Below are 576,716 nucleotides of genomic sequence, written 5' to 3'. Positions count from 1 at the left end.
ATCTCTATTCCTGCCCTGCAGATAGATTAATCTGTTCTCTTTTTTAAGACTTCACATATAGGCATTAATATATGATATTTGAATTGCCTGTCAGCAAGTAAAGTTCCAAATAATGTCTTGGGCTTCCCTGGTGGTTCAGTGGTGAAGAATCTGCCTGCAATACAGGAGACATGGGTTCAATCCCTGGATTGGGAAGATACCCTGGAGTAGGAAATGGCAACTCATTTCAGTATTCTTGCCTGGGAAATCCCATGGACAGAGAAGCCTGGCAGGCTAAGCCCGTGGGGTCACAAAGAGTTCGACATGACTGAGACACTGAATATACACATACAAACAAAGTCCCAAAAGTGAAAATGTTAGTTGCTCAGTCTTGTTCAACTCTTTGCAGTCCCACGGACTGCAGCGCACCAGGCTCCTCTGTCCTTGGAATTCTCCAGGCAAGAATACTAGAGTGGGTAACCATTCCCTTCTCCAGGGGATCTTCCCAACACAGGGATCTAACCTGGGTCTCTTGCATTGCAGGCAGATTCTTCAACATCTGAGCCACCAGGGAAGCCTAGGTAAAGTCCTCAGTTCAGTTCAGTTCAGTCCAGTCGCTCAGTCGTGTCTGACTCTTTGCGACCCCGTGAATTGCAGCACGCCAGGCCTCCCTGTCCATCACCAACTCCCAGAGTTCACTCAAACTCACGTTCATCGAATCGGTGATGCCATCCAGCCATCTTATCCTCTGTCATCCCCTTCTCCTCCTGCCCCCAATCCCTCCCAGCATCAGAGTCTTTTTCAATGGGTCAACTCTTCGCATGAGGTGGCCAAAGTATTGGAGTTTCAGCTTTAGCATCAGTCCTTCCAATGAACACCCAGGGCTGATCTCCTTTAGAATGGACTGGTTGGATCTCCTTGCAGTCCAAGGGACTCTCAAGAGTCTTCTCCAACACCACAGTTTAAAAGCATCAATTCTTCGGTGCTCAGCTTTCTTCACAGTCCAACTCTTACATCCATACATGACTACTGGAAAAACCATAGTCTTGATTAGATGGACCTTTGTTGGCAAAGTAATGTCTCTGCTTTTGAATATGCTATCTAGGTTGATCATAACTTTCCTTCCAAGGAGTAAGCGTCTTTTATGGCTGCAATCACCATCTGCAGTGATTTTGGAGCCCCCCAAAATAAAGTCTGACACTGTTTCCACTGTTTCCCCATCTATTTCCCAGTAAAGTCCTAGGGGTCCTCAAAAACTAACCAGTAGAGAATGTTTTTCTTAGGACCTGGGGGTAAGCTGCTGCAAGTGAACACAAATGCTTAGTGCAGTCAAAGATGCTTTGGCCAAATTAAAACTGTGAAGAAAACTTGAGAAAAGAACCATCATGACTTTGTCATATACATCCCTTGACTGAAACCCAAACTTCTCACAAATCCCAAGAATTACACTGCTAGTATTTATTTTAAAGAGAAAAAATTTTAAAGTTCTCCTTTCCAGGAATCATTACAACCTCATGCTTGAGTTGATGGGAAAAGTCATTCAGCAATCTTACCAAAAGAGACAGGAGCCCCGCAGATCTGGGTCAGGAGCAGTGTAGCAGCCATGTTGGATGCTAGCGCTTGGCCAGCCCTGATTATCTCTAGATCCAGCCTCTGGCAGTGTCTCTACACTGATACCTGTTCTCAGTAACTACAAAGTTTCTTCATGTCCACAGTTTGTTCCTGTAACTCTGAGCATTTTTCAAATTGATAATTATAGTTTAATTTTAACAGAGTAGAAAAGAACTATCCAATATTATACGAAAATTATTCACCTTTAGATAATCCTTCCTACCATATTAGATCAAATCAAACATTCTTTCAGCTTCACTGAGATAGTAGTGCCATAGATCACATGTAAGCTACGGTGTGCTGTGTTTTGTTGCTCAGTTGTGTCCAATTCTTTGTGACCCCATGGACTGTAGCCCACCAGGCTCCTCTATCCATAGAAATCTCCAGGCAGGAATAATTAAGTGGGTTGTCATGCCCTCCTCCAAAGGATCTTCCCAACCCAGGGATCAAACCTAGGTCTCCCACATTACAGGTGACTTCTTTACTGACTGAGTCACCAGGGAAGCCTATGACTCCTGGAGTGGGCAGCCTACCCTTCTCTGGGGGATCTTGCTGACTCAGGAATCAAACTGGGATTTCCTGCATTACAGGTGGATTTTTTACCAGCTGAGCTACCAAGGAATACCCACCTTTAACGTGTTCAGTTCAGTTCAGTTCAGTCACTCAGTCGTGTCTGACTCTTTGTGACCCCATGAATCGCAGCATGCCAGGCCTCCCTGTCCATCACCAACTCCCGGAGTTCACTCAGACTCAGTCAGTGATGCCATCCAGCCATCTCATCCTCTGTCATCCCCTTTTCCTCCTGCCCCCAATCCCTCCCAGCATCAGAGTCTTTTCCAATGAGTCAACTCTTCGCATGAGGTGTATGAGGTGCTAATTTATACGTGTATATTTTGCAAAGTGACTACCACAATAAGGTTAGTTAACATCTCTATATTCTTGCCTGGAGAATCCCAGGGACAGGGGAGCCTGGTGGGCTGCCGTCTCTGGGCTCGCACAGAGTCGGGCACGACTGAAGCGACTTAGCAGCAGCAGCAGCAGCAACAACATCTCTATATCTTATATAATTATCATTTTTTTTTGTGATGATAACACTCAAGACCTACTCTCTTATAGTATTGTTTATTATAGTTACCATGGTAAAATTAGATTCCTGGAACTTACTCACCTTAGAGCCAGGAGTTTGTACCCTTTGACCAACATCTCCCTAGTTTCCCATCCCCCATTCCCTAGCAACCGCCATTCTACTCTGTTTCTAAGAGCTTAACTTTTTAGGTTCCACACATAAGTGAGAACATGCCATATTTGTCTTTCTCTGAATTATCTCTTAGCATAATGCCCTCAAAATCCATCTGTGTTGTTGCAAATGGCAGAATTTCTTTCTTTTTTTTATATGTGAACAATATTCCCGTGTGTGTATAGGTGTGGCATTTTCTCTTTCCATCTGTGCACTGATGGACACATGTTATTTCTTTGTCTTAACTACTGTGCACAATGCTGCACTGAACATGGAAGTGCAAATGCCTCTTTGACATGGTGGTTTCATCTTCTGAGGGCTTCTTGTTTCTCTTCATTAGCCTCTATCATGTCTAGACCTCTAGCACTGTTTGCATCCCTGAGAAAGATGCCAACACTATCCTTCTCCAGAATTCTTTGAGAGCTGAGGGAGCAGAATCCACAAAAGGGTGCCCAGTGCATGCATGCGTGTTCAGTCTTGTCTGACTCTTTGCAACCCCATGAACTGTAGCCTGCCAGACTCTCTGTCCATGGAATTCTCCAGGCAAGAATACTGAAGTGGGTGGACATTTCCTTCTCCAGGGGATCTTCCCAACCCAGGGATTGAACCTGTATCTCCTGCTTGGCAGGGGATTCTTTACCACTGCACCGTCTGGAAGACCAATTTCAAAACCCCAGAGTTGTTATGAATTTTATCTTCAGAGTTTAGAACATTATTGCTAAGCATCTCCCCAGGGCCATCCCTATGCCCCTATGGAGTTGGCAAAAGCTTGCCTACATGGTCTGAGAGCACTGCCAAGTGTCTTAACCATCCATAATCCTTAAGGCCTTTCTGCAGAGAATCTCATACGAGATACCTTCTCCTGGAGGGTTATATGTGGTAATGATCTGAATTCATTTATCCAACTTCTTCTGACAAATAATGCCCTGAGGTATGTGACACAGAACCAAGAAGGGAAGGTCTGGGAAGATGTGGAACACAGCCCATCCTACGAGAAGAAAATCCTATAATAATGAAAGGAAAGGGTGACCTCCCCAATTAAAAATCTCCTATTTCTCAAAGATCCCCTGGAGAAGGAAATGGCAGCCCACTCCAGTATTCTTGCCTAGAAAGTCCCACAGACAGAGGATCCTGGTGAGCTACAGTCTATGGGGTTGCAAAAGAGTCAGACACGACTTAGCAACTAAACAACAACATTTCTCAGAAGCGTCTCTTCTCCCATATTATTGGTCTTGCTCACAGGATCACTCAGCAAAGCCTTTCTAGGATTAAAAGGTAGCGGTTGGCTGCCTCGTATAATGTAATTCTTTCCAATGAAGATAGATTTGAGTTGAAATTTTATAACGCTGCTATAATATTTCTCTTTCATTCTTCTTCTTTCCACTTGCAGTGACATTTGGGCCATTTTGTCTCAGCATAATGTACGGTCTTGCCATCCATAATGCCAAGGGCAGCTATGAATGAAACGAGCATTAAGCACATTCGTTTTCAAAGCTATTAAGGCCATTAAGCACATTAGCAGGCCCATTACTTCATTTTCCTACAGATATTTTATTCATAGTGCCCACTATGCTCTCCAGTCATGAAGAAAACGCAAAGCCTTGCCAGGCAGAAGCCAATATAGATGTGGATAGGAGGTGAAGTTCACATGGGCCAAACTGAATCATTATTGGAAAATAAAATCGTGCAGGTCTCAGCCTGCTGATGACATGGGTAAGCATGAGGTGCCGCACAGTGAAGGAAGACACTAACCTGGGCCCACTTTGTTGTTGTTGTTCAGTCACACAAGAGTGTCCGACTCTTCGTGATCCCATGAACTGCAGCACACCAGGCCTCCCCGTCCCTCACCATCTCCCAAAGTTTGCCCAAGTTCATGTCCATTGCATCAGTGATTGCACCCAGCCATCTCATCCCCTGATGGCCTGTTCTCCTTCTGCCCTCAATCTTTCCCACCATCAGGGACTTTTCCAAAAAGTCAGCTTTTTGCATCAGGTGACCAAAATACTGGTCACTGGGCCCACTTTCCCACCCACATATTTGTATTTGTTATTGTTGTTTAGTCTCTAAGTCATGTCTGACTCTTGCAATCCCATGGACTGCAGCCCACCAGGCTCCTCTGTCCAGGGATTTTCCAGGCAAAAATATTGGAGTGGGTTACCATTTCCTACTCAAGAGGATCTTCCTGACGCAGGGATAAAGCCTGCATCTCCTGCATTGCAGGCAGACTGTTTACCACTGAGCCACCTGGGAAACCCACGTATTTGTATATTGCTCATTAATTTGAAAACTAAAAAGAGAAAGAGCAATGAAAATTTTAAACCTTGATCTGTCTCCCTTCTGCCCTTCAAGTGGCAGTTATAGAAGCAGAATAACCCGAAGGTCCAGAAAAATGTAAAATCTCCTTGATTTAAGTGCAGGAAAAAAGATTTAAAGAAGCCAAAAGTAAAAAACCTCTAACTGAAGGAGTCATTTCAGAACAAGCCTTGGGAACACTTAGCATATTCTTTTAATTAATTAATTCTAAGGATAGTGCTGAAAATACATCTACCTACCTTGTAGCAGAAGGAAAAGTCTCCAACCTTGCCTTCTGCCTAGATTTGTCTTACCCTTACTGAAATGTCTAATTTACCCATCACAGGGAAAGCACCAGGCTCAGTAGCTTTATGGGAATAATGTGCCCAAATGAGAAAGAAACATTCTATAGCAAAAGTGGTGCCAATGGAGTTGGCTAGGAATGTTTTAAAACTTTGCAGGTTACCACTGGAAAAAGTTAAACCTAATGTAAAGTTTTACACTGTAGCTTCAAAAGACTCAAAACTTCTTGTCCCCTGGTATTTCATTTGTAAAAATGAGGAACACTTTCAGCTGTAAGATATGGCTTTAACCATGATGAAATTTGCTGTTTACTTAAGAGGACAGAGGTCATAATGTTGGTACAGTAGCCCAGTACTGTCATTAGGGAACCAGACTCTTTTCCATTCCCATTCTGAGTATGTTAGCTTCTTGTCCTCATGACTGCTGTTTCATTGTCACAACATGGCTCTTGAAGCACTGGGTATCACATCCATCAGTTCAGTTCAGTTCAGTTGCTCAGTCATATCCGACCCTGCAGACCCCATGAATCGCAGCACGCCAGGCCTCCCTGTCCATCACCAACTCCCGGAGTTCACTCAAACTCAACGTCCATCGAGTCAGTGATGCCATCCAGCCATCTCATGCTCTGTCGTCCCCTTTTCCTCCTGCCCCCAATCCCTCCCAGCGTCAGGGTCTTTTCCAATGAGTCAACTCTTCACATGAGGTGGCCAAAGTATTGGAGTCTCAGCTTCAGCATCAGTCCTTCCAATGAACACCCAGGACTGATCTCCTTTAGGATGGACTGGTTGGATCTCCTTGCAGTCCAAGGGACTCTCAAAAGAGTCTTCCTCAACATCACAGTTCAAAAGCATCAGTTCTTTGGCACTCAGCTTTCTTCACAGTCCAACTCTCACATCCATACATGACCACTGGAAAAACCATAGCTTTGACTAGACAGACCTTTGTTGGCAAAGTAATATTTCTGCTTTTCAATATGCTATCTAGGTTGGTCTTAACTTTCCTTCCAAGGAGTAAGTGTCTTTTAATTTCATGGCTGCAATCACCATCTGCAGTGATTTTGGAGCCCAAAAAAATCAAGTCTGACTCTATTTCCATTGTTTCCCCATCTATTTCCCATGAAATGATGGGACCAGATGCCATGATCTTAGTTCTCTGAATGTTGAGTTTTAAGCCAACTTTTTCACTCTCCTCTTTCACTTTCATCAAGAGGCTTTTGAGTTCCTCTTCAGTTTCTGCCATAAGGGTGGCGTCATCTGCATATCTGAGGTGATTGATATTTCTCCCGGCAGTCTTGATTCCAGCTTGTGCTTCTTCCAGCCCAGCGTTTCTCATGATGTATTCTGCATATAAGTTAAATAAGCAGGGTGACAATATACAGCCTTGACGTACTGCTTTTCCTATTTGGAACTGGTCTGCTGTTCCATGTCCAGTTCTAACTCTTGTTTCCTGACCTGCATATAGGTTTCTCAAAAGGCCTACTGATCCACACAGTCAAAGGCTTTGGCATAGTCAATAAAGGAGAAATAGATGTTTTTCTGGAACTCTCTTGCTTTTTCGATGATCCAGCAGATGTTGGCAATTTGATCTCTGGTTCTTCTGCCTTTTCTAAAACCAGCTTGAACATCTGGAAGTTCACGGTTCACGTACTGCTGAAGCCTAGCTTGGAGAATTTTGAGCATTACTTTACTAGTCAAAGCCAAAAGATGGAGGAAAGAACAGCCCAACAGCTGAGGACCCACCCAAAAGAACAGACCCTCTCCACTAAATTGCAAAATGCTTAGAATAGACACTGTATCTATTTTATCTTTGTAACCCCACTTTCTCTGAACACATCTAATAAGGACAGACAATAAACTCTGAAAAATGGCAGAATGAAAGATAAAATCATATAGTATACTCTATCCATGCTTGTCACTATTTGTCAGTAAACTTTTTTTTCCCCTTGGGTCTCTCCTTGAATGCTCCACCCAGTGCATCCATTTTTAATCAACCTAAAACAAAGAACCCCAGAACATGCCATTTATAAGATGTCTAGTACAGCAACTATAGATCACATAGACTGACCTTGATGAACAGATCTACTAAAAGAAAAGTACCTGCTAGAGCAAATTCTGTTTAAAAATAAAAATCATGAATTAACACAGTGGACTTATTACCACAACTTAGCCGAAGAATTGATGCTTTTGAACTGTGGTGTTGGAGAAAACTCGTAAGAGTCCCTTGGACTGCAAGGAGATCCAACCAGTCCATTCTGAAGGAGATCAGCCCTGGGATTTCTTTGGAGGGAATGATGCTAAAGCTGAAACTCCAGTACTTTGGCCACCTCAAGGCAAGAGTTGACTCACTGGAAAAGACTCTGATGCTGGGAGGGATTGGGGGCAGGAGGAGAAGGGGACGAGAGAGGATGAGATGGCTGGATGGCATCACTGACTCGATGGACGTGAGTCTGAGTGAACTCCGGGAGTTGGTGATGGACAGGGAGGCCTGGTGTGCTGCGATTCATGGGGTCGCAAAGAATCGGACGCGACTGATCTCATCTGATCTGAGTGCTCAAGGTGATGTTCTTACTGTGGGGCTTAACAAGAATATCTGGTCTTGACTTTAAAAAATTGTTTTATGCTCAAAATGCTAAAAATAAACATAGCCAACCTTAAGCCAGACTGAAATGTGTCATGATCAAGGGAGGTTTTCTCAGGAATGCAAGGTCAGTTTTTAATATTTAAAAGTCAATCAGTGTTATTCACCACCATATTACATACTAAAAAGAAAAATTATATGACCATCTCAATAGATGCACAAAGCTCATTTAACAGTGTTCAACATCTATTCATGATACAAACGCTCAGAAAAACTAGAAATAAAAGGGAATTTCCTCACCCTATAAAGAGCATCTGCAAAAAAAAAAAAAAAACCCTCGGATTTAGTGGTGGTGAAAGACTAGCTTTACCCTTAAGATCAGGAGCAAGGTGAGGATGTCTGTGCTGTTTCTGGAAAACATTGTATTTTAGGTTCTATATAGTGCAATAAGGTAAGAAAAAGAAAGGCACTCAAATTAGAAAAAGAAATAAGCTGTCCTTATCCACAGATATGGTCACTTATGTAGAAAATCTTATAAAAGCTGCAAAAAAGCTACTAGAACTTATGAGATTAACAAGTTTGCAGGAAACAAGTGCACTATACAAAAACCAATCATATATCCATATAGTAGCAATGAATAATTAGAAATCAAAAATTTTAAAAGTATCATTTATAAAATATTTAGGGATAAATTTGACAAAAGACGTGCAATATTTGCACATGAAAAAACATCACTGAGAAAAATAAATGAAGACAAAAATATGGGGAGATACGTCATGCACATGCATGCTGGAAGACTTAATACTGTTAAGATGTCAGTTCTCCATAAACTGACCCATCCTTTCAATGCAGCCTAATCAAAACTGCAGAAAACCTTTGAGATTTTAGTAAGCTAATCCTAAAATGTGCATGGAAAGACACAGGCTCTAGAATAGCCATACTTTTTTGCAAAAGTAGAATAAAAATGGACTGTTGACACTGCTTGATTTAAATCTTTGTTAAGAATTATTAATTAATACAGTGTGGTATTGCTATAAATATAGACATAGAGATCAATCATATCAGTGGAATAAAACAGAAATGTCATAATGGCTGACTGGATTTTAATACATTCATAGAGTAATTGTTCAGTGATTCTAAGTGTGTGTGTGTGTGTCTGCGCGCGCTCAGTTACTCAGTCATGTCCAACTCTTTGTGACCCCATGGAATTAGCTCTCAGGCTACTGTCCATGGAATTTTCCAGGCAAAAATACTGGAGTAGACTGTCATTTCCTTCTGCAAGGGATCTTCCCAATCCAGGATCAAACCTGTGTCTCTTGTGTTTCATGCATTGGCAGGCAGATTCTTTACCAATGTACCACCTAGAAGTTATGATTCTATGTTTAGAACAAGTTTTTTTTAACCCCTAAAAGAAACATATACATTAGCAGTCATTCCCATTTCCTCTCTTCCCTTAGCCCCTTGCAACTAATAAATTACTTTTGTCTCTAAAGATTTGATTGCTCTTGACATTTCATATAAGTAGAATCAAACACTATGTGGTCATTTGTGTCTGACTTCTTTGGATTTGCATAACTTTTTCAATGGCTTCCTAGGACTGTTTTCAAAATTCATCCATGTTGTAGCACGTATCAGTACTTTATTTGCTCTTACTAAATAATATTCCATTATATGGATATGCCACATTTTCTTTATTCATTCATCAGTTGATGGACATTTGGGTTATTTGCACCTTTTAGCTATTGTTCATAATATTATGAACCCTCTTAAACAAATTTTGGAGAAGGAAATGGCAACCCACTCCAGTATTCTTGCCTAGAGAATCCTGTGGACAGAGGAACCTGGAGGGCTGCTGTCCATAGGGTTGCACAGAGTCAGACACGACTGAAACGACTTAGCATGCATGCATGCATTGGAGAAGGAAATGGCAACCCACTCTAGTATTCTTGTCTGAAGAATCCCAGGGACAGAGGAGCCTGGTGGGCTGTCGTCTATGGGGTTGCACAGAGTTGGACACAACTGAAGAGACTTAGCAGCAGCAGCATACAAATTTTCGTGTAAACATAGGTTTTATTTTCAAGTTGATTTATACCTAGGAATGGAATTGATAGGGCTTCCCAGGTGGCTTGTGATAAAGAATCCCCTTGCCACTGCAGGAGATGCAGGAGACCAGGTTCGATCCCTGGGTCAGGAAGATCCCCTGGAGTTGGAGATGACAACCTACTCCAGTATTATTGCCCAGAAAATTTCATGGACAGAAGAACCTGGAGGGCTACAGTCCATGGGGCCACAAAAAGTCAGACACAATGAGCGACTGTACATCATAAGTGTGGTATTAAGAAATGGTTAAGAATGAAATATCACCTCACACTGGTCATAATGGCTGTCATCAAAAAGTCTGCAAACAGTAAATGCTGGAGAGGGTATAGATAAAAGGGAACCCTCTTGCACTGTTGGTGGGAATGTAAATTGATACAGCCACTATGGAAGATGGTATGGAGATTACTTTAAAAACTAGGAATAAAACCACCATATGATCCAGAAATCTCATTCCTAGGCATATACCCTGAGGAAAAGGGTATATATACCAAAATTGAAAAAGATACATGTACCCCAGTGTTCATTGTAGCACTATTTACAATAGCTAGAACATGGAAGCAACCTAGATGTCCATTGACAGATGAATGGATAAAGAAGCTGTGGTACATATATACAAGGGAATATTACTCAGCCACAAAAAGAAACACATTTGAGTAAGTTCTAATGAGGTGGATGAACCTAGAGCCTATTGCACAGAGTGAAATGTCAGAAAGAGAAAGATAAATATCATATACTAACGCATATATATGGAATGTAGAAAGATGGTACCAATGAATTTATTTGCAGGTCAGCAATGGAGAAACAGACATAGAGAAGAGAAACAGACTTATGGACGTGGAGAGAGCAGGAGGAGAGGATGAGATGTACGGAGAGAGTAACATGGGAACTTACATTACCATATGTAAAATAGATAGCCAATGGGAATTTGTTGTATGACTCAGGGAACTCATACAGGAGCTCTTTATCAACCTAGTAAGAGATTTTATTTTTGAGGGCTCCAAAATCACTGCAGATGGTGACTGCAGCCATGAAATTAAAAAACACTTGCTCCTTGTAAGAAAAGCCATGACCAACCTAGACAGCATATTAAAAAGCAGAGACATTACTTTGCCAACAAAGATCCATCTAGTCAAGGCTAAGGTTTTTCCAGTAATCATGTATGGATGTGAGAGTTGGACCATAAAGAAAGCTGAGCACTGAAGAATTGATGCTTTTGAACTGTGGTATTGGAGAAGACTCTTGAGAGTCCCTTGGATTGCAAGGAGATCCAACCAGTCCATCCTAAAGGAGATTAGTCCTGAATATTCATTGGAAGGACTGATGCTGAAGCTGAAACCTCAATACTTTGGCCACCTGATGCAAAGAAGTGACTCATTTGAAAAGACCCTGATGCTGGGAAAGATTGAAGGTGGGAGGAAAAGGGAATGACAGAGGATGAGGTGGTTGGATGGCATCACTAACTGGATAGACATGAGTTTGAGTAAGCTCTGGGAGTTGGTGATGGACAGGGAAGCCTAGCATTCTGCAGTCCATGGGGTCCCAAAGAGTTGGACACGACTGAGTGACTGAACTGAACTGAACTATTGACTTAGAGAGGTGGGATGGGGAAGGAGATGGGAGGAGGTTCAAGAGGGAGGGGACATATGTATACCTATGGCTGGTTCATGTTGATGTTTGACAGAAAACAACAAAATTCTGCAAAGCAATTATCCTTCAAAAAAAAAAAAAAGAAATGGTTAATAAAATGGAATTGATACATTGTATGCTAACTCTATGCTAAAATTTCTGAGGAAGTTCCAAGTATTTTCCAAAGTTTGCTGCACGATTTTACACTCACAATGACTGAGGGCCCCAATTTCTCCACACCTTCACCAACACATCTGAATGTATATTTTCTAATTATGGCCATCCTACCAGGTGCAAAATGACATCTAATTATGTTTTTGATTTGCATTTCCTAATGGCATTGAACATTTTTTTATTTGCTTATTGGCCATTTGAAAAATACCTATATTTCTGTGCCTATTGAAGTTTTTGCCTTTTATTGTAGGATTACAATATATTATATTTGATTTCCATATATTAGATCAATTTAATATTCCTGTCCCTTGGACTGCAAGGAGATCCAACCAATCCATTCTAAAGGAGATCAGCCCTGGGTGTTCTTTGGAAGGAATGATGCTAAAGCTGAAACTCCAGTACTTTGGCCACCTCATGCAAAGAGTTGACTCATTGGAAAAGACTCTGATGCTGGGAGGGATTGGGGGCAGGAGGAGAAGGGGACGACAGAGGATGAGATGGCTGGATGGCATCACTGACTTGATGGACATGAGTTTGGGTGAACTCCGGGAGTTGGTGATGGACAGGGAGGCCTGGCGTGCTGCGATTCATGGGGTTGCAAAGAGTCGGACACGACTGAGTGACTGAACTGAACTGAATATTCCTGGAAGAAATCCCACTTGGTAACCTGCCTCTCCCCTTGGGCAGAAGCTCTGCACCACTGCACAGGAGCTGGGGTGCAGTTAATGGCCTTCTTATTCTGGAGTGACACCCTTGCCCTACTAATGGATGCTGGAAGGGGTAGGTGGTAACCTCTGGCCTTTTTGGCTGGCTTCTTCCTTGTGGAATCTCTAACTGATGAGCGAGCTGGAGAGGAAAGGAGGTGAAGGGGGCTCCAGGGTTCTCAGACTGCTGGTCCTGAAATAAGTGTTTCCACCCTATGAGTACAGTCTAGGAAGGGAGCCTCAGTCTATGGGATTCTCTGGGCAAGAATACTGGAGTGTTACCATGCCCTTTCTCCAAGTCAGCCCTCTGGAGAAGAAATGATAGAAACTGTGCTTCTGTAGCAGAAGGCTGGGGGGAGATAAGAAATGCCAGCAGCCTGCCGCTCCCAGGATGAAGCTGTAGCCCTGTTCTCGGACACAGGAGGGAGAGTGGATCCCTGTGTGTTTCTCTGCCTCAGCTGCCTGAAGTAGAGGACCCAGAGCAGAGTTTCCACAAGATGCAGCTTGGCGGGGGTAGGGGGTGGGTGGGGGGATTGGTGGGATGGTGGAGAGGTGGGGTGGTGGGTATGGTGGGGAGGGGGGTATGGTAGGGGAAGGGAAGGGGGTATGGCAGGGGGAGGAGCAGGTCATGGCTCAGATGCTGCAGACTCTTATCAAGATTCAGTAGAATTTCTTGAAAGAATGATTCTTCCGTTTGCAGCATACACTTAGGACAATTCCCAGAAACCTTAAATGATTGTTTTTAAATATAGTTTACTCCAGTAAAGTGACTGCTATGCAGAGGAAAAGGACAACCCCACTTCCCACTTCTGCATTCTGAAAATGTTGACTCCCCACCCAGTCAACTGATTTGTTTTTTGGCAAAGGTATCAAGGAAATTTGATGCAGGGGTGGGGAGGATAATCTTTTTAACAAGTCATGCTGAAACAACTGGTTGTCCATATGCCAAAAAAGTTACCCTTGTTACTCACCTCAAATCTTCTACAAAAATTAATTCAAAATGATTATAGACCTCAAAGAAAGAGCTACAACTATAAAGCTCTTAGAAGAAAACAGGAGAAAATCACAGTAACCTTGGCTTAGGAAATGTTTTCTTAATTGGACACCAAAATCACAATGATAAAAAAAAAACAGATAAATTGGATTTCATAAGAGTTAAAAACTCTGTCTTCAAAAGATACTTAAGCAAGTTAAAAGACAAGCCACAGCCTGGGAAAAATTATTTTCAAATCAACAATTTGTATTCATAATGTGTAAAGAACTCACACAATACAATGATAAGACATAAAGCCCAAAAGAAAATGGGCAAAAGATTTGAACAGATATTTTACTAAATAAGATATACAGATGGCCAATAAGCACGTGAAAAATTGCTCTCCTCATTAGTCATTAAGGAAATCCAAATCAAAACCACAATGAGATATCACTATACACCTATTAAAATGGCTCAGACTTAAAAGACTGATCATACCAAGTGTCAAAGAGGAGGTACAATTAGAATTATCGTACACTGCATGTGGGAGTGTAAAATGCAACATCACCAGAAGACTGTCAGCTTCTTAAAAACATAAACCTACTCTACCACCCTGCCATTCCAGCTCTAGACATCCACCCGAGAGAAATGAAAGCCCAAGCCCATAGAAAGACATGTACAGAGCGTGCTTTACTTGTAACAGCCCATAACTGGACAGGACCCAGATGCCTATCAACAAGTAAATAAATGAATAAATTGTGAAGCAGCAATACAAAGAAATAAAAAGAAATGGACTTGATAAACACAGACGGGTAAGTATCATAAGTATTACGCTAGGTGAAAGAAACCAGAAACAAAGCATATATACTGTATAATACTACAGAGATAAAATACTTTAAATTTTAAAACTCAAGAGGCAAAACCGCAGTCATAGGAAGCATATCAGTGATAGCAAGGGTCAGGGGACAGGTGGGAGAAGTGACTGTACAGGAACTGCAAGGGGGTCTCTATATCAGGACTGCTGTGGTGGTCACACAGCTGCATACATTTATCAAAACGCATCAGAATTTACACCTAAAATGGATTGGTTTTATTTTGTATATAAATTATACCAAAATATAGTTGGTCAAAATGAATACATATGGTCATTTATATAAAATTGTAAAACAGTAAAATAATACTATATACTGTTTGTTTACCTAAGTGTATATACGCTACAAATATAAAATGAAAAATGGGAAAAGACACCAATTTTAGAACCATGGTTAACTCTTGAAGGAGAGAAGGGAAGAACAGGTAGGTTTGGGAACTCTGGTGGCTCAGACAGTAAAGAATCTGCCTGTAATGCAGGAGACCCAGGGTTCAATCCCTGGATTGGGAAGGTCACCTGGAGAAGGAAATAAGAACCCACTTCAGTATTCCTGCCTGGGAAATTCCATGGACAGAGGAGCCTGGCGGGGTACAGTCCACAGAGTCACAAAGAGTTAGACACGACCTAGCAACTAACACACACACACACACACACACACACACACATATCTATGAAGCTCTCTTCCTCCCTCCCTCCCTTCTTTCCTTCCCTTTCTGTCCCTTCCTTCCTCTTTTCCTTCCTTCTTTCCGATGTAAAGATGGCAAAATGTAAATATCTGTTTAATCTCAGTGACTCCTATTTCTCTAAATTCAGGTTAAAGGCCATGTAAGGAGACAATTATGTCCATTACAGTGAATTTACACTCCAACCTCACTTTGCGGTCATTAAAATAAAATGGGCTTCCGTTTTTATAAAAACATCCACAGTCAAATCAGCAAGAAAGTGCCCAGCCCTCCAAAGCTCATTACTTGTCCTCTGGCACAATGAAAAGGCATTTAAAAGCATTTCAACAGCTACACTGAAGTGCGCTCTTGTTTTGAAAGCCCTTTCCTGTGCATCCTATTAACCTGCCTTCCCTACAGAAAACAGTAAGGTTAATGAGAGTTTTCAATTAGTTAGACCAATAGGAAAAGATGTCAACTCATGTCCATGTGGGGTTCAAATTGAAGCACCTTAGTAAACCAACACACTGGGATTTTTAAGGTCATTAGGATTTCTACTATTGCTTTTAGTCGTCATTACAGTAATGGCAGCAATGACAACAGGGGCCCTTCAGCAACACTGGCTTGTGCTGCATGGGTCCCCTTATGTGTGGATTTTTTTTCAGTGAATCAAGTGCTTGTATTTTCATTTTGCAGATCTTTAACTAAAGTGAGTGTGGGGAAGCTTGTGTTCTACTAGAAATCACAATACATGTAATCAAAAGAACTAGGGTTGGAATCCTATTCTAGCCAAACTGTTTCAGCTTCATGTGCTTGGACAAGTCATTTATCAATTCCTTCGTTCCTGAGACAGAGACAGCAGTACATGATTTTCGACTGCACCCAAGGTTAGGGAGATAGGTGACCTTAACCCTCACATTGTTTAAGGTCAGACCGTATTTTTAGTCTCTTCAGCATATAATTCCAATAATGCCTGGTTTTATGTATAAATGGTTTAACACCTCCATTGTTAAATTTTTATTTTCTCTTACGCATAAGAATAAAGTTCATGTGTTATCAGAGATTTACATCTTTCTAGGATTTTATTGACTTCCTTCCCATTCCTGGTATTTGTTTTTCCTTCACAAGGTACACACCAGACGACCTGGCATGAGTTTAGGTGCCCTAGTGTACTACCTACCAGCTGCAGCTACTTCTGGATGCTAGATTTCGCTCCACACAGCAGCCATATTTTGCTATATGCCCTTCTGCTGGAGGTAGGGGTGGCGCTTATATTAATTTGCTAGGGCTAGGGCCTGGTAGGCTGCAGTCCATGGGGTCGCACAGAATTGGACACGACTGAAGTGACTTAGCAGCAGCAGCAGCAGGGCTACCATAACAAAATATCACAGACTGGGTGGCTTGAAGAACAGAATTTTATTTTTTCAGAGTCCTGGAGGCTAGAAGTACAAGATCGAGGTGTCACTAGGATTGATTCTTAGATGGCCATCTTCTTCCTGCATTTCCACATAGTTTTCCCACTGTTTGGTTCTTAGTCCTAATCTCTTCTTCTAAATTCACCAGTCATACTGGATTAGGACCCACTTTAATGACCTCATTTTAACCTGTCTTTGCAAAGACCCTATCTCCTGTGTGTGTATACACAGACACACACAGACACACAGACACACACACACACACACACAAATAGAATACTACTCAGCCATAAAAAAGAATGAAATTTTGCCATTGGCAGTAACATGGATGGCCTTTCACTGAACACTATTATGCTAAGTGAAATAAGTCAGAGAAAGACAAGTACGGTGTGGTATCACTTTTATGTGGAACACAGAAGATGCAGCAAACTAGTGAACATAACAAAAAAGATGCAGACTCACAGATACAGACAATACACTGGTTGTTACCAGTGGGGAGAGGGAAGCGGGGATGATACTGGCATGGAGGGTGAGGAGGTACAAACTCTTATGCATAAAATGAGCTGCAGGGCTGTATTATGCAGCACAGGAAGTGTAGCCTATGCTCCGCAGTGGCTATAGACAGAGCACAACTTTTGGAGACTGTGAATCATTATGTTATACACTGGGCTTCCCTGGTGGCTCAGTGGTTAAGAATCTGCCTGCCTATGCAGCGGATGTGGGTTTGATCCCTGGGTTGGGAAGATCTGCTGGAGAAGGAAATGGCAACTCACTCCAGCATTCTTGCCTGGAGAATCCCACGGACAGAAGAGCTTGGTGGGCTACAGTGCATGGGGTTGCAAAGAGTCGGACATCCTTAGTGACTGAGCACAGCACAGCACATACTTCAATTAAAAAAAGAAAAAAAAAGACCCTTGTTCCAAATTCAGTCACATTCTGGGGTACCAGGGGTTAGGACTTCAACATATGAATTTGGAGGCGGGGAGAGAAAGGTCACTTTTTAAAATGCTCACTGTATTTGAGGCACTTTACACACCGAATCTCATCCTCAGAAGATCTTAGAGGTAGAGCCTATCATCACTTATTTACAGATGAAGAGGCTGAAACATGAACCAGGCAGTTAGCAAGTGGCAGAGCCAAGATGAACACTTGACTCTGTCTGGCTTCACAGTCCGTGCTCTGTCCACCATATTACATTACGTATCTTGGCTTTAGTCTGACACTCTCTGCTCCTCTAGGGTCTTGCCCCTTTTGGCCACTTTACTAAGTGATTTGTATTCTTGGTACCACTGCCCACTCCCTATCCCAAGTTATCAATCAGTGCGCTTGGGGAAATAAAGACAGCTTGTCATCAGAACCGGTAATGGGCTCTTGACCTAGAGGTTATGAGGAGTTGAGGCATCAGGTTACTTGAGCAGGGCACTCACTCAAGCAGCTTCCTTTGATGTTTTGTCCTGGCGAGGGCATCACTTACAGCAAAGCAGCGCTGGAGTCTGGTACCATGGTCTGCGGCAGTTTTTGTAGGAATCCCTGTTATCCCCAGGCGCCGTGTCCTAGAAACACCTCTTCTGAGTTTAGCACATTCCTTGCAACCAGGACTTATGGCAAAACAAGCCTGTAGTATAGGCCTATCACACACCAAGCACATTGATCGAACATTTGCATTGTTGCTTTGGAAACCTACAAATAGGACTGGCCTTGAATGTAGGCGGAGGAGACAGCTGCCTCTGAGATGATATCAGGACACCCAGGGAAATGGCCGTGGTGAAAGTACTTTGTTTCCCACTGGATACTGCTTGTGTTTTGTGGGGTTGTTTTTCTTGTTAATTGCCTAAATTTTCCACACTATTATTGGGAGATAAAGTATTCTTATATTATAGAGCAATTAACTCACATTCTATTTACAGCTCTCAGACTAAGTGCTAAGCAATTGCTTCCCCAGAATTTCCCCATTCACAAATGAGTTAGGTTGATTTGCAAGAGGTTCAGAGCTAATTCAACCATTTGATTAGTACTGATGCTGACACAAAGTGGAAAAGAATCGTTGGACTTCACCTCTGCCACACAAATACGGACATATTATTTCACATCTCTTTATTCAGGCAGCCCTGATATGTTTCAATTCAAGGAGACTTTCTTAGTGTTTATACTAATGAGTAAATATTAATCTACAAAACTTGGCTATTTGCCTCTACACAGAATTAATTATAAATAGAGACAAAAATGATCAGAACTCAAAAAGGATTTAGAGATCATTTACTTCAGTCCCCCGATTTTATGGTGGAGAAAACCTAAGGTTAGCAAAATTAAGAGATTCATCCAAGGCTTCACAGTTAGTTAATGACAGAACTAGACATTAACTCTGAGTCCTGGCTTCTCCCTACAACACCATTTCTACTATACCCTAAACACGTGTGTAAATTCATTCATATGGTTGGTATAAATTGTCTCTACCCACTTCCAAAATTGGATTAAAAAAAAAACTGTTTTAAGACCAAAAAATGTCAGGAAAAAGCTATGTCTTAGTCTTTAAAGACATTCAAACCTTCAAATAACTAAGTTCTTCTGCCAGCTTTTTTAAAAAAAGAGGAAATGTGATATTTAAAATAGCATGCTAAAATATCATCTATTTCCTAAGTTTTATCCCAATTTATGGTAAATATTTTAAAATTATGTGTAGTTCCTGTACTTCTATGATGTAGCTCTGAGGTTAAACTGATAGCCGAAAAAGAAAATATTAGGTAATAAATGCAGAGCCAAAACCAGGGTCATTTACAGAAAACACCCTAAAGTGTTCTAAGGGGACCCTGTCAACTATTATGGCCTTGCAGAGAGATCCGTCTTGGATCGTGCGCTCACACGGACACAAATTATGCTGGCACTTTTCTGCCAAGTTAATCTAACCTCCAGATAGTCTGCATCATTCTTGGGAGCAGGTGCTTATTAGGATGCAAAGGAGTTTTCTCAAATGCTGCCATCTGTGGTCTTCCTCATCACATGTGGAAATGAGCACTCACTCCCTGTACTTTATGGTAGCTATTATCTGTGACTCCCTGACCCTATTGATAACACAGACTGATTGGTACCGTACTTATTTCTGTTCCTGCCCTTGCTCCCTTATTCAATCTTTTAGATGATCATTTTCAGATGTCTGTGCCCATTATGAGACCCAGGACAGAATCTGCCTGCAATATGTGGCTCAGAAATATTTTCTGAATAAATAAATGACTAAGTACACACTGCCTATGGTGAAAAATCACATCTGTTACAAACCATTTGCAAAAGAAAATACAATATATTTAGTGTGTTTAAGATTTAAAGGTTTAGCATGAAAGGAAATGTTATTTCTTATAAATGTGTATGAATGTCATTATTCTTATTCATCACACTTTTCTGTCCAGTTGGTGGATTTATCTGTTGCTGTTGGATCTCTGTTTGTATAAGTGAATATAATTTACACTGAAGATGTCCATGGGAATGGCTAAAATAGTCATGCTTCAGTTCAGTTCAGTTCAGTCGCTCAGTCGTGTCCAACTGTTTGTGACCCCATGAATCACAGCATGCCAGGCCTCCCTGTCCATCACCAACTCCTGGAGTTCACTCAAACTCTCGTCCATCGAGTCAGTGATGCCATCCAGCCATCTCATCCTCTGTTGTCCCCTTCTCCTCCTGCCCCCAATCCCTCCCAGCATCAGAGTCTTTTCCAATGAGTCAACTCTTCGCATGAGGTGGCCAAAGTACTGGAGTTTCAGCTTTAGCATCATTCCTTCCAAAGAACACCCAGGGCTGATCTCCTTCAGAATGGACTGGTTGGATCTCCTTGCAGTCCAAGGGACTCTCAAGAGTCTTCTCTAACACCACAGTTCAAAAGCATCAATTCTTCAGCGCTCAGCTTTCTTCACAGTCCAACTCTCACATCCATACATGACCCCTGGAAAAAGCATAGCCTTGACTAGACGGACCTTTGTTGGTAAAGTAATATCTCTGCTTTTCAATATGCTATTTAGGTTGGTCATAACTTTCCTTCCAAGGAGCAAGCGTCTTTTAATTTTATGACTGCAGTCACCATCTGCAGTGATTTTGGAGCCCCCCAAAATAAAGTCTGACACTGTTTCCACTGTTTTCCCATCTATTTCCCATAAAGTGATGGGACCAGATGCCATGATCTTCGTTTTCTGAATGTTGAGTTTTAAGCCAACTTTTTCACTCTCCTCTTTCACCTTCATCAAGAGGCTTTTTAGTTCCTCTTAACTTTCTGCCATAAGGGTGGTATCATCTGCATATCTGAGGTGATTGATATTTCTCCCCGCAATCTTGACTCCAGCTTTTGCTTCTTCCAGCCCAGCGTTTCTCGTGATGTACTCTGCATATACGTTAAATAAGCAGGGTGACAATATACAGCCTTGACGTACTCCTTTTCCTATTTGGAACCTGTCTGTTGTTCCATGTTCTAACTGTTGCTTCCTGACCTGCATACAGGTTTCTCAAGAGGCAGGTCAGGTGGTCTGGTATTCCCATCTCTTTCAGAATTCTCCACAGTTTATCGTGATCCACACAGTCAAAGGCTTTGGCATAGTCAATAAAGCAGAAACAGATGTTTTTCTGCAACTCTCTTGCTTTTTCGATGATCCAGCGGATGTTGGCAATTTGATCTCTGGTTCCTCTGCCTTTTCTAAAACCAGCTAGAACAACTGGAAGTTCGCGGTTCACGTATTGCTGAAGCCTGTCTTGGAGAATTTTGAGCATTACTTTACTAGCGTGTGAGATGAGTGCAATTGTGCAGTAGTTTGAGCATTCTTTGGCATTGCCTTTCTTTGGGTATAATACAGTATAAGTCATGCTTATACTGTATTAATAGAAAGAGAATCTGAGGATAGTCCAAGTTTCTGAATTTACAGGTAAGGCATCAAGGCCTGGAAAATTCTACTTGTTTCCGGCCAAAAAGCAAGGTAATGGCACACATTGATATTTGCGATAGGTGTCAAATAGGGATTTTGAAAACACATCTGTGAGCTGGATAATGGCATGCACCTGTGCACATCTCTGATTTTTTTTTTTTTTTTTGGCCTCTGCTAAAATTAACTGTCAGAAAATAATTCAAATTACAATTGGAAGCATTAAAGATCCATACCATTAACCTAACTTTGTGAAGAATGTTACATTACTAATATGGGGTTTAAATATAGGCATGGATTATTAAGGTTGAGGAATAAGAACAACACAGAAGGGCAGGCCTGATATTCTAATTTCTCATGATGCTATAGATCTTTTTAAAGTAAAAATTAAAATGCTGTCGTTGCAGCCAATGCCAATTTAAAAAGTTTATCACTTGGAAAAAAGTGAGTCCTGGATTTCCCTGGTGGTCAGTGGTTAAGAATTTGCCTGCCAGTGCAGGGGGCACGGGTTCAACCCCTGCTCCCAGAAGATTCCACACGCCCCAGAGGAGCTAAGCCCATGCACCACAACTACAGAGCCCATGCCCTAGAACCCATGCTCTGCAACAAGACAAGCCACCACAATGAGAAGACCTCGTGCTGCAGTGAAGAGTAGCCCCTGCTCACTGCAACTAGAGAAAGCCTGGGAGCAGCAGCAAAGACCCAGCACAGCCAAAAATAAATAAATAAAAATTTTAAAAATGAGTCCTAAAGAATTAAAAAAAGACAAATGTTTAATGACTGAACAGTGAGTGGATAAAAGACTTCCCTACATGAATCTGTCTGCAATGCAGGAGACCCAGGTTCGATTCCTGGGTCAGGGCAACCCACTTTAGTCCATGTGGTTGCAAAAAATCGAACAGGACTGGGCGACTGATGCTTCGACTTCCACATACATATACAACAAACATTAATTCATTTTATCAAACTCTTAAATAAGAGATGATTGAAAAACACTAGGTTTTATTTAGTAAGGTGGTAAGACCAAGTAAGGTTTTGGTTTTAAAAACTTGGTTTTTTAAAACTTTGGTTTTAAAAGCTGGGTTGTAGAAGCCCAACTTTCTACCTTAGTGGAATTTTCATCACTTTTTTGTAATTTCTCTATGCTCTCTCACCTTGATGGGCTACTGGCTTTTTTCTTTCCAGTTGATCTGTTCATTTTCAGACCTCTGCTCTTCCCTTGAGTAATGTGCTCCCTCCCTGGGATGCCCAATAAAGCCTACTCATCCTTCAAGTCCATCGCAGGTGTTCTCTCTGAGTGGGAAATGTAGTCCTCCTTGTTAGAACTGCATACTCCTCTCATTATACTTTCATTGATTTCTTCTGTTCATGATTGGCTTTTGTCTGGAGCCCAAATCCCCCAATATTATAGGACCCTCACCAGCTCCTAGCACTCACTCTAAGCCTGGTCATCAGCCTAGATGTGAGCCCTGACTCTGCACTTCCTCTCACAACCATTGGCCTCACTCCTTCCTACCTTTTCCTTTTCCTCCTTCCCCAAATTTTGCACTGTACATTCTAGAAGCTGTACTGCAGTAACTTTGAAGATATCTTGATCACAGACCAACAAAATACTAAGTCTTGTTCTTTTTTTTACAACTGAGAAACCACATGAAATATATACACATTTTATTTTTAAATGTGCAATGTATTCTACTGTCTTTTAAAAATAAATAACACTGTTGTGGGTCAATTACATATCCACACGCCAAAAAAGAGGAAGTTATATCCTTACTTCATACCACACACAACATTTAACTAAAAATGAATCAGAGACCTAAATATAATAGCTAAAAACAGAAAACTTCTTAAAGAGAATAGAAGTCTTCATGACCTCAGGTTGGACAAAGAGTTCATAGATAAAAAACCAAAAGTAAAATCCATAAAAGAAATATTGAGAAACTGGATCTCATTAGAAGCTTCTGTGCTTCTTAATGTGACACTATTAAGAAAATGAAAAGACAAACTACAGGCTGGAAGAAAATATTTGCTAATCTTATATCTAGTAAAGAAATATTTCCAGGACCCTCATAATTCAACAATAAGAAGATAACCCAGTTGCAAAATGAACAAAAGATATGAAGATATACAAATGATTAATAAGCACATTGTGCGCTCAACCACATTAGTCATTAGGGAAGTTAGAACCACAATGAGATACCAATACGCCCAGTAGAAGAGTTACAGTCAGAAAGATGAACACTACCAGTTGGAGAGTGCAGCCACTGAAACATTCATGCATTGCTGTTGGGGATATAAAATGGTATAGCCATTCTGAAAAATAATTTAGCTGTTCCTAAAAAGTTAAACATCGCCTTTTCAGATGACACAGCAATTCCACTCCTAGGGATATACCCAAGAGAAATGACGACAGATCCACCCAAAAACTTATACACAAATGTTCACAGAACTATTACTCATATTAGCCCCAAACTGGAAACAATCCAAATGTCCATTAACTGGTGAATGGGCAACATGATGTGGTATATCCATACAATGGACTGTCCAAGATTAAAAAGGAACAAGCTATTGATACATGTTCAACATGGACGAGCCTGAAAGTTTCCTCCACTTCTTGCCTTAAGAGGAACTAGAATATCAGTTTTATTTCTCAGTGTTATATCCAGATCTCCCCCCAAGCATGGGCTCACATCCCTCTTCTGTGGAGTCCCAGTTTGGGGTTTTCCCCTTGCCTACCCCTTTGCGACACCTCATCAAGGCCCAAGTTCTCCAGTGGTACTTCCTCAGACCTGCTCACTTCCCTGTGTTTCTACCCCTTCAGCTTAGTTCAGGCCGCTGCTGTCTCTGGTCTTGATCACTGAAACAACTGCCAATGGCTACTTTGACTCTATTCTTGCCACTTTACAACAGACAGGCCCTTCTAAAGCACAATCTTGTCAAGTTAGTGCCTGTTTAAATAATATAACGGCTTCCAGTGCCACAGGAGGAAGTTTAAGGTCCTAAGAAGGCAAGCAGAGTGTCTGGCTGACAATAGATGATCAGTAAAATCGGCTGAAAGATAGAATGAGTGCATCTTCTGGCACTAATGTTTTACTTAATTTCATTATATCTATTTGTATGTATGCTGTGTCTCCCCTACAAACCCAACACTTCCCCAGGACAGAGACTTATATGTTTATACTCTTTTATCTTCCCTAGCCCTCAACACAATGCACTTCACATTGCAGGAATCTGATTGCATTTGCCAGTGAAGGAGTGGAAGAGAGCTTTTCAAAGAATGGTATTAGGGACTTCCCCAGTGGTACAATGGATAAGAATCCACCTGTCGAAGCAGGGGACACAGGTTCGACCCCTGGGTTGGGAAGACCCCACATGCTGCAGGGCAACTAGCATACACATGCCACAGCTCCTGAGCCTGTGCTCTACAGGCCAGGAGCCACAGCTACTGAGCGACAAGTACTGAAACCCCTGCACCTAGGGCCCTGGGCTCTGCAACCAAAAGAAGTCACCACGATGAGAAGCCCACGCACCTCGTCTACAGAGTAGGCCCCACTCTCCACAACTAGACAAAGCCCAGCAATCAAGACCCAGTTCAACCAAAAATAAAATAAATAAATTAAGAAGAAGAATGGTATTAGAGCCCAAGAGTTTCTGGTTCCCCAGAAAGTTCTTGGTTTTGGTGTAACTTGCAGAGCAAACAACATGCTCCTAGTAGAATATGCAAACTCACCAAATGTTCTGCATTCCTGAAATCTGCCTGGGGACTCATCACTCAAACACTGTTTTGACTTCATAGGGTTGATTAGCTTGGTTTGACTCCAGTCAGCAGACTGCTCTTGCCAGGCACTCCTACAATCTTGCAAAGAGGAGGAAGAAAACAGTTAATGTTTATATTAAACATAGGAGACTTATTCACGTGTGTGATAATAGCTTCTATCCAAAATGTCTCTAGAAAGGCTTGAGTTCAGTTCAGTCGCTCAGTCGTGTCCGACTCTTTGTGACCCCATGAATTGCAGCACGCCAGGTCTCCCTGTCCATCACCAACTCCCGGAGTTCACTCAAACTCTCGTCCATCGAGTCAGTGATGCCATCCAGCCATCTCATCCTCTGTTGTCCCCTTCTCTTCCTGCCCCCAATCCCTCCCAGCATCAGAGTCTTTTCCAGTGAGCCAACTTTTTGCATGAGGTGGCCAAAGTATTGGAGTTTCAGCTTTAGCATCAGTCTACCCAGGACTGATCTCCTTCAGAATGGACTGGTTGGATCTCCTTGCAGTCCAAGGGACTCTCAAGAGTCTTCTCCAACACCACAGTTCAAAAGCATCAATTCTTTGGCACTCAGCTTTCTTCACAGTCCAACTCTCACATCCATACATGACCACTGGAAAAACCATAGCCTTGACTAGACGAACCTTTGTTGGCAAGGTAATGTCTCTGCTTTTCAATATGCTATCTAGGTTGGTCATAACTTTCCTTCCAAGGAGTAAGTGTCTTTAAATTTCATGGCTGCAGTCACGATTTGCAGTGGTTTTGGAGCCCCCAAAAATAAAGTCTGACACTGTTTCCACTGTTTCCCCATCTATTTCCCATAAAGTGATGGGACCAGATGCCATGATCTTCATTTTCTGAATGTTGAGATTTAAGTCAACTTTTTCACTCTCCACTTTCACTTTCATCAAGAGGCTTTTGAGTTCCTCTTCACTTTCTGCCATAAGGGTGGTGTCATCTGCATATCTGAGGTGATTGATATTTCTCCCGGCAATCTTGAATCCAGCTTGTGCTTCTTCCAGCCCAGCGTTTCTCATGATGTACTCTGCATATACGTTAAATAAGCAGGGTGACAATATACAGCCCTGACGTACTCCTTTTCCTATTTGGAACCAGTCTGTTGTTCCATGTCCAGTTCTAACTGTTGCTTCCTGACCTGCATATAGGTTTCTCAAGAGGCATGTCAGGTGGTCTGATATTCCCATGTCTTTCAGAATTCTCCACAGTTTATTGTGATCCACACAGTCAAAGGCTTTGGCGTAGTCAATAAAGCAGAAACAGATGTTTTTCTGCAACTCTCTTGCTTTTCCCATGATCCAGTGGATGTTGGCAATTTGATCTCTGGTTCCTCTGCCTTTTCTAAAACCAGCTAGAACATCAGGAAGTTCACGGTTCACATATTGCTGAAGCCTGGCTTGGAGAATTTTGAGCATTACTTTACTAGCGTGTGAGATGAGTGCAATTGTTTGCAGTAGTTTGAGCATTCTTTGGCATTGCCTTTCTTTGGGATTGGAATGAAAACTGACCTTTTCCAGTCCTGTGGCCACTGCTGAGTTTTCCAAATTTGCTGGCATATTGAGTGCAGCACTTTCACAGCATCATCTTTCAGGATTTGAAATAGCTCAACTGGAATGCCATCACCTCCACTAGCTTTGTTCATAGTGATGCTTTCTAAGGCCCACTTGACTTCACATTCCAGGATGTCTGGCTCTAGGTCAGTGATCACACCATTGTGATTATCAGTTCATGAAAATCTTTTTGTACAGTTCTTCTGTGTATTCTTGCCACCTCTTCTTAATATCTTCTGATTCTGTTAGGTCCATACCATTTTTGTCCTTTATCGAGCCCATCTTTGCATGAAATGTTCCCTTGGTATCTCTAATTTTCTTGAAGAGATCTCTAGTCTTTCCCATTCTGTTGTTTTCCTCTATTTCTTTACACTGATCGCTGAGGAAGGCTTTCTTATCTCTTCTTGCTATTCTTTGGAACTCTGCATTCAGATGCTTATATCTTTCCTTTTCTCCTTTGCTTTTCACTTCTCTTCTTTTCACAGCTATTTGTAAGGCCTCCCCAGACAGCCATTTTGCTTTTTTGCATCTCTTTCCCATGGGGATGGTCTTGATCCCTGTCTCCTGTACAATGTCACAAACCTCATTCCATAGCTCATCAGGCACTCTATCTATCAGATCTAGTCCCTTAAATCTATTTCTCACTTCCACTATATAATCATAAGGAATTTGATTTAGGTCATATCTGAATGGTAGTGGTTTTCCCTACTTTCTTCAATTTAAGTCTGAATTTGGCAATAAGGAGTTCATGATCTGAGCCATAGTCAGCTCCTGGTCTTGTTTTGGCTGACTGTATAGAGCTTCTCCATCTTTGGCTTCAAAGAGTATAATCAATCTGATTTTGGTGTTGACCATCTGGTGATGTCCATGTGTAGAGTCTTCTCTTGTGTTGTCGGAAGAGGGTGTTTGCTATGACCAATGCGTTCTCTTGGCAAAACTCTATGCCTTTGCCCTGCTTCATTCCGTATTTCAAGGCCAAATTTGCCTGTTACCCTAGGTGTTTCTTGACTTACTACTTTTGCATTCCAGTCCCCTATAATGAAAAGGATATCTTTTTTGGATGTTAGTTCTAAAAGATCTTGTAGGTCTTCATAGAACCATTCAACTTCAGCTTCTTCAGCGTTACTGGTTGGGGCATAGACTTGGATTACTGTGATATTGGATGGTTTGCCTTGGAAATGAACAGAGATCATTCTGTTGTTTTTGAGATTGCATCCAAGTACTGCCTTTCGGCCTCTCTTGTTCCATCCTGTATCAAGCCTGGTGAAGTGACAGGCCTGCTGTAAGGGAAGCAGTACAGAAAAGCACCCCGCTGTCCTTCCTTGTTTACCAATCTGGAAATAAACTCTGTCAAAGTGGGTCTCCGTGGTTCACTGCTAATACAGAGCTGGGCATCTTCATGAATTACTTGGCTGCTTATGTCCAAAATGGTCATTTTCATTTGATTCCAAAAACTGTGCTGCTTTTTTCAGAAGAGTTGGCATTTTTCAAAAGAAGAGTTGGATAACATTTTTTCTACCCAAACTGTTATCACCAAGAAAAATTACTATTGCACTCAGCCAAATTAAAGCTGCCTTCTTCTATAAAAGAATATCTACTACAAAGCCACAGTCATCAAGACAGTATGGTACTGGCACAAAGACAGAAATATAGATCAATGGAACAAAATAGAAAGCCCAGAGATAAATCCATGCACATATGGACACCTTATCTTTGACAAAGGAGGCAAGAATATACAATGGATTAAAAACAATCTCTTTAACAAGTGGTGCTGGGAAAACTGGTCAACCACTTGTAAAAGAATGAAACTAGAACACTTTCTAACACCATACACAAAAATAAGCTCAAAATGGATTAAAGATCTAAACGTAAGACCAGAAACTATAAAACTCCTAGAGGAGAACATAGGCAAAACACTCTCCGACATACATCACAGCAGGATCCTCTATGACCCACCTCCCAGAATATTGGAAATAAAAGCAAAAATAAACAAATGGGACCTAATTAAACTTAAAAGCTTCTGCACAACAAAGGAAACTATAAACAAGGTGAAAAGACAGCCTTCAGAATGGGAGAAAATAATAGCAAATGAAGCAACTGACAAACAACTAATCTCAAAAATACACAAGCAACTCCTACAGCTCAGTTCCAGAAAAATAAATGACCCAATCAAAAAATGGGCCAAAGAACTAAATAGGCATTTCTCCAAAGAAGACATACAGATGGCTAAAAACACATGAAAAGATGCTCAACATCACTCATTATCAGAGAAATGCAAATCAAAACCACTATGAGGTACCATTTCATGCCAGTTAGAATGGCTGTGATCCAAAAGTCTACAAGCAATAAATGCTGGAGAGGGTGTGGAGAAAAAGGAACCCTCTTACACTGTTGGTGGGAATGCAAACTAGTACAGCCACTATGGAGAACAGTGTGAAGATTGCTTAAAAAACTGGAAATAGAACTGCCTTATGACCCAGCAATCCCACTGCTGGGCATACACACTGAGGAAACCAGAATTGAAAGAGACACGTGTACCCCAATGTTCATCGCAGCACTGTTTATAATAGCCAGGACATGGAAGCAACCTAGATGTCCATCAGCAGACAAATGGATAAGAAAACTGTGGTACATATACACAATGGAGTATTACTCAGCCATTAAAAAGAATACATTTGAATCAGTTCTAATGAGGTGGATGAAACTGGAGCCTATTATACAGAGTGAAGTAAGCTAGAAAGAAAAACACCAGTACAGTATACTAACGCATATATATGGAATTTAGAAAGATGGTAACAATAACCCTGTATATGAGACAGCAAAAGAGACACTGATGTATAGAACAGTCTTTTGGACTGTGGGAGAGGGAGAGGGTGGGATGATTTGGGAGAATGGCATTGAAACAGGTATAATATCATATATGAAATGAATTGCCAATCCAGGTTTGATGCACGATACTGGATGCTCAGGGCTGGTGCACTGGGATGACCCAGAGGGATGGTATGGGGAGGGAGGAGGGTTCAGGATGGGGAACACGTGTATACCTGTGGCAGATTCATGTTGATATATGGCAAAACCAATACAATATTGTAAAGTTAAAAAAAAAAATACTTAGGGAACTTCTTTGCTCTGTGTTTGTGTGTCTTAGAGAAAATACATGTGTTTTCTAAAAATTGTTTAAGTATAGATACAATATGTAAATTATTTACTTTAAATATTAAATATGAATTATTGATAATATGAATTGCATCAAATATTAGGATCCTTGGGAATACATTATTATCACCTTCTTAAGTGGTGCAAATGTAAATCCTTGTATTTAGAAACTTGAAACATGTAAAACAAAAAAAAGAATAGCATCCTTTTAAAGGACTTTACATGTGGCCATTTTGACACTTATCTTGGCCTTCGGAATAGTAGATCTAATTAGATCAAGCTCTTCAGAAAGATAAAGAATAAAACAAAATAGCCAGGGTTCATAGAACAAAAATCTTCATTGAAGTGACATCTCAGAAGGAATCATTTTTAAATATTCAATTAGTTCAGGGTTATATTTTGGAGGGACTAATGTTGAAGCTGAAACTCCAATACTTTGGCCACCTGATGGGAAAAACTGACTCATTAGAAAAGACCCTGATGCTGGGAAAGATTGAGGGAAGGAGGAGAAGGGGACAACAGAGGATGAGATGGTTGGATGGCATCACCAACTCAATGGACATGAGTTTGGGTAAACTCTGGGAGTTGGTGATGGACAGGGAAGCCTGGCGTGCTGCAGTCCATGGGGTCACAAGGAGTCAGATACGACTGAGTGACTGAACTGAATTACATTTTGGAATGCTTTTAGATGTTTTCACAGTTAAATTTCCCTGCACACTCTGTTCGGAGAAGGCAATGGCAACCCACTCCAGTACTCTTGCCTGGAAAATCCCATGGATGGAGGAGCCTGGTAGGCTGCAGTCCATGGGGTTACTAAGAGTCAGTCACGACTGAGCGACTTCACTTTCACTTTTCCCTTTCATGCATTCGAGAAGGAAGTGGCAACCCACTCCAGTGTTCTTGCCTGGAGAATCCCAGGGATGGGGGAGCCTAGTGGGCTGCCATCTATGGGGTTGCACAGAGTCGGACATGACTGAAGCGACTTAGCAGCAGCAGCATACTCTGTTTTCGCCACCTCTTTGCTTTAGCTTATGCTTTCACTCTATTCTGGGGGACCATTCTCTCTCTGTCCTCTTCCTGGCCAAGCTTCTTCCTTCAGTGCCAATTTAAGTGCCATTGTCTCTAAGGAGGGGTGTCATTAAAACTTGAGGCATCATTAACACTTTTCTGCACAACTCTTTATTCTATTTTGAGCAAAGTTGGTCAACTGAGGGTAAGGGTGAGGGGAAAAGAAGCATGTTAGCATCTTAGGCATAATTCTGAAAGGATATCATAATACATTTTAAAATAAAAGATAACACTGTTTGAATTGATTCACCTTCCCTGGTGGCTCAGATGGTAAAGAATCCACCTGCCAATGCAGGAGACATAGGAGACAAGAGTTCGATCCCTGAGTTGGGACAATTCCCCTGGAGAAGGAAATGGTGACCTGCTCCAGTATTCTTGCCTGGAGAATCCCATGGACAGAGGAGCCTGGCAGTTTACAGTCTATGGGGTCGCAATGTCAGACACACTTTCACTAACACTTTCACTTTCACAGATGTGAAAAAGGAATAAATTTCTTGGAGAGTAGACGGTAACCTCTCTTATACCACCCCTCTTTATCTCATAATCTCTAGGTGCATTTCAGTTAGGAAAAACTAATGTGGAGTCCACCCCACATTGTGCACTTAACATATAATACTCAACATGCATTAAGTTCTTAACAGTTTATAAAGGGCTCACACACAGTTCTCAGTTGGTCCTTATTTCAACCTTACAGGTGGGTTCAATATTCTTATCCCCATCTTAGATAAGCTAGCTGAGCATCAGAGAAGTTAAACCACACCTGTAATGACACACGAATAGGAAGAGAGAGACCCAGGTTGGAATGCATATGCGGTTTGCTTTCTTTTGCACTATGCTATTTTTATCATTTACTTATTTTTGGCTGTGCTGGGTATTTGTTGCTGCACACAGGCTTTCTCCAGTTGCAGTGGGTGGAGACTACTCCTTGTTGCAGTGCTTGGCCTTCCCATTGCAGTGGCCTCTTGTTGCGAAGCAGGGGCTCTAGGGCATGCAGGCTTCAGTAGTTGCAACACATGGGCTCAGTAGTTGTGGCTCCCAGGCTCTAGAGCACAGGCTTACTAGTTATGGTGCAGAGCTTAATTGTTCTGCAGCATGTGGGATCCTCCCACATCAGGGATTGAACCCATGTCTCCTGTATTGGCAGGCAGAAATTTACCATCAGGGAAGTCTGTGTACCATGCTATTGAAGGGTGTCAGAATATGCCACCACAATAATATGCCATTTTGTCGTAAAGATTACTTTGAGTTGAAGCCAATTGATTAAAAAAAAAAAAAAAGTTTACGCTCTTTTGGCTGCAGTGCATGCAGCATGTGGGATCTTAGTTCACTGCAGGGATCAAAGCTGTGCAGTAGAAGGTCAGAGTCTTGGTCACTGGACCGCCAGGGAAGGCACTAAGCAACGGTGCACAGGGAGAAGCTCTCTGCCCTCTCCCTTTCTACCTACACATGCAGAGCATAACTTTCCCCTGTTGAAGGTGTCCTTACCTTCTTCCTTCCCCCAAGGACCCGGAGGAGGAGATGAGTGTCATCACTGGACAAAGCACTGGTTTCAGTCTGCATAACAAATCTTGGCAAATTACTCTTACCTTTCACTAGTTTCTCCTGTATATTTCCCACAATTTACTGCCCTAGAAGCCCAAAGCCCTTTTCCTTTGTCTTATCACTTCTCCACACTTAATCATCCTTTGTTAAAATTGTATATAAGCTCCCAGACCTAACGTTTTGATTTTTTTTTAACTTTTTTTCTATGAGGCTCTCCATGTGCCTATGAAATAAATCTGTTCTCCTGTTACTCTTTTGTCAGTTTAATTCACAGTACCCAACCTAAGAGAGTAAAGTAAGAAGGTAAAGGAAAAGTCTTTCCTCCCTTACACTATGATCTCACATTTTTCATGTCTACTATCTCCAAATTTCTTGAGAGTTTTTCCCCCTCAACTTTCTCACTGTGTCTAATATGATCATGGGAGAGTGGCTGTCTGGCTGGATTTCCTATAAGAAATATTTAAGTTTAACATACAGCTTTTTCAGGATTAAAATTCAAGGGATAGCATTTTGCCTTCCCCAACACCTTGTTAATATTTTCTAAATTAAGAAATCTGTATAAAAAATAGATAACCAATAAGAATCTACTGCATAGCACAGGGAACTCTACTCAATGTCCAACGGTGACTTAAATGAGAAGGAAATCCATAAAAGAGGGGACAGCTGATCCACTTTGCTGTACAACAGAAACTAACACAACATTATAAAGCAATTATACTCTAAATTAATTTAAAAAATAAGAAGAAATCTGTAGAAACCCTACAGATTAACAAAATTTAAATTAATTTTTTAATTTTAAAAATTAATTTAAATAATAAAGTAATAAGAAATCTGTCAAAACCCTAAATATTTAGAGGTTAATCATGATCATTCATTTGATATGAAAGTGAAAGTGAAAGTCGCTCAGTCATGTTGGACTCTTTTCGAACCCGTGGACTATATACAGTCCATGGAATTCTCCAGGCCAGAATACTGGAGTGGGTAGCCTTTCCCTTCTCCAGGGGATCTTCCCAACCCAGGGAACCCAGGTCTCCTGAATTGCAGACAGATTCTTTACCAGCTGAGCCACAAGGGGAGCCCAAGAATACTGGAGTGGGTAGCCTATCCTTTCTCCATCGGACCTTCCCGAGCCAGGAATCGAACCAGGGTCTCCTGCATTGCAGGTGGATTCTTCACCAACTGAGCTATCATGGAAACCCTCATTTGATATAGCTGGAAACATTCAGGAGCTGGAAACATTCATTGATCATGGTCAGTGACTGGACATTAGTACTCAATTGTTCAGGTAGTGTTATTAGATATTATTGTTCATTATTGTTCAATGAACATTTATTGTTTGTTAGAGATTTATTTCTCTTCTTAATACACATTTGAGTATGCTTACTTGCACTTTAAAAAGACTTACATGAAAACTAATGTGGTCTTTGATAAAGACATTAAAACAGTAAACTAGTTGTCAGTTATTATTTTTTCATTTACATATAAATTTCCTTTCTCTATATAAAGGGAAAAGATGAGACAAAGTAGTTGGGCTAAGAATCCATAGACTTATAGAAGAATCCATAGACTTCTCTATGTGTCAGTGGAGTACCTGTGCAATCTGCGTTGTTTGTGGTTCAGTTGCTAAGTGCTGTCTGACTCTGTGACACCCATGGACTATAGTCCACCAGGCTCCTCTGTCCATGGGATTTCCCAGATAAGAATACTGGAGTGGGTTGCCACTTCCTTCTCCAGTGGATCTTCCTGACCCAGGGATCGAACCCAAGTCTCCAGCATTAGCAGGAGGATTCTTTACCACTCAGCCACCTGGGAAGCCCAGTCTAGCTGAGACCTTCCTACAATTTAAGAAACAGTTGATTCATGTGGTAGTGGCTTTGCCTCCAGATCACTATTTCACTGAAACTGAAGTACTGCAAGTTAATCAAACCTGACTCCTTCTTTCTTAGCTGAGGCTAAGAAAACTGGGTCTCTTGTCAGCTCCTGCTAATGAAGACAAAACAAACAAGCTTGCAGCTAGTCCTGGGCACACAAACTACACTAGGGCAGGAAATCAGCAGGAGGCTCCGATGTCTCAAATGCATAAGGACACAATGTATGTTTGCTGAACTTCTGGAGTCAAGCAAATTTTTAAGATTTTGAAAAGATGCTCAACATCACTTATTATCAGAGAAATGCAAATCAAAACCACAATGAGGTACTACCTCACACCTGTCACAATGGCTGCTATCAAAAAGTCTACAAACAATAAATGCTGGAGAGGGTGCAGAGAAAAAGGAACCCTCTTACACCGTCAGTGGGAATGCAAACTAGTACAGCCATTATGGAGAACAGTGTGGAGATTCCTTAGAAAACTGGAAATGGAATTGCCATACGACCCAGCAATCCCACTGCTGGGCATACACACCAAGGAAACCAGAATCAAAAGAGAATATGTGTATCCCAGTGTTCATCAGAGCACTGTTTACAATAGCCAGGACATGGAAGCAACCTAGATGTCCATCAGCAGACGAATGGATAAGAAAGCTGTGGTACATATACACAATGGAATATTACCCAGCCATTAAAAAGAATACATTTGAATCAGTTCTAATGCGGTGGTTGAAACTGGAACCTATTATACAGAGTGAAGTAATTAAGAAAGAAAAACACCAATACAGTATACTAATGCATATATATATGGAATTTATAAAGATGGTAACAATGACCCTATATACAAGACAGCAAAAGAGACACAGATGTAAAGAACAGTCTTTTGGACTCTGTGGGAGAAGGTGGGATGATTTGAGAGGGTAGCGTTGAAACGTGTATATTATCATATGTGAAGCAGATCACTGGTCCAGGTTTGATGCATGAGACAGGGTGCTCAGGGCATGAGCACCTGGGGGTTAGGATGAGCAGGGAAGTGGGAGGGGGGTTCTGGATGGGGAACACATGTACACCCATGGCTGATTCATGTCAATGTATGGCAAAAACCACTACAATATTGTAAAGTAATTAGCCTCCAATTAAAATAAATAAATTAATTTAAAAATAAAAACACAAATGCCAAAAAAAAAGATTTCTGAAATACGATTCCAAACAAATTCCTTTTTTCCCATAAATTTCCAGCTCCATGAAGAATTTAATGCTTGATTATGGAGGGTCTACTATGTGCCAGGAGTTTTCAAGTGCATTATTATATTTTTGTTCAATTAATATTATGATAACCTCAGTCTCTTACATTTTCAGCCACCAATGGTTGGCAGAAAAAAATGCAGGCATATTTTTTTAAATGGCTCCATTTAGACATGGGGACAGGAGAGGAGAGGGTGAGATGTATAGAGAGTAACATGAAAACTTACATTTAATTCAGTTCAGTTCAGTCGCTCAGTCGTGTCCGACTCTTTGCGACCCCATGAATTGCAGCACGCCAGGCCTCCCTGTCCATCACCATCTCCCAGAGTTCACCCAAACTCACGTCCATTGAGTCGGTGATGACATCCAGCCATCTCATCCTCTGTTGTCCCCTTCTCCTCCTGCCCCAAATCCCTCCCAGCATCAGAGTCTTTTCCAGTGAGTCAACTCTTCACATGAGGTGGCCAAAGTACTGGAGTTTCAGCTTTAGCATCATTCCTTCCAAAGAACACCCAGGGCTGATCTCCTTCAGAATGGACTGGTTGGATCTCCTTGCAGTCCAAGGCACTCTCAAGTTCACCACAGTTCAACACCACAGTTCAAAAGCATCAATTCTTCGGCACTCAGCTTTCTTCACAGTCCAACTCTCACATCCATACATGACCACTGGAAAAACCATAGCCTTGAATAGATGGACCTTTGTTGGCAAAGTAATGTCTCTGCTTTTTAATATGTTATCTAGGTTGGTCATAATTTTCCTTCCAAGAAGGAAGCGTCTTTTAATTTCATGGCTGCAGTCACCATCTGCAGTGGTTTTGGAGCCCCCAAAAAATAAAGTCTGACACTGTTTCCACTGTTTCCCCATCTATTTCCCATGAAGTGATGGGACCAAATGCCATGATCTTCGTTTTCTGAATGTTGAGCTTTAAGCCAACTTTTTCACTCTCCACTTTCACTTTCATCAAGAGGCTTTTGAGTTCCTCTTCACTTTCTGCCATAAGGGTGGTGTCATCTGCATATATGAGGTGATTGATATTTCTCCCTGCAATCTTGATTCCAGCTTGTGCTTCTTCCGGGCCAGTGTTTCTCATGATGTACTCTGCATATAAGTTAAATAAGCAGGGTGACAATATACAGCCTTGACGAACTCCTTTTCCTATTTGGAACCAGTCTGTTGTTCCATGTCCAGTTCTAACTGTTGCTTCCTGACCTGCATACAGGTTTCTCAAGAGGCAGGTCAGGTGGTCTGGTATTCCCATCCCTTTCAGAATTCTCCACAGTTTATTGTGATCCACACACTTTATTGGCATAGTCAATAAAGAAAAAAGAAATGTTTTTCTGGAACTCTCTTGCTTTTTCCATGATCCAGCAGATGTTGGCAATTTGGTCTCTGGTTCCTCTGCCTGTTCTAAAACCAGCTTGAACATCTGGAAGTTCACAGTTCACATATTGCTGAAGAGAATTTTGGAGAATTTTGCTTGGAGAATTTTGAGCATTACTTTACTAGCATGTGAGATGAGTGCAATTGTGCGGTAGTTGGAGCATTCTTTGGCATTGCCTTTCTTTGGGATTGGAATGAAAACTGACCTTTTCCAGTCCTGTGGCCACTGCTGAGTTTTCCAAATTTGCTGGCATATTGAGTGCAGCACTTTCACAGCATCATCTTTCAGGATTTGAAATAGCTCAACTGGAATTCCATCACCTCTACTAGCTTTGTTCGTAGTGATGCTTTCTAAGGCCCACTTGACTTCACATTCCAGGATGTCTGGCTCTAGGTCAGTGATCACACCATCATGATTATCTTGGTCTTGAAGATCTTTTTTGTACAGTTCTTCTGTGTATTCTTGCCACCTGTTCTTAATATCTTCTACTTCTGTTAGGTCCATATCCTTTCTGTCCTTTACCAAGCCCATCTTTGCATGAAATGTTCCCTTGGTATCTCTAATTTTCTTGAAGAGATCTCTAGTCTTTCCCATTCTGTTGTTTTCCTCTATTTCTTTGCATTGATCGTTGAGGAAGACTTTCTTATCTCTCCTTGCTATTCTTTGGAACTCTGCATTCAGATGCTTATATCTTTCTTTTTCTCCTTTGCTTTTCACTTCTCTTCTTTTCACAGCTATTTGTAAGGCCTCCCCAGACAGCCATTTTGCTTTTTTTTGCATTTCTTTTCCTTGGGGATGGTCTTGATCCCTGTCTCCTGTACAATATCACGAACCTCATTCCATAGTTCATCAGGCACTCTATCTATCAGATCTAGGCTCTTAAATCTATTTCTCACTTCCACTGTATAATCATAAGGGATTTGATTTAGGTTATACCTGAATGGTCTAGTGGTTTTCCCTACTTTCTTCAATTTAAGTCTGAATTTGTCAATAAGGAGTTCATGATCTGAGCTATAGTCAGCTCCTGGTCTTGTTTTTGCTGACTGTATAGAGCTTCTCCATCTTTGGCTGTAAAGAATATAATCAATCTGATTTTGGTGTTGACCATTTGGTGATGTCCATGTGTAGAGTCTTCTCTTGTGTTATTGGGCATATGTAAAACAGATAGCCAATGGGAATTCGCTATATGTCTCAGGGAACCCAAGCCTGGGCTCTGTATCAACCTAGAGGGGTGGGATGGGGAGGGAGATGGGAGGGACATTCAGGAGGGAGGGGACATATGTATACCTATAGCTGATTCATGCTGATGTTTGACAGAAAACAAAAAAATTGTGTAAAGCAATTATCCTTCAATTAAAAAATAAATAAAATTTTACAAAAAGCCTACATTTGGGAGGGCTCTGTAAGGTTTTTTAAATTGTCTTATTCAACAGGTATGTTCCAAAAAGAAAAATCAGAACCTCGTAACTTTTAAATATGAATATTATCTTTATTAGAATAATTGATACAAATAAAAATGCTGTCAGAATAAATCTTTTTGTCCCTAAAGGGGGTCATAATTTATCAAATTCCTGCCTTTATTTCACACTATTTATTTTATTTCAGAGCTGTATGATCTATAAGAATTACATGATTATTATTTTCCCCAGCTTTACAAACCTCTAGTTTTTCCTCTCTAAATAGTTTAAAGGTTTAACACTGATGTTTAGAAAAGCTTTTCAAATGTCATATTTAAGTACTTTCCCCCTAAGGACTACATCATCCTTTAGTAATTAACCAATCTGATTGCTTCTGGTTAAAATAAACTCTTTAGCAAAATTACACTCATGTGTTTACTATGGTACGGTTATTTAAACAACTGGATTCCAGGAAATGAAGTTGCAAAACATGTTTAGGTAAATAATGTTTTAGGTAAAAACATTATCCAAATGGTCCTGTTAACTAGATTTACAAAATTATTAGCAATTTCTATTGCAAAGTAAACCTTCATTTCAACAGAAGGCACCAACCTTAAGAATAACTCAATATAGGTCATCATAGTGGAGAATAGAGGAGCTTGGCATGCTGCAGTCCATGGCGTCACGAAGAGTCAAACACAACTTAGGGACTGAAAAATAACAACAACAACAATAGCTCTTCCCAATTTCATTCAGCTCTGGAGAAATTTAACACTGACCTAAACAATTAATATACAGCTATCTCCCAAGGGCATAGCATAACTAAATTCCAGGCACTAAATTTGAAGTCAGGACACTTGATTTGAATGGAAACTTTTTGTTACAATTGATATTCCTTAACCTAACTGGGAAATGATAACCATTTTACAGAACTCTTTGAGGTTTCAGTTTCATAACCTATGTGAAAACTCTTCATAAATAGACAAGCAAAAGTTATTTCCTTTTTCTGGGGTGACAACACCCATAACTGTGACCAAGCCAACAGAAGTCAACTGTAGCAACAGGCTATTTTTTTATTTCTGTTTTGCCTCAGAGCCTAATAAATCAGAGCCTATTCATGCCTAAATAGACACTGAACCCCTGCCTGCATTTGGGGCCCCTGATACAGCCAGACACTCGGTGAACTTGCCTATTACTAACTATCCTCCGTCTTGCCTCATTCTGGCTTCTCCAAGATAACACAATCTTTCTCACGTGCATTTTCAAATTATTTATGTACAAGTCCTATTTTCTACAGGCTTCCCTGGTGGTTCAGTGGTAAAGAATCTGCCTGCAATGCAAGAGATGCAGGTTCGATCCCTGGGTCAGGAAGACACCCTGGAGAAGGAAATGGCAACCCACTCTAGTATTCTTGCCTAGGAAATCCCATGGACACAGGATCCTGGCAGGCTACAGTCCATGGGGTCACAAGGGTTGGATATGACATAACGACAAAACCACCACCACCTCCACTATTTTCAATGGCTTTTACAACTGATTCCCCTTGTAATATCTTTTGTTATGATTAACAAAAAAAACGATACTATTGGATAAAGTGAAAATGAAAACGCTCAGTTGTGTCCAACAATTTGTGACCCCATGGAATTTTCCAGGCCAGAATACTGGAATGGGTAGCCTTTCCCTTCTCCAGGGAATCTTCCCAACCCAGGGATCAAACCCAGGTCTCCCACATTGCAGGCAGATTACCAGCTGAGCCACAAGGGAAGCTAATCACTTATTAAATAGTAAATTTCATTACTAAGTCACATACACAGAAATAAAGGATGATAAAATTATTTTTTCTATAGCTGGTGGGCTCTGTCATGTCCAACTCTTTATGACCCCATGGATAGTAGCCCACTAGGGTCATCTGTCCATGAAATTTTCCAGGCAAGAATACTGGAGGTGGTTTCCATTTCCTACTCCTGAGGATCTTCATGACCCAGGAATAGAACCTGTATCTCTTGTGTCTCCTATATTGGCAGGCAGATTTTTATCACTGCACCACAAGCTCCAAATGATGCCCAAAACAGCATTTTGAAGGATATCTCATTGACCATCTACATCATAGTCACATAGGATATTAAATAAAATGCAGACTTATCTAGAGGACTCAGTTGCCTGCAAGCCACTGAAACTCCCTAGAGAAATGTTACCACGCTGACATTTGAACGTGATGAGAAGCATACAGTCAGCACGTGAGTACATTGAATTTACTGAAGAATCAGTATACATAACTACATTTTGACACTTCTCCATTTTGTTTCCCCTTTTCATCCACAGTACATCCACTGTAACTTCTAATCCACCACTGTCCTTTGAACCAGTTTATCCAGTCCCAGGCATGAGAGCACCACACAGCGGAGGGCAGAGTCCCCTTGTAAAACCAGTCTTGAGCTACTTGTTTCTATCTGCTCCTCAACCCTCTTTCCATTCTGCATCGGAACTTCATTGTAGATGAGGGAAGTAAATTAACATTGGAGGCGGATGACGTGCAGGAAGTGGCAATTACTCATGGTGGTAGCGCTAGACCTCTACATAAGTGAACAAGGCTGAGCAAGGAGCTTTATGAGAAATTTCAGGTTAATGTTACCCAGAAGTTACGCATAGGTTAACAGCTTGTTTCGAATAACATAAATTAGCAGTTTTATTTCCACTATATTGTTTTATTTTGCCAACGATACCTGTAAACCACATCTCCTATAAACAAAACAAAACAAAAGAATGCCTTAGGCTTCCCTGGAGCTTCAGTGGTAAAGAATTCACCTGTCAATGTAGGAGACACAAGTTCGATCCCTGCTCCAGGAAGATCCCGCATGCTGCAGAGCAAGTAAGCCTTATACTATAATTATTGAGCCCGTGCTTTAGAGCCCAGGAGTGGCAACTATTGAGCCCACTTGCTGTAACTACTGGAGCCCGTGTGTTATAGAGCCCCTGCTCCACAACAAGAGAAGCCACTGAAATGACAAGTCTGAGCACCACAGCTGGAGAGCAGCTCCCACTCGCCGCAACTAGAGAAAAGCCCTCACAGCAGCAAAGACCCACCCAGCGCAGCCCCCCAAAACGATGCTTTAGGACCTCTGAAAAATTTTTAACACACATATTTTGTAATTACAGAATTATAGTAATAATAATTTTCATTATAGAAAATGAAAACATTGCAGAAATAAATAATGTACAACTTAGTTCATATGCACCAATACATTTGAATCAGTTCTAATGAGGTGGATGAAACTGGAGCCTATTATACAGAGTGAAGTAAGCCAGAAAGAAAAACACCAATACAGTATACTAATGCATATATATGGAATTTAGAAAGATGGCAACAATAACCCTGTATATGAGACAGCAAAAGAGACACTGATGTATAGAACAGTCTTTTGGACTCTGTTTGGGATGATTTGGGAGAATGGCATTGAAACATGTATAATATCCTATATGAAGTGAGTCGCCAGTCCAAGTTCGATGCACGATACTGGATGCTTGAGGCTGGTGCACTGGGACAACCCAGAGGGATGGTACAGGGAGGGAGGAGGGAGGCAGGTTCAGGATGGGGAGCACATGTATACCTGTGGCAGATTCATGTTGATATATGGCAAAACCAATACAATATTTTAAAGTTAAAAAATAAAATTAAAAAAAATAAATAAATTTTAAAAAATTTAAAATGACAAAGAGATATTATGACACCTATTAGACTGACAAAGATGAAATTCTTTTTTTTTTAACTTTAAACTTGTTATTTCCTTTTGGGGTGTAGCCAGTTAACAATGCTGTGGTAGTTTCAGGTGAACAGCAAAGGGGCTCAGCTATACACACACATGTATGAGACAAATATTGAAAAGAGAAAGTGTGAAAGTATTCTGACCAAAAAGCCCAGTGATTTAAGGTGAGATTAAGTTAGTAAAGTATCATTCATTTGTCAACTGATTCCGGGAACTTCTCTGTACCATTGCCTGGTGGGTGCGGCTCTTCCAGCCTGGTTATCAGTTCTAGATAAATAACCTCCAGTCCGGTCTTGAGCTCTCTTCCTTCATGATTCCGGGAAACACTGTTGAAAGACATCATGGACCAAACAACATTTGTGCTCTCTGAGGTCATTGGCTGGGCCTCCAGGGTCCTATAATGGGGATTGCCTCTGAGACCTAGACAGCCTCGCTGTAAGAGCAGCAGCCAAGATTCATCTGATAACAGCAACAGATGAAGCTAAATTCTGTGTGGCTGAGATTGTATTTGCATGGAGTCTCTAAATTACTGTGCATTTGTTTATTCCTTCCCTTGGAAGTTCTGAACTGAGTCTCATTTTGAGAAAATTGCCATGAGAAGAAGCGAGCCTGGGCAGAAGGGATACCATCTGGACCAGAGATGGCACAAAGGAAAAACCGTAACAAAGAGCTCGTACATTTTCTTTGTTTTTATTTTCTATCTTGATGAAAATTATAGTACAGAACAAATGCAAACACAAAATGCAGATGAAGTCATGCTTTTTTGACAGATCTATTAGGGGCCTTAACATTATGGGAGCTAACATCACAGTTGATTCTCTAATTATTTCTGTTCTGTTCTTGCTCCCCAGGCTTGCTGCCTTTCCAGCCACGACCTTGGCCCAGTTCTCCACATGGACTGTGCTATTTCCTTCGCTGATTCACTCAGGACCCTCTTCCCCTGGCACCATTTCAGGAATGACCCTGTCACTCCTACCACTGTAGAGCTGTTTCCAGAATGTTCACTGGGAAACGTCATTGTACTTAGCATAACTAAATGTGTGAAGTGTAGATTAAAAGATGGAGTAAGATATACAGAGATTAGACAGACAAATAGGGATTCTGCATACATACTTGAGTAGAGATTCTACACATGTGTATACATTCTGAGGTTATTAGGGAGATTATTTTGTTTCTTGGCTGTGCTGGGTCTTAGTTGATTAGTTCCTCTGAGGCACGTGGGATCTTAGTTCCCCAACCAGGGATCAAACCCATGTCCTCTGCATTGGAAGGCAGAATTCTTAACTACTGGACCCAACAGAAAAGTCTCTTTTTCTTGAATTCTTGATCTTCATGATACAACTTCACATCTCAGATCCATTAAAAGATTAATTATAAAGATACAGAGGCCCCTGGGTAGCCAGATGCCTTTCTTCTGAACAGGATTAAAATTTCAATGGATTTGACATCCTAAGATGATAAGTCATGTTCACTAACCTTGCACTCCATTCTCCTAATCCTTGCCAACTACTTCATAAACTTATGCTCCAGGAAAATGATTCCCCAGTTCCTTTCCCTAATAGTCCCTGGTGGCAGTAAGTGAAGAAACTCTGCTCCTGGGGGAAATCCCTGAAAACCCACAGGCCAAGAATCAAAGGAACTGTGGTATCACCTAAAGAACTAACAATTTGAAGACAAGGCAGGTGAGGAACTCTTGAGGATTTTCTTGCCACTCTCTGGAATCCCAGAGGAGCTGAGGGGACACTTGATGACACCAGCTACACTCTGAGGTCAGCAGGGGGCAGTGTGGTAGAAGCTGCCCCGAAGAAGAGACAGTAATTCACGGCGGAGTCCAAGACCAACCGGGCAGGGCTGCATTGGCCATTGTATATTCCAGAACATGAGAGAAAGCACAGCACAAGTTTTAGAGGGAGCTTGACTCCAGTTCCAATCGCTACTAGATAGCTAGGTGTCATGACCTTAAACAAGTGACTTTTTTTAAACTTAATAAATTTTATACTGGAGTATAGCTGATTAACAATGTTGTGATACTTTCAGATGGACAGCAAAGGGACTCAGCCATACACAAACATTTATACATTCCCCCCCTAAACTCCCCTCCCATCCAGGCTGCCACATAACACTGAGCAGAGCTCCCTGTGCTATACAGTAGTACTTTATTGTTACCCATTTTAAATATAGCAGTGCATACTTGTCAATCCCAAGCTCCTTAATTATCCCTTCCCTCCATTCCTCCCCCTGGCAACCCTAAGTTCATTCTCTAAGTCTGTGAGTCAAGATTGACTTCTTGATATTTATTGTCATCATTCTAAAAATGGAACTATTTATATCTTTTTCATAGGACTGTTCTGTGATTTAAAGAAGATAATGCATATGAAACCATTTTTGGTATACCACAGTGCTGCTTCCTACACTATATGAGCTTGACAAATTAGTAAGCTCTGCACCTCCATCTGCTCATTCATTACATGACAACAATCCTCGTGTCTGCTTTACAGGGGTCTTATGAGTATTAAATGAGATGATACAAGTAAAGTATATGGAATCACTCCCGGTAAATGATAGCAGCTAGCTTTTAGTAAGAGCAATACATGTTAGCTATTAAAAAGTGATCACTCAATAAATGAAAACCATAATCATTATCATTATCATCATTCAGAGACTACAAGTGAATGAGAGAAACATTCGGAATTTTCCAAACTCACCAGACTCACTCACTACAGAACTTAAAAAACTATTCTTCCTTCCTTTTCATCAACTTCCTTTAATCGTAATATAATCAAAGTATTTATAAATAGAATCTCAAGTCAGGCTACTGTGTCCATTTCTGAGACTTCTCAGTGCTTAAACTTAAGCCAAGAAATGCAAAATAACTCCCCAGAAGTTATATGGAACTTTCCAGCAAGAAGTACTTTCATAAGGATTACACTTATACAAATGCTGACACATACCCATGTATACAGGTACTGCTATACTACTTGTATACTACTGTATACAGCCAGAGGGTTCAAATTTCAATGGGCTTTGGCAATCTGAAATAGCTGAATTCCAACAAAGCTATCTGGGTAATGTACTGGATGCCTGATGTATCACTTAAAATCAAAGAGTTGTAGGAACTTAAAATAGATACCTTGGTGGTTTTCAACGTCCAACTAATGGAAGGCTCTTCATTAGCAAGGATTCCTGATCAGTCCCTTCTTTTGGGAAGAGCTTGCTCAGTGACTGATCCGGATTGGACAATGTAAGTCATTATAAAATTTTCATGTATTGAACTAAAACTAGTTACCCAGCATCTTCTATCCAGTAACATTGTTACGTGATTTCTATCCTCTGAATATAAGAAATCAAGTCAGTGCCCTCTTCTCCAGGAAGATTCTTCATTCTTCACAAGCTTTAAAACAGCTCTCATGCCTCCTCTTGGTCTTTTCATCTCAGCTCTTCTTCATTTCCCATCCAGTCTTATTCAGTATCATCGTGAACAGTTCAGTTGGGACCATTACCTCCAGGGTGAACATCTGTTGTGTTTGCCTTTCTGGTATCCACTTCCCACTGCTTTTACTTATAGGATTCCTCTTTATATGGGAACCTACCTCATGTGGTTTAGATAAAAATAATCCTATCTGCTGCTACCAACCCTTCGAAACCAAGAACTGGCACGTGACCCACATATGGCCACCCCACCCTGTCCACAGTGATTGCTGTAGGGATGTGACCTACGCCAGGTGAATGAGAGTCCATTTTAGGGCGCTGCTGGAACCAATGGGAAAAGCATTTTCATCCTGCTAATTTAGAAGAATATAAGTCATAGACGCTGAGGGTCATGCTTGTCACCATACACTGAGAACCAGTCTAAGAATAACACAGCACACAGGAACAAAAGTCAGGAGACTGAGAGAGGCGGACTTATCCCTACCGGGAGCACTTGGCTCCACCTACGCTGCAAGTAGGTTTATCTCTGGAATTTGAAAATATCACATCCAATGCGTTTTGTTTGTTTTTTAGTTTTATTTATGCTACTTTCAACTTCAAACAAAATCGATTAACACACTTTCCTTACCTGTGTAAGAGGGCATTGAGTCCAATCTACTCCCCTCATCCACTCCCCTAGAAGCTCCACAGTTCCTTCAGGTTAGGTCCCCTGAGAACTTGATGTTATCAGCTGTCTCAGTTGGGGATCCCTTAGGTGCAAGAAGAGAAATGGACATAATCAGCACAAAATAAGAGTGTTTATGAGGATACAACAGTACAATCATAAACGAAGACTTCTTCCCTTTTAAGTTGGATCTGATTTATTTTGATGCCATATTCCAGCATACGGAGGTCACTATAAATTCCATTATCATTTAAATTAGTTGTTTTTGACAGGTGTGTATCTGCTGCATACAATTGTGAGTACGCCTTCTATGACTTTACTAAACCACTAATACAAAAGTTGAATAAGACAAGGGCGCAGAGCCTTGTGGTCTACCACTAGAAATCTATACAGGTTAACTGACTATTCATTAATATCCTTTGGGTCTAGTTAGCCAGCCAGCTGCAGACTGTCTAATGTTTCTCTAATCCAGCTCATATTTCACCATTTTAACCTTAACCTATCTCAAAGGAGACATTGAAAAATACTTTTCTTCAAATATAAAAGTAATAACCACTGCACCTGGCATCCACTATCCCCTTACTACTTACCCCTTACAGCGATAACTTTTACTAGAGAATTTGTCATTCTGAATTGCCACTGTCTATCTTTTCAGCAAGACTGTGAGTTCCTCGAGTGGGCAAGTTCAGTGTCTGTAGTAATGTATTGGTGCTCCCCTGGTCCATTAGGTGTTACAAATTAGATTATAAATGTTTTATTTTATCTTGCAGAGGAGGGACAAAGAGATATGATGACTTTTACAATAATACAGAAGGGATTAGTTGGGCCCTTTTAAAAATTAAAAGATGATGGCAGTACTTAGTTTCCTCAAAAACAGGGTATCTTTAGTATTATTCTTACAAGCCATGCTTAGGAAATAGGATGAAAATAAATAGATTAGGTAGAAAGGGGAAGAAGAAAAAACAAAGGGGGTTGGCTAAGATAGAAGAAAATGAGCAGAAAAGATAGAGGAAAAGCCAGAAATAGCACAAAACCTGCCTGATACCTAACAAGTGGATCAAATCATTCTCCTCTTGGGCCACTGGCCCGGACACAGGGAATATTATGATGTGGTTGCTGTGGGCTGACCTCTGAGAGACAGGAGATGAGCTGGTCACACAAATAGGAGATACTTCTTGCAATAGACTAAATATACCACACATCCCTCCCCTGCCCCTGCCAAATCTTATATTGAAATTTAAGCCCCAGTATGGCACCCCACTCCAGTACTCTTGCCTGGAAAATCCCATGGATGGAGGAGCCTGGTGGGCTGCAGACCATGGGGTTGCTAGGAGTCGGACACGACTGAGCGACTTCACTTTCACTTTTCACTTTCATGCATTGGAGAAGGAAATGGCAACCCACTCCAGTGTTCTTGCCTGGAGAATCCCAGGGACGGGGGAGCCTGGTGGGCTGCCGTCTCTAGAGTCGCACAGAGTCGGACACGACTGAAGCGACTTAGCAGCAGCAGCAGCAGCATGATGGTACTTGGAGGTCAGGCTTTTGAAAGGTGCTTAGGTCATGAGGGTGGAGCCATCATAAATGGGATTCAGTACCCTCACAAAAGAGGCCCCAGAGAGACCCCTTACCACCACTCCCCACCATGGAGGAAGCAATGAAAAGACAGCCATTGATGAACCAGGAAGATGGGTTCACCAGACACTGAATCCTTGGCACCTTGATTTTGGAACTTCTCAGCCTACAGGACTGTGAGAAATATATTGCTGTTGTTTACAAGCTACCCTATGGTGTTGTGGTATAGCAGCCCAAACAGAGTGAAACATGACTATTTGGACTTCATAACTTAGGGAGTTGAATGCAGTTTGGATGAACTGTAATATATAGTCATACATGTGGGAATGTCTCTACCAGTAACTATTGAGCTCTTATAAAATATCTACTTTAATTTCTATAATAATCTTTAGAAATAATACTATCACTGTCCTTTTTTTGCAGATAAACTGAGGCTTGGAGATACTAAATAACAACCTTAGGTCAATGCCTAATTTGCAATGTCACCAGAATGTGACTTCAGGCCATCCTTGTCTGGACTTACACGATTACCTCAGGCTTTGAGATTTCAGAACTTTATTTACAGCTCACCAGGGACTACCAAGTCAAATGTGGTTATCATTACTTCCTTTAAAGATGCCCGTACTCTTCTTTTAAAAAATGGTGACACTGAACTGTATTTTACCACTTGCTGTTTTTTCAGTAAAGTTTTTCATAAACCTCAAGGTTTGGATTCTCAGTTTAAAGCAAAGAACAAACCTCTTTGTAACTGGGAGTGATCTTTATCACCCTGAGGTTTGAAGGATATTGCCTTGCTCACATGTTGAAAGGTAACACAGCTGTCTGCAATGAATCTCTGATCAACAGATGTGAGAGAGAGATGGTGAAAAGGCCCTGGCCAAACAAACAGAACATCTGGCTGAAGAATTGAGATTTCTGTCTTTGGTTTTTCCCTCTCTCAAGCGCCATTACTCTGATGATCACTTATGATTCTTGGAAGTAAAGCCCAGTTGCTGGTCACACTGTCAGTATTTCCTTCATACTATCATTGTTACCGTGAAAGTCTTTGTGAAGCAAAAAAATGAAAGAAAAATAAAAAGACCACTTCTTTAAGAAAGTTTGCAACTTATAGTATTTATAAAAGCAATGAGTGGACTCTACAACTGGATGTTATATCATTTCTTTAATAATTAATCAAGCATTTTGTGAATTTATTATTATGGGTAATTATTTAATGAAACTATTAGCATAAGTTCCTAAAAGCAGAATGCACACACTTAAGCTGTAGTTCAAAGGACGGAATCTTGCCACAGAAACTACTTTATAAACAAGGTAGTTGCTGAAAAATAATACTTTTACAGTAAAGAAGCCACATATCTGCTGCCATTTTTCCAAAGCCATTTTTCTCCCCTTCCTCTTTTAGGTTCCACTTCCCCTCTCCGTTTCAGCACTTCTCCAACCACTGCTACAGAAATTGATATTAAATTTAGAGCCATAGGACGAGTTCTGATTCTGAGTATCTCTAGGTAATTGAACTGCCCCTAGAAACTTTCCCATCCTAAGTACCAGGAAAGAGTCAGCTGGTTCCAACCCTCAGGAATATGGATGACACTCAGCTACTTTGGGACATGGTTTATGGCACCTCTTCATCAGTTCATTTCAGTTCAGTCGCTCAGTCATGTCCAACTCTTTGCAACCCCATGGACTGCAGCATGCCAGGCCTCCCTGTCCATCACCATCTCCCAGAGTTTATCCAAACTCATGTCCATTGAGTTGGTGATGCCATCCAACCATCTCATCCTCTGTCGTCACCTTCTCCTCCTGCCCTCAACCTTTCCCAGCATCAGGGTCTTTTCAAATGAGTCAGCTCTTTGCACCAGGTGGCCAAAGTATGACACAGAAGCAATAGGGTAAAGGGGTCTCAAATCAATCGTACTACTTTGATTCACTGTGATCTGGGCTCATTGGGACTCCTGTCAACTTACACCCCCAGAAAGACAGCCCCTCACTCAGATGTGGGAGACAGGGTTAAAACTGGAGTTTTCCCAGGCCTGCAGCTATTGTAGGGCAAACCAAATTATGGTGAGATAAACAGAAGTATATAAATATATGAAGAGATGAGAATAAAAGAGAAGAGCATGCATTCATTCATGAAATCATGCTGACATCTTCATGTGCCAAGCAAGATCTTCATGATTGGTGTCTGGAATACAACCTGTAAAGAGTAGATCATGCAACAAATGGAATACATGTATGAACACTCATCCGTAATGTAAAGGGGTAGACTTCAATAGAGGTTTGATCAACTTTGTTATGTGAAACAAAAGAGAGAAAATTCTCCTGAGGAGACTCAAGGAAGTCATGAAAAGCGTTGATATTGCTGCCAGGCCTAGAAGAACCTTTACAATAGATAAGTATGGAGAAGGCTTTTTTCAAAGCATTATGGTGGTGCAGTCAGTAAAGAATCTGTCTGCAATGTAAGAGACCACCTACAATGTAAGACATCTGGATTTGATCCCTGGGTCGGGAAGATCCCCTGGAGAAGGTGAGCTACTGTCCATAGGGTCACAAAGAGTCGGACACAACTGAAGCAATTTAGCACACACAGCAATGCTGTGAAGTATGTAGAGGAGATTATTTCCATTATATAAGTGAGAAAACTGAGTCATACAAAACTTCAGTCAATTGATCAAGGCCACATACTCAGTGTGGATAAATTCCGACTGGATCCTCAGTCTTCTGACTCCTGGTCTATTGCTATTTACTTATGTTATGTTGTGTGTAGAGACAAAGGGATACACCTGCTACATTGGCATCAATAACCCTACAACCAGGAATAACATTACTATGATTTCAACCTGTCTTTCCTAAGCTTAATCTCCATCACTGCTTTTGCAAAAACTCTTGTATATAGAACATGTGTTAATCCAAGTCTTGATGGGAAACAAATGGTATGTTCAAATGATTTGATTTGGGGAAAGTTTAGTAAAGGGGTTATTTATTGAGGTGTGGATAAGATTTAAGGGAACTAGGAGAGGAGAGTGTAGGATCCCAGAACTGGCAACACCAAGGGTCTGTCACCACCACTACCACCTCCAGGTGTGAAGGGCACAACGGGAGCAAAATCATGAGAACCCAGACAGGGTATCATGGAGAAGACATCCTAGGAGCTGTGGCTTTAAAGGCAGACACCCCAACTACAGCTTTACCCACTTCTAGCTTTCAGAATGCCTGCCAGTGCCTTCCATTGGTTGGACCCACTAGGAGTCAAAGGGCATGAGAACCATTGATGAAATCTATAAAAGGTCAGCTTTTTAGGGTAAGATCACATTACGAAAGGTGGAAAGTAAATCTGGAAAGGTGAACAGGCAGCATCCAGCACAGGGTATAGCAGGAGGTGAGGCGTGGTTTCTAATGTTTTGTTTTACCCATCTTCCTCACCCACATGCACCTCTGGTCTGAGACCACACACACAAACACACACACACCATTCTCTTTCCTCCTTCTCGATTGCTGTTTCCTTTTATATTTTGGAAATCTCACCACTCAAGTCAGTGCCCTGGGTCTTCAGCCAGGAATCCACTCCAGGCCAGTGGAGCCAACTCTACTTCATCCCAGTCTCTTGGACATTTTAAGTCCTGGTCTGAACTTGAGGATGTACGCCTGCCAAGGTGAAGGGTGAGTTACAGAGGAAACACGTATGTGATTCTATGGTGTTCCAAACCCTGTCCTCTTCAGGACCTTCTTGGTATAGTCAGATAATTGGTATCATTTTGAGGACTAAATCTTGGACATCCAGGCTAAAGTTCTTCATAAGCTTTGACTGGGTGAGTCAGTGACTCTCTTGTACCAGCTGCAATCAATCCACCCTCTTTCATACTAGGCAGAGAGGGCTATGGTGGCCAAGCCCCTGTGACAGATAAGTCCATCACCAAAAGAATGCTCTTAGGGATGACCAACTAAAAAAATTTTTTTTGGCTCTTAATGTAATCAGGACATCTAAAAGATTATTTTGGTGGAGAAACAAGTCCTGGGTTTATTTTGCTAATGAATGAAGTTTACTTTGTTTCCATTTTTAAAATAAAAATCATAGGCGTGTACATTATGTCTGTATTCTTATTCAGTGATAATTTCCCTCTTAGACCCTTGATGGAAAGCCAATTTTATTGTAAGGTAGAAGAGTGGCAGCTTAAAAGGAATGAGAGAATAGAAGTGTTTATTTTACATCATGAAGGTTAATTTTACAAAATCTGATGTTTTAACAAATATCTATGTGCCCATTAAACCAAAAGTTTATATTCTGGTGATATTGAAGTTAGATTTTTTTAGTTCAGAAATCTCAGATCAACAGTGGGCGGGTAGGATATTTCTAGTGAATCATTTGTTGTGGTTCATTGTTGGGTGTCCTTCTCCACCTCTTGTTTGCCCATCAGAGCTCCACATACCGCTTCTAGCCAATTATCCACCCATAGGGAGGCTACCCACCCATATTAGTCTCAATCATGATCTTGGCCAATCTCAATCATGATCACTTCTGACTACTTCCTAAGTTCTCCTGCCGCAGGCAATAGGAGTTCAGTTGTCCTGGGATAATTTTAACCTGGAGATAATACAAAGAAGATAATACAATGAAGATCATGGCATCTGGTCCCATCACTTCATGGGAAATAGATGGGGAAACAGTGTCAGACTTTATTTGGGGGGCTCCAAAACCACTGCAGATAGTGACTGCAGCCATGAAATTAAAATTAAATTAAAATTAAAATTACTTCTTGGAAGGAAAGTTATGACCAACCTAGATAGCATATTGAAAAGCAGACACATTACTTTCCCAACAAAGGTCCGTCAAGTCAAGGCTATGGTTTTTCCAGTGGTCACGTATGGATGTGAGAGTTGGACTGTGAAGAAAGCTGAGCGCCGAAGAATTGATGCTTTTGAAATGTAGTGTTGGAGAAGACTCTTGAGAGTCCCTTGGACTGCAAGGAGATCCAACCAGTCCATTCTGAAGGAGATCGGCCCTGGGTGTTCTTTGGAAGGAATGATGCTAAAGCTGAAACTCCAGTACTTTGGCCACCTCATGCGAAGAGTTGACTCATTGGAAAAGACTCTGATGCTGGGAGGGGATGGGGGCAGGAGGAGAAGGGGATGACAGAGGATGAGATGGCTGGATGGCATCACCGACTCGATGGACGTGAGTCTGGGTAAACTCCGGGAGTTTGTGATGGACAGGGAGGCCTGGTGTGCTGCAATTCATGGAGTTGCAAAGAGTCGGACATGACTGAGAGACTGAACTAAACTGACTGAATACAAAGAAGTACAGAAAGGACTCCAAGGGTAGAAGTCCAAAACCTTCCACAGCAGAGCAACATTTTGCAGAAAGGAAGATTTTTCAGACAAAGAAGGAAATCAGTTTTTTTGGAAACAGAATGTCTGTTTTTTATCTTCTCCTCTGCCTTGCCTTTTAACTTCTTTTTTCTTGGCTGAACTTCTAGAAAGATGGGAGGAAGTTTTGAGTAAGTTTCTAGCATGTCAATTGGCAAAGCTAAAGGGCTTCACAAAATAATGGCTAGGGTCTTGTCTCATGATAACTGGTCTGCTGCTGCTAAGTCACTTCAGTCGTGTCCGACTCTGTGTGACCCCATAGACGGCAGCCCACCAGGATCCCCCGTCTCTGGGATTCTCCAGGCAAGAACACTGGAGTGGGTTGCCATTTCCTTCTCCAATGCATGAAAGTGAAAAGTGAAAGGGAAGTCGCTCAGTCGTGTCCAACTCTTCGCGACCTCATGGACTGCAGCCCACCAGGCTTCTCCGTCCATGGGATTTTCCAGGCAAGAGTACTGGAGTGGGGTGCCATCACCTTCTCCAGATAACTGGTCTGGAAAGTCACAAATCTCAGGTCAGAGATAGGCAAAGTCATAAAGTGGGAAGTCTCCTCCTTTTCCTTGTTCTTCTTCTTCCCCCTCATAACTAAGGCTTATAACCCTGTTATTTCCAACCAGCAGTATCTCATGGTCAGAGCCTTTGCATTTTTGAGCCCATTAATTCAAACAACCCACTTGACTTCAATCCTCTTGGTATCCAGCCAGAGGAAGCTGGCTAGCTCTTAACAGATCTGAGCAGAGAGCTAAGGGGTTAATGGGTAACTAGCTCCAGGTAACATATTTGTGTTTAAACTGGGACTTCTTGGAACTATCACTGAAATATACAGAAATGACTCCAGTGTGAAGAATTTGGAGACTTAGCATGTGACTGGGAAATTGTATTTTGGATAGACAAAGCCTTTTGGAAGCTTCAACTCTTGCCATTTTGACCTTGATTATGCCTCTTTTGCATGGGGGTGACCCTTCCAGTTTTACCGCAGGACTTGTTGGGACCTGGGGTCAGAACATTCAGACCTCAGACTTAAATACAGGAGAAGTTTGTAGTCATTCAGCTTTGTTTGTTTGGTCTCTCAAACATATAAACCAGACGGCACTCAGTGAGATCCAAGATTAGGGGCACTGCTGCTTGATGACTAATGCAATTAAATAAGTTTTGGTGCTGGCATAGCACCACAATAACAAATCCCATAGTGTCAAATGCTTTTGCCAGATGGATTGCTCAAACCTTTGGAAGCACTCTCAAGTACACATACTTAATCACTGCAGGGCGAGTTCATGGAAAAATGACTTGGTACTTGTGTGGGTGGAAGTCTCTTGTCACTTTCATTGAGCAGTCAATGCCATTGTCAGCTTGTATAGCCAATATCGTTCTCATTTCCTCACTTGTGGGCTAGTGGTATTTAATTATTAGAAATAGGATGAATTTAAGAGATCTAATGATTTTTCTCCCAAATATATTAGATTTTTTTAGAACAGGCCTGATTTCAAATATCTTGTTCCACTGACTTTTAAAGCACATTCTGTACTCATCAAACTGAGTCCCAGTTTTTACTTTAAAAGTAAGTTACAGAACTTCCTCTATTCTATTTAAAAACACAACTTAACTTACCCCAGAGGGATGTATGTATTGAAAAGTAAGTTAAAAGCTTTGTGAAAACCTAATTGAATCTATTGTTCAATTAACTTATTAAAATAAATCAACAAGCCACTCAATTTTTCCTTCAGTCAATATTTACCACGTACAAGGAATTTGAGAGAGATTCAGCATGATGTGCTACCTCTTCTCAAGGAGTTTATAATTTAGTTCAAGAGGCAAAATTGGCACTCATGAAAGATGGTGGAGAATTCTCTGGTGACCCAGTAGCTAAGACACTGCACTCTCAATGCAGGAGGGGCAGGGTTCAATTCCTGGTCAGGGAAATAGATCTCGCATGCTACAACAAAGATCAAAAATCTGACATACCTCGATTAACAACCAGCATAGCCAAATAAATAAATGTTTAAAAAAGAATAAAGATGGTGAGTGAGAAGTGTGGATAAGTCAGTGCAATAATTGCATGACAGTGTTACTGTTACAGAGGTTCATAAAGAGGGAAACAAGGATAGAATAGTCAGGCAAGTTGTAGAATGGGGATGGCATATGACAAGGTCTCTTAGGTCTTTGTTGACTTGGATAGACATAGAAGAAGAGTGTCCGTATAAGAAAAACACGCAAACAAGGAGGCTAGGGTGAAGAGAAATGAGACACGAAATGAAAATATGTGAGGTTAAAATATGGAAAGCCTTAAGACAAGCAGAAACGTTCAGACTTAATGGTGTAGTCTATAGGTTTTGAAAGGTTTTCATTAAAAGCTGAATTTCAGGACCCTTAGGAGGAATTCCCATTATGAGTCAAGTGGTAGTGAGGGGGCCTTGGACTAAAGCAGTATAAGCAAAATAGAAAAGGAAGGAGCGATGTGAATGATATTGAAAGTATCTATCAAGACTAGATACAAGGAATAAACAGGAAGACTGGGTCACAGGCTATTCCAAACCCAGTGATAATGCCCATGGTCATCACTAAAAAAATCTAGTTACACTGAACTGAGGGAATACTGGTGCCACTGATAGTAGATTTTAGAAGGGCCTGTATTTGGGAGGGCTTCCCAGGTGGCTCAGTGGTAAAGAATCCACCTACCAATGCAGGAACTGCAGGAGACGTGAGTATGATCCCTGGGGCAGAGAGATCCCCTGGGGGAGGAAATGGCAATCCACTCTGGTATTCTTACCTGGGAAATCCCATGAACAGAAGAGCCTGGCAGGCTACAGTCTACGGGATCGCAAAGAGTCAGACATGACCGAGCGATTGAGCACACATGCTATTTGGGAAAGAAGATGAATTGAGCTTTGAATTCTGCACTGTGAGTTGAGGAAGGGAAATTCAAGTGAAAAGATCACTTAGATAATCTAAGAGGTACATGGATCTCAAGTGAGATCAAGAATATGATACTGAAACCATGGTAATAGCCGACCAGTCATAGGAAGAGAGCATACAGCCAGAGAAGAACAGAGGCCCGAGGCTGTTGTCCACTAAAACTGAGGACCAGTCACATTCTGGAGAAGGCAATGGCACCCGACTCCAGTACTCTTGCCTGGAAAATCCCAAGGAGCTTGGTGGGCTGCAGTCCATGGGGTCGCTAGAGTCGGACACAACTGAGCGACTTCCCTTTCACTTTTTAGTTTCATGCATTGGAGAAGGAAATGGCAACCCACTCCAGTGTTCTTGCCTGGAGAATCCCAGGGACGGGGGATCCTGGTGGGCTGCCGTCTATGGGGTCACACAGAGTCGGACACGACTGAAGTGACTTAGCAGTCCCATTCCATTGGTTTGCCCAGGACTGCCCAGGACTGAGAGATGTTAGAATGTCTGCCCAGGACTAACAGATGTTAGAATCACAAAGCTGTGTACAGAAACCTACTATACGTAATCGAATGGCATTTTATTATTAAAACTCTAGGAGAGGGCTGTTTTTATAATGTATTGACTTCTGCTAAATTAAAAAAATAAGCTCGCAAAATTGATGGGGTATGTGTCAACCTTGCAGCCCGAATCACTATGTAAGCAAACCATAAACATGATGTGTGGCGTAGTTTCTGACTTTCACCACCTCTGTTTCTAACCTGACACGGATTATCACACAACCACCCTGCTAAATTGCACAGCTGTTATTATCCTGATTCTTCAATGAGAAAACCAAAGACTACAGAAACTTGGCAGTTTGATACAGGTCAAATACTAACTGGCAGGAAGAAGACTGTTACCAGGGTTTTCTGATTCCAAATGTTGTGCTCTTTGTGCTATGTGATAAGTCATGTTCAACAGAAATGTGGAAAAGGTGGGACCCCTTCCAAAAAACCAGATAACAAATTCCTGTGATGCTAAGAATCTTCAAGTTAAGTGGAGCTCTAACTTCTCTCCACTTCCTGTGTTTCCCAGTGTACATGCACAAGCACACACACACCCAAACCTCTCAAAAGGCTTGTCAAAGTTAATTAAACCATCATCCAGCATGGGTACCTTGGTGCGGGATAGTTGGGGAATATTTATGCTGCTACTTATTCATACTTAATTAAAGTAAGTGCTTCTCTAGTTTGTAAGTAGAATTCACAACAATTCATTCAGATGAACAAAGCAACTTCTCAGAATCACAGCCCACCATCCTGCTCTTCACCAACAGATGACATCATGATTGTGCCCAGATATTTAAGTCTCAACTAAAGGCACCCCACTCCAGTACTCTTGCCTGGAAAATCCGACGGACGGAGGAGCCTGGTAGGCTGCAGTCCATGGGGTCGCTAAGAGTTGGGGTCGCTAAGAGTCGGACACAACTGCGCGGCTTCACTTTCACTTTCCACTTTCATGCATTGGAGGAGGAAATGGCAACCCACTCCAGTGTGCTTGCCTGGAGAATCCCAGGGACGGCGGGGCCTGGTGGGCTGCCATCTATGGGGTCGCACAGAGTTGGACACGACTGAAGCGACTTAGCAGCAGCAGCAAAGATTGTTAGTCTGTGGGTGAAATCATAACGTCAGGCAGATAAAGTAAGTGAATGAAATGAAACTAGTAAAAGACAACAGAGAAGTTGGTGGTGGGTGAAATAGAGCATGCCCTATCCAAAGGGGCAGCCAAGCCTCAGCTCTAGCCAGTTGTAATCATGAGGGTTTGGGGGTGTACTGTTGCAAGGTATTCTGATTTTCCAAGACAGTGTGAAAGTTCTGATTTTTATGTGAAATCTCCTGGTTTTAAGTTTTGCAGCTAATTCACATTTTAGAAAAACTCTGTGCAGACTAAACACACCCAGATCTGCACACCAGATTTTGTTTGTGTTTTCTGAGCTAGTTTATTCACATTATTAACTCTGATATGCCCCCAAAGCACAAAGCTTTTGGAGAGTGATAAAAGTGGGAAGAAGAAGGCCAAGAAAGTCCAAAATTCTGAACTAATCCCATCAGTGTGCACAGTTCTTTGAAGACAACTAACTTTACATGGACATGGATACATTAATTGATTTAAAAGTAATGCTTTCAACTCATGAACAAACGGACTTATAAACCACTTTTAAAAACCTGATGTATTCATTAAGACAGAAGCATCAACAACATTTATATTGTGAAACTTGTTTAGAAAGGGATTCTCCTAAATATCTCCTTATAAAAGGAATACTGTTCTGTGACAGTCTCCATGGGAGACTGAAAGTCTCTGGCATTAAAAAATAAATTACATCAAACCTGAGCTTTGAAGGCAAGACCAGTTGAGAAAAAGAACAAGTTGACCACTCAACAAGAGAAGGCCTGCGTGAAAGTCAAGGTAGTACAGTAAAAAAAAGCTACAAGACAATTGGAGTCAGAAGACCTGGAGTTTTAGTCCTAGCTCTGTTATTAACACATAACCATACTTGACTCTGAGCAAGTCTTATATTTGTGTAGTTCAGTTTCATTTTCTATAGAGTAGGAGTTAATAATTACTTTCATTACAAGCTTGCTGTATTCATTATAGAAATGTAATACTATTTGTAAATAGCAAAGCTTAAATAAGTTGTAAAATAGTACTATTAAAATGATAAAGATAATGAAGAAGAGGAGGAGGACACAGGACAGAGAGAGTAAACATATTAAATAAAGCACATAAAGCTGCAACCATTTGTAGTCTGTGAAAAAACCTGTCCTGGCTCTTTTTAGACTGAAAGAAATACAGACTACTCAGGGACCTTGCTCTAAAGGACTCTAATTCCCAATACCCACAATCAAGGTCGGGTGCCCACAATCAAAGACACCTCAAGCAAAGCTGTCTTCAAAGCTGGAGCACTATAAACCCTAGGTAGTGGTTTAGACCAGCCCACCCTTGCTTTTATAATTAAAGTCATTTATATTGCATTGAAAAAGCTTGACTTGAACGTGGGATATTCTAGGGTTCATCATGATTGCAATGCAGAAAGGTACATAACAGGAGGCCAACCCTCATTACCTGGAGAGAGAGTCCAGTGCTAGGATATGAGGGAATCAGAGTGAATTATATATTGTATTGCCTTACTACTATTATTTTATATTAAACTAATATCTATATCAATTTATATTATTTTTAAAAATTTTGGCCACACTTCACAGCATGTGGGATCTTGGTTCCCCAACCAGGGATCGAACTTGCACCCACTTCCCTGAAAGATGGAGTCTTAGCCACTGGACTGCCAGGGAAGTCCCAATTTATATCATTTTATAACAAGCATTTCACAGCATATATGCTAAGATTTCCTTAGTTAATTTATTAATTTTAAAAGATTTTGAGGGAGACTTCTACTCCAGACATGACTGAATAATGGGGACTAGACTTAACTTCTTACCAGAAATTAGAAAACTGGACAAAATGTAGGAGAAACAGTTTTGGGATATTAGACAATAGGCAACACAGGACTGTGCTCCCTTAGAGAATGGAAAGACATGAGGTGAGCCCAGCAATCACCCCAGGTATCTGACTGGAGGTTTTTCTGGGTCATGAATCATGGAGGAAGGGATCTCAATAGAGTACTTTACTTGAGGAGACAGAAACCAAGTTTCAGCATATAGAGTTGGCTGGAACATTTAAACCAAAGTATTATGCAGGGGTGGAGGAACAGTGTAAGGAGAAAGAATGCATAGGAATCAACAATTACATTAAATGTAAATAGTCCAAACACTAGTTAAAAGATAGAGATTGTCTGGCTGGATAAAAATAAATGAATAAATATGCTGCCTCTAAGAAGTCCATTTCACATATGATAACACAAATATGCTAGAAGTAAAAAGATGAAACAAGTTATATCATGTTAATACTACAAATAAATATATGAGAAAAAACTTAACCTGGAGTTTCTATACTAATGTCAAGCAAAATAGATTTCACAGCAAAGAATATTACCAAAGATTAAAAGCCTATTTCATGATAAAGGTGAATTAATCAACAAAACATAACCCTAAATGTGAATGCAACTAATAACAGATCTTCAAAATACCTAGAACAAAACTAACAGAACTGCAAGAAGAAATAATTTACAATTATAATTGAAGAGTTCAACACCCCTTCCTCAATAACTAATCAAACAAGTTGACATAAAATCAGTAAGGATATAGAAAAGTTAAACATTTCCATCAACCATATTGATGTAATTGACATTTCTAGAACACTCTACTGAACAAAAGCAGGATGAATACTCCTTCTCAAGGGCAAAAAGAATATTTACCAAGTTAGATCATATCCTGGATGCATAAAAGAAGTCTCAAATGAAACTGGAGGGTGTTATTCTTAGTGAAATAAATCAGACAAAGAAAAACGAATACTATAAAGTATTTCTTATATGTGCAATCTAAAAAATAAAGCAAACAAATGAAAATAGCAAAACATAAGCAGACTTGTAGAGAAGAAACTAGGGGTTACCAGAGGGGAGGGGAAAGATATAGGTAGGGGATTAAGAGTTACAAACTACTGTGTATAAAATAAATAAGCTACAAGGATATATTGTACAGCACAGGGAACAGAACGGATATTTTGTAATAACTTTATAAACTATAAAAATATTGAATCACTATATATAATATTATAGTGATATGAATAATATGAAACTAATATAATATTATAAATCAACTGTATGTCAATTAAAAAGCCTCAAAAAATACAATAGGGCTCAAGTAATACAAAATATGTTCTCTCACAAAAATTAAACTAAAAATCCATAATAGAAAGTTATCTGGAAAAATATTCAAGTATTTGGAGACTAAGTTCCTTTAAAAAGTAATCCATGGTCAAAGAAGAGATAAAAAATAATTTAGAAAGTATTTTGAATGGAATAAAAATGAAAACAACATTCCTATACTTGTGGGATGCAACTAAAACAGTACTAGAAAGTAGTTTTAAAGATAATAAGTCATTATTAAGAACAACTTTATACTAATAAGCATCATGCCAAAAAATTTGACAGCTGAGATTAATTGGACAAATTCCTTGAAATACAAAATTTATCAAAGTTCAGACAAAAAAAAAAACAACCTGAATAACTTTATATATCTATTTTCAAATTTTAATTTGTATTAATAAGCTTTCCCATGAATAAAACCCCAGGCCCATTTGGCTTCACTGGGAAATTCCAGTAAATTTTTTTAAAAAAAGAATACCAATTCTACCCAAACTCTTCTAAGAAATTAAGAAGGAGAGATTAATTCCCAGTTCATTCTCTGAGGCCAGCACTACTCTGACAAAGACAATTCAAGTGGGAATAAAAGACCTACATGTATATGATCAATTCGTTTTGAGAAGGTGCAAGGTAAGTCAATGGAGAAAGACTTTTAAACAAATGGTGCTGGAAAATCTGGATATCCAAGTGCAAAAGAACAAAACCCTTAACTCTTACTTACACAAGACTACAAAAAGTAATTCAAATTGGATCATAGATCTAAAAATAAATGTAAACTTATATAATATTTAGAGGAAGACAGAGGAGAAAATCCTTATGAAATTGGGATGGGCAAATTGATAAATTATGCTATGTCAAAACTATAAACTTCTGTTCTTTGAAAGATACCTTAAAGAAAATGAAAAGACAAACAACAAATCAAGAGAAAATATTTGTAAAATGCATCTCTGAAAAATGACTTGTATCCAAAATATATAAAGAACCCTTACAACTGAATAATTAAAATTAAAAAAAAAAATTTTAACAGCAAAAAACTTAACAGAGAGTTCACTAAATAGATACAGTTAGAAAATAAGCCCTTAAAAAGATGCTCAATGTCATTAGTCCTTGGGGACTTCCCTAGTGGTTCAGTGGTTAAGACTCCATGCTTCCAATGCAGAGGGTGTGGGTCCCATTCCTGGTGTAGGAACTAAGATCCCACATGCTAGGGAAGCTGTAGTTGGACTAACTAGAAGCAGGGCATCCATGTGACTGGTCAGCAGTATCCAACCATCTCATCTTCTGTTACCCCCTTCTCCTCCTGCCTTCAATCTTTCCCAGCATCAGGGTCTTTTCCAATGAGTCAGTTCTTGCACATCAGCTGGCCAAAGTATTGGAGCTTCAGTGTCAGCATCAGTCTTTCCAATGAATATTCAGGATTGCTTTCCTTTAGGGTTGACTGGTTTGATTTCCTTGCTGTCCAAGAGATTCTCAAGAGTCTTCTCCAGCACCACAGTTCAAAAGCATCTTTTCTTTGGTACTCAGCCTTCTTTATGGTCCAGTTCTTATATCTGTACGTGACTACTGGAAAAACCATAGCTTTGATGATACTGACCTTTGTCTGCAAAGTGATGTCTCTGCTTTTTAATATGCTGTCTAGGTTTGTCATAGCTTTTCTTCCAAGGAGGAACTGTCTTTTAATTTCATGGCTATAGACAACATCTGCAGTGATTTTGGAGCCCAAGAAAATAAAATCTACCACTGTTTCCACCTTTTCCCCATGTATTTGCCATGAAGTGATGGGACTGGATGCCATGATCTTTGTTTTATGAATGTTGAGTTTTAAGCCAGCTTTTTTACTCTCCTCTTTCACCCTAATCAAGAGGCTCTTCAGTTTCTCTTTGCTTTCTGCCATAAGGGTGGTATCATCTGCATATCTGAGGTTGTTGCTCTTTCTCCCAGCAATCTTGATTCCAGCTTGTGATTCATCCAGCCGAGCATTTCACATGATGTACTCTGCTTTTAAGTTAAATAAGCAGGGTGACAATATACAGCCTTGACATACTCCTTTCCCAATTTTGAACCAGTCCACTGATCTATGTCTGGTTCTAACTGTTGCTTCTTGACCTGCATACAGGTTTCTCAGGAGACAGGTAAGGTGGTCTGGTATTCCCATCTCTTTAAGAATTTTCCACAGTTTGTTGTGATCCACACTGTCAAAGGCTTTAGCATAGCCAAAGAAGCAGAAATAGATGTTGTTTTGAAATTCCCTTGCTTTTTCTGTGATCCAACGGATGTTGGCAATTTGATCTCTGGTTCCTTTGCCTTTTCTAAATCCAGCTTGTTCATCTGGAAGTTCTCAGTTCACGTACTGTTGAAGCCTGAAGGATTTTGAGCATTACCTTGCTGGCATATGAAATGAGCACAATTGTATGTTCTTATTGCAATAGTCTTGAACAAAGTCGTCCTGGACTATTTGACTCTGGTACTTTTTTTTTTTTTTACAGTATGCATGCATTTTTATTTTAAAAAATTATTTGGATCAGTAATTGATAAAAGCAAACAGTGTATCTAGAAACATATCAGGTTTTTGAAACACAGCCCAACTCAGTAAACATTTCTTGAGCATTTGTATATTGTGTCTGTATTGTGCCAAGCATTGAAGATACCACACAAAAATGTAATAAATTCAGGAAATGGGCAGCATATCCAAAAGAATCCATTATAGATATCAAGTCTGATTTTGCTTACTTATAACTGAGACAAAGACTGGCTTTGTGATCGCAGGCACAAGTCCTCTCTTCTCTACATCTCTTATTCTGAAAAATAACAGTAGTGTACAGCATGGTTTGTAAATGTCTTTGACTCTTGGATTCTGAGATGAGTTTGAAATAACATAACAACTTGTTTTTGGCAGTAAAGTTACTAAAATATTTTTATAATTTTTACTTCAGTCAGAATTTATTTAAATATGTTAGTAGTTTGTTTTAGGGGTAGAATTGGACAGGAGTAATATAGGATTCAACGAAGCATATCTGAGTTCTCTGAGAGGTACTTACAAATCGATATTTGAGACTTATCTGAAATCCTAGCTAGTTTTTTCTCTTTACAGGACATAGTTTAAAGGTCCAAAAAGTATTCTGGAGAGTATTACATTTTGGAGCTTGCTCGAAGATCTTCTATAAATACCCCGGCAAAGGAAAGAAAACAAGCCACCAGCTATCACTCTGTCAGGGATTTATCGAGCGGCCCAGAGTGTTGGACTCCAGTCCAAACTGCTGTCATGGTTATAAAGGCAGCAGAGTCATCATTCAAATGGATTTAAGTGCCCATTGTATATAAAGACCTTCCTCACCTCTCAGGGCTAACAAGTTAAGATGGATAACGGGAGCCTGTTAGCCTTAGGGGGTGCTTGGCACAGCAAAATTCAAACACAGTAAAGATAACTACTTGCCAACTGAGTTCAGCACAATCGTCTGTAGTGAGGCTGTGAAGAACTAGAAGTAAGTTGCTGTCATGTACAGTTGAGTTGGATTCCTGGTGTATTCCCGTTTACTAGTTGTGTGGTTGTGGGCAGGTTAACTTAACCTCTGAGCCTCAGAGCTGTTGAAAGAATTAAATGAAATAGACTACATGAAATGCATAGGAATTCACTGGCATATAAATTATGCTTAATAAGTATTAGCTGAATTCACTGACAGTAATAGTTCAAGTTAGAGGCAGCAGTGGTAGAAATTTAGTCACCTTTATTTACTCTGTAGGGAATCAGAATATGCCACTTTGGCAGAAGTGTTACTTTGAGCTGAAGATACTTGAGACTCAGCAAATGCAGGAAGGGCGACAACCTCCTTTCTACCTAAATGCAGGATATAAAATTTCTTGTGAAAAAGGTGCCCTCCTTGTACCAGGAAGGGCAGGATAACCTTTTCATTTGTCTTTTTTTTTGGCTGCACTGGGTCTTCATTGTCTCACGTGGGCTTCTCTAGCTGTGGCAGGAAGGCTTTGTTGCCTTGCGGACCGGGGATAAGAACCTGTATCCCCTGCACTGGAAGGCGTATGTGTAACCACTGAACCACCAGGGAAGTCCCAGGGCAGGTTAACTCTTAATCATTAGAGACTCTTAGCCCAGAGATGTAATGTACATAACATGCATGCTAAGTCACTTCAGTCATGTTGACTCTTGAGACTCCATGGACTATATAGCCCACCAGTCTCCTTAGTCCATGGGATTCTCCAGGGAACAGTACTGGAGTGGGCTGCCATTTTCTTCTCCAGGGGATCTTCCAGACCCAGGGACTGAACCCACGTCTCTGATGTCTCCTGCATTGGCAGGAGGATTCTTTACCGCTGGCATCTCCTGGGAAGTCCCTAACGTACAAAACAAATCTTACTAAAATAGTCCTTACCATCCATTTAGTTTCCCCCATATAGTTACCTTCCCACAACTGGCCACTTCTAAGAGCCTGAACCCATTTTACTTTAACTGGTCATGTCTCCACAAATTTATTATTCTTTCTGAAGGTGCTTATAAGCCCCAAGTTGTAAGTACCACTTTGAGTTACCCATCACTGAGCATCTCCAGTGTTATGCACACTGCACAAGTTTATAAACTCTGTTTTTCTCTTGTTAGTCTGACTTTTGTCCATTAAATTTCCAGAGCCTCAGGCACGAACCTAAGAGGGTAGAGAAAGAAGGTTGTTTGTTTGTTTCCCCCCTCCTCTATAGTGCTTCCCTGGTGGCTCAGACAGTAAAGAATGCAGAAGACGTGCAATGCAGGAGACCAGTGTCCAATCCCAGGGTTGGGAAGATCCCCTGGAGAAGGGAATGGCTCCCCACTCCAGTATTTTTGCCTGGAGAATTCCATGGACAGAGGAGCCTAGTGGGGTCACAAAGAATCAAATGCGACTAACAGGCTCACTTTTTTTCACTTTCACTTTTATGTATGTAAGTAAATTTGTGAAAACCGTGTCTATCCAGAGAGACATCACTCTTATCTATTCATTCAGGAACACTCTATGGAGAAGGTAAAAAGAAAAAAAATCACGGACTGATGGCTTATAAGAGAGCTTATTAGCTTAGAGGGAACAGAGAAATCCGAAGGTATCCTCAGGCAAGGAAGAGATGAAGCAGAAGATGCTTCACATGTTGGAGGAACTACAGACAGTCATTATGATTGTGGCAGCAAGGGCCAGGAGGAGAGTGGTGGGAGGTGAAGCCACCAGAAAAGTCTTTGAGTTCCATCTCAGTGGAAGTGGAAGTCCCCGGAGGGCTTGAGCAGCCAAGTGACCTGCTCCGAATACAAGGGGCGTGGAGCTGCTCCTTGCCAGTCAGAGCTGGCTGCCTGGAGTTTTAACTGGACGGTTTACATCTGCACAAATACGTAGATCTAGAGAAGTACTGAGACAGCTCACTTTTCTGTAGATAGCTTATTTTGTTTTAAAACCATGCTCTGCAGTTGGCTGAGGGACGTATCTGTCATAAACTCAGCCTCTGAGCGTAGCGTGGCTCCACTAGATGCTAGAGGCTATACTCCTAGAAGTGGCTGGGCAGCGGCCTCACGTCCGCTTCCCGCCCCCTCTCTCCATGTGGCAGAAGCAGGTGGAAAGGGAGGGACTGTTTCCTGAGAAAGGGGGTTGAACTGGTGAGTGTGAGAGGCAGCATTAGAAGCAATAGGCCTTGGGAACAGGTCGTATCCTTATTATTTCAACCTCAATTCTACTTCATGGCCAAATACCAGTTCTTGGGGGGGGGGTCATAAAATGTTAGAGCTGGAACAAAATAGTTTGGAGAACTTTAAGTCCTACAAATAATCAGGCTGTACTGAGGAACTCTGGGAGTCCACAGAGGTGACTCAGGGACAATCCTGAGGGAAGATGTGAGGGAGAGCCAGTGGGTGGAGACAAGCTCTCCTCCCTCCTGCCCCTTTACCCCACTGCTTCCATCTATGTTAGATTGGATATTTATCTAAGACCTTGCTTGAAGGAAAGGTTTTGCAGCTAAAACAAAAGTTTGAAAATAAAAATCAAATCTACTTTAATGAACTCATTGTGGAAATGAAAAAAATAAATGTTCAGAGATTAATTACAAGTGTTCTGGACAATCTTTTCTCACATGGGACCTCTTAATCACTTATTGCTGAGGTGCAAAGTGATTTAATGAGCACTTATTATGCACAGCCACTTGACTAAATTTTTTACAATCTTTATCTCATTAACCCACCAATAACCCTATGATGTAGGTATTAAGGGTCCTGTTAGTGAGAAAATTGAGACTTGGTGAGGTTAAGTGATTTTTTAATGTTTCTCAGGTGAGAAGCAAAGCCAAGATTTGAACCCAGGCTAATCCATCTGACACCTAGGCCACAACTCGTAAGTTCTATCCTATCCTCAAACAAATGAACAAACCTATTAGCCAAGGTAATTCTCATTGTAATCTTAAAAAATACATTAAATGTTTAGAAAAGCCATAAAAGCTAATAATATTTATAGAGCTTTTCATATTTCAACACATTCTTCATGCAGTGCTCACCTTAAGCAGAGGACTCTCCTAGGAGATTTATAAATATTAATTCATATAATAGCTCTAACAAGTAATTACTATCAATATTCCCAGTTTGCAAGTGAGGAAAACTGAGGTGCAGAAAAATTAAATAAATTTGCCCCCTACTGGTAGAGGATGGATGCAACAACCTAGCAAAAGCTACACACAGAAGAATTCATTCAGAAGCAGGCTCCTTTCCAACCTGTATTCTTTTTCAGTCCACGCGTCCAAGGTCACCGCAGAAGGCAGAAGAACATAAGAGATTTTATGAGCCAGGACTGGATGGGCTGGCTTTACTCCTGTCACATCCTATTGGCTAAAAACCAGTCACATGACCTCAACTAACTGCAAGGGAGGCTGGGAAATGCGCTCTGGTTTGGTGGGGGTGGGGAGGAGAAAGTTGGGGGAACTCCAACAATCCCTTTTACTATAGAGGAAGACAATTTTAACTGATATAAAGTACACTCAACCTACTTGAAGGGAAAAAAAAGTCAATTTTTGAGCTTAATTTTTTTAAATTACAAATCTCAGAAGGCTAAGCAACATTTTGTGGTGACTTTATTTGGCAAATGGAGGGCAGTGCCTGCCCCTCTCAGCCCTGGCGCCCTGCAGTGAAGGCTGCCCAGGATGGCTCTACGGCTCAGAACCTCGGTTTCCCTGCTGGTTTAGGTCCGAGTTTAGACTTGACGGGAATTCGTCAGGGAACCACATAGCGAATGCCATGAGCTATTCAGAGGCCTGGGAGATGAGTATCACCTGTACTGGGGGATAATAGCTGGCCACACCGCAGGAAGTTGGCAAAGAAAGTGACGACTCAATGATAAGCAAGTCATGGGGAAGAAGTGGTTGGCCAACTCCAAAACACAGAGAACTGCCCCACCAAAGCCACCCGAAGGAAACAGCCTACACTGAGAAAGGAGTGAGGTCCCTGCGGGAAAACCTTAGGGCAGGAGTCACTCACCCTAAGCCGATGGTGACCGGAAGAGCCCCCAAGAGGCCAGGCTGGTCAATGGGGGTCTATGGGGAACCAAGGGACCCAGGTCCAGTCTCTCCCCACAGCTGCCCTGTAGGAATTTAGGACCATGGTTACCAGGAATATGTCCCCTCCCTCCCCAAAAGAAACAGAAAATCGGGATTTCCTGTGACTCTTTTCATTCTAAATTGTTGATATCTATTTTAAACATTTTGTTTGAAACGACACGTTAAGTAAAGCATGTGCCTAGGCCAGACTGACCCCAGATGGGCAATCCGTGACTAGGGATTCGGTCCACAGGTCACAGTCTGCTACAGACAACTGTCCCTGTGAAGCCAGGAGACGCTCGGGACGCCCTCCCGCGTGTTCTGGGATTTTTTGTGGGCAGAGAGGAATCATACCCTGGAAAACATAACCAATAAACATGAACCAATAAGGATGGAGAGAACACGGTGATGACTTACTGCTGGGACCAAATTTTATCAAGAGAGAGGAGTCCTTATTCTTCTCGGAAGACGACAGAGTTCAAAGTAGGGGCCTCATGGCCATAGTGGGGCTTCTCTGGTGGCTGAGGTAGTAAAGAATCTGCCAGCAATGCAGGAGACTCGGGGTTAGATCCGTGGGTTGGGAAGATCCCCTGGAGAAGGGAATGGCTACCCACTCCAGCATTCTTGCCTGGAGGATTTCAGGGACAGAGGAGCTTGGCAGGGTACAGTCCAGGAGGTCGCAAAAAGTCAGACAGGGCTGAACGACTGACACTTTCACCTTCCTGTCCATAGAACCTCCTCGCTGCTTTACCAGCTGGCCACAACTTCCTCCATCCTCTCCTCTAGGCGGCCTTTGCGAGCGCTGCCTTTATCACTGGAAGCACATCGGTTCTCCAGCCAGGCTGGGCTGGGTCAACCCCGCAGCAGCCGGTGGGTAAACCAGCCAGGAAACTCTGGTGATTTTCCTAGGTTGAGTTGATAACCAGTGGGTTAAATTAAAAATACACTTAGCTTAATGTTTACACAAATCTTACAGGGCTACTTTTTGTAAACCAAACAATCAGAAAATGAACAAACTATGCCTGAGGCCAACCCTCCTAATTTCTTGTATCCATTCAGAATGTGAGAATCAGGGGTTTTGAAACCGAGGCTCACAGGAACCTCAAACAGAAATGTGGGTAAGTGGTGCTACATGACCCTTTTGGACTCTGTTTCAGGCTTGGCAGGCCCCCTCACCAATAACCCCATGACCCTCAGGGTCATGAGGGGTGGGGAGAAAGACTTGAGAACCACTTGGGAGTACAAAGGATGACCTTACTAAGAACAAAATTTTTATTAAAATTTATTAAAGTTTTTTTAATGAAAAACTATTATTAAAATATTTATTAAAGATAATAAATTGTAGTCACATTTTAATTTCTATTTAAATTATATTAACATAAGCTATCAATATAGATCAATACTTTATAATTTTTAGTTATTTTAATTATTTAAAATTAACAACAGAAAGCCAACTTTTTAAATTGAAAAGCAATAGATTTCAGTTATAATAATACAGATATGTTGAGGAAGAAGGAAAGAAGTATTGGAATTGAGATAGGAAAAAAAGACATGGAGTTGTGTGGGAAAGAGGTAAAACATTGCTGGCAGGTGGAAAATTGCATTCCTCTACTGTTGAGGTTGCGGACCAGCTAGTGGATACTCAGCAAGTTATTAAACCTCTCTTAGTCTTTTTTTGTTTTTAACCTATAAAAATGGAAATTAAACCACTGAAAAGGCATAATAGGATATTTGTGAAAGCACTGGAAAATTACAAAATACCATAAGACAGTAAGACAGTTAGGATAATATAATTCTAATAACATAAATGAAGAAGCATAGAAGAGGAAAAAGCAGGTGAAGAGGGTCCACGGAAGGGGGAAGATGGAGGGGTGGCTTGAGGTGCTCTGCCTGCTGCAGTGTAGCCATCAGAACAAGTTTCCTCCTGTTTTTGCTGCCCTTTGAAATTCATATTGTCAGTATAATCTCTCTGTAATGATTCCAGTCAGCTTTATTTCTAACTTCAAAGTTTGCATTTTAAATAAATGTTTGTTCTAACATAGATTTGGGTAAGTGTTAAATGCATAGAGAAATTTAGAGATTTACATTGGCCTGAACTATGAATTTCTGTGATATTGAACATTTTTTATCCTCAACGTTTAATCAGAGATTGTTTTCCTCCCATATTAACTGCCTTAACTCCGTATGTGTGACTAGTGTGCAAGTCTTTGTAGCCTACATGTATGGATGGGAGTTTCAAGGGAGGACAGCCTGTATCTGAGAGCTGAAGTTCAGGCTAAACATGGTCTTTCTCACCCCAGGTGCAAGGACCCTATCAAGCAGACTTCATCTTCTCACTTCTTATGATTTTCCAATAACTTAATGAAATCCGAACTCCCTATTGTGACAAACCAGCCCCTTGACAATCTGGCTCCAATCCCTTTTCCATCTGGTCCCCTAATAAACAGGTTGAGATGACACAGTGCCATGGCTTAAGAAGAGAACAATCCAGGTTGTATGTGGAGAATGGAGAGTGTTTGGAGAGGGGATCTCCAGGTAAACAACAATAATAAAATGATATACCCATTTGATATGCTTGAAACAAAAAAATATTAGTTGACATATAAATAATCTGAGGGGGAAAATTGTCTCAGTATATAGAATGTAAAACAATTATAACTCCAAGAAAACATATTTCCAGAATAAAAAATGATAAAAGTGGATTACTTGGGTTTTGCAAAAATACACTAATATCAATACCTTTACTGACCTTACTAAAAATGGGATATAACTGTTGGGAGGATGGCAAGAGAGGAAGTAGGGGTGGGGAATGCAGGAGTGCTAAATCTTCAACTACCATCACAGAAAATCAATAAGTAATATCCAGGTTTTAAAAAATAGTTCCATAAGCACACTGTTTAGAAGTCTAGAAATAAACATCACTCCCTTCAGTATACCAGCTATAAAAGTTTGTCTTCATGCTCTAGGTACTCAATTTGAAAATGTCTTGCTCTACCAGGAAATTTTATATAGCTAATAGCATCTCAAGGAACAATATACACTTAGATTCAGGTTCATTACTGGAGATAATGGATGTGAATCCCTCTTTTGAGTCTTTTCTTGAACTTTTCTGACCAACTGTTTATAAGATAGAATTGTATCATCATTATTATTTATCTTATTATTATGACATAGACAAATCATCCTGAGACCATGGGTCCATTCTGCTACTTTCTGGCTGTCCTTTGCATTTGCCTTGTTAGTGCCTACTTATCTATTCTGTGGGGATCTTCTCAGTTAAATTCAGTGATATGTCTCGAAAGCTATTTCCATAGTCACATAGAAACAGCAGCACCTTGGCAATTCTCCATAGAATAATGAATAAGGGTCACTGTCACTACCCCCACCCATTGCCTTGTTAAGGAACCCTTTCCTCTGGGTGCCACTTAGTGATACTGTCAGAGACAGCTCAAATAGCACGTTACTGGTGGCTAATTATTTTAATGTAAAAATTAAGTACAAACAGAAGTTCTAATATTCTTACCCTTTATTCTAGTGAATTGTCCTTCACACCCCACCTGGAGGGTCCCAGAGTGTGTCCTTAGACACCTGACCTCAATGCACTCAATTCTGAGCCTCTCATACAATGTCCCAGGCAGAAGGCAGAGGGTGTGGGCCATCAGGTTCTCTAAAGGAAAGGGGAGCTTTGGCCAACACAGACCAAACAAGACATTTCCTTCAGCTTTGTTTTATCTTAACTTCTTATGCACATTTTGTCTACTGTGTTTTAATCAGGCATACCTGCTTCAAACGGAGGTAAATCTGACTGAAAGTGACAGTCCAGGCAGAGGCCTGTGCTGTTCAAGTTCTTCATCTTTGTGACATGTTAGTAGATAAAGGAATAATGTTGACTTGATTTTATCACTGAAGAAGGCCAGCAATCCAGGAGCCTCTGGCTTCCTAGAAATATTCATTAAGAACTCTAAGCTGCCAGGTAATAACTTAGGAAAGCAATCCTTTGCATTGTTCAGTAACCACAGGCCACCTTATGCTTTGATAAGGATGGTTGGCTGCTTGTAATAACTAGGCGATAGAAAGGCTGAGTTTGAAATATCTGGGGGTGTAAAGGACACACATGGTTCCAGGTGTGAGTCTATACAGGAGCAGCAAAAACACTGCTCAAATAATCCCTCATTTCAATTTTTCACTGAGTTAATATCATCCTGTTGCAGAAGTCACTTCTATGGATAAAGCTGCTAACGGGAATATAGAATTTGTCCTCCAGAAATGGATGGAAATAACACAAGGCAGAAGCTGAAATGTCATAAATGCGGTGTGGATCCACTGCTAGAGGAGTTGAGCAGGAGGAAAGATTTCTTCTGACTTGGAGAGAGGAGCGTCAGGGGAGCACAGGTGTCCCCCTGCTCCTGGGGGAGGAGGCATTGAAGAGATCCCAGGCCACGGGACTAGGACATCCAGAAAGGTAGAAAAGGGAAGAAATGTGCAACCAAGGGATTAAAGTAATGACTTCTGAAAGAGCTGAAAATATTTGGATTTTTTAAAAGATTTTTTTGTGGGCCATTCTTAAAGTCTTTATTGAATCTGTTAAAATATTGGCTCTGCTTTATGTTTTGGGTTTCTTTTTTTTTTTTGACTGTGCGGCATATGAAATCTTACATCCCCGAGCAGAGATTGAACTCATACCCTGTGCATTGGAAGGCAAAGTCTTAACCACTGGACCGCCAGGGAGGTCCCTATTTTTATTTTTTATTAGAAAATATTTGATTTTTCATGGATAATCTAAGTAGTCATTTATTTGTATATTGTAATCCCTTTTAATTTCTATAATTGACAACATGTGGTATGGTAAAATTGTTTTTATATTCATCACAGTGGCACTTTACTCTCCAGATATATTTGCAGCCAGAAATTTTGTAATTTTAAATCATGAATATAGAAATTCAGAAATGCTGCTTCCTAGATTTTAGGACATCTACTTTATATATATTATTTGAATTAGTCTTCTTTTTTATGGAAGCAAAGAAAATTAAATAGTACTAAATTGTTTATGACAAAAAAAGTTGTCCCTGCCTCACCCCTCTACCTCCCCCATCCCTGGGTCTGATCCCCAGAGGCAAGGCCTTTAAATTCTTTAACCATTTTGCTTGCTATTCAATTCTAGATTTCTAACTAGAATGCTTACGTGAGTTTCTTTAAACCTTGGACATTAGCTATTGGTTTTCCGTTATATTGGATGAAGATTTGGTGCTTCTGAATTCTCTACCCCTACTTCCTCTCTTGCCATCTTCCCAACACTTATATTCCATTTTTATTTAGCTAGGTGAATAAAGGTTTTGACATTAGTGTATGTTCATGGAAATAATGTTCATTGTAAAACCTAAGTAACCTATGATTATTATGTTGTCTTTCTTGTAAAATGTTTTGTTCTTCCAGACTTACAATTGTCTTATTTTCCCTTTTACAGTGTTCTACATGTTGAAAGCTTGAATTTCCCATGTAATTATTAAAATTATACACACTATAATTTTTTATAATAATTTGGTATATTGTTTAATTAAACAAGGAGGCCATTAGACTGGATGGCACTCATATTGGGTTGGCCAAATAGTTCTTTTGTGTTTTCCCATAAGATGTTAAGGAAAAACCTGAACAAACATTTTGGTGAATCACAATACTACGGCAGCCTACATAAGCAACCCAAAATCTAAGCCTGTAAGTGTCTCAAGGTTACAAAAATGTTAAGGACAACCAATCTCAAAGAGTCAAGTAGGCTTTAAGTGAAGTGTGTTAGTTGCTCAGTCTAGTCCCACTCTTTGGGACCCCATGGACTGTAGCTTGCCAAGCTCCTCTGTCCATGGGATTTCCTGGGCAAGAATACAACCCACAAGAGTGGGTTGCCATTCCCTTCTCCCGATAATCTTCCCGACCCAGGGGTCAAACCCAGGTCTCCTGCATGGCAGGCTGATTCTTTACCATCTGAGCCACCAGGGAAGCCCGGCTTTAAACTATAGTCAAATAATTACCTGGTGCTGCAGCTTGTCTAAATCTCCCCTGGCTCCTGAAGGGGAGGGTCCCTAACTGCTTCCTGTCTTGTGCTTCCAGATTCCACATGTTTCTTGCTCAAAGAAACTCTTGAAATTTGTAATATACCTCAGTTTATCTTTCATATCAATCACCTTTTAAAACCACTTAAGCACATCAGATGGCCTTTCTTTTTATTTTTCTGTTTATTTTCCTGGACACTCCTCTACCTGCCTGCGACCTCCGTCTTCCTCATACAGTCTAGTCTGGTTGTTTGTTAAGCCCACTGCACACTGTCATCCGTGGGCTTCTCTGTTACTTTGTTAAGTTGGATTATCTGTCCTCTGGCTGCCATGTGTGTGTGCTAAATCACTTCAGTCGTGTCTGATTCTTTCCGACCCTAGGGACCGTAGCCCTCCAGGCTCCTCTGTCCATGGGATTCTCCAGGCAAGAATACTGGAGTGGGCTACCGTGCCCTCCTCCAGGGGACCTTCCCAATGCAGGGATCAAACCCACATCTCTTATTTCTCCTGCATTGGCAGGTGGGTTCTTTACCACTAGTGCCGGTGTCATAGAGATACATATTTTTTCAGCAACTTGTCTCTTTTTTCAGCTTTATTCTGTGGTAGCCAGTCTCAAACAGCCCCCAATGAGCCAAGCTTCCTGACCTTCTTGTGAGCTTGTATGGCTCCCTCCTACACTGACCTGAGCGGCAAATTGAATACAATGAAAGTAATGGTGTGTGACTTGGGAGGCGGGTCAGGAAGGGCTCCTGCAGCTCCTGCCTTGCTCTCCTGGATCACTCCCTTGCTCTTCGGGAAGTCGGCTGTCACATCAAATAGAAGGTCCTGCCAGTGTCTGCAAAGGTGGTGCAAAGGTTCATTTGTTCTCAGTGTCAGCCTCGGGGAGCAGCAAAGACCCCAGAAACTTTTTCAATTTTGCACTGAGTTGATATTTTTAGATTTGTTGAACAGTGAACACATGAATACACTCTAGTTTTATATGTATTCATTTCGGGTAAGTTGAAGGAGACAGGGCATCATTATATTGCTGTCAGGCACCATTTGGCCTTGCTAAGACACTGGTGGTTATCTTAACTTCATAAACTCAGGCAAGCATGACTTCTTCCATTTGCATCTTGGTGAAAGATCTACTTCAGCTGCTACTGCCATTAAGACCAAGCTTACAAATAAACCTTCAAGTCCCTGTATCACCAAATGCAAACTAAGATTTTTCAGAAAAGAAGTAAATATATATTTATTTGAGGTGCTCTCATGGAAAATCATGTTTCTGTTGGGAAATAGGTCAAGGGCTTTTGGCATCACTAATAATAAAGTAAAACAATCTATTTAAATTGTTTATTTTGTCATCATCTCATACTTTTAAATCTTGCTTATGTTTCATAACTGCTATAGTACATGAGTATCAGTTCAGTTCAGTCACTCAGTCGTGTCCAACTCTTTGCGACCCCATGAATCACAGCACGCCAGGCCTCCCTGTCCATCACCAACTCCCAAAGTTCACTCAGACTCACGTCCATCTAGTCAGTGATTCCATCCAGCCATCTCATCCTCTGTCATCCCCTTCTCCTCCTGCCCCCAATCCCTCCCAGCATCAGAGTCTTTTCCAATGAGTCAACTCTTCGCATGAGGTGGCCAAAATACTGGAGTTTCAGCCTTATCATCATTCCTTCTAAAGAAATCCCACGGCTGATCTCCTTTAGAATGGACTGGTTGGATCTCCTTGTAGTCCAAGGGACCTTCAAGAGTCTTCTCCAACACCACAGTTCAAAAGCATCAATTCTTCAGCACTCAGCTTTCTTCACAGTCCAACTTTCACATCCATACATGACCACAGGAAAAACCATAGCCTTGACTAGAAGGATCTTTGTTGGCAAAGTACATGAGTATAGTAATACACTTACATAAGTGTTATTCGCTCAGTTGTGTCTGACTCTTTGTGACCCCATGGACTATAGCCCACCGAGCTTCTCTGTCCATGGGATTTCCCAAGCAAGAATACTGGAGTGGGTTGCAATTTCCTTCCCCAGGGGATCTTCCTGACCCAAGGATTGAACCCGGGTCTCCTGCATTGAAGGAAGTCTTCACCGTCTGAGCCGCCAGGTACATCTGTGTTTGTGGTACAAGTTCACATGGGCATCTGTAGTTTGGAAGCAGCACTGTGAAGTAGAGGGCACTCAGCCTTTGGAATAAAACAAAAAACAACAAAATACAACTGAGTTTGAGTTCCAGCACTGCCACTCCCCAAACATGGCACTTGGGAAATCTCATGATAACAGTGCCTATCTCGTAAGGTTGAGGAAAGATTAAAGGTAAAGTTCCATGGGGTCTCAAAGAGGGGGACACAACTTAGTGACTAAACAGCAACAGCCTGGCAGCTACTCTCTTCGTTCCCTTTGCTCTCATATCCGTCAGGGTTCAATCAGGAGAGAGAAGAAGTCTAAATAGAGAATAATTACCTAGTAAGAAGGATGTGATGATGCAAGCTATTAATTTTTTATTTTGATGGCACCACACGGTATGTGGAATATTCCTGAACCAAGGATCTAACGCGTGTCCCCTTCACTGGAAGTGCAGAGTCTTATCCTCTGGACAGCCAGGGAAGCCCAAGATGCAAGCTAGTATATATAGAATGGATAAACAGTGAGGTCCCACTGTATAGCACAGGAACTACATTCAATATCCTATGATAAACCATAATGGAAAAGAATATGGAAAAGAAGGACTTCCCTGATGGTCCAGTGGCTAAGACTCCCAGTGCAGGGGGCCAGGTTTGATCACTGGTCACGGAACTAGATCCCACAAGCCACAACTAAAGATTTTGCATGCTGCAATGAAGATGGAAGATCCCGTATGCTACAACTAATTTAAGACCTGGTGCAGTCAAATAAATAAATAAATTTTTTCTAGAAAAAAAAGAATGTGACTTTTATGAACTTCCTTGGTGGTCTAGTGGTTAAGTCCAGCGGCCAATGCAGAGGACACAGGTTCAACCCCTGGTCCAGGAAGATTCCACATGCAGCGGAGCAAATAAGCCCGTGTGCCACAGCTACAGAGCCAACACACTCTAGAGCCCATGCTCCAAAACAAGAGAAGCCACCGCAATAAGAAGCCCAAGCACCACAGCTAGAGAGTAGCCCCTACTTGCCACAACTAGAAAAAAACCTGCATGTAGCAACAAAGACCCAGCACAGCCAAAAATAAGTATAAATAAATAAAGATTTTAAAAGCATGAAAAAGAATGTATGTGTATATATATATATATATATATATGTATGACTGAATCACTTCACTGTCAGCAGAAATTAACACAACATTGTAAATCAACTGTACTTTAATAAAATAAATTATAAAACAAACAAAAGTGTTAGCTGCTGCTGCTGCTGCTAAGTCACTTCAGTTGTGTCCGACTCTGCAACCCCATAGACGGCAGCCCACCAGGCTCCTGTCCCTGGGATTCTCCAGGCAAGAACATACTGGAGTGGGTTGCCATTTCCTTCTCCAATGCATGAAAGTGAAAAGTGAAAGTGAAGTCGCTCAGTGGTGCCCGACTCTTAGCAACCCCATGGACTGCAGCCTACCAGGCTCCTCCATCCATGGGATTTTCCAGGCAAGGGTACTGGAGTGGGTTGCTATTGCCTTCTTCAAATGTGTTAGCTATAAAGGGGCAAAAAATATCTCTGAAGAATATCCTAAGGCTGAGTGAGGAAATACTGACGGAAGGAGCAAACTTAAAAGGGAGGTGTTATGGGTTGAATTGTGTTCCCCAAAGCCACATGTTGAAATCCTAAAACCCAGAACCTCAGAATGTGACCTTCTTTGGAATGACTTTAAGGTCATTACAGATGTATTAATAACTAGTTATTAGGATAAGGCTATACTGGAATAGAGTGGACCCCTAAACCAAAATGACTGTGTCATATATTAAAAGAGGAAATTTGGACACCAACATGAATACAGGGAGTACGGCATATATGAATGTAGAGACTGGGGTGATGCTTCTAGAAGCCCAAGAACCAAAGATTGTCGCAAACCACCAGAAGCATGGAATAGATTCTCTTTCGGCTCTCAGAAGGAACCAAGCCCGTTGACAGTGTCATTTCGGACTGGCAGCTTCCAGAACTCCGATATGATAAATTCGGTTGAAGCCACCCGGTTTATTGTACTTCGTCATGGCATCCTTAGGAAATGGCTACAGAAAACCTCCTTCCCAAACTGGAATTCAGGCATTACTGGGGAGTGTGTGGTTGCAGCTCAGTGGATGATAGATTCATTCACTGAAATGCTGCAGTGAGTGCCATTGCATCTCCCCTCAACCATCCCTTGTCACTTGTAGCCACGCAGAATAGGAGCAAGGAGAAAAGACTCACGCCAGCGGCTAAGTAGCGAAACCCCTTCCCGCTGCCGTGGTCCTTCTGGCGCCCTCTACTGACAAGATTTAGCATCACTCTTGCAACAAAGAAGGAAAGTTTTCGATGCTCTTCGCCGTGGCTGATCTGATCTGATCTGATCTCCGTGGCTGAGTAACCCAGAAGAGGTGAATTTAAAGTTGAAGGACCATATATTGATAACTGGCACACACCTCCAGCTTTTAGATATATTGAAAGAATGTACAACAGAATTTTGAGAAGGATTTGTTTCTTCTAGTGAAGTAGCCAGAGGCTGGCAGCTACACAGCAGAGTTGTTCTCATAGGTGTCATCAACTCTTCTGGCTGTCTGGTGAAGCTTGGGTATAACTTCTCAAGTTAGTATTTCTATGTATAACCTAAAATACATAGAATTATATTTTTATTTAACTTCTGGGTTATCAAAAAACATCAACTGATTTACCTTTGAAGGTATACTTTATTGCATGCTGCATACATATTCCTGAAAAGTTAGCAGTAAATCATAATTTTATGATTTGAATTATATTCAAATCAATTTGAGTTTATTCTTCCAAGGACCTTATAATGAATCTTTTATAAATAAATAATTGCTCTATACTTTTAGTGACTTCTTTATAATCTATCATTTTGAAATTAAACCTTTAGCTATTATTTTTAAAAACACAAAAATAGAAAAGAGGCAGAGGAAGGGAGAGTTCACTGTCTTCCTGACTGTTGAGCTGACATCAGTCTTCTGCTGACCTCGACAGGGACCTAATGCCCTTGGTCTTTTGGTTTGAAGAGCTACACTGCTGGGTAGTATTTAGATTTCCTGGGTCTCTAGCTTAAGATGACAGATTCTCAGGCTCCATAATCATATGAGTCAATTCTTCACAATAAATATTTGGTTTTGTTCCTCTGGAGAACCATGACGAATACTATAGTAACACAAGTGCTTCTTATTTGTGCATTAAAAACAGAATCAAGGGAATTCCCTGGTTGCCCAGTGGTTAAGACTCTGCACTCCCAATGAAGGGGACACAGGTTCGATCCCTGGTTGGGGAACTAAGATCCCGCATGCCCCATGGCACAGCCAAAAAAATAAATAAATAACAAAAGAAAACAAGATAGACCAGTGGGTCTGATAGTTACATAGTTTCTAAGTACCAATGACTGAAAAGGACATTGTGGAAGATCTGTAAGCTCTGTGAAGTGACATGAAAACAGCTGTAGTTGTGTTGGTGACAACATCACAGGTGGTATCATTGCATTCATAACTGAAGAAAAGGTTAAATTTCAGTTACAGGTTGCTGCTGCTGCCGCTGCTGAGTTGCTTCAGTTGTGTCCGACTCTGCGCGACCCCATAGACAGCAGCCCACCAGGCTCCCCGGTCCCTGGGATTCTCCAGGCAAGAACACTGGAGTGGGTTGCCATTGCCTTCTCCAATGCATGAAAGTGAAAAGTGAAAGTGAAGTCCGTCAGTCGTGTCCGACTCTTAGCAACCCCATGGACTGCAGCCTACCAGACTCCTCCGTCCATGGGATTTTCCAGGCAAGAGTACTGGAGTGGGTCGCCATTGCCTTCTCCAGTTACAGGTTAGTGGAAGGCAAAGGACATAATTCTTCTCTTCAAGTTTATGGACCCTTGGAGTTCAGAAGCCCTGTCCAGAGGTAATTCCAGCATTAACCTGAGGTTGAGCTAGACCTCGCTAGAGCAGGCAGGTATGCATGAGGCTCACACCACGGAGACTATCACCCTGACACAGGCGTGGGCCCCTCAGCTGCACACACAACTCCTGTGGGATTGCAAGGCACTCAGTTGCTCTCCCGCCTCCTCGCACCGTAGCTGCTGCCTCCCACACGGGGCAGCATGCAAAACACAAATGCATGTCAGGAAAGGGAAAGGTCCTGGCTGCACAGCGCCCACTCACAGAACAATACAATGGCCGACTTCAGAGTTGCTGGTGGACGGTCCCATGGTCCTGCCCACGCCTTGGCCAAATGAGTCAGTTAAGGAGGAAATGCTTGTGTATTTGCAAGTGTGGTACTGGACCGGCCCATTGACCCACTCAGCACTTGGCTGCTGACCATCGAGACCAGGCTGACTGCCCTCATTGTGTTATAACGGCCTATAGACCCGTGTTCTGAAATCCAGAACCAGAAGACAGGGCAGCAAGGCCTCATAATGTTTAGAGGCTGCACATTTGCGTTCTGCTCAATTCCACTCTCCCTGGGGGTAGTCTCTTAAAAAAAAAAAAAAAGATGCTGGCATACTTTCCTAGTGCGTTCTGTTCATCCAACAAATACCTCTGAGCCATGGCATGTGCCAAACACTGTGCTGGGAAGTCAGCTGAGTCTCCAGCCTCTGCCCTCAGTCTAGCGAGAGAAGCAGACAAGCAGACAAACCACTTCAGAGTCCCGTGGTAACTACACAGGCTCAGAAGCCCACCCTGATGATGTGGAAGCAGGGAGGTGGGTGGGCAGCTTCACCTCATTAAAACAAAAAAACTTCACATACACACAAAAACACACACATACCTGCCAAGATTTGAAAGTTGCTAAGAGAGTAGCCCTTAACATTTCTCTCTCAAAAAATTGTTAACTATGCAAAGTGGTGGATATTAACTAAACTTCTTGTGGTGATCAGTTCTCAATGTATACATACACCAAGTCATCACGTTGTATGCTTAAAACTAATATTACTATAACAGTATATGTCAATTACATCTCAACAGAACTGGGAGAAAAAGAATGTAGGTGAAGGAGGTATGGACTTCCCAGGTGGAGCTAGTGGTAAAGAACCAGCCTGCCAAAGCAGGAGACATACATAAAACACACTGGTTCGATCCCTGGGTGGGGAAGATCCCCTGGAGGAAGGCACAGCAGCCCACTCCAGTGTTCTTGCCTGGAGAATCCCATGAACAGAGGAGCCTGGCGGGCTACAGTCCGTGGGGTCCTAAACAGTTGGACATGACTGAAGCAACTTAACACAGCACACACACACACACACATTCTCACCTACACAGAGAGAAAAACAAAAAAAAACTCAAAATGTTTTACTTTAAATTACTAAAATGAAAGCCACTAAACTCTATGTTACTTTCCTTCTCAGAGTTTACCTATTGCATAAATAAAAGCCACAGATATCAAGGAATCAAAAGGAGAGAATGGGGACCGAATTTCTTGTGATCAACCATCGAGAAAGCAATTAATTTCTGTTTTCAAAAAATTTTTAATTGGAAGATAATGGCTTTACATTGTTGTGTTGGTTTCTGCCATACAACATTGGGAATCAGCCAGTGGCCACCCACTCCAGTACTCTTGCCTGGAAAATCCCATGGATGGAGGAGCCTGGTAGGCTGCAGTCCATGGGGTCACAAAGAGTCAGACACGACTGACGGACTTCACTTTCACTTTTCCCTTTCATGCATTGGAGAAGGAAATGGCAACCCACTCCAGTGTTCTTGCCTGGAGAATCCCAGGGACGGGGGAGCCTGGTGGGCTGCTGTCTATGGGGTCACACAGAGTCGGACACGACTGAAGTGACTTAGCAGCAGCATATATATATCCTCTCCTTCTGAAGCCTCCCTCCCCCCCACCCCCTATCCAGCCCCTTTAGGTCATCACAAAGCACCAGGCTGGCCTCCCTGTGTTATACAGTAGCTTCCTACTAGCTATCTATCTTACAGAGGGTAACGTATATGTTTCAATGCTACTTTCTAAATTCGTCCCACCCTCTTCTTCCCCCACTGTGTCCGCAAGTCTGTTCTCTATGTCTGCGTCTCCAGTCCTTCCCTGCAAATAGGTTCATCAATACTATTTTCCTAGATTCCATATATACGTTAAAGTTAATATACAATATTTGCTTTTTGCTTAGCACTGAATTTCTACCCCGTCTCATGGCCAGTCTACCTTCCCCCAGCTCCACTCACCACCAATGTTAACAAAAAGAACAAGATGTAAAACGTGAGGATAAAACAGTTTATAAAATTCCGTAGAGGGACCTCCCTGGTGGTCCAGTGGCTAAGACTCTGCTCTCCCAGTGCAGGGTGACCGAGTTCCAAGCCTGGTCAGGGAACTAGATCCCATGTGCTCCAACTAAGAGTTGGCATGACTCAACTAAAGACGCTGCATGCTGCAACGAAGACCCAGGACAGCCAAATAAACAAATAAATATATTTTTAAAAATTTCATAGAGCATGGGAAGGCCTGTGGCTCAGAGGTAAAGAATCTGCCTGCAATGCAGGAGACTTTCAGGCGTCACATTTTCGATCCCTGGGTCAGGAAGATCCCCTGGAGGAGGAAATGGCAACCCACTCCAGTATTCTTGTCTGGAGCATCCCATGGACAGAGGAGCCTGGCAGGCTGTAGTCCAAGAGTCCGACAGGACTGAGTGACTAAACAACAACAAACCTAAATTTTAAAATGCTTCCGGGACGGATGCTGATGGAGGAAGCACCTCTGAGATCTCTTCTGAGCGCTGACCCCTTGTTTTTCTGGGTGGAAAAATGGGTGAGAGAAGCTTGAGCTGATAACGTGGGCGTAACACAGTGGATCACCTTCATGGCACTCACGGAATGAGCACATTTCCGGGAGGAGCTGAGGTAAAGTAATGAGTTCTGGCAAGTCCTCCTCTCCTCCCCCTGCCAAAAATAAAAGCGTCAATGAATTGTTCAATTTGTACATTTGGAGTGTGCTCTGAGTTGAACCAGTCTCCCTGCCTCAGGCAGGTATTTGGCCTCACTAGGCTGTGTGAACCACAAGCCTGAGGAAAAAGCTTGATTTCTCGCTTTGTCAAAAGTCATGCTTTCATGCACCTTGTGCATAGATTTTCAAAAATGAACATGAGACATCTTCTCTAATTTTGGAGGGGAAAATTTGAGGCTTTGAAACATCCTCTATGATCCAACCATCAAACGTTCTTCGTGAGCAACTCCCTCCCACCTCAAAGCCAATGGGGGCGGTGAGGATAGGAGTTCCCTAATGGCTGGGGTGGCCAGTCTCCATCCAAACTGTCTTGACAGCACAGAGAATTATGGCGGTACACCTCCCGGCAAGGCCCTATCCATACATTCTGAGCCTGGGACGAAACAGGAAGTACCCAGGAGCCAAAGTAAACGCAGCTCCTCCCTGGAGAGGTGCCCAGGCCCTGCGTGTAGACCACAGCTGAAAGGGGCCTTGGAAAACTTTTGGAAACCTCTCCTAGGAAGATGGAAGAAATTCACACACTTGTCCCTGGTAAGACAACACTGAATCTGCTCTGCAAACCACGGCGGGCCTCTGCATGGAGCTTCCAGAGGTGAGGGCTTAATCCGGCCTGAGGAGGCCTTGACAGACACTCGGGCCATTTCAGAAGCAGAGAGCGACTCTGAGGCTCAGAGCCCAAACCGGAGAACAGGGGACTCCCAGGTCAAAGACTTGGGACCCATGTCTAGGGCAATGTCTCACCTCTCCACCTTTATCCTCCTCCCACTCCAGCCCCACGGTTATCTACTGCTCCAGAGACATGTCTTTGAAAGAGATTTTAATTTGGCACCTGTGATGAAAGCCAAGAGGAGGGTTTGCAGGTCTAAGTGAGGACTGACCTTGGCAAAAGTAGAAAGGATTGAAATTAACCTCAGAAAAGGTATGGTGTTGTGTGGTGTGTTAGTCACTCAGTCAGGTCCGACTCTGTGACGCCATGGACTGTAACCTGCCAGGCTCCTCCACCCATGGGATCGTCCAAGCAAGAGTACTGGAGTGGGTTGCCATTTCTTTCTCCATCAGAAGAGCTATGGCAGCAGACAGGTGGGTGCTGTGGTCCCATCTTCTGGTGAGCCATCGTGGCCTCAGTGTGACATCCCAAGCCCCATCCCACCGCTTATCAATGTGACAGAGAAGTGAGGGGCCGCAGCCCGCTTTCCTGGGTCTGCCCTTCTAAGGGAATGCCCCCTACCCCGTCACAAGTGAGGGCTTCTCCGGTCTGTTGTCCCACCATGGCTGCACACAGACCACAGGGACGTAAGAGGAGAGCCTGTGAAAGTCCTGCCTCCCGTCATGTGACCCCACTCCACTGTGACTAGAGCCCCTGCTCTCCGGGAAACTTGAGTCACCTCAGAGTTTACAGTCTGAGTTCTTAGAAGCTTGACTGAGCAGTGCTGTTTTGTTTTGTTTTGTTTTTTTAAGGCTGGCAACTTTATTTTATAATTTTATTTATTTATTTGTGGTTGTGCTGGGTCTTCGTTGCTCGGGCTTTTCCTTAGTGGGGGCAGGAGGAGGCTACTCTCTGCTCACGGTGCCCGGACTTCTCATTGCGGTGGCTTCTCTTGATGTGGAGCACGGGCTTTAGGGCCTGTGGGCTCAGAAGTTGCAGTTCCCGGACTCCAGAGCATAGGCTCAGTAGTTGTGGCGCGTGGGCTTAGGTGCTACTGGACATGCAGAGTCTTCCCGTATCAGGGATTGAACCCGTGTCTCTCATGTCTCATACATTGGCAGGTGGATTCTTTACCACTGAGCCACCAAGGAAGACCTAAACAAGACTTTTAGAAGCTGGTAGTTGTCTATCTAGGTAGATACACCAGTTGCCCCTGTGTGGTCATTTGAGTGGCACCTCAATTCTGCCTTGAGTCACTAATTACCCTGGGAAATGTGTGACCTAAACAGCTGTCTCTCATATCCCTTGTTATGCAAAGCAGTTGCTTGGAGGAATGTGAGTAAATCTGAACAGGGACCCAGTTGCCACCCGGGAAAGAAAGAGGTGTCATCCCCTAACCTCTTCCCTTTCAAGAATCCAACGTGATAGAATGTCTCCGACAGACTGAGATGGGTCAGATGGGAAAGGACACCCAGGGTCCCCGGCAAGATGCCCATTTCCAGGGTAGCCTGAATCTGGATGATAACCTGGGCACAGTGCCCCCGTGGGAAGGTCCATTTGGGGGCTGGTTTTGGCTGACTGTTTGGCTGAAACCCAAAGTACCCCCCAGTAAAGCCACCAAAGCAAAGAGAGCATCTTGTGCGGCTGGGAAGCCCTCCCCTTTGGAGGCTTTACGTTTCAGATGGATGGAACTCTGAGACTGTCTTTTATCCTCCCTCCAAACAAAATGTCACCATGGTGTTTGTACTCTCTGAGAGTGGAAAGCAAGGACAATGAACCATAGGGACATGGTGACCCTACAGCAAAAGAACTCGGCAGACCTGGAGCCTGTCCATGGGCTTCTCTGGTCCATAGGCTGTCCATAAGCTTCTCAGAAAAGTCCACAGACTTCTCTGGCTCTGATTGTAACCTATTGTTTCAAAGCGAGACAGGCTCCTTTGAGGTCAGTAAATCCTGGGATTCTTGGGCAACTCTTTCCAGGAATGTCTTAGGGAGAGATACAGGATGCCCTGTACTTTGGGGAAGTGGGGATTGAAGCAGTTCAGTTTGACAGAAAAAGACTATCCCAGATGGCAACTGGGCCCCTGTTCAAAAGAGAGCAAATTGGTTAATTAGTTTAAGAAATGGAAGAAGCTCAAAGCTATTAGCAGTATTCGCTTAACTTCTATTACTGGCCCTTTAGACGAATGACATACTCCAGGAAACTGAAAACATGTATGAGAGACAGCACAGGGTCCTTGGACAGAAGTTCAGGCAATTTGCGGCATTTTTGAATATGGTTTTGAATTGATTTATAAGGAATTGATCTATTAGGAAGAGATGATGACCATATGAGCCAACATTTCCACTTCTGGTCCAGGGTAGGACCAGAGACTACTTTTAAAAGCTTTCACAGTACAGTGGTGTTCAATGCGCCCACCTGGCCAGGCCACTGTTAAGGCCTGCATGTGTTCCCCTTCCCAGGTGGTGCTAGTGGTAAAGAACCTACTTTTGAATGCAAGAGACTTAAGAGACACGATTCCTGGGTTGGGAAGACCCTCTGCAGAAGGAAATAGCAACCCACTCCAGTACTCCTGCCTGGGAAATTCCATGGACAGAGGAGTCTGGCAGGCTACAGCCCATGGGGTTACAAAGAGTTGGATACAAGCAAATTAGAAGGTGCACACGTGTTCCCCCAGGGTTCCTAAACTGAAACCCTCCCCTCCAATGTGATGGTATTAGGAGGTGGGGCTTTGGGAGGGGATTAGGATTAGTGCCCTCATGAATGGAATCTGTGCCCTTACAGAACAAGGAAGATTGTCTCTTTCTGTCTGCCATGCGAGGATATAAGGGGAAGTCAGCAGTCTAACCTGGAAGCAGGCTTTCAATTGACTCTGAAGGCATTAACACTCTGAACTTGAACTTCCATCCCTCAGAACTGTAAGAAATAAATTTCTGTTGTCAAGAAGCAGGTCTGTAGTTTTGTGTTATTGTAGCCTGGGCTGAGACATCTATAGCTCTCAGTTATTCAATCAACATTACCTTAGGTATTGCTGTGAACGTGTTCTGTAGATGTGATTCAAGTCCATCATCAGTTAACCTTTAGTAAGAAAGACTAAATATGGGTGATCTTGGCTCAGTCCACTGAAAGATGTGAAGAGCGGAGCTGAGGATGAAGAAATCCTGCTTGTGGACAACAGCTGCAGTTCATGACCAAGGGTTCCAGCCTGAAGCTCCTGACACCATGCCCTATGGATATGAGGTTTTCCCAGATAGCCCCCCACAATTGCAGAAGTAGATCTGTGCAATACATTTCTCCCTTTCTTCTTCTTCTTTTTGTTTCCTGAGCCATGAAGTTTATGGGATCTTGGTTCCTAGACCAGGAATCAAACCTGTGCTCCCTGCAGTGGAAGTATGGAGTCTTAACCACCAGACTGCCAGGGAAGCCCCTATGTTTCTTAAATATATCTCTGATTGGTTCTGCTTCTTTGAACTCCGACTAATACAGCAGGTGATTTTAATGTTGTTCAGGCCAAGAACCAGAGTAGTGGTTAAGCCAAAGGGTGGGCTTTCCCAGGTGGCTGAGTGGTAAAGAATCCGCCTACAATGCAGGAACCACAGGAGAGGTGGGTTCGATCCCTGGGTTGGGAAAATCACCTGGAGGAGGGCACAGCAATCCACTCCAGTATTCTTGCCTGGAGAATCCCATGGACAGAGGAGCCTGGAGGGCTACAGTCCATGGGGTCACAAAGAATCTGACAGGACTGAAGCGACTTAGCACAAACGCATGCAAGAAATAACCCAAGGTCAAATCTCATCTCTTCTTCCTACACATCTGTGACTGCAGCTCTCTCAGCTGTAAAATGGGGATCACAGTGTCTACCGCAGGGGAGCAGTATGAAGGCCAAATGCTCTCTTGTATGTCAAAAGTTCAGTGAGCAGCTGGACCGTATCCTGCCCGCTGCTTTTTATAATGTCAGGCTATTCTGGGCTGTGAGCAACGAAATGCCATTCGAACAAAAATGAGCCTGGTTTACATCCCATTGCTCGACATCTAAAGTTTAGGAGTTTATTTCAGAGTCAAATAAACACTTCTTTCCTCCAACTTGCTCCTATGGTCCGCAAGAGGGCTCCAGACCCTTAAACCCACCCGGAGCAGCGAACAGAGGCGGTCAGGCCTCCCTGCTAATTAAAGAAGTAATAAGGGGGAGCCAAGAGCCCCGCCGTGCTTATTAAGTGGATTGTGAATTCCCTCAGTCTCCATCATCATTCTTCAATGGCGTTTCAATAGGTGGTTTACAGGACTCAAGGTCTCGCTGATAACTTGGACAGTCGTGGAGGTCCTGCTGTCCTTCCCCCGGGAGCATGTCGTTTTCCCCGCTCCTGTGTAGATGCTGAGCGAGCGCGTTCCTCCTGCTCTCACCTCCCGCCCTCCTCACGTTCAGCTTCGGCCTTCAATCTGGCACATCGGTGCCCTCTGGTGGCCAGATGCTGCAGCTACTACTCATTCTGCAAGAGTTTATTTGCTGGAAGCGGCTGAGGATAAAGCGCTTTACTGCGATTTCTTTTTAAGCCGCGGATGCTCACGTGCTCCTGCGAATCCTTTGATGGGTAAAGAGTATCTGTCTCTTTATTGATTTACTTTGTCACTGGCTATCTGTGTATGACCTTAGCTACTCTTGTCGCCTCTCTGCGTCTGTTTCCTCACCTCTGTGTGTGTGTGTGTGTGTGTGTGTTTTAGTCGCTCAGTCAAGTCCAACTCTGCGACCCCATGGACTGTAGCCTGCCAGGCTCCTCTGTCCATGGGATTTCTCCAGGCAAGAATACTGCAGTCAGTAGCCATTTCCTTCTCCAGGAGATCTTCCCGACCCAGGGACTGAACTCAAGTCTCCTGTGTTGCAGGCAGATTCTTTACCGTCTGAGCCACCAGGGAAGACCACTTCTTCGCCTTTAACCTGAGATTAAAGTAAATCATCTCCAGCTTTAATATTTAGGCTTCAAGGGCTTCTGGCTCGTGCTAAGTCGCTTCAGTCCTGTCTGACTCTGCGACCCCCTGCACTGTGGCCCTCCAGGCTCCTCCGTTGGTGGGATTCTCCAGGCAAAATACTGGAGTGGGTTGCCGCGTATCCCTCCAGGGGATCTTCCCAACCCAGGGATTGAACCCGTTTCTCTTATGTCTCCTGCATTGGCAGGCAGGTTCTTTACCACTAGCGCCACATGGGAAGCCCGTCAGGCTCTGGGACTGTCATCCGTTTAACAAATACTGTGTGTCAAGTGTAGAAGTTCAGACTCAATAGACAGCAAGCTGAGCATTCCTGAACTTTATAAACTGTAGAAGGAGGACACAGCTAATAAATAATCAACATAACAAAGAAGTAAACTACATAGTGTGTTAGAAGGTGATCAACGCGTTTGGGGAAATAAAGCAGGTATGAGACTCAGAACTGGTGGCCAAGATAAAGCTAAGGGATGGTGTCGGTTTAAACGATGAAGTCAGGCCAGGACTCTGGAATGTCGCTCTGAACAGAGAGCCATGGGAGGAGGATGGGAGGCGGTTAGTCCTGCAGATTTTCTGGGATAGGACGTTCCAGATTGAGAAGAACCCCACAGTGGTCTGAGGCGAGGACCTCTGTGGCTAGATTAGAGACACAGAGGGTATAATGGGGCAAAGGGGGCGGGGATGGACACTGGCCACACCACATTTCAGCGGAAGTTAAACTTGACTCTGAAAAAAATGGAAAGACACAGAGGGGTAAGGGCAGAGGAGCGACATAACCTGGACTGTGTTTTTACAGGGTCTGCTCAGGCAGCCATAATAAAATACAATAGACTGGATGTCTTGCACAACAGAAATTAATTTTCTCACAGTTCAAGTCCAAGATCAAGTTCTGGCAGGATTAAGCTTCTGTTGAGAACCCTCTTCCTCGTGGGTCAAAGCCAGGCTTCTCACTGGGTCCTCACACGGACAGAGAAGATGCCCCATAGTTCCTTCTTCATCTTATAAAGACTCTAATCCCGACCTGGGTCTCTGCCCTTGTGACCTCATCTAAACCTAATCACTTCCCAAAGGCCCCACCTCCTAATGCTATCCCACTGGGGGACTGGCGTCAATGTTTGAATTTGGGAGGGACACAAACATTCACAGCTGTGTCACTCAGGCTGCTGTGAGTGCTGGATGGCAAGGATGGGGGTGGGGAAGCAGGTGGCTCTGGAACAATGCAGGCGAGAGCCTGAATTGCTAGGGTGGCGGCCACCATAGTAGTGGAGCTGGTGACAAGGGGTCAGCTTCCGGAGAGATGTCAAAAGTAGAGACAGGAAGATTTCCTGACAGCTTGGTGTGGACCAGGAGGAAAAAAAAGAAGTCAAGGATGATGAAGGGATTTGATCTAAGTGACCAGAAGTTACCATTAATTGAGATGAGAAACGGAGGGAAGATCAGACATTCAGTTTGGGAAGAGTGTTGAAGATAAACGAGGATGGTAGTAAATTGCAGTCAGATTAATTTTAACTCCTTTGGCTCCCACACAGGTATCTGGGGGTCCTTCCATATTGGGCTCAAACCTGGTTTGATTACGACCTTTGTGTATTTCGTTGGAGTTTCAGAGAGGGGATGGCTCACCTTCCTTGTCAGTGTTCTTCTCTGATGCAGTGTAAGAGGAGCACTACGTGAGGAATTAGAGTGCTTCCGAATAATGCTGCCCGTGGCCCCCTGATGCACGGGTGAGTGGTTCAGACCTACACCTGAGTGAGCCTCTACCCTCTCCTGCCTCTTCCCTCTCATTCACACCCTCACACACACCCCTAGAAGTCCCGTGTACACTTGCCTCTGAGTCGATCCTCAGAAATAAAGTCAGTCGTTATTATAGTGAATTATTATTACATTATTACAGAATAAAGAAAGTCATTATTCTAAGACGCCCCCAAGTAAGTTGTGTGGTGAGATGAGAACCACCCTTTCCTTGTCTCCTTCCGGTAATCAAATTTATGTTCCTTCTAACTTCTAAATGAATACAACATAAGCATCCACATATGAAGCCAAGTTATAACCAATACCGAGAATCCAATCAAGGTTTCGTAGGGATCATAAAAAATAATTGAGCTATAGAATCTTAGAAGTCAGCTTGAGATAAACAAGATTTGAGGTTTATGATCAATTCTTTAAAATAATGCCTCACTTCAGAAGTGCTTCCCTGGTGGCTCAGGTGGTAAAGCGTCTGTTTACAATGCAGGAGACCTGGGTTTGATCCCTGGGTCAGGAAGATCCCCTGGAGAAAGAAATGGCAATCCACTCCAGTACTATTGCCTGGAAAATCCCATGGACAGAGGAGCCTGGTAAGCTACGGTCCATGGGGTCGCAAAGAGTCAGACACGACTGAGTACACTTTCTTCTTTCTTTCTTTCTCACTTCAGAGGAACCCCAGACTCTAAGACTACATGAAATATCCCCCTTTACAAAATGGATTGGGCGAATGGGGAGTAAAACCATGATTTGTAAGTAAGATTTATCATGGTAAAGCTACCTTTATTGAAATCCACCAGGGGATTTAAACTATTCTATCAAAATTCTATACGTAACACAACAATTCCACATGCTAAGTGAAAAGCTGTGGGGAAATGCTGTCATTCCTACATGGAAAAATGCTTATTCCATTTTATTTGTAAACCGAGCATTTCTGAAAAAGGCATGCAAACAGCGGTTGTAATACTGACCTGTAGTGTGAGAAATAGGTGGCTGGAAGAAAAGGAAAGGGTCGCTTTTGGGTTTGTATCAAATACATGTATTATCTACTCAAAATGTTGAATTACACACTTCCTCCTAATTAAAAACACGTTTTTATATCAGTTGCAGTACACTAAGTTGAAAATGATTTTTGTCAAGTTGCTTAATTTCTAGGATATCCCAATCTAGAAGTTTTTCTCTCTCAGTGGAAGACTTGGATTGTTTCCATTTAACTACTGATTACCTATGATATTGGGCAAGTCTGTGTGGACTCAAACTCTTCATTGAAAAAAACGGGCTTAGACTAGAGATGACTTCCAAAATCTCCTTCTGGGCTAAGATACTGTGCTTATGTGACTTGACTGTGCAATATTTGGAAAAAAAAAAGCTGAAATAAGTTGTCAAAGAGAATTTGAATGTGATAGTGAGTTTTGGTGATGTGGCAGAAAATAATGTGGCAGTATAGTTGTGTACAACTACTATTTTCCCAATACATTTTATTGTTAAACCACACCTCATTAATTCCCTTTCATTTCTACTCACCTTTGAAATACCTAGGGAACAACAAAAGAGACAGATTCAACTGAAGAAATTTATTTACTTTTTTTTCTAGGTACATAGATGACATAATTATAGACAAGTTTTGATACATAGGAAAACCCTTCTGTCCACCTCTTTTTGCTAAATGAATCATCACAATAATTTTTACAATTTTTAAAACAATACACAGCTTTCTTGGGCTGAAGCAATCGCAAGAACATATTGGTACTGGTATATTACAGCTACTTACAATGTTTAAGAACAGCAATGGAGAAAAATAAGTTATTTAAATATTGATTTCATATACAGAAAGTGCAATGTTGTTAGTTGTTATATAACTTGCTTGACAGTTTCTTGTTTCTCTATCAATTCAAAATCGAGATAACGTGGACTCAGACTTTTTTTTCTGAAAATAATACAGTACACACATGCAGCGTTGACTTGGTGAACGGACTTGCTGCAATTATGAAAGCAAACTGTGCTCTGTCAGGAACTAATTTTCAACAGACTACTTATTTCCAATTTCACCCATTCCTGGGTACAGGAAAAGAGAAAAGGGCCTCTGACTAAGGCAAGGCCATGAAAAATCTATCTCCTTCTTGGTTATCTGGGAATGTAAGTAGTGGCTGGGGCTGGCTGCATTTCCTTATAGACAGCTTCAAAGAAAAAAGTGACACACAACGGATGTGTAGCTACCTGAGCCGAACTGCCTCTCCAGGTTTCTCTTGTGCTTTCCTACAACAGCAGTGTTCACCCTTCCTCAACATTCTGCACCAAGTGCAATGGATGAAAACCGGATATTGCTGAAGCCGACCACCTGCCTTCCGGCATCCACAGGCGGCCGCGAACCATCTCAGTCAAATGTCACACACAAGCATTCAGGCTTCTCTAAGGTCAATTTAAAAGTTTAAAGCAAAGGAAGACCAAACAAATACTAAAAGTTTAAAAACAAAAGGATTTTAATAAAAAGCACAATAAAGTAAAAATCACCTCAGATCCCACAGACTAGGAAGCCCTTCCACTGAAAATGATTCATGGTCCCTGAATTTCACTTCTAGGCAAAGGCAATGATTTCCAAAGAAGAATGAAAAAAAAAAAATTACGGTTTGGCATTCTTAAAAACTCATATTCAGAAAGTTCACTTTTCTGGCACCTCTTCTACATAAGTGAAAATCTTACGGTGAAAATGAACTAACACCAGGAAATTCATGTACGATTTTCCCTTCTCCTTTGCTCCTATGTATCACCTGACTATAGGACTTCCCTGGTACGTGTGGTCTTTTAGCTCAGCTTCAACTCTGAGCAGGCTCTCTCACAAGTCACGCTGAGGCACCAAAAACATGGGGTGAGGAGCCCATCCATTCTAAAGCACCCTCTCCTTCACTCGTGAAATCCCTTCCAGTGACAGTTACAGGAGAGCCTGCAGCCTCCTTACGCTTTCCATGGAATGTCACATCCCACAGGAATGTCATAATGGGCTGAAGAGTTCAATAGAAATTTGGCTGCTTTAGCTTTTTCTTCTAGTGTTCCACAACTTCTTACATGGCATCTTATAGAAGGTGACTATTATTGAAGAAATATATATTATTCTTTAAAATGCATACCAAAAGCATGAAAAAAAAATATATCACCTGAGAACGTCCTTTTCCTCAGAAATATGGATCCAGATCTATTTTAAAGCAAATGGTAAAATGGCTTTGTAATTCATGAAAACACCTTTCCCACCCCCCTTCCCTGAGGGATATCATTTGTTTTAATGAGTAGATAAAACCTTACAGAACTTTTAAATCACGACTCTAAGCACTTCTACCATAAATGATCATACCCGATGCTTAAAATAGGGCTCATGATGAGAATGTAAAGGAAAATCATTTTATAAGCAACTGGAAACAATAATTTCTGTCTGCCAGAAAATCAGACAATAGATTAAAAGAGAATGCTGAAATCAGTTGGAAAAGAACTGAAAATATGCAACTATTTAATGCTATGCTATGCTAAGTCACTTCAGTCGTGTCCGACTCTGTGCGACCCCATAGACGGTAGCCTACCAGGCTCCCCCGTCCCTGGGATTCTCCAGGCAAGAACACTGGAGTGGGTTGCCATTTCCTTCTCCAATGCATGAAAGTGAAAAGTGAAAGTGAAGTCGCTCAGTCGTGTCCGACTCTTAGCGACCCCATGGACTGCAGCCTACCAGGCTCCTCCGTCCATGGGATTTTCTAGGCAAGAGTACTGGAGTGGGGTGCCATTGCCTTCTCCGAACTATTTAATACATGGCCAATATAGTTTGTTTGGCTCCATAATGAACCTTTATTGTATTTAAGTGAATTACCTAAATAAGATGGAAAACAGTATTTTAACTATAAAACCAGGAAAAAAAATCTTTTAAAATATCTTATAAACTATTTCCCTTTAAAGAACATCTTCCTTAAATATTCAACTGACAATGACTTTTTGCAAAGGTGATCCGTTATCCGATGACCGAATTTTGGAATGGACACGGTCAAGATTCCAAGTCAATACTGCAGCACAATGACCAACATGGCAACAACACTAAACTGATTAAAGATCATAACCTCAACACACAAACAGTCTCTCACACATGATATCTTTGTGAATTTCAGCGAGCTTTTTACCAGATTGGTAGTTAGTTTGAAGTCTGAAAGTCAACATGAATCCTGGCCTGATAAACACCCCTATAAAATAAGCCACGATAGAGTGAGACAATTAGAAAAGCCCATTTCTGTTGGAAACATCCCACATATGTTAGATGGCAGTCTAAGCTGAGGATCTGGAACTACGGTTACAAGGTAGTGAACACTAGGTTAGATAACTGCTTAAAAGCTTACATTAAGGCAAATAAATGCTGATTTGCTAGAAAGCAATTATTAAAACGTCTCTTGTTTACCTAAAGGAGAATAGGGCTTTCTTTTTCCAGTGCAGCCAGATTTTCTTACTTTTGAACACATGAGCCTGGTCAATAGTGTACAATCACTCCCGAGGCTGTTACTTTGGCCTGGCTAAAGCCCGTCTGGGCCTCAGGAACCCTGCAGGGTGACGGAAGGGTGAGGAGCATGCTGAGACACGGGACAGGCAGCCTCTCTCCCTGCCCCCTGCCCTCGCCCAGCGCACCAAGACAAGACTGTGGGCAAAGCATTTGTGGCAAGTCGGCATCTTGGTTCTACTGTATCCTGAAAACAAAACTAAGTGCTTGTCTTTCCTTTGCGGGTCACAGAGAACCACACCAATTTCCTGGAGGGGGCTTTTCTGGAGAAGAGAAGGTCATCAGTCCCGTGCCAAGATTCCGAGTTCTGCTGGCAGCACACTGGGCCTTTCTCCTGGGTCTGGTCTGCGTGTCCAGCCAAGGAGGAATTGCATCAGCATCATGAGCACAGTGAACGGGTGGCTCTTGTCCAGGGAGGCCCATTTCGGGCCTGGCTACATGGCCTCCGGGCCTGGTGGCAGTTTGAAGAGTCTGGCTGCAGACACGAGCTTGCTTATGTGTCTCTCCTCTGTGATGCCAGCCTCCTGAAGGCAAGTGTGGGACAGAGAAGGCACTTGGCCCAGGGTGCTAAAGCCCGCCTCAGAGAGGGCGCTGGCATACATGGGCAGACCGATGGAAACCAGCCAATCTGACACGGACGACACGTAGCCGGGAGAGAGGGGCTTCCTGCAGATTTCTGTGAGTCCACCGCTTGGGATCTAGGTAAACAAAGAAAGCGATTTCATCAAGATTTGACTGGTGCCACTGGAGAGCTCTTTCTTCTCTGCCTAAGAGGAGAACTACTGAAATATTATATTTAATACTACACTATCAGAAAGGGATAATACCATGAGATGTCAAAGCATTAAGAATTCTTTCTTGGCTTTGTTCTTTCAAGGTGAGACATATCCTCAAGAAAGTGTCTGAGGTCCTTGGAATTAGATCTAACCCCAATTATGTGTGGAAGTCTCCAAACCATCACCATTTACGTTTCTGGCTATTTTGTCTCATGGTGGTCACACCTCTTCAATCAATGATCCCTATGGTGACTGAAGAAGTAAACCTATGTGATAGTGTGAAAAAATAAGATACCCAGAAAAGCAATGATACTCATGTAGATTTTCTTCTGTATTTTGAATCTACATTAACATCCAGAAAATTAAGCATTAATTAAACTAAGCATTAAAATTAATCAATTATAAAGAATTAAAAATACACTAATAAATGTTGGCTAGGGCAGGTAAATGGACATTTATACTTGACTTCTGTGAAGGCCAAGTGAGATAACTCTCAGAAAGGCAATTTACCACCAAATGTGCAAGTTCTTGAGATTTTCTGAAGTCTTAATGAAGCAAATCCTCTTAAAGGACTACATCCTCAGAAATTAGTCAACAAAGTCTATAGAATTTATTAACCAGGACATTCTTCATTCAATTATTTAAAATAAAAGTTTGGGGAAAAAATCTAAATGTCTTAAAAGTATGGAATTAGCCGAACTAAGACACACCTACTAGAACATTTTGAAACATGAATAATATAAAAAACTTTTCAGTAACAAAGAAATAGGTTCACAAATCTGATAACTGAAAACATTAAGGTTTCCAACTGTACATGTACTATTATACACCTGCAGAGAAATAACCAAATGGATTTTTTTTTTTTCCACAGTTCTGGGAGATAATTTTCACCTTTTTCTTTCAGAAACTGTATTTTTAAAACTCTGCAGGCTGAATACGTATTACTTTCCCCCAGGTATCTCCCTTTGATATCTTATAAGGAATCCTGGTCTACTCAGTGGCTACCAGCATGCCCATCATTAAGCCCTACAACTGAATGGACTTCAGAAAGCTGGGTGAGGGGAGCCCTAAACCGTGGGCTGCTCACCGCCATGCGGTGCTGCTTCCGAAGCAGCTTGACACGGATCTGGTCCATGTTGGTGGCGACATCCCTTTCCGGCTGGTCTAAGTCTTCTGCATATCTCTGCACCAGGGCCTCAGGAATTCCACAGCGGCCGTGCTGTGAGCGAGAACAGAAATCTCTCAGCAAGGGTTGCAAGGATCTTTTTCTTTCTCCAAGAACAGCAAACATAAGGTAGGACAAGACATTTAGCTACTAGAAGTAGGACCAACAGTTTTAATTTGAAGTGCATATATTTTCTTTAGTGTCAGGACAAACATTTTAGAGATAATATTTTACATCTGTATCTTTTAGGTAGTGATGAGCTCTGGAAATAACGTCTTGAAAGATGGTTAAAGTAGAACACAATCACCCTCCATTGTGGGGTCTAAGGTCCTCACCTCACTCTACGTGATCATTTTGCAAAAGGTTACTCCCTGAAGGGCAAACTTGTGCTCTATAGATCATCTACTGTTGGTCTCTCAGCTACAAAGAGTTATACTAGGCCAGCATTTACTGTACAGTAGAATTCCCACTACTTTCCACTCAAAGGGGTTCATTCACTAAATATTAAGGCAGAGGAGGAGTATTTTATCATAACGCATTCAAGGTCATAAGGCGCTTATAACAAAGACTCTCAGGAATACATTAAAACAATTCATGCATTTCTAGGACTAACATACAGCTACATCTGTTTTCATGTATTTGTCTTCAAAGTCATTTTGATATTGGTAGATGTACTCTGGGCTTCCCCAGTGGCTCAGAGGTAAGGATCCTCCTGCAATGCAATGAGACTCAGGTTCAACCCCTGGGTGGGGAAGATTCTCTGGAGGAGGAAATGGCAACCCACTCCAGTGTTCTTGCTGGGAAAATTCCATGGATAGAGGAGCTTGGCAGGCTATAGTCCACAGCATCTCAGAGTTGAAAAGGACTGAGTGACTGAGCACACACGCACAGTTCTACATGTTTGTTTGTGTTTTTCACAAATGAGAAATAGTTTTCATTATAGTTCTCAATGTTTTTAGTACAATGGGGTATTTTATATAATCTTTTATCCCCAGTTAACCATACAGGTATCATACAGTATAATATTACATCTGAATGATGCTAAGTAGCGCTTCAGTCATGTCCAACTCTGTGACCCCATGGGACTGGGGCCCACCAGGCTCCTCTGTTACCTAGAGAATCCTAGGTAAGAATACTGGAGTGGGTTGCCATTTCCTTCTCCAGAAGATCTTCCTGACCCAGGGGTCAAACCTTCATCTCTTTTATCTCCTGCACTGGCAGGCGTGTTCTTTACCACCAGTGTCACCTGGGAAGTCCCATTTACATCTGAATAGGGCTCCACTGGAGAAGGCAATGGCACCCCACTCCAGTACTCTTGCCTGGAAAATCCCATGGATGGAGGAGCCTGGTAGGCTGCAGGCCATGGGGTCATGAAGAGTCAGACACAACTGAGCGACTTCACTTTCAATTTTCACTTTCATGCATTGGAGAAGGAAATGGCAACCCACTCCAGTGTTCTTGCCTGGAGAATCCCAGGGACGGGGGAGCCTGGTGGGCTGCCGTCTCTGGGGTCGCAGAGTCAGACACAACTGAAGCGACTTAGCAGCAGCAAGGCTCCACAGTTTTCAAAATAGATTTACATTGATATTATTAACATTTTCTCCTATTAATACTTCTAAGAGGTACTTACGAAGGTTATTATTAATTCAATTTTACATCCAATGAAACGAAATGGGGATTTGTTAAAGTTTAAATACAAATATGTTGAGTAACACATGGAAACTGGAGCTTTGTTTCAGGACCTGGTTCTAGTAATGACTGATAGGTCTCCTTGCAAAGAACAGGTGGCCAAAATTAAATACAAACAAGTGAAAGAAGAGAAGGGAAAGAAAAAGAAATCCCCCAAGGCTGTGTTTGCATTTAATCTGGGCACTGTGCTCCTTGTTCAACTGAACACCCAGCGCGGGGTGACAAGGGCCCCCTGCCCTGCCACTGTCTGCCACCAGCTGCCATCGGGGGACAATGACATTGTTCCTGCCTGGCACCCCCAATTTACAGGGGTGGGGGGCCAGGGCCTCGGATACCTTATCAGAATAGGGCTCCTCGGTGAGGTCAATGCCTTCCGCCCGCAGCTTGTTCTCAGTGAGCATTTCTAGGTCCAGCCCGCGGGCGCAGGAGACCTTCCTGGCCAGCGCGGGCCCGAGCCGCACGCCGTGCTCCTGGAGGCTGGCGCTCTCGGGCAGCTCCGACAGCCAGGGTGGTGGCCTGGTGCTTGGTGGGCTGCCTGGCTCCGGCCCCGGGGGAGGCCTGGCCACCGCCACCACCAGGGGACAGTCGCTGGGGCCGCCAGGGCTGCCCTTTTTAAGCGGCAGGCTGGGTGCGTCGGGGCTGGGGACGCCGGGGGGACCAGGAGGGACAGGATGCAGCCCGTTGGCGAGGCGCTCCCTGCTCTTCTTGGCGGGAACGGGCGGAGGCTGGACAGGAGGTTTGGCCTGCGTTCTGACCTCGGGGCCCCTCTGCTCAGCGTCCATGCCTTCTTTGGTGCCCGGGGGGTGATGTGTTCCTTCGAAATCGAGTCCTTTCCTATGACCCTCCAGAGGCGTCCGTGTTAAACTGGGTTTAATGGCAGGAGGCTGGGTGTCAAAGGTTTTGGGCAAACATGGAGGGGGGGATGCACCCCGTGAAAAGGGCCCCATTGGGCCATCCAGTTTCTTAGCAGTCGTTTTCTGAGGTTCAGAAAATCTCTTGCTTTGGGTCAGTAGCAGTGCATTGTCAACAGCAGAATCTCGTTTGGGGCTTGGAACCTTTGTGACGGAGGGGGCTGTCTTTTGTGGCACTTCAGGTACAATCTCAGGAGAGGGTTCTGTCACCTCGCCAGGCACATCTTTCTCAGGCTCTCCTTGAAGGTCGTCCAGGGAGTGGGACCGGGGCCAAGTCTCCACGGTCTGTGGGCCCTCCAGGGTCTCACAGCTCCGGCAGATGGAAACGGGGAGACTCCTTCGGTTTTTATTCAGATCAGTCACACACGGGGGATCACAGCTCTTGGAGGCGAGAGGGGTGAGACCACCGCCCAGCCTCCCCTCCCCTCCCTGCTTCAAAGCGTCCACTGACTTCGTCAAAGGCAAGGTTGGGTAGTTGCCCAGCTGGTTCCTGTTGAAAGACTTCAAGCTGGACTCGGTTGATGACTTGGCAGAGAGGCCGGTTTTCCGAGTCTTGCCTACAAGGCAAGGAGAGATTTTTTACAATCGCATCTTAAAAAGCAAATCAATCAAATTGATGTAAAAGGTGCGCTAACGTTATTGAAATCTCCAACTCCCATATCCCGTTGTGGAATTACACTAAGGACATAAAATCACCACTGGTGATGTAGAGCTACTGTGGTTCCATTTTTATTTTTTAGAAAGAATTTTTAGTCTTATTAAAGGACTCAGGGAAATGAAAATTAATTGAGTTATGTGGAAAGAAAATATGCTGTGTCAGGCAATAATATAAATCTAGGCCTAATGTCTGTTCGCAGCTGTAGTCAGTATGGAAGAAGGCATATCCATATCCCACTAAGGAACCACACTGATGGGATTTCTGATTAGAGTACAGTTTCCTAAGACCATGGTTGCAAAGGAGACAGGTTCATTACATAGGGGAATCTCCAACCTCTGGGATCAAAGGCCCCATAATCTTAGGTGGAGCTGATATAATAGTAGCAGAAATAAAGGGTGCAATAAATATAATGCACTTGAATCACCCCCAAAACATCCCTCCCTCCATCCTTGTCCATGGAAAAATTGTCTTCCAGGAAACCGGTCCTTGGTGCCAAAAAAGGTAGGGGACCATTGCTTTAAATGGTATCCCCCCAAGGTTCACCGGTGACCACTGAACCCTCAAAACGTCTTTCAAGCCCTCACTGCTTTTTGTTTTGTTCAAGCGTGTAAAATAAATGTATCCTGCAAACCATCAGCCAATCCTGCTAACAATGAGTAAACAAGCTTAGGTGAGTCTACTGCCAGAGAGTCTTTAAGATACCAATACGGTTCTAATAACCACTGAAGCAACAGACCTCATTAAAGTAAACTAACTGTCAGGCTGATAACTAAACTTATCAACCAGTCACAGTCTACTTACTTAACGATTGTTGACTGATACTAACTGCTTCTTCTCCTTGATGAACAGTGCTGCCCACGGTAACACTGAGGGCACCTGATCCCCGTCCACTTAGGACTCCCTTTCTGTTTGAGACAAGTAAGCCGTCTGGAATTTCCTACGGACTACCTCTGGGCTGTTAGGACAGGGAAACAACGAACAAGACTCATGGCCCTCAAATGGTCCTCTCCCTTGATTTCGCTCTGTTCTTCGGTCATGCAGCTGAGGCATTTAAGATACCGCTGCTCGTGTGGCCCTGATGGATGGTCTACCTGGTAAATTGTTTTCCTTATGGACCTAATAGTTCCCAACAGTCAAATGTTGGTTTTTATTGCGAAAAGGAAAGGACATAGGAGACACACAATTTCGGTTTTACGGCTGCAGGTATTTTAGACGGAATTTATTCGCCTCACACAGCAGTCAGCAGAGGCTAACTGGAAAGGAGAACGGTGAAGAGGTCAGAAAGGAAAAGATTACCACAGCGTTCATAATGGTAAGAAAATTGTCTTTTTTTCAGAACATTGTACTTTTGAAATCAGTGATTTTCAAAGTAGGAGGATCCTTTGTAATGAAGCTTCATTTATAAAACAGAGCAAAGTTGAAGTGTGGAGGTCGCTCAAGGCTGAGGCCCAGCCCCTCTACCGTGGCCACCATCACTCACCCCACCAAGCGCCCCCTCCGGGCCTCTGGGGCTTGCAGGATCCCAAAGATCATAGATAAAAACCAGAGATTCAAGCAGCATGAGCTCCCGAATCAGAAGTTACAAACTGCACAAGAGGCACTGCTGCTGTAAACCTGGTGTTTACTTCTCCACTCAGTGAAAATACTCTCCTAGTAAAACCAGAGCAAAATTGTGCAGCTTGGTTTCATGTGTGAAAAAGCAAAGGTTGGGAGAGGTACCATATCCTTAACTATTTTGTGGATAAAGCAGAAAAGTTCGGGCAGAAAATGTCAAAATCTAGTTCGAAAACATCTTACTTTTAAAGTGCTTTTAGTTGGTTTGAATTGTGGACTTCTAGCAATTTCCTATCTACACTCTATACTTCTCTGCTTTTCAAAGTGAAATTGATGGTTGATCCTATTGGTCCAAAACCTGTTTACCGAATGTCTTTTCATTAAACTATGAAATGCATTAAACTATGGAAGATATAAGTAAACCACTGATTCAAACTGAGTCCATCATTTGTAGTGGGTGTGGGACCTGCTCCGCAAACTAAAAATACATATTCTCCAATAGCTTTCAAAAACTAGACCATGAGGAGGGCTGGCCCAATGTGTAAAGTTTTGGGCACCATAACTCTGAGCCCCTAGTCATGCATGCTCTCTGAATGGGAAGGAAGTACCATATCAGATGTGGGTAATTATATTCTTTCTGTCTAGCTGGTCTGAAGTTTTGAGATTTTTTTTTTCTAATGAAAATGTAATATTTATGATTTAATCACGTACCCTTCATTCAGAGATCTAGCTTTCATAACAATTAAGCAATATTTGAGTAAAGTCAGACTTTTCACATTATTTTAATATGAATTTAAATATTTTCCTACTGAAATGATGATATACTGCTGCCATGATGTATCTGTTTACAGAAGGAGTCACTGTGCTACTGCAGTCCCCGATCTGAATGTTCAGGGCCAGGCCTGCTTGGGTTTACTATTTAAGAAGAAAAACTGAGGTGATGGATGATAATGATCTGAAGAAACCAAACTTTCATGCCCTTGTTTTGTAACAATGTTCTCAGCAGAGCTTCTCGAAATTCTCATATTGAAATGAGAGACTCATGAACGACAGTCCTAAGGCCTAGGATATTCCTGCTCCTCAGAACAAATAAGCAAACAAATAGGCAAAGAGATCTTTTATGGAATATGTTGCCTTTTTCCAACATACTGAAGGAAGCTCCACCTTCCTTCATCCAATCCATGATTTGTGAAGGTACTTATGATAACATATACAAACTATATATATAACATATACAAACCAATCCCTTCTGGCTTGAAGTTCAACTAAGCCCAAATACCCCTGGCTGATGTATGATGACATTAAGTAGTTAAGAGTTTGGACTTGAAAATGCTTATGGTATTGGAAAGTCAGGTCTTTTGTTTACCATTCAGACTTCCCTGGCAGTTCAGTGACTTCCTGGCAGTTCAGTGGTTAAGACTCTGTCTTCCAATGCACAGGGCTCAGGTTCCATTATTTGTCGGGGAACTAAGATCCTACATGCTATGTGGTGTGGCAAAACAAAAAAAATTGTCTGCCATTGACTGCAAGACCATTAGGAGCCAGAGTGGTGCCAAGAGGAAGAGAAGGAGAGCTTCAGTTATTGTTCAGTTTCTCTTTAGCATCTTCACTTATAAAATATGCACTGCAGGATTTGAGTGATAATTAGCAAATTGCATACATATGCACCTAGCCCACTGCTTCATTCATAATCAGTGTTTACAAAATGCTAGGTATTTTTGATATATTACTACTTTACTGAAGTCTTGCTGCTACTGCTAAGTCACTTGAGTCGTGTCCGACTCTGTGCGACCCCATGGACTGCAGCCCACCAGGCTCCTCCGCCCATGGAGCTATAAAAGAGAAACTCGTATTACCGATTTCAGAGGTAAGGGCAAGGGATGGTTGGAGATGTAATTTGACCCAAGTCTTTGGCTATGCACTCCAGGTCTCCCCACTGTAAACCCCCTTGAGTTTTTTCATGGTCCAGAGGGAGAGGGAGGGCTAACCTCCGAGAGTTGCAAGACAATGGGAAGTTTGGGGTCCCTTTCTCTAACACACAAGTTTAAGCTCTTTCCAGTTAGGCGCTACTGCAGGATGGAAGAGTAACTAATGAAAAGATCTCTCTACTCATCTCTCAGCATCATCCATTGCCTAGGTTCTTGAGAGATTTTCCTCCCACCTAAGGATCTGAATCAAGCACCAGTCGCCCTGGAAAAGCTCCTCTCCCTATTTCTAGTTTTCTCAAAAGCAATGGCTCAGGCTGAGGAAGAAAGATAGTTATTAGCCAAAGCACAGACACCAAGAAATAGCCCAGAAGGCTTGCGTGTGACCATGCAGTTGTGATTATCTGTGCTGACAGTACCGTTTTCCAAATTCTCACTGCTTTCATAGCATCCTGAGTCTCGTGGAGAGCATCCGCTCAAGCCCTGGCTGTCAACAAGCAGCTTCTCCTGGGATCCGGACTGGTCGCTGTTACCTAGAGAAGATGAACACACGGCATGGGATTGTAAGGGGAATGAAAAAAAAAAAAGCAGTTTTCAAATCCATTGCATCCTAATTTTATCCTCAGTTCTCACCATACATTTTTGAAGACTGAGATTTTGGAAGAAAACCAATTAAATGAGTGAGATCAGGACGTTTTTCTTTTCAAATCAAGTATCACAGGAAGCTAAGGCCGGAGAGAGAGCACAGAGGTGAAATGTCTTCTAAGTCACTCGGAGGATAACTGGCCTCAGGTCAACCAGGGAGAGGAGAAATTCAGAGCATCATATCAAAAGTGGGGGGAAAGCAACCACAGTCCTTTCTGAGGGCTGATACCACCAAGCAGGAGCAGAGAGTGAATAAATGGCCTTTTCACAAGGAGGAATTAGGCTGTATATGCTTTGTAGAAATCTAGAAGATTTGTGCTTCAAATAAGTTCCCACCTTTCCAAGTTTGGGAGCTGATATAAAAGTGAGCGTCAGACCCCCCTGGTAGTACAGTGGAGTAAGAATCCACCTGCCACTTCGGGAGACATGGGTTGGATCCCTGGCCTGGGAGGATCCCACATGTTGTGTAGCAACTAAGCCCCTGCCCCACAACTACTAAAGCCCGCACGCCTAGAACCCGTGCTCCGCAATAAGAGAAGCCACCACAATGAGAAGCTTCTCACAAAGGGAGCAAGGCTGCCATAAAGGGGACATTAACCCTAACCCCATGAGGAGTGAGTGAGTGAAGTCGCTCAGTTGTGTCCGACTCTTTGTGACCCCATGGACTATAGCCTACCAGATTCCTTCATCCATGGAATTTTCCAAGCAAGAGTACTGGAGTGGGTTGCCATTTCCTTCTTCAGAGGATCTTCCCGACCCAGCGATCGAACCCAGGTCTCCCACATTGCAGGCAGACGCTTGTACCGTTTGAGCCACCAGGAAGGTTAACCCATGAGGGGCCATGGGCAAATCCTTTTGCTACGAATAGGTTGGAGGGTTTTTCCTCCTTTTTCCTTTTCCCTTTGTCTTGGGTTAGCATTTCTATTCCCGCACACAAAAGGTATGACAGGAAAAGCTGAAAACACCCTCCAACTTGGAAACTGAGTACAGAATACCCTTAAGGTGGGTGACGGAAGGTTGAACGTCCTCATCCTAAGGTATCCTTCTAGAGAGAAGCATCAGATGCTTTCTGCTGCAAGTCAGCCTATAGAAAATCACATGGGAAGTCGCATGGGCCTTCATCACCCAAGCTGTGCAGCTCTGTACATTCTGTAAGTGGAACAGCTGACCTTATGCAGGTTCAAGGTTACAGGGAGATCGTCTTTCAATCATAAGACAGACTAAATGCTTGGTTGATAAAACAGGAAACAATACATTTTCTACATAAAATAAGTAGTTGATGAATGGCTCTATTTTTCTCTTCACTCCCCCTCCTCCATCTCTCTCTCTCTCACACACACACACACACAAAACCAGAAATCTGATGTCTCTTCTCATCATTAAAAAAAAGTTGTGGGAAGACTGAGGGCTGCCACATACACACCAGCTGTTCCTACTGTCCACTGACCACTTCCTGTTTGTATTTCTCACAAGGAAAGCATTTTATAACAGAAATCTTGGCAGATAAGCCCTTGAATTAGAGCACCAAAATAAGAAATGCTATTTTAAAAGTGATTAACGTAAAATTAACTAATTGGTAGCACAAGAGCAAACCCTTTCCCCTCCTCCACATTGAAAGTGGAACATTCTAGCGTGGTGTCCTCATTGTATGGAAGAGTCTGCGGATTTGGAATAGCCTCTGTTCTAGCCTAGCATGTTATTTAGGAAAATGATACTTGTAAAATAAGGGCTTTGAGCTATCAGTTACAACCCAGGAAGAGGAATCAATGCAGTTTGTCCCTGGTGAGATAGGTCCGTGCATTGCAGCGGCCAAAACAGACTCCAAAGTGCTGACCGATGGGAATAAAACAGAAAAGTTGTCCCCATAATTGCAGGAAAATGAGGACTGTGCCTGAAACTTTGGGAATGCCAGCCTACCACACAGTGGCATAATAACCTGAAGTTATTATGGGGAGTGAAGGGGTCCTTTGCAGTGCCTGAAAACATGTCAAGGAGATAGAGCCACCTTCTTCTTTCTCAAGGAGATAGAGCCACTTTCTTCCTGAAGGATACAATCAGCGGCTACTTGCAGGAATCCCACTATCAAATTTAGCAATATTCCCTAAAACTAAAAGCCAGTGTTTCCCAGGCAGGTTGTCCTTCCTTAGGGAGAGTGAAGGGGAGGGGCATCTCTTAGATAGACTGCAAATCAAGGTCTTTTCCTCTCCCACGTTCACTAACATTAATGCCAAGGCACAAAGGAAGAAAAAAGTGAGCTAGATCCATGAACATTCTCACAGTCAAGTTGAATGAAGCACTGGGCTTGGGGCTAAAACCTCATTTGGACATGACTTGAATTTGGACTAAAGCTTTCCTCCATCTCATCACACACACACACACACAGAGGAAGGAAAAGCATGCTAAGACATTGATGAGACATCCAAACATCAAAAGGTACTTATGCCCTGAGGACATGTGCCATTTTTCTGGAGCGTAGTTCTCTTGGGAAAAGAATGGGATTCTTGGATAGCAGGCCTTCCAATGGGCTTGCAAATTTATGTCTTTAAAAAGTAAGGATTGAAGCACAACAAAATGTTAACTTTAGTTGGATTTACGAAGTCGATATGTGGATTTGTTTTTTCTCTCTACTTCCCCGCCTATTTGACGTAATTCCTGATTACAATTCTTGTGAAAATGATTTTCTTAAAAGACAGCTTTCATTTGGCAGATCAAGGAGAATGGGTTTGGGATCAGTGGAAGGAATTGCTCTGGCACAATGAGAGTCTTTCCTGAATGGAGGAACCCTGTGGGAAGGCTGGCATTCCCCATGCACAGATGCAGTGAGAGAAGCTGGACCCGCCTGACTGCCAAGCAATAAGGCAGGTGTGTGTCTTGCTTCTGTGGGAGCTGAGATGGAAGATGAGTGAGACATCTCAGATCTCAGCAGATCTCTGGATCTGTCAACTCTAACAGAAACTGATGTGTTCCTAAGTTATCAGTTACTTAGCGTACTTCTAAGGCACAATGAATTTAGAATTGCTGAGTGCAGATTCTTCTCATCCTAGGGTAATCCTGGATCCAGGCTCTCAGTGCTCACTGGCACCCTTGAGTCCTCCAGGGCCTTTATTTTAGAACCGCTAAAAAGAAGTTCCACATTATATATAAAGGATGTTCTCAACGGTGGCACAGCACAGATTCAAAATGAGATTTATGAAGAAGCAGTGAGGCTTCCTTACACTACTGGGTGGGCATCATGACAGGCAAATATCCCCTTACCTATAAAAAATCCCTGGGGCAGATCTCAGGACATGATCCCAGGAAAGACAAGGAGCCCCAGCCCTTGAGACAGACCCTGCCTTATATACTCAGAATTCAGCTTTGCTCCTTCTATGTTTGAATGCTAGAGGAAACATAACGGATGGGGTTTATCAACCAGCTGTTCTCAGTGGCTGAGGAAGAGCAAATGAACTATTTTATAGAGCAGATGTGGTCCAGGAGACTAGATAATTAACTATTAATTGATATCAATATAGCTGGTCAGCCTCACCAGGCACTGGGCCAGGCTCTGACACAACCTGGTCACGGGGCAACCCCTCACCCATGGTGTCTCCTGGGAAACTCCAATCCTAAAGAGACCCGGTTATAAATTGATATTAACTACGGAACACAGTTCCCTCCAAATCTATCCCCGAAGGCAGTGTGTTTATCTAGGGCTCAGACACCTATCTGACGGTGTGTCATCAGTTAATTTAGAGGGACAACCTATTAATCAGAAGTGAATTTAACTGCACTGAGACACTTCTGTGTCTCTTGAGTCTGGTACATTCAGTAATGCACAATTTTTTTTCCACCATTAACCATGGGTTTGGTGTGTCTTTTAGCAATGGAAATGCTATTAGCTACTGATATCCCTGAAGCAGAGCACACGAAAGAAAATACATTTGAATTCAATCACTGGAAAGGATGCTTCCCCCTTCATGATGAATAATCTCAGGAATATTTTTGATGTCAGACAGAAGAATAAAGAGCAAGATAAGACTGGGTTAATGGAGCAAAGGATACAGTGTATTCAAATAGACTATATAAAAGCTGTGAGCTCACTGAATTCTGTTCATGGACTGTAAAAATGAGCTATCATTTTGGCAGAGAAATTGCAATATGGAATTCTCTGCTCTACATATTCGCTCGAGATGATTCCCTGCTTCTTTAATGCAAGCTGATGAATTTCATTTATTCATTAACTAACTCATTCAATCAGAAAACAACTCCAACTCCTCATGTGCTTTGAGAAGTAAATAACCCTTGGCAGGACAGGATACCCCAAGTTTGTCAGTCACTTTTGCACCTGGGTATTTTAATGACCTCCTAAAGGCTGTATATTCCACCAGCCCCCAAGGTGGCATGAACTATGTGTCTTAAGAAAAAAAGAAAAAGTCCAAATAAAGAAAGAAAAATACAATTCAATATTCAGTGAAAAAGTACTGGGTAGTAAGATTTTCTTTTGCTCCTGCATTGGCATTGGGAATCTATGTCTTTGTGCTGTTTGACATAATACAAAATTGACCTTGGCTGTGGAAAGAGTAGGGCTTCCCTGGTGGATCAGATAAGGAATCAGCCTGCAATACAGGAGACCCTGGGTTCGATCCCTGGGTCAGGAAGATCCCCTGGAGAAGAAAATGGCAACCCACTCCAGTATTCTTGCCTGGAACATTCCACAGACAGAGGAGCCTGGCAGGCTACAGTCTGTGGGGTCACAAAGAGCTGGACACGACTCAGTGACCAACACGTTCACATTTTGGAAAGAGAAAGATCAAATGAGGGACTCTGGGGACATAAGCACATATTAGCAGCTTACGGGAGCCTCCTGGTGACCTGAGAATGTGATGGATCTCACTGAACACATCTGGGCTGTGAGGGACTTACTGTCATATTCCTGTAACAGCTCCACTGCTGTCAAGAGAACAGCTCTGTGCTCTGGGTCCCTGATATTTAACTCGTCCAAGTCCTCCTCCTCTAGGAGCTTAAAGGTGTCCAGATCTTCATAGCCATTGAACAGGAAAGTGGGCATGTGCTCCTGGGAGGGAATTAAGACAGAAGAGAGTCAGCAGCTCAGCTGCATGGTCCAGGACCAAAAACCAGTCTCAAACCCTGAACTCTTTTTCCACAGCCACTCTGATGCTAATTCAAAAATTAATAAGCATCTTTCTGACAGTCTGTACCCCCCAGTTCTACAGCTCAGTGGGCAAGCAGAGCACTTCACTAACCATGGGTTAAGAAAGTGTACACTGAAAGCTGAGGTGGACTCCACTGGCCTGCATTTTAATTGTGCCCTTGCTGTGAGCTGATGCCTGCAATGCCACCCAGCGTGTGGTGGAAGAGACACTTCTTTCATCTGGAGCCACTGAAACCCAGCTCAGAGAGACCTGTGACTTCCCCAGGAGCAAGATAGCTTTGCAAGGAGGAAACAGGTCATACCATGTAGACCCACCTTACTAGACGCTGGGGGTAAAGGTGGTGGTGGTGGGGGGGGCAGGGAGAATCCTCAAGACCTCTGAGAGGCCGGTCAGGATGCCAGGAGCCTGTGCTTACTGCCTTTCCTGGTAGTGGCTTGAAGCTCACAGCTCTTTGAAAGTTGCTCTTTGGACTAGGAAGAAATTTCAACCCAGAGTTTATTCTATCACCCTCAAGGGAGGTAAAGGATAGTGTTACGGTGCTGATAATACTAATTCTATAGGATAATAGTACTCATCACAGCCATGGGTCATTCTTCTTGGATGACACAGGTCACCCCACCCTTCCCTGAAGGTGCCCTTGCTTGCTTAGTTTAGGAGAAGGTAACGTGGGGTCCGCCAGAACAGGACGGAACTGACTTTGAGGTTGATCCGATCCAGGAGGTCCTCCACTGACTTCGGCTGAGGGGGTCTCCCTTTCCTCCTCCTCCTGGTGGCGCGCTTGGGCTTCTCCTCTTCCTCGTTGAGCACATCCACATAGATGAATTTGAACGTGCCCACCTTGTTGTTCAGCAGGCCCATCCAGGTGCCCATGGGGGGTTTGCTGATTATATCAATGATGTCTCCTTTCTGTGGCCCAGGGAAGAAGGATCTTTCCATTAGGTACATTTCCAAGCATGAACCATCAATCCATCAGAAGTGTCAATCATGTGATGTGAAGACGCTATGAAGACTAGAATCAGGGCTCCACGAGTCACCTGATATGATTGTGAGTATGGCAGAGACCACAGAGAGAACTCCTGATTGTGCAGGATCCCACTGAGGCCCAAGATCCCATCCCCTCCACCTTCCTGCCCCAGAGGATGGTGGCTCAAGGTGTCCACCAGGGCTCACGGCTGGGTGGGCACCTGGCTCTCTGAAGGCCTTGCCCTCACCCAGAGAGCTCCTACTTCTTGGAGAAAAAATTCCCGCCAATCAGAGGTCAGTGGTAACCCCTGCTCTATACTCGCTTCATACATTTTGTGAAATCCCATCTGCTCCATAAGGACGTCACTGATCACATCAGTGAAGTCAGTCATGTCCTTTCAGTTGGCAAAAGCACTGAGACTGGAAGGTGAAGGGCAGTGGGAATTCTAGAGGGAAGCTGGGGTCAGAAGACAGGGCCAGCGTGGTGATAAGACAGAATTAACATAAGACCCGCCTCTATCCCTAAAGGCAGGCTGGTTCTCTGGTTTTTCACTGCAGAAGAGACCAATGTATCAAAGGAGCAGATGCGTTGGCCAGTCTGCACCACAAGAGGTCAGCATTCAACACAAAGGAGAAGAGAACGGGTCCTAAAGCCACAGGGCACCTGGGGTGACTGCTCTGAGGTCAAGTAAACACACACCTTGAGCTTGAGGGAGTCTGTGTCGTAGGGGCTGGGCGTGAAGTCGGTGTGCACCCTGGCGCGCCCACAGAACGGGCCCCGGTACGGGGGCTCCTCGTCATCACCATCTTCCGACTTGACACTCTCCCTATTGCTGGTCGAGGAATCGGTGGTGCTCACTGTCTGACCACCTGTAGGGAACACATGCAGAACTTGGGTCAATGCAAATTCCCTGCACAGCAAAGCTGGAGACTCTGACGCTATCACAGACTAGGAAGGTAAGGGCCAGAGGAAGGCAGTCATGAGCCTGACCTGAGCAGAGGCCAGGGGACGATCTGAGTTTTCTGAGTGTTCTCCCTAATCAAGCCCCTAATTGGACAGGGGACTCCAGCAGTTATCTTTATGACCAGGGAAGCCAAGTGACATGGAAACTCTCTGATAGAGGACAACAGCCTTAACCTTTATAACCTCCCATTTGTCAGGCATACTGTCTTTACCCCATTTTACAGATGAGGAAGCTCAAAGAGGTCAAGTAACTTGCCCAAAGCCAAATGCTTTTTAAGTAGTGGGTTTAAACTTGGGTCTCTTCCCCCACAGTGCTCAGCCAACACCACCATTGGGTTAGGAGTGGTTCAACAGTGTGTGTTTCAGGGACATTTGTCATTCTCCTTTCATCTCCCCCCCAAACCCCGGTTCTTAGTTGACTAAAACTAAGATTACTAATAAAGTTTTCATCAACATTTTATATTCATAAAAGTTAAGAAGACATTAGCTTTCTTTGTAAAACCAGAAGAGAATTATCGGGACATCCCACTACACCAAATGCACCAGGGGAATATAATGTCACGTTATTGTGTTGAATTCTGCACTAAAACATTTTTTTGATTAAAGATTGCCAATTGGAGAGAAGCACTGGTCTTCTCTTTTACTAACCCCCCACTAACATGCTAATAAAGGAATCGGATTCACCACGACAAAGAACATGGCAGAGGGCAATGCACTGATGAGAGATTTCTACCAAAATCTCTAAGACAAAAAAGTGGTCAGAAGATCGCTGGTTGCTATTGCAGGTGGAGGATGCGCCCAGAGGTCAGGAAAGCAACGTGTGCGCTGCAGAACCCTGGTCAGCTCCCTTTATTCTGCTGGTCACTGTCATCAGTGTTTCCCCTTGACTTCCTCCCTTCAGTTTCCACATCTTCCGCTAACGTGCTTTCCTCTCTCTCCCCTCCGACCAAAATCATTACCCTCTTGTTTATGCTACTGCTAGACATCGGCTACTAAACAAACAGGACTCTAGGGCCAGGTATTTTTCAGGTCTGTCTCTGTAACAGCACCCTAAGGGTAAGAAGTCGGTCTTATTTATCTTTAAATTGCCTGAACCTGACACTCAGCAAAAGTCTGACTTAGACGCCAAGGAAATCATCTATGATTGCAAACTGGACTCACTCATCGAGCTTTGACCGCTCAGAGAACTCCGCAGACTTTCCACAGAACCTCCGGCTTTGAGCTTGGGCTTGTCCATGTGTTCACTGTCAGGCTGAGAGGACGGAGGGGAGCCCGGCATCCCATCAAGGCCTGAATCCTGAAATGAGTTTCGACAAAATTACATTCGTCAGAGGGGATGTGTATCTTTTTGTAATACACAGTTGTTTAGCAACCAAATCAATCAAATTCATCTTTATACTCATGTCTGATGCTTTTACCCAAAATACACCTTCTTTTTAATCTATATCCTGCTTCATCTTCAAGTTGTAGCTCAAATAACTATTAATTAAGCACTCAAAAAGTGTTTTTCATGCTCTAATACATGTTCTTGAAAAAAAAAAACCTCTCTACCTTGGAGACAAAACATTTCGTTAAAGGCTTAGAGGCTCTTTGCATACTCCCTAGTTCAGTAATAAAGTGTTAGCAGCGCAGTCATGTCCAACTCTTTGCAACCCCATGTACTGCAGCCCACCAGGCTCCTCTGTCCATGGAATTCTCCAGGCAAGAATACTGGAGTGGGTAGCCATTCCCTTCTCTAGGGGATCTTCTTGACCCAGGGATTGAACCTGGGTCTCCCACATTGCAGGCATATTTTTTACCATCTGGGCCACAAAGCTGGACCTCAAATGTAGATCAAATACAATCCACTAGTGATGTAGTATCCGGAAGTACTATCAGAAAATATTTTATCTATTTGAAGGGAAATTTCTACATTAAAAAAAAGTGTATTCCTTGTTTTTGTTTTTAAAAATAGAGATCAGATTTTTATATTTCTATTTACACAAATTATTGAAATTGGCTAATAAAATACCCACTTAGGACCCAGATACACAGTTGACCCTCGAACAACACAGGGGTTAGGGGTGCTGACCCGACTTGCAGTCGGCTCTCTTTATCTGTAGTTCCACATTTGTGGATTCAGACAACCAGAGTCGGACACGACTGAAGCATCTTAGCAGCAGAGGCAGCAGCAGCAGGTTGTACAGTGCTGTAGAGTTTACTACTGAAAAAAATCCACCCATGAGATGACCTGTGCAGTTCAAACCTGTGTTGTTCAAAGGTCAACTGTACCTCAAACATACCATTTTTCTGTCTAAAATACAGTTTCCGTAAGTCACCCTACGAGTTTAGCTTCATTGACTTCTTCTAGTTTGTTGTTAGTAAAAACTGTCAAGCCTCTTTTAGATCCGAATGGTGACAGCAGTGACTCAGCAAAACTTCTCGCTTTTGGGGTGGCTCAGTATCCATTAATTTGGCAGGCCCTCATTTGCATGTGTCACATGCTCATTTGATTTGAAGTGCTATATAGACAGACACTACCACGTTTTTAAAAGTCTGCAGTCAGAATGGTTTACTTGCCCAAACAGAACAGTCTCTGTCATACTACACAGCCACGTGAGCACAAAACCAGCTGAACGAAACCTGTTATTTGCATAGTGCCGAATCATCAGAAGGGCTCTGAGAGATTCTGCGGGGCCCTGCAAACTTTTGAGGACAATCAAAAGGGCAGCTTCTGATCCAAAACACACTTCTGTTTTCCATTTAAGAAAAGAGAGCAAACAACCTCAGCAACAACAATAGAGAGAGGCGCATTATTAGGAAGTTACTGAAGCTGCAAAGGATGAATTCCTGAGGAGGTTGGTTTTCATTCCTCTCTTCTGAATCATAAAATAAACCACCTATCCAATTAAAATCTTCTAAAAATTCTTCTGGAAAAAAAACCTCACATTTTGAAAAACAGCAATATGAAATATACATCTCTGATAGTGTATGTTCATAAGGCTCTTAAAAATTATTAATTCATTCATCACATTTATTGAATACCATGGGTACTATTTCAGATGCTGGGCATATAGCAGGAACAGAGCAGACAAAAATCCTTACCAGAAGAGTTGATATATTTAGTAAAAAGATTTTTTTTTTTAAGCCTTACAATGTTAATTTCCTTTCTCTAAAAAGCACTATAATGATTCCTTCTTTTTTTGCTTTTGTGAAATGACTGTTCCAAATAAACAGGAAAATAAAAATACAAGGCATCTATATAGTAGTAAAATTACAGAGAAATGCTCAAAATGACATGAACGCTATATGCTAATGATCCACAAAGCAAAAAAAAAAAAAAAACCCTAGGAATATGTTTACAAGAGCTTTTAGTAGATATTTCAATCTGGGGGGAAAAATCAACTAAATAGTAAGTGCTTTAAATTCACGCTTTCATTGGCATGTAGTCTGTCTCACAGACGCATGTGCAGTCTGTCTCATTGCTGGGTAGAAATATAGACTTTCCATCACTCCCACATCCATAGGGACAAGAAAGGAAAAGAATAAGGGTAACATTCAGGGAGTGCGGAGGAAGCCAGACATCCCCTGTAGGTATAACAAGCCCCAGTGTCTCATGTCTCAACCTGGGCACTCTCGGTATTTTGCATGGTTCATTCTTTGTTGCAGAGGCCTGCCCTGTGCCTTGTAAGATGCATCCTCAACACCACTCCACCCTAACCCATTGCAAGTATCAAAAATGTCCCCAGCTGATGCCCTGGGGATGGTGGGGGGAGCAAAATCACCACCCCCACCCCCAATACCCCATGAGAACCACTATAATAAACAGAAGATGCACAGGCTTTGTTTGAAGCACAGGGCAGGAGGCTGGGCTAGCCGGTGCTGAGTGATTCAGACACGGAATTTAGCTCACCGTGTCCACTAGAGGGCAGCAGCTGAGCAAAAATGTCTGTTTCATTTTGTGGCTAAAGCGGCATTACCTACTTATTTCAAGTTAGACAACCAGCTCACACAGGGGGACTTCAGCAGACTACAGAAAGAACACTATAAAGGTGTCAGAGGAGAGTGTTTTGAAATTTTAATGGTTAGAATTATCTCAGGCCCAGCTTTCCAAGTGTCTTTATTCCTTCCACCCATAAAAAGAAGGTCATGTTCCTAGTGATGAAATTATAGAACTGGGGGAGGAGGCGTTGTCAATTCTGTGATATCTTAATGTTTGCAGATAAAGCTATTTAGTGAACACACACCCCCCTGCAGAAACACGATTATTATGTAAGTCCTGCAGCTAGGAAACACTTTCTCAGTTTATTTCTCTGACTTGCTATGTGCTCCTAAGAACAACTTACACTACATTTATTTGAAAAGTCTGCTTCATAAGAAAATTTGAGTGTCTCTTTAAGGTTTGATTCTGGTGACATCCATTTTGAAGGCAGGGATATTTTAGAAAATAAAATCCTTCCTTTGTTTTCTAAATTTTAGTGCTTATTTTTACTACAGAATAATCATTTCTTTACATGTCTCTTTTGCTCATCTGTACATAGAACACAGGACCTGATTTATATTCCCAGCACCAAGCCTGGTGCTTGCATGACCCTACGTGCTTAATAAATATTTGCTGAATCCACTGTTTGTCTACACAAACTAGGCATGGTCCTGGAGCCTGGTTAATGCCAATGAATGTATTTAGCACCACTGAAAATCTCAAGACAGACCACCCCCAGCTTTTTTTGTTATGCGAGAGAAGCAAGAGGGTATTTGCTTGACTGTCACATACCTGCTCAGAGACAGAGCTGCTATATTTTTTAGACATTCTCTTCCTCATTGTCTCTTTCACAGATTTCACCTTTTTTCCAAGAGAGATTCGGGAGGCAGTGGGTGATTTGATTACTTCTTTATACACAAAATCTCCTTCTTTACCCTGCAAAACAAAATTTATTAAGTATCTTTAATCACAGAAAATGAAGCCCCAAAACAGGTTTTATTATTCAAACCATGAATGTCCTACCTCTCAGCAAAATGTTGGCATGCCCCAGGATCTCCACATTTTTCTTATGTTAACTCAGTGCTGTTATTTATCTTTATGATTAAAAATTAAAGCTACTGACTAACTGGCTTATGTTTATTTGTTTAAAGTGGAATATGAGTTAGTTTTATTTAAACTTAGTATGATATATTCTTCTCCTATTGCATTTTTTCCCACCAGTTTAAATACCCAAGGGGACTGTGTTTCATCAATAAAGAATGATTTAGATGAACCAGTGTTCACTTAATCTCAGCATGGGGAAGAAAAAAAAGATAATACTACTGAGTCACCCAAGAAAGTGGTAGGAACAAAATGGCAAAACTCAATCATTAGAAGTCCATCACCTGATCAGATTTATATCACTGAAGCATTTCGTGTGGTCAACTCCTAACCATGCATAAATTTATTTTTCCCTGAACAAGTTCAATTGTAGTCACTTCTCATTCTATTTTATATTAGGGGGAAAAAAAAAAGACTTTCCCTTGGAGAAAGAAAAAAGAAATTATACTTTTATTTTTTAAAAGATTGACCAGATAAAATTATTGGTTTATGAATCAATAAAATTTGATATCTAAATAAAATAATTTTATTCTCCCACGAAATTCTCAGACACTACAAAAATATCATAGATGGGTGCTTTAGCTGACACATGATCATAACGGATATAAAGCACAGAATCCTGATTTCACAGCTTTACGATAAAATGCACAAGGGGAAAACAAAACTGTATGGAAAATACACCGACATCCTTGGAAATCTCAGAAGGTAAAGTTGAAGGAAAACCTGTACACCACAGTGGGGGCCTGACCCCAGACTGTGATTCAGAGACAAGTCTGAAAAGGCAGTAAGCTTGGCTCAGAGGAGTCTGGTTTACTTTGGCCCCCAGGGGACTGGGTTCATTTCAGGACACTCCAGATCAGGAGGTCCTAAGCTTAGTGCAGAGCTGCACACATGGCCTATGATAAGGCTGGTTTTCAGAAATGCTGGCTCACACTCTTGGAACCCAAATCACAGGGCTCTCTCCTGTGGCACTACCCACGTGTAATAGTCACATACACGTGCAACTGTTGTGAACAGAAAGCATGGGAGCACCAATGACTAAGACTGCAGAAATCAAACTCCTCTGGACTTGTGACTTGAAGAAACCTGGGAACCAAGACATTAAAGAAATGGTGTTCCTGCAAAGAGAGAGATGGTCATCTTTCATTCCATATGAAACCAAAAAGAGTCTTTAAGATGGTGAAACTAGGCTTCTCTCCAAACATGATTTAGGATCCCCGGAGGATGGTTACCTAGTATCGATTCTCAAAAACACTAAATGTGAAACTGTGTCCACCACATCACTTGAATCCAAACCTTTTCCCTCCCTTCTGATGTGTACTCACCATTGGGTCCGAATTATTACTGCCAATGTGCAGAGAACGATTTGTCAAGTCAAATCCTCCAAAACTGCAGGTTCTCTGTGGAAAGAAGGGGGGGCAGAAATAATCCAGTTATGTTTAAGTCGCCGAACAGTCACTGACCCAACACACGTCCCGTTTGCAGAATGTCACTGGACCACAAACGTGCTACAGGATGAGTAAGAAAGGAGAAATGACGGAAAAAACACATGGTTCATGTTATAAGGAGACGTCGTCACTCATTTTGCCCTTCCACGGGCCGCTGGAACTATGCCTGCACCACAGGTTCAGAGTCCCCTTCACATGCAAAAACCAACTGGTTTAAAAAAAAAAAAAAATATATATATATATACACACAATGCAAAAATACCAAATATATGTTAATTGCTCAAGATGCCCTGTCTCTTAGCCACAGAATTTCCCTTCTCTATTCCCCTTAATATTGGCCACAGGATTAATAACAAGGGAACATGTCTTAGAAAACCCGTGTGTGCAAAGCAGTCTTGGAAACCCAGCTCTGAAGTCCACTGAAAGCAGGCCTTTCTAACAGCCTCTTGTTTTGTTTAGTTTTAAATCACTCAGATGGAGGAAAAGGCTATGTTTACAAGTAAAGTCCAATCAGGCCCAGAGGATTACTCACTCGTTGCTTTACTGACCTAGCCAAAAATGCTGATAACTCTCCCATCTAACTGCCCAACTTAATCACTTATGACCCCTTCCTCAGAGTGTACGAAGTAAAGACACCACATTTGCCCAGAAAGAAAAAGACTGATTCCGTGACTGCCTTTCCTATTAATTTCAATAGGAAAACCATTGGTGTTATAAAGAATGAAAACTTTAATCTCCTTCTGGTTGGTTTCAAACTGAAAGGAACTGCTTATGCTTCAGTGCTGTTATACTCCCAGAACTTTGAACTCTCTGTTGCTTTTCCAGCACAAGCATCCCCATCTCTACCCCTACCCCCTGCAACCCCCAAATCTAAGAAAAAGGAGAAACTCAAAGCATACTAATTTTTGTTACAATCTATTATCTTCTAAAGCAATTGGTAATAAAATCTGAATAACAGATTTGGGTACCAATGTTTTGTATTACTTGTTTCTCTGAGAACTCCAATTAACAGCTATTAAATGGAAGAAATGAACAGAAAAGCACAATGTATCCTATAAACATTGCTTACTGAAAATAAATACACCTCAGGTATATATTCTGCAGCTTCCCTGGCAGCTCAGTTGGTAAAGAATCCGCCTGCAAGGTAGGAGACCCCGGTTCAATTCCTGGGTCGGGAAGATTCGCTGGAGAAAGGACAGGCTACCCACTCCGGTATTCTGGCCTGGAGTATTCCATGGACTGTGTAGTCCATGGGGTTGCAAAGAGCTGGACACGACTGAACAACTTTCACTTTCAGGTATATATTAACTGAACTGAGCAAGTGGGAACATCCAGGAAGGAAAATGCCTAGAGTTTTGGAATCACAATGATATGGATCCAAATCCCAGTTCTACCACTTAACTTTCTGTGTGACCACAGGTAAAGTACTTAAACTCTCTGAGCTCTGGTTTCTTCATAAGTAAAATACTCTCTATATCCTATATTTGAGACTTTTAGCATACTGTCTGGCACAAAGCAGACACTCCCTAGTGGCTCAGCAGTAAAGAATCTGCCTGCAATACAGGAGACATGGGTTTAATCCCTGGTTTGGGAAGAGCCCCTGGAGAAGGAAATGGCAACTCCCTCCAGTATTCTTGTCTAGAGAATCCCATGGACAGAAGAGCCTAGTGGGCTACAGTACATAGGATCTCAAAGAACTGGACACGGCTGAATGGCAACTCCCTCCAATATTCTTGTCTAGAGAATCCCATGGACAGAAGACCCTGGTGGGCTACAGTACATAGGATCTCAAAGAATTGGACACGGCTGAATGACTGAACCATCGACCATCAACACCACACTGAGAATACGGTAGCTTGTCCTGGCAACTGTTGTACTGAGGTCGAGATTTAGTTGACATTCTAAATACGTGAGTAAAGAACTAGAGCTTAGTTCTGAGCCTTATATTCTGGGATCTTCAACTGTAAAACTACAGCAATCCTAAGAATGGACCCATAAGTGAGCGAGAGCTGGTATGACAGAAAGAAAGGCCGGGAGAAGAAAGTGCTACAGGAGGCATTTCAGGATAACCAACATCCAGGATGGCACATAACTGTTCTCCTTCATCAAAGCTATGGCTGCCGTTTTAAATAGTCTACTATAGACACGACTGCCAATAGACATTACTTTCATTTTATATGAATATCAATGGACAATGTGATTTCCCTTACAACTTACTCAGACCTATATCTATTCTATAAAAAGACACAATACCTCTGTAAACAAAATCATCACCAAACCCCCTCATCTGCAAGCAATGTCATGACCATCTCTCAAGGCTGACTTTTAACTTTAACTTTCCCTTTCCAGCGTATAGTGCCAAATACATTTTCTCATTTCTGCAAAGGCAGTCATTTTATCCCAGTCGCTTTCCTGTGACTCGGGGCTCCACAGACGCAGTATGGCGTCCAGATGCCTCATCATTTTATGTCCCTCGTGCCCCCCTGCTTTGAATTCCAATGCTGACTGCACCACTGGAGCCCGGCATGTTATTTCTGATGCACGTGAAGTAACTGACAAAGAATTTATGTGGAAACTATAACTGCAATAAATTAGAAGCTTATTTCTGTCTTTATAAGCCTGCTGCATGCATTTTTCCCTAAAATAAGAAGTACAGAGGAAGGAGTAGACTGGTTTTCTTAACTGCCAACTAAAACTTCTCCCAGTGATAGGCTAAGATATTTGGAACTGATTCTTCTGTATGAAGGATGAACCAAATTTAACAGCACTGCTTGAACTAATCTGTAACCTTTTCTATTAGATCAAGTAGTTCTTGAAGCAGTACTCTTTCAACACAGAAAACAGAAGAGTAACAGAAAGTAAACCAATCTTTGACTTCAGTGGTCTACATAAATAAAGCTTACATGAAGCTTTTCAAGTTCAAACATCTCCTGTACAGAAATTACAAGAAAATTTTAGATAGATGCTTGTGGATGAGGAGAGCCAGTCAATGGAATGGTCATGCAGTTGAAAACATGTTTTGGGGGGAGGTTGGATTTTTTTTTTTAAATGGACAAAATTGCAAAATGTCATGCATGTCTGTTCCCCCAAACAAAATTGAATGACCAAATAAAAAGCAAGACAAATGACCGTTTCCAGTGAGTACAAAGCATTGTCATTTCCCTGAGGTTTCATCAAGCAAATATGGCATATTTTGAAAGACAAAAAGATTAAGGTTGAAGAGTAAAGGAAAGTATACTTTTGAATAAAATGAAAGAGAGATATGACAAGAAGAATGGAAAAGGCTTAAGTGAACCAAGCAAAGAACTTATCTTAACCTCTTAAAAACAAAAACGAAAACCCCTCTTCTGTTGTTAAAATATTTAACAACAGGGGTGAAAGCCTGTGCTTCTACCACAGGGGGCATGGGTTTGATCCCAGGTCGGGGAACTAAGACTCCATATGCCACACAGCATGGCCAAAGACAACAGAAAAACAAAAACACGAATACTCCCCTATGTTCTCTGAATAATTAAATTGTGTTTTCTTGATTGTACAACGACAAGAAACAGTATGTTCAAATTTCTAATTTAGCACTGAACACGTATTTCAGCAAGTATCAGAACTGTCCAGTACTGCCTCAAGCTCACAGTATTTCAAAAAAATACCCAGTATCAGGTTGATGCTGGGCACAGAGGTTACAGAGTGCCACTTTTACAAGTGGCGGAGTCAGTACACAAAAACAAGCTTGTCCAAGTGTCCCTACTCAACGTCAATGAAGAATTAATCATGGGCCCGCCAATGGCACAAATCTTAGAAATACAACTTCTAAAGAGAAGGTTCTGAGGACGTTGTATCATTCGCAATATAAATAATATAAGGGATATATATGAGCGAGCAACTCAAGTCAGTTGCAAAACTCCTCCATTTTATCTGATTTAAACTCACAGGGGTGAGCCATCCATTCACAGAGAAGTGGATCTGATCTGTCAAGGTACGGAGGCAAGTAAACTAGGTAGAACACCTCTGAAGGTAAAAACAAACAAAAACACACAACAAATTATACCAAGACTAGGTGGCCACAAGTATTTTCCAAAAGATCTGTGGGTCAGAACTGAAGGGGTGATAACAAGAAATAGTAACAAAGAACTATTACTTTACAACAAAAACAAAACCAACCACAACTGCTGCCAAGACAAAGAACCAGAGCAAAAGCTATTACTGATAACATTAAAAGTGTTGCAAGATTTACAAGAAGGTGAAAAAAAAATGGAAAGTGAGACCTAATGAGAAAGTCAACATGTGGGGATATTTGGAAGACCTAAGGGCTGGTACGGATGTAAGCATTCTACAAGGATGGCACTGACCACAAAAGCAGAACTTGATTGAATGAATTTAGATTACAGTAACCACCCTGGGAAGTACATCTTACAAATGTGAAGAACTCTGGGAGAAGCCACCATGGGGGCAGCAACACAGTCTATTCCTTCAGACCTTCGAAAGGGGATAGGCCAGCAAGCAGCCCCACGTGGATTAAGCAGGGCGCCAGGGGCCACAAGCCCACAGTTCAGCCTCATCCTGTGTCGTTTTATATAGGCTCTTGTGCAAACTAAAAGTTGAGTGGTAATTTCCAGGGGGAAATACTTATATTCTCCAGTTCAATCTAAGTCTTACCCTAAAAATAAATTTCACCAAGTCTCAATTCAGTAATGAAATTGAAGACCATTTTCTTATTTGAAAGTCAGTACCTTATTCCTTGCTAGGTACAGAAGAATATATGGGGCAGTGGAAGGCCCTTTTGTTTAGAAAGATAATCACATCAAATATACTTAAGTAAAACAAAAGAGCCCTAATTTTTCTTTCCTTTTAGATTGGAGAACTTTCCCTTTGTCCCCCAGACATAAATGTATTTCACAATGTTTTTTAAATTGGTGAGCACGGTGATGCCAATCTGCTGTGAGCTAGTTCTTATTGTTCTCATTAACTGGAGAAGAGACACCTCCTTGTAGGGCAAAACGTCCTTCTGTTTTGAATCAGCTTCTTGCGGTCAAGTGACAGGATGGCTGGGACTCAAGGCAGCCACTTCTAGAAGGCCAAACCCCACCCTGTACTCTGAGAGCCCTTCTCTGAATCAGTTTCAATGTTTAGGTTTTAAGGCTTCCCTGGTGGCTCAGCCTGCAATGCGGGAGACTAGAGTTTGATCCCTGGGTTAGGAAGATTCCCCTGGAGAAGAGAACGGCCACCCACTCCGGGATTCTGGCCTGAAGGATCCCACGGACTGTATGGTCAGTGCATGGCGTCGCAAAGAGTCAAACACGACTGAGCGACTTGCATTAAAAATCCAACAGCTTCAGCTGGCAAGAGGGCAGATGAGAAAGAAGGGAGGAGCCATTCCTTTAAGAGAAGTAGGGTTAGGAATGGAGGTGATGGAGCGAGGGACCAGAAGAGAGGGAGGGAGCCAGGCTCCCGGCAAGAGAGGCCATAATGCTTGACTGAACGTCACAGAAATGACAAGGCCATCCTGGGACCGTCTGGGTGACTCACGGACTTCTGGTGGATTCTCAAGAGAACCCTCTTAGTACAGCGGTCCACCGTGGCGGCCCACTTCCTCTTGGCCTCCTCCTCCTCCTCCAGCAAGCACCGCCTCAGGTCCTGCTTCTCGGCCTTGCTCAGGGTCCTGTCCGAGGCAGGACGCACTAGCTGGGTCAGGTTCAGGTGGCTGTACAGGCTGCGCTCCACCACGTAGGTGACATTGAACTCGCTGACCGTGGGGCGCCCGCGTGCCCTCCTGCCAGGGCCGCCGCAGCCCCCGCCCCCTTTGGGTTTCTGCCGGAGCAGCTGCAGGTCGCAGGTGGCACTGTGGACGCCCTTCCTGGAGGGGCGCTGGCAGAGGAAAGCTCTGGAACACGAGTGATTAGCGTCCGTCTTCTTCAAGCGGATCTGCTTCCGGACACTCTGCACCTCCTCCAGAGATGCCAGGAGGTGGTGTCGCCGACGGTGGCTGTCATAGAAGCAGAGACCATCGGTACTTACCCCGTGGCTCAGGGACCCAAGCCCCTTCTTCATCTCCCCCTCGGTGAGGGAGCGGGACACCTTCTGGGCCTTGTCGTCTTCCGGGTACGAGAAGAACGTCCCCATCTTCTTGGGGGGCTTGATCAGGCCCCGGCTCTCTCCTTTGCTGAAGGTTTTGACCAATTTGCGGCCGGCACCCCAGGTGTCCAGGCTACTGGACGATGGAGCAGTGGTGAGAGAGTCTGAGTCATCTTCTGGGGGTTTCTCAGGAGAAGCATCAAAGAAAAAGGGCTTCTTGTGCACGCCGGAGTACAGGGCGGACCTTTCATCTGGGACCGGGGAATTCTCAAACACCTGTTCCTCCCCGCCTGGAGGGAAACACACACATACACACACGGTCAGGGGCTCCTGTCAACACACCCTTGCATTCTTTCACAGTCTTGTCTTTAGATCCCCCAGCCCCCACAAAAAAGCAGCTAGTCCATCCAGCCAGCACAACCTGCTTCCACAATCACTTACCTCCCATAAACCTGGTTCCCACTTACATAAATGCATATAAAAAAGAAAATAAACTGAGCAAATAAATGGTTTCATGCAAGGTTAATGTTAAAAGGTTTCAGATGTGTTTTCTCCCCCTCCTCCTCCTCTCAGTGTCTTTGTAGACCAAACACCTTTACAGACCTATTAAAAATGCCACTTGGAAACTCTAAACCCATCCATAACACAATATTCTTTAGGATTTAACGATCATTATCCTCCCCAGTTTGTCAGTACGGTACTCGGAAGGTAAGAATCAGAGTCATTCTTCCTTCTGAAAGGTGCTCCTGTTGATCCGGTTGGCTTTTTACAGTCAGAGTGTGATGAATGCCATGTGGCTGACAGTGGTTTTTTTTATTGGTACACGTGCCATTTAAGTAATTAAATCACCAAGGGAGAAGTTAGGGTGAAGAAGCACCATAAAGGGTCACAGCCTGCAAACACAACTGACAAATGGTCCCTGCTTGATAGGCTGAACACTAAAAGCTGGGGAACTGGACAATCCAAGCCAGGCATTCCCATCGACGCAGGCCCTGCTACAAAGCAGCAAGGGCGTTTAAGGGCCTGGACACGCAGGCAGCCTCATGGAGTGTTCCATTTCGTCTCAAGGATTCAGCTCTTGAAGCCTTCACTGGAGCCAGGTATCCAGCCAAGCCTTTCAGAGCCCAGTGGAAAGGTTTGGACTTGCTGGCAGGAAAACCGAGTTCTTTTCTGCATGTGTTATGTGAACAGATGTGAGAAAAGAAGTAGGTCAAACTCTGGGTGTAGTGATCCTAACTGGCTCTTGTCCCTTTAATTATCGATATAAGGAAACTTTTGAGCACTGCGGCTTCCTGCCAGCTGAACTGTGAAGAGGAAAAAATACCAAGTTCCTTGGAACAGAAGGATGGCACTAAATATACCAGCTGGGACGAGGGTGCCAGTGTGTGGCTAAATGTCAGTGATAAAGGAAAAGGACAGCTCTCTCCAGAGTGGGGTAAGATGAGTGACTGGTAATAGGCTTTTAAAGTTCCAGAAATTTCTTAATTTTTCCAACTGATGGGAATTACAGTTACAAATATAAAGAGAAAAAAAGCACTGCTGCTATTAAATACAGCCCAAGACTGACTTTGAGGTCAAGGAGATAGTGGTGGGGAGAGAGAGACTAAAAACATATCCAGTTCAAAGTTCTCCACAATCTGCAGCACAAATATATTCACTCGAGAATTATTCTTGGATCTTTCAAGGAAGTTTAAAACCCAGGGCTATGGTTCTGATGCACACTGATCAGACTAGAATGCTTCCTGTTCCCTCTTCAGGACACCTGACGAATATGGACTAGAGACCAAGCGGCCATATGTTGCTGGAAGTAAAATACAGCAGCCTCTTCCAGATACAATCTACCCTCCACTTCCAGGGGTGAAGTGATCGGGTTGAAAGGCACAGCCTGGGGACAGGGGCAGCCCAACAGCAGACTTCTCCCTAAAAACAGTCCAATAACGGATCATGACTTCACATTTAGCCCAAGTGTCCATGGAGGTGTGCAAAGGTCCTTAAGGTCTTAAGGAGATTTGGGGACGTTAAGGACCTATCAGTCAGAACTGTTCTGGAAATTTTCTAGAGTCTGTATTTGGGGTTGTCATCAGAGAGTCCAATACTTCCGTGTCACATATGAATTTGGAACCAGCTGGTTCACACATGCCCATGACATAAGTAGCTCCACTTCCTGGTTCTGGCACGTCAGCATCTGGTGAAGAGTTTGCCGGGAAACAGGGCAAACAATTCCAAAGAGGACACCTTAGCCTGAGCTATGGGCAGTCCCATGTGGTCGGGGTTCTTCCATCCTTGCCAGACCCAAGGCCTGAAATCCCAGTCCACACTGGGGTCCTTGGGGTTTAGGGTGTTACCTCTCCCATTCACCTCTGACTTGAAAGTACAACTATCATACGGGAAGAACAGCAATCAAGATGTGCTCAACTTCATCATCACCTGGTGTACGAGTGGCTTCTTGCTCAGCTGAGATGAGAGTAGGTCATTTTGATCGGAGGTAGGTATGAGATGACTTAAAGCCAAAAACACAGATTCTAGCTCTGGTCATGCCACTCACCGTCTCCACCACTGTGGACAACTACTTCATCTCTCTGAGTCTGTTTCCTCACCTGTAATAATGCCTAACTGTATTTATTTTATTTTAATGGCCATGCCATGAAGCTGGTAGGATCTTAGTTCCCCGACCAGGGATTCAACCTGGACCATAGCAGTGAAAAAGTGCCAAGTCCTAGTCACTGGACCACCAGGTAATTCCCAAGGCCTACCTATTGTAGTAATATCTATTATAAGGATATTGAGAGGATAAAATTAAATGAAAAGAGATAGGTAAAGGTACTTTGTATGCTCAACAACACTGTACAAAAGCTAGTGATTCATTAGCAGGTTACAGGTGAACTGGAGTAATGAAGGAAGGGAAACGACATAGAAATGACTGGATAAAGGGCACTACCCTGGCCTGCAATGTCATATTGTCTGGGGTCACCCACGCACCAGATAAGGACTCGCTACTCTAGTTACAAGAGTAAGCCTGAGTGATGAATTGTAACTCTCTGGGCTTTTCCAAGACTCCAGAGCTGGAGAGTGAGAGATGGGGTGGGAGCAGAGAGTGCACCCACGATCTACAGGAGTCAGGCTGCTCAGACTTAATTCCAGGGCTCTGTCCAGCTGGCTCGGTGACCATGAGTACATTACTTCCCCTCGCTGTGTCCATCTGAGTTTCCTCATTTCACAAATGAGGGCAGCATCAGTGTCTGCCTCTGGTGAGTATTCTGAAGATGACATATTACAAGGAGCTGTAAGATGACATATTACAATAAAATCTGTGAAGTGTTTAGGAAAGCGGCTGGCACACGGAAGGCTCTCAGGAAATGCTTGTTATTATTCAGACAACTTAGTATTGGCACAGGCATGTGGAAATCAAAAGGATCAACTCTTTGAAGGTCCAGGGGTGGAAGGAGGGATTGTGGGGACTATGAATCTCTCCAGCTTTGCAAAGAAGGTGCCCAGGTGGCCTCTCTGTACCAGCACAAGCTCTCTTGCTAATGAGAAAGTGTTCTACCATGCAGAGCATGGAAGAGTTCCAATCTAGCATGGTGGTGTTGGGGGCAGCCTGCAGCGGATGTCCTGAGCTGTACACACACCTGGGGCCTCTCCTGGTGACAGCGGCAAGCCTGGTCAATGGCACCCCAGATGCTGGACCCCAGAACTGCCACTTGGGATTAAACTCACCAAATCCATCTTCCATCTATGACATCTAATTCATGCCCAGATGAATCAAAACTCTATGCTAAAAGTCCATAGAGTTATTACCTTTTACCCTATAGCGACCTCTTTTGGTACACTTTCCCTTTTTCTCAACTACGCCTCTCAGAGATAGCTGAATCGATTGATTCTGACATAAACACACAAGTGAGAATATTTCTGTGCTTTTCTAAGCCCCAACACACACAACTATCACGTGCAAAGGGGCTCCGGGGTGGTAGGCACGGGACCACGTACTTCACCCATTTATCTCACTTGTGGACAAGACCCACCAATTTATGCATGATAGACGAGATTTAATTTTGGCAACTATGCATGAGGTTTGTTTTAAAATGAGATGCTCCCAAGGCTGAATGATGGCAATTCCATATGTTCCTACTTAAAATTACCAAACGACACTGTGTGTGATTTCAGTAGACCTGCCACGGGAGAGGAAGTCAGACGGTGTGTTCTGTTCTGTGGAACCATGACAGACAGGCAGGTATTAAAACAGCCAAATGTAAACAGCACCACACCTGGAATTACCATGCAAAAGACACCCAGATGCAACCCTGGAATTAAACAGAACTCTAAGTTTAAGAAACTGGCTATAAAGCAGAGAGTGCCTCTTTCCCTGCTTCCCTTGTCTCTTTCCCCTTTCCCTTCAATCTCCACTTTCCCATAGTAACCCCCTGGCCTTCAATATTCCTCCAGAGGATTAAAACCAATAAATAATTACATCAAACAAAAAATTTCAAAACGCCAAAAACAGCAACAGAAATCCTCATCTATGTAAATAAAGGGGAATTCAGTTCCCTCCAAGGTGCGATTTGACTTAGGTACAACAGAAGGGCCTCTACAATAGCGTTCTTTAAATCTACATGTTAAAATTTTGAACTTCCCCACAATGTCAGTGTGACATTTTAACAAGTCACGTGCTTTTAAAAAGAATAAAAAATTCTTTCTAGCATTTCTTTCAATCACTAATTGTTTCCCAAACCGGAAATCTTACTCTTGTAACTTTTGGGGAGACTTTTACAAGCTGCTGCAAATGCACTTCACTAACAATAAGAAAGACAGACATGGTTGAGATTTAAACTGTCATAATTACACTTTAAAGGTTAACTATTCAATACAATAAATCCAAGTTCATGTCCCTTTTGACATTATGGCTTCGTCTGATGAGTGGCTTGGCCAGGAACCTGGCTCTTAGAGCACTTAGAATGGGAGGTCCTTAAAGCCTCTTTGGAACTGAGACTTGAGATCGTTAACAGGAAGAAGAAATCATCCCTCAGAGATCTGAAAGGACATGAAGTGCCTTGTTTGTTAGATGTTTGTTTGAGGTGGGGATATATTAAATTTGGACTAAATTCACTGGGTGAGAACCACAGTCCTTTAGGAGCCAAGGCTCAAACTCAGAAGGTGTTCTAAAATAAAAGTTTATATAAAATGGTATGAGGTCCAAATGAAAGCTGGACCACATCTTGAGAAGAATTCATTGCCATACACTAGCCACTCCCCATCTTTGTAATATTTAAATAACTAAGCCGCCGGAAAGCCAGGATCCTACATTCCAGAAGGTACTCAGTGCTGCCTTGCTCACATGCAACCCCAAATTCCCCCTCTGCAACCCCAAATTCCCCCTCTGCCAGCCTCAGCCAGAACCCATTTTTCCACTTTTGTATTTTCTACTGAGAGATGGACCCCAGATGACTTGCTTTGGAATAAGTAGGGCGGAGTTTGCTTTGTTACCTTCTGTGCTGGGCTTTTTCATTTCTTCCACCCTGATGAGTTTCTTTCTCACTCTGCGAGTGGAGTTTACCAGCTTGTGTAACCTCTTAAACTTCACCGACTCCTCCGTCTCATCCTCCGACTGTTCTCTTGACTGGCAAAGAAACAAAGGAAAAGTTAATCAGATAATTGCTGGGCGGAGCTCTGCCTCACGGCCAGTTTGAACTCTGGCAGCTCTGCAGCTGAACTTGGGGCACCAACAAAGCCGCCCAACAGGTTCATAGAGAGACACGTACCATCATTTTAAGGTCTAATTTGGTGGAGAATTAGGTCCTAGGCACCCCCACACACACTGATGGCCTGGCCCGGCCTGGGGTGCATTTGTCTCAATGAACTCCCCGTCCTCTTTGAGAGAGCTCTGCAAGGACGCTCCCTAGGCAGCCCTGTGATTCCAGTTACAGTGCTGTGCTTTGGACCAGCCTCTCCTCTGCCTGGCCCATCAGGGCTTGCTGTTTAACGTGGTCATCGACTACTTCTCCAAACCCAGATTCTGTTGACTTGTTCCAGTCCTCCCCGAAAATCAAAAACAGCAGGGCAGGAAAACGGAAGAGATGCAAAAAGCCATCCTCGGTCCCATTTGTGGGGACTGTCTCCCATCCCTCCTTCCGCCTCTCCCAGCTCCTTCCAAGAGTTCCCAAGGAGAGCCTGGGGAAAGAGCCTGCATTCCTCCACGAGGGACAAGGGAAAAAGCTGACCTTTTTAGCCATACAGTCCAGTCCATATTCCCCAGCATCCCATTTCAGTTCTGCAGTGATTCAAGAATGCTCAGCCCAGCTGTTTTCCCTCAAGTATCAAACATTACAGAGAGGGGAAAAAAAAAAGTCTCTGCAGCAATGACCCAAGCGAAAAACAATCCTTTCCTTGTGAACAAAATGAGGCTTTCGTTTCCAAGTCAGCTCCAACATTCAACAGGCAGTTTCCTCTGTTTTATCTGCTCAAAATGTGAAAAAGCAAAAGGAGGCTCCAAGTCAATGAACGTGCTGCCCGGGTCGGGCGCGCCGGCATCCTCGGGGGCGCAGAGCCGGGCGGAAGTGCGCAGCCTCGGCACAGCCCAGGCCACTCCGAGCCGCTCCAGCTCACCCCGCGCATCCTGCCAACAACCTTCCCTCGGTTTCCTCCAACCAGACATGCCTCCAACCAAAACCAAACCACGTCTCCGAACCCGAGTCTAATATGGAGACCTCCCCCCTTCCAAGAAATGCTCTCACGAATCCCAATTTTATAGACGCTAAATTGGGAAACAAGAGTGAGCAGAGAACAGTTCAAGAGGAAATGAGGTAGGGATTCTAGTAATTACTTAGGCAGAAAAACAGTGTCTGCTGTGAGTCCACAAATATTTCTGTAAGCACTCTGGCCCTCCGTCAGGGATATACGACCCACTTCCTGGCCTCTGTCCTGGCCCTGGGGTTCCCAGCATTGGAGCCATTGTACTTTCTCCCTGCAAGATTATAAGCAAACCATTCACTCCTTAAAGAATAATTATTATAACCCATGAAACGGCAAGCCATCGGGAGAGGGGTATTTCTCAGACTTTCCTTCTGTGAAGTATATCAGTATCTACATCCGATTTTTCTTTAAAAGAAAAAAAAAAAAAGGTCCTAGGTAAAATGTAGCATACACATTTCAGAATTAAAGTTAACTGCTGGTAATGAAGAGTAGAAATTAGGCCCCCAGATAATCGTGGAAGGAGGATACATTGCATGCTGGCCATCATGCTTAATGCATTTGGTCTAAAACTTAAAAGGTAACACATTAAAATAAAATAATAAATACAGCTTCTACTACATAATTGTCTGATTGGAACTTTACTTTTTCTTGCATGACTTGCTGGTGTATGATGGGACAGTCAGACTGGTCAACCAGAGGAATGAGAACTTGGTTAACCCCTCATTCTGGGTAATCAGCACCTGAACAAAACCACAGGGCATGGAATTACACATAAACACTGAAAAACATTCTGCCTCCTTAATGTCTCTCAAAAGCCAAGTACTTCTAAAAGAAGAGTCAACATTCGACCATGGAAAGTTTCTGTACCTACAAATCTAGACTGTCTATAACCCTCACATTAAAAATTCTGAAGTCACATGGAAATGAAATAAGCATGTGTGTGTGTGTGTGCGCGCGCTAAGTTGCTTCAGTCGTGTCTGACTCTTGCGACCCTATGGACTGTAGTCCGCAGGCTCCTCTATCCACGGGATATGGACTGTAGCCTGCCAGGCTCCTCTGTCCAAGGGATTCTCCAGGCAAGGAGTGGGTTGCCATGCCCTCCTCCAGGGGATCTTCCCAACGCAGGGATCGAACCAATGTCTCTTACATCTCCTGCATTGGCAGGCAGGTTCTTTACCACTAGCACCACCTGGGACACCCCGAAATAAGCACAGGTTGTTCATAAGCAAGATTCGGGAAGTTACATCATAGAATGAATATCACTCATACCTAGCTTGGGGTTGCTGGTGGCAGTGTGTGTGTAGGGGTGGGAAGCGGAGTAAAAAGAGAAAGAGGATCTGGAAAGGGATAATACAAAAATCTTGAGTCATAAAGATACAAATCACTTGTAGGAAACACACTATCAGAAGGAAATTTTCAGGAAGAAATCAAAATAGTTAAACCAGGACAACAGATTTAAAGGCAATGACACCTCCCCATCCCCACCAGCCCTACTTTCCTGTTCTCAAATTCACTGGGGTGAAAAAGAACATATTCCAGGTACTTATTTCATTACTTTCACATGTTCCATCTACTTTTTGAGAAAGAACTCTTCAGAATTTTGAATTATTATTTTAATTATTTTTGAAAAAAATTAAAAGTTTGGAGGCATTTGCCACTGACAAATCACAGATCATGGCAACCAATAACTTTCTTTGCAGTAGCATGTTTGGGGATACTAGACAAAATAGATGACGCAGCACTACTTATATGAAGAGAAATGTAGGAAAAAATCAGTCATTCAAGAAATATATGTATATCTTATTATTATCATTTTTAAAATAGAAAATCTCCTCTTTGTGAGCCCAGAAGTCACTGGAGGTAAACAGTATATCCCAAGGATGCTTTTTATTGAGAGAGGTGTTGACTTCTCACTTCCTCCTGGGTCCAGAGGAAGAAGAGTTGTGAAATATTTGCCTTAAAAAAATCCTCTCCAGCTGTTTCAACATAAAGACTCTGTAAACGGCGTGCATTTTTCTTTTAAACTAGGCAGTAAAGCTTAAATTCCTCATTTCATGTTTCTTCTTTTAAATACCATGTGCCACTTCCCAAATGTTGGAAAAAAGAGACTTGTCTTTTTATTCAGAAAATACACCCCCAGAAATGTACGTGTGAGATGGAGGTGTGAGAATCTCTTTTAAGTTTTTTAAAATTAAGAAATAGATATGTGTGTATAAAGGAATCCTCATACTTAGAGGAACTTTGTAGAAGATGAAGGAAATCTGCATTGAATATAAAATGAATGACTGATTCCAAGAAATAGACTCAATGCTATTATAAAACCAGGCTTTAAATAAACTAAAGAGAAAAAAAATAACAGTATATGTTTATACACATTCAAACACAAGATGGTATCGCCTACCCTCCCTGACTTGGCCCAGGTCAGAGTACTAAAATAAACCTTAATTTGACCAGATTCTAAATTAGAAGGTGGAAACTCAATCATCTGTATACAACCCTTCACCTCTAAATCTTTAGTAGAAAAGGCAATAGATTTATCCCACCAGAGGATGTGGAAAAGTGGATTTACAATATTGTAAATAGAAACATTTGATTTCCAACCTCCGTCTTGCAGATTTTTCCACCAGAAAGCCCATATGGCTCAACTTTTAATTACTTTGGCTAATGCTATATGTAGTAATTCTGTGGTGAATGCTTAAGTGTTTCATTTCTGGTTTCCATGGCAACATTACATCAGATTGCAGACAGCTGGCTCCACAGTTTTAAACCATAACAAATTGACCAAGCCAAGGCACAAAACTATAGTTGCTTTAAAGAGAGAGTACACCATTCTCCCGCCAGGGTGCTGAATGAGGAGACTATGGGGCCCGTTTGGCTTGCAACAGAGGGTGGAGCCTCCCTCTTTCTCAGCTTCTTTTGGAATATGTGCGTCCTTGACACATCTGCAATGTTCTAATGGGAAAGACACGGAGCCAGCACGGAGAACTTTTTATAACACAGCTACATTAAGGATAATCAGAAAAAAAGGGAACACAATTAATAGCATCTGTAGATACAAAAATGCGTGTGCCGGAGCAAACTGAAAGCATGGCCTTACTGATCAAACTGAAGCCTGTCACTGCAGGTTGTAACAGATGTGTCACTTGCCCCTGACCTCGTAGCAAACTGTTCTCACAAACGGTGATGCCCTAGAACAAATGCTTTCCAAAAGCTGCGTGGCAGAGTCCTGCAGGCAAAGCAGTAACCTCTTGTAATAAAGACTAATCTGAACTTGCAAGGACCAACTAGAACCCTTTGGGGGACCGCTGGAGACCTTGCTGAGCACAGGATTACAACTGCGCCTTCTGCAGAAACACACTCACTCAGCTTGCTTCCCCAGCTCCAAACATGTCCCGACTAAATCAACGTATCTCCCCCGGAGCCACGCAGGGAACATTACATTTATGCACTCCTGAAAAGTATTCTGAAATTGGCAAGGTATTCGCCTGTGAAATTCACACGATGTCAATGGTACTAAACCTTCATGTTAGGAGAAGGAAACCGATCTTCTTTAGGAGAAAAGCTGTTTGCAACACTGCCCGAAGCCAAGTCTTCGCGTGAAAAGCCTCCGCGAGTGGCAACTAAGCTCCCAACCCATGTACACCCAACACCTCGTATCCTGCTTTATTCTCAATAATAATCACTGCTCTCCCCACAAAACCTATGCCTTAGTCTTGAATGAGCAAGCTAGGAAAGAATGCTCTGGGTTACAAGGTAGGGAAGTAAGTAAGGGACTAGAAGGAAGAATCAAGAGGAACTTGACCAGGAAAGGGGGAAGCACCATAGTCAGGAATGATGAGAAAAGCTTTTACTTGAAGTGACAGAAGCACAGGCCCCCCCACCCCCCGGCATGAAATGAGTCCAGCAAACTTACCGGCTTCGGCATTGAGCAGGCCTCGGGGGTGATGCTGAGCGTGTCAGGGACCCCCACCCGCTCCCCACTTGGAGCGCTTCTTCACTCCCGCTCGACCCCTCTGTAATCGCAAAGTGATGGTGAGGCTCTCCCAGACCATGCTCCCGGGGAGTTACATGATCGGGCAGGCTCCGCCGGGACAGCTTACGATCCGAAGAAGAAAGTGAAGACACTGGTTTCAATTAGCCGCTTGCTGCCTGCTGACTGATCTCCCAGTTCCTCGCTCACTGCATAACTTGTAAGAAAGGCATAAGTCATCAGCTCTAAGCAAATCTCCTATTCACCACAAGGAAAAAAGGGAGTGTTGTACGTGGCAAACAATCCCTGTTTTCACTGACGAAGGCTCCCTGACCTCCCGCTGGCCTCCAGTTCCTTAATTACTGTCTATGGAATTCCAGAGAAAGAAAAAAAAGAACGCGAGAATCTGAGCAAGTCCGGGACAAGGACTCACCCTCACAAGTGACTGAACTGAAAAAAGATCTCTTTTGCAGATAAGTCTTCTCAACACCCCCTGAAGGGAGTCGTCGCGATTGAAAATAGACACCTTCCAAGGGCTATTTTTGAAACTCCCGAATTAAAACTTATGATTGTGGTTTTTCTCCTAAAGTTGTCACTTTCTGTCTCTCTCCCTGCTTTTTATTCTTTCCGTTTTAGCCACTAGAGTAAATGTAGGACGTTTCTCCTTCACTGATGCTTCTAAAACTGTCTTACCAAACTATTTCAATGATCAGTTGTTTCGGAGCAGCTGAGTTCTCTTGGATTCTAAAATTTGAGCATGGGGACTCTGTCACGAGATGGTCATTTAATTTTCTCAGGGCTGTCTAGGGAGCGACATCACATGCTGCTACTCAAACAGAATATCATTTCAAAAGGCAGGACTGAAAACCCCTACGAAGAATCCAAGACATGGGTTGCAGGCCATGTCTGTATTTTCAGGGCTAAATTCACTCAGTTGGGGAAGTCATGTATTCCCACTGCAGTCTGAACTGCTCACTCCTAGGTGCCTCTCCCACCGTGCAGATCTTTATTTACACTATGCAAGGGCCCCCCACCCCCAACTCTTTTTGGATCATCACACAGCAGAGATCCCAGGGGGTACCACTGACCACCACAGCTCCTTTTCCTGGGCACCTTTCCTGTTCTCCTTCCTTGGGTGCCTTGCGATTCTCTCACTCTGCATGAGGATTTCCCAGGTGATGCTAGTGGTAAAGAACCCGTCTGCCAATGCAGAAGACATAAGAGACTCAGGTTCGATCCCTGGGTGAGGAAGATCCCCTGGAGGAGGGTATGGCAACCCACTCCAGTATGCTTGCCTGGAGAATCCCATGGACAGAGAAGCCTGGTGGGCTACAGTCCATAGGGTCACAAACAGTCGGACATGACTGAAGCGACTTAGCAAACACACGTGTACTCTTCACGAAACTCCCTTTCCCTCAATTCTTCTGCCCCCCAAAAGTGTCTCCTCTCATCATTTATGGAACTTTCTTCCCTAGGCTACCTCTTTCCAATTTCACAAAGCCGTTTCCCTGACGCCCTCTCTGGTTTCACATAAGCCCCCTTCCCACCGCCATCTGGGAAACCCCACGTGTACCATAAATGGTGACAGGTGCTTTTCCAATGTCAGACTTCAAACACCGGGATTTATCAAATGCTCGCAATTCCCAGCCTCTGGGGTAAGGATCTGCATGACCTGGTCTCCCAGATGGTAGATGGCAAGAGGACGATGGGGATGCTTCATGGCTTCCCTCCTGCACCACCCTAACTCTACCTGGGCTTTCTTCACCCAAGACTGACAACTACACTGCAAGCATCATCGTGCTTAGAATTCCGTAAGGCTGTCAGTAGACGTCTCACTTGAGTTTCTCTGTCATTTCATGGAAACTAAGAAAATGTGTACGCCCCAAAGATGGTGGGGAAATACTTCTCTACGTTGGAGCTAGGACAGCCTGGGATTAATTTCCAAGTCCTCCAGCAAATCCCTCTACTTCTATGGGGCTTGGTGTACCTCCACGTACATTTGAACAACATTTGTCTTAAAGTATTGTTGTTTTTACAAATGGTGTACATAACTGCATACAACTGACCACTGGAGCTCGGTAATAAGTGCTTATTACATCTGCATTCTCTCTATTGCTGATCGGAATTCAAACAAGACCTATTTTAATTCTTACAAACTGCTGTTTTAGGTGCCCGTGTAGATAGCAAAAGCAAGGAAGACACATGAAAGCAAGTGATGATGGCCAACGTTTGAGACTGAGTCTGGGCAGGTTGTTGAGATGCACAGATGATTCTGAGTGGCGCTCGGAGCCAGAACACGGGAGTCCTGCAGACACAGGTTGAGGTCCCCTTTAAGCCACTTGTGAACTATCACTTATAAAATAGGCAGTGGCAAGCCCCCTAGGGTTCTTGAGAAGATGAAGGGAGACTTGACTGGGAGGGGAGCCCGTTAGGTTGCAAAGCCTCTACAGTGTAAGACTGCAGGAGGCAGGCACTGATGAGCCAGGTTCTGGGAGGCGGGTGAAAGATAGGACCTATCTCCTATTTGTCCTCACAGTGGCCTCCTGCTCCTTACTCACCCTTTTTAAATGGCCACAGGAGGAGTCAGATATTTATGGAGATACTTCATGTGGAAAGCCACGTATGCAGGGTGCCCATGGTGGGCCTTTGGCAGATAATCCATGCACAATTTGAAGAAGTTGAGACTCTCCAGCCCCGTAGCTCCCAGCCCTTGCTCTGTATTAGAGGAAATCTCAGGATATTTGAAAAACTAGGCTGAGCCAGGGAAGTTTCTCGGTGGAAGCAAGAAGGAAACAGGGCGGATCCACTTCACGAAGGAGGAGCATCACTGGTCTTGTTCGCTGGGTAGTGGACTTGAACTTACCCAGCACACAAGAGGTGTGCAAATTTGCAGAGGACAGATTTGAGCATCTGACTCCCACCCTAAGGGAATGCTCTTTAGGTCCCCAGAGCAAAGTTCAAAAGCCATACTGTGAAATGTAGGCCTGTACGGTCAGAGCATCTCCAGCTTCTGTGTATGCTGTGCTCAGCTATGTGGATACTATGTGGGAACAGCCACTCACAGCACCTGGTTCCCATCCTCCGACTTCCTCACAGCACCTCAGACACCCCATCTCTCATGTGGCTGCACACCTCTGCACTTGTGGGTTCCTTTCTGGGATGATCTCTGCCTGCCCCATCTACTTCCCTAGCTCCTACTCCTCCTTCAAGATTCAGTTCATGTGTCACCTCCTCTGGAAAGCCTTCCTGGCCTTCCTCCTCATCTTCCTTATCCCAGGTGGTTGCACAGCAGCCCAACAGAGTATCTTGGGACTGAGCTCAGTATGTTATCGCATTATTATTAGCCCTTCACTAAACTTCAAGAAGACAAAGAGCACTGTCATCTCCATTTCTCTGTCTGTATTTCAGCAACATTTATTGTTTATCCCTATTAATACATGATCTATTTTTCATTAGAAATTTTGGAAAATATACATACAGGAAAAAAGAAAATGCTTATATATTCTTAATCAGAAACATTAGTAACATTTTGGCTTATTTCTTCGTGTGCGTGCCTATATGCACACACACACACAATACACCTCTGTTACTTTTTTTAAAATAAACACACAAAAAGAATGACCTTGTGATCTTCAGCGGCTCCAGCCCCCAGTTACAGTCACTATCAGGGCCCTCAAAGCCTCCCTCACATGAACACAGGTGTAAATGGAAACAAAGTGCCCACTTATAATTGTGACCCTCTTTGAGAGGCATTGTTGCTCTCAGGGTTTCCTTTGGAGAAACACTGGGGTTCTCAATGTACACTGCTCAAACTGTTTTATAACCTGTTTTTTAAAAATTAATATGTTTTGAACGTCTGCCAACATCAACAAATATTTAGCAAATAAAATACAACACTGCATTAATGATTCAATGGTATTCAGTCATAGATACCTACTATAATTTACTTAAATAATGCTCTCAATCATTGGAACATTTGCATGTTTCTAATTTTTCAGCATTATAAAAAATACTCCGATGAACACTGTGTCATAAAATTTTTAATGTGTCTAGTACATCGGGTTTTTTAGAATAAGTGATTCGATTTTTGAATTGATGGGTAAATAATGGGCATATTGCTAAGTCTTTTGATACATATTAATTTGCTCATAAGAAACATTTTATTATTTTAAATTCTCACAAGGAGTATAAAAAGAATACCTATTTCTGCACACAATTGCTAACACTGAATATCACGATATTCTTTTCCATTTACAATAAATAGATATTTCCTGATTGGAATCAATGGATGGATATACTGATTTAAAGCGGGTATACCTGTGGCGGATTCATTTCGATATTTGGCAAAACTAATACAATATTGTAAAGTTTAAAAATAAAATAAAATTAAAAAAAAAATAAAGCATTAGGAAGGGAAAAGAATCAAAAGTACATGAGTAAGCTGGCTTGACCTGGACTTACAAAGGTTATAATCTAGAAGTCTGGGGGTAGGAAGGTCCCAAGAGAAATTCAGACATATGATTACTATAAGTCAACTGTGATAAATGGGCAAGAGGAACCAAGAGATACAGGGGTTCAGAAATGGGTGAACTCACTTCTGGTTGGGGAAACTGAGACATGCTTCAGTGAGGGGACAGGCACTCACCATGGCTTTGAGGACATTTCCAAGTTCCTGTATGAGCCTAAAAGTCCGCTGTTTACACGGCTCCCACTGACCTCACATGCCTGCCTATCTGGACAGTCAAAGAAGAGCTCAGCTGATGCTATTCCCTTTATAAACAGCATGTGACACCGATCAACAACAGCTTCACGGCTCTCCTCTTCTCCAAGCTTGATTTCATAATCCCTCCAACATGCCTGATCTTCCTCCACTGGTCCAAGGAGTGATGCATTTGAGGTCACTCCCTACCTTAGGGGCAGTATATTGGCTTTCATATCAGCATTACCAGGCATTACCATCCAGCCACGGCAGGGGCCTTCCGGTCACAGCCATCCAGTTAATGTGCTATTCTTTATGTTTACATAAAAATCCGTTTCACTTTTTGAAGAAGTTAGAATTACTTTCAAAAGTGTTAATGAGTTATCAGAGTAACTATATAAAATAGGAAACACATTGTGGGTTTTTTTTCCCCCTTATTTCACAAAGGAGTCAGGGGAGGGCTCATCTGTTTAGCAAGAAATATTTTGTTCATTAGCTGGTGACATCATTGTCCTCTGAAATGAAGAGATTTTAGTCAGCATATGGAAAAAAAGATGAAATTCCATTCTTCTCCCAGAGGTGCAGTGTAACACTGAAATAATCTCTCTGGCAGTTTCAAAATTAACTAGTTGTCGCCAGATTTGAAGGCGGAGGAGAAGGAGGCAGAGGAGGAGAAGATAATTACATGATACTCGTATTTGTATAAAGTATGTGAGAATTTGAGGTAATGTTACCATCCCCTAGAGGCAAAGGCTTGTCAGCACTTAATTCATTGAAAGAAACTATTGAAAAATGAACTATAAAGCCAAAGGAACAAGGAAGGGATACTATGATCCCCAATAAACTCTCTTCTTTTGCTTAAAACTCACAAAATCTAAATTGCTTTTAGTTACCCCCAAATAATGTTGCTACTTTCACTGTAAGGAAGAAAGAAAATATAAGACCTCAGGAACCTTACAGCCAAGTCTAGGGAGATTTCAGTAACAAGTAAGCTCACCCATCATGATTCTGCAAGTTTCCATGGAGCAGAGAAAATGCGTTTCCTTCTCGTGAAAGGAGTTGGGGGGAAGAGAGATGTTAAGTGACGGAAAAGGAACCGACTTCCCCTCCATTCTGTAAATCTTTGGAAGATTTGACTGCTTGAGATTACGTCACCCTGCCCACAGGTCAGAGACCCCTGCTGGTCATACAAAATAGGGAAGTTGAGATGAAAAAGTTACAGGAAAGTAGGCAACAATTCTATAGCTCTCTCTGTAAAGAGTGGGGGAGTGTTACCCAAAACACATCCATGGTGTCAGGCACACTAAAGACTAAAGCCAAACACCAAACCCACTCATTCCCAAGTGCCTTCAATTCTCACACAGCCCGTGCCATGGAAAAAGGATGATTCCAAGCAAGACTGCCAACTAGGGCAATTACATAGGCGTTTGAGGCTCTAGTTTCTAGAGCTGATGAAGTTTTCATCCCAGAAGCGGTAAGTCTCCCAAGGGACTGGGTGGTGTTTGCAAAGTCACATTGCTTTTATGGCGTCTTAGACGGACTGATTCATGGATCAGGCATGATGCCTTCTTGGACAGGGCTGCTAAACAACCTTGACTAGGCACATGACAATGTAAAAATATGGAGAACTGGTGGAGCCTGCATGGCAACGGAGGGAAGGTGCAGAAACCAAGTTCTTTCCTCTGACCCAAAACTTAGGCCACCAATCGGCATGGGCATCTGTTGAAGATGGAGGCAGGTGGGCCTACGGTGCCTCCCAGAGTCGTGATCTATGACCTTAACATACTTCTCCTTATGTTTGTTGAATAAATAATAAGCAAATTTACTTCCAAACAGAAGAAATCTTGGCTGAATCCTTAGAAAATGAATCAGTTAGAGCTAGAAAGGTTGTTTGTGGTCATCTAACTGGCAAAACAATCAGGTCATGATGACTGCTGAAAGCTAAATCACAGAATATTCTTCCCACAACAAGTAACAAAATGAACAGCGCCCTAAAAAACACAATTACTAAAAACTGGCAAAAATTCTACACCAAGAGCATCCAAAGATACATAACCTAACATATTAAACTTCAGAACTACATGATCAAGTTAAGAAACAAATTTCTGAAGACACAGAAAAGGAAGTAAAGTGTGTGGCCCTCTCTATCTTCTGCTCTAGGAGCAGCAGAAACCGCTTCAGGAGAGGAATGAGTGAAAAGATGGAAAGTCAAGTGTAAAGCTGGTCTTGATTGGAAAGAAGCCTCTAGAAATTCACCAGGGATGAGAGGAATGAATTAAAAGCAGGCTGGCTCTGGCAGACCCATTCCTCCAACCTTAAGCAAGCAATGTGAACAGTGATGCAGAACGTTTAGCAAACTCTTAGCAGGAGGAAGTCTGAGCCCAGGTATCCCAGTGAAGACCACATTCCAGCTCAGTTTGGTTTCCCCCTCCTTGGGCTCTTACATTAGGCTATAGCAACAACAGGGGCTTCCCAGGTGGCACTAGTGGTAAAGAACCTGCCTGCCAATGAGAAGATACAGGAGATAAGGGCTCAATCCCTGGGTCAGGAAGATTCCTGGAAAAGGAAGTGGGAATCCACTCCAATATTCCTGCCTGGAGAATCCCACGGACAAAGAAGCCTGGCGGGCTACAGTCCATAGTGTCGCAAAGAGTCGAACATGACTGAGTGACTTGGCACACACACACACACACACACAGCAACAACAAACATGAACGGATCACAAAATAAATAAAGAAAACACCGCATCATCTGGCAGTATGGCAAATGGGTCAAAAAGTGATCCTCATTATATCAGAACAAATAGAAAATGTGACCTGAACTACCCATGCATGATCAAAATGAAAAGAAATGCATGAAACGACCCAAACTGTAACAAGGAGGGGAAAGAGAGAGACAGAAAAGGCATGGGCCAGCACAGTGATTGTATTCTTGATCCCCATCTCTCTATCAGAAGAACACGAAACTCAAGGAGCAGGAAGAAAGCCTCAACAGTTGCTTCTCGTTATAAATAGTTTAGGAAGAATATGAATTCAATTAAACGAGGCCTCAAAGACAAGATGCAAAACATAATGATATGAATTTTAAAACTGCAGTCATACATGGAAGCAACCTAAATGTTCGTTGACAGAGGAACAGATAAAGATGTGGCATGTATGTATGTATGTATGTATGTACATATGTGTACACACACACACACACACACACACACACACAATGGAATACTATGCAGTCATAAAAAAGAATGAAATAATGCCATTTGCAGCAACACAGATGGGTGCAGAGATTATCATACTGAATGAAGTAAATCAGAAAAAAGACAAATATCATATGGTATCACTTATATGTAGAATCTAAAAAAGATACAAATGAACTTATTTATATAACAGAAATAGACTCATAAACATAGAAAACAAACTTATTGTTACCAAAGGAGAAAGAGGTGAGGAAATAAATTAAGAATTTGAGATCGACATATACACACTAGTATGTATTAAACAGATAGACCACAAGGACTATATAGCACAGGTAACTATATTGTAATCTATATTGCAAGATCTTGTAATAACCTATAGTGGAAAAGAATCTGAAGAGGAATATGTGAGTATGTGTGTGAAATGCAATCACTTCACTGTACACCTAAAACTACCATAGTGTTGTAAATTAACTATACTTCAATTTAAAAAAATTGCAGTCATAAGGAAATGCAGACCAAACAACCTATCACAGAACCAACTTGTAAATATTAATAAGAATGAGCAAAGAATAGAATCAATACCGTGGAAGTAAAAATTTCGATAGGAAAATCTATATTATTTTAAAGGTGTCTCATGGTAAAGAATCCGCCTGCCAATGCAGGAGATGAGGGTTTGATCCCTGGGCTGGGAAGATCCCCTGGAGAAGGAAATAGCAACCATTTCCAGTACTCTTGCCTGGGAAATCCCATGGAAAGACAAGCCTGGCAGGCTACAACCTGCAAGGTTGCAAAAGAGTTGGATATGACTCAACAACTAAACAATCAAATCAAATTATTTTAATCCATTTTCTGATATGATCCAAGTGTGAAGATTTACCCACCTATTCACCTAAGCCCAGGGCTTCCCTGGTAGCTCAGCTGGTAGAGAATTCACCTACAATCCAGGAGACCCTGGTTCAACCCCTGGGTTGAGAAGATCCCCTGGAGAAGGGAAGAGATATCCACTCCAGTAATTCTGGCCTGGAGAATTCCATGGACAGAGTAGTTAGGCAGGCTACAGCCCATGGAGTCACAAAGAGTCGGACGTGACCGAGTGACCTTCACTCACTCACCTAAGCCCCCTGGCCTTGCTGCTCGCTCTACCCGACACAGTTCTCTTCCTTCTCCTGGTGAGCGACTGCTGAGCTTCAGTCATCTTTTCTGGGCTTTCTACACTCCCCTCACCGAGCCTAATGGAGTTTCTGTGTGCACGTCACACGCTCAGTAGAAATATTCCAATTAAGCCCTCAGTCATGCTGTCCACTTCTCTGTCTCTTCTCAAATATAAACCCCTGTGGATAGGGACTGGCCTGTCATAGGTATTCAATAATGTTTGCACAATGAATGAGGGAAAGAATGTTCATGATGGCATTCTTTCATCTACATTCTTTCATCTGGGTCAAAAGCACAGGGCAAGACGTGTCCTTGTAGGAACTAATTATGCAATGCGATTAGAATTATACTAGTAATAGTTCAGTCAACAAGATATGACAGAAACTGTAGTACAAAGAGAAACAGGGGCAGAGAAGAGAATAAAGGGATATTTCTATAGAAATCATTTTGTGATTGGGATTTGAATTAGAATTTGGTGTGTTAAAATACTGCTTTCCAAATGAATCCCCTTGGTGACTGAGTACAGTTTTAAGAGCTTTGATATAATGGGTAACTGTTAACTTATAGTTCAAATGAACTCTGAACAAGTGATGGGCAGCCTGTGACTTTAGTAAGTTGGCTTACGCTGGAAGGTGACCCTCAGTCTGAATCTGACTCATGAACCATGATAGCATTTGGGTCTCTCACCAGCCCACCCATTATCATAAGATTTGGCATCAGAGCAGAAGATTTAATGAGGAATTAACATGGAATGAAACAATATCATTAAGCAAGTAATGAAAATCCTCTTACCCCAATCTCCTTGAGGTTCATCCCAAAAGCAAAATAAGAAATTGGCAATGCAAATCTAAATGCCAATCTTTAACCCATATTATATCACAAGTATCTCTATTTAGATATAATCGGCTAGCAGGGAAAATGGTGTATGTCTTGTCTGGTATTTATGCATTAGGTTGGACAGATGAAACTGCCATTTTTAGAGGTTAAAAGCTAATATTTCCAGTTCACATGGCTCGACCTAATAAAAGAAGTAACAAGGAATTCCCTAGCAGTCCAGTGGTTATGACTCTATTCTCACTGCCAAGGGCCCAGGTTCATTCCCTGGTCAGGGAACTAAGATCTCATAAGCTGCACAGTGCAGCCAACATTTTTTTAAATTGAAAAAAAAAAAAAAAGTAAATAAAGATGAAGCTGAGGATGAAAGGAAAATCTTAAAAAAGAAAAGTCAAAACAGACCAGAATGTGCCTCCAAACTCTTAAACTTTTAAAATGCTAACAATAGGTTACATAATCCTCAGATTACGTTGTGTCTGGATATTTTGTCATTGTTTGCTTTTGTTCGTGTGATCTCTGATGTGTTGAGGAGGGTCTGCAGGCAGCACCCTCAGCTCCCTGTGACCGTACAAATCAGTGAAGATAGAGATGTTCCTGGCTCGTTTGCCAGGTTGTTGTCATTTAGTCGCTCAGTCCTGTGTGACTCTTCTGTGACCCCAAGGACTGCAGCCCACCCGGCTCCTCTGTCCGTGGGATTTTCCAGGCAAGAATACTAGAGTGGGTTGCCCTGTCCTTCTCCAAGGGATCTTCCCAACCCAGGATCAAACCCACATCTCATGCATTAGTAGCCAGATTCTTTATCATTGAGCCACCAGGGAAGCCCTAGTTTGCCAGGTGCAAAGAGCAAAAATTCCCAATGATTTCTGGGCCTGCAGTAAGAGCAGCCCCCAACATAACAGGTTGATGAGCACACAACCACATGCTCAATCAGCCCATCTGACTGTCACTATACAATCGTAGATAATTTCAAAACAATTAAGTATCATTTTTCCCAGACACTAATCCTAAGGTCACACGTGTTACTGAAATCACACCAGAGCCGCTACTCAGCCCACGTACACTTATGCCTTCTGAAACAGAAAATAAACTGATTATGTGTTGGGTAAAGGCATAACCAAGTAAATACACATTATTTACATTATGCTTGTTCTGAAAACTCTAGCCATCTGCCATAATATGCAAAAGCATAAGCACTGCTACCATGTTAATGGCACATACAAAAATAAACTTTTACGGGAACTCAAGCATTTCAAGAATGCCAGCGAATGGAAAGGCAGACGATCGTCACACAAAGTAATAGAGGCTGGCGTTCACTGGGTATTTATTTGGTGCCATTTAATACTTGAGACACCCGTGTCGGGTACATATACTTGGCTCGGGTTTGGAGGCTCAAAAAGATGAAAAAACTTGCAGAGCTAATAGGTGGCAGAGCTGGGATCTGAACCCAAAGTCTGACTCACGTCTGTGAGTTTAACCAGCCCCCTCGCCTGCCCACGCTGGGCAAATGCCTGGCCTTCCCCAGGCCAGAGCCTCCTTCCTGCCTAACTCTGTTTAAAGATGATGATCTTAAGGACTCACAGCAAACACATACCTCAAACTTTGGCCCTTCTCCCAGGGAGAAGGCTGGGGATAGAGGGTGGTGTGGAATAAATGACAAGAAGTCGTCTAAGCCATGGTTCTTGGTCAGCTTACGTCCAATGAGAACAAAGCTCACGTTTCTCACAGACTTTGTTACAAGTTATTTCAACAGACTGATTTTATCTCTGGTCTCACCATACACTACAGGTCTAAAGAATCATTTCTTCCACTCTTCTAAAGAGAATTTTAATAAGTCTCTATTGTACTATCATTTCAGTTGCAAAATCACGTCTGTTAAAATTGAGGAATATTTCTTCTTCCCACCCAGCCAAATACAAAGGAAATTTACAGAAGGTATCCATAAAAGTCTGAATAGTTATCTCAAGATTTCAAGTGTGCATTAGAAGACCAGAATCAATAAAAGCTATTTAGCAAGATTTAGAAAAGTATTAATTTTTTTTTGGGGGGGGGGGGGTGCCGGGGCGGGCACAGTGTAACACGGCATGGCATAAACATGCAGTCCCAAGGGTACAAAAGCCCTCTGGCAAATTAAGGCTAGGTCAAACTTTTCTTCTTTCTCCTGGTCAAATCAGAAGTCAAACAAGTTGAGTAAAGCTCTTCTGTTCAAGAAACAAAGATCCAAAGTGGACATCCAACCATCCTGTATTTAAGCCTAGCGAGTATAAGTGTTAAAGTTACAACAAGCAGAACCATTTTCTAGCCACAAATCAAAACTTAACTGCCAATTAGAATCCTTTTAAGCTAAAATCCATAGATTAAGTTATGAAAAAACAAATCCTCTAGGAAAAGAGACTAAAAGAAAAAATTTTAATACCATTAAAAGCAAACAATAACAACTAACATTTAGAAATGTAATTTATTTTTATGCTTGGAATCTATTCTCTCAAGGTAGGTAGGTAGGTTTAGTCACTAAATCATGTCCGACTCTTATGACCCCATAGACTGTAGCCTGGCCAGGCTCCTCTGTCCATGGGATTTCCCAGCAAAAATACTGGAGCAGGTTGCCATTTCCTTCTCCAGGGGATCTTCCCAACCCAGGGATTGAACCAGGATCTCCTGCATTGCAGACAGATTCTTTACCGACTGAACCACCATAATTTAAGAGCAAAATGACGGTAGAGAGAAGGTCAAACGTTTTCATAAAGATACGTTTACTGGACCTACAATGTCAACTCTAAAACTAGGTCTGCTTGAATCTTCACAGTTTATGCATTCAATAAATATTTACTCAAAGTTAGCAAAAAAATGAAAATTGTGTTCTTTAAAAACACTGGTACTATCTATAGGTGGGAGACAACCCTGTAAACTCATCATGTATTGTCATTAAAAAAGGTCTTCTTTGGGAATTGGATTTCCCCAAACAACAAATCTATTAACACTCATTTCTATTTTCTTTTGATACCTTTGTAATATAAAAACAAAACTAAAATTTCTGATAAATTTTAACTTGTGGACTTTGTCTAGAAGTTCACCCTAATAAAAGAAACATATTCAAAATAAGAATCATTTTCATTTCATCAGTTATACTCAAGAATTTTGTTATTTAGCCCTCTTTTAAAAAATCTGGTTCCACCCAGAGTCTTAGACTCTAAAAAGTGCACCTTGGATTTATAGAAGCCTCTTGGACAAGCAGAAGCATCATTCTGCCTGTTGAGAGACACCCCCAGAGCATGATCTCTGTTCTCTGACTGCATTCTATATTAAGTGATTAAACTGCATTCTGTATTAAGTGGCCCTTTTCTTTGGCCATAATAGAAATTAAGGCATTTGTCCCTAAGAACCACTAAAAAAGTTAACTTTGTGGAATGTTCTCCTGGCTTTCAGCACATTATCTTTTAGCAAGTTCTAGACTAGACTAAAGCTAGCTATCTCTTCATGCATAACAACAGACCTGAATGTTCTGTCTGGAAGACAATGGCTGTCATTGAGGCAGGTGAAATGACTCTGAAAAACCTTAGTAAAAGCCATCTAGGGGTGAGAGCCAAGGTTATGGTTTATAATTTTAGAAAGCCCCCAAAAGATTTAACAATTTTGTGATCAGGCCAACACTATAGGGATATTTTAGTTGTGACCTTGAAAGTCCTTAATCAAGGAAACACTTAAAAAGTGAAAGAAATGACCACTTGATGTTGTGTCTCCGTTACCCGAAATCTGGACACAGTTCAGCCACATGGCTCCCCAGGTTCCTGGCAAAGCTATATTCAGAAATGGAATGAAAGGCTATGCGGAGATGCACATACGGATGTAAGGTATTATTATAACTCCACAGTGATAACATAGCTCTCCTTGCACAAATATTTCCCAACTCTAAATTCCCCCAAATGTAAAAAGTTATCAATTATGAAACGATGACTTGCTTTACAAAATAACTCAACTTCACAAAACATTTCACCAGAATTGCTTCATCCTCATAAGGAACTCCAGATTCAAAAACATAATTCCAAGTTTTTCGGGAACACAGTTTGTATAAAGTGAAACAACTAAACAGGACTAAAATAGATGCTTGCAATGGACTCTAAGAGCTCTGTGCTTTATTTCCCTTGCTGGTGCTTTAATATTTCCATATACATTGTATTTTTTAAAATAAGCTGAATAGCATCATAATCAAATAATTGACAATTACAAATTTTTTGAAAAGAGATTTCACTGCAAGAATTTCAGGCACAGATCACCAACTCTTACCTACCAATTTTGTAAAAACAAACACTATGATTTACTAAAATGTATGCCTTGAGTAATGGAGAAGGAAATGGCAACCCACTCCAGTATTCTTGCCTGGAGAATCCCATGGAGGGAGGAGCCTGGTAGGCTAGTCCATGGGGTTGCAAAGAGTCGGACATGACTGAGCGACTTCATTCACTCACTCACTCACTCATGCTTTGAGTAAAAAACTTGAAATCCCAGAAAGACAGAGAGCATAAATTCCTTTAAACATTTTCTTAATCAGAAGGCAAACTGAACCTCAACACAGAAAGGCGAAAGCTTAAAATGAGAACTCTTACAACCTTCCTCCTGCAGGAGGTAAAGGAAAACACAAGTTACTAAAATAAAATGAAAAATATTAAAATACACATTCAGATGATTAACAAGGGATCCCGTTAAGTTCTCAACCAGAAACTCTCTTTAAAAACTCTGACACTCACAACAGAAGTTTGTTATTAATGAATAACAGCAGAGAACAGATTCCCCTCTGGCAAAGAGAAAGCTATTTTTCACTTCCCCTGGTAACTATCTTTAGTACTTCATACTCTTGGAAACCAAGAATGTGCATATGGATTTATTGTGAAACAACATGCAATTATCGACTGCCAGTTCTGGGGGTGGGGGAACCTATGAATCAACGCAAATGAAATCTTAAAGCACGACAGGCATCAATATAGGCATTGAGGTCTGGTGACAAAGACCTTATGATCTCTGAAACTTTCATGGCCTGGGCATTCCTGACTAGGGCCAGTGGGCTATTTACATCTCAGTATAAGCCCTGGCCCTCACACAAAAGATAATCAAAGCCCTGAACCCAAGGCAGCTGGAGTAGTACACAGTGGGAATTATCTGAAATTAATTACTTGCTATCAGGCAAATGGAGCATCAGTGAGAAGCAGTATTTTGGATGGAGTTTCTTGCTGAGTCTCCGGGAAAACACAGGACAGACTAAAGTCAGGTTAAGAGGGGCAAGTGTCACACACATCGGGATTACCATCAAGTACAAGCAAACCGGTACCAATGGTGGTCGGGCACAGTGATGAATGGTGTGACTGAACATGGTGTGGGTTGTTCGCACAGAGACAGCTAGCAAAGTACACGGGGTAGACAGCCTCTCTTCAGAAAACTCTCTCCAATGCTGAATAGACTGTCTTCATTCGCCAACATCTTTCAGTAACAAAGGCCAGGCATTCTGTTTTTTTGTTTGTTTGTTTTTAGCCATGCCACAGGGCATGGGGGAATCTTAGGTCCCTGACCAGGGATGGAACGTGTGACTCCTGCACTGCGAGCCGTCAGTCTTAACCACTGGACCGCCAGGAACGTCCCAGGACTGTAAGACATTCTAGAGCTTCTGGGAAATTGTGCTGAAAGTGGAGGGAGCATATGGTATCGCTGGCCCTCCGTCCAACTGGGAAAGGCTGAGCTTATTTTTGAGCCGTCTATGAAGAAACAGTTTGCTGAGGAAATGATAACTAAGTGTGTGCATGAATCTCTGTGAGCAGGAGTGAGGGGGTTTTAACTTCTGCATCGTAAACACTACGGCGGCAGAGTCTCCCCTTTCACCTTTGCAACCTGAACACCTAGCACAAAGTGGCACATCCAAGTGCTCCACAAATGTCACCGAAGTGAACAAACAAATGCGCCAGAGAGTACCCGTTTAAGAAGTACCCGTTTCATTCTGACAGCTGATGTCAAGGTGATGGTTGTGATTTACCCTCTGAAAGGGGCTCAACAAACCAATACTTAATATAATGCTTTCTCAGCAACTGGTTTTATAGTAACTTTTTCCTAAATGAGACAAGCCTCTCTCCTTGCCATCTAACTATGTGAGGTTCTACCACTGTCCTGTTTCTCTGAATGGATAAAGTCTTATGACCTCTCCCTTGATGCAGATGCTATTAATCAGGACAGTACCCAGTGAGACGGACACCAAACGACCCACTAGGGATGACTGGGGCTTTGTGATCTCTCTCCTTCGAGTTGGGTCTGAATCACAAAGAGTCCCAAGTTACGGTATTTATTCTTCATGATTCTTTGGATTCATGATTTACATTTATATTTTGTTAGTCTTTAGAACTAGAGGATAAGAGACCCAAAATGATGCATTGAAAACCACAGATATGGTTCCTTTGATGACCTCATAGTCCTAGGACATGCTGCTGGCTAACATATGACACATTTATTATTATAAATGGTAAAGTCTCAGAACCTTGCACACAACACCATAACATGCAGTGTTTTCAAATGAATAACTCTGTGGGCCTTTTGTTTGTCTATTTGTTTGCTTTAGTTGCAATGGAATCTGGTGCTTGATTTAGGAAATCAGGGACAAGAAGATAGTGGGAGGGTTATATTTACTATAGATATGCCATCATTTGTTACTTAAATGCAAAGCAAGTATAAAGACTGAGTCTGTAGTTGGAAGACATAAAACAAGCTCTTAAAAGCAGCCAAGAAGAATGACCACTCAAATACAAGCTTGTGCACTAAATATTTCTCAAACAGGCTATAGGAGCTGAACACTGTGCTAGGCATGCCTTTCTTGCTCAAGGAGTTCATAATTTCAACCTCAAGGAGGTTGATAGACAATTAATTCAGATACTCCAGGACACCTGTTAGGTTTTGTGTTGCAAGCTAATTTAACAAAGTGCCAAACAGAAAGCTATGAAAATATACTCGAGGATGCTAAAGTTTCAGAGGACGTGGCAGCTGGACGTCACCTTGAAGGAGGCATGGATTTTTATCTGGAAAATATGGAGGAAGACCTTTCAGGAAATGCACAAATTAAAGCAGAGAGCATGAAAATACAAGTTCTGATCAGTAACGCATGCAGGCTCCAGTGTGGATGGAGTAGAGGCTGTTAGGGCAAAGGATGAAAGATGGGAGTAGAGAAACTGATTAAAGCCAGATCACATAGGGTCTTGAGTCTGCCAAAAATTTTGAAATTTATCTTGTAAAACTGGAAAACCATCAGCCTTTTGTGCATGCATGCAAGCTTAGTCACTCAGTCGTGTCCGACTTTTTGTGACTCGGTGGACTGTAGCCTGCCAGGCTCCTCTGTCCATGGAATTTTTCAGGCAAAAATACTGGAATGGGTTGCCACTTCCTCCTCCAGGGGTTCTTCCCAACCCAGGGATCAAATCCATGTCTCCTGCATTAGCAGGCAGATTCTCTACCATTGCACCACCTGGGAAGCTCCTCAGCCTTTTGTGAAACATAGGAATGTAAGAAAAGGTGTATATTTTGGAAAGATGACTGGCTGTATGGAGCATTAACAAGAGGAAACAAGAGACTGAAAACATGGAGGCAGAGTTGTTTCCAGAATTTAAGGAAGAAATGTCCTAATAAACAAAATCATTGTGTAAGAGATGAAAAAAAGCGAACTCCCTTCATTTTCATGTCATAAAGTTTGATGATCACACCATGAAATGTCTATTTGAAACTCTGGAACTCTAATTCCTATGATCTTGGTGGAACTCTTGGGAAGTACTGTTTTGGTCACTTTAAAATGAATAATAAAAGGCATCAAAACTGGAAGAGAAGAAATGAAATTGCCTCTGTTCTTGGGTGACATGGTCTTACATGCAGAAAACACTAAAGATTATACACAGGCACAGACACACTCTACTGGAGATAATAGCAAAATTCCACAAAGTTGCAGAGTACAAAATTAATGTATGAAAGTCAGTTCCATCTTTATATACTGACAATGAACATTTTGAAAAGGAAATTAATGTTATCATATGTAAAAATAACAATAAGAATAAAATACTTAAACTTAACCAAGGAGGCAAGACTTTAATACTGAAAACCACAAAACAATGCTGAAAGACCAATAAGATGTAAATAAATGGAAGGATAGCCTGTTTCATGGATTGGAAGACTTCATATTGTTAAGATGACAATACTACCCAAACTGATCTACAGATCCAAGGCAATCCGTATCAAAATCTCATGGTTCTTTTTGCAGAAATAGAAAAATCCAGACTAAAACTCATATGGAATCTCCAGGGATTTTAATAGCTAAAACAGTCTGAAAAAGAGCCAAGTTGGAAGGCTTACATATCCCAATTTCAAACCTTTCTACAAAGCAACATTAATCAAAAAGGACAGACATATGAACCAATGAATAAAATACGAGAGCCCAGAAATAAACCCTTACATATACGGTCAATTAATTTTCAAAAAGGGTACTAAAACCATTCAATGAAGAAAGGACAGTCTTTTCAACAAATGGTTCTGGGAAAACAAGGAATCTACCACAAAACAGTGAAGTTGGATGCATACGTTCTATCATATACCAACAGTAACCTAAAATGGGTCATAGACCTAAACTTAAGAGCTAAAACTGTAAACTCTTAAAAGAAAATCTTTACCACAATTATTTGGCAATGATTTCTTGGATATGATACCAAAAGCAAATGCAAATTAGATTTCAAAATTTAAAACTTTAATACCTCCAAGGACATTATCAAGAGAGTAAAAAGGTGGGACTTTCCTGGTAGTCTGCACGAGTTATATCCCTGGTCAGGGAACTAAGATCCCACATGCCACGAGGCATGGCCAAACAAAAATAGTGAAAAGGCAACTCATAGAATGGGAAAGAATATTTACAAGTTATGTACCATATAAGGGATTAATATTCAGAATATATAAAGAACTCTTACAACTCAACAACCAACAGAACAAAAACACAACTGAAGAATGGGCAAATAACTTGATAAACACTTCTATAAAGAATATATTAAAATGGTCAAGCACATAAAAAAGGATGCTTAAACATTAGAGAAACCAAATCTTAGACCCTAGAGAAATCAAATCTAAACCACAATGAGATATCATTCTATACCCATTTGGAATGGCTGGGGGGGAATCAAAAGTGTTGGTGAGGAAGCAGAGAAATTAGAACCTCCATGTAGCTGTCAAGAGCGTGAAATGATGTAGCTGCTGTGGAAAACAGAACAGCATCGCCTCAGAAAGTTAAACAGAGAAATTAGACAAAAGTGGTATCCATGTGCAGTGGAAATATTGTTCATCCATAGAAAGGAATGAAGTTCTAGTATAGTTGTAATAGGGATGAGTCTAGAAAACATGGGGCTAAGTGAAATAAACCAGACACAGAAGGACAACCATTGTATGAGTTCACTTCTATAGGCACTTTGTAAGTACCTAGACTAGTCATATTCATAGAGATGGGAAGTAAAATGTGGCTGCCAGGAGTTTGGAGAAGGTGGGGTGAGAATGGAGAGTTACTGTTTAAGAGTTATGGAATATCTGTGTCAGATAATGAAAAAGTTCAGGAAGTGGGTTGAGGAGATGGTTGTACAGCAAAGTGTATGTACCTAGTGCTACTGAATTGAACACTTAAAATGCTTATAATGGTAAATTTTAAGTTGTACTTGACCATAATAAAGCAGCATGAACCAACCAGCATGAACAGTACTATTCCAACTGCAGATTATCAGGTAAAGAAAAGAATAACACCTCAGAAGAGATGCCTCTTTTCAGATCCAGGTGGGAGGTGGTAATCGCAAAAAGAAGCCCAAAGGCTGAAATGGTGGAGGCTGTCCCTTTTTAGTAGAAGCGGTTAAGATGCTCAATGAGACAGTAAACTTACATTGCAGTTTGATGAGCCCTCAAATGTTGGGTAAGAACCGTCCGGCCAGTCGGCAGGATCCAAGGCAGTGGACTGCCGGTGCTGGGCCTCATACTCCTTGAGCTGCAACAAGAGAAAACAGAAGACTGAAACGGAAATAATGGCCCAGACTGTCTACCAAGCAGCAGAAGAATACTTTGGGCACCATCTTCACACTGCTGTTGGTGACCAAGTGCCAGCCAAAGCCAAAAGTCCCCAAACAGAAAGAAGATACAAGCCCTGTCTTGAAGGTTTTCATCTAAATCAAACCAAGAGACACAACAGACTCCTTGTATTCTGTATTCCAAAAAGAACCTTGATTTTCCTTCTCCAACACCCTCCAACATCAAGACTCATCTTTCTCAGTTTAACTGGAAGTCTGATAACAGAACTTGTCTGTAGTCTGGCCTCTGGATTACCTCTCCTTGTAGAACACACAAGGTGTAGACTTGGGATATTTTAGTAAAACAGGTGGAAGCCGGAGAGTGATTTTTAAAAATTGCTTGCTTGTCCTGACTGCCTCGAGTTCAGTTCAATGTTATCATCTAACAAATGTTACAGGATTTATTTGGGATCCTCTGGATGAGAGAACAATATGTTTAGAGACATTTAAAGTTTGACAAATGAGGTATTACAGAAAATTAACCAAGGTAACCTAGCAGAGTCAGGCACGACTGAGCGGCTTCACTTTCACTTTTCACTTTCGTGTATTGGAGAAGGAAATGGCAACCCACTCCAGTGTTCTTGCCTGGAGAATCCCAGGGACGGTGGAGCCTGGTGGGCTGCCGTCTATGGGGTCGCACAGAGTCGGACACGACTGAAGCGACTTAGCAGCAGCAGCAGCAACCTAGCAGAAGTAGATGAACAAGCTTTCTGAATAGCAATGTGAGAAGTTCTAGGTGTTTTCCTAAAAACAGGTAGAAATTTAGCTATCTGCATGATACAATTAAGTTGTCGCTGCATTAAAATTCTGTTATAAAGTGGTTTTTAGGTACAAATTTAAGATATTGATCAAATCACGGTCCATGAATCAAGACATCAAAGAACAGAAACAATATGACCTAATAGCCCAGGAGATGGTACCAGGACCGTCCTTTACCACTGGAGCTATGTGGATGTAGCAAATCCATTCTACTAGAAAAAAAGCAAACTTCCAAAGACTTATTTCTACTTTGAAATTTTTCTCTGTGCACACTTGTGACAGGAAATGGACTGGGTAAGGCAGACAATACTAACAAGTAAGGGTTCCCAAATAGCTTAACCTCCCTGTGCTTCAGTTCCTTCACATGGAAAACGTGATGACAATAAACTGTCTCACAGGACTATTATTAGAAAAAGTAAGATAACACAGCAAGCTTAACACACTGCACCCTTTGCAATAATAATATACTTATTATGATGGTATTATCGGGCTTCCCTGGTGACTCAGATGGGAAAGAATCCGTCTGCCAATGCTGGAGACGTGGGTTTGATCCCTGGGTTGGGAAGATCTCCTGGAGAATGGAATGGCTAGCCATTCCAGTATTCTTGCCTGGAGAACTCCGTGGACAGAGGCACTTGGCGGACTACAGTCCATGGGGCCGCAAAGAGTCGGACACAACTAAGTGACTAACATACACACGTGATTATCACCCGTGTGGTTTCAGAGAGCTCAAAGTTCACATCAGTTCTGGACATCTGAACTTCTGCTATTCAGGCACTTAATATTATTTTAATCTTTGTAGTGTATTAGGGGGATTGATATGCTCTAATCTCTATAATACACTTAAGTGACATACTAGCATGCTCTTCCTTTCCAGAAGTGCATTATTCTTCCTGTATGAGCAAAACAGCTGCCCTCTGAAAAGGGAGGTTATCGTCTGCTTTTCAGGGTCCCTGCCACACTTTACTCAACATTAGCCCCAAGTTCCCTGAGGCACTAAATAAGCAGTTCATCTTTAGGAAAACAAAACGAAGTCCTCCCCAGTTAATCATAAACAGACAACATTTTTCTTTTGCTATCTGTCCATTTCCATCATTTATCTTGGAGCCTAAGAGTACATGTGCTTCTTCTTTCTTTAAAAAAAAAAAAAAATCATTTGTTGGTTGTATGGCTTGTGGGATCTTAGTTCCCCAATCAGGGGTTGAACCCAGGCTCTTGGCAGTGAGTGGGAAGAGTCATAACCACTGGACCACAGGGGAATTTCCCACGTGCTTCTGATAAACATTCAGATTTGTGCTCTATCTAAATTTGCCTTGATTTTTAACTTACTAACTTAAAAAAAACAAACAAAAAAAACAAGATCTTTAATATTTTACAATAAAAAAAGCCTGGTTATTATTTACATAGTTACTCTTTTATAATCCACTCTGCTCCCAAAGACACTTGATGATGTTCATTTGAGAAACATGCGTATTTTAAAGCAAAGTTATGGAGCTTTACTTTAATTCTGGGAGTTTTTAAATAATGGCATTTTAAAGTGTGTGTGTGAGCATGTGTGTTGGTGTCTGTCCATCTGTCTATCTCAGGAGGAACGACTACCTTCACATCCCATTTTCCCAAGTCTTGTAGTTTTCTCATACTTGAAGTCTTGGACATGATTCTTAGAGGGATGGCCATCTTTAATAGGTTAATGCTTATCCTATTGTAAAGACTTTCATGGTGAGCAATTCTAAAATGTTCCCAATTCTGAGTGCTTATTATAAAGAACATTTATATTTAATCCAAGTCTCCTCCAGCTTCATTCATTTCCTTTTATTCTCTCCTCAGTAGAGATGAAAACAAAACCCTGTTCAGTACATCCTAAAGATGGACTGTTTAATAATCCTTCATATACTTGAAGACAGTGAATAAGTTCTTTTCTGCTTCTTTTCTGAGATAAATCCTTTCCAATTTCAGCCCACGAGACCTATTTTTAAAAAAACCCTCAATCACTTTGTTGCTCTCCTATGGCCTCTCTTCATGAGCCTTTAGCTGCCCACATTCCTATGATTGATGTGCAAGAGCTGCTACAAGGAAATGATTCAATAATATATGTGGGTTCTCAGCTCATAATTGCATGCTCTGGTATATCAGATGCCCAGACTCCCTTTTAAAAAAAAAGAAAAAAAAACTGTTATCCAATTTCCCAGTTACCATAGATACGGACTCAGGCATACACCCTTCTCAGGAGAACTATCCAGGGTCAACAGTTTGAAGGAACTATTCAGTTAACAAAAAAATAAAAATCATTAAGTTAAGCTGCTGTCTTTTTAAATCACACACTGCTTACACAGAGTTAATTCGTAAACTTCATTCTTTTTAAATGCTTTTGCAACTTACAGTGGTGTTTCACATATTAGTTCCTTGCAACCTTTTTCATTTTTATCTTTGTATTGACAACTGGGTTTTTGGGAAGGTGAATCATGGACATACTCTTCACAGAGGGTAAATATTCATCAATCAGATCAAATCCATATAAACAAAGCACCATGGGCCAAACTGTATTCATTTGAACACAGGCAAAATTTTCGCCGATATGGTGCTAGTGGTAAAGTCTCCTGCCAATGCAGGAGAATAAGAGACATGGGTTCAACCCCTGGGTGGGGAAGATCCCGTGGAGGAGGGCATGACAACCCAGTCCAGTAATCTTACCTGGAGAATTCCATTGACAGAGGAGCCTGGGAGACCACTGTCCATGGGGTCACAAAGAGTCGGACACGACTGAGTGACTTACACTTTCACTTTCACTTTAAAAGTTGCCCCGATACAGGAACACTGGGTTATACACCCAGCCCAGAAAAGAGAAAACCTTCTCTCCTGCTGCTGGGCTGTCCTGTCAAAACTAACGTCTAGACTTTCTACCTAGGGGTCAGTTTTTGCCCCTAACTTTCCAATTAATTACTTAAATTCATTAACATTACAAAAATAACATTGCACAACAATAACAAACTACATCGAGCAACAAATCGGGACACAAGTTATTAGATACCTCCTAACAAATCAAAGAAAAATTACACCTTCTTAGTAAGTCAAGACCAACGCTAGAAATTTCTCACAGGGACCACATCACCATCTTGCAAACACAGGCTCAAATTGAATTCCTCGCACTGTAACAAGGCTGTGCAATATTATCTAAAGAGTGGTAAAATGATCACAGTACATTAATTATACTGTGCATTTAATTGTGTCTAAATAGCAGCATGCAGACTTATGATAAAACTAATCTGAATCTTTGAAATATATCTCAAAGTACACTAGTGTTTAAGGAACTCTGAACTGTGTTCCACGTGCCCCAAGGGCTGTGCAAGTCAGTGCCCTGAATACCACAGATATTTACTAGCTAGTTTATATAAACTTTTAAGGGGCATAACTTTAGAAAATTCAAATACAAAAAATGAATCGGAGGAGCTAATTATTAACATTATTTTCCAAGTTCCTCCTTAGCTACGCTGAATGTGAAAACACATAAAAATTTAAAAATGCAAATATTTTAACCTCTTGCAGAATGTCTTATGAAACAGAATTAGACAACTCTCTGAAACAGATTATAATAATTCTTTAGTAACAGAAAAGCATTAAATACCTATGGGTCTTTTAGTCTCTGACTGACAGTGGAAGAGACACATGTCTGATGTCAGGAAAGTCCATTCTTATCATGGTCATTATAGGAGGTCTAACTCTTGATGTTTCTTTTATACAGTGATCAAATAAACTTAGATCCTTGAGCTGATCATAAGCTAAAGGAGGCAGATCCTTGGTTTTTCTTGTTTTGTCTCTGGCTAAAAGAAAGCCCATCCAGATGCCAGAAGCCAAGAATGTATCTTGCTTTGCCAAGAGCCGGCCAACAAGGTCCCCTGCTATTTCATCATCTGTCAAAGGACACCCACCTTTGTGTGCAAAATCTAATAAAGCTTGGAAAATGTTATCAATTTTTTCTTTAATCTGTTTCTGGATTGCCTTATAGAAAACATTCTTGGTGTCTTGGTGGGCTCTATTCTATAGGCAAAGGCAGCCAGCCTGGCAACAGCCAGGCTCCAGGACTAAAACCTCCATCCACGTCCACACAGCTGTGCCACCTTTTCATGGAGTTGACTCCTGGTTTGACTCCATGCAAACAACGGCTAGCTGATAAAGGTATCAGCTCAGAAAGGGCATCTAATTTTTTTTCCTCCCCAACTTTGAAAGTATTCTTTTGTTTCCTTTTCAATTATAGAAACGTGCCCCTCAAGTTGATAGTGTTAACTTTTGACTGTGTTAACTCAGTTGATGCTTTTAACATTTTCTTCTGCTCCAAGAAAACTGAGTTTGATGCATGCTATGCAACTCTCTTGCCAAACACGGATGCTGTCAGGATGAGCAGACAGCTTCTGCATTCAGAGCTTCCATTTTATGACTACACAAGGCATGTAACAGTATCACTCCCCAGACTGTAAGGACACAACTTGCCCACCATGGTAAAATATGGTAATATAGGTCTGTGTTTCTCACATGCATTTTCTAGGAATTCAACTGGGCTTTTTCCAAGTTGGCACCCCACTCCAGTACTCTTCCCTGGAAAATCCCATGGACGGAGGAGGCTGGTAGGCTGCAATCCATGGGGTGGCTAAGAGTTGGACACAACTGAGCAACTTCACCTTCCCTTTCCACTTTAATGCATTGGAGAAGGAAATGGCAATCCACTCCAGTGTTCTTGCCTGGAGAATCCCAGGGACGGGGAAGCCTGGTGGGCTGCCGTCTATGGGGTTGCACAGAATCGGACACGACTGAAGTGACTTAGCAGCAGCAGCAGCATGACACGCTCAAGGAATGGCACTGTAGAGAAGATGTACGGTGGATATATTGCCCCAGCTAGGTTGGGTGGCTAAAGGTGGGTGGGGCAGTGGGAGACCAGACTGAGGGTGAAGGTGAAAGTGATCAGCAGCATGGACAGGATGTTGTCACTTGTCACCTTCTTCATCACTGCCCCAGCACAGCTTCAGCCCACCAGGGATGCTGGCGGTTGAGATCACCCCTGCTCCTCTTCAATAGAGCGAGAGAAGCCGGCAGGCGGGCATCTGGTGGTGACCTTAGACCTCAGGTCTCCTAGGACAGGTCCCACCTCCCACTGCCCTCAGGCATTTTTTTCCCTGAGGATTGTCTCAGCAACATATTAAATGTTTTTTTAAATTACTGATGTGTACAGTCGGGTATTCTATAAATTTAGCTGGGTTTTCCTGATGGCTCAGCAGTAAAAAATCCGCCTGCCAATGCACGCAACCCAAGTTCGATCCCTGTCAGGAAGATTTCCTGGAGAGGGAAATGGCAACTCACTCTAGTATTCTTGCCTGGAAAATCCCATGAACAGAGGAGCCTGGAGGGCTACAGTCCATGGGGTCGCAGGGGTCGGACACGACTTAAGTGATTAAACCATCTCTCAGTATGTTTGTCACTATTTCAAGGTTTCATGCCTTCAAGATTCTGTTTCATGGTAAAGTCATACCTCACTCAATGATTCCTTAGTGACCTGAAATTCTAAATCTGCCTAATTTATGACTTATCTACCATGTGAACCAAATATTCAAAGTCAAAGTCAAGAATTAATCAGTCAGTTAGTTGGGCAACAAAGTGGGAAATCTCTTAGGAACTGCTATCTTGCTATCATAAATGCTACTCCAGTGTCCTAAAGGCTTCTTTTAGTGCCTAATTTAACTCAGAGCAAAACACACACACACACACACAATAAACTGTAATTAATATCTACTTAGAAATGAAAGCAAGCTAAAGTTTAAGGTTTAGAGATATAGCTTGTCTTTTTATTCAAAGTTTAATTTGTGGAAGGCTTCTTTTAGAACTAGCGTTTATAATGGTTCCGTTGACCTTTTCCTTGGTGTTTACTGAGTAATCTATCATTATCAGTCTATCCATTTACCCTTTGATGCCCCTGTCCTAGTCTCTTTGAGCTGCTATAACCAATCACCATAGACCGGGTGGCTTATAAACAACAGAAATTTCTCATAGTGCTGGAGGCTGGGAAGTCCAAGATCAAGGAGGTGGCAGATTTAGTGTCTGATGATGCCTGACTTCCTGGTTCACAGACAGCATGTGTCCTCACACAGGGGAAGGGGTAAAGGAGCTCCCTGTGGCCTCTTTTATAAGCTCACTAATCCCATTCATAAGGGCTCCACTCTGAAGAGCTAATCACCTTCCAAAGGTCTCATCTCCAAATTAGGATTTAATATATAAATTTGGGGGGATGGGGGGAGGACAAAAACATTTAGTCTATAGCCATCCTCAACATTTTTCAATGTAAGGAGGTCAGGTGCTCACAAATGTAAACCAGACATCCACACTCTTACCCGAGCAAGCGCTTCTTCGATGGTGATCATCTTTTCCTTGACCATCATCATCAACTGAATCCGTTCCTCATCACTCATTGTTATCTCGCTTGCAACGTAACCCACATCTTCTCCTAGAGATCAAAGAAGAAAAACAATAAGAATGAGAAAGATAACAGAAAGATAAAACAGGATGCCAGTCTTGATTGTGTGTCATCTAGGACTAAAGGATGTGATTCAGGACCCTGTTCTTGATGGAGCCACAGGAGCAGGAATGGGCTGCATTTGGGGAAGCCAGTGAGCCCGTCTCATTGGAAAACAGCTCCAGGAACATATGGATGTTACCATGGAAACAAATCCTTCAAAATGATCAGAGATTTTGTGACAGAGGGTATAGTGGAGGAGTTTTGGAAGAAGACGAACAGGGAGTCTGGAGTGACCAGTCAGGCAGAGACCCAATTTAAAGATCCAGTTAGAGGAGACAAGCACTCCTGGGCTTCTTCAGACAAGGGTTGTCCGTGTCCTTCCAGTTCAAACATTAACAAGAAGAAAATGTTTCTATGGAAGATGGGAAGAGAATCCTCTTTCAAGACAGAGAACTTGAAGGTCACAGTGTCTGCCGCAGAGCAAAGCTCACAGCCTGGTAAAAGCCTGTGAAGTGTGTTAGTCACTCAGTCGTGTCCAGCTCCTTGCATCCCTTGTGGACTGTAGCCCGCCAAGCTCTTCTTTCCATGCAACTCTCCAGGCAAGAATACAGGAGTGGGTAAAAGCCTAGATTTTTATAAAACAGTTTGACTGGTGTTCCTCAGGGGACATGCACAAGTAAATATAATCACAGGCGTGAAGTATTTTCCGTTCATTAGAAGAAAGGTACTATCTATGTGGATATCTGCAAGTGCCTCTGTCATAAATATGTTTCCACCCTGTGAGGGGAACTCAACTTCCAGTCTGGAATTGAAGGCAGCCAGAACTGCAGAGGGAAAGAGAACTCCTCGATTAGCATCCTTTGGCAGAGTTTTCCTGAAAAGCGAACATAGCCATCTGCTCTCAATACGAGAGCCACGTTGGCGTAGGTGCCTCTGATCAGTGCGTGGGGAGGTTCTGTCAGGCGCAGACGTGCTGTCACGTGTAGCTGGAGTTCTAACCCCTCACCTTTCTCCTCCACCACGTCTTTCCCACACACACATCACCACCATCGGTGTCGTCAGGATGCTGCGCTACGGACTAAACGAGTCTGGCTGCAGACTTGTGGGAATGCATCGCGGTCAGGACCTACCTTGGAATTTATGTTCCCCTGTGTTTCCTTATCTCATTTCCATTTTGTAATCAATCAGTCCAGAAACACCGCTCAAGTTCCCTTCGCCACTCAGTCCCTTGTGCGAGAAGAATGATGGTGTGTGCCAGGTAAGGGGAGAGAGAGCCTTGGTGGTGATTCATTTTACTATCTGCAACGCCTCCGGTGGTGGAGGGAGTTGCTTGGGTTTAAAAAGAAATCCACGTGAGCCGATGAACTGTTGGCTTCCTCCCGCCGTCTCTCTCCTTTTCTTCCTTTCTAAATAAGATTTTGTTAGAATCTGGGGTTTACTTTGAATCTCAAGTGATGCTGGGTGTGTCCCCAAAAAGGAGAAACTGTGAATGTTTAAGTATAACTCCCTTAGAGCAAGACAACTTAAATAAGCCCACTGACGACTGCCAAGGAACCAGGTGTGCCCCTGGCATACAGGCTGCCTGTGTTTCTCGTTTCCGTGTGTATGAATAACTGTGTATTCTGCACAGGGTAGGACACTGAGATTTCGTGAAAGAAAAGAAGTCATGCCAGTAGTGAGCAACTAAAAATGTTCATCTAATGATAACCTTATCCAGCCAGACTGGAATCTGGAAGTAGCTTTGTTTCCCCTCCCTGTCTGAATGCTGGAGAAACATAAATTATATAACTGGGCCTCAAAGGGATGACATATTTACTTACTATATAAACAACAACAAAAGACATGGCCAAGAGGAGGGCAGGAGTCCCTTCACAAAGCAGCCTGGGCAAATTCCCATGATGTCAGCCCATTAGACAGAGTTTCCAGGGGCAACAGCCCCGTAACTGTCCCTGCCACAGAAAAGCACCAGAGTTCAGAAGACTGCAAAGGCCCCAAGTGGCAGGGCAGGGGGGAGGGCCCAAAACTAACAAACGCCAAGACTTTCTAGACCCTTTTAGGGCCGATCTTGGCCAGGAAAGATCTCCCTGAGGTTGATGTGATTGAGAAAAGGAAAGATTTGGTCTCTGCTGTCAGATCTATGAAAAGAAAGGGCTGTGAACTCTTTCCATTTTGTTTTCTTTGATTTAAAAAAAAAAAGAAAAGAAAAAAAGAAAACCCACTGGGATGGAGTCTTAAAGTAATGATAGGAATGTCAGAAAAGCTGAACAGTTTATGGGCACATGCAATGACTTATTCTAACTTACAGCATCCGTTTAGATTAGCAGCCTAAACGTCTTAACATTTTAGAGCTGAAAGGACCTACTGTCCGCCAGCTGTGTTACAGTACCTTTTGAAGTCTGTCTCATTATTCCTTTCTGATTCTTTCGGAAGTTCTGCCAGAAATACTTATTTTTCTTCTTCCAATCTCCCTTTCCTTTAAAAAAAAAAAAGGCACAAGCAATAAATTCATTAATAACCAAAGTAACCTCTTCCTTACAATTCAAAGCTTGTCAGAATACTTTGATTTCACAAAAAAAGACAGTTTTTCTCTTTCAGTTTTGTGAAAAGACTTAGAAATGCCTATAAAGTTGTTTAAAAGAAATGCAAATTTCCTAAGAGCAAGAAATGGTACAAGGGAGTTAAGACGAGAAATAAAGAAACATCAAAAAAAAAGCAGGCAAAACATGCATACTTATACTCACTTTGATGTCTGTTTAACTACTGTGTCTAATTCTGCCTTGTCTTGTGGTATAGCTTCGCCCCTTGGTCTCAGCCACAATGATTTCAACTGAACCACAAATAGGATGCTTTAAAAAGTTAACTTTGTTTTGTTGTTATTTCTGTTGTTGATCTACCCTTGATTTTTTTCTGTTATCCCAGCTTTGTGAAGAGAACAGAATGGTTGATGTGTGCTGGGCACACTGGTGAGTCGGGCTGGTTTCACAGGTCTGTGGGGCTGACCCACCCTTCTCCCTTTGGTGTGGGTCTAGCTATGACATGGGCGGGGTGTGAGTCCCACCTCTCTGATACTCAGGTTACCTGGTGACCTACCTACAGCTCACCCAGGGCACCGTGATGAGAAAAGCAAACTGCCACCCTGCCGTGACATCTCCCAACTAGACACGCCCCCCTACACCTCCATCTTTCCCAGATGGTTCTGGGTGACTTTGATGTGAAACACAAATTCACTGTCATGGCTAGCCATTTTTCCTATCTGGTCGGCCTGTGATCCTCAGGAACATGTAATACTTTTTAAAAAGCAAGAGGAGAGGGGTCAAGTGAGGAAAAGGAAAGAACAGGGTGGCCCTTTATTCTTTAAAAATCAAATGAAGCGGCGGCAGCCCTATCTGTTCTCAGGGACAGGGCACACCCGAAGCTGCGGCTTCATCACCCGTTTGGGGTCGGGTTGCTCCACGGCCACTGGAAACAGGGCCCTGTGGAGTGACGTGCTATTGGCTTCCATGGTATAGACTGGTGGTGCCAGGCAGTGCAGCATGAAACAGACCCATGGAAACCCCATGCCTAGGGCTCCCATGCTAAGGGCATCATTTGTCAAAGCAGGACGCCCTCACTACGCTCTGACAACCCCTAGGACCACTGGAGGGAAACCAGAGCCTGGGGCCTGAGGCTGCCTCTGCTCTCAGCATCTGGAAGGCGCCTGCTGCCTTTGGGCTAAACAAGACAGCAAGTATCAGCCATGAAAGGTGGCAGCAGAAATGGGATTAGTAATACCTCTCTCTCAGGCAATCTCAGAATAGGATTTTTCTCTTGTAAGCTATGCTTCCCTGGTGGCTCAGCTGGTAAAGAATTCGCCTGCAGTGCGGAAGACTTGGGTTCGATCCCTGGGTTGGGAAGATCCCCCAGAGAAGGGAACAGCTACCCACTCCAGTATTCTGGTCTGGAGAATTCCATGGACTGTATAGTCCATGGGGTCATAAAGAGTCGGACACAGCTGAGTGACTTTCACTTTCACTTTCTTGTAAGCTATACTCTCCTCTCCTCCCATTTTAATATTTTTGAAATGGGTGTGCAGCTTTAAAAAAAAATGGCAAGACCTAACAATCTCCAGCATTGACCATATCCACTTTGTATCTAATGGCATATCTCACTTAATGCTCACTAACGCTGAACATATGATGTATTCCTATTTCCATTTGGTGGATGAGAAAACCAAGGCTTAGAGAGACAAGCGACTTGCCCGAGGTCATAACTAGGCAGCTGGTAGAGTCACGATTCAAATCCTAATCAAAGACTGACTTCAGCACTTACGCTCCTAATTATGACTACTTTGCCAGACTTTCTTGGAGCAAAACAGAATAAAATGTGACAAAATTAGAAAAGTCGATTTTATAACCAAGGAAATAAACTACAGAACATCTAAATTGTGCATAATCTTTCGTTCAAAAGCTCCAAATTGAAGGATTTACCCTAAAGACTGGAGAAGGAAATGGCAACCCACTCCAGTGTTCTTGCCTGGGAAATTCCATGGACAGAGGAGCCTGGCGGGCTACAGACCATGGGGTCGCAATGAGAGCGACACGACTGAACAACTGAGCACACACCCTAAAGACATGATCATGGGTAGGCTCAAGGATTTTCAGGGGTAGCAGCACTTCTCTGTGACAGAGAAAAAACTGCAAACAACTTACAAGCCCAGCAAAGAAGAGACTGGCTGTCTGAATTATGGCATATCCAACATGACAGATTACTATGCAGACTCTAGAATTTTACTGTGAAAAGGACTCAATCATATAGGGACATGCTCAGGATATATTCAGTTGTAGAATATGATCCAAATTATGCTTTTTAAAACCCACATAAACACAGAAAATAAGGGGAAAGCTGTCAAAATCTTAACAACGTTTATTTCTGGATGGAAGGGTTCTTTGTAGGTTTTGTGTGTTCACATATTTATATGGTCTATAAAGCATCAAAAGGAAATAATTCATTAGCAATGGTTAAACCAAGAAAAGTGGTACTGACCTACAGAGCTGTCTTCCGAGTTTGACTTATGGAGAGGATTCCTACAAAAGAAAAACAAGTGTGATTATCAAGGAACCTTACCTTCATGTGAGACCTGAAGACCCTCCTAACTAGTGAGACCCAGCATCAATCAGCTTAACGGAGCCCGGCAAATTTCTACAGAATATTAACCAACAGCCTTTCCCAGCCATCTGCCACCTTTCTAGAAACATGCTAATGTGCCACTTGTCAACACTAATTAAAGATTCACTCCAGGGTACGACCTATATTAAATGAAGGGAATGGACTTGACTGGGTGATCATTGAAGTATCTGTCATTTCTGTGAATCATTATCTACATGCTAAGTTATTTCCATTAAGAGGTCCTTCAGGGACGTCCTTGGTGGTCCAGTGGTTACGAATCCAATTGCAAGGGAGGGGACGCGGGTTCAATCCCTGGTCAGGGAACTAAGACCCCACACGCGACGGAGCAACTAGGCCCACAGCCGTGCCCCACAACTACGGAGCCACAACAACGATCCCCGCGTGCCACAACTAAGACCTCACAGGTCAAATAAATAAATACATAAATGCTTTTTTTAAAAAAGTCTTTCATATAAATGGGAGAGAGAAGACCAGTGAGAACACAGACCCAGCAGATGGGTCATAATGAGAAGATAGTCCCAGTATATGAGTAAGGTGGTCATCTGCAGGAGAGGTCAGGAGGTGCAGAGGTCCAAGGACAAGCCACAGGAGACCGGAAGCCCCAGGTAGGGAGCAGCCAGGATGCAGCTCCTCTGGTCGCTTGCTGCCATCTGGCAAGTGGGCTACATGTCTCATTAGATCCTCCAAAGTGCAAAGTGAAGCCAGAAGTATACACTTCTTTTTTTTTTTTTTTTCACAAGAGCTTCACCTTTTTAAGTGATGGCAAATAACTCAATGTTTTTAAAAATGTGTCCAAGTTCATTAATACATGTCTGGGCATCTGATTTGGCCCATACCCTCCCCTCCCCAGGCTGCCAGTGTGTGAACCTGAAATGTGAACTCGGTCCCAGACCAGGTGATTAAACCTTTCTCCAGAAAATACATAGACAGATGCCAACTTAAAGAAAGAAGGCAGAAGAACCAAAGAAAGTTCACATTGTTTTTTTCAAAAGGGGAAGAGCCGAGGTGGAACAGCATCTTCCACCAGGTGGGTCCAGAGTGAGAGGTAAGCACAGTGTCCCTGAGTTTGCTGAGCAGGAAAGCCAGGAAGAAGGAATCTGCATCAGAACACAAGCAGGGGAGCTCAGAGGATGTATGCCTGAATCTCCACTGCACCTATATCCACCCAGGGCAGAGCGCGGAGGCGGCATCTGGTGAAATACTCTTTAGTGTGAGAAGGGCAGAGTTCCACGGAAACAATCAGGAAGAGAAGTACCGTGTTGGCCCAAAAGTTTACTCGAGTTATTCCATAATATCTTACAGAAGAACCTGAGTGAACTTTTTGCCCAATATAGTGACCAAAAAAGAACCTACAGAACTTAAGTTGACCAGACAGGGGCTGGGGTCTTCCTCTCATGCAGAGCCACCTGTGATAAGTCATCTCTCTTTGGAATAACTGCATCGATGCTGGCTGCTGACCGACATTTGAGAATGGAAGCACCTTCAGAGCCCAAGTCTTCGAGAAAAGTGTTTCTGACTAGCACAAAAGGTGGATTGACTCCTACTGTCCATGAGGGGACAGAGTTAAGAACAAAGAACAGAAAACAGGGGAAAGGACTCGACTACTGAAGAGCCAGACCTGTAGCTGAGTTTCTCGCCCATACTACCACGCCGCCAACACAAAGAGACAAAAGGAAAACCTACCTTTTAACACATTTTGCCAGATTTAGCATCCAAAATACACTCTCTTCCTTTTGATCCACACAGTAAATGGAAATACCTAAACAAATATTTACCTGAAAGGCTTCCATGAAACAACCACCTCAAAGTTTCATTCTTTCGGTACAATGACTCAGTGTTGATGCTACTGTGAGTAACGTACATGGACAATCATGAAGAAGTGGAGCTCACAACGGGCGGAGGATGACAAACGGGAATAAATACGCGCGAAGAAGGAGAAGCAACAGCTGATGGACGACGGGGAAGGAGGGGAGGGGCACGGGGTGGTGGAAGTAAGAACAGGAAGGACAAGGAAGTGGAGGAGAAGCAGCGGCCACACATGCGAGCCAAGTGCTCAGGGTCACAAAAGGAGAAGCCAGGCAAACGCCCGCAGACAACAGAGTGAAGCCCTGGCTAGGTGAGTGGGGATTAAGGCAGGAAAGTACTATTGATGCTGAAGGTTTGAATTCTTAAACTTTTTTTTTTAATTTTATTCTGTTGCATTTGTAGCTCAGTCTACCTTATGGCAACCAGCTATGACCAACCAGCACCATCAGCAGGCTTTCTGTAGATGACCTCTGACAGCAAAGGAAGTGGCACATCGAGTTTTAGACTCGCTGTTAGGACTAGGAAAGTCTTGACCTAATGGCTTACTACCAAACATTTCAACTATCCCTAGCTCTTGATAAACTAGTGAACTATGTAATAAACTAAAAATATGTATATGTCTTTCACTTTTCCTGAAAGAAATGTTTCCATGGGAAAATGGTCTAAAGAAATAGTAGTTTTTTCCAGTCCTTTGCTGATTTAGAATAATATGCTTTATTGAGTTGTAAGGAATTTTACCCACTGTTTAATTCAACCCCAGTTTTGCAGGAAAGCCTAGTCTCCAGAGGCACAAGGCTCCCTGACTGGTTAGAGGCCAGCAAGGAGCTGTACTGAGGCACTGTTAGCTTGGTTGTCTTTCCAAAATATACTCAAGTCTCCCTACCTGGATATAGTGCATATAAAGTTGTCTGAAAAATTCAAACGTTGATTTCTAATTTTTCAACCCATTTTTCCAAAATTCACATTACAGAAAATTTATGTTCTATTACATAGTTATCACAAAATGAGTTGATATTTCCCTCTCTAAAATGCTGACTTATAACTTCATTATTTTTACCTACTTTCTTCAAATTACTATGCATTTCAAATATTTATCCTTGGATTTGCATTTTTGATCTATTTGTTACGTAAGTGCTTCTCCTAAGCATCACTTGCATTTCCCTCAGAATGCCAGCAGGTGGCACTGTAGTTTCTATATTCAACTTGCTTATTGTGGCCAGCGGGGATTTTGTTTTCAAAATTTCACCAGTTCACAATCTAGATACTGGCCAAAGATAGCAAGCCAGTGCTTTCATAAGCACGAGGCTTCCCAACTCATCAGTTTGCAAAGGGGCAAAATACCATCATCTGAAGTTTAATTTGGATGCAGAGAATCGTCCCTGCAAACAGAAGCTGGCAGAGCAGCAGAGATGTAAAAAAAAAATGCCATCTCCTTTCTCCTGGAAACTGATTGGGAAATTCATCCAGCAGAAACAAAATCCAATGAAGCCACCAAATTCCAAATTCGGATGGCAGCAGGTGGAAAGGGTCGTTTACTGATCTCCTGGTAGAAGAAATTAACACTCAGAAGTCAGTTCCAAAGAGACCTCCTTGTAAGACATCCTTCCAACCAGACACTGCAGATCTGAACATGGCAGCCTGTTTCCACCCATCACGCTCACTCTCAACAGGGTAAAAACGATGGGGGACTTCCACAAAGATTCTGATGACTGGGAAGCAATTCGACTGTACTTTGAAAATTAAAGCACTTAATAATCATCGAATTTTGCATTTAAAGTCTCTGAACTCAGGATCTTTTCATCAATGACTGCTACTATTAGATCCCCAAACTGCTTAAACGTAAATATTTTTCCTCAAGACCCCTAACTACTCTAGTTATCCCTGAAGCCCAAATTCACTGAAGAAAATTCATAAGGAATGCATGAATTAGATTAAAAAAAAAATCAACTTAAGGAACATCTCTAGAATTGAGCCAATTCTTTTCATTCGACACTCCAATCATTAGCAAATTCTTTGTTAAGTTGCTTTCTTCCTTTTTTTCACTCATTCATTTATTCAGTGTTTCTTTCATTCAATAAATATTTAGTAAGCTCTTGTTCTGCGTCTAGCATTCTCTGCGGTACTGAGATCATAGCAGTAAACAAACAATGGGTAAGATCCCTGTTCTCTGGGAGCGAGGATGGGGGAATGATCAAGAAGTGGGGAGAATTCTAGAAAGGATGGACAGAGAAGGCCTCTCTGAAGAGCTGACAGATGAGCACACACCTAGATGATAAGCTGGCATGACGCTGGCTCCCTCCAATGGGGAAGACTGAGTGGGGAAAGGAGAGAGGAGGAGGTGAGAAGTCTCCTTTGGCCATGCTCAGTTTTAGATGCTTATTGAACACCACCGCAAAGGGAGATAGTTGGATATGTGAGTCTGAGTTCAGGGGACTCACTGAGGACCACACATAAGCATTTAGAGGTCACCTGCATATTTAAAGCCAGGAGACCAACCAAACACAGTAAAGAGATGCTGAGACACAGCTCAGGAGCAATCCAATTTTTCAATTCAGTTCAGTTGCTCAGTCGTGTCTGACTCTTTGCGATCCCATGAATCGCAGCACGCCAGGCCTCCCTGTCCATCACCAACTCCCGAAGTTCACTCAGACTCACGTCCATCGAGTCGGTGATGCCATCCAGCCATCTCATCTTCTGTCGTCCCCTTCTCCTTCTGCCCCCAATCCCTCCCAGCATCAGAGTCTTTTCCAATGAGTCAACTCTTCGCATGAGGTGGCCAAAGTGCTGGAGTTTCAGCTTTAGCATCATTCCTTCCAAAGAAATCCCAGGGCTGATCTCCTTCAGAATGGACTGGTTGGATCTCCTTGCAGTCCAAGGGACTCTCAAGAGTATTCTCCAACACCACAGTTTAAAAGCATCATTCTTCAGCGCTCAGCCTTCTTCACAGTCCAACTCTCACATCCATACATGACCACAGGAAAAAACCATAGCCTTGACTAGACGGACCTTTGTTGGCAAAGTAATGTCTCTGCTTTTCAATATGCTATCTAGGTTGGTCATAACTTTCCTTCCAAGGAGTAAGCGTCTTTTAATTTCATGGCTAAAAATCCAATTTTTAGGAGTCAGGAAAAGAAGGGGAAGTGGACAGTGAGACTTCAGGGGAGGGGTCAGTGAGGAAAAGGAAAGCCAGGAAAGTACACTTTCACCTTTTCTGGCCAGAAGAATAATACTAAAATCAACTTAACACAGCTTATACTGCTGCCTCAAATGCCATACAGGGTAAATTCTACATTGCTCTATTTTTCCATTGAATCTATCTATAGCAGAGAAGACCAGAGAGAAAGAGGAAACTAACAAAGGTCAAAATGAAATTCTTTATATTTGTTTACAGAATTCCACCTTGCCTAAGGACACACAGCTGGTCAGAGACATAACTGGGTTTTGAAGCTGTATGTCTGAGTCCAAAGCTTCATCCACTTCACTGAACATATTGCCTCTTATTTACATAAAGGAAATTCACATCACCTGATACACTGGCTTGCTTCTTGGGTAAATTCCTGGAAGACCCTCAGAAGAATTTATGAGGACAGAGCATGCTTTCAACCCCAAATGTGAACATGGCTTATGGGTTTATCAGAACGAAGTATTTCAAAAACACTTATTCAGTTGTGTTACTACCACAGGGTCCTCTTGTCTGCTTCTGGAAGAAAATAAGGCCACATCATTGAGCTCAAACCCAGTTTTCTTCTGTCCATTTATATATAAATAGCCCAAGGTACCTCCAGGCAGAGACAGCTCTATCTCACTGTTACATACTTGGGCTGGCACACCAGAAAGGTAAAACAACGCCCATGCATAAAGGAATTCCTAAAATCGATCGCAGGTCTGTGTTTTGATGCACTGCCCAGAAACTTCATTATAACCAAACAAAAAGGAAAGAAAAACAGTTCTATCATCATTCCGAAGAAAGGACCATGTGTTATATGTTACTGGAAAACCTATACTTAAGAGACTTTAAAGGTTCCTTTATCTTGAGTCTCCGGAAATACGCTTTCCCATTAGTTTATTTCCTGCTGGATTTTGAATCAGGGCTTCTGCTGTGTCTGGGTGCTTGCCTGCTTCATTCCTTAGCCTGCCAAGACAGTTCCCAAGCCAGGAGCAATTTTCCTCAAGACCCAGAAAAAGAACTGAGGCATCTGTGCTATTGTTCGTGCACAGGAGAGGGTGAAGAAGGTAAACGGGGTGAGGGCCTTTTTAGCAGTTAATATTTACTTTTGCTTTATTCTCTCTCTCTCTCTTTTTTTTTTTTGGCCATGTGATGCAGCTTTCAAGATCTTAGTTTCCCTGGAATTCGAACCTGGGCCACGGCAGTGAAAGCATCGAGCAAGTCCTAACCACTGTACTGCCAAGGAATTCCCTTCTTTTGCTTTATATTTGCCTTACTTAAATATAACAAACTTGGGACTTCTCTAGTGGCCAGGTGACTAAGACTCTGCATTCCCAAGGCAGAGGGCCCAGGTTCAGTCCTTGGTCAGGGAACAGGCACAGCTAAATAAATAAATGTAACAAATTACTCATATTCATATTTTGTATATTTAGTGACAAATCACTGTGCATAAAATAGGTAATTCTTTAGTTTGATACTTCGGGTATCAAAGATACTTTTTCATATAGGAGCATTTCTCCTCTATCTAACAGAAATAAAATGAAACAAAATTCAGCTCATACTATCCACTGTTGGCCATGAATATTTAAGGGTCACCCCTTTTCCTAGCCGTGGGGTGAGCACTAGGATGAGGCCTCAGACATGGAGGGTCCCCAGTGCTGGGTGCTCACTCTTGAGGTTGGGCACAAATGCAGGGAGCAAGTACCTCCTTAAATTCCGTACCCTCTGTAATCTCTTGCTTTTCCCTCAGTGGGGCCCTTCCCAGCCAATCACTGCTGTATTTCATACACATGATGGAAATTAGCTTGCAAACCCACAGGATGGGATGGAAGGTAACTCTCCAGCCAACGAGCTGGCATCCTGTTAGAACTCCCTGAAGACTCAGGATCAGTGACAACGCCAGTGACATGTCATCCTGCTGAACACTCTCCATACGGGCTTCTCTTTCATGTCACAGTCTATTCCTGGCCTGTACTTTCTGGCTTTTTTGCTGAAAGGTCACCTTCCTAAGTGATCAAGGCAGGAGTATGAAGAACCAAGTCCAAGGCCATGGCCGACACTGCACAGGCTCGGAGCTCACAGGCTCAGAAGTCAGGGACGCCCGTGATAGCACTGCCACAAACCTAGGCCGAGTATTCCTTCTTCCCACAAAGTAAAGCAGCGTAATGCAAAACTGTACCTACTTTAGTGGGTTGTTAGGGGAATTACAGGCGATAATGCAAGTAAAGGGCTTTTCTCAGTACATATGACCACCCCCTGGAGCCACCCCAATCAGATGGATTCACTTGGTCTTCGCGAACTATGACCCATCCTCATCCCACCAAGCCCAGCCACTGCTCAGCCCCTACTCTAGACTCCAGCAGTTTCTGAATCACCAAAGTTCCTCTTTTTTCATTTTTCTTACACTGGTGCTGTTGTTCAGCGGCTCAGTCATGTCCACCTCTTTGCGACATCGTGAACTGCAGCACGCCAGGCCTCCCTGTCCTTCACTATCTTACATTAACTTCCCTTTCTTACATAATAACTTCCCTCCAATAATTTGAATGGATGCAGTGATTCCTCTTCCGCTTTCAATCTCATTTTATACAAGCAATTCATGTTTTTCCTAGAATTAAAAGAAAAAACCATCTAACACAACACTGTAACTCAACTATACTCCAATAGTTTTTTTTTAATAATATTTCTTCATTTGGCTGTGCCGGGTCTTAGTTGCAGCATGCGGGATCTGTGATGGTCACTGGGGCATGTGGGATCTAGTTCCCTGACCAGGGGTCAAACCTGGGCCCCCTGCTTTGGGAGCATAGTCTTAGCCACTGAAGCACCAGAGAAGTCCCTCCAATAAAGTTTTTAAATTTTTTTTCATATTTTCCCCCTGAAAATTTTAAAAGCCCACACAACTTATTGTGAACAATAAATTGTGAACAACACAATTTATCCTTTTTTTCAGCATAATGTAATTAACATTTGCTTACATTCTACTGTATTCCTTAGGCAATAAGAACTGTACAAAGTTAGTTCACTGTGTTCAGCACAGCACATAGGAAAACAATTCTATGTTTATTTTGAGTAGATTTCAGTATGGATGCATACCAAATCATGGGAAACACTTTGGACCCATCAATCATGTAATATTAACTCCTTAAAAGAAATGGCAGGGTTTCCAGGTTTATTAAGTGTGGACATTGTCTCAAAGCAAGAATATCACCCAATCTTTAATTTCAATTTGAAAAGGGTCTCTTACCAAATAAATCAAATTCCTACTCTTGGAAAGTGCTAGAAGAATATTTTGAAAAGTTTGAAATTTTCAGCTATAGGTTTGGGCTCTTTCAACTTTTCCTTCTTGATGTTATCTTTGGTTTTTAAACTGCCACCAGAATCACTTTAGGTAAGCTTTTCCTTCCACACAAGATATCGCAGAGGAGCATCTTACTCAGAAAAATTTCAAGAGGAAGACACAGCTAATCCAGGTGCGGAAATTGACGTCTAATGACAATCATTTCTATTATCCCTCAATCCACTGCTAATTTTATTAGGTATGTGGAAGTTCTAGGTATTTAAACATGGTCTTTCCTGCTGCAAAGCAAGTGATTTTTGTTTTAAACATTAACTGCCCTCACATAGTTAAAATGAACATAATGGCTTCTCTTCCACTTCTCAACTGCACTTTACAAAAGCAATCCATGTTTTTCTTAGAATGAAAAAAAAAATACACTAATGATCAAACAAGATGTCAACATGGAGATGAATTGGGCAGTTCGCTGGTCTCTAGTTGTGAATGACATTATCTCTAATGTCTCCCCTGAGACCACAACCCAGGAAGCCGCCCAGCACAATGGCTCACAAGGCAGGTTCTGGAGTCCGACCGCCTTGGACAGCTCTGCTGCTGCTAAGTCGCTTCAGTCGTGTCCAACTCTGTGCGACCGCATAGATGGCAGCCCATCAGGCCCCCGCCAGTCCCTGGGATTCTCCAGGCAAGAACACTGGAGTGGGTTGCCATTTCTTTCTCCAATGCATGAAAGTGAAAAGTGAAAGTGAAGTCGCTCAGTTGTGTCCGACTCTCCACGACCCCATGGACTGCAGCCCACCAGGCTCCTCCGTCCATGGGATTTTCCAGGCAAGAGTACTGGAGTGGGGTGCCATTGCCTTCTTGGACAGCTCTAGCATTCACTAACTAGCAACCCTGGACCAGCCACTTAGTCCCACTAAATCCAAGTTTCAAAGCATGCAAAACAGACACACTAATATTACGGAACATACGGGCTTTCTAGAGGTTTCAGTGAACTGTGGCTTGCCCAGTATTGAGAACACGCTTGCACGTGATAAGCAGCACTACCAAGAAGCCAGTGACCACGGGACTGTGCCCCGTTAAATTACGCGGCTACCCACACTCCCTGGGAGCACGTGGAGGCCGGGTGTCGGCACTGCCCTAGAAGACATAACTGGAATTTTACATCCTGGTGTTTCTGGGAAAGCTAGTGTTTTCACAGTGAAAACAAATGACTCAGTTTTCACATGTCTTTTGCCCTTTGCCCTCCCCCTTGTTCCTACCTGAAACATGGGCAGAATGCCCAAGCAGCTGTCATTTTACTGTAAGGAAGAAAGTCACATACTAAGGATAGAGGAGTAGAGAAAATAATTCTTCAAAATACCTACCTCCAGATTACTTGCCATATGGGGGAAAAGTGTATATATATACACACACACACACACACACACACACACACACATATATAAATATACCCCTGTTGGCCTCAACACTGCAGACTTGGTTGTTAAGAAGTAAAAATGACAAACTTCTAAAAACATTGACGTGGGTTTACCAAGCACATTCATATACATTTCATTGGATTTCTGGCTCATACAGACCCTGAAAAGAACTAGCCCCACTATATAGATGGAGAGACTGAGGCCTGGTGCACTCATGGAAGTGACTTGTCCAATTGTATTAATAAGTCACAGAGCTGGGGCTTAACCTCAGCTCTTCTGACATCAAATCCAATGTCCTTCCCACTAGAAACCAGATGCATAATACTGTGAGCCCAAAGCTAAAACGGTGTGCATTTTCTCTCATTACTGGCACTCAAGATGCGATTTAAGTTAGTGGCTTGGCCACAAGAGTGTCTGCAGTCCCAGGTCAAGCTCTGATTCTTGGTGTTTCTTCAACAGGCATACACATTAAGGTGTTCAAAAGGAAAAGGGGGGCTTCCCTCATGGTCCAGAGGATAAGACTCCGCACTCCTAATGGACAGGGCTCAGGTTTGATCCCTGGTCAGGGAACTAAGATTTCATATACCACAATAAGCCTGTGCACTGCAGCAAAGACCCAACATAGCCAAAACAAATAACAAATAATCTTAAAAATAAATAAAAAGATAAATTTTTAAAAAGATCTTGGATTTCGTCTTCATTCTCATTTTGGTATAACCAGTAAAAACGAATGCCTTCCTTTTATGGCCTCAATGTGACATATTTTATATTTTATTTAAGTCTTTCAGAATTAATTTATTTAAGTCTTTCAGTATACCTTCAGAATTACTAAATTATTGTCAAAACCAAAATAAAACAGGATTGTAGCACATTATTTTCACCACAAAAGCTAATTTTTTTAATAAAATAAGGAAAAGAACTATACATAGCTTTGTTTACATTTTTAATGGCTGCTATTTATTCTGTAAATTGGACACAATTATTCCTTCCTTTTGGTTATTTCCCCCTTTAAAATTTACTGCATATGTGTAATAAGTATGTGGTCCAAGAAAGGCTTTTCTGCAAGGAAATGTGGTTGAGATTCGAGGCTGGCTGGATTAACAGGCATGCATCTGCCTGCTCCTGAGGAAGGACATTTGGTTATCACTATGCATGACGCAGGCCCTCACTCAGGAGCAGGTGTGGAAATGGATTGCCACTCTGCCTGGTACGGGGTGCACATGGGGCAATTCATCCCAGCAGAGGCTGGCACGGTAAGGAAAACCGGCCTTTGATATTCTTATCAAATTGGCATGGACCAGTGGGGAAAGCCAGGCTGCATAGAGCTGGCCCCTACCAGCCAGGGCCTCAGGATGGGGAGAGGGAGTATGGGAGGAAAGGAAGTGGAAAAGAGGCTCCTTTGAATGATCTCCTCGGTCTGTTTCCATGGCGATGGCTCCGGAAGCGGGTCAGAACTTTCTCAGTGCAAACAAATAGCAGCTTCCATTCACCATCACTCAAACCACGCTGGCCACACTTGCCGCTGGGACGTCAGGATCTGGGGAGGGACGTGGGGGCCGGGGCTGTCAGCCTTTCTTCTGTTGGCTGCTCTGAGGCGTGTCAGTGAAGCTGCCTCTGAAGGCTAAAGCTGGAGGAGCTGCGGGCATGCAGGGCCCTTTCTGGCCTCCTGATCATGTGGCTGGAGACACAGGGACCAGCCACCCCCCAGACAGGGCTGTGGGTGCTGCCCGCCTGCCCTACTTCTCCTGGCGGGCAGCACAAAGGACTGGGTCCTCTCCACAGTGGCTGCCACCATAGCCTTTTTGATGTTGTTTTCACTTTTAATTCCTTCAGGGGTGTGTGTGTGTGTGTGTGTGTGTGTATATGTGTGTGTGAGAGTCACTCAACCATGTCCGACTCTGTAATCCCCTGGATCGTAGCTCGCCAGGCTCCTCTGTCCATGGGATTCTCCAGGCAAGAATACTGGAGTGGGTTGCCATTCCCTTCTCCAGGGGATCTTCCCCACCCAGAGATCAAGCCCGGGTCTCCCGCATTACAGGCAGATTCTTTACCATCTGAGCCACCAGAAAAGCAAAGCTGATGAGAAACTTTGGCTTGTTATAAATACTATGAAAATGGGAACTCTTATAAGCTCTCCTGTCTTTCCAGATCTCACTTGTGTTAACTGAGGCATAACTGACATATAATCTTATATTGGTTTCAGATACACAACACAGTGATATGATATCTGTATATATGGGTCAGGAAGATCCATTCCCTTGGAAAAGGGAATGGCCACCCACTCCAGTACTCTTGCCTGGAGAATTCCATGGACAGAGGAGCCTGGCAGGCTACATACAGTCCATGGGGTCACAAAGGGTCGGTGCACATTGTGAAGTCATCACCACAATACGTCTAGTTAACATTTGTCACCATGCAGGTCTCATGTTTAAATCTCATCTCTTGGTCACATCCTTGTACCTTCCACATGCGCAGCCCCTAGGCAGCTGCTGACGTTTCCCCCGTACTTTGTCATTCCGCTGGCTGGTCTGACTCTGCCCTCGGATTGCTTCACATCCTTCCTCCTTTTGAATCACAGCTTTATCTGAAGTGACACACAAGGGCCTGCCAGTGATGCACAAGCTCCAGGCAGCGCCGCCAGAGACCCCACGACCGCAGCCGACCCCCACCAGCACCCTCTGGGCAGACCCCAAATCCACTGGTGACCGAGACGTGGAGCAGAGGCAAGGAGCTTCCACCGGACTGACAAGAAGCCGGTTTGGACAGAGATTCATAAACCCAAGCTGGCTGCCTGAGAACCCCTGGAAACTTGTGACAGCCTCCACAGTTCCACATTTGGGGAATCCCATTCACTGGAGCTGGGCAAGGCCTGAGGGTCTGTCTTCAGCAAACTCCCCAGCTAGCTCTAACGTGGGGATGTGCTTGGATTCCCCCAGGCTAACCCAGGAGAGGATGGAATCTCCTCCTTCCATCCTCCAAAATGCAGAAAGCCATAATCCCAGTGAGATTTTCAGAAAAGAATACGGAATACACTAAGATAAAACAAGCGGCCAGTAGGCTTCAAGGGTTACCCTTCTGCGAGGTTTTGTTTGGAGAAAGCTTTTAGACAAGGTTGAGGGCACGGTCCAGCCAGACTCAGGGAGCTGCGGTGAACTTGTAGTCTGTCAGCTGAGCTCAGCTGGATCACATTTCCTCAAAATCCCTTCACCGCACGGTTCTGGGTCAGTGCGATGCTTCACGTGAGATGCAGAAAGCAGAAGCAGAAGCACAGGCGGTTTTCTCTTTGGGCCGCAGGGTCAGTGCAGGGCAGGAGGCCCTGAGCTGGGGCTGATGCATGTGGCAGAGTGTCCCCTGGGTCACTGGGTAGCAGATGGGCCGCAGGGCTCGCATTTCTGCCCAGGGTCTCTGGTCCTGGGCTGTGGCTTGTCTCCCTCCCAAGGAAGGATGCCAGCAGCTCCTCCTGCAGGTTCCTGACGCTGGAGGATGGCTGCGTGGTGGTGAGGATGACTGGGTTTCAGCCCATCCTCGGAGGTGGCCATCTGTCCTCTGTCTCCAGTCGTGCTGACTTCAGGCCACATCACTGGACACAGAGGGACAGCCTTACCGGGCTGTGGAACCAGCCCCCGCAGACACAGGAAGTCCAAAATGCTAGAACAACGTGATCACAATGTCTGCTTCTCTCCCTGACTGATGGTGGAATTTATGAGGCTCTCAGCCCCACCCCGCCCTGCAGGGGCCGCCCGTCCCTCCTCCAGGCCCTATGCACTGTACCCACAGGGTATTACCTCACTGCGACGTGTCTCCTTCAGGTTGTCAGAGGACAGCAACCTTCCCTAGCCTGTTCATCTTCCCAGGGCCAAGCGTATGTGTCCAGACAGCAGAAACGTAAAAAGCATTTATTCAATTAAAGGTCATTTGCCGCCTAGCCCATCGCTGGCCCTCCCCACATGCGTCCGCCGTTACGAGGTCCCCGTGGTGGAGTCTATGATAAAAGGCCTGACGCTGGAATTCCACTTCTGCCTCACTCAAAGTTCATCATCATGACCATGCCGTGTCATCTAGTCTTTCTTGGTTTCCTTAACTGCCAGCTACCAATTACATTACAGTTCTGTTAAGAGGATTTACACACAAGTCGCAGGCTTGCTTCCTCCCCTACTCCTGCCAGGATGCGGGCTAAGTCACTTCAGTTGTGTGCAACTCTTTGCCACCCTATAGACTGTGGTCTGCCAGGCTCCTCTGCCCATGGGGATTCTCCAGGCAAGGATACTGGAGTAGGTTGCCATTCCCTCCTCCAGGGGATCTTCCCAACCCAGGGATCGTACCCACGTCTCTTATGCCTCCTGCATTGGCAGGTGGGTTCTTTAGCCACCTGCCAGAATAGGAATGCTATTTATTTACTGGTAGCCCCCTCCTCCCCCACCCTCCTCCCTGTCCTGGTCAGCTTTCCTTCAGGACAGACAATAACCAGCGTCCACCTCCACACAGAAAATACTTCCTGGCAGTCGCTGGATGCAGCCCAGGCAAGTGGCCTGAAGCTGGGCACGGTCAGCCGGAGGGTCACTCACCAGACGGAGTTCAGGGCCATAGAGTTTTCGGAGGGGAACAGCTGAGGAGGAGAATTCTGACACAGCTGCTTTTGCTCTGAGCCCCTGTGTTCTGGAATGCTGAGCCCCTCAAATATGCTGCACGATGGAGCACACATGTGTGTGACACAGAGCCACCCGCACAAACACATATTTCAGCACGTTGCGAGCACACAGGCTCTGTGAAAGCGGTGGCTGTCTCCCAGCCTTTCCCCTGCCCTCCCATCTCTGGGGCACTGAAAGGACAGGACAGCTCAGGCAGGAAGGGCACAGGGTAGGTGGCTGTGGCCACCACGAGCTGCGTGTCCAACACCGTCTAATGAGATGGACGGTGGGAACCACAGGCACAGTGTGCAGATCGCCGCCCTAACGCAGAGGAGGGTGTGTGTGGCTGGTGGTGGGGGCGGGGGGAGACACAGCATGTACCTGGGGCGGGCATGGCACTGGGTTATTTCGCACAACCACTGTCAGAAAGAGCTTTTATCCTGCACATTTTATCAATTTGGAACCTGAGGCTTGGGGAATTTAACTCCCAGAACTAGCAGAGCTTAAATTCATACCCTGTCTAATACCAAAGCTGACATTAGCAACAGCAGAGTCCACGCAACGTTGGTGGGTACAGAGCAGGCTTTGCATTTGGTCAGAAAGGGAGAAATGGCCCAGGCTAGAAGGAACCCGGAAACTCGGACTCAAACTCACCACCACGTCCCTGGGAGCTGAAGCTGGAGGGGTGACCGTCACAGACAGACTGGGGGCCCAGGCCCTGGACAATGCCCTTGCTCTTAGGCCCACCGCCTTGGCAGATAGCTGCATGCTTGCGAGCAAAGTTGCTTCAGTCGTGTCCGACTCTGCAACTCCATGGACTGTAGCCTGCCAGGCTCCTCTGTCCATGGGATTCTCCAGGCAAGAATACTGGAGTGGGTTGCCATGCCCTCCCCCAGGGGATCTTCCCAACCCAGGGATCGAACCAGTGTCCCATGGCTCCAGCACTGTAGGTGGATTCTTTACCCCTGAGCCACCAAGGAAGCCTGGCAGCTGGCTACTAGTCAACTAATTAGAGCAAAAGAATATGGACTACAAATGCCTACGCCTGGCTCCGGGTGCAGCCTATTTATTGGGTTGACCAAAAAGTGTGTTCGGGCTTTTCCACTATATCTCATGGAAAACCAGAAGGAACTTTTTGGCCAACCCAGTATTTTCTGAACCCTAAGCTTTCCGTCTGCCTATCTTCCCTGTCTGGTGAGCTCCAACGACCAGACACTAGGAGCCCGAGTCACCCCGGGTGCTGTTCTCACAGGCCACAAGTGCCTGCCACCCTTTCCTGGGGGGACAGCGGGGACACGGTGAGACGCACCCCCCTGAACTGGGCAGAACCGACTGGTGAGCTATCCTGAAGGATGGGCCTCCACAGGTTTTCTCACTCCTCACACATGCACATTCCCCACGGGAAAAAACTGGTATTCCCCTCCCCACCCCACAGCCTTGCCACAAACAGGATGTGGAAACAGGATGCATTAGTCTCAGCTCCAGGGATCACGGCTTGACCTGGATTTTTTAACAAACTCATCAGCAATTCTCACAGCCTTTGTTCCGTCTGAAGGAGGATTTAACAATCACCCTGCAGGCGGGTTTCTAGCACTCCCATTTACCTGGGAAAAACAGAGCCCTGGCTCACCACACAAGGGACCACAGCCCTGTCCTCAGGGGAATTCCACAGACAGATGAGGCGTGAGCCCCCTCCTCAAGCCCGGTCCCTGGGAACCAGCTAATTGAGCAAGAGGGAGGAGGTTCCACTGAGAAAAGAAACTTTCTGACATTTCTTACACATTTCAAGGAGGCTGGACACAAAGTTGTCGAGAACTGGATTCACAGTATTTTTCCTATAAGCCTAGCAAACACATTTTCTTTCCAACGTCTGCTTTCCTTCTGTTGATACGAAATATCCCAAATAGGCAATTCTATACAGACCTAAAGTAGATTAGAGGACTGGGGGTCATCAGAAGACAGAGCAGTGACTGCTGAAGGACATGGGGTTTCTTTCTGAGAAACTGAAATGTTCTACATTAACAAGGTGATGGTGACACATACCTGTGGATATAGTAAACATCTGTGGCCTGTAAACTTTAAAAAGGTGACCAGTATGGTCTGTGCACGGCATTTCAACTAAGCTGATTAAAAAAAGAAAACAGATGACCCCACAAAAACCTGTAATACAAATGTTCAAAGCGGCATCATGCATAATAACTGAAAAGTCAAAACAACCCTAAATGTCCATCAGTTGATGAATGGATAAGCAGAATGTGCACATACAGACAACAAAAAGGAATGAATGTAGGAAAGCTTCGAAAACATTATGCTCAGTGAAATAAGCCAGTCACTTAAACTGTGTATGACCCTGTTTCCATGAAATGTCAGTAACAGGCAAATCTATAGAGACAGAAAGCTGATTAGTGGCTGTTCAGGGGAGAGAAAGATGGGAGAATTCAGTGGAGACAGCTGAGAGACACAGGATTTCTTTTTGAATTGACAAAATTCTCCAAAATTGATTGCAGTGATGGCTGCAAAACTCTATACACCCTAAAACCCACTGAACTTTACACTTTTTAACAGGTGAGTTGTGTGGTATGTGAACTATATTTCAAAGCTGTTACTAAGAATAAAATAAACACACTTTACCAACCAAATTGCAGGTTTAAAAAGTTTTAAGGATTTTTAAAATTAGTATAATACTTTGTTTGTTTCTCCATATCATGCCTTTATTGGAGATGGTGTGTGATCTGTTATTTCTATTTAACAGAGGAGGGAAAATCTGAGATGACTTGAACAAGACTGCAAAATGGAATTGAGTGGGGAGGGAAGGGGCAGCTTTTACAAGGAGATCTGGGGACTTGTGGAAACTACTGTTCTCTCTGCCACATGGTTTTTAAAATGCTTTTAACAGGTGTCTTCTTATGGCTAATATTCACAAACAAAAAGCACTTACTTCATATTATACTGCTAACATTTTAGGGAGATGCTGGAATATGCTAGCTAACAGATGAGACTAAAGTAGGTCTTCTGTAATCAAAGTCCTGGAAATAATCCACTTTTAGTTTTATTTCAAAGTACTGGGGGTGAATGAATTTGATGCCCTTATTTAATGAGCGCCTGTTCTATGTAAAGCACTGTTCTGGATGTTACAGAAACTCCAAAGAGAGGAAGAGAGTGAGTTCATGGCCTCAAGGAGTCCATGCTCATGCTAGGCTGGGTGGGAGCAGCAAAGTCCACCAGTGGTTAGGGGTTTTCCTGATGGCTCAGCGGTAAAGAATCGGTCTGCAATGCAAGAGAGGCAAGAGAAGCAGGTTCAGTCCCTGGGTTGGGAAGATCCCCTGGAGGAGGACATGGCAACCCACTCCAGTATTCTTGCCTAGGAAATCCCAAGGACAGAGGAGCCTGGTGGGCTACAGTTCATAGGGTTCCAAAGAATCGGACATGACTGAGCAACTGAGCATGAACAAGGGGCTGGAGCCAGGGGCGAGGCCATGAACTTGGGTCAGACAGAACAGACACTGATAACAGACAAGACTGTTGGGCACTTATTAGATTCTTAATAGCTTACTAAAGCTTCCCTGGTAGCTCAGCTAGGAAAGAATCCGCCTGCGATGCAGGAGACCACAGTTCGATTCCTGGGTTGGGAAGATCTGCTGGAGAAGAGATAGGCTACCCACCCCAGTATTCTTGGGCAAAGAATCTGCCTGCAATGCAGGAGACCTGGGTTTGATCCCTAGGTTGGGAAGATCCCCTGGAGAAGGGAAAGGCTATCCGCTCCAGTATTCTGGCCTGGAGAATTCCAGAGACTGTACAGTCCATGGGGTTGCAAATAGTCAGACACGAATGAGTGACTTTCACTTTCTATAGCATACTGAAGGAAGTACTTTACTGATTATCCTCACTTTATAGTCATGAAATCTGTAGATAAAAAGATTAATTAACTAGCTAAGAGTTGGAGAGCTAGAAGAAAGAGCCTGGATTTCAACCCAGAGAATTGGTAACCCCAAGGCTATAATGGTACTTCGACTGGATTGGGATTTTTGTTTCTTGCTCTGGGACCCTGGACAAAGTAATTCCCCTCAAAAGTAGCACATACCTCAGTGAAAGATTCATGAAAAATTCAATGATCAAAGTACAATAAAAGCAACTAGCACCAGTGTCCAATACGCAGAAATAACCGAAGGTTATTACAGTGCTATTAACAACAATGATGATGATGCTACATGTGACAGTATATGAAAAGACAGCAAATGTTCCTGGATTCCAAGTGGTAGAACGAATACAGCCAGCAAGGGGACTGAGAAAGCATTCAGGGAGAAGCGATCCTTAAAACAGGACTTAAAAGAAGGAAATGCTTTCCAGTCTGGAACACCAGACAACTCAGGAGGTATTGGAAAGAAGCTCCAAGGCCTGGAGCTGGGCCGTGTGGCTGGGAGATGGGAAGATGAAGCAATAAAGATGGGCTGGGTCTCTATTAGGGGGTGTTGATCACCAAGGTGAAAACCTGAAGAGATTCTAATTTATAAGTGTCCCTGCGGGATCTCAGCAAACTCTCGGTGTGCTGGGACCTAATCATATTTCAGGGAGTAATTTCCTGAATTACTCTTTTCCAGTTCACCAGAAGAGTGTTAAGGTCCCCCTTGGAGTAGTGAAGATGAAAAAGAGGGAGATGGGTCAAGATACAGAAGTAGCAAGCAACAAGATTTGGCAGAGGTCTTAGAATCATGAATGAAATGCAGAAATAATAATGTAAAGCTCTGTAAAGTCCAGAAAGTAGTCCCTGGGAAAAGGGGGAACCATACAGTCAGAGAACAAGTACTCACAGAGAGAAGGAAGAAGGATAAAGGAGGAGCGGTTCTACCATAAGAATGTGCAGCTTGGGGTGACTGGAATGGCAATGAGCAGACAACCGGCAAGAGGCTGAAACAGGCACGTCACCAGCTTGAGGGAAGGGTCAGAGGGCATGGTATAGATCCCACACAGGTGCCCAGAGACCATAGTTCAAAGCCACGGGTTGGTATAAATATCTTGGGAGAGCTTGCAGGCTGGATAAAAGCTCCAGCAGGATAGCCAGAGTAAGGGGTGGGAGGAACACAGGGAGCTGCCAAAGAGTGGGCATAAAGTGAGGGGGAGAAACTGGAAACCACAGTGTCACAGACACACACACACACTAAGGCTGGAGAGGGCAATGTGACCAAGAGAAAATGTGAGCCAAATGCAACAAGCATCTAAGGGCGGGGTGGGGGCATTGGACCTTGGGAAGAGCATCTCAGCAGGGAAGGAAGAGAGGAATTCAGCTTTGGAGGAAAAGTTCAGCACTAAGTGGGGGAGAGAAATGGAATTATGGGAGGACGGCGAGATTCTCACAGGGTGGAAAGGAAGTAAGCATTTTTATGAGTGTGTGCTTACTCTCCCACTCACGCATTTATCCAAAGTCTTTTATGTAAAAGATCCTGGGCTCGGTGTGGGAGGTGACTATACACACACACACGGGAGGTGACTACACACACACACACACACACACACACACACACACACACACACACACAGAGGTGGGCCCATAACTGCTGTCCACTGCTCCCACAGCAGGAGAGCTCAGGGGTGACAGAGCCCAGCAGCAGGATGCTCTATCTCCACTCTGCAGATTAGGGAGGACCTCCAGAAGAGGCAGGACCAGAACTGAGTCGTTAAGGGTGAATGAAGCTTGCACACATAAGGGGGGCTGGGGAGGACGGTGAGGGTGACAGACAGGACACACCATCAGGAGGAGCAGGGTGAGGCTCAGCATCCATGGGAGAATGTGGCCCATCTGGGAGACTGTGGGAACTTAACCGGCCTGAAGAGCAGATCAAGGGAAGAGATGGCCAGGCAGGCAGAGGGTGGGTTAGGAGGGGTGCAGAGGGAGAGGCGGCAAGACCAGGAAAGCAGGCAATCAGGTGAGTAGGCAGGAGGTGAGACAGAACAAGGGGGACCAAGGGTGTCTTCCCTGGAGTCAAGAGGCAAAAGGAGGGAAAGACAGAGATTTTTGAGCGGGTGGGGGCTGCTGGAAAGAAAGCTGACACCTTCAAGAGTTACCAGCTTGCCAGATGAAACAGATGAAATAATTTGGAGAGTGACGCAAAGTTTAAGTGGAACAAATGGTCGCATAGAACATTGATAAACTCTATTCTGTGCATTTTATCTGCCCACAGAACACTGCTCCCACGGTATTTATCTTCCTCTTCCATCACACTGCTATATGTTTTTAGACTTTTCACCATAAAATAGTTGAAGTGTAGTCACAGGTAATGAAAGAAAGGGAAACTAAATCAGCGAATTTTCAACTCTAGTGAAAGACTTAGGAGAAAAGAACTTATAAATATTGGCGAAGGTGAAGTGTTGAGATTTATTTTGGCCCTTGCTGTCTCTATAGATAAATTTAAGGGACCCAGTATATATAAAAATAAAATTTGCTCCTACTTCCGAGGGAACATCTGAAGTGGAAGTTTTAACTGCTGTTATTTACAGAATGCTAATGAACTCATTTACTTCTCACCTCTCCATTTGCATAAGCAATACAACAACAAGTACTTTAGAATTAGATCTTCAAGGTTAGCAGCATGAATTTTTAAGTGGGATTCAATCTGGGCTCTGCCACCTGTTAGTTGTGTAAACAAGGGCAACTTATCAACCCCTCTGTGCCTCAGTTTCTGCATTTGTCAATGGGAAAAACAACACCAAGAACAGTGGACTGTGCTCACAGCTGATGCTCAGAGAACAGCTGCTGTGGGAAGAAATGAGCGGGATAAAGTGGAGGGTGTTGGACCAGGTCTCTAGAAAAGCTTTGTAAATGATGTGCCTTTCTTTCGCTTTTTTACCTTTGTGAGAAGTCAGGGGAGTTTGTAATTTCCTCGGTCCTGTCCTGCCACAGCAAAAATTTGAAGAGACGGACAGACCGGTGTTACAGCCTGGTGTTACAGCTCAGTTTAATTTGGCAAGCAAAGGAAAATACAACCTCGAGGCATGAGGGCGGGCTGACCCAAAAGACACCAACAGAAGCCTGTGGCTCAATTTTGGCTCCTCTTTTTATATGTTTTTTCTTCTCCCCTTGAGCCTGTCCTATGTAAATTGGGCTAGTCAGGAGGGCTGCTTGCTTCACCTGAGGTTCTCATTCCGGTCCTCAGACCTTCCTTTGTTCTATTTTCGCAGGCTTTTTCCTTTCTTTGTCTTTTAGCCACCGCTATTTTGGACTCCGTTTTCCTATTCTAAGCACCTAACACCTTTTACCTTCGTCCCTTTACCCTGCTTCTCCTTCCCTCCTGGAAGATGCAGCAGCACTTTAAAACTGGAGGAAGGAAGGAAAGGAGCAAGGAGGAAGGGATGAGAGAGGGTGGGAGAGAGGGAGGGAAAAGGCAAGGAGGTGGCAGGAAGGACAGTCTGAGTTCCTGAAGGCTTGCTTGAGCTGCACTGCCAGTCCTGGGCCTGCCTATGAGCATGAACGTATCCAGTGAAACTTCCCTTAGTTAACAATACTACTTGTCAGGTTTTCTGTTATTTCCAACTAAACTCTGTTGGCACAACCTAAAAGTTGCAAGTTAAGTTCAATTTGAAGATCTTACTGAAGAGTATAGCTCAGGGGACAGCTGCTCAGAGAGCTCTGAGAGGACTGATCCTAGGAGACCAGGGAGGAGCCAGGATAAACAGGGATTTTTCTTTCCCTGCAGACGGGGAAAACATCAAAAGACTTGAACATCAAAAGATTACTACTAATCACACACACACACAAAAATCCATATATTTTAAGTTAATTGTTTTGGTGACTTTCAACAAACTGTGGAAAATTCTTAAAGAGATAGGAATACCAGACCACCTGACCTGCCTCCTGAGAAATCTGCATGCAGGTCAAGAAGCAACAATTAGAACTGGACATGGAACAACAGACTGGTTCCAAATTGGGAAAGGAGTATGTCAAGGCTGTATATTGTTACGCTGCTTATTTAATTTATATGCAGAGTACATCGTGAGAAATGCTGGGCTGGATGAAGCATAAGCTGGAATTAAGATTGCCGGGAGAAATATCAATAACCTCCGATATGCAGGTGACACCACCCTTATGGCAGAAAGTGAAGAAGAACTAAAGAACTTCTTGATGAAAGTGAAAGAGGAGAGTGAAAAAGTTGGCTTAAAACCTAACATTCAGAAAATGAAGATCATGGCCTCCGGTCCCATCACTTCATGGCAAATAGATGGGGAAACAATGGAAACAATGAGAGACTTTATTTTGGGGGGCTCCAAAATCACTGCAGATGGTGACTGCAGCCATGAAATTAAAAAACATTTGCTCCTTGGAAGAAAAGTTATGACCAACCTAAACAGCATATTAAAAAGCAGAGACATTACTTTGCTGACAAAGGTCCATCTAGTCAAAGCTATGGTTTTTCCAGTAGTCATGTATGGATGTGAGAGTTGGACTATAAAGAAAGCCGAGCGCCGAAGAATTGATGCTTTTGAAGTATGGTATTGGAGAAGACTCTTGAGAGTCCCTTGGACTGCAAGGAGATCAAACCAGTCCATCCTAAATGAAATCAGTCGTGAATATTCATTGGAAGGACTGATGCTAAGGCTGAAACTCCAACACTTTGGCCACCTGATGCGAAGATATAACTCAATGGAAAAGACCTGAGGCTGGGAAAGATTGAAGGCAGGAGGAGAAGGGGACGACAGAGGATGAGATAGTTGGATGGCATCACCAAGACGATGGACATGAGTTTGAGCAAGCTCCAAGAGTTGGTGATGTACAGGGAGGCCTGGGATGCTGCAGTCCCTGGGGTCACAGAGTTGGACACGACTGAGTGACTGAACTAAATGAACTGATGTATTCGAAGATGCAGGAATCTGTGCTATTTGAAATTATTCCTTAGGTATGCATCTTAACAGGGCCAGGATCCAAAGCACAGAATGCCTCCTTTTTTTACCCATACAGAAGTCCCTGGGGTTGGGGCTGGGGGCTCTGCAGTGGCTGATGACTCCACCTTTACAGAACTGTTGTGGAGGGAAACATTCCTTGCCTGCACCCATTCCATATAGTTATAAAAGATATTTTCCAACAAAAATTCTTTGTCTCAGTTATTCTTGAGAATAACTGGTGAGTAACAAGAAACTTTAATAAGCATTCACCTTTTCAACCAGTCAACACAAAGCCGAGATTGGTGTAATAAAGTGGATAGTCTCATCAATAGGCCATGTAAATAGATACAAACAGAAGAGCTCTGTCGGCCTTTTTTAGAATATTTTCAGTGAAAGCATATGGAGGGCCTACAGACTGGGGCGTGAGGGAGGGTGGGTGGCAGCTGGCAGGTCCATTTTCCATCCCCCCACCTCTCTCTCTCCATCCATGCATCCATCCACCCTTTCACCAGGCAGGTCCTGCATATCTCAGATGGTAAAGAATCTGCCTGCAATGCAGGAGACCCAGGTTCAGTCCCTGGGTCGGGAAGATACCCTGGAGAAAAGAATGGCTACCCATTCCAGTATTCTTGCCTGGAGAATTCCATGGACAGAGGATCCTGGGGGGCTACAGTCCATGGGATCGGACAGGACCGAGGGACTAACACTACATATCTAAAGACCAGAGTCCAAGGAACCTGACTTGTCAGGGTGCTCAGGGTCTGTCCTGCCAGGTATATCAGAATTCTTACTGCTGGTCTGCCCAAATAACCCACCTCCTGGGTCTTTTCTGGCCAGAGCTATAGTACTGTAACTTGAAGACTTTAAGTGCGGTTGAATGCAAAATACCACTGAGAGAGGTGATGATCTGCATTGTAAGTAACGCCTGATACCTTGCTTAAAACAAGTTTTCACTGGAGGAGAAGGAAGGGCAGGGGTGCTGAGGCTCCTGAGACAACTGTGTGGGGAGGAGACAGTGGCTCTGGAAGGCAGGCGCCCGCAGGGCCCACATCTCAGCTCCCGCATTTCCTGCTGTCACCTATGCCTCCGCTCCTAAGGTTGTGCTGCTGTTGATCTGTCCCCTTGTATTTACTGAGTTCTCTTGCCTTTTGAATAAAAAAGTAGAAGAAACCTTCTGCCAATTAAACGGCACTGCTGACTCAGAAGGGTATTATGGCTGGCAGATACTCTGTACTTACTAACCAGACACAACCAACTGGTTTGCCAGGCCATCCTCCAGGGCCTGCAAAGTTACCAGCAAGCATCTTCATTTGCAGAATAGCAGGATTTTGCATTGCAGAGTATTTGCAAGCAGACAGCAGTGTATAGAAGAGAGAGCCAAAGCATACAAATTGGTGAGTCGAAGTAGAGCTCACATGGGAGCTCATCACAAAATTCTTGAAACTTTTCTGTAAATTAAAATTCTTTTCAAAAGTTTTTTTTTTAATTAAAGAAGTATTATAGTTTTCAAAAACCATTAAAAGGCAAATGGAGGAAAAGATGTACAGAAACCTTCAAATTATTTAGAAACAACTAAATTTAAGGAAACCATTTACTAGAACATGGGCTTCCCAGGTGGTTCAGTGGTAAAGAACCTGCCTGCCAACGCAGGAGATGCAGGTCCAATCCCTGGGTCAGGAAGATCCTCTGGAGGAGGAAATGGTAACCCACTCCAGTATTCTTGCCTGGGAAATCCCATGGACAGAGGAGCCTGGAGGGCTACAGTCCATGGGGTTGCAAAAGAGTCGGACACGACTGGGCGACTAAACAACAACAAGAATAATTTACTAGAACAGAAGCAAAATGCACGTATGACAGATGGGGAGGCTAGGGGTTGTCAACAGCTGTGTGTGTGTGTGTGTGAGAGAGAGAGAGAGAGAGAAATTTGGTAACCTCAGGAGGCTGTTAGTGTATCTCTGGACCACAAGACTCATGCCACATTTTACCAAGTGGAGCACATAAACACGGAAAGAATGACTACCCACAATTGAGGGGAAGGAGAAACACCAGCCTAACTAAGACGCGTTTAACTTTGGTGAGTCACTTCCTCTGAGGAGGAAAGTGACTTGTCCCCTGGTAGATTCAGAGACTGAGAGATCACCTGAGTTCTCAGGCTGAATCACGCCACAGAGGTAGCAAACCAGGTCGGAGGAGCCTACAGCCTCTCGTGCAGAGCTGCGGCTCACCTTCAGTTCAACATCACCGCACCTCCAATTTCAAAACTGAGGTCAACTCAAAACTCTTGGCTACTTCAGCCTCCACACTACTAAGTCCCCAGGAGAATACATGCAACTAAGACAAAGGAAATTCACGCTTATGGCACATTTATCTTTCAACCTCGAGGGGGCAACGGCCTGGGATTTCTTCTGCTCATCACCCCCAACATTCCCCAGGCATGAAACTGAATCCGCTCAGTGTGACTGAAGCTTTGGCATGGCAGCCTCCACTCCTGGAAGCCGCGTCAGTGCCAGCAGCACACACACGTGGACGGATTAGGCAGAGCTGTGCTGTAAAGCACACACACGCTTGCCTAATGTGTGCTTTTCATTCCAGAAATACTTTTGACGCCTAAACCACTTCTATGCCTCCCTTGGCCTCAAACAGTCTAAGTGGCTCTGTGCCAGAGGAAGTGTCTGTTTAAAGATGGGGACTTTCTCAAAATTTCTTTACCTCAGAAGATCATAAATAGAACCTTTTAGCGTAATTATGATGGAATAAAGTAGAAAAGGGAAAGAAAAAAAATTGCTTTTTTCTTTTTTTCTCAAGTGACGTAAAAGAAATACTGGAAATATAAACTATAAGATAGAATTATCTTCCATGAGAGTCAAGATTACAGGGTTCAAGTTAGGACAAGTAAGCCAAAAGTATTACCTTTAACGGGAAAGGTTAGTGACAAGTGTTTATTCTTGTTTTAAGGTGGCTCAGTGGTAAAGAATCTGCCTGCAATGCAGGAGACCCAGGTTTGATCCCTGGGTCGGGAAGATCCCCTGAAGCAGGGCATGGCCACCCACTCCAGTATTCTTGCTTGGAGAATTCCATGAACTGAGGAGCCTGGCAGGCTATAGCCCATGGGGTCTCAAAGAGTCAGACACAACTGAGCAACTAACACACACATAAACACACTTCAAAGCAAGGTGCAGAGAGGTACTGTAATCATTGTTTTATTCTGGAATGTATTATACTTTTGTACTTTGCTTCTTTATGACTTCCATCCTGTATCAAAAACCAGTGTAAAAGAAGAAAACCATTTTGGTTGACTTAGCTGTCTCTTCCTTTTCTCCACGCTCACTTTCAGATATTTCAGGTTGACTTACAACAAGGAGTGTGAAATCAATAACACTTTGCAGAATCCTTGGGCATCACCAATTGAATTACAGAATACACTCATCCACCTACATACACGTACACACACACACACACACACACGCAGGAAAATAACTTCAAGTTCCACAGTACATACACAGTATGTGTACAATCACCTATCCCGTTTCCGTCAGAAAGGACCTAAAAGACACCTTAGAAATTCCGCTCCAGGACAGAAGGAGGAAAACTTACTTTCTTTCCACTTCTGGTGTTGATACAGCGCTACAGAAGCCAAGCGACTCCTAGGAGAGAAGATTCATAGGGTCAGTGCAGGCAGAACAGCAGGCTTCATCTCATTTTTACATAATACCACTTTTTAAAAAAGACAGAAGCAAAAATAGATGATTAAAGTCACTGTGCTTACTTCGATCTGAGACCGCAGCTGAAGTGACGTGGGGCTGGCTTCGGGTTTCTCCTAAAACAGAACAGATGCTGGTTTAATGAGACTTCCAAACGTGGCACACACCAGAAAAGACAAATAATGTGTAAGAAGAGACAGGGGAGAGTTGGGAAATGCTAGGTTACAGTGGGAGGAGATAAACAGATTTTCTGAAAAAAAACTGTTTTTTAAATGAGAGCCCTAGCCTTTTAAAAGTGAACTGTTTTCCAAATTACATCGCTTGACACTGGTGACAATTTTATTGCAGAAGAGAAAAGCACAATCTAACTGAAGAGGACGGAGAGTTAGTGGTAAAATGATTTTCCGGATGAGACCAGGCCGTCACAAAGACGCAGAATTTACTACGATCCATTTATGTCATGAAGTCATAAAGAAGAGGCAGGGGATTCAAGGAAATTAGAGATAAAATAGCAGAGGATAATACTCTCATTTCACAGTTTTAAAAAACTGTACCCCTTTGAAAGAAAAAAAAAAGATAACCAGTTACCTGTGATTAAAAAATATATTGAAATAAACAGGATAATGACATTATTAGAAGTGTCATGGCAGACTATAGAAAAATGAGTTATACAAGTAAACAGAGCATCACACTGGTATTTTTTCATAACTAGAGAAAAACTTTAAATAGGTGCTAAAGCAAAGGTTCACAACAAAGTGTGGTCCAAGACCAGGGTGGTCCCCAGCTGATCAGTAAGTCATAAGCAGGAAAATGGGCAGTTTTAGAGGAAGGAGTAATATCACCAACATTATATAAGCTTGAAATATGAAATTGTGAAAGTTTTCCGATAATCCTATTGTGTTCTTAGAGATCACTATCTTCTTCGGGACTACATGGGCACTATTTGAAGACTATTTTCTTAGTTAACATTAGTCAGTTAACACTCATGAAATGGGCAAAGTTCATCTCAAATTACAAATTCTCACTTGCATCTAATTGCTTTTTTTTCAGTTTGCCTATTTCATCTTTAGCACAATTATAAATCTAGACCAATATTTTAAAATGCAGCAATGAAACATAACTCCAAACAAAAGTATGAATGTACACAAGGTAAAAGGAATCCGGTACAAATATAGAAAATAAAATGAGAGTGTTGGAGTGGTTACATCTGAGAATGGGGTGATGTGGATAAGCAGACCACAGGAGAAAACTGTTTTAATGGACTGGCAACCCTCTTGACTCCAGTTCCAGGACCTCATTTGTTCTGAAAAAATATCAGAGTGGTGTGAAGTCCCACTGAACTTCTCTCTGGTTAACATTCTCCTGGTTTGTATTACCACTTTTGTTTATAATGATCAAATATATATTCCATCATAAAACAATAAATGGAAATGTTTGAGTTACATTCCAAGTCTGATTGGTATGATGTCAGACTCAAGTGCAATCAACAAAAGGGATATGTATTTTGGAGGTTCTTGGTGCTTAGAAACCAATCTGGTGCCCTGATACCCAACCTTTTAGGATCAGTGCCTAGCGAAATTTACAAACTTCAACTGTAGGAAAAGCAAAGGTAGAGTGTGCAGTTTTTTCATCTTAAGTCTTCCCATTCAGAAGGGTATGGAAGCGTCAGAATTATGACACAACTCTATTAGTTCCTCTGAAATTGTCCTCTCACCCAACTCCATACCCATCAACACAAAGTAACTGATTCAACTCTTCCTGTCCTCTGTTCTTAACTTTCTTTATACTCCAAGTCTCTCCTTACGAGATAATGCAGACCATGATAAGAAATTACCTGCTTTTATTATACATTTTTATCTGCACTTTTCTAATAAATTTTATTTATTGGTGCATCATTTGTTACTCCACATAATAACACAATATTTATGGTATATTATGCAAAACATACCCATTCCTGCATACAAAGCTGATGCTTGTTAACAATCATATTAAATGTTTGATGATCTGGAACTAATACTCTAAAACAATTCATTTTCACATGTTAGTTTGTCACTTATAATAGACATTTGACTGTGCTGTAGCTACTTAGGAAATTGGTTGGGGGTGTAAGTTTGATGTATAATGCATTACAATTCACCCCATTAAAATAACGGACCCAGTTAGTTTCCATGCAGAACATCTGTTTTATCAGGAACAGAATATGTTGAACAGGAGATCTCGCACTGTGATTGTTTCTAGTGCTTTTCCACCCGCAGAGTATGTCACAAACAATGTGATTCAGAGCAAACATTATTAATTTCATCTCTCAAAGAGAGACAACCACCATTATAATGAGATATTTCTTAGATTAAATGTACCCTAAAGTAAAAACACTACACAAGTGAGGAGAAGCTTGTAAAATTACCCACTAAGTTAAGGACCTGTTTGACATTTGGTGAGAAAACAGATTGGGCTCTTTGGCAAAATTCCACTATTATGATATTGATAGATGTCATATGATATTAATGACAAGCATGCAAAAGACTACCATTCTGTCAGGCACTTGTGAATATGATGAAACCCATGTGGACCCACCATCGAGCCTAAGAAACAGAACATCACAATAAAGAGTTAAAGCTAGCAGGTACTGATGTACAGTTGGATAAAACACCTTCTGTGCAGAGCATGAGACAAGTTTGGAAATGCGTCATACACACTTGAGGGAAAAAGTGCTGGACAGTTTTTTATTCTGTTTAGCACTAAAGAAGAAATGGATTTCTTCTACCGCACAATGTGAAATGAAAAGGTGTGAAAGAGCCAGGCAGAAGGAGCACCATCATTGGTGCTGTCTGCACACATGTATGTACACATGTATGCAGCAATAAGGGGTATTGCTTACATAATAGCAAAACTTCCCTGGTGGCTCAGATGGTAAAGCGTCTGTCTACAATGCGGGAGACCCAGGTTCAATCCCTGGGTTGGGAAGATCCGCTGGAGAAGGAAATGGCAATCCACTCCAGTACTATTGCCTGGAAAATCCCATGGACAGAGGAGCCTGGTAGGCTACAGTCCATGGGGTCGCAAAGAGTAGGACATGACGGAGCGACTTCACTTCACTTACATAATAAAGAAGGATGGATTCAGGTCAAGGTGGGCAGAGAATGTGCAGCAACACAGATTGACCTGGAGATTATCATTCTAAGTGAAGTAAGTCAGAGGTAGAGAAAGTCAAGTACCTTATAATATCACTTACATGTGAAATCTACAAAAATGATACAAGCAGACCTATTTACAAAACAGAGACAGACTCACAGAAAGCAAATCTAAGGTTATGTAAAAGGGAGGGAAGGAGGAATAAATTAGGAGCTTGGGATTAACAGATACACACCACTATATATAAAATACATAAAAAAAGATCCTAGTGTATAGCACAGGGAACTATATTCAATATCCTGTGATAAATCATAACAATTTATATTTTTTTGGAATACATACACACACACACCCACACACAGCTGGATCACTCTGTGTTACACCGGTAACTAACATAACACTGTAAATCAACTATATTTCAATTTTAAAAAATTAAAAGAACTATTAAAAAAAAAAAGAATGGGCAGAGAAAGGCTCCTCGACATCCTCCTTCCCTGTCCAGTTCCCAGTTTAGGCTGCCCCCTTCTCCGCTCCTAATTCAGCCAGTGTAATGAGGAGAATAAGCTATGGTTTTTCCAGCAGTCATGTATGGATGTGAGAGTTGGACCATAAAGAACGCTGAGCGCTGAAGAATTGATGCTTTTGAACTGTGTGTTGGAGAAGACTCTTGAGAGCCCCTTGGACTGCAAGGAGATCAAACCAGTCAGTCCTAAAGGAAATCAGTCCTGAATATTCATTGGATGCTGAAGCTGAAGCTTCAATACTTCAGCCACCTGATGCCAAGAACTGACTCATTGGAAAAGACCCTGATGCTGGGAAAGATAGAAGGCAGGAGAAGGGGATGACAGAGGATGAGATGGTTGGATGGCATCACCGACTCGATGGACATGAGTTTGAGCAAGCTCCAGGAGATGGTGATGAACAGGGAAGCCCAGCATGCTGCAGTCCATGGGGTCGTAAAGAGTCGGATATGACTGAGCGACTGAACTAAACTGAATGAGGGGAATGACACCACCCTAATGGCACAAAGAGAAGAGGAACTAAAGAGCTTCTTGATGAAGGTGAGAGAGGAGAATGAAAAAGATGATTTAAAACTCAACATTTAAAAACCGAAGATCATGGCTTCTGGTCCCATCACTTCATGGCAAATAGATTGGGGAAAAATGAAAACAGTGACAGACTCAGTAGTCAAAGTGTGGACTTCTAATCACTAAACTGCCAGGGCATTCATTAGAAGGATTCTTAAACACCTATGATTGATTATTTCTGCAATGGCTTCTGTATTTCTGAATTGGTGTAAACACCAATGATTATTCCTGCAAAGGCCTCTGTATTAAGTGTGAAAGCACATAATACTTTTATATTTTTAAGCATAATAACTATTCTAAAAAATTAAATTTGATAATAACTTTAGTTTTATCTCAACAATTAAAAATTTCTTTTTTTTTTGTTTTATATTTTCGTTTTTTTTTTTAATAATTTTTAACATTTTTAAATTTCAGGTATACACATGCTCCCCATCCTGAATCCTCCTCCCTCCCCCTTAAGAAATTAAAAAAATTAAAGAAATTAAAAAATTTCTTAAGAAATATCAAAACAATTTCTCAAATTAGGCCATGCCCTATTTAAAATACTTTCTTGAAGTTTAAAAAATTTTAATAACTTATGTCATAAAGCTATGCAATCAGCTTATGTTTAACAATAAAGGTCCATGATGATTTTAGAAATAATCTCATATTCATAGTTTGACTGAAAGAAACTAAACCATAGTACTATATAGTATTTTTAAGAAAGGATTTAGATGACAAAAAAATTACTGGGGGGGGGCACCTCATATCCATTTCTTATCAAATTGGACAATTTCTGGAAACAATTCCCTGAATGTTTATTATGTCTAACATGTGTGCACATGCATGATGCTAAGTCGCTTTAGTCATGTCTGACTCTGCGACACTATAGACCAGAGCCCGCCAGGCTCCTCTGTCCATGGGATTCTCCAGGCAAGAATACTGGAGTGGGTTGCCATGCCCTCCTCCAGGGGCTCTTACTGACCCGGGGGTCAAACCCGCATCCCTTTGTCCCCAGCACTGGCGGGTGGGTTCTTTACCACGAGCGCCACCTGGGAAGCCCATGTCACACACAGAAGCCAAAAAAGAAAAGTGTTTCAAGACGACGTAAGTGGTTTCGTAAAACCAAAACATGAGAGCACATGTGTGTTTCCACCTGCCTGGGCATGCGCACACGCACTCACACATGGGCAACACACATACGCACACAAACACACTCTGCGGTCACACCAGTGAACCAACCAGTGAAGTCGCTCAGTCGTGTCCGACTCTTTTTGACCCCATGGACTGTAGCCTACCAGGCTCCTCCATCCATGGAATTTCTCCAGGGGATCTTTCCGACCCAGGTATTGAACCCAGGTCTCCCGCATTACAGGAAGTCGGTTTACTGTCTGAGCCACCAGGGAAGTGGTCACACCAATCGAGGTCAAATAGGAAACTAAAGTTCTGACCTTCCATGGCTAGGTTTTCACTCTGAAGCGCTACACTCGCTGTGCAATATACCAACGTCAAAATCCACTCACGGCAGAATAGGGCCTGGAAAACAAGTACCCGGCCCTCACTCCCACACCAACTTTGCTTTCATGTTTTTGTGGAAATCCACACCTCTCCCTCCCTTAATGCCGGCAGTGCTGGAAGCCAAAGGAACTTCACAGCTGAGAAAGCAAGAGGGATAAACCCGTCCGCTGTTCCAAAAGCAGGGAGGAAGAACATCAGGAGCCCACCAGCTCTGCTTAGCACCAAGTTCTCCTCCTCCACCTCGGGTACAGGAAGAGGAAGGCGGAAAAAACCAAGAGGGCTTTGTGCTTACCACTTTCAGCCACAAGTGAAATGCAACAGGCTCTTACCAATGTATTCAATGAATGGCAGCAACAAAGCTCTGAATTGCCGGTCAAAGGTGCTGCTGGTGGTGGATGGGGACTTCCCTGGTGGTCCAGTGGCTAAGACTCCACACTTTAAATGCAGGAGGCCTGGGCTCGATTCCTGGTCAGGGACCTAGATCCCACATGCCTTAACTAAAGATCCTACATGTCACAACTAAGCCCTAGCACAGCCAAATAAATTTTAAAAAAAGACACATGTGGCATCCATCACTTAACAGAAGACCGAAGTGCTGGCATGACCCTGCTGGCCACGTATCCTCCCCTTGTCTGATTCCTCCATTCCAGCCCATCAGTGTGGCATGTATTCATTCTACCAGGTTTTAAACCTCAGTGTTTTCTTGGGAATTTTCTCGCTCCCATCACATTAGGAGACGCTGCTTCTCCCTTCTCACAGCCAACGCATCTGCTCTCACAGACACCTGCTTCTTTGCCGTCCCCCTCACAGACGTGGACCACAGTGCATAGCAGAGTGGGAGATGCTGACTTCAGGCCGGTAGAATTATGTTCCCATCTGGCTCCCACTTTAGATCTCAGTTTTATTTTATTTGGTTTTTCCAATGGCAACAAAAGATAAACAGACCATTTGATTGTCTTCAAGCTCCTTTCCGACTCTGAAACCCCAGGATGCAGCAGTGTCATGCCCACTCAAGAACTACTCCAATAAACCTTGAAATCCTAATGCCTTGTCTTTGGTATTTAAAGTGCTTCATGCTTCATGAGGAAGGAGATCAAACCAGTCTCTTTGGTCAATCCTAAAGGAAATAAACGCTGAATACTCATTGGACGGACTGATGCTGAAGCTGAAGCTCCAGTCCTTTGGCCACCTGATGCAGAGAGAGCTGACTCATTGGGAAAACACTCTGATGATGGGAAAGATTGAGGGCAGGAGAAGGAGGGGGTGACAGAGGATGAGATGGTTAGATGGCATCACCAACTCAATGGACATGAGTTTGAGAAAGCTCCAGGAGATAATGAAGGACAGGGAAGGCTGGCATGCTGCAGTCTGTGGGATCGCAGAGTCAGACACAACTGAACAACGAGATCACGAGCATTAGAATCACCTGGAAGCTGGTTAGAAAGGCAGTCGTGGGCCCCACTTCCCACCTCCTGCATCAAAATCTGCATTTTACCAAGATCCTCAGCTGATCCGTATGCCCACATCCATTTGAGAAGCACAGGGCTTTGTACTGTTTCACATCTATGTTCCAAAATCTTTCCCAAAATGTGGAAACAGTGCAAACAGGATAAAGGTCACATTTCTGAAGGAAATGTGAACCGGTTGGTCAGCTCATAAACCCTCTCCTTAGAGACTGGGCGCCGGGTCCACTGTCCCGAGTGGATGCTTTCCTAATGTTTCACTTTCGCTCATGACTACCTGGAATGCCCTGCTGCTTCCTGTCCACCCAAACCCTAGTCGTCCTTCAGCATCAGCTACAAACCCATCTCTCCTTAAACCTTCCCTGCCCAGCTGTGTCCCATGCACTATGCCTGAGGGTCCTTATGCAGAGGTACTCTTAAGCTTGGGGTGAAAAACCTGGCCGCCAATGCAGGAAACAAAGAGACAAAGGTCCAATCCCTGGGGCAGCAAGATCTTCTGAAGGAGGGCATGGCAACCCCTTCCAGTATTCTTGCCTGAAGAATCCCAGGGACAGAAGAGCCTGGTGAGCTACAGTCCATGGGGTCACAAAGAGTCAGACATGACTTAAGTGAATTAGCAGACACATACTCTTCTGCTCATTTTATTTTATTCCCTCAAAGATAGGGGCTTCCCTCGTGGCTCAGAGGGTAAAGCATCTGCCTGCAATTCGGGAGACCCAGGTTCGATCCCTGGGTCAGAATCCCATGGACTACATGTCCGACTCTTTGTGACCCCATGTACTGTAGCCCTCCAGGCTCCTCCATCCATGGGATTCTCCAGGCAAGGGTACTGGAGTGGATTGCCATTTCCTTCTCCAGAGGATCTTCCTGACCCAGGGATCGAACCCAGGTCTCCTGCATTGCAGGCAGAAGCTTTACCCTCTGAGCCACCAGGGAAGCACAGGGTCTAGTTATTCCCTCAACTAGACCATAAATGCCCTCTTATCAGAGACTCACTTTACCCACAGGCAGACAGCTACACAGACATAGACACACGGAGAGTGTGTTTGTGTAAACACACTCCAACAAAAACTATTCAGCACTGACTGTGCACCAGGTCCCACATGAAGTGCTAAAGAGACAGCAATGAACAAGACCGGTCCCTCTTCTTATGGGCGTTTCTCTCCAAAGTCTTGCACAGGCTCTCTGCTCAGGAGAAGTGCTCGAGGGCTATCTATTGGTTTGATTTGCTTAAGCTTGTTTACTTTGCCAGTGATTCTGACTCTTTCACTGATTTCTGTTTCAGGTCTCACTGACTGGAACATGTATTTTCATGCTTTAAGACTTCTTTCGTGTTGCAGGGAGTTACATCAGTAAGTAAAAGCAATTCAGCAAATACTCTCAAAATGATCTACAACTTAGAGCTGTAAGAACTTAAAAGGAACAGGCGGTATTTAATCACTCTTAGGGTAAAATCTGCAGTGGCCTGTGTGTTCTCAGTCGGGCCCCATACCTTGTCATGTCTTCTTTCACCTAAATCGTTCACAGGTGAAACAGGAAGCGTTCGTCATTTTCAGGCTCCTATAAATAAACTCACAGCCTAGCATATAAAATATTTTCTAGTGAGTGAAAGTGAATGGAAAACTACTCCCATCCCACCACATCAAAGAAGAAAGTTCCCAAGGAAAAAAACTCTTTTTTTTCCACAGTTGAATGCTATCCCAGTGACTGCAACTTTAAAGCCTAACCATAATTAACAGATCAGAGAATTTCTAGAAGCAGTTATAAGAAAGCAACAAAAGTGGCAATTTCTACCTAGCCATCACTGCCCTGTGGTGAGTCTCCTTGCTGCCTTAGCCCATGTTCTCCAAGCATTTGTCACATATTAGACCTCTCCATGTTGCAAAAATGACTTAGAATGGCTTATGAAACTTAAGTGCTATGTTACAGGATAAAGTTAAAAGACCAATGTAAATGATACACAAAGGAGAAAAATCAAGGTTCTATAGTAAAATCGGTCCATGAATTACATTAGTTCACAAAATACAGGTTATGGAGACCACATATTTGAAGGGGCTAAGCTTTTGAACTGTGGTGTTGGAGAAGACTCTTGAGAGTCCCTTGGACTGCAAGGAGATCCAACCAGTCCATTCTGAAGGAGATCAGTCCTAGGTGTTCATTGGAAGGACTGATGCTAAAGCTGAAACCCCAATACTTTGGCCACCACGTGCAAAGAGTTGACTCATTGGAAAAGATTCTGATGCTGGGAGGGATTGGAGGCAGGAGGAGAAGGGGACGACAGAGGATGAGATGGCTGGATGGCATCACCGACTCGATGGACGTGAGCTTGAGTGAACTCCAGGAGTTGGTGATGGACAGGGAGGCCTGGCGTGCTGCGATTCATGGGGTCGCAAAGAGTCAGACATGACTGAGCGACTGAACTGAACCGAACTGAAGCTTTCTAATGTTTAATGCAAAAAAGACATGGTCAGTTAAAGATTGACATTACCCATCTTGCCTGGAGAATTCCATGGGCAGAAGAGCCTGGTGGGCTACAGTCCATAGGGTCGCAAAGGGTCAGACACAAATGAAGCAACTAAGCATATAGCACAAGGTAAGTCAAAAGATACAGGACTATGCCTGTGAGTGAGAATTTCTCCTCTGAATTCTGGTAGAGAGTACACTAGATCTCCCTGACCAACATCACAAGCCAGGTCCATACAGAACTGTCCTCCAAGTGCTTTAACTTCAGCAAAGCTGGAGGCAGGCCTGAGATCCCCTAATGTAAACCAAGGGGCCTCCCAAGGGGACATCCATGAAATGCACACTCCCCACCCCTACCGACTGGCAGTACCCAGGACCCAGGACGGGGGCAGAACTCAGTTTGGGGAGAAAGCAGATACATTCTGCCATCATGATGCATGGCTGTGGTAAAACACAGGGGTGTTAGTAACTGTTAGATGAACTGGTTAAAATCAAGGATAATTTGAATCTAAGAGTGTCAAGCATGGTGCTCTCAAGCATCATTTCAAATGAGGTAGTTTAACTTCTAAACTGTCTTAGGAGATGATGCACTGGATCTTTTAGGCTACAACTTGAACAGCATTGAGTACAGAGCAGGCACCAAGCATCTTGCAGAAAGACAGGGATAAAACCTAGACCGTGGCAATGACAACAGATCATTTCAATGACATGTGTCATGGTAGAAGCATACACATGTTCATTCTATGAATAAAACTAACAGTGTCTCATGTCACACAAGTGTAAAAATTAAAAGGCACAGTGTCATAAAGATATTTTAATCATCCTTTTTAAAAAGTTGTATAATTCAGTTTAGTTTATTGACACCAACATCCAAACGGCCACTGCACTTCCCAGTGGTGGACACCATGATGTCCAGCCACTCTGGATGGTCCATCCAAACTCAGTGTTGTAAGAACAACGTGCAGAGACCCAGATTCCCAAAGAGGTTTTCTGGGTTATCTCATTGCCGATGGGGATTGATTAACATGAGAGAAAAGTGAAGGAAAGCAACTAAATGGGGCTGCTTGTTTTTAATTTCTCTCCAGGACTTCCCTGGTGGTCCAGTGGTTAAGATTTCACTGGCCTGGGGAGGAAGGTGGGAGGGCAGTTCAAGAGGGAGGGGACATAGTTGATTTGTGATGATGTTTGGCAGAAACCAACATAATACTGTAAAACAATTATCATTCAATTAAAAATAAAAAAAAAATTTTTAAGACAACAAGCAAATACATATAGATCCAAATAGGTAAATAAACAAAAATAAACATGATTATAAAAAATAAAAAAAGAATCCGCCTGCCAATGCAAGGAATCCCGGTTCCATCCCTGGTCCAGGAAGATCCCATGCCCTGGGAGTGTTGAGGGAGGGCCTGCAACTGAGCCCATATATCACTACTGAGACTGTGCTTTAGACTCTAGAGCTCGTGCACTGCTATGAGAGAGTAGTCCCCACTCACCACAACTAGAGAAGGTCTGAGCACAGCAATGAAGACCCAGCAGAGCCAAAAATAGATTAAAATGTTTAAAAAAAAAATCACAGGCCCCATATTCCTTTGTTCTAGCAGGTGCTATACAGGCAGGTGCTATCTGGACCGCTGTGCTCAGCTCATTGCCACATCTTCCAGAGGTTAACGAAAACCAAGAGAACCTTCACTAGAAGGGTGTCTGGAAATGGAATCATACAAACAAGATCAATAGGAGGAGCGGGACTATTTACTCAGAGAAGGGAAGAACAACACAAACGTGGGAAGGGCTTCCAGGGAGAGAAGACAGACAGCCTTATGCACCTTCCCACGTGGCACAACATAACAGGTCCCTCTACAGAGGGGGCGGGGGCAGGTGGGACACCGAGGCTTCCCAGGTGGCTTGATGGTAAAGAATCTGCCTGCAAGAGACTCAGGAGACATGAGTTCTATCCCTGGGTAGGGAAGATCCCCTGGAATAGAAAATGGCAACTTACTCCAGTATTCTTGCCTGCAGAATTTGATGGACAGAGAAGCCTGATGGGCTATAGTCCATGGGGTCACAAAGTGCAGGACATGACTGAGCACAGCACACAGCGGGCAGGGTGGGAGGAGAAGGGGCTGAGTGAAAACAACATTTATTATGTGCTTTAATAGTAGTTATTGACAGTATCAGAGTGTTAGTGGAAACAGTAAATATTGAATTGGTACAAAATTTCCAAATACAATCTTCTTAATTTTTTAAAAACAGAACTGTGAGCTTATTTACTTAAAAATAACTTAAAAATTAGGATACATGCTTAAAAGGACTATAAGCAAGACCGCAGCAAAACTTTTAAGGGTAAGTAAGCTGTTGCTCGGAGAAGGCAATGGCACCCCACCCCAGTACTCTTGCCTGGAAAATCCCATGGACGGAGGAGCCTGGTAGGCTGCAGTCCATGAGGTCGCTAGGAGTCAGACAAGACTGAGCGACTTCACTTTCACTTTTCACTTTCATGCATTGGAGAAGGAAATGGCAACCCACTCCAGTATTCTTGCCTGGAGAATCCCAGGGAGAGAGGAGCCTAGTGGGCTTCCATCTATGGGGTCGCACAGAGTCGGACACGACTGAAGCGACTTAGCAGCAGCAGCAGCAGCAAGCTGTTGCTGCTCTGGTTGGTCATTTCTTAACAAGGAGTTCACTCACACAGCTAAGTGAAATCATTTTGGCCATTTTTATAACCACTGAAAAATACTTAATGGCAATTTATATTGCAAGAATCTAAGAGCACAATAAAATTCCCTACAAAAATGTAACAGATTTCAAATCTACTTGAAACTTCTCATAGTAGGTATGACGAAATGACCAAGTTCTAATGTGCAGACTTGTGCATCCAACATCCATCCTGAAGCTAGCTCAGCCACACAGAGCCAAAAGGTTCCCGTGTCTCCACAGTGTCTGACTACTGTACCATGAACTGCACCTTGAACCATACTCATCCAACATTTCCAAGGCCCCGTGATCATCACATTCAGCAGAAGAGTGCTGGACAGCTGGCTGATAAAGTGCGAGCCATCACGGAGCTTGCTGCCCAGAGGTATCGCAACAAGTTCCATCTTGGGATCACACTCCAATGAACCCTAGAACAGCGGTTCTGCTTTTAGCACCTTGCAACCGCCCAGAGGGCTTGTTCAACACCATTGCTGGGACCCTCCCCAGAATTCCAGATTCTGTCCATCTGGAGTGAACCTGCTGATTTGCATTAAGACCAAGTTCTCAGGTGAAGACCACACTGTTGGCTGGGGAGCCACGCTTTTTTATTATTTACTTATTCATTTATTCTTGGCTGTGCTGGGTCTTCGTTGGTGTGCCAGGCTTTATCGAGTTTCGGCAAGTGGGGACTACTCTTCACTGCAGTGGGGAGCACAGGCTATAGGCGTGTGGGCTTCAGTAACTGCAGCACGCGGGCTCAGCAGTTACAGCGTCCAGGCTCTAGAGCATGGGCCCAGCAGTTGCTGTGCAAGGGCTCAGTTGCCCCACAGCGTGTGGGATATTCCAGGCCCAGGGATCGAACCCCTGTGCCCTGCATTGGCAGGCAGATTCTTGACTACTGGACCACCAGGGAAGTCCTGGGGAGCCACACTTTGAGAATTGCCATCCCAGACAAGGCGGGGTTGCTTCAAATTCTGGATTCAGTGGCCTGGAAATTAAAGAGATCCGTGTATCCTGAGTCACATCTAAACTCCAGCCTGGTCTTCTGTTCTCTAGAAGGAGATGATCAAGACTAATGATTTTAAAATAAAAAGGATGAGCTTAACATCACTTAAAGGTGGAGGGGGCAGGTAAAGCCAGGTGTCCAACAATAGAATAAGTTATTTACAACATGTGGAATCTGTATAACTGGAGGATTTGAGATCATGACCATGGTATTATCTGCTGCCTGGGATGCGGGCTATTTCAAAAACTGATCCGGACCTCTGTCAACGATAGTGATTCTATTACTTATGTTGCAGTGTAACAGCTGGAAATTAAATAAGACTTTGAGAGATAATTTACTTTTTCCATTATATTTTCACAGGAAAATGAACTACAAGTCCTAACCCAGTGACTCAAATGTTTTAGAATGAATAATCTTTGGAAGTTGGTGACTGCCTGTAACTGAACAAACATTCATGTATTCATTTATTCAACCAATATTTCTTAAGTGTCACCTTTATACTTAGCTGACATGCTGGGAACTGGAAGTATAAAGAAGAGTCGCTGAACTTCAGGAACTCATGATCAAGTAAGATGAACATTACTGAAAAAATAAAAAACCCAAAGCCTCCACATTATCATATAAATAACATCTGATCTGATTAGTATGCACAGTGAGTGTGTGAATATGGATTTTATAAAAGTATGTAGCTTCACCAAACTGGAGATGCCAAATTTAAATGAATCCTCTGAGACTGGCTCACATTTTGTCATGATTTAGAGCATTATTATTGTTGTCTTCGTAGTTGTAAAAATCAAACACCATCATGACATGTAACCATTGTTCTTTCTCAGTCTTTGCATCACATTTTCAAACCATCTTTAAAAGTTTTTTAACCATCTTAAAAAGCCTCAGAATCAATGACAGGCAATGACAATCCAGTATTCTAAAGTCATCAGTGACAAACTTTTACTTCTGAAAGAAATGAACTTTTGAATTAACAGTAACGATGAGACTGTATGTGTGCTCAGTCGTGTCCGAGTCTTTGTGACCCCATGGACTGTAGCCCACCAGGCTCCCTGGTCTGTGGGGTTTTCCAGGCAAGTATACTGCAGTGTGTTGCCATTTCCTTCTCTAGGGGATCTTCCCGACGCAGGGACAGAACTCGAGTCTCCTGTGTCTCCTGCACTGGCAGGCGGATTCTTTAACCCTGAGCCACACGGGAAGCCCAATAGTAATGTTATAAAACATTTAAAAACACACACATAAATGTCATAGTATTTGATTAAGAAAACTAAGAATAAAATAAAAATTGGAAACTCAGAAGTTGAAACAACTGCCAAAGCTTAGCCCAGGGCAAACTTTTTACTGCTGTATTTTAAGTGCTTGAAAAATCAGGTTTATAATGGAAACACAGACAGACCAAGCTCTGATGTAATATACATAAATGATATGTTTCTGTTCTTGTATAGTGATTTCCCTCCTCTCTAAACATTAATCTTTGAATGACTTACTCCATAAATTATTGAACTTAGTTCAAAAGCAAATGAAATCTAAAATACCCATTTACTGAATGGCTAAAGTGCCATGTTGAAATTACTGTGATTTATCTCTTTCTTTAATGGTTACTGTAGCAAACGTACTTCATTGCTCAAAATTATTACCTGGTAGCACAGTTTACTCTAGTTTAAGCATAAATCTATCCCCCTATTCAGAACAGCAGCTGTTTGTCAAGATCTCATTCGTTGTTCACTCAGCCACAGCCATGAGGCTCGACTTTTTCTTTTTACATCCTGAAAGCGTATCTCTACGTACACTGAGGTACATATAGATGGCATGCATATTTTGGGGAAAGCAATTAAATTTGCATGCACTATGATTACTACAGTAGGGGAGGGGTGAGGTAGAGCACCATTTACCCACTACTGAGCTCACTCCCTGTGCTCACATGCTACGCGACTCTACCAGCTGAGGCTCTGAAGGCAGACCTGTCCATAGAACTGTTACATTTCTCACACGTTGCTGCTTGCAGGTACTACAGTCATAGCAACTGAGCTGTTGTTGCTGTGGTTATAGACAGAGATTCTGGTTTAGAATCCAACTTCTCATCTGCACCAAGAGGAAGGCCTTCTCCTCATTTCCAGTCTTATGATTTGGTTGGTAGAAGAACTGAAAGTGAAAGTGAAGTCGCTCAGTCGTGTCCAACTCTTTGCGACCCCCTGGACTGTAGCCTACCAGGTTTCTCCGTCCATGGGATTCTCCAGGCAAGAATACTGGAGTGGGTTACCATTTCCTTCCCCAGGGGATCTTCCCAACCCAGGGATCAAACCCGGGTCTCCTGCATTGTAGACAGACGCTTTAACCTCTGAGGGAAGAATTGAGGAAAACGTCTATTCTTCATCTAGAGAAAATTTGGCTGCATACATGACAATGGGGTAAATGGTTTAACATATAGAGAGTGCTGCTACATAAATAAGAAAAACACTACTTTAGATAGAAAAATGGGCAAACAACTTTAAGAGATGAGCCACAAAACAAGGTATTTTTTAAAGTGTGCTCTTAGAAATAAAGAATTGAAAACACGATGAGAATACTTTTCACCAAACTGGTAAAGTTTTCTTTCTCTTGATAATATTAAATACTGAGAAGTACAAAATTTAAGAAGCATAGATATGCTGTTAATGGAAGTACAAACTATACACTATTTCCAGACGGCAATTTAACAGTGTTTGTGGGGTCTTTAAAATGCTCCTACATTCAGCCTACTAATAAACTCATATCTAATAATCTAAGTATAATAGATTATGAAAGTGAAGATGTACATTTAAAGATATTAACGGTTACTTATTTTTATAATAACAGAAGATGTACATTTAAAAATATTAATGGTTACTCATTTTTATAATAACAAAAAACACTTAAATAGCTTGAATTGAGGGGTACATAAACTATGATACATTCGCAAGATAAAATGGTATATAACCATTAAAAATCACAACTCTGGAGAGTATTTAACAAGTGGAAAGTGTTCTCTATAGAAGGTTAAGAAATATAAGCAAGCACACTCTATCCATAGCTTGATTCCAAAGTGTATTTGGGTAAATGCATGAACATATATAGAATGTAAACTCCACTGGACAGAAAATTCTGTATGTTTTGTTCACTGATGTACCCCAGAACCCAGCAGTGTCTGGCACTTAGTAGGTATTCACTGCAGTCTGGAAGGAAATAACCTAATTTGTGGTTAAATCTGAGGTGGGGATAGGTTTAAGCCTTAAATCAGAGGTTTAAGCATAACTAAGTTTGTTTTTTTAGGCATTTCTGTATTTTCTTCTTTTTCTTTATGGTGTATGTACTACTTTTCAACCCCAAAGCAAGACAAAAATGTTTCTATTTGAAGCGTATTTTTTCTAATGCTATTTCTTCTGTAGAGCCAGAGTCAGATTTGGTTCAAAATTCACACCCACGTGCAGCACACTCTCAAGATTCCATACCGTAACTGGGACTTAGAAAACCCAAGGCATAGAAGAGGTATGTTAATTTTGTTAAATCTCACATGATAACTGATTTCTTTTCTACAAACAGATACTTATGGGGCCCTTGTCATTTAAGGATACATTATTCGTGTCACGTGGCAGCCTGGTTGGGAGGGGAGTTTGGGGGAGGATGGATACATGCATATGTATGTCTGGGTCTCTTTGCCATGCACTTGAAGCTATTACAACATTGTTAATCGGCTATACCCCAATATAAAATGCAAGGCTTAAATTTAAAAAAAATATACATTATTCAGCACACAAACACACACTTCACTGTACTCTATTTTTTTTAACTGCATTATAATACTGAAGATTTTGAAACATAAATAATTTGGAATTTTCTTCACAGAAAATTAGCTTTCCCTTTCCCTTTCTCTTCAACTGCCTTGTCAAATTCTCCTTTCCCATAGCATGGAAAGATAAAATTGGAAGCATTTCCTTGTTGTCTCTTAACTAGCCTCAGTCACCTAAATATCACCAGGGTGTTAATTAGAAAATGGTTATTTCATATAAAATTATGCATATTATATGCACAGAGAAATTGCATGTATACAAACAGTAAGCCAATTTGCCCCCGGCAGGTAGCATTTTTTTCCTTAGGAAAGCAAACAAACAGAAGCCTCAGAAGAGTACAAACAGGAAACACACTCGGACCTGATCTCCAAGGGCAGAAAACAGATGGACAGCCGTTCCCTAGCATCTGCAGCAGGACTGATAAAAGCAGAGCGTGCAAACACAATGACCAGCGTGCCTGGGAAACTGACACGGGAGCAGGCTGTGTCCCTGAATACGACATGTCCCTCCAAAGGCTGAAATGAACCTAGAGATACAATTGTGACTTGGAGAAACAAGAAAAAAAGAGTCTTGCATGGTACAGCCAAGTCTGTCAAAAAAAAAAAGGCATAATCCATGCAGTGATATGGTATAACTTCTAAGTCACCCAAATTATTTCCTTCCTATCAAGCTAATGTACACAAACTCAAAACACTAACACTTGAATTTTTCATTCATTTCATAAAATTCAGGGCTTCCCTGGTGGCTCAGATGGTAAAGAATCTGCCTGCAGTGCAGGAGAGCAGGGTTCAATCCCTGGGTCGGGAAGATCCCCTGGAGAAGGGAATGGCTACCCACTCCAGTATTCTTGCCTGGAGAATCCCATGGACAGAGGAGCCTGATGGGCTACAGTCCATGGGGTTGCAAGAGTCAGACACAACTGGTCGGCTAACACTTTCAATTTTTTCACTTTCATTAAATTCAACAGAAAGGGAACTTGAGTAGAGCACTCACCTTTACCACAAAACCTTAAGCTAGGATAAACAAAGGGCACCCTATGTATACATTTTAAAGGTTGAGCATGTACAGTTTGAAAGTTGCTATGAAGAGGCTCTTTAAAATATTCCAAATTTTAGTCACCAGACACATGACCTGACAAATTCATGAAAATGCCAATTAAACTAAAGAGAAAATGATCTTTGGAAATACAGAATTCAGTTCTTTGTCATAAAACATTCACAGAGCAGTAAGTAACCCCTCCAACTCTCCCAAAAATGTTTTAATGTCGGGATGAGCAATGCAGCACAGGAGAATGAATGAACAGGCAAGAGAAGGAAAGGTGGTTATAATTGCTGGGCAAGATTCAACGGTGGGGAAAAGACTGGTTACATCAAAACTGTCGAGGGCCTTTACAGTCATGATTTGGAGTCTGGAAGTTAATGAATATTTTTGACAGGCCTTAAGGAAAGTTAAAGATGCTACCATTTCTGTGGAACGTCCGCAACCCCCAAGACTGCCCGGTGCTCACATCACATCATTTAAGACATGACACTGCAACTGTCTAGATTTGTCTACGGGGATTTCATGGACGGTTTCTCGGCAGAGGCTGCTCACCATTAACATCCTAGTATCTAGTAAAGCACCTGTAGAGACTGGACGAATGCATGAACGAAAGGTAGTAAAGGAGACAGAAAGTGGAGAGATCACAGCACAGAAAGCCTAATGCCCTGTATATGGTAGGAAACTAATGAACACTTATCAGCCAGATTAAAATTTCTATTATGTTTTTAATCTCGTATATTGACATTGTATAATTTGATCCACAAAGAATGAGACAGACAGTATGTTGAGAAATACAGACAAGACAATGACAGAAACATGTTCAGTGAAGGATTGAGACTTTGTTAAGTTCTCTCTATATCATCTCTATATATATGGTTTTTCCAGTAGTCATGTATGGATGTGAGAGTCAGACCATAAAGAAAGTTGAGCACCAAAGAACTGATGCTTTTGAACTGTGGTGTTGGAGAAGAGTCCAACACCCTTGAGAGTCCTTTGAACTGCAAGAAGACCAAACCAGTCAATCCTAAAGGAAATCAGTCCTGAATATTCATTGGTAAGACTGATGCTGAAGCTGAAGCTCCAATACTCTGGCCACCTGATGCAAAAATCTGATTCATTGGAAAAGACCCTGATGCTGGGAAAGATTGAAGGAAGGAGGAGAAGGGGATGACAGAGGATGAGATGGCTGGATGACATCACCAACTCAAGGGACATGAGCTTGAGCAAGCTCTGGAAGTCAGTGATGGACAGGGAGGCCTGGCATGCTGCAGTCCATGGGGTTGCAAAGAGTCGGACACGACTGAGTGACTGAACTGAAGCTGATACCGTCCACTACATATGTTAAGGATGTTGCTAGGGACCACACAAGACTGCCATCTGTCCTTGCTTACCCTGAGTAGGCAACCAAAGGAAAAGTCAGAGTAGTTTAGGGATACATGAAAGCAAATAGCTATTTTCTTGAAAACTCTCTCTTAAATATTCAAATGGTACCCATTTTTAAAACTGAACTGATTGCTTCAGTTATCCACCCCCAAGGTATTATCAAGTAACCAAAGAAAGAGCAGCAACAAACTCCTTGGGGTCACTTGGTCAACATAACCTCATAAACACCAAGTAATTACCAAGATTTCATCAAGGCTCCCTCTCACACTGCATCCCACTTCCCCACCTGTTAGCTGTCACCGGATCTCCACCTATAAATTGCAGGCATATCCCAGGGCCAGTTCTGCCTTGAGAAGCAGGTATTTCTGCAGTACTTTCTGATTCATCATCATCAACATAATTATCATCACCAGCATTGTCACCATCATCACCATCATCCTCTTCCTCTTCACGTCACTGCCATCATGACCAATGTCCATCAAGTACGCACTCAGTGCCACATATCATTCTAGGCGCTTTACATGTATTACTTCATTTAATCTTCTCAAACGCCTTATGCAGTAGCAAATTTTACTATTTCCATCTTAGAAACTAGGAGAGTGAGGCTCAGAGAGATTACAGACCACATGCCAGAAGTCTACTCGATTTCAGGGTGCACGGTCTCAATTGCCATGCTTACCATCTACTGACTCGTTGGATCAGTACTTCAGTGCTGACAATCGGGCTACCTGTAGCTTCCTGAGTCCCTCTCCTCCTCCCTGGCTCTTTAGCCCACATCCAAGTGTTTTGCTTGGTTGTCTTCTTCCTTCTAAGGCTTTGTTCTGATAACCTCCACAATAACCTTGGTTTTCTCCCAGGGCAGGAGTTCTGCCCCATCCTGTGTCAGCCTGGTGACCGAGTCCCTTCCACCTGCTCACAGACTTAACAACAGACAGATATCCATTAGTAGGGGTTCTCAATTTCCTGTCCCTGCCTGACTCCTCTGTCTTGAGGATCCCCCTCACCTGCTGCTGGTCCAGACTTGAACTTCCTGCTGGAGACCTGAGCCTTCCAGTAGATTCTGGTGTTGAGGCCACTCAGTGGGTGGGTCTATACCCAAGTTCTGGTCTCTGCAGGACATTTCTGCTCCTGCCATCAATCAGTAGCCTTGCTGGAAAAACTCTGAAGGTGTTAAGGGTGGTAATGAATTTCGCATTAAAATTACCCACATGCCAGAGAAGCTCTTGGATTCTCTATTTCAACTGCAGTCCAACAAAGACTCATTCTCTCTGGAGGCAGCACAACAAAGACACTGTTCCAAGCCAGTGCTGGACACACGGCAGCTCCCTTCTCCTGCAAGACACAGAGGAGCCTGCCACCTGTCAGAGAGTGTGTAGTTTAATTAGGTAACACTTGTGAAGGCTTTTGTGACGTGTAGCACACGTGTCATCCCGGGAGCTCACACATGGCATTCCACATTGCAAAATTCAAGAGCTATTTTTAAAGACTCTCTACCAGCTGAGCAGAACCTATGGTATGTCCTTCACAGACTGTTGTAAATCTACTACTCTTTCATTGGGATACCTGGAAAAGAACACACAACTGGTGGAGATTATTGAACAGGATACAAAGGTCACTTTAAAAAAAAAGAAAAGTATTTACAAGCAATGTTTAGTTTTCAGAGAAATCTCAAAGAGCTTTCTTTGTTTCATCCAGTAGTTTGAAAACAAACAATTCCAGGGGAGGGGGTGGTTTGCAGAGTGGACCTATTGCACCATGCCTCCAGATGTCATTTCCAGGTAGGAGAGTGAGTCAGGACGCTGGAGGCCAGCTGAGGCACTGCAGAGCCTTCCGGCATGCCCTGGAACCTATAAACACCAAGGCCAGGGTCTCTGAGGCCCTGGCTAGACTTGCTTGGTCAGTTAAAGTCAAGTGCAGGATCCACCTCTCCAGACTGTGATTACAGAAAGCTTTGCTGGCTTCAGGAAAACTAAATGGCTTATTTTTAATGAATGAGGGCAGACCCTTCATCCCCTCTTTAAGAATGCTTCCTTCTGTCAAAGGGATCCTGTGACTGAGTGGGTAGGTTTAATGGACTGCCTCCGGCTAAGAAGTTTACGGGGAGTTCCCCCAAATCATTTTAGTCCTCCAAAGACTGCCAGTGGGGTTTGCCACCTCTCCCCTGGGCTTTCCCTTCTGTGATTAACCGACCATCCTGAGGGCTCCATGGAGACCTGTGTCCTGCACTTTGCAGGGGCAGGGGCTGCCATGTTCTCAAACCCATTCACAGGACTTCCTTGAAAGTCCAGAGGTTAGGGCTCCATGGCTTTCACTGCTGGGGACTCGAGTTTGAACCCTGGTTGGGGAACTAAGATCCCGTAAGACTCTCAATACATCCCCCCCTCCAACAAAAAACAAAACAAAACAAAAAAACCCCCAAAATTCATGTTTATCTTTCTAGGATCTATGCTCTGACACAATGCTGATCATACCAAATGAAAGTCAAACCTGAACAATGATCCATCTTTAATTTTTTTTTTAAGAAAGTTACCCTGTGATATATCTCCTATGAAATTAATACTTTTATTCAAATACTGTTTTATCAATCTTTTACCCCCCCACACGTGTGATACAACAAAGGCACCTTTTAGAGAAAAGCCTGGGTCAAAGCTATCAAGTGTCAGAAAGTGATATTCTTCCCTGGCGCTTCCCATCTAATAGGTGGAAGAAGTACAATATATGAAAATCAGTACCCAGGCCCCTTTATAGTAAACAGAATTTCCTAGGCATACACACAATTTTCATTGACTAACATCAACATGTAACTTGTTCAGCTGACAAGCAGGCACCAATAGGACTAAGCAATTTTCTCCCCCAAATTAAAAATATTGAACACCAATTTCTAAATTCATTGGCCAGTGGAAGCCCCACTCATCTGTCATTATAAAAATATGAGAGACTTCCCTGGTGATCCAGTGGTTAAGACTCTGCGCTTCAACAGGGGGATGCAGGCTCGACCCATGGTGGGGAAACTAAGATCTCACATACCACGAGGTATGGCTAGAAGTTTTTTTTTAATGTGAAAACACTCTGCTGTCTTGAATGTCAATGATTTTAGCTCACACTGAGCACAGCCAGGTAGTACACTTGGCACTTTACAAATACTGAAAAATGTGTTCATTCTTCCTGAATCCTAAGGAATGTAATAAGCACCAAAGGGCAGACACTTCACCCATTTTCTTCATTGCAGCAGCTCCAATGCCTGGCACATAATAGGTGTTGAATAAATATGTATTGAATATATTAAAAGAAAAATTTCCCATCGTTCACACTGTAGCCTTCAGAGATTATGTTTATCCCCTTTCTACAGAAGGAGAAACTGAGGTTCTAAGAGATTAAGTACTTGTTCCTGGTCACATGGCAAGCTCCCTTCCACCTGCCTCCTACACTCATGCTGAACCATTCTGCTCTATATCACCTGTCTCCTCAAGTCAATTACTGACTAAAACCATTTGCATCCAACAAAATGTCCGTATGAATACACAGTTGACCCTTGAACATTTCAGGGCTTGGTCTGCATTTAATTTATAGTCCATATGTGAGGTTCTTCCACATCCATGGATTCAACCAACCAAGAACAATGTAGTACTGTAGTATTTCCCATAGACAAATCTGCATATAAATGGACCCTTGCAGTTCAAACTCCTGTTGTTCAGTGGTTATCTGCTCGTGCAAAAAAAACCCAAAAAACTCTAGAAAGTCTACCCACGATAGGCTTTCTGACTGTGCCTTATGACCCAATACTTAGCATGTTTGGGCATTCAAACCTAATTATTTGGGTGCTTCAATATATCTTTACATAATTACCTTCTTTTTAGCAAGTATTATACAAGTATTATACAGTATTAAAAGTGGAAACACAAACCTTTTTGGATCACTTTCACCTGCTGTAAATATGAATGACATGCCCTTGGCAAAGGAGGATCAGAAAGCCACCCACGCTTTAAATATTCTTCATTCTCCAAAGAGGGAAGGTCACACTTCTTCATAAAAAGGAGGAGCAAGTCCCCGTATATTTCTTCTTTCTACTTTCTATTCTTCATCATCATTCTTTTCTTCCCTTTTTTTTGACCCACAAACATGCTCAACTCTCCCCATAGAAAGAAAAATGAAAGATAGGGGAGGGCAGGAGACAGGAGAGGTGAGGAAGAAAGGGAGGAAGGCAGGAAGGGGGAGTGAGAGGGAGGGAAGGAAGGAAGGGGTTGGTTGGTGAGCTCTACTCATTGCACTCATTCTTCAGAGCCGAAGATCAAACTTCTTGTATGAATTTTCTATGCCCACCTCCTCCATTCACCCTTCACAGACCCATTCATTTCAGACCATACATCAGGTGAGGTGCCAAGAAGATGATGATAGCTAAGATTCAGAGTGACTCCCTCGCACTCTAGCAGCTCCTATAAATCATCAACTACTGTAAAGTCGGTTAAGTCCCTGGCTTTACAGCTCCAAGGGAGCATCTGAACAGAATCTCAACTTCCACACAGTATAAAGTCAGTTCTGATCTTCCCACACCCCACTTCCATCTCTCTCTCACCTGCAAGAAGACGCATCAGCCTCAAGGCCACCTCTGCTTATCCCTGCCTCTGCCACGGACTCAGTGAAGTTCAAGTTCTTCCAGTTGACAAAGCATCTTGCCTCATTTCCATTCCCATAGCTGGTGTCTCTCCTCAGGCTTCTGTTCCCTTTCATCTGGTCTACAGCCACAGCCTTCTCACTGCTCCTGCTGCTCCCAAATAACTGAAAAAACCATTGACAAACCAGACCCCTCAAGAACACAATGCCCATGTCATTCTCCTAATCAAAAATTTTTCAAATGTTGAACATTCCTACCCTGTCTGGGGGAAGGTAAATTGGGGCAGCCCCTATGGGGAACGGCATGGAGCGTTCTCAAAAAAACAAAAATCGAGTCGCTATATGATCCAGTAATCCTACTCCTGGGCATATATGCAGACAAACTGATAATTCAATAAGATACATGCAGCACCCTAGGCTCATTCTAGTACCATTTACAATAGGAGGAAAAGGAAGCAACCTAAGTGTCCATTGACATGGTACACACACACACACACACACACACAACAGAATATTACACTACCATAAAAAAAGAATGAAATAATGCCATTTGCAGCTACATGAATGGACCTAGAGATCATCATACTCAATGAAGTCAGAAAGAGAAAGATAAATACCATATGATATCACTTATATGTAGAATCTTTATCTACAAAAGAGAAGCAGACACACAAACTGAGAAAAGACTTGTGGTTGCCCAGGGGAGGGAGTGTGGGGGAGGGGGGGATTAGGGCTTTAGGACTAGAAGATACAGACTATCTATGGATTAAATAACAGAGTCCAACTGTGTAGCTCAGGGAACTATCTTCAATATGCTGTAGTAAACCGTAATGGACAAGGGAAATGTTTTCACACATTCCCTCTTAACAACAGAACAATGTCAATTATTAAAGGATGTTTGAGGCTTCCCTGATAGGGGTACAACCTACTCTGCAAATTACTTAATCTCACTAATTTAATTGAAATTGAACTTCACTAAGCTCCCATGAACATCCAAACATGATTCAAACTAAGTTAATACTAAAGTAGCTCAAACTACCAAGATTATAGTTAAGTTTCATGCATTTGGTAAGAAATCAACATGCACATCGGATTCATACAGTTTTTAAAATGGTAAACATCCCCCTAGAGTCTCATCATTAAAACCTCAGTATTACTCAGATTCGAGTTGCTTTCTGTAGAAATGCCTCTTTCTTTTTTTCCAACAATAATTATTTTGCCTGTGATTCTTTTCATATATACTTCATGATTTAGTGTTTCAACTTTGGGGAACTTGCTGCAAACTCAGGGGGTAATGGTACAAATTATAAGCTTAGAGATCACACAATAAATACTTCATTATACCATTTGACATCATTTTTTAAGCAATTTTTTCCTTCTTCCATTCATGGATGCTTTAAGGTAACTGTAGCCTTTAAAGAGAAGGCAATGGCACCCTACTCCAGTACTCTTGCCTGGAAAATCCCATAGGCAGAGGAGTCTGGTAGGCTGAAGTCCATGGGGTCTCGGAGTCGGACACAACTGAGCGACTTCACTTTCACTTTTCACTTTCATGCATTGGAGAAGGAAATGGCAACCCACTCCAGTGTTCTTGCCTGGAGAATCCCAGGGATGGAGGAGCTTGGTGAGCTGCCGTCTATGGGGTTGCACAGAGTTGGACACGAATGAAGTGACTTACCAGCAGCAGCAGCAGCCTTTAAAGAATCCTTCTCTCTGAGTGACAGAAGCTAAGTAAATAACTGCTACTATTGCCAGGAAAGAATGAGGTACAAATTGAAATTTATGTGAAACATAAACACTTGGTGCTTTTTAACATTCATTCCTTAAGTGAACTCTGCTTTTCTCAATGCTTTAAACAAAATCTATCTAAAATGATCCCTCATATTTATAAAACTGTAAGCCTCTTTAACATCTTGAAATATGATCTCTCAGACATATACATGCTTTTTTAATACCTCAACTGCAAGTCATAGCGAGTCATAAGTATCAACATTGAGTCTAGCTTCGGGCCATGAAGGTTATGTAACAACAGGAAATTTACCAAAATGGAGATTAAGGATTTGAAAAGTTAACGGAAAACCCATCAAGAGAGTAGCCTGCATAAAGGTTTAGGCAAATATTCCCATTATGGACTGAAAATAAAGTTCTAAACAACTGGGGATTTCATGCTTCACATTAATTTTATCAACTTTACATAGAAAATTACTAAAAAGCCAAATGACATTTCCTTTATATATATATATATAGTTTTACATACAGCCTCTTATATAAAGACTAGGGATCTCTTCAAGAAAATTAGATACCAAGGGACATTTCATGCAAAGATGGGCACAATAAAGGACAGAAATGGTATGGACCTAACAGAAGCAGAAGATATTATGAAGAGGTGGCAAGAATACACAAAAGAACTATACAAAAAAGATCTTCTTGACCCAGATAACCACAATGGTGTGATCACTGACCTAAAGCCAGACATCCTGGAATGCGAAGTCAAGTGGGCCTTAGGAAGTATCACTACGAACAAAGCTAGAAGTGATGGAATTCCAGTTGAGCTATTTGAAATCCTGAAAGATGATGCTGTGAAAGTGCTGCACTCAATATGCCAGCAAATTTGGAAAACACAGCAGTGGCCACAGGACTGGAACAGGTCAGTTTTCATTTCAATCCCAAAGAAAGGCAATACCAAAGAATGTTCAAACTACTGCACAACTGCACTCATCTCACATGCTAAGAAAGTGATGCTCAAAATTCTCTAAGCCAGGCTTCAACAGTACATGAACCGTGAACTTAAAAGGCAGAGGAACTAGAGATCAAATTGCCAACATCCATTGGATCACTGAAAAAGCAAGAGAGCTCCAAAAAACATCTACTGCTTTATTGACTATGCCAAAGACTTTGACTGTGTGGATCACAACAAACTGTGGAAAATTCTTAAAAAGATGGGAATACCAGACCACCTGACTTGCCTCCTGTATGTCAAGAAGCAACAGTTAGAACAGGACATGGAACAACAGACTGGTTCCATTGGGAAAGGAGTAGGTCAAGGCTATATATTGTCACCCTGCTTATTTAACTTATATGCAGAGCATATCATGAGAAATGCCGGGCTGGATGAAGCACAAGCTGGAATCAAGATTGCTGGGAGAAATATCAATAACCTCAGATATACAGATGACACCACCCTTATGGCAGAAAGCAAAGAAGAACTAAATAGCCTCTTGATGAAAATGAAAGAGGAGAGTGAAAAAGTTGGCTTAAAAAACAAAGATCATGGCATCTGGTCCCATCACTTCATAGCAAATAGATGGGGAAACAGTGGAAACAGTGACAGACTTTATTTTCTTGGGCTTCAAAATCACTGCAGATGGTGATTGCAGCCATGAAATTAAAAGACGCCTGCTCCTTGGAAGAAAAGCTATGACCAACCTAGACAGCATATTAAAAAGCATATTACTTTGCCAACAAAGGTCTGTCTAGTCAAAGCTATTTTTCCAGTAGTTGTGTATGGATGTGAGAGTTGGACCATAGAGAAAACTAAATGCTGAAGAATTGATGCTTTTGAACTGTGGTGTTGGAGAAGACTCTTGAGAGTCCCTTGGACTGCAAGAAGATCCAACCAGTCCATCCTAAAGGAAATCAGTCCCAAATATTCAGTGGAAGGACTGATGTTGAAGGTGAATCTCTGATACTTTGGCCACCTGATGGGAAGAATTGACCCATTGGAAAAGACTCTCATGCTGGGAAATGTTGAAGGCAGAAGGGAGAAGGGGACAACAGAGGATGAAACGGTTGGATGACATCACTGACTCAATGGACATGAGTTTGAGGAAGGTTCTGGAGTTGGTGATGGACTGAGAAGCCTGGCGTGCTGTAGTCCATGGAGTCACAGAGAGTCGAACAGGACTGAGCAACTGAACTGAAGTGATAAATAGCCTTGTACATGGTAAAAATTCAATACACGTTGATTGAATGTAATTGCATAACACTGAATTATACAATGCTGAATTACATAAAACTGGATCCTCTTGTAATTCATGGCTGTTTGTCTAATGGAAAAAAATACTTTTTACTGCATTTTTCCTGGACTCCAGGACACCTAAAGCGCTGAATCAATATTTACTGATGGATTGAATCATAGGATTATATATTTAATTGTATAAATTCATGATATTGTTTAAATAAAAATACATATCTGAGAAGCAATTTTTATGTCTCTGTCACAGTTATATGGGCAAAGGTTTATCTTCTACCACTGGGAAGCTCATGACACTACAGAGCATTATATTAGTTTATCATGAGGTCCTCCTTACAGCAAGCCCATCTCAGAACGCGTATTACCTCTAATGCAATGTGGCTTTTTATTACCTCATGAGAGTCCCATTTACTATGGAAGGTGAATTTTGTGCAGCTTCTAATTTAGACTGTCTTACAGAGAAAATGTAATGGTGGTAATATGGTTCCTTGGTTTATAGGAAGGTATGGCTCTTGTCTCAAGAGAACCAGTTGAGAACTTTAAAAATTGTCTAAGATAAAAAACTATTCCTGAGCACAAGTAATCTCTTTTGTGGTTTGAACATGCAAACATTAAGAATATAACCGTGGGCACTGCTTTCCCTAACACTGACTTTTTCTTATAACAAAAAATACCCACATCAATGTTTAAGCACCTTCTGAGGGAAACTGAAGGAGTACTCATCGGGATTACTGTACAAAACATTCTCTAAATTCATTGCTACTCTACCAGTGGTGGGTTTACAACCTCCAACTGATACATACCAGGATATTTTCCTGGAGAAGGCAATGGCACCCCACTCCAGTACTCTTGCCTGGAAAATCCCATGGACGGAGGAGCCTGGTAGGCTGCAGTCCATGGGGTCGCTAAGAGTCGGACGTGACTGAGCGACTTCACTTTCACTTTTCACTTTCCTGCATTGGAGAAGGAAATGGCAACCCACTCCAGTGTTCTTGCCTGGAGAATCCCAGGGATGGGGAGCCTGGTGGGCTGCCGTCTATGGGGCCGCACAGAGTTGGACACTACTGAAGCGACTTAGCAGCAGCAGGATATTTTCCACAAATATCTTCTTGATAAGAAAAGAGCAAGTATTCCTGTTAAGCGCATGTTCTGTTATGGGCTGTGGTGAAAGTGACTCTTTAAAGGACCGGACTTGGTCATTTGATACACGCTTCATGACTGCCTCCAGCAGTTCCACTTTATTAAAAGCACAGGGAATCACTTTCTTCTGCTGCCTGACTTTAAATTGTAGTTTTGAAAGACAATCTTGAAGTCACTTAGGTATGAAATTTCTTACATAGCCCCAAGGTGATGGTAGCATAAAAATTTCTCCCTTCCCTTATCCTTATTCTTCTCTAATTCTTTTATCATAACATTGATGGCAATTTTCACAGCATTTTTGGACAAAGGAAACAAAACTGTATTTGGGAGTTCATTTAAACAAAAATTAAAACAGGAGACTGTTTAAATTCAATACTGCTATTCACACAATACTATCTTCTTACAACTGTTAATAATTAGATATGTAGTTAATAATCGTTGGCCTCTGCAAGGTACAAGTCACCATGAGCCACCAGGTACTGTGGCAAATGTTCCAAAGGATTGTTCTTGTGCTCAGTCGCTCAGTCGTGTCAGATTCACTGTGACCCCATAGATTGCAGTCCAACAGGCTGCTCTGTCCATGAGATTTTTCAGGCATGAATACTGGAGTGGGTAGCCATTCCCTTCCTTCTCCAGGGGATCTCCCCAACCAAGGGATCGAACCTGGGTCTCTTGCACTGCAGGCAGATTCTTTACCATCTCAGCCATGAGAGAAGCTTACCTTATATACAACAAATAACTCAAAAAGGATCAAAGACCTAAATAAAACCAAAAAAACCTCCTAGAAGAAAACAGAGAGAAGAAGCCTCGTGACACTGTCTTTGGCAATGATTTCTTGGCTATGACACCAAAGACACAGGCAACAACAAAAAAATTAGATAAACTGAACTTCATCAGAATTTTATAACTTCTGTACAACAAAATACACTATTAACAGAGGCAAGCTGGGGAAAGGGAGAAAATATGTGCAAATCATAGAGTATTTACATTCGATAAAGGATTAATATCCAGGATATACAGAGAACTCCTACAACGCAACAACAAAAGCAACCCAATTTGAAAATGGAAAAAAAAAAAACTTTAATAGACATTTCTTTAAGAAATATACAGAAGGCCAAAAAGCATATGAGAAGATGCTCCATGTTACTAATCATTAGGGAGATGCAAATCAAAACCACAAGAAGGTACGATTTCACATCCATAAACAGGAGAGTTGGCTATTATTTCTTTAAAAAAGATAAGTAAGGAAAGAAGAGAACAAGCATTGGCAAGGATGTGGAGAAACTGAAACATCTGTGCACTACTGATAGGAATGTAAAATGGTACAACTGCTATGGAAAACATATAGGGGCTTTTCAGAACATTAAAAATAGAATTACCTTATGTTCTAGAATTCTGCTTTTCAGTATATACCCACAAAGAACTGAGAGCAGAGACTCAAAGAGATATCTGCACACCCATGTTCATAGCAGCATTATTCTCAGAATCGAAATGGTCAAAGCAATCCAACTGTCTCCTGATGGATGAGTGGACAAATAAAATGTGGTAAATAGATACAGTGAAATATTACTCAGTCCCTAAAAAATGAAGGAAATTCTGTCACGTGCTGCTACATGGGAAAACCTTAAGGACATGATACTAAGTGAAATAAGTCAGTCCCAAAAGAACAAGTACTATATAATTCCACTTATGAAAGTGAAAGTGTAATTGCTCAGTCCTGTTCCACTCTTTGAGACCTCACGGATTGTAGCCCACCAGGCTCCTCTGTCCATGGAATTCTCTAGGCAAGAATATTGGAGTGGATTGCCATTTCCTTCTCCAAGGGATCTTCCTGACCCAGGGACTGAATTTCACTTATGAGAGGCCAAATCCATAAAGACAGAAAGTAGAATAGTTACCTGGAGTTGGGGGGGAGCAGGGAGAGGGAAGTTATTGATCAGTAGGCATCAGGTTTCAGTTTTGCAGGATGAAAAGAGTCCTGACAATGGAAATGATGAGAGTACAGTATACTAAACGCCACCAAAATGTACACTTAAAAATGGTTAAGACGGCAAATTTTATGCTATGTGTATTTTACTACAACATTTAAAAGAAGTAATTTTTTAATCTAAAAGAAAAAAAAAAGTGCTAAACCAAACTAAAATAAATTCAGCCCTCCTCATTTACCCCAATGTAATGAACAATGCCTTCCTAAACCTGAGAAGGGCCTGACCCCTGGCCGCAAGATTCTCCCCATTCCTTTCGGAAAGCCAGTACCCTTAGGGCCATATCCTTCCTTGATTCCTGCGTCCAAGCTCTTAGCACTCAAGCTCTGCTGCTAAGTTGTGCTAGAAGAAGACACACAAATGTCGGCTTGCCTCCGTGCTAGGTGCTGATGGATAGCACACCACTCTCTCTAAGCTTCAGCAATGAATTTAGGAATCTATCATGGAAAAAGCAAGACAGTTTCAGAAAAACATCTATTTCTGCTTTATTGAGTATGCCAAAGCCTTTGACTGTGTGGACCACAATAAACTATGGAAAATTCTTAAAGAAATGGGAATACCAGACCGCCTGACCTGCCTCTTGAGAAATCTGTATACAGGTCAGGAAGCAACAGTTAGAACTAGACATGGAACAACAGACTGGTTCCAAATAGGAAAAAGAGTACATCAAGGCTGTATATTGTCATCCTACTTATTTAACTTATATGCAGAGTACATCATGAGAAATGCTGGGATGGAAGAAGCACAAGCTGGAATCAAGATTGCAGGGAGAAATATCAATAACCTCAGGTATGCAGATGACACCACCCTTATGGCAGAAAGTGGAGAAGAACTAAAGACCCTCTTGATGAAAGTGAAAGAGGAGAGTGGAAAAGTTGGCTTAAAGCTCAACATTCAGAAAACTAAGATCATGGCATCCTGTCCCATCACTTCATGGGAAATAGATGGGGAAACAGTGGAAACAGTGGCTGACTTTATTTTTCTGGGCTCCAAAATCACTGCAGATGGTGACTGTACCCATGAAATTAAAAGATGCTTACACCTTGAAAGGAAAGTTATGACCAACCTAGACAGCATATTAAAAAGCAGAGACATAACTTTGCCAACAAAGGTCCATCTAGTCAAGGCTATGCTTTTTCCAGTGGTCATGTGTGGATGTAAGATGGACTATAAAGAAAGCTGAGCACAGAATTGATGCTTTTGAACTGTGGTGTTGGAGAAGACTCTTGAGAGTCCCTTGGACTGCAAGGAGATCCAACCAGTCCATCCTAAAGGAGATCAGTCCTGGGTGTTCATTGGAAGGACTGATACTGAAGCTGAAACTTCAATACTTTGGCCACATGATATGAAGAGCTGATTTGAAAAGACCCTGATGCTGGGAAAGACTGAGGGCAGGAGGAGAAGGGGACGACAGGATGAGATGGTTGGATGGCATTACCGACTCAATGGACATAGGTTTGGGTGGACTCTGGGAGTTGGTAATGGACAGGGAGGCCTGGTGTGCTGCGGTTCATGGGGTCGCAAAGAGTCGGGACACGACTGAGCGACTGAACTGAACTGAACTGAACTGATACAAACAGTAAGGGCTTCCCAGCTTGCTCAGTGGTAAAGAATCCTCCTGCCAATGCAAGAGATGTAGAGTCAGTCCCTGAGTCAGGAAGATCCCATGGAGAAGGAAACAGCAACCCACTCCAGTATTATTGCCTGGGAAATCCCACAGACAGAGGAGCCTGGTGCTATACAGTCCATGGGGTCGCCAAGAGTTGGATACAACTTAGTGACTAAACAACAACAATGCAAACAACAACATACGTAATGTGACAAATTAAAATAACCAACTGCCTTTATTTATAACTTCTTTCTTATCTTTTGCAGCTCAGAAACAGATTCCCCTCACGTGAGCACTGCATCTCCTAATGGCGTCCTTCGGAGGACGTCTCTTGAGGTTCTTATGGTGAGAATCCAGTCAAAAGAAATAAGCAAATAAACACAACCATTGCGGAAGAAATTTTTATCTGACTAAAATCATGTTCAAAATGTGCATCTCCTTAGGTCAGACCAGGTGACCGGCACCCAGCAATGAGAAATTTGCGACCTCCCTATTCACCCCACACCCCTTACCCCCCCACCCCTTACCCCCGCCGCCACCCCAAGGCCTGTTCAGCAGCTCCACCCCTTCTTCTTTCCTATCCTCCAGTCTGTGTGATGTGGGCATAAATATATCCCCACCTGGAGAAAATATCTCTCAATTCTCCACTGCCTGGCAGGTCACAACCCTGCACAAGATGGGTTGGGTTACAACAATTATTGGGTTGCTTTCTGTTTTGAGGATTTTTCTCTTTTTTTTGGAGGTAATAAAATTGAGCTTTAATATTAGCAAAAGTGGACACATCCCGAGGTCAGGCCAGTTAGTCCAGTTTTTCTCAGGATGTGCTGGGATCCAGATGCCGAGCATACACACCACACGTAACAAGTTTCCATGGGAAGATGGAGTCTACGTATAAAATAGGTAACTAACGAGAACCTACTGTATAGGACAGGGAATTCTACTCAGTGCTCTGTGGTGACCTTAATGGGAAGGAAATCTAAAAAAAGGGGGGATATATGTATACATAGAGATGATTTACTTTGCTGCACAGCAGTCACTAACACAATACTGTAAAGCAACTATACTCCAATAAAAAAAAATTTTTTTAAGCATCCTATCCATTAGAATCATATTAAAAAATCAGTTTATATAAGCAAATTTTAAAGCATGAAAGAGATTTTTTTTTTTTTACTATCAAATATACTTTCTTTGGGAGCCTTTTCACCTCTAATTAGAAGTTTGAGCCTCTTATCATATTTTACATTTTTATCAGCCAGTGGATTCATTTTGTAATAAAGGCACTTTTTTTTTCCCCAGAATTATACTTTCCAAAACTTTATCGCTTTAAAATTTTTCTTATTTATGCTTATTTCAAACACTGAGTGAACAATAAAAAAGCCTCACTTCTTGTGGATAAAAGTGCAAAGATCTCCAAAATGCCCAGGTACTGTCATTCATTTATTCATTATTTTCATTGCTATTTATTACATCTACTATGTGCTGGGAGGGGCTTCCCCAGGTGGCAGTAGTGGTAAATAACCCACCTACCAATGCAGGAGACATAAGAGACGCAGGTTCAATCCCTGGGTCGGGAAGATCCCCTGGAGGAGGGCCCCACAACCCATTCCAGTATTCTTGGCTGGAGAATCCCACGGACAGAGGAGCTTGGCAGGTTACAGTCCATGGGGTCGCAAAGAGTCAGACATGACTGAAGCAACTTAGCACGCATGCGGGCTGGGAATTGTTCAAGCCCGCAGAAATGCCAGCGTGAAGAATTATTTATTATACACTCATTATAGAATGGTTAAAGAACACAGAGGACTGTGGGATTCTGGAGCAGACTGTGGTGAAGTCTGCACAAGCTGTGAGTACACTGAAACCAGGGAACTAACTGTACGCTTTACGGCTTCCCTGGTGGCTCAGACGGTAAAGAATCTGCCTGAGATGCAGGAGACCTGGGTTCAATCCCTGGGTTGGGAAGACCCCCCGGAGAAAGGAATGGCGACCCACTCCAGTGTTCTTGCCTGGAGAATCCCATTGGACAGAGAGAGGTGCCTGAGGTTCCAGGCCATGGGATCACAAAGAGTTAGACATGACTCAGCATCTAATACTTTGACTTTTCATGGGAGTGTTCTGAAGGAAGATAATATGTACTACCTGCGTGCACATGGTAGCTATTCAATAAATGTGTTACAAAGAACACGATCAGTTGTGGTATTAAATGAAAAGAAGATACTGACTTGAAAATATATACGTGTGTGTATACACAAACACACACACACACATACATACACACACACACACACATATATATACAACCTTGCTTATTACTTTAGTCAGTATTATCATCCTAACTATAAGCCCTGTATAGCCTTTCAAGCCCTGTTAAAATCATCCAAACATTAGTTGTTTCCTTGTGTTGATCTAGGCTATGGCACAGACTAAGCTGAACAATTGCACACATTCTTGTCCAATTACTCAGAAACCAGCCTTATGCTTGATTTTAGATTGTTGAGTCCCGACTCCAGCCTAAGGCACCTGCTCCTCCAGATCAGTTCAGCTAAGCTTTTCAATCAACAAGCATCACCACCTTTACCTTTTCTATTGTACTGAACGTATCTCCAGGTGAAACTAGTTGGAAATTAGAATTTGCTGTAAGCAGACCTATATGTATCATCCACTCATGAATATGACTAATAGAATCTTGTCCTTAGCTGTCTTGTTCTATTGCGACATGAACTTCCTGAAATGAGGCTTATAATTTCTGTTACTAAAAACTTCCCCATGAAACCACCTAAGTTACTGAAACACAACAGAAAACCAGTAAATGTTGTTTTTACTTTGCTGTTTTTACCAGTTCCCTGTATTAACATTCAGGAAGAATAATACATGCCATCATTCAGCCAAATCTAAAATATTTATTACATAATACAGTAAAATTTCAATATTACAGAACCCTCTAACAATGTTAAACTAAATTTTCAAGACAAGACTACAGGTAAAACAGCAAAACGCTTTATTTTACTTCTCAAGTTTTTTACCTTCTCAAATGAAATTCTTCAATCGTCTATTACCCACTGTGCTCTATAAAAATTAGGGAATATAATTTAACAGATTCTTTTCAATTTATAAGGTCTTTGGCCCCTGTTCTAAATGTCCAGGTTGTCGAGCCTTTGAATTCTCCTAATTACTTTTGAAATTTTCTGTGTCTCCATTTGTGAACATTTCTTACCACTATCAGATAACTGTCTTGAGCAGTAAGTCAACCCTCTTTTAACTTATTGCTTCTATTCTGTTGCAAGTAAAACACCATGTATGTTTTTATGTGGGTATTTGTGTGTCTGTAAAGAGAGAAAGAAGAGATGAAGGAGAATGCATAGAAAACTGGAATTCCAGGAAGTGGCTTAGAACCTAACTGTTTGGAACTGTTACACTTGGCAAGTATTAGGAGACTTAAACTTCTACTTTAAGGAATTTTGTGAGGTTTCCTTAAAAAAATTGTAATGAGTGTATTAATTTATACAGTAGAAATAACTATATTATACTATTCTTTATAATATCACACATTTAAACTATATTACCCAAACATAAACTAATCTGTAAATCAAGATTTACTCCTTGGGGAGGGGTGGGGGAGGAGGAGGAAGGGGAAGAGGTGGTGGGGGAAGGATGGAGGGTGGTTTGGGTAGAATCTCCCAAGAGTAACAATGCAAGGTTAGTAGGTGGTCTGGGAAGATTCAGAGATTTTTGCACTGACTTCTTGGTTTCAAAGGCATACTCCATGGCTCAGAGGCAGTAAAGTATCTGCCTGCAATGCAGGAGATGCAGGAGACCTGGGTTCGATCCCTGGGTAGGGAAGATCCCCTGAAGGAGGAAATGGCAACCCACTCCAGTGTTCTTGCCTGAAAAATCCCATGGACAGAGGAGCCTGGCGGGCGACAGTCCATGGGGTCACTAAGAGTTGGACATGATTGAGCAACTGAGCATGAGTCCAGTTTCAAATCCTACCTTTGATACCTACCAGCTATTAGATTTTTAACAAGTCCTATTTATTTAGCATTCCTATTATAAATAATGTTTATTATATTCATTGAGCTTTAGCATGCACCCAGAAACCATCAAGTGCTCTACAAACATTACCTTATTTAACCTAGTGTATTATGTAACCGTTACAACAACCTGTAATATCTTGCTTTACAACAACCCATTGTCATCCCCATCAGGCAGTGCCCTGACCGAAGTTCCAGGTAGGTCCCAAACAGAGAATGACCAAACAGGTGGGTGATGGAGTTTACCTACTGAGTTATTTGGCCTCCCTTTGGGAGCACTATTTTCTGCCTCTGCCCAAATGAAATTATAACATTATTAATACCTGTCTCATAGGGGTATTAAAAATACATAAGGTGATAGGTATGGATGCCTCATGAACTTCAATGTACTTTTAAAATGTCATTATTGCAATAATTATCAGCATTGTTATTATGGCCTCTTCACATTTCACCCTTCCTTTCTAGTTATTGCAACTACTTTAGGTAGTGAAGCAGATAAAGTACCTGAGTTTTACACACGTTAGGTTATGGCGATGATCAACGAAGCCAAATAGCTTAAATGATAATTATAAAATCACCGGGATTTAAAAGATTCATCAGAAACATTAACTAGTGACTTTCACTAAAGCTGAAAACCTCCCTTAGAAAGAAAGGTTTTTAATGTTCATGAGTCAAGTGACTCACTGCAATGAAGAATTCAGATAAATTATCAAAAGAGATTCCAAAAGATGAAAGAGATCAAAGGAGTATCTTGGAGACGTGAAACCCACACACCCAGGAGAAAGGATATCCACACACAAAAATGCCCTTTGAAATCACAGCTGGAAATCTGTCTGCCTCTTGGCATCTTTGTTAAGAAGGCACGTCCCTGCCATCGCACACATTAAAAAATAACATACACTCGCACAAACATATCCAGATGTTCACGAATATTCATGATGTGCTTCCAATCTGGTTTGGACTTACCCTTGATTTATTTTTGATTAAGTTCCATCAGCTTCTGCTGGGGCCCATGAGATGGATGGCATGGCTGTACCACAAATTTCAAACATCTTCATACTCTAAATAATTGCAGAAAGTCTCTCAAAGTATCCCTTAGAAATAAATGCTTTATGTACCAGCCTCAGAATAATCAGAGATAGAGAAACTGGTTCACTCTTGAACTCTTAACAGCACTGCTATACTTGATCAATGAAGCCTCCATTTCTAAAACAAAGGTTGAAATGGGGAGGTGGCGGGGGAGCCTGCAAATAGCTAGACTCTGATGTCCTTTTTCGGGAAATGGCAAGAGATGAACAGAAAGTCAACACCATGCTCTGAGGGTTCTGTGATGTATTTTTCAGTCACCAGGTTAGTTTGTGTCCTTCTAAACACTAAATGGTAAAAAAAAACAGAAGAACTGAACCAAATGCATAGAACAAATTATCCCAACATTTTACTGCCTTGCTTTCTTCTATTTAAAATAAAATTCACAAAACTTCCAAACTGGGGGGATGGGGGTGGGGAGCGGGGGGAGGCAGCTCCAATCAAAAATTACTGCTGAAACCAGTATAATGATCTTCTCAAAGGAGGTGGCCAGAGAAAGGGCCAGTCAGAATACTTGATGCTCTGGGGCCCAGTTCTTTCTGTCCTTGGTCATTTTGGTTGGTGCATAGGAGCTGTGGTGAGAGATCCCTCTAAAATATGGACCAAGTCTAGGGATTCCCTGGTGGTCCAGTAGTTAGAACCTGGCACTTTCACTGCCAGGGCCTGGGTTCAATCCCAGGTCGGGGAACTAAAATCCTACATCAGCCAATAATAAATTTTAAAACTAAATATAAATAATAATATAAATATAAAATATATATAACTTTATAAATATTTTATTTATTTTATTTAAAAAATAAAATGTAAACTAAGGACCTAGTCTACAGCCCCACTACCCTGAACATGCCCCATCTCATCTGATAAGATGCGGACCTACAAGGTCAGAAGGCCAGTGCCCGGTATATGGGCCAACACCAGCGAAGACCCACAACCCTGCACCTGCTGACTTTCTGTCTGGGCCCTGCAGGCGTCTACCCAATCCCACTTCAGACCCCTAACCCTCGCCCTTCCAACCAACCAGGGCCGTAGAGGACAGGTGGACCCCTTGGCCTGGGCCACTCAGTCTTTGCCAAGGATCTCAAACTTAGACCTTTGACAATATTGTCAAATAACATTATAGATGTGGATGCAGAAACCCACTGAAAATAAGGAAACATTAATCACACTCCTTTACTTTTCTCTCACAAGGAGACCATACTGCCTCTAGCGTGCTACAAATTAGCATGTTTAAATAGCCTATAATTAGCTTGTAATTAGCACAAATAAATTACACTGCAATCTTCCACGTGAAAAGTGTTTAATTGTTACATGTAAACTCTGACATCATACTATAGTCCTGGTTTTAATATTCCAGGGCTTCAAAAAGGCACCTGGCCTGGGCCTCACTCAACTCTGAAAGGTCCCAATTCTAAGAACAAAGGCACCCCTTTCCCCTCCGAGCCCAGATTCTGGCCTCTGTATTTCCTGGGTTTTTCTCCCCAATTACTGTCATCTTGATTAACATTTAGGAATTCTGCCTGTTGTATGTAAATGAAAACAACTGCAAAGCTCAGACTTTTTTCGCTTTCTGGCAAGCAAATGTATTTTGAGCAGAATGCTATTTTGGTGTTGAATTCCCCCAGGCACACTGCTTTTACAAATGCAAACAAACAAAAATCAGTCATTTCTGAATGCTCAGGAGCAAAACTAGAAAAGGAAGCTGATGTTGTTGATTCATATTTGAAAAGTCTGATGGGGACGATTCTATATACACATACAACTAGTCTACCACCGATTGTATCTAATCTGTCAGCTTCCAGAATGTACAGCTGTCTACAAAGGTCTCCAAGCCGAAGAGGATGGACGGACACCTAAATTGATTGTTAAGTAGAATAAAAACCTTCTCAATTATGAGAGGTACAGGATGCCAAGATCAAATCTGGCAGCCGAGAGGCCTGTTTATGTCTATGTTGATGTGGTGCAATGTACAAAAAATGCTGACTAAATTGGGACTGGACATTTGACTACAAATGGGACTTTGTCTGAGAGGAGCCCGAGCAGAGAACTGTATTACCATCTGGCTTAAGACATAAAGGCTCAGTGTATTTTGACATCAAGTGTGTGAATCCCACAGCAGAATGTGGTTCAGACTCACTATCTAATGCCCACTGTTTCTGACTGCAATCTGCAAATCAACAGTAGCCCAAAGCTAGCAAATAATGTCCTTTAAGACAAAATGAAACAAAACAAAAGCAAATGCCCTTAGCGCAACAGTTGGGCTTTAGCATTCAGCAGTTGAATATTTAAACTCAGGACAATTTGCAACACAGATTATGTACTTATCCTATGGGTGAGAATAAGAATTCAGGAATCTGGTAGCCTCCTGGGGCAGCCAGTGTTCCCTAAGCGCCGAGGTGGGGGCAACCCTTATCTTTTCTTGAATATTCAGGGAGCTTAAAGTAACAGGAAACCTGTTTTCCACAGGCTTTGCTGTCTCTAGCAAATAACAAAAGAAGAGCAGTCAGTAAGACAAAACAAAACCCCCCTGGAGACTGGACACGTCTGCGTGGCTTGGGGAGGCCACAAGGGCACCTTGGCCCAGCCGATCAACTATTGCGAAAGGGCGATTTGTTTTGTCTTGGGAATGGTGATGAATCAAAGCAATATTCTTTTTATATTGATAATAATACAAGACCTGTGAAAGGAGAGCGTGTATCTTTTCTCGTACGTGTGTTTATATCGTAGGTTCTAGCCACGGTAAACTTCTCTCCATGGCCCATAAAAGCCACATTTTCGCTCTCATTTTTGGCTTTTTCTCTGTGACCTCAGCCTTAAATTACTCTGCACTGTCTACACCTCCCTCCCCAACCAGATTAATCTTCTGTTTCTTTACAGTTGGGCTTAGGCATCACCTCCTCCAGGAAGCCTTCTTTGATTTTCCTAAACTGGGTCAGGGTCTCTCCTGTGTACTTCCTGCACTTAATAGTCTGCTTAAGGAATTCCTGCTGGTCCAATGATGAGGACTTGGCACTTTCACAGCCACGGGCCAGGGTTCAGTCCCTAAATGGGAAACCAAGATCTCACAAACCAAAAAAGTACAGCCAAAAAAAATAGTCTGTTTACTTGTCTAAAACCCCCACTAAATTATACCATCTTTGTGGATGGGGAATACATCTTTGTATTTCTGGAATGACAAAGTCTCAGACACATGTCTGATGCTCACTTAATAGTCTTAAATAATGACATATACAAATAAATTCAACAAATACTCACTGAGTACCTATCATGTGCCATGCACCATATACAGAAAGCACCAAAACAGACTGACAAACATCCCTGTCCTCAATCCAGGATTTGCTGAGAAGGGACGTGGGGAAACTTTGCAAGGTGACAGTTGTGTTCTATGCCATGCCAGGATGTGGGTGACGTGACTACCCTCTTGGCAAAATTGGATAGCTCAGACGCCTGCATTTCAATGTGTAAACTGTACTTCACAAACAAGAAACTTTCAAAAAAATAATAATTAAGCAGGCGTAAGAGTAAAGATAAAGGGAGAAGTCAGGATGCTGGTAACTGCTGAAGGGCACAGGAAGTTTGTTATACTATGCTGTTTATATATGTTTGAAATATCCCAAAATAAAAGCTAAAAGAAATCTCTGCACTCATATGAATAAATATTAATGAAGTACGAATCACAGACTCTCCAGCATCACTACAGGAGTTTTTGGACCAGGAATAAAAGGGAAGGAAAAGAAATAGGCAGTTAACAGGTCTCTTACGATGATGGACGAGGTATTTTATAGCAATTTCCCCATTTAATCCTGGTAACGACTTTACGAGATATTTTTATCCCATTTTATAGAAGGGGAAACTGAAACTTAGATAGGTTACACAACTCGCCGGCTAAGTACAATGGCCAGAATTTAAACCCCGAGTCCCCCATCTTGCCATCGTGATTCTCACCCTCTTGCCACTGTGACAACCACAGAGGCCAGGACCTCCACCTGGGCTTGGAGTGGGAATGGCAGAATCTGAGGAAGCCCCAAGAATCATCTCTAGTCATGACAGGTACCACATTCACTGCCTCTTAGTCCAGAATTATACCTTGAAAGATTAAATTATGAAAATCGCAAGGAACAATAATTATGCCCCAGAATTATCCCTACACCATCAGCAATGATTCTGATATCCCATTCTGATATCCTCTGAGATAATGTGCAATATTTGTATTTATATTCCTGATCCTTAAAGACTGGGTGCATCTCGCCTGGGCTCCCGGGTCCTGGTGCCCACAGATGTGTTAACAATCTGCATGGAGATCCAGCATCATGAACAGGGTCCACTTTGCAGTGGTAACTTTTCCATCAGGGCTGTGCTACACCAACCACCACACAAACTTGTTTCTGCTAACATCCGAGCAGACTCAGCTTCAAAGATGCCAAGGAAGCTGACGTGGCCAGTAATAAGAGGCTACCTCAAGAGTGTCTCTCTCCTGGCCACTGTCACTATGACAGATGTCAGACTTAGCATCACTAGAGAGGAGCCCATTATGGACTTGGGAAGCTGCTGTCATTTCCAAATGCAGCTTCTTGCAGCCAAAAACACACATGGTGCTCAGGGATGTGCCAAATGTATGGAAATACGGGCAACTTCCCTGCTGCTCAAGAGCGCTAATGTCCTGATCCCCAGCCGAGGCAAAGGCTGCAGTCCAAATACACAGTCCCTTTAGGGCCCGTTTGGTGCTAAATAAAAACTCTCACCATAGTTATACATTTGAATCACAATCCCTGCTTATGCTGTTGAATTTTCACCCATCTGTCCTCTCTCTGTTACCTCCATCTAAAATAACTGGCCCCCCAAAACACTTTATCAAGTGAGTGCTTTATTCCAGTCAGGGGCCAGGTGATTAGGTCCTGGAGAAGTAGTTTGATATCCAGTCCAGAAAGTTAATTACTAACATAATTATCAAAACCTTTTATTTTTCAGGGTTAAGTCAAGCATCTCTATGGGAAGGGTGACTTTTGGGCTTGTTCATTCTCCAGTTGGTATGTAATTAGCTCTAAAGGACACTGCGTGTTTTTGGACTTTTTAAAGCCAAAGAAATATCTAAATATGTTCCATCTATAGAACATTTCCTCAATTCCCCAAATTCACCCAGAGGATTTAAAATTAAACAAACCCGAAAGATCTGTTTAAACCATCACCAAACTCTCCATCCTCAGGCTGTTTCTAATGACTTTTTCTGCAGAGGACAACACAAGCTGGATGTTACTTTTTTTCCCCTAGAAAATGCTTTAGGATCCTAATGTGTTACTATTCCCTCTTAGTGCTGTCCATGGATTATTTCTTCTCCAAGTCATCTCACTTCTGCTTTTGACAGGGCTGCTTACTAGCCCAGAAAAGAAGACTTTACACTGCAGGTCCTCAGACTCAAAGCTGCCCCAATAGCAGAGCAGGAAAGAAATTTGCCTACTTGTCTGAAGGCAAAATTCAAAGTCTAGAAGTTACAGGTAAAATCTGACGCAAGAAAGAGAGCCTTACGGACTGAAATTACAGCTTTTTAAGAAAATCTCTCTCCATCAGGACTCAATCTGTGACGAGCTAATCACTTCAAGAGGAAGCTTTCCCCAGGTCACCAGAGTTGCAAGCATGGCCTGAATGATGACCTTAAAATACTTCTAGGGATTTCCCTGGTGGTCCAGTGGTTAAGACTCCTCGCCACCAATGCAAGGGGTTTGGGTTCGATTCCTTTTCAAGGAACTAATATTTGAAGAAGCATGCAGAGAAGCCAAAAGATTTTTTTTTAATGCTTTTTAAGTCTCCAGCTTATGGATTCCTGAATAATGAGAACCACGTGGCATCTAACTTGGTCTTTAGCACTTATCTGGAATCTCATAGAAAGGGAACCTGAATATGATGACTTGGATCTTACTTTTCTCACTAACTACAGTTGAAAGGATGAAGAGTTTCCAGCCTGGCTGGAACTGGCTCCCATCAATGTTACCCACCATCACATTCCTGCAACTCTGATGAGAACTAATTTAGCTCCTGTGGTATTTTCTCCCATACTGTCTTCTGAAGCTCTGGAACAGAGCACACCAAATGAGGCCCATCTGTCTAAATGGGAAAAAGTTATTTATCCTACCTCCAGGCAGGCTTCCTTTCCTACCAAGAAGCTGCTCTCCAAGCTTCCCAAACACTGTGGGATAATTATGGAAACCCCAACTGTTAACCGGCTAGAATTTGGGGAAGAACAGTTGAGTGTCGTATCAAGGATCATCTGCCAGTTCACAGCCGTCATTTCCTTGCTTGGTCCTAGGAAGCCACAGAGTATCCTACCAGACTATTTTTCAACGGCAAAATTGCAACATTCAAGAACTCAGTGCAATAATTAGGTTATTGTTTGGCTGCAATCTTGCCAAAAGGAAAAAGCATCAACCTTGTCCCAGCAGGATAGCCTAATGAATTTTAAAAGTCTTTTCCCACATGAGAATACTTTCTTAGAAGAAAAGAAACACCTCTCTCCCACTGACACAGGCCAGGGGACAAAGTTATAAGAAAGACGCCCTTAATAACAATGACACCCAGGTGCCTGCTTGGGCCATGGTGCCAGGCTCCCGGGATGATGGCTTTCTGCCCCCAACTGATGCTTCTGAGTCTCAGTTGACTCTATTATACCAACTCCCACCCATGTGGAATACTAAATCAGTGAGGAAAAAGGATCAGTAATTATTTGACAGTTATGCTATAAGAAACATTTAGGTGGATTGTGTTAAGGAAAAAAATGAAAGTGCATAAGAGCACCAGCATCTTACCTACAAAGGAAGTGAATCATGTATTTATGAAATATAACAGCTGCAGTACCTAAACTACTTGTTGGATCCCTTATCCAATAGGTCTTTTGTAACATCCTTATCCAATAGGTTTTTATAATACGTTTTTTATAAAAGGAATCAGTAATAAAATAATTATAGAAAATCACAAAATAAATAAGGATTCAATAGAATTGGTGTGCTTTTTTTTTTTTTAAGGCAAGAGGTGTTGTTACTCAAAGAGCTTCCCAGGTGGCTAAGTGGTAAAGAATCCATGGGTTTGATCTCTGGGTCAGGAAGATCCTCTAGAGAAGGAAATGGCAATCCACTCCAGCATTCTTGCCTGGGAAATCCAATGGACGGAGGAGCCTTGAGGGCTACAGTCCATGGAGTCACAAAGAGTCAGACACAACACAGCGACTAAACAACAACAGCATGGAAATACTGGCAGATATATAGATTTTATGGCATGCGTGAGTGCTAAGTCACTTCAGTCGTGTCTGACTCTTTGCAACCCTGTGGACAACAGCCCTCCAGGCTCCACTGTCTATGGGTTTCTCCAGGCGAGAATACTGGAGTGGGTTACCATGCTCTCCTCCAGGGAATCTTCCCGACCCAGGAATCAAACCTGCACCTCTTATGTCTCCTGCATTGGCAGGCAGGTTCTTTACCACTAGCACCATATGGGAAGCCCATAGATTATATGGACCTAAACTATTTACTATTTATCACATGCAACTTCAAATTCTCCACTAACCATACACATAAAGGTCTTCACAAAACAGACACATGAATTTCAATGCACCTGAGAGAAGGAACATAGCCATGAAAAATGGTGATGACAAAGAAGTCTTCATAACACAGAACTATAATAAAATATTAAGTGTAAAAGCAAGAATTACATAGCTGATGTAAAAATGCCCCCAACAGAGACTTGCTGAAACACCCATGTGGGTTATTACTAGGTGAGAAATTAGGATGGTTTCTTGCTTCTTTAAACTTTATCTTGTTGAAAACAAAAAGAAGAAAACAAAGGAAGAAAAGAAAGAACAAGCTTAGACCTCCTTTTGGATTAGAGTCAGTAAAAATGTAGTGTATATCAGTCTCGCGTAAAAATATCCTTTCCTCTTGAGTTAAATAAAAATGCAATATTTTCCTAAGTACAAAAATTTGATCACTGTTGCCCCTACTGATCAGACTTATTGTCTGATATCCACAGATCTGGGTTAATCCTTTGGGGATCTGAATTCTTTTATCTCAAAGTAGTGCAGCAAAATGATCCACGCACAAGCATAAGAAGGGGAGGGAGGGGACGCTGGACCAGGAGGAGACTGCTGAGCAAGTGCATATTCCCGGGATCCCACTCACCACGTCCAGGTCCTGGGAAACCCGCCGTTTCCGCAGCTCCTCCATCCTCTCACACACGTCGGAGAAGCAGGTATTGTAGTAATCTGCATACTGCTGAGCCAGGTCATCGATGTTTCCCAGGGAGCCGTCCTGAGGGTGAGGAGAGCAGGGGAGAAACAGGAAGAGAACAGAGGCAGTCAGTCCATCTGCAAACGCCCTGCGTCCTCTAGTCTCCCTCTGTGCAGCCTTTATACCAATAACAGCTGGTATTTTTAAAGTGGTGGGCGTGTGCCACGCTGTTTTACACACAACATCTCCTAATCCTCCGGACACCCCTCGGACATTTTTCTCCCTGTATAGATGAACAAACAGCAGCTCAAAAAAGCTGAGCCACAGCCCAAGGGTTCCAGGGCTACCACGCAAAGAAGCCGGGTCCCCAACTCAGGACTGTTTGATATCTAGGCCATGGTTTTAACCCACACCCCTGCTTGCCTCACAGGGCCAAGAAATCCCCAGAAATAAACACTGTCAGTGCAAAGGTTCCCTAATGCCCAATTGGCAGGCTTCCCTGGTGGCTTAGATGGTAAAGAGTCTGCCTGCAATGAAGCAGACCGAGGTTCGATCCCTGGGTCAGGAAGATGCCCCGGAGAAGGAAATGGCAACCCACTCCAGTATTATTGCCTGGAAATCCCATAGACAGAGGAGCCCAGCAGGCTATAGTCCATGGGGTCGCAAACAGTCGGACATGACTGAGCGACTAGGCACATCAATCAGAACCTCCAAGGAAGCTTTTAAGAATCCACATGCCAGGACACCCTTCCCACGAGGAATTCTGGCAGGAAGCTGAGAATTCAGGAGCCAACAGGGAATGCTACATCTGGGACACATCTCAACCACATCTCCCATAAGATGCTCAGGAAAGTGGGAACTCTTGTTCTCTACGTCATTCAAGCACAGATGCAAGAGGACACGTACAAATTCACCTAAATATATAAGGAAATAGTCTGTCTCTCCATTCAGGGAAAAGGCCCAGAAGTTGTGGGGTCTGAACCCTCGAGTTTACACCCATCTCTGCTGCCACTTCCAATTCATCAGTTTAGGTACGTTTCCTAATCTCCGGCTATTTCCCCATGAGGAGTAATGAAGCAATGTAACACACTCAGAGCTTGGTCCCTCACAGAGCTCTGACACACAAGTTAAGTGCTTGCTTTACTTAACTAATAGTATTCACTACAAGATAATACTTCAGACTATCGTCTTCCTTCAGGGGAAGTGATTCCTAAATACACACACACAGAGTGATGCTGTGTACATTTGTAGATTACGCCATTTCTTCTACTCATTCAATTCATTCATTCCGAGAAGTATCTCCCTTGGCGTTTTTCACCTCCCAATGGGTTCTTCCTTTGGTATGAACAAATGACCCTACCAAAACAAGCAAGGAAAACACAACTCTTAGACAACCGAAAAGACACACTCACACTGCCTGGGACAGACCACTGGCCAGCCCGTTGCACAGTTCCGTCACCTATCACGCAGCACGTGTCTAAGACTGCAGAGCACGCTTACTTAGACACAGGCAGGGTTTGGGAATTAAAAGTTCTTCAAAAGCCTTTCTGCTAAAGACCGCAAGGCTCTAGTCAGGATGCTCAGGTCAGAGCAAGCAACTGCATCTACTTCACTTCTGCTTTCACCAATGTCACAGAACTGACCGAGTGGGGAAATAGAAATTGAAAGAAATGATTTTTTCTTTTTTTTTTTTTTTTTTAAAGAAAAGATGCTTCCTTTCTTACCAATAAAATGTTCTATATTTGAGGTAATGGCCTCGAAGTCTGCAGTATGGCACAGGGGTGGGAAGCTCTCTGCAAAAACAGTTAAGATGTTTGCACGTGTCTGGACAGGTCATTCCCTCACGTTTGAGACGACAGGCTGGATGGACACAGGGGGGTGGCCAGAGTCTACTGCCCCCCCTTGAAAACATTCATCGTCAAATTTCCAGCAGGGAAATAACACGGGATCAAAATAGAAGTCCACTACCAGCCAACGAGGAAACGCACAGAGGAGGCCAGCCTTGAAGTCCTCGCTTTACTGCTTTCAGTAGAGGCGAGGTTCCTGACAAACGGCATCATAAATCAGACTATGATCCCGAGGTTTGTTCTGACTCGTCTAAACCAACAGTACACGCCCTATGGACCACAACCTGAAAACCTACCACCTCCTGACTGGGTTTTCTTGTCTCCTTCCCCACTTGGCCTCATTGGCCTTGATCCAGTCACCCAAGGGACCTTGCAAAACAGAGATCAGACCGGGTCGCTCTCCCCTGAGAATGACGCGTGCCACCCTCATCACCCATTCTACAAATAAACCCCACCCTCACCCGGCCTGGCTTTCAGGCCCCTTCATCTCTGCTGCCCAACCCCAGCCTGGAGGAGAAAGGGGCTGAGGTCTGCCCACCAGGAGGGCCAGAGGAGCCAGAGAGCACGGGCAGCCCCTCTAGCACAGCTGCCCCTCTCCCACCACCAGGAGAAAGTACTGGAAGAAATTTTTAGGAAAGAGTGCGGGCAGAAGAGCTGCTCCCATGGGAGCATCTACTCTGGACACCAGCTACCGACAGCCAGGACTATGATTGCAAAGTGGCCAGTGAGGTAAAGGAATGGTCCACCCAAGCGCACTGCTGCCTAAGCCAGACAGAGCATCTGGACAGTTCCAAGGATGAAGGGAACCTCTGGGCCACCTCTAACATCAGACTGTCTGACTTCTATTGACCCAGGATGTTCGCTTACACCTCAAAGACACAAAGCCCTCATTTCCCAGTTCTCTTCAAAAGCCTCAAGCATTCTTAGGTCACTCCCCCAGTACATACTGGGAAAGATCCAGCAGCCTCCTTCTAAGTGAGTGTTGAACTTGGAACAATGTTACCTGAGAACCCAACCTTCTGAGTTCCTGTCCTGATCCTGCCACTCCCCATAGCCACCGGCACTCCTGGCGGACCCTGGGTTCTTTAGAATTGTCTTGGTCTCTAGCGAGTTCTGGGGCTTCCCAGGTGGTGCTAGGGGTAAAGAACCCACCTGCCAATGCAGGAGACATAAGAGACATGGGTTTGATCCCTGGGTTGGGAAGATACCCTGGAGAAAGAAATGGCAACCCACTCCAGTATTCTTGCCTGATACATCCCATGGAAGGAGCCTGGTTGGCTACAGTCCATAGGGTCGCAAAGAGTCAAACTGAAAGCAACTTAATACACACACACACACACACACACACACACACACACACACACACTAGAGTATGATGACATCCTCATTGAGAAACTTCTACTGCATCCCTCCAAGGAAATGAAACATACTTGCCACCTTCGACCACATACAGCTTCTGCATCAACCTGAGTGAACGTGTGAGGCAGGTGGTTATAGCTACACACTTGCCTGAGAGCTGGCTGTTCTAAATGGAAATTCATCTCTCTCTCCCCTTCTCTCCCTCTCATTCAGAGGCACTAAGAGTTGTACTCCCATCTTGATTGTTGGCTTCTCAAAAGTAAGCAGCTTTCACGTTTATAAACTGTATGACTTATCCCAATCAACTACTGTTCTCTTGAATTCATCAAGGTCATCTAAAAAAAAAACACTGTAAAAACACTTATTTATAGAGATTTTGTTCAAACTGCTTTCTTTCCTTTCTCTCTCCTCTCTTGTATATCCTAGAACATCTTCAAAGCCAACTGTTCACTTCAAAAGTTTCCAAGCTGCTAGTTAAACTTTCCTTCCCACTAGTGAAACAGTTTGCTTCCCTTTCCCTCACTTCCAATCACTCGGAACTCCCCCAAACTTCTGGGGCCTGGGAAATATCTGTTGCTTATGAGGAAGAAAGCAGCTGTTCAACTCGACTCAGGCCAAAGACAGCAAACATCTCACACCCTGCGATGTCCACCCCTCACTTGGTGCTCAGCAGATAATAAATTAGAACAGGGTGGCACAACTGACTCTATGTTTTCCCAAATCCTTTTCCAGATGTGCAGCGAGCCCCCATAATTATCACTTGCATCAGTCTTGATCCTTTGAGTGCCAAAAAGCTTTTTAAAGTGTGTATGCGTGATATTTATTTGGCTGGGTCGGATCTTAGTTGCAGCACTAGGTATCCCCACTGTATCACACGGGATCTTTCATTGCAGGACAGGGACTCTCCAGCTGTGGCTGACTTGGTTGCCCGAAGGCATATGGGACGTCCACCAGAAATCGAACCTGTGTCGCCTGCAATGCAAGGCAGATTCTTAACCACTGGACCATGAGAGAAATCCCACACATGTGTTTTTTAAGGACGTCTTGTCTGTCATCTCCAGAATGGAATTTTTCTATCCCAAACACATGGAACCAAGGAACGACATGATGAATTTCTCTTTACCCACTCCAAATGCAGGTTTTTTCAAGACTATCTGAAGACCTTTGCATCCTTCCTATTCAACTTGTTCTTTTGTTTGTTTGTTTTAATCCTTGTTGCTTATCTATTTTATTTTTTTGTCATGCCATGAGGCATGTCGGATCTTAGCTCCCTGACCAGGGATTGGACCTACACCCCCTGCATTGCAAGAGTGGAGTCTTAACCACTGAACTGCGAGGGAATCCCCAAGTCAACTTGTTCTTACTTGAGATAGTACAAACTTGTTCAGTAAAAATATCTACTTCAATTCAAATATTTGCAACATTAGTCTGTAGGGAATTTAAATAACGCAGCTGCTGTGTCAATAGCACCACACCTAGTTTATCTTTTTGGGGGATGTGAAGTTCATGTCTGATTCAACACCCCACAATGCTAATGCCAAGAGGAACTGATGTCACAAAATAAACTTCTAAATATACAGTATGACTGTAAACTATAAAACTTGGTATTTATTATAAGAAATACAATTATTAAAATACTGAAACGGATTTCCTTATTTTTCTTCTAAGGTGCTAGAAGTTTCTGCTGTAGAGTGTATTACTTGTCTAATAGGTTTCATTTCTTATATTTCCTCTTTGGTTCAAATGCATTAGGCTGAAGCGGGCTTCCCTGGCAGCTCAGTGGTAAAGAATCTCCCCGCCAGCCAATGCAGGAGGCATAAGACTCTCAGGTTGGGAAGATCTGGGTTGGGAAGATCTCCTGAAGGAGGAGGGCATAGTAACATTCTCCAGTATTCTTGCCTAGAGAATCCCATGGATAGAGGAGCCCAGCGGGCTATAGTCCATGGGGTCACAAAGAGTCAGACACGACTGAAGTGACTTAACATGCGCACAGGCTGAAGCAATACTAGTTCAAGTTTAGGAATAGAGAAAAATCTTATTTCCTCAAAATAAACTTTTTAAAGTAAGTTGTGAAATTTTGTGTCACATTATGTTTTTACAAGACTTTCCCATCTCTGTCTAAAAAGAAAAGAGAAGAAAATGATACAAGCAAATTCAAGTTCTCTTCCCAGTTCTTAGTACAAAACCAGGTCACAGGATTTCCCAGGGGGTATAGCTTCAATCCCTGGTAGGGAAACTAAGATCACACATGCCATGTGGTGCAGGCAAAAAGATTAAAAAATAAAAATAAAAATCAACCAAACCCAAAAAAGCAAGCACAACATTCTTCCATACGATCATCCATTTCACTTGATATGAACTTAATTTAAATCTGGGTCCCACTACCAGTGTCAGCTCAATGGAAGACAAACTTGTGTTATTTCCCCATGAAGCCATGGCACACATTTATGCCAAACCCATGTTTTTTATACGAGCAACATAAAAATACAGAGATAAGGGACATTGGACTGAACCATTCAGATGGGGTGAACTTCTGTTACAGTTAAGAAGAAAAGAAACAGAGCATTGTCCTCTCAACAATTCATTCCATAGTATTTCTGAATTTTTATCCCGATGTACTTCTGTCTCTGGAAAATGTGAAACTAAAAGAATTACGAAAACTGAGGCACTTGTATCTTTATTTTTGCTGTTCTTGCTCTCCTTTCCCCAGATGTCATTTATGCTTTAGACTATCCTGACAAACCTTAAGGGAAGAAAAAGCAAAAGCAAAAAACTTCTCTGAAAACATCAGGAGGCATAAAGTACTCTGGATTGCTGTATGTAAATTACATGCAAATGAATGCAAATGAACTTGTGGTCCTGCTATTTTATCTATCTATAAAGACAGAGCCCCAAGGGAAAACTCAATGTGTTGCTCTGAATCCCCAGAGTTGAGGGGAAGAAAGGGAATAGACTCCTGGCTCATTTATTTAATGCCTCTCTATCTTTTCTGTCTATAACAGTAAGTACATATACGATATATGTTATGAAATGTAAATTACATGCCATATTTACACTGCTCACTATCGTTTGGGGGAGGGATAGAGATAGATCCATCAGTATAAACATATCAGACCCTACAGGATAAACTTACTAAAAGAAGTCACAACAATAAAACCCTGATTTCTTGAATGACTCCAACAATGCATTCACACTCTTAATTAGTTTGTGTAAAGATTTTGAGGGGATAAACACTTCCAGCAACCTTTCAGGTGAAACTGCTATACCATAAACAAGACTTTAATTTCAGTTTCCTCGTTCAGCCTCACTGAATCTACGAGGCTGTTTGCACCAGCTCTGTCCTCCCACCCTGCCATACCATTCTGGAGAAATTCACTGAATCAGTCACGTCTGACTCTTTGCGACCCCACGGACTCCAACCTGCCAGGCTCCTCTGTCCATGGGATTTCCCAGGCAAGAATACTGGAGTGGGTTGCCATTCCCTTCTCTAGGGGCTCTTCCTGACCCAGGGATCAAACGCAGGTCTCCCACATTGCAGGCAGATTCTTTACCATATGAGCCACCAGGGAAGCCCATGAATCTATAATAACTGATCTCAGTTATTTTTCTCCAAGGTATCCCTCCCAGCATTTCTGCAGATGGTTTGAGCTGAAATGCAGTTTGTATCAGGAAAGTTTTTGACACGTAACAACCAAAAACATACATTAGAGGGACAGATTAAGTCATGCTGGTGGTGAGGAGGGCCCTGGGGGCACACCCACAGGGCAGGTGGCTGAAGGAGGGCTGATTTCACATCTTCCACACTCTTCCCTTCAAAACACCCAGAACTTGCCAGAGCCTATGTCTAATTCTTATCTTGGCAAATATGATCCTGGTGCTCAGGGCCCCCACTATTTATGCATCAGTGGTCTCCAGTTAACATAAATCCCTTCCTGAAGAATGAACAGTCTCACAAGCTGGTGGTCTTGGCCACTTCCTTCTTCCCAGCACTCTCTCAGCAAATGCCTCTAAAGGCAATGGTGTTCAAAGGTCTGGGGAACAAATACCTGAAAAAAAAATTGGTGTATGGAACCTCCTTGTTGTTCAGTCACTAAGTCATATTCAACTCTTTGCGACCCCATGGATTGCAGCATGCCAGGCTTCCCTGTCCTCCACTATCTTCTGGAGTTTGCTCAAGTTTGTGTCTATTGAGTCGGTGATGCTATCTAACCATCTCATCCTCAAAGAACCTTCTTGACATAATGTAATTATTTAGGAATACTACTTACAACTCTAAGCACTTAATATAAATTATACCTATTAATATTTGCAACTACTCAGCATGAAAAATACACCCCAAAATAGGCATTTTAAATTAGATAAACACAAGTATAAACAAAAAGTTCTAAGTTCTCTCCTGTTCTCCAATGAACAAGCAACCGTAGTGGTGTTCGCCCTGCAGATGATGGCCCATTAGCACTCAAGGCTGGATCCAAGAAGCACAACTGCTAGGGGACTGGAAGCTGATACAACAGTCTGCCTATACAGGTTGCTGCCTGTGCCAAGTATTGAGCCTAAAGTCACCATAGGTTGGCCAGGGTGGCAGTTATGCAGGAAGCTGGATGTGAAAGACCAAGGACAAAACGCGAGCGCATGGGAACCGGGAAGACAACTGGAATCCATACCTGCTTCTCATCAACTCTAACCTTGATGCCATGGGTGACTTCCATAAGAAGCTGGAGCTCCTTGAGTGACTCAGGACCTCCAGAAGTTGAAGGAGATCTGGCAGAACCTGGATGTGCTGGGGGTCTGGGCACCAACTCATGCCAACAAGGTAAATCAGTGACACCACGAAGCAGCCACCACAGTGCCCACGACCCTCCACCAACCTTCAGAATCTAAAAACTATGGCTGCTGCTGATTCAATTCTAGCTTCGGGTTGACACAGTCCTTAATAACCACAGGATCCTCAGATATATATTTGAGACCAGCATTTGTTTAAATGACAGGGCATAGCACAGAAGAGCACAGAACAGAATAGAAAGTCTTGGCAACATCCCACGAAGAAAGGGGACTGTTTCCTGCAACATTTGTTTCAGTTATGTATCTGTTTGTACCTATATAACTGTACCTGATCACCATGTACTAATAAAATATATCTTCTAGTGATTCTGTGGCCAAAAGTCGGAAAGTCATTGGTGGAGTTTGTCTTCCAGGCTGCACCCTGGGGGTCCACTTTGCAGTCTGTTCTTGAGTCCCATGGGTCTCTTCAGGACCTTCACCCTCCTCCTCAGCTCACCCCTAAATCCACATGCTCCCCAAAGGCCCTCCCTGCGTTTTTTTTCTTCTTCTTGTAGTCCCTCTCTGCTCCTTTGGGGGGAATGGCATCAGTGATTGAATAATTTTAAAGCCACAACAGAAGCATTTTTTTCTTCTCCTCTTCCTCCTGCAGGCTCAACATAGCCCGCTTGACTCAAGGATATGAAAAGCTTGAGATATTTTAGCAAAAATGTTATTACCAAAATCTTATGCATGAACTAGTAATTTCTAATTATCTCCTGGAAAGGGATTTGAACAGCTTGATATAAATATGAACAAACTCAGTTTATAAGCCATAGACAGGAATAGCTACAACAAAATGGAATGAAAAGGCCTTCTCCTGGGGAGTGTGTGTGCTGGCATCTTTGACATCATGATGATTGCCAGGTGTGATGAAGGAAGTGATCCATAAAACTATGGTCTTCAATCATCAGCACCTAGTGGGGTATTTCATTAATTCAAACAACATTTATTGAACACCTATGAAATTCCAAGTGCTGTGCTAGGTGCTAAGTATACAACATAAAATCAGGAAACATGAATGCTTATTATTACTGGACAGAGAAGCAAAGTATGGTCTTTATTTTAATGCAGTCATATAGTTAAGTCATGGAAACTTGTTGAAGGGATTTACTAAATTGTGTGCTTGCTATATGAGGTCTTTTGGGGAATTAAAAGCTTTGAAAGATCCCATTTGCTGGGCTATCGGTGGCTTTAAAAAAAACATTTCACAGGAACCCTCGGAACTTGAAAAATGCAAGGAAAAGACTGGAACGTTGACACTTTGCTCAACTTGACATTTTGCTCACGCTTAAAACAGACATGTGGATTTAGCTGGTGACAATTTGAGACTCAGTTTATCTCTCCTTTCCAAAACTGCCTGAGCTTAATCGAAAATCATAGATTGGAAAGAACAGCAGAGTGAGCTAGCTGGCTGGGAATGAAGTCAGAATCTCAGAATAGATTCACAGACTTCGATGAGCACTATTCACACTTTACCCTTCCTCCAGCCACCTCTGCCACGTAACCATGGGGACACGAGCGTTTGCACACACCGGATGCATCACGATCTTACTGGGGGCAAAACTGATCTATGATATTCCTAAAAATTTGGGAAATACATGTCTCAGAACACTCCTGAACTTTCTTTTTATGATGCTAATTAAACTTTGGATTGGGTTGGCCAAAAAGTTTGTTTCAGATTTTTCCATATCACCTTACAGAAAAACCCAAACAAACTTTATTACCAACCCAATACAACATTTGAGTTTGTTTTATAACAATTACACTCCACCCTGGCTTGAGCAGAGAGTTGGCAGGTGTGGTATACCTGGAGTCAGACATGTACCTGACTCCACCTGATTTTCAAGGACTGCTCCCGAGGACAGGGCGACTGGCAAGTGAGATTCGAGGTCCTGGTGACCTGATCAAACTGAAAACATCACGCTCATCATCATTCCCTGTTATAGTGCTGATCACATTTTTTCTTGGTGATGTTGCCAAAATTCTATATTTTTAAGAACTGGCAGCTAATACCTAAACAGTGCTATCAATAAAAATTCATGTGGCTTACTAACCTGAGGATACCAAACACATGGCCCAGTACTAAAAAATTTTGCAGCCCTTAATTTATATTTTGATAATTCTCAAAACTCCTCCTCCAGCTCCTGAGGCTGCTGCTGCTTAGTCACTCAGCCATGTCCGACTCTTTGCGATGCCGTGCGCTGTGGCCTGGCAGGCTCCTGTGTTCATGGGATTCTCCAAGCAAGGAAACTGGAGTGGGTTGCCATTTCCCTCTCCAGGGAATCTTCCCAACCCCGGGATCGAATCTGGGTTTCCGGCACTGTAAGTGGATTCTTTACCTTCTGAGTCACCAGGGAAGCCCTCCACCTCCTCAGCAAATGCCTCTGTCTATTCTTCCTTGATATTCAATTCAAACTCCCCACACCCACCAAACTTTCATTCTGGATTCCAGTAGTCCAGAGTTGGATTGTGAAGAAGGCTGAGCGCCAAAGAATTGATGCTTTTGAACTGTGGTGTTGGAGAAGACTCTTGAGAGTCCCTTGGACTGCAAGGAGATCCAACCAGTCCATTCTGAAGGAGATCAGCCCTGGGATTTCTTTGGAAGGAATGATGCTAAAGCTGAAACTCCAGTACTTGTGGCCACCTCATGCGAAGAGTTGACTCACTGGAAAAGACTCTGATGCTGGGAAGGATTGGGGGCAGGAGGAGAAGGGGACGACAGAGGATGAGATGGCTGGATGGCATCACTGACTCGATGGACGTGAGTCTGAGTGAACTCAGGGAGTTGGTGAGGGACAGGGAGGCCTGGAGTGCTGGGATTCATGGGGTCGCAAAGAGTCGGACACGACTGAGCGACTGATCTGATCTGAGAGATCAGCATCAAGCTGTTTCATCCATGCCAAGACTCTCAGGGTCATTCATTCAGCCCCAAAGTTAAGAGGTCATTAGGTTTTACAACGTGTCATAAATAAGTGCTAATATAATATTTCTTCTCCACTATCTCTCAGTGTCTCAAATATCTCAAAATGTTTCTCCATCCTAATCTTATCAGAGTTTCAGCCCTCAACCAAGGTTGTCAGCTATCTAACCACTCTCCAATCCCATATCATTTACAACCCGCTCTATACCCCCTACCCACCGTAACTTTCAAAATATAAATCTTGAAAACTATAAATGTCTTGCAGTGAAGATCTCACAGTCAGTCTATTGCTGACAAAGCAAAAGCCTTTTTATCTGTACTCTGTCTGCCTTTGTAGACCCCCACCCGTGGCTCCACCCGTGGTCCGATCCATGGGCCAGTTTTGGCCACATCAAACTACAAGCAGCACTACATCATCCCCGCTATTATCTCACAGTATTTCTTCTGCCTAGAACACCCTTCTTTTACTTCACTGATCCTCTAGGCAGCAGCCCATCCTTCACAACAGCCCTGACCTTCCCACTGCATCAGCGTAAATCATACCCTCCCGACACGAATGGAGCAATCTGAGGTCTGCGACTTGCTTTAAAGTCATGGGAGAAGGAGAGAGGAGTGGGAGCAGGTATAGACAAAACAAGATTGGCCATGACTGATAACTGTAGTGCTGCCATATGGGTATTTTTAAAAATATTCTCTCCACTTTGATAGTTGAAATTTTCCATTTAAGACATCTTTTTAAAAAGGGACTCTTACTTATTTACATGGTGATTGTCCCCAGGAAAATTTTAAAGTCCTTGAAAGCTGAATCTGGGTCTTATTTTTGCAACCTTGGCCAGGAACAACCAGGACAACACCTGACACTTACCAATTACATGAGAAATACCTATCAAGTATATGAATGAATGAAAGAGGAAGTGAAAGTGAAAGTCGCTTAGTCCTGTCTGACTCTTTAAGACCCCATGGACTATACAGTCCATGGAATTCTCCAGGCCAGAATATCGGGGTGGGTAGCCTTTCCCTTCTCCAGGGGATCTTCCCAACCCAGGGATCGAATCCAGGTCTCCTGCATTGCAGGCGGATTCTTTACCAGCTGAGCCACAAGGGTAACCCAAGAATACTGGAGTGGGTAGCCTATCCCTTCTCCAGGGGATCTTCCCGACCCAGGAATTGAACCAGGGTCTCCCGCCTTGCAGGTGGATTCTTTACCAACTGAGCTTTCATAGGGAAGCTCCCTATGAAAGAGGAAAGGAAGGAAAAAACGGAAATCAGTAAAACGATCTCTCCCTTTCCTGAGGGTGCCAGGTAACATTCAGTCGATAACATCCTGTCCTCTACACTGGCATTTTCACATATAATGGTGAGCTTTCACAGGCTCAGCCTCCCTGTCCCCACCAACCCAGAATAGCAATTCGGTTTAGTGAGCAAAACACTCAAACGTGACAGATATCATTAGAAACACTGACAAATGAACTGGGTGAGAGGGTGGGTCACCTCCATAGGAACGCGCTCCATTTCATGAGCACATTCATCAGTCCCATTAGTTCGTTAAGTCCAACAAAGTTAGCCTTAGGTACCCAACTAACACAGTCAGCTATAACAAAATAGTACTATATTGTAATAGGTTTATAATGTTTCTCACACAAATAATACATTAAAAAACACGCACAAAAATAAAGAAAGCATTTTTAATCATAGAGTACCTTGAAAAGTACAGTAGCACCAACTATATGGCCACTGCTTCTACTCTTGCTTCCTGGCATTCTGGGCTTGAAATAAAGACACTGTACTTCTGTGCTCTACACAGTACTGTAAAGTACACAAAGCACAGCTAGTCAGAGAGGATGCACGCACGTGACAATGTACACCTGATACGTGAACTACCCACTGTGACTGCACACACGCATGCACGTTCACCTCTCTGAAAGTTCACCACGTGGAGGTTCGTATGTAGGGACTTGCTGCAGTTCCTCTGATCGGAGACAGCCTAACCTGTCCCCAGAGGAAACGCTACAGGGGGTGACTGACAGGGCAGTGCAGAGATGAGGCAGGACAGGGGCCAAGAGACAGAAGGGAACCCAGTTTTCAAGATTCTTCATGTACAGGAATTAATGATTCCTAATAATCTCCACTTATTGCTGATAATTTTCAATATGTTAAGGGTCATAGATCTGGGTGGAAACCAATGGAAATTTCTCACACTTAAAAGACAGATGATAAAGTTTCTTGGTGCAATACCCTTAAGGTCTAAAGATTAAAGTCCCACATTCTTCTCATATCTTGACAGAAAAAGCAATTATGTGTTTGGAAACAAAGACAGTGCCTTATATAAAACGGCACGAAACACACCCAGAACTTGTCTGGCCGAAATCCTCTGCAGTCAGCTCCCAGTCAAAGAAGCCAGGAGGAAAACACACCTGGAATGCAACTGGTCCGGGTGTTGTAAGAAAGCAAATACCAGAGCAGTGCTGTGGCCACCGAAACAGGCACGTACCCTTCACAGGACTGAGTTATCATGAGCTGAAGATATAATTGTTTGCTCCTATTTACTGGAGACTATTTTAGGGCCCTTTGCTCATTTGACACCCACTGGGTGGATTCTTTCCAAAGTCAGGGAGAAACCAGTTCACTCCCTACCCTGGAAAAGCTCCCAGCGGTCCCCAAACAACCCTTCACTACACACCCAGCCCCCTCCAAGCACACTTCATGACTTAGTTTCTGCAATTTGCTCTTCCGACCAGTTCTTTATCTCCAGGACACTCACAATGGCCATCAGGGCACTAAGGGCTTCACTGAGGCCACCTTGGGAATGTGGGGTAAATGGAGAAAAATCTGGCTCCATCCTATACCGCACTGTGATCTGTCATGTACAGGTAAAATTGGATTTAAAGAACGTCAGCCTCACAAAATTATTCCCCTTGTTCCATGCACACGCGTGAGTATTCATGTATCTACGTGTCTGTCCATCTACAAATGTAACCACATAAAATATGAATCGACATGACAGCCATACTTCTATTTCAATTTGTGGGGGAGACAAGTTCTTTCCCAGCTACATCATTTCCTCTCAAGACGAGCTCAATTTTCATCATAAGAGGTTTTCATGTTCTCCAAGAATATAATGTGAAAATGCTCTGAAAAAGCATCGTAGGCACCCGGATGTGTTCTTACTCTTATTAGATTAAGAACATCTTGAAGTTGAGAGTGAAGATGATTTGCCTTGTACCACATTCCATACATGGTTACAGTATAAATCGACAGGCTTCTTATGAACTAAGAGAACAACAAAAATCTAAGATGAACTGACGTCATTCTACACCAAGCCAATCATCACAAGAATGAAAATATTCAATTTGCTCACAAGTTGAGAATTTACTAAAGTCACCATTGGCTTTTTCATGACACCCACAGTTTAAATTTCTAACATGTACTTTTTTGAAAGAGCAACTCACTTTGTCAAAGAATTAACATTTTCCCTCACGTTTGTCAGAATGGCCATCATCAAAAACAACGCAAGTGACAAGTCCCAGCAAGAATGTGGAGAAAAAGAAAGCTTCATACACTGTTGGTAGGAGTGTAAACTGGTGTACCCACTGTAAACACACACACACATATGGTTTCCTCAAAAAATTAAAAGTAGAACCACCATATGATCCAGCAACTCCACTCCTGGGTATATTTATGAAAGAAACAAAAACACAAATTTGAAAACATACATGCACCCAAATGTTCATGGCAGCACTACTTACAGATGCCAAGACATGGAAGCAAAGTGTCCATCAACAGATGAATGCATAAAAAAATGTGGTCGATATTATACATAACAATGGAATACTCAGTTCAGTTCAGTTGCTCAGTCATGTCCAACTCTTTGCGACCCCATGAATTGCAGTACGCCAGGCCTCCCTGTCCATCACCAACTCCTGGAGTTTACCCAAACTCATGTCCATTGAGTCAGTGATGCCATCCAACCATCTCATCCTCTGTCATCCCCTTCTCCTCCTGCCCCCAATCCCTCCCAGCATCAGGGTCTTTTCCAATGAGTCAACTCTTCGCATGAGGTGGCCAAAGTATTGGAGCTTCAGCTTCAGCATCAGTCCTTCCAATGAACACCCAGAACTGGTCTCCTTTAGGATGGACTGGTTGGATCTCCTTGCAGTCCAAGGGACTCTCAAGAGTCTTCTCCAACACCACAGTTCAAAAGCATCAATTCTTAGGTGCTCAGCTTTCTTCACAGTCCAACTCTCACATCCACACATGACCACTGGAAAAATCATAGCCTTTACTAGACGGACCTTTGTTGGCAAAGTAATGTCTCTGCTTTTGAATATGCTATCGAGGTTGGTCATAACTTTCCTTCCAAGGAGTAAGCGTCTTAATTTCATGGCTGCAGTCACCATCTGCAGTGATTTTGGAGCCCCAAAAAACAAAGTCTGACACTGTTTCCCCATCTATTTCCCACAAAGTGATGGGACCAGATGCCATGATCTTAGTTTTCTGAATGTTGAGCTTTAAGCCAATTTTTTCACTCTCCTCTTTCACTTTCAGCAAGAGGCTTTTTAGTTCCTCTTCACTTTCTGCCATAAGGGTGGTGTCATCTGCATATCTCTCAGCCATTAAAAAAGGATGAAATAATGCCATTTGCAACTGTCATGCTAAGTAAAGTAAGTCAGAAACAGAAAGACAAATAGCATATGATATCACTTATATATGGAATCTAAAAATACAATGAACTAGCGAATATAATAACAAAAGGAAGCCATCTACAGCAACACCACCCTGAACATGCCCAGTCTCATTTGATCTTGGAAGCTAAGCAGGGTTGGGCCTGGTTAGTACTTGCATGGGAGAAAAAGAAGCAAAGTTAGATATACAGAACAAACTTGTGGGTACCAGTGGGGAGAGGGGAAGGAGGAGGAGCAATGTAGATGTAGGGGATTAAGAGGTATAAATTATTAGGTATAAAATAAGCTACAATGGTATATTGTCCAATATGGGGAATATAGCCACATTTTATAATAGCTATAAATACAGTATAACTTAAAAAATTGTGAATCACTATTTGTACCCATAACTTACATAATACTGTATATCAACTATACTTCAATCTAAAAAAAAAGAACTAACATTTTAATCTACTCATCAATGAAATCTAAAGTTCCCCAGACCAGCATTTGCTCTCAAGGGGCCCCCTCATTTTTATCCATGATCTTGGATTTACAAAGCAATACTCCCACTAAAGAAAATGAACGTTAAAACACGTACCACCTCCCACACTTTTCTATGCTTCTCAATTGCTGTATTAAAAAGGGGGGCAATTTCACTTTCTTCTCTGTGATGTGGACAAGACACCTTTTGAAGTGTTTTTGCCCCAGTGTGGGAGGGGAACGCCCATAAGGAAAATCATATGTGCTCTCAGACTTCTTAAAGGGCTGCCCGGCTTTAAGATGCTGATTCATCAGAATGGGCTGCACTTTTTCCATTCATGAAGCACAGCAATTTAACAGTCGTGTTTTATTTTTCTGGGAAATCAGTTACGGGGTGGCCTCCTTTCACCCCTGTGCACCCTCAAAACACAGCAGTTGGAGAGATGCCATTAGGACCCAGGCAGATCTTGTATCTCTGCTCCAAAGCCCTACTCAGACTCCCCTCTTTCTCAGAGTAAAGGCCTCCATCCTCCCATAAACTGAAAGACCCTCCCCATCTGTGCCTCTGACCAGCGCCTCTCTCCTGCCTCTCCCAGGCTCACTGTCCCCCGGGATTATGTAATAAACCTCATGACTCCTCCGTACTCCAAATCCACCAGCTCCAGGCAGGACATCGAACTTGCTCCTCCCTCTGCCTGTTGTGTTCTTCCCACGGTTATGTGCTAAGTCGCTTCAGTCGTCTCTCTGTGTGACCCCTGGGACTGTAGCTCACCACACTCCTCTGTCCATGGGATTCTCCAGGCAAGAATACTGGAGGGGGCTGTCTTTCCTTCTCCAGGGGATCTTCCCGACCCAGGCAGGGATCGAACTCACCCTCTCCTGCATTGGCGGTGGATTCTTTACCACTAGCGCCCCCTGGGAAGCCCCCTTCCCAGGATTACCTACCCTCATCTCCTGCAGAGGTGACTCCAACCCCCTCTTCTCAAGGGACATCCTAACTGCCATGGCAGCCTCCCTCCCCTGTACATACAACCTCTAACCCCATTCTCTGCCTTATCTTTCTCCTTACCACTTTTCAGCATCTAAATTAGCTTGTGTGACACATCTTTTCCAGTCTCTTTCTCCTGACTAAAGTGTAAGGTCCATAAGGGCAGAGATTTTCCCCTGAGTTTTGTTCATCGTTCAGTATTGAAGGCAGTGCCTAGAAGACTCTCAATATAAATCTGCTGAATGAATGAATGCATGAAATAAAATGACAATCCACTAGCACTGTACTAAGCACTACACTCAAGCCCTGGGAAAGATGGATATAAACAATTCATATAATGCTCTATGTTTTAACTTTTTCTTTTCCCCTAAGCAACAGATCTACTCCTCCGCCCTCTGATTTAAAAGTCACTGGCAAGGTTTAGCTTCTTAAACACCCAGAACTTCATCACAACTTAAAAGGCCAATATTAGGTATACTGATGCCCTTTGTAGGTACATCATCCTGTCCTCTTTGTAAGGTTTCAAAAGAAACAAATGGAATATGCAGTTCAAGGTGCTAATTACATCAGCTTATTAAAAACAAACTCCCAAGACGTGCTAGTTCTAACACTTAGCACTTTTCTGTTTACGGAGTTTATTAGTTTCATACACGTGAGAAAGTCAAACATAGTGAACGTAAGATTGCAAAACAGCCAGTACCAAAGGAAAATGCTTTCCATTCACACGGACAGGCCTTTTAAAGAACTGGCTCTACTGTGCAAATTTGAAAATGAAAGCACATGGCAGTAAACAGGTTTTTACATGCCAGTGTTTCTGAATTCGTGGTAGGCTGATGTTTCTGCTTCTTTATGTACTGGGTTGGCCAAAAAGTTCGTTCGGGTTTTACCCAAATGAACTTTTTGGCCAACCTAATAATATGCGATTTAAACAATCTCATACAATCAGAAAAGAAGTATTTGCAGTATTCCACACTGTAAAAACAAGTGAGGACTTCATTTGGTAAGAACTTTAAATGGAGCATAAACACTGGATCACTGAGCTGTACGCTTGAAACTAATACTGTACATCAGGGTTTCCCTTATGTCTCAGCTGGTAAAGAATCTGCCTGCAATGGGGAGACCTGGGTTCAATCTCTGGGCTGGGAAGATCCCCTGGAGAAGGGAAAGGCTACCCACTCCAGTATTCTGGCCTGGAGAATTCCATGGACTGTATAGTCCATGGGGTCACAAAGTATAAATTAACTATAAAGTAAGAAAAAAAAGAAAAAATTTTCAAAAAAGTTAAGAGAAAAATAAAAGGTTAAAACCTACCAAAAAAAAAAAAAAGAGTGAGGACCGTTTCAAGACATTCTGTATATCCAGGTCATAAATGACCTAGTTTAATAATGCCAAATCATTTGGTTATATTAGATTCACAGAGAAAGTTCTGTGAGCAGCTGCTGCCACTGCTGTTTAGTCACTAAGTTGTGTCCACCTCTTTGTAACCACATGGACTATAGCCCGCCATGCTCCTCTGGCCATGAGATTTCCCAGCCAAGAATGCTGGGGTCAGTAGCTATTTCCTCCTCCAGGGCATCTTCCCTACTCAGGGATCAAGCCTGCACCCACTGCACTGGCAGATGATTCTTTACCAAGGAGCCACCTAGGAAAAATCTGAGATGGAAACATCTCAGCCCATCACACTCAAATAAGAAGAACTTGAAGATGAGTGTCTGAGACTAACATTTCAAAACTTTTCACAGACTACTTCTGTATGAATTTGTTCCTGAGTCCAAATCTTGCCAACTATCTTTAGATCTCTGATGATAGCAAAAACACCCACCTGTTGGATTTTATCCATGTTCCACAATTTCTTTTTCAATAAAGGATGTCCAGATAAACTTAAAAGACCACAGAATACTCTGTCTAGAAGGAGACATTTGAGAGATCACTTGATCTTTCCCTACATCCTTTCCTCACCTCCACCTTCCATTTACAAAAAGGAAAATGCTATTTGTTACTTAACAAATTTTTTTATCTATGTTTGTGTAGGTTTTTCTTGGTTTGCTTTTGTTTGCAGTTTCCTTTCCCATTTTTGTCAAGGGAAGAACCAATACGGTGCAATGATTAAGATCCTAGGTTCTGATCTCAAAAAAGCAAATTACTACATTTCTTTGTGCCCCAGAATGGAGGTATCTGCCTATAGGACAATATTGCCAAATAAAGAAGAGCATCTGTGCAGTGCATTCAGAACTCAGCGACTTCTCTTAGCAGTAACAGCTGCCACTTGTGCTCACAACGTTATGGAATACCATGAAGTTTCCCCATCTGTTTCCCATGAAGTGATGGGACCCGATGCCATGATCTTCGTTTTCTGAATGTTGAGCTTTAAGCCAACTTTTTCACTCTCCTCTTTCACTTTCACCAAAGAGGCTTTTTAGTTCCTCTTCACTTTCTGCCATAAGGGTGGTGTCATCTGCATATATGAGGTTATTGACACTTCTTCCGGCAATCTTGATTCCAGCTTGTGCTTCTTCCAGCCCAGCACTTCTCATGATGTACTCTGCATAGAAGTTAAATAAGCAGGGTGACAATATACAGCCTTGACGTACTCCTTTTCCTATTTGGAACCAGTCTGTTGTTCCATGTCCAGTTCTAACTGTTGCTTCCTGACCTGCATATAAGTTTCTCAAGAGGCAGGTCAAGTGGTCTGGTATTCCCATCTCTTTCAGAATTTTCCACAGTTTGTTGTGATCCACACAGTCAAAGGCTTTGGCATAGTCAATAAAGCAGAAATAGATGTTTTTCTGGAACTCTCTTGCTTTTTCCATGATCCAGCAGATGTTGGCAATTTGATCTCTGGTTCCTCTGCCTTTTCTAAAACCAGCTTGAACATCAAGAAGTTCACGGTTCATGTATTGCTGAAGCCTGGCTTGGAGAATTTTGAGCATTACTTTACTACCATGTGAGATGAGTGCAATTGTGCGGTAGTTTGAGCATTCTTTGGCATTGCCTTTCTTTGGGATTGGAATGAAAACTGACATTTTCCAGTCCTGTGGCCACTGCTGAGTTTTCCAAATATACAGGTATTTATAAATATATATATACGTATAAATCTATCTATATATAGGTATATAGCCATATACATAGACAGGATACACATCTACATTATATGTCAGTATTCTCACATGTTATTTACTTAAAACATTCAAGACAATGTAGGTTTTACTGACTCCACCATACCAATGAGAACAGATACTCAGGGAGGTGACAAATGTGTCCATTTGTCACATAGCTCATGAAGCACAGACCCAGGCTTCAAACCCACACCTGTTTACCCCAAAACCTGACTTCACCATTTTAGTAGTGTGGACTTACAGCAGTTGGGTATGTTAACAAATCTTAGCTAACCTTGCTGCTGCTGCTGCTAAGTCGCTTCAGTCATGTCCGACTCTGTGCGACCCCATAGACGGCAGCCCACCAGGCCCCCCCGTCCCTGGGATTCTCCAGGCAAGAACACTGGAGTGGGTTGCCATTTCCTTCTCCAATGCATGAAAGTGAAAAGTGAAATTGAAGTCGCTCAGTCGTGTCCGACTCTTAGCGACCCCATGGACTGCGGCCCACCAGGGTCCTCCGTCCATGGGATGTTCCAGGCAAGAGTACTGGAGTGGGGTGCCATTGCCTTACTGCTTATCTAAATTATAAAGTCATCTATTAAGGCCTTCCACAGAAGGCTCCCCTCCATTATATTTTTAAATAAAAGTGACAGCTAGTTAACTTGACGCCCAAGCTACACACACAGGTGTACGGCTAAATCATCCTTCCAACCACAATTGAGGAAGCCCATCCCTGGGTGCTTGGCCAGGCCAAATGAAGTCATACATCATCCAAGCCATCCTTTCTGTCCGAGGCCGGGATCACAGCTCAGCACTGGAGGGACCACTCGTGGCCCTGTGGGGAAAGCTGAGGCCTGGAGACCCTGACTGTGGCTCTAGTGGCCTCTGAAGGTGTCCCCTGCCAAGCTCTTTACCCCAGTTCTTCATGCTGGAGCATGAAATAGCAAACCGGAGCTGGGTGCCCGGGGGGCAGAAACTCAGTGTCTTCCCACCAACTCCCCTCTCCCAAGTCTGAGCGGGAGCACTGGAAAGGGTGGGTCCAGACACAGATCGGGGCCTGACCTCAGCGCAGAGCCTGGAGGGCAGAGGGGGCTGCGATCATCACATCCTGGTCAGTCCCGGCCCGCCCTCTGCCAGGACAGCTTCCTGAGGAAATCCTGCTGGCTACAGAGAAACGGGTGGCCCGGGCCAAGGATGTAAACAGGAGTGGTGTGCTTTGTTCTGTGTCCCTGCACACTCGAGCAGGGCCTTGGCTCCACAGCTTTTGGGGCAGCAGCACCACTGAAGGGCCAAGGCTGAGCAATGCCTCGGATGACTAGGACTTACAAGTCAGAATGGGCATGGCTTCACGCAACTGTTTTAAGACTGACGTGATCTCTCCTACGCTTTAAGCCTAAGAAAGAATTTGGTTGTTTTAGTTGCGACCAACTCTGCGCGACCCCAGGGACTGCAGCCTGCCAGGCTCCTCTGTCCATGGGATTCTTCAGGCAAGAGTACTGGAGTGGGTTGTCATTTCCTTCTCCAGGAGAATCTTCCCAACGCAGGGACCGAACCCGCGTTTCTTATGTCTCCTGTATTGGCAGATGAGTTCTTTACCAACTTACACCACTTGGGAAGCCCCTGACCCTTACATGATACCTAACCTCACTCGACCTCATCTGTAAAATGGGGTGATAATGCCAGCACCTGCATCTCATCTCATCTCAACAGGAGTGTGACAAGATGAAAAGCAATAACCCCCGATGGCATTTAGCATAGTGTCTGTCACACAGCAGATGCTCAGTAACAATCTTAGCCAGTATTCAGGTTCAGTTCAGTTCAGTCGCTCAGTCGTGTCCAACTCTTTGAGACCCCATGGGCTGCAGCACACCAGGCTTCCCTGTCCATCACCAATGATTGGAGCCTAGCTAGTAATACAAGCACCAAAATTAGAGAATTAATTGTCTAAACAAAGCCCAGGGATGCCACTATCTGTAAAGTCTTTATTTTTATGAACAGTAACACAGAGGTATTTGAGGGTTTTGGGGTTTTTTTTGAGACACTTAATTAAGTTTGGCAATTATTTCCCCACTAAGGCTCTTATACATGAAGTTTCATGTAAATATTATTTGGAATCAGACTTTTGAGTACCAGAGACTGCATTTATGCTATGGTTTATACCAACTAGAGATAGCAGCCTGGGAAAAAAGCTCTTCCCCTTGCCATCAACAATCATTTGGATGGTGGAATCTGCCTCTTCCAGGCGTGAATTCTCCCACCACCACAGGGTCTGATGTGGGGGTCTGGTTTCTCAAGAAGCTGAGAACAGTCCTGTCTGCCCACGTGGGTCAGCTGAGCACAGGGGACTCCAGCCAAATGACATCTTACAATAGTGAGCTTGCAGCTTTTCGTCACTGTGCTTCCTGAGAGAAGCAATGAAGTCAGTGTGAAAATACGTCTAATCTTAGAAGTCAACACAAGGTCATCACACGGGAAGCGGGAGAGGGAACACTGAAGGCCTTTTCTAATTGATCAGATGAGAAATTTGGGATTTGGAAATTTCAAGAAAACTGAGAAGACCGATCGGGGCCCTACGTTTAAAAAGTTTTGGAGTTCCATGGTGGTCCAGTGGCTAAGACTCTTCGCTCTCAACGCAGGAGGTCAGCTTATGAAAACTGCCAGAAACACTCTACTTTTGGATGGGAAGGTGGGTGACAGTGTGTGGGGTGGGGGATGGAGGGTTGGGGCGACCCCTGTATTGAAATTGTGTTCCCTTCACATTTCACTGTTACTATTTTGCAGTGTTTGTTGCTGTCAAAACTCTTGGAAACAATACTCACCCAATCACTTTGTCAGCAAGCCTTTCAAGCACAGATAGAGCCACCAGCCAGAAGGGACTCTCACCTCGACCTTGCACCAAGAGAACCTTCCTTTCGGCCTTGAGTCTCTTCCTGCCCCAACTACAGCAATTTCTGGTTTTATATTCTTCTTAGATAGTGAATCACAAACTCTAAGCATGCTCAGGACAGCCAACTTTTGCATTTTTAACATCATATCACATTAATGAGGTTTCTTAAACCCTTTTCTACCCATTGCTGAGCTTGATTTTAAATTACTGATTCTTCTGTCAGTTTTTGAAGGGACTGCACTTTGTTCCAAGCGCTTACTCCACTGACTTCCCCCAGCCCTGGGGTGAGTCTGTTTTCAGAAGAAGTGGCAGCTGGGGGCCATCTCTGAAAATTTCTGGAGCCCTCTTCCTTCGGGACCGTGAATCATCTTCCTTCTCAGTCTCAGCTTTAAAATTTCCCTTTTCCTCTGCAAATCAGAAGTTTCTTAATAGGATGTCTACTGGGCTGTGTAATAGTCTCCAAAGGGAAGTGATGAAGGTTTTGGCTTGAATCATTGAACTAGTGTTGGAAATGTAATCTATGATCATGTACTATGGGGAGCAGTCCATCACTAACAGGATGGGCTACAGATGATGTAGGAAATTTAATTTTTCTAGCTATCCATTTTTATTGTACTTTACAAAGAACAGTTCTCTCAAAGCATTTATTCTGAACAATTGGTGGGAATTAAAACTAATTTATCCCAGGGTCTAAACCTTTTAGGATGAAAATCCCATAAGATTTTAACTAAAATGTTCAGCAAAAAAGTCACGGAGATTAAAATAAAACACACTATATATTGTTTCCATTTTCTCCATACTTCCATTCCTGACCCTCAGCAATTCCATAAGGAATGGTTTCTGACTCCTCAAATTGGGCGTCATAGTTAAGATACTACAGCAGTTGACATTGGCTCAGAGACCAGGAGAGCAGAGTGGTGTAAGGAGAAGCTTCAAGTGGAGGTAACATTTTCATCCAGAAACCTCCATCGGTTAAGTTCAGTTTAGTTGCTCAGTCGTGTCCAGCTCTTTGCCACCCCATGGACTGCAGCACACCAGGCCTCCCTGTCCATCACCAACTCCCGGAGTTTATTCAGACTTGTGCCCATTGAGTTGGTGATGCCATCCAGCCATCTCATCCCCTGTCTTCCCCTTCTCCTCCTGCCAGAAGCCTCTATCACTCCTCTCCCAACACAGTCCCTGTGGGACACCATCATTCATCTCCCTCTGAAGGACAGAGGGCAGAAAACACAATGGGTGAGCCCAAAGGGTAAAACATGACCTGATATTTACAAATATCACCACTAACATTCCTGGGGCCACGTAGACGCAATCCCCCCCAAACCCTTTGCCAGATTCTCTGACCCTTCTCCCCACCCCGAGCTCATTGGCCCCCACCTAGAATGACAGTCTGTTTTGTCTCTGCACCCTCTCCCAACTTCTCTTTGGGGTAATGGTTGAGATGGGGGCAGGGACAAGGAAGTGTTGTCCTCTTTGGAGGAGTCATTCAATTCTACCACTGTAGAGCAAAGAGGGAAGGCATTATATATAGTCTCTTCCTGACTAGATATACAGAGAGAGAGAGTAATAATAATGGTGAGAAGAGGGAAAAGTTGAAGGAACTGGCCTGAGGGTTTATTTAATGGGAACTGGGGTACAAGGCAATTTCCCATCCATTTCATTCCTCGGCTCATCAGATGGGAAATGCTGGACCTTCACCAAGCAAACACCTCCTTCGACTCTGGCCCTGTTTTCATTCCCTAGCACTTGGAAGAGGGACAGAGGAACCTGTCTTCCTCATCCCTGGTGGAGTCCACCCAAACCCAATCAGCGTTTGTTGCACAGGTGTCTGTGCTGCCCATGTCAGTTTCTTACTGAAGCTCACTGCTTCTCTACCTTGTCAACTTTCCTTCTCCTCCCGGTCAAGGTGTTGGTCCTTGCAAAGTATTAAAACTAGAAGAAGTTTTGCTTTCTTTATACCTGCCTCCTCTTCCCAGCAGCTGCTCCCCTACACACCCAGCACACCCACCTGGATCAGCTTCCTAGGGCTGCTGCATTCCAAGGTACCCCAAACTGGGTGACTTAGAAACACTATCTCAGTTCTAGAATCGGGAAGTCCCAAATCAAGGTTTCACATGTTCCCTCTGAAACCTGTAGGGGAATCCTTCTTTGCCTCTTCCTAGCTTGCAGTGTTTTGTCAGCAATCTTTGACATTCCGTGGCTTAATAGACACATCACTGTCATCCTCTATTTTCATGAACTTCTCTCTGTCTACATGGGTCTTCACAGCATCTTCCCTCTGTGGATGCCTTTGACTGTGTCCAAATTTCCCCACTTTGGATTAGAGCCCACTCTTAACAACCTCATCTTAACCCCTGATTAAACCTGCAAAGACCCTATTTCAAATAAGGCTGCATTCTGAGATTAAGAATGAGGGTCCAGACTTTAACACATCTTCTCTGGGGGGATACAATTCAACCCACACCACCACCTCACAGGACTATAGGGACAACGGAATGAGATAATGCATGAAAAGAGCTTAGCAGAGTGTTTGGCATGTAGCACATGATCAATCAGTCAATCTACATCAGCTGCCAACAACATTATTGCTCTTATTACTAGTATCTTTTTGCTCCATAGCAGCTTTGTTAAAATGGCATTAAAAACAAGTCTTTACAGCAGTCAGGTTTGAAAGAATGTTCCAACTACATCACAAAAATATAACCTCCAAATTCCTTGAGGGAAAAAAAATTACAATGGTTGACTGGGTAACAAACTGTAAAATGTTCTTTGTTCTATCCAGTGAGTTCTGAAGCTTCAAGGAAGCGAGGAATGTAGAGCTGTGTAGGAATCAATAAAGGAAGTCCTCCAAAGAATCTGCTGACAACTGAATTTCTAAGCTCCTTTGGTTTGCAGGAAAAAAAAATTTTGATTCTATTTGCATGCTCTCTCTACTTTGCCACAAAGAACATAGGCTTTTATTTTTAAAATAATAGTTTACAGCAGGGTAATAGGACAGCAGATACACAAAGCATTAGAAAACCAGAAGCCAAAGAACCAATTAATTGACTGCTAATGGTCTCAGAAGTAGTGCCTTAAAAATACAAGAAAAAAAGGTGATCACTTTTAGTTTTAAAAGATATTTCAGTGTTGGCTATAACCCCAGTTGTACAGTGGTGACTATTAATCACCTCCAAGACACTGCTGCAGCACCAGCATGCTTTTCTCTGCACTAAGAAAACTTGTTTTGATTCAGATCTTCAGGGGACACCAGAAGGTAGCCTGCCACTGACCCCAGCCCTCATTCATTTTGCTAAGTCATTTTTCTACCAAAACAACATTTGGAACCTTATCAGCACCTGCTGCCAACCACATTGCATAATTCAGGACTGACTTATCTTGACCTAACTAGCAAATTCAGGATTTAAACCAATCTTGCTTTGGCTTGTTCACTTGGTATCTGGCTGATCCTCTGGGGAACCATCTACAACCAGCGCCCTCGAGCAACTCTCACCCAGGATTTTCTTCTTTGTATGTGAGAACTTGAAACAGAATGCCCTGAAACTTGTCTGCAAGTAAGTCAACAGGTATACAAATGAACAGTGTGTATGTCTTTTTAAAAATCTTGATTTTAAAAAATATATACAGACAAATCTAGTATCATAAAACCAAACTGCAGCTTGAAAAAGTTTTGCAGCTTGAAAAACTTTTTGGCTGACAACAGGAGTCTGTGAAAGTGGATCTTCCTGTTTTCCACAGTAGAAGAACAAACTGGAAGTCATGAGAACTAAACTTTGGCTTTTCTAGAATTCGTGGCAAGCTGGTAACAATGAGCCACCAGATGTCTGTGCTTCTTTCTGCCTCCTCAGAAAAGATGAGCCTGCAGTCTTGAGTGTTTGCCACACTGACCCACAATATAGCATTCATGACCTCAGGGACCAGGCAACCTGGATGGAAAATGGGCAAACGCTGACCGGGCATCACCTTCTGGCTTTCCCTCCAAACTCAGATCAAAGAATAGCGGAGTCCACAACCAGCTCAGTCAGGTTGACTTCAGAGAAGCATTTGAAAATATTTGCAAAGATATAACTTCAGTGTTTCACCTTTATTTCACAGATCAAATAGATGAACTTAGAGGCCTAGAATGTGCAGAAGCCACAATCAGAAATTGCTGAATTATGGGTATTGAAGTTTGGGCAGTGAAATGTCAGTGTGTTTGAAAAGAAAACCAGGAACCCTGGATTACTCACCAGACTAGCAAATTGTGGTTGCCAACAAACTGGGTTTCTAGTAGCTATAAGGGCATTAAACCAGTCGATGCATGTAAGGACACACTATGAAACGTAAGGAGTTACATGCCTATGTAAATATTATCACCTAATCTCCATGAGCAGTACTTAGAGTAAGGGATGTGACTTGCTGAAAAATCTCCTGATGCTTAAGGAGTATATTCATTCTACTTGACTCTCCTCAGGTTCCTATGGAAGCTCTTCTACCTGGAAGAGATCCTGTTTTCTAAAGACACAAGCTCTGGGATGTGCAGTCTTTCAGTGACCTGACAAGCTGAGGAGTTCTTTGACACAGAATGAGGGGGTTACCAGCGGACATTCTGGTGTGTTGAAATAGTACATAATTCTCTGCTAGTGCTAAAGTAACATCACATAGATTTCATTGTATCTTTCATGTATCTTTTGACACCTATTTACTTTATTGCTCATTGCATAGCCTCCATTTCATAATATCTTAATCAGGGCAAATCACTACCATGCACCAGTGTTATGAGAGGCTTTCATTAAGTCATCACCTGGATACCACATGTTACGTAAGTAGAAGCAAAATGCTGCAGAAGCAGTAACGACCTTTCCCCAGCAGACTATGTCCTAAGGCTACATTTTTTGTGGAAAGTTCTCAGTAAAATTGTATTTCATGATAAAATCTGCTTTAAAAATGATGTCTTAAAAAAAAAAAAATGATGTCTTATCTTTCCAACATAAAATTGTTCATCTTTATAGACTTTCTCAAAGTTTCACGTTTTCTATAAATGCATAATGAAGTCATTCCCTAAATTAAAATGTACATAAGTGGCATATTATCTAATAATGATTAATAATAATAACAATCTTCCTTGAAGCACAAAGAATCTCATTTTCTATCAAGTTCACACTGATAATGTGTCTGCAGGTTGCTCTGGGCTCTGGTGGGGACACTACCATATGATGCTTTTATAAATTCTTGATTGGAGATGGAAAACCAAGATGTAAAAACACAGAATGAATGCTTAGCAACCTGGGCAAAAACAGTGGTTAAATCAACAAAACCCTGGGGAAATATTTCACAAAAACATTTCAAGATACTAAAAGTAGATTTAGTACAGTTACATGGGTCCAGAACTCAAAAAATAAAATCATTAGTTAAGTGGATATTTTTCATATTTTACACATTTCTAAGAAGTCAACTATCAAAAAGATCTCATGCTATTGTGCCACTTAGTCACAAGGAGAACTGAAAAATAGCAATCTGTACAACCATTTAAGCTGAAAATATGTTTTCATTACAAATACCTTCCTGCCTCCAGAAAACCCTTCTTATTCACAAGTCCCATACATTCTCTCTCTTAAGTACACATAACATTTTTAACACCAGTTTCCTAAAGTGAAACATGAAGTTTAATACTTTGAAATAATTTATGCATTTGTTTTTAAATTTTGTATTCTAAAAAGGACATTTGGCAAACATTAAAAACATTAAATCATCCAAAAAAAAGTTAAATTAAAACAAATTAAATCAATAGTTAATATCAATCCTAAATTGAACATGTGGTATCAGACCACCCCTCCACTTAAAGATGAGCATGAAGAGAAATTAATTCACACTCCAACTAAACATTTACCTATTAACAGCTAATAATAAATAACATTTATGATCTGCTTCCCATATGCCATGCACAGTTCTAGGGACTGAATTAATCTGACCAGACCCAATGATGTAAGTGGCTATCGTCCTCATTTTACTGATGAGGAAACCTAGGCACAGAACAGTTAAGGAGCTTGCTTAGGTCACGAAATGCTGAAGCCAAGCTCTAAAGCCACTCTGAACTGCTTCCTTTGCTCTTTATTCCCCTACAAAACAAACTTTCAGTTTTCTAAGAGGTGTTCAAACAATTTTTTCTTGTTTCTAAATGTGCTTATCCTGTTCCTCTTCTCTTGATAAAACAAACAAAAAAATCTAATTATATTGTACTATGACTTCATTGTTTAGTAGCTTCAAACTCACAGCAAAATTAAAGGAAACATAGATTTTCAATATGTCTCCTGCCCCCAAACATGCATAGCCTCCCTCATTATCAGTAGCCCCTACAATTACGTTGTGACTTAAAAGAAATAGATAGTTGGTCTTCTTCCCAGTCCTGGCACAGGGCTCCTAACTCTTGAATTTGGAATGATAGGAGCATCTTGTGTCATTCATTAGGGGTCCCTTCAGAGGCATCTGAATTTTTGTTAATGAGGTGACTTAGGCTGGGGCTCCTAGAGAGTCTCGGAATGGAGCTGGCCACCAAGAAGACCAAGTGATTAGAAATTAGGAACTTGCAGTCTTATCTCATTCTCGGTATCCTGGAAGGGAAGCGGGGCTAGAGATTGAGTGCAGTAACCAAAGGCCAATCCTGCCTATATAATGAAGCCTCCATAAAAACCTAAAAGGACAGAGTTCAGAGAGCTGCTGGACTGGTGACTACATGGAAATTCAAGGAGAGAGGTGCCCGAGGTGCCCGAAAGAACATGGAAGTGAAACAGGAGAGAAGGGAGCAGGGCACAATCTTTGAAAGAATGACACAGCTGGAGGACACAACATCAACTGATTAGAATCAAAAGGGTCCAAGATGGCAGACAAGTCAACTTCAGCTAGACCTTGGTCCTCAGTATACGCTCACTGTAACACATCAGCAATTGCCAGGACAGTTCCAAGGCCGATCAGCAAAGCCAAAAAGTGGGCAGTGGCTCAATTTCTGGAAATCTCCATGCTTTCCCCAAAAAAGGTTGGAATAATCCTTCCACTCATTTGCTTGCTAAGTCGCTTCAATCGTGTCCGACTCTGTGCGACGCCATAGACAGCAACCCACCAGGCTCCCCCGTCCCTGGGATTCTCCAGGCAATAACACTGGAGTGGGATGCCATTTCCTTCTCCATCCACTCATTTACCCAGCCCATAAAAATTAACCATGCCACAATTTGGGGCCCACTCACCCTCTGCAATGGCCCACACTCTGTGGACTATGTTTCTCTCTGAATAAATCCACTTCTTACCAATCACTTTGTTTCTCACTGAATTCCTTCTGTGCAAAGACACAAAGAACATGTGAATAATTCTAATTAAAAGATTATTGGGTCAAGTCCCAAGCAGGGTTTTGACTGGGTTCGAGTCCCAGCCGCGTGGGTTAGAGTCCCAAACTGGGTTTTGGCTGTGTTCAAGTCCTGGCCTTGTGGGTCCGAGTCCTGGTACACGGGTCAAGTCCCAGCCTGAGGTCAACGGTTTCAGAAGCTCTACCCTCTCCCCACATACTAACCCTAAGCAAGGTTCTTCCAACTGGCTGTTCCTAAGTTATATCTCTTTATAATCCCATAATCCAGTAAGTAAAAACTGGTTGATTTAGCAAGTAAATTGGGTTTCCCAAGTTCTGAGTGCTGCTCTAGCAAACTAATGGAATCAGTAGCCAGCCAATCGAAACCACACATAACAATCTGGACTTGCGATTGGCAACTGTAATAGGGGCAGTCTTTGGGACTGAGCTAGTAGATAGCAAGACCTAACACTAGCAGAAAAATGTCAGATTTGAATTAAATTTGTGGGAAACTCAGTGTCCACTGAAAATCTGAGAATTGCTTGGGGTATTGAAATAAATCCATCAGACACATTAGAGTGGTGAGTACATTTGTTACAACCTACGTTGTCACATCATAATCACCCCAAATCCAAAGCATGCAACATGATTCACTCTTGCTGTTGAACATCATTATAAAAATTCTCCATGCTCCACCTCTTCATCCGTCCCTTCCCCCAACCCTGGCAACCACTGATCTTTTCAATGTCTCCATAGTCTTGCCTTTTCCAAACTGTCATATAGTCAGAATCAAAAATCTTCTCGGATTGGTTTCTTTCACTTAGTCATAAGCATTTAGGGTTCTTCCACATCTGTTAATGGCTTGATAGCTCATTTGTTTTTATCCCTAGATAATTTCCACCAAGCTTTACTTGTCCATTCACCTACTGAAAGACATTTTGGTTGGTTCCAGGTTTGGGCAATTATGAATAAAGTTGCTATAAATAGATGTATGCAGTTTTTTGTGTGGAGGACCTAAGTTTTCACTTTCTTTGGGCAAACACCAAGGAGTGCAATTGCTGGACTGGATGGTGAGAATAAGACTTAGTTTTGTAAGAAACCACCAAATGGTCTTCCAAAGTGGCTGTACCATTTTTCATTCTCACCAGCAGTGAACAAGAGTTTCAGTTGTTCCTCATCTTCTTCAGCATTTGATGTGGTCAGTGTTCCAGACTCTGGCAATTGTTATAGGTGTGCAGGGGTATCTCACTACTGTTTTGTTTAAAAAAAAATTTTTAACCCTGCATATTTTCAAACAAGGACACTTGTAAAATTGTTAACGTTTTATCTCATGTCTGTGCTCAGTCATGTCCAACTCTTTGCGACCACGTGGACTGTAGCCCACAAGGCTCCTCTATCCGTGAAATTCTTCAGGCAAAAATACTGGAGTGGGCTGCCATTTCCTACTCCAGGAAATGGATCTTTCTGATCCAGGAATTGAAACTGTGTCTCCTGCATTGCCTGCATTAGCAGGAGATTCTGTACCACGGTGCCACCTGGAAGCCCTCATACTACAAGACTCCATTTTAGCCAAAAGGCCAAGAAGCAGTTATCTTATAACGATAACTTTAAATCCTTTAAAGTTATAAAGAGTCCTTTAAACCCTCTGAAAATGAATGTAAGCCTATAGCAAAGATACTTATTCTTAAACTAGAATATACCTTTCTTCTTAATAACAAATAATATTGAAACACTCAATTTTTAAGAGTGCCCAAAAAAGCATAAAAACATTTTTTACCTCGAGTGTGAAAAAAATGTGTTGGTTGATAAGAAGTCTTAGGCAAAAGTCATCAAGTCCACAAAATTAGGATACATTTTGAAAGTAACCAAGATTAAGGATACACACTAAACTAAAAAAAAAAAGTTTTTCTTCTGCCCTTCAATAATACTTTTAGTTAAGATTACAATTATAGGCATTATTTTTCTTTCACTTTTAATTCCACTTTCAAATCTTCAAACCAGGACAGAAAATGAAGCCGTAACAGGCGCAGAGTGATGTGTGGACACACTGGACCTTCCTCATTCACTGCTTGCTGTAAAACCAAACAAGCAGTGGATGAAGCAACAGAACCAACCAAGAACCAAATCTGCATCACAGACACCAAGGAGAGCTGCCAAGTATCTCTATGGACACACAGAACTAAACTCTATAGAGCAATCATTATAAACGCAAACGTATCCGTGTTTTCACCAATCAGCTTAGAAAGTTGAAAAACAAGAGGAAGTCCCTTCAAAAAGAAAGAATATGGGTTGCAGAGAGGTTCTGTCTCTAAGATACTCCAATGCCTGAGTCTCCAGCCTCCGTGCCGGATTCTCTATTACAGGACTTGACAAGCAAGAAAAAATACAAGCTAAGTTATCTCCAGGAAGCATCTCAACTCATAAAGAATTAATGCTATCCAGTGAAACATCTTATGAAACAAAAGGGGGGACACTAGGCAGCTGGCTAGGAGCAAAGCTAACGACCGGCAGACCCACACATTCCAGGTGTCCTGACCAAATTAAGTTAATTAGCAAATTAGTATACGTTTATTTGAGAAACAATTCCAAGTCATCATAAAAATACATTTTATCTCAAAATTAGTCTGAAGGTTTACTGCTTATAGTCTTACACTGGTATTAAAAGGTACAGTTAATTCTTAGAGCTTTAGCCTCTACACATCTAAATTCATTATTTTGAAATCAATTTTATTCCTACCCTAAAAAAGAATGTGTGTAAACTATGGATAAACTCATCATATAATAGCGGGATTATGATGGTTAAGTCTGAAGCATCAAGTATTCTTCGACCCAAGTGTTTCAGTGGTAAAGAATCCACTTGCCAATGCAAGAGACTCAGGTTCAAGCTCTGGGTAGGGAAGATCTCCTGGAGAAGGAAATGACAACCAGTTCTTACCTGAAAAATCCCATGGACAGAGGAGCCTGGCGGGCTACAAGTCCATGGGGCCGCAAAGAGTCAGACAGGACTGAGCATATACACGTGACATGCCACACTGAGCATTTCCCTCTCTTTCACTGTCCTTTAGAATTAGCTTTTAAAAGATGGAATTAAAGATCCTTCGGTTATAGCATTGTGTGTGTAGTTATAAATAATAAATCTCCTTTTTAAGGAAACAAATCATTCACTCCCAAGCAAAGACAGGTAAGCAGATATGTGTACACGTAGATGTGTCAAGATAGACAATTTTTCTTTAGAATGAAAAAGTTACAGCACTACAACATCTCTAAAAATCTCTCGCATTAACCCAGCCTACTCTTGAGCGGAAAAGAATTTATCAAAAGTAAGTTACCAGGAGCAATCCTTGACTACTTACAGAGGAAAATATTGAGATGAATAGAAGCCAGATGATAGATAAACTCGTACATTTCACAAACGTTTAACCTCTCATCTTCTCTTGCCTAGACCACTAGTCTTCTTCCAAATTCATCACCAACTCATCACCCACAGAAGTCACATTTCTAGAAAGTGATCATGTCACATGTCAGTTTAAAATTCTGCAATGGCTTCTCATTGGAGCCTACAGAATGATGCCAGCTACCTCAGCTCTCACTACCCAGTACCCACCTCAGTGTGCTGTGCTCTCCCGTCTCTTTTCCCCTCAGCTCTCTCCAGAAGGCCCTTCCTCCCTTCTTTCCTCCTTAGCCCTCACTGGGGAACACCTCTCAAGGGAAACCTACTCACTGCCAGGACCCAAGGTGGAAGGCATCTCTGGGACTGACCTGCCTGCACCAGCACCATGGCTGACCACCCCCCACCCCCGACTCTGTACTCCAGCCTCCTTGGAGCACTCTACACACTGCACCACACAACTAGGTATTTAAGGAAGGAGCGGTGGATGCTGTTTGTCCTTCTGGAAGCCAAGGGTATGTGCAGTTAGTACTTAGCTTAAAAACGTAAGCAGAAAGATTGACAGTCCATTTGCTGTTGTTCAGTCACTAAGTCATGTCCAACTCTTTGAGACCCCATGGACTGCAGCATGCCAGGCTTCCCTGTCCATCACCAACTCCCAGAGCTTGCTCAGACTCATGTCCATCGAGTTGGTGATGCCATCCAACCATCTCATCCTCTGTCGTCCCCTTCTCCTCCTGCCTTTAATCTTTCCCAGAATCAGGGTCTTTTCTAAATAGTTGGCTCTTTGCATCAGGTGGCCAAAGGATTGGAGCTTCAGCTTCAGCATCAGTCCTTCTAATGAATATTCAGGACTGATTTCCTTTAGGATTGACAGGTTTGATCTCCTTGCAATCCAAGGGACTCTCAAGAGTCTTCTCCAACACCACAGTTCGAAAGCATCAATTCTTTGGCACTCAGCCTTTGTTTGGAGAAGGCAATGGCACCCCACTCCAGTACTCTTGCCTGAAAATCCCATGGATGGAGGAGCCTGGTGGGCTACACAGTCCATGGGGTCGCTAAGAGTCGGACACGACTGAGCGACTTCACTTTCATTTTTCACTCTCATGCATTGGAGAAGGAAATGGCAACCCACTCCAGTGTTCTTGCCTGGAGAATCCCAGGGACGGGGGAGCCTGGTGGGCTGCCGTCTATGGGGTCGCACAGAGTCGGACACGACTGAAGTGACTTAGCAGTAGCAGCAGCCTTTGTTACGGTACAACTCTCACATCCATACACACGACTGCTGGAAAAACCATACCTTTGACTATATGGACCTTTGTTGCCAAAGTGCTGTATCTGCTTTTGAAGAGGCTGTCTAGTTTTGTCATCGGTTTTCTTCCAATACTCAATTAAGTGTCCCAGTAGAGATGTGAAAGAATGAACTATAAAACTGCAACTGTGAGTTAATTTCCAGGAAGTAACAGGGGATTCAAATCCCAGCTCCCCTGTTCACTATCTGTGTGATTCAGGATGTGCACATTTAACTCCACTGCAAAATGGGGACAACACTGCTCAATGGTCGCAATGAGAAGACCAAGTAAGTACAGGAAGGGCCCTGCCCACCATTGGGATTCAGTCCCTCTCCCAACACAGTGACAGTCTCTGGTCAGAAGCTGGAGTCAAGGATGGTGAAAAGGATGCAGAACAAGCCAGGTGGAAGGGGGAAAATGTTTCAAGGTAGAGAGCGGCAAAGAAAGCATGAAAGCAAGATGCTGGAAGACTAGGAATATGCACTGTGACTTTAGTGCCAGGGCCTCTTTTTTTAAAAAAATGATCATTTTATTTATTTATTTGGCTCTGCTGGGTCTTAGTTGCTACACCCAAACTCTCAGTTGTGACATGTGGGAATCTAGTTTTCTGAATAGGGATCCAGGGATGGAACCTGGGTCCCCTGCATTGGGAGTTCAGAGTCTTAGCCACTGGACCACTAGGGAAGGCCCCAGGGGTCTTTTCTGATAGCAAATCAAGGGCCCCAGCCAGAATTATAAGGCTTAACTCTGTCTTTGGCAGATAATTGAAAATTGAGAGGTCTGAGCTCTGGCCCCTACTCTGCTGCCCGAAGCCCTCCCATTCCTATCTAAATGAAGGAGCTGAGGGCTCCTGTCCAGGGTCTCTTTAGTCAGTGCCTCCTGATACATCACCCTGCAATTTCTCTACTTATGAAAAAGCCATAGGCTTTCCGCTGCCTAACAGGAACATAAAATCAAGATGAAGTCAGAATACTTGACACTAGGGCTGACGCTCAGATTCCAAGACCTAAAATTAAGTCATTAGCTAAAGGGCTTACAGTAAGACACCACCCAACAATATGTAAATTACACACTGTTCGGTACAAAGGAGTTTGCATTTTAAAAGCCCCCTAGGGATCTCACAGGCCTCTTCCCTCCCCCACACTTAAATACAGAGTGAAGGAGAATCTTTTAAAGAAAGAGGACTTTAGTAATCAGCAAGATACAATAAACCTAGCAGACAACCTAAAGAGTTTATTATGTTTATTAACTTAAATAAACCTACTACACTTTTCTGTAGCCTGCATAGGAACTAGAAGAGGGGAAGGTCATCTGTGTAGAGTTTGTCTACACAATGGATATTTTCTAAGCATTGCTAGGAAATGGGTGTAAATTGTAGCAACACAGCAGGGAAATGTAAGGTCTGGGGGAGGTGCATCTTGCAGGATCTAGCAAACAATAGTTACTTACTAACTCCCTTCCTCTCCCTTCCCAGCAAAGGAGTCTTGAATGCCTGCTTCTTCCAATTGGAGGAAAACTTTATGAACCATCACAATTTACCAAATGGATACTTGGGGCTGAAAATATGATCCACCTCTTCTAATAACCTCAACAATTCCTACTCTTAAAAAAAAAAAAAAAAATCTAGGCTCCCCCACCCCAAAATAGAAAATGGAATGTTTTGTCTGTAACCAGGGGGACAGAGGATGAGATGGTTAGATGGAGTCGTCAACGCAACTGTCCTGAGTCTGAGCAACCCCGGGAGGTAGTGAAGGACATGGAAACCTGGTGTGCGGCAGTCCGTGGGGTCTCAAAGCGTCGGACATTACTGAGCAACTGAATAACAAGAAGGGAGTAAAAATAAAAGTAAACCCCCAGAGGATTCTAACTGGTTCTGTACATCTCAACAGAAGTCTAAGAATGTCATCCTGAAAGGTGTCAGGTTTTGCAAACCCAAGCAGACCATACGTTGCCGAGTTAGAGAACAGAACAGAGTATCTGACTAGAAGACCACGGTTTAATTGCTCAGGGTTTACAAATATTTTCCAATTTGCCGATACGCTTTCAGTGAAAGTGCCAGGATTTGAGTTTGCACACTGGAACTGTCCAAGTGGTAGATTCAGCATAAAGAAAATTTATTCTTCATAAAGGCACCCCATTATAAGCCAGGGCATGAGTGTACAGAACTATATTTTGAAGTGGCTCCTGCACTTCAGAGTACAAGCTTTTTTCCTTTTTCACTCAAAAAAATCATGTTCTCAGCAGCCAGTCAGTAAGTCCCAAGCCCTGGAGGTAGAAAATTGAGTAAAATACAGACCATGCCCTCTAGGCCTGCACAATCCATAGTAAGTAGGGGTTCCCTATTATATATTCACTTGTTAGCATTTTATTCATGCCAGTACTCTCATTTTCATGCCATAAATTATACTGTTACTTCTCTAAATAAGCGTTTTGTTAACAACTATCTAAAAGCAACTAGTTGGTGCTGAACTGTGCAGGACTGAATTAATTTGAATGCAAAATGTGCCCTAATGAACTCAAACAACCACCCTGTATTTACTGAGATCAATGCCTCTGGGGTAACACCCTCCCCTGGGTCAGAACCAACAAAATCTACCGGGGGTCGGGGTTCGGGGCTGGGGGGTCCGGGCTGGGGGGTGGGGAGGAGGGGAACGGGAGACAGATGGTGAGTGTTCCTTGTTATACTGCCCCTTCGGGAAAGGGGAGCTGTGCTCATTCAATTAAAAACCCTAATAGGCTTTGAAGTTCATATTTTTACACTGAGAAGAATCTAAAAAATAAAAGTAGCAACTGTGCCTGAAATCTGCTAAGTATGATGCTTGGATGTATAATTCCCCTTCTACCTCTTACTCCCCTCCGAAGTTCTCTAATAAAAAAGTGAAAGTCCCTCAGTCCTGTCTGACTTTGAGATTCTCCAGGCCAGAATACTGCAGGGAGTAGCCTTTCCTTTCTCCAGGAGATCTTCTCAACCCAGGGATCGAACCCAGGTCTCCCACATTGCAGGTGGATTCTTCACCAGCTGAGCCACAAGGGAAGCCCACGAATACTGGAGTGGGTAGCCTATCCCTTCTCCAGGGAATCTTCCCGACCCAGGAATGGAACACAGGGATGCAGGGATCTCCTGCACTGCAGGCAGATTCTTTACCACCTGAGCTATCAGGTAAAAGAATCTTCCAAATTTGTTGCTATTGTTTAGTCGCTAAGTCGTGTCCAACTCTATAGCGACCCCAAGGACTGTAGCCTGCCAGGCCCCTCTGTCCATGGTATTTCCCAGGCAATAATACTCGAGTGGGTTTCCATTTCCTTCTCCAGGGGATCTTCCGGACCCAGGGATAGAACTTGAGTCTCCTGCATTGGCAGGCGGATTCTTTACCACAGGTCCACAAACTTCCAAATCACCTTTGCCTACAATACCAGATGTAATCACATTTCTACTAAGTTGATCTGGGACAGTTAACTATGAAGCATCATGGCAACATGCTCCTGACTGGTGGAAGTCAGAAACCTGGGGTCCAGCTTGACGTTGCCTCTAACAAGGTATTCAATGCCCAAGTCACTTCGTCCATCTAGGCTGAGAGATGATTGTAAAATCCCGTATTTTAAATACAAAATGAAGAAAATGGTGTCTTTTATCTCTGTAAGAACAGACAAAGTCTGACGTCAGTTTTGTGTCATGATATATTTTTCCAAAGACAGTTTCTTACAAACACTTGGATGATAGCATCCTCAACACAGAATAAAGATCCTTTTCCCCTAGTGACTTCTCATAGGCCCGTACAGAGGAGAGGTAAGCTGTGTCCTCTGCGTCTGCCTTTTGCCTAAGGAACAATCTTGATGCCCAAGATTTACAGGAAAAGAAGATCTTATAAAAGACGGGAAAGCAGGAGTGAACACTACCTGTTTAGGACAACCGTAACCGTCTTTCAGCCTCACATAGAACTAAATATTAGCTCTGTAAGAAGCACATATTTTCTTTTCTCCTGCATCGGCCTTTTGAATAACAGGTTTGGGCTTTTTGAGCCCCACCCCGTCTTCTAACTCAGCCAAAGAACACTCTGCTACGACTGACCCAACAGTGCTGGAATCTGCCAGGGAAGGGAGAGTCACTCTTCAGAAAGTGCTCCATGCCACCCCCACCCCCAAACGACCCTGAGCCCACACTTCAATATAAGTGAGCCCCTCCAAGCCTTCCCTCCCCAGCCCACACCCTACTAAAAGATGCAAACCAATTTTCTCAGTGACTGAAAATTTAGAGTGAGACCTAAGCAAGAAATAGCAAGATAAGCTTCTGCTGGATGAACTTAAAATACAGTCTATCACCACAACTTTTATATATGTTCATTGAGTTTTCTGGAATTTCACTGAAGGCCCGTATTCATTGGTAATGTTCAGAAAAGGCAAATAGCATAACTTGAAGTGTTTCTCAATATATATTTTTAAAATATTGGAGCGCCCTTGTGAGACGGCCCACACTCTGTCTATGGAGTGCGTATTTCCCTGAACAAATCTGCTTTCAAAAAATAAGTAAAATAAAATATCAGAGAGTGAGAAGAGCAGGTAGAAATCTTTGACCAACCTTCCCTGGCTCTCGGCATAGGAATAATCATTAATACCAAAGGACACCTAAAGATGGAATAACTGGGACTTTTAGGATCTCTGGAAAGATGAGCCACAAGATTATTTGCAAGAAAAAAAAAATAGACAGCCATTACTTATTGTTGTTCAATTGCTCAGTGTATCCAAGTCTTTGCGACCCCATGGACTGCAGCATGCCAGGCTTCCGTGTCCTTCACTGTTTCCCTGAGTTTGCTCACTTACCTCTGCCGCCCTCTTCTATTAACACTAGTATGCTGAGCACTAGCTATATATCAACTTAGCTAAATCTCAGAAAATCCAAGAAGCAGATCTTCTTTGCTTCACTTTTCAGGTGATGAAATAGAACATCAGTGCAGCTGGGTACCTTGGCCATGCAGTCAGTCAATAGGAGGGCTGGGATCTGAATCCAGGCTCACTCACTACAAAGCCCAAGAGCTGAATCACTGCGGTAAAAATGGTTTCATCATTCCCAAAGAGCTTCTTTCAACAAACTACACCTCCTTCTATTAAAAAAAAAAAATCTCCAAGTAAATACAGAGCCTCTTCCAATTGGCTTCCACAACAGCCAATTCCAAATCTTTACATTGAAGTTGACTTTTTATATGTGGAGTAAGATGCCAGGCTTACTTTATGTGTGGAGTAAGGTGCCTGACCTACCACACATCTTATTCCAGTCTACCTGCCTCTCCACAGCTCCATCGAAGCAAATCTACTAATTCCTCAAGGCACTGAACCCTGAACAAGTTAAAGCTTCATCTTCCATGCCTAAAAACTATTTTTCAGAAATTATGCCAAATCCAGGGGCGGGTTTAGTTACTGGACATTTCAAAATACATGACAATACAGATTTAGCAAAATAAGCCCTATTGTTTTTAGCCCCAAACACATAACAAATATCCTGTAATTCTACAAATTGAAAACTGCAGAGTATGTTAGTTAACTTGTTGTGGTTCTGAGCAAGGAGGTAATTGTTTTCCTCTCCTGCTCAGACAACAAATAAACATCAGTAAAATCAGCCTCTTCCCAAATCCACAGCAGCCAAACACGGTTTATTTACATCCAGTCCTTTGAAAGACTCTTCCTCTTTTTCCACACCAACTTCTCAGCAGGTGTCCCAGATTACACTGTGCAACACCACACCCGATTGTTTAAAACATCTATCTTTGATCTGATCTGTGGCTGGTTATTTTTTAATTAGGTTTTTGAAATCCTAAACCTTGTGAATTTAACCCCTTAAGAACTAGAGCCGGAGAAGGACGACCCCCAAGGGGTGGGCTGGCCGAGTCAGCGAGCGCGCAGGAACGCGAGGTCCCCCAGAGGCTGCCCTGCTCCGGGGAGACCCACGACCCGCCCTCCCCGCGCCTCCAGGTAACTCACCAGGATGCCCATCACGTCGGTCCAGAGCCGGGAGAACGCCTCGGACATGCCCGCGCCCACCTCGGGCTCCGAAGCGGGCTCGGGTTCCGGCTCGGGCGCCGCGCCGGCGGCTCCCGCGTCTTGCTCCATGGCCGGGTCCCCGGGGCACCCTGGCCCCGCAGCCGCGCGCGCCCGGCCCCGGGAGCCGGTCCCCGCCCGCCGCGTCACCACCGAGCCGCGCCCCCGCGCCGCATCCCCCGCGGCCCGGGGCTCCGACCCGGCGGGGGCCCCCCGGGGCAGGCGGCCGCTCCTCGGCTCTAGGTGGCTGCGGGCCGCGCGACTGACAAGTCCGGAAACTTTCCCAGCCCCGGCTCGGCTCGGCGGCGGGGCAGCAGGAGGCAAAGTTCGCACCACTGAGTTTACCCGCGGGGAACTCTGGCGGCCCCAGCAGCGATGCACGCCGCTGCAAAGGCGTCTCTTCCTGCGGCCGGGACCGACTAACTGGGCACGCGACTCAGTGCTTCCAGAACGTCTGGGCACGGCCCCGCCGGGTGACCGAGCTGCCTCGGGAACTTGGAGGGAACTCCCCGGCCCCCTCTCTTCAAAATGAGCTCTTCCAGCTCCACATGACTCTCTCCTCGACGCTAAAGAAAGCGTTTAGCAACAAAAGGTGCTCTGATGTCAGGCTCTTTGCATGGAAATGAGCCACAGACAGGAGAACAAATCGCCTGTTGAAAGAGCGGCCGCTTGCAGCCTCCCGCCTGCACAAGTTTCCAATCACGCCATTCACCGACACAGTCTTGGTCCCAGAAACTCGAGAAAGTTAATCTTTAAGCGAGTCCTACCCAAGAGTTCCCAAGCAGTGAGTCTCACAACGCACACCTCGCCCCTCCCGAAGTCAAGCGACCTCAGGAATTACAACTCTCTGCCTCTGGCAGCCGAGACTTGGAAAAACAAGTGTGAAAGCTTGGGCACGAGCCATTGTTTGGCTCGTGTTTATGATGTTTATTACGAGTGGGGACATTTTGGTTCCCGGATGCCGGCAATGCCCTGCATCGCTAGGGGTTTCAGCGCTTGAGGGGAAATGCGCCTTGGGTTTTAATGGTTTTAATGGTTTCTTTAATGTAAGGACCCGCGTGGGGTGGGCGAGGGGGGAGGCGGATTTTCAAAAGGAAGTGCTATGGTTGTAACCAGTAAGCCAGCACACTTGGGGCCCCGTGTATGTTTTTCTAAGGACAAAATCCATGACGGATTTATTTTATGAGGGAAATAGCCCTATAGAGGTGTTTCTCCTTTTGTGATTGTTTCCTTAAAAACCACTCAACTTTCCCTAGGAGATGATGATCCACACTGGATTGGGTGATTGATCACTTTGTGAAGCAGTTCAGCAACCAGAAGGAACCGCCTCTCTGTTAAAGGACTGCTCTGTTAAAGGAGTGCTTCAAAAACCCAAGTGAGATGCCCCTCGGAGAGAGTCCTCCCTGGGGCACCTCCCTGGTGTTTTTGCTTTTTTTTTTCCTTCTGGGTCCACATAAAAGAAGAGGCAAAAGAGCAAGTCCTTGAAATCCCTTCCCTCGAGCATTAATTACCAAAATCCAATAAATGAAGAGCCCTTAGAGGAAAGTTCAAAATTGGAAGAGAAAAAAAAAAAACTTTTCCAAAGGTAATTAAATTTATAAGCATAATCCCCAATGACAATATTTTTGAAAGGAAAGAAAAGGAATGAGAAACTCTCCCTTGATAGTCAGAAGGCATTGTGCTGAAATGGAGTGCTGGGTGCAGAGTCAGTATGACCAAGCCTCTTGCTTTCCTGGGTTGATGCTGGTGCCAGGTGTGTGTTCTACAATTCTGCGAATCCAAATAAATTCATTAAAGCAGTGCTGGGCTTTTTAAAATTATCATCATCATCATCACCTCTATAAAGACATGAAAATAAGTAAATGATGAAAAAAGGTAAATAACCATTGAATTGATTTTATGTATATTTAAGAATTTCAATGTGAGAGTTGGACTGTGAAGAAGGCTGAGCGCCGAAGAATTGATGCTTTTGAACTGTGGTATTGGAGAAGACTCTTGAGAGTCCCTTGGACTGCAAGGAGATCCAACCAGTCCATTCTGAAGGAGATCAGCCCCTGGATTTCTTTGGAAGGAATGATGCTAAAGCTGAAACTCCAGTACTTTGGGCACCTCATGCGAAGAGTTGACTCATTGGAAAAGACTCTGATGCTGGGAGGGATTGGGGGCAGGAGGAGAAGGGGACGACAGAGGATGAGACGGCTGGATGGCATCACTGACTCGATGGACGTGAGTCTGAGTGAACTCCGGGAGTTGGTGATGGACAGGGAAGCCTGGCGTGCTGCGACTCATGGGGTCGCAAAGAGTCGGACACGACTGAGTGACTTATCTGATCTGATCTGAGCCATGTGTTACCTTACTCAGTGGGCTTCCCTGGTGGCTTCCCTGGTTAAGAATCTACCTGCCTATGCAGGATCCGAGACTGGGGTTCGATCCCTGGGTTGGGAAGATCCCCTGGTGTAGGAAATGGCTACCCACTCCAGTATCCTTGCCTGGGAAATTCCATAAACAGAGGAGCCTGGTGGGCTACAGTCCATGTGGTCACAGAGTCAGACATGACTTACCGACTAAACAACAACAACATCCTACTTAATCCAAGAAAATACAAAGGACAGTGCTGCTTCTACTGGGGCTGCATAAACACATTATGGCAAGGGACTGAGCATGAAGCCAAACAAGAAGGATGGTGGGAGCATGAGTCTCCAGTGCCAAGCATGAGTCTTTCTTCCTGACTCATCAGAGGACCTGAGGGCAAAGCAATGAACTTTTCTGCATTTCTATTTCCCCATCCTAGATGAAGCAAGGCCACACTAATTGCCACCTACCTCCTCAGAGGTGATATTACATTTCAGGATCATCTAAAGATAGGTATTATTTAGCAACAGCAGAAACATATCTCAATACAATTAAATCTTAGCCATCATTTTGGCAATCAGAGAATCAAGCTACCCTAGATATTTGAGGTCCTTTTCCTGGTGCTCCCTAATAAATGGATAGGGAAATAAATAATACATTTGAGGAGGAATGTTGGTACCTGTAATTTTGCTGTCTTTACATAAATATGAAATTCTGAGCAGTCATTTTTATTCTTATAGAACACAATTTTTTTTGACATTTGAAAAATGAAGCTGAACTTTTTCACGGATCAACTTCATGAAGCTTCTACTCAAAATGATTCTTATTACTTCTCCCAAATTGAGCCTTTTCTCCACGGCCAATTCTTCCAAAATAATTCCTTCAAGGGCTTTTTAACAAAATATAAAGAATAATCAGCAACATCATGATCATGATCATATTATTTCAGAGTCCCCTAGGGTACCATTCACAAAGAGCTTTTTATAATAGAATTATACCCCCCATGAGGGTAGAAAAGGGCCTTTAAGATGACCTGGATCAAATCCCTCATATTGAAGATGAAGAAATAGGCTCTGGAGAATTTGAATGATCACTCCAAGTAAACAAATGGAGCAGACTCAAAATCAGATGACTTCAGTACTTTTAAAAATTCTTTCATCTACACTGTAATGTATTTGATTCCCACAAAGCTCTGTAAGGTGGGCAAGTGTAGATTCGCCATTAAAGATGTGATATGGAAAGTATCCACCGACTCGATGGACATGAGTTTGAGCAGGTTCCGGGAGTTGTTGGTGGACAGGGAAGCCTGGTGTGCTGCAGTCCATGGGGTCGCAAAGAGTTGGACACAACTGAGTGACTGAACTGAACACATAGGAATCCTTTTGTCTTTCCATCAAGGCTCTCCCTCATCCAACTCACTGGAATTGTTACAACACTGGTAAGTGAATTCCAAGGACAGAAAGGGACCTAGAACAAGATTTTTTAGACATCTAGTAGAGACCCAAAAATGGACTGAAATCAGTTCTCTGTGTTCTGATAAATGTTTATTGCAATGAACTATTAGAATGCATTGAATGAAAGTAAATACTGGAAATACACCTATCCCAATAAGTGTTATTTCTTGGAAAATTAGCCTCAGTCGTTGTTTAGTCGATAAGTCGTGTCTGACTCTTTTGCATCCCTATGGACTGTAGCTCGCCAGGTATCTCTGTCCATGGGATTTTCCAGGCAAGAACATTGCCATTTCCTTCTCCAGGTGAACTTCCCAAGCCAGGGATCAAAGCTGAGTCTCCTGCATTGTCAGACAGATTCTTTACCACTGAGCCACTTGGGAAGCCCAAATCTCAGTCATACAGCTGCACAATGCATGGAGCACAGAAGTCCATACATACACACAGACACATATAAATGCACATACTGGACTGCTTTGTGAAAAAGTGGTTCTGACTATATGGCAGGATTACAGATTTAAAAGCCAGTCAGTAGTCCAGAAATTACAAGGTGTTGCCTGCAGCCTATTTAGGACATCTTTTTTTTTTTTTCCATGATTTTGATTTGGATCCTCAACTAGCAACTTTTAAAAATTTTATTTATTTTTATTTATTGGCTGTGCTGGGTCTCCACTGCTGCGTGTAGGCTTTCTCTATTTGGGGCAAGTGGGGGCTCCTCTCTTGTTGCTGTGCTTAGGCTTCTCATTGCAGTGGTTTCTCTTGTTGCAGAGCACAGGCTCTAGGTGCATCGGCTTCAACAGTTTCGACATTTGGCCTTAGTTGCCCTGCAGAGTGTGGGATCTTCTCGGATCAGAGATCAAACCCATGTTCCTGCAATGGCAGGCAGATTCTTAACCACTGGGCCACCAGGGAAGCCCTAGGACATGATGCCTGGCAGTGAAGGTAGAGTTTGGCAGCAGCACAAATATAATGGATTCAGGACAGAGTTGAGTTTGAATTTCACTCAGGTTTCTATAAGATATTGGGCAAGTTATTTATCTCGTTTGTAAAGTGGGAGAATTCAGCTATTTAATACAGCAGCTATGAGGTTGTATGTGAATGTGCAGGTAGTAACTCTATGAATTAGAGCTTTCTCTCCCTTTTCCCTCCTTTTGCCCTCCACCTACCCACTCATACCATGAGGTTTATATCTATAAAATGCCCTTGTCCATACCTGTCTGTTGGATCACATTATAAAAATGCTAAGTTTTCTAGTACTTGCAAAAAAGAATTCCTAGCCCTGGAGTGTGGCTGCTGAGTAAAAGGTCTGGGAGGCAGAGTGGAGTGATAAGGACTATTCAATTTTGAAAGTAAAAATAGCAATAACAGCAGTACCAATGTTATTTACTGAAAATCAACTTTATGTCAAGCACTGTGATTGACATTTTTAAAATAGTTTATTTAAACTTTAAATAGAATTTGTGACTTCTCACTACAATCCGTCCATCCCACCCTGCTCACATCCTATTACATCCATCCACTGGTTCAAGCTACCAACCTCAGAGACATGACTGATTCCTTCCCACCTCACCATCACTCCCTTCTAACCATGAACATGCCCTGTGGACCCTACTTCCTAAATATATGCCGAGTTCATCCACTTCTCTCTCTCTCTACTACCACCTTAGTTCATACTAGCTCCATCTTTTAGACTACTTTATTTGGATCAGTGCTTCTCAAAGTGTGGACTCAAGAAGAAAAGCATTAGCATAACCTAATTTGTTGGAAATGCAAATTTCCAGGCCCCAGCCCCCAAGTCTACAGAGCCAGACACAGTGATCAGCAGTTTAACAAGCCCCCCCCAGGTGATTGTGATATCTACACAAATTTGAGAGCCGCTAGGAACTTGGGACTGTCAGAATAAGGAAAGGAACACATTGCCAAGGGAAGGTAAAATTTTAAAATATAATCTATTGAAAAACTAAACCAGTGGATAGCTTTTAAAATTAGTTGGTAAAAGAAACCATCATGAGATATGTGAATGGAGTTCCCCAAATCAGATACTGAGAGACATTTAAGGACAGACAATAAAATGTTAAATGTATTTATTGGAATAAACTGTATTATCCATAAGAATAGCACATGTTCTAGGAACACAGCTTCATTCAAACCTTGTTCTTTTTTATTTCATTTTTTTTTTTTTTTTTTAAACTTTTCAGCCATGCTACAAGGCATGCAGGATCTTAGTTCCCTGACTGGATTGAACCCATGGCCTCTGCAATGGAAGCATGGAGTCTTAACCATTGGACTGCCAGGGAAGTCCCCAAATACTTGTTACTTTTTAAAGGTAACATATTTTCTACAGAAAAAAAAAAAAAAAAGAGAGATTAAGCAGATGTTAAATCCAAAAGATTATAAATAGTCTAATTTATTTTTTTACCATACTGCCTTCTGAAATTGATCTATGAAAATAGATAAGCTCATTTACTTTTTGCCTACGGTCAGCAACTCTCTCTGGCACTCCAACGCTGGGCATTCCACAATGCCTCGGGGGTGGGGGGACTAACTTCAAGGAAATACTGAAATTCGAAAACATTTTTCCGCTTGACAATCGCAAACACATTTTTTCCACAACTACCTTAAAAGTGAGCCAAATCCTTGCTAAAGCATTACCTGTTTAAAAGTCTTCATCTTGGAGTATTTGGTAAGAGAGATGGAGAAAAGAACTAAGAGCAAACTAAAAAGAAAAATTAAAACCAAGTGAAGACAGCCCAAACAGGCTGTGGAGAGAAGGTAAATAAACAAAATGATGATTCAGAGCCCTAAATACTTTTCTCTGAAATCTCTTCTCCCACTCTTATAAGCAAGGTTACCAGCCTAGCCAGTTAGGTTTTCCTCTGTGTTGATGCTCTGTAAACACCAAGGTTTTGCCTGGGAATTATTCCTCCAGATAGATACTGTGACCGATATTTCATTTTGCATAGTTGGGTCAGACAAGATGATTTGTAAACCCATTCGTAATTCTGAAACATGAGGATTCTGAACGATTCAGTAATACATATTATAGACAAGAAGAAAAAGACTCTGAGTGGGCTGGTTCTGGTGTGTGCATGTTAGTGGCTCAGTTGTGTCTGACTCTTTGTGATCCCACAGACTGTAGCCCACCAGGCTCTTCTGTCCATGGAATTCTCCAGGCAAGAATACTGGAATGGGTAGCCATTCCCTTCTCCAGGAGATCGTCCCGACCCAGGTATCAACCTGGGTCTCCTGCACTGCAGGCAAATTCTTTACTATCTGAGCTACCAGTGAAGCCCTTCCAACACTGAATTCACAATGTTTAAGGCAAAGAATCCAAAGACTTCAGCTCACCATGAAACAACTTCTGAATTAACACGGGAGCAGTATCGCCTGTGGAGAGCTGTGAGATTCTCTGAGAGCTACCTGACACTGAAAAGCAGAAAAAAAGGAAGCATGGAGAGCGAATGGTCTGTAGAATCATACTCCCTGCTATTTATCTTTTAACTTAGGAGAGTGTAAGAAAAAAAAAAAAAAAGGAATGTGTTAATAAGGGACCAGAGACTATGTTAAATATTTCCAAATTATGCAAGGAAAGTCTTAAAAAGCACAGCTGGGAAGTATCATCCACCAAACAAATTGCTTCATCAGTCTTGTGTATTTTATAAACTTTACCCAAAGCCTACTTGGCTGTCTCTATTGCTTAAACGTGGTCATGAAAAATATTTTTTCATTCCCCATTACTTTCAAAGGCTCCAATTAAGACTATGGCCTTGCTTCTTTGAAGTGCTATGTTATATACATAGAACAAAAGATTCTCACTCACAAAATCAATCCCAGAAACCACAGAAAACTATTATAAATCTTATCCAGAATTGATGTATTATCCAGAATACTCTGGTTGAATAACAATAAATATTAATTTATAATTAATGACATTTGCATATGACTATTAACAAAGGAGGGAGGTGTTGAGCCGAGTATAACATTCTGGAAAAAGTATGCACTGACTCATTAAAACAAAGGAAAGTGTGATTATCGTTTTTTACTACTCCTTTTTTTTTTTAAAGAGTCACATATCTACTATATAAATTACTTGAGGAAGAACCATGAGTCTTAGATGCATTGCCCAGCCTGATGGTAACTGTATACAGATCGGCTTTATTCTGTTCTTCCATGGAGGAGCCAGTACTTTGGATTACAAGGAGCGAGGTTTTTATACTTCTAAAATGTTATATGTTGGCTGTTTTAAAGTGAAACACATATTCTTGTTTCTAAAGAAAGAAAGGAAAGAAGGAAGGGACAAAGAGAGAGAGAGAGAAAATGTCTTAACTGTCCCTTTAGCTGTAAAATTCTATCATTTTAGAATCTCAGAAGCATAGCTTCCTTCTCACACAGTCTAACTCCCTTCCTTTCCATGTATAGCAAGTTTTTTCAGTCTCTCCTCAGTCATTCAAAGCCATTTTCCTCTTCTGGGTACTTTCTTTCAAACTGCATTTCCTGTGACACACTCAGAGGCACACACGCATGCGCGCACACGCATACACAAAGGCCCAGTTATCTCAGCTTTTTTTTCTGAGCTGCCTTATACAATTGAAGATAAAAATAAATGAACTTGGTGAAGAGCTCATCAGAAGAGGTGGCGCCATGAGAATGTCTCAATGAGCTTCTCACATATAGAGATAGAAGGTTAAGTGACAGGACACTGGTGTCATGGCTGTTTCTTTAAATAGTGCTTTGGTTGAGTTTAGTGAAACGATTCCCTGTCTTGGGAAGCACGTTACACGCTCTGTTCCTGTGGTGAGTGCTGGCTGGGATGAGGATTGAAATCTAAGAGAAATATTAATATGGATAAGCAGGCACTAGATTTTAGCACCATTTCCCTCTCAAGGAACACAAATATTTTTAAAGGAACAAATAAATGGATTGCCTAGGCATAAATTTTTCCTATGTCTTACAAATGAAACAAGTAGGTTCTAGCTTCTCTTTATCTAATGAATGTTCTCAAAACTCAGATGATGTTGATTCCAATTGCAAAGAGACACAACAAAGGCCCCTTGTTCTAGAAATGAGGTCATTTGGACAGTCTATCCATTAAGAAAAAGCCTATTTTGCTTTCAGAGGTCACCTATTGGGGCAGGAAATCCATGTTTCAGCCAGTGAACTAACATCTGGCCTAAGTCTTCTGGGCTGAAATGTCAATTTCCTGGTCTAAATGGAACACACATGAAAGGAAAAGAGATGAAAAATAAAATTTTTTTCCTTTTTTTTTTAAAGCCATGCTGTGAGGCTTGCAAGATCTTAGTTCCCTTACCAAGGACTGAACCCAGGGCCATGGCAGTTAAAGAGCCAAGTCCTAACCAGTAGAGTACCAGGGACCTCCCAAAATTTTTTCCCAAAAAAGTTACTCTTTAGTGACTAAGACAAAAAAAAAAAAAAACACACAAAAAACAACAACAGTAGAATACCCATGTGAAAATTTTATTTCTTTCTGTAATAACTACTGAAAGGTAAAATTAAGAGGCTAGGGATTAGTGATCACAAAGGGACAAATCAGTCATTCAATCCTACTTTCATAAATAAATCTACTTTAGAAAGACTGATTATGATTCATGATGGCTCATCCCCAGCTGGCCCAGATTTGCTTTTGTACTATGAGGAGTGGAAGTAGGGGGAAAGTTTACTAACTAAATTAACAGGATAAAAATTTAAAAAGAGAAAGTGGACTTTCCTGGTGGCCCAGTGGTTAGGACTGTGCTTTCAATGCAGGAAGCATGGGTTCGATCCTTGGTGGGGGATCTATGATGCCCCTTGGCATCATAGTTCCCTTGGTGGGAACTATGATCCCACATGCTGCTTGGCGGTACCAAAAAAAAAAAAAAAATCGGTATAAAAAAAGGAGAGAAACAAAGAATACTTAATCAACATATAAAAACCAGTCTTTTAAAACTGATTAAAAGTACCATAAGGGCTTCCCCGGTGGCTCAGTGGTAAAGAATCCACCTGCAATGCAGGAGACATGGGTTCAGTCCCTGGGCTGGGAAGATCCTCTGAAGGAGGGCGTGGCAACCTACTCCAGTGTTCTTTCCTGGAGAATCCCATGGACTGAGAAGCCTAGTGGGCTACAGTCTATGGGGTCACAAAGAGTCAGACATGACTGAAGCAACTGGACATGCTGGCACTCAAAAGTGCCATAAAACATTTCATGTGTAATTCTTCTAAATAGGTCGCCCAAATTTATGACACTTTTGGTATTCTTTGATAATATTCCATAATTTCGACTAGTCTTTCTTTTTTTTTTTTTTTTTTTTTTTTTTTTTTTTTTTAGTCTTTCTTCTATGTGTTCAAATTAGAGTGATTTTGGTCCTTCATTCATTTATTCATCAGGTGATAAATACTGATTGAGTTCTAGTTACATATGACATCATATTAGGTATTGAAAAAAGATAACCCTGGTTCTCAGGAGCATCTAATCAGGAGTGTAAAATCCTTATTTTGTTGAAATTAATTTGTTAAATTGTCCCATTTAATTTATAATTCATGACAATATGGAGTCTAGAAGAGGGTGCAAATTGAGAAAACACAACTTTTCAAGTCATACTACTAATTTAAGCAAGAGGCTAACATGGATTAACAATGGGGACGCTTAGCTCATGTTCCTGCCTGATCCCACACTGCTTTCCAGCTCAATTTTCTGCTGTGATCCAACATAGAGTTATTCTGGAAGGCTCTTAACTACTTTGCCCCACATTCTGAATTTCCTATTTTACGTTTCTCTGTTTTGTTCAGTGGGTTCATTTTCCCTGAAATACTCCTGCTTTCTCCCTCCAGCTTTGTTGAGATATAATTGACTTATTGTGTAAGTTTAAGGTGTACAACATGTTCATTTGTTACACTTATATATTGCAAAATGGTTACCACCGCGCTGTCAGCTAACACCTTTATGACCAGTCATATCAGATAATTACCATCTTTTTTGTGGTGAGAACTATAAGATCTGCTCTCTTAGCAACTTTCAAGTATATAATACAGTAGTATATTCCAGGTTTCTCTGGTGTATGTAATACAGTACTATAAAACATTAATCACCATGCTGTGTATTGGATTCCCAGAACTTATAACTGGAAGTCTGTACCCAATGGTCAATATCTTCCCTGTTCCTCCACTCCTAGCCCCTGGGAACCACCGTTCTACTCTCTGCTTCTATGAGTTCTCCTCTCTTTGATTCCACAGGTAAGTGGTATCATGGCTTCCCGGGTGGCTCAGTGGTAAGGAATTGCCTGCAATGCAGTAGTCACAGGAGGCACAGGTTTGATCCCTGGGTGGGAAAGATTCCCTGGAGGGAGGGCATGGTAAGGCACTCTAGTATTCTTGCCTGGAGAATCCCATGGATAGAGGAGCCTGGTGAGTTACAGTCCATGGAGTCACAAGAGTGGGATATGACTGAAGCGAGTTAGCACAAACATGCACACAAGTGGTGTCATATGGTATTCATTTTTCTCTGTCTGACTTCTTCCACTTAGTATAAGGCTCTCGAAGTTCATCCATATTGTCACAAATGGTAGGATTTCTTTCTTTCTCATGGCTGAATAATATTGGAGATATATATATATAACACATCTTCTTTATCCATTCATCTATTGATAATTTGGTTATTTCCATATCTTATTTATTGTGAATAATACTTCAAGGAACATGGGAGTGCAGATATTTCTTTGAGATTCTTTTTCATTCCCTTTGAATATATACCCAGAAGCAGAACTGCTGGATCATATGGTAGTCCTATTTTTAACTTTTTTGAGGAAACTTCATACTGTTTTCCATAGTGACCGCACGATTTATATTCTCATCTACAGTTCACAAGTGTTCCTTTTTCTCAGGTATCCTTATTTTCTGAAAGGGTATGGGTCGTTATGATGAGTAGCAAAGAATGAAATCCACTGGTGTAAACGAGACTGTAAAACCAAGAAAGGCAGAACTTGGGGAATACCAGCATTCAAGAGAACAACATGGGGACCTCCCTGGTAGTCAGTGACTAAGACTGGATGCTCCCAATGCAGGGGACCCAGGGTCAGTCTGGTCAGGGAACTAGATCCCATGTGATGCAACTAAGAGCTGGTGCAGCCAAATAAGTAAATTAATAAAATTTTAAAAAAGAGAGAGAGAACAAGATGGGGTCATGACATAATGTCTGAGTGAGAGTAGTCCCAGGGGTAGAGAATCATGATGGCATGATGTCAAGGGAGCTGAGGATTATAGGAAGGAGGGTGGGATCAATGCCTAACATTAGCAATGTCTAACATTATGGAAAAGTCAACTGCGAGCATATCAACTGAGCATTCATTCTGGGGGTCACTGGTAACTCTACTGAGCCAGTGCAATTTCATCATAGTGGAAGGAGCAAAAACAAGATTGCAGAGGAGTGAGGAAATGATGGGAGAAAAATGGGTGAAGAAAGATGATAGAAGGGATCACAAGGTTTGAAGAAATGTTTTTAAGCATGTGAAAGATTTGAGCAAATTTTTAAGGCAAGCAGAAAAGGAATAGTAAAGGAGAGGAGACTGGAAATTTAAGAGAAGGTAAAGTGAAGTGAAGTGAAGTGAAAGTCGCTCAGTCGTGTCTGACCCTTTTCAACCCAATGGACTATACAGTCCATGGAATTCTCCAGGCCAGAATACTGGAGTGGGTAGCCTTTCCCTTTTCCAGGGGATCTTTCCAATCCAGGGATTGAACTCAGGTCTCCCACATGCAGGCAGATTCTTTACCAGCTGAGCCACAAAGGAAGCCCTTAAGAGAAGATAGTACTAGTATAAGCTCCCAGAGGAGATGATGGTGATGACAATAATAATTGACATTTTTGAGAAATTATTGTTGGCAGGTTTCTCTCATACAGTGCTGAACAGACTACCTCTTTCCTGTTAACACATGTTTCCTACTCAGTAATACAATATACAATATGCAGGTCAGGAAGCAACAGTTAGAACTGGACATGGGACAACAGACTGGTTCCAAATAGGAAAAGGAGTACGTCAAGGCTGTATATTGTCACCCTGCTTATTTAACTTATATGCAGAGTACATCATGAGAAACGCTGGGCTGGAAGAAGCACAAGCTGGAATCAAGATTGCCCGGAGAAATATCAGTCACCTCAGATATGCAGATAACACCACCCTTATGGCAGAAAGTGAAGAGGAATTCAAAAGCCTCTTGATAAAAGTGAAAGAGGAGAGTGCAAAAGTTGGCTTAAAGCACAACATTCAGAAAACAAAGATCATGGCATCTGGTCCCATCACTTCATGGGAAATAGATGGGGAAACAGTGGAAACAGTGTCAGACTTTATCTTTTGGGGCTCCAAAATCACTGCAGATGGTGATTGCAGCCATGAAATTAAAAGACGCTTACTCCTTGGAAGGAAAGTTATGACCAACCTAGATAGCATATTCAAAAGCAGAGACATTACTTTGCCAACAAAGATCCGTCTAGTCAAGGCTATGGTTTTTCCAGTGGTCATGTATGGATGTGAGAGTTGGACTGTGAAGAAAGCTGAGCACCGAAGAACTGATGCTTTTGAACTGTGGTGTTGGAGAAGACTCTTTTTTTTTTTTTTTTTTTTTTGAGAAGACTCTTGAGAGTCCCTTGGACTGCAAGGAGATCCAACCAGTCCATTCTAAAGCAGATCAGTCCTGGGTGTTCATTGGAAGGACTGAGGCTGAAGCTCAAACTCCAACACTTTGGCCACCTCACGCGAAGAGTTGACTCATTGGAAAAGACTCTGATGCTGGGAGGGATTGGGGGCAGGAGGAGAAGGGGATGATAGATGATGAGATGGCTGGATGGTATCACCGACTTGATGGACATGAGTTTGGGTGAACTCCGGGAGTTGGTGATGGACAGGGAGGCCTGGTGTGCTTCGATTCATGGGGTCAGTTGCAAAGAGTCGGACACGAACTGAGTGACTGAACTGAATTGAACTGAATACAATATAGTTGATCAGATGTAAACATTCTAAGAAAGAATCGCATTCCAGTCACATTTTACCAATGCTAGATCCAGATCATCTTCAATGAATTTTAGGATTTTCACAAATCCTCATTCATACATTTCAGATATTTCAGGTCAATAAGTGTTTACAGAGTGTCTATCCTGTACTAAGGGCTTCACAGGTGGCTCAGTGGTAAAGAATCTGCCTGCCAAGCAAGAGATGCAGGTTAGATCCTGGGGTCAGAAAGATCCCCTGGAGAAGGAAATGGCAACCCACTCCAATATTCTTACCTGGAAAATCCCAGGGACAGAGGAGTCTGGCGGGCTACAGTCCACAGGGTCCGAAAGAGTCAGACATGACAGCGACTAAACAACAAATTCTATATTAAGCGTTGGGAAGTATGAAAAGTCAGATTCAGACCTTGATGAACTTAGTCTACTGAAACAAATGGACACATAAATATTCTCAACGTAGTCAGACAATAGAATCCATAGGCCATTTATAAACTGAGACACTGGAGGGTCATGGCAGCCTAGAGGCATCATGGGAGCCTTCCGATAAGTGGTTTCATCTGAGTTAAAATAGTCTTCAAGGAAAGGTTGAAATTAACCAGTCAGATGGAGGCTAAGCTGGTTTCAGAGAACAACAGGAACAAAAATCACAAAGACATACAATAACATTATGTGTCAGAGGAACTTGAAGCTATCTGTTTTCAAAAAGTGCTAGTGAGTGTTCTTGCCTGGAGAATCCCAGGGACAGGGGAGCCTGGTGGGCTGCCGTTTATGGGGTCGCACAGAGTCGGACACAACTGAAGCGACTTAGCAGCAGCAGCAGTAAGGAAATGACTAGATAGATCCAAAGCTCAGAGAACAAGGTGGTCAGTCACACTGCACCTTGTCTGCTGTCAACTAAGGTGAGTCTTAAGGCTCTGGGAGAGGACATCCTTTGTATTTTAATGCTTCCTGATTTCCTTTCGCGGATGGTAATCTTCATTTTGGGCTTCACTGGTGACTCAGTGTAAAGAATCCACCTGCCAATGCAAGAGATGCAGGTTCCATCCCTGGGTTGGGAAGATCCCTTGGAGGAGGAAATGGCCACCTACTCCAATATTCTTCCCTGGAAAATTCCATTGACAGAGGAGCCTGGCAGACTACAGTCCATGGGTGGCAAGAGTCACACAAAACTTAACGATGAAATAACAACAGCAACAACCTCCATTTCACTTGCCAAGTGCACCATGGACCACTGAGATCCCTGGGCTTAATTGGCAGTGCCACTACCTGCAGTAACAGAGCACATATATGAAAAGCCATGGACATGACAGGGAGCTAGTGACATTTGGAACACTTCACTCATGTGCAGGTCATACATGCTCAAAGGCATAATGATCCTTTCTTCTTCTTTCCAATATTAGTATATGGACCACCCCCTTGACAGTTCCTAGCAGCAGTACCAATCAGCTTCACACAGAGGGTCTCGTCCTAAATCTCCCCACCAACTCTGTAATCTGAAGTGATTCACCATCTCCCTAGTTCTTGAGTCCTTAACTCTAAAATGAAGGGGTGAAAAAAGATACTTGAGGTCTTTTCCATTTTTAACGTTCTATATGACTATGAGTGAATGTTTTGGTATAGGGATTGTCTTAGGGAATAAGGAAGTAAAGACAAGCTAAAAGTCTGGGGAGGAGGAAAATTGCTTTTTTGCTTAGCAGAAGGAATTTATATAATGGGTGGGTCAAGCTGTCTGGAAGACACTCCTTATAAGAAATGGTTGATGCATGCATTCTTGATGAGAGCAGAGTGTGCCTCAATTCTGCATCTAGAAATCAAGCAGTATCTTCATGTAGGTGGCAATGGAATGTGACTGATATAAACAAAATTATAAATGCAAATGGCTACAAGATTCAGAAATTTGGCAGGATGCATCAAAATCCCATAAAAACATTCAATCTTCTGATCCAGTATTTAGATTCCTGGGAATTTATCCTGGAAAATTGTCAGAAAGGAATGAGGAGCTCTGTGCTCAGCTTATTGCTGCATTTTTAAAATAGCATTTAAAATTTAGAAAAGAAGCTTCACATTGCACAAGAGAAGAATGGTCAAATAAATAATGATGTTGAAGGAGTAATATTTGTTGATTAAAATATCAGCATAAAAAAATGTCAGTATAAAGAACATGTAACGGCATGAAAAAATATCCTCTGTATGAAAAATTTAACTCTGGGAAATGAGGAGTGCAGATGTACAAACATGAGATGAGACTCTACCAATATGTCAGTGTTTGCATTCTAGTAGAAGCTCAGTAAATATCTTTTGAGCAAATAAATAAACCAAGTGAAATGAAAACTGGCAATGTATTAGGATGTCAGGATATTGAATTAAATTATCACTGAAAAATTTTCTCTGTTATTGTTTTTTAATGATGATCAGAGTTAAAGTTAATGGAGGTTACTCATTTATTAAGCGTTTATTGTGTATAGATTCGGTCCTATAGATAACACATTCTGTAATGCTATCTCTTCATCACCTTCCGAAACAAGCCTGCTGCATTTTCACCTCCAGATTCAAGCCTTCATGGAACCAAGTTCAATGCCAGCCAGACTTGAATGAATGAATGAATGCATACCTCAGTGAATGAATGAATGCATATCTCAGTGAATGAGTGGAGAGACTGAAGCACCAGATACTGGTGCTTTAAACCACACAGTCTCTGGTGGTTAGGAATTCTCAGCACTCACTCAAAAATCCTAGACTTCGAGATTCTCCATGTAAATAACTTCCAGAACTGGAAAGACTGAGTTCCTGAAGCTGAGAGACAAAGAGTTCTTTTCAAAAACCTTGTCTCCTTCAATTACTTCCGATCATTCTTGAATGCCTCGCTATTGGACGATGGAACGTGCTACAAAAACTTTACATGTTGTAGCTTTTCCAAAGAGCAACAGGAATGCACTATGGCAAATTTTTAAGGAATGGAACCTGAAGTGACCCAGCATCCAAAAAAAAAAAAAAAAGCAAGCAGGAGCTGCTGGGAGTCACATTTTAAAAGGTTTTCTTGATATTTCCTCAAATCTCCTTAATAATAACAAATATTCAGGAACCACCTCTTTTGATCCATCCATAGTGTTTAACTTTCCTGGTTTTGCAGGTTTGATTGTAAACATGGTGTCGAAGATTAACAAGAGCTCTTTATTGGACTGAATTTTATCACTGGCTCGTGCGTGCCCAGGTTCCATGGAACCCACTGGAATGGTTCATCTGATTCCAAAAGACGTATTTAACCTTTGATCAGCAACACAAGCAATTTCACCCTTGATTTTTCTTGGATACAGAGTCTACCTTCTTTACTATTCATCTTGAGCTTTTCCACAGAGAAACACTGTTTTTGAAGTTGTTCTGTGCCCTTGCTATTTCTCCTGATTCCTTCCCTTCCAGCTGATTCAGAGGGAAGCACGGGCAGCCAGGTGCCATATCTGATCACCGTTACACTCCTCAAGGCACAAATGATAGTATTTTTAAGCATAGCAATCTCAGGGGTTCTACCTCAGTAGTTTGTGTGACATAAAAAGCCTCATGTTGATCATTCACACTACATAGACTCAAGATACACCCCTCTTCCCATCATTCTAGAAACCCTGATGTGCCAGAGCTTGGCGATCTCAGTAAAACAATAATAAATATTCCTTGCATCATCTCTACATATAGTGCCTGGTTTCTCCCGGAAATACCTGTAACTCATGAGGGAAAACCAGCAAAACATTTCATAAAACCATGGTGTTAAATGCCACTCACTTTCCTGGTCTATAAAATAAAATGTCTAACTTTCAGTGCCTATGAGGAGAAAAACTGAGAGTTCAGATACACATGGACCAGCATTTTCCGAGAGCTTTCTTCTCATCATAGATGCATCCTGGGCAAGCCAATTAATCTGGGCACCATGCCTCTAAGTGGGTTGTGTGCTGTTCCATGTCACTAACAGCATGACATATCTATGCCCTGCACCCACTTAATTTGTCCCTGGCTGGAATACATGGACTTTTATTTGTGCTATTATCATCATATCCTGTCTAGACTGAAAACAGCTACAGAGCGGCTCCCTTCATAGTCACTGAATTAAAAATAAAGAGACCAGTCTGCTCCCTCCCATCACCTCTGCTGGGGATGCTGGTTGCTTTCCACTCAGTCTGTCCCATCGAAAAGGGAAGACCTTGGAAGCTGCTTCCAACTGGTAAAATGTAAAATAAGAGTAAAACTTGACATTAAATAGTAAACACAGGGATCTGACTCTAGTAGTAGTATATTTTAAGTAAATCCCTTGGAAAAATAATGAAAGTTTTAAATCAAACTAGGCAGCAGTAATGTTCAGACTCTGTTTTGACTCTAGTTTGAAAACACCGATATGCCAGGAAGTCAGGGAACAGAGGGATGACTATTTTCTGAGCTATGAGTGGGGAAGAGTCTGGGGACCACAGAACAAGGATTCTTGAAGGCAGAGATGTTCAGGGGTGTGGCCGGCTATTCTTATTCTTATTCTGAGATTTTTGAGAGGTTAAGAAAGCTCTTACAACCAAGGTAAGAAAATCCTTTAAACTTAAAATATTTTGAGTTTATATAACACCGATTAATCACTGGGGTAACTTACATCAGAAACAAACAAATCTAATCTGTCCATTTAAGGATTCATCAAAGGATCTAAGATGGTGGTTGAGCGCAAAGACTTTGACTACTCAAGCTCAATCTTTAAGAAGTATTCTCTAAGCCTCACCTTCTTCAGTTATAAAATCAAGTTAATGAAAGAGTCTATGATATAGTGTTGATGAGAAGAACAAATGAGATACATTGCAAAGAATGTGATGCTATGGGTGGCACGTAGTAATGACCAATAAAATATATTATCTACTTTTATTATTATTATGTGGAAAAGCAGTCAATACAATATCTGCTTGGCTTAAAGGAAGCACTGAATAAATGAGAACAGTGGTTATTAAAACTGTATTTCAATTCTGTTCAATACTAATGATAAATAGTAGCCCACAGAATCCCTTGAATATTTGCAGATCATTAGGTGCTTTTAGAAAACCATCTATATGCTCGTCCACTAGTAGACTTGGGGCTCAGAAGAGATCAAGTTCTAATTTTGATCTTCATTTCCCTCCTCTTGAGCTAAGGACACAATAGGCTTCCCTGGTGGCCCAGTGGTAAAAAAAATATATATATATACCTGCCAATGCAGGAGATGTTGGTTTGATCCATGGTTCAGGAAGATCCCCTGGAAAGGGAAATGGCTACCCACTCCAGTATTCTTGCCAGGGAAATCCTATTGACATAGGAGTCTGGCAGGCTACAGTCCACGGGGTCACAAAAGAGTTAGATATGATTTAGTGACTAAAAGAAAACAACAAAATGATGTTGGGTGGAGAAGAGAGAAGGAAAATAGATGGCATCGATTTCCAAAAGTGGTTCGAGGGTCTAACAGGAAAACGTATGCCATTGATTAGAGGGAAATGACCACAGATGTCTGAGAAATAACCCCTAGATTCGGGCACAAAATAATACACTCAGCCGGCTCTGTAAATTCCTCATTACCATATAAATTGTTTTCCAGGCTGATCTAATAGGATATGATTAATAATTGGAATTTGTTTTCTTCTAAGAAGATGAATGAAGGAAACCCATGCAATTTAAAGGACCATTCCTAAACTGATCCAGTAAGTGCTTTCTGCTTTGTTTTGCCTAAACAAAAGTATTCTCATTAGTGGGCGAGGTCCTCATGGATGCCAATGAAGTATATGTGGCTGTGGTCTTGACATCGTATGTGTTCACTGCAGGCAGTGGGGCTGCCTCTACTCACCATATGGCTTATGAAATGAGAATTGTAAACATTATGGCTGCTTGGGGACAGAACTTCCAAATCAGTGTTATTTACCCTCTGATTAGAATACCTTGTAAGCACCGAGGACCGCTTGAGCTACTTCCCAGCCCTTTTCACTTCCTCTTTGGACCACTTCTGAGACGCACAAGCTCATTTCTGGTACAAATTTAATGCAACCTGAACTGCTTATGAAAAGTTGGACAGGAAAACACAGAGCTTGTGCTAAAGGTAATTTTCAGACGAACAAGCTTTCCTTGTTCAAGTTGCCCAAAATTCAGAGCTATGCAAGGGGGAGGGAAGGATTGGCAAGTTAAGGGAAATAAAATCAGCAAAATAAGGCCTTTGATGACGAGTTAACACAATGTGTTCTAGCCAGTTGACACAATTACAGCTCCAGGTTCTTGGCCAGAAGGAGCAGGTAACGATTTCTAATTCCACTGCCCATCCTATGCCGGGCATGTAGCCACACGCACACAGTCACCGAGGCCCTTGTCAATTAAAAGCAACGTTAAAATGACATCCCATCTGCTCCACAAATGTCGCTGAGCTGGTGCCACCTGTTGAGGGGCTGTGGGGACAGTAGAAGGATAAAGAGTCTCGACACAGGTTTGTATATTTATATACACAAAGAGCCGCTTCATTCAGTGTTCTCCCTTGACTTCCACTCTCTGCTCCTCTTCTTTGCCAGAAATCTTTTGAATAGTTTCACAGTGGAATTTTACACCCCAAAGAATGTTAGTTGTATTTAAATACCAAGCCTGGAGAATCACAGGACATTGTGAAACATGGACCATACCTCAAACAGGAGGTAAACAATGAACAGGCTAAGTTATTCTTGAACCATCCTCCACATGCCTTCACAAAGAAGCATGAAGAAAAATTGCAGCCAAGGGGTTTTAAACTGGGAGTTAAAGATGGATTTTCTCAGTCAGAGTGAATCTAAGACACTAAGATGGCGATAGAGAATACTGAAGTTCTTTTCCAAATATTCAGACAGTAGAAGAGTGTATCAGAATCACAGGGTCATGTCAGCTTACATGAGCTTCTATCCAGCTTCTGCTCATGGAATTTCCCTGTAATATCTAAGTGCAGCTTTGGGGTTTGGCTAAAATGGTATCTCCTTTATCTGCCACTAATTCCCATGACCTTTTTCTTTTTTTTTTGGTGGGGAGTGGGGAGGAAGAGTTCTGGTTATCATTTAAAGTGTGTCTCTTAGGACTTCCTTGGTGGTCTGGTGTCTAAGATATCATGCCTCCTCTGCAGGAGGCATGAGTTTGATCCCTGATGGGGGGACTAAGATGCAGCATGCTGCGGTATAGCCAAAAAGCAGAAAACGAAACAACAACAAAAATAAAGTGTTGCATTCCTCAGTCACTCCACATTTCACTGGATTTCTGTCTACTGGCACTAAAGTGTCCTTCAAGACATCATCAAATGCCACCTCCTTCAGGGAGATTTTTTCTTTTTTTGGGCAGTACCACCATCTCCCCCGCAAGAGCCTCCTTATTCTCTTCTATGATCCGAGAAATGCCCTGCAAATCCCACTCTCACAGCACCTAACATACTGCATTTCATTTTATTTTACTACTTTTTAAAGATTGCCTTTTTTAAAAAAATTGAAGTATAATTGATGTATATAATATTATGTTGGTTTCAGGTGTACAACACAGAGATCTTAAAAATACATTATGAAATTATCCCCACAGCAATTTCAGTAAACAACACACAGCATTTTAGTTCTTAAATTGCTTCATTGTTTCTTCACTGTGAGCTCCCTGAGGGCAGGGGCTCCATGTTTTGATTTTTTTTTTTTTTTTCTTTTTTGTTATTCTTAGTGCCTAGCACAGTGCCTGAAAAGAAAAGCTTCTCAGTGCAGAGTAAAACAAAGTAAAACAGAATCAACCCTGTGGAATACTCCCTATATGACAGGCACTGTTCTCAGCATGTTAATAATACAATATATCTCCTGAAAGTGTGGATTCTTTACTGCCTGAGCCACCAGGGAAGCCCAGGAATACTGGATTGGGTAGCCTATCCCTTCTCTAGGGGAATTTCCTGACCCAGGGATCCAACCAGGGTCTCCTGCATTGTAGGTGGATTCTTTACCAGCTGAGCTACCAGAGACACCCTTTATCTCCTGAGGTTTTCAGAACTGACTTAGATAAGTCACATCCAAAGCCTGGTACAGAATAAATGGTGAATAAACTAGAAAATTTTATCTTATGAGTCAGTTAATTCTTAGAATATATTTTCTATGTATTTCTATGTATCATCATTTTAAAGATGAAGAAATAGATATTTATAAGGGATAAGAAACTTGCCCAAAATCACTTACTCAGCTTAATGTCACGGTGGACTTCTATTTTATTTTAATATCACCTTTCTAGTTTTTGACAAGTGAGTACTGCCTTTAATATTACTTCTTTTTCTTCCCAATCAGGTTTGCTGCTGCTGCTAAGTCACTTCAGTCGTGTCTGACTCTGTGTGACCCCATAGACGGCAGCCCACAAGGCTCCCCCGTCCCTGGGATTCTCCAGGCAAGAATACTGGAGTGGGTTGCCATTTCCTTGTCCAATGCAAGAAAGTGAAAAGTGAAAGTGAAGTCACTCAGTCGTGTCCGACTCTTAGCGATCCCATGGACTGCAGCCTACCAGGCTCCTCCGTCCATGGGATTTTCCAGGCAAGAGTACTGGAGTGGGGTGCCATTGCCTTCTCCCCCAGTCAGGTTTATGGAGGTATAATTTATATACGGTAAATTTCATACTTTACTGCACACTTTTCACACTTTACTGCACAGTGCTCTGTTACAGTCCTGTAACCACCATCACAATCAAAATAGGGAACAGTTACATCACCCCCAAGAGGCTTCCCATATGATGCAGTGGTAACAGAATCCCTCTGACAATGCAGGAGATGCAAGAGACATGGGTTCAATCCCTGGGTTGGAAGATCCCCTGGAGGAGGGCACGGCAACCTGTCCCAGTATTCTTGCCTGGAGAATCCCATGGACAGGGGAATCTAGCAGACTACAGGCCATGGGGTTGCTAAGAGTCAGGCAGGACTGAGCACAGCACAGCAGCAACACACCACTCCCGAAGAATTCCCTCATGCCCTGCCGTCATCAACCCCTTCCCACGCTCCTGGGGTCTGGGAAACACTGATCTGATCTTTGTCCTTTACAGTTTGACCTTTTTCAGATTGTCACGTAAGTGGAATCATAGCCTGTAGCCCGTTGAGGCTACTTCTTTCATTTAGCATTTGAATTTTGTAAAGCGTTTGCGATTCATCATGTTACTGTGAGTATCAGCAGGTTGTTCCTTTTTATTGCCCAGTGGTGTTCTATTGTATGGATATACCACAGTTCACTGGTTAACCAGGTGAAGCATGCTTGGTTATTTCCCAGTTTTTGTTGATTATGAACAAAACCACTTCCACATTCATGGACAGGGGTTGTGTGAACATAGATTTTCATTTCACTTGGGTGAATACCCAGGGGTGACCTTGCTGTGCCATAGAGGTAAGTGTGTTTTTAATTGTATAAGAAAGTACCAAAATGATTTTCAGTAGTGGCTGTACCATCTTGTAATCTGATAAGTAATGTGTGAGAGTTTTCTTTGCTCCACAGACTTGCCAGCACTTGGTATTGCTAATTATTTTTTCTTGGTTTATTTTTCAAAGTCATTCTAATAGGTGTCTAGAGGTATTTCATTGTGGTTTTCATCTGCAATTCTCTAATGAGTAGTTATGTTAAATACCTTTTCATGTGCTCTGTTCAATATCTTACTCATTTAAAACATTGAGCTGTCTTCCTATTACTGAATTTTAAGACATCTGAATATATATTCTGGATGTGTTGTTGTTTAGTTGCCAAGTCATGTCCAACTCTTCTCGACCCCATGGACTGCAGCATGCCAGGCCCCCCTGTCCCTCACCATCTCCCAGAGTTTGCCCAAGTTTATGTCCATTGAATTGGTGATGCCATCCAACCATCTCATCCTCTGTCACCCTCTTCTGCCTTCAGTCTTTCCCTGCATCAGGGTCTTTTCCAGTGAGTTGGCTCTTTGTATCAGCTGGCCAAAGTATTAGAGCTTCAGCATCAGATAAAAGTCCTTCATCCAAAATGTGCTTCGCAAATATTTTCTCAGTCTATGGTTGCTTTTTTACATGCTGTTTTTCAAAAAGAATGTTTACATTTGATTAATTCCAACTTATTCATTTTTTCTTTTATGAGTCTTATTTTGTTGTTCTAAGAAAAGTCACAAAAAATTTCTCCAATGTTTTCATTGGTTTCTAGGTTTAGAATTTTACATTTTGATCTATGATCTATTTCAAGTTAAACTTTACATAATACATTTCTAGGTTTAGAATTTTACATTTTGGTCTATGATCTATTTCAAGTTAAACTTTACATAATACATATGTCTGTAGGTTTTTTGTTTTTATGTTTTGTCACTTACGGATTTCTAAGTGTTACAGTACCACTTATTAGAAAAACAGAGCAGAACTCTGAGTTCTAGTTTCTCTGAGTCCAGAGGTCAAGCTTTTACCATGTAAATTCGTGTTCTATGTCTATATATATAGACACACACACACATTTTTTCCCTTTGTTGAGGGTGGACTGTAGGATCTTAGTTCCCTGATTAAGGATCAAACTGACCTTGGCAGTGAAAGTACAGAGTCCTAGTGCTTCACTAGACAACCAGGGTGTTTTCTCGATGCTGGATCGTACACTCTTTGACAGAATTGTCTACATCCCCCCACCCCCCATAGCAGAAGGCCTTGAACATAACGTGCTTGCATGCTCAGTCACTAAGTCACGTCTGATTCCTTGTGACCTACCAGGCTCCTCTGTCCATGGGATTTCCCAGACAAGAATCCTGGAGTGGGCTGCAATTCCTTCTCCAGGGGATCTTCCTGATCCAGGGATTGAATCCAAGCCTCCTGCATTGCAGGTGGATTCTCTACCACTGAGCCACCATGGAAGCACTCCTTGAGCACAGCATGTTCTCACTAATTACCCCTGGACTGATTCTTTATTTATTAATTATTATTATTATTATTATTTTTGGCCATTCCCCAAGGCATGTAGGATCTTAGTTCTTCCACCAGGGGTTGAACCCATGCTCCCTGCATTGGAAAGACAGAGTGTTAACCACTAGACTGTCGGGGAAGTCCTGGACTGACTCTTTAAATGGAGGGTGGACTAACAATCATTCAAAACTGTCCAGTCCTTGTTCTCCTTTGCCAAAGGAAGAAACAGCATCCTCATATATGATGCTTGTGTGTTCAGAGCTCTGACCCACCCAGCAGGTGTGTTGACCTCCATACCCTAAGCCATTTAATACAAGGATGGAGGAACTAGTCTTTCCTTCCTGTTAACATGGATTCCAGTCTACCAATGGTGTGCAGATGACTGCATTTCTTCTGACATCACTCCAGCCTGATATACAAGCTCTGGCTGTCCTGAGGAATGATCCTTTGCCAGTCCGTTCTGGCCAACAGGCAGGGCAAGTTCAGGAGCAATTTGGGGCCAGAACTAGTGGGCGGATGTGGGTGGAGGCGGGAAATGTGCAATGCTAGTAGAACTGAGATTAACTGAGATCTGGCACCTGATCCTAGAGTAAATAAGCTAGTGTGGGCGGGCCCTCTGCATGACCTTCAGCTCCATGGACTTATAAGCAAAGGCCTTTCTGTAACTCACAGAGGGCAAGGCCAGTAAACCATTGCCTGTTCTTTGCCACTCAGGAGGCAAGAGACTCTTGCACAGTCCACCTAAGATTGTGCATTTTTACGCCATTTTCCTTTATAATTCTTATTCAATATTCCACTTCTCTCTTTCCACATACAATATAATGACAAACACCACATCATGTCTTATGGGACCACACAGAGGAAGAGACTCTCACAGGCTGAAAAGGAACAATTGCATTTCCTATTTATTTAAGAAAAAAATTTTAGCTGTATCTTACAGCATGTAGGATCTTAGGTCTACAACCAGGGGGAACCCATGCTCCCTGCAGTGGAAACACAGTCTTCACCGCTGGACCACCAGAGAAGTCCCATTTTCTAGATATGAGTAACTATGGAGCCAGAAAGCAGAAACTATCTTTCAAATCTCTCAAGCTTTTGGTAAACACTTATATGACATAAATGCTTTTTGCCTAGGGCCTATTACAGAGTAAGTTCTCAGACATGCCATATTGTTAGTCATTATCATGCAATTTTGCTTTTTTACTATTTTTAAAAACTGTGTAAAATGCCATAATTATATTTTGTATAAGATGTAGTGCATGTACACACACACACATGCATACGTGCATATGTGCACATATACACACACAGATCAGACACTGGAGACAGAGGGGAAAATAGAGAGAGATTTGGAGATTAGGAAATGAGAGGAAAAGATAGAACACTGTGGTTGGCTGCTGCATGTCTTGTTATCCCACATTGAATTTCCAATCCCTCAGGAATTCTCTGTCATGATCTCTACTTTTATATTATCACAGAGATTCTGGGATCAGAGCTCCTCTTCAGTACTCTGCACATTTGAACATTTAGAGTCAGCTGGGTTATTTCAGGGAAAGTTAAATAAAATATATTTGTTGAATAAACATTAATGGAAAAGTCATCAAACCCTGAGCCAAGTGACCAATTAAACCAAATTCTATCAGCCAAGTGATTTGCTTTCCATCAAAACAAAATAAAGTCAAGTCAAGTTGACTCAGAGGCTGAGCAAAAATTTTAATAACCTAATTAAAAAAGCAGCTGCCCATTAACAACACGAGGGAGATGACAGGCCGTTCTGGTAGAGCTGGATTCTTAGGACAAATCATACACCCTCTTCTGAAGCCCGAGAATAAGCAGCAGGGGGTGGAAGAGAGTAAGTACGAAAGGATGCGTGAAAATATGAGGCAGCCATGGAAGCTGGTTCATAAATATCTCTTCCGGGAGGACATCATTTTGTAGTGGATTTGACAGCTTGGTATACTGTAAGATCTTTTAGGACAGGGCTCCCAGCTTCCTCTCTAGTTGCCTTTGAGGGTTGTGCGGAGAATGTGGCAAGTGGCCAGTTGGCCAGGGCACCCAAGGATAACTAAGAGGCACTGTCACCACATATGCTTAAAAGCAACAAGGTCAGGTCATCTCACCCATATCTACCGAGCACACTGCACAAAGTTTGATTCCCAGAGGTACTGACCAAGTCCTGTGGCCTGGATGGAGTTTTTCCAGTCCTTGGGCACAGCTAGTTTCTGCAGCTCAGTGGGCTAACTGCTTGTGATGCCTCTGAACAAACTCAGACCAGCCCCACATGGCCTTCCTTTTTGGGCAGTGAAATAAAAGTAATAAGGCCGGGGTATGGTAATGCTCATTCAAAGGCTACTTTCAATGGTGATGTCTATTATTTAGGCACTGAAGAGAACCCAGTGTAAAGCATATTCCTTGTCCTCCCTTGGTACATTTGACCAGTGGTTCTTAAACTTTAATCTGCATTAGCACCTTCTGGAGGATTTCCAGAGTGTCAGATACAGTAGGTCTGGGCTGGGCCTGAGAACCTGCATTTCTGACAAGTTTCCAGGTGGTCCTGATGTTGCAGGTTCAGAAACCAGACAATCTGAGAGCCACTGCATCTACATTTGCTTGGATAATATTTCTTATTTGTTTTCAACTTGACACATGTTGGAACCTTCAGAATTTAGTAACTACTGAATCATTACATAGTAAAAGAAAAAGTAACAGTGAAGTCAACAATGTTTCACTTTTATAGAGGTCAGGCTTTCAGTAACCTCAAGGGTTTGGAACATAGTTGCAAACTCAGTAGCAGGGTAAGTAGGTCCTTAAATTGTTAAAATAGGTCTGTGAGAAAGTTATGGTACTCTGCAGAGGTGGGCAGTGTAGAGAACCTTTTAGGTCTGAGCACAAAATAAGCTTAATACATGTTTCAAGATGACAAAAGAGTAGGAAGGCACCAAGCATGAGGCTATATTATTTGTCAGGGCAAAATGTCCTATTTGACTTGGTGTTAGCCCCTGTGGTCACCACTGTATTAGAAGCAAAACACAAGGGAATGGCTACCCACTCCAGTATTCTTGCCTTGAGAATCCCCTGGACAGAAGGGCCTGGCAGTATAGTCCATGGGATTGCAAGAGTCGGACATGACTTAGCGACTAACACTTTCACTTAGCCCCTGTGGTCACCACTGTATTACAAGCAAAACATTAATTAATTTTCCTAAAATATTAATGTTCCTCTTATAGCAACTTCCTCCCACTGCTGCCTCAGCATCAAATAAAGGAAATACAAAATGACCTGGAAAGCAACTACACTCTTGTAGAAAATAAATTTATAAAAAAAGAAAAAGAAAATATAAAACAGCCAACAAGGATACCCCCTAGATGTGAGAGTGCAAAAGGACTTATAGCTCAGCTTGGGATACAGGATGATCAATGATTGTCAACTGGAAGTGGTTCTGATGGGGCTGCTGGGTGACAAGTTCCACGGCCTCACCCTCAGGGGGAATGGAGGAATGGAGAAGAAAACCTGCCCCTGGTTCAGCCCTGAGGGCACCTGCCTGTGTTCCCAGGTACAGGAAGGAGGCTGTGAAAATTGAGGCCCATTACTCTGTAAACCCAAAGAAGGGTTGTAAACACTAGTGCAGAGAGACAGCCCTCCCATGTCGACAAGATCAAAGACCCCATGGAGAGACCTAACAGGGGCTGACCTAACAGCTGCTTTTGAAAGGGCTGCAAAGTATGAAGCAGAGCACAACACGAGCAACAGTGAAGTGGCAGCAGTGATGGTCCTTGACCATCAAGGAGTGACTTCCTAGAACCCAGCTGGAGGCTGGAACCTTGGCACTCAGAGGCCAGTGATCCTGGTTGGTCTCCGCTAGACCCATCTCTGCCTTCTTTGTCATTTTCCCCCTGAGGGGTTGACATCTATCAGCTATCCCGAGTCCTGGTTTTCTGGCTTCCTCTGGGTTGAGTCTGATAGTGAAAGTGTTAGTTGCTCAGTCATGTCCGACTCTGTGCTACCCCACGGACTGCAACTCACTAGGCGCCTCTGTCCATGGAATTCTCCAGGCAAGAATACTAGAGTGGGTAGTCATTCCCTTCTCCAGGGGATCTTCCCCATCCAGGGATCAAACCCAGGTCTGTCACAGTGTGGGCAGATTCTTTACCAGGGAAACACAGTTTGAGTCTGATAGGTATAGAGTAAAGGGACAAAGTAGGTGATTAAATAGTTAACCCCACTAGGGGATTATAAGTAGAAAAAATGTAGGAGACCCTGTAAGTTAATGATTAGTCAAGAAAGCAGGTTTGCTTAACCACAAAACTAATAGATTCATTTACTAACAAAACCATGCAACAGAAGCCCAAGACATGCCTCCAGACGATAAAACAATGGTGGCCTGAGTTGCACCTCCTGCCCAGTGAGCTCACTAAGTTAATGATCCCTAGGACATGCTCTTTGCACACATAAAAACAATAATTTGTAGACCTACCTTGACCACATGTAGGGTCAAGAAAACTCCCCTGCTCGGAGGAGTGAATGATGGAAACATGACGTCTACTCAAGAAAGACAAAGTTCTTTTCCCTCTCTCCACTGTTCTTCTGATTATAAAACTACAACCCAGTAAGTTCTTGCTTGCCCACTTGTAAACCTCACAAGCGTCCTATTCTAACAAATCCCTTTTTATGTATCATTTTGCCTTTCGCTGAATTCTGGTCTGCACCGAGACCTAAAGGACTATGGTATCAGAGCTCTTTAGAGTCCCCCAGATGACACCCAAACTGCTTCAAGTCTATGGTAGAGGACAGGACAGTGAAAGGAGAGACCAGGAGGGTAGGGGATGCCTATCAGTGTCTACTAGTGGCTGACTCCTGCCAAGGTTTCAGCAGTTGCTACCTTCCTCTAAGCCTGGGACTCAGCAGAAGTGGGCCCATTTCCACTGTTATGGTTCTTGATTTAACAACTACTTTCCCTTCAGTCTTCCAGGTGGCACTGGCTTCCCGCGGTTGCTAGCATCTGGTGCTTTCACATCCCTTGTTCTTTCATCTTACCCACACCTCTGTGAAACAGCACTTCCTTCAACTCTTGTCAAACCTTCTGAGTCAGCCTGCTGTTTACTGCCTGGACCCCCTGAGATAGAGATGAAGGTCAAAGCTTCCCCGGGTTGAGTGTGAGCTTTGGTGAGCTCCTGACTGTAAACTCAAGAACAAATGGAATCATTAGCTTTACTGCAGGGGATCCTGCAGTAGAAGGTAATGAAGGGAAAAGGACTTAAGGAAATTAGCCTCAGCTCAGGACTGTCAGTGGGAAAATGACTCTAAAACAATTGCCAAAATCACATAAGCAGGGGTTAAGCAGTTGAATATATTCTGAATAACTGGTTAGTACAGAGCGTAGGAGTTATTTTAAGAAAGTTTTCTAGAATTGTGGATTTTAAAACTGTGTCTTGAAAGAGCAATCAATTGTGTATTGGCCACACTGTGTAGCTTGCGGGATTTTAATTCCCTGACTAGGGATCAAACTTGACCCACAGCAGTGAAAATATGGAGTCCTAACCCCTGGACCACCAGAGAATTCCCAGTGATAAAATTATTGAAAAGACTTGAAAGATAGTATGAGTACTGGCGGGCTTCCCAGGCGGCTCAGTGGTAAAGAATCCGTCTGCCAATGCAGGAGATGCGGGTTCGATCTCTAGGTCGGGAAGATCCCCCAGAGGAGGAAATGTCAACCTGCTCCAGTATTCTTGCCTGGAAAACCCCTTGGACAGAGGAGCTTGGTGCGCTAAGTCTATGGGGTCACAAAGAGTCAGATGCAACTTAGCTACACGGCATACATGCATGCATATGAATACTGGTGGATTTAGGAAGGAATAAAGTGGGATGCTATGTTCTATTTTTTAGAACAGTTTTTTTTTTTGAGATACAATTCACCCATTTAAAGTGTATAATTCATTGCATTTGAGCACATTTCTAGGGTTGTAAATAACTACAATAACTAAATAACTACAATAACTACAGCCTAGTTTTAGAACATTTTCATGCCCTTGAAAAGGAACTTTGTACCCATCAGTGGGCAATTCTCATTCACCACCTCCCCCCCCCGCCGCCACTGCCTTACCTCAAGCTCTAAGCACCGCTAATCCACTTTATGTCTCTATAAATATGCCAACTGAGAATATTTTATATAAATGGAATCATGCAATACATGGTGTTTTGTGACTGACTTCTTTCACTTAGCAAAATGTTTTCAAGAATCATCCCTTGGTACATGTCAGAATGCATATCAATACTTTAATTCTTATTTATAAATAATATTTTATTGTATGGATATATACATATTATATATTCAGTCATCAGTGAATGTATGTTTGTGTTGTTTCCATTTTTTTTTTTTTTTAAATAATGCTGCTCTGGACACTCATACACAAGTCTTTGTGTGTACACATGTTTTCATTTCTCCTGGGTGTACCCCTAACAATGATATTGCTGAGTGATATGGTAATTCTGTTTATCTTTGAGGAACTGCCAAACTGTTTTTCTCAAGCAGCTGTGCCATCTTAAATTCTTACCAGTAAGGAACAAGGGTTCCAACTTTTCTACATCTGCATCAACTCTTGTTATAATGTCTCTTTTTGTTTATAACCATCCTAATGAGTGTGGTGTAGTATCTCAAAGTGGTTTTGATTTCTGTTTCCTTAATGACAAATGCTGTTGAGCATCTATTTGTGTGCTTATTGGTCATTTAGGTATCTTCTTTGGAAAATCATTCATTCAAATTCTTTGCCATTTAAAAACCGAGCTGTCTTTGATTACTAAATTGCACTAGTTCATATTCTGGTTACAAGTCCCTTATCAGATATGTACTTTGCAAATAGGTTCTTTTATTCTGGGGTTGTCTCTTCACTTCCCTGATGTTATTTCTTGGACCACAAATGTTTTTATTTTTAAAATTTATTTATTTTTTAATTGAGGGATAATTGCTTATACAATTTTGTTGTTTTCTGTCAAACATCAACATGAATCAGCATTGGTGTACGTATAAAAGCTTTCATTTTTGAGGTAGTCCAATTTATACTTTCTTTCATCACTTTGGCATCACACTCAATATCTAAGAAACTATTGCTTAATCTAAGGTCAAAAAGACTTGTATCTATGTTTTCTCCTAAGAGTTTTATAGTTAGCACTTATATTTAGAATTATGAACTGTTTGAGTTGATTTTTGTGCAGAGTGTGAGGAAGGAGTCCAACTTTATTCTTTTACATATGGATATTCAGTTGTTTCAGCACTATATATTGAAATAACTATTCTTTATCCCACTGAATTGTCTTGATTAAATTGTCCTCATTTAAAAAACCAATTTGCCATATATGTTAGGGCTTATTTCTGGACTTTCAATTCTATTTCATTGATCTATATGTCTTTATTTATACCAGCACCACTGTCCTGATTAGTATAGCTTTGAAGTAAGTTTTGAGATTGGGCATTGTGAGTCTTTCAAATTTGTTCTTTTTCTTTTCAGAATATTTGGGCTACTCTGGATCTCCTTATAGGGAGTGAGTTGAAAATGTAGCTCAATTTGGAGAGTGCTGCCATCTTATAAATATTAAGCGTTCTGACCAATGAACATGGGGTGTTTTTCCATTTAATTATATCTTGAATTTCTTTCAACAATGTTTTGTGGTGTTTAGTTTATGAGTCTGAGTGAACTCCGGGAGTTTGTGATGGACAGGGAGGCCTGGCGTGCTGCGATTCTTGGGGTCACAAAGTTGGACACGACTGAGCGACTGAAATGAACTGAGTGTATAAATCTTTCACTCTCATTGTTAAATTTATACCTAAGTACATACATGCATGCTGAGTCACTCTCATGTCTGATTCTTTAGGACCCCATGGACTGTAGCCCACCAGGTTCCTCTGTCCATGGGATTTCCCAAGCAAGAATACCGGAGCTGGTTGCCATTTTCCTCCTCTAGGGGTTCTTCCTGACCCAGGGATTGAACTTGCATTCCCTGCATCTTGGGCACTGGGAGGTAAATTCTTTACTACTGAGCCCCCTGGGAAGCCTGATTCCTAAGTATTTTAGTCTATTTGATGCTATGATATTAATGACATTTTCTTAATTTCATTTTCAAAAATTTATTGTTAGTGTACAGAATTATATTGATCTTATATTCTGCAATCTTGCTAAACTCATTTATTATTTAATAGTTTTTTTGTAGATTTCATAAGATTTTCTATGTACAAAATCATGTGATCTGCAAATATAGGTAGTTTTACTTTTTTCTTTATGATGTGGAAAGCTTTTATTTCATTTTCTTGCATAATTACCCTGACTGGAACCTTCAGTAATATGTTAGATAGAAGTGGACATCCTTATTTTGTTTTTAAGGAAAAATACATTTATTCTTTCTCTATTATATATGATGGATTTTTTGGTTGATGTCTCATATCAGGCAGAGGAAGTTCACTTCTATTCTTAGAATGTTGAGAAAAAATTATTTTAATGCTACTGCTGCTACTAAGTCGCTTCAGTCGTGTCCGACTCTGTGCGACCCCAGAGACGGCAGCCCATCAGGCTCCCCCATCCCTGGGATTCTCCAGGCAAGAATACTGGAGTGGGTTGCCATTTCCTTCTCCAATGCATGAAAGTGAAAAGTGAAAGTGAAGTCGCTCAGTCGTGTCTGACTCTTAGCGACCCCATGGACTGCAGCCCACCAGGCTCCTCCGTCCATGGGATTTTCCAGGCAAGAGTACTGGAGTGGGGTGCCATTGCCTTCTCCGATTTTAATCATGAAAGGGTGCTAAATTTTGTTAAATGTGTTTTCTGTGTCTACCAAGATGATTACATGGTTGTGTCCCTTATTCTATTAATATGATACATTATATTAATTGACTTTGGATCATAAGCCAATCCTGAATTCCTGAGATAAATCCCATTTGATCATGGTACAGAAACTTTCTAATACATTGCTGAATTCAGTTTGCTAGTATTTTGCTCAGGATTTTTGTGTCTAGGCATGTAAGATGTTAATATAAGGGATATTGGTCTGTAGGTTTCTTTTCTTGCAGTGTCTTTCCTGGTTTTCCTATCAGGGTAATACTCACGTTATTGAATGAATTTAGATTGAATTTGCAAGTGTTCATCTTCTGTTTTTTGAAAAAAGTCTGTGAAGGATTCATGTTAATTATTTTTGGATGATTTGTAGAATTCACCAGTGAACCCATCTGGGTTAGGGTTTCTTTGCTTGAAGTTTTAATATTACTCTTTTAATATCTTTATCAGCTATAAGGCTATTCAGACTTTCTATTTATTCTTGAGTCAGTTTTGGTAACTTGTATATTCCTAGGAATCTGTGTTTCATTTATCTGATTGTTTGATGCATGGTTGTTCACAGTATTCTTTTATAATCCTTTTTTATTTCCACTACCTAGGTCAGTGGTGATATCTCTTCTCTCATTTCTAATTTTAATTATTTGAGTCTTTTCTCTGTGAATAGGCTAGCTAAAAGTTTATCAGTTCTGTTGATTTTATCAAAGAACCAACTTTTAGTTTCACTGATTTTCTCTAGCATTTTTCAAAGTCCATTTCATTGATATCTGCTCTAGTCTTTAAATTTCATCCCTCTGACTTCTCTTTCTTTTTATTCTTCTTCTTCCCCTCACCCCTTCTCCTCCTCCCTCTCCCTTCTTCATCTTCTTTGCCTTCTTCCTCTTCTTCTTTCTCCTTCTTTTTGTTACATAAATTAATCCATTTATCATGGTTAGCAATGTTTCAAATTGTAGAGCTTCTACTGGTTTTTAAATTTCTGCAGTCTTCTGATGATGAATTTTACTGTGATGGAAGAAGTGGTGTGTAGGTCCAGGCATGACCTCCTCCTGTTTTCATGTAGAAATTAGAATGCCAAATCCTCACAGCTCATCTCTTTATCTTGGTTTTGTCATAGAAGTGAGAAAATAAAAACATGACATCCACATTATCTTAGAATGCCACTGATTTCAATGTTTTTCTCCAATTTCCCAAGGGAGGAAACCATGATGGATCCTGTATTTACTGACAGTTTTGTCCTTCTTGGTGCCTTGAGATATGTTGTTGCAAACTAGGTCTGAGCCCAGAGAACTGTAGTTCTTTTTTTAACATAGGCATTTTACAGCTATACATTGCCCTCTAAGCACTGCTTTAGCTGCATCCCATAAGTTTTGGTACATTGTATTCTTCTTTTATTTCATCTCAAAACATTTTACAATTTTCCTTATAATTTCTTCTTTGATGCATTGGTATTTGGAAGTGTGTTATTTAATTTTTCTATATTTATAAATTTACCAAATTTTCTTCACTAATTTATTCCCATCATGCCAGAAAACATATTTTGTATGATTTCAATCTTTTTATATTGAGTCTTATTTTATGGATTAGCATATGGCCCATTATAGAGAATGTTTCACTTGTGCTGAGACATTTGTGGTTGTTGGATGTCATGTTTTTATTTTTTAATCAGGTTTAAGGTACAGAGGTGCCTGGAATCAAACACATCTTCTTTGCCTTGTGTGCTTAGTCACACAGTCAGGTCTGACTCTTTGTGACCCCATGGACTGTAGTCTGCCGTGCTCCTCTGTCCATGGACCATGGTCAAATTGGGAGAAGAAGAATAATTTTAATCATGTTATTAGATACATAGATAAGTATAGATATATAGATATACATAGGCATAGGCTATTTTTTGCAGCATGGGGACATATCATATGACTTTGAGAATAAGGCTATATGAAGTAATAACACAATGGATCCAAGACTCCCCACTCTGACTTTATGACACATGTGTGCATGGGTGATAAGTTGCTTCAGTCATATGCGACTCTTTGCAACTCTATGGACTGTAGCCGACCAGGTCCTCTGTCCATGGAAATTCTCCAGGCAAGAATACTGGAGTGGGTTGCTACGCCTCCTCCAGGGGATCTTCCTGACCCAAGGATCTAACCCACATCTCTCACATTGCCTACATTGGCAGGCAAATTCTTCACAACTAGCACCACTCACATATTTCAATGAAAACCTTAGAAAATTAGAAGCCTGGATTCTATGATTCCAGAGGTCCCTTCTAGTATTAAAATGGTAGGTACATTATTGATACTTAACTTCTCTAACTCTGACTCTGATCATCATTATTAACCAAGAACATAAGAAACTATCTGAAGGTTCTTGTGAAAATTAAATGATGACATTTTAAAGTAAGAAAGAACATGGAAATGATTTACCACAGTGTTTGGTACCTAATAAACATATTAGTTGTTTTTTAGGTATGGAGGTTATTTAGATACAGAATGTTAGATTTTAGACGTAGAATTGATATTACTACCAATAAAGAAGGGTTTATCATTAATTTTTCTTCCCTCAAGTAGAAGATACAGGAATCTTTGGCAGTGCTTTAAGGTTTTGAAACTCTGGCCTGATCTTGTTTCCTTGCTCTAAATGAAGAGAACAGAATATTTTATTTCTGGCAGGGACAAAGAGGTTTTTTTTTTTAAACCAGATCCCTGATATGTATTCTAGTTACCTAAAAATGTTAGACCAGTTGGTGAGGATGTTATAAAGGAAATAAGCATCTGATGGACATAGGAAGGTCTTATATCCTTCCAACCCCTGAGTCTGCTGAATTAGACAACAGAGGTTATGAAATCATCTTGTGACTCTGATCATACTAATGAAAAGGGCACATTAGTCAATTTATTTCTTGGAACTATATTAAGGTTTTTAGTCTTCCATATTCAGTTTACTAAATCATTTCTGACAGTATGTTATGGTAATGTGGTCATAGGAAAGAGTTAATTCATTTCTACCCCAAAGCAATTTACTACCTCTCAAGTGTCGAATAAGAACTACAAAGCGTTGCATAACCGATATCCATGCATCAGTAGAAACAAGTCCTAGCAACTTAAAAGTTTCATTTCCTCCTCAGCATCTCGACTACAATCCCTGATTCTAGAAACCTTCATTCAAATGTGAGGAAGGACCGGATCAGCACCCTGTAAATTTACTCTGATTAAAGAGTTGATAATTTGTAACTAAAGATAACATCCCGAAGCAATGTTTTGCTTCTTGTGCCCCCTCCAATTTAGTTTGACCTTTCACTCCAAAGGCTTCTTAAATGTACATACGTCTCAGGAAAAAAACCCTGAGAACTTTTTAAAGGACTCAAATGATATCAGGATGCATAAATCTTATAGCACTAATAAATGCTGAAAAGTAAGTATCTAAAGCCTAAATTATAAAAAAGAAATCTTTACAATGTCATATTTACCCATAAAATATTATTAGGTTTCCTGGGATTGGTTATAGTTTAAAATTCACATAGTCTCATAAAACCATTCTCTAAAACAAGGGTCCCCAACCCTGAGGCCATGGACTGGAACCGGACCACACAGCAGAAGGTGAGCAGTGGGCTAGCAAGTGAAATTTCATTGCCTGTGATAGAGGAGTGCTCAATGGTTATTTATGTATTCTTTGAATGAATTCTCTCCTTTAACACATAAACAATTATCTATAGTTGCAAAGTATTTTAAATGCTTGCAGAATGCCCTGCATGCTTTATTTATGAGTTACTTAACAATATTTCCGCTCAAGAAAAACTATGATTATCTGTTGACTCTCTGATAGGAAATTTATAGACTTACTGAAAATGTTGTTGCTGTTCAGTCCTCTGTCCATGGACCATGGTCAAATTGGGAGAAGAAGAATAATTTTAATCATGTTATTAGATACATAGATAAGTATAGATATATAGATATACATAGGCATAGGCTATTTTTTGCAGCATGGGGACATATCATATGACTTTGAGAATAAGGCTATATGAAGTAATAACACAATGGATCCAAGACTCCCCACTCTGACTTTATGACACATGTGTGCATGGGTGATAAGTTGCTTCAGTCATATGCGACTCTTTGCAACTCTATGGACTGTAGCCGACCAGGGTCCTCTGTCCATGGAAATTCTCCAGGCAAGAATACTGGAGTGGGTTGCTACGCCCTCCTCCAGGGGATCTTCCTGACCCAAGGATCTAACCCACATCTCTCACATTGCCTACATTGGCAGGCAAATTCTTCACAACTAGCACCACTCACATATTTCAATGAAAACCTTAGAAAATTAGAAGCCTGGATTCTATGATTCCAGAGGTCCCTTCTAGTATTAAAATGGTAGGTACATTATTGATACTTAACTTCTCTAACTCTGACTCTGATCATCATTATTAACCAAGAACATAAGAAACTATCTGAAGGTTCTTGTGAAAATTAAATGATGACATTTTAAAGTAAGAAAGAACATGGAAATGATTTACCACAGTGTTTGGTACCTAATAAACATATTAGTTGTTTTTTAGGTATGGAGGTTATTTAGATACAGAATGTTAGATTTTAGACATAGAATTGATATTACTACCAATAAAGAAGGGTTTATCATTAATTTTTCTTCCCTCAAGTAGAAGATACAGGGAATCTTTGGCAGTGCTTTAAGGTTTTTGAAACTCTGGCCTGATCTTGTTTCCTTGCTCTAAATGAAGAGAACAGAATATTTTATTTCTGGCAGGGACAAAGAGGTTTTTTTTTTAAACCAGATCCCTGATATGTATTCTAGTTACCTAAAAATGTTAGACCAGTTGGTGAGGATGTTATAAAGGAAATAAGCATCTGATGGACATAGGAAGGTCTTATATCCTTCCAACCCCGAGTCTGCTGAATTAGACAACAGAGGTTATGAAATCATCTTGTGACTCTGATCATACTAATGAAAAGGGCACATTAGTCAATTTATTTCTTGGAACTATATTAAGGTTTTTAGTCTTCCATATTCAGTTTACTAAATCATTTCTGACAGTATGTTATGGTAATGTGGTCATAGGAAAGAGTTAATTCATTTCTACCCCAAAGCAATTTACTACCTCTCAAGTGTCGAATAAGAACTACAAAGCGTTGCATAACCGATATCCATGCATCAGTAGAAACAAGTCCTAGCAACTTAAAAGTTTCATTTCCTCCTCAGCATCTCGACTACAATCCCTGATTCTAGAAACCTTCATTCAAATGTGAGGAAGGACCGGATCAGCACCCTGTAAATTTACTCTGATTAAAGAGTTGAGAATTTGTAACTAAAGATAACATCCCGAAGCAATGTTTTGCTTCTTGTGCCCCCTCCAATTTAGTTTGACCTTTCACTCCAAAGGCTTCTTAAATGTACATACGTCTCAGGAAAAAAACCCTGAGAACTTTTTAAAGGACTCAAATGATATCAGGATGCATAAATCTTATAGCACTAATAAATGCTGAAAAGTAAGTATCTAAAGCCTAAATTATAAAAAAGAAATCTTTACAATGTCATATTTACCCATAAAATATTATTAAGTTTCTGGGATTGGTTATAGTTTTAAAATTCACATAGTCTCATAAAACCATTCTCTAAAACAAGGGTCCCCAACCCTGAGGCCATGGACTGGAACCGGACCACACAGCAGAAGGTGAGCAGTGGGCTAGCAAGTGAAATTTCATTGCCTGTGATAGAGGAGTGCTCAATGGTTATTTATGTATTCTTTGAATGAATTCTCTCCTTTAACACATAAACAATTATCTATAGTTGCAAAGTATTTTAAATGCTTGCAGAATGCCCTGCATGCTTTATTTATGAGTTACTTAACAATATTTCCGCTCAAGAAAAACTATGATTATCTGTTGACTCTCTGATAGGAAATTTATAGACTTACTGAAAATGTTGTTGCTGTTCAGTCGATAAGTCATGTCTGACTCTTGCAACCTCATGGACTGTAGCCTGCCAGGCTCCTCTGTCCATGGGATTTTCCAGGCAAGAATACTGGAGTAGGTTGCCATTTCCTTCTCCAGGGGATCTTCCCCAACCAGGGATCAAACTCCGGTCTCCTGCATTGCAGGCAATTTCTTTACCCCAGAGCCACCAGGGAAGCCCCCTATTGAAAGTGGGAAGTTGCCAAATAAGGAGTTATGGTAAAATGTTTTTCAAGTCAACAATTCAGTATATTATCTTTTTATGAATGCTATTTCCCTTAAAGGCTTCCCAGATGGCTCAGCGGTAAAGAATCTGCCTGCCAGTGCAGGAGACGCAGGTTTGATCCCTGGGTTGGGAAGATCTTCAGAAGGAAATGGCAACTGACTGCAATATTCTTGTTTGGGAAATTCCATGGACAAAGGAGCCTGGCAGGATGCAATCCATGGGGTCATAAAGAGTCAGGCATCACTTAGAGACTGAGCACACAGGCATTTCCCTCAAAATTTGCATAAGTTTTAGCTATGCACTAATTTTTGCTGAAGGTAGTACTGATGTATTACACTGATGTTTCAATAGGGTTACCAGATAAAACACAAAGAACTGCATAATAATTGGTACAAAAATACCAAATATTGCAGAGTGTACATATATGTGAAATCTGTGTATCTCTAGTTCAAATTTAACTGGATATCCTGTATTTTTTTTCTTCTAAATTCGACAATCCTAGCTTCAAAGTAAATATTGCTCTCATCTTAAAGTGTTGTCACAATCGAATAAAACTTGTTTAATAAATAAACCCTTAACTGACTGTCTTCAAACACAATGTCTTTAATCTAAGCTATTTTATCATCATCTCTTCTCAGGAAAACAAACAAACTAAGGAAGAAGATGGCTTTCCTAGTGACGGCAGTGATGAGATTCTCCACGGGGCCTCTCCTTTGTAGTTCCCTGAAGTCAGCAGTGGCTCCCTGGGCCAGTGTTGCACCCGGGTCCAGAGTCCTACCCTCTGTGAATGAATTAATCCTATTTCATGTTACAGGCCCTTATCAGTATTCTTTTCCAGAAATTTCTTCCCTCTTCTTGAAGAGCAGCCCTGGACACATAGAAATGGTAGATTTCAGTAACAAAGAAATTCTCTTCCCCAAGACCTTTCTTCCCTGAGGTTGACCTCACACAGAGGTTAACCCTTCACAACTGCACATCTTTGACTCTTGACCTTTGACTTCACAAGTATAAAAATGTGTGCCTTCAAAGTTTTGCAAAAAGCCTTTAACAAGAGGCAAAGCCAGAGCCACCACGTATGCCTCCTCTTCTCGGCACGTCTTTTGCTTGCCCTTGCCTCCTTCCTACAAACTGCCACTGAATAAGCGCTGCACACTGAGAACACAGAATTCTGGGTACTGGGGCCCTGGGAGATGATGAGTTCCTAACGTGCTGCATTTAGAGCTCCACAGAGCAGCATCCTTCTCTGGTTTGGGCGTGCTGTGGGATCTTAGTTCCTCCACCAGGGAGTGAACCAGGGCCCTCAGTAGTGAGAGTGTGGAGCCCCAAGCTCTGGATTGCCAGGGAATTCCTGACAGGGCAGCATTCTAAGCTAATCGTCCTTGAGTCTGCAACTCAAGCTTCCTGAGGTTCAGTCTTCTCGTCTATGAAATGGGGCTATGAAATACCAGGTAGACTCTAGGGTTACATGAAATATTGGGCCAAAGAACATAGCAAATGCTAAGCAAATGTCATTATTACTCATATAAAATATATTTAAGAATATGCAAATAGGGCTGTCCCTGGCGGTCTAGTGGTTAGGACAGCTTCCACTGCAAAGGTATGGGTTCCATTTGTAATTAGGGAACTAAGATCCCATATGCTACATGGTGTGACTAAAAATTTAAAAAAATTTAAGAATATGCAAATATCCATAGAAATTTGCTTTTTAACAAGCAGTACTCTCTACTGTAACAAGAATTTTCAACAGGTGTTAATGGCAACTAGAAATGGCTTAATAAAGTCTATGCATGTAAGTGGTACTAGAATAACAGGCTATGCTCAGTCGCTCCGTCATATCTGACTCTTTGTGACCCCACGGAGTGTAGCCCCGCCAGGCTCCTCTGTCCATAGGATTCTCCAGGTAAGAATACTGGAGTGGGTTGCCATTTCCAACCCCAGGGGATCTTTCTGACCCAGGGATCATCGAGCCTGAGTCTCCCATGCCCCCTGCATTGGCAGGCGGATTCTTTACCAGTGTACCACCTGGGAAGCCCATAAGAATAATACAGAATTTTCAATTTCATTGTTTGGAAGAATGCTAAGCAGTTGGCTTCCCGACACTGACAGGGAGATGACCAAGTACTGTAGAGCGTCCTTGTCTCCACTGCGCTAGTGTGGAGGATGGAACACAGCCTTCTGAAGGTCAGACACAGGCAATCTCACTGAGGGGCAGCGAGTAGCAGTACAGCAGTTGGCCCCGACCGGCAGGTGAAGCAGCCCTGTCATCACGCAGGGCTCACCCGGGCGGGGTCCGAGGAAGAAAGGCATGCTGGGAGCAACTCCAAAGTCTTCCTCAGGCACCTGCGCTTCTTCAAAAGCGGGCAGAGTGCCCCTCCGCCCGCCTCCACCGCGGTGCTGACCATCAGCTTAATCTGACTGAACCACGGGCCCTGAGGAAACGTCTCTCTGTCGTGTGGGGTGGCTGCCCTGTACATCAGTCCTCGAAAAGGTGAAAAGTTCTGTTTCGGAATACTGGCTCTTGCAGTTTTTCTCCATTTCTCTCTCTCCTCAAGGGAGAAGAAGCTGAGTTAAGAAGAGAAATGAGAATCTGGACCCTGCTCACCCAAAGAATAATGGATCTATTCTGCTCAAAAAATGCCTTGATTGTTGATGTGTTTACTTCAGCTCCTTCTCTGAAATTTGGGGACAAAGCAAAATTGGGAGTAAGGAGAGATTGTGTGTGTGTGTGTGTGTGTGTGTGTGTGTACATGCGTGTGTGCAAACAGAGAGCTCCTTTCTCTAAGGGTTCAAGATAACCGCCTGTAATGAGCCTGCCCACCCCACTAAGGCATCAAAAGTCATTATTTTCCCCAAAGCTACATTTAAACCACCTTTAAAGTGGGTCACCTAGGACTCATTTAGTTCATATCCTCAACCTTTGTTTGCTTATCTGTAAAGTGAAGACATTGGATTAGACACAACCTCAGACCCTTCCAGATCCAAAATGCTCTCTTGTTATGTTACTGAAACAGAAACAGTAGATCTGGACTTACCCACAAGCAAAGCATAGTCCTGGCCTAGTGGTAAAGAACCTGCCTGACAATGCCGGAGACATAAGATATGTGGGTTTGATCCCTGGGTGGGGAAGATTCAGTGGAGGAGAACGTGGCAACCCACTCCAGTAATCTAGCTTAGAGACTCCCATGGACAGAGGAGGCTGGAGGACTGCAGTCCATAGGGTACAAAGAGTTGACACAACTGAAGTGACTTAGCACAGCACAAAGAATACTCAACACTCTGTGTATGTCAATGTCCTCTTAACCCAAAGGACTTACTAGGCATTCATGACATTTTCCTTTGCCTGTTTCAAAAGAGAGAACCAGATTCTATGCATTTTAGTAAAGTAGCTATGGCAGTGGATTTTAACTCTCATTCTTTGGAAAAGGTAAATGTCAATATGCAGCACAGAGAGCTGAGGCTAGAAAACCCTGCTGTGGTGTTGAACCACTTTAGAAAGAAATCTGGTGCTTTTCCAGGTGCTTTTCCACCCTATAAGATAGAAGGGCAGTGGAAATTTTCAAGCCATTTTTTTGCTCCACGCTCTTCCTCCATGATGAATGAAGGCTTAGGATTTGATCAGATAAGCTGAGGTTCACAGCTCTGCACTGCTATTTATGAAGTATTATTTAAAACATGGGACATTAGCAGTTTCATGCTGTGTGCAGACCTTTCTGTGAAACAATAACAATAAAAGTAATAGTCACCCTAATACCAAAACCTGACAAAGATCCCACAAAAAAAGAAAACTACAGGCCAATATCACTGATGAACATAGATGCAAAAATCCTTAACAAAATTCTAGCAATCAGAATCCAACAACACATTAAAAAGATCATACACCATGACCATGTGGGCTTTATCCCAGGGATGCAAGGATTCTTCAATATCCTCAAATCAATCAATGTAATACACCACATTAACAAATTGAAAAATAAAAACCATATGATTATCTCAATAGATGCAGAGAAAGCCTTTGACAAAATTCAACACCCATTTATGATAAAAACTCTCCAGAAAGCAGGAATAGAAGGAACATACCTCAACATAATAAAAGCTATATATGACAAACCCACAGCAAACATTATCCTCAATGGTGAAAAATTGAAAGCATTTCCTCTAAAGTCAGGAACAAGACAAGGGTGCCCACTTTCACCATTACTGTTCAACATAGTTTTGGAAGTTTTGGCCACAGCAATCAGAGCAGAAAAAGAAATAAAAGGAATCCAAATTGGAAAAGAAGAAGTAAAACTCTCACTATTTGCAGATGACATGATCCTCTACATCGAAAACCCTAAAGACTCCACCAGAAAATTACTAGAACTAATCAATGACTATAGTAAAGTTGCAGGATATAAAATCAACACACAAAATCCCTTGCATTCCTATACACTAATAATGAGAAAACAGAAAGAGAAATTAAGGAAACAATTCCATTCACCATTGCAACGGAAAGAATAAAATACTTAGGAATATATCTACCTAAAGAAACTAAAGACCTATATATAGAAAACTATAAAATACTGGTGAAAGAAATCAAGGAGGACACTAATAGATGGAGAAATGTACCATGTTCATGGATTTGAAGAATCAATATAGTGAAAATGAGTATACTACCCAAAGCAATTTATAGATTCAATGCAATCCCTATCAAGCTACCAACAGTATTCTTCACAGAGCTAGAACAAATAATTTCACAATTTGTATGGAAATACAAAAAACCTCGAATAGCCAAAGCGATCTTGAGAAAGAAGACTGGAACTGGAGGAATCAACCTACCTGACTTCAGGCTCTACTACAAAGCCACAGTTATCAAGACAGTATGGTACTGGCACAAAGACAGAAATATAGATCAATGGAACAAAATAGAAAGCCCAGAGATAAATCCACGCACATATGGACACCTTATCTTTGACAAAGGAGGCAAGAATATACAATGGATTAAAGACAATCTCTTTAACAAATGGTGCTGGGAAAACTGGTCAACCACTTGTAAAAGAATGAAACTAGACCACTTTCTAACACCATACACAAAAATAAACTCAAAATGGATTAAAGATCTAAACGTAAGACCAGAAACTATAAAACTCCTAGAGGAGAACATAGGCAAAACACTCTCCGACATATATCACAGCAGGATCCTCTATGACCCACCTCCCAGAATATTGGAAATAAAAGCAAAAATAAACAAATGGGACTTAATTAACCTTAAAAGCTTCTGCATATCAAAGGAAACTATTAGCAAGGTGAAAAGACAGCCTTCAGAATGGGAGAAAATAATAGCAAATGAAGCAACTGACAACTAATCTCAAAAATATACAAGCAACTCCTACAGCTCAACTCCAGAAAAATAAATGACCCAATCAAAAAATGGGCCAAAGAACTAAATAGACATTTCTCCAAAGAAGACATACAGATGGCTAACAAACACATGAAAAGATGCTCAACATCACTCATTATCAGAGAAATGCAAATCAAAACCACTATGAGGTACCATTTCACACCAGTCAGAATGGCTGCGATCCAAAAGTCTACAAATAATAAATGCTGGAGAGGGTGTGGAGAAAAGGGAACCCTCTTACACTGTTGGTGGGAATGCAAACTAGTACAGCCACTATGGAGAACAGTGTGGAGATACTTAAAAAAAACTGGAAATAGAACTGCCTTATGATCCAGCAATCCCACTGCTGGGCATACACACTGAGGAAACCAGAAGGGAAAGAGACACGTGTACCCCAATGTTCATCGCAGCACTGTTTATAATAGCCAGGACATGGAAGCAACCTAGATGTCCATCAGCAGATGAATGGATAAGAAAGCTGTGGTACATATACACAATGGAGTATTACTCAGCCATTAAAAAGAATACATTTGAATCAGTTCTAATGAGGTGGATGAAACTGGAGCCTATTATACAGAGTGAAGTAAGCCAGAAGGAAAAACATAAATACAGTATACTAACGCATATATATGGAATTTAGAAAGATGGTAACAATAACCCTGTGTACGAGACAGCAAAAGAGACACTGATGTATAGAACAGTCTTATGGACTCTGAGGGAGAGGGAGAGGGTGGGAAGATTTGGGAGAATAGCATTGAAACATGTAAAATATCATGTAAGAAACGAGTTGCCAGTCCAGGTTCAATGCACGATACTGGATGCTTGGGGCTAGTGCACTGGGACGACCCAGAGGGATGGTATGGGGAGGGAGGAGGGAGGAGGGTTCAGGATGGGGAACACATGTATACCTATGGTGGATTCATTTTGATATTTGGCAAAACTAATACAATTATGTAAAGTTTAAAAATAAAATAAAATAAAAAAAAAAAAAAGAAGCAAAAAAAAAGTAATGGCAGCCACCACATATCAAGTAGTTATGTTCTAGACTGTGTTCTAGGCAAACGTCTTTCCAAAAATTCAGTTCAGTTCAGTCTCTCAGTCATATCTGACTCTTTGCGACCCCATGGACTGCAGCACACCAGGCCTCCCTGTCCATCACCTACTCCAGGAGCTTACTCAAACTCATGTCCATTGAGTGGGTGATGCCATCCATCCATCTCATCCTCTGAGGTTCCCTTCTCTTCCTGCCTTCGATCTTTCCCAGCACCAGAGTCTTTTCAAATAAGTCAGTTCTTCGCATCAGGTGGAGTTGGGTAATTTGTCCAAGGTCTTATCTAATAACAGAAGGACCCAGGATTTGTACAGTTCTGACCTTGCTGTCCATGTCTCAACCATTCCTGGCTTCTGCCACTGGTCTCCATTTGATTGCCAGCCCTGTGACTATTTCCTGGCTGTGTTTCCTAGCCTCATTTGCATTTTTGTCTGCCTTCTCTCATGGCCACAACACATCTGCAAAGGAATTCATGGCCATGGAACTAGATTTCTCTCTGCAAAATCCAAGTGAGCCACTCCGGAAACATGGGAGTTCCCAGTGCCACATGAGCATCCTTCTTTGATGGGGCCAGTCAGCTGTGGCAGACATCTGTGTTCAGAGTGTCCCCTTGGTCTTCTGAGAACCATGACAAGGGCCCAACTGCCATTCACAAGATTTCCTGTGGAACATTCAGCCCCAAACTAGGCCAATGATTCCTCAGGTTTTTCTTGCCCACTGATGAATCTTAATGCTCTTTGCATGTATAAGAAGAACAAATACTTCCTAAGTTCTGACAAAGGAATAGGACCTTTCCTTTTCTTCTTCCTCCCAGGAAAACTAGTGTGGTTGAGTCAAGGGTAAGGGCCATGTGAAAGCCCAGTTCTAAAGCATAGTGTTTTCTGACCCATGGAACTTCTCTAGCTGATGTCTCCCCCAGGATTCTAATTCACTTTGCCTCTTGGACAAGCTACAGGGTGCATGCAGATTATAGAAAATTTGGAGCCTGGGACTTCCCTGGCAGTCCAGTGGCTAAGACTCTGAGGTCCCAATGCAGGGAGCCTGGGTTCAATCCCTGGCCAGAGAACTAGATCCCACATGTTGCAACTAAGATAAAAGATTCTGTGTGCTGCAACAAAGACCCAGGGCACCAAATAAGTAAATTAATTAATTTAAAAAAAAAAAAGAAAATTTGGAGACTAGCACCAGTGGCATTGACCTTCCCTGGTGCTCAGTGGTAAAGAATCTGCCTGCCAATGCAGGAGACATGGGTTTGATCCCTGTTTGGGAAGATCCCCTGGTGAAGGAAATGGCAACCTACTTCAGTATTCTTGTCTGGGAAATCCCATGGACAGAGGATCCATGGGGTCACAAAGAGCTGGACGTGACTTAGTGACTAAACAACAACCACCACCATCAGCGGCATAAACAAGGTTTCTCAAGCTCCCCTCCCCCTCCGGGATTTGGTGGCTTGGGGGCTCCAGCATCACCGCCTGGGAGGGAGCAGCTGTGGAGAAGGGCAGGGGTACCAGACAGGGAGAAAAGACCCACTCACAGCGCTGCCCAGGGTCCAGACAGAGCAAGTGGTTCCCTGAAGCCTTTGCAAGACAATCCCTACACTTCCATTCTGGAAAGGAAAAGAAGCAAACAGTTCAATGACACGTCCTCCAACATGGCATTTGTCTGAATAGAATTGTAATCCCCATCGGGGATGTTTCTTAGGCTGTTGAGTCCTTGCTGTGGGCAAGGAAGCACACCTGAGGAGACAAAGCGATTTCTCTGCTTCCCACTAGTCCAGGAGCAATCTGGTTCTAAGCACATCTGAAGGGTCATTGCCAGCACTACTGACCACCTATAGGGTTTTAATCATCTCGTGTTTGTGAGATGCTCTGTGGCCACTCTGCGTGTACCCACATCCAGGTTCAGGGAGCCCTTCCAGACTGTCATAGATCGTGGTAGATGTGATCCTCCACTCTGGGGTCCTATTGATTTCAGTGGACCCTTTACAGCCTGGCGTAGAGCCTATGATTGATGAAATTCAAATATCATTTGCCTTTGTAGCTGTGCCCTGATGCGAACTTCCAGGAGAGAGAAACAAGATGCCCAAACTCAGCTCTGGGCTTGAGAGTCACATCCTTAGTGACTGAGCTCCCATGAGACTCAACGTTTGAGCGGAATGTCATTCACAGCTCTCTTCCAGGTGTGGCGACTTCCACAAGCTATGCTTGAGTCACGCAGCCCACAGGCCAGTGTACTCAGATGTGATGGAAAGCTGAGTGTTGCTAATATCTGTAATGATATCCATACACCAAAGAAAATCCAGTTTCTGTGGAAGGCTCTATTAGTCCATATCCCAGCATGATGCAGGGTTGGGATCTGGGGAAGACGGATTGCACCTTCTGCCCATGGTGGGTGAAAGGCAAGCTCAGGACTCAGAAAAGAAAGGTTTAAAACCTTTCAAAAAATGAATTAGATAACCATTCAAATTGGATGGCTTAGTTATATAGCTCCCAGAGGCAGGAAATAAGACTCTCTCTTCCAGCTGTATTCTACGAAAAGATCATCACAGAAGACAGTTCTGACTACCTTTTAATCTCAAGTAATACTTAAAGACACTTCATTAAGTACACTTTACAAAGATACTTCCTGTTCCCTATTCAGTGGTTTTTTTTTTGTTTTTTTCCTTTTTGCCTGATCTTGTTAGCAGTGTTAAAGATACTAGGCGCTCTTTTTCAGGAAGAATTTAACTAAGTTCTTTTAAATATTAGTATCTATTTTTCTTGGTTCTAAACTTCTCTCCTTTGCCACGTCTGGATTTTTCAGTCCTTTTCCTTATACTGAGTCTTCAAATGTTTCCAGGAGACCAGCAGCAACAAAAATAACAACCACAATACGTATCTTATGCCCCAAGCTGTGGCTTTCTTAATCTTAGCCCTTATTTTTGGCTTTGATTTCAAAGAGCATTTCAGTACCTAATAGATCAATCACATCTTGCCTCTCCCCCCGATCTCTCTCGGTTTTCTCTTAGCTTTGCTTAGCATTCGTGGAGAAAGCTCAGTCAGTCTCTTCAGATGAGTGCATGGTTCTCATAATTTGGAGGCACTGAGGATGGACAAAGAAGAACTAAAGAGCCTCTTGATGAAAGTGAAAGAGGAGAGTGAAAAAGTTGGCTTAAAACTCAACATTCAGAAAACTAAGATCACGGCATCCGGGTCCATCATTGCATGGCAAATCGATGGGGAAACAATGAAAACAGTGAGAGACGTTATTTTTTGGACTCCTAAATCACTGCAAATGGTGACTGCAGCCATGAAATTAAAAGACAATTGCTCCTTGGAAGAAAAACTATGACCAACCTAGACAGCATATTAAAAAGCAGAGACGTTACTTTGCCAACAAAGGTCCATCTAGTCAAAGCTATGGGTTTTCCAGTGGTCATATATGGATGTGAGAGTTGGACTGTGAAGAAAGATGAACGCCAAAGAATTGATGCTTTTGAACTGTGGTGTTGGAGAAGACTCTTGAGAGTCCCTTAGACTGCAAGGAGATCCAATCAGTCCATCCTAAAGGAAATCAGTCCTGAATATTCATTGGAAGGACTGATGCTGAAGCTGAAACTCCAATCCTTTGGCCACCAGATGCAAAGAGCTGACTCATTTGAAAAGCCCCTGATGCTGGGAAAGATTGAAGATTGAGAGGAGAAGGGGACGACAGAGGATAAGATGGTTGGATGGCATCACCAACTTGATGGACATGAGTTTGAGTAAGCTCTGGGAGTTGGTGATGGACAGGGAAGCCTGGTGTGCTGCAGTCCATGGGGTTGCAAAGAGTCGGACATGACTGAGTGACTAAATTGACTGACTGACTGAGGCTGGACAGACGGGAGGAAGTAACCTTCATGATTCATATTAGATTGGATCACATGAATTTGCCAAAACCAGACAATTTTTTGGCCTATAAAAATAACTTCATGTGGTTTAAACTAATACAGGAGTTTTATGCTCATATTTACATAGTAAATCACAATTTTCCTATAAAATCTACTCAGTCAGAGAATAAGATTATCTTCCTCATGGAAGGCTACCTTCATGCTGAACTCCACATTTTTCTAAAGATGATAATAGCTAGCATTTGCTGGATAATCCTGCATCTTCTCATGTAATCCTTGCATCAATTCCATGAGGTAGGACTTTATGACTCCCATTTTACAGATCTGAACACTGAGGTTCCTCCTTTGCACTTTCCTTCTACCACACAGTTTCATCTTTGCATTAACCTCTCACTTTTTTTTTGCGGGGTGGCGGTGGGGGGGTGGTGCCGAGCCTCGTGACTTGTGGGATCTTAGTTCCCTGACCAGAGACTGAACCCTGGCCACTGCAGTGAAAGTGACTGAGTCCTAAACATTGAATCGCCAGGGAATTCTCCAACTTCTCATGTTTTTAAAAGGTCTTCCTAATATTCCTTTTCAAGTGATTTTGCCTAAATCAAATGTGGACAAGTTATCTACCACCTGATCTTCACTGGGCCATAATCACCCAAGATACGATGGTGATGCCTCCCCGGTGATAAGGGAACTAGGAACAGTACCATTTATTTACCAGTCTGGGGTCCCTCATTTCCTCAGGTAGAAATGTTTTGGCGTTATATTTTATTTTAAAGCTGTTGGCAGATGACCAATTTGTACATGTTAACAAACAAACCAGGAACCTAGAGCATGAAAGTATCATGTTTATAGATGTCATCAAATAAAATGTAAGAAATTAAATTAATGTGACACATACTTAATGAAGTACATAATCATTATGGTGTCTCACGGTAATTAGGCACAAATGGGATGTATTCCACGTAAATAACTGTAATTGGTTTGACTATACATAGATTTTTAGGTTTGTTTTTTTTTTTTTTTTCCTGATCACATTCAGTTTTGTAAGGTCTGTAAAGGGTATCAATGTGGAACTGTGTACCCAGATTCCATGTGTCATCACCTCTATCCCCATCATCATACACGCACTAACCAGCACGGGTGTGGGTCTTGCATCCTTTCCCTGAACAGTTAGAATTTCCTTCTCCCCTCTTCCCCAAACCCCAGCCCAGGATCATTGCGTCTTGGGTTGCAGGAATGCCCCTAACACCTCCCCTCCTGCCCTGCTTCTCCTAGACTCACGCCCTGAGGGGCTCCTTTGGCAGCTGCCAGAGCTGTACTTTTCTGTCTCCCTGGGTGTCCTGGATGCTGAGGGCTTGAAGTGACTACTCTCTGAGCTCCAGTGTTGTGGATGAGAGTGATGCTGGAGTTAATGTGAAAGAGGATGAGACAGAAGCAGGAAGGGGAAGGAAGGGCTTAAGCCTGGGCTGCTGACCAAGTGTGGGGGCTCAGTGTTGCAAGTGACCCAATTCATATCACTTGAAACCAAGGGGGGATTTACTGGATCCTATAACTGAAATATCAGGGCTGAATTCTAGTACTCAGGAATATTTGGGGGGATCTGTGTTTCTCTTTCCCTAAGTATTGCTTTTCTCTGTGCTGATTTAATCTCAGGCAGTCATATCTGCATGGTAGGAAGACAGCCACCAGCAGCTCCAGGCTTACATCAACCATCTCAGAAACTGCAGGATAAAACACCTCTTTTTCAGTAGTTTCAACAAAACTGAGTTCAACTACAATTTCCATGGCCCTTATTGTTTACTTGCTCTGTTGTGTCCTACTCTTTGCGACCCCATGGACTGTAGCCCTCCAGACCCCAATGTCCATGGAATTTTCTAGGCAAGAATGCTAGAGTGGGTTGCCATTTCCTTGTTCATCTTCCTTAACCAGGGATCAAACTTGCTTCTCCTGCATCGCAGGGGAATTTTAGTGACTGTAATTAGAGAGTTAGGATTCCAAAGGAAACAAGGTTTTGTTGTTGTTGTTTGGTTGCTAAGTTGTGTCCTACTCTTTGTGACCCCACAGACTGTAGCCCACCAGGCTCCTCTGTCCATGTAATTTTCCAGGCAAGAATTTTCTAGGCAAATGCCCTATGCCTCTCTTACAAGCAGAGAGGCCAAGGGCATGTGATGCTCTTGTGAATGGCTAGGGCTCCATCACAGGACAACCTTTAGAGCTGGAGGTGGATTCAGTCCCACTAGACCAGGTGGGCAGATAGTGGGCAATAGTAGGCTGCAAAGGAATTGGATGCTGTTATCAGAAAAGGGATTATGGAAGTGGGCAGATTATAGAAATGACAGATGTCTACTCTAGCTGGTGAAACAGAGGGCAGAGAGAGCACAAGTGAAATGGCCTTTGAGCCCCCATATCTCAGAGAGTTGTCTCAGAGAAGAGGAAGTATTAGGATTAAGGTAAATACAAGAAATGGGAGTAGATATAATCTCAGCGACCTATTGCACCTATTAAGTGGGTCTTTCAAGACCTTAAACTGAGCAAAAGTTTTACTTTTCTGTCCTTTAAAGCATCTCCCTCTACTGCATGCTGATATCTGCAATTTCTTTAATCACAGACAACCCTTTATTCTACAAACAGAGAAAACAGATTTAAGTGAAAATGCACTGGGGAAGGCAATGTAGAGATAAGAACGAGTTGCAGTCCAAGTAGAAATGAAAATATCACATCATAAAGAACAGGGAAAGAAATGCCATTAAAACAGGAAGGAAGAGACTTTCCTGGTGATCCAGAGGTTAGGACTCCGTGCTTCTCATGCAGGGGGCATGGGTTCAATCCCTCATTGGGGAACTAAGATCCTGCATGTTGCAAGGCACGGTTCCCCCAAAAAATAGGCCTAGTAAAATATATGTATTTTAAAAAAAAGGAAAGAAAGAATAAATTAGCTGATTAAAGATAGAGGACCCTCTGTGGTGACCTAAATGTAAAGAAAATCCAAGGAAGAGGGGATATATGTATGCTGCTGCTCCTGCTGCTGCTAAGTCACCTCTGTTGTGTCTGACTCTGTGCGACCCCATAGACGGCAGCCCATCAGGCTCCCCCGTCCCTGGGATTCTCCAGGCAAGAACACTGGAGTGGGTTGCCATTTCCTTCTCCAATGCATGAAAGTGAAAAGTGAAAGTGAAGTCGCTCAGTCGTGTCCGACTCTTCGTGACCCCATGGACTACAGCCTAGCAGGCCCCTCCGTCCATGGGATTCTTCAGGCGAGAGTACTAGAGTGGGATGCCATTGCCTTCTCCAGATATATGTATACGTGTGGCTAATTCATTTTGTTGTACAGCAGAAACTAACACAACACTGTAAAGCAATTATACTCCAATTAAAACAAAAAAAGACAGAGGACAGTCAAAACTCACTTCTCAAATCTGTCAATGTCAACTCTGTTGATTGAATACAAAGAGTGGCCACAAGATTGATCTTAGTGGAAACTCAAAAATACTATGTTTTAACCAGTGATCACTTTGTTTTTAAAGCTTCTTTATTGAACGAGAACGAAACTTTCCAAACTTAGTATTTTCTCTTAGTTGAGAAGTCTTTGTTCACTGGACAATTTTGGCCCAGTTAGGTCATAATTTAAACTAGTGAGAAGAATGCAAGATAAAACATGCCACAGGAGAAATGTGTTGGCTCTCAGCCATACCCAGAGTCTTGGCGTGTCTTAGTAAAATTAAACTCCCCCCCACCGCTTCTCTGATATAATCTGAATTTTGCTAAACAAGACTTAAACAAACTTGAACTTAATTCCAAAAAGTTAGAGAGAATAGTTTAAGCTTTGGAATCCCTTAAAGGCCCTTAAATTTCAGAAGTTCAGATTTATTCAATATTTAAAAAACACTTAAAAGGAATTTCTTGGTGGTCCAGTGGTTAGAATCTCAGGCTTTCACTCCTGGGGTCTGGGTTCAATCCCTGGTCCAGGAACTAAGATTCCAAAAGCTATGGCCAGAAAATAAGCAACAGCAGTCTAAAAAAATTAAAAAGATGCAATTAAAAATTTAAATAAAAAATGAAAAAAAAAAACAAAACACACTATGTTCCCCTCAATGTGACACCATCTAATTGGACTTTCAGTGAATGAAAGAGTGTTTAGGAGGCTGATCCTCCCAGTGACTTGGCTTTCCGACCTGACCACGTGGGTCAGACATTCTGAAGATGTCCCAGTGGAGGTTAGTAATGGGAGGACCAAAAATGTGACGTCACAGTCCAAGTGTTTTTTATGATATTCACTCTTCCACATGAGAAACATTTCAAAGAATTTGCAGGGGCCAAATGATATTCTAAAAACACCAATAAAGAGAATCAACACTACAAAAAAGCTGTCCTAATTATCCTGGGTGTTTATCAAAAACAGTAATATTTTGATCAAGGAGAATGACAGGAAAATGTCAGAAATGGTAGGGGTAAAATAATGTAAAGAAAAAGAGTCTGGAAGATAAGATGCCTTTTCATCTCTTTGGTAAAACACATGGAAATCTATAGCCATAATTTTAAGTTTAATTCCCAGTTCTCAACTGGGAGAGAGAAGGGAAATTCTTACCATATATCTGAGCATCAAAGATGAAAACTAGAGATGCCCCAAGACTTGGGTGAGCTTCCCTTATTGCCAATATTTCATATAGGTTGTCACATGTTATTGCCAAAAGAATTATATGCACTGTCTCAACTCCACTTGGGAGAGGAATATTGGTGATGTTCATACCTGTTTTTTTCTGGACTCCATCCACCGTGCAAGCCTTTTTCCTTTGCTAATTTTATTCTATATACTTTTGCTACCATAAATTATAACTGTGAATATTTAAAAAAAAAAAGATGAAAAGCTAAGGGTGTTGGTTGCAACCACAGATAAAACTGAACATTGCATTGAAACTTAGATTTTCCTCATAGAATTCATGACTCTCATTTATACTCAAGGTCGCTATATAACAAGTGTACATAGGCAGGATAGAAATCAAATCACCCTCTGGGTATACATTAAAGGAAGTAGCAAATCCAACCCTATTTCCTAATGTATAATACTCATTATGCTTGTTTCTATGTTCCTATGTTCAGATGGTCTTCAAATCCAATAGCCTATAGGTCACAATTATCTATGTCTCTGATGCTAATCTGCTACAAAAAAAATCTTTGCCTGAAAGCCTTCTGTTTAAGTTTATTCTGGACAAAGGCTACCATGGGCTGCTATGAAGACCTCCGTGGCACTGCCACCCAGATAAATGCACCAGACAGGCCTGGAGATTCCTGGGGGGAGGCCTCCCTCTAACCACTTCACTACCTTTTACCCTCAAGTCAACAGGAAAGGAAAACAGCAACAAAAACGAAGTTAAGGGCTCTAAGTTTGAGACTGCGAGGCATTTGAAATCAGGGAGGATTAGGTAGGATCACACCTTTACACACGGATGGGCGGATGGCTGTGTTTGCATAAGGTTAGTCACTGTTCCCTCTCCCTGGGTCAACACCAGTGGTAACCTCCCACCTCCTTCCTTGCCTGCTATTAACTCAAAGTGTAAAATACTTCTCAAATTATGGACTACGTCAGGTGATCTGGGGTGGAAATTAACCCAAATAATCCACGGAACCTAGCTAGCTTTGTATCTGTCTGTTTTGAGCAGTAAAATAGGAAAATAAAAAGATTGCACACCATGAGACATTTGGCTGTCTCCGGGTAACTGTCTCTGCTACACTAAAGGCTGGAGGATGAAATCTCTGAGAAATCTCTCTGGTCTTTGTTAGGAACCAGGCTTTGATGTAAATGACTTGGGCAACCTGAATGTTTGCATTTAGAAACACAGACTTGGGGCCAGCTGCTGAGAACCAGGTGAGAAATTATAATTTGATTGCTACCAGGACATTTTTTCTGATGGTTCAAACTGGTGTGTGTGTGTGTGTGTGTGTGTGTGTGTATGTAGGTCTGTGTCGGCTGTAGGGTTGGTGTGCAATTTGCCGAGAGGCTGAATTTGCTGAGAGGTAGGAAATTAAAGGGCTTCCCAGGTGGCGCAGTGGTAAAGAACCTGCTGGCCAATGCAGGAGACACGGGTTTGACCCCTGGGTGGGGAAGATCTCTGGAGAAGAAAATGGCCACCCACTCCAGTATTCTTGTCTGGGAAATCCCATGGACAGGGGAGCCTGGCAGGCTACAATCCACGGGGTCGCAAAAGAGGACACGACTGAGTGACTAAACAACAACAAGGGCATTATAGAACTAAACTATTATTCTTGAGGTCAGGGAAAGGTGCCTGAGGCACACATCCATGGTGGGTAAGAAGCGAAGCCATGGAAGGATTTTTCTGAGAGGTTATTCCTGTTTCAGGTAGAGATGAATATGCAGTTCAATCCCTTCCTTCGGTTTTTGTATTTTTAATTATATTGAGTTTTGAATTTAAATACACCTGTGTGCTGTTTCTTTTTACTTCTTTAGCCTAGGAGACCAGCTGTGTTTCTGGGACTGGCACAGGCTTGTGCGTGACTCCCATGATCTTCTGCTGCAAGGAGGCTCATCTCACGGGCACATCCCAGGGCAGCCCCGCCACTCACTCTGCTTTCTCTTAAGTGATTGAAAAGCACACTTGACACACACGCCCTCTTCAGAGATCAAGTTATAATTAAATCCAGGAAAACTCTCTGACAGCTGGAGCCCGCAGGTTATGAGCTTGGTATTTGTTCTTGCAGAAGCCCACAGCTATAGCTGATGTGTTGCTGCCACATGCCTGACATGGGTGACCATGGAATGTTTGTTCTGTCTACAGTCTATTTTGCTTGGTGAAAATAAAAGCCCACTCGTAAAGTAAACTTGCTTTGAATACAGATTTAAGCATTTTCTCACAAAAACGAAGCTCTCTGTGTTCCAGACAGGACAAAAGGTTAGTTTGACATTGCGCCAACAAACAAGAACCCATAACTAAGTAGTTGAGAATAGGTAAACATAAATGGCTTGGGAGGGGGGCGGTGTCTGGTGGGAGGCCAGTGTGGAGCCCAGATTTAACAGCTTCATCAAAGGGAATGTGTTAAATGCTCATTAACTGAATTTACAAATGATCTCCAACTGGGAGGTGTTGCAAACAACAGAGGAATAAACACACATACATACCCTCACTCCCTAATTACATGCATACATGCATACAAAGCAGGAAATGGAGTAACCTGCTCAGAAAACAAATCCAAGATAAAATAGTTTTAAACACAGACTTTCAAAGAAAATATTAGCATAGATTTCATACAGAATTAAGGGGAGAGCTCACAAAGGGTAAGCTGCTGTCTCTGGTGAAGGGTATTGGGGCACTGCAGGGCATAGATGGCAGGGGGCATGGCTAACTGGAAATAATCCTGGAAAAGATCGGAAACACATCCAGAAGGAAAGCAGGGGCCACTGGACACCAACAGAAGCAGGGTAGGATGCTAGATGATAATAGGCCACCAGATTCCAAATATTTTTTCCTAAAATCTCTAATTTTCTAGGGCTTCATGGGTCACTGACCCAGACCACACTGTTGGGTCTTGGTCATAAAGGAAGGACCACACTGGATCACACTAGCTGCCCTCCCTCGCATAATCCCATGGAGGCTTAAAAAGCCCTTAGGAACAGACTTCTCACAGTATTGTTTCGGGAGTTGCACTGGCATTTTGGGGAAAATGGAGAAGGCAATGGCACCCCACTCCGGTACCCTTGCCTGGAAAATCCCATGGACGGAGGAGCCTGGTGGGCTGCAGTCCATGGGGTCGCTAGGAGTCGGAAACGACCGAGCAACTTCCCTTTCCCTTTCCCTTTTGGGGAAAAACTGTGCATTCTGGGTCTTCAGCCCCACCTGCATAGCATCAGAGACTCTGAGCAAAACAGCACCTCCACTCCTGTCCTACCCCTGAAACCTGGCCCTGCGGGCCCCCTGCTGTGGGCTCCTGGGGCAACACACCCTCTGGGCAGCAGAGCTGCCTCTGCTGAGATATGTTTGTGTGACTGGGGGCAAGTCCTTGGATGTCTTGCTCTGGGTCTCAGTTTCCTAACAAGATCAGAATTTCTCACTGGAGAATCTGTGAATTGGCTTCAGGGAAATCTCAACTCCCTTCTTGTTTGTAAACCTCTAATGTGAATGTGCATTTTTTTTTTTTTTTAAGAGAAAGAACATACTCTTTAGGAAAGCATCATATTTTAGAGAATTTCCCAGAGGTCCAGTGCTTAAGATGTCATGATTTTATTGTCAAGGGTGTGGGTTCGATCCCTAGTTGGGGAATTAAGATCCCACAAGCCATGCAGTGCAACAACAACAAAATAATCATATTTTAAAAGATGTTCCTGATGTAAGAAAGTTAACAACCATTGACTATCACTAGATTATTGTTAAATTTAGCTAGAACTAAACATCAATCCCTATCACATACAGTCTCTTCCATCTCTGATCCATATAAACATCCAGACGTTCAGGTGATGAAGAATCTGAGGCACCTGATTATCATAGGTCTTCAAACCTATAATCCAGACATCCGACCTCCTTGATTAGGTGTATATGGACTGAAAACCATTGGAATTTTTTGGCCTAATTGGTGAAAAAAAGGATAAGTTCAGGGTTGCAGGTGTGGACTGATGCTTAGACCATTCCTTCCTTTGAAAAGTAAAGAAAGAGGGGAAACCTTCAATCAGAATTACCATATGAAATTGTACTCAGACATCTTGGGATTCAAGGAAAATATTGTAAAAGAGAGAAGTGCGTTGCCTCTCACGGCTTTCTGAAAACCAAGGATAATGTCAATACCATGCCCTCAGCTAAACCTTGTAAAGGGTCCTCTGACTACCATCCTGGGAAATGGCTTTTCTTAGGTCCCCTAACACCCAGAGACCACAATGTAAAGTCACACATACACAGTAGGGAGCTAGGCGCTTATCCTGTTGAACCCATGTCACAGCTGTGGTAAGGGGATAGTGTATTAGCTTCATCCTCATTTCCAGGTAAAAAAAGAGGGGATTCTGGAAATGCAGGACAACTTTTCTAAGGCTACAGATTGGCAACTGGTGGAGGTTGGATTCAAGTACAGGCAGCCCCATTTTAGACCTTACCTACTGGTTTAACAAGTGTGTCTGGTTCCCACGAAGGGGTTGGGGGAGAGGTGAGAAGGGCTGGCTCGGGAGAGAAGGAGGTGGTACCACGTATGTTCAGTGTGCATGTACGTCTTCCTCCCATGAGCATTCCGTAAGTACAACGGGGATTGGGTACGAAGCTGCTTGAATTTATAATTACTCCAGCATAATACGGTCCAAGGCCAAACAAATCAGTCTCTCTCTTCAGTTCCGTCTCTCAGTCTCCTGCTCCCTTCTCTCTCCTCGTCCCTACCCCTCTCTCTTGTCCTCTCTTATTCTTGAACCAAAATACCTTATTCTTTTTAAAAAGATCATCTATCATGTACTTTACGCTGTGTGCGAGCTTCCTCTGGTTGCGGCGAGTGGGGGCTCCTCCTCGCTGTGGCGCACAGGCTTCTTATGGTGGTGGCTTCTCCTGTCGTGAAGCCTGGGCTCTCGGCGCGTGGACTTCGGTAGCTGTGGCGTGTGGACTCAGTAGCTGCAGCTCCCGGGCTCAGCAGTCAGTCACGGCACGGGCTGAGCTGCTCTGTGGAATGGGGAATCTTCCTGGAACAGGGATCGAACCTGTGTCCCTTGCATTGGCAGGTGGACTCCTAGCTACTGTGCCACCAGGGAAGTCCAACATTCTACATTATTGAAGTTCTGATTCTTAAAAAATCTGAGAGACTTCCCTGGTGATCCAGTGGCAATGACTTTGAGTTCCCAATGCAAGGGACCCCAAGTTTAATCCCTGGTCAGGGAACTAGATCCATATGCCATATATTCAACCAAAGATCCCACAAGTCATAACTAACATCTGGTGCAGTCAAATAACTAACTAAATAAAAATAAATATTAAAAAATCTGTGAGAATACACATTCAGAATAACAGCTATCTTTGGAGGTGAGAGAAGGGATGTGGTAGGTGACAGGTAGAGAATGGCTTTAGACGTATAAATAAAACGCCTTGTTAAGCCAGACCATCGGCATGCACTTAATGGCTTATACATTTCCAGATGAAAAATATGAATATTATTAAATATTAAACAAACTTTTTCACAGTCTGCCTAAAAAAAGATTTACTTGGCCTTAAAAATATGCATACCACTTGACTGAGCAGCTCCATTTCTGGGAATCTATTCTGAGGAAATAATCTGAAATGAGGACAAAGATTTATATGCCAAAGGTTCATCACAACGTTATTTCTAATATAAAAATCTTGAAGTAATTTAAAAAGTCTAACAAAGAATGATTGGGCAAATTATGCTGCATCTGTGAGCTGAGATATTATAATATTTCTAAAAAAATGCTTACAAAGTGTTTTTAAGGGTATAAGGAAATGCATTTGATGAAATTTTAAGTGGAAAAATGGAAAATGAAATTACGCATGAAATAATATTTCAAAGTTCTGAAAGAGGCTGAAAAACAAAGGACTGAAAGAGCCAGGCGAACAGCGGGCACCTTTGGGTTGTGCACCTGCGGCCCTTTGGACTTGTTCTAAGTTTAAACAACTGAGCATGTATTACTTTTGGGTGGGGGGCACACCGTGGATCTTTGGAATCTCAGTTCTCTGACGGGACTGAATCCAGGCAACAGCAGTGAAAGGCCGGAATTCCAACCACTAGGCTACCAAGGAACTCCCAGTATGTATTACTTTCATAAAATGGAGAAAAAGTTGTCTTCCTGTAGGTTTGATCCCTGGGTTCAGAAGATCCCCTGGAGAAGGGAATGGCTATCCACTCCAGTATTCTTGCCTGGAGAATGCTGTGGACAGAGGAGCCTGGCGGGCTATAGTCTGTGGGGTTGCAAAGAGTCGGACACAACTGAGTGATTAACACTTTCACTGTCTGTTTTTTCAGGTTCTTGTCATCAAAAATCTTCTACATGTATGTGTATGGCTGAGTTCCTTTGCTATTCACCTGAAACTATCACAGCATTGTTACCAGCTATGCTTGGTTGCAATGGCACCCCACTCCAGTACTCTTGCCTGGAAAATCCTGTGGACGGAGGGGCCTGGTGGGCTGCAGTCCATGGGGTTGCTAGGTGTCGGACACGACTGAGCGACTTCACTTCAACTTTTCACTTTCCTGCATTGGAAAAGGAAATGGCAACCCACTCCAGTGTTCTTGCCTGGAGAATCCCAAGAACGGGGGAGCCTGGTAGGCTGCTGTCTGTGGGGTCGCACAGAGTCGGACACAACTGATGCGACTTAGCAGCAGCAGTAGCAGCAGCATGCTTCGTTGCCTCAGTTCTGTCTGACTCTTTGTGACCCGATGGACTGTAGCCTGCCAGGCTCCTCTGTTCCTGGGATTTCCCGGGCAAGAATATTGGAGTGGGTTGCCATTTCCTTCTCCAGTTAATCAGCTATACCCAGTACAGAATAAAAACCTTTAAGAAAAGTCTTCTGGTAGGTTCCTATATTGGTAATTGGGATGACTTTTGTCTCTTGGCCTAAATAATGTGCTGCTGCTGACAAGATAACTCACGGGGTTATGGGAGGGCATTCTGGAGTTCCTGGTCCCCAAACAATTCGGTGTCTCCTGTTTTGTGTCACCTACTCCAAGACTAGATGGAGATGAGGAAAGCCCAGTAGGAGACCCAGGTGGGTACACACCAATGTAGAGAAGAACTGTGGTCACATGAGGTGATGGTGTGAGGTTTCTCTGGTGTGTATGCACACACACACACACTCACTCACACAATTGCCTCCCCACAGTGTCCCTGCCCACATTCCACCCAGCCTGAGTGCCATGGGAGGAAGGTATGTGGCAGCAGTCCAGGGGCCTCTGGGGCAGCTGTCTCTGGGCCCAGGTGGCCGCAAGGCAGGAGTCACAGCTGTGTGTGTCGTCGGGGAGGGTCGGGGGTGGGGAGCTGCTCTGCCCTCCTCTTTCTTCTTCATGCCTCCGCCTCCTTCTTCAGCCCCGTCAGTCACCCGGGGAGGAAAGGGTTTGGCGGATTTAACTAGCTGCTGACAGCTCAGAGTAAGAAAGAAGTCAACCTGGGCTGAGCTGCAAGCATATGATAAGCCTTGTGGAGTGGGGTCCCCAGAGAGAGCTGGGGAACAGTTGGTTTGGATCTCTTCAGTTTTCCTTCTTGGGATCCGTGAGTGTCTTTCCTTGCTTCCTGGAGGTTAGTTAGAATAGGAAAAAGGAGTCCAGAATGGCGGTGGCCTTTTTCCTATTCTAACTGTCGAATGCTGGATACAGCTCTGGGTGTGCACTCAGAGAAATGAGCTACGCTTGGAAGCAGAGGCTGCAGCTGAGGGGAGGTCTAGGCTTGCCATAGATTCAGGAGAGGGCAAACAAACAAAAGGCCCCACGTCTCCACACCACAATCTTGATCAAATGTTAAAATACGTACGCTGACTGGCCAAAAAGTTCATTCAGATTTTTGCATATGATGCTGCACAAGTACTCGTACGAACTTTTTGGCCAACTCAAAGTATATTTATATACTTTAAATACATATTTACATATATTTAAACTATATATAGTTTGATATATATTTACATATTTTAAAATATATTTAAAGATGTTTGATATATGTATGTATCTATGCTTGATATATATGTATATGTGTACAGGACTTCCCTGGTGGCTCAGATGGTAAAGTGTCTGCCTACAGTGCTGGAGACCTGGGTTCAGTCCCTGGGTTGGGAAGATCTCCTGGAGAAGGAAATGGAAACCCACTCCAGTATTCTTGCCTGGAAAATTCCACGGACGGAGGAGCCTGGCAGGGTACAGTCCATGGGGTCGCAAAGAGTTGGACATGACTGAGCGACTTCACTTTCTCTTTTCTTTCATACAGGTATATGATTTTTAATTTCATAATATTAGGCAGAGATTAATAAGCAAAACTTATCAAGTCAAGGCCTTACTCGTCTTCCCCCTCAACCATACAGTTCCCTTCTTCACCCCTCCTTCCCTAACATAACCACTGTTAGCTCCTTTAGTTATTTTATTTACTTGTTTCTGGCATTGTTGTCACTGTTCCTAAGTTATGTGTTTATCCTGCTATTTCTTAGGTTTTTCCCCCACTACAGACATACAGATATTATCTATTGATTTCTTAATATGAAGGATGATGATTTAACATTCCAATCTGCCTCCTTCCCTTACCCCCCTCATTTTCCCTTTTTTAAAACCCTCCTAATGTAATGACTGTGTTAGCTTGGGTTCTCTGAGAAGCAGAAAACAAGGAAGCACTAAAAATGAACAAGATAGGACTTCCAAGGTGGTCCAGTGGTTAAGAACCCACCTGCCCGTGCAAGGGACATGGGTTCAACCCCTGGTCTGGAAAGATTCCACATACCACAGGGCAGCTAAGCCTATGCACCACAGGAGGAGAAGCCACTGCAGTGAGAAGCCTGGGCTCTGCAATTAAAGAGTGGTCCCAACTCACCACAACTAGAGAAAGCCTGCTCACAGCAATCAAGACTCAGCACAGCCAAAAAATGAACACATGAATAAATACACAAAATTAGATTTTAAAAAAATGAAACGAACAAGATAAAGGTGGTGGTTCCAGGGCCAATCTGACACCGTGAAGGAGAGGGGCAAAGAAGGAAGACTGGGAAGGAAGAGCCTTAGACTGCAGGGTCGTTCTAAGAAATTCAAGGCCAGGCTGATGCTGAGACCCAGAATACAGACTGCTCAGTGCAGAAGTCTTGCACTGTGTATCCATGGCCAGCGCTGGTCCCCCTGCTCAGTCACTGGCTGGGAACCCAGGAGATCAGGCCTTCCCTGAAGACAACAGTGGGTCCCCAAGGAGGGATACATTCCCCAAAGCAAGCTGTCTTTCGAAGGGACGTCTGAGTGGTCCACCTCCACGGCCACCACGTTTACATTCTAATTTATGGTTTTGTTAGTGTTCAGTGCTTCCTTGTCAGGACTGAATGAATATTGTTCATAACTGTGTCATATTGTGTACTATAATTGTATTTTCTTTTTTCATTATTTTTCCTCTCTTGGAGTTTTTTTATTTATTTACTTTTCTATGTATTTGCCCATTATTCTGCTCCAAATATTCTAACAGAGTATAGAACACCCTACATTGTAACAGAACCCATTGGTATATCTGTCAGTTCTGTTTCTCTATTTTGTTTATCTGTTCCATCTGGAGTCCTATTCTGGGTTGATAGTGCTTTGCTTATTCTCTCATTTGGTGGAGCAAGTCTTCCAGGAGCTTGTTGAAAGGGCTGAAAGTGATGTCAACATCTGACCCCTTATATGCTCTCAGTCCACCCCATATTTGACCATTTCTAAGTCTAAGCAATCATTGCACCTCAGAATCTGGAAATTATTGTTCTTGGCTTCTCGGGTTACTGTTGAGCAGTCAATGCCATTCAGATTCCTGATGTCTTATTTGACCTAATTTTTTCTTTCTGGCAGCCTTTAGGGTCTTTTATTTATTCCTAGTGTTCTGAAATTTCACAATAATGTGCTTTATTCTCTATGTGGGGTACTGGATGGGTCTCTCTAATCAGGAAACTCCTGTCTTTCTCTTTCAGGAAATTTTTGTTTATTATTTCACTGATTTCTTCCATTTTGTTTCTTCAGCTCTCTTTTTGTAGAACTTATTTGGATATTTGATCTACTGGACTGATCATCTAATTTCCTTAAATTCTGTCCTATTTTTCTATCTAGTTTTGGCAGATTTCCTAAACTTTATCTTCTAAGCCTCTTATAAGTTGTTTTTGTTTTCAGAAAGTTATTTACTTATTTATTTTTTACTCTATGTGTTTTTCTTTCTCTCGCCTCACTGAGCATTCTCAGTGTGCGTATGTGTATATGTGTGCGTATTAAGTTTCTTCAGTCATGTCCAACTCTTTGCCACCCTATGGACTCTAGCCTGCAAGGCTCCTCTGTCCATGGGATTCTCCAGGCAAGAATAGTGGAGTGGGTTGCCATGCCCTCCTCCAGGGGATCTTCCCAACCCAGGGGTCAAACCTGAATCTCTTATGTCTCCTGCATTGGCAGGTGGGTTCTTTACAACTAGAACCACTTGGGAAGCCCTTATGTATGTGTTTATATATATATATAAACAACACACAAGAGAACAAAATCATACTTCTATTTATTTACTTTTCAGTAAGCTTAAATCTTTGAAGGGTATGTTTGCTCAGTCACTCAATCGCTCAGTCAGGTCTGACTCTGAGACCCCATGGACTGTAGTCTGCCAGGCTCCCACGGCAACAGATTCTGTGTCCAATGCCTTAGCTGGAAGGTTCGGAATTTGGCATGAATCATGCCACTATTTCCATGAGCATGAGCTATCTTCCCCCAGACTACTCTGATTTTTTTTTTTTTAATTAAGCAGTTTATTTTTAAAAATTGAAGTAGAGAACTCTGATTTTGTTAGGTTTTCTGACCAGGAGTTACTATGTTCTTTGCTTTGTATACATAAGCACATCTCTCAATTACATAGAATTCAATTTCATCTTGAGAATATATATCTTCAATTTTCAAAGGAGCTGTGTGCTCCTTCTGGTTCCAGAGACTCCACTGATAGCCAGCAAAAATGGCCTTGGACCACAGCCTTCCAGATACACTGTTGTTTTAGAAGTCCTGTTCCCAGCAGGCTTCCGCAGGCTTCAAGATGGCAGAAAAAGCCTCAGTGTGTACTTTGGATGCAATTCTTTTTTTTCATGTCCGACTCTTTATTTTATTTTTTTAACTTTACATAATTGTATTAGTTTTGCCAAATATCAAAATGAATCCGCCACAGGTACACATGTGTTCCCCATCCTGAACCCTTCTCCCTCCTCCCTCCCCATACCATCCCTCTGGGTGGTCCCAGTGCACTAGCCCCAAGCATCCAGTATCGTGCATTGAACCTGGACTGGCAACTCGTTTCTTACATGATATTTTACATGTTTCAATGCCATTCTCCCAAATCTTCCCACCCTTTCCCTCTCCCACAGAGTCCAATTCTGTCCCTCAAACTCTCTGCTACCTCTGAGTTCCTTTTCCCCACCTGTTTAGCTGTCTTTCATGTCTATAGCTTTCTCCTGTTATCTGATGATTCTTTGTTTAGACCACTGCAGATGGTGACTGCAGCCATGAAATTAAAAGATGCTTACTCCTTGGAAGGAAAGTTATGACCAACCTAGATAGCATATTGAAAAGCAGAGACATTACTTTGCCAACAAAGGTCCGTCTAGTCAAGGCTATGGTTTTTCCAGTGGTCATGTATGGATGTGAGAGTTGGACTGTGAAGAAAGCTAAGTACCAAAGAATTGATGGTTTTTAACTGTGGTGTTGGAGAAGACTCTTGAGAGTCCCTTGGACTTCAAGGAGATCCAACCAGTCCATTCTAAAGGAGATCAGTCCTGGGTGATCATTGGAAGGACTGATGCTAAAGCTGAAACTCCAGTACTTTGGCCACCTCGTGTGAAGAGTTGACTCATTGGAAAAGACTCTGATGCTGGGAGGGATTGGGGGCAGGAGGAAAAGGGGACGACAGAGGATGAGATGGCTGGATGATATCACCGACTCGATGGACGTGAGTTTGAGTGAACTCCGGGAGATGGTGATGGACAGGGAAGCCTGGCATGCTGCGATTCATGGGGTGGCAAAGAGTCGGACACGACTGAGCGACTGAACTGAACTGAACTGAACTGAAGACTGAGCCACCAGAACTCAAATTGGAAGCCCAGCACTGAGGGGCCTCCTTTCCCAGAACCTTCTTAGATTCCAATATGCTGGTTCCTGTGGGTGTTCTCCAGACCCCACACCCCATGTAATTTATTTTCAGTTTTCTCCATTGTATTCTACAGGAGTTGCTACCGTTTCCCTCAATCTATGCTCAATCTTCCCAACTTTTGTTGGCATTTCTCACTTTTGTAATCCACCTTCCCCATCACTGCTGCTCTTATGGTTTTATTTTCCCCCTTATTTTCATTTTACTGGGGTTGTGGAGGGAGGAGGACAAATAGCATATGTCCAATGCAATGCACTGTGTATAATGAGACATCATGCTTCTTCTATGCTTATTATTATACTCTCCATGCCAACATTCTTTTTAAAAAATGGTTGAAAAGGTATATCTTTTGTAGGATGTGCTCAGAGGAAACAACTGATTCTCAGCTTTTTGTATCTCAAGATGTCCTTCTTCTTCGACACTCTTTTGATCTAGTTCTTCATTAAAGTAATGAAAATTTACCATTTAGTGAGGACCTCAGTATGTCTCATTTCATCTTCACAGAATCTCTGCAAGGTAGGCATTATTATACCCACTTTACAGATAAGGACTGTGGCTCAAAAAGTTTCTCCAGGAAACTCAGCTGACAGGATGTGGAGCATGGATTCAACTGGGTTCTGATCTGCCTTCCAAACTGACCACTCTTTCCAGGGCAGCCTGCTGCCCACCCCAGGGGGTGTTGAGTGCTAGGTGACAGCAGTGACCCAGGACTTACATGCCATGAGCTCTGTGGGAGAATGTAATTTTCATGCAGGCAGAGCCCTCATCTGCCTTGTTGACCTCTATTTCCCAAGCACAAGAGCAGTACTTGATGCACTGAAAGCACATGATCAATAATTTTTAAAAGAGCAAATGAATGAATGGATGGATGGATGGATAAATGTGGTATCCTTTAATTCTCAGAGCAACCCAGTCATGTCTCTTATATTACTCTTTTGTAAAAGGGTGAAAAATAAAGTTTCAGAAATTTGGGACTTCTCTTTTCTGGGGATCTGCCCTTTCTAGGAAGTGGTGTTTTTATGTAATCTGAGGAATAACCTGTGCTAAAGTGTCAGCTAAGACCAAACAGGATAGCTGAGTTGGTTTGACTACATCAGTTGAGAATTATTCAGCATTGGAGAGAGTGCAAACAAAAAACTGTCGGTGGGAATGTAAATTGGCACAGCCACCATGGCAAATAGAATGGAGGTTTCCTCAAAAAACTAAAAATAGAGTTGTCATATGATCTGGTAATCCCATTCCCAGGCATATATCTGAGACCAAAACTATAATTCAAAAAAGACACATGCACCCCTATGTTCATAGCAGCACTATCCACAATAGCCAAGACATGGAAGCAAGCTAAACATCCATCAACGGATGAATGTAAAGAAGATGTGAGACATGTATACAATGGAATACTACTCAGCCATAACAAAGAATGAAACAATGCCATTTGCAGCAACCTGATGGACCTAGAGATTATCATACTAAGTGAAAAAAGTCAGAAAAACAGACAAATAACACGTATCACTTACACTTGGAATCTGAAATAGGACATAAAGAACTTTATCTGGTTCTGAGGTGGCACTAGTGAGGAACTAGCTTGCCAGTGCAAGAGACTAAGAGATGCAGGTTCAGTTTCCTGGGTCAGGAAGACTCACTGGAGGAGGGCATGGCAACCTACTCCAGTATCTTTCCTGAAGAATCTCATGGACAGAGGAGCCATGGGCTACGATCCATAGGGTTGCACAGAGCTGAACACGACTGAAGCGACTTATCAGGCATGCACAAATTTTATCTATGGAAGAAACAGACTCACAGAGAACAGACTTGTAGCCAAGGGGAGGGAAACAACTGCTCTTCATATTTTCTTATCCCAAGATGTCCTTCTTCGACACTCTTTTGATCTAGTTCTTTATTGAGGTAATAAAAGGTAGGGGAGTTGGGGAGGGAGGAATCGAGAGCTTTGGTGTAGCAGATGCTAATATATATCTAATGGATAAGCAACAAAGTCCTACTGAATAGCATGGAGAACTATATTCAGTATCCTCTGATAAACCATGATGGAAAAGACTATGAACATGAATATATATGCATATGCATAACTGAATCACTTTGGTTGCCATTCCCTTCTCCAGTGCAGCATAAATTAACACACAAATTAACAGCATAAATCAACTATGCTTAAATATAAGAAATTAAACAAAATAATTCTTCAGCATTCATTTAGCAAAATATTATCAACTGTTCACTGTGTGCTATTGGACTAGGAGACTGAAACTCATTAAATCTCATCCTAGTTTCACAAAAATCCTGCCAGGTAGTTGATTGGTCTAAAATCAGTTTCTGAAATATCTACTTGCTCACTGAAGAATTTGCTTAAAATTCAACCCCTGTTTGAGAATCTGGACCTCATTTTAGTGTCCTGTATTTTATTGGCATTTTGGAGCCATTTGATGATTAAAAAAAAAATTAATTCCTTGAAGGGCACATCTAACTTAATTTTGCATTTCTATTATGTATTGCTTGAGCTTGCAGGATTTTTAAAAAATGATGGGATTGTTTTGGACACTTGAAAGTGCCTTTTTCTATCTGACCTAGTTTTGAATAGTTAGGCTCTTTTTAGTCAGTTTATGTAAAGACTTTTATTCTGAGTTTAAATTAAATTAAATTTACTTCCAGGACACCTGAACGGATGTAGAAATGCTCCAAAGGGGACTGATGTTACATAAGATATTCTCCAACCAGACTGTGATGAGGAAAAACGAAGACAAAAGCCAAAGCAATCCACTTACTACCCCCTCCCTCTTTTCCTCTTTCCTCTCCCCTGACTACCATTCAAGGAAGAGACAAAGGTCCTCCTGGCTCCCTATTTTTGTGATTCTAGGTATCAAATGCTATTTTCTCTTGTTCTCTTGAGTCAAAGGAAAGAACTCAGGTGGGTAATTAAGTGGATGTATTTGGGGCAGGCAAAACTTCTGGCAACTTCTCCAATAAGCTGACCTACCTATTCATTCAAAAACTATTCCCTAAAACATCAGTGGGGCATGCCAAATGGCTTAAAATAGAAATGACTAAAACAGCCAGAGAAATAGATAACTTTACGGCACTTGCATAGTTACTTTATTAATTGTAGAAATGCTTATAATAATTCAAACAGGTAGGAAAAGGGAGAATTACATTCTTTCTGCTTGCCTAACACATCCTTGGATCAGAATTTGTGAAATTTGTTAAAAGTGTTAATTAGTTGACTGTCAAAGATAGTTGGCTCCTATCTTTGATAGGAGAAAATGGAATCAAATTGCTCATAGCAATTTGAGTAATGGAATTATTTTAGAACGTGGACCTGTCAAATTCAGTCTAGGAATGCTCACAAACTGTATATTTTATTACTTTTTTTTAAAGGTCAAAAAATAGATGATTCTTGGGACTTCCTTGGTGGTCCAGTGGCTAAGACTCCATGTTCCCAATGCAGCCATTCCTGTGTTCAATCCCTGGTCAAGGAGCTAGATCCCAACTGCAACCAAGTGCTGCAACCAAGAGTTTACATGCCACAACTAAAGACCCTACATGTAGCAGCTAAAAGACCCGATATGCTGCAATGAAGATCAAAGATCCCTCAGGCCTCAACTAAGACCTGGTGCAGTCAAATAAATACACAAATATCTTAGAAAATGATGATTCTTAAAAAAAAAGACAGCACATCTGTATCTATTTTCATATTTGGAAAACTATTGGGGTGTCAACCTAACTCAAGAAAAATTTCTTTCAAATTCCTTGGATATTATCTGGAACAAAGATGATGTCCTTCTGACACTGCAGTGCTATGAGGGTAGCTAAGGTCATCTAACTGTCATCGCTTGTTGGTCCCCAGAGATTCTGATCAGTGTCCCCGAGGCTGACTTACTGGAAATTCTCAGCCCAATCAGCTGGCTGGTCTGGGCATAATGAACTAAATGTTCCTCCACGTTATAAAATTCTATCATTCGAACTCTTCAGGCATTAGAATTATGTTTTGAAAAGTCTATCCATAGGGATGGTGACCAAAGTTGTTTTTAACAGTGTTGCTGACCATGGTGGCTGAACTGGCCACCTGCTTGTGTTGGGAGCCACGTCAGCTGCAGGTACATTCATGTGTAATTGTGTAGACTCTGGGACCAGACTGCCTAGGTTCAAGCACTGGCTCCCACACATGCCAGTTATGTGACTAGCTGTGTATTGACTTTCCTTATCAGTAAAACAAGGATTTTATGTATCTACCTCATTGGGTTTTTGTGAGGATCAAATGAGCTAATATGTCTAAAGAGTTAAGAATAGTGCCTAGCACCTGGTAAGTGGTATATTAAGTGTCAGTTAAGAGTGTATTACTATCATTATTATTTATGTGACGTATTTGAAATTACACAAGGTGCTTTTTGGTTTCAGATGCATAGGAGTGCATTTGTAGGTATGTTAAACTGGCAATTGCTCCTTTTATAACCCTGGAAATACAATTTCCCAATAATGCAAGTTCTCATCCTTTCACTTTGCAGCCAGCTCCATTAAACATCTTGCTCCTTATCCCCTCTTTTTTTATTTTGCATGTACAATATACCCTCTTCCTCCATCAGAGATTACTTAACTCTGCTTTGGAAAATGTTTTTGTGATACTCACGACCCCCGTGAACCCTCTTCTTTTCTCTCACACTTTCAAATTTACTTTATCTTATTTTTAATTACCCAAGTGACAAGGGAAGTGGTGGATAAAAGGTTGAATTATGTTGTTGACAAACTACATCAAAATGAAGGGGGGAGTTGAAAAATGAGAGAGTCCAAGGCTTGATAGGAGGGGCCTAGATTCCTTCTGCATTCAAAGCTCTATGTCTGCCATTTCAGATTCAGATCCATATTTTATTACCATTTTACCTTCTACCTCATATGGGTTAAGCACTAGACTAAAGCTTTTAGATTATCATTTAATGCTCACAGCAACTCCTTGAAGGTAGGTATTATCTCCCATCTTACAGATGAAGAAAAACAAAAATAGAGAGGTAAATAATATACCAACACCACATAACTGGGAAGTAGAGAGCTAGAGTTAGAACCCATGCATTCTTATTCCAAACTCTATTCTCCATCTGCTTGCGTTGGGAGCCACATCAGCTGCAGGTACACTATTCATAATCCCTTCTTTACATAACCATAATAATATGCAAAATAATAATGGTCAAATTTCACTACTATCATGCCCTTGAAACAAAAAATCCCGTTCAGAACATAGAAGTTTCCATATAGCTCTTCATTGTCCTCTAAATAAACCAACCATTTATTTACACAGAACTCACTCTTCCATCCATCCTTTCATCCACCTATCTTCCTAATCATCTCTCTATTCTCTATCCATCCAATCACATATCCATCCATTCATCCATCTATACTTTTATTAACTGTTTAGTATATCCCGGGATTGTAATAAGTCCTAAATGAGTCCCTATCTTTAAGGAATTCTCAGTCTAGGGAAAAGAACAACATATAAATAAAATTTGCAATATACTGGGGTTAACATTAATACGTAGTGGTTCTTACAAAGTCTAAGAAAAATGCAGGAGAGGTGGGCGGGAGCGTTTCTAACTCTTCCTAGGGGAAACTTCTCAAACTAGGATCTCTGGTATTTTAGAAGGTCAGAGAAGGAACCATTTGAAATTGGGCAAAGTTTTCTCAGAAGGGCTTGTGCCAAAGGAGGAGAGAAATAGGAGTCTGAGGCAATACAGAGGGGTTTAAACTCTGTTAATGTTTGAGTTGATCAAGAGTTTGCCAGAAACCAAACGTGGAGGAGGATATTCCAGACCTCCCAAAAAAACCTTGTTGGTGGAAAAGTACATGAAAATTGTTTGCTAGGATTCCAACTTAGAGTATCATTCAAAAGAGGAGACAAAGCACCAAGGATAGGTGGTTAGGGTTTAGATAAAGAAAGGACTGGTGTGCAAGGCCAAGAATTTAATTTTCAAGGATATTAAAAATGCTCTCAAAAGCGTTATTACAGTCCATTGTAAAATTATATCATTAAAAATTACAGTTCATTGTAAAATTTATTCTTCAACGCCCTTAAAATAAATAATAGATGTTCTTTCTGTCCATTTCCAGAAACTTCTAACAGATTCTCTATATTTGGGGGTAAATTTGCATTCAGAACTTGAGCTGGGATCCTAACCTTGTTTCTGGGGAATAATGCGTTCTGAATTCTAAACAACAGTTTACAAAACTCTTTGTGACTTGGCATGGTGGAACAGCCTTAGAGACCTGCCTGATGTTCAAATATGGGGCAAGGAAAGAAGATGTGGCCCTAAATGAAGACCTGCTTATTCTGTTACTCAAAATGTGGCGAGAGAGACTTCTGGAAGTGAATTTTACTTGAGGTAATGGTAATTAAATTTTTGATATCAGTTTTAACCTGGATGTCTCTGCAACCCTACTTTTTATTTTCTTCCCAACCCTCTGGGATTCAAGTTAAATAGGTTAGTTAAATTAAGATATATAAATCTATCTCTTTATAAATACCTCTATACCTAGCATCATCTGCCAAAGAGGAGGCTGATCTGAACTGGAACTGTTTCTATAGATTTCAAGGCTCATTTGCCAGTCTCCTTAGCTGGGACAGAGCGATGTTTCTAAGCCTGAGAATTCCTCTTTCTGTCTGAGTTGATCAATACATCTTTTGCATCCTCCAGCACAAAAACCCAAATGTGCTTCCTTTTCTAAAAGGGAGCCTCTGTCTTGCCAGGATTAAGAGGGCATAGTCCCATGACACAGTTTGCACTCAATTTTTGGCATCCAAAATACCTTCCCTCTTTCAAGAACTGTGGGCAGCCAGTCAAGAGGGGACAGTATTTTGGCATTTGGACTGAATATCTTACCTGCCAACTGGGCTGCCCTTAATACATTGTTTCTGAAGCTGGGGGAAGCGCGTGTAACAGGAACAGGCTTTGTGCTGTCAGAACACTTGATGAGCACGTCTGTACTGAGCTCAAGAGGAAGCTGGCCAGCTGTGTTTGTTCACTTTCTCCTGCACCAGTTTCCTCGGACTCCTGAACGCTCTCAGAGGGCAATTGTTACCTCTCAAGACTCATATTTCATTTCTTTACTTTATTAATACCATAACCATGGAATCACGCATTTTATACACAGTTGCCCTGACTGACATTCTAACACTTTTCTCTCAATTACTCATCACCTTCTAGGCTTTAGTTCTGGTGTCAATCTTGTCAAGGAGGGGAGTGGAAATTAACCCAAACAGAGGCTCACGGGCTCCAGATGTTCAAACTGATGCTTCTTCCAGGATTCCCTTCCACAATTCTATTTTCATTCAACAAGTATCGATTGGATAGCACTTAGACTAGGTACTGTCCTCAGCTTCTCGGAGAAAATGGTGAGTGGAATAGCCTTCTGGAAATAACCTGAGAGGCCTCCTCCACTCCCCAAAGCCCAGTCCAGACCTGGAAAAGGAGCCAGAAGGACCTCGGGAGCCAGGCAGGGGGTGGGGAGGGCTTGGCGAGGGGAGCAGAGCGTAGCTCAGAATCCATGCCTCAAGCCATGGGGCCCTCAGACCCTTGTTCACAACCCCTGTACCCTTCTTTTTCCTTTAATCAGTTTTAATGAGCAAATCTGATCTCCTTTTTAATTTAGAAGAAAAAGAACCACACATTATATAATAGTTTCCACAGAAAAGAAAGGGAAAAAGTTGTTCAGCCAGCTGAGAAGAAGACTTCAGTAGGATATTAAATGCTAAAAAGTTAATCAGATGGTCCTGGTCCCCTGAGGCTTGGAATATGAAGTTCAGAGTTCCATCCTTCATTCCTGGCATGTGAGGAAATATTTTCAGATAATTTCATAGATAAGCCGAGGGTGGAAAAGCTCTGGCTCTTAAACAGTAAAAACTTTTCTTGGCTTACAGAATTGTTTTAGAGTCTTGGGGGCAGAATTTTACATAAATACCTACATAATTTTTGAATGTATTTTATATAAATGGTAAGTCACAAAAACACAAAACCTAGCAGAGGAATTTCTAGACAGCAGAGGCTTCCCAGTCTCTTGGAATTCTGATCGATTCATCAATGGCCTTGAAAATCCCACCACCAAGTTATCTCATAGCTGTTCGCTACCACGGTCCCCTCCCGAGTATTCCTGCCCAAAGGTCAGAAGGATACTTCCTTACAGAAAAACAGTCTTAAATTTCAAAAACAGACAGCCTACATACCCTGCCATCTTGATCCTCCATGAAGGGAGCTGCCGTGTTGCTATCAGGCCATACGTTCGAATGTTCTCCAACTTCCTTTCTGACTCAGATCGAATGAATTCGCAGCGCTGATGTAAGGCTCTTAATAGGAATCTGTTTTCAATTCGGGGCAGATGTGGGACACTCTTGTAGCTCTAGGGATTATCAACTTTAAAACAAATCGCCTTCAGGATGATAAGTCAAGAGGCAGTAACTGCTTCCTGAGGCCTCCTTGGGGTTCCTTCCAAATGCTTAACATATAACACAAGAGCTATGGCTCAAAAGAAGGTTTTGCTCCTGAAGTTCCCAGGCTTTAGAATGAAGCTTGCAAATACTCCTCAGAAACAAAGCTTGTAAATACATCTCAGAGCAATGAAACAGAAATTCAGATATTTTAGTAACATGCAAAAGTGATCAAAATGTTCCTGTCTCCCCTTCCCCCCGCCCCTTGCTGCCCGCCTCCCCCATCTATCTTAGCACTTGTTTGTTTCATGGATTAGAGTTTCTCCACAAATTGAATTGTTCTGGTTCAGAGTTTTCTTGGCTCAAGGAAAGGAAGGGGAGGACTATTCCAAGACTTCCACAGAGAAACATCCAGAAATCAATTTAACACGATAAGTTTAATGTTCTACAATTAGCATTCCCACAGCACGAACTGCCTACAGCTCAAAGCATGCTTGGTTCCGAGACACTCTGTAGGGCTGGCTCATCCACCAGGATTTTAGACTCACACACACAAAAAAGATAGCAGTTGCTTAATATAGTTTAACCCAAGTTAATAACCCTGAAAAGAGGTTAAAAGAAACTACTAACTTACAAAACAATCTGAGGACAAAAATTGAAGACTATTAAATGAAAATTTTCAACGTTTTACATACAACTTCAAAATATTAAAAGTCAGTGTGTTTCCCCATAGAAGCAGATACAGATAAGTTTAGGTAAAAATTCGATCCCTGGATTGGGAAGATTTCCCTGGAGTAGAAGATGGCAACCCTCTCCAGTATTCTTGCTTGGAGAATCCCAGGGACAGAGGAGCTTGGCGGGCTACAGTCCATGGGGTCACAGAAAGTCAAATACAACAGAGTAGACAGACAAACAGACAGAAACATTAGTGAAGAGCTAGAAAATAGTCACAGTAAATTACATATTTAGAAAACACAGTCTATTCTTTAACATTAATGAGTGTGGCGTAATGAAAAGTCTCCCACCAATGAACACTAGGACTACTGTTTCTCTTATCTTCATAGGGAAAGACAGATTAAATTTTCCACTAGCTTACACATGTGCTAAATAACAATTAAGCAGCATCATATGGGGGCGTTAAGAATTCTGGATGGAGCATAAAGAGACCTATCCCCAGATCTCTTTCACTAGAGTGGCTTTGGGCAACCCACTGCCAAGGCCACAGTTCCATCGGCTGAATTAGGCAGGCGGTTTCTAAAATCCAAACTTTATATGTCAGTTATAAGGTTAATGCATTAATGACGCGTTAATCGAGGCTTGGTAGAAAAGAGAAGGTAAAGGCCTCTTTCTTCTTTTGTTTGTAAGAGTAATCATTAATGGCCACAAGCTGGACATCTCCGACAAAACTTTTTCTGCCTTGAAACATATAAGTATGGCCATAAGGGAAGATTCAGCTGAAAAGCTGAATCTGAAGAGTAAAGAAAGCTATTAATACAACTTATACAAATCAGATACACACACACACACACACACACACACACATATATATATTGGCTTGATGGGTATGAGAAAATGGTAACCTTAGGCATTCCTCAGAATTCTCATCCTGCTTGTGGGCATTAATAATGTACTTACTTAGCAAATTTATTAGGATTCATTGATTGTTTTTAATTGAATGAAGGAAAGTCAGATGTTGTTAGTGAACAGTGAGTTGTTTTGAAAGATGGGGATAAGATGGGAGACACCTGGTGTGGAAGATCGCGTGTGAAGTGGTAAGAAAAAAAGCAGGAATTACGAGTCTAATTCTAGGGCTGCTACTGCTGAGCCTTACTGCTTCCTTAGAGGTGTCCATCTTCTCATCTATACAAGGAGGGCATTGGTCTTTCCACCCTCTTAGCTTCCCAATAATCAAAAGAGAAATTTTACTCAATAGGATGTAGCTTTTATTTTAGAGTTTGACTCTCAGAAGCACTGAAACCAAGACTATAAATTCAGTTCAGTGTACACCTGAAAACAACTATAGATCAGGCAGAGATCCACAGTTAATCTGTCATACAATCTTTTCCCCAACCATGGGACATCCACACTTACCTGCAGAAAAGAGCTCAGATACACCAGTAAAGTCCCGTTTTTGTTGCTACTGCTTAGTCGCTGTGTCTGTCTGACTCCTTGCAACCCCATGGACTGTAGCCTGCCATGGGATTTTCCAGGCAAGAATACTGGAGCGGGTTGTCATTTCCTTCTCCAGGGGATCTTCCTGACCCAGGGATAGAATCCGAGTCTCCTGCAGTGGCAGGAGGCTTCTTTACTACTCAGCTGCTGCTGCTGCTGCTGCTGCTAAGTTGCTTCAGTCGTGTCGGACTCTGTGTGACCCCATAGACGGCAGCCCATCAGGCTTCCCTGCCCCTGGGATTCTCCAGGCAAGAACACTGGAGTGGGTTGCCATTTCCTTCTCCAATGCATGAAAGGGAAAAGTGAAAGTGAAGTCGCTCAGTCATGTTTGACTCTTAGCGACCCCATGGACTGTAGCCTACTAGGCTCCTCCGTCCATGGGATTTGCCAGGCAAGAGTACTGGAGTGGGGTGCCATAGCCTTCTCCGTTACTACTGAGCTAGGGAAGCCCAAAGTCCTTTTACATAGAAACACAATAATTAAGATTTCCTTTCAATAAACTTATTCACATTTCTCAGTTATAATTTGATAATAACAAACATCGAAAAAAATCACGTATAATATTGAGGTTGTGGGTTGAACTGTGTCCGCCACCCTCCAAATTCATAAGGTGAGGCCTAACCCTATACCTTAGTGGATAATCTTATTTGGAGACAGGGTAATTTAATCAAAATGACATCACCAGTGCTGCTAAGTTGTTTCAGTTATGTCTGACTCTTTGCAACCTATGGACTTTAACTGCTAGGCTTCTCTGGCCCCGGGATTCCCAGGCAAGAATACTGGAATGGGTTGCCCTTCCCTCCTCCAGGGGATCTTCCTAAACCAGGGATCGAACACACGTCTCTTACTTCTCCTGCATTCCCAGGCAGGTTCTTTACCACTAGTACCACCTAGGAGTGGCATGAATTCAATGTGACTGGTGTCCTAATAAAATGAGGGGAATTTGGACACAGAAACATACTTATAGGCAGAAAGCCATGTGAACAGGAAGACAGCCATCTAAAAGGCAAGGAGACCTAGAACAGATCCTTCCTTTACAGTCCTCAGAAGGGGCCAGCCCTGCCAAAATCTAGACTTTGGACTTACAGTCTTGAAAACTATGAGGCAATACATTTCTGTTGTTTAAACCACTCAGTCTGTGGAGCTACTTTGTTACAGCAGGTTGAGCAGAATAACAACTGGCATCCTCTGAGCAATGACTGTGCATTAGCTTGTGTACTTGTTGTTCAGTCACTGTCTGACTCTGAGACCCCATGGACTGCAGCGCGCCGGGTGCCTCTGTCCTCCAGTATCTCCCGGAGATTGCTCAAATTCACGTCCGTTGAGTCGGTGGCGCTCTCTAACCATCTCACCCTCTGTCAGTCCTTCTCCCTTTGCCTTCAATCTTTCCCAGCATCAGGGTCTTTTCTTTGCCTCATGTAATCATAGTGTTACAGCTTAGTCTCATTCAGTATTAGTCCTTCCAGTGAATATTCAGGTACTGTCCACTGTCCATGGGGTTCTCCAGGCAGGAATACGGGAGTGGGTCACCATTTCCTCCTCCAGCGGACCACGTTTTGTCAGGACTCTTCACTATGACCGTACATCTTGGGTGGCCCTGCATGGCATGACTCACAGCTTCATTGAGTTATGCAAGCCCCTTTGCCACAACGAGACTGTGATCCATGACTGTGGGCTGAGACTGGGCTGATAGTGGGGAAAGGGCAACAGCAGCAATGTTTTTGAAAATTAAAAAATAAAATCAAAATTATTCTTTTATTATTAAAATAAAATGATAATTTAATTTTTATTAAAATAGTTTTAAAAAAATGCCCTCTCCATTCCAACACACAACATAACACAGCTAATTCAACAAAGCACACAAAATACAAAAAATAAAAAATAAAATCCTAGAGAAGCCCAGTGATGGGGAGGATACCCACGACTGCGTTCTTATTTAAGGTACCATGTGCTGACTCAGCTAAAGAGTTGGGGGTCACCTCTGTAATCCTACCAGCTCTTCTATGCTGCTGCTACTGCTGCTAACTCGCCTCAGTCGTGTCCGACTCTGTGTGACCCCATAGACGGCAGCCCACCAGGCTCCCCCGTCCCTGGGATTCTCCAGGCAAGAACACTGGAGTGGGTTGCCATTTCCTTCTCCAATGCATGAAAGGGAAAAGGGAACGTGAAGTCACTCAGTCGTGTCCGACTCTTAGCGACCTCATGGACTGCGGCCCACCAGGCTCCTCCGTCCATGGGATTTTCCAGACAAGAGTGCTAGAGTGGGGTGCCATTGCCTTCTCCACCAGCTCTTCTATAGGGCATGCCAATCCAAGTATTTACAACACATCCTCTTATTAATCCTAAGAACTTTCCACCAAATCAGAACAAATGAAGCAGTACTGTGTCACTGTTTCACATCACAAAAAGTTAGGCTACATTGATTCTTTTAAAGCACTTTATCAAAAATAAATGCAAATGCAACGAAACGAGCACAGTGAATGCACATTAAAACAAGCATTATTATATAGAACAAGTTGATATAGTTTCTAAAGATTAGATTCAGACCAGATTGCACACCATTATTCTCAAATGCCTCATCTGGTGAAGTTTGGAAGTAAGTTTTATAAAACCATTAAAGGAAATGCAAATATTCTGAACGTATATGTTAATTAAAGTCAATTTCTATTATCTTTTGTCTTAACAAGCTCAGAATTAAACATAGTCTCTAAAAAGTGACAGCATTTACCGCTCAAACAAAGCTGAGACAAAGGCAGGACTCAGTGCAGGAAACAGGAAGGAGGAAAGCTTTTAGAGCTAGCTACCTTAGTCAGGCAAGTGGATGTGGCCCCAGAGGAAATGAGATTCTCGAAGATTTAAGTTTTCAAAGGCAATGGGCTAATGTTCAGTGGGAACTGACGGATCAGTGGTTCTGGCAGAGTCTGATGCTTTAAATCAGTGAGGAGAAGTGGAATTATCTATTGCAATGCACAATTAGAATTGAGCTGTGTTTTGCAACCTGGATATCAGCAGTTGATTTTTTTTTTTCCCTTCAGGTTTGCCATAGTAACTTGCCTCCGTGTTATTTACATTAAAGCTGATCTGCCTCACTTTCCCATGAGAGCTAAAAGTAATAACTTAGGTTTTATAGAGCTGTACAATATATATCTTTTGTAGGGGAAAATTTTAGTTATTCCATCCCCATTGTGCACACCACAACTTGAGTTTATTATTTTATTCCGCACTATTCAAACGTTTAGTCTTCTGTTCATAAAATTCATAACGTTTCCCATGGTTTAGAGATGAACCAAGTGTGAAGATTTTAGATGATATCCTTTCTAACTCTCAGACTATGATTCAACACAGTATTTCTCATAATTGTCTGTTGAGAAAAGGCAGCTGGAGGTGCTTATTGAAAATGCAGACTCCCAGTGCCTTCATGAAGGGTTGATTCTGTAGTTATGGTGGGTCTCTGGGGCTCCTGATCACCGGGCAAGCTTGAGAAATATTTTATTCCCTGACATAGGTGGACTGCGGAATCAATGGGGAGAAAAAAAAATAGTACTCAGTCTGGGTCCACTCCTAGAGATTCTAATTTTATTGGTCTGGGTTGTGGCCTGAGTATGTGGATTTTTAGAAGCTTCTGGTTGCTTCTAATTGTGCAGACAGGGTTGGGAATCACTGACTTCGAAGAAACGAGACTCAGTTAAGTGAAACAGGTGTGAAAGCAACGTATACCATTCCCATTAAGAAATTCAACGTGCTTTCATTTATTTATTTTATTTTGGCTGCGCTGCATCTCTGTTGTGGTGTGCGGGCTCCTCTACTCGTGTCACGCAAGCCAGGTTGCCTCGCGGCACGCGGGATCTTAGTTCCCTGACCAGGTGTCGAACTTGCGTCCCCTGCATTGGAAGGCAGATTCTTAAAATCCTCAATGTGCCTTTATATACATGTGTGTCATTTGAATCCTTGAAAATCTGCTGAGATGGGAAGAGTAGACCTCTTTCTTTTACAGACAAGCAAACTGAAATTTAGAGAGGTGAAGAGGCTTGATCGAGGTAGGATTAGAAGCAGAATTGTGGAATTGGTGAGATTTGCCTTACCTATTCTACTACTTGCTTATGCTTCTTTGCTTTTTAATAGCTCACCAGCTGTCCTAGACTCCCTTTAAAATTAAAACAAAACCAGACTTTTGGTTGCCTAGAGCTTCCCTTACATCTGTATTGTTATTAATAATACTACGAATAACAGCCACATCAGCAGCTAACATTGGGTCCTTTCTACACATTGCTAAGTGCTCTGCCTACATTATCTAATTGCCTCAAAGACTCCATAAGGTGAGTTATTATTCCCACTTTACAGATGAGGAAACTGAGGCTTAAAGACTAAGTGACTTGCCAAAGGTCACATTCCTATGTAGCAGTCTTCTTATTTCATCTAAAGCTCTTCCTATTTTCTTTGCAGCCCACCAGATTTTGGCAAATGGCAGAGAGGAAAAGAATCTGATAGAGTAATTCAGAGAAAGCCATTATGGACAATTACAGATTTCCTGAATCATATTCCCACTTCTAATGTGGAGATCAGATTTTTTTTTCAGAAACTTCTAGAGGCCACCATTCAAAAATGTGAGTATTCAGTTTAATAGAAGAATCATGGGTCACAAATTCCTAAGTTACCTGTTTTGTCTGCTGCCTGGGTTAACGCTGCCTTCCCAGAGACAGTCCATAATACACTGACAGCATCTGAAGGCTTGAGCCTGAGTCCCAAGTGCTTTTTATTAGCTGTGGGGTCTTGAGCCAGTCACATCCAGGATGTGGTTTAATGCTCTGAGAGAACCAGATCCAGTTGGAAAATGAATCAGTATTCTCATCTTGCTTTTGCTAAGGTTTCCAAAGTAGTGAACTTATTTTCTTGCCCTGGATATGGCTGCTGTTGTCCCTGTTGCTCATATAAACCATTATTATTGTTACTATATAAATAAAATATACGATACTAGATGCTATACAATAAAATGAAATATATATTATACTTAGAAATAAAGTGCTTTGTACGGTGCTTGGTAGAGAAAGCAAATATCCTAGACATCATCACTGTCGTCATCATCATTAAATTTATTATTTCTCCATTATAGTTAATCACGAATAGTACAGAAAACTTACAGAAATATTCATAGGTGGCAGTGACTGTACATTTATTCCTTTATATGTACAGAACATATTTTTCTTATTTAAGTGCCCAGAACTCAAAGTAAACCAAGTCAAGAATCAGGTTGCCTAAAAGTTCAAGAGGCAAGCACCTTCTGTTTAGCTACAAAAACTCTTTGCAGAAATTAGGTAGTATTTCCTGATGCTATGGAAACAGAAAAAGCTGTAAAAGAACAGAATCTCTTTATCCCTCCAATTCTGAAGATTGTCATCTGATGTGGGGATCCTAGCTAACTTCCTGCAAAGTTATAGTTACATAAAGATTGAGGAGAAATTATTCTTTTAAGTATACTATAAAGAGAATAAGGCTACTAGCTCAACTGTCAGAAGCTTATCCAAAATCACTGTGGACGGTGACTGAAGCCATGAAATTAAAAGATGCCTGCTCCTTGGAAGGAAAGCTATGATAAACCTAGACAGTGTATTACAAAGCAGAGACATTACTTTGCCAATAAAGGTCCAGATAGTCAAAGCTATGGTTTTTCCAGTACTCATGTATGCATCTGAGAGATGGACCATAAAGAAGACTGAGTGCCAAAGAATTGATGCTTTCAAATTGTGGTGCTGGAGAAGACTCTTGAAAGTCCCATGGACTGCAAGGAGATCAGATCAGTCAATCCTAAAGGAAATCAACACTGAATATACATTGGAAGGACTGATGCTGAAGATGAAGCTTTAATACTTTGTTTTGGCTACCTGATGCAAACAGCCGACTCATTGGAAAAGATCCAGATGCTGGAAAGATTGAGGGCAGGAGGAGAAGAGGGTGACAGAGGATGAGATGGTTGGATGGCATCACTGACTCAATGGACATGAGTTTGATCAAGCTCCTGGAGATAGTGAAGAACAAGGAAGCCTGGCATGCTGCAATCAATGCTTCAGGTGGAGCAGTCATGAAGAGAAGACATTCAAACCGGAGAATATGAATTTAGCTATTATGTGTGGGAAGAAAAACATTGCAGGCAAAGAAGTTTGTGAATGCGAAGTCTCTAAGGTGAGGAAAAATGCTTAGTGGAGTTGAGAAATTGGAAAAAGTCAAGTATAATTGGAGTGGGGAGAGCAAGGGAGAGGGGGTGTGACATGAGGTCATCAGGTGATCAGGGCTGGACCACACTGCCCTCTGCACCATTGTAAGGAGTATGGATTTATTTTAAGTCCAGAAGAAACCACAGAAGAATTTTAAGCAGAGAAGCAACATAATCTGATTCATGTCTCCATGTAATTTCTATCATGTGTGGAGAAAAGACACTGAAGACAATGATGACCTTTATCTTCCCCACCAATACTTGTTAAAAAAGCAGAAATTATCAAGTAATCTCCCCCTAATTTTAAGGCTATCTTCCTTCACATTTCTGGAGGAACAGTAGTTCATCTACATTCTAAACAGGATACTAACAGAAACAGCAAACTCCAACCTGCCTAGCTGGGGACAGGAATGCATTTTGCAACACTTGGTCAAAATTAAAGATAATAGAGTTATCTTTCAAATTGCAGTCAGTGATGTGCATGTCATTAGGTCTCTTCTTCATCAGAGAGAAGCACTGAGTTGAAAGTGAGCAAGATCTAGCCATATTCAGTCAGTTCAGTAGCTCAGTCATGTCCGACTCTTTTTGACCCAATGGATTGCAGCAAGCCAGGCTTCCCTGTTCAGCACCAACTCCCGGAGCTTGCTCAAACTCATGTCCATTGAGTCGCTGATATCATCTAACCATCTCATCCTCTGTCGTCCCCTTCTCCTCCCACCTTCAATCTTTCCCAGCATCAGGGTCTTTCCCAATGAGTCAACTCTTCACATCAGGTGGCCAAAGTATTGAAGCTTCAGCTTCAGCATCAGTCCTTCCAATGAATATCCAGGACTAATTTCTTTTAGGATTGACTGATTTGATCTCCTTGCAGTCCAAGGGATTCTCAAGAGTCTTCTCCAACACCACAGCTCAAAAGCATCAATTCTTTGGCACTCAGCTTTCTTTAAAGTCCAACTCTCACATCCATACATGACCACTGGAAAAACCATAGCTTTGACTAGACGGACCTTTGCTGGCAAAGTAATGTCTCCACTTTTTAATATGCTGTCTAGGTTGGTCATAGCTCTTCTTTCAAGGAGCAAGTGTCTTTTAATTTCAAGGCTATAGTCACCATCTGCAGTGGTTTTGGAGCCCAAGCATGTCACTGTTTCCATTGTTTCCCCAAATACTTCTACTTGCCATGAGGTAATGGGACTGGATGCCATGATTTTTGCTTTTTGAACGTTGAGGGTTTTTTTTTTATAGACACTTTTTATTTTTATTTTTTTAACTTTATAATATTGTATTGGTTTTGCCATACATCAACATGAATCCGCCACGGGTGTACACGTGTTCCCAATCCTGAACCCCCCTCCCACCTCCCTCCCCATACCATCCCTCTGGGTCATTCCAGTGCACCAGCCCCAAGCTTCCTGTATCCTGCATCGAACCTGGACTGGTGATTCGTTTCTTATATGATATTATACATGTTTCAATGCTGTTCTCCCAAATCATCCCCCGCCTCCCTCTCCCACAGAGTCCAAAAGACTGTTCTATACATCTGTGTCTCTTTTGCTGTCTCGCATACAGGGTTATCGTTACCATCTTTCTAAATTCCATATATATGTGTTAGTATACTGTATTGGTATTTTTCTTTCTGGCTTACTTCACTCTGTATAATTGGCTCCAGTTTCATCCACCTCATTAGAACTGATTCAAATGTATTCTTTTTAATGGCTGAGTAATACTCCATTGAATGTTGAGTTTTAACCCAGCTTTTTCACTCTCCTCTTTCACTTTCCTCAAGAGGTTCTTTAAGAGCCATATGGGACCCCATTAAGTCCCAGCTGGCGGATGAGGAATCCTGTGCTTCTTCATTTTGGACAGGTAACAGTAAACAAAACGAACAGGTGCCCACCTAGGATCACTTCCATCATAATAGAACTCTTAGTGTTCCTGATAAATATAAAAGTTAAGACACTCAAACTCTACCTGGGCCAACTCAAAAATATGTCCTCCATCATCATGTAACCTTTTTCCATTGTCCAGACAGGAGCAGGAAAGCAATAAAAGTCAAACTCTCTTTATCCCAAACTCTCTTTTCAGGTTTCAGTTCAATGCAAAGCATATTTCTATGGCTGAGTTATGAACTCCAAAAATAGAGGCTTGTCATGGAAATGTAGACAGACGCCTCACTGCAGCCGCGCTCCTGGGCACTGCCATAGTCATCAGTTTTAATGAGAGCTGTTAATATCACCTCCATCAGAATGGTTGCCCTGGGCTGACTTTCTGGGCTGTGCACAGGTGCTCTCGGCCAAAACTGTAATGTAGGTTATTACATTATCAGTGAGGCACAGATGTGCTTTCTGTCTGAACTCAAGGTGGTGTTCCTGCCAAACGCATAACTCTTTCAGTGGGCTGGGGTCTGTTTGTATCAAAATGTCGTTCTAGCTCAGTGAACCTGAGAAGCACCTTCTGCTTCTCCAGGACAGGAGTTTAGAAAACACGCTTAAGAATGCGAGAAGGCTGGGTTCTCAAAAGGCAGGTACAGGATTTCTTAAGAACACGAAACTCAGCCTGACACCTTCTGCTTTTTCAGTGAAAGCTTCAGCCACTTCATGTTCACTCATTGACTCAGGAGTTTCTTGGGCGCCCACCCTGTGCAGGTATCCAGAAGTCAGAAATGATTCTGCCAAGGACTTTTGGCCCCAGTTTTAGTGAAAATGTTAGTTGCTCAGTTGTGTCCAACTCTTTGCAACCCCAGGGACTGTAGCCTACGAGCCTTCTCTGTCCATGGGATTCTCCAGGCAAGAATACTGGAGTGGGTAGCCATTTCCTTCTCCAGGGGATCTTCCCAACCCAGGGATCAAACCTGGAACTCCCACACTGTAGGCAGATTCTATACCATCTGAACCACAATATACTGCAAATATTTCTGCCATTGCTGATTTTTTTTCTTCCAACTTCTTCGGAATTGTCTCTTAAGATTTGGGTCTCCATTGTTGTTCCCTGAGGCTCTAGTCCTAGCATTTTGGTGTTTTTCTACAGAGCTGAAGGTTTAACTTAATTGCACATCCCCAGTGGCGTCTCCTTTTTCCTAAGCTTGAAACTTCCATTCATTGAACTTTTTGTTATTCAACTTGGTCCCTGGGATCTATCTGACTTGAAGCCAGATTTTTCTTAAAGCTGGCAGCTCCTGCAGTTAGCCTAGCATCCTACCCTGGCTCTGCCAAAAACAGTGTGGATGCCTGGGTGCTGAGAACTGGCTTTGAAAAGTACCCAGGGGCCACCACCAACGGGGCATCACACCTGCCTATGTTCTCAATGTGAAGTCAACCTGTCAGGAATGGAATGGTGGCGCAGGGAGAAAAAAGGTTTCTCCTCCACACAGGAAGGAGTGGGGTTTGGATCAATCCTGACCTTGAAAGTGACATTGCCTTACTTGCTGTCCAGAAAAATTGTTCTCTTACACAGAAGCTAAATGGTGAGAAAGGAGATCAGTACACTGGCCACCATGCAGCCTCCTTGCTGTCATTTCAGTTTTTTAAGCATAGAGATGGATACAAGGAAGAACACTGGGAAGTGTGTGTGTGTGTGTGTGTATGTGTGTGTATCAGAGAAAGAAAGAGAGAAAGAGTTTGGAAAAGCATGCAGTGTTTTGTTTTCCTGGGCATCTGAGAGCACTCAGTTGAGGAAAACCTGAGACCAGCATGGTCAGGACCTAGCATTATCCATTCCTCTGTCCTTCAGCTTTTGCATTCCTCTGGACTGATAACCAAAGATGACAGAGGCTCCTGAAGATAAATGGGCGCTCTTCTTCCCATTTCCTTTCCACCCTGCCCCCTGCCTCACTTCAGATCTCCCCCCATACCCTACTAATGCCCAATCCTCATCCGACTGATGCCAAACGTCAGTGGCAGCATGAAGGGGTGCCTGGTGGCATGAGCCCTGCTGCCTGGCCTCTCGACCCCCAGGGATGTGGCTGCTGCTGGGGACTGCAGGACTGTCATTCCTGCCACCCGGCTCAGAGCCCCAAAGATCCGGGCCAGCTGCAGTGCCCTGGTGGTGTGGTAGCTGTTCTACATGGCTGGCCTCGTTAGGAAGTGAATCTCTTGACAGGCAATTTGCCACTGCCACCTGTATCCAAAAATCTTTTGCTAAGTCTGTGAAATGCAGGCAACCCCTTCTCTTCTCCCAGGCTTCGTTTTCACGACATGTTCTGCCTCTACTTAATGTGCCCTGCCCTGTTGGCATTTCCATTTGGCACTTGAAATATTCTGATCGCCTCTGCTTTCTCCTAGGCAGATTAGGCACATGTTTTAGAAATGGGAGGAAGGCAAGGACATAAGGGACCCAACAGGTGACAATGGAAAGTAATGGCAAACAGACACACTTCTGACTCAGGAAGACTTGGGTGGTGTTGCAAGTCCCTCCAAGAGAATCTGAATTTGAATGAAATACACAGGTGGAAGGGCTGACTGTCTGTATAGGGATTTATCATCAACGCTGCTCTCAAATGTCAGGTAGAAGTCTTCCTGATGATTACCTCAATGGTAGCAAAATTTGGATAACACATTAATATCTACAAAGCATTTTTTAGGACCTCTACCAACTACTAGACAAATTCAAAAACAAGGTACATAAGAAGCTGATTAATGTTATTATATATATGTGTGTGTATATATATATCAGATGAGATCAGATCAGATCATATCAGTCACTCAGTCGTGTCCGACTCTTTGCGACCCCATGAATTGCAGCACGCCAGGCCTCCCTGTCCATCACCAACTCCTGGAGTTCACTCAGACTCACATCCATCGAGTCAGTGATGCCATCCAGCCATCTCATCCTCTGTCGTCCCCTTCTCCTCCTGCCCCCAATCCCTCCCAACATCAGAGTCTTTTCCAATGAGTCAACTCTTCGCATGAGGTGGCCAAAGTACTGAAGTTTCAGCTTTAGCATCCTTCCTTCCAAAGAAATCCCAGGGCTGATCTCCTTCAGAATGGACTGGTTGGATCTCCTTGCAGTCCAAGGGACTCTCAAGAGTCTTCTCCAACACCACAGTTCAAAAGCAGCAATTCTTCGGCGCTCAGCCTTCTTCACAGTCCAACTCTCACATCCATACATGACCACAGGAAAAACCATAGCCTTGACTAGACGAACCTTTGTTGGCAATATATGTATATGTATATGAAATTAAAAGACGCTTACTCCTTGGAAGGAAAGTTATGACCAACCTAGATAGCATATTCAAAAGCAGAGACATTACTTTGCCAACAAAGGTTCGTCTAGTCAAGGCTATGGTTTTTCCTGTGGTCATGTATGGATGTGAGAGTTGGACTGTGAAGAAGGCTGAGCACCGAAGAATTGATGGTTTTGAACTGCGGTGTTGGAGAAGACTCTTGAGAGTCCCTTGGACTGCAAGGAGATCCAACCAGTCCATTCTGGAGATCAGCCCTGGGATTTCTTTGGAAGGAATGATGCTAAAGCTGAAACTCCAGTACTTTGGGCACCTCATGCAAAGAGTTGACTCATTGGAAAAGACTCTGATGTTGGGAGGGATTGGGGGCAGGAGGAGAAGGGGACGACAGAGGATGAGATGGCTGGATGGCATCACTGACTTGATGGACGTGAGTCTGAGTGAACTCCAGGAGTTGGTAATGGACAGGGAGGCCTGGCGTGCTGCGATTCATGGGGTCGCAAAGAGTCGGACACGACTGAGAGACTGATCTGATCTGATATATATATAAATAATGTATAAGCTGTATCCTAAGAGTTTTTTTTTTTTTTAGGAGGGGGGGAAGCAGGCAATTCTAACATGATTAATGTAAGTTATGTGCATGCTAAGTTGCTTCAGTCATGTCTGACTCTTTGCAACCCTATGGACTATAGCCTACCAGGCTCCTCTGTCCATAGGCTTTTCCAGGCAAGAATACTGGAGTGGGTTGCCGTGCCTGCCTCCAGGGGATCTTCCTGACCTAGGATTGAGCTCACATCTCCTCTGTCTCCTGCATTGGCAGGCAGATTTTTTATCACTAGCGCCACCTGGGAAGCCCTAATGTAAGGTAAGTGACATTGAAAAATAATTCAGATTCAAAATAGAACTCTTTTCCATATACTATTTCATAATTGAAAAGTTAAAGTTCTTCAAATTTCATGAAAATTGAAAAGAACATTATGAAAGTGGTATCCTCTGATTTCTAGTCTTTAAATATTTTCAAAAGACATATTTCAAATATAGGCACATATTGTATTTAATTTTGGACTTAAAAATTCAGTTCTTAAGTAGACCATTTTGTTCAGAAATTAAAAATGAGGGAAATAAAAATTTAAAAACCAATCTCTATAGGACATTGAAAGGGTATTAGAATGATGAAAAGTGTCTTAATCTTTAAAAGATCTTATCATTTCAACTGAAGTCTTCCCCCTGCTGATAAGGTTTGGGTCACTAGCAGTCTTTCCTGGCAGTCCAGTGGTTAAGACTCTGAGCTTCCATTGCAGGGGGCACGAGTTCAATCCCTGATTGAGGAACTAAGATCTTGCATGTGGCATGGTATGGCCAAAAAATTAAAAAATAAAAAGGTTTGGCTCACTCTTGGTGTAAGAGACACCATCAGTAAGATGTAGCGACTTCTCCATGACGGGGAGTCAGTTCTCAGTCAAATTTTTGCCAGCCATTTCTTTTTCTCCATCAACCTTATGATTCATTAATGCAGTTAATAAAAATGCTTTAAGTCAAGTGTGTTCTGGATGTACAATGATGCGTAAGAATAGTTTTATTCCATCTTACGGGGTGAAGACAGACAGTCAGATAAGCAACAGCAGTGGAACCAGGGTCAGAGTGGGAGGAGAAGTGTTATAGGGCCTTCAACAGGAGCAGCTCACCCACCCCTGGGTATTGGTGAGAATGGTAGGGGAATGGGGACATTGGCCCTTACTCTGAAAGAAGAATCCAGGAGAGATCTGAATTTTCTCTCTGCTCACACAGTTCATTTGAAATTTGAGGACAGTTTACACAATTGGCATTGGCAACCCCATCCATTCCTAGAATTCTGGCTTAACCCTAGAACCAAGGAACACCCTGAGTGTGGTGGATTAACTTTGGTTCTGTTTAATTTTCCCAATCATACACATTGGTCTTGAATGATTTCAGCTCCCTTGGAACTCATGTTGTCCCACTTTGAGTATAAACATCACCCCTCCTTGCAGACAACAATCTTTGAGTGCCATCCAGTTATAACACACAGACAGCCAAGGTAACAGCGGCAAATAGAAATAGAGAACATACCAAGCTGTTTGCATTGGGACATGGTTACCATGAAATGAGCAAACATTTAATTTTGTTTATTGAGGTCAATGTGAAAGCTGTTGAATCTCTTATAACAACTTTGTGACATTTGATGCATGCCTTTCTGAAACACCTCAAGCTGAGCTTGTTGCTCTGAAATGTCAGAATGTTCTATTCTGGTAAGCAGTCAACTCGTATTGAGTTCTCCCTTTGTGCAGAATGCCGTGAAGTGTGTATAAGGGGAACGAAAGAGGATACAATGAACACTGGAAGCTGTGAGTCAGTAGAAGTGAAAACAATCTGAAAAGGCTTTTTCTGGTTTTGCTTGATTTCAGACCTGAATTCATGAACAAGGGGGAGAAGACCACCCATACTTTCTATGCGTGTGTTACTTTCATAATCCCCTTCTCAAGGCAAGGGGAGGAATTTTTGCCTCCTGAGTGAGGTAATCTCAGAAATGGCAGCCTGAATCTGTGATGAAGCTGTGCACCATCTCAGACCAAGGCAGGGACCTGCTGAACTTTAAGGCCAGGAAGCCTTCAGACAGGGCTTAGAAGAAAGGCAGGTCAACAAGCTCAGGCCTCAGGCCTCTTTTCCGTTTACATTTGATGTGGGTATGTTGACAAAATAAAATATTAAGAAATCATGGGAATTCCCTGGCTGTCCAGTGGTTAGGACTCCGCGATTTCACTGCAGGAGGCACAGGTTTGATCCCTGGTTGTGGAACAGATCCTGGATGCTGCATAACACAGCCAAAAAAACAAACAAAAAAAACCCCTGAGAAGTCATAATTGTATAGAGGATAAATGAATAGGCTTTGGAGTTCTGAGATTTAAACCAAGGCTCCACTGTGATCAACTCCATGACTTTGGGCAAGTCGACCTCTGTGATCCTCGGTGTCCATATCTGTTAAATGGGAGTAATAATATCTACTCAGGTGTTTATTGTGAGGATTAAATGAGATAACTAACATATAAGTCACTTAGCATAGGGCCCAGTCTAGAAAAGTTTAATACATGTTAAGCTATTACTATCCATAATTATGTCAACTCTATGGAAATAAAATCAATGCTTTAATTAGGATTCTTTAGTTTGTTAATTTCCCAAATTGCCTAGTCTAAGCAGAAAGTTATGTGCATTCTAACAAATTCAACACAGGAAAACCAAAGACTCATTTATTAATTCAGTTAATAAGCATCTATGGAGCATTTTCTATGTGCTCAGCCATGGGTGAGCCACTGAGGGTGCGAGAATAAAAGTAACAGTTCCCATTTTCTAGGATCTTAAGTCTAGTAGAGCAGGTCAATAAATAGACCGACAATGACCATGTGGCGAGTGTGCTTAAAAAAGGCAGCTTGGCAGACCTGTGCTTTGAAAACACAGAGCTCCTAAGAGAAGAGCACATCAGACCAGAAGGATTACATGGTGATTCCAGTCTAACATGCTCATTCTAAAGGATGGAAGAGGGCAGTCAGAAACACAGGGGAGATGACTGCAGGCCCTTCCTCATACCCTGCCGAGTTCCCCGCCTTAGAAACTCTTTTCTGCCTGGGCTGGGAGGTCGCTCTTTGGCCTTTAAGATAAATGCTGGCCTTGGACAGAAGCTTAAGGGGGCCAGTCCTCTGTAACTCAGGTTTAAGCCAAGTTTGCAGGCAGGGCAGCCTTGACCATATGCACGTGATCTTCTGCCCTGAATGTTTAGCATCAGAGCTAGGCTCTTTCTTCCCTGCACATCTTTTAAAACTCTAATCTTGGCTCTGATCTCCATGCTTATGGATGGGATACAGCTACCTCTTAAAGACTTTATTAATGATCTTTTTTGCTCTGGGTGGGTGTCGGTTTGTTTGCTTTTTGATAATAGCTTTATTGAGACATAATTCACATATATACAATTCACTCAATTAAAATGTACAATTCAGTGACTTTTAGCATATTCATAGCTCCACCATCACCACAATCACCTTCAGTAAATTTCATCACCTGAAAAAGAAACATTTGCATCCCCTAGCTGTCACCCCAATCCTCCTATTCCTCTAACCTCTGGCAACCACTAACCTACTTTCAGTCATTATAGATTTGCCTGTTCTGGACATCGCACACAAGTGCACATTATGGCCTGAATTATAAGCCCCTAAATTCATATGGTGAAGTTCTAACCCCTCAGTGTGACTGTGTATTTGGAGACAGGGCCTTGAGAGGTAATTGTGTTTGTGTGTTAGCTGCTCAGTCGTGTCCAATTCTTTGCGACCCCATGGACTGTAGCCCACCAGGCTCCTCTGTCCATGGGATTCTCCAGGCAAGAATACTGGAGTGGGTTGCCATGCCTTCCTCCAGAGGATCATCCCAACCCGGGGATTGAACCCAGGTCTCCTGCATTGTACGCAGATTCTTTATCGTCTGAGTCTTCAGGTAATTAAAATTAAATGGAAACTTAATGGTGGGGACCTAATCCAACAGGACTGGTGTCCTTATAAGAAGAAGAATGGACACCAGGGCTGTGTGTGCAAAAGAAAGGCCATGCAAGGGCATATCGAGAGGACAGTAGTCTGCTGGCCAAGCAGAGAGGCCTCGTGAGAGACCAGCTTGCCAAGATCTTGGATCTTGGACTTCTAATCTCCAGAACCATGAGAAAATAAACTTCTGTTTAAGCCACTCGGTCTGTGATGTTTTATTACAGCAGCCCTAGTAGACTAATGTAGTAGATTCATACAACATGTGACCTTTTGTGTCTGACTTCCTTCACTTAGAATAATGTTTTCAAGGTTTAATCCATGTTTTAAGATATATCAGTACCTCATTCCTTTTTTGACGACAAATAATACTCAACTGTGTGGCTAAACTACGTTTTGTTTATCCATTTTGATGGACATTTGGGTTATTTCAACCTTTTGACTGTTAATGAGTAATGCTGCTATGGACATTCATGTATAAATTTTTGTGCAAACATGTTTTCATTTATCTTGGGCAAATGTATCTTGGAGTAAAATTTATGGGTCATATGGGAACTCTATGTATAACATTTTAGGAACTAACTGTTGTCTGAAAGGTCTACACATTTCAACTTCTCACTAGCAAGGAATGAGGGTTCCGAATTCTTCATATCCTTGTCACCATTTGTAATTGTCTGTCTTTTTTATTATAGCCATCGTAGTGGCTATAATCAGCTCTGAATATTCATTGGAAGGACTGATGCTGAAGCTGAAGCTCCAATACTTTGGCCACCTGATGCGAAGAGCCGACTCATTGGAACAGACCCTGATGCTGGGAGAGATTGAGGGCAGGAGGAGAAGGGGTTGCAAGGAGTCGGACACAACTTAGTGACTAAACAACAGCAACAGTGAGTATAAAGTGGTGGTTCACTGTGGTTTGGGTTTGCGCTTCCTTAATAATGGGTAATGGTAAGTCTTTTCAGGTGTTTATGGCCGTTCGTGTACCTTTTTTGGAGAAATGTTTGTTCAGATCTTTTGCCTTTTTTTAATCAGCAATAAGTTTTTTAGCCGTTAATTTTTAATTTGACGTTTTATTGTTGAGTTGCAATTATTCTTTATATGTTCTGGATACAAGTTCCTTATCAGACATAAGATTTGCCAAACTTTGTTCATTCTGTACATTCTCTCTTCACTTTCTTGACAGTATCCTTGGAAGCACAAAAGTTTTCATTCTGATGCATGTCCAGTTTATCTAATTTTTCTTTTGTTGCTTATGCTTTTGGTGTCTTATTTAAGAAACCACCGCCAAATCTAAGGACATGAAGATTTACTCATATGTGTTGTTCTAACAGCTTCACCATTTTAGGTCTTTTACCATTTAGGTCTTTGATCACTGTTGATTTAATTTTGTATATGGGGTGAGGTAAGGGTTCAAGTTCATTTTTGTGCATGTGGATATCCAGTTATCTCAGCATTATTTGTGGAAAGACTATTCATTTCTCCATTGAATTGTCTTAGGAATTTTATTAAAAATCAATCATAGATTAAAAATTTATTTCTGGACTATCACTTCTATTCCATTGATCTATATGTCTGTTTTTATGCCAGTACCATTGCTATTATTGTTGTTGTTCAGTCACTAAGTTGTGTCTGACTCTTTGTCACCCCATGGACTGCAGTACGCCAGGCTTCCCTGTCCATCACTAACTCCCAAAGCTTGCTCAAACTCATGTCCATCAAGTCACTGACGCCATCCAACCATCTCATCCACTGTCATCCCCTTCTTCTCCTGCCTTCAATCTTTCTCAGCATCTGGGTCGTTTCCAATGAGTCAGTTATTCACATCAGGTGGCCAAAGTATTGGAGCTTCAGCTTTAGCATCAGTCCTTCCAATGAATATTCAGAAATTATTCCCTTTATGATTGACTGGTTTGATCTTGCTGTCCAAGGGACTCTCGAGAGTCTTCTCCAACACCACAGTTCAAAAACATCAATTCTTTGGTGCTCAGCTTTGTTTATGGTCCAACTCTCACTGATAATTGTAGTTTGTAGTTAAGTTTTGAAATTGAGAAGTGTGAATACTCCAACTTTGTTCTTATTTTTCAGGATTGTTTTGGATATTGTGGGTCCCTTGAAGTTCTCTATGTTTTTGAAGGGTCATCTTTCTCTGGTGCCTTACCAGGATTTATCTGCTCACTGAGGCATCTGGGGTTGACCTGCAAATATGCTGTGTGCTGGTACCTATATGCCTCAGCATTACTTTGCTTGAATAGACTTTTTCCAGCCCCAAGAGCTGGATCTTGTTAATCCAAGTTCTTCTTTTTTTTAAACAGGACAAATCCACACTTTTATTTATTTTCAATATGTTTAAATCCTCAAAGGGCACAGCATCACAAGGATTTTGTGTCCAATGGCCTTAGTGGGAAGGTTGCTTTGGAATTTGGCACGAACCATGCCACTATTTCCATGAGCTCGATTTATCTTTCCCCAGATTACTCTGGTTTTGGTAGGTTTTCCACCAGGAGTTACTGTGTTGTTCTTTGCTTTGTACACATAAGCACATCTCTTCCCTAGATAGAATTAACTTTTATCTCGAGCATATACATCTTGACTTTTCAGGAGAGCAGTGTGTTCCCTCTGGTTCCATAGACCCCATTTATAGCCAGCAAAAATGGCCTTGGACCACAGCCTTCCAGACATATTTGTCGTTTTAGAAGTCCTGTTCCCAGCAGGCCTTCACAGGGTCCAAGATGGCTGAAAGAGCTTAATCCAAGTTCTTGATGGGTATCTTGTCAGGGAGGAGATCTAATTCCAAGCTGAACTCTGGTTTCAAATAAGATTGATAGATTTGATCTGATGGTTCACTATAGAATCCTAAGAATTAATTAGGTATGATGGACAGCTTAAGTGTAGTCATGTTATGGATGTTGTTTTTAAATTATAAAAATAAGGAATTCCCTGGCAGTCCACAGGTTAGGACTCTGTGCTAAGGGAGGAAGCAGCTTGGATCCCACAAGCTACATGGTGCTATCCCCCCAAATTACAAAAGTAATGTCATATCCTAAAAAAGGTAAACAGTTAAAAAGCCATAATCCTTTTGTTAAAATTACAGTATAATTAAAGTGAAATTATGACAACCTAGACATAAGGTAAAAGTTATGACCAAACTAGACAGCATATTAAAAAGCAGAGACATTACTTTGCCATCAAAGGTCCATCTAGTCAAAACTATGGTTTTTGTAGTAGTCATGTATGGATGTGAGAGTTGGACTATCAAGAAAGCTGAGTGCTGAAGAATTGATGCTTTTGAACTGTGGTGTTGGAGAAGATTCTTGAGAGTCCCTTGAAACACAAAGAGATCCAACCAGTCCATCCGAAAGGGAATCAGTCTTGAATATTCATTGGAAGGACTGATGCTGAAGCTGAAGCTCCAATACTTTGGCCACCTGATGCAAAGAACTGACTCACTGGAAAAGACCCTGATGCTGGGAAAGATTGAAGGCAGGAGGAGAAGGGGACAACAGAGGATGAGATGATTGGATGGCATCACCGACTCGATGGATGTGAGTTTGAGTAAACTCTAGGAGTTGGAGATTGACAGGGAGGCCTGGCATGCTGCGCCCATGGGGTCGCAAAGAGTCGGATATGACTGAGCAACTGAACTGAACTGAAAGTAAAATTATAGTATCAGTGATCTAAGGTATTACTGTAGATAGTAATACATTGGCTTCCCTGGTGGCTCAGCAGTAAAGAACACTCCTGCCAATGCAGGAGACGTGGGTTTGATTCCTGGGTCAGGAAGATCCTCTGGGGAAGGAAATGGCAACCCACTCCAGTATTCTTGCCTGAAAAATCCCATGGTCAGAGGAGCCTGACAGGCTACAGACCATGGGGCCATAAAACAGTGGGACACGACTTAGTGTCTAAACAATAATTCCTCTGTAGATAGAAGTTTTTGTATCATTTTTGGAAATTAACTTGAGAATTCTGCTAGGAATTTTTGGGGTATCTATTCTTTCCCTTATGGTTTGAAAAGTCCTTCACATTTTTTGTTTTTTATTAGGCCATACTGTGCAGCATGTGGGATCTTAGTTCTCCCATCAGGGTTCAAACCTGTGGCTCCCTGTGTTGGAAGTGTGAAGTTTTAACCACTGGACTGCCAGAAAAGTCACAGCACTCACATTTTTGTAGACATCTGTGTTCTTAGTTGCTCAGTCATGTCTGACTCTTTGTGACCCCATGGACCGTAGCCCTTCTGTCCACGGGGATTCTCCAAGAAAGAATACTGGAGTGGGTTGCCATGCCCTCCTCCAGGAGGTCTTCCCAACACAGGGATTGAACCCACATCTCCCACATTGCAAGTGGGTTTTTTACCATCTGAACCACCAGGGAAGCCCTTTTGTAGGCGTAATCAAGCAAAAATCATACTTTGGGGTTAGGAAGAGTTTGTTACATCTTAAGTGTGCATTCACAGGAATATATTTACCTAGATTTATTTTGAGGTTAGGCTAAGATTTAACATGTGGTTTGTCTTTATATTGAACTCTTTCCTCTCTAAAAGCATATGTGTATTTCCAAATGCATCATTTCATCCTTAGAACACTTGTTAAGCCTGGCTACAAATGTTCAGGTTCAATCGATTTGGCTTCTGAGTCATTGAATAAAACATGTCACACCATTTATTAAAACCTGGGCTCTGGCAATCCTGATGCTCAGATTTTCTTCAGGTTGACCAGCAAGGGGCACTAAAGCCTAGCATCTCTTCCCTGTTCCCTCCCAACAACATCAGAGGTTTCAGTAAGAAAGTAATTGGGAATGAATCTGGGAGCTGTGCACTTTTATAGTCAGATCAAAACAGTGGTGGCAGTCTCTTTGATATTTTTTTTAAGGGTATTGATATTTTTTAAATGAGAAAAATTCTGATTGGGTAAAAAGACAACAGAACAATTCCAAATATAGAACCACTCTTTGCTTACAAACCGTAATTCTCCTGTCTACTCAATACTATTAGGTAAACCAGCAGAATCCTGTCATTGCTTTTCTATGAATTACTGCGTTTTTTCCGTCCAGAGAACATAATGGCTTAGCCGCATAACGGTTCCTAAAAGGATGAACTACTTGATGTTACGGTGACAAGCAATTATTACAGAAGCCTACTGGTTGGTCATTTTTTCCCCCTTCCCTTTAAATGTTGCCTGCCTATTTATTTCCATCAGCTAGTAAGGATGACTCTTTTATTGTTTCAAATAAAGGATGTCATCTATATGCTAGGCACACATTATGAATAATTCCTTGTCATAACAAGACACGAATGTCCTTCAGAGACAGACACGAAGTTACTGGAGCTGTTTAGTATTTGGTAATGGGCTTTTCTTTTTAATTTTAGCTTTGATCCATGCTTAATCACCTCAAGGTATTGAAATACTAAGAAAGACAGCATTCAGTAATTAGTCCACCAAGCTGGAAGCTAAGACCCACTATTCTTTCATTCTAAATCAAAGAAATAGTTTCTGGAAGCTCAGTCCCCTTATCAATATTACAGAAATGATGCATGTAAAGTTAATTAATTCACAATTAATGTTCAATTACAGGTGAACCAATGTATAATACTCTGATTTTTTCTCAATCATTCCTTTTTCAAACTGGTTTTCTTTTAAGACTTAGATTTTTTTGGACCTTGTTATTTGCAGCCTGTGAGAACTGTATTAAAATGGATCACATACTTATTCACCCAGCTCATTACAGCCCTGTTCCCCTCAAATACAATCCTAAGCCTCAAATGGCTGATTACTTAAGAACCCTCAAGAAGTCTTAGCTAAATGATGGACAGTTTGGAGTATGATTTTTAAAATTTTCCCCTCTGCTAGCCAGAATGAGAAACTGGGGATCACAGAGTAAAGATTTTTTAGAGGCTGAGGCAGATATCATCAGTTCAGTTCAGTTCAGTTCAGTCACTCAGTAGTGTCCGACTCTTTGCGACCCCATGAATTGCAGCATGCTAGACCTCCCTGTCCATCACCAACTCCCGGAGTTCACTCAGACTCACATCCATTGAGTCAGTGATTCCATCCAGCCATCTCATCCTCTGTCGTCCCCTTCTCCTCCTGCCCCCAATCCCTCCCAGCATCAGAGTCTTTTCCAATGAGTCAACTCTTCCCATGAGATAGCCAAAGTATTGGAGTTTCAGCTTTAGCATCATTCCTTCCAATGAACACCCAGGACTGATCTCCTTTAGAATGGACTGGTTGGATCTCCTTGCAGTCATGGGTGGAATAAAAAAGACAGAGCAAGAGAAAGAAAAGACTGTGGATTCCATGTTCTCTGAACAAATACGAAGGTGATCTGTCTGAGCTACAGTTCTGATGGTCCTGAGGCGTCCAGGTGTGGTGTCCTTTGCACTCCCTGGGCCTTTCTTCCCAGTGACCCAGGAGGTGGAGACAGAAACCATACGTGCCTGGCATGGTTAAGAGCACAGACTCGGGGGTTAGGTTTGTTGTAGTTGTTATTCAGTTGCTAAGCTGTGTCTGACTCTGTAAACCGCAGGTCTCCAGGCTTCCCTGTCTTTCACTATTTCCCAGAGTTTGCTCAGATTTATGTCCACTGAGTTGGTAATGCTATCTAACCATCTCATCCTTTGCCTCCCACTTTTCCTTTTGCCTTTAGTCTTTTCCAGCGTCAGGGCCTTTTCCAATGAGTTGGCTCTTAGCAACAGGTGGTCAAAGTATTGGAGTTTCAGCTTCAGCATCAGTCCTTCCAATGAATATTCAGGACTGATTTCCTTTGGGATTGACTGGTTTGACCTCCTTGCAGGCCAAGTGACTCTCAAGAGTCTTTTCTACCCACAGTTCAAAAGCATCAACCTGGTGGCATATTCTGGCATGTAATTTTGGGCAAATGACTTTCTTATCTAAGCCTCAGTGAATTCTTCTATACTGTGAAGATTCACTCATACATTTAACAAATATTTATCAAATGCCTGCTATATGCCTGGCATTGTTCTAAGGCCCAACTGAGGAAATGACTATGAAGCACTTCAGTTCAGTTCAGTCGCTCAGTCGTGTCCAACTCTTTGTGACCCCATGAATCGCAGCACACCAGGCCTCCCTGTCCATCACCAACTCCCAGAGTTCACTCAAACTCACTTCCATCGAGTCAGTGATGCCATCCAGCCATCTCATCCTCTGTCGTCCCTTTTCCTCCTGCCCCCAATCCCTCCCAGCATCAGAGTCTTTTCCAATGAGTCAACTCTTCGCATGAGGTGGCCAAAGTACTGGAGTTTCAGCTTTAGCATCATTCCTTCCAAAGAAATCTAAGTGAAGCACTTAGCACTGTGAAAATAAATAACGTCAATTATAATCCATTGAGAACCTACTGTGCGCAGTGCACCCTATGCCGTACACTTTAGGCAATTGCTTAACCTCTTTCTGCCTCAGTTTTCCTCATTTGTGAGGGGAGATTTTGGTCTCATATGGCTTTTGTAAGGTTTAAATGAGGAGACTATATTAAATACTTTGAACAGTGCCTGGCACATAATTAATGCCATGCAAATGTTTGCTATCACCACCTCAGTTTCTAAGTAACACCCTGGAGAGGTAAATGTTATTCTCACCACTTGAAGGATGAGTTTACTGAGGTTTAGGGAGGTCAAGGTCAAATGACTGGTAAGTCACAGATTGGTGGTCTTATCTACCTGGTTCCGAACCCTGTCTATGCTTTTCCCATGGAACCTTGGCGCCTCCAGGAAGCACTGAGCTCCTTGCTTGTGATTGTGCAGACTGTTTGCACATGAACTGTTTGCACAGTAGCTCCAAAATGCTACCCCTGGCTCCTCTGAGTCTCTTCTAGGAGTGTGCCCATGGCGCACACACATGCGCACACACACACAGGCACACGCTCACACCCATTGTCTTTGCACTTAGCACTTATTATGAACAGTGGCTCCTCTCCTCATAGAAATTATGCCACCAGTCATGCATTCAGCAAAGCTGCCCATCCATTGCTCTCGAACCTGAATGCAAATTTAGTTTTTCAGTCTGTGAGCTTTCTCAAAGCTGTCTTCCTGGCTTGCTCATTCATTCATTCATTCCATTATTCATCAAACATTCACTGTGAGCCAAGCTGTGTGCTAGGTCAATTCTTAAATTTTGTATTAACCACACTCTATGTTTTCTCAGTATATAAAATATCGGATCCTAATTGTGGACTTTGTACAGATTAGTTTAAAAGGACAGAAGGTAGGAAAAGACAATGTTTGTTTGCTTTTCACGTGCCCAAGATGATAGTTCTATCAACACTTCCCAGCTTAAATAAGAAACATATTTTCACACCGTGTCCTTTGTATATCTTCTCCTTAGGAAACACACAGCTACAAATTATATGGAGGTGCTTTAGAGAACAAATGAATCTCCCTCTGAGAATTGTGGGGGAATGTGACTGCTTTAATAAACTATTCTTTTTAACTTGATGCAGTTGAAAATGTTGCAAGTGTTCTAAGGGGTACATTACACCAAGTTGGTGACCAATTTGTGGAAAACCAAGTTACAAAGCCAAAATAGCAATTGTTTCTTTTATTAAAAAAATATAGGCACATTCTCCCTACCCCCACACACAGAGTGCCTGAATGAGGTGGGAGTGGATTTTGAATTCTCAATGTTATACCCCCAAAGAGCTACAAGTTTTGAGAATGCATTTGCTATGTGTTGTTCTCTGAATATTTATTCTTTCTTCTTTTAATAATAATTCAATTCTCCCCTGGGGAAAGGTTTGTACTGGCTCTTGATTAAAAAATAAACCAAAATAAGACAAAAAACAAACAAGAAAATTCCTTATTGCCTTCTTCCTCAATCTTTTGGGAATGTGTGATGTGACCATTGCTCACTACTTCCCTCACCGCTTTTTTCTTGGGGTTTCTTTTTGGAAATGCCCTAGAACATGGTATTTCTTAGGCAATAAAAGCTTCCACTTGGCTCTGTTAGGAAATACAGAGAGAGAGCATTGTAAAAGGAATTTTAATTATTTCTGTTAATTGTCACTATTTAGAGGTTACTTTGAGGTTTCTGTCAAGAATTTCAAGTATGGGGCTAACAGTGAGAGCCAAATGGCAAATTAATATATGACATGTAAGAAATATATACAAAGTGTCTTAAAGACAGAGACGTGTTAAAAATATTTGCCAACCACTATGATTCTTTTGCAATGCAGCAGATCGCCTGCAATGCAGGAGACCCAAGCTCAATCCCTGGGTCAGGAAATCCACTGGAGAAGGAAATGGCAACCTACTCTAGTATTCTTACCTGGAAAATTCCATGGACAGAGGAGTCTGGTGGGCTACAGTTTGTGAGGTCTCAAGAGTTGGATATGAGTGAGCGACAAACCACCACAATGATCAGAACAGATGTTACAGTTTCAGCTTTCATACTTTCATTGCTGGAATGTGGCAAGGTCTGGGTTTTCCCGGGGAGATAGGAGCCAGGATGACCAGTGAGACAGGAGTCGGGACAGCATTCCTTTAGCAATTAGTATAGAAGCATTTCCATAATATAACAACTGGTTTGTAGAGGTGGATTTTCCAAGTGAATGAGAATCTTGCATGGGAATCTTCCAAATAATCCTTCACATTCTTACTTTTTAATTGCAAAGGGATGCTGTTTCTTTAAGATGTCCCACAAACTTGTATAAGCTTAGGCACCCCCAAATCAGGTTTTAGACCCCCAGATTGGCCACAACTGTGCATACCAGATGATTCCCAGCCCAGTCAACAACTGGATGGCAATTAGGGATGGGGTCTAGAAGGGGCTAGCTCTGGCCATGCCTATGTGGGTGCCCACTGCCCACTGCAGTGGGTGCTCTTGTCCAAAGTTCTGACTGGTCTTCACAGAAGGTCGATCCACTTTAGGAAGTGAATTCACTGGGCTATCATTATAATTATAGCCTGCTGTCATTATAATTTCTTATAATCTTTCATCAGACACAAATTTCTTCAATTTCCTGCTTACCAAGAGACCTTGTGATTTATAACTTAGCTCCTGCTGTGGCTGCCTTTGATAGGCTGGCCATCGGATTTAAGGGTGTAGTCCCTCAGGCAGCCCTATTTCTCAGAAAAAAAATTAATAAATTGATATTCTATTTTAGTAGCCATCATTCTAATTACCTGGTCAAAGTGAGTCCTCTTGTGAGAAACAATCTATGCTAAGGTTTCTGAGCCCATGAAGCTGGACTTTGGATCATGACAAATGGACTAAAATCAACATCCTGTCTCCAGGGACAGAATTCTCCAGTGCATTGCCTTTGGCCTTCAGCAGTACTTTTATTTCAGTAGAACTGTTTATTTGTCTCCCCCACTAGACTGTAAACTCCTCAAGAACAGGGGCCATCTGTATTTCAAATAGTATAAATACATAACAGAGAGTAAGGGCTCAACAAATATTTGATGAATGAGTGAATGGTATAAGAAAAAGTGTGTGATAATCTTTGGATATTAGTAAACTAGTAGCAACAGAAACTTTTAGCTAAATTTACAAAATCACTTTGCTTTTAACCAATTTATTTTTTCATTAGAAAAGTATTCATAATGCTCTGTGGGTTAAGGATCTTTTACCTGTTTGTTGACAAGTCATATGAGATGTACTACAAACTTAACCATGGTTGATATAAAGTCATCTCTCCTTAAAATTTTTTTTCACTACAGTATAGTCCCTGTATTATTTTATGCCTACTAGATCTGCAAATATTTAGGGGAATTGAAAATCATTTTCTATTTGGCATTTAAAGCTAGTGATGAGAAGCTAGTTATAGTAAGAATAAACCAGTCCTGGGATGAATTCCTTTGTTGAAAAATGTGCAAAATAACCCAATTGAATGGTATTGATGTCATTACACATAATTTTCATCATTCAGAAAAATTTATTCTTGGTTCTAAAGCACTCATGCACACAGATACACATTATCCCACTACATGAAAATGTTGAGGCAGAAATTCAGGGAAAGAAAACAATTCTAATGAAAATAGCCTTTTACAAAAGAAGAACATTCAGAGGCAAATGAATGAACTGCATGATGATGAGAGAAATCAAAATGAAAAGACTTCTAATCCATATCAGCACACTCCTCTGAGATTCTGTTTCTGAGTCTACTGTCTTCTCAACCCTTAAGGATATGAGTAATCTAAGAAAGAAAGAAAAGGAGAGAGGGAAGGAAAAGGGGAGAAAAAAGCCACAATAAAGTATGAGTGTGTGCGTGCACTTGGGTGTATGTGTATTAGGGACAAGAAGATGCTTCACAGCTTAATTCTTCTATTTTCTCAAACTTGAAAACCAAATCAAACACGCTATTCCTCTATCACTAACGTATCTTCTGAGAAAAAAACCTTTCAGGTATTCTGAACCATATTGCTGGCTCTGTAACTTGCCTTATTAAAGAACCCCAAATGGAGACAAACTATGATGCATTTATTAATACTAGGGGGCAATTAACTACCCAAAGTGAACAATTAATATTTCCAAATCAGTTGTTGCTTGTTAGACTGATACTTTGTGCCTCTCAGAGGGGAGACAGGAAACTTTCTAGTCTCAAGCAGATATCATCTGGTCTTCATCTCTGCATCATTTTTCACTTGTAGCATGATGACCAATGGTACCCATGCTAGAATATCAAGAACTGATTTTATTAGCAGGATGCACAACTCACAGGCAACCTGGTATCACCTTAACTGTATAAGAGCTGAGTTTGGGAGAAAAGCAACCATTTGGGAATTGTGTTTGTATTGAGAAAGAGAGGAGTTAATGGTGTTTGTTTTCATAAGCCTAGAGGAAGTGATCAACCCTGTGGATTCTAAAGTTCTAGCCCTCAAGTGCTTTTCACATTTCCTCTTTAAGGCATCAAGCAGCTGTTTCTCTTGGGAGGGCTCCTGAAAGCCAACTGAGTTGAACACGGGGTAATGGAATGTGGGCTTGAAGAAGGAATGCTGAGATTCAGCTTATAATCACACACACACACACACACACACACACACACACAGAGTCCTCAGAACCTGTGAGCAGCTTAACTGAAATTCTTTTTTCCTTACAGCCAGGCAAAGCAAGAATCTATCCTTCCCTGTGTCAAGGGGGGGCGACCTTCCTCAGATCTCCTGCAGGGCCTGTGCTCTGAGGAACCCTGCAGACGCACAGCTGTGATGGCTGCCTCTGAGACAGCAGCCACCAGGAACACAACCCCAGGAGACGCGACAGCCACACAGCAGCAGCGGCTTCTTCTCCAAATGGCTGTCTGAACGCAGCAGGAGTCCTCCTTGTTACAGAAACTGGAAGCCTCTCCTTGTCCTCCTTGTTCCCCACCACAGCCTGCCTCCTCCGGGCCGAGCTGCCATAAACTCCTTAGCACCAGGAATACCGACCCCCTCTCAATTCAGTCCAGTTCAGTCACTCAGTCGTGTGCGACCCTGCAATCCCATGAACTGAAGCACACCAGGCTTCCCTGTCCTTCACTATCTCCTGGAGCCTGCTCAAACTCACGTCCATTGAGTCGGTGATGCCATCCAACCATCTCATCCTCTGTCGTTCCCTTCTCCTCCTGCCTTCAATTTTTCCCAGCATCAGGGTCTTTTCCAGTGAGTCAGCTCTTCGCATGAGATGGCCAAAGTATTGGAACTTCAGCTTCAGCATTAGTCCTTCTAATGAATATTCAGAGTTGATTGGCCCTCTCCTGGAGTGTGTTATCACTTCCTGCCACTGAGTGTGTTCCCTCAGCAATATCGGGCTATGGTATTCTAACATGGTGGTCTTGTTGAGGCTGTGGGAAGGCCCTGCCCTGTGAATGGAGCTGGGCTCTCCTTCAAGGAAGGGAGACATTTTCTAGTGTCAGATGTGCAGGGAAAACATGGGCTCAAAGACAGGAACCTGGAATGTCACAGGGGATTAGGTCTGGGCTTCCAGGAGTCTGAGCACACTTCCCTGCAGGGTAGGAGGGGTCAGTGATCTTGCCACATGTATGCAAGCCTAGAGCTGGCAAGGCAGGTCCAAGAGTAAGCTCCAAACTCAGGGCATTTTATACGGCTGTGTATTATTTTATTTCTTTTGCAGTAGGACCCTCTTTAAATGCTCCAGCCCAGTCTCTCCCACAGTGTTTTGGAAAATTCAAAGAATGGTCTTGGGCCAGTAGGTGAGAGTAGAGTTATAGAGAGGCCATATCCCCGAGGCTGGACTTGGGGGGATGGTCATAGGAGGGACTCCAGATCTCCACCAAGTTAGTCCCCTGTCCTCCCGCTTGACTGAACAGTGGGCTTCCCTAGGTCACTTCTCCTCATCCACTTCTACAGCCTTCCCAGTAACCAGCACATGGATAATTTCGACAATGGCTCTCATGACTGCTTTAAAGCAGGATTTCAAGTTTCCTGATCCTATCCAACTCTCTCATCTGATGTGCCAACTGAAATGCCCTGTTTTCATAGGTATTCAACATATGGGATTTATACCATCAATAGGGGTAAAAACAGCACATACTCAGTGCCAACAAGAGAGAGAACACAGCTTTAGACAGCATATAGTCACCAATCATGGTCCCCAAGGAAGAAACTATTTCTCTTTTTGGGGTTAGACTAATTTATACAGAAAATACACATATATATCTTAAAAAAGCTGTGTCTAGCTGTAGATGAGCCAATAGCATATGTGTTCCTAAGGCACCCACAGTATAGTCCACTAAAGAAAAGAGAGCAGAATAAAATATAACATGCTGTTTTTTTTTTTTTGTAGTGGCAGCTGCCCTTTTTCAGAGAAATACTAACTAGATATTGAGGTCATTCCTGAACCTATAAATTGCCTTGTGAGTGATAAACACTCTTTCTGTGAAACTTACAACAATCATTGGTGTGTGAGGCAAGTGAAAGAGGACTTGGGATGGATGAAAACACGCACTCTCCCTGGCCTTGAGAAATTAGATTGAATGCTAGGAATTGGAGTCTTTGTTGTAGGAGAGAGATTCTGAAATCACTGGGGCATGATAGTGTTCTCAGGCTCATTCCAAGTTACCAAAGTGAAGAGTCCAAAGACACTCAGAATCTCATAAAGTGTCTTGCCAAGAAAAAATGGAACTTTGCCTTCTTGGCTTCCAAAAGGAGGGTTTCCATCCAGGTTCCCACTGGAATGGAGAAGTCATTCACATATTTTCCCATCCTTGCTGGTCTCTCTGAATCACAACGACTTTATTTTAGCTTGTTATTTACCAAAGGAAAATGGCCCCTTAAAATCAGGCCAAAGACCAGTCTTCAGGTTAAAAAAAAAAAAGTTAATTAAAAAAAGCAGGGTATACTATTGCATGACTACCACTATGGAAGAAAAATTATGCACAGAAAAAATACTGAGAGAACACAAGTCTCATCTCCCGTTTCGGGACTCTTCCAACTGTTTCTTCATCTTAAGCCCAAGAACAGAGAAAAACAATCTTTAATGGAGCAACAGAACTCAGTGATTACCCAGAATCTGATGGCTTTAGTTCTAGCAGATAATTTTTTTTCCCTACGATAACTTTAAATATTTTACAGATTTTTTAGAGTTTGCCAAAAATAGGTCTGTGAAGATCATGCAATATTTTGTTTGTGAGAGAGGAAAAGAGATAAAAACATAACTTAAAAAAAAAAAAAGATGACTATGCAGGCAAAAATAATGCTATGGGATTTTAAATCCCATGCCTGGAGGTCTGAAGCTGATAACTTTTCCTGACCCCAAGGGGAAGATATTTTCCTTTCATGGGGAGCACAAAATCGTTGGCCATGCTTTCTCTCTTCCTTTGAAGACCATCTTGCCCCCCTGCTAGGGTAGGACAGATCAGGTGACAGTAAACCCAATCTGGGGCTTAAATTAAAAAATCTTTCTCTTGATCGCGTTGTAAAGGCTTCAGCTGCAAGTTGGAGAGTGCTGCGAGCTGGCTTGGCAGCAGAGGCCTGACACAAGGAGTAATGCCTGTGGTATGAGGGGGCCATTACCCACCAGCAACCTCGAGTGTGGGAAACTATTCATTCCTTCAACTCAGGGAAGGCAGCCCAAACTCTGAAAATCTGATCTTCTCCTTTTGCCAAAGAGCCAGCTACAAGATTCTGGGATCCATCACTATTATTATAACTGTAAGGGAAAAAAATGACTTAATTGTAAAACAATGACCTCACCCTAATAACCATGGTCTAATCATTTCTAAAGAAAGCTGCCTTTTTTTCGTTCCTGCCAACTTGCAAATGAAGCAAATTATGTTGGAACATGATTATATTCATTAGTGATTATTCCATGAAAACAGTGAGGATTTGAATTTACCCTCCACTTAACCCACACAACTAACACTGCTGTGTAGATCTTGGGCCTGGTAATTGATGCTGTGTTAGGAGACTGTTTGTCCCAAGTTATGAGCAAACACGTATGCTTCTCTCAGTGAGATGCTGGTGCAGGTGAGAAAAAGAAAGCAAGTCACCAAAATGCACCTCATCTCAGAAGCAGGAATTATTTAGTTTAGAATCTTTGGATGATATTTCTCTGATTTAACTCTATATTTTTCTATGGGAAAGAATGACCCAAGGGATAAGCCCACTCTCTCATAGTCACATGTCAACATCCTAAGAGGCTGAACTGACGCAGGTTACGCTGAGCCAGTCTGAGGGCTGGTTATGCCCTGACATCCGTCGCCTCCCACGTAGGCTGTGCCCAAGAGGTCACGTGAGGTCTGCTGGATGTCTAAGCATCCCCTTCTAGGGGAGGCAGAAGAAAGAACAAAGGAGAAAAGAGAATAGAAAAGCACTATTACAGAATGACAGTATTTCCTAAAGTTGATTTCATTAACCGTTTTTGAGCTGATCTCTACCTTATTGCTGAGAGATTGGTTAGCAAGGTCCCACTTCTACAGACTAAAGAAGTAAAATGGAGGACAAAGACGGCGGCAGAGGGACTTGCTTGAGATGGATTAGCAAGTCACAGCAGGACTTGGAGAAACATTCAAGTTGTCTGATACATGCCCCTGAGCTCTGACAATGGAAGGAAGTTCAGAATTTGGAACGAAAGAAGAGGCTAAACCACCTTCTTTTCCACAGTGGTCCAGCTGGTCAGACTTCTTTCAGATCCACGCCCTGAGTCATGGGAGACCATGTGGGCGGCTCAATGCTAAACTAGCACTCCCTCGAGGGAATATCCCATGGCCAGGTCACGGTGAGAATGGGTCAGAAGGACCACATGATGTTATATTATGATTTCCTTTAGGAAATGCCAACACCCTCAAATTATTTAGCAATCTGAGTCCCTACAGAAGAACAATCTTCACCTTAGACCAAGGATATATCTCTCTCAGTCAAATAAATATGCTTGGAATCAATGAGCAAAAAAGTCTTACCATATGTAAATTGTGAAGCCCCTCAAAGTAGGATGCAGTGATGGAAGTTAAATAATTCTAATATCCCTGGTTGAGACAACCATCTGGCTCGATAAACTCATAGGCCAGTAAAGGGCTTGGTATTTTGTAGGGCCACGGTTTGTGTCTCTGCTTCCATCCAACCTTGACCCTGCCCAGCTTCCTATAGTCTGCCTGCTGATTTGGTTAGTGAATGACAATTTCCACAGTAATTTTTTGGAGTTATTTTTGAGCTGATCCACATTGATTTTTTCCCAACTAACTTGAGGCAGAAGTTGAGTCAGTAAGAGAGAAATGTATACAGTGGTGATAAGTGTGCATGTGTGCCTGCTAAGTTGCTTCAGTTGTGTCCAACTCTTTGCAACCTCATGGACTGTAGCCCCACCAGGCTCCTCTGTCCATGAGATTCTCCAGGCAAGAATACTAGAGTGGGTTGCTGTGCTCTCCTCCAGGGGATCTTCCCAACCCAGGAATTGAACCCAAGTCTCTTACTACTCTTGCACTAGCAGGCAGGTTTTTTACCACTAAAACCACCTTGGAAGCCCCAGCTATAAAAGTGACACATCTTTGGATGGTGGCTTTTCAATTCTCTGCCTCCTGCTGAACCTGGGAACAAAAGGTGCCATCAACACGGACACCAGTTATAATGTGTTTGTTTGCTTTGTTACTTGGACTATTCAATTCTGCTCTTGAGGACAGGAAAACAAAGGAATGAAAGAAATCCACAAGAAACCTTAGGCAAAGATAGTAAGTAAGGTAGTTCCTTATGCCATAGAGGCAAAATTTATAGCATGTATTATGTATTTGTATGTATGCAAAATTTATAGCATGTATTATGTATATGTAGAAGGGAATTTAGAATAAGCTAAGATATACTGAAGAGAAACAGAATAAAGGGTTACGTGATACAACAAAGAAAGTCACCTATAGATAGAAAGGGATGGGAATATCAAGTCGTAAGTCTTGATCATACTATCTCTGGGCTGACAGCTACATCCCCCTCTATTATTACCCACTCATCAGCAACCCTCAATATAGTCCTATTCTGGCCCCTCAAGATCTGTGCTCAAAAGATGCAGATAACATCTATGGCTGTTTAACATGGTAACTGGTAAGCTGCAGAGTGTGGTCAGGGGTCCTTGTCCCTGGGTCTCTCCAGTTCTGTGTCATTGGTCCAGGGTGCCTTCCCTCTACAGGCTCCCTTGCTCAAATGTTGACTCTGACGCCATAACCACCTCGTCAGTGTGGAGAAAGAGACAGGACACATGGATCTTCATAATCCGGGATTCAGATAGGGGTGCTGCCACTTGCTTGCACCTCCCCCTCATGAACTTACCCTGTCTCTTTCCCCTTGCTTTCCTCTCCGAGAAGTGAAGTGAAAGTTGCTCAGTCAAGTCCGATTGTTCATGACTCCACAGACTATAACCAGCTAGGCTCCTCTGTCCACGGAATTCTCCAGGCAAGAATATTGGAGTGGGTTGCCATGCCCTTCTCCAGGGGATCTTCCCAACCCAGGGATCGAACTCAGGTCTCCTGCATTGCAGGAAGATTCTTTACCATCTGAGCCACCAGGGAAGTCTTCAATCAATTGCATAAACTATGATTCTAGCATCTTAATTCAGTCTTGTACCTTCCTGTTTTGTGACCTTTGAAATAGCCTGGGATAATTTCCCACACCCCACCCCACCGTTTTCTTCTCACACTCTTACTATGGGAGTGTGAAGGCCAAGGTGCTATGAAATTCTTAACAGTCCCTGTATTAGCTTATTACTTTCTGAGTCCTGACATTCATAATGAGTGAACAAGGTCTTCCAGAATCTTTGTACAGAAGGAAGTAATTTTAAAATATAAGGAGAAAAAAAATAAGCCTACTGTGCCTCTGCAAGTTTCATTTATGTTTTCATTAGTTGTAAAGACATTTCAAAGCTTGACTAACTCTCCACCTATAAGCTTGAAGGGTCTGAAAATACCATGTAACTAGCCAAGGGGGAAAATTCAAGGCCATTTTGGAACGAGGAAGAGCTCTTCTGAGAGTCAAGGCCTTGACTCATGAGATTTCTCCTACTATTTCCATCTACTATTATTTACTGACTGTAATTGCTAGAAACATGTTTGTACTGGTCCCTTTAACAAAGTGGGTCGAAATTAGGAGTTGTGGGTTTGACTCATCATAAAATATAAGAGTCAACCCTAAGGCCTCTGGACATGTTATTACAGCCTAGAAACTGCTGAATTAGTGTACAACTTAGACATCTAAAACCAAGCACAAATACCTCTTTTTAAAATTATACAGCTTCTAATCAGTTTAACATGTTCTGTGGCAAATAATCATTCCAAGGAAACAATAGTATTAGTTATCTCTCTGTAATTGAGTAGGTCAGAAAGGACAAAAGAGGTTATAGTAAGAAAAAATGTCTTTTTGATTAGAGAGAGTTTATTTTTCTGATTTTGTCTTTTCTTTCAATGACTTGATTGCATGTGACCAGATTAAGCATATGATTATATAAGGTCAGCAATCAGGGTCTGTTCATATCCTTACAACCCCTCCCCTTCCCCCTACCACCTACCAGTTGCCTTTAGAATTTTTGTTCTGTGCAGAACTGAGTTTAAGTTATGTGATTAAAATGGACACATCCTTATGACACAAGTGGCCCTGAGGTATGGACCATTGTTTTCATTAAAAATCTGAGTTTAAATTTTACAGTAGAGGTGCTGATTGAGGGAGACAAAGAGTCCATGAATTACCAAGAGATGGTTACAGGATTCTCCAAAATGAATTATTTTCTATTATTGTTGTTGTTCAGTCGCTCAGTTGTGTCCAACTCTTTGCGACCCCATGGACTGCAGCACGCCAGGCTTCCCTGTCCATCATTATTTCATGGAGCTTGCTCAAACTCATGTCCGTTGTGTTGGTGATGCCATCCAAACATCTGGTCCTCTGTTATCTCCTCCTCCTGCCCTCAATTTTTACCAGCACCAGGGTCTTTTCTAATGAGTTGGCTCTTTGCATCAGGTGGTCAAAGTATTGGAGCTTCAGCTTCAGCATCAGTCCTTCCGATGAATATTCAGGATTGATTTCCTTTAGGATTAACTGGTTTGATTCCCTTGAAGTCCAAGGGACTCTCAAGAGTCTTCAGCACAGTTCAAAAGCACCAATTCTTCAGGGCTCAGCCTTCTTTATGGTCTAACTCTCACATCCATACATGACTATTGGAAAAACCATAGCTTTGACTAGACAGACCTTCGTGGGCAAAGTAATGTCTCTGTTTTTTAATATATGCTTTTCTACTATATCTTGGGCAAAAAATAACCCATGGACCCATCAAGAGTGAGTATAGTTCAGATATTTTTTAAATAGCTGAGAATCAGGATTCTCAGGCTGTGTAAGTTTCTTTCCTTTTTTTTTTTTTTTTTTGGGGGTGCTTCCCAGGTGGCACTAGAGGTAAAGAATCTGCCTGCCAGTGCAGGAGACACAAGAGATGTGTGTTTGATCCTGGGTTGGGAAGATCCCCTGGAGTCAAAAATGGCAACCCACTCTAGTATTCTTGCTGGAAAATTCCATGGGCAGAGGAGCCTGGCAGACTACAGTCCATGGGGCCATAAAGAGTCGGACACTACTGAGCATACACACACACACACACACACGGTTTTTTAACTTAGCTTTAGCTCTGGCTCCAGCTCCAGTTTCTTCTTGTCCTTACCTGCCTGCCCCAAGTCAGCTCAGTGAAGCACAGACATCCCCAGGGAGAGGTCAAGGGTCATGACAGACACTTGATGCCTTGCAGAAACTTCACTGGCAGAAATCAAATACGGATATTCAGTATCAATATGCACACGGACACACAACTAAATCCAAACTTACAAACCATTTGAATCAACTAAAATTTCTGCTAAGCTTGCTAGTTTTTTGTTAAAGATGTTTCAAAGGGACTACAATGCAGAATGTATGTTTCAGTAGAAATAAGTAATTCTTATTGAATCTGGTTTTGCTTTAAAACTAAATTTAGGACCTTTTCATTACCTTAAGTGGTTCTCATTTTCCAGCAAACAAGACTAAGCAACTCTTTTCTCTTTTTGTGTGACACTGATAAATGAAGGGAAATTTAGATAATTTCAATCAACGTGTAATTAGTTGCTTAATGTCATTCTCTCTTTCTTGTCTGTAAGCACCATGAAGGTAAGAACTGATTCTTTCCTGTTCTTGTATGATCAATGGCTGTTATACAGTATACACACATAATACATATTTTTAAAAGATGTAAGTTGGCTTCCTTGGTGGTTCAGATGGTAAAGAATCTGTCTACAATGGAAGAGACCCGGGTTCCATCTATGGGTCAGGAAGATCCCCTGGAGAAGGGAATGGTTACCCACTCCAGTATTCTTGCTTGCAGAATCCATGGACAGAGCAGCCTGCTGTACCCCACGGCTACAGTCCATGGGGTCGCAAAGAGTCAGATACGACTGAAGTGACTTAGCACACACAGGTGGATATTTGGATGGATAGAAGAATCAAAGGAAAGGATGAAAAGGATCAGATGTGGGAGTCGGGTGGATGGGGGCTCCCGCCGGCATGAAAGCCCCTGGCAGATTAGAGGGAACAGCAGGTTGACTCTGCTGTGTGATGCTTCACAGAACCTAGAAGAGGCTGGACTTCAGGATCAGACAGACTGGGTTTCAATCGTTGCTCTGTCCCTGCCTGTGGCTAATTATTTAACCTCTCTGTGTCTCAGTTTCCTCATCTATAAACTGGAGACAATACCACCTGCATCAGATCTTTATTATAAATACCAAATCATACATGCTCCATAAAAGTTTAGCTTGATGCTATGCTCAGAGTCCTGAATAAGGAGAAACTAAATAAATGCTAGTTTTCCAAGGGGCACTTACTTCAGGGAATTTGAGGCATACATGCCCACAAGCTCTGGATGATGTACAGTATAGCTTCTGAAGGAGGAAAAGCTATATGCTAAGTTCTCCAATGTTCCTTGTCTATAGTCTTTGCCTCAGAGAAGTAATATTTTCTTGTCTTTAGCTATCTCTTGAAAGGCAATCCCATCTACTTATCTAAGGTTCAATCCAACATTTTTAATTGTCTTCTGCACAGTTGGACGCTCTACTTTATAAAGTACAATTTTATGCTCACGTGTAACATAGCCAACAACACCAAGTGAAGAATCTCAAATTAGTGTCTTCTCTCCGGTCCCCTCTCTGTTACTTTCACTTCCATTCTCTCGAACTCCAGGCTCAAAGCCTCAGAGTCAGTGATCCTTGCCTCATCTAGAAGAGTGGTCAAACCACCACCTCTTGGCTCAGTAGGCTTGAGCCAAAATCTAAACGTGGACACTTACATGCCATTGAATGGGTGAGCTTGCTGTTTACATCCACCAAACCCTGCTTTTCCTATTAGTTTCTCCTTTCCTATTAATAATTATGAATATAATTATTAATATAATATATAATTATATATAATTCATATAATTATATATATTATTATATTAAATTAATTAATTAAATTAATTAAATTAAATTAAATTAATTAAATTAATTAAATTAAATTAAATAAATTAATTAAAAAAAATATATATAATATATATAATAAATATAATCCTCCTACCATTATTAAAGCTTAAAAACTCAAACTCATCCTTGGCAACATACACATTCAATATCTCCTATTCATCTTCCTTCACATGATATCTCATATTCTTTTTCTTTCTGTATCTGCCATCACAACTTATATCCTGATCATACAGGTTAAGAGCATGGACTTTAGTGTCAAGCAAAACCGAATTTGAGTGAACATTTGTCACTTTTTTTTAAATCCCTGATTCATTTTTAAAATTTTTATTTATTTTTTGGCCAGACTGTGTGGTTTGCTTGATCTCAGTTTCCCAACCAGGGATTGAATCCCAAGCCACAGCAGTGAAAGCTCTGAATCCTAACCACAGACCACCAGTTAGCTCCCTATACTTTGTCACTTTTTATCTGTGCTGCTAGACAATTCATCAGACCTCCCTAAGCCTCTTTCTTCATCCAGCAAAAGAAATAATAGTAGTACCCATTTCATGTGATTGGGGGATTCATTGAGATAATGCCTAATGACAATGTCTGGTGTCTCACTGCTACTCATATCTACATATCTCAGCGTTATTTTATCTAACCAAGGCTGACATTTCTTCTACAACACTACTGATGGATACAACATTACTGCCCTGGCCTTGGCTTGAATCTTTTCAGGGATGGTGGATCAACATGTGAGATCTATTTATGACTAAGCTTAGTTGTTATAAAGCTTATTCCTATATTGAACTGAGGTTCCCCTCACATCATTATCATCATCTGGAGTGACAGAAAATTCATTGGAATAATTTTCCATATTACAACAACCTTTTAAGTCTATGAAGTCATCTTTCATGCTCCACTTTTATATTTCATCTTGCAGATTTAAACATCACAAATTGTTGAAGTTTTTCTTGACTGTACTCTGATCCACTCTACTTTATCAATATCTTTCTTAAAATATTTTGTACTAAGCTGAACATGGAAATGCAACGGACTCAGGATAGGCAAAATGGTCTTTAAAAAGAAGAACAAAGTTGGAGGAATCACAATTTTCAATTCTGAAACTTAGTACAAAGTCTACAATAATCAAGACAGTGTGAAACTAAAACTATAAAACTCCTAGAAGAAAACCGAGAAGTAAATCTTTATGATCTTGGGTTAGGAAACAGTTTCTTAGATAGAATACCAAAAGCAAGAGCAACAACTACAACAGCCAAAGAATAAGTTACATTTTATAAAATTAAAGGACTTCTGTATTGCAAACAATACCAATAAAAGAAAGTGAAAAGATAACCCACAGAATGGAAGAAAATATTTTCAAGTCATATATCTAATATGAGACTTGTGTTCAGAATATATTTTTTAAAATCTTAAAGCTTAACAATAATAGGATAAATAACCCGATTAAAACTGGACAAAAGATCCAAGCAGACATGTTTCTAAGGAAGACATACAAGTCGACAATGAGCACATAAAAAGCTGCAAAACATTTGTCATTAGAGAAATGCCAATAAAGACTACAAAACATACCACTTCATATTCACTAGGATTGTTATAATCAAACGACAGCAATAACAAGATGTGGAAAAACCAAAAGCCTCATACATTGCTGATAAGAATGTAAAATGGTGCAGCAAATTTAAAAAACAGTTCCTTGAAACGTTGAACGTAGAGTTACCACATGGTCTAATATTTCTACTTCCTAGGTATATACCCAAGAGAAATGAAACATATGTTGGCACAAAAATTTGAACATGGATCATTACTCAGAATAACCAAAAGCTGGTTATTTGGACAATAACCAAATAACTTGGACAAGTTGATGGACAATAACCAAATGTCCATCAACTGATGAATGGATAAATTAAGTGTGAATGGATAAATGTTGAGGACATTACTCATCAATAAAAAGAATTAAATATTGATACGTGATGTGAAAGGGATGAACTTCCAAACATTGTTCTAAAAGAAAGAATCTAGTCATAGAAGACCACATATTATATAATGCTATTTTTATAAAATGTCCAGAATAAGCAAATCTGTAAAGATGGAAAAAGTAAATCAGTGTTTGTTGAGGGCTGTGGGGAAAGTGTTGGTGGTCGTGGGGAATACAGAATGACTGCTAATGGTTACAGGGTCTCTTTTAGGGGTGATAAAAATGCTCTAAAAATGATTGCAGTGATGTTTTGCACAACTTTGTGAAAAATATATATATAACCACTGAATTATATACTTTAACACATTATTGACTGGAAATGTACTAATACCAAAGGCATTAGTTTCTGCAAAAATTCTCTGGTCATTGTGTTAAATGAGTGAATTATAAAGCTGTTTAAAAAAAATGTGTACAAATTTAGCACAATACTCTGCTGTGATCTGACCAATATCTGTTCACTGGGATTCTTTGTTATTTTTGAGGTCTGTACTTATACATTTACAGCACTACAGTTTAATTGTATTTGTTTGTCTCTATCATAAACTATATGTACCTAAGGACCGGAATCATTTATTAATTGTTATAGTTACATATCCTTGTATAATATTTTGTGTAGAATATTTAATTAAAACATGTTTATCAAATGAATACATTTTAGGCTAAATGAATGTAGTTTGCATTTGCTTTAGGGTAAATATTTCACAGGTTATCAATTAATCCTGCTCAACTTCTTTTCATGTGAATTGTTGTTAAGCCAGGGCAATTCTGTCTTATGCTTGGGCAATATATTTCTTTTTTAAATCAAAGTGAAGTGCTTCATATTTATTTGGTAAATTTTCTCTTCTCAGATAACATCAGTCATCCTAGCCAATTAAGACTTTCTTGGATCATTTCCGTTTCTAGTATAGTCTCTATTTCTACTTGCTCTGTATTACAAATAAATCTGAATAAGCACACTTATTATTATTTATAAGTTTATTATTAAAGACTCATAAGGCGTTCTCCAAAATGTTGATAAAATCGTTGAAGGGCACAGAGCTGAGGTCAAAGACTGGTGGAACATCCAAAACTATCCGAAGACAGACTTAGTAAAAGGCTGGTGCTAACTGTACTGTGATCTAGTCCAGTGGCTGAAAACTTCCCCGGGAGCACCTTTCTGCCCACCTCTCCAAATCAGACCCATTGCCATGTTTTTCATGGACCATTCTCTAATCATCACAGCCAGAATCTCTCTCTCCTTCTGTTTAATTTATTATAACATTTTGTTTGTACTACTGTTGAGACATTGATCTGATACTATTTTGAATTATATTTGTTCATGTAGGTGTCTTAGTATCTGTTCTAGACCATAAGAAACTTACAAAGAGGAATGGTGATTTCTTTCAAACTTTTGCCTTTTAGAATCTGTGTGATTAGTAAGTTTTATAAATAACATAGATAAATAAAATATTAAAACTACCATTAAATGTCAACACCTTTAAGGGGGTAAATGGCTGAAAAATTATGTCAAATATTTAAAATAAATTCAAATAATCCATATCAAAACCCTGCTAGAGTAGACACCTCCCCCCAGTCTTCTTCAGTTATTTATGACACGATTTGCAAAAGGATCACACTTTGTATGTTTAAAGTTTAAAGAATGAATCACCTTACAGTTTCCAAACTGGTCCATACTAGCTTGAAATTCAATGTTTCTTGCCCTTGCCTTTTCCCTGTTTTGTTTCTGTCAGTCTTGGTCCAGTGTTTGGGTAACTGCTCTGCCTTTTTATGTGGTGCTTACAGGTATGTTTCTATAGCTGTGTTCCTCCATCCTACTGGAGTGTAGTCCAATTAAACCTCTTCTCTCTGTATCATGTCACAGATTCATCTTAATGAAACCTACAATAGCTACTGTAGTATCCTCCCATTTCAGGGGATGAACACACTGAACATGTGTATAAAGAAGGCTTTCCATACTTGGTTTGCAGTATAAAAATAGGTAATTTCTAAATCACAACTTCCATACCGTGGCTGGAGAGGGTTTACAATCTCCTCCTTGCAATTTTCAACATTTACTCAATAAGTACTTCCCGAGTGTCTACCATGTGCTGGTTACACCATTCCAGATGTTGAAGACACAGCTGTGAACAAGACAAACACGGTCTGCACTCTCAAGGAACTTACATTCCAATGGAGGAGACAGACCCAAAAGAACTTTGTACATAAAATCTTTCCCGACAGGTTTAAGAAAATAAAACAACAGGACGCCTGGATTCTAGGTTGTTCATTTCTAACGGCTGGAGTCCCTAGGTCCACAATGAATATTTCTGAATTAACAATTCACACTTCATAGATCTAGACTTTTACCAATGTATGTTCAGTATTGCTAATTCTCAACAGCTGTCACCTCAGATCACCACCCACAGGAAACTTGACTTCTCAGTAATCCCAAACTCGCAGAGTTTACACTGTTCCCATGGAATTTAGAGGCTAATCTGAGTCCTTTACACCAATCAGCATAATCCTATTCTCCTTGACTGTGATTGTTTTAGGCAGAGGCGAATGACTCAGTCTTTGCTAATCGCACTTGAGGTCTAATGTGAAGCTTCTGAGAAGGACTCCTGGCTTGGAAGAGAAAGGAAGACACAGAAAGAGGAGTCGGTCTTCTCAGTCTCTGGAAATCTAGTGATGCTCTGGATGAGCCTCCAGTACCAGAGACAATCATCTTGCAACTCCAAAGAAGCCAGCTTGGAATACAAAGCCTACAAGCCTAAGAAGGTGCAGAAGAAAGCAGGAAAGAAATGAACTTCTTTTTTTTTTTTTAATTGGAATATAAGTGTTGTGTGAGTTTCTGCTGTACAGCAAAGTGAATCAGCTATGCACATACACATATTCCTCCCCCTTGAGCCTCCTTTCCATCTCCCCACTCGATCACACCCATCTAGGTCATCCCAGAGCACTGAGCTGAGCTCCCTGTGCTATGCAGCGGCTTCCCACTAGCTACCTATTTTACACATGTGTAATAGTGTATATATGTCAATCCTTCTCTCCTAATTCATCCCACCCTCCCCTTTTCCCTTCTGTGTCCACATGTCTTTTCCCTACATCCATGTCTCTATTCCTGCCCTGCAAATAGGTTCAAGGAAATGACCTTCTTGATGACAAAGTTGAACCATGGAACTGTCCAACCCCTGAGGCACCCCACGTTGAGTCCTGTAGTTATGTGAGATAATGCAGTTTCTATGACCAACAGTCTAAAGCGTTTTAACAGATAAAAGTAGATACAAATACACATTAGCAGTCTGGCTGACTGATAAAATGGATGCACGTGTGTGTTAGTCTCTCAGTTGTGTCAAACTGTTAGCAGCCTCATGGATTGTAGACTGCCCGGCTCCTCTGTCCATGGGATTTCTCAGGCAAGAATACTGGAGTGGGTAGCCATTCCCTTCTCTGGGGATCTTCCAGACTCAGAGATAAAACCCAGGTCTCCTGCATTGCAGGCAGATTCTTTACCGTTTGAGCCACCAGGGAAGCCTGATTAAATGTATGTGTAGGCATAAATTATCTCCCGTCTCCATTTATATTTGTTGCATTTATTTTTACATCAGGCAAAAGCAATGGTAGAATTAGAAAATTTCAGGGTTGAAAACAAACATCTGAATTTACTATTAAAATAATTTAAAAAATCAATTCAACGTGTAGTGGTATTATGGTAAAATGAAATAGATGCTTACAAATTTCTTAACTGCTGAGGATATAATAAGACATCAAATAAATCAGTTTTTCTTTAAGTTCCTTAATAAAGAAGAAAATCAGATGTTGAGTCCAGCCTTTCATTTTATCACTGGGATAAATAGAGAATAGTTGCTGCAATCAATTGCCTGTTTGTTCCCCCAGAGAGCTCTCCCACAAGCATATATTATGTATGGAGATGAGAGGGGAAAATGGGTTCCTTTTCATACTGTCTTTTCTTCTAAACTACAGTTTCTCCATTGGGTCTCCTTTTAAATAAAATGAAAGCAAAAAATGTTAAACTATTGCTGTCAGAAAATAGATCTCTCTAAAAATGAAATGCCAATTGTCTTGCAAATATTTTCTGTTGCTCATTTACAATGTTCTATTGGTCACTTTGATGTAGTCAAAGCTTCTGAATATTTATAAAGATCTGTTATTTTGGGGGAGAAAGACAAGAAAGACAGGAACAATCTTATTGACTAGCTATTTAGCAATTCAACCTTTATTTTAAAGGACAGATGGTAAGCAATTATATTTATATAAAACCTCAATAGATGGTCTTTATAAAGTTACTTTTGTAAGTATAACTCTGGCTATAACCTTTGGTATATTGCAGTTGGGGACATAGTTATAACTAGCCTTTGAGGCCTGGCAGTGGGGTGGAGAGAGTAGATCAGTCAGTCAGTTAGTCAGTTCAGTCGCTCAGTTGTGTCCCACTCTTTATGACCCCATGGACTGCAGCACGCCAGGCCTCCCTGTCCATCACCAACTCCTGGAGTTTACTCAAACTCATGTCCATTGAGTCAGTGATGCCATCCAACCATCTCATCCTCTGTCGTCCCCTTCTCCTCCTGCCTTCAATCTTTCCCAGCCTCAGGGTCTTTTCCCATGCGAAGGTGGCCAAAGTATTGGGGCTTCAGCTTCGCCATCAGTCCTTCCAATGAATATTCAGGACTGATTTCCTTTAGGATGGACTGGTTGGATCTCCTTGCAGTCCAAGGGACTCTCAAGAGTTTTCTTCAACACCACAGTTCAAAAGCATCAATTCTTTGGCGCTCAGCTTTCTTTATAGTCTATCTCTCACATATATACATGACCACTGGAAAAACCATAGCTTTGACTAGACGGACCTTTGTTAGCAAAGTAATGTCTCTGCTTTTTAATATGCTGTCTAGATTGGACATAACTTTTCTTCCAGGGAGCAAGCATCTTTTAATTTCATGGCTGCAGTCACATCTCATATTTACAACAATCACAGTCTTTTTTCTACCCATAACTACTGACCCCTCTTACTGAGATCGTCTTCCAGTTTGTTCTTTCTATCTTACTAACGTGCAGCAAGCAACCATAATACGTATTTTTTCTTGCTTGATCCTCTTAATCACCAGTTAGCTTCTCTTGGGAAGATAAAATGGATTTCCTTTCCTTTCATCTGTCTGGCAGAAAGAAGAAGGCTGTGGATAAACTATGGGTCATCAACACACATGTCCAGCTTTTTAAAAGGAATCAGTTTCATTATCCTCAACCTCCAAATATATTTTTTCCCAAGATTATTTACTTGTGAGAGAGAGCTTGGTTCATTATTATTTGAAAACAGACTTGAATATAATCTTTATCAGTTTAGAAAGGCATACCCATCACCTGTCCCAAGTCCTACTATAGAGCACTACCCAGGGATGCAAACATTTTGGACAACTAAACAAAAATATAAATAGAAATAACGCTTTGAGGAAGCTTCTTTTACTTATTTATCAAGGCAACTTAAACACACAATTCTGTAAAACCTAAAGTGATATTTTAGATCATGTAGGAAAGGATGATCTCAATTCCAAACAGCCAAAGCAAGATAGGTTATTGAAGCTGGTTTATTTATTTATTTGGCCACACCATGCAACATGCAGAACTTTAGTTTCCTGACCAGGAATTGAACCCGTGTCTCCTGCGATGAAAGGTTGAAGTCTTAATCATTGGATTGCCAAGGAATTCCTTGAAGTTGATCATTTTTAATCAAACTAGGTGTTTTTTTTGTGAGTCTACCAAAAATTTTGGTGATATAAATCCACACATGAACATTTTATGTAATTTCTTTTAGATTTGTCATGCTTTATTAAAAAAAGGCAGATAAAACTTAATTAAAAAATCAAATCATGAGATATTTTTTGCAATTATAGTCAATTCTCATGTTATCTCATTTCATATTTTCTATCTCCTAATAGCAAAAATGGGACTTCCATAGTAGCTTGGTGGTAAATAATCTGTCTGCAATGCAGAAGTGGGTTCAAATGTTCAATCTCTGGGTGGGGAAGATCCCCTGGATAAGTAAATGACTACCTAACCACTCCAGTATTCTTGCCTGAGAAATCCCACGGACAGAGGAGCCTGGCAGGCTACCGTCCATGGGATTGCAAAGAGTTGGACATGACTTAGTGACTAAACCATAACAGCAAATAACAAAAACAGACTTATTTAAAGTTATAATGCACTTTTAGATATCAAATTTAAACTGTGTGAGTTACATGAACTTTTTTTTTCCTGGAGGCAGAGAAGTAAAGTGGTTTAAAGACCAGTAGTTGGTAGATTCTTATGGTCTCCATCATATGGTCCCTTTTTCCTTCCATCAGCGGAAACCCCTCTGTTTGAACTCAACTCTTGCTCATGAGTGACGAGGACCTGAAGTGCATGTTTCCAGACAAAGAGGGGCCTTTTATTCCCAGCATAATCGGAAGTGCTAAATTTTTGTTTACACAGCATTTTGAGATTGAAAGCACTGTTCCAAGAACTTTATCCATAATAACTTTTATAATCCGATGTTCTTACCTGGAAAAGTCTATGGACAGAGGAACCTGGCGGACTACAGTCCATGGGGTCGCAGAGTTGGACATGACTGAGCACACAGGCACACACAGTCCTAGAGGAGTCTCCATTATGCCCTCATTTCCCATTTGGGGAAACTGAGACAGCTAGGCAGTAGGAAAACCAGCATTTGAAGTCAGCCCACTCGTTTCTCTCAGTCTGTGCTTTCAATCCCTATGCTACAGCTGCCTCTCCTGAAATATCTTCAATTCTTGAGTCTTCTTAGGGAGTTCTCAGGATCATCCCCTTCCTGCCTTGGCCATGCCCAGAATGCTTCCACCATTTGAAGATGATGATGGGGAAAACACTTAATAACCTTCAGTTACCTTTCATCTGCGAATCAGTTTTCATGCAAAGTATTATTATCCTCATTATAAAGATAAGGAAAGAAGAAACAAAGGATCAGTTAAGTGTAAATGAGACCATGCTGAAAACAGAAGTTCCCAGCCCTGTGATCTAATCATAAGAAAAGTTTCCATTCTAAGAGTTGCGCAGTAAACAGATTTGAAGAGAGAGAATGAATGTCATTGACGGGAATATAGGGAAGAAAAACCTGAAATGGAAAACTCTGTGCTTGCAATGATCAAATTTACTAGCTCATGGAAGCACAAATGATTTCATATATTCATTCAAATTCCTATGCGGGGTTGATAATGTATTATCACTTACATAGCCATAATCATAATGCTGTGGGTCTTAGCTCGATAAACCAAATCTTCCAAGAAGTCAGAGGCTGATGAAGCTACAGTTGGTTCAAGATCTTAGCAGCACTGTGGGCTGAGCCAGGTTGAGGGCCCTCTTCCCAAGAAGAGGGTGGCTGTCTCTTCCCAAGGCGTGGCTCCATTTTCCCTTCCAGTTGAGGAGCCTGACATGAAACAAGTCGCACCCAGCTCTGTGTGGGCACACTCCCTACCTAGAAAATCACTTGATTCACTTGCCCGATTCTCAGGTTTTAATGTAGGCGAGGATGAAAATTCATGGAATAGTTTCACGTTGCTAGGCTATTAAAGACAGTGATATTGATTGTATGAGGGGGCGTGGAAATCTGAATCATCGATTTATCTGCACAAATTCAGTATTCCTAAGCTACTTAAGTGTCTCTTTAGCCTGAGAATCCATTTGATATCGTGGGTCACTGGTGCAGAGGAAGCAAACAAAATCTAGGTGCCTGACACAAATAAGAATAATCATAGGTTGGGAAGGGAAAGAAAAAGCAGCGAGTTCAACTTGTTTGAATTTAAGAAGAGGGAACATAAAAGGAAAGAAAGAGGAAAGGATTCGTATTTTTCAGTTTAAGTTTTCAGGTGTGAGGGAGATATAAAAGGAGAGGTTGGGGAAATGGGATAAAGAAAAAAATAAGGGTAGTGGCCAGGGCAAGTATGGGCTAGGCTTAGAGACCAGTGAGCAGAAAAGACTGTAGAGCAGGGAGAAACGTAGGGAAAGCCTCAGTCATTGCAAAGTGTTTTAATGGACTTGAACTTCTGTCACTTCCTTCTGTTCAGCACTGTTATCACTGCCCTTTGAAATTCTAATTAGCCAATTAATCACTGTTCTCAACCCCCGCAGCTCACCAAAGGGGATATTATGCTCCTGGTGGTAGCCAAAGCAATATCACCCCATGTCTAGATGAACTCAAATAAAACCAGTCTTGGAGGGTAAATTTTCCCTGCTCCTGCCTTAAGGAGTCACAGAAAATTCTAGAGGGACTCAGGTCATTTTCAGGAAAAAAAATTTTTATCTAAAGATTAGAGTTTTAATACGTATCCTAAAACTTTTAAGTACAGGGGATTTCTCTCTACAGACTGCATTTTTAGTTTCACTCTGTTCCATTTCAAATCTATTCACCTACTGGCATACAGCTATGAAAAAGATATTTGTGCAAATAGAGGACATAAATTCAGTACTAAGCAAGCTCTGTTGAAGCTTTGTCATGTTAATACCAGCCACAAATGAAAGTAAAATTTTATTTTTAGATTTAACCTCATAAATTGCCCAAAAGCAATTTTTTATTTCCAGCTGATTTATTTGAAGAAAATAGGCTCCAGATTTATTGGGTCTGTTAAAAAAAAAAAAATTTAAATGACCTCCTGGAGTTTTGCTGCTATTTATTGATCTCTTTCAAATTTAGTAAGCAATTCAATCTGCAGTAAGGCGTGTTGAATGAAATGGATTGTGAATGCAAAAATGGAATGAACATTTAAAAGCATTTTCAAGTCCCAGAAAGTAGCTTTAATAAATGAAAATAAATTAAATTCACATCACTGGAGAAAAAAAAGATGGATTTTGCTTTAATGGTGAACTACACAGAAACACTATTGGATGTAGGATCTACTGGGCATTTTTTAGAAGCCAGCTCAGAGAATGGATTGCCGAAGCTCTGAGGAGAGAAAGGTCCATCCTAAGTGAAAGTGAAAAATGAAAGTGAAGTTGCTCCGTCGTGTCCTACTTTTTGCGACGCCATGGAGTGTAGCCCACCAGGCTCCTCCATTCATGGAATTTTCTAGGCAAGAGTACTGGAGTGGGTTGCCATTTCCTTCTCCAGGGGATCTTCCCGACCCAGGGTTCGAAACCCGAGTCTCCCACATTGCAGGTAGAGGCTTTACCGTCTGAGCAACCAGGGAAGGTCCATCCTAATCTGTCCTGTAGCCATACCTTCTGAGACCTTGAGAAATTACTTCGAACATAATTCACTCCCACATTCACATCCAACCACTAAAACTGCTGACCAACTACTAGCAGTAGTAGTAGTGACGGTGATAATGCAACATCAGTGTGAGAATTATGGGCTGCTTTCCCAGAATTAGATGACGTGACCACCGTACTTCCAAATCCACATGTTATGTTTCAGTACACTTCCTATTTCACCTTTCTTGTGGTTGCCAGTATCAACCATCTCTTTCTTCTTGAAACTACTTTGGCTTTCTGAATACCTCACCCATTTTGGACTATTTCTCTGCAAACTTCTGTCTTCTTCTAGGTCTTCCTTTTGGGATCTCTTGACTCAGCCAACTCTTTAACCTGAAACATTTAGGCAAGACTTTTTTTTTTTTTTTTTTTAGGCAAGACTTAAGTAATGAGGCTTCCCAGGGGTTTTCCCTGGATGCTTCCTCTGTCAATTCTTTTTCTAAGCAACCTCCGTTATACTCTTGGCATCAGCTAACTCCTTTATGTTGATCTCTCTCTGTTTCCTTTTCATAACTCACTACTCACTCCTTGCTCCTCACCTCAAACTCAATATGATTCAAACTGAACTCAGTATTTTTCCTCTAAATAATTTTCTACCTCTGTAATGCCCATGTTCCACCCAACTCTCAGTGGGACTCCTGGGAATTCTCCGGTGGTCCAGCGATTAGGACTCCGTGCTTCCACTGCAGGAGGCATGGGTTCCATCCCTGGTCAGGGAACTAAGCGCAGTGAGGCCAAAAAAATAAATAAATAAAAGGTGGGGAGGGACTCCTTGTTTGACCTACACAACAGAGGAACTGTTTCTTCAATTCTTCCAACAACCGCACATATCTGAACCATTCTAGATGCTTAGAAGGGAAGTTAATTCACCACACATAGTAGGTGCCTTTAGACATTAGAGCTTCATTCTCTACAGGAACTCAGGCTGAGAAAGGTTGAATCTTTACCCAATTTTTGTCTTTTTCCTACTTCTTATTTTCCTTGTAGGAATTCCCTCCCTTCTCATATTTAGTAAGTTCTAGATATGTACTGGCTTCCCTGGTGGCTCAGAGGTTAAAGCATCTGCCTCCAATGCAGGAGACCCAGGTTCAATCTCTGAGTTGGGAGGATCCCCTGGAGAAGGAAATGGTAACCCATTCCAGTATTCTTGCCTGGAGAATCCCATGGACAGAGAAGCCTGGTAGGCTACAGTCCACAGGGTCGCAAAGAGTCGGACACGACTGAGCAACTTCACCTTCACCTTCAGGCGTGGACAGGTGTGCATGCGTGCTTAGTCTTGTCTGACTATTTTTATTTTCATGGACTGGAGCCTGCCAGGCTCCTCTGTCTATGGAATTTTCCAGGCAAGAAGACCAGAGTGGGTTGCCATTTCCTACTCCAGTAGTAAGCATATCCTGATTTAAATTCCTGCCTTTAGCTTTGCCATTTCTAATCTCTCCTCCCACTCTGCACCAAGTCACTTCTAAGCAGCAAATCTTACCACACTCTTCTTCTCAAACCCTTCAATGCCTCCACATTTCCTAACCCCACTTCCCCAAACCAGGCCATAGTCAATACCAACTCTCTCCAGGTAAAATTAGATTTCTCCTATGGCTTCTACTTATATTCTTTGCAGCCAAAGATGGAGAAGCTCTATACAGTCAGCAAAACAAGACCGGGAGCTGACTGGCTCAGATCATAAACTCATTATTGCAAAATCTAGACTTAAATTGAAAAAAGTAGGGAAAACCACTAGACCATTCAGATACGACCTAAATCAAATCACTTATGTTTATACAGTGGAAATGACAAATAGATTCAAGGAATTAGATCTGATAGACAGAGTGCCTGAAGAACTATGGATGGAAGTTCATTAACATTGTACAGGAGAGGGTGATCAAAACCATCCCCAAGAAAAAGAAATGCAAAAAGGCAAAATGGTTGTCTGAGGAGGCCTTATAAATAGCTGAGAAATAAGAGAAGCAAAAGGCAAAGGAGAAAATGAAAGATATATCCATCTGAATGCAGAGTTCCAAAGAATATTAAGGAGAGATAAGAAAGCCTTCTTAAGTGATTAATGCAAAGAAACAGAGGAAAACAATAGAAGGGGAAAGACTAGAGAGCTTTTCAAGAAAATTAGAGATACCAAGGGAACATTTCAAGAAAAGTTGGGCACAATAAAGGACAGAAATGGTATGGACTTAACAGAAGCAGAAGATATTAAGAAGATGTGGCAAGAATATACAGACCAACTATACAAAAAAGATCTTCATGACCCAGATAACCATGATAGTGTGATCACTCACCTAGAGCCAGACATCCTGGAGTGTGACATCAAGTGTGGGCCCTAGGAATCATCACTAGGAACAAAGCTAGTGGAGGTGATGGAATTTCAGCTGAGCTATTTCAAATCCTAAAAGATGATGCTGTGAAAGTGCTGCACTCAATATGTCAGCAAATTTGGGAAACTCAGCAGTGGTCACAGGACTGGAAAAGGTCACTTTTCATTCTAATCCCAAAGAAAGGCAATGCCAAAGAATATTCAAACTACCTTACGATTGTACTTATCTCAAGTAAGTACTGAAAGTAATGCTCAAAATTCTCCAAGCGAAAACAAATAAGAAAAGCAAGGGTTCAGCAGTACATGAACCAAGAACTTGCAGATGTTCAATCTGGATTTAGAAAAGGCAGAGGAACCAGAGATCAAATTGCCAACATCCACTGGATCATAGAAAAAGCAAGAGAATTCCAGGAAAACATTTACTTCTGCTTCATCGATTATGCCAAAGCCTTTGACTGTGTGGATCACAACAAACTGGAAAATTCTTCAAGAGATGGGAATACCAAACCACCTGACCTGCCTCCTGAGAAATCTGTATGCAGGTCAAGACGCAACTGTTGGAACCGGACACAGAATAAACAGACTGGTTCCAAATTGGGAAAGGAGTACATCAAGGCTATATATTGTCACCCTGCTTATTTAACTTATATGCAGAGTACATCATGAGAAATGCTGGGCTGGATGAAGCACAAGCCAGAATCAAGATTGCTGGGGGAAATATCAATAACTTCAGATATGCAGATGATACCACCCTTATGGCAGAAAGCAAAGAAGAACTAAAGAGCTCCTTGATGAAAGTGAAAGAGGAGAGTGAAAAAGTGGGTCTAAAGCTTAACTTAAAAAAAATGAAGATCATGGCATCCAGTCCCATCACTTCATGGTAAATAGATGGAGAAACAATGGAAACAGTGATAGACTTTATTTTCTTGGGCTTCAAAATCACAGCAGATGGTGACTGCAGCCATGAAATTAAAAGTTTCTGGCTCCTTGGAATAAAAGCTGACAAACCTAGATAGCATATTAAAAAACAGAGACATTACTTTGGCAGCAAAGGTCCATCTAGTCAAAGCTATGGTTTTTCCAGTAGTCATGTATGGATGTGGGAGTTGGACTATAAAGAAAGTTGAATGCAGAAGAATTGAGGCTTTTGAACTGTGGTGTTGGAGAAGACTCTTGAGAGTCCCTTGGACTGCAAGGAGATCAAAGCAGTCAATCCTGAGGAAATCAGTCCTGAATATTCATTGAAAGGACTGATGCTGAAGCTGAAGCTTCAATACTTTGGCCACTTGATGTGAAGAACTGACTCATTTTTAAAAGACCCTGATGCTGGGACAGATTGAAGGCAGGAGGAGAAGGGGATGACAGAGGATGAGATAGCTGGCTGGCATCACCGACTCGATGGACATGAGTTTGATCAAGCTCCAGGAGTTGGTGATGGACAGGGAAGCCTGGATTGCTGCAGTCCATGGGGTCGCAAAGAATTTGAGATGAGTGAGCGACTGAACTGAAATGAATTGATGGTTTCTACAGGGCTCTTCAAAGATCATAGTCTATTGCAAACATTCATTCATTTAATAAAAAATTTACAGAATACCAACTATATGCACCAGGAAGGCAGTTATGAGCAAAATGAAGTCACCCTTCACATGGAATCCAATGCTACATGGACAAACATCCAGAACACACATGAAAAATTAATAGGATAACCAAATAATAAAGGACTTGGAGGTTCTTTTCTTAAAGATATTGGTCTATGCCTCTCCAGGAAAGTTTAACATATGAACTAAGAAATAAGTAGCAAGGAAAAAGATGCTGTGTGAAGATCTAGGAGAAGACAGTTCCTGGTAGAGAGAACAGCAGGTTCAAATGCCCTTGAGATTGGAACAAGGTGTTTGAGAAATGGAAAGAAGCCAGGGCAAGCTTCAGAAGTCATTGAGGTAGAGGATGAGCAGAAGAAATCCAGGAGATGGGCTGGAGACTCCATGGAGGCCAGGCTAGGGGTTTGGAATTTAGTTAAATTGCAATGGAAGCCATTGGAGGGTTTTAAGCAGGGCAGAAAAGAGTTATGGCAGCTGGTGGGGAACAGACCATAAGCAGGCCAAGAGCACAGTGATAGTCTGGATTCAAAGTCATGATGTCTTAAACTGGATTCTGGCAGGGAAGATTGTAGGATATATATAATTTGGATGTAAAGCCAGCAGAAGGTGCTGATGGATTGTGGGTGGTTATTTCTGTGACTCTTTTTCTGGCTTATAAGCTCCTTGAGGCAAAGGCCTTTTCCTTCATATCTGTATTTTTAATTCCCATCATGGTGCCTGGCACCTAGAATGTCACTCAAACTGGTTTATGAATGAAGCAAGCTAAGAGGAAATTACATTGCAGCTGGGTGATCAGTACAGGCTTTACGGTAAAGGTGAGAAGTGACCTGTAACTTAAAAGATGGGTAAAATTTTGACTGGTAGAAATGGAAATAGAGGGAAGGTGAGCTCCTAACATTTCTAGATCCTGGGACAAGAATACAAATGGAACCCACATTCCTCCTGTCTTAATATTTTAAGTCTTACGTCAAACCAACGGACTGTTAAATAAAATGTGCCTTACCAATTTTAAAATTATAAATCAAGCTAACAATCTGTTAAATAAAACATGCTCTATCCTTTTACCTTGACAAATACACTTTATAATCCCTAGGTTCTGGAACTTGGCAGTGGAGTGGGAGAGCCAGCCCATCCCCTGCCCCCTGCCCATCCCTATACGCACACATACAAACACCTCAGACTGCAAGTCAAAGTTCAGCCCACTTACTCCCCCACCCACAACTCTGCGCAGGTCATGAACGCTGCCACTGGGTCACTGGAACAGGGAATTCTGGGTCTCAGGTGGTCATAGCAAGGATTAGGGACAGGACTTGAGCTCAGGGTAAACACCTTCTCTAGACCCTGCCTGTGTTTCACCCCATGAGGAGAGGTAAGGCCAGAACAAGGCCCCCTAGAGTGTGAAGCTAAGGTCCCTTCTTACCTGGATCTGGGGGCTGGGACTGGTTGAGTGGATAAACAGGGAGAACCACGCACGAGGCCTACTTAGGGGAGAGGGAAAGACTTGTTTGTTTGGAGTGGGTAATTCATACAGCAGAGTAGAGATCAGGTCCCATAGGGATAAGAATTTGTGGTAAAGAACTTTGATCCCCTGGGCAATGGAGGGTTCTGAACTCTTAAGTAGAGGAAGAAACAGACATTTGTGTGCAGGGTGAGGGTGGATGAGGAAATGGGAGAGAGACGAGCACAGTGATTTTACTGCAAAGTTTAGGGGATGAAGTAATGAGAACTGAAAGCAGAGAGAAAGGAGTTCATGTAACATCTAAGAAGAGACAACCAGTTAGATGCAGGGGATGAGGGAGATGGAGAAATTGGGCCAAAGATGATTTTGCAGAAAGAAATGTGGCTGGCTGTGTTACTCCTAGTGTTGTAGACTACATGTTTGTGCCTCCTCCAAATTCATAATTTGGGGTCCTAATGGGATGGTATTTGGAGGTGAGGCCTAGGGGAAAATAATTAAGTCATGAGGTCAGAGCCCCTATGATGGGATTAGTGTCCTCTCTTTGTCATGTAAGGATGCAACAAAAAGACAGCTATTTTCAGGCACCTTGATCTTAATTCCCCAGCCTTCAGAACTGTGACAAATAAAGGCCTGTTGTTTAAGCCATCCATTCTATGGTATTTTAGAGCAGCCTGAGTTGGTTAAGACATCTTATGTAACGCTCTTCTCCTCCTGAGAAGTCAGGTCTGAGTGTTGGTGTGCTTGGAGCACTGTTTCGGGAATCGATGCCATGCCTGGCTTCTCAAGACCCTAGGAACCTGGGTTTTCTCGAGCAAGCTCCCTCCCCACCTCAATACCTCTATCCACTGTCAGGGTGAGCACAGAAATGCAATGTTAGCTATGAGTTGTAAGTGATGTTTATTTTAGGTGGTAGGGGGATGTTATAGAGACAATAAAAAAGTAGGATTCTTAGGAAAGGACAAGAAGTCCTGAGGCAGCCACCCAGGTCATGATCAGATAAGGTTAAACACCTTGGGGAAGCAGAAGAGACGACAGGGAGGGTGCACTCTAATGGTGCAGTCGTGAAGAACTCGCCTGCTAATGCAGGAGCCGCAGGAGACGTGGGTTCGATCCCTGGGTAGGGAAAATCCCCTGGAGGAGGAAATGGCAACACACTCCAGCATTCTTGCCTGGAGAATCCCATGGACAGAAGAGTCTGGCGGGCTACAGTCCATGGGGTCACAAAGAGCAGGACATGGCTGAGTGACTGAGCACGTGGACTCCGAAGTACCTGGGTTTGACCCTGCCTCTTACCAGCCACATGACCTAGAAAGTCTGGCTCAGAACTTCTTCCAAAGCACAGTAGCACTGAGTGTCTTCTGTCCTGATGTGGGTGCTGGGAGCAGAGAGGAAGCTGTCCTTCCTGGGTGCCAGTCCCAGTCCCAGCCCACCTCCTGCTACCCCGAAGAGGTGAGGACAAGGGCCAGGGAGCTTTCACTGCAATAGGCGGATGCACCAGGACTGCACTGTTGTGATAGAATCAACCATTTCAAGGACTTTCCCCCTAAAGAAATTTGTGCCACTTGGTGGAAAAATACCAGTTTTATATTTTGCATATTGGAACAGAAAAGAACTTTTGGCCAAGACCGCTGTAATTTTACCCGTGAGGTTACTTTCTTCGTGCGGGCTCTTATTGCGGCCATGTGTGGTGATGTGCTAACTAGCTGTTTGTCACTAGCTCTTTACTCCCTGTCCTCTTCCCACCGTTGCTTGGCAGCTGAGTTTGTTTTTCGTTTCAATCAGCAGCACACAATTTCAAGCAGATGTTTTCAAAAGCGCTTGACTTTTAAGCAGATATATGGTGCTCTCTTGGAGAAGGAAAAGGCAACCCGCTCCAGTGTTCTTGCCTGGAGAATCCCAGAGACAGAGGAGCCTGGTAGGAGGCCGTCTATGGGGTCGCACAGAGTTGGACACGACTGAAGCGACTTAGCAGCAGCAGCAGCAGCAGGATGGTGCTCTCTTGATGGTGCCGAGACCGCCATACTCAATCCTGAATCTGGTTTGCAAATGAGGGTGCTGGTTGGCCTGAACTTGGACTGATTTTCTCGGGTTGTTATTGCTTGGACCTACCCTGGAAGCCTGTCAGCATTTTGAACGTGCCCACGCTGTTTTCCAAGGAGACACAGGCCTAGTGTAGACTGTAGGACTGGGAAGCATGTGGTTTAGATTAGGGTGGCCTGCATTTGAACCCTGCCACCACCGAATGCTGATTGTGTGACCACAGACAACGTTTTTAGTTCACTTGTCTGTAGAATGGGGTAAGAATGGAACAGCATCTTGGTGATAAGCGATAAGATGTGTAATCCATGTTGGTTCAATGACTGACATGAATAAGCATTCAGTACATCCAGAAAGAGTGGTATTATTTTTATCTAGATTTTTGAAATCCTTACAACAGTCCTATGGGGTAGGTTGCTACTAATACTGCTATCACTGCGTTGTGGATAAAAAAGCTGAGGCCCAGAGTGGTTAAGTAGCTTGCCCAAAGTGGCACAGCCAGCAAGTGGCAGAGCGGTCTGGCTTCAGGGTCTCTCTGGGTCACCGTTTGGTGCTCAGTGGGGCTGAGTGGAGGGCTTCCCAGGTAGCTCAGTGGTAAAGAAGTCCGCCTGCCAATGCAGGAGCCACAGGAGATGCGAGTTTGATCCCTGGGTCAGAAAGATCCCTGGAGGAGGGCATGGCAACCCACTCCAGTACTCTTGCCTGGAGAATCCCATGCACAGAGGAGCCTGGCGGACTGCAGTCTGTAGGGTCACAAAGAGTCGGACACGACTGAGCAAATGAGTACGAGCACCAGAGGGGCTGCGTGGTACATAACCAGCTGTGCACACTCTGTGCACACTCAGACATGAAGGGTAAGCGCTTCACAGCACAAGATTTCATTTAACTTTCCAACTTCACTCCCTTGCGCTCTTCTGGGGGATGCTATTATCAGTTTCATGATAGAGACGAGGGAAATCAGAGGATCAAATGAGGCCAGGGAGGACTTAGGCTGCTAAGGAAGGCTGCCCTCCAGGCCTGGCTCCAGGGCTGGCCCCCCAGCCCCCTTCTCTGCATGATGCTGGCATGGATCCTTCCGAGCTGCATGAACCTGAGTGATCATCTCACATCAATGTCCCCAGGATGCTGATGGGCTTCCTGGGGACTCATGAGTTGGAGCCCATGTGCCCTGACTCAAGCCTGTTGTTTATGTTTTTGTTAATGGTATTATACTAACAATGTCAATTGCCACTGTGAGTAATTCAATATAATTCATGTTTTCTTTTCCTTTGGCCACAAGTCTTCTAATAATAAAAAGTTTCTAAAATGAATAAATATTAAAAACCAAATTTGCACAAGCATGAGGATGTTGAAAAGGCCAAGTAAACAAGAAATCTGGGCACTTCCCTTTAGAAAATAAAGGAACTGGAAAAAAAAATGAAAAGTGATAAAAGTAGAAGTGGGAAAGGAATTCTGCAAAATTCCTTCATGTTATCCATATTCTGTAAAATTACTGCCCACAGTTACATAGTAGAAGGTATTGCTGGTTACAGTTCTATCAGGAAAAAGGTGTTTTTTCCCCCTGAATTAGGTATTTTTTTCATTAGTTTTGTAGTTAAATATCATAACTACATTTTAGTGCCATGGAAAAGTACAGGTATGCTCTGTAAGCCGATTCTGATTTTACATTTTGAAACTTACATCTTACATACAATAAAACTATGCCATAATTTATCACCAGCAATAAACTAGTCATTAAAATGTCACTTTCTATGATACCCCATACACGGCTGTTAATCTCATTTTGGCTTCCCATATGGCTCAGTGGGTAAAAAAAATCCACTTGCAGTGCAGGAGAGGCAAGAGACATGCATGGGTTTGATTCTTGGGTGGAGAAGATCCCCTGGAGTAGGAAATGGCAACCCACTCCAATAGTCTTGCCTGGGAAATCCCCATGGACAGAGGAACCTGGCAGGTTACAGTCCGGGGGTCGCAAAGAGCTGGACACGACTGAGCACACGTGCATAGCCTATTACCAGTTTCTTTGTTACCAGCCACGAAGAAAGGCAGCCCAGCAAAGCCTCTCTGTGTGTCCTGAAGACAGCCTCTCTCCTCTCCAACATGCACTTCCAAATCATAAGAAACACATAGCGCTAGTTGTTGCCAAGTATGTGATGGAGGACCTATTTTCCATTATTTTAATATAGTCTTTTAAACTTTCCCTCTTTTAGAACCTCTGCTTTTGTGTGATACACATTTGAAAATCTACTGATTTCCCAAGAAACTAAGTTCTGCACACTTAAGCAGAACCAGAAAATGTACTGACTGAGTTTCCCACCGATTTCCAAATGGGATTATTTGCTTCCAAATATTTGTTGGATTTCCGTTGGAACGAGACAGGTGGTTTTAGGCTCAAGGCTCTTCAAGGATGACAGAAAAATAAAACAAGGCCAGTAGCCTTTTTCAGACACCCATCCCAGTGCTGGCAGAACCCCAATGTCTGCCCTCCACTGCTGTAGAGACAGGTGATGGGTGATCCCCACACTGACTTCATATGAACCAGGTATCTCTGGGCTCCTGGGGACCCAGGTGACTGAGACAGGCCTGCCTTCTTCCCTAGAATGCTTTCGTTGGAGCAGATCTGAGTCCTTTCACCTGGGCTGATGACAGGGCCATTGCTGCAGTGGACAAGGTTCCAGGGTGTAGGCAGCTGGGGTGAGTCCAGGCATTCTCTCTGTCTCATCCATTCAGCTCAGTTCAGCAGAAGCACATGGAGTCCCTCCCAGGCTGCCACACAGCACACAAAGAAGCTATTTGTAACGGAGGCTCACAATCTCCCTCTCATGCAAGTGAAAGTGAAAGTCACTCTGTCATGTCCGACTCTTTGCGACACCATGGACTATATAATTCTCCAGGCCAGAATACGGGAGTGGGTAGCCTTTCCCTTTTCCAGGGGATCTTCCCAACTCAGGGATGGAACCCAGGTCTCCTGCATTGCAAGCAGATTCTTCCCTAGCTGAGCCACAAGGGAAACCCAAGAATACTGGAATGGGTAGCCAATCCCTTCTCCAGGGAATCTTCCCGACCCAGTAATTGAACTGGGGTCTCCTGCATTGCAGGTGGATTCTTTACCAACCAAGCTATGAGGGAAGCCCAACTGAACAGTCCTCTCATGCAAAGGACCCTGGTGATATGAAATTCGCCTCCCTACTCTCATCCAAGGCCTATATAACTCACCTTGATAATTCAGAGCTGGGAGAAATACCAAATAAACACATCTTGGCACATCTGGGGACCCAGTTGTATTTAAGTCCAAACAATGAAGAGAGAGGGCCCTTGTGGGAGAACAGAGTTGGGAAATGATTATCATCCTGTGAGATAACATTAGCTAATATGTGTGGAACAAGACACTGTGCTAAGTTCTTTACACACAGCACCTCAATCAATCCCTAAAACATCTGCAGCCATAAAATTGAAAGATGCTTGCTTCTTGAAAGAAAAGCTTTTAATATGCAGTGTTTTAAAAAGCAGAGGCATAAATTTGCCGACAAAGGTCTCTATAGTCAAAGCCATGGTTTTTCCAGCAGTCATGTACTGATGTGAGAGTTGGACCATGATAAAAGGCTAAGCACCAAAGAACGGTTGCTTCTGAACTGTGGTGTTGGAGAAGACTCTTGAGAGGCCCTTGGACTGCAAGGAGATCAAACCAGTCAATCCTAAAGGGAATCAGTCCTGAATATTCATCAGAAGGACTGATGCTGAAGCTGAAGCTCCAGTACTTTGGCTACCTGATGTGAAGAGTTGACTCATTCATTGGAGAAGACCCTGATGCTGGGGAAGATTGAGGGCAAGAGAAGAAGGGGGTGACAGAGGATGAGATGGCTGGATGGTATCACTGACTCAATGGACATGAGTTTGAACAAATTCCAGGAGACGGTGAAGGACAGGGAAGACTGGCATGCTGCAGCCGATGGGGTCGCAAAGCGACTGAACAAGGACTCAGGTGAGGCATGTGGGATCTAGTTCTCTGACCATGAATTGAGCTTGGGCCCTTTGCATTGGGAAAGGGGAATCTTAGCCACTGGACTACCAAGGAAGTCCCACGGATTTAAAACCATTTTAAATCCCATTTTACAGAGAATGAGGCATAGAGAGATGAAGTAATTTGTCAGTCATTTACCTGGTAAGTGATGGGTTCAAAACTCAAACCCTAGCCGGATTAACTCCAGAGTCTAAGAACGTAGCCATTTTTGCTAATCTGCATTTACCATTAAACTTATTTATTAGCATGTGGGAAATGAGGAGCATACAAGCATTCCACTCATTTGAACATGCCTATTTTTTAACTTCACATCATAATGCATGCACCGCCAGTTTCTATCAATTACCAAACGCACAAATCAGAAACACGGCTCAGCCCAGTGTCATGAGCCTTGGACACTCTCGTTAAAGAAAAACCAGCCCGAATATACTGCACTCGGTGTGGAGTGACAGGACTGTCATAAAGGTAATCATGTAAAAAACGAAAGCTGCCATTACCCAGTTCCTGGATTTCCAAGAAGGAGTTGTTTTCTGCACCAGCTAATGATAAACACCCTTCTATTCATCATTCCCAGTTTTATACTCTTGGGACGAGGTTATCATCACTATCAAACCAGAGACATAAAAGACTAGGAAACATTTAGTTTTAGAAAATAATGGCTCAGAATCCTAGTAAATCAAAAGAGCAGGAGGGAAAATAAACTATACGGTTACGATGCCAGCTGGAGGTCCTTTATAGTTGGGCCTTGACATTAGTTTGCAAGTTTCAATATTGAAGATGGTGGAAAGCAATCTGCCCAGGAGAACCAGTCTCCAGGGTCATGCAGACTGAAGATAACGATAAGATCCTGGAACAGAAAGTCACCTCTATTGAAATCTCTGCTTTCAGGAGAGATTTGGTCGCTTGTAAGAGCAGAGAAGGCAACAGAACTGTAAGGGATTAACAAGACGTTTATGGGTAATTTATTTGAGAAGTCAGAGGACTTCCCTGACCAGTCTTTCCTCCCAACACCCTAATACATACACACACATGCGTGCGTACACACACACACACTTTGGTCAGGGAATTCTAGGTTTCTATAGAAATTACACTGTAACTGAATTCATTAAGTTATATTAATTAAAGCAATTTTAACACTCTTCAAAGTTGAAGTTCGCTATGACTTTTTTCAAGGAAAATTTACTGAAATCCTCTAAAAGCTGGGAACAGAAATTCTTAATCTGGAGTTCATGGATAGGCTCTTTCACAACAGGATGAAGAATTTACTCTGGAATATATGCAACATCCCATGTAGAAAGTCCATAGCTTTCATCACCTTCTCAAAGGAACCCGAGAGTCCTTAAAGGTTCAAAACTACTCTCCTGGATAGAGGTCCTCCAGGGTAGCTGAAGGACACGAGAGTTAAAAAGGCCCTATTTCACTCTCACTCATGCTTTCTGGAAGTTCTTGCTGACAGGAGGCTCCAGGCCAGCGGGTGCTTCTTTATAAAAACCAAAACAGTTGTGGCAGGCGTCAGAGCCAGAGACAGGTTTCAGCCGGAGAAGCGGACAGTGTCTCGGAGTCCCTTTCCCAGGAGCCCCTGCTGGTCACCCTACAGTCCCCATCAGCACAGCCCATGGTACAGCCGTGTGCACAGAACTGGGCTTCAGTGTGGGCTTCAGTCCTCAATCTGTTTCTTTCTACTGGCTGCACAAACTTTGTCAAATAAATGCTCCCCTATCCTATTTTTTTTCACCTATAAAATGGGGAAACAATACTTTCCTCTCAAGACTTATGTGAGGATTAAATGTGATAATGTGGACGTGCATGACTCACAGTCACCTCTGGGAAACCCGTGGGAACAGGTGTGCTTGGAATCCAGGTTTTTAAGAAATGAAATACATTCCTCTATTTAATACCGCCATCGTGACCCATAATAAGATATGTTTTATATATATCTTATATATAAATATTTTTTTAATAAGATAAATAGCTATTTCTATAGCAAAACTATGAATATTCACATTAAGAGGGATGAACCAAGATTACAAACAGCCTTCTGTCAATTCAGGTCAGGTTTTGTCACCCCAAAATGTCAGTTTTCAGAGCATTTTGGATTTGGGAGTTGAGAACAAGCCGTTGTAGGCCTGTCTTGAAGAATCCCACTTGGTTCAGTTGCTATGGCCTTAATTCCTGTCACTCTCAAGTCACCAACCTTATAAGCTCTGGGCATTGGCGCCGGACCCTTGCTGAACCTGGTACCCAGCGTATTTCTCTTACCTTGATGCTCATTCGAGCCGTGTTCTGCTTGCCCTTGTGGCTCCCCTCTCCTCCTAAGGCAGCCTGTCCCAGCTCCCCAGGCAATCTCGCTCTTGCCACAGCTCCCTTATTCAAAGGGCTGCCTGCCTCCCATTTAATATGTTCTCAGAAACTATCAGACTCACTCCCAGTGACGTAGGTAGGTACTCTGATGAGAACACTCTTCTCCTGGAGATGCAGGGCACATTCCCCGGCTTCAGTCGGGTGTGCCTGAGAGCTGCTCGAGGATGAATGACGCAGCAAATCCTCTAGGACAGTGCGCCGAGCCTCTCTTCCCGGTTCCAGAGAGTCCCAAGACCATGGGTTCTGACATCAACAGAACAGCGGAGGAAGACACATCCAGTGGCTGGCTGGCAGTCAGTGGCAGGTAGCAGCTGCCTAAGGCCACCGCCGTGATAAGACATGGCCATGGGATCACGCGGTTTAGCACTGGTGGAGGGCAAAGGGCATGATCAAAGGGTTTCACCTCTCCTTGGTTCACCTGCTGGGTGACCTTGCATAAGTTACTCTAAATCCTCTGGACCTCAGCTATAAAATGGGGAAAACATTACCCACTTTACTAGGGCTATAATTAGGAGTGTGTGGTGGCGCTAGTGGTAAAGAACCTGCCTGCCAACACAGGAGACACAGGAGACGTGTGTTTGATCCCTTGGTCAGGAAGATCCCTTCGAGGAGGGCACAGCAACCCACTCCAGGATTCTTGCCTGGAGAATCCCATGGACAGAGTAGCCTGGCAGGCTACAGTCCATAGTGTCACTAAGAATCGGACATGACTGAAGTGACTGAGCAGCAGCTAACCTATATAAAGGCCTCAATAATATCCAGTTCCTTCCTTCAGTGTCCTTCTCTGGACTTTTCCTTACTAGTTCAGGAGACCCCTGAAAGGCAGTAACAGGTCTTCTCCTTGTATTTACTTCTAGTGTAGGGTATGGCCCATCTGCTAAGCTAAGTCTGCTAAGTCACTTCAGTTGTGTCCGACTCTGTGTGACCCCATTGACTGCAGCCCACCAGGCTCCCCCGTCCCTGGGATTCTCCAGGGAAGAACACTGGAGTGGGTTGCCATTTCCTTCTCCAATGCATGAAAGTGAAAAGTGAAAGTGAAGTCGCTCAGTCGTGTCTGACCCTCAGCAACCCCATGGACTGCAGCCTTCCAGGCTCCTCTGTCCATGGGATTTTCCAGGCAAGGGTACTGGAGTGGGGTGCAGGCTTGTAATAAATCAGTGAATGAATAAATGAATAAATGCAATTGTTTTTGCAGTTAGTAGTACACCTCTGGGCTTCCCTGCTGGCTCAGTGGTAAAGAATCTGCCTGCCAATGCAGGAGATGCAGGCTCAATCCCTGGTCTGGGAAGATCACCTGGAGAAGAAAATTACACCCCACTCCAGTATTCTTGCCTGGGAAACCCCATGAACAGAGGAACCTGGCGGGCTACAGTCCAAGGGTCACAAAAAGTTGGACACAACTTAGTGACTAAAACAACAACAGTACGCCTTTAGTTCCTGCAAAGTCAGATATCGACAATTTGAGAAGCGAAAACTAAAGTGAACAAGGCTGAGCCAGAGCTTCTGGGTCCAGATAACCATAACCTCCAACGTGGATAACAGAGTAGACTGCACAAGCTTTCCTGCTCAATAATAATGTTCCCTTTTTAAAGTTGAACTTTTAATTTTATAGACAGAGTATTACATCCTAGCAACTAAGTATGAGAAGTCTTTCTTCTAGTCAATTGTCTCATTTAATTCTTATTGTAACTTCTTTGGTAGGTAACATTATTGTTTCTATCTTATAGCTACAGAAGCAGAGATCGGAGTTCATAAGTGATAGTTATCATTCATATTCATATAATCCTAACCCATAGACTCCTTTTTCTTCCAGTTTTATTTTGCTGGGTATAATTGACACACCGCGCTGTGCAAGTTCAAGGTGTATAGCATCTCAGTCTATTCTGAAGATCAGCCCTGGGATTTCTTTGGAAGGAATGATGCTAAAGCTGAAACTCCAGTACTTTGGCCACCTCATGCGAAGAGTTGACTCATTGGAAAAGACTCTGATGCTGGGAGGGATTGGGGGCAAGAGGAGAAGGGGACGACAGAGGATGAGATGGCTGGATGGCATCACTGACTCGATGGACGTGAGTCTGAGTGAACTCCAGGAGTTGGTGATGGACAGGGAGGTCTGGCATGCTGCGATTCATGGGGTTGCAAAGAGTCGGACACGACTGAGCGACTGAACTGAACTAATCTGATCTGATCATGAAATGATTACCACAATGTTTAGTGAGTATCATTTCACATAGATTTATAATTAAAGAAAAAATATTTTTTCCTTGTGATGAGAACTCTTACAGTTTATCCTCAACAACTTTCAAATATAACACACATCAGTGTTCAAGGTATTTATCATGTTTTACATTACATTATATTCCTAGTACTTACTTATCTTATAATTTGGAAGTTTGTACCTTTGACTGCCTTCATCCATTTCCCCTCCCTCGAAAATGTTGCCTTTCAGTTTAGAGTAAGACTTGAATTTCTAGTACAACTCAATACCCTTGTCACGAATCCTCAACTATTATTAATTAATTCAACTATTATTGAACCCTCAACTATTAATAATTAATTAATTCAACCTTACTGTGACAGGATAGATTCCCTGTCCACTGGTGAAGGACAGGGAAGCCTGGTATACTGCAGTCCATTGGGTCACAGAGTCGGACACGACTGAGTGACTGGACTGCACTGAATTTAATCTTAGCATTCCCTTGGGTTCAAGCAGAGTATAATGAACACACTAATTCTAAAATATTCTGTAGACCCCAAGATTCACTGAGGGCTTTACATTGGTTTTGGGAATTAAGACACCATGGATTTAACAGTCTATTCAAACAGCTGTGCATTTAATTGTTCCCCTATTCTCTTGGAATAGGGAAGAAAGAAAATGATTTTAATTTATCAAAATAGAAATCAATGCTGCTGTTTTTGCAGCATTTTAAATTAGCCTCAGTTCCTTATCTGAAAAGGGGGCACTAACAGTATTCGCCATGCTGATGTGAGACACCCATGGAAACACCAGGGCTTTGCCAGCTGTAAAAGCTGCAGCTGCTAGATGCAACCTTACTGTGACAGACTGCCAAAGGTCCTTTCCAGTGCTAATTCTCTGTAATTCCAAGATTATGTACTCTAGCAGTAAACAAGTCTTTTAGTTACAATCTACATTTTTCTAACTGATTCTTATTGTTGCCATGTCTGAAAGGAACTTTGGGGGGGAAAAATGCAATGTGTGTGTGTGTGTGTGTGTGTGTTTCTTTTTTCTTATAGTGGTCCTCCCCTTACCTGAGGTTAGGTTTTCTGAGGTTTCAGTTACCTGTAGTCAAGTGCAGTCTGAAACTATGAAATGGACAATTCCAGAAATAAACAATTCATAAATTTTAAAATGTGTGCTGTTGTGAATAAAGTTATAATATCTTGAGGCTTCCAGCTCTGTTCTGCCCTGGATGGGAAGCATCTCTTTGTCCAGCATATCTTACCCCCACTAGTCATTTAGTAGCCAACTAGGTTGGGCTTCCCTGGTGGCTCAGGGGTAAAGATTCTGTCTGCCAATGCAGGAGATGCAGGTTCAATTTTTGGGTCAAGAAGATCCCCTGGAGACGGAAATGGACCCACCCAGTATTCTTGCTAAGGAAATCCCATGGACAGAGGAACCTGGCACCCTACAGTCCATGGGGTCGCAAAAGAGTTGGACGCTACTTAAGCAACTAAACAACAACAGCAACAACCGCCAACTCGGTTATCAGATCAACTGTTGCGGTACTGCGGTGCTTGTGTCCCAGTAAACCTTGTTTTACTAAATGGCCCCCAAATTCAAGAGTGATGTTGGCAATTTGGACATGCCATAGAGTAGCCATAAAATGCTTCTTTTAAGTGAAAGGGTGAAAGTTCTTGACTTAATAAAAAAGCAAGGGTATCATAAGATAATGCTAAGATCGATGGTAAGAATGCATCATCTATTTGTGAAATTGTGAAGAAGAAAAAGGAAATATGTGTTAGTTTCACTGTTGCCAAAGTTACGGCTACAGTGTGTGGTAAGTGCTTAGTTAAGACAAAAAGGGCATTATATCTGTGAAAATGAAAGTTAGGTGCACAGTTGTGCCTGACTCTTTGTGACCCCATGGACTGTGATTGGCCAGGCTCCTCTGTGCACGGGATTCTCCAGGTAAGAATACTGGAGTGGGTTGCCATTTCCTTTTCCAGGGTCTGTATAATAAGATAATTTGGGAGAGAGAAAGAAAACACATGCATATAACTTTTATTACAGTATGTTGTTATAATTGTTCTATTTTTAGTTACTGTTGTTAATCTATTACTGTGACTGATAAATTAAACTTCATCATGGATATGTATATGTAAGGAAAACATGTATATAATGTTGTCCTTGATATCTGTGAGGTACTGGTTCCAGGATCCTGGTGGATACCAAAGTCCGTGGATGTTCATCAAAAGACTATAGCATCTGCATATAACCTAGGCACTTTCTCCCTATACTTTAAATCATCTTTAGATTACTTACAATACCTAATAGAATGTAAATACTATGTAAATAGCTGTTCAGTTCAGTTCAGTTCAGTCGCTCAGTCGTGTCTGACTCTTTAAGCTACGTAAATATTTTTGAAGGAAAGTAACGACAACCTAGATAGCATATTAAAAAGCAGAGACATTACTTTGCCTACAAAAGTCTGTCTAGTCAAAGCTATGGTTTCTCCAGTAGTCATGTATGTATTTGTGAGCTGGACAATAGAAAAGGTTGAGCAACGAAGAATTGGTGCCTTTGAACTGTGGTGCTGGAGAAGACTCTTGAAAGTCCCTTGAACAGCAAGGAGATCCAACCAGTCAATCCTAAAGGAAATTAACCCTGGATATTCATTGGAGGGACTGATGCTGAAGCTGAAACTCCAATCCTTTTGCCACCTGATGCGAAGACCTGACTCACTGGAAAAGACTGTGATGCTGGGAAAGATTGAAGGTGGGGATGATAGAGGATGACATGGTTGGATGGCATCACTGGCTCAATGGACATGAGTTTGAGTAAACTCTGGGAGATGGTGAAGGACAGGGAAGCTGCCGTGCTGCAGTCCATGGGGTCGCAAAGAGTCAGACACGAGTGAGTGACTGAACAACAACAAATATTTTGAAAACAGCTTTCAGTGGGATGCAAATTCAAGTTTTGCCTTTTCAAACGTCCTAGAATATTTTTTCCAAATATCTTAAACCTGAGGTTGCTGAAATTTGTGGGTGTGGAATGTGATGCTACGGAGAGTAAAATGCACAGGGGTTGGTACTGTGATTTCAGGCATCCACTAGGGGCCTTGCCATGTGTTTCCCATGAATACTGTACACTTTTTCTTTTTTGCCTATAATAGAGTAAAACCAAGTCAGTCTCCATGAGCAAGTACTGTGACTGTAATCCAGGTAAGAGAGGAGGAAGATCAGAGAGGAAAAGGGAGCTGAAGTTAGATGAGACTGGAAGGGCTCACTTTGGATGAGCGAGGGGAGGCACTGTGGTTGGACAGCACTTCAACCACAGCCACTCTGATAAGTGAACCAGTTCTTCCCAGAGGACACTGCCAGTGCAGGTAAAAAAAATGTCACTCTGGAAGCCTGGAGATAAGATGCTCGATATAGCTGGCAACACGCAAGGACAGTGTGGGGAATAAAGATGTGTAAATTCCTCACACTCAGCTTATGTGATCTGTGCTCCTTCCAGGATTCCAGAACACGTGTGAACTTAATTGAGCCTGATCCCACACACTGCTCCCCATGCAAAGGAAAATCTCTCTTATTCCTTCTTTTTTGTCCATTCCTTTTTTTTTTTCAATAGAACCTTAAACTACACCTAGATAGAGGCACACTGTCACACAGACGAGTCTACTTCATGTCTTCTGATGATGACAGGCAGGGGTACACGATGGGAGAAGCAGAAACAGCCTTTGATTAATATTTCAGTCACTGGAGAGGAATTCGGCTCCAAGATGAAGGCGTATTAAGAAATAGCTCCCAGACAAATGGAGTATGCGAGTTCATCTCAAATCATCCAACATCAGATTCACACTGCATCAAAATTCAGGTGATTTATACAGCCACATTAGGCTCTATTAGTATTAATGGGAAATATGCATGTATGTCGATATACACATTAGTGCAGGCAGACTTCCCAAAGGATTTTTGCTTTGGGGCAAAAGCTGCTATTATTTGCACCTTCTCCACAATGGAAATAGAATTATACCCACTAAATAAGTGTTCAATATTCCATGCTCAGCTGAAAAAGGCTCATTCTTAAAGACACGAGTGAAGCTACATTTTATATTTATAATTAAAAGCATTAAAACAAATGGCCCTGTCTTATTACTATTATTTATTATTTATAATTTAAGATTTAATTTATCACTGGTGTTCAGTCATCAATTATAGTGGAAGAGAGCAGTTGTCCAGTCCTTTATTCCCGTGTCAAAGATGAAGAAACAGACAAACTATGGCACTGATTTATACAGATAGACATCTCAGAAGTAAAATAATAAACTGTCAGAAAAGACGATTTTTCTAATCCACAAAGCAGGAAAAAACTAAGGTTAACACCTGTCAGTAATGCCTAACGCAACACCCACTCATTTTCTGGTGAGAAATTTTAAGTCAAATGAAAAGCAGTGAGAATTCCACAATATATTATCACTATACCAGTAACAGTGATTTCAACTGCTGATAAAAAAAAAGCCCCAATTCAAAATGGCTCAGTCTACAAGGAGGTTCGTTATTTCACAATGAGGATGTCTAATTGTTTCCAGGTTAATTTGCTTGTTCTAGTCTTATCAAGGGCCCTATCCACCCTACCACCCCTCAGGTCATCTTTGTAGTTCAGGGGTGAAAACTGGATGCCAGCTTCTGGCCTTAGTTGTAGACCTAACAATGCCAGTGAAGGAAGGAAGGAAGACAGATCATCTTCCTTGCGTCTCTTTTGCACGATGGGAAGGTTGTCGGCAGGAAAGTTTTTCCAGAAGTCCTTCAGTGGCCAGCATTAAATCACGTTCCTCTTCCAACATCAACAAACGGTGAGAGAAGTGGAACATAAAGGTTGACTTAGATAATCAGTTTTACAACCCCAATTCACAAGTTCCAGAGAGCATCTCCTAGCTCACGGTCTCCCAGAGGAGGCTGTGGACCATACAGAACAGAGACTCAGAGGGTAAGGAAGCAAGAAGGTGGGGGTGAAAATGGACGTGTGTGTGTGTGTGCGCACGCTACACAAGGGAGTGCCCTTGCTGGGACCCTCAAAGGTCTACTTACATCTTGAGTACCTGGGGGCTCACTGATGTACATGAAGCAGAGGGTGGTTTTTTCCTGAATCTCATTCAATACCATTGGTCTAAGGTGGTAAGTTTAAAAAAAATTATTAGATGAAAACTAGTACTGGGGAAGAGCAGTATGGTAAAATTCCCTAATCGGTTTGCAAGGGACAGACCTTTGAAACACTGATCTAAGGTAAAGGGTCTGGTCTGTTTCTTGGTGAAAGTGAAAGAAAAGAAAAAATGTGAAGTCAATCAGTCATGTCTGACTCTTTGCGATGCCATGGACTACATAGCCTACCAGGCTCCTCTGTCCATGGGATTTTCCAGGCAAGAGTACTGGAGTGGGTTGCCTTTTCCTTCTCCAGGAGATCTTCCCAACCCAGGGATTGAACCCAGGTCTCCCACATTGTAGGCAGATGCTTTACTGTATGAGCCACCAGGGAAGTAGGGATATTCTATCCATCAGAGGCACCACATTGCATTTAGAGATCCCTGTCAACACATTCGTGTCTTTTAAAGAAATTAAAGTTGGAAAAAAAAAATACACTTTTGAGTCAAATAAATATTTTAGTATATAATATGAATATATTTTTCTTTACACTAACACAGTTGTAAAACATAACTTTCACTGTTTCTTAAATGGAGGAAATGAAGTCACTCAGTTGTGTCTGACTCTTTGCGACACCATGGACTGTAAAAGGCTCCTCCGTCCATGGGATTCTCCAAGCAAGAATACTGGAGTGGGTTGCCATTTCCAGTGGGCCACAAAGCCAGAAGTGCCTGGGGCCCATGAAAATAGTAACACCGTCCTGTTTCAAGGTACACGTGGAAGGTACCCCAAGGCAGTGGGACCCAGAAGGGTCATATTTGCTCAGCAGTATGAACAGTGGGCAGGGGTGGGGAAGTTGCATTTCAACAGGAAAACATTAAATATAAATCAGAAAGCAACGGCAGCATCCCATGCTTGCCCACCAGCTAAACATGGTGTGAGCTAAGGTGCGAGTCAGCAGACCCGGTGCCCGGGATTCAGCCCAGGCCCACCAGGCATCAGGTGTAGCAGGGTGGATGCCTGTCAAGTGATCCTTCCTGAAGGTCAGGAAGGCTTCTGGGAGTAGGCAGAGTGGAGCCTTCAGGGTGAAGTTTCTCTGGGGACGGAGGAAAGGCGAGGATGGTCCAATCATGGGACCTCAGGCATCATCCATTAGGAAGACCTATTCAGACTGTTTAGCCCTGAAATCACATCATGGTATTTAGGGGTAACCACCTAGTTGGCCTGAGTCAAGCTGCTTATGATTACAAGAAACACAAAAATGAGAAGCAGAGAGAAACATGCACACACAGGTAGCAGTTCCTAAGCACAAAATGTGACTTGGGAACATTGCCAGATATTCTTTTTGGAAAAGAGAAGTTTATGAAACAATTACCTAATGCACCCTGAAGGCAAAGACTGGCAAAGTGAAGGCTGACTCCAGGACCTCTTGACAAGGTCTGGGGTGACAAGGGTATAAATGCCATTTCAAGTTGGAGGACTGTGGTTAAAGGCCAGGTATGCAGACCGATCCTATAGTATCTTGTAGTTTCTCTCTCGTTGCCAAGTGGGAAGAGTGACATTGATAAATCACCCTATTATAACTTGTGATAAAAGCAGCGGGTACTTAGAGAACTGACCAAGACACACATGAAAAAGACAAATGGCTGCAGGAAGACGGCCGACACAAGTTGGAAATTAGTGATACCGGCTGTGGAATGAACAGGACAAAGTGTCGTAGACAGAGATAATACTCCAGTCTCGCGAATGTCCATTGATTCGAGTCACCTGACAGGCTTCTCGGAAAAAAGTCTCAATTACTATGAATACACGTGAAAACACCCTGAAAACAATATGGCATGCAAATGCAAGGTATTATTATGACTTAACCAACTGAAGCGGAAAACTGAATCAATTATCTATATACTTTCATTTTAGGCTCAAGTGTGGGGATATTCGGTCAGGACTTCTGTTTTGGTTAAATGGTCTAGATATTTACCATTGTGGTGTGTAGAATGAACATCAAGAGTGTTTTGATTTTCTAAAACCTCCAGCTTTCGGAGGGACTCACAATGACCATGTTATGATACAAAAAGTCCCTCAGATACTTCTCTATGAAACTGGGTTATTTTGTGCTGTCGACTGTGTGGTTTTCTCTAGTGGCATCAATAACCTAGTTCTCAAATGGCTTCCTTCTTAAACCTCAAGGGTTTCTGCCAACCACATTCCATTGGTCTGTAGAAAGTGCTGCCTTCCATTTTCCACTACCTCAGAGTTGGGCCAAGTCAGCCTGAGGGGGAGTCATTAACCACTTTGGTTCCTCCATGTGTCTGATTAACCACTAATATATAATGCGGTTAAGCAGGTAGGAAGCCACACGGGGAAGCAAGGTGAAAATTCACTGCCATTTTCTCTGGCAGTTGTCAGCGATCAACAAGACCCAAAGCAAAACCTTCAGTTGCCAACAGTTCTAAATAATGAGTCCATGTTCCCGAGACAGAATGGCCCCTGGGGGCCCGGGCTGAGTAGGGGTGGGCTGGGGGAGAGGGACAGCATGAAAGTGGATAGAACAATGAACTTCTGAGATATTAATAAAGAAAGGAATGGATTAGTGGAAGGGACCCATATGTAGGTTTCTGGTGAATCACTGGTGATACCGCATAAAGTACATGTGGCATCCAAGAGTTAGCCCATTTTTCCTTCAAGAAAACTCATTCTCGTGTTCTACAGCAGCTGCTACTGTTTGGATTATGAATAGTAATAAGCCATATGGCGTGGCAGAAAGGAATCACACATATTTTCACATGGACAAATATTATCATTCCAACACATAAACACATCAATATAAGTGTTTTTTCTCCTGGGAGCAATACAGCCCCTGATCGCTGTTATAAGAAAATGACTTACTCTGGATGTGCAAAAATTACCTGCCATGGTTATTACTGGAGCCTGCACCTGTAACAGCAGTCTCCTCAAGTATTTTTTTTTTCTTATTTATAGGAAGACAGGAAGGAAGAGAGAGAGGGAAGGAAAGGAAGGAATGAAAGAAAATCAGAAGAAAGAGAAAGAAAACAGAGAAGGGGAAGACTGTTCAAGCAAGAGGGGCACACTGTTCCTAGCTTTCCATCTGGAAGGCAGCCCGACCCCAGACGCTCAGAACTGAGACAGCAGTGTGCTTGCCTGGGGATTGTAATGCCAATTCCCTAGCAACCAGACCCAGGAGGCAAAGATGGAAAAGACCAAATCAGGTTACTTAGACCGGTCAGTGAAGGCCTGTCCTGATTTTATTTTAAATGTCTCAAGGACAAAGCATCCATCATGGACCATATATTTCTTCCAACAATTTATCTAGATCTTCCATTTCTTAATTTGGGCTTGTTACTTCTCTCTGTCATTTCATTTTTCTTCTTCTTCTTTGTCCCAGAACTTTCTAGATAAAGACTTTCCCCTGAGAATCTACCACTTTTGGTGCAAGCTGTTCTGTAATCAGCCCCAAACTTTTCTCTTCAATCTCGCTTCCTGCCAAGGCTTGGTCATTGTCTTCCAAGGCTTTTCAGTGTCTGGTTTTTCAGGCTAAAGATGTGTCCCAGCAGGGTGGACGAGCCCACCGGACTCAGAGAGGGCAACCCTGGGGCGAGGTTTGCAAGGAGGGATGGAAAGGGTGTGGCTTTGTCATTCAGGTCCTGTGGTCACTGTGAAAGAAAGTGTAGTTGCTCAGTCTTGTCTGACTCTTTGAAACCCCATGGATTTTAGTCCACCAGGCTCCTCTTTCCATGGAATTCTCCAGCCAAGAACACTGAGGTGGGTGGCCATTCCCTTCTCCAGGGGATCCTCCAAAGCCAGGTATCGAACCCGAGTCTCCCGCATTTGCAGGCGGATTGTTTACTGTCTGAGCCACGAGGGAAGTCATCTCTAATAACGTGGAACCAAGGGAAGCCACTGGAGGCAGAAGACCTGGAGGGAGAATGGAGTGACGGAGGGAGTTGTGCCCAATGGAGAGAGCTGTCCTAGGAAATACCGCAATGGTGGGCGATGCTAGAATCACTTCCACAGTAGTGCAGTTTGCAGCGGGTCCTTTCTCTCAGTGTATAATTCCCCCAAGTGAACAAACTGGGAGCAGTTTACCTAGTGACTCTTCTCTCAATCATTAGAGTCTGGGTGACAGATATTAAAAAAAATTAAATCCCTAGGAGTTTGGATTTTATATATATATATATATAAAAACACACACACAGAACTATATATAAAAGTAGATGATCAACAAGGACCTACTGTACAGCACAGGAAACTCTACTCAGTATTCTGTAATAACCTATATAGGAAAAGAATTTGACAAAGAACAGATAAAAGGATAGATATATGTACATGTGGCTTTCCAGCTTCCCAAGTGGCTCAGTGGTAAAGAATCCGTCTGCCAATGCAGGAGACGCAGGTTTGATCCCTAGGTCAGGAAGATCCCCTGGAGGAGGAAATTGTAATCCATTCTAGTATTCTTGCCTGGGAAATCCCATGGGCAAAGGAATCTGGAGGGCTACAGCCCAGAGAGTCACAGAGAGTCAGACACGACTGAGCACACATGCATGTATGTGTACAGCTGAATCGCTTTGCTGTACATCGGAAACCAACAAAGCAGTGTCCATCAACTATACTTCAATATGAAATGAAATGAGATAAAATAAAATAATCGAATCCAGCACTTTCCTGATGCCTGCTCACCCTGTACCTCAAGGGCCTTCAGCTCCAGGGGCATCTGTGGCCAGGTCGGTGAGCATAAATGAAAAGTCATCAAGACCAAGAGAGGGTAGGGGCTGCAGGGACCTGGGGATGTATGCATCCAGATGAAAATACCAAGCCACTCGGCGCATGCAGAGCAGACCCGTCTGCAGCTGCCTTTAGCTTCAGGGCCAGCAGGCCGGAGGCCTCGTTCAGAAGCCCATCACCTTCCTCCCCGGGGCACCTTCCAGGTTCGCTCCTTTGCTGCCTGCACAGCTTCGCCCTCACTCTCGACTGTACTGGTCTCAACCCACACCTTTTGACCAATGTCACATCCACTGTCCCAAGCGTATCCCTTACACAGCCTAGCCCTTTAATAGGCTGCAGGAGGTGTATGTGCACCTGGAGCAGTCTCTTCTTTGGGATAAGCATCTGGGGTTTACACCACCTGTCCTGTGTGTGACATGGATGGTTTTGAGCTCCAGGTCAGTAGCTTTCACTTCCCTGGTGGCTCAGACGATAATCTGCCTGCAATGCAGGAAACCTAGGTTTGATCCCTGGGTCATGAGGATACTCTGGAGAAAGGCATGCCTACCTACCCCAGTAAGTAGCTTCGCCTGGTGAATTCCATATGGAGGGCCGTAGTCCATGGGGTCACAAGAGTTGGACACACTGAGTGACTAATACTCTCACTTTTTCAATTTCCAGTAGCTGTCAAAGTTGCTGGGTGATGCTGATGCTGTAGGTCTCCCTGGACCAGTAGCATCTGCAACTCCCAGCAACTAGTTATAAATGCAAATTTGGGGGCCCTATCCTAGACCTCATGAAATCAGAACTTTAGGGGAGGTGCACAGTGGTAGACTGGCAATCTGTTCACACCAGCCTCTGGGAGGTTCTGCTGCAGGCTCAAGTTCGAGGACCTCTGCTGCCTCCGGTTGTCCCCATTCTCTCTCTGCAATGTGCCTCAGGCGTCTGTAGCCCTCTGAAACTGCCTGCCTCAGACTAAACCTGGACCCACACAGACTATTGTCTCATTCATTTTACGGGAATGAAGGGGCATTATGAAGATTAAATTAGATAACACCCATGAAATACCTAGCACAGTTCCTAGCACTTACTAAATATGTAAGGCATGTTAGTTATTCCTGTCATCATTAACCAAGTTGGCATATTAATTACACTACATTTTTCAATGTGGTCTGAGACCAAATGAACTTTTTCTAAAAAAGTTTTTTTTTTTTTTTTTCGATGTGGACCAAAGTCTTTATTGAATTTGTTACACTATTGCTTTTGTTTTATGTTTTGGTTTTCTGGCCGCATAGGAAATCTTAGTTCCCTGACGATTGAACCTCCACCTCTGCACTGGAAGGCAAAAACACTGGATCACCAGGGAAGTCCCCAGATGAACTCTGATGTGTCAAATTGCTCTAGAGTTTTTGTCTCTCATTTACAACTCACACATTTCCATAGTGAATGGAATTGTAAAACCTGTACCGAAAACAGTAGCATAAAATGGTAGGGCTGAAACACCCTCATTGACGTAAGAAGTGATCTTGTTATAGCAACTAAAAGCTCCACAGGTTTGGGGAGAAATAAGATACAGTCCCCCAGGAAAGGAAGGAAGCAATCACAGAGGTATGATTCCTTTGAGAATGAGGAGGGTGAAGTGGTGAAAGGAGAGATCAAACATAAACCTTCAACTTCCTGGTATTTCAAAGAACAGAGACTCTCCTTCCTAACTATCCTCCGATTTTAAAGGCCCTGCAGTGTCTCCACCCTTCCTCCATTTTAGTTAAAAGACCATCTTGGATGTAACTATGCAAAAAAGTAGAAATGCCGGCCCATGCTGGGTCTGTATTAAAATTCACTCAATACAGAAAGCTGACTTTCATTAAAGTAACAGTTAAACCAGGGCCAAAAGCTTGACCTTCATGTTGTTCAAGAGCGACACCAATCACCCAGACTTGGCACGCACACGGATTTCTTGCAAGCATTTCAGCAGGTGTTTTCTGAACTGCATCCAGAATCGCACTGGACAGAAACGCAGCAAAGGTCGCTGAAGCCACATCAATAATGATAAGCAAGCAGATCGCAGCCCCTCCCGCCCGTCCTGCGAGCCCACGGAGATCACAGCACCGCTGAGTCCGCGGGAGGCAGCGTCTGCCGGAGCTTCTAGCCAAGTGCCAAAGTCATTTTGCCTACTTGAGATGGAGACTCTAACAGTGCAGGCCAGAGGTCTAAGGGAATGAGAAGAGCTTAGGAGAGGAGACTGGCTGAGATAAAACAAACACCAAATTTTTTTTTTTTTTTTATCAGTAGGTTTCATTTTAAAATTTGGGATCTCTAAAAAAAAAAAAAAAATTGGGATCTCTTCAGTACACCAGCTTACAATGTTATATCACAGCTGCTATATTTTCAGGTATACTTTTTTTAAAAGTTAAGAAATTGTAATAAAGGGGAAAAGTTAATTATATTCCTTCCTGGAATTCTAAGTAGTAAGCATTTACAATAAAGTAAAATAAAATTACATCAAAGGACCCAGTTGACAAACACTATTACTCTGAATTCCTCCAGGTTCCTGCCTCAGAAACACCTGTTCAAGAGCCTTTTTTTGACTGATGAGCATATTTCCACATGCAGGCCTTTGCCTGCCTCCAGCTTGCCAACCTGTGCTCAGAAAACAAGACTACTGTCCAGACAGGAGGGAAAGCAGGCCCAGAAGTCATAGCAAAGCTCAATCTCCTCCCCATACCTCATCCCTACCCAACTCTGGGGTAATATCGGAAGACTTATTAACCTCTTCGTGCCTCAGTTTCTCTTTCTGTAAAATGAGAGACTGTGAGATGCGAGTTGTTACTAGTTAGAAATTAATGTCACCTGTCCAGAGGGTCTGATAAGTACTCAAAAATGCAGGGATGGGGGAAGAAGGGTACCCATCCCATCCACAGGGGACAACAGAGCTCAGTCCAGCTGATTATTGCCGCATCTTTTGATTCTTTTTCAAGGAAATATGTGTCTGGATTGTTACATCAAGTCTTCTGAATTTTAAATGTTGGCTTAAAGATTAAAAGAAAGAAAACAGTAAATATAATCTGCAGGTAGAAGGAAATGGCAACCCACTCCAGTGTTCTTGCCTGGAGAATCCCAGGGACGGGGGAGCCTGGTGGGCTGCCGTCTATGGGGTCGCACAGAGTCGGACACGACTGAAGCGACTTAGCAGCAGCAGCAGCAGCAAGTAAAAATAGAACACTTATGTGATCCCTTAAAGTTCTCCACCTCCTTTGATTCAAAATTACCTTTAAAAGCTATTAATACAACTTGCCGGTCGACACATGCAATCTCTTGACTGTCATCAGTCGTGTGCTTATGATGACTTGTCCCCCCTTTCAAACTCTCAGCTGAACTGTATACCTCTTTTTCTCATAGGTAGAAAAGAATGTGAGTCGAATACAACTATGCATATGCATGGCAGAGTTGACCACCTAAAGCAAAGGAGGCTGCCAGGTAACCAGATTTCAGCAGGCAAACTGATATGAATAAAGCCAAGGGGCCGGGGGAGGTGTGAGGGCCAAACTAACCAGAAAGAAACTAGGACAGTGAGTGTGAAGGAGTAAACATGTTTCCCGTCTAGCAACCAGTAGCTAAGAAGGAGAAATGGGAAAATTTATGCACAATGTCATGAAAGGCAGGAGCTTCGAGGGGGCAAAATGTTCCAGGTGCCAGGAGTGTTGCCTAGTGGAGAAAGTTTGTTCTGAGCTCTTAAGATGGGCACTTGAGCCTGGAGACTTTTCTAGAAAAGATTTGGCTAACTCAAGGAACAGGGAAGAAAGTATCAGAAAGCTTTGCTGGCCTTAGAAGTAAATCTAAGAAGAATTAGACTTTTCTTTTATCCTAAGCAAAGATAGACTGTTATCTACATAAGATAGCCATAATTTCTCACTTGATGTAGTTTATACCCCACAGGATCCCTTCATCAACCATCAACCTTCATCAGCCATCCCTTCATCATATTTTCCCTCAGAAATATGCATCTTTCTCCCTGCCCAACTTGCACCTCTCTGGTCTGGGACCACTGTCATCTCATGTTTAAGTCCTGTGCTTAGTTGCCCAGTCGTGTCCAGCTCTTTGCAACCCCAGGGACTGTAGCCCACCAGGCTCCTCTGTCCATGGAATTCTCCAGGCAAGAATACTGGAGTGGGTTGCCATACCCTCTTCCAGAGGATCTTCCCAACCCAGGGATCAAACCCAGGTCTCCCACACTGCAGGTGGATTCTTTACCATCTGAGCCACCAGGGAACAACATCTTTCTAGCTAGGTTCCAGAAACTTCAGAGTCCAATCTACTTGGATGGACTAATTTTCTTTAAACGCTGCTTTTATCATACCATTCTACTGTTCCCATACTTTCCATGGCTCCCAAGCCTTAACTTCTCTGCTTGGCCTTCAAGGCTCCCTAGCATCTACTCAATTTGATCTCTCCGCATCCCTCACATGCATTTCCTGCTTGGTCACTAAGTACTGCCTCAACACTGGGGTTTCCACATTCCAGCATTTACCCAACACCACGCCCTTCACCTGGATGCCTGTCCCTCTTCTTTCAAAATCCTGTCCATCCTTCTCCATCTATTTCCTTCATGTAACCTTCTCCAACTCCCCTGCCTTCAGAATCACTGTTCTTTTACTGTGTGAACCACGCACTCTGAAACTCATTTATACATCATTTCACTCTCTAATTGTTTCGTGTACATATAGCTTGTCTCTCAATTATATTTTGACCTTAATGAGTTGAGAGCGTGTCTTCTTCCCCTGTGTTTTCCACAGAAACAGCAGAGTAGGTACAGAAGCCAGACTCAGTGAGCACTTGACCGATGCTTTGTTCAGTTGAGCTCATATGGAGATGCGGATAAATGAGGATGTTAGGTTTGAAAAAAGAAAAACAGTTTGGGGTTTGTGGGTGGTAATGATCACACAGGACTCCGGAGCCAGTTACTACTGTTGACTTCCCTCAAATAACATGTGTGTGTGTGTGTGTGTGTGTGTGTGTGTGTGTGTGTGTATGCATGTGTACATAGCGCCCACTGCTGACTGCATCCGCATATTTCATCCATCCTTGCTGAAGTTGGCCTGTAGAACCACTGTGCTAAGTTGTGCTCAGGGCAGGGACCTGGTCTACCAACTGTCCCTGAACAGCATACAACCTTGGGGACTTGAAGTGGCACAGCTTCTGCTGCTGCTGCTGCCATGTGGCTTCAGTCGTGTCCGACTCTGTGCGACCCCATAGACGGCAGCCCACCAGGCTCCCCTGTCCCTGGGATTCTCCAGGCAAGAACACTGGAGTGGGTTGCCATTTCCTTCTCCAATGCATGAAAGTGAAAAGTGAAAGTGAAGTCGCTCAGTCGTGTCCGACTCTCAGCGACCCCAAGGATTGCAGCCTATCAGGCTCCTCCGTCCATGGGATTTTCCAGGCCAGAGTATTGGAGTGGGGTGCCATTGCCTTCTCCAGAAGCTGCACAGACAAGCTCCTAAATCTAAATTTGCAGGGGCTGCTATTATCCTCCTTGAGAGAAGCATTTTCTGTTTATATCCAGCATGGTAGAGAATTTCTAATGACAAAGGCAGCCTGCAAGGAAAAACTCAAAAAAAAAAAAAAAAAAAAACTCAAACACACTAAGAACAAAGAACAACGAGGGAATTATCCATGGAGGAACAGTTCTGGCCCTTCAGGCTGAGAAGGTTGGGAGCCAATGTCCAACATCATGGATGAAATCACCAGCTTCTGATGGTAGAGCCTTCTATTTCTCACTCTCACACTGCTCAACACTCAGAGAGCGCCAAGCCCATCATTACGTCTCTTCGTCCCATCATTATGTCTCACCATCAACGCAACTAAGATAACACCCTGCTGACCACAGAGACATTGGGCACATTAATTATGATAGAAAGACACTGTGAAAATGCACCAAGCACTCCAAACTCCATTTCTGTTGATGCACACAGGCCTCCAAGCAGCCACTGGATCACATGAGGTTAAGTCCCTCCTTCCCTGTTCCTGGCTGCCTGAGTTGGCAGGTATTTCACCTATGGCACAGTCTGGAAGGAAGGAGAGACTGGTGAGCAGCTGCCAGCAACCTAAGGCAGTCTTGGGGGCTGCTGGCCTCACGGTAAGTGGCCACCCACTTGCCAAGGGAACTGGTGACAATATGCAGTGGCCAAGACGGAGCCAGGGACTGAAGAACTTCCAAAAGAGGAGAGAATTTTCAAAATGGGAGTTTGAGTGATCAAGGTTGAACAGAACAATAGGTGAGCTTTTATTTGCATGATAGGTGTTTTCTGAACAGTTCTGATATTCTCTCATGTGACTGACTGTATCTTTCCTGGGAACCTCCTTGGGTGAGGGCCTGGGGTGTCTGAGTGTGAAGGACCAATACCTGCATCTTACCCACCCTGGAACCCATCAGAGCCTGCTGCTCCCTCAGCTCCTAGCCCCGTGGAGCAGAGATATCCCTTCCTGCCCTGAGAACTTGCAGCAAAAAGCCTTAAAAAAATTTTTTTTAGCTTGTCAAAATGAGCTCCTAATAAAAACTAAGGCATTTAAACAATCAAAATATTACAAGAGCATAGAAATAGTTCAGTCTCCAGAATACAACTGATATGCTTTGCTAAGTGAATGACTTGGATAAACAAAGGTGGATGTCTCAAAAGCTTGACTGTTAATCTCAAAATTGTGCCTTTTTAGCTATGTCTGGGAACAGTATAGTAATTTTTACCTTCCTTTCTCCAAAGATATACAACATGGCTTGCCAGCTGAGATACAGCATGAAAACCCAAGACACCAGGCACAATGAGCATTCTTTAACGGACAGAAGTGATTATTCAAAAAGCAATGTTTTAATTTGTTCTTGGAGTCAACTTTATGTCATAAAAGAAGGTAAGACAGGACATGCTGACAGGAAAAGGACAGGGGGGTCACGTTGCTGCCACCAGAAGAGAATTTGTTATTCCAATCTTAAAAGTCCCCTATTTTTCAAAAACAGACTCACAGACTTAGAGAACGAACTTATGGTTGCCAGCGGGTAAGATGGGGAAAGGAATAGTTAGGGAGTTTGTGATTTACATGTACACACTACGGTATTTAAAATGGATAACCAACAAGGTCCTACTGGATAGAGCAAGGAAGTCTGCTCAATGTTATGTGGCAGCCTGGATGGGAGGGGAGTTTGGGGGAGGATACATACATGTATATATATATTACTGAGTCCCTTCACTGTCCATATGCTGTCCATCACCACATTGTTAATTGGCCATACTCCAATATAAAATAAAAAGTTTTTTAAAATCCCAAATTTTGCAACAGAATCTTCTATTTCCAATGAAGTTCAAATTCACATAGAGAAGAAAAGTGAAAGAAAGTGAAGTCGCTCAGTTGTGTCCGACTCTTTGCGAACCCATGGACTGTAGCCCGCCAGGCTCCTCCATCCATGGGATTTTCCAGGCTCCTCCATCCATGGGATTTTCCAGGCAAGAGCATTGGAGTGGGTTGCCATTTCCTTCTCCAGGGGATTTTCCCAATCCAGGGATTGAACCCGGGTCTACCCGCATTATAGGCAGATGCTTTACCATCTGAGCCACCAGGGAAGATCCCATTAGAAAAGATAAAACCCAATAAAATGTTATACCATGGAGCAGAGAGATATACTAACTGAGAAAGCACAGTGCTGGGAGTTAGGGTCCAGGATCTTGTAGCCCGACTCTGGGTTCTCCAAGTAGGGGAACTTCACTTTACTCAACTATAAAATAGGATGGTCAGTCAAGGTTTCCAAGGCCTTGGAACCTGTGTCATTCTGTGAGGCTTTCAGAACTTGACCAATTCATTTGAAGTCAACTCAGTAGTTCTCAGTGACATAAAAGGCAATAGAAGGTCTGAATATGCCCAGTTCATTAATTATAAAAATTAGCTTTAGACACTAGTATGCTCCTTTACCATGCTCTTCTGATTATGGTATATATTATGATCATTATATATACATACACATACACATGTATTTATATAATCCTAAATGAGGTATATTTAAGGAAAATCAAAAGAAATCATCCAACTCAGAGTTCCAAGAAATGGTTCATCTGTGTTAAAAGCCTAGTTTGATGTTATAATTCCTTTCTGTCAGCAAGTCATGTTGCTTCAATAAGGTCATGTCTTGCATGCCCACAAGCTCTTCAGTATGGTTCATCAATAAAATTAGAAACATTTACACCCAAACAGTTCATCCAAAGTCATTTATCACTAATACCATTTGGTATGTAGAAGGCATGTTTCACTTTAAAATAATGAGCAAGGCTCCAGTCCTTTGATTATAAATTCCCCTTTCATCTTAATTTTATGAAAAGCCACAAGGAAAATGCCCAGCGTGATGCCCTTGATATTTAAATACTTCGTTCCACTTACCATTAGTCTGCTCCAAAACTCAGCCTCCCTTGCAAAATGCTCCATATTGAAGGGATAAATTTCGTGTTCTGCCTTGTCAAACGTGTCACTTGGACGGCTCCAGTGACTGAGCACAGGGAAACAAGCATTTCAGCCGAGCTGCCTTCATAATATTGACGGTTTGCCTTCTCTCCTCGCTGGAAGTCTTGAGAGAAATGGAATTTACATACGTTGGGATGAGATGGGTGCGGACATTTCTCATAATTATGATTCAAAATCGAGTTATGTTGCGTTCAGGGAGATAATAATATAACTCAAAGAAGAAAAGTATCCCCTAGCATTACTGCCACTTAAGACAGGACAACTCCTATTGCCTTGTGCCAGTGTACCACACCCAGTCTCTGTGCCAAGAACAACCTACAGTGGGTGGTGTCAGCTTCTTCTTGCATCTTTTTTCAAGGCAGACTCTAGTAACTATGAACCGTTCAGCTCACTTGAAAGTGTGCACAGTGACCCAAGAGTAGACATCTGGAATGCAAGTATAAGGTTGTAAGGTCAGAGAGAAAGCTTTGACAATCTTCTGGGTGAAATTAACCAAAATCGACTACTACATGATTCACTCTGTGTGTGCTCTATTAGAACAGGTAAAGCATGATTTTTAAACAACCACATAAAGATGTAAGTGCATATAATAGTCTCACATTTTTTTCTTAGGAGAGATTGGAGAAGAAATAACTTCCTTAAACTGTCCCAGAGACTTGGGTCAGTGGTTGTCATCATAGGCGTAATTAGGACATGAGACATTCCTGTTTTAATCAGTTCTGACTATTCTAATGGCCAGAGGTTTAACCCCTCCTACCCATCATTTTTGCTAGCTGAAAAAAGAAGGAAAAGAAAAGTCTAGATAAAGATTGATGGCAGAGACCTGGAAGAACTGAAGTTCTTTCCTTCTGGGGTTGTTTGATCTTTACATGTTCAATGAACGTTTTCTGGATATTTACACCTAATGAAGTTGTCAAAGCTTCTGATGAAAAGCAAGATGAAAGTGCACAAACTGCATGCCTTTTGATAAACCTTCCCTTGAGTGTTCTAACAACACGTCCTTCCTTTGCAGTTTCTAATTACACAGGACTTAATGAGCAGTGGCCCTTTACAGTAAACCAGACTGTGGTCAACCGCTGAGCTTTACTTCCAAAGCCTGGGGTGAGAAATCAGAAGCCAACATCCTGCTGTTCTGACATGAAACGAACTACTTTGACAGTTATTCTCTTGCAGGAAAACTTTCCCCTCCTCATTTTAATATGGGTAGGGCTTTCTAAAACGCTTCGTTTTTATAAGAGTTTTACCCTAGAAGGCAGTTATTTATCTCTGGTAAATTTTCTCCATTTCTTTTGTGCCCCAGATTAGTTTCAACTTCGTCAGATTAACTGCTTAAATATTAAAAAAAAATATATTGACAAACCAAGGGACCTGGGGAAATGGAAAGCTGGTCAAAGAAGAGCTACTTTGCAAGAGAAGAAAGATGATTTTGATGGAGAAATATGTAAAACTACTTGTGTATTTTTCTCCCCCTGGAAGCCCTGAGGAGGGCTACACATAGGGTGACTATTCCATGAACTTGTTCTGTGGGTCCTGCCTCACAGCTCAGCCCTTCTCTTAACTGCTGGTGTTTGTGGCCAGGGTGAGTCATCTGAACACCGAGCAACTTTTCCAAACATGTGAAGCAACTCTGGCAGAGAGGTTTCTTTGCAGCTGGTGAAATCTGATGCTCATTTCACCAAGCATGGGGATACCTACTTTTGTAAAATAGATATGCTTGTGAAAAACTATACACAAACCCACGATTCTCAATTAAGTCCTATTTTTTAAAAACTCAAGGGCATCTAGATACTTAAGGGTATCCAAGGCACATCCCCATATAAGAGGGAAACAACTTTTGCTTTAAAACCATCTGCCACATGAATGTTTACAAGTGTGGGGTTTTATATATGGCATTGTCTTAAACTGAGCGGCACTACTTCAGCCTGCTTGGCCTGTGACTGACCCAACTAATAATGTCACTGGAACAGAAAACTGACTCTACAGGCATGTCTTGGTCACCTTTTTCACAGAGAGTGGTTGTGAGAGCTTTCTTGAGTATTAGTGAGTTTTACTCATCTCCAAACAATTCACAAGAGAAAGAGGATGCAAAGTTAGTTTACATTTTCCAACAAATTAAACTGACATAAAGGGCAGTCTGTAAAGGATGAACAGGGATGCCTTCCACTCTGTTGCACAAATACAGTGAGTGGAGGACCAGAGTCTTCTCTTGTAAAAGGTTCACCCCCCCTTTGTCTTGAAGAATTGTCAGTCTCACACGTGGAGTGCAATGCTGTGTTGAGTGCTACCACACACACTCCTAACCAAGTTTGGAGGTTTGAATTTAGGATTATTTCTCTCTCTCACTCACTGTATCCTTTCTGTTCACCTCTCTGTCTCTGTGTCTCATCTTACCATGGCAGAAGCCAGACCCAGCGGCAGGATTTCCTGGCTTTTGTTTTTGAAGAATCTGACTCCCAAAGAGAAGATTGCATCTGAAGGAAGGAGCAGAACGTCTTTGAGAAACAAGTCTGGGAATAGAGACAGGTTCCAAGGTCCCAGGGAAGGGTGAGTTCCTGGCCTTGCCCTGGGGAAGCAGAGTGCTCCAGGGAGGAAGAGTCAGGTGTGTCTTCGGACGAGGGCTTCCCTGGTGGCTCAGACAGTAAAGAATCCACCTGCCAATGCCAGAGTCTTGGGTTTGATCCCTGGTTCAGTAGGATCCCCTGGAGAAGGAAATGGCTACCCACTCCAGTAGCCTTGCCTGGAAAATCCCATGGACAGAGAAGTCTGGTGGGCCACAGTCCATGGGGTTGCAAAGAGTCTGACATCACTGAGCAATGAACACTTTCATGGAGCAGAAGCTATAGGACTGGGACTCACAGCTGCTACAAAGATCCTCATGACTCAGCGGGGCATGGGAGCAGTCCTTCCAGGACTACTGGAAGTCTAGGGAGTGCTGGGGGCCTGGGTGGCGGGGTTTCAGTGAGACCATGACAGACCCCACCACCAAGGCCCCTCGCCATTCTGGGCATTGTGGACTCCTTCGCAAATCTGGCGAAGTCCTGGGAAGGAGAGGAAAGCCCAAGAAAGGCAAAAACGAGATGCATCTGGGGGCTCAAAGTTGTTTTAAAGGAAATATCAGGTTGGCCAAATAGGTGGGTCAGGTTTTTCCACATGCTCTTAGGGAAAAAAAATCTGGATTTTTTGGCCAGCCTAATACAAGTCACACTTCGTCCTCACTTGAGTTTGATGACAAGGGTTTGTATCAACTACTCATTCTGATGCCAAGCACTGTGGTGAGACCTTGGAAAGTCTGCCATTTTTTCTCTGTAGGCAGATGGAGTCATATCTCTAGTGTTACAAGTAGAGAACTAGATAAACCCGTGTGCAATGTTACTCCTGGATTCAAGGTCACCTGCAAGCCTACGCTCCTTGGGAATCACCTTGACCTTCACCGTTGGCCTCTAGGGTGGGAAGCTTCCTGCTGTTGTTTCCTGGCTCTGCAAAGGTAAGAGGCACAGGTTGAAAAAACAGATGGGGAAATTTCTCAGTTAGAAGTGGTTATTGTGTTCACTGTGATTTGAGCTTTTGGACCATAGAAGACAGAAAGCACATCTTGACCAAATAAAATTCTGCGACAGAGAAAAAGATCCATTTAGGATCAGTTATCCAAGGCCCCCTAGGATATACTGAGCCTGGCACACTCACCCCATAATTCGACCTGGCCTTTCTCTTCCAATGTTAAGTATGGCAGTTCCTGAAATTTATTGTACATACTGCCTACGTCTGTTACCAAATAGTTTCTGGGACCATTGACAGATGCAATTAAAAAATAAAAAATTTTAAAAAAAGCTCCGCCACATGGGTTGGAACCTATCTGACAGCGTAAAATAAGACATTCCTCAGTCTTTCCTGAATAACCCATTTGTTGTTCAGTCGCTAAGTCGTGTCTGACTCTTTGTGACCCCATGAACCGTAGCACTCCAGGCTTCCCTGTCCTTCACCATCTCCCAGAGTTTGCTCAGACTCGTGTCCATTGAGTCGATGATTCCATCCAACCATCTCATCATAAGTTGCCCCCTTCTATTCTTGCCAGAATCAAGGTCTTTTCCAATGAATTGGCTCTTCGCATCTCATGGCCAGAGTATTGAAACTTCAGTTTCAGTATCAGTCCTTCCAATGAACACCCAGGACTCATTTCCTTTAGGATGGACTGGTTGGATCTCCTTGCAGTCCAAGGGGCTCTCAAGAGTCTTCTCCAGCACCACAGTTTGAAAGCATCAATTCTTCAGTGCTCAGCCTTCTTTATGGTCCAACTCTCAAAGTGTGAATAGAGTAAACATGCCAAATCTTTAGGTGAACACCAAAAGCTGATGGAAGATGTGAATCCCCAGTCTAGGACGCACACACACAGACCAGGGGGTGCCTTCTGTATCCTCAGAAGGAAGCTGTGCAGAGCACACGGACAAGAGAGGAGGGGTCATGAATGGCCTAGGTTGGGTGGATAATAAACTGTGTGGTGGGACTATGTCTTCATTGTAATTGGCTGTTTCTGCAAACAGCATAAGGACATAGCAACTGTCCCGTTGCTATGGTTGGCTGCATCTTGTCCTGCATCAAGCAGCCCCCGGGGGCACTACAGGGTCCCTTAGGCATGGAAAGCTGGTTCATTTTCTTGTGTCTGTCATTAGGAGATGGTGAGAGAGGTCAGGAAATGGCAAGCAGTAGGAGGTGAGACTCTTTTCCCGCTGAGCAAACAGAGGGAAAGCACAGGCAGAGGCTGGAAGGAAGAGTGTAGGGGTGTTTACAGCCTTATGTGGGCACTGGCCATGAAGGGTCTCTGAAGGGAAAGGAGAAAGGAGAGGAATGCTTATGTGTCATGCACATTTCTTGCTTCCTCTACGGTCTAAAGAGTGATTTAGACCTAGCAAGCCTGGCAGGAGTGTGTGAATCTTGTCTGGACACAAATCCAGACATCGGGTCCAATTTCGAGTGCATTTAAGGCAACCCTGCAGACTCTAATCTAATCTCAGGATCAGAATGAACTACCAGCCTGTGAATAGCAAGTGCTTGAAGAGTTCCTTGCTATGGCTAAGAAGAGGGGAAAAGACAGAAAGATGTTGAACTCCATTTCCTGCACATGCATGCCATGTGCCTAGAATTTCATAGATGTTTGCATTTCATCACCTTTAGAACCCTGGGAGGTAGACATTATTATTAATACCTGTGTTTTGCTGAAGAGGAAACCGAGGTTCAGAGACTTGCCTGGATTCCTTATGGGATTCTCCACTCACTCAGCAGTTAGCAGTTGTTGTAATAGTGAAATTAGTGGAAATGTTTGAAGTGGCAGTGAAGACCGAAACCTCAATATGTGTGAGGAGTTTCACGTATTTATATCACTTAATTGTCCAAAAACCAAGCAAGGTCTCATTCCAATTTTGCAAATGAAGAGTCTCAGGATGTTTTGGGGGGGCACAGTTTTGAGAGCATTAGCCCGCTGTGGCCCCCTTTGCCTGGCAAAGCAATAAAGTTATCCTTGTGAAAATTTAGTTCCCTACTAGGGATTGAACCTATGTCCTCAGCACAGAGAGGACCATTGGACTGCCAGGGAATTTCGTCTCAGAATGTTTTAATACCATGACCTTGGTCATTCAGATATTGAGTCAGGATTTAAACCCAGGATGATTTACTTCAAAGTTCATTGTATCATGTCACTTTTTTCTCTTAAAGTTGTAAATAACCACATAGTTTCATAAAGAGAAGGCAACAAAAAAAAAAAAGTTAAACAGAGAATAATACCCAAGAGGGCCTTGGATAAAAAGTTGGTAAAAGTTGCCATGTGCTAGAGCCACGAAGATACAAAAAAGGCCTACCTCTATGTTAGAAAGTCAATTATTTTATATAAACATGAAAACTGTGCTATGGTTAAACAGTGATTGGCCATAGCTGAAAGCTAGAAAAGAATAAATATTTATACCATCTGCCTGATGTTTCTTTGCTTATTAATTCAAATTTCTTTATAGCTTGTTCTCAACTATATCTCATTGTTTAAAATATAAAAGTTAGTGACAGATTCATTTAAAAAACTGGAAAAGGTATTGCTCTCAGTTAGTCATGCCTAGACAATGTGAGTGTCAGGACATGAGGTCCTGGGTACCACGGCCTATCTAAGGCAGTCTACCTTGGATGGTAAGCCAGAATACGTTTCTCGAACTCTACAAGCCAGATCTACATGAGAGTGGATGGTGGCTTCTGACAGACACAGCAGCCCTGAGCTCACCTCCCGGGCCACTCCTGCCAGGGGCATGCCAGGGCCCATCCCTGGTCACAGTCTTTGGGCATATCCGTTTGCTATCCTGTTTTCTCCTCTTATTCCCTCCCTTGGAAGAAAAAAAAGTGAAAGTAATCATAAAGTAAGCCACCTTCTGTTTAGAAACATTTTTTTGTTGTTGTTCCTGATGATCTCAAAATATTTTTCTGGAATCATATCTCCCCATATGAAATGTCAAGCAAGATGCAATATTTTGCATGTTCTGACAGGATCTACATTTCTTGGCAATAGTTGCTTAGTAGATTAACACCAAATTTATAATCGATTCTTAGCAATTATACAGAATTCTAGAGTATAACTGGGTCTCATCTTGTGTTGCCACAATCCTCTTGCTTTCACGTTTTGCACAAACCCTCTTTCTTATGGGCAAAGATAGGACTTTGAATCTCCAATTCCTCCTAATGTTTGACAATATAGATACCCTGTGTTTCATAGAAACGTCTCATAGCACGGGCTTCCCAGGTGGCTTATTAGTAGAGAACCTGCCTGCCAAGGCTGGAGACGTAGGATATACAGGTTGGATCCTTGGGTTGGAAAGATCCCCTGGAGCAGGAAATGGCAACCCACTCCAGTATTCTTGCCTGGGAAATTCCACGGAGAGAGGAGCCTGATGGGCTACAGTCCCTAGGGTCACAGAGAGTCGGACATGACTGAGCACGCATGCTCTAATGGCAAATTTAAAGCAAAAAAATAGTTCATTGGTTTCATCCCAGTACCCAGTGTATTTTCCTAGGCCGTCACTTCAAGTGTCAACATATTGGAACCACAATGACATCGTTTACCACCTGGCTAAATTTACACCAAAATCAGACTTTAATATGTGCCAAAGGAATTCTGACATATACTTTCTGTCCTCTGAGCTCCACTGATTCTTTTTTGGCCCTTCACTATTTCATTTGCGCTAAAGTACCACACATACATACGAAGTACATATTGCAAAGAAAATTAAGGTGGAGTGTGGAGCTAAACCATAAAAAACAGAATCCTAAAAATTGATCAGCTTGTCACTGCCAAAGGTCATTTTCTAGGTGGAATATCCTGCTTTTATCAGATGTTAGTGTTCATTATTGGAAAGTTCTAATTAATAGTACATATTTCTTAAATATGTTGATTTAAAACCAACACCTGGAAATACTCAAGAGAAGACATGGTTGTTTTTTGGTAGTTAGAAGTCAAGCTAATGGAGAAAAGGGAACCCTTTTACACTGTTGGTGGGAATGCAAACTAGTACAGCCACTATGGAGAACAGTGTGGAGATTCCTTAAAAAACTGGAAATAGAACTGCCTTATGATCCAGCAATCCCACTGCTGGGCATACACACTGAGGAAACCAGAAGGGAAAGAGACACGTGTACCCCAATGTTCATCGCAGCACTGTTTATAATAGCCAGGACATGGATGCAACCTAGATGTCCATCAGCAGATGAATGGATAAGAAAGCTATGGTATATATACACAATGGAGTATTACTCAGCCATTAAAAGAAAACATTTGAATCAGTTCTAATGAGGTAGATGAAACTGGAGCCTATTATACAGAGTGAAGTAAGCCAGAAGGAAAAACACCAATACAGTATACTAACGCATATGTATGGAATTTAGAAAGACGGTAACAATAACCCTGTGTACAAGACAGCAAAAGAGACACTGATGTATAGAACAGTCTTATGGACTCTATGGGAGAGGGAGAGGGTGGGAAGATTTGGGAGAATGGCATTGAAACATGTAAAATATCATGTATGAAATGAGATGCCAGTCCAGGTTCGATGCACGATACTGGATGCTTGGGGCTAGTGCACTGGGATGACCCAGAGGGATGATATGGGGAGGGAGGAGGGAGGAGGGTTCAGGATGGGGAACACATGTATACCTGTGGTGGATTCATTTTGATATTTGGCAAAACTAATACAATTATGTAAAGTTTAAAAATAAAATAAAATTAAAAAGCAAAAAAAAAAAAAGTGGCAGGGAAATTGTCTATGAAAAAAAAATCTAGAAGAAAAAAAATAAATAAATAAATAAATAAATAAATAAATTTTTTAAAGAGATTCCCTGGTGGTCCAGTGGTTAAGAATCTGCCTTGACACCTTTGCTCAGTCAGAGCTTTGGTCCCCGTGTCTTGCTTTCTCTCTCTCAGGCTAATTCTTTGGGCGCAGGGACCTGTCGTGCTCATTCTCCTGCCTAGGCTTCTAAGACCCTCCTGAGAAGGCGCACTGTGCCTTCACCCCCTCAAGAGGGTGCCAGGTGCCTTCATGAGCGACACAAGCCCTGTGTCAAGGGCTTTATTGGTTTTCCATGTAAACCAAGGAATATCAGCCTCTTTTCTCTCTCTCTTTACTTTCTTATCATCAACTCCAGACCACCAGGTTCTGGTCCATTAAAGGACCTCAACAAGTGGTGCCCGAACAGGAGCCTGGTACACGTGGCAGATTTGGACAGAGTGACCTCAGTAGCCTATTGGGGCCGATTAACTGGAATCATCACTGTCCAGTGAAATATCTACAGCAATTGCCCAGCAAGTTTGAACTGGAGGGGAAAGTGCATTTCAAGTATTAGGGGCACAGGGTTTGACAGGTGGCACTAGTGGTAAAGAATCTGCCAAGAGACTCAGGTTCGACCCCTGGGTTGGAAAGATCTCCTGGAGGAGGAAATGACAACCCACTCCAATATTCTTGCCTGTAAAACTCCAGGAACAGAGGAGCCCGGCGGCCTACAGTCCAGTGTATTGCAAAGAGTTGGACACAACTGAGCAACTGAACACACACGTGTACACAGACTCTTCCCCACCCCACTCCTCTTGGTCAAATGGATGTTCTGGGAAGGTTATCCTGAGAGAGGAGGTCATATCAGGAGGGTGGCTGATGGAGGCTGCCTGAGGCAGCTGCGAGAGAGTGGCAGAACTGGAAAGACCTGGGTGTTGCTAAAGTTAAATTGTTTGGGTATCTGTGAAGGAACTTGACAGGTTATTTCTATGCTTCACAATCCCCTTCCGAACTTCATGACAAATGTGAATGGTAATCCAAACAAAAGGAGGGAAGGGATGGGAACAGAGTTTCCCTCTTTAACTTTTCTTGATTTATTTAAAGCTTTATTGGGATAAATGGGATGAAATGGAAAACGGAAAAAAAAAAAAATCAATGGACATTGTACTTGAAAACAAATTTTCTCCTGTAATGTATAGGCTTGTACGTGTGTGTGGCTTGTTAAAGTCTATTTTTCAATTTGACTTGTTAAAACTGAGCTGTGTTCTTATGGCTGGTTCATGTTAATGTTTGGCAGAAACCAACACAATTCTATAAAGCAATTATCCTTCAATAAATAAATAAATATTAAAAAAACCCGAGCTGTGTTGAAACATAATGACCATTTAGTTATTTGATAAGTTGTTGTGTTTCTCTGAAGAAAAAGAAAAACCAAAACATTTGATGCTCATAGCTATATATATATATATATATATATATATATATATATATATATATAGGCTTCTCTGGAGGCTCAAATGGTAAAGAATCTGCCCATTAATGAGGGAGACCCAGGTTGGAACCCTGGGTCAGGAGGATAATCTAGAGAAAGAAATGGCAACCCATTCTAGTATTCTTGCCTGGAAAGTTCCATGGACAGAGGAGACAGGCAGGCTACTACTGTCCCTGAGGCTGCAAAGAGTCAGACACGACTGAACGACTAAGAACTCATGCTCTCCTCCTAGGGACTTTAGAGCTGAGTGTCATGGCAAGCTCTCCTTTCTCTCTCTCTAAATATATATATATATATATATATTTCTCAGTGAGACATTTTTGCTGTATTAAAATGGTCCTATAAAATGAAAATATTTATTTTATACCTATTTTGCTTCTTATTATTCCCAATTATAATTTAATTCATGAAATATCACTTGAGTTTGGTGGGAGGAAGTCATATTAACGTCCTGAGAAACAGACTTTGGATTGATGTCAGGGGGCTTACTATCTAATGGGATAGATTTCTTTGCATTTCACCCCATTACTGATGTGTGTGTATGTGTTGTCATTTTCCTTGATAACTCACCATATTTTTCCCCCCTTCAGAGTTATGGACCTTTGTTTGGGACTCCTGTTTTGCTCAATAAATTGTTTTAGAGATTATCTTAAAAAAAAAAAAAAAAAAGAATCTGCCTTGAAATACAGGGGATGTGGGTTCGATCCCTGGTTGGGGAACTAAGATCCAACATGCCAAGGAGAAAGTATGAAGGCGCTACAACTCCTGAAGCTCACGTTGTAAGTAGAGAGTCCATGCACTGCAAAAAAAGATCTTGCATGATGCAAAGAGACTCAAAACAGCCAAATAAACATATAAATATTAAAAAAAAAAGTCAAGCAAGCCAGTTAAATGATGTGAAATCTCCAACTTGGGTGAGCTCAGTTTAGGAAACTCAGCCATTGTTTGCAAACCATTAGTTTGTGGGTGTTAACTGTGATCCATGTCTCTTTCCCATATGAGATGAAGGGGCAATTTAAAAGGACGGGCTAAGTCCAGTTCTCTCTGGAGGCAAGAGAAGGAAGGGAATGGCTTATGGAGACTGGGCCTGTAATGCCTTTGTAAGACCATCTAAGACGAGGTTGGAGCCCCGTGATTATGGAGCAAATGCTATTTTCAGTTGCTCCCTCTGCCTCCAGCGGAAGGCTGGGGGCTGTTTGAAATTATCTGAGCTGCTGCAGCCACCTGACAAGGGAGGTGACGGGAATTCCTCAGCCTGCTTGTCAACAGCATACTACCAGTTCTGACCCTTAATAATTTATTCTCTCTTGAGGCAACATCACCATCTTCTTTCAAACTCAGTGACCAACATCTACCAAGCTTATCCTATGCTTCCTCAACAGTGATCCCCCCAATTTAGAGGACACCAAAAAATTCAATTACATGTTTTCTCCAACACTAGAAAAAAATGTAGAAGGTAAGCCATTTCTATGCACTGGGCCTAAGATACCTCTATACTGTTATCCTAGAAAACTAGTGTTTTGAGTAATCTGAATGTTGAAGAGTTTCTGTTCTTTTAAGCATAATCTGAGCAGAGTGATAAAGTTCTAAGGTTTAAGGATTCATTTTGGTTGAAAAACACTAGTTTTACATTAAAATGTTGGCTGTGCCTTTATTTTCTGAAATTGTTAAAACACAAGGAAACCAAACTGAATTAGTTATGTAGGACAGAAACAATCTGATGTGTAGTAACCAAGCCATTTCTACTATGCACACAACATTTATGAAGGGAAACTGAGTAGATTTCCCTTACAGGAATACATATATGGAGTCATGCCTGAGAATAAAAAGAGAAAATACAGATGATATTCACAGGCTATATTTTTCTTCTGGACCATCTAACTATGCAGCTACAGATGTTTAAAATTAGTTTAAGTGATTACGTATAACTCAATTCTTTTTTGTTTTATAAGCATCACTGTGGACGGAGAAGGCAATGGCAACCCACTCCAGTACTCTTGCCTGGAAAATCCCATGGACGGAGGAGCCTGATAGGCTGCAGTCCTTGGGGTCGCTGAGAGTCGGACACGACTGAGCGACTTCACTTTCACTTTTCACTTTCATGCATTGGAGGAGGAAATGGCAACCCACTCCAGTGTTCTTGCTTGGAGAATCCCAGGGACAGCGGAGCCTGGTGGGCTGCCGTCTATGGGGTCGCACAGAGTCGGACACGACTGAAGCGACTTAGCAGCAGCAGCAGCAGTGGACCTGCTCAGGTGGTCCTCTGGATTTCAAAATAAAGATTTCTCCCATAAATGTCAATTCTTTGTCATCCGGAAGATGACTGACAGTGAAACACTTGGTTAATGCTTCCAGTTCTTTAAATCATGTACTACGTCAAAGCCTCTGACTGTGGACCACAGTAAACTGGAAAACTCTGAAAGAGATGTGCATACCAGACCACTTGACCTGCCTCTTGAGAAACCTGTATGCAGGTCAGGAAGCAACAGTTAGAACTGGACATGGAACAACAGACTGGTTCCAAATAGGAAAAGGAGTACGTCAAGGCTGTATACTGTCACCCTGCTTATTTAACTTACATGCAGAGTACATCATGAGAAACGCTGGGCTGGAAGAAACACAAGCTGGAATCAAGATTGCCAGGAGAAATATCAATAACCTCAGATATGCAGATGACACCACCCTTATGGCAGAAAGTGAAGAAGACCTAAAGAGCCTTTTGATGAAAGTGAAAGTTGAGAGTGAAAAAGTTGACTTAAAGCTCAACATTCAGAAAATGAAAATCATGGCATCTGGTCCCATCACTTCATGGGAAATAGATGGGGAAACAGTGGAAACAGTGTCAGACTTTATTTTTTCGGGCTCCAAAATCACTGCAGATGGTGATTGCAGTCATGAAATTAAAAGATGCTTACTCCTTGGAAGGAAAGTTATGACCAACCTAGATAGCATATTCAAAAGCAGAGACATTACTTTGCGAACAAAGGTCCGTCTATTCAAGGCTGTGGTTTTTCCAGTGTTCATGTATGGTTGTGAAAGTTGAACTATAAAGAAAGCTGAGCACCGAAGAATTGATGCTTTTGAACTGTGGTGTTGGAGAAGACTCTTGAGAGTCCCTTGGACTGCAAGGAGATCCAACCAGTCCATCCTAAAGGAGATCAGTCCTGGGTGTTCATTGGAAGGATTGATGTTGAAGCTGAAACTCCAGTACTTTGGCCACCTCATCCGAAGAGCTGACTCATTAGAAAAGACTCTGATGCTGGGAAAGATTGAGGGCAGGAGGATAAGGGGATGCCAGAGGATGAGATGGTTGGATGGTATCATCGACTCGATGGACATGGGTTTGGGTGGACTCTGGGAGTTGGTGATGGACAGGGAGGCCTGGTGTGCTGTGGTTCATGGGGTTGTAAAGAGTCAGACACGACTAAGCGACTGAACTGAACTGAATGAATAGTTTCCAGCCAATAGAGCCAAGCATAAAAATTTTCTAGCAGGGAACTGGTTCCCAATGAATATGCACAAATGGTTCGTACCTTTTCTGGGTGGGCACGTCAGCCAGCTCTCCTACCATCTATGTTACAGCAGGGCCCTGATCTTTCCCACCACGCAGACTCATCAAGATATTTCTCTAGGGTTTGGACAGAAGGGAGACCAGTTTGAGTTGTGCCCATGGCCACCAACTTCTTGCAAACCAAGCAGTCTTTCTAGATCAGTAACATGGAATGTGGACAAACAGCTTCCTAATCAGGCACATGGCCTCCCAGCCTCCCCTGGCCTCCCCTTCATGGGAAACCACATGTGGAGCTAACCTGGCTGTAACAGCACTGACAGGGCACATGCCCTTCATTGTCTAAGGCAGAAAGATGCCTCAGGCATTTGGACGTTTACTTCACGAGGCACCAGCACAGGGCAATTTATATAGAAATGCAATTTCACACAGAGGAGAAAAAAAGGACATATTTGTAATTGATGGTGGGGAGGGGAAAGTCTGTGTTCCCATTCTTCATGGTCTATGCGAGGAGATGAATACAGGATAAGTGGCACCGAAGGGGCATTCATAGCAGATTGGTTTTCCTGACTTATAGAACCTCCCCAAATAATTTAGTAATGAAGACCTCTTCTGTGAACTGTCAACTTTATTTATCTGTTCTACCTCCATTCCGAATCAGGGTCATTTATATACTCTTTGTGGAGGAGTCCCATTCAACTGAGAATACAGCACGCTGTAAGGATTTATGGAGGGAGGTGTCCTTTAAAAGCAGCTAAGATGACAGTCTTTATCACATAGAATGAGACCCACAAAAATAACTTTTTGAATTATTTCAGGGATAGGCATACTCTGTTTTGGTCTAGCAATCAGTATTCTTATTCCTAACATTATTTCTCAAAATATCTTTAAGAAGCAGCCTTATGGCATTATTATTATTATTATTGGTAAACAAGGGCATTTGAAGACATTGGTGGGTCCTGGACAAGATAAAATCTAGAGAGAGCAGAGTGGTTTGGTGTGAACCTGACAGGTAGGCGGAAGACCTGGGTCTGGGGTTGTCCATCAGCTGGTCGGGTGACCTTGGATGGCCACCGCACACCCCAGTTTTCTATTCCATTTGCCTCAAAGGGTTAAAGGAGTTTACAGTGAAAATCTGCTCAGTTGCTCAAGTCGTGTCTGACTCTTAGAGACCCCATGGACTGTAGCCTGCCAGGCTCCTCTGTCCATGGGATTATCCAGGCAAGAGTACTGGAACGGGTTGCCATTTCCTTCTCCAGGTAGATGCTCTGAAAATGCCCATGGCAATGTATACAGATGGCGCTGCTCCCTCACGGTACCATGAGAGCCCCCTTAGCATGAACAAGTGCCCCCCGTGCAGTCCTTAGGTCATGCCACACACTTTCCAGCCTAACAGGTTGAGGTTTCTAGCCAACATCCCCGCTCATTCCCTGACCTTTTCCTCTTTCCAGGCAGCACTGAGCTTCCAGCAAAGGAATCTCATGGTCCCTCAGGGTCTTGATGTGGCTTTGATCTTGCAGGACTTTGTTCATTCTGTGTATTGGGTATGAACTCATCGTGTTCAAGGTGTTAGTCACCACCACAAAACCGTTAATCCTTACCCATTTTACTTATTTCCACCTCTTCCATCTTGGCTTCCAAACAACTTTGCATTCAGAATGCCCTTCCCATCCTCCACTTAACTTCCTGGGCTTCCCTGGTGGCACAGTGGTAAAGAATCGGCCTGACAATGCAAGAGATGTGGGTTCGATCCCTGGGTGGGGAAAACTCCCCTGGAGAAGGAAGTGGAAACCCACTTCAGTGTTCTTGCCTGGGCAATCTCATAGATGGAGGAGCCTAGCGGACCACAGTCCACAAGGCTGCAAAGAGTCGGACATGACCGAGCGACTAAACCACCAGCATCATGTGTGTATATATACATATATATTCTTTTTTAGATTCTTTTCCAGTATAGTTTATTACAAGACGTTGAATATAGTTCCCTGTGCTATTCAGTAGGACCTTGGTATTTATCTATTTTATACATAGTAGTGTGTGTATCTGCTATTCCTAAATTCCTAATTTCTCCCCCAACTCTGTTCCCCTTTGTTAACCATAAGTTTACTTTTTATGTCTGAGTCTATTTCTGTTTAGTAAATAAATTCATTGTATTATTTTTTTCAGATTCAACATATAAGTGATATCATATGATATTTGACTTTGCCTTCCTTCACTTAGTATGATAAACTCTAGGTCCAACCGTGTGGCTGCAAATGGAACTAGAAGTAATAGATTCTTCATGAAGCTTCTAGATTGATTGCTGGTCATTAGATGCTTTCTACCAGAGGACTTATATAAAAGGAAATATTCATTCATTCACTCATTCCCTTTTTTTCATCCAACCAACATTTCTTCAGCTCCCACATATCCTTTCAAAATCTAATTGAATATTTTTGGAAGTTTTGAAACAATGACTTGAGAAACAAAATTATGAGTTACAGCTAAATGTTTATAGTGAACGCCACTCCCTCCCAGCTGTTTCTCTGGGCTTTAACTAGTAGCTCTTTAAAACAGACATTTACCCTGCAGCTTTGTTCCAGTTACCTATCATTGCATGCATAACAAACCAGCCCAAAATTTAGTGGCTTGAAACAACAATTTATGATTATCCTTCATAGTCCAGTGGATTTGCTGGGTCCAGATGGGTAGGTCTCATCCAGGATCTGTCCCATGACTGCAGTCAGATGGGGACAGGTGCTAGAAGGGGCTAATGGCCCACGTGGACTAAGACTTCCAACTTGTGTAGCTTGCAGTTGATGTTGGCTGTTGACCGGGAGCCCAGCTGTGTTGTCAACTAGAATGACTCCATATGGCCTCTCCATGTGGTTAGCCTTCTCACAGCCCACTCACTGGGAAACATGACAAGGTCAGGCAGACAAGAGACTTGTAGCCTTGGAAGCTTCCAGACTTCTTAAGACCTAGCCTTGGGAGACGCAAACTGTCACTGCCACTGTACTCTATTGGCCAAACTGGTCACAAAGGGGGCTTCCCTGGTGCTCAGATGGCCAAGAATCTGCCTGCAGTGCAGGAGACCCGGGTTCCAGCCCAGATTCAGAGAAGGAAAATCAGATTTCCTCTCGATGGAAAGAGCGCATGTGAGCAGAAGGAGGGAAGGCGTGGATGGCAGATATCCTGGAGACTTTCTGCCCCAGGCTTCTGAGAGGAAGGTCCCCCAGCTACCATTACTGAGTGATTACTCCAAGCCTTTTACAGCTTTGCATGTTTTCTCAATTAATTCTCACAACAACCTGATAAGAAGATAGTATCCGTTTCCCTGTAGCAGAGAAGACAAAATAGTATCAAAATGGTTACATGACTTGTTCAAGGTCAAGTAGATTAAAAGGGACAGAGTTGGGTTTTAAATCCTGGTAGTCTGAGCTCAAAGCATAGATTTTTCACATTATGCAACGCTGCTTAAAATGATTGCTGCATACAAAAAATGCCCAAGATACGGAAAGACAAAGAAAAGAGAAGGAAGTGGATAAAAGTGCTTTCATATAAGTGACAGTAGTTCTCTGATGACAGCAAGCTCTAGACCACAGCCTCTTTTTTTTGTTTGTTTAAGGATTTTTTGATGCCTTTATTGAATTTGTTACAGTATTGTTCCTGTTTTATGTTTCAGTTTTTTGGCTGCGAGGCATGTGGTACCTTACCTCCCCGACCAGGGATCGAACTCACACCCCCTGCACTGGAGGGCAAAGTCTTAACCTCTGGACCAACGGGTAAGTCCCCTCTGTTCCAACGGGTAAGTCCCCTCTGTTATTCTTTAGGTAGCAGATTTACATGTTCAAGCCCCCGAATAGTCTTGCTTTATGGAAAACGGTCTCTAATTTTAAATGAAGCATTTCAAGGGTAAATACTTCAGTAAAATGAAAGCTGAATGTATTATTAGAATTAAAATTTACTGTAGAGTAACACACTCTTATTAAATGGGACAAATGTTGCCTACTAATTTTTAATTATCTTGAAAATAAGGCTAACATTAGTCTTACTATCAAATAGGAGCTTTAAAAATTAATTAAAAGATGTGATTTAGTATTATGTCATAAGCAAGTTGAATTTTTAAATAAACATTAAAATAAAACATGACTCACGGAACGAGACATTCACTTGTTTCAGGCTCATTTCCTGTTAGCTGCAGGGGGCAGCACTGGTCAGTTAATGGTTGTGTGTGTGTGTGTGTGTGTGTGTGTGTGACGCCACACACACACACACATTCTTTTTCAAGAAAAGGGAGTCATTTCTTTCCCTGAAACGTTTTCATCTCTGCTCTTCATGGCATGAGGTGGCCCTTCTTGAAGAGGCCCTATCTCAAACTCCATTTCAAATGGGGGGACTTTACTTTGGGATGAGAAAGACTGGTAAGAGATCCCAATGTTCCTTAAATTTTAAAATTCCTTATAAAGTGATTAGTCCCCATCAAGAAACAAGTAGGAAATAAAGAGAAGACAAAGGAAAAAGGCAAGTCAGATCTGAGCAATACCATCAGTGAAATGTCCATGAGAACTGTGGGTTGTCAGCACACCTGCTGGATAGATCTTGGTGCCTGGAACATGTAATCTTTCCAGGCAAGGGCACTCCTTGGCTTTGGCCCACTTAACATGTTACTGAGCTCCTGTGAGCTGAGGGATAAACCCCTTTTCCCCACAGGTTCTGCTAAACGATGAAGGGCAAAAATAGAGATTATCTGAGCAGTGCTGCCCCCTGCTGGTAGCAGTTATGCAACCCTGCAAACTGCAGTTTCCTCTGTCCCAGTTTCTATCAAGAGCATCTGCTAGGAAATGGTCAGAGCTCTAAAGCTCTAGGGGACCATCCAGGTCACACTACCCTTGCCCACGCCACCCCCTGCGCACAGTGGAAGCTCAGCTGGCGTTTGGAGGGGAAGTGACTTCCTCATTATCACAGCTTCCGTTCAGGTCTCTTTCTACACGGCCTGAACACCTGACTCCCGGAATTCACAGTTTCAAAACAGACAGTGCTTAACCTCACTGTGCTGTTTGTACATTCTTTTTAGAACAGTCTGGTGCTCTATGGTGAATCTTATTCTTCAGATCTGACCCATTTAACTAGAACTGTCAGATATCTCCTTAAGCACTGAAATACGACTTGGGGGACGAATGTGGTATTTACGATTCCTTACATCTCTTTCATGAAATAAAAATAACACAAAATTTAGTTACTATTCTGTCATCTAGTTTCTGGGGAAAGGATTCTTCCATAACTAGAGCTAGTGGTTTAGGATAGAATTAAAAGAATAAATTTGATATTGACAGAACCAGGAGGTTCCAACCGTCTTTCTAAATATTCATGCATTTGGCTAAGTTTTATTTGACTTTATGATTATTTGAGCCTTAAATATAATTCATATGATAAAAAATTGTATGTAAAATTTTACTGGTCAAAGTTTATTAGAAAGTTCAGAATCTCACAGCAGCCCAGTGGGGTAATTAATCCAAAATCTCAACTGGTTAGTCTACTGGTACCCACACACTCTTGGGTTACCTGGTTTGGTTGCTAGTTCCAAGATGATGTCCATGTTACATTAATGGAGATGTTATACGTACGTGAGGTGCTTATACATTTCTAGTAAGACATTTTTCACAACTGTAATATAATGAAAACTGGGCAGCTTCTGTGTCAGAGAGTCTTAACTTCCGTTTCCAAGAACAAAGTATAGGATCTTGAGATGCCTTCATCCTCTCTGGCCAAAGCCTCATCCCAAATATGGTACCTACAAGAGACTTTCCATGACCCATCCATCTAACTTTTCTCCCTCTCCTCTTGATAGCAGTTGTTTTTATTTAGCTGACAAGTCATGTCCAACTCTTTGCAACCCCGTGGATTGTAGCCCACCAGGCTCCTCTGTCCATGGGATTTTTCAGGCAAGAATACTGGAATGGGTTGCCATTTTTTTCCTCCAGGGGATCTTCCCAACCCAGGGATCAAACCCACATCTCCTGCATTGCAGGTGGATTCTTTACTGCTGAGCTGCTGGGGAGGCTCCCTCTTGATAGCACCTTGGTATTGATGGTCTGGTTCTTGACATGTTGTTGCAGTGAAAATGACTTTCTGAGTGTGTGCGTGTGTGCATGCACATGTGCACACATGTGCTTGCATGCTGTGGTAGACTGAGCTAATAAGCTGTGTGCTTCTTGAAGGCAGGTGCTGACTCTTTTATTCCTCTGATATTGTGCAGAAGTGCCTGCTGTAACATTCTACCAAGGTGAGAACTCAAATGAGGTGGACCAATGCATTTGGCATTTCTTAGAAATTGAATTATAGGAAAAAGCTCAGCGAGGGTGCCAGATCTTGCCCTCTTTAACAAACATGTCTGTTTCCCCCAAGATGCTGTCTGTTTATCTTGCCACCTGCCTGTTTTCTAGTCACTCCCAATTAGCATAATTGCCATCTTCAGGTCTCGCCCTTTATTGATCCTGGTAGTGAAGGCAGTTTACAGTCAAGAGCGGTGCTGATAGAAGGTACAAATCTATTCACTAGGACCTCTAATAGAGTTCTGTCCCTTGTCTTGCTCTTCAGAATCGCTTTTGTCTGCTTTTGTTTTAGACTGCACTTTCCTTTGTCTCATTTTCCCCACGTTTGCTGTGGCAGAAATTCACTAGACCACCTGACACAGGGATAGAGAGGTATGATAAGATGCTTATGATGAAAGTTTGGTTGCAAGACAGACTACTGTGATCAACTTGTCAAAATAAAGACAAAAGAGTATAAATAATCAGCAAGGTATTTATCAAACATCATGGCAGCAACATATGGAGGGCTATTCAGGGGTTTTTGGTTAACAGAAAGGGTTGAGACTGGAGTCCCTGGATTCTGAAAAGACTCTCCCCACGATGCTATTAAAGAAATGAACTAATAGCAAGAAAGCTGGCAAAAGTCCAGCCTGTATCTTGAAGCATTGTCAGGAAAAAAAATGCATTCTTGAGCCTCCAGAAATGAGGAGAATGTGACAGTATTGCCTAACATAAAGAAGACTGTTTCTAATTTATACAAGCACTGTGCTGAGCCAAGAACTTACTATATATTAAATCATTAGTATTTAATAGTGAATTTGGAGCACATGCATGTCTGTACGCATAGAAATAAGCACCCAGAACAAAGATGGCAGACCAGGGACGGTAGATCAAGTCAGGAAACTCCCTAGGCTTTCCAGGTGGCACCAGGGCTAAAGAACCTGCTCGCCAATGGAGGAGACGGCGACATAAGAGATTCGGGTTCGGTCCTTGGGTCGGGAAGATCCCCTGGAGAAGGGAATGGCAACCCACTCCAGTATTCTTGCCTGGAGAATCCCACGGACAGAGGAGCCTGGCAGGCTACGACTAAAGCAACTTAGCACCCATGCAGGCACAGGTATCTCAGAAACCCAGTAGAGGCTTTAAGGCCAGGAGAGCAAGTGGCTCCAATTTCTTGAGCCAATTCTGATTGTGGTGCGGGCTGTTCAGAGACTGACCTGAGGAGATTTTGAACAAGGCTACCAGGTGTGGGCACAGAGATGTGTACAGCACAACTCCTGAGTGTGTCAGTCACATAGACACACACACCCTCTATGCAACCTTGATTTTGAGCCCTCCCAAGCTCCATGGGAACAACTGTTTTGATTGATCCATAATGTTTGCTATGACACAATAGGAGGAAGGGGGAAGACACCTGTTATATATTCCACATCTTTGTTCTACAGCCAGTCCTTTCTGCTTTCATCCGTGGTCAGACATCAACCAAGACTGACACTGCACCCCTGCCTAAGCTCCAACTGTAGAATCTTTGTCCTTTGGAAATGGATGTGACCATGGCATCAGTATTATCTTCTTGTAGTTAGATTTACTCTCCCCCATAAGGCATCTAAACAGCCAAATGTGATTTCACTTTATTAGAATGACGCTAAAATGAATATTTTTCATAACCCATGGGGTACTGGAGAGAAATTTGAATGCTATGATTCCATTTGAATTATATAATTGTATATATACTTATTTGGTAATATATTTAGCTGTTCATATGTAGGCTCATGCATAAGATTTTGGCCTTTTTTCTGATTTAATGATACTCAGTGTCATGACTATTATTTTCACCTGCCCACCATCCATCCTCCCTGTAGAATCAGCCCTTTCTCTTGCCACTTATGTTTATGGAGTCAATGCCATTTGCAGATCTGGGTGCTCAAGTGACCCAGAACTGGACAATCAATCCTTTTTGTCGTATCACTGTGTTTGATTTAAGGACTGTTGTGAGTTAAACCATTTCCCCTAAGAAGAGAGGCTGAAGTCCTAACCTCCAGTACCTTAGAAAGTGACCTTATCAAGACAGAGGCAATCAGGTTGAAATGTGGTTGTTAGGGTAAGACCTTCGCCAATGTGACTAGAGTCCAATAAAGAGGAAATGTGGACACAGAGACGGGCTTCCCAGGTGGCTCAGTGGTAAAGAATCTGCCTGCCAAATGCAGGAGACACAGGAGACGTGGGTTCAGTCCTGGGTCGGGAAGATCCCCTGGAGTAGGAAATAGCAACCCACTCCTGTTTTCTTGTCTGCAGAATTCCATGGATGGAGGAGCCTGGTGGGCTACAGTCGATAGGGTTGCAAAGCCAGACACAACTGAGTGTGCGTGGACACCAACAGAGGGAAGATAGTGAGCGGACAGGGAGAATACCGTTTATAAGCCAAGGCTAGCGGGAGTTGGGAGAGACGATGGAACAGAGTTTTGTTCACCATTCTCCGAAGGAGCTAAGGATACCTTGATCTTGGACTTCTGGCCTCCAGAACTGTGAGAGGATACATTCCTATCCTTTAAACCCTGCAGTCTGTGATAATTTGTTACAGGGCGGCTGCTGCTAAGTCACTTCAGTCTGGTCGACGGCAGCCCACCAGGCTCCCCTGCCCCTGGGATTCTCCAGGCAAGAACACTGGAGTGGGTTGCATTTCCTTCTCCAGTGCATGAAAGTGAAAAGTGAAAGTGAAGTTGCTCAGTCGTGTCCGACTCTAGCAACCCCATGGACTGCAGCCTACCAGGCTCCTCCATCCATGGGATTTTCCAGGCAAGAGTACTGGAGTGGGGTGCTATTGCCTTCTCCGTTGTTACAGGGCAGCCCTGGCAAATGAATATAGGAGTGATCATGTGACTCAAGTCAAGCCAATCAGAATGAACTTCAGAATTTTTACGGAAGCGGTTGGGAAATAGATCTTTTTTCTTTTACAATTGTGAGCAACTAAGACCAGAGCTTCTGGGGATGCTAAGTGGACAGATTCTGTCTGTGTCTGAAGCCAGCTCTTGTGGGCAGAACTGGAAATCCTGAGCGAGAAAAGAGGTTCTGATGACACTGTTTGAGCTACAGGACTAAAATGTTTTGAAACAGCTTCCAGATCAGCTCTTGAGTTTTCAGTTACAGTGGCCAATAAGTGCCCCCTGCTCTTTTTTATTTTCAAAGCACAGTGTGGTTAAGAAAGCCTTTAGACTTACAAATATGTACGTTGTTGTTTAGTCACTAAGTCGTGTCTGATTCTGGGACCCCATGGACTGTAGCCCACCACACTCTGTCCATGGGATTTCCCAGGCAAGAATACTGGAGTTGGTTGCCATTCCCTTCTCCAGGGGATCTTCCTGACTGGGATTGAACCCATATCTTCTGCACTGGCAGGTGGATTCCTTACCGCTGAGCTGCCAGGGAAGCCCAGTTATTCTTACTCTCACTCATATAGTCCCAACCAAGTTACTTGGCATCTGAAATTTTGGGTATGACTGAACTACAGTCAGCTTGTTCCTATTATTGCATGGGTATGGCTCAAAACTCATTGGAAAAGACCCTGATGCTGGGAAGGATTGAAGGCGGGAGGAGAAGGGGAAGACAGAGGATGAGATGGTTGGATGGCATCACCGACTCGATGGATATGAGTTTGAGTGAACTCTGGGAGTTGGTGATGGACAGGGAGGCCTGGTGTGCTGCGATTCATGGGGTCGCAAAGAGTCAGACACAACTGAGCGACTGAACTGAACTGAACTGAACTGGTGGCTCAAAACAGTAAGGGGAAATATGCGAAAAAATCCTCATCACTGTGTTCTACAATATAGCACAATTACATGGATTGTGGACTCTTTTAGAGCTGTCATCCTGGGGCACACAGATTTGAAAAGAATATGTGTTCAACAGCAAAGTGTGAAATTAAATTGAGTCATTTAAATATTACTGTCACAGGTCAAATCTGTTTTTGCAGTTATCAACTGTTCTTCATGCCATTCCCAAATGATACCATGAGACAGATATTTTAAGAAAGGATAGCTTTACATATATATGGAATCTAGAAAAATGATACTAATGAACCTATTCGCAGGGCAGGAATAGAGACGAAGATGTAAAAACGGACTTGTGGACATAGCGGGAGAAGAAGAGGGTGCGATGAATTGAGAAAGTAGCATTGAAACATGCAGATTACCATATATAAAATAGATAGCTAGTGGGAATTTGCTATATAACACAGGGAGCTCAGTCTGGTGGTCTGTGATGACCTAGAGGGGTGGGATGAGGGAGGTGGAAGGGAGGTCCAAGAGGGAGGGGACATATGTATACCTATGGCTGATTCACGTTGTACAGCAAAAACCAATACAAAATTGTAAAGCAATTATCCTCCAATTAAAAATAAATTGAAAAAAGAAAGGATAGCTTTAGAAACTTCACTTAACACTAAGAAATAAAAATATGGGACATTTCAAGTTCCCTGATGGTGAAAATATTTCTATAATCTCCACTTTGGGACACTTGTACAGCTGCACACAGGAATTTTTTTTTTTCCCTCCTTTAAGGAGAACAGTCATAGTCTTGCCCAGTGGGACAGTTCTGGGTAGGGAGACAGACATGGAGGGAGTTACCACTTGGCCAGGTTGGGGCTTATTCTGAGAGCCACTGGTGAAAACCAGGCCCAGGACAGTCATGACCCTGAGTGATTGCCATCTGTTGCTTACTGGTTTCAATCCAGGCTTTCAGTCTGGTATCCACATTAGAAAAGATATGCACACATATTAGCATCAAAATAATTACCCACCACAGCATCTGTGCCAGGGGCAGAATGAATGGGCCATTTTAAATGCATTGTCCATTCACGCCTAAAGGTGACCTTTGCAATAATTCTGGAACACACTCCTGGATGACTTGGCTGGCTTGGTGCAAGAGTCTGACTTGCTGATTTCTGGGATAGATAACGGCTTCTTCAAAGCCAGAGCTCAAAGGGGGAAATACATATATGGTTATGTTATTTATTTTTGATCAAGGATATCTTTTATCCAAAAAATGACTTAAAGCAGTGACCTAGTTGCACATAATCATAAAATTAAAACAAACAAAAAATAAGATAAAGAGAAAAATAAAGAACATGAAAATCAGAGGGTGCCAGGTGTGAGATTAAAAAAACCATGTCCATGACTTAGTGACTGAGCACACGCACATAGTCCGAGGTATTTTCTAGCATAAAATGTGAAGAGGAAAACACGATCGGTCAAAAGAGTCAGTTTTTATATAGCAAACACAAACAAAGAGAAACACAAACGAAACCCTGGTCTGGAGCAGGGGTGACTCGGAGGCAGTGGTTTCGTGGATCTGCAGGACTCTGAAGTTCCCGGCCATATCTTCTACAAGACACAGCTTTCAAAGAAGGGGCTGACAGATTACTAGGAAAATATCTCTCGGTAGTTTCTACTAGGGGCATAGATCCTTAAAGCATTTCCCCAAAGGCCTGGGTTGTTTCTGATGATTCCATCAGGAAAACGAGGCGATAATTTGTTAACATTATGAGTAGGATCATAAAAGTTTATTGTGTATTATGTTTTTGTTTTTTTCATGAAACGAAAGCCTAAAGCAGACTGAGAGTCTTCAGTTTCAACACATTCAAATGCTAGAGGCTCCACTTTGCTCTGATCTGAACTCCTCAAGTTCAGGTTCAATAGAACTGAAACAATCAAGGGATGATTCTGAGCATGAGAGTCTGGCGAATCAGACGGTTTATGAGGGAGCCAGGTTGGACTTTCATCCACAGGTCTTAGACCTGTCATGCCTGTCGGGCTGATATTGCATGTGGTGAGTTGCATAGCAGCTTGACTGGTTAGAAAAGGGAAAGGGACAGAAGACAGCATCCTATCCTCCACAGCAGAGGATGCTATGAGAACAGTGTGGAGGCAGCTTGATGGAAGACACATTTTTAGGCAATATGACCAGCCAACATGTCAGAATGTAATGCCTTAAAAGGAACTACAAGTGGCCTAGTTGGCAAAACTGTTAGGGGACAAAACACAGAGACAAATACAATTCTGGGCTCTGCAAATACTGTGTGCACGCACACACACACACACACACACACAGAATAAAGACAGAATAAATTGACTGAGCTCATTGCCTCCCAACATCATCACATGTTGGATGTTTAGCTCCTCCATCTATTCCATTGTTCTCTGTCTGATCACAAAGGTACAAGGGGCAAAAATTGGCCTAAATGTGTTCTCCTGAAACCTAATAGGGTCACACGATCAGGACAATCTCTATTAATGAAGGTGCTGAAGAAGACAAAATGGTACTGGACAAAGAAAGGGAACTCTACCTACCTCTGCAAGGTCTGAACTGCGTCAAGAAGAGCTTAATGTTGGAGGCAGGGAGAGAGTTCGGAAAATACAGACAAGCAAAACCCAGGATTCCACACAGCTATCTTGCATCACCCCAATTCTCGCCTTCCTGCAATGAGTCTTCTGAAATATTTTCTTAACAAGTTTGTTTATTCACAGCGGGAGACATTTCATACTGATCTGTTTGAGGATGCATTTAATTACTGTCATGTTGATAATGAAGATTATTCTCACCCTTCTATCTACAAACTTAATTGTATGCGCTAAGTCGCTTCAGTCGTGTCCAACTACGTGTGACCCTATGCACTGTAGCCCACCAGGCTCCTCTGTCCATTGGGATTCTCCAGGCAAGAACACTGGAATGGGTTGCCATGCCCTTCTCCAGGGGATCCTCCCAAGCCAGGGATCAAAGTCATGTATGTTATGTCTCCTGCTTTGGCAGGTGGGTTCTTTACCACTAGCGCCACCTCGGAAACCCCTTAATTGTATGTACACTCATCTTTTCTTGCTAACTTCACTTTCAGATATGTTTCCTCTGTTCAGATCTAATCTTGTTGTTCTCAATTCCTTTTAAAGATTTACTTAAATGTATTTATTTATTTGGCTGTGCTATGTCCCAGTTGCAGCACTCAGGATCTTTTGTTGTGGCATGTGGGACCTAGTCCCCCAACCAGGAATGGAACCCAGACCCCCCTGCACAGAGGACATGGAATCTTAGCCACTGGACTATGAGGGAAATCCCCTTTCCTGTTTCTTTTTCTCCATCTTAACTAGTATTTGGTCCATTAGGTCTCTTTTTAAATTTTATTTAATTTTTTGACTGCACTGGGACTTGGTTCCTTCACTTGGGCTTTCTCTAGTTGCTCTGAGCAGGGGCTGCTCTTCACTGCTGTGCTCAGACTTATTGCAACGGCTTCTCTTACTGTGGAGCACAGGTCTAGGCACACGGGCTTTAGTAGTTGCAGTGTGAGGTCTCAGCAGTTGCGGCTCCCGGGCTCTAGAACATGGGCTCAGTAGTTACGGAGAACAGGCTTAGTTGCTCCGAGGCTTGTGGGATCCTTCCGGACCAGGGATTGACTTCAAGTCCCCTGTATCTGGCAGGCAGATTCTTTAACCCCTGGACCACCTGCAAAGTCCCTGCCCCATTAGTTTATTCTCAGATTAGTTTCTCTCTCATCTTAGAAACAACCTCCCATGGTACTCTCTCATTTTCTCAGGTTTCTTTTCTATGATAGCTTCTACCCAGAAGAGTCTATACTGTTGGTCTCTCCTTAGCTGTACATTGTAGTCATCTGGGGAGCTTTAATTGGACTGGGATGCAACCTGGCCATTGGCAGTGCTCAGATAGATCCTAAGGTGATTCTAATATGCAGCCAATGTACAGAACTACTGGTTTACCTGTGTTTCTATTAATTCCTCAAACCTCAGACCCTTTTACTTCTGGTTTATAGTCTAATCCAAAATTCCATGAATATTTTCAGGTCTCCGCTTTGGTAACCTTCTTGAAACTTTCCAGTCTCTGGCTTCTGGACACTTGATTCCCATCACCCCAAGCTTCGCATCTGTTCCTCAAAAGTTTTATTTCCTCGCTCATTAAAATGACACCAGGCCTTTACATGGTCACCCAAGCTGGAAATCATGGAATCATTGTCAACGCTGCAACTTCAGATTCTAGACTCTGTCACCAATTGCTGTTATTTCTACCTCTTTAAGAGCTGAGTATCTGTCCCCTCTTGTCCATTCTCACTGCTTAGCCCAGGGTATCGTGATCAGTGTGCATGCTAAGTCACTTCAGTCGTGTCCAACTCTTTGCAACCCTATGCACCATAGCCTGGCAGGCTCCTCTGTCCAAGGGATTCTCCAGGCAAGAATGGAGTGGGTTGCCATGCCTGTCTCCAGAGGATCTTCCTGACCCAAGGATCGAACCCGCGTGTCTTACGGCTCCTGCATTGGCAGGTGGGTTCTTTACCACTAGCACCCCCTGGGAAGCCTGCAGTAGTTAAGATTAACAGAAGGCTTTCACAATTAGTCTTGCCCAAAGTTCCTCTATCATATGATTTCCCTCTCCTTTACCAGGACCATCACCACTTACTTCCTCCTGGTGCGCCTTACATCTGGCAACTGCAAACTCCTGATCACCTGATCATCTTTATACCCCTGGCATCTCACTTCTCAGGTGGTTTTGTAACAGTTTACTAGCATGGCCTTGTCTGACAGCTAATATCTGAACAGCTTTTATGGAGTGATTAACAAAGGTAGACAAGAATGAAAGAAAGAAGTACCAAATATGAGTGATTCTGATCTCAGACAGCCTAAGCAGGGAAGGCTACAGAGAGGTGTGGCACAATGAATCGACTTTGCCTGAAGTGTCCTGGTTCTCTTTCAGGTCTGCTTTTGTGCATATAGGAAATCATTTCTTTAAGACAAGTTCAATGCCACATATGGGTTTCATTACAGGCCAAATAGAAGGCAATAAAGCACCCTAGAAACATAATAATAGCATGAACAAATTGCAGATATGGCCTGGCTCAATATCTGAATAAGGACTATATTCAGTATAAAAGGAAAATATTCTGAGCACCCATGCCATTTGAAATAGGAGATCTTTGATTTATCAGTAAAAATCAAAGGAATGAAAGGCTTGTAGTGATGGGGTCCCCTCCTTTCACTGAAAGTGAAATGACTCTTGTTTAATGTTTTATTTCGTTCTCTCTATTTCATGCCATTTCTTAAGAACTAGTTTGAATTCCAGTACCTGAGTGGCCATAATGTGGGCCACTGGTTGCCCCTTCCATGAAATACTGATTTTATAGCCATGTGGAGAAAAATGCATTTGTTCAGCTTCACTATCAACTTGTTTGGGAGAAATGTGGCAAGGAGACTACTGAGTCATCAATAGTGAATTGTGTTTTGGGGTGCAAATGGCTAATGCTCAGCATTAATTGATACAACTTTACAGTTTTTTTGCTTTAAGAAGCAAAACCTAGATGAATCACCCAGTCACCTTTTCCTGACTTCTCCCCAGCCCCCACCTCCTTCTTCCTGGATATTTGGAGTGAAAAAATTAAGATAATTTGTATGCACACTTCTGACAATCATTTTAGGGTTCTGTAATGATAAAGAACAATTAATGAAGGCTTCTCTGGCTTTGACTAACCACTGTCTGGGCAAATGTTTTAATTAATGGAGAGGCTAATTCCTTTGGTTTAATCACTCAACATTGAAGCAGAGGCTGCTTGGGAAAGCAAATGACCATTTCATTCAGGGGTGTCTCTGTCCACAAGATGGCAGTAAATGTTTGATGAGTTTCTAGGAGAACTGTTGTCGTGTGTGTGTGTGTGTGTGTGTGTGTGTGTGTGTGTGTGTGTGTGTGTGTTGTGGGTGCTGGGTGGGGGCGGCTGTCGAAAGGGGAGTGAAACTTGGTCTAGAAGAAAATTTTTATTTATTTGCTGTTTTACATTTTTGTGTCAAGTAAATCCAGTAGTATATAATTAATTTAAAATGCTTTCAGGTAGGTGACATTGTTTATCGTAACAGCTAAGAGTGTACCAGACAATAAATAATATAACTGGTATTTACCTCAACTATATGTAACAAAAAAAGATGAATAAAAAATTAACATTTGGCTTGGAGGAATCACAGCATTCTACCTATACTGGCTAATAACTTGAAACTATATGAACACATTGGTTTATTTCTGAAGGTGAAGGAATGTTCTGTGCCAGAGTTTTGGGAGATACAAAAGTCCAGGATGCTAAGGTCTTGTCCTCAGGAAGCTTGAGACCAGCAGAAAATATCAGCATGTATTCACCTAATTGTTATACAAGGTAATGACAGAAGGGGTTATGGATGAAAAGCTGTGTCACTACAGTGGTGGAGAGATTACTGTCAACTGGAAGGAAACAGGGAAGGCCTTTAGGAAAGCAGGACACTCAACATTTGCCCTGAAGAATGAGTGGGATCCAGATTTGGGCTTCACTGGTGGCTCAGACAGTAAAGAATCTGCCTGCAATGAAGGAGACCTGAGTTCGATCCCTGGGTTGGGAAGATCCCCTGGAGAAGAAACGGCAATCCACTCCAGTATTCCTGCCTAGAGAATTCCGTGGACAGAGGAGCCTTTTTGGCTACAGTCCATGGGGTTGCAAAGAGTCGGACAAGACTAAGTGACTAATATTTTCACTTTCTTTCATGCTGATAGGTATGGAGGTAAAAGCACAGGCAGGACAGGTGAGAGGTATCTGGGGAGCAACAGGCCAGTTGACTTGGTTGCAAAATGTACGTAAAAGGGAGGATGGGGAATAAAGTCAGCCTGATGTTGAACACTAGGTTCAGAAGTTTAGATTTTATTTTTGGAGGCACTGAAGGTTTTTGAGCTGAGGAGGGGGTCTAGCAACATGCTTCAGAAAGAACTGCCTGGAATCTGTGCAAGATGGATGAAAATGGAAAGAAACTGGCTGTTCGATGGTGTGTAATTCTGGAGAGAGGCAGTTGGGTGGTCCTGGCCAAGCCTTCATCGGAAAGCCTGGACCATTAACTTCATTTCTTTAGGTCATTTTCCTTCTATAAAAAGCAAATGGTTGGGCCAGGTGGTTCTTTTCAGCTCCAAAAACCACAGGCCTGGCTAGGATAATAGCAGGGGTGTAGGGACAGGGGAATAAATACAGGCGAGATTAGCAAGGCAGGCAAAAAGCACCTGGCCTCTGAGTGGAAAGAGAATGGAGGGATTCGGGGATGGGATGTTGGCAGGAGGGGAGCAGAGACAGAGGGAGAAGCACAGTTCACGCAGCTGGTTGCCTAGAAAGACAGTGGGGGTGTAAGTGAAGACTAACACCAGCTTTGTGAAAAATGCACTTTTAGCTTTAAATGTACTGGTACCCCGGCATGATCTGTCGTGTGGAAATCGTGGACAAGGGGATTGTTTAAATTAATCTATTTGGGTAAATTATCTGAACAGAGATAGAATGGCTATCATAAATGTTTAGATTCTTTCCCTCGTAATAAACTCAGAATATATAACATTGTTAGAGAAGAAAGACTTTTAAAGGTAATATTGAAGCAAGCAAAAGAGGCAGTTCTTTGAATACAAAGACGGCATCATGGACCTGCCTCACGGGAACTGGGCTGGGAGCTACTCTCCTGTCTGTGATGCAGCCTGGGGTCCAAGCCTCCCATGAGCGCTCACGGAATGACAAGCACACAAAGGGGAGGGTGGAGGAAGCACCGGCTGAGTCATCACAGAAGGACTATCCTCAGACAGTCTGATATTATCTCAACAACCAGAACAAACCAGTGTGGCGGCTACTCTCCACCCGATTCTGACCGGATGTTGGTGGGAAAAGGGCAAATGTGAAGTCAACCAACAGTTATCAGGGAGTGATTCAAAAAGTGCAATTTCAGGCTGTCACAGGGTGACATCAGACAGTTGCAGGCTAATCTCCTGGACCACAACACTGTACAATGAGGACTGATGCCCGGAAGGGTGGATTGGCGGGAGGGAAAACTGGGATGTGCTTCCAAATCAGCAGAGATTAGTCTTTTTGATGCCACTCAGTGCTCTGAGTGGGCTTCCCTGGTAGTTCAGCTGGTAAAGAATCCAGTGGCTGCAATGCAGGAGACCCCGGTTTGATTCCTGGCTCGGGAAAATCCGTTGGAGAAGGGATAGGCTACCCACTCCAGTAGAATTGTCTGGAGAATCCCAAGGACTGTATAGTCCCTGGATGTCGCAAAAATTGGGCTTCCCTGATAGCTCAGCTGGTAAAGAATTCGCCTGCAATGCAGGAGACCTGCGTTTGATCCCTGGATTGGGAAGATGCCCTGGAGAAGGACATGGCAACCCATTCCAGTATTCATGCCTGGAGAATCCCCATGGACAGAGGGGTCTGGCGGGCTACAGTCCATGGGGTCACAAAGAGTCAGACACAACTGAGGGACTGAGCGCAGCACAGCACGCAGTGCTGTGAGTGGAGTGTGAAATGGACATTTTCATTCAGTGTGCTGAAAATTCATTTCCAGATTATTAGCTTCATTAGCATATCACCTTGACTTTTCTGCATAAATAGACATTGCTATATCATGAAATATATGTATGTATGCATATATATACATATAGGCAATTTTTAAGACAGGAATTTATGCTTTTTAAAAATGAAGCTAAAAGATTCCTAACCAGCTAGATTAAAACACATGCACACAATTATTACTGGCACCCTGACCATCCTGAAACAGTTTGTGTTTGGCTGTGGACGAACTGGCATTTGATTTCCATACTTTCTAAACACCTAAAGTGCTTTTCCCTGAGAGTCTGGAGTGGCCCAAACATCAGGAACTGGGGAGGAAACTTGAGGACAAATTATGGCTTTTGGAGACCACTAGTTAACTTCCTCAACTTGTAATGATAAAAATATTGACTATTCCTTTAATAACAATGAATTTTAAAAAGTACTGTACAACCTCCTCTTTCTCCTTCTTTTTAAACCTATGTTTCCTTCTTCTTTTTTTTTAAACATGAATGTTTAAAAGCAATGTTTTCTGCAGTGTGATAGGAATTAGCAATTTAGTTTAGTTAGTGAATTTAATATTCTGCTTTGACTTTCCAGGTGGCGCTAGTGGTAAAAAACCAGAGTCGAGGATTTGATCCCTGGGTTGGGAAGATCCCATGGAGGAGGGTACGGCAACACACTCTAGTATTCTTGCCTGGAGAATCCCATGGACAGAGGAGCCTGCTCGGTTAGTCACAGGGTCACAAAGAGTCAGACACGACTGAAGTGACTTAGCACACGCACACACTTGAGGTTAACCATCAAACCTTTCTGAACCCAGAACTCCCCTAAGTTCTCATCCATTTGGGGCCTCTTTTTTGGGGGATCCATCTACTGGGTTGTGTCTCAAAGCAACCTGAAAAGCTCAGTGTAGAAACCACGTATTAAGTCTTTACCGCCTCCTCACCACCTATTTTGCGAGTGCTTGGTGCATGGGCACATCACACATGCTGCAGAAATCAATGAATCACCTCTTTGCTTCTCTCAGTCTTATTCTACATCGGCTTACAGATGCATATTAACTATAAAAAGTAACACCATACCAACAGAACACATAGTAGGAAGGTGAGCTTGCTGTTACACTTGTAACATCAAAAATAACATCAAATTATAAACAAATACAATAATCATAAACAATTGGGGCAGTTATTCCTTTCTTCCCTCTCTCCTTTCCTTCCTTTCTACGTGTCCAGTACCTGTAAGGAACTAAGGTTACAGAATGTCAGGAGAAATGTCCTTCGTGTCCAGTACCTGTAAGGAACTAAGGTTACACAATGTCAGGTCACCTGAAGGTGACCCAGGGCAACCCTTGCCTTATCATGAAGCAGCTCTACTATAGCTCTGAGAAGAGTCCTATGGCCTCTGCCCAAACACAAGCAACGATGGTGCACCATTATGGCTACAGAGAGCCCATTCTGTGTGTAAGCCTAGGATTATGTATCAGGATGCTCTTCTTTATTACTCAGCACAAACCTGGTCCCTGTAACTTCTACTTATTGTTCCTGCTCCTAAGGTATAAATAAAAAATAATTGTTACGTCTTCTACATCATGGTGCTTAAGATATCTGAAATCATCGTGTCCATCTTCAATCTCCTTTTTAAGGCTAAACTTCTTTGTGTGTGTGTGTGTGTGTGTGTGTGTGTGTTTTCCTCCTCATTATTCTTTATATATCTGGACCTCCCTGTCAGACATGTGGAAGCTTGGGGCTCTGATGCTGGTGGTGGTGCCCTCATAGTCCATGAACCTGAACCCAGCCTGGGCAGGGAGGCACTGCTTCCAGCTGTTTGCAGACTATAGTCTGTGGGAGGCTTGAGGCAGTGGGAGGCAGGAACTGCAGGAGATTCATTTACAGAAACTGGACTAACTGTTCAAACAAACAATCAACACCCACCTCTCCCCTTTTCAAACTACAGCTTGCATCAGAATCTCCTGGAGGGGAACACAGATGGCTGGTCTCCACCCCCAGAGTTTCTAGCAGGTCTGAGCTGAGCTGTGAGAAACTGGATTTCCAACAATTCCCAGGTGATGCTGGCTCTGCGGGTCTGGGGCCACACTTGGAGAACCACTGCTGCAGATGATGGAATGATGCTGAGAGGCAGTATGAGAAAGGGACAGCTGGCTTAATGTGAACTGTAAATGAACACAGGTCAGGTCTGAGACTAGGTGGGCAGCTGTGGTACCTGCCCTGGGTGTAAAATGTAAGAAAAGCGGTCACTGTCAGGGTAACAGAAGTACAGGGCCATGCACAGGAGAGAGACAGCTGCAATCACGCCTGCTCCAAGCAAGTTGCTGGCCGAATGGTTTTCATGCTGCAACGTGGCCTCCATGGTAAGTAGAAGGTTGGCTTGCAAAGATGTGAGCATTGAATAGACATATAAGAGGGTTCTTAGTTTCCCTAACATCCTGGTGACTACTTCTTCCAGCAATAAATGTCACAACCCCACCCCCCTAGGCAAAAAAATTTCATGAAATTTTGGGCAGGGGGATAGGAGGGTTGCATTCTGTTGTTTAGTCAGACTCTTTGTGACCCCATGGACTGCAGCATTGCATTCTAAGAAGTACTTAAAGAGTGTAAGAGTATAATAAAAAATTCCATTCACATCCTGAAAATATTTGAATTTCTTTTTCCAGAAGTGAAATTACATAAAGGACAGCAGGTAGTAAGTAAAGGTTGCGATCCACGAACTATTATCGTTATCATTGCTATCCTCAAAGGCTTTCCCGTCTCCTAGGAGACAGACATGTAAATAAGTGATTCTACATGCAGAGTGAAATGAGCAGAGGTCCAGTAACAGGGCTACCAACTGACTGCCACTGGAATGGAGAGGACAGAGGGGCGCTGAGGATGTCCATGCATGGTACTGATTGTGTGCTCCAAGTCAACTTACTGAAAAACTGTGGCCCCCACCTCTGAGAAACCTGAAATCAGCAGCCAGAATTTCCAGACAGGGAGAGAGGACAGGGAGAGCTGGCGACGTTCTCCACTAGCCCCGATGTCCTATCCTAACCTGGAGCCTTCCTCCACAGCTGCTGGTGGCCCCAAGAGGACACTGCCCCCTGCCCCCCACAGCCATCTTACTCTTTAACATGAGAGACATTCATTCTCAAGTTTGGCAAGAACTTAAAAGTGCTATCTTTTTTTCATATATATATATATAATATAATTTTAAATATAATTTAATAAATATAATTTATCACTTCAGTCAAATGCGATTAAGCCCACCAGGCTCTGCCCTGGGATTCTCCAGGCAAGAGTACTGGAGTAGGGTTCCATTGCCTTCTCCAATGCATGAAGGTGAAAAGTGAAAGTGAAGTCGCTCAGTCGTGTCCGACTCTCAGCGACCCCATGGACTGCAGCCCACCAGGCTCTCCCGTCCCTGGGATTCTCCAGGCAAGAGTACTGGAGTAGGGTGCCATTGCCTTCTCCAAAATATTAACATATATATTTATGAATTAATCCATTTATTTTTGGCTGTACTGAGCCTTCATTGCTGTGCATGGACTTTCTCTAGTTGTGGTGCATAGACTTCTCATTGCAGTGGCTTCTCTTTTTACAGAGATGGCCTTTAGAGCAAGGGCTTCAGTAGTTGTGGCCTATGGGTTTAATTGCCCCTTGGTGTGTGGAATCTCCCCTTGATTCTTAACCACTGAACCACCAGGGAAGCCCGTCTTTTAAATACTTATTTATTTACTTTTGGCTGCGCTGGGTCTCAGTTGCAGCACATGCGATCTTAGTTGCGACAGGCGGGCTCAGTAGTTGTGGCACAGAGGGGTCTAGTTGTCCCTGGGCATGTGGCATTTTAGTTCCCTGACCAGGGTTCGAACCCATGTCCCCTGCACTGGAAGGTGGATTCTCAACCACTGGACCATCAAGGAAGTCCCCAAGGGTGTCATCTGTTCCATCCTCCAACTCCAGGTAGAATTTTACTTTCATAATCAAGACAAATAAATGCTGGCAATAAACTCCTTTTGAAAGTCTTCAGGGAATAAAGTTTCACAATGCCGCCTGTAAATTGTGGCTATGCATGTCTGTGTCTCCCCAAATTTCATGTGGTAAAGCCATAATCCCCAATGGGAGGATGTTTGGAGGTGGGCGTTTTTGGAGGTGATTAGGTTTAGATGAAGGGCTTCCCAAGTGGTAAAAAACCCACTTGCCAATTCAGAAGACATAAAGAGATGCAGGTTTGATTCCTGGGTCAGGAAAATCCCCTGCAGGAGAACACAGCAACCTATTCTGGTATTCTTGCCTGGAGAATACCTTGGACAGAAGAGTTACAGTCTATAGGGTTGCAAAGAGTCAGACACAACTGAAGTGATTTAGCATAGCAGAGCAGGTTTAGATGAGGTCATGAGGGTGGAATTCCCATGATGGGATTAACATCCTTATAAGAAGAGGAGGACACCAGAGCTTCTGTTCTCTCCACCACATGAGGATACAAGGAGAAGATGGTCATCTGTGAACCAAGAGGGCACTCACTCAGAATGCAACCGGGCTGACACTCTGATCTTAAACTTCCAGGCTGCACGACTGTGAGAAATAAATGTCTGCTGCTGAAGCCCCCAGACGACGGTGCTCTCTACAGCAGCCTGAACTAAGACAGTTGCCGCAGCTGAATCTCTGTCATTTCGACCTCTTTTCTTTTTGCCCATTTTGATTACCACTTGCTATTCAGCTAGAGAAACAACCACCAGCCAGTTTTCTAGGAGTCAAAAATGTCCCCCTTCAAGGTGTGCTGGGTGCTGGGGATGACGGGCAGCTCAGGTTCCAGCAGGTGAAGACAGAGCCTGAACCTGAAGTGCCTATTTAGGGGAGGTAAGAACTGTGAAACTCTTTGGTACCAAGCAAGTGCCCTGTTTCAGGCAAAGCAAGGAAGAGGCTGAGGCAGAACCCTGAGCTGCTCCATTAAGTCTGGACCTTCTCTCTCCCCAGGCAAGTGGATGGAAATTATTTGCAAGCAAAGTTAGAATCTAGGCACGCTTCAAATTATCTATGCCCTACATGGAGAACAACCTGGATCAATTTCCTAAGTTAGGAAAGGGGAGAACTGGGTTTTAGTTCTGTGTGACATCATACATGGTAACTTTCCAAGTGTGGATTTCAGTCTATACATCTGTAAAATGAGGGACTTAGGTTAGATATAGTCAAAGCTGTGGGTTTTCCAGTAGTCATGTACGGATGTGAAAGTTGGACCATAAAGAAGGCTGAGTGCCAAAGAATTGATGCTTTCAAATGTGGGGCTAGAGAAGATTCTTGAGAGTCCCTTGGACTGCAAGGAGATCAAACCAGTCAATCCTAAGGAAAATCAACTCTGAATATTCATTGGAAGAACTGATGCTGAAGCTCTAATCCTTTGGCCACCTAATGTGAAGAGCTGACTCATTGGAAAAGACCCTTCTGCTGGGAAACATTGAAGGCAGGAGGAGAAGGGGATGACAGAGCATGACATGGTTGGATGGCATCATCGACTCAATGGACATGAGTTTGAACAACCTCCGTGAGATAGTGAAGGACAGGGAAGCCAGGTGTGCTGCAGTCCATGTTGTCACAAAGAGTCAGACACAACTGAGCAACTGAATAGCAACAGCAAAAAGTTATATAAGCTTAAGGTCCCATTTAGCTCTTAAACTGTCTAATTGTTTTTCAAGAAAGTAAAAGCTATCAAAATTATTAATATGTTTTATCTATTAGGGAAGAAGCTGCTCAGATTTCCTTTTGTATCTCTCTGTTCAAGACAAATGGACATTGCACACCAACAGTTTTGCTGTAGTCCTTTTGCTAAAGGATGTTTGTCCACCCACCAAATTGTGCATTCCAGGCTTGCCACACAACCTGAGCCTGTCACTGCATGTCACCAGGCTAATTTGTCCTAATCCCCTCAAATTCATAGCCCTGTGGATGGGATTTCCTATTGGCAAACTCCGGGCTGATTAATGGGCAATTACAACAGGGAACATGGAGGTAGAGAGGGTCGTCAGAAAGGGACAGATGAATATCACCTGGAGTAATTCACTAAATTCAAATCAGAAAATATTAACCTCTTTTCAGGAAAACACATGGCAATCTGAACTTACAGAGTTCAAATACCAAGGTGGCTAAACCTCCAGGGTTGGTGAGGACAAGAGGCACTTGTAACAGAAGCTTCACTACACAGCCCATCGGTAAGCGGTGCTTTGACATCACAGGAGTTGGTTGGCTGGTTCCTTCTCCATAAAATTGTTATTTTAAACCCCAAACTACCTGGGATAATTTCCAGCCTACTGACGGGAAATCAAAGTGTAGCAGAATGATTTCCCCTGCAGAAAAAGGCTGCCCAGGGATGCACTGGAGATGGTCAGAAAATACACTTTGCTCCCAGAGGCCTTTCCCCTGCTTCCTGTTTCACGGTCTCTCTGCCCACCTCCTTCAGAGGCTGTACACAAAGGCTACACTGATTGGAATCAAGTTGAAAGCATCACCTATATTTAAGTGAGATAAAGAAAGACTGCCTTGAAGTTAAGGAGAGCCTGCTGTGCAGTCTCAATTTTCTTTACTGTTATCTCCTAATCACCTTTTCTTTTATACAGAGATTACTTTATTTTATTTGTCCTTTAGAAGAAGATATTTTGGGGGGCTGGGGATTCATCTGGATTATCTTTAGGTAGAGATTATTCCAATCCAAGTGTACACACACTATGACAGTGTTCTCCAGGGCTTCAGCTCCCAATCCGGGTACTCTCTGGGGCTAAGAAAAGGAGGATGGGACTTCCCTGGTGGTCCAGTGGCTGAGACTTCGTGCTCCCAACGCAGGGGGCCTGGGTTTGATCCCTGGTCAGGGAGCTAGCTCCCACATGCCTCAACGAAGATCAAGAATCCTGTGTGCCACAACGAAGACCCACACAGCCAAACAAATACATAAATATAAAAGAGAAAAGAAGGACAAAAACCCGGAAAGGTTAGCAGCAATTTCAGTGATTCTGCCAGACCTCACCATGGTCATTACCATTTACCCTCCAATAAATGGACCTCCTGGTCTGGGATTGCCAGAATGATTTGTGTCAGACTGCAGAGTTGTCACATCCAGTAATAGCAAGGACAGATAGGAAATTTACAGCTACCATTCACTGAACACTATCCCTGAGCATATTACAGGCACTGTGCTGGTTACTGTACAGATATAATTTCACGTGATCCTCAGGTCAGTTCTCTGGGAAGCTGATTGTACCCCCATTTTCCAGGGTATGAAACAGAATCCTAGAGGGTTAAATGACTTGCTTAGGGTCATGCAACTAGGAGGTAACAGAGCTGGGGTGAGAACCCAGTCTATCTGGCTCTAAAACGTGTACTCTTTCCATCCTTCCTCCCTGAGCCTCCGGAGTAGAGAGCATTCTATTATCAATTTCACTTTCTGGTAGTATTGATATTTCATGTCAATTGTTATCGTAGTCACGTGGGAGCAAAATATGTGAGGCCATGCATCTTCTCTTTATTAATAGAAAACTGGGCTATGATTATTTGTGCACATTTGTCTTTAGTATCTTTATTACATGTGCATCAGTTTAATACCAAAGCAGAAGCTTTATGTATTGGGCCCTTGGTACCAATATGTTTAGATTATGTATAGCTCTGAGCCTGTTTTACTATAACAGGGCCTCATCCTCTCACATATATCCATCAGCCATCCATCAGTGTAATATACATCACTCATTTTAGAACACATTTCCATCAGACCTTTTCTCATTCCACTTTCTATTACCACATATGGCAATTACAAGTTTCAAAATCAGAAGGCTATAAAGTGAATAATCTAAAAATGATTAATTTTTCTCTGTTAGAAAGCTGTCATTTCTGTTCTTATGAACTGATAATAATAACCTTGTCATTCCCCTACTTCTTTTCTGTGATATAGGGTATGTGTTAATTTGTGAGGGCCGCCATAACAAAGAATCACAAACTGGATAGCTTAAATAACAGAAATTCATTGTCTCAGTTCTGGAAGAGAGAAGTCTGAGACCAAGGTCAGCAGGGGTAATTTCTTCTGAGGACATGGGGAGAATAAGTTCCATGCCTGTCTCCTAGCTTTCTGGTGTTTGGCTGGCCATCTCTGGCATTCTTGACTAATTGGCACATCACTGATCTCTGCCTTTGTGTTCCCATGGCATTCTCCCTGCCAGGGTGTCTGTGCCCAAATTTCTCCTTTCATAAGAACACCAGTCACTTTGGATTAGGGCCCCATCCTGCTACTCCAGTATGACTTCGTCCTACCTACTAACTAATTGCATTAGCAATAATCCTATTTCCAAGTAAGGTCACATTCTAATGTCCTGGAGGTTAGGACTGCAACAAGCATTTTGAAGGGCCAGAGTTCAATCTGTAACAGTCTGGTTGGATAGCAGGTGAGTCAGTGTGGGCGGGCCAGCATTGAGCACATCTGGGATGTTCACTGAGGAGCAGGGTGCGAGCCTGACACTGAGGAAGCACTGATGCAGGAGCCCCAGGTCTGCCACAATGCTGCACACACTCCAGGAAGGACATTAACATATCCACATATGTGCATTAACATATCCATCGCAATGCCAGGTAGGAGGTGCTATTTTGGAGATGTGAGCGAAGCTGCTGCAAGAGGGTAGAGCCCGGGACTAAATATGCTGGGAATTGCTTGGGAAGAATTTCTTAAAATGCCTACTGCTCCTGATCAACTGCTTATCAAACTCAAAAAACAAGGGCAAAGTTTCAATATGACTCACTGTTGTCTAATATCAGAGCACTCATGTACTTCTTAGCAGTCAAACTCAGAGAAAAAGGCTTGTTTTAGGAGGAAGTGTCAATCAACATTTTTAAAGAGTAGGTGTCCTGATCTCTTTGCATAACATTTTGCCCTTTTGGTGATTTGATTAGGAATAAGCCTAAAATGGAGTGTGATGGATAGAAATGTGTTCAGCCTACAAATACATCTTCGTGTCTTCTGGTTTTATCTCTCTTGGAGTTGTAAGTCAAATTACATATGAACCAATATATCCCAGTGTAAACAATGGCATAGGAAAAGGATTTATAATATTCAACAATGGGTTGCTTATGCCAAACAACTTGGATATTTTAAACTCTCACACCCTAAGACGACAGACATACCCTCAGTGTTTCCCGCAGTGAGATTTGACCTGAATTTGTAGAAACCACCCCACACATTACAACTTAAAGTTTGTTGTATGCATGGCACAGCATTGATCAGTTTCACGTCTGAAGTGGTGGATGGTAAATTCACACATTACACCTGAAGTCTGTGTCTAAGGCAAGGGCGATGACTGTCTAATTAATTTCTGTAGGATGTCAGTGAACTTTTAAAATTTAATATTAATGACAATCATTAAAAAAGTACCATTGGTATTTCATGAAATGAAGGAAACGTTATATATTTAAGCATTTATAAGTAGCTAGAAATCAGCTTCTTTTACGTTTAATTATTCTACTTTACTCTGGAAATATAATTTTCACACTCTAATCACAAGATAGACAAATAGACATGCTTATCAATAGCCTATGATTTAAATACACAAAGCCTTCAACTTACTGCACCCCAAGTGCTCTTTGTCATGGCAATATCATTCTTTTCATGATTAATTCTGGGCTCCTAAAATACTGTGGGTTGATCCCCAGCCTTTTTGGCACAAGGGACCAGTTTTTCGGGGGGATGGTTTCAGGATGATTCAAGCACATTAAATTTATTGTGCATTTTATTTCTATCATTATTATGTTGTGATATATAATGAAATAATTTTACAACTCACCATAATGCAGAATCAGTGAGGGCTTTGAGCTTGTTTTCTGCAGCTAGACAGTCCTATCTGGGAGGTGGTGGGAGACAGTGGACACCTGGAGGGTGTTGTGTTCCTATGAGAATCTAATGCCACTGCTAATCTGACAGGCGGTTGAGCTCAGGCAGCAATGCGAGCGATGGGGAGTGGTTGCAAATACAAATGAAGCTTCACTTGCTCACCGCTCACCTCCTGCTGTGCTGCCTGGCTCCTAACAGGCCATGGACTGGTATAGGTCCATGGTCTTGGGGTCGGTGACCCCTGCTCTAAAGGATGCTAGTAGAACCTTTGCAGCAGGTAAGATGCAAGGTGCAGGATTAAGTGATGCCTCTTTTCCTGGCATGGTGGCAGAGATTTGGTAAGAGTTGAGCAATTGGATGTCCCTACTGGGGATACTCTTTCCCATGGCAAGAGGTCTTCAAATTCTTATTAATGAGTCCTCAGGGAGTCATTGAGCAACCATTCTCCCCATGAAAAGTGGAGTAAGTTATTGTCCTATCTATGTCTAAGGCCGAAAATGCATAGAGGATGACTACTCTGAACCTCCATATTCATTTGGAAAACCTGTATTTAACAACTGCAGTGTATGGAAAAAGTTTTAGTATATTTGAGGATCCAGGTTATCTCGGGAAGGAGAAAAACACTGGGCACATTTATAGAGTTTTGATGGGGGATAACTCTGAGGCTCCAACTACCTCCCTATCTTTCCACTGAGATGTCCTGCAGCCCCTTAAACTTGACATGATCAAATTTGAAGTCATGGATTATCCCTCTTCTCCTGCCACATTCCTCCAGCATAGCAACTTCTGTTTCCAAAGGTTAGCACATGATGTCCTCCTCCACTTAGTTACCCAAGCTCAAAACATTGCCATCATCTACTCCACCCTTCCCCTTACATCCACAACCATTTTCACTATGTCCTGTTCTTTCTCCTTTGGATGTCTCCTGATCAGTCCTTATCTGATATCCATTTCCTTCACTCCTGCTTGAGTTCAGACGTCAGTATCTCTCCCATGGACAACGCAACTGAACTGGACTTTCCATACATAGAACCCGCCTGACCCTCCACTAAGCTCTGGTTTTTATGCTGCCAAATGCACAGTAAAAGTGATATTACCTTCCTACTTCAAATCCTCTGAGTCTACCTGTGTCTACAAGGTAAAGTTAAAGCAACTCAGTGAGGCAGACAAGGTCTTTCTCCGTTGAGCCTTAACCTTCTTTCTAACCTGATCTCCTCCTTTCCCTGACCCTTTATCTTGAAACAGATCATGTACTTTCATTTCTCTGTGGAGTTGCCTCTGCCTGTAATTCCTTCTCCCCTCTCCTATTGAATCTCAACTCATCTTTTAAGACCAAGTTGATTCAACCTTTTATTGGTCAAACCTGTCAAGACCTCCTTCAATACTCTTGAGCATAATTACTTTCTTCTTTGTGCATGCAGTATCTTACGCATACTTATTTATAACAGAATTGAAGTGTAATTCTTTATCAATCTTCCCTCCTAGGTTGCTCATTCCTTTAGGGCAGGAATTGTGTCTCATTTGTGTTTCAATTTCTAGAGCTTGTCTAAAACATAGTTTAATAACTTCTTGATGAATCAATGAATGAGGATGGAAGTCAAATTCATCATTTCCTTAACATTAGGAGTGGGTTTTTCCCTTTTATTTTCATAATTCTATTCTAGATAAGGAATAAGATAGGAAAGCCTATCCTATCAAGTGTTATTATCGAACAATATAGTATTGACAAAGAAATTGGCAATTAGAACAATGAAAGAGAATAGACAGCCCCCAAATGGACACAACCACAAACTTGACTTGTGACATTTTTGCCTGTTATCAGTGAGGAAAGAATGGACTTTTCAAAAAATGGTGCTGGAGCAGTTGTTTATCCATATGGGAAAAAATGCAATTGTATGTCTATCTTTCACTATTAAGTTCAGGTGAATTAAAGATTTTAAAAGTGAAAGGACAACTATTAGTATGAGACTTTTTAAAAGAAATTAGAGGAAAATATCGTTATGATGAAGAGGGATTTATTAAACATGAAATGAAAAAGCCAAAAACCCAAAGGAAAAACACTGAAATATACTATATTAAAATTAAGAAAGTCTGTTCATGGAATTATAGCATAAAGAAAGTGAAAAGACAAATCATGAACTTGGGAAAAATATTTTTCTAACATACATAACTAGTATTCCAGTATGCTATTTAGCACACCGCTCTCAAACATAAACAGGCAGAAAAGGATCTCCAGGAAAGCATTAAACGTGAAAAACAAAGATCATTATAACAAAAAGAAAGCAAAACAACTTGGAGCATGTAAAGAATATGTTAGAAAAAGAAAACTTTGAAGTTTTCAAGTTTACAAAGAACGGTATCTATTAAATAACAGGATGTTATACAAAAGAAAAATTCCAAGAAAAAACGATTTCTTGGAAAAAGTAAAAGCTTGATGGCAGAAATGAAAAACTAAATAGAAGCATAAGAAGATAAAGTTGAATAAAACTCCCAGAAAACAGAGACTATGACAAAGGCAAGGAAATAGGAGGAACAGATGAGAAAACACAAGGATTATACCAGGAGATTCAGCATCTGAAGGACAACAACCCCATAAGAAGAGAACAGAGAAATTAAACAGAGGAAAGCTATTAATGAATAGTTGAAGGGGAATTCTTCAGAACTGAACAGGATTTTCCAAATTGAAAGATTCAATAAGTACCCAGCAGAATGGATGAAAACAGCTCCTATCTTGGAATGGCACATTGTCATGAAATTTCAGATCATTTGCAACAAAAAGTAGATTTTACAATCATGCAGAAAGAAAAATAGAGCTTTCATATAATGCATCAAGACACAGAAAGGCTTTAGACTTTCCAATAGCAAGACTGGAAGCTGATATTCTCAAAATTCTAAAGGAAGATAATTTCCGGTCTACACCTATCACAGTCAATAAAGATACTTTTGGATGTTCATGTATCAGAAATGTATCATTCATGCATCCTTTCTCACAGAGCTAGTGGCACTTCGGCTACTAGCACTCTCACAAAGCTACTGTGCTCCACCAAAACAAGGGTGTAAACCCAGAGAAAGGAAGACCTGGAGCCCAGGAAACAGGAGATCTGCTGCAGCAGAGAAGCAAAGGCAGTCAACCCCTAGAGTGAATTCTCTAATGACAGCTGCTGACAACCCAGCTTAGAACAGGTCAGAAGGTTTCTTCAAGAAGGTAAAAAGAATAGACTAATATATTTGAACACTTTGAAAGGAGATTTATACAACTGGGGAAAATTTGGAAGTTGAATTCGTGAGGGGCCCATAAAAAACTAAATGAATAAAAAAATAAGCTAATTATTAACCCAAAGGAAAACCCAACGTTTCACAGGAAACAAAAAGTAATTATAGGTATCACATGTCCAGGCTGTGAATAGTGTTCACATAGTCATAATATGTAAACTGTGACTAGTGATATAACTAAAATATGATGTATGATTATTGGGAAGATGGAGAAAATGAGAAGTGTGAGCATGTGTGTGGGGAGATAGGATGTCTAAGAAAGAACTAAATTCTGATATTTCAAAGTGGGAAGAAAAGAGGTATTTTTCTAAAACTGAAACATCTGTTAGTAACAACATTAACATTTTATTTAAGGATATATAGGTACATATTTTAAAAATCCTTTGAAAAGGCTGAAATCAGAAGTGGATTTTGGAGTGGGAACTGATTTTTTTAATATATCAACACTGTAGTATTATTTGCCTCCTATGTGTTTCTGCAATACAGATAAAACAACTGAATTTTAAAAGTAAGTAACAAAATAATACATACAGTATAACATATTTTAGAAAGACAAAACCAAACAACATATCACTTAGGGATGCATTCATATGTGGAAAATCATTAAAAATGATGAAATGAGTGATAGGGTAAATACAGTTAAAAAAAAAACCTAAAAACCTCAGTATAGCAATGAGCTGGAGTGGAGGGATAAGGATGGGGAAGGAACTTTCAGACAAACTCAACATTATTAGTAAACTTCTATTTCTTAAGTTGAATAATAGGTTCATTTGAGCATAAATAAATTAAAAATAGACTAATTTATATGCATCAAACATCATAGAAAAACAAAAAATGCTGCCTTTGCATAATGCATTCATAAAAACTCACAGAATATTGTTTTCCTTTTAATCTATAGCTTGATGTCAGCCTTTAGTAGTGAAGTTAGAAAGTTCAGAGTTGACCATTATATGTGGACAGTGTCATGAAACAGATGTATTATCAATCAACTACATTAAGAACTTGATTATATGGGAAATTTCCATCTTCTGGTTAAAAGAATTCAGCCAAAACCATTTTCAACTTGTCTCTCTTTGAATCACCTACAGGATGCCATGATTTATGCTTATGATGTTTGTCTTTATTTGGGTTCTACTTGAGATTAACTGTGGCCAGTTCCACACCTTTCCTAACTTTTTATGTTCACCTAAGCTGCTTGACTACCCATTAGCACCAAGTGCCATTAGCAGTTATATTCCCTCCTTGACTACTCATGCTGAACTTGTCTGTAATAACAAGAAGATAGACTGTGAGGAGGAATTCATCTCACACAGCACTGTTGAAAAACACTTCTAAGGTTTCCCCAAGTGACAGAAAACACTCCAAAACTTATAACAAGAGAACATCCAATCTCCCCAAATGGCTCTAGTTGTCAGTAGCTTTATTTTCAATACCAATTGTTGAGAAGTAATGTTCTTTTATCCAAGTTTCAAACTGTACTTACTGGTATTCATTTGCACAGCCCGAGAGACATTTATGTGGGATGACATTGAATTGAGCTTTCCATATTTCTGATTTACATCTTTTCTTTGGGTAGGACATCTTTTGACATAGCAACACTATGTATTTGAAATCTGCTGATTGTCGTTTGGTGGTGATGCTTTATTTGCACAGAGCAGAGCTACTGCCAAATGGATTAGATTGCATCTGTGCCTTTACTATTTTGGAATTTTGAAAAATATTAAAAGAATAAAAATGATTTAAAGCAATATTCAGTACTAATAGCTTGACAAATATTTATTGACTCTTTCGGACATGAATACCTTTAATAAGTTATTTTCCCATTTGCTGATGCCAACGGGTGGGACGACCCAAAGATCTGCCAGACTAAGAAATCTGTTGTCACCATCCATTAAAGCCCTTTGTTAGACAGCTCTGACCATGCACCTGTTTTCTTTCTTCTCTTCTTCTTTTATTATTATTTTTAATGGAGAGCTACTCTATTCCCGTCTCTCTTATACTGAAAGAAAGGCAGGAGGGGGAAAGGAACAATAAATTTAGCTGAAGGCCAACGAGGGCACCCCACTAATGGCTCTCTCTCCTCCTGCCCCTGATTGCCTGAGAATAGGAAATCAGCTCACATCTATTGTTGTGATCAAGGAGCACAAGCTGTAATGTTGGTGAGTGAGCATGTGCTCCTTACTCACTGCCTTTCTCCCTTCCAAGAGGAATAATTACTACGTTTATCAGACATACTTCAGAGCAAATACCTTCTTCTGAGCTCATCAGTGCGAACGACGCAGTACTGCAGAGCTGGTCAGCCTTGATGAGAACAGGCTGCTATCGGAGCCTCTATGTACAGACCATGACCTATTTCCTCTTGCTTCGCTCTGCCTTAATTCAAGGCAACGCTCAAAACTATGAATGAAGTGTGAGAGTTGGAACATGTCTGTGTGTGACAGTGGACACACTGAGGTACCCTTGCACGTGTATGAATGCTCAGAGGATTACTCAGTTCTAAGAACAAGGCAGGACCAGAGAGGGGGCCAGAAAAAGCAGCCCGGAGCCTGTCTGACCCACGTCTGTCCTTCCACACAGGTGTCAGCAAGGTTACCCAAGCACCAGCAGAAAGCAAGCCAGTGACAACTCCCCTGGAATGTCAGGCTTCCTGAGGTGCCATCCACCCTCAGAGGCACAACAGGAAATGAGTCAGGGGAATCATAATGATGAGAAGGGAAAAAACTGTCCTTCACTCTATAAAATGCTTGCATGTAGATAATCTCACCTTTTAATTAACCCTTGCCTCTGGGGCAGAGATCACTGTCCTCATTTTAAGAATGAAGAAACAGATTTGGAGGCCTTAAGGTCAGAGCTAGGTGCTGGCTCAGCTCAAGTGTCCTCTTGGAAAATGGGGACATTTCCAACTCAAATTTTCGTATTTAATACTTGAAAATGTTACCTCTTAATGAGACTGGCTTTTTGTGGGGGTATTCTTTCAGTTTTCCCCTTTATTAACAATACAGAGCTACCATGGTAAGTAATACATTCTTAGAGCTGCCAAGAAAAATCCCCTTATGGTGATTATCACCATCTACAAACCACTGTGAGTTTTTGTGCTTCCATGGGGTACTCAGAGTCAAGGATATTTTATATTCTTAAAGTTATCATTTTCTTTTTAAGACATATTTAGTTTGTAACTTAGTCTTTTGGGTTTCCCAGGTGGCTCAGACGGTAAAGAATCTGCCTGGAGTAAAGGAGATTTGGGTTTGATTCCTGGATTGGGAGGATCCTCTGGAGAAGGAAATAGTTTCCCACTGGAGTATTCTTACCTGGAGAATCCCATGGACAGAGGAGCCTGGTGGGCTACAGTCCAAAGAGTCTCAAAGAGTTGAAAACGACTGAGCGACTAACACACAAACACTTAATAGTCTTTCAGCCTTTTTTCTTTTATTAAATAAAATGAATCAAATTTACCTGACTTGAAAATTTGACAGCAGTAAAGTGCTGAGTCGGAGAAGGCAATGGCACCCCACTCCAGTACTCTTGCCTGGAAAATCCCATGGATGGAGGAGTCTGGTGGGCTGCAGTCCATGGGGTCACTAAGAGTCGGACACGACTGAGCGCCTTCACTTTTATTTTTCACTTTAATGCATTGGAGAAGGAAATGGCAACCCACTCCAGTGTTCTTGCCTGGAGAATCCCAGGGACGGGGAAGCCTGGTGGGCTGCCCTCTATGGGGTCGCACGGAGTCGGACACGACTGAAGCGACTTAGCAGCAGCAGCAGCAAAGTGCTGAGTGTATTTGTACTTTAGCTTTATTTAGTTGTAAAAGACCATAGAATTTTCTTCAATTAAAAATGCAGATACAATATAAAATGCTAAAAATTCATATATTAGTCCTATTTAGGAAACTATATTTGGTAAAATAAATACTAATAATTATGCTTGCATGCATGCTCTGTGGCTAAGTGAGAAGCCTTGTGGCTCAAAGGTAAATAATTATAGAAATACTTAATTCAAGAAGAGTCACCAATATTTTGTAGCCCAATAGTAACAGATTATGAAATAGTGTTATTAAGCCCAAAAGCCCAATAGTTAATCTAAAGTTTGCACCTAGTCTAGGATCTGGCCCAAATAAAGCACTCAGTCAATATCTGTTCCTAAATGATAGCTGAATGTGTTGTCTTTTATAGAACTCACTTATCTTCATGAATAATTTTACAATAACTTTAAATGGATTTTTAAAGGCTTTCACAAAATATATAATGTACATTTAGTATCATCTGAGCCACCAGGGAAGCCCTATATTTGGACTGATGGAACCTAAAGTGAAAAGGATTCAGGCTACTCTGATGATAAATAATTAGACATACAGTCTTTGGCAGTATAATTTTAATTTTAGAACTTAGTTTCTGTTCAGATTTTATCCTTATGAAACATTCCCTCACTTCATTTTTCTTCTGTTACTGCCACTCACTACTTTTGCAATAGAATGTTCTTTTAGGAAACTAGTAATAATCTTCTTGGTGTAAAAAGCGACGGCTCCATTGAGCCCCCTGGTGTTGGGTTTGTTTCATCACAAAATTCTGAACGTTCCAAATTCAACATTTTGTTTCGAAAACACTGAGCTGACTATTAATATGGCCATTTTATTATGATATAAATATAATAACAACAGTACCAAATTCAGAGAGTACCTTAACCTCTGAGATTTCTTCTCCCAAACTACCAAACCAATCCCAGTCTATTTATAAGGCTCCGAAAATTTTTTTAAATGTATTAATTAGTTATTTGGACCACTGTAAAGGAAGTATTTATCAGACTTCCCTGATAGCTCAGTTGGTAAAGAATCCACCTGGAATGAAGGAGACCCTGGTTTGATCCCTGGGTCGGGAATATCCACTGGAGAATGGAAAGGCTACCCACTCCAGTATTCTGGCCTGGGGAATTCCATGGACTATAGTCCATGGGGTTGCAAAGAGTCAGACATGACTGAGCAACTTTCACTTCCACTTTCAAATGTGGTATACTCCATGGGGCGCATTCATCATTTTTCCAAACTCAGAATTAAGTTATATTATCTCAGGGCCAAGACAGGATCAAACATAACATCATAAGACCTATGCAGCACAATTTTAGAAGATATTTCTTCTTGCAGACATCAAGCCCGCCCACAAACATCACAAACTGTATAAAATGTTCATTTTTATTCTGATGTGATATTCCATATTACAGCGTGTTTTGTAACTTTAGATTTGTTGTTCCCAGTAGTGGTATTATCCAGTTGTTGATTTGATTTTCCTTTTGTTCTATAGTCCCTAATGGACTGCAAACACATATAATCGTCTGAGTGAGAACTCAAAATTCATTTTCCCACAGAATCACGCTTTATTTATTTTTAAATTTTAATTTATCTTTTTGAAATTGACTGTACTGGGGAGCATGTGGGATCTTAGTTCTCCAACCAAGGATTGAACCTGTGCCCCTGTATTGGAAGCACATGGTTTAACCACTGGACCACTAGGGGAGTCCCTAGTGATTAGTTTTCAAAGGTAAAGCTATGACAAACCTAGACAGAGTATTAAAAACCAGAGACATCACTTTGCCAACAAAGGTCTATCTAGTCAAAGCTATGGTTTGTCTGGTAGTCATGTACGGATGTGGGGGTGGGACCATAAAAAAGGCTGAGCGCCCAAGAATTGATGCTCTTGAATTGTGGTGCTGGAGAAGACTCTTCAGAGACCTTTGGACAGCAAGAAAATAAAAAATGTCAATTCTAAAGGAAATCAATCCTGAATACTCATTGGAAGGACTGATGCTAAAGCTGAAGCTCCAATACTTCAGCCACCTCATGTGAAAAGCCAACTCATTGGAAAGACTGAAGGCAGGAGAAGGGGCGAGAGAGGATGAGATGGTTGAATGGCATCATCAACTCAATGGTCATGAGTCTGAGCAAACCCCAGGAGATAGTGAAGGACAGGGAAGCCTGGCATGCTGCAGTCCATGGGGTTGCAAAGAGTCTGATACAACTGAGCGACTGAATAACAATAACAATTTCTAAAACCAGTTTAACTCATATTGAAACAGGAATATTTTATAACAGTACCATGTGTACTCTACTTGGTCAATATTCATGAAACTATTTCTCTGGGAAAATAATTCTGTGGTCTGCTGCAGAGCTGTCAGAAATACACCTCGTCTCCTTCACAGCAGGAGACCCACCCAGATTCCGACTATGAGCTGCAAACGGTTTGTACAGATGACTGGGCAGGTACTTCTTGGGGGCAGGCATGTGGATAGTGTGGAAAGGGAAAGAGAGCAACATTAAGTCCTTTCCCCAAATCCCTACCCCATTCCTGTCCTATTCTATGTAAATAACTCTGAGTATTATCTGGTTTTTCATTTAGGAGTACATAAATACTTCAGTTGAAAAATATTAATGCATCTATATGCTTTCAGGAACTCTTCATAGGTATGCAGTGGAAAAAGGATTATGGATGTATTAGAAAGCACGTCCCTTACTCATCAGCAGGCACTGATCCCAGTGAAGTTCCAATGACCCTGCCAGGTGCTAGGATACAGAGATGAGTAAGCCACCCTCCTTACCCGAAGAGCTTACATTCTAATCAGGAGCTACAGGTATCGAGACAGACCTTAATGTATACCACAGTGACCTTAATGTATTATACAAGGAAGCACAGTATATCACTTCAAGGGGTCTTAGAGTATCATTGGGAATGTATTATAAACATAACATGGAAATTAAATCAGAATCAAGAGCATAATATTACAAAGGTCACAAAGAGAACTTGAAGCAAGAGCCAAATAAATAGTATACAGTGTTTACTACACTACTATATTGGGATTCCCCAGTGGCTCAGATGGTAAAGCATCTGTCTGCAATGTGGGAGACCCAGGTTTGATCCCTGGCTCGGAAGATCCCCTGGAGAAGGAAATAGCAACCCACTCCAGTACTATTACCTAGAAAATTCCATGAATAGAGGAGCCTGGTGGGCTACAGTCCCTGGGGTCACAAAGAGTTGGACACGACTGAGCGACTTCACTCACTTACACTACTATATTACTCTACATACTACATCATTAATGTAGGATACATTAATGTATACTATACTACTATATATATATATATATATATATATATATATAGTGTGTGTGTTTAGTTGCTCAGTCGTATCTGACTCTTTGTAACCCCATGGGCAGTAGCCTGCCAGGCTCCTCTGTCCATGGGATTTCCCAAACAGGAACATTGGAGTGGGTTGTCATTTCCTTCTCCAGGGCATCTTCCTGACCCAAGAATTGAACTCAGGTCTCCCACATTGCAGGTAGATTCTTTACCATCTGAGCCACCAGAAAAGCCCATAAGTACTGTATGGTATATATAGTGTATGTATATTATATAGCCTTCCTTAACCATGGAGACCCTTCCCCCCACCCCCCATGGAAAAGGCCCTCACATCTTTCAGAACACAACTGTGACATGGAACAAAATTCAAGGAAGTTCTGGTATGGAAAATAAGTGTATAAATTCAAGGAAGGAGAAATTTTAGTGAAGTCGTGTTAGGTTAGCACATGTATTTATCTTTGCTCTCCATCCAACCAGCTCTATAAAGGTAATCACAAAAATGCTGTAAACGCACGAGGGCTAAGACAGAATGAGAGAGCAGACAAGAGATGTTGAGTTGGTAGACAGCTGATGACAAGCAGTAACAGACTTAGCAGACAGAAGAGACCCAAATTCAAGGCTGTCAGCAGGGTGCCAGTAAGAAATCCCATGATTTGCACCACAGAGCCCCAGAAAGCTTTTTAAGAACTGGAGGCAACAAGTACCTGCTGGAGGCACCTGGAGCTGAAACTGAAGAACAATTTGTATAAGGTGTAGTTGGGCCCCTGAGTCCCTGCCCTCAGCCTATGAACCAGGCACCCTCCCCTCGCCTCTCAGCAGGCACCAGTTTACTCTCCAGAGAGGATGAATCACAGAAGCTCTGGCTGAAGACGGCCAGGAGACAGGATGGTGAAAATATGGGAGTCAGAGGAAAGAGGCCACCCTACCAGCCCTTCCTCTCTGTGCCCCTTCACTCCCCAGAACATTGCTATCCACATTTATCATCTTCAGGCAGGACTGATTAGGTGATTCTTCTCTGGGGAAACCTATCAACAAAAGGGGGGCATTGAATTAATATTTGGGGTCTGCCAAAGCAATGTCCAGGTCCCCTGACTTTGTTTGTATACAAAAAGCTTCTGGTCAGAATTTTAGCATGTCACTCGTAGATATGAATGGCCACCAAGCATAATGGGACTGTGAGAAAACCCCAAAACATGGAGGATGAAACTGCAAGGAAACAGACTAATTCAGGGAGAGGAAATATACTCCTAAAAGACTATCATTAATATCTTTTAAGGGCTTCCCTGGTAGCTCAGCTGGTAAAGAATCTGCCTGCAATGCAGGAGACCTCAGTTCAATTCCCAGGTCGGAAAGATCCCCTGGAGGAGGGCATGGCAACCCACTCCCGTATTCTTGCCTGGAGACTCCCCATGGACAGAGGAGCCTAGCAGGTTACAGTACATGGAGTTGCAAAGAGTCAGATATGACTGAGCGACTAAACACATCACAATATCTTTTAAAATTGAGAAGGATCTTTTTAAAAAAGGGATGGGACAGAAAGAAAAAGGGGTATTAGAGACTAAGAGGGCTTTTAGAAATTCAGGAAGAAATAAAAGCAGTATTAATAATTAAAAAAAATTCAATAGATAATTTGGAAGATAAAATATATTTTCTAGATAGTAAAAGAAACAAAAATCCCAAACATAGAAAATAGGGGAGATATTTTTAAAAACCTAGAATATTGTATATCAAATATGATCATATATATAATCAAGGGTTTCAAAAGGCAGATAAAGGAGAAAGAAGAAATTAATCCAATAAATAATATACAACAAATTCCAAGAATTTATGAAGAACAGCAATTTATGGATTGAAAAGGCCCACAATGTGTCAAATACAATAAATAAAAAAGATTTACACCAAGCCACAGCATTGTAAAATTTTAGGGTTATAGAGAACTTCCTAAAACTTTTTTGGTGTGTGTGTGTGGGGGGGGTACTGTATCACATATAAGGAACTGGATATCAGAATGGCCTTGAAGAAGAGTATCACTAGAAAACATAAAACAATAGAGCAAAGACTCCAATAATTCTTAGAGGAAATCATTTGCCACCTAGAATATAACGCTTACCCAAACTATCAAGAGTGCTAATTTAAAAACAAAAGTCTTATTTAGACAGTAAAATGCACAAAAGTTTACCCCATTGTAACCATTCTCAGGAAGCTGCTGAATAATGTGCTCCAACCAAATAAGACAGTAAATCAAGTAAGAGAAAGATATGGGAGCCAGGAGATAGGATATGTGACACAGGCGATAAATGGAATTCCCAGAATAATAGTGACGGTAACTTCTAGAGCAAACGTGGAGGTTAGAACAGAAGAGCAAGAGGTCCAGGAAGAATGCTTCAAAAGAGAAAAAAAAGGGAAGTAATTTTATTATTTGACAATGGTAGGAAGAATTTTTATAGTTCTTTTGGAAAAGTCAGTGTTGAGTTAGTGATGACTATAAGGAAAAGGAAATAAAGAAACAAAAGTCAAGAGACCAGGACAGTTATTAACTCCAGAGAAAATAAAACCTTGAACGAGACAGGTAATAATATTATCGTAATCTACAAGGCTCAGCTGTGAATACTACTTACGTGATTGTTATCATGATAACACTGATTTAAAAACTGTTATTGAAACTTCACTGGGAGCCTTCCCTGGTGGTCCAGTGGTTGAGATTCCATGCTCCTAATGCAGGGGGCCCTGGTTCGATCCCTTGTCAGGGAACTAAGATTCTGCATGTCCCATGATTTAAATTTTTATTAAAAATGACAATGAAACCATGAAGGCTAATCTTGTTTGAACTAGGAAGTGTTCCGCATGGGAGCCCAGGCACCAAGGCAGGATGCCCAGGATCCTTATTGCATGACCAGGTGGGGTCTGCATGACAGCTTTGAAAAAAAAACCTGGCTTAAGACTCTTTCAAAAATAAATGGAAACAGCACATGTGAAACTAATACAATGTTATGTCAATTATCTCTAAATAAAAAAAAATTTTTTTTTTCAATAAGCAAAGGCAAAGACTGCCCCCAGACATTGTGGAAAAGGCCCAGGATATACAGGGAAGTTTCCTCAAGGAGACTTATCTGGGATCCCCCAGCAACCCTGACTGGTTACTGGCTACAGGGTGGGGGTTGAGAATGGGGAGCAGGATCAGGGAGGTTCTGATGATTCTGCTTTCGGGACCCCTCAGTTCCTCAAGAGATGGGGCTATAAAGACCAGGATGAATAGTGCACCCTCTTAGGAAACAGAGACTGGCAGGGGTGGGCTGAGGGTCCTTCCCCACTCGGATGCAGCAGCAGCCAAGCTGGGGCAGTTCTGCAGCTGCTCTGACAGCAACTGGGGACAGCACTGGGTGACTGGGACCCCCAACTAGAGAGTGGGGCCCATGATTTTAACTTAGTGGAGCTCAGTTAGAAGGCTCCTGTGTTAGTCCCTGCAACCAGACTGATATTCTGCCAAGACAAGCAGGGCTATTTTCAACTGTCAAGTGATGTATGGAATTCTGGGCTTCCCCTGTGGTGCTAGTAGTAAAGAATCCACCTCCCAAAGCAGGAGACTCAGGAGACTGGGGTTCAATTCCTGGGTAGGGAAGATCCCCTGGAGGAGGAAATGGCAACCAATGGCAACTCCAATATTCTTGCCCGGGAAATCCATTGAACAGAGGAGCCTGGGGGGCCACATACAGTCTAGTGGGCAAAGAGTCGGACGCAATTGAACGTTTGAGCATTTATAACACATATACAGAATTCTAAAATCCTGTTTAGAAAAATTGGCTGAAGTAATTCTGAATGAAAAGCCCTGAGATGAAGAAAATATTCTGGAACTAAGCAGAAGTGCTGGTTGCTAGGTGCATTCACCACTGTGATTGTACTAAATGCCACCGAATCACTCATTTTAAAATGGTTAACTTTATCTTCTGGAAACTTCCCCTCAATTAAAAAATAAAAAGGAGAATGAAGCTGAAAGAAAAAGAAAAGCTCCAGGAAGCAGGGCAAAACAACTTCTACATAGTAGCTGTCAGCAAATAGAGAGTTCCAATCTCTTTAGTCATTCATTCCTTCAATAAGTGTTGATCAAGTTAATACACATTTTTTTTTTTATTTTGTCCACACTCAGCAAGATACCACCACTGCATCTCTAATTGTTCTCAGCAAACACGTGATTTACCCATCATTTTCTCTTTCCCAAATGTTTATATACAAATCCCTCCAAAGAGCCAACTCATTGGAAAAGACTTTGATGCTGGGAAAGATTGAGGGCAGGAGGAGAAGGGGGCAACAGAGGATGAGATGGCTGGATGGCATCACCAACTCAATGGACATGAGTTTGAGCAAACTCTGGGAGATAGGGAAGGACAAGGAAGCCTAGTGAGCTGCAGTCCATGGGGTCGCAAAGTGTCTGACACTTAGCAACTTAACAACAACAGACATACAAAAATTTACTACATTCCCATTGCTCTGAAAAAGTTACCAAGTGTTGAGACCTGAGCTGCAATTCTGCTATACGTGGAAGCACGCCCAATGCCTCTCCTCTAGCAGCTAACTCAATACCATCAAGACTCAGCCTGCCAGAAGCAGGAGCTCTGGCTGCCATACCCAAGGTCCTAGAACCCCAGACTGCATCCTTTTCAAGAACACTGGGTCTCATTGGCTTTAGGAAAAGAGGGACTGCCAGGTACTCATTTCTTATAACCTCCCTAAATGCAAACTTCTTCCAAAATACTCCATTCCATTATCCTGAAACATACCTTTAGAGGTAACTGGATATTAATAGATACCAACTGTACAAAAAAGACAAACAAGCATCTCTAAAGAGGAGACTCGATAAATATAAGTCATTCTTTGCTGCATTGAATGAAAATTACATATGAGTGAAAAGGTAGATTTTTAAAACATTGGATTCAGCAATGAAGTGACAGGAATGTAAAAAAATCTCACTTCCTTTATTTCTATTGTACTTACATGGAGATAAATGTCTGTGATTCTATTTTATTTGTAGTTCCCATTTTGAGACCTCATAAATTATTTATTTTTATTTGGGCTATGTCGTCTCCTAGGATTTTACTTCAATGTGTTTGGCACTGATCTGCTAATTTTTATTTTAAAGGAGAAACATGAACAGAATCTCATCTGCTTTTGAGACATGAGCTAACTGCAATGCTATCACTACTCCTCTGAGCTGGTTTTAAAAGAGCAGGTTGGCTTCTTACTTCAAGCCCGACTCTCTTTTTCCCATCTCAGCTTTATGTCTGTGCGATTTGTGAATTGTAAACAACAATCATTTTTTAATGTTCTTAGGGAAATGCCTTGGCTGCATTTCAAGCCTTTTATGTATTCTTCTCATGATGTTATCTGTAATTAAGCTTTAGATAATTAACATTTCCCTCAAAATCGGTATCTCTATATCTTTTTCCCTTGTTTGTTACAGAACATTAAACTCTGCACCGCTCCCCCATGTCTTTCTGATCCTGAAGGTCAATCAAATTAAAAAAATTTTTTTGCATGTAAATAATAAATAAGTGGTGCATGGTCTGAAAGTAGCATTTAATCTAGTGGCTAACACTAGAATTTGAGGCTAGGAAAGAAATCGTTTTTATTTAGCTATCCTATTCCTTTTGCAAACAGAAAAGGAACTCTTAGAAGCCTTCTCAGCAAAGTAGGGGACTAAGGCAGCAGGTGATACAAGGGCTGGAGGAAAGGGGCTGATTCACCTCTTCGTGGGTCTCAACTACTTCCAGAAGCAATCTGGGGAACCGCCTGGAAAGGAGGCATTTTGCCTTCCAGGGTTAGTGATAATATGTTTGGAAAGAGCTCACACAAGCCATTTCACCATTATTTTGTTATTACAGCTGTTAGGAAAATAGGAGCTCTGCTTTAAATCTAGATGGCACATCTCTCTGTAGGAATTACAACTCACGACAGAATCCACTCTTCCTATACCTTTGTATGGATGGGAAGAAGAGCAGTGTGAGTGAGACTTGTCTGAAGCATGTAGGATAGAAATCAAAGCTTGGAAAGGCAGCAAGAGATCTTCCCCTTGAAGTTTCAGAGTGGACGTGGCCCTGTCAACACTTGGATTCTGCATGTCTAACCTCCAGAACTGTGAGAGAACACATTTTGGTCATTACAAGCTCCCCAGTTTGTGGTATTCATAACAACAGCCCTAAAAAATGAAACAATGTTATTAAAATGTTTTCTTACCACTAGAAACAAAATTTTAAAAACTTACCCCCCTGCCCCTGTCCCCTGTGTCTTACTCTTGAAGGATTATGAACCAGAATGAGAATAAGAAACAAAGTCCTCAGAACATAAGGCTCTTATTTAAGCTCTGCTTAAAAATAACTAAAGACATAATAGCCACCTTGAGTGGTGGGATCTGGAGACAAGGCTACTGAAATGGATGACCAAACCAAGCATTCTAAGACAAGGACGCTGCCCACTGGGACAGGTCATTTTTTAATGGCAAAAACTCAATGCACATCTTCAAAAGGGAAAAGATAATCTGCCAAAGAATATGAATGTAATCATTAAGAGATAACACATATGTTTAGCACAACAGGAAGTGAATTAGAGCTATGTTAGTCACACAAAGTAAATAACAAATCACATTTGCCTAGGAAGAAGCTCAAAACCTTGGCATTTAAGATGCATGCATGCTCAGTCTCTAAGTTGTGACCAACATTTTTGTGACCCTATGGACTCTATCTTGCCAGGCTCCTCTGTCCATGGGATTTCCCAGGCAAGAATACTGGAGTGAGTTTCCATTTCCTCCTCCAGGGAATCTTCCTGACCCAGGGATGGAATTCGAGTCTCCTGCCTTAGCAGGTGGATTCTTTACCATTGAGCCACCTGAGAAATGGTATTTAAGATGAGGGGAATACAAAGTGCTTCATTATGATCATAAATAGCTGATGCCACAAACGTTCTTCCAAAGAGGGTCAAGACCACTTTCCACCTCTCTGGACACAGACAACCAAGAAGAAGGCTATACAGTTAATTTTTTACAGGGAAATGGCAAAGCCAGCAATATATTATTACTGATGCTCTTTAATAGCTCAGATCTTCCATACAATCACCTGGTGAATATTTCAACTGCTTAGGGTGACAGGATGCTCTGTATAATATATGGTGTTCAGTTCAGTTCAGTCACTCAGTCCTGTCCGACTCTTTGTGACCCCATGGACTGCAGCATGCCTGGCTTCCCTGTCCATCACCAGCTCCTGGAGCTTACTCAAACTCATGTCCATTGAGCTGGTGATGCCATCCAACTATCTCATCCTCTGGTGTCCCCTTCTCTTCCCAGCTTTAATCTTTCCCAGCATCAGGGTCTTTTCCAATGAGTCAGTTCTTTGCATCAGGTAGCCAAAGTACTGGAGTTTCAGCTTCATCATCAGTCCTTCCAATGAATATTCAGGACTGATTTCCTTTAGGATGGATTGGTTGGATCTCCTTGCTGTCCAAGGGACTCTCAAGAGTCTTCTCAACACCACAGTTCAAAAGTATCAGTTCTTTATCGCTCAGCTTTCTTTATAGTCTAACTCTCACATCCATACACAACTACTGGAAAAACCACAGCTTTGACTAAACAGACCTTTGTTGACAAAGTAATGTCTCTGCTTTTTAATATGCTGTCTAGGTTGATCATAGCTTTTCTTCCAAGGAGCAAGCATCTTTTCATTTCATGGCTGCAGTCACCATTTGCAGTGATTTTGGAGCCCCCCAAAATAAAGTCTCTCATTGTTTCCATTGTTTCCCCATCTATTTGCCATGAAGTGATGGGACTGGATGCCATGATCTTAGTTTTCTGAATGTTGAGTTTGAAGCCAACTTTTTCACTCTCCTCTTTCACATTCATCAAGAGGCTCTTTAGTTCTTCACTTTCTGCAATAAAGGTGGTGGTCATCTGCATATCTGAGGTTATTGATATTTTTCCTGGCAATCTTGATTCCAGCTTTTGCTTCATCCAGCTGGGCATTCACATGATGTACTCTGCATATAAGTTAAATAAGCAGATTGATAATATAAAGCCTTGATGTACTCCTTTCCCAATTTGGAAACAGTTTGTTGTTTCATGTTCAGTTCCAACTATTGCTTCTTGACCTGCATACAGATTTCTCTGGAGGCAGGTCAGGTGGTCTGGTATTCTCATCTCTTGAAGAATTTTCCATAGTTTGTTGTGATCCACACAGTCAAAGTCTTTGACATAGTCAATAAAACAGAAATAAATGTTTTTCTGGAACTCTCTTGCTTTTTTTTGATGATCCAATAGATATTAGCAATTTGATCTCTGGTTCCTCTGCCTTTTCTAAATCCAGCTTGAACATCTTGAAGTTTATGGTTCATATACTGTTGAAGCCTGGTGGAGAATTTTGAGCATTACTTTAATAGTGTGTGAGATAAGTGCAATTGTGTGGTAGTTTGAGCATTCTTTGGCATTGCCTTTCTTTGGGACTGGAATGAAAACTGACCTTTTCCAGTCCTGTGGCTCCTGCTGTGTTTTCCAAATTTGCTGGCATATTGAGTGCAGGACTTTCACAGCATCATCTATTAGGATTTGAAACAGCTCAACTGATACTCCATCACCTCCACTAGCTTTGTTTGTAGTGATGCTTCCTAAGGCCCACTTGACTTTGCATTCCAGGATGTCTGGCTCTAGGTGAGTGATCACACCATTGTGGTTATCTGGGTCATGAAGATTTCTTTTGTATAGTTCTTCTGTGTATTGTTGCCACCTCTTCTTAATATCTTCTGCTTCTGTTAGGTCCATACCATTTCTGTCCTGTATTGTGCCCATCTTTGCATGAATAGCATGAAAAGGCAAAAATATATGGCATAGGGTCTCTATTTGAACAACAGTAGTATTCAGATGAGGATTCAGGTATGCCTGACAGCTGGACAAAGGTTCGTTTTTGTGAGACACTGAGAAGCCCCTGGGCAAGACTTAATACTGAGGGAAGAAGAAGATCTATAACGGCAGAGCCTTGACAAGGGACACTGCTTCTGTGTGTGGCAAGCTGCCTATCATTTGGACTTAACAAAATTACAAAACACACCTCATAAGATTTGTCAGTAGCTATAAGTGACTATATACTTACTATATAGTAAGTAGCTATATATATTTCCATAGCACTTACATATTTTATAGTGAATTTATCAATGGCAATTTACACAACATTGTCTCTTTCCCATGAGATTGCAGGGCTTTACTAAAATATCTCCAAAAGATCTTTGCTTTAAAACTAGTGACAGGTACATTTAAAAGTCTGTGAAATTTATTTCTTAGAGACTCATTTTATCCATAAATCCAAAAATTACCCATGAAACAAAAATGTCTACCCAGGCATTTCACACTGAAGTTGAAACAGTATGAAAACAAATGTAACACATCTAGACACACAGATTTTTTTTTCCTTGAAAAAGTCTTTTCACTTCTGTGAAATGTTGTCTCAAGGGACCTGAACATGTCCAGGCCAGCGACTTTCTCATAAACAGGGTCTGGAGGGAGCTGGGTTTTCCACAGTGAAAAACATCCAGATTCATCAAAAGAAGAAAATTTCTCATGACTGGCTCAGCTCAACCTTTAAGGAAACAGCATGTTAAATTTCTGAACTGTTTATATCTAGGGTTTCAAAGGCGAATACATCGCTCACATGATTGGGTAAATATTTCTTTTCTAAAGTAAATGTAATTTTTATTTTGAAAAACTTAACAACAGTTTTCCTCAAGGAAATTCGGAATTAAAAAGATATTTAAGGCAGTCAGTTTTTTGATTAAGTTGCCAAGTAGTCCTTGAAACGGAGAAGGCAATGGCACCCCACTCCAGTACTCTTGCCTGGAAAATCCCATGGACAGAGGAGCCTGGTGGGCTGCTGTCTATGGGGTCGCACAGAGTCGGACACGACTGAGTGACTTCACTTTCACTTTTCACTTTCATGCATTGGAGAAGGAAATGGCAACCCACTCCAGTGTTCTTGCCTGGAGAATCCCAGGGATGGGGGAGCCTGGTGGGCTGCCGTCTATGGGGTCGCACAGAGTCAGACATGACTGAAGTGACTTAGCAGCAGTCCTTGAAAGCTTGTCAGTATATTTGGGAAAGGTGAAAACAGAAAGATTTGTTGTTGTTGTTCAGTCTCTCAGTCATGTCCAGCTCTTGCGACCCCATGGACTGCAGCACACCAGGCTTCCCTGTCTCCTTGACTAGCTCCTTGAATTTGTTCCAACTCATGTCTATTGAGTCAGTGATGCTATCCAACCATCGCATCCATTTGCCTTCAATCTTTCCCAGCATCAGAATCTTTTCCAATGAGTTGGCTCTTTGCATCAGGTGGCCAAAGTTCTGGAGCTACAGCTTCAGCATCAGTCCTTCCAGTGAGTATTCAGGGTTGGTTTCCTTTAGGGTCAACCTCATTTGAATTGTCCATGTATGCAATAGAATATTTCCCATTCCTCATAGTTGCAGACTGGTTGGTTAGTGTGGATTTGGGGCTGAGCTGAAGGGCTTGTCTGAAGGACAATGCTGGGCTGGGCAGAATCATATCCTCTGTGACATGCCAGCAAGGCCCACACTCTTATGTTTGAGTCAGTCACCCTAGAAGGACCCAGAGGGTAAATAAGAACTCTCATGCACAGCACACAGACACAAGTGAATTTACGGCAATGAAAGTAAGGATGCATTTCCAAGACTATGTTCTCAATTTAAATTTCAAATAAAGGAAAACAGTGGACTGTCTAGTTGAAATTTGATACCAAAAACTGTAGGTTTAGAGCTCCTAGGACTCATGCATCAACCTCAAGGTGATGGAGCTAAAATACAATAAAACAGGTAAAAAAGTAAATGGAAATTTTTTTTTAAGTTTTTAAAACGTGTAAAAAATAAATAAATAAATAAATAAAACGTGTATAATTGCTTTGGGCTGCCCTGGTAGTCTCAGTGGTAAAGAATCTGCCTTTCAGTGCAGGTGACTTGGGTTTAATTCCTAGGTCAGGAAGATTCCCTGGAGAAGGAAATGCAACCCATCCCAGTGTTCTTGCCTGGGAAATCCCATGGACAGAGGAGCCCAGCAGGCTACAGTCACTGGAGTTGCAAAAGAGTCAGATACGATTTAGCGCCTAAACAATAACATAAGTGCTTTACAACGTTTTGTTAGATTCTGCTGTACAACATGCGAATCAGCCATATGTATGGCTGTATCCCATCCCTCTAGAGCCTCCTTCCCACCCCCTAAATATTTGTTTTACAAAAACTTGGTAGACAATGCGAGTTTTGAAGCCTCTGCATTATGGAATGTAGTCCTGTTTTTTCTTTTTGCTTTTTTTTTGCATGAGGAAGGGGGTGGGAGATGAAGAGTGTTTTAGGATGATGGCTAAACTTGGTTTGGGCAGCATGTAGTTGAATGGGTAGGACAGGCCTGCGTCTGGACCAAGGAGCAGACAGGCCCTTCTGCTGCTGGGAGGACAGGGCACAGACTGCCCAGCAGGCAGCACCCGTGGCCTCAGCCCAGGCTGGGCTGCCTTCCTGGGCCTGAGAACAGCTCAGACACTCCTTCAGGGCATTAGGGGCCCAGCAGCAGTCAGACAGGAAGAAAGCAGAGAGGACTAGTTGCAGGGAAGCCTATGCATAGGGCTTCCCGTGTGGTGCTAGTGAAAGAACCTGCTTATCAATTCAGGAGATATAAGAGATGTGGGTTTGATCCTTGGGTCAGGAAGATCCCCTGGAGGAGGGCATGGCAACCCCCTCCAGTACTCTTGCCTGGAGAATCCCGTGGACAGAGGAGTCTGGTGGCTACAGCCTATAGGGCTGCAAAGAGTCAGACACGACTGAAGTGACTTAACATGCATGCTATGTAGAAGCACGTGTGGGCATCACGTGGGGACTCTGGGCACTGCATATGTGTGTGTGTGTGGGGGGAGGTGAACTCAGAAGGCCCGAGGTTGCTGCAGTTTCTGGTGGAGCCAAAGCCACAGGCACAGCCCTAGGTACTAAATTTGTCAGTCATTGTGTACTCCCCTGCTGGAAGGCCTACCAGAGAGTGGCTGCGGTACCAGTTCTTGCTGAAATATTACCCCCGGTCACAAATTCTTTTCATTAAACAGCTGGAATATTATGCTAAAACTACTCCATAGAACAACATAAATTTATGTAAAAAATACATTAAAACCAAATAATTGCATAATAGGTGAATTTTTAAATATGTTTTTCTCAAGTAGAATTCATACCAGATGTGTGTATATATACATGTACACGCATACATAAGTGTGTGCTGTGCAGTGCTTAGTCGCTCAGTCGTGTCCGACTCTTTGTGACCCCATGGACTGTAGCCCGATAGGCTCCTCTGTCCATGGCGATTCCGCAGGCAAGTATACTGGAGTGGGTTGCCATGCCCTCCAGGGGATCTTCTCCCAACCCAGGGATCGAACCCAGGTCTCCTGCATTGCAGGCGGATCCTTTACCAGCTGAGCCACCAGGGAAGCCGTACATATGTGTGTATGTATATATAATAGTAATTTATCAATGAAACCCATAAGTAAGGAGCAAAAAGAATATTTGTCTTTTGAAGTTTTCTATTGTTAATGATTTCTAGGGAAGAAATGTAGCAGTGAACTTTTATGACCTACTAGGTTTGGGGCAAGGTGGGAGGAGGGTTGTTAGAACTAGACTTAAGGCATCATGAATGCTATTTTCATCTGGAATAAGAGTGTGACATCTGCTTGGGAAATAGATTCCAGAAAAGGAGAATATTAAATAAGTTAAAGGAAAGCCAAAAATATTTCACCTTCACTAATAGTCTAAATATTCACAAGACATTTATCACTATGAAATGCATGACTGTAAGTCTCTAATTAAATTGCTATTTCTAGCCCTTGAGCTACAATGAAAATTCTATAAAGGAGGCTATAAACCAGTTATCAACCTATTTTAATCACAGTTTGAATTAACAGAAGAAAACAGCACCAAGGAGAGGGCATAATTTTGACTCACACTAGACAGGCTTAAAATTGCAAACCATGTGCTACGTAGACAAGGACTGTTTCTCTTAATTCTCTGTGTGAACTCAGAGCATTGAATAGGGCTCTGCATTGTCAGTGTTGCATAAATCTTACAGACTGACTGGTAAGAGTCTCCTAAAAACAAAACAAAACATAAAAATGCATTTAATTCAAGCTCCAGGTTAGAACATCCTATGAGCCTCTCTGCCCAGTAATCATAAACTCATCACATAATGATGTCAGCAATTGGACATGCTCACAAGCCTAGTGTAAAGGGATTTGTGTTGCTAAATTTGCACAGAGGAAACCTCTGACTTGCTGTCAAAAATCAAACATGTGGACACTGTGATTCAGCAGTGTCATATCATCAGTCCAGGAACCAGAAAGGATTTTTAGTTTGGAGGTTAGATGTAAAGAATGCTCTAGTCTAATAGTTACCATGACATATGATCTATGAGTCCCTGCAAACCTGTTTTTAGAATCACACATACAGAAGATAAGGGGGTCATCATTCGGGCTGCTTTCCAGAAAAAATGAGAATAAGAATCTCTAAATAGTGTCACTGAAAACATTTGTTCACCAATTATTTTTAAATATCTAGTATGTGTCATATTGATCTAATTAATTGGGTTCAAATGGTGAGCAATTTTTAGGAGATAAAAATAAAAATCCTGGGAAGAAAAGAAGTATCAAATGCTTTGAAGAGGGACTTCCCTGGTGGTCCAGTGGTTAAGAATCTGCCTGCCAATGCAGGCGACATGGGTTTGATCCCTGGTCCAGGAAGATCCCACATGCCACGGGGCAACTAAGCCCATGCGCCAGAACTACTGAGCCTGCTCACCTAGAACCCATGCTCCACAGCCAGAGAAGACACTGCAGTGAGAAGCCCATGCGCTGCAATAAAGAGGAGCCCCGCCTTGCCACAGCTGGAGAAAGTCTGCACAGCAATGAAGACCCAGTGCAGCCAAAAATAGATAAATAACATAAAAAAAAAAAACAACTTTGAAGAGAATGGAGTATAAACTATGGAGCAGTTATCTTACTCATAAATATGCACTGAGCACTAGAAATGACAGAAAGTCACAACTTTAGCCCAGTTCTGCTTCAACCCTGCAGCTTTATCTCACTATGGGAGCTGGAAAACCCTAGCAAAGGTCCTTTAATGTCTGTTTGGGCTCTAATTTGTGTTTGCCTTTTACCTCTTTTTAAAATTATTCTGATCTGACTCTTTCAAGTTTCATTGCTGGTATTGTCTTCTGGTCTTGGACCCACACCGACTTCACCAACTAAATATGTGTCTAATTTTTTTTTATTTAGGAAGTTTCCAACCATGCACAAAGTTGGATGCATCATGAGTCAATGAATGATTCATTTTCATTATACAGTGAGGTTCCATGAACTCATCACTGATCTTCTACCATAATCATTGTTTTGCCGATCTTGTTGTGTCTGTTCCTACTCCCTTTTTACAATGTCAATTTTATTTTCATTGCTTGAGATATTTTAATTTTGGATGGTTACTGATAAATCAAATGGGATTTCCAGTCATGGGGCTTAATGCCTAGCAAAAAAGTAGGTCTCACAAATATTTGCTAAATGAATGACTGCTTTCAATAAAGCTTTCCTCACTATTATAGTGGGAGGGGTTTTCAAGTTGCCTAAGGTAGACATTCTGAATTCAGTGTTATTAATAGAAGGTGAGGCTTAGGAGACTTCCTCTTTAGGACATGTAAATCTTGTCCAGGTTTCCCTGGCCTGTTTCCCCCTCACATGTGCACATGCTCAGTTGCTTCAGTCGTGTCGGACTCTGTGCGACTCTATGGACAGTAGCTTGTCAGGCTCCTCTGTTCATGGGATTTCCAGGCAAGAATATTGGAGTGAGTTGCCATGCCTCCTCCAGAGGATCTTCTCTACCCAGGGCTCAAACCTGCAACTCCTGCACTGCAGGCAGATTCTTTGAATCAACGAGCCACCAGGGAAGCCCCATTTTCCACTTACAACCCAATAAAAGGAAGCATTCAAACAGGAAAGAAAGTGGCAGGATAACAGAACTAAAGGTAAAGTTCATCTCTCTTGAAACATTTAATTAAAACAAACACTATAAAATATGTAGCTACTTCCTGGGGTATAAGTGGTGCTATTTTTCCAGAAATACATTTGCTCAAGCATATTTGATTCATTATGTATATTTCATTGTACCTCACTTGTGTGCAAAGATACCAGTTCTAGACCTAGAGAATAAAGAAATACAAGTCTTAAAAAATGTCAAACTAAACAGATGTGCTGTGGTGAAGTACAGAAGTCACTGCTATCTGAGCAGTTCCCTGAATCTAAGCTCAGTCTAAATGTACTTTAAAAATATCTCCAATGAAGAAGACACAACATTTTCTTCGTAAACAGATGTGCTGTGGTGAAGTACAGAAGTCACTGCTATCTGAGCAGTTCCCTGAATCTAAGCTCAGTCTAAATGTACTTTAAAAATATCTCCAATGAAGAAGACACAACATTTTCTTCGTGGATAATATAGAACTAAGAAAAGCACATAAGATAATATTCATTGAAAACTAAAGCAATAGGGATGACAAATCAGGAGACCTAATCCTATCCTGGCTTTCTGTCAATATCCCAAATGGCCATAATTTCAACCTTCACTTTTATCTGCCAAGAAAAACCAAGTGAAATCCTATTTGTATGGATGGCACAACAATTTGTCAAATAGTATTTGAGTAATTGGCATGGTTAGAAGACTGATCTGGTAATCAGAAAACTTAACTGTGTGACCTTGGGCAGATCACTTAACCTGTTTGGGCCTCAGTTTCCTGACTGTACAAATCAGAACTGACTACCCAGTCAGAGGTTTTCTTTAGTGTTCCAAAGCACATAGGTAAGAGTGGAACTGCTCTGCTGAAAACAAAGGCAGGAGGGCAACTCAGAGCTCCACCTGTTCCTCATCCTTCCCACACCCAGGTCTCTCATGGAAGAGCAGGATTTTAGGATCCCTAATCTAGAACTGCTCAGGATTTGTCAACTCTAGAACCCCATGACTGCATCACAGCTGAATAAATCTACGGCCAGCCCTGTTTTTAGAATCATTAAGAAATGTAAACGTGATTTTTCTGGGTGGATGGAAGATTATTAATATTTCTACGTGATACTTTAGTTTCTTTCAAAGGAGCCATCAGAAAAGGAAATGTTACTTGTTTGAAAGCTAAATCAGTATGCTTATTAGAATTTCTGCCCCCATCTCAAGGTAACATTTTCTTTTCAGATTATATTTATGTTCTTAATCTCCATTTACTAATTTGCTATGTTTAGTTGGTCAATTATTTCACAACTACTTTTTTTGAATGTATGTGGGTATTACCTAGAGATCTGGAGACAGGACTGACAAGGTTTGGGGAGGAGGGCTAAGAGGGAGGGGGAGGGGCTGGGGGAGGAGTGGGGGAGGGGATGAGAGGATGGGGGAGGGGGTTTGGGGGTGGAAGGAAAGGGAGGAGGGGAAGAAGAGGGCGGGTCACTGGTTGCCTGCTTCAGGTTCTCTTCTGGTTTCTGGCTGATGACAAGCTTTTGTGCTTGTGAAGGAATGTGCTGAGGTGGAGATTTGAAGGACAGAAGACCCACTGAGCCTGGCCACTGCAGATTATAGATTCTGAGAAGGAAACTGCTGAGTCACAGGAACACGTCCTGAACCATCACCAAGTGGACTGCAGTCTTTGGCCCCAGGGCAGCGCTCTTTCCATTGATCAGTCCATGATGTCTGTGGGCTCCCATCTCCCACCTGAGGTCTCTGAGACCCTCCCACCCCCTCCCTAGAGCGCCCACAACTTTTTAATTGGAAAGAATTCCAACGTTCTTTGAAATCACAGCTTTCCTCTACTGCTGATCACACAGGTTTTCTTGTGCACTGGTGGTAGCCATTTAATTTTAGAAAGAAAATGCATTTACTCTTTCTTCCACTGACATCTCCCTTGAGCAGCATGAGGGATGGTACCCACACAGAGGCAGAGTTCAGGAAAAATACAAACACTGGTGATAGAAATAGAAGTTTCCCCCAACTCTGCATTTTTCAATATACGATGTGTTACGGGCTGAATTAAGTCCCCCCAGATTTTATGTTGAAACCCTAAGCCGTGGTCCCTCAGAATGTACTAATATTTGGTGGTATGACCTGTAAGATGTGAATAAGTTAAATTGAGATGAGTAGGCCGGGCCCTAATCCAGTCTGATAGGTGTCTTTTTAAGAAAACTTGGACACAGTGAGAGACACCAGGGATTTGAGGACACAGAGGCGTCACGGTGAGAAGGTGGTCATCTGCTAGCCAAGAGGAGAGGCCTCAGAAGAAACGAAACCTGCTGACTCCTTGATCTTAAACTTCCAGCCTCCAGGACTCTGAGAAAATAAGTTTCTGTTATTTAAGCCACCCAGTCTGTGGTATTTTGTTAATGCAGCCCTACCAGACTAATGCATTACATGTTTACATGTAACACACACACATACATACACAATAGAAAAGGACATATCTAGCTATCCATTCACACACACACAGACAGACACACACACACACAGAGCACACGCCTCAGAGATTATTTACCTTTTTCAATTTAAGGCTTCTTAACATATCATACACAAACACTAAGAATGCCACCTCATCAAATTATTTAGGAATTTATCGCATGATGATGTATAAATGAATGTTTTCATCTCTTAGTTGAATCAGGAAAACATCCCATTTGTTTTTAAAATCACATTATGAGATACAAGCCCCTTCTTGTCTATCCAGTTTGCTAAGAAAATTCAGACACTATTTCCTGCTATGTAGGATTGTACAGAGATGATGAGATTGGCTGTAAGTTTAATTCTATGATTAGATACCTTTTCCTTTCAGATCAGGGTTGTTAGATTGTCTTATGGTCAACAGAATCACTGAAACATGATTAAGATCTCTCTTTTTTCTTGCCAAGGATTTCCGAAGCTCTGCTTTGTATTATGTGCTGACAGTAATAAATAAATAATTCCTCTGCTATTAATGATATTAACATTTCATGTAACTCATTCATTAAGTTCTCAAGTGGAGACCCAAAGCTATTATAATTCAGTACATAGTCACTTAGTATGAAACATACGCCTTCTCAAGCACTATGTCCATTTTAAAATTGATAGCTCCATCAGGTCTACAAGGTCTCGAGAAGAATTTCATTTTCCCACTCGTCTAAAGTGATTGTGCTGTGTTCCCTGACCTTCAAAAGCTTTTTGTCATTTTTCTGTCATGTAGCTTAGAGGATCTTTCTTCCATCCATTCCATTTCAGTATGTGCTGTGGGTAAATCCAATAAACTAAGTAGCCATTTAGTTAAAACCCTCATGGGGTCAGAGCTCTGGGGAACATTTCAAGGCACTGATGTCCTTTCTTCAACTCTGATTTCCTAGATCATTGATCATCTTCTACCAGCTCTTTGAAATAGATCCTCTCACCCCTTAATCCCCTGTGTGGAAAGTAATGCTAGGTCTGATACCTAGCAGCTGGTGCTCCCTTTGGGATGGATGAGAGGAAAGGAAAGTCCTTCTCTTCATGATTAATAATCTAAGACTCTCCCAAAGAGAGGTGAATTCTGCACATTGCCAGACAAGGGTCCCTGAAGGTGAATGGGGAGGACTCTGTTTACAGCCTGCTTCCCTAGGGCACCACCAACAGGGAGGTGTTACAGATAAACAGTTCTCTCCTCTCTCCAATGTAAATCACCTGGTCAAAGGTACCTGTAGGATTGTTACAATATTTTTCTTACTGTTTGTTACAACATTTTTCTTACTGGAGAATAAATCAAGAATGAGGTTGTAGAGGAAGGTCAAGTGAAACCCTGGACTTTGTAAACAGTAGATGCTTAAATACTGTGGAACATAGAGGAAGCAATAAGGCTAAAGATGTTCTTTAAAGAAAATCAACTTAAAATATGGCATAACACTATATTCATGTTCTCTACTGTCACTGCAGATGGTGACTGCAGCCACGAAATTAAAAGACGCTTACTCCTTGGAAGGAAAGTTATGACCAACCTAGATAGCATATTCAAAAGCAGAGACATTACTTTGCCAACAAAGGTTCGTCTAGTCAAGGCTATGGTTTTTCCTGTGGTCATGTATGGACGTGAGAGTTGGACTGTGAAGAAAGCTGAGCGCCAAAGAATTGATGCTTTTGAACTGTGGTGTTGGAGAAGACTCTTGAGAGTCCCTTGGACTGCAAGGAGATTCCAACCAGTCCATTCTGAAGGAGATCAGCCCTGGGATTTCTTTGGAGGGAATGATGCTGAAGCTGAAACTCCAGTACTTTGGCCATCTCATGCGAAGAGTTGACTCCTTGGAAAAGATTCTGATGCTGGGAGGGATTGGTGGCAGGAGGAAAAGGGGACCACAGAGGATGAGATGGCTGGATGGCATCACCGAGTTGATGGATGTAAGTTTGAGTGAACGCCGAGAGTTGGTGATGGACAAGGAGGCCTGGTGTGCTGCAGTTCATGGGGGTCGCAAAGAGTCGGACGTGACTGAGCGACTGAACTGAACTGATTGTAAGTTTGAGGTGCACTAGTTCTATGATTGGAGAAGGCAATGGCACCCCACTCCAGTACGCTTGCCTGGAAAATCCCATGGACGGAGGAGCCTGGTAGGCTGCAGTCCATGGGGTCGCTAAGAGTCGGACACGACTGAGCGATTTCACTTTGACTTTTCACTTTCATGCATTGGAGGAGGAAATGGCAACCCACTCCAGTGTTCTTGCCTGGAGAATCCCAGGGACGGGGGAGCCTGGTGGGCTGCCATCTATGGGGTCGCACAGAGTCGGACACGACTGAAGCGACTTAGCAGCAGCAGTTCAATGATAAGTGAAATAATAGGTTTTAACATGAAAACAGAATTCTGGAGTGAAATAATTCTGGTAAATGCTGGGTTAAAAGAGAAGGGCTTTTCCCCCCGCCCACCCCCCCCCCCCCATGGTAGGACCCCTTGCAACTCGAATCTCTGTGAGATGACCATAGTATTCAGTGATTCACAAACTTGTTGTTGGCAGGGTCTGTTTCTTCTGTAAGATATTTGGAAAATGTTACATTAAAAAGCTTCTAATTCACAGAAGGGATGAACTGTCTGTTGCCTTAAAATGACTGGCACAGAATTTTAGAACCTCTCACCCATGTTGGTGGGACCAGGACTCCAGGAAAGAGCGCCCAGCCATCTTGCTGGCATAGGCTCCACTTTGAACTTTCCACAAGAGCAATGCATGTAGGTAGGGCAGAGAAATCCATGTCAAGTTGACTTCCAGTTTTTTTCACATTAAAAATATTTATTTTTTGGACCATAAGTTTTTAGTATGCTGTGTCAGTGTCATAGTGGAGAAAGGTTCTGTAAGGGAAAGGCTGAGGGGTTAGTAGTGCCCTTTAGTGAAGCTGCAGAAAAGGGAGGAGAAACAAAAATAAAACATGAGACAGAAAAAGTCTCCTTTTTTACTCCTCAGCTGATAACAGAGCCTGACAGCAGAAAATGCAATTCAAATCAATCCAGCAAGAATAATGGGTGCCGTGGGAATGTGAAGCAAGATGCTTGTTTGTGCTAAAGTACTAGACAGAGAGCGTATCTAGTGGTATCTCGGCTGCAGGATATTCATTCTTTCATTTAGTAAATATAGTACACATTCCAATGATGACCAATTCTCGTTTAAATACTCATCTTAAGAGGTTTGGTCATGTCTACCTATACATTTAACAACGAAGAAATGATTAATGCATTAATCCATTCAAGGCAGCCACTCAACAAGTGGTTATGAATGTGAGCTGCAATCCAGAAAAAACTTGTTACAGTTTTAGTAGAAAATATGGAGACAAGCAAATATACTCTGCATGCATGCTTAGTCGCTCAGTCATGTCCCACTCTTTGGATTGTAGCCTGCCAGGCTCCTCTGTCCATGGCATTTCCCAGGCAAGAATACTGGAGTGAGTTGCAATTTTCCTCCTCCAGGGTCTTTTCTCGACCTAGGGATACAAACCATATCTCCTATGTCTCCTACATTGCAGGCAGATTCTTTACCCACTGAGCCATTGAAAAGTGAAAAGTGTTAGTTGCACAGTCGTGTCCAACTCTTGGTGGCCCCATGGACTGCGGGTTTTCAGGCTCCTCTGTCCATGGATTCTTCAGGCAAGAATACTGGAGCGGGTTGCCATTCCCTTCTCCATGGGATCTTCCTGACCCAGGGATCAAACTCGGGTGTCCAACATTTCAGGAAGATTCTCTACAATCTGAGCCATCAAAGGCATTACTCAGCCATTGGGGAAGCACCATACTTTGATTACATCTATCAAAAATGATAAAAATAAGAGAAGATGTGAGTAGAGATTTTTTTAGAGAGATAATTCTTTTTTTCTCTCCTTTCAAAAAATTTTACTGTGGTTCCGCAGCTTACATTGTTCAACATGTGTATGTTTTTAATGACATGGCTTCATTCTTATGTGTGGTTTTGTTGTTTAGAGGTGATTGTTTTGCTTCAACTAAGACAGAAGAAGAGGTGATTTACTGTACGTTTGTTAGACTCAGCCATGACTGAGAACAGAACTCGTCCAGAAATGTCACAGGTCCAAGGCAAAGGACCAAATGGGGCCTTTGTTCTTTCTAAAGTAATTGTATTTATTTACTTATTTTTATTTTTGGTTGTGCTGGGTCTTTGTTGCTGTGCTGGCTACTCTCCAGTTGCAGTGTTCAGGCTTCTCATTGTGGTGGCTTCTTTTGCTGCAGAACTCGGGTGCTAGGGAGCATGGCTAAGACACGTGGCTCAGTAGTTGTGGCTCCAGGCTTTAGAGCACAGGCTCCATAGTTGTGGTGTGTGGGCTTAGCTGCTGTGCAGCATGGGGGATCTTCCCGGACTAGGGATCGAACCTGTGTCTCCTGCACTGGCAGGCGGATTCTTTTACCACTGAGACGCCAGGGAAGCCCCGAAAGGGACCATTTTGATACAAGCAGGGTGGATCTCTCCAAGGTGGTGAAGGCGATGGATATCCTAGATCCACTGAGACAAGTTCTAGACAGTAGGAATGCAGTCCAACAATCGGTACCAACATTCCTACCCTCTGGCTTTCTTTGTTCTGCTCCTGTAGCTTCCAAGGGTGCACAAACTGGCAGCTTCCTGGGACCTTGGCCTCATGTTTTTTTGGCACTTCAGCGCATATATTTGCTTCTCCCTCTACTTGACTCTAAGGCATAGAGGCTTCTCAGAAGATGGTGCTAAAGCTGAGAGCTAGGGGCAATTTTTCATTTCAAGTTTTATCATGAAGACAAATAGAAAAAAATAGAGATTGGTGTATATACTTTTTAAAAATTATATTCAAACTTTCAGGAAATTTCTATTCTGTGGCTCACTAGATGACTGAAGGCAATAAAGGCTGCTCATGCTGAATTATGGCAGATGGCTTTGTTATGAACAGGGTATCTGTGTTAACTTGACTTCCAGTAGCAGTTTTCCTCTATCTTCAAAAGGGATGTAAAGCCTTCACTTTCTGAAACTGGTATTAGTTCTGCAAAAGATTGTTTTGCTTTGTTTTCCATGAAGGCTGGCATTCAAATTTTAACCAACCCTGGAAGAAATCTCAAAGAACATCTTTTCTTACATCATCTCCAATTGTGGCTATAACAAGACAACCTGCCACCATACTGTAAGGATATTTTTCTTTTTGAGTCAGAGAAATTAAGAGCAGTATCAGAATACAAATTTAATGTATTCAAAAGTATTTGCTAAAAGACAGAGCTAGGACTAAACTTACTCAGTGTGGTCGCAGTCAAACTTATCAGTATGTTGAACAAGAGTGATGACACAAGTGGCTACACTCCCTCTTCCAATTGGACGTTCCAGGTTTTATTGGTAAGAGCCACCCCGAGAATCAATGGATAGTTGTTTAAAGATCCCAGATTTGACACTTTGGTTTTCTAGATTGTACCTTCAACTAGAATCTGTTCTGCCAAACAATTAAAAAGCAAACATACACTATTATGCTATAAGAAAATAATGAAGACAAACTAATCAGGTCTTTAACTCACAGTTTAATATGGTGACCATTTATTTCCAGATGATTCTGTGTCATCCTCAGCCTGATCTGCTCACCGGTCCATCTCATGCTTAGTAACCCCAAGTGACTTTATACATTGTGTGATACTGTCCCTCAGTCTATAAAACAGACATCATTTGTTTCTTTTTAAAATTATTTATTTATTTTGCTGCACCAGGTCTTAGTTGCGGCATGCAGGGTCTAGTTCCCTGACCAGGGATCAAACCCAGGCCCCCTGCACTGGGAGCTCAGAATCTTGGCCACTAGACCACCAGAGAAGGCCCTCTTTTTTTTTTTTTTTTAATTTCAGGATAGAGACCTGTGGCTAAAAACATAGAGCTGAAATGACTGATTTTTCCCATTTATGCCCTTATGGAAGAAGAAATCTGCAAATCTGAGTACAAATTGGAAGAGTCCAAATTCTATTATCCACTTTCCTTGGTTTGTACCATCACTGGAATGTGAATTTCACTTCTTGGTATTTGTAATGGTTTAATTTTATGTGCCTATTTGAATGCTTAAGATGTCCCGATTACACATTATTTCTGATACGTCTGGGAGGGTGTTCCCAGATAAAATGAGCATCTGAAACAGTGGATTCTATTAAATATGTTACCCTCCCCAGTGTGAGTAAACAGCATCCAACATGTTGAAGGCCTAAGCAGAAAAAAAGGCAGAGGAAAGAGGAATTTGCACTTCTAAAAATTTTTCCTGCCTCACTACTACTTAAGGTGGAACATCTCATTTCCTCTCCTCCTGCTCTTGGATTGTAATTGACACCTTTGGCTCCCCTTTAGACTGGGACAGAATAATACCACTGGTCTCCAGTTTGCAGAGAGCAGATTATGGGACTTCTTGGCTTCCATAATCACATGAGCCAATTTCTCATAATAAAGTTCCACATATATTGGGTCTATTTCTCTGAAGAACCGACTAATACAAGGTCCATTTCTTTTTTCACAGCCTCCGGACAATCTTTTGCTGAAGAATTGAAAGATTTCTTGCTGAAAGCTCTGTAAACACATTTTCTTATTTCAGATCACTAATTCATGTAGCTTCTCTGATATTTTCCTCACAATAATATACTCTAGTGATCTTTATCCAAAGAGGCAAACAGTATTAGTGCCAAGTGCACTGTGCTCACAAGCAAAGTAGCATGCATTTACATTTGTAAATATCCACTCCTGGAATATCATTGCTCATTCATTCATTTTTTTTTTTAACACCCATGTTTGCAGAGCCATCAACCATCCCAGAGCAATCTGTCTTGCTTGTCTGTGTCAACTGTGAAAATGCATCTCGATCGCCTTCTTATTCCCCAAAGTCATGAGTCTAGCATAAAAGCAGACCTTTATTACTAATTGCCCTGGTATTTTCTTGTCCCCAAAGCACATGATGCTCAGACCACAGTTCTCAAGAAAGAAAACACAGTAATTGTATATTTCAGTTAAATGCAGAATTACACTTTACGCTGTTCTTCCAGCTAAGGTAGGTCTAGGATTTCTGAAAGGCCAGAATATCTAGAGATCTTTTAACAACTCAGAGGAGAGGAAACATGGTTTTTATTCCTTTGTTGTAACTAAATGATGCTGTCAAATTCATGTTCTCTATTTCCATTTTCATATTTTCAAAACATACTCAGCATGGGATACTACCACTGTCTCATATTTAGAATATTTTTTTCATGGAGTTCATAATTTATAATTGATTAATAATACACTTTTTGGTCAGTTTATGAGATGAGCTAGTTTTTTTATGCTTTAAAGTTCGTGTACTGTGTATAATCGCTCAGTAGTTTAAGATCACTTTCTCCTGCCCCATGAAAATGTTAGAAAACAAACAAATCTAACTGAATGGTTTCCCCTAAGCTATTTAAACTAAGTTAATAATCTATTAATAATATGTAATGGGAGTTAACACCGAAATAGAAAAACACACATTATTTTGACGAATTACCCTCAGGGTCTGATAAGGCTTAACTAATTATTTATGTGCAGGGAAGAGCAATCTGGTAAACAAGTACATTCAATTTTGCTAAACCATGCTCAACTTTGGTTCCAATTCATCTCACATCTTCCAGGAATGACCAGCAAAACTACACAGTGGCTTACAAAAAATTCCACCAGGTTCTGATTTCTCTAAGGTTAGGAGAAGGTGCTACCATTTAAATAAAAGTAGGACCAAAGGAAAAAAAAAAGATACAATAGTAAAATGTGACAGGTCTGTTGCATGATTTCTTTGACTTTAGATCATTTACTTTGAGATCAAGGTTAGTTTGTCTGAAATATTTCAACTTTTAAAAAAAGATCAAGATACTTTTTAAAAAAGAACAATGACTTAGATAATTTAGAACAAACCCATCTGAACCCTTTACCAATGAGAAAACTGGTAACCCAAAGGTTGATTATCTTATGCAAGGTCACCTGCATGTCAAATTAGCAGGCTAGGACTCTTCCTACCCAAGTATGCTGACAATGACATTGAATTATGGAAGAGGCCACCAGTTAAATGGGGCAAGAATGACCCAACTATATTGCAGATTGCTCTTGATGACTCAAATGATCTTCAAACTTCAGAAAAATCTTTTTCTGATTTTTAATGCCTTAGCCTCCTCGAGGCTCTACAAGGCAATGGCACCCCACTCCAGTACTCTTGCTTGGAAAATCCCATGGACGGAGGAGCCTGTTAGGCTGCAATCCATGGGGTCGCTAAGAGTCAGACACGACTGAGTGACTTCACTTTCACTTTTCATTTTCATGCATTGGAGAAGGAAATGACAGCCCACTCCAGTGTTCTTGCCTGGAGAATCCCAGGGATGGGGAAGCCTGGTGGGCTGCCGTCTATGGGGTCGCACAGAGTCGGACATGACTGAAGTGACTTAGCATAGCATAGCATAGCCTCCTCGAGGCTCTACAAACACTTGATCAATAGTCTATATTGATGTACTTGGACAGAATTTCTCTAAGTGTGTCTATAAAACATGTGTGTTTTATTCCTGCTCCAAAAAAAGCTATTTTCAGTCAAAAAAAACTTGAGGAATTATTTTATGAAGCACACCTATTTTAGAAATGAAAATTTCTCTTTGAGAGAAAGACTTTTTAATGTACTTGTCCACATAAACTTTCATTTGCATGTAGTGGTTATTTTCTCTGGAGGAAGGCATGGCAACCCACTCGAGTATTCTTGCCTGGAGAATCCCATGGATAGGGGAACCTGGTGGGCTACAGTCCATGGGGTTGCAAAGAGTCAGACATGAGTGGAGCAACTTAGCATGCATGCACAGAGGTTATATTAATAGTCACTACTCATATGTTCTAGAGCACCTAGCATGCTGTCTTGCATTCATTTGGTGGTCAATAATTGCTTGGGAATTTGAATTGGTAAACATTAGCTCTATCTGAATTCCTCTAACAGTCTCCTTATATGTGTATCATACATAGATATCTCTATGATCTCACAAGGATTTTCTCCCAAAGACTATTTCCAACTTCTAAGTTAATTCTGCTTTTTTAAACTGAAGTATAGTTGATTTACAATACTGTGTTAGTTTCAGGTGTAGAGCAAAATGATTCAGCTGTACATATATATGTACATATCTATATGTTTTTTAAGATTCAGTTTTATTATAGTTTACTACAAGATACTGAATATAGTTCCCTATAGTTCCCTATGCTATACAGTAAATCCTTGTTGCTTGTCTATTTTACATATGGTAGTATGCATCCTTTAATCCCATATTCCCAGTTCATTCCTCACTCCTTCCCCTTTGGTTATTGTAATTTGTTTTCTATGTTTTTGAGTTCATTTCTGCTTTGTAAACGATTTCATTTGTACTATTTTTTAGATTCCACATATAAATGATATCGGGATTCCCTGATGGCTCAGTGGTAAAGAATCTGCCTGCAATGCAGGACACGCAGGAGAAGCTGGTTCAATCCCTGGGTTGGGAAGATCTCTAGGAGGAGGAAATGGCAACCCACTCCAGTATTCTTGCTTGGAAAATCCCATGGACAGAGGAGCCTGGTGGGCTACAGTCCATAGGGTTGCACAGAGTTGAACACAGCTGAGTGATTGAGTATGCATAAGTGATATCATCTAATATTTGTCTTTGACTTATTTCAGTGAAGTAAGTATGATAATCTCTAGGCCCATCCATGTTGCTGCAAATAGCATCACTGCATTATTTTTTATGCTTGAGCAATATATCATATATATGTATATACACACTGCATTTTCTTTATCCATTCATCTGTCGACAGATACTTAGGTTGCCTCCATGTCCTGGTTATTGTAAACAGTGCTGCCATGGACACTGGGGTACATGTATCTTTTTGAATTTGAGTATTCATCTTTTCTGGGTATATGGCCAGGAGTGGCATTGCTGGATCATATGCTAACACTATTTTTAGTTTTTCAAGGAATCTTCCATGAACAGTATGAAACAGCAAAAAGATAGGACATTGAAAGATGAACTCCCCAGGTCGGTAGGTGCCCAATATACTACTGGACTAGAGTGGAGAGATAACTCCAGAAAGAATGAAGAGATGGAGCCAAAGCAAAAGCAACGCCCAGTTGTGGATGTGACTGGTGATGGAAGTAAAGTCCGAGGCTGTAAAGAACGACGTTGGATAGGAACCTGGAATGTTAGGCCCATGAATCAGGGTAAATTGGAAGTGGTCAAACAGGAGATGGCAAGAGTGAACATCAACATTTTAGGAATCAGAGAACTAAATTGGAATGGAATGGGTGAATTTTAACTCAGATGACCATTATATCTACTACTATGGGCAGGAATCCCTTAGATGAAATGGAGTAGCCATCACAGTCAACAAAAGAGTCCAAAATGCAGTACTTAGATGCCGTCTCAAAAATGACAGAATGATCTCTGTTCATTTCCAAGGCAAACCATTCATTATCACAGTAATCCAAGTCTATGCCCCCAACCAATAATGCTGAAGAAGCTGAAGCTTAATGGTTCTATGAAGACCTACAAGACCTTCTAGAACTAACACCCAAACAAGATGTCCTTTTCATTATAGGGGACTGGAATGCAACAGTAGGAAGTCAAGAGGTACCTTGAGTAACAGGCAAATTTGGCCTTGGAGTACAAAATGAAGCAGGGCAAAGGCTAAGAGAGTTTTGCCAATAGAACGCACTAGTCATAGGAAACACCCTCTTCCAACAACACAAGAGATGACTCTACACATGGACATTACCAGATGGTCAATTCCAATATCAGATGATTGTATTCTTTGCAGCCAAAGATGGAGAAGTCAGTCAGCAAAAACAAGACCGGGAGCTGACTGTGGTTCAGATCATGAACTCCTTATTGCCAAATTCAGACTTAAATTGAAGACAGTAGAGAAACCACTAGACCATTCAGGTATGACCTATATCAAATCCCTTATGATTATACAGTGGAAGTGAGAAATAGATTTAAGGGACTAGATCTGATAGACAGAGTACCTGAAGAACTATGGATGGAGGTTGTGACATTGTACAGGAGGCAGTGATCAAGACCATCCCCAAGAAAAAGAAATGCAAGGAGGCAAAATGGTTGTCTGAAGAGGCTTTACAAATAGCTGAGAAAAGAAGTGAAAAGCAAAAGATAAAAAGAAACATACACCCATTTGAATACTACTACTACTACTAAGTCACTTCAGTCGTGTCCGACTCTGTGCGACCCCATAGACGGCAGCCCACCAGGCTCCCCCGTCCCTGGGATTCTCCAGGCAAGAACACTGGAGTGGGTTGCCATTTCCTTCACCAATGCATGAAAGTGAAAAAGTGAAAGTGAAGTCGCTCAGTTGTGTCCGACTCTTAGCGACCCCATGGACTGCAGCCTACCAGGCTCCTCCATCCATGGGATTCTCCAGGCAAAAGTACTGGAGTGGGGTGCCATTGTGAATGCAGAGTTCCAAAGAATATCAAGGAGAGGTAAGAAAGCCTTCCTCAGTGATCAATGCAAAGAAATAGAGGAAAACAATAGAGTGGGAAAGACTAGAGATCTCTTCAAGAAAATTAGAGATAGCAAGGGAACATTTCATGCAAAGATGGGCACAGTAAAGGAAAGAAATGGTATGGACCTAACAGAAGCAGAAGATATTAAGAAGAGGTGGCAAGAATACACAGAGGAACTATACAAAAAAAATATCTTCATGACCCAGATAATCATGTCGGTGTGATCACTCACCTAGAGCCAGACATCCTGGAATGCGAAGTCAAGTGGGCCTTAGGAAGCATCACTACAAACAAAGCTAGTGGAGGTGATGGAATTCCAGTTGACCTATTTCAAATCCTAAAAGACGATGCTGTGAAAGTGCTGCACTCAATATGCCAGCAAATTTGGAAGACTCAGCAGTGGCTACAGTACTGGAAAAGGTCAGTTTTCATTCCAATCCCAAAGAAGGGCAATGCCAAAGTATGTTCAAACTATTGCACAATTGCACTCATCTCACATGCTAGCAAAGTAATGCTCAAAATTCTCCAAGCCAGGCTTCAATAATACGTGAACCGTGAACTTCCAGATGTTCAAGCTGAGTTTAGAAAATGCAGAGGAACCAAAGATCAAGTTGCCAACATCCATTAGATCATTGAAAAGGCAAGAGAGTTCTAGAAAAACATCTATTTCTGCTTTATTGACTATGCCAAAGCCTTTGACTGTGTGGATCACAATCAACTGTGGAAAATTCTGAAAGAGATGGGAATAGCAGACCACCTGACCTTCCTCCTGAGAAAAACAGCAGACTGGTTCCAAATCGGGAACAGGAGTACGTCAAGGCTGTATATTGTCACCCTGCTTATTTAACTTATATGCAGAGTACATCATAGGAAAAGGCGGGCTGGATGAAGCACAAGCTAGAATCAAGATTGCTGGGAGAAATATCAATAACCTCAGATGTGCAGATGACACCACCCTTATGGCAGAAAGTGGAGAAGAACTAAAGAGCCTCTTGATGAAAGCGAAAGAGGAGAGTGAAAAAGTTGGCTTAAAATTCAACATTCAGAAAACTAAGATCATGGCATTTGGTCCCATCACTTCATGGCACATAGATGGGGAAAGAATGGAAACAGTGAGAGACTTTATTTTCTTGGGCTCCAAAATCTCTGCAGATGGTGACTGCAGCCATGAAATTTAAAGACGCTTGCTCCTTGGAAGAAAGCTATGATCAACCTAGACAGCATATTAAAAAGCAGAGATGTGACTTTGCCAACAGAGGTCCATCTGGTCAAAGCTGTGGTTTTTCCAGTCGTCATGTAAGGATGTGAGAGTTGGACTATAAAGAAAGCTGAGCACCGAAGAATTGAATTTTGAACTGTGGTGTTGGAGAAGACTCTTGAGTGTCCCTTGGACTGCAAGGAGATCCAACCAATCAATCCTAAAGGAAATCATTCCTGAATATTCATTGGAAGGACTGAAGCTGAAGCTGAAGCTCTGATGTTTTGGCCACCTGATGTAAAGAACTGACTCACTGGAAAAGACCCTGTTGTTGGGAAAGATTGAGGGCAGGAGGAGAAGGGGCTGCCAGAGGATGAGATGGTTGGATGGCATCACCAACTCGATGGACATGAGTTTGAGCAAGCTCTGGGAGTTGGTGATGGACAGGGAGGCCTGGCGTGCTGCAGTCCATGGGGTCACAAAGAGTCAGACACGACCGAGCGACTGAACTGAACTGAACTCATATTGTTTACCTAGCAGTGCACCAATTTACATTCCCACCAACAGGTAGGAGTGCTCCCTTTCCTCCATACACTCTTCTATATTTATTATTTACAGACTTTTGAATGATTGCCATTCTGATTGATGTGAGGTGATAGTTCATTGTAGTCTTGATTTGTATTTACCTAATAATTAGTGCATTAGTGATTTTTGAGCATCTTTTTATGTGCCTCTTTGCCATATGTATGTCTGGGAAAACATCTGCAAACGATGCAACCAACAGGGGCTTCATTTCCAAAATATACACACAACTCATACAACTCAGTAACAAAAGAGCCAACCACCCCATCAAAAAATGGTCAGAACACCTAGACAGAAATTTGTTTAGGTTAATTCTTCATAGTACGACATCATTACTTTATATTGTTATTTTATCTTAAGTGGTAGTGAATTTCAGTTACATTTTGACCTAAATGTAAGCATTAAAATATATTTCTAAGCCACGTCAGAGAAATTTGGAAATTCAGTTGCACGAACCAAACTTCTGTTTCCTACTCTTGAAATGGTTGACAATATAGTTTATTCTCATATTTATTCCTTATGGGATTCTATATTTTAGCCCCTCCTATTATTGACCGTATGATATCAGTCTTACAGTTGGTCAGGAAAGTTTGTATTAGTACTATCGTTCAGGGACTCCAGGGTCTACTTCTGTCAAAACCTGATTTATAACACTTTTTAGAGGTAAATGACAGTATGGCTTTTTGTTTTAGTATTTTAGCTTTCCTGAATCGAGTTCTTGTTCTTATCAAAGTGAGAGTTAAAGCAGTAATCCTCTGAAACATTTTAACAAACGAATGTAGAAAATGACTGAATATTTCCAAGTTTCTTTCTCAGCCCACAGGCTCAGGAATATGAATTAGGTGCACTGATATAAATGTTGAATCTTTAATATTTCACACCAAAAGAAATGCCTCCAGGTAGCTTTTAGCATACTGCTGTAATCTTGGGTAATGAATTAATCATATTCATCCTTAACATGGAATGTTAAGGTGGAATTCATACCAAAGAGGCCGGATCAGATAAGCAAGCACTATTGCTCTGGAAAACTATCTCACCAGTACATTAGAGTTCATAGAATTGACTAATCTCCATAGACTAGGATCTAAAATTAATATAGGCCCCCAAACCCCAGTCTCAGAACAGTGCCAGATAAAAATCCCACATCAGACTGCCAGAAGTGCTTCTGAGGAGAAGAACGACACCCAGGGAGCCAGTAATATTAATTCAGTAAATAGGAATTTATCCCACTTACCTTTGTCCTGAGGCCTTTCTGAATGGCAACAGCTATAGTTGATTGTGGAGGGCTGGTTCTCTTAACTAAAGAGGGGGTATCTGTATGTACAGTGCCTTTCCTTATACTAAATTTCTGCCTAGCTGGGTGACACAGAATTATACCCAGGTTGGCTGGAAATTTACAGGTTCATAGTGGTCAAAATGAAGCACAGGGTGGCTCGCCGGTGTTCTGACATACACGGGGGAGGTCTTGGTTCACATAATTTCGATTATATAGAGATGAAAGCGGTTTTATGTTTTGCTATCCACACCTCCAGTGAGCTCTCCTACTCCCTATTATTTTATGGCTCTAGTCATTTCTTACAAATAGTATTTTGGAGCCTAGCATAAGCAGCATGAGATCCATCATAAATTTGGTTACATGCAAGGAGCTGGACTTGGGAAGAAGAGAGGCATCAGTTGAGTGGCATCTTCTGTGAGAGGAGAGTATATACAAATGTTCATTTCATGGTCTTGCATCAATACATTTCATATTGGATTTAGAGCACCATTGCTCTCATCCTTCCGTCTGTCCATTCAATCATTAATTCTCTTAAAAAATTTGTGTTTAGGATTTGTAATCTTTAAGGTTCTCTCCTGGCAGTGCAGAGTGATAAAAAAAAAAAAATGATGTGCTTTCCAGCCTTCAGTCTGTGAATGGATATGGGAGAGGGTAAGGAGAGGGCATGATGGAGAGGGAGCATGCCATGGTGCAAAGGTTGATCATAAACTTTACCTAAGTTATTGCTAGTTTTATAAATTCTACAAGATGAATTAACCCAACCCTCATTAGGCAGGTTTCGTGATCTTAAATATAAAACTTATTTAAAAAGTATCATTCCTTGTGCTTCCCTGGTGGCTCAGTGGTAAAGAAACTGCCTGCCAATGCAGGAGACGTGGGCTTGGTCCCTGATCTGGGAAGATCCCACATGCCATGGAATAACTAAGACCATGTGCGTCTATTATGCATGTGCTCTAGAGCCCGGGAACTGCAACTACTTAGCCCATGTACCACAGCTAAGAAGTCTGCACACCCTAGAGCCTGTGCTCCGCAACAGGAGAAGCTACGACAAAGAGAAGCCCACACACCGCAACTAGAGAGCGGCAATGAAGGCCCAGCACAGCCATAAATAAATACGTAAATAGAAAGTATCACTCCTTTTTGTACATCATTATTTGGTAGCATAGAAATCATACATAATAGATACGTAAAATACAGAAGGAGAAACTGACCTATGTAAATATCTATAATACAAGTCCAGTGAGACAAGTGCTATCAGGGAAGTACTAAGTACTGTGAGAATTTCGATAAATCAGAGATTGCTTTGACTTGGAAGGAGGATAAAGGCTCTAGAAAGGGGTTATCTTTCTAACAAGCTCCAAAGAGCATGCAAGATTTCAAGGGACAAAAGAATCTGAGTTCAAATACCACATAAGAAGGATTTGAGTGCTTAAAACCTGACTGGAAGGTGGCAGGGAGGGGTCTGGAAAGTGTTGGTGTGAGTGGGAGGTCTGGAGTCTGAGAAGGGAGGGGCTGGTGACCCATTTACAGACAAAAAGAAGGTAGGTGGGTGAGGGAGGGGCAGGTTGGGGGTTGGGAGCATAAGGGTAGCATGTACTAAGTTAGAGGGCTGGGGCAAGATAACAGAGCGATTGAAACAGCCTCCAGGCTTTTGAACATGTTTTTAGTGCCTATATTCTGGACATAGCTGATATTGAAAGTATATGTGTGATATTGCAGGAATGAGAGTTGAGAAGAAAAGGAAAAAGGATAGAGACTTATCGAATGTCCACATTTTGAAGCAGAGAGGATGAAGAGCAATTGATGTACTAGAAAACTGCAGCATGTGGAATCAGGGAACAGAATGTATTACGGGTTGTGAGAACACGGACTATTTGTTTAAAAATACAACTACCTGGAGATTTAAAAATCCACAGTATTTACTCAGATACATCTTATATGGACTAGCACTTTTTTAAAAAAGGAGAAGAATCTTTAAAAACTAAAAGAATCTACAGATGAATATTTATTCACCTGTATTTGAATGAAAAAGAACTTTCCAAGAGTAAAAGATGAGACATGACAACAGCATGAAAAATTGAAAATTTATGTAACCAGGACAAAATTTTGCCAAGATCAAACAGATGCATCTCAATTTCCCTCTTATTCATGTCCTGTCTGCAGCCTGGTCCTTCCAGGGGTGGAGCCAACAGGCCGACTGGCCCAGAGTAGGGGAGGAAGAGACTGTGTTCTCTATGGAGCCAGGCTGGAAAGTCAGGCCGGTGAGGACTGCTAATGCCTCCATCTGCATAGGCCATCATTTTGCATACCAAAGGGTGGGCAGAGCTGATCAGACCCTACAGTTCTTCCAGAGTATGGGAAAAGACACCCCTTCCTTCTGCCCCCTGAGGCTGGGGCCTGGAGGCTTGTTGCTCTGTGCAGGAAAAATATTTGGCACAAGGGAAGTCAGAAATAAAAAGTCAGAGGGATCATGCAAGGAAGAGGGAAGTGAGAATGTGGAAGAAGAGAATTGGTCCCAAATGCGTGGCCTGGATGAAGCCCCTTGATCTGAGGGACTCAGAGGCAGAAATGGTCTCTCTCCATTTCCATTCAGTCTTTCAGTTTTATATATGTATGCATGTATGAATGTGTAATTGCTTTACAGTATTGTATTAGTTTCTGCTGAAAATGAATCAGCTATATATATCTCTATATCTATACATAGATATATATCTCTATATCTATACATAGATATCTATCTATCTATATATATATCTCCTTCCTCTTGGACCTCTCTCCCTCCCACCACTCCCCACTCCCATCCCATCCTTCCAGGTCACCAAAGAGCACCGTTTATTCTTTTAGCAATGGATGGCCTTTCTGGCTGCCTTTTACCAACCTGGGTGCAGCCGTATCAGGGGTAACTGCTGGTGCATTTGATTACACCTAGGGAGGCCTGGAGGTGGAGATTTTCTGGGTACTTCTTGGTTCCCATGTAGTGTGTCTGGGACCTGCTCCTAGAAAGTGTTAGCCCTGAATTGAGAGCCTGCAAGCCTGGCACTGAGGTGAGGGTGGGAGATGTCCCAGCAGAGGCTGGGGGTGAAGCCCCTGTGCCCAGAAGAACGTGGCAGGCAGAGGGCACTACAGCAATCAGCCTAAGGGACCCAGCCAACCAGGCAGCACCACTGGGCTGGGCTGAGGAGAGAGCCAGAAAGAGAGTAGGTGGTACATGTGGACCCAAGTTGTTCTTCAGTCCCACAAGGAGGCGACCAGTACACTCAACTCCATTCTGGATGAGAGGTGGGGTAAGGGATCAGCAATAAGAGAGCCAACACAATTACATCAGCAAACCAAAAACTGCTTAAAAGGGCTATTGAAACAATCAGTTCAGACACAATTCAAACACTTAAAGAAGCCCTATCAGTTAATTTCTACCTACCTATCCAATGGGTGAGAGTTTGTAGGCAAGACCAGAAAAGTTACAAATAAAGTACATGTATCATCTGTATCTGCACGTTGAAGCACTGTATTGAGTAAATTTATGATTTGGACACATTCTCATATGTCAAAAACAACATTAATAAAATTAAATGTCAAATATCAAATTAGGGAAGGGCTTGCCAGGTGACAGTGGTGGCAAAGAACTCGCCTGCCAGTGCAGGAGACATAAGAGACCTGGGTTTGATCCCTAGGTCTGGAATATCCCCTGGAGGAGAGGATGGCAACCCACTCCAGTATTCTTGCCTGAAGAATCCCATGGACAGAGGAGCCTGGTGGGCTACAGTCCATGGGGTTGCAAGGAGTAGGACACGACTGAAGTGACTTAGCATACATACATCAAATAAGGGGAAAAAGAGATGAAGATGAAGAGAAAAAAGAGATGAACAAAGAGATGTCTTTTACTGACATAGAACTGTTTCGAATAAATCAGAAAGATGCTAAGATCTCAGGAGCAGAATGGGCAAAAACAATGACCAAAAACATCCCCAAATAACCAGTCAATTTATAAACCAGGAAATACAAATAGCTAATAAACATTACATACTTGACAAGCTAATTAAGAAATAAAAAAATACAGTAATATTTGTACTATTTTTACTAATCAGAAGAGAAAACATTGATACAAATTTTCTAAAAATCAATCTAGCAATTTACATCAAGGACATTCAAAATGCTTATATCTTTTGATCTATTAATTCCACTTCTAGAAAATTATCCTAGAGAAATGATTGGAAGTGTGCACACATTTAACAATGAAATTCAGCAAAGTTCAAGATGTATGGAAAGAATGCAAGTAAAATATTTCCTAGGCTCATGGCTCCCAAACAGATAAACTTGCACCGATTCTCATTTTAAAGACAGCCTAAGGGAGACTCCAGCTCCATAACTTTTCTTGCCATTCTATTTTAGTCTCTCAACCACTTTGCAATAAAGCCATCCTTCCTTATGTGCAACTGAAACACACTCTGGTTTGCTCCAAACCTATGTTTGATCTCATGTAGGCAGGATGAGGAGCTCCGTGGGATTAAATTTAAAAGTTTAAATTCATTAAATTAAAAAAAAATCCTTTCTTGGCCCCAAATTTTCTTCTTTCTTTCAACAAATACTCACTTCTGGGGGCTTCTGACTTGCTTCTAGTCCTTGGCACCGACCTGGCCAAGATCATTGAGGTCTCTTTGCTCCCTAAATGCCAGGATGAGAAATGGCTGTGCAGAAAGACAAGCACAGTGCTGCAGTGTAGTGTGAAAAAAGCTCGAACTGATGACTGTACAGGGTGCACGGGTATGTAGAGAAATCCAGGTCAGCCTGGGGGAGTCACGTATCAAAGAGAAGGAAACCTGGATACCCTGAGCTGAACAGGATTCCCCAAGTGGACAAAGACAGTGGCGAGGTGGGTGGGGTTTGGGGAGTGCGGAAACACGGCCAAAGGTACACAGAGTGTGCATGTCTTCACAGACTGAAGGCTATCCTGTATGGTTATGGGTAGAGCGTGTCAAGTGGGATATATGAGAATGAATAAGAGTTTGGGGACTTGCCTTGTAAACCGTGTTAAAGACTTTGAATTTCAACCTATAAACATTATGGAGTCAATGAATAATTTAAGTAGGTGAAACATAATCAGATTTTAGTGTTAACACATAGACACTGTGGGCGGTAGGTTAGAGGCGCAAGTACCACATATAATGAATTTGGACCCCAAAGAGCAAAGAGGGGATGGAATTGAAGAGAAGGGTACAGGAGAGAACATATAGAATCAGTACTGCTTAGGGACCTGTTGGTTGTGGTACAGGGCGAGGGAAAATGAGAAGATATCTCAGTTTCTGGTTCCCTAAAAATATTACTTTATAAGAAATTTCACCTATGAAGAGTTCTCATACTTGAATGTACAAGAGTCTTTTAATTCATGGCTGCAGTCACCGTCCGCAGTGATTTTGGAGCCCATGAAAATAAAGTCTGTCACTGTTTCCATTTTTTCCCCATCTATATGCCATGAAGTGAAGATGGGATGCCATGATCTTAGTGATTTTGAATCTGAGTTTTAAGCCAGCTTTTCACTCTCCTCTTTCACCTTCATCAAGAGGCTCTTTAGTTCCTCTTCGCTTTCTGCCATTAGAGTGGTATCGTCTGCATAGCTGAGGTTGTTGATATTTCTCCCGGCAGTGTTGATTCCAGCTCGTGATTCATCCATCCTGGCATGCATGACATACTCTGCACAGAAGTTAAATAAGCAGGGTGACAATATACAGCTTTGATGTACATTTTCCCCAGTTTGAACCAGTCCATTTTTCCATGTCTACTTCTAACTGTTGCTTCTTGATCTGCATACAGGCTTCTCAGGGGATAGGTAAAGTGGTTTGGTACTCCCATCTCTTAAAGAATTTTCCAGTTTGTTGTGATCCACACAGTCAAAGGCTTTAGCATAGTCAATGAAGCAGAAGTTTTTCTGGGACATATTGAGTGCAGCACTTTAATAGCATCATCTTTTAGGATTTTAATACTATCTACCTGTAAATATGCAATATGGGAGATTGAGGCAGGAGGAAGACAGGCATGATGCTTATGAAAGAATAATAGGATTTAAAGGGTTGTGAAATAGTAAGAAATATGTAGACATACTAGTCTTTGACCCCAGTTGAGAGACATAGCTCCCAAATTCCTTGGAATTTCCTACGTGGTGGGTAAAGACTGCGTCTTCAGTTCTTAGAGGTGACTCTTGGCAGACTCCTGTCTTAGGGCTGGTCACCATGATTAGAAGCTTGGAACTTTCAGCCCCACCTCTATGCTTGGAGAGGGGAGAGAGGATGGAGACTGAGTTCATGAATAATTGTGCCTGCACAATGAAGCTTCCCTAAAAACCCCTGAACAACAAGTTTGGGGAGCTTCCTGGTTGGTGAACACATCCAGATACCAGGAGGGTGATGCAACCCAACTTTCCCAGGACAGAGGTTCCTGAGCTTGTTCATTTCAATCCTTTAAAATATCCTTTGTATTGAATCAGCAGTGGTAAGTAAACTGTTTTCCTGAGTTCTGTGAGTTGCTCTTGCAATTATCGAACCTGAGCAGGGGAGTCACTGGAACTTCCCGTGTACAGCCAAGCCACGTAAAAGATGTGGGTAATCTTCAGACACACTGCTTGAGACTGGTATCCGAAGTGGGAGCAATCTCGAAAGATGGAGCCTTTAACCAATGAGGTCTGTGCTAACTCCGATTAGTGTCAGAATTGAGTTGAATTTTAAGTCACCTTGTTGGGGTCACAGAACTGACTGGTGTGGGGAAATACCGACACATCTGGAAACTCCTGAGAGTGTGAGAACAAAAGAAAGAACAGTGACTATTTCCTAGACAAGTCAACATGGGAAGAGAAGTTAATGAAGATGGAAAGGAGTGACCAGAACTGAGGAATATGGTGGCCAGATGAGTGCGTCTGAAGGAGAGTGGTCCAGAGGTGCAAATGAAGCAGTTCAAGTCAAGCGAGAAAAGGAGAGACACGCGCCCCTGGATTTGGTCATTAGGAGGTTTTTGACAAGCTGAGAACTAGAAGAACAGAAGCAAACTGTGGAGGGAAAGAAAGGTGAGGAAGCAGAGACTGTAACTGCAGAAAGTAACTCAGGAAGCGCTGCTAGTGAAACAGGAGGGAAGGGGGCAGGGCACAGCCATTGAAAGAATGACAAATACTGGTTAGAACCAAGTTGGGGCCCAAGACGGCAGAAGATTCAACTTCCCTAGACTTTGAGCCTCATAATACACTCATTGTAATACATTAGCATATGCTACGGGTGCCAGGACAGTTCCAAGGTTGACTATAAAAGGCCCCAAAGTAGGCAGTGGCCCAGTTCCTGGAAATCTCTACCCCATCTCCAATATAGTAGAATATTCCTCCCATTTGTTAGTGTATGAAATTACCCAGGACATAAAAACTAACCACCTCCACAAACCAGGACACTCTGCCTTCTGAGACAGCCCCATTCTGCCTATACAATGTGTATCTTTCTAAGTAATCCTACCTTCACTTACTATGGCTCGCTCTTAAAATCTTTCCTATGCTAAGCCAAGGACCTCACGTGGTGGCCAAGGGATTCTCCCAAGACCTAGGACATGACCATCCTCTCATGCTCCATTCTCCTGAGAGAGCTATAATAGCAAGATTGATAACTAATCAGGGGCTGCCATTTACAGCGTAACAGTCTCTTTATGTATTAACCTATTTTGGATGGCATCACTGACTCGATGGACGTGAGTCTGAGTGAACTCCGGGAGTTGGTGATGGACAGGGAGGCCTGGCGTGCTGCGATTCATGGGGTTGCAAAGAGTCAGACACGACTGAGCAACTGATCTGATCTGATCTGATCTGATTTAAAACTTTAAAGTATGAAATTTCTAAATGATACAAAGAAACATATCCAAATTCCCCAATACCATGACATCTTCACAGGTTTAACAATTAAATCTAATTTATATAGACATAAAGGTGTGAAGTGTGGGCCTGCTACTGGTAAGTGTACTTAAACATTATTAGTATTGTTGGTTTAAACCATCAATATATTGAAAAGGTTTCTGGATATACTTTTAAGAAAAGTGGTTGCTGTTTAGTTGCTCAGTCGTGTCTGACTCTTTTGTGACCCCATGGACTGTAGCCCACTAGGATCTGCTGTCCATGGGATTTCTCAGGCCAGAATACTGGCTGGAGTGGGTTGTCATTTCCTCCTCCAGAGAATCTTCTCGGTCAAGGGATCAAACCTGCATCGACTACATTGGCAGGCAGATTCTTTACCACTGAGCCACCAGGGAAGCCCCTTTATGAAACGTGCAGGCTCCTGTATTTATAAATGAACATAAAAAAAAAGATTAAAAGCTTTTTGCAAGCAGTATCAATAAATCTATCATAGTTACATAAATCTTAAGAGGTAAGCAATTTGGAAAGAGCTCACAAATTCCTTATTGAGCAAGTTCTCATTAGCAAAAGTCTAAAGAGAGCTTGTGTATCAGCCCACAAAGCATCTAGAAGTCTGTGTTCCTACTCACTGATATCAAATGCATTATCCCAGAGGCAACCTCATGAGAAAAACCAATGAGATTGAAGTGGGCTGAGAAAATCTTTGAGAGATCAAAGCTTCTTTAAAGTTTTCTGGAAAATTTAGGTGCCATCCATCTATCTTTATGTGAACAAAACTAGAGTTAAAAATAATTCCATCCCTCATTCCACCCCTAATCCCTATTGGATACCCATTAAAATTTATTTCAAAGTTCTCTTCAGTGAGTTCCCAAACGAACGTGGGTGGATTCAGAGACTGACATCTCTTTATGGGTCACAAGGAGGCGAAAAACAACTCCTGAGCTTCAGAATTGTAGGAAGTGTCTTTAGAACTTTAGGAAGTGTCTAAGTCAGAAGGATTCAAGGTCCTTGCTTCCTAGGGATGCTGGTTTCACTCTCTATGCACTTCCCTGGTGGCTCAGATGGTGAAGAATCTGCCTGCAATGCAGAAGACCAGGGTTCGATCCCTGGGTCAGAAAGATTCCCTGGAGATGGGACTGGCTACCCACTCCAGTACTTTTGCCTAGGAAATCCCAGGGACAGAGGACATGATAGGCTACACAGTCCAGGGGTTGCAAAGGGTCAGACACGACTGAGTGACTAACACACACTCAGGTTGGAGAGTAGGTTTGAGACTAAATATAAATTTCCTCTAATAAATCACCTCTAATACCAGTCTCTGATTTAAAAATCTCATTAGGGGAAAGTGAGTCAAAGTTTGGAAACTGGCATGTGGTTAGTGATGTTTCGGCATGGGTAGGAGGCCGAGTTTGATCTGCCTGCAGTCTTTTCTCAGACCTGGTATCTTGGATTTTCTCTCCTCTTTCCTTCTCTTTCTCCACCCCACCTTTTCTTCTTCCTCTTCTACATTCCCATCTTGGATTGTATTCCAACCCTGCCCTCTAACCTCCAGCCAGGGCCTAAACTCCAGGACCTTGACTCTGAGTTATATTTCTGAGTCTGATGTATCTGCTACTACTGACAGATAGGAGTTTGAATCGAGTTTCATATATATATTTGCAATTACATATGATAACTACATATATTTAATAATATATCTGTTTTATATGTAAATAAAACATCAACAAAACCTATTATATCATATATATTACATATATATGATTAAAAATCAAATTACTGTATAAAAAGGTTTGGCTGCAGTGGCTCTTATATTTGAATGTGCATGACCATCACATCTTAGAAATACAGATTCCTGGGTCCCACCCTCAAATTTGTGAGATTGGGGAGGGAAACAGAAAAGATTTACTCCAGGTCATTTCTTATTTAGGTCCACTTTGAAAAATACAGTTAAGACTTTTTCCTTTTGAAAAGATAATTACTGCCCCCAGTGAAAATTAGATACAATGACTAGGTGAAGAGAGTAACAAAAATGACACAGTTTAGATGGTTGTGGATATTTTTCCTTTCTACCTGTGTAAATGGGCTCCTTTACCTACTACATTACTGCAAGCGATGGACAAAGCTTTTTAGGGCATCTGAGAAAAGTCAGAAGATTTCCAATGGAAATTTTTCACTCAATGAAAAGAGAAAACAATTTTATTTATTTTTTTTTGCCCTGGCACCTGTGATTTGCTGGATATTGATAAAATAATCAGGGATTTGGAATTGTGTACGAAATATAGTCTTCTGATTACCTAGAATTTGTTCTCTTAGAGATAGAGCACCAGGGAGGTAAGGTCTTATCTGTGGTGAGGAATGTATTTTGACTACAAACAGCAAAATGAAATTCAAAGTTGTCTCCTAGCTACCGATCTTAGCTGGCATCTGAGAAATTTTGTAAACAACACTGACCCCCATGAACCGACCCTGGTATCCTAGCTTGCAGGACATCAAATGAATGTATGCATGCAGATCATGGGGAAAAATTTAAAAAAACAACCTCCATTCCCCCACCCCCCAAAAAACCCCACCAAATCCTAAGGTGATGAGTTCTGTTTTTGAAAAACCAAATTCGATTAAAAAACCTATAAGATTATGGAAAATTAGGGCCATAGAAAAAATTGGAGGAAATGATCCCAGCATTTCCTAATTTCAAAGAATAACTTTATTCATGCTAAACATATAGCCTATGGGTTCTGGCTTCTGTCACCTTCCAAATAAAGTAAGTAACAGATTTTCTTACTTTTTTTTTTTGTTCTTGGCTTCTAATGCGCAGCTTGTTAAGTAGATCTCTGAGCGCAGGAGAAAGATAAAAAGCCTTTTTCATGTGGGGTGCAGGGGAAAGTGGTAGGGAAGGCCTGAGAAATGCTATCACTAATAACCTGCCAAATTAGGCAAGCACAGGGGGTGAACCAAAAGATCTGATAATTATTTTTTTCTAAGTAAAAATTTAATGGTTGGAAAGGGAAAGGGCAATGAATTGAATGGGCTGTAGGTCTGGTTCCTAACTCGAAGCATTTAAGAAATGTTTCATAACGATGGTGGTTGCCCACGTGCTTGCCCGCCCATGGCTAGAATGAAAGTGAATGAAATCTCTTAGAAGACCTTTGATCAGGCACCATCCCTGACAGGAGTCAGCTTGTACCGAAAAGGCAGCACTCCATCCTGTCCTGGGTGGGAGATCACTACCACCACTCAATCACAAAAGGTGACACCCTGGGGTTGATAATTCTTGAGGAGCCCAATTAATTTATGCACCTGCTACTGTGTGCCAAATTAAGATTTTTTTTTTTACATTTTTATATACTTTGTCTCAAAAATATTCATATTTATTAATGTCACCTTAGTAATGTTATTCCCCTGCAGAGAAAAGGAAATGTGTTCATCTCAGCATTCTTGCCTGCTTCCTCTCCCTTTCCTCCTTGTTTTAATTAACAATTGCTCAGTGCCTTGAGGGCTGTCATTAATTAAAAGTTTTTTTTTTTTTTAATCCTTCAGGAATAAGTAGAATTGATATTTTCCTCTTTTTAAACCTGAATGTGGCTTTCAGATTTATTTTGTAGTGTTTTTATGATCTCCTTTCCTTATGATTAAATTTATTTCTGAAAGATTCAGTTGTTGATTTTATGTAAATATAAGATTTTTCAATATAGGAACTAAAATCTCTTGATGTTTTATTAATTCATGCTCTCCTTAGAGTTTGGTTAAAGAGTTTTCACAACATGAAAATTATGCTTTAAGAGACAAAAAGTACAAATATGAGGACCTCTTATAATTGGGAAAATGTACATTTTCATCATTTCTTCTTTTCCATTGTTTAAGAAGGAGGTAAAGATGTGTTTGGGGCTTAAAGGAATTCACTGATGAAGGCAGATGGAGGAGATAACTAGTAAGTACATGTGCCTTCAAGCCATTAGGCTGTGACTTATACTATCTAATTACTATTTTGACCACTGATAGAATTTTTTCTCCCTTTAGTCTATGAAAAAACAGATTAAATAAGAGACTATAAAGGGACCAAAATGATTCCAAAGGTGGCTTAATGAAAAAAGAATAAAATGTTCTGCAGTTTTATGGAAGGTTATAAACCTTATGAAGTGAACCGTTTTCTGATGATAAAATGCTGCTGCAAGGGCGGTCCAGAACCTTCTCTGACACAGGAGAGCAGCGTCTCCTCCAAGGTCATCGGGAGAGGCTTACAAACACACAGTCACGGCTCAAATCCCTCTAGCTGCAGTTTCTAAACTCCATTTCCCATGTTAAAACACAATGTGAACCGTAAGAATTAACTTTAAAAAATCACATGTGTTTGTCTTTACTGAAGGCTGCATGGTGGGAAATGGTCAGTGAGCAGAGCCAATTTCTAACTCAGCCTCTTTTTTCCCTCACCTCTTTCAAGGGGGTGATACTGCAAAGCTCCAGTGTCTCTCAGCCCCAGCAGCAGACACACACTTTTCAGTGTTTTCTTCTCTAGTCAATCCTCCATGAACTCATGCACCATTCCCCTCTCCTCCAAATGCAGGAACACTCTATGGCTCCCTCTTGGTCCACTCTGATCTCCCTTCTCTATACTTTCTTTCTCAAAGACTTTGGCTTAAAACTCTGTGGCCAATAATCCTTAATGCAAATCACCAGTCCTGGGTTTGTGCACTTTTAACTACTTCTGGACCTTTGATTTCCTTCTTTTCCTCTCTCCCCCCTCCCCGCCCCCTTCTTTTACTGTGCGGGTCTTAGCTGTGCGCAGGCAAGATCTTCAGTCTTCATTTTGGCACGTGGGATCTTTAGTTACGGCCTGTGGAATCAAGTTCCCTGACCAGGGATCAAACCTGGGCCTTCTTCATTGGAAGCACAGAGTCTTAGCCACTGGATCACCAGGGAAATTCCTGCTTTTTATTTTAAAACAATTTTGAATTTACAGAAAATTAAAAGAATAGTCTGAAGAATTCTTTAATACCTTTTGTCCAAAGACCCCAGTCAAATTTTACCAATTGTCCCAATCATGGCCTTTGTAGCAAAAACATCATTCCACCGTCCCTGTTGGACCCAACTGTCGTGTCACTCTAATCTCCTCCAATCTGGAGTAGCTCTTCAACCTCTCCTTCACCTTCATTCTGAAGATCACATAAACACCATCAATTTTAACGTCTCGTCATTATCTGAAACGCAACAAATCTAAAATGGATCTCATCTTTTTCCTAAAATCAGCTCTCTCCCTGAATTCCTACTTTCTGTCGTCTTTCTTCCAAAAATCTAGGCTTAAAACTTTTCTTCTCCTTTAATCCATATGTGATTACCAAGTTGTTATATATCATTTTCTAACTGTCACTCAATGCCTTTATGTGCATTTTCCATCAGCACCTGAAAGTCAACATGTCCATCCCTCTAGTCACAGCTTCTTTTCAAAGCCTCCTCCTCAGCTTCCCATTGCCCTGAATGGCACCATCGTTGGCCGGGTGGCCCAAGCCAGCACGAGGGAGACAGGCAGCAGGCGAGTATGAGTGTATCCCGTGACAACTTGTGTGTGTGCTAAATGGAAGGAGGAATGGAAGATGAGAGTAACGTGAGAATAAACTTTAAATGCTGCGCTAAATAATTCAATTTTATTCATGCCTTCTTTCTGGACTATACTATAAGCCTTTAAAGGCTCTAGCTATTTTAAAAACTGACTTATAATCTTAGCACTAGCTACCTCTTTCTATACAGAGAAAACTAAATAAAAGTTTGCTCATAAAGTTGATAAATTACACTGAAACTTAGAGCCTTTGAGAGTGTATCCTCCACTAAAAATTGCTTTCCTCTCTAAACATGGAAAGATTATTTCTAACTATAATCATCTGATTTGAAAAACATAGGCTATCATCTTATCTTTCCTCTAAATAGTGGCAGAACTAATAATTTAGCAAATACTAATTTAAAATAAAAAGTATTTAGTAAATACTTATTGAGGGCCTACTTTATTTATGTGAACTTAGAAGTATGAAAATGTAGAACTTTAAGCATTCTATCTAAAAAATAAACATATTGATTTAATTAAAAAAATTTTATTAGACTTCCAGCTTTCATAAGTAAATAAGGAAAGTCTAGTGGCCTGTGCTTATATGAGAGAGAGAGAAAAAGAAAAAAAGCACATGTCATACTGTGCATTTAAGAGACAAGATTATAACAGTAAATGCATATATTAAAAAAGGAATACCTCAAGGAACTAGAAAAGCAAAACAAAGTAGACCAAAGTTAGCAGAATGAAAGAATAAATATCACAGTAGAAATAAATAGAATGGAGAATAGGAAACAAACAGAAAAAACAAAACTAACTAAGAGTTGATAAACCATTAGCTAACTAAGATCACAGCATCTGGTCCCATCACTTCATGCAAATAGATGGGGAAACAATGGAAACAGTGAGAGACTTTATTTTCTTGGGCTCCAAAATCTCTGCAGATGGTGACTGCAGCCATGAAATTAAAAGACGCTTGCTCCTTGGAAGAAAAGCTATGACCAACTTAGCATATTAAAAAAGCAGAGACATTACTTGGCCGACAAAGGTCTGTCTAGTCAAAGCTATGGTTTTTCCAGTGGTCATGTATGGATGTGAGAGTTGGACTATAAAGAAAGCTGAGCACCAAAGAATTGATGCTTTTGAACTGTGGTATTGGAGAAGACTCTTGAGAGTTCCTTGACTGCAAGGATATCAAACCAGTCAATCCTAAAAGAAATCAGTCCTGAATATCCATGGGAAGGACTGATGCTAAAGCTGAAACTCCAATACTTTGGCCACCTGATGTGAAGAACGAACTCATTGGAAAAGACCCTGATGCTGGGAAAGATTGAAAGTGGAAGGAGAAGGGGATGACAGAGGATGAGATGGTTGGATGGCATCACCGACTTGATGGACATGAGTTTGAGCAAATTCTAGGAGTTGGTGATGGACAGGGAAGTCTGGTATGCTGCAGTCCGTGGGGTGGCAAAGAGTTGGACAGGATTGAGTGACTGAATTGAACTGATACTAAGGAAAGAAAAAAGAGAAGATTCAGATAAATCAAATCAGAAATGGAAAGGAGATATTACAACTGATGCCTAAGGGGAAAAGGACCCTAGGAGACTATTATGAACAATTATATAGCTTCCCAGGTGGCCCTAGTGGTAAAAGATCCTTTCTGCCAGTGCAGGAAACATAGATGCGAGTTGGATCTCTGCGTTGGGAAGATCCCCTGGAGAAGGCTATGGCAACCCACTCCAGTATTCTTGCCTGGAGAATCCCATGGACAGAGGAGTATGGCGGGCTATGATCCACAGAACCACAAAGAGCCAGACATGACTGAAGCAACAGAGCATGCATACATGCATATAGCAACAAACTGGATAACCTGAACGAACTGGAAAAGTTCCTAGAAATACACAAACTACCCAGACTGACTATTCAGCCATTAAAAAGAATGAAATATTGCCATTTGTAGCTACTTGATATTTTGATATATGTATACATTATTAAATAATCACCAAAATCTAAGGCTAACTAACATATCTGTCAGTTTATATAGTTACCATTTCCTTCTTTACTGTCACATTGAGTGAAGCAAGACAAGAGAAATATCATATGATATCACTTATATGAGGAATCTAAAAAGAAATGATACAAATGAACTTACAAAACAGAGTTTGCAGGCTTCAATAGTCTTTCCATCACCATGTCGTGTTGATTTCCACTGTTCACACACTTGCTTTCATGCCTGCCACATCAACAAATAGTCTTCATCCCTCCTTATCGAGCTTAAGTGCCTTTGCCTTAGCTCAGGCCCTCGCCATCTCCTGTCTCCATTCCTTTCCTCCAATCTATTCCTCACAAGGATGCCAGGGTCAGTGTGCAAAGACCAAAGAGGAACTAGCCTCTGTTGATAGACCTATAATGGTCTTCATTGCCTCCAGGGACTAATTCCAAATTCCTCAGATGGCATTCTAGCCTCAAGCTTTGTGACACTATAGACTGTAGCCCATCAGGCCCTTCTGTCCATGGAATTTTCTGGGCAAGAATATTGGAGTGAGTTGCCATGTCCTCCTCCAGGGGATCTTCCTGACCCAGGCATCAAACCCATGTCTCTTGAGTCTCCTGCATTAGCAGGCAGATACTTTACCTTAGGCTTCCCAGGTTGGCTCGGTGTTTACTATATTCTTTACGAATCCACCTGCCAATGCAGGAGACTCAGGAGACTTGGGTTTGATGCCTGGGCCAGGAAGATCCCCTGGAGGAGGAAATGGCAACCCACTCCAGTATTCTTGTCTGGAAATTCCATGGACAGAGGAGCCTGGTGGGTGACAGTCCATGTGGTGCCAAGAGTTGGACATGACTGAGCACACATGCGCATTCCTTGTCTCTCTTCCTCTACCCTCCCTCTTTCCCATATTCATTCCTCCTATGTTGTAGCAACAGACTGGTCCCAATTATGCTGTACTGGGTTCATGTTTCCCAGATTGCTGCTACCCTCTAGAATATTCATGTTCACGCCCCTTTCTCATCTTATCAAAAACTGAACTAAATTTCTAAGATCCAATGAAAACATTATGTCCTGTAATCATTGAGGTAGAACCACTCACTCTATTACCAGAAATTTCGCCATATCTTGTCTTGCTGCTGATAGTAGCTCTCTCATTTGGTGGTTTCTATTTTGATCCATGCACCTCCCCGCAACTGACTGTGAGCAGTTAGAGAGACAAAAACCAGTTTTTTCATCATCTTTGTTTCCAGGGCCTCATACTGTGATTGCTGGAGTCCCCAACAAATCTTTGTTGCTGCAGCTATATAAGACCAAACAGCTCTTCTTCATTAAGCACCACACTATTTTGACTGTCAAGTTTTTTCCTAGGTTTATCTCCATAATAAGCTTGTCATTGGAATTTCCTACTGATTCCCACTGTGGATTTTCCACTGTTTCTATGGAGAATATCCTGGCCTTTATTTTTCACACTGGTCCAAAGATCTAACTTACTCTTGTATTAAGTACTTCTACTCTTTAATGTTTCTACTTTTTGTGACTTTTAAAACATTCTCTAATTTCAGATGACATCATCTTGTATATATATTAAAAAATCCCAAAGAATCCACTAGAAAACTATTAGAACTAATAAATGAGTTCAGCAAGATTGCAGGATACAAGATTAATGTACAAAACCAATTGTATTTCCATACACTAGCAATAAACAACCAGGAAATAAAATTGAGAAAGTAATCTGCAATATCATCAAAGAGAGTAAAATACTAAACACATTGAACAAAAGAAGTTCAAGACTTATATAATGAAAACAAAACATTTTTGAAAAGAATTAAAAAAGATCTAAATAGATGGGAAGACATCCCATGTTCATGGACTGGAAGATTCAATATTATGAAGATGGTATTAATCTCCAAATTCCACTGCAGATTCAATGCAATCTTTTAAAAATATCAATCAACTGCCTCTTGTTTGGCATGAAAGTATAAGCCAATCCTAAAATTTCATGAAAATTCAAGGGACTCAAACAGAGAATCTTGAAAAACAAGGACAAAGTTGGAATATTCACATTTCCCAATTTTAGAACTTATTACATAGCTATAATGAGACGCTGTGTGATACTGGCATAAGTATAGATATACAGATCAATGAATACAATTGAGAATCCAGAAATAAACCCACACACTTGCAATCAATTGATTTCAACTAAGAGCCCATAATAACCCAAAATGGAAACAGTCCAACTGTTCATCAAGTGATGAATGGATAAAAATATGATATATATATATTACTCAGCAATAAAAAGGAATTAAGTACTGATATATTTCTTGGTAGCTCTGCTGGTAAAGAATCTGCCTGCGATGCAAGAGACCCCAGTTTGATTCCTGGGTCAGGAAGATCTCCTGCAGAAGGGATAGGCTACCCACTCCAGTCTTCTTGGGCTTCCCTGGTAGCTCAGACATGAAGAATCCACCTGCAATGCCGGAGACCTGGGTTCGATCCCTGGGTTAGGAAGATCCCCTGGAGGAGGGCACGGCAACCACTCCAATATTCTCACCTGGAGAATCCTCATGGACAGAGGAGCCTGGTGGGCTACAGTCCATGGGGGTCACAAAAAATTGGACATAGCTGAGCAAGTAACACTTTCACTTTTTTATATACAACAGAGATGAACCTCAAACATATTATACTAAAAGAAAGAAGTCACTCACAAATTGTTAATTTCACAAGTGTATAATCTCTCATATTGTATGATCTTGTTTATATGACATGTCCAGAATAGGCAAATATATAGACAAAAGTAGATTTGTGGCTACTTAAGATTTGGGAGTGAGCAGAGGGATGGAAAGTGATTTATTTTGGAGGTGAAGCAATTGTTCTAAAATTAAATTATAGTGATGGTTACACAGCTCAGCAAATAAAAGAAAAACCATTGAATTGTATGCTTTAAATAGGTGAACTTCACTATATGCAAATTTTATCTCAACAAAGCTGCTAAAAATGATAAATAAACATTCCTTATTATCCATGTGCCTCAGTCTCCTAAATATACACAGTTACTTCATTACCATTTCAGGTTAAACATGGAAAATCAGATATTTAAATTTCCCCTGTTCATACTTTCTTCTTCAAGTCACTCAGTCATGTCTGACTCTTTGCGACCCCATGGACTATACAGTCCATGGAATTCTCAAGGTCAGAATGAGAGTGAGTAGCCTTTCCCTTCTCCAGGGGATCTTCCTAATCCAGGGATTGAACCCAGGTCTTCTGCATTGCAGGCGGATTTTTTATCAGCTGAGACACAAGGGGAGCCCAAGAACACTGGAGTGTGTAGCCTATCCCTTCTCCAGCAGATCTTCCTGACCCAGGAATCAAAGTGGGGTCTCCTCCATTGCAGGCAGATTCTTTACCAACTGTGCTATCAGGGAACCCCCATACTTAAAGGCCTATAATTGTAAGGAAGGCATGACTAAGGATGGGAACTATACATTTTGTCAGATTCCTTCCCTATTCCACTCAAAAAGTTCAAGCGTTTTTCCTCTATATTATCTTACTGTTCTATGGTAGATCATCTGTTGCTTTCCAACCAAACAGTTCCTAGGCACTCGTAACTTCTCTCCCTCCTCTCTCTTCCTTCTCCTCCTCCTTCTTCTCTCTTCTCTTTCTCCAACCTTGTAAAGTAACATCCATTTCCCAAGTTTTAAAATTTTGTCTTTACAAAAAGTTACTCTTCCTTGTTATTATGACGTCTTCTCAGCTCTCCTTGACTCAGAAACACAGAACATTTCTTATATGCTGGCTCTGTGATTACCACTGAGGATCCAAAAATGAATGACTCAATTTCTGTCTTAAAGAAGTTTCAACAAAGGAAATGAATAATATGTGTACATATGTACAAGTGACTATATGACAACATAAAACAATGCAACAGATGCAGTGTGGGAGTATAATTAATTTTAATCAGAAGAGACGGGAAGTTCTCCAAAATCAAACAGTTCTTTATAAATTTGCCAAACTGTCAGTTGACTTCAAAATTCTTCACAGTATCATGAATCAAATTCCAAAGTAAAATGGTAAAGTATGGCTTTAGAGTTGGTCCTTTTCCATAAAGAAGCCTACCAGCTAATTTTATACTCATATGGAATCTATGGATATTAAGAGAACTATATCGTAAGCTGAAATTCTAATACAAGGAAACGAATGTGAGGATACTAAACAAATGAAATTACATTTTAAAAGAGTAATCATTTCTGAATCCTAACACGGAAGTCTTTCACAGAACACAACAAACAACAGCAACAAAAACTCCAAACCAAAACAAAACATGTCGTACTTCCAAGTAAAGACATACAGTAAAGTTTGAAATACAGTTTGATCCTCTCACTTGTCTACAAGATCCCTGTACAGTTCACGTTCTTCCTAATGGAGTTACCCTCTAAGACACTGGGAACCATGAGGCAAGCTCAGCTCTCTGGTATCAGGCACAGAGGAACTCTGACGAATTGGCCAGTCCATGGTGTCAATGCCTACTTTCTACTGAACATTCTGATTTATACATTGGCATCATAAAATTAATCTCTCCCAACACATAGACTCCTGAATCAATTATGGAGTTTTTTGATGTATGAGATACCACTCAAGGTCATCCTAACCCAACATGCAAAATAAAATGGAAAGCAAAGAAGTTTTTCTATAGGGTCTGAGGCCATGAATCATGCTTCCTTATGTGTCCCCTGAGGACACATCTCTCAGACTTTGGGCTCCACATGCCATGGTATCAATTAATCTCCTGGCCTTTACAGTTAGCTAATTTTCCTAAGTTACCGATTTCCCACTAGTAGCCTCTTCCACTGGCCGTTGCATCCATGTAAGATGCTGTCATCATCTTCATGGTCTTGCTGCTTCTGGCACAGCCTTGTTCAACCCAGAATGACATTTCCTTTGTAGAAATCTCTTTTCAGTTTTCTATTATGTGCTCGGTTCATGTTTGTTTAATGAATGAATAAACCTACCCTGCCATCTTTTAGAGCTGATGTAAAGGCAAACAAAATAGTTGTTCTACAGTTCATTTATGAGTCAGTTATCTGTGAGTTTTATTACTCTTCTTGGGATTCAAATAGAATGGGTAAAATTCCAACTTTAAAAACCCAAAGGATCAGAGAAATAAAACTTACTGCTATTTTTAATGTCTTTAAAGTGATAGGCAATAAGAAAACTGCCAAATCAGGATCAGTCTAAAGAAAAAAAATTTTTTTTCTGGGAGTGATTGAAAGGGAGCATAAAAAGATGTCAAGCTGACAGATGGATTACTGCTATTTCAGATTTGCAACCAGAAAACAAGGCCAGGCTGTGGATCTTAGTGTGAAATTGCAAGTCTTCTATCTATTTCAGGAGATCACACTGGAACAGCTTATTTTCTTTCCCCGTCCTCCCCCATTTCTCCTATATACACAGCAGCTGTTATACCTGATGACATCTTCAAGGACAGTGCCAGAGATATATTTCTCCAGATTTTCCTTTTCCCAACCTTTTTTTGGGAGGGGAGGGGCGGTGTGGAACAATTTATAAAAGCTGAAAAGCTTATAAATGTATGTTGCTCTATGGTAAAGAGATAATACCTAATATAGGCGTACATATTGAAAGGTAAAAATATTGACTGGCTTTAGCGTTGTCCAACATTTCTTTTTAGGGTCATTTTCCTGAGTGATCTCACTTTTTACATACCCTACACCCTGTTGTCATTATTGCTGCCTTTACTCAGACTGTTAAAGGCCTTACTTAACCTTTTTTTTTTTTTTTTTCCTGACCATTTCCATGAGTCTCCTCCCATCAGAATCTATCTTTTTAATTTTCTGACACCAATAAAAAGAGACACAGCAAGTCTAGGCTCACACTGAGTTTAATATTTGAAAGTATACTCTATGCATTTCTGTTCTGGTTACTTTCATTTAGACAAATGGCTACTAGGACTTCCCCGGTGGTCCAGTGGCTAAGACCCCAGTTCCCAATGGAGGGGGCCCGGCTTTCAGCCCTAGTCAGGGAACTAGATCCCACATACTCCAACTAAAGATCCCACATGCTGCAACTAAGACCTAGGACAGTCAAATAAAGAAATAGTAAGATAAATAAAGAAATGGCTATTGAAACCTATTGCCTTAATCTAATTTAATATAGGTAGAAAAGTAGAAATTTGGACAGTGAAGCAAGAACATACTGTTCCGTCCCAAATTACACTACAGAGGTGACTACTATCCCTCTATATGTGTGCTCAGGCACTCAGTCAAGTCCAACTCTCTGCAACCCCACGGACTATAGCCCACCAGGCTCCTCTGTCCCTGGGATTTCCCAGGCAAGAATACTGGAGTGGTTGCCACTTTCTTCCAAGGCATCTTCCTGACCCAGATATTGAACCTGAGTCTCCTGCATTGGCAGGTGGATTCTTCACTGCTGAGCCACCAGGGAAGCCCACCCCTCTGTATAAACCTGGGCTTATGCTTTGATCTTCAAAAGTAAAAATCCAACTTCTACTTGAGTTGAGTCATTTATTACTCAAATGTCATAGACTGACATTCTTTTTTTCCCTGGATATTATATTTTCTGACACTCAGATAATTTTAAATATTTTAAGTTGTCCTTCATATTAACAGTCTGGTTTTTGGATATGAAATATTCTCAGTGCTCCATCACGAAGCCATGAGCTTAATAGCAAATTCCCATAAGCTACTAATAAAATGGCTCTAGACTTTTAACAGCAGTATTGTCTTCCTTCATTTTCTAAAATAAGTTAATTTAAAAGCCATCAGTGATAGACATCTTGTACTTTCTTACCATCAAAGGGAAGTCAAGAGAACATGGTTCTCATTTCTCTTTTTTTTTTCACCAATTAGTGGGAAAATGACATTGTTGCAAAAATGACATCATTGCTCTGGATCTCTGCATGTTGAAACTGGATTCAGTGACTCTTGAAATTGTTTAGATTGCAGATCCTTTGAGAATAAGATGAAAACTCATCCAACTGTCTATCACACATCCAGATATATGCATTTTGGGGTCATATGTTAGCATTCTATTTGTTATAATACTATGTTTAACAGAGCCAGTTCTGGCCCAAGTTTGAATTCCATTTTCACCATTACTAGTTCTGCAACCTTGGGAACATCATTAAATCTCTCTAAACTTCAGTTCCTTATTCAATAAATAGGAAAAAAATACCTACTCCATAGGGTTATTGTCAATTTAAATATTTGTAAAAGTACTGAACTCAGTGTTTGGCCTATAATGGAAGGCCCTCAATAAATGACAGGTTAACATAAATTGAAGAAACTAAAAAAAAACCCAAAAAACTAAGCCAAACAATTCACTGGATTAGATTGTTTCTAAAGTTCTGTTCTATGCATTTTTAAAAAAATAATTTTATTTTTCTCTTTAGAGCATTTGTAGGTCCACAGCAAAACTGTGCAAAGGCACAGAGATTTCCCATATCCCCCACCCCCACACATGCCTAGATTCCTCCAACACCCCCACCCCCACGAGAGTAGTACATTTGTTACAACCAGTCAACATAGATTGACAGGGCACTTTATTAAAAGTCCACAGTTTACATTAGAGTTCACTCTTGGTGTTGTACATTCCATGAATTTGAACACATGCTTAACAACATGCATCCTGTTATATATTATACATATCATACAGAGTAGTAGTCTCCTTGCCCTAAAAATCCTCTGTGCTCTGCCTATTCATCATTTCCTCCCTCCAACCCCTGGTAACCATTGCCTTTTTACTATCTCCATAGTTTTCCTTTTCCACAGTATCACACACTTGAAATCGTCTTTTCAGAATGGCTTCTTCCATTTGGTAACAGGTATTTTCTCACCCTGCCTCAACATGGCTTGATAGCTCATTTCTTTTTAAAGCTGGATAAATTCCATTGTACGAATGTAGCATGGTTTATCCATTCACCTACTAAAGGACATTCAGTTGCTTCTAAGTTTTGGCAGTTATGAATAAAGTTGCTATAAATATCCATGTGTTGGGTTTTGGTGTGGATTTGTTTTCAACTCCTTTTGGGTAAACGTCAAGAAGGACAATTACTGGACTGTACAGTAAGAGGACGTTTACTTTTATAAGAAACCACCAACCATATCAGATATGTCTTTTGCAAATATTTTCTCCTAGTCTGTGTCTTGTCTTGTCATTCACTCAACATCATCTTTCACAGAGCAGAAGAATTTTATTTTAGTGAAGTCCAGCTTGTCACTTCTTTCATGGATGATGTCTTTGGTATGGTACCTCAAAAGTCATTGCCAAATCCAAGACCATCTAGATTTTCTCCTATGCTACTTCCTAGGAGTTTTATCATTTTGCAGTTTACATTGATGTTTTTCATCCATTCTGAGTTAATTTTTGTGAAGAGCAACCTGTGTGTAAATTTTTTTTTGCATGTGGGTGCTGAGTTGTTCCAGTTGGTGTTTAATTTTATTTGTAAAGAAATCATATTTATTGATTTCTACAGCATAGTATTTAAGTCTACATTTACCAAGCAAGCATCACAGAGTTGCTTTTCAAAATATTCTTTCGGGATAAGTTAGAGGGCTGGATGAGGGGGAAGTGTCTCATCTTACAAGTTGAGGATGCACTGTGTACTAGTTTTTCTTCAAGATTTACAATGTTCATATCATATTAAAAGTTCTGATGAGTCCCAAAATAAAGACAATCTCTTCAGGGGTTGTCTCTGTGATTCTTAAACTTATTTCACTGGGTTTACTCACTTTTTGTTCCAAATCCTACTTATTTTTCCAAGAATTAATGTTCCTAAACACACTTCAGGAAATACTTTTCTGGTCTGGTATTCTTTGTGCTCCTTTAAATCTCATCTTCATCAAGGAATTACTTTCTTATTTGCATGCGTCCTATGTTGCTTCATTTGCATCTGATCCTTTGGACTACAGCCCACCAGCCTCCTCTGTCCATGGGATTCTCCAGGCAAGAATACTATAGTGGATTGCCGTGCCCTCCTCCAGGGGATCTTCCTGACTCGAACCCATGTCTCTTATGTCTCCTGCATTATTAGGTGGGTTCTTAACCACTAGCGCCTTTAGGGGGCATTATGTACAGTGGGGGATTCCCTGGTCACTCAGCTGGTAAAGAATCCACTTGCAATGCAGGAGACCCCAGTTTGATTCCTGGGTTGGGAAGATCCCCTGGAGAAGGGATAGGCTAATCACCCCAGTATTCTTGAGCTTCCCTTGTGGCTCAGATGAAAAAGAATCCACCTCAATGTGGGAGACCTAGGTTTGATCCCTAGATTGGGAAGATCCCTTGGAGGAGGGCATGGCAACCTACTCCAGTATTCCTGCCTAGAGAATCCCTATGGACAGAGGAGCCTTACAGTCCATGGGGTTGCAAAGACTCGACATGACTGTGCAACTAAGCACAGCACAGCATAGCATGTACAGTGGACATAAGAATTGTTGGAATTTTAAGTACATATAAAATAGCTGTGCAAGATGGGTGAACTCAGTGATATACTTTGTGCATGTCCACAAGACCAATCAATCAAATTTTTTGTACGCTGAATACTAACAGCTAATTATGCTTGCGGTCAAATGCAGCGAGATACTCCTTGTTAAAACTATAGTCACAACACTTGCCCCTTACAAATATAGAGTATGATAGTATTTAACATAGTTCTTCATCCATAGAGACACATGGCTGACATTCATTTAATTATTTCATCAAAGTATTCAATTGAGAGCTATGGAAAACAATTTGGAAGCTGTAAATAGCCACTGAATTGATGTGTAGTAGATCATCATGTTGGCATTGGCTGCCCTGAATGTTTGACATGAAAATCTGGGTTATCACATCAGATGTGGGATACTGATTTGATACCGTCCAACCCTAACTAGACTACAATCTAACACAGAAAATTTAAATTCCTTCTCTTTTAGTCAATCAGCATCTTCCAAATATCTTGTTACCTTCCTCTTTGCCACTTTATCTAGACATATATGGTATTTCTGCATTAGTGGTCTTAATTGTTACCATAAACTTGGATTACAGAGGCAGGAAATGAAATATTGACCAAAAAAGTGAGAAAGAAACTTCAGGGGAAAAGCCAACAAAAACATTAAAAAAAGATAAAAACAAAAACAAAACCCTAAGTGAAGGGAAAGCAGTTTAGTGTCTGGGGTTGAAAGCATGAGTAGAAAACATGGAAATGTGTTTTGAACATTCAGAAGAATTATTATACATATTTTATGGAGGAAAAAACTAAAAACAGAGAACAGACTCCAAAATGCTGTCATATGCAAACAACATACACTAGAAATAAATAACTCCATCTTGCAACTCAACAGAATAATTGGGTGAAAGTTCTTGGTTTCTAAGAATTCTGAATAACCCATAGGGTGTGTGTGTGTGTGTATGTATATATATATATATATGTATTTTAGCACTTGCTTATGTTTTAAGGCAATTTCAGGACCAAATTCTCAAGAAATTCTTTCCTGGGATAAAACTTTTATATTTTAAAAAAATGTACAGTAAGGCAGAGGCTTATTTCTAGCTCCATTGAACCTCAGAATTCTGCAGACACCAGTTTACATTGGTACTGTGATTTTATCAGTTGCTTATCAGGATTTTGCTCCATCAAGCAGGCCCACAGATTAAAAAAAAAAAAATTGAAGTCACACACTACATCATAGCTGGAAACAACAAAACATTTAAAAGGTCTTTTGTATAACATATTGCAAGTCGCCAGCTGTTTTTCTGATCCACAGAGCAAATCCTGCACTGAAAGACTGCTGCCCAGAAGGCATGCGCTGACATTGATTTGAATCCACCAGCTCTCCCGGTGGATCAGACAGCATCTACGCACTGGAATCAGTATTGCTATCACATACTCATCTGTCGCCTCATGGGACAAGAGCTGCAAGAAATATGAAGGGAAATTGCTCCCGTTAGGGGACAGCTACATTTATTTCTGTAAAAAGAAAAAAAAAGAAGCCACCACCTACAGTGTGCATGTTAAAAGGATGCCTAACTAAAAGAGAATCTACCCTTTTCCGCCCAATTATTAATACGCTCAGCAGAATAATACATTATTTCTGCTTCCCAGCTCCACGCTTAGCCTTCCTTGGGGTTGAGCTAACCAAGTTCTTTTCAAGGCCCCGCACAAGTGATTTGTCTTCTCAGAAACTCACACCCAAAGACATTTCAGAAAAACGTCCGCAGTGGCTGCCACTTTTGCCTTTGTGTCCATGTCCATCCTTGTGTGCACACCCGCCAAAGGAAAGACTCTTTCACTGGATGAATCGGATTCAGGGATGTTTCTACATTTTTTATTTATTCTCCAATTTCCAGGATGGCCCTTCAGTTTGAAGGACTGCCACTATTTGAGGGAAAGCAATTTCAAATTTTAACTTGATTTTCTAAGCCAAAAATAAAGTGGCTTCACTTGATGGAAAGTGGTGTCATTCTCCTAAGAGTTCATTAGCCCTCTGAGCTTTCACTGCTTCCCATGGACAGCAGGACACTGACTCCCAGTAAATGTATGTCAAGCTCAGTAATTCTAAATACCCTGACTTAAGCCTAGGCTCACAGAGAAACACTGCCCTCAATACCAAACCACTTACATCCATCCATCCTTCCTTCCTTCCACCTGTTTATCCAACAAATATTTATTAAGTACCCATTAGTGGAGAAGGCAATGGCACCCCACTCCAGTACTTTTGCCTGGAAAATCCCATGGACGGAGGAGCCTGGTAGGTTGCAGTCCATGGGGTCGCTAGGAGTCGGACACGACTGAGCGACTTCACTTTCACTTTTCACTTTCATGCATTGGAGAAAGAAATGGCAACCCACTCCAGTGTTCTTGCCTGGAGAATCCCAGGGACGGGGGAGCCTGGTGGGCTGCAGTCTATGGGGTCGCACAGAGTCGGACACGACTGAAGCGACTTAGCAGCAGCAACAGCAGTGGTGGCGGTTTAGTCACTAAGTCATGTCCGACTCTTGCAACCGCCATGAACTGAAGCCCACCAGGATTCTCTATCCATGGGATTTCCCAGACAAGAAAACTGGAGTGGGTTACTATGCCCTTCTCCATTAAATACTCATTATGTACCTGAAAATACAGCCATGGATAAATAGACAAGACTTCTGCTGTCGTAGCGTTTATCATGTAGGAGGAAGGTGTAATTGTTCATAGGATGTTACCCTTGAAACACTGTAATACAATCATGGTTGTTATTTTTAAAAGCTTTACCTTAATTCTCTGCTTTTCTTAGTGCATTTTATGCAGGAAAATGCTCTGAACAACATCTTCAGTTTAAGAATATAAAATATATTTAGAAGAGCAAAGATGACACTTAGCCTCAATGCTATAGCCTGTCAAATATTCTAAAACAGATAAGAATCTTAACAGAAGAACTCATAAATACATTTAATACATAATACTAACCAGAGTGATGGAAGCATAAACGGTGTCTGCATGATGAATTGTTGACCAAGTATTTCATTCAGAAAAAGGCAAAATAAATTCTTGTGCGTTTGAGACCAGAAAGAAAGCTATCGTTAAATGCATAGCTTGTTTAGCAAAAATAAATTCAATAGTCACAGTGGCAAGAGCCTCTTGGGAATAACAGGTCATTAGAAGCTTTTAAGATTCTCATAACAGATGACATTCCCTTAGGTCCTTTTCAGTCCCAACTTGGCCCAAGTCATTCTCTTTCTCTGGCGGTTTTTTAAGTCAGTAGGCTGCAGTATAATATATCTTGACATCATAACCTAAAATAACAGATCAGCTCAATTGTTATGCAAGTAATGTTGCTTTGCAAATGACTGCTGCGAGACGGAATGCTACCAAATGAAGAGGAAAATGCGTGCCACGTCCACTCCCTGCTGCCTGTGGCTTAATCTGAAATAACATCTGTGAAGGAACATGTGACACTTCGATCCAGCAATGCATGTGATGGGCAGAAGTATCTGTAATAAAATTTCTAGTCCAAAGGGATTAGGACACTGCAGCTTTCGCCTCTGCCTGTCCCTACTCTCACCATCCCACCTCTTCCCACCTTCCTCAGGAAAGGGAGCGGGTGGGAGTCAGCTCGCTCTGGAAACCAGCACTGTACAGTGTTCACCAAGATCAGGATTCCAACGGCAGCCATGGTTTCCTCCTCTGGGAGCAAGAGTTTAAACCCTCTTAGAATCTCAAGAAGGCTACCAACAAAATGTTTTTTTCTGTGCAAACCAATTGAAAAAAGGATTGAATTAAAAAAAATTATATGATGTAGAGCCTTCCACAGTGGGCTTCCCAGGTGATGCAGTGGTAAAGAATCTGCCTGCCAATGCAGGAGACTCAAAAGACATGGGTTAGATCCCCAGGCTGAGAAGATATCCTGGAGAAGGGCATGGCTACCTGCTCCAGTATTCTTGTCTGGGAAATCCTATGGACAGAGGAGTCTGGCGGGCTACAGTCCATGGGGTCACAAAAGAGTCAGACATGACTGAGTGACTGAGCATGCTCATACCCCAGCAGGCGGTCCAGTGGTTAAGACTCTGCCTTCCAATGCTGGGAGTGGGTATGGGTTCGATTCCTGCCAGGGGAACTAAGATCCCATATGCCACAGGGTGTCACCAAAAAATTAAAAAAGAAATAATTATATGTTGTAATTAGTATCTATGAGAACTGATAATCATGAAACATAATCTTTTTTCTTTTTTATAATTTATTTGGAAGCATCAAATTACGTATTTAATGCGACTTGCAGAGAATCATGGGAGTTGTTGGGCAACTGATTGATAAAGTGTAGAAGAAGAAAGACAGAGGGACAGATCTGAGAAATATCTCTTGGATGTACATACTCAGAGCATGCCTGTGTGTGCTTTTAAGATCCTCTTAGGATAAAACACTGGAAAAACATATATACATTTGGATGCAAAAATATCAGAAGAATTCCTCAGAAGTTTCTCATAATTCCATCATTTCCTGGCATGTGCTGCCAAGATGCCTTTGGGCTTCATAATGTGTCTATTATCATCAACCTCTCTTCGTATATTAATAAGACGATCCAGGCTGCCTAAATGCTGAATGAGGTTTAAATTCATTATAGCCTCCACTTAGTGATAAGCCTACATTTCTGTACTTATCACAGCAGAAGGTCTCAGAAACACCTGCTGCAGGGTGGGCACTCAATTAAAATGATTATCATTTTTGAAAGGAAAAAGACAGGAAAAAAATGGGCCTAATGCACAGTGCTTCATGAGCAGCCATTGCAGGAGGTACTACAGAAGTACCAGAAGAAGACTGTCTGATTCTGTGGCTTCTTTATGGTGTTGCAGGGGTCTATCTCATCCCCAGTCAATCTGCCTGCAATGCGGGAGACCTGGGTTTGATCCCTGGGTCGGGCAGATACCCTGGAGAAGGAAATGGCAACCCACTCCAGTATTCTTGCCTGGAGAATCCCATGGATGGAGGAGCCTGGTAGGCTAGAGTCCATGGGGTCACAAAGAGTCAGACACGACTGAGCGACTTCACTAAGGAAAAGATAAAGGGCACCGAGAGAGGTTTTAAGGGAGGGCTTCTCAGGTGGTTCAGCGGTAAAGAATCCACCTGCCAAGGCAGGAGATGCAGGAGACACAGGTTCGATCCCTGGATTGGGAAGAAACCCTGAAGGGGGAAATGGCAACCCACTCCAGTATTCTTGCTGGGAGAATCCAATGGACAGAGGAGTCACGCAGGCTGTAGTACATGGGGTCACAAAGAGTTGGACACGACTGTGAGCATGCACACGTATCCCTTCTGCCCACCCTCCTTGGGGCAGATCTCAGGCACATGGATTCATAGTCTCCGTGCCCAGCAGGAAGTGAAAATGGGGTCATTGAATAGTCAGTCTGTCACAAAGGGAAAGGATTCAAATGTCCAGCCTCTCTTTCTACCTCATTGATGGCTACCACTCTCCAGAGGCTCTGCCACCTCTTGAGCAGGTGGCCTCTCCCCCTCAAGTTAGAAGGAGTCTCAAACATAAAAGCCAAGTGGGGAGACTTGAATGACAACAAAGAAAGAGGGAGATCAGAAATTCCTATGGAGGGTGCTTTTCATTGTGTTCAGTGTGTGTTCAGACATGATGAGAGCAGTAAGGTTTTCAATTTAAATTCTCTCTGAAATAGAAGAACATTACTATGAAGAGATACTTTTCAGAAAGCCAAGTGCCTTCCATCTATCACCTTGCTGTGTTTCAAAGTGTTCCTGCTCACCATCTCTGCATCCCAGGAACTGAGCAGAAGATGGTCTGCATGATTATTCTGCCCTTCACCTGCCAATTCAGGATGAGCATATCCTTAAATTCTCACCCAATCTTGCCTTACTAAGATGACTGTTATTTTTTAGCAGTTCTATTTAGAATGTTGAACTATCCTGGGGACTCCTCCACCTGCTCCACAGTCTGTCGATTGTCTTAGTTTCTTTACCTTTTGTTCTTTTCAATTTCACAACCATTGCCTGATCTTTTAGTGAAATTCTCTTCTCATAAGCCTCCTTGGGAAACTCAAACATTCCATCCCCGTCATGCTTGACCACTCCTCTTTGGTCTGTAACACAAGTAACCTGCCTCTTCTTCTCCCCTTGGAGAACTGTCATTCTCTTTCCTATTCTTTCTTTTCTGATTGTTCTCAGAATGCTCTTTACCTTCCTGCCCCGACATGGGATGAATCTCAAGAGCCTCAATTCTTGTCCCACTGCATCTTCCTCCCATTTTTCTACCATAGAAATGTCAAGCACCACAGCCACAACCTTCATTTGTCATTTCCTATCTATCTTCACTGCTTACTGATCACTGCCTGCCCTCAAATTGAGGGTCCTGCCTTTGCAGTTTTCTCCAAATTGGAGAAGCGTGGTGCCATTCTCTGGGATGCCTGTATTGATATTTCTTTATCTAGAATAGGAAAGAATTTAACACTTTTTATATTTAATGTATAACTTGACAGTACTACACATCTACAGCGGATTTTAAGTATATAAAACTCATCTCAAATAAGATGGTCTTGATATAGATGAAACGAAACAAGAACTGTCAAGAAGACTCTTGAGAGTCCCTTGGATAGCAAGGAGATCAAACCAGTCAATCCTAAAGGAAATCAACCCTGAATATTCATTGGAAGGACTGATGCTATAGCTGAAGCTCCAATACTTTGGCCACCTGATGCGAAGAGCTGACTTATTGGAAAAGACCCTGATGCTGGGAAAGATTGAAGGCAGGAGAAGGGGATGACAGAGAATGAGATGGTTAGATAGCATCACTGACTCAATGGACACAAATTTGAGCAAGCTCTGGGAGATAGTTGAGGACGGGGAGCCTGGCGTGCTGCAGTCCATGGGGTCACAAAGAGTCAGACAGGACTTAGTGACCAAACAACAATAACAACAAAACAAGAACTAGATTTTTTTTTTTCCATCACTGTTCTTCCAGCAAGCTCTTTGAATGGCACCCAGGTGAAATCTTAACTGCGTGTGATGATTAATCTCGTATTTCAATTTGATTGGACTAAGGAATGCCTGAGTAGCTGAGAAAACATTATTTCTGGGTGTGTCTTGAAGATGTTTCCATAAGAGTCTAGCATTTGACTCAGGAGACTGTGTAAGGAAAACCTGTCCTCACCAGTGTAGGCAGGTGTCATTAATGTGGGAGCCAGAATGGAACAAAGAGGTGGAGGAAGGGAAAATTCCCTCATCTTGAACTGGAGCGTCCATCTTTTCCTGCTCTTGGACATCGGAGATCTTTGTCCTCAGGCCTTTGGACTCTAGGACTCATATATGTGGCTCCTTGGGTTCTCAGGTCTTTGACCTTGGGCTGGGGATGACAGAGGATGAGATGGGTGGATGGCATCACTGACTCAATGGACATGAGTTTGAGTAATCTCCAGGAATTGGTGATGGACAGGGAGGCCTAGCATGCTGCAGTCCATGGGGGTCTCAAAGAGTCGGACACGACTGAGTGACTGAACTTAACTGGGAGTTACACCAGCAGCTCCCCTGTCTGGCTCTCAAGCCTTCAGACTTGGACTGAATTATGCCATCAGCTTCCTGGGTCTCCAGCTTGCAGTGGCAGAGATGGGATTTCTCAGCCTCCATCACCATGTGAGCCAATCCCCATAACCCTATCTGTCCGATTGGTTCCATTTCTCTGGAGAACCCTGATGGACACACCAGGTCCCTCACCCTTCCTGGGCATCTTTCCAGCATTAATCGAAGACTTTGTCCAGCCATACAGCCACCTAAGCTCCCTCCCAGCTCAGACTGAGCAGACCACAGTTGGATGGGGAGGAGCGGGTGCTCACTGCTTCTCCCCTGTGCTCTTCTGCTCCTCTCCAAGAGCTCCCCCTACCTCTTCAGGCTTGGATGGAGGAGAGGAGGGAAAGGGCCCCGAGACATTCCTCCTTAGTCCAGCAGCAGGGTGACCCCACTGAAGGTTAAGTTTGATCACATCGAGTTCTCTGAGGTCCTCAGAGCCTTCCCATTGCCTTCAAGGGAAACTGCACCATCTTTCACGGTAGCCCACCAGGCCCTCGGAGATCTGGTCCCACTCACCCTTGACCTCATCTTCAACACTCTCCTGCCCCAGATCACTCTGATCCAGCCATGCAGGTTGATGAGCTGTTGCTGAAATGTGCCCGGAAGGCTCTCGCTTTGGGAGCTCTGCACACCTAGTCCCTCTGCCTGGACTACCCTTGTCATAGACACCCACACGACTCACTCCTTCACCAGCTCAAACCCTATATCGCTGAATACTTTATTTAAAATTGCACCCTATGTGATTCTCAACCCAGAGCTTTCTATGTTTCTCTACCGCCCTTTCCACTTTCTGATGCACCATATCATTAACATTAATTTCACTTATCTTTCATTCTTATGTATTGAAGAGCACAGTGCGATTCAATACATAAATTGCAACACCTTACTGACTGGAAGTGAACTAAGATAATACATTTAAACAAAACGTGCAATGAACTAAGCAAAGACTTCTCGGTGGCTCAGAGGTAAAGAACATGCCTGCAATGAAGGAGACACAGGTTCCATATCTGGGTCTGGAAGAGAACATCGAGAAGGCAATGGCAACCCACTCCAGTACGTTTGCCTGGGAAATCAGAGGAGCCTGGCAGGCTACAGTCAGTCCATGGTTTTGCAAAGAGTCAGATACAACTTAGCAACTAAACAGCAACAACAACAAAGCAAAGTTGGTCCGTTTATATTAATAAATAAGGCATAATAAGCCAGACCACCTTTTTTTGCTCTAAAACCCTTTTATGGCCACAACCTACCTGTTTATACCTCTTTCCCCTTAACTTACCACACATATTCTCCCCTCCAGGGCCACACACTGACTCAAGCGCATTATTAGTAACCTTTTCTAGTCCTTTTCTCACACTGCTTTTTTCTTCTAAAATATTTTTTCCTTTTTCTGCTTATCCAGATACTAAAATTTTTAAAGGACTTCTCAAGGTTCCTCTTTTCTATGAAACAGGAAACTGAATACCCATGAAGCACATACTATATACGAACAAAAATAATGACACATTGTTTTGCTTAATTCTCTCAACACTCCTGTCATGTAAGTATTACTATTCTACTAAGTGCACACTGCACTCAAGTAACTTGCCCAAGGAGGGTCCTATGACTTTCAGGGCTGGGATCCAAATGCAGTCTGAAAACCCTAAGTGCCACACATATTCTGTGTGACCATGATGCTTTCGACCCCTACTCTTCAATGATTTCTCTGAACCATATTTCAAATCCCACACCTCTATACTTCACAGTGGTTGAATGTATGATTTTTTGACTTTATGATGATGTGAAAGTGATATGCATTCTGTAAAAATGATACCTCAGATTTGGAATTTTGATCTTTTCCCAGGCATTGAGCCATGTTCCCAGCCAGCCAGGCCATTACGAGTATAACAACTGATGCACTTACAACCATTCGGTACCCAGACAACCATTCTATTTTTCACTTTTAGTACAGTGCTCAATACATTGCATTAGATCCTCAACACTTCATTGTAAAAGAGGCTTTGTATTAGATGATTTTGCTGAACTGTAAGCTAATGTAAGTGTTCTAAGCACATTTAAGGTACGCTCAGCTATGCTATGATGCTGGTAGTGGGTGTATTCAATGCATTCCTCATAAACTGAGGGATGTCTGTATTGTCTTGGGCTTGTCCCTCTCATTGTTGTTTAACTTTGTATGTGTACTTGCAGAGCTCACGACTGTGATGCTTCCTGTTTCCCTGGAACTAGCCTAGTGTTCCTCTTTAACATTGGTAGGATGGCCAGAGCCCATGAAGGAAGAGGAGGAGTCATTATCGACCTGAAAGGGAAACTTGAAGCACTGAACTTTGAAAAAACAAAAATACACAGGTTTCAATGGAGGAAATGATCCCTAAGTTCAAACAAGGCAGATAAGAAAAAAGGATAAGAATCAGACTGGATTTCCTGATTTGGAGTAATATTATTTAAGTTTTTAGTGAAAGAGACTTTAGTGGGCTATTGACGATGGAAACCAGATTCCTGTGAATTCAAGAATGAATAATAGGTGAGGAAATGGAAATGGAAAGAATAGAATATTCTTTCCAGAGTATTTATTTTTGAGAAGTGGAGACAAATTGTATAACATCTGAAGGGAGAAATCTTTAAGGACCACGGACATAAGAGGAGAGAGGAAAGGGAGGGGAAGAAAGAAGGAAGGAAGTTAAGATGTAAAGAAGGCAGGAAATAAGGAAGGAAGGGAGGGAGATGAATAGCCTGCAGTAATAATTATGGTAATAGGATGTTTTGCTTATGTTTCTAGAATTCCAGGAGATGCTTGCCTTGAGGCTATTGTGATTTAGAGTATACTGAACACGTGACCTTTCAGTAGTTAATGTGCTCCCAAATCCCTTTGCCCAACTTCTCCAATTAAAAAGACTTGAATTATTTAAATTTTTCTAAAAACACTGTATATAATAGGGTTTCCTTTCGCACGATCGGCTTTTTGCTTTTGCCTTTCATAAACATGGAAAAGGAGAATTTTGATATAGTAACGCAGCTGACTTCCCGAGGACTCAAGAATAAGGTCACCATCATGAGATCAAGTTCAGGAGCCATCACAGAGAGCAAGTTCAATATCTTCGATTATTTTGAGTATTGCCAAGGAGTGGGCAAAGATATATCCATTTGAACGCAGAGTTCCAAAGAATTGCAAGGAGAGATAAGAAAGCCTTCCTCAGTGATCAATGCAAAGAAATAGAGGAAAACAATAGAATGGGAAAGACTGGAGATGTCTTCAAGAAAATTAGAGATACCAAGGGAACATTTCATGCAAAGATGGGCTCAATAAAGGACAGAAATGGTACGGGCCTAACAGAAGCAGAATATATTAAGAAGAGATGTCAAGAATACACAGAAGAACTATACAAAAAAGATCTTCACAACCCAGATAATCATGATGGTGTAATCACTCACCTAGAGCCAGACATCCTGGAAGGTGAAGTCAAGTGGCCCTTAGGAAGCTTCACTATGAACAAAGCTAGTGGAGGTGATGAAATTCCAGTTGAGCTATTTCAAATCCTTAAAGATGATGCTGTGAAAGTGCTGCACTCAATATGTCAGCAAATTTGGAAAACTCAGAAGTGGCCACAAGATTAGAAAAGGTCAGTTTTCATTCCAATCCCAGAGAAAGACAATGCCAAAGAATGCTCAGACTACCACACAATTATACTCATCTCACACGCTAGCAAAGAAATGCTCAAAATTCTCCAAGCCAGGCTTCAACAGTACGTGAACCATGAACTTCCTGATGTTCAAATTGGATTTAGACAAGGCAGAGGAACCAGAGATCAAATTGTTAACATCCACTGGATCATCTAAAAAGCAAGAGTTCCAGAAAAACATCTATTTCTGCTTTATTGACTACACCAAAGCCTTTGACTGTGTGGATCACAATAAACTGTGGAAAATTCTGAAAGAGATGGGAATACCAGACGACTTGACCTGCCTCTTGAGAAACCTATATGCAGGTCAGGAAGCAACAGTTAGAACTGGACATGGAACAACACACTGGTTCCAAATCAGGAAAGGAGTGCGTCGAGGCTGTATATTGTTATCCTGCTTATTAAACTTATATGCAGAGGACATCATGAGAAACATTGGGCTGGATGAAGCACAAGCTGGAATCAAGATTGCCGGGAGAAACATCAACAACCTCAGATATGCAGATGACACCATCCTTACGGCAGAAAATGAAGAACTAAAGAGCCTCTTGATGAAAATGAAAGAGGAGAGTCAAAAAGTTGGCTTAAAACTCAATGTTCAGAAAACTAAGATCATGGCATCTTAGCATCACTTCATGGCAAATAGACGGGGCAACAGTGGAAACAGTGACAGACTTTATTTTTGGGGGCTCCAAAATCTCTGCAGATGGTGACTGCAGCCATGAAATTAAAAGACGCTTGCTCCCTGGAAGAAAAGCTATGACCAACCTAGACAGCATATTAAAAAGCAGAGACATGACTTTGCCAACAAAAGTCTGTCTAGTCAAAGCTATGGTTTTTCCAAGAGTCATATATGGATGTGAGAGTTGGACTATAAAGAAAGCTGAGCATCGAAGAATTGATGCTTTTGAACTGTGGTGTTGGAGAAGACTCTTGAGAGTCCCTTGGACTGCAAGAAGATCCAACCAGTCCATCCTAAAGGAAATCAGTCCTGAATATTTATTGGAAGGACTGATGCTGAAACTGAAACTCCAATACTTTGGCCACCTGATGTGAAAAACTGACTCGTTTGAAAAGACCCTGACACTGGGAAAGATTGAAGACTGGAGGAGAAGGGGATGACAGAGGATGAGATGATTGGATGGCATCACTGACATGAGTTTGAGTAAACTCCAGGAGTTGGTGATGGAAAGGGAGGCCTGGCGTGCTGCAGTCCACGAGGTCGCAAAGAGTCGGACACGACTGAGTGACTGAACTGAACTGACTGAAGGAGTGGGCAGCCAGTCATCCTTCCTTTGAATGCCAACATGGTTAGAAGAACCTGAAGAGGTGAGGTGTAGAATTGTCCATGATGGGCATGATTTACCAGTTGCCTTGTTTTTAAAGGAACAGAGGCAAGAAAGCTGGAGTACATATCGTAAGCCCGTGCGTGATCTATAAGCTAGCATCCACACAGCATATTTATGGGTCCTTGAGGGATGGAAGCCAAACTCTGATATCATTACCTCTTCAATACGGCAAAGGTTAAAGTGCTACACCTAATGTAACTTTGCAGTTTTATACGACAAAGATGTTGGGGGTATGTTACTTAACGATCACACTTTGATTTAAAGATAGAAGCAGTATGCTTAGGGCCCTGCCTTGGTCTCCAGCAGCATGAGCTGCAGCCGTAAAACACGGGCAGTGACAGATGGTTATTAGCACGAGGAAATCTCCTAAAGGGCTCGAACAGGCTCAGAAGGTTCACAAAATGAACCAGAATCAGTGAATTCCCAAAGTTTAGAGGGAGCACCAGAGGGCAAGGGGATTAATGGGAGACAGTAGGGAAACAAAGGTCAAAAAGCTGCAGGTAACACATTCCCAATTTATTAAACAGCCTCTAATTAGTATTGGTCTGGTGCAAGTGAACAGAGGCATAGCTCAGTCAATAGCTCACACTGGAATTCTGCTTAAAGAAAAAATAAAATTATAATAATAAGAAGAAAGAAAGACCAAAAAAAGGTTACATCCTAGAAACCTTCAAATGTCTGAAAAATTTTACAGCAACAAAAAAACAAACCTAAAAACCATGGTAGAGGGGAATACAGTTTCAGCCAGGTGAATTAAGCTATTGTTATGAAATCACAATTTTTCTCAGTCTTCCAGCTCATTGGACATTCCCTATGTAAATAATGCTGACAGCTTTTAATTTTAAAAAATTAACCATAAGAATTAAAAAGACTATGGGTGTTCCCCAACATTCCCCTACTGATTGTTACTCTGAAGCAAGAGAGAGCTGAACAACAGGGAATAGAAAATATTCTTACTCCAAGTACTCCTAAATGTAGTCTGTTTAACATGTATGAATTCATGATATTTATATATAAACACACACAATTTCCTCTAATTGCAACTTAAGAAGAATAGGTCCCCAGCAGAAAACTACAGTAGAAATTAGAAAGGGATATAAATTATTCTTGAATCAAAATGTTCACACAGGAATTAAACAAATACCCCCCAAAACAAGCCTTTCCCCATTAATCTACTTGCTCACCACAGGAAGGCTGGGAGTATCTTTTAACACCAGGGCAGGTACCAGATGATTAATTAGAAAAGGCCTTGGAGAAATTGTAGAATAGTGTCTAATAGTAAAAATACTTTTCATCTGCAAAGAAATAAAAGTGAGAGTGGCTCATGCTTTCAACACCAGAGCTGGGCAGCTGGTGGAGAGAAACCGCAGAGTCTACCCAGCATCAGGCATCCCAGGAAACAGTTCAGAAGGCACAGGGGACTTTATTATTGCTACTTCGTTTATATTTAAGAGAATGGGAAGGAGGCTAGGGCTGAATCACAAAGGAAAATATTGTAGCACAAAGCAGTGTCTTTGAACTTTAAAGAGGTATAGTATAAATAGCAATGGAACAGGAATAAAAACATAGGAAAAACAAAGAAGAAAAATTGCTGTTAAATAATTAAGGTCAAACAGTAAACAGAACACATAAATACAATGCCAGTTATTTTCCATAAAAGTAGTATCACATATAAAATCAAATACAAATGAACTCAATACTGTAAGAAGGAGGGTGTCTTTCTTTTAAATACAGTTTGTAAGAGGCAATGTTTTAACATTCCACAACGTAAAACGTTTTTCTTAATGGCCTGAATTCCAAAGTTTGCCAACAGCCCAGTCATCAACCAGATGGCCTGGAAATAGAGTTGTCTCTTCAAGGGTCTGAAACAATCTAACGTTTCAGAGATCTAGAGCTTTCCAGTCCTGTGTCCGAAGCATTTTGGTGGTGGTAGATATACAAACTGCTCTGACTTTTGTGGGTTTGGAAGCTGCAGCTGGATTAAGCCTCTGTGTTCTCATATCATATTTTACCAAGGTGACAGAAAAGGAGAGGTCCCCTGAGGTCCAGTGCTCCAAGGACAACAAACGGCATAACTTCCAATAGATTGAATGAATCTGCTCACGGGTGGCAGTTATCAGGGTGAAAAAGCATGTCCCCAAAAAAGAAAATAACAAATAAACCAAAAACTTGGCTGGTCAATATTAAAAATATTGACCTATCCACCTCCAGTGCAGGAGACCCTGGTTCAATTCCTGGTCTGGGAAGATCCTCTGGAGAAGGGATAGGTTGCCCACTCCAGTATTCTTGGGTTTCCCTAATGGCTCAGAGGGTAAAGACTCTGCCTGCAATATGGGAGACCTGGGTTCGATTCCTGGGCTGGGAAGATCCCCTGGAGAAGGGATAGGCTACCCACTCCAGTATTCTTGGGCTTCCCTGGTGGCTCAGAGGGTAAAGAATCTGCCTGCAGCATGGGAGACCTGGGTTCAGTCTCTGGGTGGGAAAGATCTCCTGGAGAAGGAAATGGCAACCCACTCCAGTATTCTTGCCTGGAGAATTCCACGGACAGAGGAGCCTGGCGGGCCCCTGTCCATGGGATCACAAAGATTTGGATACCACTGAGCTACTTTCACCTTTTTTTACTTTTTTATCTGGAGAATTGCATATAGGTATAAAAATATCATGGTGCTTCTGTTCTTTGCTATATTTTTCTTTAAAATAAGCCCAGAAGAACAATAAACATCCTTAGGTTAGAATTTGAGCTCTATGCATACAGCAGATGTTCAATAAAGATTTTTTTTTAATTAAAAAAATGAATCTCTTCTTTGAAAAAACAAAGTTTAGGCCTTTGAAGTAAGTCTATGGGAAACTAACACAAAGGGATACACAGAAGTAGGTGAAACTTTATTGAATTCCAGCCATAGAGTGAAAATGCTAAAATATCACACTGGCAGACAAAAAAAGACAATCCATATAAGGGATTTGAAGAATAGGAGGCAGGAAAGCATAATTTTGGTGTTCCCTGAGTTACAGAGCTTACATAACAAAAATCTGTCTGCTGAACACTGGAAGCTGCAGAATCTTGGAGAACTTGGAGATGGTAATGACCAGTCAGTTCAGTTCAGTCGCTCAGTCGTGTCTGATTCTTCGTGAACCCATGGACTGCAGCATGCCAGGCTTTCCTGTCCATCACCAACTCCAGGAGCTTACTCAAACTCTTGTCTATCAAGTTGGTGATGCCATCCAACCATCTCATCCTCTGTCATCCCCTTTCCTCCCTCCTTCAATCTTTCCCAGCATCAGGGTCTTTTCAAATGAGTCAGTTTTTTCCATCAGGTGGCCAAAGTGTTGGAGTTTCAGGTTCAGCATCAGTCCTTTCCACTAAAAAAAAAGGTTTGTTGTGTGATTTGTCATTGACATTGCTTTATCTCACACTGCAGACAGGCTAGTGTCTAATGACAATCAGACAGGATGGCCCCAAAGTGAGGAGGAACCACAGAAAACACAACTGCTATTGGAAAAAGTGATAAGTGGGTTCATAATCAGTTTTATTTTACTCTCCTTTTAATGGCTGCTCAGGAAATACAATTCTAAAAATACTGTTCTCTCCAGCTTAACCAAATTATATATTTTATTGCCCAGCGACTTAAGCACTAAATGTTACCGAAAGGGCTAATTTAAGACCTGAATTTATTTTAATTAGTCTTTGTAATACTGCAGCAGACTTGAGAATGGTTATAGGCCACCTGCACTGGTTAAGAATCTCAATGAAGTTCCAAACATTTCACAGGGCTAGAGAAGACCATTTAAAACAATACAAAGAGAAAGTGGAAACCAGAGGATGATGGGAAAGAAGGAAGCTGGCTGGTTTGTTTTCGGACGTGCTCTCCGCACACAGGCAGCCAGTTACGGTGGGGTCGCGGTGCGGTATTAATAACCGACAGCTGTTGTTAACTCCTACGTTAGAGTAGATAACCTTACTGGGATCCATACCAGGTCCTAGGCTGCAGAGTAATGAGTCCCCCTGGAATGAGAGCTTCGGCCTTCTTTGTTGTAACTATCGATCTACTGTACAGTCCTGATGTGATTTAGACGAGGGAGGAAGAGATAATGGCATTGATTATTCTATTTAGGAAGCAGACTAAGACAGAACTCAGGTACAATACACGAACAGAAAAAAAACCCCACTCAATCACTCCTTGTCTTTTCTTTGCCGTTCAAGACGATGCAGGTAATCACGGTGACAGGGGAATACATCTTGATAAACACGTAGGTTTGAATTTCAGGGACACTTTGGTGGAACAAAACCATAACACTGCTTTTGCGGCTTCAGCTTTTGAAGGACTGTGTATCGCAGTCCTGATGAAGCCCTGGATGGTGGCTTACCAGGGAGGGGTGAGCCTGAGGGTCCCAGCGAGAAGAAATCTTCCTCAGTTGACATCATAGTTTCTAACTTCATTGGGTAAAAATGTCTTTGATGTGAAACTGGACTCTGTAATGTAAGGAATGAGATTTAGCCCACCTATCCCATTTAGTCTAGTTCAAAAGTGGAGTTGGGGGGTTGGGTATTTAATGCCCAGGGCACATTTGCAATATCTGCAGACATTTGGATTTTCAAGACTGAGAGTGACCGTGCTACTGGTATCCAGTGCTACCCTCCTCTACCCCTGCTTTGCTAAAAACCAGGCATGGTGTCAATACCCTGTGATTCCCAGGACAGCCTGCAACAACAAAGAATTATCCCGCCCAAAGTGGCAAGAATGCCAAGGCTGAGTAACCTTGGTCTAGTTTATTTCATAACAGGATTATCTAGGATTTAAAAAATGTTTACCAAAAAGCTGCTCAAATGCCTAAAAGTTTGCCTTGGGACAAGAGTCCAACAGAAAAATAAAACTGAAAAGTATCTTGTGATGTGTTTTTTGCCTAGGTCTTATCCGGCTCCTATGGCCTGACTCTTAGCCACTTGAAACCTGCTTAAACTGCAGTAAATCACTGCTGAGCACTCCTGTTGGGTCTGGCAGCTGCATTTTGGGGAGAAAATTAAGAGGAAGAGTAATAGCTTTGGCTTCCACTGGGTTGATAGTCCAGGCTTGAATAACAGTAAATAATAGAACAGGGTAAATTTAGAATGTCTTTCATGTGACAAGCAGAGAATAAGAGGGAAAGAAGAGGAAATGTGTGATGACATTATGGAATTCAGAGCCATAAGAAACAGGATTGTATCTGTTCCAATAAGCCACCGTGTGGTAAAGCAGCCTTGAACTTGGGCCTTTCAGGTGGATAGACCTTGCAATAGCACATATAAGCCGTGTGATGCTGAAGCTCTGTGAATGTGGATTTCCTCATCTGTTAATGATATCTTCCTGACAGAGTTGTGAAGACTTTGTAGCATACCACAATTATCTTTGGCTGTCAATTACCATTTTCCAGATGAGAAAACAACAGTTCAGCAGGGTAGGTTAAAGGTCAAGTGCCCAGTCAAACAGCGAGTTCGGAAAAGTCAGAGATATAACTGAAATCTGGTCCAAGGTCAGGGCTCCATCCGTAATGCATGCCACACATCTCCTTCCTTGGATTCTCATTAACACCACCATCTGCATTAACACTGAGTCACATCTACATGCATCGTGAGCAGGTACTATTGCGGGCACTGGGGATGCAAACGTGGGTAAGACAACAGCATTCCTGGTGTCCTCGTGTAGATGAAGTGTGAAGGGAATATGGTTTGGGGTTACCTATTTGGCCTTACGGAGTTAGGCTAATTTAGAGCTGAGATGGTCTTCGAACTGGGCTCTGAGTGGTCAGGAAAGGGGGTGGGATGGAGTAAGGAAGCCCTCAGAGTCTCTGGAAACAGTAAAAAGGTAGTTTTGGGGAGCTTGTAGCTGAGCAGAGAATTGCAGGTTTCAATAGGATGTTCTATATTCTGTCTGTTATGAATGGAAATACCTTATGTTGATCTAAGACTTCACACTTTACAAAGCATTCCCACCTCCCCTACCACCACTGCCACGCTATCATAATGGAATGAACATTTGTTGAGTGCTTGCGGTGTACCAGGAGCCATGTTAAGCACTTTACATGAACCATATCATGTATTTTTAAGGAAAAGCTCCATGAAGAAGACACTTTTATTGCGAGGAAAGGAAATTAGTGTTTATTATGAAGCAACTAGGGTAAAGAGATTTAGTGACTTGCCAGAAATTATGCACCAGTTAATGGAAAGCTTTGGCTAAACTGGGATCTTCTGATACCATGTTTCCAGGGCTCTCTTAATTAATAGTTATGTATATGTCTTATATCTTTCCCTTTCCTCCTTGTACTTTTGTACTTTTCTAGATTATAAATTCTCTGAGGGTCAGGACTATTGGTATTTGTTTTCTATGTAGAGGATCATGTCATCTGCAAATAGTGAGAGTTTTACTTCTTCTTTTCCAATTTGGATTCCTTTTATTTCTTTTTCTGCTCTGATTGCTGTGGCCAAAACTTCCAAAACTATGTTGAATAGTAATTGTGAAAGTGGACACCCTTGTCTTGTTCCTGACTTTAGAGGAAATGCTTTCAATTTTTCACCATTGAGGATAATGTTTGCTGTGGGTTTGTCATATATAGCTTTTATTATGTTGAGGTATGTTCCTTCTATTCCTGCTTTCTGGAGAGTTTTTATCATAAATGGGTGTTGAATTTTGTCAAAGGCTTTCTCTGCATCTATTGAGATAATCATATGGTTTTTGTTTTTCAATTTGTTAATGTGGTGTATTACATTGATTGATTTGCGGATATTGAAGAATCCTTGCATCCCTGGGATAAAGCCCACTTGGTCATGGTGTATGATCTTTTTAATGTGTTGTTGGATTCTGATTGCTAGAATTTTGTTAAGGATTTTTGCATCTATGTTCATCAGTGATATTGGCCTGTAGTTTTCTTTTTTTGTGGGATCTTTGTCAGGTTTTGGTATTAGGGTGATGGTGGCCTCATAGAATGAGTTTGGAAGTTTACCTTCCTCTGCAATTTTCTGGAAGAGTTTGAGCAGGATAGGTGTTAGCTCTTCTCTAAATTTTTGGTAGAATTCAGCTGTGAAGCCGTCTGGACCTGGGCTTTTGTTTGCTGGAAGATTTTTGATTACAGTTTCAATTTCCGTGCTTGTGATGGGTCTGTTAAGGTTTTCTATTTCTTCCTGGTCGAGTTTTGGAAAGTTGTACTTTTCTAAGAATTTGTCCATTTCTTCCACGTTGTCCATTTTATTGGCATATAATTGTTGATAATAGTCTCTTATAATCCTTTGTATTTCTGTGTTGTCTGTTGTGATCTCTCCATTTTCGTTTCTAATTTTATTGATTTGATTTTTCTCCCTTTGTTTCTTGATGAGTCTGGCTAATGGTTTATCAATTTTATTTATCCTTTCAAAGAACCAGCTTTTGGCTTTGTTGATTTTTGCTATGGTCTCTTTTGTTTCTTTTGCATTTATTTCTGCTCTAATTTTTAAGATTTCTTTCCTTCTACTAACCCTGGGGTTCTTCATTTCTTCCTTTTCTAGTTGCTTTAGGTGTAGAGTTAGGTTATTTATTTGACTTTTTTCTTGTTTCTTGAGGTGTGCCTGTATTGCTATGAACTTTCCCCTTAGGACTGCTTTTACTTTTACTGGTATTTGTATCCTCTAAAACTTGGGTTGCAGTGGGAGGTAGGGGTAGAGATTTAAGTGTCTAGGACAGAATCAAGATTTAAGAAATGTTGGTGGAATTTAATGAAGATAGTTTATTTCAAGGGAGTGGAAAGATCCCCTGGGGAAGGGAATGGCTACCCATTCCAGTATTCTTGCCTGGAGAATTCCATGGCTAGAGGAGCCTGATGGGCTACTGTCTATAGGGTCACAAAGAGTTGGACAGGACTGAGCATGTAACACTTTCACACTTTCACTTTCAAGGAAGTTCTCTCAAAGTACTTACAAAGTGATGTTTCTCTTCTCATTGAGAAGTGGGGCCTGTTTCCACCCCTTGAACACAGATGGGCTTGTGACTTATAAAGGAAGAGATACTATACAACTTCTGAGAGTAGGTTGTAAAAGTGATGAGCTTCTACCTTCTCACCTGGCATTTGGGCTCTTAGAACCCCTGTGACACAACGAGGAAGTGAAAGCCGCTCAGTCATGTCTGATTCTTTGCAACCCCATAGACTATACAGTCCATGGAATTCTGCATGCCAGAATACTGGAGTGGGTAGCCTTTCCCTTCTCCAGGGGATCTTCCCAACCCAGGGATCAAACCCAGGTGTCCGGCATTGCAGGCAGATTCTTTACCAGCTGAGCCACAATGAGGAAGTAGAGGTCACTCTAGGTGTTCCAGCTGAAAGTCCCAGCTAAGAACTCAGTGGACAGCCAAAGTCAACTGCCAGATACTTGGGTGAGAAGTCCTGTGAGGTGACTCCAGTTTTTAGCCACTGTCTGGTCACAAGCACATGACAAACCCAAGGTGAGAAACCCTGGCTGAACCCCCTCAAACCCAAGACCGTAAGAGATAGTATTGTTTTTGCCACTTAGTTTTTGGGATGATGTTTTATACAGCAACAAATAATTGGAACAACTAGTTCAGTTACTTCCTGCACTGTGTTCACTTTTACAGATTTAAAACCTTATTGTTTAAGGTTTTATATTTATATATATATATAATATAAATACATTACATACAAGAGGGCAGTGATGTATAAAAGCTTTAAAAAGTTGCCAATCTATCTCTCTATATATAGATAGATTAGAGCGATGGCATCTGAAAATACACTTTAGGCAGTTCCAAATCCTGCATTCTCATTTCTCAGATTTATTTTCAAACTTTGCATTTCTGCTCACATTCTTGTGTCTTTCTTTTTTTTGCTTAAGTTGGTTTTTAATGATAATCTTATTGCTTGTGGGCAATTACACTATGAGTTCTGAGATTAGCAGTGGAAGTGGCATTAGAGGGATCTCATCATATTTAGGTAGCTGAACAGCCAAGCAAGTCACATTGTGAACTGTCACCCTTACTGCTGATAAATATCTTTAATCCCATTCAAATATATTCCACTTCCAAGGCTATTCATAGCATGGTTTGTCCTCTATCATCAATTCTATTCATGCAGGTTGCCAAAGCTCCCCACATTATTCTCCCTCCTTTCAATAAATTATCAGAGTATAATTAGTAATTTTTCAAAGAGGTACTTGACCCAGGTACCCACCTCCTTCAACAAAGCAGATTAAAAACACCTCTAACATATAGCATAAAGACATAGACAAAGTCATATATGGGCTTAGTGCAATTCATAGGGGTCCCATGAATTGGATTCAGAGGAGAGATTTCCCTCCCTGTAAATTGGGCTCAATCACCTAAATGGCAGAGCAAGTGAAAGAGAAATAGCATTAAGGACATTTTCATGTTGGCATAAAGCTGAAGCCAGTAAAATGAATGTCAGTCTGTGACGCTGGGTCCAGATTGCTTATGACATAGCACAGCCATTTTCTGACTCCTACAAAGAATTTAACCCTGCAAATTAAGTCCTCAGATGTTTCAATGGCTCCTTGTCTAGTTGCTTCATACTGAAAAAATGTCATTGTTCAGTCGCTAAGTCATGTCCAACTCTTTGCAGGGTTAATATGCTTTCTAGGTATGTCATAGCTTTTAGTATGAAAAAGCAAAACATGAAAAAATAACACTCAGATAAAGTGTACCCACATGAGCCTGGCTGGCTATGGGGCGCCACGAAGAGTTGGGCATGACTTAGCGACTAAACAGCAATAAAAGAAGATCTAAAAGGCAGTTAAATCTGAGTAGAACGTGGACTGCTAAGCCTTAGAGTTAAACATGACATTCAGTTTCTGCTCTGAAGAAGCTTACCATCTAGATGTATTCTATTAATGTGCCGGAGCAGCTGTAACAAAGTACCGCAGACTGGGGGGCTTAAAAATAGAAATGTATTGTCTCACAGCTATGGAGCCTAGAAGTCTGAGATCAAGGTGCAACAAAACTTTGTTGCTTGATCAAACCTTAGTCAGGCTCCTAAACCTCCCTCTCTGCACTCCTTGTAAAATCTAATTTTAGCAAGGACTCCCACCAAGGCGGTTTAACCAGAATCCCTGACTCCTGATATCTGATCAGGTTCCCACCCTCTATCACCCAGGTGTTGTCTGATCACCCTGGACTGTCTTCAGCAAGAATCCTGCTGGGTTGGTTTAGCCAGAACCCCTTTATCCATTGGTACACAATTCCCTTTTCTAATAATATAAAATTCATTTTGCATTATGAAGGATAAAAGTTGTTTTATGGGAAAAAAGGTATTCTCCCTTTAAAGATTAATTCTCCCCAAGAAGTCTTTTATTAGATAATTCTGCTATTGTAGTTCAAGAAGTATTGTTCTTAAACAGTTTGTCAAAATTCAGAAACTTCAGGCAACCCAGATTTCACTCCAGTTGATGAATCTGAAAGATTCTGTAGTTGGTACTCTAATTGGACATCCAAGACAGGATTCATCACAAATTAAAGGAAAAACTGGTGTTTTGTTTTTTCCTCCCCAAAATGTGGTTCATCAATCTATTTTAAAAAAGAAGGTCACCATTTACCATTCCCCATCTTTTCTCAGGCAAATTGCTATCCTACTTTGAGGATACTTAATGGGCCAGTCATAGCTACCCAAAATGTACAAATGCAAAATGAGCTGATGATAATGTCTTCCACTTAGCAGTATCTTCTCTGCTCTTAAGCACTGCACCATGTTTGAATTTGAGACTTGTTAAAAACAAAAAACAAAACAAAACAAACAAAAAATATATATATACATGTATTCTTTTGGATTTTTTTTGGTTTTGTTTGCTTTTTGCTTTTTGAGAATTTCCAGTTTTAGTTTGACCTGCATTACTAGCTTTCTCTTGGGAAACTTAATACTTAGCTTCATTTGAGGCTGGATTTGTATACCAAAAAGGACTGAGATAAAACTGTGGTCACTTTCCTTAATCTTGAAACAACTAACTGCTTACTTATCAGTCTTCTCTCCCCACTTGTTGGTCTACTTCATAGATTCCCCAGCATTAGAACATTATCTATTTAAATCAAATCCTTTTTTTTTTTTTTAATGGCACAACAAATCGCTTTTTTTCTATCAGTCCGTCACTGTGAAGTTGGAAAGATGGGTGCTGAAGTTAAACTCCAGTACTGGGCCCCCCTGATACAAACAGCCGACTCATTGGAAAAGACCTTGATGCTGGGAAAGACTGAACACAGAAGGAGAAGAGGGCGACAAAGGATGAGATAGATGGTTGGATGACATCACCGATTCAATGGACATGATCTTTGGCAAACTCTGGGAGATGGTGAGGGACAGGGAGGCATGGTGTGCTGCAGTCCAAGGGATTGCAAAAAGTTGGATTCACCTGGCAACTGAACAACAATGAAAACAGTTGTGAAAAAGACATTGTTGATGAAATGTGTGATCTTCTAGAATTTAATGTGAAAAAAGGTACAAGAAATTCATAATTTGACTAATTTTGTTGACATTAAACAAACTGACTTTTAAATAAAAGCTTACAATTATTTTCAATCTAAATATGGGGGAAGATAATAGTTTTAATACTAGAAAAGCATATTTCTGATTCCTTAAATTCTTACTCCCTTCTACAAAGGGAAGTCTAAGATCACTGTGTGTGTGTGTATGTGCACACTCAATTGTGTTCAACTCTTTGTGATCCCATGGACTGTAGCCCATCAGACTCATCAGTCTGAGGACTTTTCTATGCAAGAACACTGGAGTAGATTGCCATTTCCCCCTCCAGGGGATCTTCCCAGGGATCGAACCTGCATATACTGTGTCTCCTAAATTGCAGGCAGATTCTTTACCGCTGCGTCAATGGGAAATCTATCAATTAGTGAAGAGGATTGTGGAATTGAATCTCCTACCATTCTATGGGCTTCCCTGGTGGCTCAGACAGTAAGTGGCTCAGAAGACTTGGGTTCAATCCCTGTGTCAGGAAGATCTCCTGGAGAAGGAAATGGTAACTCATTCCAGTATTCTTGCCTGGAGAATTCCATGGACAGAGGAGCCTGGTGGGCTACAGTCCATGGGGGTCACAAAGAGTTGGACATGACTGAATGGCTAACACACGCACACCATTCTGTGGTTAACATTTTAATTATTAGAAATAGTTTGTCTTAAAAGCTGAATTAACCTCTCTCTTTTTTTTGTTTGTATTTTCCTGTTTCCTTTTATTTTCATCCATTGACTTGCAATTACTCTGATTTCTCAAATTTTAGTTGTCTCTGATAAACAATACTTACCTATAATCTGACAGTTTAGTCTTGTAGGTTGGAATTTGATCCATTTACAGTTTTTTTAAATTAGGTAATATACTTAGATGTATTTCTATCATTTTGTATCTCTCTATTTCCACTTCTTTTCTTGTTGTTATTTAGTCACTAAATTGTGTCTGATTCTTTTTGACCCCCCACGGACGGTGGCATGCCAGGGTTCCCTGTCCTTTACCATCTCCCAGAGTTGACTCAAACTCATACCCATTGAGTCGGTGATGCTATCCAACCATCTCATCCTCTGTCACCCCCTTCTC

General features: G+C 42.1%; 1 protein-coding gene and 2 pseudogenes across 4 annotated transcripts; all 3 read right to left on the bottom strand.

Annotated features, from left to right (window-relative positions):
- Window positions 1-92,476: 92,476 nt before the first annotated feature.
- On the bottom strand, window positions 92,477-356,662 carry SASH1 (SAM and SH3 domain containing 1). Of its 4 annotated transcripts, none has more exons than XM_070376836.1 (20): window positions 356,645-356,662; window positions 240,533-240,661; window positions 194,428-194,478; window positions 194,256-194,305; window positions 167,340-167,380; window positions 164,704-164,790; window positions 162,193-162,305; window positions 154,879-154,980; window positions 129,903-130,035; window positions 124,365-124,711; window positions 118,230-118,304; window positions 116,596-116,739; window positions 113,004-113,139; window positions 111,579-111,748; window positions 110,612-110,821; window positions 109,665-109,815; window positions 104,537-104,650; window positions 99,405-100,537; window positions 97,303-97,434; window positions 92,477-96,137 (listed from the first exon to the last, which is right to left on the bottom strand). In XM_070376836.1, exons 2-20 carry the CDS (start codon window positions 240,575-240,577, stop codon window positions 95,874-95,876), a joined length of 3,498 nt encoding a protein of 1,165 aa, XP_070232937.1. In that variant the 5' UTR covers window positions 240,578-240,661; window positions 356,645-356,662; the 3' UTR covers window positions 92,477-95,873. The 4 variants fall into 4 exon arrangements, with proteins under 4 accessions (XP_070232937.1, XP_070232936.1, XP_070232938.1 ...); XM_070376835.1 differs by lacking the exon at window positions 356,645-356,662 and adding an exon at window positions 281,610-282,456; XM_070376837.1 differs by lacking the exons at window positions 154,879-154,980; window positions 162,193-162,305; window positions 164,704-164,790; ... (3 more) ...; window positions 240,533-240,661; window positions 356,645-356,662 and adding an exon at window positions 135,022-135,503.
- LOC138989218 (lanosterol 14-alpha demethylase-like) lies at window positions 159,452-160,814 on the bottom strand (annotated as a pseudogene).
- Window positions 356,663-377,288: 20,626 nt separating the features above from the next.
- LOC102279073 (large ribosomal subunit protein eL33 pseudogene) lies at window positions 377,289-377,676 on the bottom strand (annotated as a pseudogene).
- Between the last annotated feature and the right edge of the window lie 199,040 nt (window positions 377,677-576,716).

This window comes from Bos mutus, chromosome 9 (genome assembly GCF_027580195.1).
Source record: "Bos mutus isolate GX-2022 chromosome 9, NWIPB_WYAK_1.1, whole genome shotgun sequence".
In the NCBI taxonomy this organism is placed as follows: Eukaryota; Metazoa; Chordata; class Mammalia; order Artiodactyla; family Bovidae; genus Bos; species Bos mutus.
Note: the sequence above shows the minus strand (reverse complement) of the source record. Positions and strands in the feature narration are given on the sequence as shown.

What these genes read in the sequence shown, in the direction of transcription:
- SASH1 (XM_070376835.1), bottom strand. Translation starts at nt 281,738, where the DNA reads ATGGAGCAAGACGCGGGAGCCGCCGGCGCGGCGCCCGAGCCGGAACCC. An exon ending in AGCTGCGGTCTCAGATCGAA is followed by an intron (nt 194,306 to 194,427) that starts GTAAGCACAGTG and finishes CTTCTCTCCTAG; the next exon opens with GAGTCGCTTGGCTTCTGTAG. An exon ending in AGGGCTCATCAAACTGCAAT is followed by an intron (nt 130,036 to 154,878) that starts GTAAGTTTACTG and finishes TTTCTTTGCCAG; the next exon opens with TCAAGAGAACAGTCGGAGGA.